Raw genomic sequence first — 576,716 nt, forward strand, 5'->3', positions numbered from 1 at the left:
GAATCGATAGAAAAACTCACCGCAGATGGAGACGAGTGCAACGCAGCCGCGCTGAAAGTAGACGTAGACTGTCGTGGAAAACAGATTCGCACATTAAACTCCTCCACAAAGCACTTGGACCCATTTGGAAACTTTGGGAAATGCTCCACGGCTGTGTCAACCCATAAAGTTACTTTAGCTTGCTTCATGGCGGATGGAGCATTCGCGTGTGTAGTTGTATGCCTTTAACAAGAAAAAGACGTCGACATTTTATGTGACAAAAATCATCAATTTCAGCATAAAGTAAAACAATATGTAGTAACTGGTTGAAAATGAGACAAGAATGAACAAAGTTTTACAAGGAGTTGTGTTCCAGGAAAATAAAATTGCAAGAAATCATTTCATAGCAAAAAAAAAGTTGCTCTGAGTTACGCTGAAATTGTAATCTTACGAAAACGTGACAAATTTGACGATAACATTGTAAAGCATTTTATTTTTTTCTATTTTAATGTATTTTAGTTTTTTATACGAAGTACAGACACCCACCCGTTTTCTAAGCCTCTTATCCTCACGAGGGGTGCGGGAGTGCTGGAGCCAATCCCAGCTGTCATCGTAAATTTTGACTTTAATGGTGAAATCCAATTTATCTGGAAATTTGGGTAATGTCTATGGTGTAGGAACGGATCTCTGTCTAGACTGAGGACTCCCTTGACTAAATTTAAATACCCACGTCAAACTATGCCTTAGTTTATGTTGATGAATTCTGGGTTTTAAATTTTGGGACGTTTCACTTTGTGTAGCATTACCATTTTAGGCTCCTTGAAGGAATAAATAATTCGATTCAAACATATTTTTTATATAAAATTGAATTTCCTCTGACAAATTAGACCCGTGTTTGTTTAAAACAGTCGATTATCCAACATCAATCGTGATGTACACAACACACCAATAAAGGCACCGATGAAATGAAAAGATAGTCATCCATCCATCCATCCATCCATTTTCCTTGCCCCTTATCCTCACGAGGGTCGCGGGGAGTGCTCGAGTCTATCCCAGCTGTCAACGGGTGCAGGAGGCAGGGAAAACCCTAAACTGGTTTCCAGCCAATCGCAGGGCACGTGGAGACAAACAGCCGCAGTCACGATCGCACCTTTGGGCAATTTAGAGTGCCCAATTAATGTTGCATCTTTTGGGGATGTGGGAGGAAATCAGAGTGCCCGGAGAAAAACCACACAGGCACGTGGAGAACATGCAAACTCCACACAGGCGAGGCGGGGCGGGGATCGAACCCGGGTCCTCAGAACTGTGATACCAACGCTTTACAAGCTGATCCATTGTGCCGCCTTGTGATATAATAAGTAATGTTATAATATGTTATAATATATAATATGATAAGAATGAAGTCATACATTTATGCAGAAAAAAAAACATAATTTTCATAGTTTTCATAATACAGGGCAGCACGGTGCGGCAATAGGTTAGAGCATTGGCTTCACAGTTCTGAGGAACGGGGTTCAAATCCTGGCCCGTCCATGGGGAGTTTGCATGTTCTCCCCGTGCCTGCGTGGGTTTTCTCCAGGCACTCCAGTTTCCTCCCACGTCCCAAAAACATGTGTGGTAGGTTAATTGACAGGTTTAAATTGCCCGTAGGTTTAAATGTGAGTGCGAATGGTCGTTTACAGTATATGTGCCCTGCAATTGGCTGGCGACCAGTTTCGTGTGTACCCCGCCTCCTGCCCATTGATAGCCAGGTTAGGCTGTAGCACTCCGGTGACCCTTGTGAGGATAAGAGGCTTGGAAAATGGATGAATGAAAATATAGTGGACCTGTTAATAATAATGAAGTTCAAAAGTCTGCATCAAGTATAAAATCAATAATTACGGAAATAAACTTGCAATGTTACAAGAATAAAGTTGAATATTATGACAAGAAATGTGTCTATTTTTGGATGGTCGTAATAACAAAAACAAAGTAATGTGTTACAAATAATGTTGCAATTTTATTATTTGAAAAAGGAGCAATACAATACTGTAATTCTTACACTGTCAGTTATGCAATGTTATGTTGTTATGTTCCCAATCAGTTTACATTGCTATCAATCAGTTGGTCAGTGATTTTCCATAATTTTAGTATTTGCTGCTATTTGAAAACTAACTCTTGTTTTTCTTGTTGATCAACTGCACTCTACTGACTGACATTCCAGGTACCAGCTCTCACGCAACCTGCTCCTGGATCTCCACGTAGACTGAATTCAGTCCGACTGCATTAGCACTGGACAAACACGCCGACGAGCGCTCGGGCCCGATGCGTCAAGCGGACCTTTAGACGAGACAAGGGAGCGGCAAAGCGCGCGGCGCCCGGGGATCGACGTGTGGCTGTGATTTATGGGAAAAGGTCAGACCTCTCGCAGGGAGGAGACGCTTGAGGTCGAAATGCGGGCCGATTCCAATCCAAAGCTGCTGTTGTTTTTATTTGGCGATGCTGATGCCGCTGCGGTTCAGCGGGAGGCCTTCCTCTCCTCCCGCAACTACGACTTCGCTAGGAAAAAAACAACAACACGCAGTCAAATGCCAGAAGCTATTTTAGTCATCATCATTCGCTTCGTGGCTTTTTGGGGTCATACTGACAGATCATCCGACCATCTAACTAACCACCAAAGTGATCGACCAACAAAATCCAACTAACTCACTGACCATCCACCAACCAAAACGTGAATTTGAATAATAAACGTATTATCGGACTCACTGACTAACCAACCAACCTGCCGACTGACCAACTGGCTAAGCTGACATGCTGACATTTGCACCTTTCTTAAAATCTTTTTTTTCTTTGCAAAGTTTCCCTATTTTAATGTTTCATTTCAGACAAAGATAACCAGAGTTTATAAATAATGATTTCATTTAAAAAAAAAATAATAATAATAATACAAGCTACCTGGCCCAGTGTTAAAAAAGAACAAAAAAAGTAATTGCACCCCTTGTTAAATGATGAATTAAAAGCGGCTAATCACCATTTTGGAAAGCCGAGTTCATTTTCACTGATCCCACTCGAGCCCGATTACGTTCAGATCAGTTCAATCCAGAATCTACTTACATAGAACTTGCCTGATAAAATGAAGTCAGCCAAAAAAGCTAAATAAAGCTGTGCCAAAAATTCCAGGAGACAAAGAAATTCAAGAACATGGAGTAAACTCCCCCCCCCCCCCCACACACACACACACACTCCAATAATTACCCCATGAGCACACACACGGCTGGGATAGGCTCTAGTACTCCCGTAAACCTTGTGAGGATAAGGGGCTAAGAAAATAGATAGATGGATTTTTTTTTTTAGCTCAAGGACAATAAAAGTCCTACAAATAACTACTGGAGTAAGTATGCAATAAAGAGTTCTCAAGTACAGTAAAGCCTCAGTCTTCGAACGTTCCCCGTTTTCGAACAAATCGGTTTTTGAACGAAAATCGGTACTCAAACGCCTCTGATAAAAAACAAAAATAAGATATTGCGGACGGCCAGACCAGCTCACCCACGACGTGCTTTGTTGTAAATTCCGCCGCCGCCGAAAAACCACGGAAATAACATATTGCGCGCGGCGCAAGCAGCTGACCCACCCATGACGCGCTTTGTTATTGTCAATTCGAACGCCCCCTGCCCCAAAAAAAACCCGGAAATGAGATAACACGTGCGGCGCAACCAGTGCACTTTTGTTACGCTGTATAACGCAGCCTCTGTACACAAAACGTGTCCTGGTAGTGACTGTTGTTTTTCTTCTTATCGAGGACTACCGTATTAACCCCCAATCGTGGCTCCAAAGAAGGGAAGTTGCTTGTTTAAAGTTATTCTGCACTTTTGTTAATAAAAAAATTTTACAAGGCTGGTGGTCGCTACAGATACGGCAATCCACTCCCAGCCTAGCGTACTCTACTACTAAAGCATACATTTTAAGCAATAAATAAATATATTTTTTAAATGATTTTCTAAAGTATTTAAACTATACATGTATTTCTACTACGCAGTTTATTATCGGGAAAAACTAAAAAAAAATGCGTTAAAAAGTCCAATTTTTTTAGGCTTGGAACGCATTATTTCTTTTTCCTTTCATTGTCATGGGAAAGATCGATTTGCTTTTCGAACAAATCACTTCTCGAACCGTTTTCTGGAACGGATTGTGGTCGAGAACCGAGGCATCACTGCATTCTATTGCCTTGCAAGACGAAAGTTTAACTTCTTAGACGGTGTTTGTCTCATTACACGTGGTGTAAACGCAACAGCAAGTGTGATAGTTTGGTGCTGCTTTTCTACTTCAGAACCTGGACAACTTGCAATGATTGACGGAAACATTAATTCTACTCTTGACCAGAAAATTGGCCATCAGTTCTTTACCTCAGACCTAAATGCACTTGGGTTCTGCACCAGGACGACAGTCCAAAACACACCAGCAAATGAAATATTCTGGCCTGACCTTAAAATGTCTGCACATAATCCAAAACTCACCAGTGTTGCTGGATTGAAACAATTCTCCGAAGTGGAGCGGTCCACTTGATCTGCACAGAAAGAAAAGGCTTGATTTCGGGTTATTCTCATAGTGCCCCGTACCTTTAAATATTTTACCCTTTGTAAATAAAATCACCCTTTTAAATGTTGTTTTTTTAGGGTCTTTACTGGCACTGTATACACACACACACACACACACACACACACACACAGAGTATAAAAAAAAGCCGTTATACAAAGACTTATTCTGAGGTGAAGATGTTGAAGGGTTCTTTCATTGATTCCTTCAAGATGTTAGCAAGCAATATTTAAGAAAAAAAACCTACAGATAAAAAAAAAAAGAGATCTTTTGGGCCTTACAAACAAGCATGAATAAACAACCTCTGCATGTGTTTACTCTCCCCAGCGTCAGTAACAACTAAAAACAAGCATTATGCAAAAAAGCTTTTTTCAATTGAAGGTGACGGGCTGAAAATATGTCACATTTTTTGCTGGCCCCGTTTCATTACCTTCAATGGTTGTGGGTGGGCGAGAGACTAATCATGCAGCAGTCAGTCACTTCTCGAAAGAATCACGGTTTCCTCGTTATTGCCGTGAGCGAAAGAGCCCCCGAATACAGCGGGAGTCGCTGTGAAATGTAAAAGCGGCGTACGAGAGCTGATGCAAATGTCCTCTTTTGTTAACTCAATTTGGTAATCGCGGAAGGGCCTCTGTAACGACTCGCGACGACAATTTAAGAGGAGCAAGTGGTCTCCTTCTGGGGTTTGTATTTAAAAAAAAAAAAACAAAACAAAACAAAAAACTTTCCAGCGTGGCTGACTTTCATTTCCTGGAGGAAAGGAAAGATAAAAATGAGATAAGGTACGACTTCCTGTCGGAGAGTTGGCGAGGGTGTTGAAATATTCACGAGGAGCAGGGATAGTCGGCATCTTCCGGGCTTGGAAAAAAATAAAACAGCCCTGCTTTAAAGTCACTTGTTGGTTGGTTTGTAAACAACATGCAAGGCTCCCTGCTGATTGCTGCACTCGCGTGATTGTGGCTCCAGTGTACGATACGATGGAATGCACCTTTCCGATGGTGATCTTAAGCTCCGCCCCCGTAACCATGTCAAGCTTCCAAAATGGCGATTGAACAGAACATGTTTGAAGTCGATTCTCTGTCGCCTAGTCCAGATAATATTGGGGTATGTTTTTTGCCAAATGCGGCAGACTTGTCCAAGAGGGTTCTACAAGAGGGGTCTCAACTATTTCACGCAAGGATATGTACACGGAATTGAGATTTTGGACGCAGCAGGACGCACTGTCAGAGTTACCGCAAAATGGCCTCACTAACTTCATATTGAAATCCAGCAGGATGAAATCGTGGAATCGTACTGTGCATGTAAAGCAGGGTGAGTACTTTTTACTTGTAAAGATCACAAGTAATATCATTGTAGTCTTTATTAGTGAGCGAGTGTATTCATTTGACTTCACTCATAATGGAACCCAGTCCCCTGTCTTAAAAGTCCGATGCGATACAAATAGCCAAATAGACATTTCTCATGCATGACGTGGCGCATTTATGTATCACTAACCCGACTCTTCGGCATGAACCATGACACACTTCATTCAGCAGGTCAGTGATACGCTAACAAAGTGAAAGTTGTTCTCCTGCAATGCGTAAAGCACTGATAATAATTCAATCAAACTCAGATAAGATACTTCTCCCTCACTTACCTTCGAACATACAGCTTTGTGTTTTTTATTGTCCACATTTAGTTGTACGCGCGCTCTTCCGCAAGCCTTAACCCATCGTAGACACTTCGTCGACTGTGTTTTAGGCTTTGGAAAATGAATCAACCAAGCAGGATATCTTTCATCAGAATTGCACGTTCCCCAAGCACATCTGAGGACCATTTTGTTTGTAACATTCACTTTTCCAAGCGCACACTACTGTCAACCAGCATTGCTTGTGGGACTATACGGCGAGAGGGGCGTGTCAAGCCAGGGGTTAAGACAATGCAGCTATCTGATTGGTTATTGTTGTACGAGTGACTGACAGGTCGGAAAGGTCCATTGTAACTTATCTGACCTAGCACCTAACTAACTAACTGAGAAAACAACCTAGTGACTGCCTGAACAACTGCTTGACCAACTGATCAAGCCAGTATCCCGTGGTATCTGCAAACCAAGTAACTGACCAACCACCCAACTTGAACCGACTGAATAACTAACTGACCAACTACAGGCTGACGATAGCTGACCAGGTGACCAATCTAAATATCAGACTTCCTGACCGGCTGTTCAATCACTATTCAGAAAGAAACTGAGTAGGCCATATTGTTCTTGTTTGTGTTGCGTCAGCTTATTTCTTCCATCCACATGCATTATCCTCCGACCTAAAAATAACCTTTATTTACACTCTTATTTCCGCTGCATTCTTGTCTCCCTCGCGAGGCACCGAAGTGAAAACGGCCGCCCATTGTTAGCATGCCGTGCGGGATGCACGACGCGCCTCCCTCGCCTGTCATCGCCGACTCCATCTCGGAAACCTTTTGGCTCGCGCTGATAAAATATTTAAGATCTCCCGTGATTAAAGTGCATCCCGCTCACCTTGGCGGCAAAATCCATTAACCTCGGGACAATCGATGCCATCGATTCCACCGATAAAGACTGGAGGAGCCCTGGTGCGCAGGGGTCAAAGTACAAGGTGAACAATACAGTGCGGTCGCTGGGGGAGTGACGGGGTGCTGTTTAGGTGGCATGAAAAATGCATGGGGCATGAGTCAGTAGTGCAGTTATTTGCATGTAGCTTGACACAAGAAAACAAGGCTGCAGTGAACAAAGCATCTTCAGACAACTATCATTTTGCAACAAAGGAATTATCCAAAATGGCCGTTCTACAAGAGCAACTTACCACTCTTACACTAGCGAACATTGAGTGATGGATAACCTCTACCAATGACATAAAGCTTTTGTCAATATTGAATAACCAGGCTGCAGATTTTGATAAAAAGCTAGATTTTTCTGTAGAGGATGGGTAGAGGATTTCTTTTAAGGTTTTCCCTTGGACCAGTGGCTCTCAATAGTTGTCATATTTGTGGCAAGACCTTTCCCAAATAGCAGAGCACAGTAGTGATGGGCACGGCACTTCTTTTCAATTTACTGGATCATTGGAGTCAGTTCTTGAAAAAGATTAGTTCACCGGATTGTCCAATTCTTTTTCACAAAATCACGACTTCAAATACTTGCGGTCAACAATACAGAGCAATGGAGAGTGCGGTAAGGAAGTGAAGAAACGGGTCCAAGCGGGGTGGAACAGTTGGCGGAAGGTGTCTGGTGTTCTATGTGACAGAAGAGTCTCCGCTAGGATGAAGGGCAAAGTTTATAAAACAGTGGTGAGGCCGGCCGTGATGTTCGGATTAGAGACGGTGGCACTGAAGAAACAACAGGAAGCAGAACTGGAGGTGGTAGAAATGAAGATGTTGAGGTTCTCGCTCGAAGTGAGCAGGTTGGATAGGATTAGAAATGAGCTCATTAGAGGGACAGCCAAAATTGGATGTTCTGGAGACAAGGTTCGAGAGAGCAGACATCGATGGTTTGGACATGTCCAGAGGCGAGAGAGTGACTATATTGGTAGAAAGGTGCAGAAGATGGAGCTGCCCAGCCAAAGAACGAGAGGAAGACCAAAGAAAAGGTTGATGGATGTTGTGATGGAGGACATGAGGACAGAGCGGGTCTTAGAGAGGAGGATCCACGAGATGGGCTTAGATGGAAAAAGATGACACGCTGTAGCGACCCTTAACAGGACAAGCCGAAAGGAGAAGAAGATAGAACATAAAAATAAGAATTGCATTAGCAATACAGAGGGAATGACAGGCATGTCAACTTACTGTACAGTATATACATTTATTATTGATTTACATTTATTTTCAATATGTGTGCTTGTTTTCATGTGCTTGACTGACTTAACATTAGCCATTAGCTTGAAGAAACCGCCGCTAGTGAAAGCTATCCCCGTGAGGACGTCAGGACTTGCGGTGAAAATCAATCATGAGTATGTTCACTGCGTAGTACGTCGTTCCTGTCATGAGCAAGGCTTGGCCACTGCCAAGAGGGGCATGGACAGGCCACTGCTCTGGGCGGTGACACCTGCCACTGGTCACAGCTGTTTCACATTCGGATTGTAATTAGACAGGCATTTAAGTTGGAGTTTTTGTCACTGGCCTTTGCCCCTTCGTTGCATTCGCTGCCTGTGGGATTCTCCGCTTCTACGCATAGGGTAGAGTAACCCTAGTCACAGTGGTTCTGTGCCCTTTTATTTGATCCTGTCCTGTTGAGTTTGTTAGTTTGCTTCAGAGTCATCAAACCCTTGCTATATGTCTTTTGGATCCCGCCTAGCCTAGCGTTTCTGTGCCTCTGCCTTGTCGGACTGCTACAACGTGTATGACCCGGTTTCCGGAACAAACCACATTGAACATTATGCCTCTGCCTTGAAGTCCTGCATTCGGGTCCGCCCCCACACCGGAGGTTCCTGACAGTTCCTTGCGCAGTACAACAGTTCACTTTAGTGCCTCCCCTGAACAAAACCCTCTTCAGTTCTTGAGTTCTCCAGTATGTCTGCTCACCGGAAGGCGGTGGCTAAGCTAAATAAACAAATTATTTCATGAACTGATTCAGTTCCTTCACCAAAAAGAGTCATCCTTTTGAACGAAAGGTTCGCAAACGAAAAATAAGCACTAGCACTGCGCCCCACTGAACCCCGAGTCGGACGGCACGACACCTGGCTCAAGGCGGGCATATGCCACACGAGTGTTGAGCCAGTTTAATCGGTTTTACAAAAAGAAGGAGCAAGTAAAGATACAGCCCAGTAGCTACCTTAGCTACTTGCGCTAGCCGCTGCCATGCACAGAAAATGCATCAAAACCTCCGAGCCTCATAATTGTCTGCTAAGCAATGACAACTCTCCAGCCCAAAGTCTTTGAAGATAAAGTGAAACCATTAAGCTTTACACCGCCGCACCAAATCATTATCAGCTAAATCCTAGCGACAAGGCTAATGGCAGGGAGAAAATGAGAAGAAGATAAGGCAGGAGGGCTAATGATATTTTTTTTCCCCGACAACCCGGGCAAAGAATGGCAACAAACTGACGACAAAGAGCCGCGAGAAGTGTCACGGAAAGACTTAAGGGAGCGGCTGCTGGAAGTTAATCACCACGAGGAGAAAAAAAAAGATGCGTGTACAGTAAGACTCGTAATTATTTTCCACGTGAAAAATGTCAAGGCATTATCGTCATAGATGCTGCAGACGAGGGGAGCAGCTGGAATAAGTGTTCTTTAAGTAAGGGGTGTTTAGAGTTTCATGGCGAGTCATCAAACCTCGCCAACACGCTAATCCCACACTCGGCGATGAAAATTCGAAAGCTTCTGAATTTAATGTCGTCCATGTGTCTTTTTAGGGATCAAATTTGGCAGAACTTCCATAAAATCTCTAGAATGAAACATTTGCGAATGTTATATTTCTATGTGCCCTGCGAATGGCTCATTTCCAAAGATAGTTGGGAAAGGCTCCAGGGCTCTCGTGACCCTTGTGAGGATAAGCAGCTTAGAAAGTGGATGGATGGATGGATGTGTTCCACTCTTTTACAAATCCTTTATTATTCGTACCAATAAAGGCCTCCACTCAACTGGACGCCAGGCCCTTTCTGTAGTTGAGTAAATAAAAGGTTCCTGGCCACTCTGAGGGGAGCCCCAATATAAAAATCACAAAGAAAAAAAAAAATACATCACACACTTACTTGTAATGTACTCTAAATACAGCGAATGCGACCATTCCCATTGAGCCGTGTGCATCTTGCATTTTAAAGCAAACTGGTATAAAAACAGCCTTTTATCACCGTCGGCGTAGCGCAAGCACATTAATGCTAATCCAGACTATCAGCGATAACATTCACAGGATCACAAAGAGTTTAAATGTGATCCAATCCTTCAGAATTCTTGTTGGATTCTTCTACTGACACGGCGTCCGGAAGCAATGCTAACCGTGTGTTTCGCTGAGTGACTCGAGATGCTATTGCCATGACGACTGTGTTGGAAACGCGCACGGTGTGAGTGGTGGAGGGTTCTTTCAAGTTGTGCTCTTATCGTGACTTTGCTACATAGCGGAAAGAGAGCACGGTTGGGGGAGGGGGTGGGGAGAAATGGGAATGCGAGGGGGGCTGGCTCGAGGCATCAAATCATTTCTACAAAAGGTATCAACAAGAAGCTCCGTAAAAAAAAAAAAAAACCCCGCTGTGATACCCAGGTCACGTCCCTGAATGCATCGCAAGGCTCATTGATGAATCGGTTTGTGTACTTGGAGAATTCATATTGGCAGGCTTATGAAACAGATCCAACGAAAACAAAAGTCTTCGACGTTCCTTTAAATGTTACAGAGCCCCTGAAGGGACACTGAAAAAAAAAAAAAACCCGAACTGGTTTCTCATTGTAATGAGTAAGTTAATATAAATATATAAAATATCATTAGCCCTCCTGCCTTATCTTCTTCTCATTTTCTCCCTGCCATTACAATGAGAAACCTAACTTATTGTAACTAGTAATTACTCACTGTAATGAGTAACTAGTAATGAAAGTGTCGAAAAACGGCGACCTATGGGTCGTAGTTTATATACCTGCTACTTTTCCTCATAAGGGTCACAGGAGTGCTGTAACCTATCCCAGCTGTCATCGGGCATTAGGCAGGGTCCACCCTGAACTGGTTCCTAGCCAATCGCAGGGCACATAAAGACAGACAACAGTCGCACTGACAATCACACCTAGGGGCAATTTAGAGTCTCCAATTAATGTTTTTTAATGCCTGTTTTTGGGTTGTGGGAGGAAACCAGAGTGGCCGGAGAAAATCCATGCGAGCACGGGGAGAACATGACAACTCCACACACGGAGGGCTGGGATTGAACCCAGGACCTCAGAACTATGAGGCCAACGCTCTACAACTGCTCCACCGTGCCACTGGTCTGAAGATCTGGATTTAAAAGCGAGGGTGAAAACATTCTAAATAAGGAGGCATTGGAGTGAGTGCACGGAGGCACCGTCTTAGGCTTCATTAAGAATGGCTGGCTCTTCAAAAAACAAGCATCGCAATCGGCATTTAATTACCGCCCGAGTGAGGCAAATTCATGATCTGGAGAGCTCCGGGGCTCTTGTTGCCTGTGGTCATAAAAGAAACACTACATAGCGTATGAAGTGTGGCTCACCTAAAAGAAAAGCATGAAAAATGGAAGGAAGAGCTCAGGATCCAAAGCAGACCAGACCCCGGTGGAGGAGATGTTATGGCAGGGCCATTTATGGCATCACATTCAATTTATTGTTGGCTAAAAATCTATTCATTTCCCAGGCAAGTAACACTAATAAAACGTAAGGTCTTAATTGGTCTGCATGGAGTTCCTCAGGGTTGAAAACTTTCCCCATATTTAATACCGGTAACCTTTGAGTCTAAGATGGGTTTTGCTTTTTATTTTACATTTTTTGTTTTTATAATGTCACCATGGAAGTGGGACAATAACCACGCAACAGGAAATTAATCCAATGTTGGCTACAATATGAGGAGCCATCCATTTTCCATGTAACTTATGTTAATTAGGTTCCAGATGACTTGAGGAAGAAGCCGGCTACACCCTGGTCGCCATGCGAGTCATAAACTATTCACACTCACATTCACCGCTAAGAAAATTTATGAATCTTCAATGAACCTGACAAACGTGATTTTTTTTTTTTTTTTAAGTGGGAGGAAGCCAGAGTACCCAAAAGGAAACCCACGCAAACACGGGGTGAACATCCAAACTCCACACAGCAAGGCCGGACACCGCATTCGAAACTCCAACTTCAGAACTGGAAAGCAGAATCTGAGCAATACAATAAAATTCAAAATCAATACATTTTAGTCGGCAACATAGAAAGATAAGCTTTAGCAATATGGCTAAAGATGAACTGTCCAGCGCACAAAATTATTAATTGCAGAGTCAGGGATCTTCAAAGTCAATTAATTTGATGTTGATACGGCTGTTGTTGTGCCCATTGTTCTCTCGCCTTGTCCTTGCACTCGGTCTCAGACAACAAGCCAAAAGCGGTCCGGGTTCTATTTGAGGTTTCTCCCTTGCCAGGTACTTTCTTATGTTGGGTTCCCTTAGTTTTCTTATATGGGATGTACAGTTTGAGGAGTGTGGTTCTTCACCTGGTCACTGTGTCAAGTCTCACGAGAAAACTTTCGCTGTGAATTGGCGCCACTTAGGCCTTCGTGAAAGTGCTGCGATGGTGACAGTTCGTCAATTTGTCCGTCGAATGAAAAAGCCCAGAGAGTTAATTTCATATTTTTTTTTTTCTAAATAAATAAGCCTGAGATGATCGGCGTCTGCTATCTCTCCCCCTCAAAGACTAAAAAGCGCTCGTTGGGACTTGGAGGTTGCGGATTAAGTAGTGATGCTATCAGGACCTGTGGCGCATGTGTGAGCCTGATAGAGGGCGTATGTGGGCAGCCTGTGGCAGTGGATGTGAACGCGGCTCAGGGATGACACAGCCAATGAGGCTCGACGAATGAGGCTGTCATTTACGGCTTACCGGAGAATCCGCCCGTTGTGTTGTGCCGGGACACGATTTCATCAATTGTTCGCATAAACTGGCTATTGGGAGGGGGGGGGAGGGTGAGCTCGATTAAAAAAAAAAAAAAAAAAAGACACCCAAAGATATAGACCACAATATCAGTATTCCAGCATGTTTGAATTTCGAGGCCAGCACTGAGGTCTACTGGAAGACATGCAGCATAATTCGGAGCAAGACAAGGTTACCAAGTATGAATTCATCAGTTATAGTCATGCGTTCCCTATCAAAGGAAATATACGTCTGTCAACAATGTGCTGTACTCCGTTTGTTTGGAGAATTGCTCATTATTGGAAGGTTAATAATGATTGGAACATCCATGCTAATTTCAGAAAGCCATTTATGATGTTTCAGATTATATGAAGTCAATCACAAATGGATAGCTTGAAGCAAGCACGCGTTACCTCTCGTTTGGAGAAGTGTGAATCCGTTTCCTCAAAGTTAGATGATAGTCTCCCCTTTCTGCACAGCGAGAGAGTGACGACAGCTGCTAATGAATACTTCTAAAAAGTATGTTTTATTAAGTTTTTCCTGTTTTAATGAGTATCAAAGAGGAATACAGTATCAAAAATGTGTACAAATAAAGGCCTCACCCCAGAGACTCCCCCCAAGGTTTGTCCGTGCCCCTCATCCTGAACTCAAACAACTTTAAAGACACCAATTCTTTGCAGCCTTGTTTTCCAATCATGATTTAGTCCAGGAAACAGCAGGAGCCTTTAAATCCCCATTTACGACTATTAATTATTCACAAACTCATGTTTAGTGTGGTAAATAAGCACAAAGGTCCACAAACTCTACGACAATGTTTCAAAGGATTCTGCCCGAACCGGACACACAAGCTCGTGCATTAAAAACAATTTTGATGAAGACGACGCATTTCAAATATTTATTTTCAGAGCTAAAAAGATATTAAAATTTAAAAAAAAAAAAAAAAGGAAGTAGCATTACCTTTCCAGACATTCTTCCCCGAGGTCCAGCATTGATTTTATATCACCGCCGACACGTCCCCCCTAACTAATTATACGCCAGGATTTAGTGCGTGCTACACTGTCTCAAATAAATGTTATTTAATCAATAGGGAGGTATAGTGCCATAATAAAAACGTTAAGGTTCTTCAAAAGCATAGGGGACTCAAAATTAAATTTTTTGTGTGTGTTTTGAGTGTAAAACAGCACCGATGGAATGTGGGATTGAGTAGTTTGGAGCAGAGAGCAATTTCAAAGAACACGTATTATCTTGAGAAATATCATGAATACTTAGTTTGTGTTTTGATGAAGGAAAATATTTGTTTGGGGTTAATGGAGTGGCGGCTATAAATAAAATTTATTTTGTTCCTAGAGTAAACTGTCGTCCACGTTTCCTGTAAAGATATATATATATATTTTTTTAGGGAATATATTATGCATTCCCAACTCCAACAGCAACCATCATAGTAATCAAGAAGCTAACATAGTGGTAGCATAAATCTCCACTCAGTGCAAACATCACTAATTAAATGACGACACGATTGTAATCCCAGAAGAGCGATATAATAGATTACATTCACAAAAACCAGCTCAAGTCAAGTACATCTTCACCCGGTGCTCGTTCTTGTCAACGTGGTAAAACGTATGCGAATCATTTGCACGACGTAGCGATCGGAGTCCGTTGTTTGCAAAATCCTCGCTTGAGTCCTAACCGGAATAGGAACACAGACAGTCAATGGATGAACCTGTAGTTAGCCATATTAACTGAACCTGCTAACTAGCTAGTTTTGTTTTTAGTTACACAAAATCACCAACAACAACAAAATGTCCCGTTTTGGCCAACTCTATTTGGAGTGGTTCCATCCATGGGTCCAAAGAGCGGCTATCATTGCTGGCGCAAGAAGCTAACATAGCACTAGCCTCTGGCTAGTGCACGTCATGGATAGTGTCGTATTAAATTTTTAGGGAAAAAAGCATCAGTCACACTGTATCTGCATTATTTGTCCTTTAAAAAGAGGACAAGCCATTGATGCACTTCCTAAAAGCCCAAGTGTCATCCCTATAAACATTCTAAAATAGATATTGAATTGAAAAAGAAATATAACATTATTCACTTCAAAGTCTATTCGAAAAAATAAATATGAGTGGATGCGCAAAGTTGCAGAAGTGTCATTCGACATCCAAGCAGTCGCCATATTGGCTTCATTTACTGCCTGTGATGTCACACTGGGACATTTGCCATTGAAAACACACTGTGGCCCCTACTATGGGACAAGCCTCTTCAGACACTGAAGCTCTTTTCGAAGAAGAGAATGTCTCACAATTGAGTGACGTGTCCGGGGCAATAATACCCTATTGTTTCTAGCCATATTTAGATGATATGCGGACCACTTCTAATTAACAACAGACTCTGAGACAGTATGTATGAGCCAGCCCAGCCAAAGTCATACTAGTCCGCGAGGCACGGCCTCGGCGGCGGCTCGTGGGACACGGAAGCTCGGCTGAAGCTGTGATCGGCGGACACGGCACCAAGGGGCACATCGACACATTTAGCACCTCTGACTTACGGACGCTGATCTTTTGTTATGTTTTAAAAGGGTTACGTCCACCCCCCAAACTATGTTATTTTTTCGTAGCTGTATTCTCACCTACCTGTCATTTGGAACCCGCAAAGCTCTCGTCCTTTGCACCCGTGCAATCCATTTTTCATGACGAACCAGGTCTCTTGGAAACCAATGAAGGGTAAATCCATCCGAGCAATATCCAGCAATGCAACGAGCCGGCATTTTGGCTAACACGAAGGAACAATGAGGTACCTTCCAGCAGATAAAACCAGTAGAAACATATGAGAACGCATGAGCGTGCGACTGCCTTCACCATCACTTCCTGCTTCTTGTGAAAAACAAATCCCTTCAGAGGATTTTAATGACGGGAGTTACAAAAAGCCATATACGTCAAAATCATGTTTTGTGGTGAAAAAACAGATGGGTCCATACTGGCTGCCATTTTTTCATTAATACATACTAAAAATCATCCATTTCATGACAGTGGCACTTTAAAAAGCTTCAAACTATGATACATACTAATAATTATTGTAATTTACACTGTTAAATATTAGTCCACATAGGGCAGCTGCTGCCATCCCAACTGGACAGACAGCGATGAATTGCCAAGTTTGGCTGTTAAAAATGTCTTCCCGACATGACAATCCATCACTTACCTTGCAACATCTGCCATTGTCAACTAAGTACGCTATTTAACCCAGTCCATGTCGGCCTGTGTAGATTTGCTCGACACAAGTGCGATGATGTAGACCCGAACACACGTTCTGGGAGCACTGGTTAGTGGATTTGGGCTATTAAACCGCAGCAGCAATGTAGTTAATGTTCCATTTGATCAACTTTCAAAGCTACAACATTTCACAAAAATGGGCAATCTCTCACAGTTTTGTCAAAATGTTAGCAGCTATTTGAGGGAAAACACTGAAGAAATTATAATTCGCCACACAATGTAAAGTAGTCAATGCACAGCTTGTGTAACTGGAAGTTTACTGTTCCCTAACAACAAACAACACAGCCGTTAATTTCTAAACCGCTGTCAAAAAAAAACAAAAAAAAAAAGTGCCAGTATAATGCTAAGCGTAAATGTCCACTACGGGCCCAATTAGCCATTTTACCTCCGTGGTATCATTTAACTTGTTAGTGTTGCAAGGTCTCAAGTGTAAATGGGGAGAAGGCGAGTAAAATTTGGTGTTACTGCTCTCACAATGTTCACTCGGGGTTCAATTTGGCACTTCAGGGGTGCACTTATTTTTGTCGCAAGCGGTTTAATGGCTCTGTGTCGAGTTATTTTGAAGGGATAGCAAATATACTCAAACACACAAGCTGGACACTGACTACGTTGCGGCAAAGTGTCATTGTCTCAGTTTTAGTCCCATGAAAAGATCAAATATTTACAAAAAAAAAACTTTAATGAGAGGCAGTACTGTCAATTTTCCATCAAGATCAATTCTATCAAAACTCGATGTTAGCGCTATAAGCTAGTCTCCGTCACAAACAAGTGAGACTCAAATTTGTCACAGCAGTCACAATAACCTTCAAATACAATTAATTCATTTGTTGACTGTTGTTGTGTGGAGGGTATTGTGCTTCTTCTTCTTTTCCTTTTGGCTTGTCCCGTTAAGGGTCGCTACAGCGTGTCATCTTTTTCCATCTAAGCCCATCTCGTGCATCTTCCTCTCTAACACCCAGTGTCCTCATGTCCTCCATCACAACATCCATCAACCTTTTCTTTGGTCTTCCTCTCGTTCTTTGGCTGGGCAGCTCCATCTTCTGCACCCTTCTACCAATATAGTCACTCTCTCGCCTCTGGACATGTCCAAACCATCGAAGTCTGCTCTCTCGAATCTTGTCTCCAAAACATCCAACTTTGGCTGTCCCTCTAATGAGCTCATTTCTAATCCTATCCAACCTGCTCACTCCGAGCGAGAACCTCAACGTCTTCATTTCTGCTCCCTCCAGTTCTGCTTCCTGTTGTTTCTTCAGGGCCACCGTCCCTAATCCGTACATCATGGCCGGCCTCACCACTGTTTTATAAACTTTGCCTTTCATCCTAGCCGAGACTCTTCTGTCACATAACACACCAGACACCTTTCGCCAGCTGTTCCACCCCGCTTGGACCCGTTTCATCACTTCCTTACCACACTCTCCATTGCTCTGGATTGTTGACCCTGAGTATTTGAAGTCGTGATTTTGTTAAAAGGAACTGGACGAGCCGGTGAAGTAATCTTTTCTACGAATCTTTTTCAAAAACTGATTCCAATGATTCAGTGCACTGAAAAGCGGTACCGTGCCCATCACTACTGTGCTCTGCACACTAGTTCAAGGGAAAACCTCAAAAGAAAACCTGCCCATCCTCTACAGAAAAATCTAGCTTTATATCAAAATCTGTAGCCTGGTTATTCGATATTGACAAAAGCTTTATGTCATTGGTAGAGGTTATCCATCACTCAATGTTCGCTAGTGTAAGAGTACGAGTAGTAAGTTGCTCTTGTAGAATGGCCATTTTGGATGATTCCGTACCATTGCTCAGGATTGTTGACCCCAAATATTTGAAGTCGTGCACCCTCCCTATCTCTTCTCCCCGAAGCTTCACTCTTCCCCCTCCGCCCCTCTCATTCACGCACATATATTCTGTTTTACTTCGGCTAATCTTCATTCCTCTCCTTTCCAGTGCGTGCCTCCATCTTTCTGATTGTTCCTCCACCTGCTCCCTGCTTTCACTGCATATCACAATATCATCTGCGAACATCATGGTCCAAGGTACTGCTGCAAACAGGAAGGGGCTCAGAGCGGATCCCTGATGCAGTTCCACTGCCGCCTTAAATTCTTCTGACACTCCTATGCCACATCTCACCGCTGTTCTGCTGCCCTCATACATGTCCTGTACTATTCTAACATATTTCTCCGCTGCACCAGACTCGAGAAGGCAGTACCAAAGTTCCTCGCTTGATACTCGGTCATAGGCTCCTTCTGACCTACTCTGTACTTTTCCATGAGCATCCTCAAGGCAAATAATGCATCTGTGGTACATGGAGGGTATTGTGCTATCTGTCCTATAATATTTTTATAATTGTAGGGTATTTTGACACAAGCAAGTAACAAATATATCATTAACATACCTGTAAAGTGTTTTAAATTGAGAAAAATAAATCATGACTAGTATTTTTTATTTGTTGTGAATGTAACGATATGATAATGAGCAATCAGTGTAGAAGGGTTCCTAAAATAGCACCGCGTATTACGACATCTGGTGATAAATCAACAGCGCCGTCAAATAAACCATGGAAAAAAAAAGTGAATATGATATCCTAATGAAGGGAGAATTTACGGCGGGGCCGTTTGCATTATACGGCATTGTTTTATGCGGCGTGGCCAATAAAGCGGTGAGTGAGTACATCGCCCTTGTCAGCTCTCGTGCGGCGCCGCCTATAGCGCAGATGCGCCGTTCGTACCAATTGGGCTCCTCTGCACATCCTCGGTGATAAATTGAAGATGTGCGTCAATATTGATGGAAAGGAGCCACAATAGATAAAAATTGCAGTATTGTGGACAACGAAGCAACAATCGTCATATCGCGGAGGATGACTGTGTCCATTCTCCGTGATGATAAGTAGCAGGGACTCGTTCTTCCAGGGCCCAAATTCGTTCTTTCCAGTAATCTGGACCCTGGGATTTACATAGTCTCAACTGGAAAATAATCTACACTTACTATAATACAAGAATACAAGAAATAATGGTCTTTTTAAAGTAATTTTGCTGGGATCATACAAGCATGAAGTTGTAGATTTTCAGAAAAGTTGTCAGATTATAAGCATGCGACTGAGTTGCGACTAGTTCAGGGTGTAGTCTGCCTTTCCCCCGAAGTTAGCTGGGATAAGGCTCCGGCACTCCCACGACCATTGTGGGGATAAGCAGCCTTGAAAATCCATGGATGGATGGACTTTTTCCTGACATTCTCCTTGTAAAAAAGGAAAAATCGAATCCTGTCACAGTACTGTAAAGTGTACATTGTGCTGAGATCACAGAGTGCCTTGCATGCTAAACCGCTAATATTGACTTTATATTTCTCCTCCATCATTTTGGGTCAACTTGTTGTCCAAAAGCCACGCAGAACTGAATAATACAAACACGTGAAATCCTGCTCCTTCTGGGCTTCGTTACCTGTACACTTAAGTACACAACATTTGTGGTGGTGCGTCTCGGGTGGATGACGGGATTTAGTGCTCAGAGAACAGAAAACCTTTGCGACTTCATTAGAGCGAAGCAGAGGCGACGAGTTCGTTCCGCGCGTCTTCGGAAGGAGTGTCAAACAATGCCGTGGAATACTTCAATAATCCACAGTGGAAAGGATTTTCCTTCAGTGATAAAAGTGATGCGTATTGTTATTTTTCTTTTATATATATGTATATATATATATATACTAATCAAATAATAATGGCGTAATTGAATAAAATGCTAAAGTTACAAGAACAATGTTGCATTGAATGAAAATCGGAATGTTCTGATCTGAAATTCAGCATTTGAGCAGATTGAGGTCATAGTTTTGCAAAAACCAGACTCGTACAAGAATAAAATTGTATTTGTTAAACGAATAAGGCATACTCTTATCGGAATAAAATCATTTTAAAGGAAAAAAGTGGTGCAGCACGGTGGATCACATGGTAAAGCCTTGGCCTCACAGGTCTGAGGACCCGGGTTCTATCCCGTGCCCGCCTTTGTGGAGTTTGCATGTTCTCCCCGTGCCTGAGTGGGTTTCCTTCGGGTACTCCAGTTTCCTCCCACATTAATGGATGGAATAAAGTGGTAACAGATAGTAAGAAAGTAACATCAAGTCAAATTGTTCTGCATCAGGGTTGTCAAACATACGGCCTGCAGCCCAAACACCATCAAAGTTTGGGACCAGTTTTAAAAGGCTAAAGTTGTCATTTATGAGAATGTAATTTTTTTTTAACAAGAAATAAGTTGTATAATTATTTTTTTGTACAAAACATCCTTATCATACCAGAACGAAGTCATATTTTTTGGAGTACAAATCACAATAATCCGAGAATAAAGTCTGATTTAATAAACATAATTAAAGCCTTAATCTGAGGAATTTATTGCAACACCACTCCATTTAAAAAAAAAAAAAAAAAAGTTTTCAACCTGTCCAGCTCAGCATTTGTAAAATAATTATAAAGCGCCGCCTCCGCAAGCACAACGAACCTGATAAGGGGAAGCAGCTGCTTGTCGACAAACAACGCAAGCACACACGAGTGCCGAGAGGAACACGTGACGCGCTTCATAAAGACCTCAGTGACGCCGAAAACTCCGTCGGCCGCCATGCTGGAGCGCTGTTGTTTGAAGCACAATAACTCTTTGTTGAGTCTGTCCATTCAGACCTTCCTCGAGTGCTCTCACCGTGATTGCTTTGCATATGTTTCCAATATTGTTTCATTGTGTCATTTTAAATCCACCTCCTCATTGCTGTACTGTTATGTTTTTTTTTTTTTTCAAGAAATAAAAACAGAATAAAGTTGTATTTTTTAACAAAAAGTTGTAAATAAAGGAAAACATATATTTAATGTCGAAATCATGGGTGTTTAAAGGGAGAATGAGGTCTTAATGGTACATATTTACCTAACAAATTAAACTGGCTGTCATTTCCTGACATGGAAACGAGGCACGGGGCTGGACCCAAATGCAGGACTCCGAGACGAGGACATCATGTTAAGCGTGGTTTTATTCCAAACTGAGATCGTACACCAATAAGCAGTCCAAAAGAGGCAGAAGCACAAAAACGCTAGGCTATAGGCATGATCCAAAACCAGGAAGCACGGTCCGATGACAATGAGGCAACACATGACACGTGAACAAAAACGTAACAAGACTATGGGGGCAAAGATACGTTGTGACAAGTGGATCCTCCACACAAATCCTGCAACTTACGCAAAGTAGGAGAGTATCCCAAAATGCAGTAATGCAAACGCAACGAACCGGCAAATGCCAATGACACATTCAGAAATTAGATGCCTGGTGTAATTAGTGTCCACTGTACAGCAACTGCGTGACAGCTGTCAGAGGTGGTACCACGCAGGGTAGTGGTTTGGCCAAGCCCCTGACAATTTCTAATAATATCAATGCATTTTTGGAACAAATGCTAAATAACTCATTACATTTGGACCCCCTACAACATCGCCTAAACTGATACGCCCTCCCGTGTCTTGGTGTGACATCAGAAACAGAACAAATTCAATGCATAGGCAGTCTGGAAAAGGTTATGTAATATATTATGAAGTCTCATTTTTATGTGCGTCCTACAGCTGGGACGCATAAAAATCAGCAGGGACACATGAAACATATCACGCGTGGGGCAGCAGCAAGCCGCACGTGTCATCTTTTTCCATCTAAGCCTGTCTCGTGCATCCTCCTCTCTAACACCCGCTCTGTCCTCATGTCTTCCCTCACAACATCCATCAACCTTTTCTTTGGTCTTCCTCTCGCTTTTTTGCCTGGCAGCTCCATCCTCGGCACCCTCCTACCAACATACTCCCTGTCTCGCCTCTGGACATGTCCAAACCATCGAAGTCTGCTCTCTCTAACCTCGTTTCCACACCATCCAACTTTGGCTGTCCCTCAAATGAGCTCATTTCTAATCCATTTCCAACCTGCTAACTCCGAGCGTGAACCTCAACATCTTCATTTCTGGTACCTCAAGTTCTGCTTCCTGTTGTCTCTTCAGTGCCACCGTCTCTAATCCGTACCTTCTTTCCTTCGTTCCTCTCCTTTCTAGTGCGTGCCTCCATCTTACTAATTGTTCCTCTGCCTTCTACCTGCTTTCACTGCAGATGACAATATCATCTGCGAACATCATAGTCGAAGGGGATTCCAGTCTAACTTCATCTGTCAGCCTATCTATTACTACCACAAACAGATAGGGGCTCAGCGCGGATCCCTGATGCAGTCCCACCTCCACCTTAACTTCTTCTGACGCACCTACCTCAAAAATCGACAGTGCGCCTTTTGATACGATTTGCCTTATGTGTGCACTGAGTTCGAAAATCTGCAAAATTTTTCTCAGGTCCTCTGACGATTTTCCACTGACACAGGGACGTAATACGTAGACTACTAACGATGGCAGCGATAAACCAAGCAGACAACCATATATAATACACACACCATCTATGCTTACCTCCACCACGCCTCCGGTTAGTATACTACCAGAATCCTGCAAAACAACATTCATTTGTCGAAAGACCCCTGAAAATGGCTTCCGCAAAGAGTCCCACTTTTGAGGCACAATTCAAACATGTCGACAGCCACCGTTCGACTGAAGACAAACATGATAGCACAAGACACGAAGATCCAACACTTTCAAGGAGGTCCGTGTTGCTGCTTTCGTTTTATGGAAATGCGTCATCCCTCCGTTCGCGCAAGGAATACCGTGGCGCAACAACTGCCGGCGGGTGACAGAGAAAATAGATTAAAAAACAATATGACTGCATTGTTAAACAGTAGAATAAGGTTAAATTTAACTCGGTCTTTCGTCCGTTAACGCTACCTTTTTGTGTGTGTGTGTGTGTGTTAAGTACAGAAATAGACCCCATAATCTGGTACACTTTACAGTCCAGAAAATTCGATACGTTCACTAGCCAGCAAGCTAACGAGGTAGCGAGCTACGATTCGGAGCTAAAAAGATCACTCGACCGTGGCGCTATCATTAAAACATCACAGACATCCCCACTGCGGGGGATGTCATCTTGCTCCGAGTTGTTGTCGTGTTAACCCCAATTAACACAAACAGGGGAAATATAAGTGTTTATGAAGCATAATCTCAGCCCCGCGCACACTGTTGTGTTTGATTGACAGGTGAAGGGCTCGTCTTCAGCACCGTCAGCGGACAAAGCGCGCAGCCGTGCAGCTCGGGGGCAGGCTTTATTTTTCATGACTTGAGAGGCATAAAAAAATATATATATAAAATAAATTAGCATTTCCTAAAAAATATATAAAAACCTTTAGTGACGGGAGTAGCTCTGGGTAAATGAGGAGAGAACACTACGGGCTCAGAAATAACAGCACGTTGTCATGGGAGCGACGGGAGGTGGAAGAGGCCGAAGTAAAGAGGGGGCCCGCTTGGGGTGCATGATAATGCTGTTGAGCCCTCTGGAAGTGCCGTGGGCCAAGGAAGTGCCCCGCCTGATATCCCCGCTAAAGTCGTTAGCAGCAGAAGCAGAATCAGCTTTATTGGCCAAGTGTGTCGGGGCACTCGGTGCTGCCCCGGTAAAACATTCACAACATAGGCCAAGGAACAACATAGCAACAAGAATGAAGAACAAGAGACATTTCCGTTTATAGGAACTATTCCTTAGAAAAGTTGTGCAAGATGTAAAATCTTCTTCATTTAAAACAGGTAAGAGATAATAAGTGCGTTCAAGTACCACGTCGTGTTAAGCTTGCACACAGTGATTTTACCCGTTGGCGGTTCCCGTTCTAGACCAGTGCAATGACAATTTGTGCAAAGGGAGCAGTTTAAAGTGACGAATCGTGCGATAGTCTACAAAATAAAAGACTAATACTGATTGGACCAGCAGAATGTGAATAAGTGTCCTAAAAATAGCACAAGGCAGAAAAATAATAGGTTCGCTGATCAAGAATTTGATGACTTAACTTAATTGCCAGAGGGTAAAAACTGTTTGAATGCCTGCTACTTTTGATCTGTAGCGCTTTCCCGACAGATTGAGCTGGAAGAGCTGTTGGCCAGGATGTGGAGGATCCGAAAGGATCCTGCCTGCTCTGGACATAGTTCGCGTTGCGTGCAAGTCCTCGATAGTAGTTAGCGAGGTGCAGACAATCCGTTCAGCGGTTTTGATTGTCCGTTGCAGTCCGAGTTTGTCCTTTTTTGTGGCGGCCCCGAACCAGACTGTGATGGAGGTACACAGAACCGATTGGATGACCGCTGTGTAGAACTGTCTCAGCATTTCTTGTGACAGGCCGCGCTTCCTCAGATGCCGCAAGAAGTACAGCGGAACTTCGGTTTTCGGACGTCTCTGTTTTCGTACAAATCAGTATTCGAAAATCGGTATTCGAACGCGCCGACCACCTGAGCCATGACGATTTCTTCTTGTGTTTTCGAACGCACCCTCGAAAAAAAACAAGAAACGACATAACGCGCGCGACGCAACCAGTTGACCCACACACTCCTCTGCACGCGGATGTGTCCCGGCAATGACGTTTTTCTTCCAATTGAGCAACGTCAACCCCCGATCATGGTTCCAAAGAAGACAAGTGGAACTGCTGGTGCTGAAAAAAGGAAAGTGGTGTGTAAAACTGTCGACTTGATAGGATTTGATAGCAGAATGCGTGTCTCTGAGCTATCGAAGAAGTATGGCATTGCGAAATAGACGATTGGCACTGTTCTGAAACGCAAAGATGCCCCCAAAGCAAGTGATGCTGCTAAAGGAGCAACCGTGTTGACCGAGCAGAGGCCGCAGACCTTGGAGGAAGTCGAAAAGTTGCTTCTTTCTTTCTGCGCTAAATGGAACGACATTCACAATTTGGTCAAAGTCCATCACCTTAACAAAGCAGAAAGTTGGAGAGCACTGCAAAATTTCAATGACGTTGTTATGAGCCACTTCAGGAAGGTGCTCAAAAGACGGCAGAAGTCTACATTAGTTTCTTTCTTCGTCAAAAAGGGGCGAGTCACCCCCACCGAAGACATTTGAAACAATTGTTTTGCGTTGCTTTTTTCTTTTGGTCCATTAACCCTACCTAAAGTTGTTACGTACTATCTGTGCAAATAAAAAAAAATGTCTGTCCGTTTTTTTTCTCCCCTCATTACTGCTTGTTTAAAGTTATTCTGCAATTTTGTTGGTAAAAAAAAAAAAAAAGGTTTACAAAGCTGGCAGCCGAGTCGCTACAGATACGGCAATGCACTCCCAGCCTAGCATACGCTACAACTAAAGCATATATTTTAAGCAAAAAAAAAAAGAAAAAATTCTTAAATGATTTAATTATAAAAAGTAAACTATACATGTATTTCTAGTATGCAGTTTATTATGAGGAAAAGCTAAAAAAAAAAAAAAAGACAGAAAAACACTTAAAAAAAAAACTATTTTTTTAGGCTCGGAACGCATTATTTCATTTTCCATTCATTGTAGTGGGAAAACACGCTTCAGTTTTCGAACATTTGGATTTTCAACCGGCCTTCTGGAACGGATTGTGTTCGAGAACCGAGGCACCACTGTACATCCTTTGCTGAGCTGTTTTGAGGATGGAGTTGATATTCGTCTCCCACTTCAGGTATTCTGAGACTGTAATTCCCGAGAACTTGAAGGTCTTGATGGTTGACATAAGACAGTTAGACAGCGTCAGGGACAGCTGTGGTGAAGGACACCTTCTGAAGTCCACAATCATCTCCACAGCCTTCAGAGTGTTCAATGTCAGGTTATGTTGACCACACCAAAGCTTCAGTCTCGCCACTTCCTGTCGAACTTCAACCTTTTAGCGCCGTTAACACGCTATCCCAAAATGTCATCCTCTGCATCGAGTTTCTTTCAGGATCGTAACAATTATAATGCCTCGTCCTGTACACCCTAAAAGTTGATTGCATAATATTTTTGGTGACCATTTTGCAGCTAATACAGATCATTCACAACACTATCTGTTTCATATTTAATCGTGGTATGGACTTGGTATGCAGCCGACGAACATTAGCAACTATGACTAAAACTAAAAAAAAAAAAACGAGTTATTAGCCAATAAAACATCGTAACGGTGTTAGTAATGAAGCTTGTAGTGATGAATATTTTCATTAGGCAAACAAATCATTGCAAATATCACTCGGGTCATTAACAAAGGCACTCTTTTGATAAATGGCGCCATATTTTCATAGTACAAGTTAGCTTTGGGCAGGTGGACTTGAACATGTATTCTGCAAGCGAGGGGAGTAACGAGGGTACATATATATTTTTTAAAATTATGTGGCAGGATGGTATTTTCACTTGACGAATATTCTGAAGACCGATAGAGGTTCACATTTTTCACCCATGAAAGTTGTTAGCACGTCAATAATCCATTATTAAATCATGTTAAAGCTGGCGGAATGAAAAAAAAAAGTAGGATTACATTTTTAAAATGATGTTAATAAGCCAGGTGGCACGGTGGAGCAGCCGGTAAAGCGTTGGCCTCACGGTTCTGAGGTCCCAGGTTCAATCCCGGACGCACCCACTCCGGTTTCCTCCCACATCCCAAAAACATGCAACAATAATTGGACACTCTAAATTGCCCCGAGGTGTGATTGTGAGTGCGGCTGTTTTTCTCAATGTGCCCTACGATTGGCTGGCGACCAGTTCAGGGTGTACCCCGCCTACTGTACATTGGCTGCACCACTCCCCGCGACCCTCATGAGGATAAGCAAAGAAAATGGATGGATGGATGGATGGATGTTAATAAGGCAAATTCGAAGGAAACTATTGTCCTAAATTCTCCTTGGCTCATACAGAGACATTTTTAAAAATACCAAGTTACCAAAAGTTTACTTGGGCAGGCGCTCCAGAGAACCAAGTATTTTTTTTTTTTTTTTTTTTAATACGAGCAATAAAAAAAGTCAATTATTTTGGAGTAATGCAAACAGAACTCCTTTTTTTTTTGAAGTGCCCATGGAAATTCCAGGGGTCCATTCAGTACGGTTAGCCGAACAGGTAGCGTGTGTATTCACAGCCGAGATATTTTATCGCAGTATGCACACGCACGCACGTGCGTGAAATGTAGTCCGATTTTAGCTCGCTTGATGTATGACCGCTGCGGCGACTGAAGGGAGTTCCTGGTAATGGAAAATTTCGGCGACGGAAAGCGTGCGGGGAAAGAAAGAGGTGGGGAGCGGGCGCCTTACCTGGAGCGGCGGGATTTTTCCTTGTACTTTTTCCGAGCCACCACAGACGAAAAATACGCAGTATGAGTCCGAGGGGACGTGAGGTAGACTCGGCTTGTGCTAATTTGGATTGAAAAACGAAACAGAACAAATGCAGGTTGAAATTTCAAACTGTGCATCATGTTACAGTGCTTTAAAATCTTTTGTTTCCCCAATACACTCCATCCATCCGGCTGCTTATCCTCACAAGGGTCACAGGAGTGCTGGAGCCTATCCCAGCTATCTTCCGGCAGGAGCCGGGCAAACCGCTGAACTGATTGCCAGCCAATAGCGGCGCACACAGAGACAGACAACCATTCACACTCACAATCACACCTATGGGCAATTTAGAGCACCTGTGTCAAACTCGAGGCCCGGGGGCCGGATCCGGCCCGCCGCATGATTTTATGCGGCCTGCAAAGGCAAATCTAGTGCGGCACCTTCCATGATTCTTGTGAAAATCTGTATCAACATTTCAATTTGTTGTATAGCATAAATGATGGTGTTGCAATATTACAATGACCATTACCCTCGATTTCTGATTCCAAAACTAGTTCATAAATTTCACCTGCAATATAGTAAGTAAGTTTCTTTCGGCTTGTCCCGTTAGGGGTCGCCACGGCGCGACACCTCAGATGAACTCGCATATTTGTTTGGCACAGTATTCACGCCGGATGCCCTTCCTGACGCAACCCCCTCTCGGGGGCGGGGGGTGCAGGCCCCAGTGGGATACGAACTCACGAGCCATGGTTTACCAAACCAACGCGCTAACCACTGAGCTACAGGGCCTAAATGAGGCAATTAAATATTTTCCTGGTTTAACGCCCCTCTGAGGCAAACCGCAACCGCAATGTGGTCCGTGACCCCAATTAATGTATGTCTTTGGGACGGGGGCGGAAACTGCAGTGCACATACAAAACCCACGCAGGCACGGGAAGAACATGCAAACTCCACACAGGCGGGGCCGGGATTTGAACGCCGGTCCTCAGAAGAGTGCGGCAGACGCTCTAACCAATTGTTCATCCATTAAATTGACAATCCTTTATTTTTATTTATTTATTTTTTTTTTGCTCTGCATGTGCTCACCTCCTATTTCCACGCCGGCGTCACATTGAGCAGAACAAAGTGTCCCCTAGCACGAATGTAGCGCAAAGCTAACGCTCCGTTTCGTGCTCCTTTAGACAGCAAACAATCGAGTCGAGTGAATAAGCAGCGGCTGAGTTCCGCACATTTGACCGAATTTGACATGGAAGACGGTAAAGCACTTTAATATTTGATGTGCCGCCGCCGCATAAAGAGCAGCTGATGAGATTTTTACAGCGGCCGAGCTAATGTTGACAGTGTTATCGCGCGGGAACGAGGTGTCCAGTTTGCACAGACGTGACGACGAGCAACCTCCCTTCCTGTCTGGCGCTCGCCGGCCGCACGTTTGCTCGGCAAATAGAAAATTTAATTGGGGGAAAAGTCGTTTTCCAGCTGCCGGCTTCCCGACTCGATTCGCGTGTGTACGAGAATGCTAAATAATTCAAACTAATCCAAATGGATGAACCCCGGCGGTCTCGGAACTCGATCGTGAGCTCCTAACAGACCTGACGATAGGATCCGGGATGGGACGCCTCGTCCATCTCGGACTGCCGACGGGCTTTCTGGCTCACCTGGCTGGGTTGGGGGTCCAGTCACCGTTCTCAAGGTAGGTCCAAAATTCTCTGGAATAGAGCATCAGAGTGAGCTGATTGGCTTTTTCTTTGGATTTTTGTAATGCAAAAACAGGTACGAGTGCCGGCAAAGAGAAAATGTGGAATGAGAACCGTCCATCTATTAATTTTTTTTCTATTTTTTTTTTTTCCATGCAGTTTATCTTGTTCAGGGTTGCGGGCGGGGCTTTCGCCATATACATCAGTTACATAGTGACAATTACTGGAGCACGTAAATGTTATCACCATCAACATTATCAAATAACATCCTGTGCATGATTTAAATGGGGAGAAAAATTGTCATTTGGTAGGCAAATATTAAAATGAAGTACAGGGAGTCGTTGATTAAAACGGTCTCAACCTAAAACGTTTTGACTTGACAACGCCCGCGTCTCGTCCGCCATTTTGGCCCATTCTGTTTATCTGTGTTTGTTTCCATTTGCCGTTTTTTCACCCACCTTTTTACACATTATGGCCCAAAAGACGAGAGCGGTTTTTCTTTGTTTGTTTGTTTGTTTTTAAGAAAGAAATTACCATGGAAACGACGCTTAACATCATAAAAACATCAGAGAAAGGAGTAATACAGAAGAACATCAGTAAAGACTTGGCGACCGTGGCGATTATTGTGAAGGACAAAGGCCGTATTTTACCGCACTTCAAGGATTTCGCCCCTATGAGGGATCATCCAGTGATCATGAGGCAACTTTGGAAAAAAAATGTTCTTCCATCGTTCCCGAAATGGAAACATAACTTACGTTATGGATCGAGGATCGTAATCAACGGAGGCTTAATAAACAGCCTCGTGTTGATGAAGGGAAAAGAAGAGAAAGGACGCCGAGGAGGAATTTACCGCTTGCGACGGCTACCTGCACCTTTCTTAGCCTCCCTTCATTTTTTGCCATCCAATGGTAAGTTCAGCATCTTATTTTTTCCATTTTAATGTATTTTAGTTTTTCATACAAAGTACAAACACCCACCCATTTTCTGAGATGCTTATCCTCACGAGGGGCGCGGGAGTGCTGGAGCCAATCCCAGTTGTCATCGTAAATTTGGACTTTAATGGTGAAAGCCGATTTCCGTGGAAATTTGGGTCATGCCTATACTGTAGGAACGGATCTCGGTCGTAGACCGAGGACTCCCTTGTCAAAATTTTAAATCCTGAGATGAAGCTATGCCTTAGTTTACGTTAAGATGAATTCTGGGTTTAAAATTTTGGGACATTTCACTTTGTGTAGCTTTACCATTTAAGGCTCCTTTAAGGAATAAATAATAATAATTCCAATATGTTTTTTTAAATAAAAATTGACTTTCCTCTAGCAAATTAGACCTGTGTTTTGTTTAAAACAGTCGATTATCCAAAATCACTCATGATGTACACAACATTCCAATTAAGGCACCAATTAAACTAAAAGACTAAAAGCCTTAATTTCTGTTATCATTAATGTGGAACCTTTTTTTTTTTGTTACAAGGAACAACTGTAATTTTTTTCTGTGGCTTTACCATCCATCCATCCATTTTCTTAGCTGCTTATCCTCATAAGGGACGCGGAAGTGCTGGAGCCTGTCGAAGGTGTCAACGGTCAGGAGGCGGGGGTACACCCTGAACTGGTTGTCAGCCAATCGCAGGGCACATTGAGACAATTAGCAATCACACCTTGGGGCAATTTTAGACTGTCCAATTAAAGGTGGATGTTTTTGGGATGTGGGAGGAAAACGGAGTGTCTGGAGGAAACCCACACAGGCACGGGGAGAACATGCTAACGCCACACAAGGGATGTCGGGATTTGAACCCGGATCCTCAGAACTGTGAGGCCAACACTTCACCAGCTGATCCAGTGTTCCACCCCTGGCTTTACCATTTTAGGCCAATTTTAAAAGTTGACAATAAAACAACTTCAATGACTTGAAAATGGCACCATGTCTCAGTTTTTCATCTCCGAACGCATTTGATTTTTGACCCAAGGACGGCCTTTTCTTCGGTTAAAAAAAGAAGAAGAATCTGTGCGGTCTCGATGTAAACGACCCAAAGAACGGAAGCAATTCCTGCTGGGTTTCATTAGCGTCTCAACATTGCACTTTTCACGCCCACACTGCACAAGACAGGCCAGACTGTGTTTTTATTCGATTTTTCCCCTCCAAAGAATTAGTCATCACCAATGTAAGACACTTTTTTTTTTTTTTTAAACTTTCCCAACATTCACTTCCTGTGAAATTTTTGTGTGACGCGATCGGCGTGAGGTCACGGGCCGAAGAGGTCCGGCCCCTCCGGAAGCCGAATTCAAACGTTCGGTTCGGGCCGAGAAAGCGAGAAATTGTTCGGGCAAATTGAGATTTGAGTCTGCTGAGAGCGGTTTGACAAAAAAGGAGCACTTGAGCGTAGATGAAGGCTAGCGTTAGCTTTTCGCTTGTCGCACCCGATCATCATCACTCTTTGTAAAATATGATATAAATAATAACAATGATGGTAAAATAATGATGAAAGCAATCAAGAATGTTATTGATAAATGCAGCGCATCATCAAAGCAGCACATCAGATTCATGCTTCGCTCGTCCCACCGGAGCTTTCGTGTTTTGTTTTGTTTTTTTGTTTTCTCCGATCGTGCGTGAGAGCGTTGCGGCCCAGCTGTCCTGCGCCCAAATAATAATGAAGAAGTGTGCAGTGAAATCTGATGCATGTGCCGCGCGCCGGCGAATTCATCATCCCTCCTTAATGGATTGGATTTACAATTTCCTTTGGAGGCAGCCGGGCTGAGAAACACCTTTTTCGGCGGTTAAAAAAAAAAAAAAACGCAGGCCACACTAAAACATAAGTGTTTTCCAATCAGTTTTTTTGTGGGGGGGGGGGGGGGGAACACACAACTCTAATCCTGCAAATTGGCTTCTTCATGAAAAACAAAGCATTAGCATTATTTTAGTACAATATTGCACTTTTTTCTCTAGCATTAGTAAATTTTGTTGAACAATTTGACCTTTTATTGGGAAAACGAGATTTTATTTTAAGGATATTAGCATATTCCCATAATGTGATAGCGATTTGCTTGTAACATTAAGCTAATACCCATCCATCCATTTTCTGCTGCTTATCCTCACAAGGGTCACAGGATTGCTGGAGCCTATCCCAACTGTCAACAGGCAGGAGGCGGGGTACACTCTGAACTGGTCGCCAGCCAATTGCAGGACACGTACCGCCCAACTATAAAATGAAATTTTTTTAATTAAATGTTCGGGGGTGGCACGGTGGCACAGCTGGAAATCGTTGGCCTCAAAGTTCTGAGGACCCGGGTCCAAATCCTGGCCCCCCTGTGTGGAGTTTGCATGTTCTCCCCGTGCCTGCGTGGGTTTTCTCCGGGGACTGCGGGTTCCTCCCACATTCCAAAAACATGCAACATTAATTGGACACTCTAAATTGCCTCTAGATGTGATTGTGAGTGCGGCTGTTTGTCTTTATGTGCCCTGCGATTGGCTGGCAACCAGTTCAGGGTGTACCCCGCCTCCTGCCCATTCACAGTTGGGATAGGCTCCAGCACTCCCTGCCACCCTTGTGAGGATAAGCGGCAAAGAAAATGGATGATTGGATGTTGTCTGTATCTATATCTATATATTGCAAGATTGTCACTTTTTAGTAGTTTTCTTGGGGGGGGGGGGACTGTTCGTAAGCACGTCAACAATTGTTGCACAGTTGTGTGCACAGATGACAACAATCTGTTTCCAAGGCATTAATGTCCTTCCATCCATTTTCTTTGCCGCTTATCCTCACGAGGCTCGCAAGGAGTGCTGAAGCCTATCCCAGCTGTCAACGGGCAGGAGGCGGGGTACACCCTGAACTGGTTGCCAGCCAATCGCAGGGCACATGGAGACAAACAGCCGCACTCACAATCACACCTAGGGGCAATTTAGAGTGTCGAATTAATGTTGCATGTTTTTGGTATGTGGGAGGAAACCGGAGTACCCGGAGGAAACCCACGCAGGCACGGGGAGAACATGCAAACTCCACACAGGCAGGTCTGGGATCGAACCCGGGACCTCAGAACTGTGAGGCCAACGCTTTACCAGCTGATCCACCACCGTTCCGCAGCATTAATGTTACTTTTTATTTTATTTTTCCATTGCAGTTTTAAATTCCAATTTAGCTTCTGCCATCTCAATGAGGCAAAAGTAGCGAGGGGGTGGGGTGGGGGGGGGGGCTCATTATATCCACAGCGCGCTTCTCTCATTAGCGGCCATTGCATAAGCAAACATTTGTCACGCGAACACGCCCTCGCCACTCCCGATTAATCCGACCACCTACCCAACGCTGACCCTGTGCAAAGAGAGTCGCTACATTTCGTTTTCTTCCGTCTTCGTTTGCCCGTGCAAATATTCACTCGGATCAGCTTGTGCAGTTTAATACTTTGGAGTTTGTGTAAAATGTGCGGGAACGATAAGAAGGAAGACGATTTTCACCTATTGTGGGTTTTGCAGGGACAGAGATTCACTGTACGCGCCAAACCTCAGACTGCGTCTTCGCTCCGCTAGTTTGCATTCCGACGGCACGCGAAGCCGCGCGGCAGCCGGCAAATTAACGCTGCGGTTATATTTATGGAGTGGCCTTTTTATCACTTTGCGCATTTCCACGACTTTATACGGTCCGCCGAAAAGATAGTAAATGTGGGCTTTATAGATTAGTGCGGTCGTATAAAAAGAGGAAGAGAGACCATTCACAGTTTTTACACCCATATTCAGAAAACAATCGCCGTTCGCAGGGGAGATTGACCGAGACCCCGTCGTAAATAGACAAAATTTACAACGGTCGACACCCACCCTAAATGTTTACTATTGCCGACATGCATAGCTTAAAGCGGAAATTTGCTACAAACTTCGATAACTTCAAAACTCAAACCGTTCAAGATAATAGTTCGAGAAGTGATTTGCTTGAAAACCGAATCGATGTTTCCCATTACAATGAATGGAAAATGAAATAATGCGTTCCAAGCCTAAAAAAAAAAATCTAGCTTTTTAAAGCATTTTTCAGCTTTTCTTGATAATAAACTGCAAAGAACAATATTTTATATGATCAAATAATTTAAGACATATACTTTTTGCTTAAAATGTATGCTTTCGTAGTACCGTACACTAAGCTGGGAGTGCATTTTTTCAGCGGCGTGGGAATTCACAACTAATCGCGTCTTGGCCAGCTGGTCCGGCCACGTGCAATACGGAGGCGTTCGAGTAGCGATTTTCGTTCGAAAACCGATTTGTTCAAAAATGGGACATTCGAGAGAGAAAACTAAAAAACAAAAAGATATATGCATGATGTTTTTCCCTACATATTTTGGGAGAATGCATGCATAAATATGCAGATGGAAAAAAGGAAAAGAAAAAGTCAAGGGTCACGTCTTTCACAGGGAAAATCTGTGTTGTGAGCACTTATTGGCTTTTATTTTTTTCCTACATTCAATTTCGTCTCAAAATGTGCCGTTCGCGAAGCGGCGCCGTGAACGCAAAGTGGCCAATCATAGCGCAGCACAGAAAATGTCTGAAGATGCCCCCCCCCTAGCAGTGCTCTTTGGAATTCAAAAGATACATAAGAGCATTTATTATTATTTTTTTTTTTTTTACTTTTTGAAAGGCATCGACTGCAGATTTCTGTGCTTGTTTCGTCACTAAAACCCAACATTAACCCAGACAAAAGGTTGCTCGTAAAACTTCTCAGAAAAACGACTTTGCCACGCTTGAAAAAGTTACTTTGGATCTTTTTGGGGAACTTTGAAGTTCCACTTTAACATTAACGGATTGTCTTCATCTGAAGTCATGACAGTCCAACTTTTTGTCTTCACTTTCTTGAAAGTCTGCTAAAAATATGAAGTCCATTTGGTTGTACTCCTTGCATAACATGTTTTTTTTTTTCTTCTTGTTGAAGTAGAGCAGATGCTCCCCGAAATATAGTCATCACGGGATCTTGCGGGACTTGACAAGGTTTTGAACGACAATAAGTGGAAATACTTCAAAAGTTTGGTTGCTTGCCTGTTAGTCTTTTAATTAAGTCACATGGAACAACCCAAAATGCGATTACGGGAAAATGTTACATTCATAATGAAATCATTTTTTTGCCAAATCAAATGTTGCCCTTTCTATTTAGCAATAATTGAGTCAAAAGTCTGAACAATATTTACCAAAGTAAATGCTCAGATTGACCCACACCAACATGGCAGGTTTGGCTATTTAAGACTTTTTCGTGGGTGTACTCATATTCAGTACATCCATCCATCCATCCATTTTCTTCACTGCTTATCCTCACAAGGGCCACGGGGCGTGGTGGAGCCTATCCCAGCTGTCAACGGGCAGGAGGCGGGGCACACCCTGAACTGGTTGCCAGCCAATCGCAGGACACATGGAGACAAAGAACCACACTCACAATCACACCTAGGGGCAATTTAGAGTGTTCAATTAACGTTGCATGTTTTTGGGATGTGGAAGGAAACCGGAGTGCCCGGAGAAAACCTACGCAGGCCCGGGGAGGACATGCAAACTCCGCACAGGCGGGTCCGGGATTGAACTCGGGACCTCAGAACAGCGAGGCCAACGCTTCTACCAGCTGATTCACCGTGCCGCCCCTCGCAGGGCACATATAGACAATCATTCACACTCACATGTACACCTATGGGCAATTTAGTCTGCAGTCAACCTACTGTGCATCCATCCATTGTCATAGCCGCTTATCCTCACAAGGGTCGCGGGGAGTGGCAGAGCCTATCGCTGCTGTCAACGGGCAAGATGCGGGGTACACCCTGAACTGGTTTCTAGCCAATCGCAGGGCACATGGAGACAAACAGTCGCACTCACGATCGCACCTTTGGGCAATTTAGAGTGTCCAATTAATGTTGCATCTTTTGGGGATGTGGGAGGAAACTGGAGTGCCCGGAGAAAACATGCAAACTCCACAGAATTGAACCCAGGACCTCAAAACCGTGAGGCCAACACTTTACCATCTGAACCACCGTGCCGCCTAACAGATGTATATTAATATTAATTCATAGATTAAGAATTATTTATGTGTAGTTTATGAATAATGGAGATGAGCTTCGTCTGCCTTAACCCTAAACAGCAAATATTACGCTAAGTGCTAATCCTCCTCTAAAAACCTCACCCAAAACCATCTTGAGGAGGTATTACCCATACATTTTTTTTTTTTCATTTTTGCTCGGTTATGGGTTGTTTCTATCTTTGGAACTTTTTTGATTATATTTCAGTGAAATACTCAAGATTTCAAACCGTCCACTTTCGGTTCCTCGTGGGGGGCGGGGGGGGGGGTGCTACCATCTACGAGCTTCGGCGGTATAAAAGACGAGTCGTATCCGGCCGACTTGGACACGTCGGAACCACCTGTGGAGTTGAAAAAGAGGGTAAAAAAAAACTCGACGGGCGATGCGGCGAAGCAAACCGCGGCAGACGGTCTCGCCTCGCGTTCCCCTTTGGAAAGCAGAGCGGAACATTCTAGATGAGCCCGAGGCTGCTGCGGGAGACAAGAGGCTCAGTGCGGGGGGGGGGGAAGAGGCCTGGTGAATGATCCGGTGTGGCCGTGATGAGAAGGAGGAGGCCCGGAGCGCTCGGGATAATTAATCCTCAACGGGAAGACCGGCACAAGGACTGCTGGGGAAAGACTAAAGACAGGCTAAGTGCGATGGCAGCTTTTTTGGGAAGGAGGGAAGGGGGGGGGGGAGGAAAAAAGAATACTAGAAACAAAAGCAGCAAGAGTGTTGATAGCGCAAAGATTTGTTATAGTCGTAAGAAGAGTTCAAAACAACGAATCACGTATCTCACTGGATTCCCCCCACCCCCAACCTTTATAATAATGCCTAACCCGAAACCCGAAATTTTACCCGAACCTCTAAACGTAACTTTTTTGTTTTGAAGAAAAGAAACTTAAAGTGTGGTTGGGAAAAGGAGCAACACAAATAAATACAAATACAACATTTATAAAGGATTTCAATGATTATATTTCATTGTCAAGTCTAATTTAGGGAAGCAGCCACAGTCGACCATTTTCACGGCGCCAAAAAGCTGCTCGGCAGTGTGGGTGACATTGAACCGGAGCAGAATATTCACAACGGCCGAGACTTGTCGTGCTGTTGGTTGTCACAATAGACGAGACAGCTCTTTGAAGAGATCATTCTACGGAATACCAGCTGAAATGACCAGAAAATATCAAAGGAATTTCGGCAATTAAACGTGAAAGATGGTGCCCAACCAAAGTACGCACACACCTGTGTAGCGATCACTTCATTTCAGATTGGAAGTATTTATAATGCCAAGTTGACTCATTTGAGAACAATGTGCATTTAAAAAAAGAAAGTAAACGGTCTGCTGCAGAGAGGTTTAGAGGCGTGTGTGTGGCCGCAGCGCTCTTCCGTGTACGGAGGAGCCGACTCGCTTGTCCTCTAATGAATGAGAGTTTGTGTAAAACCAGGGGTCATTTATTTAAATATTGGTATTTGTATTGAACACCAGCTGAGAAGATCAATGGATTTCGGCAAAGGTTAACGTGTAGCCAAGTACGCTTCCGCGTTCACCAGCCGTCTCCCCGTTGAGAACAGATCCAGCATATTTTAAATATTTGTATGCATCCAGAATTTTCTATGCTTTCAAACTCTTCCATGTAAATCTCGACGACTTACTCACCAGATCCATGCGTAGATCCAGTTTTCCAAGACAAGCGAGAAGCGAATTAACAGTCCAATTTCTTACAGACGAAAACATCGACTTCGGCATTAAATATGGCTCCTCTATGCCAAGTGCCTCTCATTTTTCCACGTACCTTCGTTTATTATCACCTTTTAAATGTTTAACGGTATCGGACAAAACTCTGGGCGTCGTGTTATAAGACGTATTTTCGCCTTGTCTCCAATCGACTTAGCATTGAAGAATGGTTTGTTTGACCGACACTTCCGGCCAGTGACGTGATTTGATGATGTAGGTGCATAAGCTCTATACGATATATACATATGATATAAGCCCATATTACGAAAAAACTCAAATGTCAAGGGACTGGGATCTCAATTCACGACCGTATATCTAAATTTGATCCATTCTCCGTACCCCATAGCCTCACTAGCCTATGCTAGCTTACTTTGGGTTAAAATAAAAATAATAACATCCAATTCGCAGATCAGAGCAAATTTATTTATGCGGCACATTTCATCCACAAGATAACTCAAAATAGGGGAATATGCGCAAATTTCAGAAGTGTGTTTCAAAACGGTCGCCGAGAAGGAGCGCTCCGTTTGCCACCCCTGTGCTAAGTGTTCTACCTCAAATTCACTGTGGTTCACAATGGTATGAATGATTTTGTAAAAAAAAAAAAAAAAAAATTGTATAACACAGCCCAATATTAAAATAATGATAAAAATCCTAGCGACACCACTCTTAACACCTTGACTGGATTGTCCAAGTTATAAAAACAAAACTCGTGAAGTACGTCCCTGTAGTTTTTTCTTTTTACCCAAGACCTTTTTGCAGACACTTCGACGCACAAACACACGCGCGGAGGCCACAAAATAGCTCAATTCCCTTAATTGCGCGTACGAGGGCTGCACTGCGAAAACATGTCAGGTTAGTAAAGCGTCTCCGGTGTTTGTTCAGCAAAGCGACAGCTGAGAGGCATCTGCGCCGTCTCGGCACGCCGCAGTCTGCCGACTGCAGCCGTCGACGGAGGCTTTCGCTTTCTATCGGCGGCGTGCGCGCGCTCCTTAATTAGCCGTGTTGCTAAGCGTTGACACGCTGCAATTATTTGGAAAGACAAATGGAAACCTGGAGACGCGAAACTGACTCAATTAAATTCCTGCCTCGAGATACGAGTGACCCGATTTGGGAGGTTTTTTTTTTCTTTCACCAATTGTTAGGCGATAAAATGTTACACTGCCTCACTGTGGCCAAAGCGAGCACACCAGAAGGAGCAGCACAATGAATTGAACTGCAGCATTAAGTCATTATGAAAATTAAACTTAATAATTAGGGGAAAAAATAAATAAAAATCACACGGGGTCTTTATCAACTACTCACAGCAGACACTGACCAATCACGCACACACACACACACACACACACACACGCCATTCGACCAATCAAGCAAAGCCAGGCAGTCACATGACCGCACACAAAGGGATTTGTTGTGGTGGACTTCCTGAAGAAATAATGCGGTCCAAGGCTAAAGAATTGGGCTTTTTAAAGCATTATTTTTAACTTTTCTTGACACCAGTGATGCCTCTGTTCTCGACCACAATTCGTTCCAGAAAACAGTTCGAAAAGTGAACTGTTTGAAAACCAAATCGATGTTTCCCATTACAATGAATGGAAAAAGAAATAATGCGTTCCAAGCTTTAGAATTAGGCGTTTTAAAGCATTTTTTTTATTTTCATGATCATAAACTGCATTGTAGGAATACATGTATAGTTTAAATACTTTATATAATAAAAAAATTTAAGAAATATATTTAGTTTTTGCTTAAAATGTTTGCTTTAGCAGTAGTAGTGTTGTTTCCGGGTTTTTTTCGGGGGGCGTTCGAATAGACGAAAACAAAACCTGTCGTGGGTGGGTCAGCCGGTTGGGCCGCACACAATATGTTATTTCTACGTTTTGTCGGGGGCGTTCGAGTACCGAAGAAAAAAAAAATCTCAGTTTTCGTTCGAAAACCGAGGCTTTACTGTACTTGAGAACTTTTGTTTTTATTGCACATTTACTCCAATAGTTATTTGCAGGACTTTTATTTTTGTTGAGTCTGCCTAGCACAGGTTAAATTAAAAAAAAAAGTATTTTTCAAAAAGAACTAATGTGTGTAAGGAAGCCCCCGTCTATGTCTCACAATGTGGTTTTCCTCCGCCATTACCTCTTACATTGGCTTCTCGGTTATTCCCTGGCCTATGCTCTAAATCAAGTACAGTACAGCGGCCATTTTATTAATAGTTTGCCGGCAGAGTTAACATTTATTTCATGTGTATTCGTCTGAACATCTTTTACAAATAGGCCGCAGCTCGTCAAGCCTTGAAATATTGGCTGCATATTTTTTTTTTTCCTTACGTCCTCTCCTCATGAATTTCAATGACGGAGAGAACGTACAGTATGTTTATGTATGACTACGAGTCTGGAGAGATGCCGCTCTCCGCCTCGGGGAAGAAAAAAAAAAAAAATGAAAAATGACCCTTATTTAGAGCATAAAAAAAAAAAAAGCGACACAGTGCACAATTGTTTGTTATTGTTTTAGGCAGTTGCATCGTAATTGAAAAGTATTTGTAGTGCTGACTAAGATATTTTTTAACCAGATAACAGTCGTGGGAGCAGAAAAATATTATAAAAGTAAATGTATAAAATAAAAATGTAAAAAAATATATTATATTGTAAAAAATATTCATGCATTGAAAGAACTGTACATACTGCGGGTGATCAAACTTTTCCTCATTGCCATCACTGAGGCTTAAAAAAAAAGTGGCAAAAGGGGGAGGGGTATTTTCTGTAAAAATAAATAAAAAATGAAATAATACTTTTACAGGAAGTTGTACATTTTCTGGAAAAAGATTTCAGTCTTGGAAATAAAATAGATATTTTTTAAATTACTTTGAATGGTGTAAATTCAGATTTTTCCACAGAAGTCATCTTAGATGAAATAAATCATATTTTCTAAAAATTGAAAAAGCCAGGAAATTAAAAAAAAATGTATATTTTTTTTAATAAGGCTGTTGGTGAGAATTCAACTTTGAGTCAAATACTGCATCACAACTCTCAGCACTGCACTGAGATACATTTTAGCTCATGTGGAAAGCCAGCCGTCGCCCACTGTGGAAACTTCCAGAAAGAAATTGACACGCTGACAAATAACAGCAGATAAAAATCATTTCTATCTGCTGCGATGCGGAGGGCCCGCACGAGGAGATGATCTCGGTTTTTGGTGGTGGTGGTTGTTGTTGTTTTTGAAGGATAATGGAACGGGAAATAAATACGGCCAAAACTTTTGCAACTTCCTATTTTCCAAGACAAACAATGAAATGAATTGTAGATGCAATCAGTGATGAGACTGCACTTGAACACGTTTCAGTTTACATATTATTATTAGATTTCAGACAACTTGAGACTTTTTAGTACGCGAACAGACTTTTTCAACACTCTTGACTTTTATAAGAATTTCCTAACTTTGAAAGTTCGGATGTCAATAGGGTCATTCAAAAAAGTAGATATATACTATGATAAGTCTATTTTCAGGAGTTAAATTATAATTTTCCTTATAAAATGAAAGTGTAACCACTTTTGAAGAAGTGCATTTTAGATGATAAAAAAGTTAAGTTGTTAAATGAAAATTAATTTATATTTTTACTGAAATAAAGTTGCAGTTTCCTTGGATTAAAAGTTGCAATTTTATGAGAATAAACGTAAATAGTTGGAAAGATTTTTGGTGTTGTGTTTTTTTTTTTTTTTTTTTTTTTCAAGAAAATAATCCTACAAGAATGACATAATTATTGTAATAAAGTTCTTATGGTACAAGTTGTCATTTTTTTATAATAATTAAGGTGTACAGTATGAGAAAAATGTAGTCATAAAGAAATATAAAAATAAAATTGAAAATTGTTCACTAATCAGGTTGTTAAAAAATGTTACAATCCAACAAGAATAGACTTGTATTTGCTGACAAAAGAAAAAAATGAAATGAAAATGTAATTTTTACGATCATAAAAATCTGGATTTTTTTAAGAAAAACTGATCATCCTATGATTTTTAAAAAGTATTTTTAACAAGAACATTTTATTTTTACTAAAGTTTTTTTTCCCCCCAAGAAAAGCAAAAGAATATTTTAACGAGCATCAAATTGTGTCTGGGGGAAAATGAATGAACATTTTTAAAAGCTTTTCAGGGAAAAATTCTGCACACAGCATATTTAATATGTTATATCTTTGCAGTAAATAAAGTCGTGATCTTGTAAAATCTTTTCTTTTTTCCTATGGAAGAAAAGTCATTTTGTGGCAGTGTCATAATCTTCCATGAATACAGACTTTTTTTCCCCCAATTATAGAACAGTCTTAGTCTCACATTAAAAGTTCTACTTTTCTCATCAAATGCATCAAAGAAGTTGTATTTTTGACAAAAGGCATAATATGAATAAAGTAAAAGAAAAATGAAAAAAACACTCTCGTGAGAAAATCCAATTTTTCAGAGCAATGTGTGGAGGTGATCGAATTGGACTTGAATGAACGCAATAACAGCTTTAGTTTCACAATCAAATGATGTATGTAGAATATTATTACGTATTGGGGAAAAAAAAGTGACATGCTGTAGACGTTATGTATCTTCTTAATAGAAGACCTCGGGCTTTTCAGGAGAGTTTTGCTAAAATTAGTATAAAAACAACTTGCTGAAGACGTGCACAGTCAAGTCCCACAGCAGCAACACCACCACAATTGTGTGGAAAATGAAAATAATATCAACTGTGCTGCTTTCCTTCCTGCACCAACGAAAAACTAAGAAAGTAGTTTGGACTCCCTGGCGTCTGGGTTATTTTTAACACAGCACCCGGATGTTTATGAATGAGCGCCGTTGTGGTTTTGCCTCATAAAACGCGAGGACATGAAAAATTCATGCAGGGTGGGGGGTGGGGGGTAGCCAGCAAGCGGTCTCCGGTGGGGTGCGGGTGGGCTGAAGTCCCTCTGATCAACACGTGACACTTTGTCGGATCGGGGGGGATGTCGTTATTCACCCAGTTATGGCAGCATACGTGCATTTAGACTTTTTGCGGAAGACAAAATAAGGTTAAGTTAATTTTTGGGTGGTGTCATGCGGTACCATTTTCTGCTTCGGGAAATTGCGTCACAATAAATCTGAATTAATTTTTTTTAACTCAATTCAGTGTTACTCCTTGTGGTGTTCCCGCATTGGCCACCGGGGGCAGTATAATACAGTTACGCAGACACAAATGACGAACCTTACTTAACCACCGTAATTTCCAGCCTAGAAATAAGCCTCACCTAGTACATTTGTAAAGGAAATACCATTTGGTGCATTCATAGGCCGCAGCCGTGTAAAAGCCGCAAGTGCCCACATTGAAACTGACATTGAAACATGAAATATTTACAAAGAAAGACTGCACATAGAGAGTTTACGCTAGCGTCACCACGCTAACGCTAATGCTCGCGCTTGCGCCGCTGTGCTATTGCTAGCGCCACCTGAAGAGGGCCGGTTAAAAAAACCAAAAAACAAAAACATACTGGTAAAAATCACTGAAACGCTGCAGTAACACGCTAGCGCAACGCTAACAGGGCTGGACTGGTAAAAGTCACTTCCTCGGCACATATATTCAGTCTCACGCTAACCTTTTCCGCTCGAGTGCCCCCCTTGGGGCCATTAGAAAAAAAAATGTACAAATTAGCCGCATCACCGCATAAACCATAGGAAAAAAGTCGTGGCTTATAGGCCAGAAATTATGGTACTTTACTATTTGGTATTTGTGACTCAGTAGCATGCTGCACTATTAGCTATTTTTGATAGTATAGTATAAAAATGTGATCACTGTTAAATTATCGCTAGTCTGCATGTGTTGCTTTACCCGTTTGCATTAAAATGTTGCTTACAAAATTACAACTACTGATGCTAACTTTAGCAGGTCAATCTCAGGTGTCGGGTGCGATGTATGAAATACTTGTTGGAAAGCAAGCACCTCTTACAGCATAACAAGACAGAAGAATTGCGATGCTTCACACTTTTATCCTGCCATTCGAGCTCTGACGTACTATCTTATCTGGATAACTTGAGCCTTTTTCACACAGAGATCCTCCACAAATTGATGCACGGGCACCCAATTCTTCCACATAGAACGCAGCAAAGGCGGGACATTTCTTCACAGTTTCACACATTATCCTCTCAATCAGGTATTTAAAGTGGCGTCAGCATCCGATGTGACATATAAAATAATGACAATTGCTTTCGACACAACACGGAAGCGAGTGTGCTCTGTTCAACCTCCGCCCGGCCCCTCCCGCGCCCTTTGCGAAGAAGCTGGAAGGCGGCGGGGAGGCGACAGCGGCGGCGCATCGCATCCATCTCACAGCGGGCAGGTTTTATCTCTGCGCCGATGAGCACTTTCTCACTTTGATGGCCATCGGGACGCGCCGGCCCTAAATCCGACGCTAATGGGCGAGCGCTCGCCGATCCCTCGGCTCCAATGGACTCCTCCGCATGTACGACTTTGGCTTTAGCGCCATCAACTTAAACGGAGTGTTTAGATGTACATTTACGACCCATGGAAGACTTATACAAACGTTGCCGTACAACAGTTGTCAAACTTGAGGCCCGTGGCCCAAACGCGGATCTCTGCTCAGTGAAATCACTAGCCAGGAACGGTTTTATTCAGTTTGAGCTTGTACAGGAAATCTCCATATAAACCAGGCCACGCGCTGAGTGTCGCAATTCAGTCATATTTGACTGTTCAATCCTTTTTAATCCTTTTTTTGCACTTTGGTGCCTTATTGTACAGAATGCGAACCGAAGCATTACCTTAAAATCAACGCAATTACCTCCTGAACTGTAGTTTCGGGTGTGCTGAGAGCAATCATAACCATGATACCAAATTTCTCAACCTTAACTGCAGCGATTTTGACTTCTAGAGTTGCCATACTATCGGATTACAGCACTTATGACAACATTCGGATTAATTTTCAATGATTCACAATTTGCTGAGGTGATTCTTTTATTTTTCATTAATGTTCCATCAGATTTCGAATTAAGACTTTGACCACGGACGACGCTGCTATTGAAGGTGGGACACTTGTCCCCATGGGGAAAGTCGCGTACAATATGTCGAGGTGCCTTAAGATCTGTGTGACTCAAATTCTTTGAGATATGGATCCATTGTTGATTGAGAGTCAACAATCCAGCAAAAAAAGAGGCTTCAAGCTATTTGTCCTGTCCACAAAAAGAATTACTGTACAGCTTGTTTTTAAAATAGTCAAAGAACTGCCTCAAGAAAGGTCCTGCTAGCTAAATGCTAACATTAGTTAGCATCTATGCTGCAGTGCTTAAACCTTTTAAGCAATTTAATGAACAAATGGTTCAGCAACATCTAGACCAGGGGTGTCAAACACATTTTGTCTCGCGGGGCCCGCATTGTTGTTCCGGTTTTCCCTCAGAGGGCCGAAAATATTTAATTATCCCATCATATTGACATGATCAATTTATGAAGTCGTTTTGGAAGCAGAAATCAAGGGTAATGTGTTTTTCAACTATTCACGTTGGGTAACACAAAAATGCTTGTCATACCTCAACTTCATCATTGATGATATATGAAAATTTGAAATTTTGGCACAGATTTTTACAAGAATCATGGAAATTGACACTCTAGATTCGGCGTCGCGGGCCACATAAATTGATGTGGCGGGCCAGATCTGGACCCCGGGCCTCAACTTTGACACCCGTGATCTAGACAATCAATATAACGGGACTCACGGTCATATACTTATCTTTTGCATCGAACGACCATTAGTGCTGTACCGATGAGATCAAAGAGTTGTGCACGATGAATTCCACCTGACAAATCCTGCTTGAATATGATCGACTGCTGCAAAGAGGCAAGAACTACCGAGTAGGATTCGGTTTGTTTCATGCTGCCTGCACGTGGCCAAGGCGGGTCCACCGGAAGGAGCAGCGTTTAATTGATGGAGTGTCTCACGCTCACACACACAAAAACACTCATCCATCCCTTCTCTGCTTCTCCTAACAAAGGTCACGGGAGCGCTGGAGCCTATTTCGGGGATTTCATTCTTTCTCATTCTATATATTTTCTATTTCTGTGTCATTACTGGAGTTTTTAAAAAGTAACTAATATCATGGAGTGCGGTGGAACAGCTGGGAAATCATTGGCCTCACAGTTCTGTGGATCCAGGTTCAATCACGGCCCCGCCTGTGTGGAGTTTGCATGATCCCCCCCCCGCCTGCGTGGGTTTTTTCCGGGCACTCCGGTTTCCTCCCACATCCCAAAAAACATGCAACATTAATTGGACACTCTAAATTGCCCCAAGGTGTGATTGTGAGTCCGACTGTTGTCTGTCTCCATGTGCCCTGCGATTGGCTGGCAACCAGTTCAGGGTGTACCCCGCCTCCTGCCCGTTGACGGCCGGGATAGGCTCCAGCACTCCTCGCTACCCTCATGAGGATAAGCGGCAAAGAAATGGATGGGTGGATTATGGACTGCTATTTTGCTTCATTGAAAAAAAAAATAATGCAGCATTTCTTTGGGCGGGGTGGGGGCTGGAATGCATGAATGACATTTATTGGGAGAGGCCAGAACACAAGAAAACCATTTGAGAATCCAAAGGCTCTTCTGCCCTTGTCTAAAGACAATTGACCATTTTCTGATCAAGAGAGACTTTATATTTTCTTTACTGACGATTTGGACGCAGAAAAGAGCCAACGAGTTTGTTTCATCCATTTTCTTTTGACGCTTATCCTCACGAGGGTCGCTGTCAAGAGGCAGGAGGCGGGGTACACCCTGAACTGGTCGCCAGGCAATCGCAGGGCACATGGAGACAGACAACAGTCGCACTCACATTTACACCTAGGGGCAATTTAGAGTGTCCAATTAATCTTGCATGTTTTTTGGGATGTGGGAGGAAATCGGAGTGCCCGGAGAAAACCCACACAGGCACATGGAGAACATGCAAACTCCACACAGGCGAGGCGGGGCGGGGCGGGGATCGAACCCGGGTCCTCAGAACTGCGAGGCCAACGCTTTACAAGCTGACCCAACTGTGCTGCCACGAGTTTGTTTGCACGACGCAAAAATAACTTGCGTGTCCAGTGACAACGATGATGATTTATTAAAGGCGAGCGGTGGCCGCGTTCCATTTCGTAAATGATGCTTAGGCGCTCGGTCCCCCCCCCCCCCCCCCCCCGCGCTGGCCTGAAGCACAGCTGCATGCGCACTCGTGTCAAGTACCCGTCAAAGTGCATCGTGGGACAAGTGGCGCCTACCTGGCCTGTGAACGACGTCCTGATGTGCGGACAGCCCAGCGCTGAAGTGATGATGATCGCATTAGTAGTCGAGACGACTAAACAGGACTGAATCAGGTTATGCTTAGGATGGGATATTGTGGTGCGGGGGCGTCATGTCAGCGCTGGAAGAAGAATAGGTGGACAAAACTGTCGACAAAATTCGGGTAATAAAAAACGATGGTGTCATTTATGTCAAAGTTAAGTTTCTTTAAATAAGACAATGCATGACAGGATGCTTAACTCACTCAATAGAATAAAAATCACCTTCAGGTGTGGGACAAAACATTGAATCTCCTCTATCGTACTCTGAAATAGTTGTCACGGAAGCGAGATTATTTCCACCGGACAGTGGATGTGATGCTGCTGCTCCTTAACGCCGAAAGACTGCAGCTGTGAGATGTCTGTTTAAAAAAAAAAAAAAAAAAAATCAGTTTCGCTGTTCTATTTTGATGTCTTTGTCACTGGAATAATTTTAGTAACAACGCCTGAAATGCTGCCTCATTTAATTCGAGAACAAGACAAACAAAGCCGTGACGTGTGACTCAAAAGATGGGTTCTGATCGGTTATACTTCGGTACTTCCTTGAGTTTACTCTAGACCAGGGGTGCTCTATACATCGAGCAGTCGATCGTGGGACGGCGTGCCCAAAAAAAAAAAAAAAAAAAAAAAAGACATCAGCCAATGTTCCCTCGAAACTGGGCGTGTGCGGAATTGTGCACTGCTGATGCAGTCTCTTCGCAGATATTCTGCGTTGCGCGCAGCAAAAAAAAAAAAAATAGTCCAATGCAAATTGAAAGTATAACATACAGCTATTCAGTTTGTGGCATTTTGCAATGTGATTCAATGAGTGAGGGATGACTGGTTGCTATGGGACAATTCACATACGTACTGTAAAAAATGAAAAGGAGAAGCCACTGGTTTCTTTTAGGCAGCACACGGAACTTTCTCTAACAACCACTGCTCTTTTTCCTAGTTTACCTTACACCCCCCCCCCTCTTAAAGACATACACTCATAATTACAAATGTTACAGTACTTACGCAGCCCATCAATGCGTTTTATAATGACAGCGTCCACCACCACCACCACTTTAGTTAGCAACACAGTCTGGGCAACGTACAAGCAAAGACGAGGTCGACGTGCTGCTTGTGTTTACTTTTGATATTAATGGAGAAAATTTAAAAAAGAAATGCTGTCGTTTTAAGATGCAATGACTGTCGGACGTATGTGAATAATCGAAGGAAAAAGTGTTTAAACTGGACGAGATTTTCTCTTTTTCGAGTGGGAAAAGTCTGATCTCAAGCCAAAGTAAAAAGTGCAGGATGAGATGGATGAGATGTAATTTTAAAATTCCATATTGGCACAGCCCGATTCAGGATGAAAGCAAAGACAATACAGTGCACCAAAAGCTGATTCTGTATTTTAAATATAGGAGGCAACATAACATCAACCCTAAAACGGTTTGGGAGCGTCGTCCCCCCCCCCCCAATCGTCGGTAGCTCACAAGAGGCTGGCTGCTTGAAAAGTAGATCTTGGGGTAAAAAAAAAAAAGCCTGGGCATCCCTGGTCTAGACAGTGCACGATATGCTGCTCACCTAACTCAAGAACACTAAATCTAGCACTATAAGGTGTGCCGCAAAAGGCTGGTTCTGTTTCAGTGATGTTGATGTCACGGAAATAAGTTTTAGTCAAGAAAGTGCACAATATACTATTTGCTTGGCTCAAGAACACGAAAACGTCTTCCTAGAACTGTAGCTCAAAACATTGGTTCTGTGATATTGTCACTGAAAAAGCTTATGCCAGCACAAGAAGATGACAAAAGCTAGTTTTCTGGTGCGCCTCATGATACCAGTTCTGTTTATTTATACTTTGTGTAATGGTTCGGGGGTTAGGTGGAGCCTATTTAGTCAAGATAGTGGACGATATGATGCATTGCTTAACGCAAGGAGACAGCAAAAGCGAGCACCGTGACATGAATCTTAAAGGATTGGTTTGATGTCGCCGTCACGAAAATATACACCTTGAGTCAAGGTAGTGCATGACGTGCTGCCCAGGAAGAAGAAAATAAGACTGGAGTGAAAATATACACAAAATGCGTTGCTATTCATTGATCTATGTTGTTCAGCTGGGCCAAAATGTGCACAAAAATGAAGACAAACAATGGACCCCAAAGCGTTAAAGTCAAGACAGGGCATAAAATGCTGCTAGCTCAATTCTGGAAGAAGAAAAATAAAAAATGAAATCCCAAATTTTGCACAAATATACAACCACTGCATATACTACATTATTCTTACTGTTATGTTTTAAAAAATGTTTTTCTCCCAACAGGTTTTTTTTTTTTTTTTTTACTCAAAACATGCAAAATCAAAGTTTGTCACTGTCATAGAAGTGAAGTTTTGATCAATACATGATATACTGCTTCCTGAAAAGTAATACAAATATAAATTGATTGGACCCCAAATTTGCACAAATCTGCATACAAATAGGAGTTACATTATTATTATAGGGCAATAAGCATTGTCCTATTTTTAAAATAGAAGGACTGAATTGTTCGAATGAAGTTAAGGTCGAAAAAATGTGATATGGAAGGTAAGTACTTTAAGTACCCAAGTGGCAACTACATAATTTAAATAGAAGTCAGACAATGGCGTTTATTATTATTTCCAAATCGAGGAAGAAAAAAAAAAAAATCGAAGGGTTTTCCAAATACCTGTATATTCGCTCTCTGAAGAGATTTTTTTTTTTTTAATTAATATGCACTAAATGAGCCCATGGACTTCCCACAGGTGTTGTTAAAAAAATAATAATTTAGAGCAGGGCGTGCGAGTTTGTCTTCATTAAAGCCTCAGGATTATAAATGCCAACGCCGCAGCTCGGGATACTCCACGGGAAGCTCATTATAGAGTTTTAACATATAAAACTTCGGTGGGGTTATGGCCGCACAGGACGTTAGTTTAAAGTCAATATCATATTTAGCTGGTGATCACCTAATGGAGATTTTACAATAAATGAGTTTGGCTCGCGTGGAGCTTAAAATTCCTGCCTTGGTTGGATTATTTCACAATCACGTCATTATGTTGTTGGGTACAATTCATTGGCGATCTGTCTATATACATTTGTGTGTGTGTGTGTGTATATATATATATATATATATATATATATGTACACATTTTATAATTCAAAACAAGTGACGAGAAGAAATATGTTGCAACTCAATCTAAAAGAATATTCGATTTTTGTGAGGAAAAACAGATCAATCTTGTAAATATATAACCATATATTTAGCAGTATAGTTACATTTTCATCATATTTAAAATAAAAAAAACAAATCATGAAATTCTCTTGTTTCCAAAACTTTTTAAAAAGTGCAAATAAAAAACAGCTTTAGTCTGGAAAGATTTTTTTCTTAAAAAAAAAAGTCAATTTGGTATACAGTAGGTGTAATCTTATGAGAATAAATCAATTTTAAATTATATTTTTATTGATTTTTAAGTCAGAAATTAATTTTAAATGTTCAATCTTATGACAGTCTTTTTTTTCCTAATTAAAACCAACTTTACTCTAGGTTTTAAATGACTTTTTTTCCTCAAAAACACATTTCCATTAGATTGTGAATAAAAATATTACTTCAATCTGTAATTTAGGAAAAAAATTAATTAGTTTGACTTTTTCTTTAGAGTGTTGTCCATATTATACTGAGATAGAAAAAGAATTTATGGGAATAAAGTAATGTTTTTTGTAATCTTACATGAATACAATTATATATATCCATCCATCTATTTTCATTGCCGCTTATCCCCACGAGGGTTGCGGGGAGTGCTGGAGCCTATCCCAGATACACCCTGAACTCGTTGCTAGCCAATCGTGGGGCACATGGAGACACACAACAGTCACAATCACATCACATGGCTTGATAAATTATATATATATATATATATATATATATATATATATATATATTATTCTGAAAATAAACTTTTTTTTTTCCTGTAAAATGTTTTTACTCGCAAAAAAAAAAAAAAGATTTCCATCCTCCATTTTCTTTGCCGCTTATGCTCACAAGGTTCACGGGAGTGCTGCAGCCTATCCCAGCTGATTGCCAGCCAATCACGGGGCACATGGAGACACACAACAGTCACACTCACATCATATGGCTTATTTGTTTTGAATTTTTTCGATTATAATCTTATAATTGGGCCACTGAGCATCCGAGCAAAAGACAAAAATGGCGTTGGCCCAGTCTACAGGCAGTTCTCCGCATTTGAATTTGACGGTGAATTGGGGGGCATGTTTTGTGGCAAAAACCTGGTGGAATTCCCAATTGTACGTCAGCTGCATGTTTTCCCACTTAGTGAAGACGACGAAGGACGACTGCCAAGCCGGTCCCGGGGATGAGAACGGAACTCTCGTTCAAACGGGCAGGTAAGCCGAGTTCATATTGCGGGCAGGCGGAAACAAACGCTGGCGGGATTTGGAAAAAAAAGAAAAGTCAAGTGAGCGAGGCTCCAGACGCGCGCTTGTGCCAACTGCTTAGCGTTGTCGAGGGATGCAAGCTCACGGTGCCAAGTCAAGTTGAAAACTGGAAGTGAGCAGATGCTACGCTAATGACGAGAGTGCCTTGCAGCACACATCTACCTGCAAGGAAAACGCACATTTGCCGACAATTATGCGGACAACTCTGCGCGTGTACATCGTAGCTCCTGAAAAAGTATTACTAAAGTAAAAATACATGGAAAAAAAATCCAAACTATCAGAATGGAATCACATTTTAGTAATTGGTCTTTTTTTTTTTTTCCTTCCCTCAAACTTGAAAATACTTTTGAGTTTTTCGTTTGTTTTTTTTTAAGAGGAAATTCTTGTAGGATTATCAAAACCTGTACGTTTCCCCATTCTTAAGTCGGTAATTTAAAAAAAAAATTAAAATTAAAGAGCCCCTAAAGCTGAAGAGTGAATAATGTAATACGTTTCTCATTGTAACAAGTTTCTCATTGTAATGGGTAACTTTCTCATTACAATGAGAAAGTGTTGGGAAAACACAATGAGAATGTTGCTCATTACAATGAGCAACATTCTCGTTACAATGAGAACCCCCCCCCCCCCATCGCCATGTCCCTTTGGCGCACAGGTGTCAAACTCAAGGCCCGCGAAGCCAAATCGAGAGTGTTACTTTCAATTATTCTTGTAAAAATTTTGTCACGCATCATAAATGATAAAGTTGAGATATTGCAACCATTTTTTGTGTTACCAAACATGAATAGTTGAAAAACACACTGCCCTTGATTTCTGATTCCAAAAGTCGATCATAAATCGATGGATGTAAATACGACGAGACGATTAAATATTTGTATTGTTTCACAGTCATAATGGCCCTCTGAGGAAAACCGGAACCACAAAGTGGCCCCTGAGAAAAATGAGTTTGGGCCTCTGTACGTTTCAATGAATAGTTTTTTGAGTAGACAAAGCTAGCGCTTGACTAAATGAAGCACCCTCCCCACCCATTTTTTTTTTCTTTCCCAAACTCTACTTGGAAAAAAAAAAGCTAATTTATCATTTTTACTATAATAAAAATCTAAAAGCCAGCCAGAAGGCTACCTATGTGAAAAGATTAGACAAGAGCTATTCTCCCACGAGCAGCTCATAAAAAAAGAGAAACCAGAGCCATTCTTCATGACGGGTCGTTAGTCGGGCATTAATTAGTATTAGTTCTGGTCTGCTTCCAAGTGTCCTCGGCAGAGGACGCATCAGTTGGCCACAGCGCAACGCAGCCCAATCAGTCCTGGCCGGGCAAATGGGCCTCCGGAGGGACCTTTGTTCTCCACGCCGGCTCTCCGGTTCACGCGCGTATGCATGAGCAACACATGTCAAATTCTGGTCACGGGTGTTGATGCATCTTCATAAAGCAGGCCTGACATTAGGAGAAGTTTGTGGACTCTGATGTTTTAAACTTCAAAAGCAACGCCCGTGTACGATGACGCTCGTCTGGTGTTCAATTGGGCCACTTTGGTGCTGCATGCTGATAATATCACGGACAGACAGAGTCCAGTCCGCTGGATACCTTGTGCTTAATGGCCGGTTATCAATCGCTCCCACACCTTCAGACGGAAAACTACAAAGTTTGGAATTTTGCATCATCCATCTGTGTAGAGATTGGGCTAATTCCCTACGAGAAGCTGGTTACTAGAAAATGGCTAAACTCAATAAAACATTCCATGGGTTGAATAAATTAGTCAATCCATAAACAACAAGTTAAAGCTTGTTTTCAACAGGAATTTGAAATAAACTCCCTGAAACATGGATATCTGTGGTAATTTCCGTTTGCCAGTCTATGGCGTTTTGCACTATGTCTAAGCATTAAGATACTGTAGGTAACTTGAAATATATCATGGTTTCGCTAAGCATCTTGACGTTTAATTGCAGTTTCCGATTGTTTCATTTGCTTGTATTGATTGATCGCTTGTATTCAAAGTTTGACAGTCAACGTCCACTGAGAGTGATAGGATTATCTTGAAGCAAGCACACTGGGCCTCTTATTCGGATATTCATTCGTCAACACTCCAAGTGTGATTGCAGAATATCTCCAATACGTAACTTGTGAGGGAGTGAGTATAGCCACTAAGGGATATGTTTGAAACATTTAATATGTTGAAGTGTGTTTTTGTACGTTTAAAAGTGATTAATGACATTAAAAAAAAAAAAAAAGTTTCACGTGATTTACTTGGACCCATCGTGGGGAATGGATGCAAAAAAATCATGTTTTGCAGGCGCCCCTTGCAAAGCAAACATCATGATTAATGCAGATGTCAGTCACTTTGGCTAATGTTGACACACGGCAGATTGGACTATGATGTCCCACGGTCCCTCCGTGTTTTGCTCAAATGGATTTGATAAACATTTGACATCACTTTCTGAGATGAGAGCATGACAGCTTACCATATGGCTGCTTTTTCCACCCCTTTTTTTGTATTTACTCAGCTACTTTATCTTCCTGAACGACGAGTCAGAAGCAGAGCAGTGGATGATAGCCCAAGGTTTTAAGTAATGGAAGGAAACCAAAAGGTGTGTACGTGTGTATGTATGTATGTATGTATATATATATATATATATATATATATATATATATATATATATAAATGAAAAAATATATTTCTGAAATTATTTTATTATATTTAATTATTTAAACTATATATGTATTTCTACTATGCAGTTTATTATCAGGAAAAGCTAAATATATATATATATATATATATATATATATATATATAATATATATATATATATATATATATATATATACTCTAAAAAGACTAATTTTTTTAGGTTTGTAACGCATTATTTCTTTTTCCATGAATTGAAATGGGAAATATCGATCCGGTTTTTGAACAAATCACTCCTCGAACCGCCTTCTGGAACGGATGGGTACAGGGAAACCAAGTGGGAAAAGTGATCTCAGAGAGTCGTCTGTACAAAGAGCAGACTGCAAATTGCAGCCATGGGATACCAGCATGGAGCCCTGCATGCTGGTCCTTGGAAAAGCCACAAATGGCAACTGAAGACCCCACGAGGAAGGACCTGGGGGCGCGAACAATTACAGCTCACAATGCAGTTGGCTCCCTCGGAGGAAACCCTGAAGGGTAAAAGATAAACATTTAGATTCATTCAAAAATTATTTAAACTAAACATCTGCATAAAAGTCGGCTTTCAGTAAAAACCTAAAACTGTAGTAAATCGTGATAAAACATTGAAAATAAACAAAGATCAAAGGAAAATTAAATATAAATATATTAGCTAAGCTAAGGCCCCCTGAGGGCTCCTAGGGTAAAAACAGCTCTGAGCGATAAGAAGGCCGTAGACCATTTAGACGCTTGAAAATCAGCAAAAGGACCTTAAAATCAATCCTGGAACACACGGGGAGCCAACAGAGTGACTTTTGATGGCACGTCATGCATCCTGGTCTTCATCGGGACACGTGCTGCTTAGTTCTGCTGATAATCTTCGTTTGGGGAAACCAGAAAGCAGCGCATAATAATATTCATCCGAATGGAAATAAAAGCATCCATTGAGCGTCTGGTTTGCTCCTCCAGAGAACGGGCTTGACTCTGGCTAAATTCTTTCAATGATAAAACCCTGCACTTTATGTTTTTGATGCGTGGAATAAAATTATTTACACTATGCATGTACACAATTGTGAACTCATGGTACAGTATATAAGCGCCTTCACAAGAGGCTCCAATTACTTTACCGCCACCTGCTGGACAAAGCTGCTCTACCCTACCACTTTGCAATCTCTGAAATATTTTTGCACATTTTTTTGGGTACGTCATCTATTAAAAACCACATTATTTCTACCACTCTTTAGCTTTTCAGTCACCATATATTTTTGCTCAATTTCCATGTTCTGCCATTTTTTAAATGTCAACACATCACAGCACATGGCATTAGGCTGCATTATTATACGGTACACCCCATCATGAAATTATAATGAGCCCGTCAGATGTTACTATGCCACAATGGAGCCCTTAGATGACGCAGTAAAATGCTGACTTAATATATTAATACATATCATATAATTAAAGGTTATAATTGTGTTGGTAGGATTTACATTACAACCTAGAGAAGGGGGAACGACATAGACGGAAGTAGTACTGTACCACTAATGGGACCTGGGATGTTCAGTTCTCCAAACTACATCTCCATCTAGTGGTCGTCACAGGTAAGACAGGCAAAGAATAGCTGGGGGATCAGACATGAGAAATATGCATTATGTTTCACTGTTAGTACAGTCCTTGGCATCAATTTTAATTGACATATATAAACACATACATACATATATATATATATATATATATATATATATAATATATATATAAATGTAAAAAAATACAACCATTTTGTTGAACTGTTGCCTCATCCAAGATTAAGGTGGAAAAGATGACAAAGTAAGATAGATGGCTGTCAGTCTCGGTGGTCAAACTTGAGGGGTGTGAAAAGTACATTTAATACAAAATAGGACACACACACACTTTGAGATTGGATTTTATTTAGTCCACTTGGAAATATGTACATTTTTCTCGCAAGATTTAAAAAAAAAAAAAAAAAGGTAAGGCGTCATTCCCTTGGCAGCTCATTATCACAAAGAAACTGCTGAAGGTCCAACAAAGGTGACTTTTTTTTTTAGTAGGCACGTTTAAAAAAAAAAGATACACTTGAAATCGAATCAATTGCAAAAAAATATGTACAGCTACGACGGCACACACGTGGGATGTTTCACAGGTTAGTAAGGCCATTTTTGTGTTCCTGTTCCTGACAATAGTCTGAAATAAACCAAAGAAAAGGTCAGAAATGAGGCGAACGGACTGAAAACGTTCAGAAAAATTGTACGTCCACAGAATACAGCGTTAAAATAAATTAGTGACGACTTTTACAGTTCATTAGTATGCGTACCTTATTTCGACGCTTGGAACTTTTTACATCACTTTCGCGTAACTTTGAGGAAAAAAGTGGCGGGGGTTGTTGGAAAAGCTCACAGTAAATGCGTCCGATAATCACTATGATCAACAACAACGGTACGTCGTCACCATACCGGCAGGATTCTACCCTGCAGAATCTGCGCACCTTCGGAGTCGAACATGCTAAATATTCCATATGGATAAAAAGGACACTTCTTCCGATTTATGTACATAACACTTTTTGTACAGTCGTCCGCCACCTCAACGGATTCGAACCACAAGTGAAACTCAAACTGACGCACTTGTCGACACCTACAAGTTTTGTCCAGTTTCCGAGCGCTTTCTGGCCGCTGTTCGCAACTGACATCCTTGGACCAGTGGTGATAGAAAACCCTGCTAGTAAAAGTGTTGACGGATGATCCCGATTGGTCCGGTCGCTCTGCCGACTTCCGCAGAATCCTGCCGGCAGTGCAAATTCTAGATGGCGGAGTGGCTACGGAAGTGCCGCGAAGGACGAGGGCTCCGGGTGCGAAACAAACCCGACAAAAATTAGGTCACTTGGTTCCTTTGGAAGTTGTGTCCGTCTCTGTGGATTGGCGCCCGTCGTTCCAGGCCTCACGGGTGTTTTTAAGGGCTTGTGTCCGTTGCTGGTCCACCACCACGTAGTCCACGCGCTCATCCGACACTGCCATCCCAGAGCCGTTGCTCTTCATCTAAAACAGGAAGGGAGTGAGTAAAAAAAAAAAAAAAAGAAAAGAAAACCAGTAGTAGTTTAATTCAAAAAGTCAAACTTTTATCGAGGTGGACTACGCATGTTCATGAAATGTCATGATTTTTTTTAAAAATAGGCATCATTTACGACAAAGGAAAACCACAAACTCCCCATCTCTAGTAACTACAATATTTTGTAACAAACGGGAAACAATGGCAATGATGTAGATTAATGTAGAAATTAAGTAGGCTTTTGCCCTATCAAAAGAATTTTCCCAAAGTGTTTAATAACTCAATATATGCGTAATTAGTAAGACTTTTCTACCATATTCTAATTTACTGAGATGTACCTCTATTCAGTATCTCAAAAAAGTGAGTACACTCCTCACCTTTTTGAAAATATTTTATTATATCTTTTCATGGGAAAACATCACAAAATCTTTAATGTCTGGACCACCAGCAACAAAAGTGAGAACACCCCAACTTAAATATGTTACCCACTACGCAGTGTTTCTTCTTCTTTTCCTTTCGGCTTGTCCCATTAGTGGTCGTGTCATCTTTTTCTATCCAAGCCTATCTCGTCCATTAACCTTATTAGTCCATTAGTTAAAAAAAAAACAAAAAAAAACATTGAGAGGTGTATTCTCTTTTATGAGATACCGTACTGTATAATTATATTCTAAACTGTTTTTGTGATTCTCCTTTGTATTAACATTACCACCTCCTCTATGGTTTTCAAAAAGTTACTGCTCTTCGTGATCGGGTAAAATCTACGTACGTTCAATGCAGCGCGTTCTGCTTGTGAATTAAATTTATTAACACGACGGACGCATGGGGAAGACCCCTGCTTTAGACCGCAGGTGTCAAACTCAAGGCTCGGGGGCCAGTCCTGGCCCACCACATGATTTTATGTGGCCCCCCCAAAGGCAAATCTCGTGTGGCAACTTCCATCCATGATTGTTGCGCAAATCTGTACCAAAATTTCCAATTGTCATATACAGTAAAGCCTTTGTTCTCAAACATCCATGTTTTTGAACGAAAATTTTGAGGTATTTTTTGCTTCTGTTTTCGAATGAAAATCGGTACTCAAACACCTCCACAAAACCCATAAATACCATATTGCGCATAGCCAGACCAGCTGACCCAGGACACGCTTTGCTGTGAATCCCCACACCGTCGAAAAAAACCCTGAAATAACATATTGCGCGCGGCCAGACCAGCTGACCCACAACGCGCTTTGTTGTGAATTCCAACGCCGAAAAAACCTGGAAATAACATATTGCGCGCGGCACAAGCAGCTGACCCACCCACGACGCGTTTTGTTATTGTCAATTCGAACTCCACATGAAAGAAACCCTGAAATTACATAATGCGTGCGGCGCAACCAGCGGACTATTGTTATTCTGTATATCGCAACCTCTGTACACAGATGTGTCCCCGGTAGTGAATTTTTTGTCTTCTTATCGAGGACTACCGTATTAACCCCCAATCATGGCTCCAAAGAAGGCAAGTTGGTTGTTTTAAGTTATTCTGCACTTTTGCTCATAAAACAAAGTTTACAAGGCTGGGGGGCGAGTCGCTATAGATGCAGCAATGCACTCCCAGCCTAGCGTACTCTACTACTAAAGCATACATTTTAAGCAAAAATGAATATATTTCTTAAATTATTTTATTATATAAAGTATTTAAACTATACATGTATTTCTACAATGCAGTTTACTATCAATTCTTTTAGACTTGGAACGCATTATTTCTTTTTCCATTCATTGTAATGGGAAACATCGATTCGGTTTTTGAACAAATGACTTCTCAAACCATTTTCTGGGACGAATTGTGGTCGAGAACCGAGGCACTACTGTACCATAAGTTATACTCCAACTATTGTTGTGTTACAAACCCATTACCCTTGATTTCTGATTCCAAAACTAGTACATAAATTGATGTAAATAAGATTAGGCATTTTTTTTTTTTTTTTTTTTTTGTGGTTTCACAGTCATAATGGCCCTCAGAGGGAAACCGTAACTACACGTGGCCCACGACAAAAATGAGTTTGACACCCCTGATTTAGACATACAAGAGACGAGCGTCTATGGCCGTCAGCCTACCTTCCGAGGTGGAGTGGACTTGCCGGAGTCCAGGTCCAAATCCAAGTACTCCACCTGCTTGTCTCCCTTGGGCTTCACCATGGGGCTACTCCCGCCGTCCACAGTCATCGGCATCAGCTTCGTGCTCTACAGTCGCAGCCACAACAAAATGGCGTCTCATTGAAAGAACAAGAAAAACGCTGCGACACTGACACAAAACTCACTCTTGTGTTGTCACAATAAAATCCAAAAACCCGTTTTGCATGACAAATGTGAGCATGAAAACTAAATTAAAAATTACAGCCACTACTGAATTGCACTGGAATAATACAGTGGAATTAAAAGATAGACAGTTAGGAATTACATTCCATTGATGTACACAGGTGGTCAAATGTCATTTATGTTTTAGAGTTCACTATAAACAGTATGAAACTCATTTTTATACTTGCATGATAGTTAGGAATGCAACTATTTTACCAAATACTTCTTTGCAAAATAAATATGATGGTGACAGTTTGATACAGCAAATAAATACATTTTCTCATTTCCTAATGAGAAAAGTTGTTTTTGATCACAGATTAATCCTTTTTTTTTTTACACTTCTATAACACTTAAGAATGCACAAATGTTACTCCAAGAAATTTAATGTATACCTAATGAACATTTTACGGTTTTAAGGTTTGATGAATTAACATTCATTTCCGTGTTATTAAATTTAAAAATGAAATAAGTTCACCTTTTTTTGCACTTCTATGACAGTCATAAAAGGAAAAATATCTTAAAAATTTGCGGGTATAGTAACTGGTAATAACAGTTTTTATATTACCTAATCACCAATATTTAAGATTTCCTGACATGCATGATAGCTAACAACGCAAAAAAAAAAAAAGTTTTATAGTGGAATAAAGTTTTACGATGAATTTTACTGATTAATTTCAGTTGTATAATAAACTATGCAGAAATTCTATTAAATTGCCAAATAATATTAATAATATTTTAAACCTTTTTTTGCACTTGTATACTTAATGTTTAAAAATTGCCTATATAGTTAAATTTTAGATGGTCTGCTTCTACAGGGATTTTTGTAAAATTTAATTACCTTATAAAAGTATTTAACCTATTTTTACACTTGAGTAAAAATCTTAGTTTTACAGTTAGTACACATTTCATGGTGGCGATATTTTAACCCAGGAATGGACTAATTCCATTTCCATGATACCAATCTGAAAAATTGTATTTTGTTGGGGATTAAAAGTGGTGAAATATTTTTTAAACCCATGCATGAAATTTGAACTATAATAATAATAATTTGACCCAACAATTGATTAATTCCATCTTTTTTTCTTTTTCCTAAATCAAACACATGATGTTCGACCTTAGTTGTTCCACTGTCATTAAAAGTAAATAAATGGTGAAATCTGACTTGCAAAATAGATAAATAAAATCATTTCAATTTTAGCCCTTTGCAATTCAACAATTCCGATGAGTATTGTGACAACACTTGAGATACATTCGGACCTTGTTGTCTTGTTAATTTGTAAACTACACGTACTGTGGAGACATTAGAACTAGGATGGCGGCATACTAATCAACGTCCTTGCATCGAAAACCTCTCATCACATACAGTAGGGGGGGGTGGGGGGGAGGGGGTTTGGGGCTCTGACATGTTCCAACCTGGCAACCCTGCTCACCTCCTCTATGGTGTCAAGTTCCTCCACCTCCCTCTTTACGGGGGTGATGGGGACCGTGCAGTAGAAGGACTCATCTCTACACAAAAAGCAGGAGGAAGGAGCAGCAAGGTAAGGAGAAGAGCAGGTAAAAATAAAATAATAATAATAAATGAAGGTAAAGAAATGAAGAACTGGAGGGATTACGGCGGAGGACGGAAGGCGGTGAGTGGCTGGAAAAGGCGAACAAAAGGGTTAAAACAGGAATGGAACGTCCCGCTTCAAAGTTCACTGATGCATTAAAAGACATTCAATCAAGGGATATAACGGGGGGAAAAAAAGCAGATTTCTAACAAGAACTGAAAACCTGAAAAGCAGAAGAACAGAAATAGACCAAAAAGGAAAGCAGAACAACAGCGGGGAGGAAAACTGAGGAGTCCGTCTGGAGCAGCCAGTCATTTGTCCGCCGCAGTGTGTTGTTTGGCTTTGGGAGATGAGCAGGGACTCTAAAATTGGGATAACATGCCGATGCTACGCTGTGTCATTGGGAATATCATATTAATCAAACAATAACGGTCACGAAACTTTCATTTTGATGAGCCATTTTAAGTTTTGGTGTATGGAGCTTTTTTATATGGACTTCTTCCATTTGTATTTTGTATTACAATTTTAAGTGTATATTTAAAAAAAGAAAACATACAGAGGTACCTCCAAGGTCCAATGAATACCTTCAGACTAATGAAATATAAAATTCAGAGTTGGAGACAAATGTTTGGGTAAAATATGCCTAACCTTATTTTGTAAAGATTTTTAAAATGAACAAATCCTGAGCAACACATCTACTGAGTTCTTGTGCAAAAAAAAAAAAAAAAAAAAGGACTTTTAAAAAAGGATTAGCGACCTGTCCTAGCAGTCGTCTGGCTACGTATCACGTACTTTTTACAGCACTTGTGATCAAAAGGTAGTGTTTTGTTCATGTTGATGATTGCTTCCTCGCAGTTTTAACTAAGCTTTTTGTGAAGAAAGCTGACTGATTCAGTTTTTCCCCATTTTGTCCTTGTAATATAGCCGGCACGATCCACTCTTATTGACATTGCCATGGTAACGAGTCTGTCTGGTCCCATTTGAGTTAAATAGATCAAGCCCAATAATCGTAAAAAAACAGGATGGGGTTGTATCAGAATGCAAGTTTTTAATCCAACAATCTGACATAATGGAAGTGTAAAAGACCAAATTTGTCTTGTAGTCAGATCGGGCTTGATGTGTTTTTTACGACTTCTTTTTTAATAACTTTATTGACCGTCAGGTGTTTACTGTTGTAGATCAATAGACATGTGAGAAGGCTAAAAATAAACATGCTTTTGTATTCAAATGTACTGGGCACGATGGTGACGCGGAGTAAATATCTTTTTGAGGAGCCGACCAATGATTGGTCATCGTCATTGATCAGATCAGCAAACTATGACTGCAAAGCCGATCAACATAAAATGTTCATGATTCCGATATCACCGATCAAATTGGCGTAAAGTCTACTTTTAAATAAAGACGTGACTGTTAGGTTAGTTCATCATACAATGTGCCGTTCACTTCCCACTTGTTCTATGGCGGTTGTAATGCGTGTGATTTTTTCTTTTAACACACCATATTACATTATAGTTACATTCTTTACCCTTCCTTGCCAGTGTCTAAAGAGTGTTTTATTGATTATAACGTTACAATATTAAACTGGTTATTTTTTTTTTACATGTACAAGAATCAAGAAAGTTAAAATTATACTCAAAAGAATTCTTGTGCAGATAATATAGGTAATTGACCAATCATACGTACAAATTGGAGGTACCACACTATAGCAACAACCCACAAAGATCACATTTTTAGCTTCAAATAAGAGTACAGCGACTTTTATATAGCATGTGGACAGTTGTTAAGATAGTTGTGTGTTACATACTGGTTCATCTGACTGGTTCTTCATATTAGAGAGCATGGCTACATAATTCTCATCACTGTCCTCGGAGTCAGTGCTGGAGGCGGTGCTATGCACTGACGGGGGCCGGGCGGGCATGGGAAACCTAGAGAGACTGAGCAGCATTCACAATGTTTATACACAGACACACACACACGCCCATCCAAGAAAACACACACCCTCTATGGTGAACACAAAAACATGAGACCACAAGAGCCCCTGCGACATTCGACACAGAAATAGAGCTCAGCGCTGAGTGTTACATAAGCGTCAGGGATCCCAAAGCTGCTGGTATGAGCAGTGCTGTGGTCACCAAAGTCAACTAAATGAATGCATGAAGGGTTAGTGTCTACTTTAGTCTCTTCTACTCCTTGAAAAGGGTGTGTTCACACTCAATGTCCTTTACCTGGACTAACCAACCAAAATCTCAAAAGAGGAAGATTGTGCCCAATTGTCATACTTTAATTTATCACGACAAAAAAAATAAGTGATGCCCTATTTCCTCAAATTGTGGCCAGATATTTTTATTTGCCCAACTGTAGAGAGTATCAGGGTTCATTCATCCATCCATTTTCCAAGCCACTTATCCTCACGAAGGTCACGGGAGCGCTGGAGCCTATCCCAGCTATCTTCGGGCAGCAGGCAGGGTACACCCTTAACTGGCTGCCAGCCAATTGCAGGGCACACATAAATAAACAACCATTCACACTAGCAGACCTATGGACAATTTAGAGTCTTCAATTATACTACCATGCATGTTTCTGGGATGTGGGAGGAAACTGGAGTGCCCGAAGAAAACCCACGCAGGCACGGGGAGAACATGCAAACTCCACACAGGCGGGGCAGGGATTTGAACCCAGCAGTCCTCAGAACTCTGAGGCAGACATTCTAACCAGTCGACTGTGCTGCGGTCGTTAAAAAAAAAAAAAAAAAATTCCTTGTACAGAAAATTTCAAATTTAATTTTAGATAGTACATACAGTATGTATTTTAGTTTTAAAAATATACTCTGGAAATAACATATCATAATTATAAAAGCTGTATATAGAGGCACTTATTAAACAAAAGGTTTTAGTCCAAGTTTTAATTTGTTTGAGGAAATAGGAGCTTATTTTCTTCAACTGTCTGAACACACCCTTGGTTCTTTTCACCCTTTTTTATTTATTTATTTAAAAATGTAATTCCACACTTACTCCCGTGCGAAGGAGCGAGTGACAGGCGAGCGGACCGGCGTGCATGGCTCCTCCCATTCGGGCACAGGTTTGATCTCCAGTGGCGCAGGTTTTCCTGAAACAACGCACAACAAGGTCACTCATACAACAACTAACAGTAGTTCAAATATAATAATTCATCTTTTTGTGATATGAAGAATAGTAAGACAGCATTAGTAGGTTAATGGTGGTAAGTAGTTGCAAACACAAAATATGTGCTTTATGTGACTCACTATCACCATATGTCATCTCTTGTTTTAATCAGTATTTAGGATTTTTCCACAAATATTCCCGAGTGTCTATTTGGAGGTGGTGTTCATTATTTCATTTGAACTTTTAGTAAGTTGGTACTAGTGTTTTTGGAAAGGGATTTATTTGAGTTTTTTTTTCTTTTTCCTAACAATGGGTGGGTGCTAATGTTTTTGTCAGCAACAGTGCAAAGTTTAAAATAGGTTTAGCGGTTAACTCTCCAGTGCCAGTGTGTGTGTGTGTGTGTGTGTGTGTGTGTCTGAACGCTAGTCTATAAAGTCACTCTAGTTCCTATTGTGTTTTTAATAATGGGAAATGATGGCATCTTTTTGCAGTAGGTGTCAATTTGGAGGCTCCAGCACTCCCCGCAACCCTTGTGAGGATAAGCGGCAAAGAAAACGGATGGATGAATGTCAATTTGTTTTTTGTTTTTTTTTGCGTGGACAAGCCATATGTCAGGAATTTGAAGAAATAAATTTGACTATACTGATTTTAATCGCAGGGGATTTGTTCCAGAACCACTGCACGATAAAGATCCACAAGGTAACGGACATATAACGATTTTCTAATTTATATACAGTTTAAAGCGTTACGCGCAATGCCAATAACAAAAAAAAAAAAATAATCATGTGAGGCGCAAGTATGACAGCAACTGAAATCAGTATTTAACATGTGACTGAATTGTGAAGTGCACGGTGTACGGTTGAGTCCAGAAATCAGCAACCAGAAGGAAAAATTGCTAGTTGGAGATGATATTTAATACCAGAGTGACTAAGTAAGAGTTAGTAAAGAGTTAATGATACCGGTGTCAAATGTAACTCCCTCACACGAGAAAGACCAGTTTAAGCCTTTGGTTTCATACTCCATTGAGGCAAAAATGGTTGTGTTTTCATTTGTGACAGAGATAACCCAACCACCACTGTGAACATGCAGCAAAATCAAGAGGAAGACAGGTCAAGAGGACTTTCATTGAGTTCAGTGAGAAGTACCTACCCTTGCGTCGTCCCCGTGGGAACTCGCCTACAGTTTGGGAGTCGCTTCGCTCTAAACCGACCCCCTTTGCTCTTATTACTTTAGGACTCTGACCTGATTGGCGAAAGAAGATGTAATCATTTCAATTCACATTATTGCCAACTTTCCTGCCATGCAAAGCCGTACAACGCCCAAATCACCCAACCCTCCCAACGTCCCCCCGATGACATTAGCCATGACAACACAAGAGCCATGCTCCGCACACCCACCCCCCTCCCTCCCAGAAAAACATTCACCACACACCTTCCCACACAAAGACTGACATCACAGCTGTGCAGCATGCATGACGAGCTGTGCAAAAGCACGGAGAGTCCTTGGAGGCGTGTTGTGGCAAGAAGAAAAAAAAAAAAAAAAAAAAAAAAAAGGACGTGTTGTCGTCTGACACGCACATGGCATTCATGCAAGGCAACCTTTGATGTTTTTGAAAATTGCCTAAATAGTTCAGGCAGCAGTTTAAGATCAATTTCTATTTTTGTTAGGTTTGATCTCCATAAAAGGAAAGAACACAAAATAAAGTCAGAATTTAACCAGAATTAACATCTTGGGATTGTTATGAGGAAAGATGTCATGATTTCATTAGACTAAAGTAGGAATAGATAAAAGGTCAGAAAACTAGGAGAAAGGAGTAATAATTTGCAAAGAAGTAAACTGAAATATTCTGCGTTCTTCCCTTATATTGGATAAAAATCATAGTATCAAAAGCTAAAAAGTCCAAATTAAAGAAAGGGTTAGATTTGTTTTAATTGAATTAAGTCTGAATTAAAAAAAAAAATCTAGAAAAATAAGTCAAATTTACAAGGGGAATAATTTTACAAAAACAAAGTCCAATACTACGTTAGAAGATCCTGTAATTTGATTTGATATAATATTTTAGTAAAAAGTTGTAATGTGATAAAATTGTTGTAACCTATTGGTAAGAGGTATAAATTCACGAGCGTTAACTAGCAATATTATATGTCAAAACCCTTAAGAATCAAGCCCTGATTTCAGAAAGTAAGAAAACGTTTAAATTTTACAGGAATAAAATCATAATTTGCAAGAAAAAAAAAAATTCTACAAGAATGAAGAAGGAATGGTGTTCAATGTAATATTACAATAATAAAGTCTGAATAGCTACAGAAAAAAAAAGCTGCAATGTGAATAGTTAATATTGTCTAAATAATTATGTAATAATATAATTCTGAGATTATTAGAAGAAAACAATCATTAAAGTATATTAAAATGCTGTACTTTTACAAGAATTGTAACATTATAAGAAATATAAATTGTATCCGCCACGACATCCCCCATCAAGACCATGAGCTGCACGGTATTCACAGAGTTGATGCATGGGGCATAAGCAAGTACCTTAACTGTCCGTTATATAAAATGTTCAACGTAGGAGCTCATACTGACTGTATGGTCAGTAGCCCCATCTGAATACATGCACCGTCACATCCCTAGAAATTGCAGTTCAAGGCTAGCTGAACCAATTTCCTTAAATCGCGTTTCCCCTTGTAGTTTCTGCACTCAACTTTCAACTTCATTGTCCTCTCTGACTCCTCCATTACGCAGCGTTTGGCCTAGATGGTAATTTCCCCTCGCTATAACCTCCCGCATCAAAGCACTCCATTCACACGCTGGAAACAAAGGGGATAGAAGGTGACCACTCCGAGTTCAGCCACCCCATGGCACAGGGGAAACAACATCCACCACCCCACCCTCCAGACCTCTTCCAAAAAACAGTCTGCAGGGCCTGAGCCCTTTTACAGGGAGCTGGCTGTTCTTTTTTTGTAATAGGATGCAGCAGGCATCAAAACTAATTCAAGTCCTGCGATAAGATACAAGTTAGTGCATTTGGGATTCGCAACATTAAGATCTGACAGGCAAGCAGACACACAAATGGGTTAAGACTACTGACACAGATGGCTCATTCGCAGCATGTACTGCAACGTTGGCATACACCAACAACACAAGCACTCAATTAGTACACAGTGGTATCTTCAAGCTCCTGCAAATGCCTTTAAGGGACTGTATTCTTGAAATTTTCCTTTGATTGTTTGTATAAGAATAGTTGGGTTTCCAAAAGGCCTACTATAAAACTATAAAGTGTGGATTTTAAACAAGTCAATTTGTAGTTATCTGCCAAAAACGTAAGCATATCTTAATTTTACAAGACAAAAATGGGCACGTTAGGATACCATTACAATTACATTTTATTGTAATTATATTACGATTTATACAAATTGCAAAAAAATAGGGAGTTGCAATTTAACAACAAAGTCGGAGCAATTATAACAAAAATGTTATTTTATGAGACAAGTGTTCATTTTTAAAATTAGACAAAAATGTGACAAAATAATGTAATTTTACAGTAATATTTTTTTGTGTAACTGTCGGGGATAAAAAAAAAAAAAGTGCAAGATAAATCCAAAGAAAAAAGTTAGCAATTTCTACAAGGATAACGTAATCTCATGTGCAAAAAAATGGTACTTCAATTAGTTTTACTAGACTAGGATCAAAATGGGAGTATTATTTATTCAAGTTTGGAATATTTTATTGTTTCTAATACCTTAATATTGACCTCTACTTGTATGATAGCATAATACTTTAATATTAAAATATTACATAAAACACTGGCTTGTGGGGTAAAATGTTATGAGCTTGCGAGTCGAGCAGTGTTTGTTTTTACAATTACAGAAGAACGCGACAAAATGTAATTTTACAGGAATATTTTTTTGTGTAGCTGTCGGGGGAAAAAAAGTGTGAGATAAATCCAAAGAAAAAAGTTAGCAATTTGTACGAGGATAAAGTAATCTCGTGTGCAAAAAACTGTTTCTGTAATTAGTTTTACTAGACTCGGGTCAAAATATGAGTATTATTCTTTATTAATGTTTGAAATGTTATTTCTAATATTAACCTCTACTTGTATGAAATGTACTTATTCTTTTCCTTTCGGCTTGTCCCGTTCGGGGTCGCCACAGCGAGTCATATCAGATGAACGCACATTTGTTTGGCACAGTTTTACGCCGGATGCCCTTCCTGACGCAACCCCTCTGCATTTAGCCGGGGGAGAGAAGCTTACAGCACCTGGTATTCCCAGGCGGTCTTCATTCCTGGTACTATCCAGGGCCAAACCCGCTTAGCTTCCGAGATCTGATGAGATCGGGCGTTCTCAGGGTAGCATGGCCGTACCGTAAGCAAATTTACATCAAAATACTTTGTATAAAAAACATGTACTTAGGTGGATGGAGAAGATATATCGCTATTGTGAAGGAACCTGGTCCTCAATCCGCTCCATCTCGACAAGTATCAAAGAACCTTGTTTTCCGATCATTGTATCCGACACAGGGACGGAACCTTTCATATGGGCTAAAATACGGGCTTTGTCTTTAATAATTGACACACCACGGTCGACCGACTGAAGCCTTGGTGGTGTTGGCTTCGCTCCTCTCTCAAATCTTTTTGTGATCTTTTGCTTCATTTCCATGGTAATGGACACAGCTTTCTTCTTGGGGGCCATAATGTCTAAAAAGGAGGGCGAAAAATGCGAAGATACTCCCGGCGCACAAACACGGACAAGCGTTAGCCAGACAAAATGGCGGAGGGGGGACGGGCGTTGTAAAGTCGAAACGTCTTAGGTTGAGACCGTCTTAACCCGAGGACTCCTTAAATCATAAACCCGAGGAGTCATTGTTCCTGCGGCTGCTTCGAAACAGCCCCCATCCCCTTTCACCCGAGCGAGGAGGAAGTGCTTTTACCAGATTTGCCGAATCTGGAAATAGATTGCGCACAGACCCGATTTTAATTGACAGCTGATAGTTAAGGGTGCCGTAAGTTCTGCCCAATCAGCTGGCAATTAATGGGCAATTTAATGTGATGTGTCCACTAATTACTAAATTATTTACACATTGTAACATATGAAAAAATTCCGTTTCAAATAAAAGCGTTCCAGTTAGTGGACACATCACATTAACTTTAATATTAAAATATTACATAAAACACTGCCTTGTGGGGGTAAAATGTTATGAGCTTGCGAGACAAGAAAATTCAAGATGGGGATGCGTTGAATCCTGGAGATACCACTGTAGTGCTCAGACAAGCTCCAAGGCGAGTGCCCACCTTTGCGATCCGGTTTGAGGTTGCGGTCCACAGGCGGCGGCTGGCAGTCGTTGGGCAGGGGCCTCCGCGGCGGAGTTTTGGGACTGGAACGAAAACCCATGTGGGCCGGAGGCGGCACTTGCTTCCCCAGTGAGGAGAACTCCATGGTGCTGGGCGTCATGGGCACATAGTTTGTCTCATGCACAGGTTCCGACAGGCTGCCTGAGTGGTGGTGGGATGGGGAATTGGCACTCATGGGGACGTAGTTCTGGTCCACCTCTTCTGTGGACTGGCTGCCCACAGGCATCATGCCTTTATTTTTCTAGAAAAGACCAGTGATTTGCAGTTATGAAGATTTTAAAGTTGAGCTCTTTGATTTATTTTTAATTGAAAGAGTTTTTGTTTTTATGTGAATGTCAAACCTCGCAAAGATTATGGCATTACAATCTAATTCGTCCTTCCCATTCCAAAAAAAATAAAATCCAGTATTTTTTCAAGAATAAAATCTTGAGTAACGAATTGTAATTTTAATAAAAAATGGTAGCATGGCCGCCCCAAAAAATTGATAATCCTATAAGAATTAAGTAGAAACGTTGCGTCAAAAATTAAAACTTTTATAACAATAGTTTTATCAGAATACAGATCATCTTTGAGAAATGAAATTTTCAATTTATGAAAGGTTTTCATTCTTTGAAAAAAAAAAAAAATTTCTAATATAATGTGAAAAAATTACCTTGTGAGAATGAAGGATCAATATTTTTGGATTGCGTTGCAATTTCACAAATTAGCATTCACGTGTCAAAGAATATTTCAATTACAAAATAAAATGATGAATGGATTTCTAGCACTGACATCTCAAAAAGGTCCAGATAGGGCTGGGAGATATTGGGGAAAAAAACTCCTAACGTGTTTTGTTTTCACATTAGTCGATATCTATCACGGTCTCAAGTGTTCCCTGTTATTCTTAAACATTTGTTAGAAATATTTTCGGTAAAAAGTTGAACATGATATGGAACATTATACAATGATGCCAAAGCTTTCAAGTTTTCCAATTTCAATTTACACCAAGGGGGATGATTAGACAGGCCCATTAATCGTCCACTTCGATTGCTTAAATTGAACTGCGCTTACTGATAGAACATGGGGTGCAAGAAAATCCCAAATTTTACAAGAAAATAAGACTTACACAAGAATTCCCTTCCTAATCCTAACATGGTGTTTTATTGGTTTGTTGTTGATTGAAGATGCCTATTCTATCCAAGTTTGTGTGTGGCTTTAGACATGTCAACCTATTACTCACAAAGTAGCTGTTGAAACTTTCGTTGAAGTCGAATGAGCAGCTCTTGTCAGATGGGAAGGATCTGGGAATGTCATAGCAGTCCTGGGAACCAAAATCTTGGGGAAAAAAAACAAAACATAAATAAATAAATATTAGATAGGACAGTTCACACAATTTAACACATTCCTCAAGTGTTAAAGCACCGGTGAGGACTGACCACCTGCTCGCACAGATGATCACAGATGCAACCAACTAAATTCTGATGACATTTATCACCACAAGGAGGAAGAAACGGAGAAGGTGGAGGTGGGGAGTGAGTGGAGTGACACTAGTCGTGATATTACAAGACTAAACTCAGCATTTTATGACTCAAATTTGCATTTCACCAGCCAAAGATTGTAATATTACAAGAAAAAAAAAAGGGAACGTCAACAATTGGGATTTTGGGGGAAATGTATGAATTTTACATGGGGACTGTTATGAAAATAAAAAATATTTTAAAGAATAAAGTCAGAATGTTCCAAGAGGAAAAGTAGTCATTTTACGACAATAAAACTAATAACATTCCAAGAATAATGTCGTGCACACTCATGGTTTGGCCCCCAGGGATTTTCCTATTTACAGATGGAATTTTCGCACAATAAATAAAAACAAAAAATTAAACCCTGAAAATGCTTTTAGGCGGAAAATCCTTACTCCAGTATATCACCGCTTATTCAAAATAAATTGGGGGAAAAAAACTATTTAAAAAAAGTTGTTTTTTTTTTCCTTTCAATGAAATTGTAATTGGGGTAAATTATCCAGTGATTTTGGCTATTTCTGGTCAGGTCCAGTCTGTATCCCCCACGAATAGCAGGGGTCCACTGTATTTCAAGTCATGGCATTTTGAGAAAACAGGCACAATTAGATGAGAAAAAAGTCATACGATGAGAATTTAGATGAGATTTCCCACCAATAATGTCATAGTATTATAATACTACTGAATGTGCTATAAAATGTGATTTTAAGACAAAGTTGTAATATGAGGAAGATAAGCAATTTTACAAAGATGGCTGTAACATTTACTGTAAAGAGAAATGTGTAACTTAAAAATAAGTTGTCCTTTTACTAGTGTACGGTCACATCATGTCTGTAAACTTTATTTCTGTAACATTGTAATTTTACAATATTGCGAGGCCACTAGCATAACCAGCCAAACAGAAAAAAAAAAATATATATATATATATATATATTTCTAGGTCAATTCTCAGTCTTCCATGTCATGGTTTTCTGCAAATGTAAAATTGGGGCAACTTTTCTCATTTGTTGAATTTGTTGCGTTCTTAATTGTTTTCCAAAAACGTTCAAAACCGACTTCTGCAACTATACTATCAGACTAAAGGTTTTATTTCCTGCAATGGGGGCCTTATACCCGTCTCTGTCATCCCCACCCCAAAAAAAAAAAAAAAAAAAAAATAGCTGAGCTATACAAACCTTTGCGTAGCCGCGAACAGTCGACAGTTCCAATAGTGTTGCTGCGTAAAGCTTTACTGCAAGCACTAGTAGGCACACAGTAGTTTCCGTCGGTCTCTGAGGCCGAGCGAGGCATGTAATAAGTGTCTGTGGGGGAGCGCTCGGCGGGGGCGGGCGGGGGTCCGGAGGTGGGCTTGGGTGGCCTTGGAGGGGGCACGACGTCTCCCCCGCCTTCCGAAGACGACATGGTGCGGGGGACCTGGTAGGTAGAGTTTGCGCCAGGCGTGGGCGGGATGTCATAACTGATGGACAAATTGCGCATCTGCGTCTCCACGGAGGGCTTTCGTGAGGGGGTGTTAAAGACATAAAGCTCAGACCCCTCGCCGCAGACTTCTGGGTGTGACGTGGGGGACGATGCAGACTTGGGGAGCAGCACGGTGTCCTGAGAGCAAGGGGATAAAATTATGGTTAATTTCTAATTTTCAAACTTTCCACGAGAGAATAAACCAGGAAATGTCAAATGAAGGTTGGCTCATCATAGGGATCTTGAATAGTTGGTATTTTGGTAAAATCCTGGCTAAATATGAATGCAATTACGAAGCACCGCTTGTTTTTCGAGTTATGACTTCCCTTAATCGATTTTTTGCTCTGTGGTGACCCAAAATATACATACAATATATACAAATATATAATACAAGCCAGCTTCAGCATTAAAACCCATTCGTGGGCAGCGTCCCATTTTTGGGACATCATGATTTTCACACATTATATCCTTCAGTATATCAAAATATTAAGTGTTTTAATCTGATTCTGATTCTGTTTTTTGGTACAATCTACTAAGAAAACAATCAAATGAGTGAATACTTTTGAGACAATGACAATGTGGTAAAGTACTGTAATGCCCACAAATGTAAACAAGTCAGCAACATACAGTATAGGGCAAAATAGAACTATGAACTAGTTCATTTTGGTAACAGGGAACTGACCTTTGAACTAGTTTGAAAAAAAATGAACTTTTCAAACAGCGTGTGTGACATTGGTTATTATGTAGGTGACAAGTACAATACGCAAATCTTATAACAATAGTAATGTCAACTGCAGGTGCTTTTGCTAAGTTTAGTCACTGTGTTACATATGACCAGAATAGTACTATGTGATGATCTGTAAGGTGCAAACCTTTGAGGCAAGTAGGTGAAAAAGATGGCAAATGTGGCCACACAGGAATAACAGCAAAATGAGTTAAGGACACAAAGAGAAGACTATTTTGGTGAAGTCAGATGAAGGAAATATTTTTGTCTCAAAGTTTCTTCACGTTATATTGAACAAGTTGAAAACTTCCAAAACATTTAGTATTCCAAATAAGAATCTACTTTTTCGTCAGCGGGACAAAGCTCATAAATGCTCGTCCATGAACCTAATATATAAATATGTCGCAAAATGTGAAAATGGTAGCTGCTTAAATAAAGATCCACAAAGGCCGTTAACCCTTTAATGTTAATACCTTACCATTGATGAACAATGTGAATTGAAGAAATAAAAACTGTTGATTATGCTGTATATACAAGGAAACCATTTAGGTAACCGTCATTAAGTAAAATATCTTTTTTCTTTTGTATTCATAATTGTTCTTTAACTCAGCAAAAGATAGATAATCCAAATAATTATTCAATAGAATTTTCAGTCAGATACTCTAGATAAAAAATATTCATTTGCAGCAGCACCACAGGTAACTACCCAGTTATATTCTTGCATTTTTATTATTTTAATAAAACCCTTGCTTCGGGTCTGCAAAAAAATTGCTCCTCAACGTCGGCAACCTTACCTGAGAGTAGCTGCGAGGCAGGTGGTAGAGGCCGTTATCGCTCAGGAGGGAGGCGCCCCGTGATGGCGGGGAGTCGTATAGGGACGAAGCGGAGGCGGGGGCCGGGTGCCCGGCAAAAAAGCCGTTCTGAGAGCAGTGCTTGGCTGATGACGTGGACGACGTGGGCGTTCGGTGCGACGGGAGGTTGTCGTTTAGGTCCGTCTCGGAGGAGGTAGACTTGGAACACTCAGTGTGGGATCTGAGATGGCGACACAGGAGATGGACGCTTGAGTGGCGGCGAACATTTGTGGAGCTTTATTCATAGCCGGTGTTAGTTATGCTAGGTATAAATGAACGTGCGTCCTCATACTTACCTCTGGATTAAATTAAGGTATTTGTTTGTAAACTCATCATGGAACAAAATCAAGTACAAACTACCTACTACAGGGGTCGGGAACCTTTTAGGCGGAGAGAGTCATAAATGGCAAACATTTTAAAATGTAATTCCAAAAGAGCCATCCAATATTTTTAAAACTAAATACAAGTGTATTTGTGCATTTTATGTAAGACCAACACTTTAAGAGTACAATAACTCTCTAAATTAATTTAAATAACATTATACTGTTGCTAACCAATGATGACAAAAGTACTTTTTACCATTAATGCGACTTTTTGCTGATGGCATAGTCGTCAGTTTCATACGTCATTAAATTAGTATTCATGGAGCCTTTGAGAGGTCCACCCGTTATTCATGAACGTAGGTTGTTCTTAATTTTTTTTTTTTTTTTTTTTTAAATGTGAGAAAGACTTTTCACATGCATAGGTATAATCAAAAATTGTCAGTACAGCAATATTCACACACCACAGTGTGTGGTATGTGACGGGAAGTGCATTCAAAATTTTCACAATCAGCTGGTTTGCAGGTTGAATTTTTTTCATTTCTCCCCACTTATGTGCGCTCGCCAACAATGCTTGCTGACAGAGGCGTATCTTTACGTAAAAAAAAAAAATTCCAGTGTTGGGCAGCACATAAGCACTCTGTCATTACCACATTGATAGGCTGCGTAAGGACTGTAATATTTGTAATTACGAGTGTACCCCTTTAAGAGTGGAGGAGGGGGCGGTGTAAGGTCAAGTGGGAAGAAGAGTGTGTGGCCGTCATTGGAGGCCGTGCAGCAGGTCGTTGTTAGAGAAAGTTACGAGTGGTGCCAAAATGTTCAAAAAAAGAAAAAAAAAGTCAAGCTGACGTGTTTTTTTTTGGGGCCACGCAGTCATGCAATCGACCAGAACTTCCAGGTTGATTAATTTGACAATGCAATAGTTCCATTAATCGATTGTTGCAGCTCTAGTAGCAACTCTGTATTGTTTTCTGTGAATTGCTACAGTTTTACAAGTTCCAACTGTCTGAGAAGCCATGTGGGTATTTGAATGCGATTGTAAGACCAAATTTCTGAAAGTGATTGGATGAACGAGTCGGGGTGGGGTCCTTTGCAACCGAAAAGAGGGGAGCGTGAGAGCGCTATCTTGACTTTGGAGGAGCACTCAGTGAGTTGACGACTCAAGAACATACTAATTATATCATCAATTCATCAAAATTGACATACAATGGTCCTTCAGTGTCTACTACAAATAAAATCTGCAATTGTTCAACCTCTATTCAACACTGCTGTTTTCTTTTTGTTGTACATTGTGGCTAAACATTACTGATTATGTATACGTGTATCAACATTGATCCTGTGACAATTGAATATACTTCACAGAATGCATGCATTCATCCATCTATCCACCATCCCTACCCACTATGTAATTGGAATTACCATATATAGACAATAAATTTTGATTTAAGTCTCTGCTCTGCTTAATTCTTGCACATAAATAAATGGGCACTAATCAGACAAGTCCTTTATTTATGTGCCCAAAAACCTTTTATAAAATGCACATTTTTTCATAATGAAGTACTTTTTAACTACAAAGCGCAACGTAGGTGACAAAAACATGAGCCCGAAATTAATAATTCCTGCTCATCCCAAAATGAGTGATTTTTGAGAGTGAAATGATATTGGTTAATTTCAAAACATGCATGTGAGGTTTTCGACCTAACAGAAAGGGCACTCCAAATGCTTCAAAATGCACCAAAACCATTTTCAAGAAGCTATGGAAATGGATTTTAGTTTTGGGTGGCTCAAACACTGCACACAAAGCAGGCACTTTCAAACTGACTAGCCGGCCACTCACAGACTAGCCTGTGGAGGAAGAGTCCTGCTCTCGCACTCCTCCAGGAGCAAATACTCCCGGTCTCCCTCCAGAGACGAGTAAAGCGGCACCGAACTACACGAGGTGCAGCAGGGATGAAGAAAGGTGGAAGCACAAGAAGCAGCACAGGAAGAACGGGGCGGAGGTCTTACCTGTTGGCATCGGGCTTTTTGCTCTCACAGTTGACCAGCCACAGGTAGTCCTGGGGCTCCTCAGTGCTGGATTGAGAGTCCAGATGCCGCACGCTGACTGGCTGGTAGGGAGGCGGCACGGCAGTCAGGACCGCCGCCGGCTGGCCCACCAAGTTGCCGAGTGCCGTGTGCGGAGGGGTGTCCACCACCAGGCCCCCGATGGCAGACTGCTGGCCAGCTTTGGCAGCCTCTAGAGAGAGGAGAGAGGATGGTAGCCGTTTTAGCTCATGTTGAAATGCAAGATACTGTAAGATTATGTGGGTTGAAAAGAAATTTTTTCAGTGACATTTTGCTGTATACAATGACACCCGTGTAGAATGGGGTACAAACTCAACCTAAAAGGTAAGGGAAGACTAGATACCACCACTATGAAATGGAATTTTGGAATGCAGGGACATGAGTGTGGAATATAACACCTCCCTGGGATCTACCAACCTGTAGAGTCAATGGCAATAATAATTTTTTTTTAATTATTCTTGTAAAATTCAGATTGTTAGAAAAAAAAAAGTTATTCGCCCCGAGAAATAGCGCGTTTCCCCATTAGTAATTTCAACATGGAGTGGCATTAAAAAGCTTTAAGCTTCTTTTTAGAATAATTGTTTACCATTTGTCAAAAGGCTGTTGTTAACTTGAGGCAAGTTTGCTGTCACAAAACAGTGCTAATATCTCAAAATTGAGACCTCACATAACAAAGCGAAAAAATATGAAAGTAAATATATTAATAAAAAAAATGAATAGCTGGGAAAACTCTCAAGGGACCACAGTATAAACATAAATTTTAGATAGATGACAATAACTCGGGCAGCACAGTGTATGGTTGGTTAGCACCTTTGCCTCACAGTTCTGAGGACCGGGGTTTAAATCCCGGCCCGCCTGTATGCATGTTCTTCCCGTGCCTGCGTGGGTTATCTCTTCATACATGAGTTTCCTCCCACTTCCCAAAAACATGCATGGTAGGTTTATTAAATATTCTAAATTGCCCTCAGGTGTGTTTCTATGCATGAATGGTTGTTTGTTTAAATGTGCCCTGCGATTGGGTGGCGACCAATTCAGAGTGTACCCTGCCTCTCGCTCAAAGATAGCTAGGATAGGCTCCAGCACGCCCGAGACCCACGTCAGGATAAAGTAGTATAGAAAATGGATGGACGGATGAACACGTCATCTTGTGACTGTATCATAGATTTTAATGCGGAGCAGTCAGATAGCAAAATTTCTTTTGCACGACACCTACAGCAATTCTGTAAGTCTTTAGGTTTCACCAAAGTTACTGAAGCGTCCCACACAACATCATGTTACAACGGCTGATGTTCGTGACACACTGGAAAAGGATGCACGATACAGGGGAAAAAAAATAATGACCTACTTCAGTTTTTTTGTTTTTAAACTTTTTGTTTGGCATAATTTTGTTACAATACAAATTTTAATGGGATCATTATCCAAGTTTGTAGCTCAGTGGTTAGAGCACTGGTTTGGAAAACCAGGGGTTGTGGGTTCGTATCCCACTGGGGCCTCCACTCCCTGAGAAGGGTTGCGTCAGGAAGGGCATCTGCCGTAAAAATTGTGCCATAACATATGTGCGTTCATCCGAGATGACACGCTGTGGCGACCCCGAAAGGGACAAGCCGAAAGAAACTTCTATTATCCAAGTACTTTCTTTCCCCTTTTGCGTTAATGTTCGAAATGTGCATAACTTTACAACAATATTCAATGCACCAAAATCAAATCTGTCTCGTTTTTGATGAACACAAAGTCTTAGTTACTTTCTACTCTTATGTACTTTCTCGCATGACAACTTTTCTCCACAGTTCACCGTGCATGGCTTGCTCATCTGTCTCCTCTCCGTCAGTTGACAGAGGTCACAGATACCTGTTGATCATGTACACCTCCCACTCTTACTTCTCTCCTACCGTCTCATATCATCATCATGATTATTTCGCACTTCAGTAACACACAGACAGACCTACACATAAGATAAGAGTGGAAGTGGGCCTGCACAATCACAAGTGCAAGCGAGTGAAAAACGCAGAGCCAAGGACATTCTTTTGTAACAAGAACTGGAGGAAGGCAATGTGCGATATTTTTTTTTTTTTTTTTTTTATGATGGTTGCTATGGGAAACCAAGAATGTCAGATGAAAACGATGTCAACAAAAGAGTGGCGAGAACGGCTTTGAAGCAACGGGACTCAAAGGTTGAAGGATGAATTTGTCAAATTAAATAAAAAGAACCGACATTTAATAAGGTGGACAAAACCGAACCACAACTCAATTGGTAATAACCAGCAGTTTGTAAAACAGTGAAGAATTCATCAATAAAGAAGCTATAAGCTGTTTAATGGCACCCACTGTTAAAGTTTACTGTTCAACTAAACATAAACCAAGAGAATGACACCTTCGGTAATTAAAACAACTAAACAACACTTCCTTCAAATTGGCCCGGTAGGTTAAAGTTATAGTGTGTAACTTTTGCCCCCAGGCTTGAATTCTAAATATAAAAGGAAAATAAAATGACGGGAATGGTTAGCATCGATACCTGCAGTCTTAAAACCCTTTAAGCAATGGATATTTAAATACAAACAGCAGCACAACACCTTTACCAGATAATATGCAATACGCACAGGTGTATATTTAACCAATTTATATAAATAGGTGTGTTGCGTTTCAAATCATGTCTGATCAATTGCCTTTACCACACTCCAATAAAGCGCCATTTGATCAGCAGAAAGAGGAGTGTTCACTCCAAAGACTGAATACTAATGTACATCTAATGTCTTGGTTTTATCAATTTTGCTCTAATGCTGACAAATAACAAAATATGGAAAGAGTCCAACACTTAAAATACTTTTTGGATGCACTATAATGCTTTGAAACAGCAGCAGAGAATTGTTGACAAACAGCCCTACAACAATTATTGGATAATTGCGACCACTGCCAATAGAGGTTTGCCATAATCCCTCCAAACTCACATTTGAGAGGTACTAGCCCTCTGAGGACACAAGAATATACAGTAATACAGTAGTGTTCAAAATAATAGCAGTCCAATATGACTAACAAGATTAATCCATATTTTCAGTATATCTTTTATTGCTACATGTCAAACAAGTTACCAGTAGATTTTCAAAAAACCAACAACACCCAGCATTCATGACAAACACAGTCTTAAGGCTGCGCAATTGGGCAATTTGTTCAAAGGGGTGTGTTAAAAAAATAACAGTGTGTCATTCAATCAGTGAAGTCATCGCTTTTGTGAAAACCAGGTGTGAATCAGGTGGCACCGATTTAAGGATGCAGCTAGCATCTGTTGAACATGCATTTCTCCTTGAAAGCCTGAGGAAAATGGGTCATTTAACAGATTGTTCAGAAGAACAGCACACTTTGATTAAAAGTTTCATTAAAGAGAGGAAATCTTATTAAGCGGTGCAAAACAAAGTATAGGCTGTTCAGCTAAAATGATCTTTAATGCCTTAAAATGGAGAGCAAAACCAGACACACGTGGCAGAAAATGGAAGACAAGCATCAAAGTGGATCTCAGAATAACCAAAAAGGCAAAGGCTCAGCCAATGATCAGCTCCAGGATGATCAAGGACAGTCTAGAGTTACCTGTAAGTACTTTGACAGTGCGAAGACGTCTGCGTGAAGCTAATCTATTTAAAAGAATGCCCCGCAAAGTCCCTCTATTTAAAAATAAGCCACGTGCACACCAACCAGTCTAAGGAGAAATGGAGGAACATTTCGTGGACTGATGAGAATAAAATCTTCTTTTGGGTGCTTACTAGTGTGTTTTGGGGACACAAACAAACTGGTAAACATGCAAAATCTTGGTTTCAAACCAACAAAGTTAATGTAAAGAAGTGTCGAGCCCAATCCCCTGACCTGAATTCAATCAAGAACTTGTGGGGCGACATAAAAAATGCTGTTTCTCAAGCAAAACCAAGATATGGAGATGAATTGTGGAATGTCGTTAAAGAATGTTGGAGTGAAATAACAGCTGAAAGGTGCCACAAGTTGGTTGACTGTCACACAGATGTGGAGCAGTTGCAAAAAAAAAAAAAAAAAATTGGTCATACAACTAAACATTAGGTTAGTGATTCAAAGGATTGGTAAATCGTAGAAACAAAAAAGTTTCCACGAAATAGTTTTGAGTTTGTAAAGTCAACGGGAGACCGCTATATATATATATATATATATATATATATATATATATATATATATTATATATATATATATATATATATATATATTTTTTTTTTTAAATTATTATTTTTTTTTTTAAAACCACACCACTTTCAGCAAATTGCCCAATTGCACAACTGTGAGAGTGTGTATTTCATGAATGCTGGGTCTTGTTGGTTTTCTGAAAATCTAATGCAACTAGTTTTAACTTGTTTGACATAAAGCAAGAAAACGTGGATTAATCTGGTTAGTCACATTGGATTGCTATTGTTTTGAACACTACTGTCGGTCTGGTTCCTACCGTCATCGGTGGGGTTGAAGCCACAGATGTCGCAGATGCAGCGCACCCACTTGTTCATCTCCTCCTCCGTGTCAGCCACAAGGTAAAAGACACGGTCGATGGTCTTGATGTCAAAGATGAAGCTGTGCTCCAAATCCTTCTTGTTAAACGTCAGCCCGGCATCCACCTCGAGGTGTAAGAGGGAATGGGATTAGTCAGCAATTTCCACGTGATCTATTAGGCCCAACATACACCAAGCAACGCTGCCAAATGCAACTTAAGTGGACCTTTGCAACAACATTACATTGCCAACTCTTCGCCACATACCCAGCAATTAAGCACCGCACATCTCCTGACTGACTGCAATGGAAAAACTCCAAGACACTAACCACTTTTGAGGTTCCATACGAAACACGACGTATGGCATTAAGTTTTGATTGAACCACAACAACATGGCACGATTGTCAATACAGAAGCAGATGGCCACAAAGAGGAAATTGTAAAGAATAGGGACAGTGTGTGGATAGTTTGATGGGCTGTGGGGAATGTTTAATTGCCCCAATCACTGACTGCACCAATGAATTTCAGTGACAGAGACTATCCATGCATTGGTTTCTATGAATAATATAATCATAACTGTAAAACACAATACCTATATACAGTGTTGCTTTTACTGTCTGTTTCAGTTGACACTTTCTCTCATCAACTTTATCATCATAACATGTTCATTTTCAGAAAAGGGTCATCTTCATTCCTGTAAAAACAGGAAATCACAGTATATTCCACTTTATATTATTTACCCTGACGGTGGCAGTGAAGAGGTAACGGGAATCAGAACTGGAGGTGGCAGAAATTAAGATGTTGAGGTTCTCGCTAGGAGTGACCAGGTTGGATAAGATTAGAAATGAGCTCATTAGAGGGACACCCAAAGATGGATGTTTTGGAAACAAAGTTCGAGAGAGCAGACTTCGATGGTTTGGACATGTCCAGAGGCGAGAGAGTGAGTACATTGATAGAAAGGTGCTGAGGATGGAGCTGCAACAGAGCGAGAGGAAGAGAAGGTTAAGGGATGTTGTGAGGGAAGACATGAGGGGAGTTGGGGTTAGAGGAAGATGCAGGAGATGGGCTAAAATGGAAAAAGATGACACACTGTGGCGACCCCTAACGGGACAAGCCAAAAGGAAAAGAAGAAGAAGAGATTATTTACGCTGACAACTATATTCTCAGGCTCACCCTACAAAATGTCACCCATTCTTGTAAAAAAAGGAACCCACTGTCACAGAAAGCTAGATATTCCATAGTGCAGTGAAATTGCAGTAATCAAATTGAAATGAGGACATGTGTGTGCAGATGAAAAGCAAACGGTACCTGTTCACACAAGTTGAGGTCAATCACGCGGATGGGCTTCTTGGCATGGTCATTCTTGTAGTACTCCAGCACATCTGGGTCGCCTGTTAAACGGCCACTGCGAAGCATGAACCACCGCTTCTTCCATGCCTGCACAAAAGACCAAAAATAGCTGAGCACGCTCTAACAACGACCACTTCGTTCCCAACTGACCATGAGTGAATGAGGCGAGGGGAGCCAAGGAAACTAAAGGACAAATGCGCATCTGGTAGAAGCAGGACAAAAGCTACACAGTCTGATGTCACATCCTGATTGTGGTTGGGAACTTAATCCACAAAGAGTGACGAGGAGCTCCTCTCAATGAGATGTGGTCTAAATTAAGTTAATTTTATTTCTATACAGTGCATATGAAAAGTCTAGAGACACCCCTGTCTAAAAGAGGTTTTTGTAATGTTAAAAAAAAGACCATTGCCATTATTGACCTATAACCTACATAACTTAATTGAAAGGAAAACTAAATCTGAATTGTCGATTTGACAGCTTATGAGGTAGTATCCAAGTTGAAACAATGTCGGGCAATGCCCGCAGTGCCTTTCATACTCTCATCAACGGCTTTTCCTGTGTCACTGTGTAACATAACATACTGGTGCTGACATCATCTTGTTATCAGATTGTCAGGTACCATGTCACTGAGTGTAAGGGAATATCCTGTCTTTGCAGGTTTCTGTGTTAAGGCCGAGGCTGTTCATGCTGGTTCTTGTGTTATTGCTGCCACTTTGCAGTATCTCTGTGTAAAAGGGGCCATTGATTTGCTTACATAGACGCTCAAAGAGTTCATTTTGGTAGCGAGTCATGATAGCAAGGATGGGGTATTTCATACGTTATGTAAGGGAACACTGAAGTCCAACAGATAAGGAAAAACACTTTGCAGTGTGTGAAAAATTTTAACAACAAGCTTTGTTTACTGTCGCTTGTGGGAACGATTAGCTGGACCACGAGGACAGGGCTTGTTTTACCAGGGTCTCTCTTTGTGAGCAGGCCAAGGCCCAGCATGAGATGATCCGAAGACCATCGCAACTTTACCAGCAGTCAAAACAAACGACACAGGATGATCAGGTTTCAACTTCAAACTAGGAAAACCAAAAGATGCTAACAAATAACAACAATGAAGGAGAACGAGGGCTGGGGCTGCATAATTAATCAAATTTTGTTGGGGCAACTTCAAAATAAAAGCCAGACATGGCATTTATGTTCAATGTTTTAAATATGCAAGGCTTTTATTTGAAATTGGGCCTCGGCTCATTGTCAGCATGTAATCATAAACAATCGTGGTGGCTAGCTTGACTTCATCTCTTTAACTGGCCTGCCCGCAAATAAAAAGATGAAGTCGAGCGACTGCCCGCAATGAAAAAGTAAAGAGAGAGTGAGCTTGCGACTACAAGTGACCGATAGTCAAGCAGAACAATGGAGCTGTTCCCAGCGATGACAATTCACTCCATTGAGGGGTTTGTCAAATGAAAAGTTGGTGCTTTTCAGCCTGTTTGGCTTTTATGCCTAAACTGTACTTGCTTCTATTGAGTTGCAGTTCATGATTCCACTCTTGCATATTTATTCAGTTACCGCTGAGTAAATTTAAAATTCTTTGGTACTTTCTATTTGTTTTATTATCTATCAATTATTCTTATTTAAAGATTCAGATCATGAAAACTGTTGAAAAGTAGAACATTAAAAATAATATTTCCCTAACTTGAGGAAGAATTGAACTGTGGCGTATAATACCTCTTGCAATGAATAATAAAATGAGGCAGAAAATCAATCAGTCGTACAGTATATGGATGTAACGCTTTACCAATAAACAAGTTAGTTAATAATTCTGAATGATATTGCAATTATTAATACTGTATATAACATCTGGCTGTAAACAACTGTGACCCAGACTCGTTTTTGTATTATGTAGCCTGTTTGTTCATGCTGGTTCATTCACATATCATTTGCTAGTCTGTACCATAAAACCTTCTTCCAGTTTACATTCTTGCAACCAATAAGAGACCACCTTTGCATGGTTTGATGCCGTTTGTGAATCTTGCATGAATGCAAATTTGAGGAAAAGTAATGCCGATTTCCCATCCTTTGCTTTTCCATACTGCTTGTCCTTATTCAGATGGTAAATGAACTGGAGCCTACCCCACCTGACATTGGGTGAAAGGTGGGGGTACACCATGGACTGGATGACAGGGCACATAAACAAACATGCATTCTCACTCATATACCTAAGGACAGTTTAGTTGTCAAAGAATCTTACATGCATGTTTTTGGAATGTATGAGCAAAGTGGTGTACTGCACAAAGAGAAAACCCACGCAAGCAAAATGAGAACATGCAAAGTCCATTGAGGAAAGCTTGAGCCAAGAACCTCAAAAGGGTGAGACAGATGTGCTTACCACTGGTACACCGCACTACCCAGGGAGTTGCCTTTGTGTTTTATATTCAAAACAAAACGTGTTGCAATATGTCAGGTGCATGTACCTGTTTTTTTCATGCCTTTAAGCAATATATTGATATTATAGATAACAGTGATAATGTCATCAATTTTATCATGATATTAAATTCACATACCGTAGGCATTGGTACACAGACATTTAGTGCAGCTCAAATGTTATGTTACATTACTATTTATTACACCCAACCTCAGATGTGGCACATTTAACTATATTAAACCTTTCCTGTTTGCTTCAATTTATAAACCTGAAACATTCACACTGCAGCATTTGTTATTGTTATCATATGGAAAAAGTTGAGCATCTCTCTCTCTCCCTCTCTCTCTCTCCCTCTCTCTCTCTTTCTCTCTCTCTGCCTGCCCTCTGGTACGCGCCACGGCCATTTTAGGTCAAATTACCCCCTTGGGGATTGGAAGGGGACACAGAGCTAAGGTTACAGCCAGGGCACGCTTCAAGCAGTCCAGGAATGTAGACAACAGGGTTGGCCAGATCAAAACAACTGAAACTGTACAGTAATGTAATGGTGGCCGGTAAGCAATTTCAGTATAACAAACACAAACCTGACAAGTTTCAAACCTGTTATGCAAATTGGAGAAGAAACACTATTTCACATATCAGGAAAAAAAACAAATACAGTGCGCGGTTACTTGCTGGACATTAACATTATTTTCTATGTACATACTGACCCACATTTCTTCTTTAATCACTGTGGAACTTCCAATATCTGTTGTACAATACAAAACTGTATTCCAGCTCTAATCCAGTGTACATATCTGGTATGGCAGTGATTCTCAAAGCATAGTATGAGGGCCATCAGTTGTATGCAAAACAATAATTGAATGAAATGTTCAAACTGTGCATAATGTTAGAGTGGTAGAGTGGATTAAAAACTGTATCCAGTTCAGCATATTTCAATTCAGTTTTAAATTTTTAAGTACAGTACATTTGCATGTAATATTTCAGAATTGTTTGTCTTTCAAAATTTCTCATTTGTGCAACAACTGATAACTATTTTCATTACTGATTTTCATTTAGAGACATTTTGATTTTAAATTGTATGTATTCTTTGTTTTGTAATTGTAAATATTCTCTGATTTCTGTAGTATTCCATGAAAACAGATTAATTTTTGAGGTTAATTAAAAAAAAAACCTTTGGAAACATTTGCTTTTACTTTGAAAAACAATCAATATTTTTGCCCATTTTCTGACATGTTGCGGACTAAACCAGTAACTGTGTCACAATACTCATTTTTAAAAAGGATGGAAATTTAAACCAAAAAAAAGTCAGATCAGATAAGAAATAAGGTCTCTGTTTTTGTCGTTTTTTTAACCCAATGCCATACGAGTATTGTATTTTCATTTTGGTCATCTTTGTGGTACTTGGAAAATTTTTTTTAGGTGGTACTTGGTGTAAAAAAAAACTGAGAACCAATGTGCAATGCAACTTTAGACAATTTCATGAAGTACTTTATTATCAAGTTTGATTGAGCCTCATTGACACTATGCAATGAAATATTTACTTCCTATAAAATAAAAATTTGACAACTTAATCATTTTACTGAATTGAAAGAGAAACCAAACAGTTAATGTCCTTCAGTCAGCCGTGGTTTGTAATGCTAGCTGACTATCAGGTCAGCTCATGATGCACTGTAATCCTATCGTTATCTTGTCAATCAAATGATGCCGGTGTCAATCAAAACCAATTCCATCTGTCAAGGCTCAGTCAGTTTTAATATAACAGAGAGATTAGAGAGTGGTGGCACATTGGCAAGCCGGCTTGAAACACTCATCCATCTGTGGTCTTTCACACTTTTTTTTTTCTCACACATTGATTTTCTCATGCGGATTCATACACCCTAAAAACAAATTTAAATGTCTTTCGGGTAGATTACTAAGACCTAGTGCCTGAAATGTTTGCACAATGTGTTGGAAGTATTGTGAAATTGAAGTCATCTGATGGGTTTTCCCACAATGGGGTGTTTAAACAGACAGACGGGACTGTGGCGGTAAATCGCATGACACTCTGCAACACGCAACAAAGCCAACTGTGGTACACAAAACAATGGAGTGCCATTAGACATGTGTTCTTGCTATTTGGATGTTATTGTTTATTTCAAAAAGATGAGAAGTGTTATGGTCACATAGAAGGACACCAGAATGCAGTGTGTCTACTTTCAACAAAAGTACAGTTCCCCCAAAAACAGGGGTCAAAAAGTGCAGAGCCACACAGAGTTTAACCATACTACTTGGTACCACTGAGGCTTTATATTGACTCCCAACATTCAGACCAAATACTAGAAACACTCACCAAGACAATGTGACACCATAATGTTGGAACAAGTAACTGCTCCGTCTCTACATACCTCCTGTAGGGAATCCTTCAGGACTGTGAAACCAGCACCAATCACACTTTTTATTCCATCTTTGCTCGTGAATATCAATGTCGAGCCATTTAAATGCAATGCCAACTTTAGTTTATAGGAACTTGCCTCTTAGGTTTGGGAATAAGCAACGATGCTGTAATAAAGATGGGACTGCCCCCCCTCTCCTTTCTGGCATCGCAGCTGTCCCTAAAAACTTTGTCCCCTTTTCCTCCCAGTCTCCTGATAGGATGAACCACGGGAAGACACCATCCACTGGTCCCACCCAGTTCCTACAGCCCGAGGGGGGCCAAACAGAGGGGACATTGAGGGTCTGAGGTTAGGCAGGGTCAGAGGAAGATGCCGACTGAGTTGAGTCACATTATTGGGGGGGGTCATGATTCAACGGGTTTGAGACATTTTGTGGTGGTGCAGTACAGAAATGTAACTCCTGACAATTTTTCTCCAGAATGTTAACACTACCTAAGCACTCTGGTGAGCGCACAACCAACCTCAAATTCTCTAAGATAGACAGGGAGGATCCATAAAAAATATATACGTTAAAAAAAAATTAAAAAAACATAAGAGCACTTCTATGACTGAACACATATGACCTGCAGAGTGACAGCAATGAATCAGAGTGATGAGTTGGCTACCTTTCAACACGTTAACCGTTAGACACACTATGTGTTAAGTGAGGCTGTGTCAATGGTGGCAAAAACAAGTTGCATGTGGGGAAAAAAAATGCAGAAAGTGTAGGAGCATACCAAGCTAAGCAGCAAGTATAACATTGGCGAGAAGTAATTACCGTATTTCCTGCACGATAAGGCGCAACTTGTTTTTCCTTTCAGCTTGTCCCTTTCGGGGTCGCCACAGCGTATCATCTCAGATGAACGCATATATATATATATATATATGTTTGGCACAATTTTTACGCCGGATGCCCTTCCTGACGCAACCCTTCTCAGGGAGTGGAGGCCCCAGTGGGATACGAACCCACAACCCCTGGTTTACCAAACCAGTGCTCTAACCATTGAGCTACGGGGCCTCCCACTATAAGGTGCAACTAAATGTCTTTAATTTTTTCAAAAGCTGATGGTGCGCCTTATAATGCGGTACGCCTTATACATGGCTCAATATTGAGCCTTTAGTGCAGCTCCATCTAATGGATACATAACTGAACCCCAGCTTCTACTGTAGCGTCTATTCTATGTGCATTATAATCCTGTGCACCTTATATATGGAAAAAGTTTTAAAATGGGCCATTCATTGGAGGTACGCCTTATAATGCGGTGCTCTTTATAATGCGGAAAATGCGGTACTTATTTGAATATAACAGCACCACCTCTCGCGTATACATCAATCCTTGCAACATTTCCTCCAAATCTACAAGATACACAGAATGCATCAGAAGACCCATGACAAGGTGAAAATGTATTGTCAATCAGTGATGTTAACTTAAATGTACCTGATTAACATGTTAGCCCTGCTAGTGTAAAATCTATATCCACTTTACTACGATGGTTACAACTACAGTATGTGTGCTTGTCATATCGGTTAAGGGACAGTTTTGCTCAGTGTAGGCCAATCGTTAAGCATTGTGCTATATATAGCCATCTAATCGCTAAGTGGTTACACTGTGAATCATGTACTATAAGTGAGAAAAATAAAATAATAAATTTGATGCTGGTACGTCTCGAGAAGTTTGTGAAATGTAGCAAAGTTGGTCAGAGAGGACTTTAAAGTAAAAGGGTTTAAATGACGCCAATATTTGTGTGAGTGCTTGAGATGTCTTAATTTTAGTTAAGTCTGGTTAGGATCATAAATGTACAGCCACAAACTTACTGTATTATGTCATGCTAGCTGCTCAAGTTAAGTTATGCAACATCTTTATGCGTTTTTCAATTCACACCATGTGTTTTTATACTTACAAGAAATGGTCATTTCAAACTGAAATCTATTATATTTGTTTTATTTAGTTTGAAATTGCCTCACTGAAAATGATTCCAGATAAGAAATGTTACTGTTTGCTGGTGAATGTGATTTTAAGAAAATTATACTAAAAAGGAAAGCAATTGGTTGATCGCTGTTGAGTGAAATGGCTTTTCTTTTTTGTTTTCAGAATTAAACTTTAAACAAAACAAAAATATAGTTTAATGCAAATACTTGATAATGCAATAAAAAATTTAAAAGGATACCAGAATATTAAAGAAATTCATCCATAATTAATATTCGCTGCAGCTCTAAAAAGGTCCCAAGACCTCCCGACGAAAACCATTCCTTCGTTCAATACAAATTAATTGGAGGTGCTGGTCCCGGCGGTAAGGTTTGGTACATTTGTGGAGGGTGTAGTTGCACATACTGCTGGCCACTGATTATCAACAGAATTTTCTCAAGTATTAGTTTAGCACAGAACAACGTTTTCTCATAATCTCCATCATGAGCCCTCCCACTGTTCAGTACCCTTTCGCTTGGGTCCCAATCCTGGTGGTATACTTCAATAGAGTTAAACAAGATACTGCTGTCCATTGACTGCTCAACAGTTCAGTATTTGACATATTTCATAGAACATCCACTGCAAAGGGTCCCAAAATGTCCAACTCAAAACATAACCCATTGCTCGAAAGCTGAGTCAAAGCAGTACTTCTTGTTTACCGCATTGCACTGTACTGCGATTCGGCAGTGACAAGACAGCGAGGGTTTACCCGATTCCCACTCCTACAAAAACATTTTCTCAGTACCTGAAACCTAATTCCGACTGAATGTGATAACAAGCAGTTAAGACACTGTGACTGAAAACATACCAGGGTAAAGTATACTAAAAATACACTTGAGTTTAAAGTCCTTTATGAAACTAAATATGCTGAAGCTGAGCCATTCGGCTGATATCGTCCATTATCAGAATTGATAAAAGGCTTTGATGTGCTTTTGGGATTCCTTAATGCAAACTAAAGTGCTCTAAATGCTAATGACAAAATATCACTCATCACGGGCTCTTAAAGCGAATGCTCATCTGCCATAGCGCTAATGGTGAATGATAAGAAGGTTGGTTTGTGCATTTGCTGCTGCAGTTGTGAATCTTTTTCCACTGCGTCTGTCAGAATTTTCTATATAAATTCTATATCTTCTCCCCATGGCACTGTTATGTATATGGGTCAAACTTCATTGGAATTGGAGTTTGTAGATCAGCAGTTTACTTACACGTGGACTGTACTAAAGCTCATCTATCAACCACATCCGTTTGTTTAGCTTAGCGACTAGGCGATGCGCAGCGTGCACCAAGAAGAACTCTCTAGGTAACCAGGTCATCTGGGGTGTGGATAAATGAGAAGCATTGACATCCTCTGGTTTGTTGGGAATTTGAGATTAAAGTAGCAACAGATGAGTAAAAATGTGGGAAATAACAGGGTGGCATTTGTTAAAAATCATATAAAAAACACCAGACACCACGCCACATTTTGAGGTCAGTTGATAAGATTTTACTCCTCCATTAGCTTTGCTCTGTATCTATTCCAAGCAGGAAATTAAAACAAGCATCAACAGTACGTCAGTACTGTTTTTGGTGCACATGATGGGAGAGGAAAAGCCAAACAAGCAAAAAACACGACACACACACACACACACACACAAACCAAGGTGTGGAAAAAATGTAACCAAGTTGTCGGATGCGTTCAAATCCTGGCTCCACGTGAGGTTTGGACATTCTCCCCATGCCTGTGTGGGTCTTTTCTGGGCACTCCGTTTTCATCCCGCATCCCAAAAAACATGCATTAATTGGAGCCTCTAAACAGACTGTTTTCGACTGACGTCACACACTCTCAGATTTATCCGATAACCGATAACTTTCCAAAGTCTTTTTAGCCATCATGCGTCGCTTTTAACAGTTTTACGAACATTAGTGTAACTCCAAAAGTATTAGAGTGAATGGCGTGTCAGTAGAGTGATCCCATCCAACAGGGCCAGGAGCCCCGGATGTAGTCCCTTTGTCAAAAAACAGTCTATTGCCCATGAGTGTGATTGTGACTGTGACTGGTTGTCTCTATTAGCTGGCAACCAGTTCAGGGTGTACTCCACTTCTTGCCCAAAGATAGCTGGTATAGTTTCCAGCAATCTCCCGACCTTTGTGAGGATAAGCGGCTGAGAAATGGATGGAGTTCTCAAATGCTGTTCATTTCACCTGCATTCATAGCATGATATATTTCTTAATTGTATAATATAAAAGAGGGAGACAGGGAGTTACAATTTAAACAGATGACAACCTACCACCCCACCCAGAAAAAAAAAACCTCATTGATTCAATTTACGTTGTGCATTTAAAAACAACCACACAACTTTATCCAAGGAAATCTTAATAGCTAATGTAATGCTAAAAATGCAAAACTACTTTTAATCATGTAAACCACATTGAGCTACGTTGTGCATGAAATGCGTTATAGAAGTAAATTTGCTTTGCTTTGTTTACTTATTTTGTCTGAAAAACGACTAATATTACTGCAGATTACTGAGCAGTTGTGCCCATCTTTGTGTATGGTTCACCAAACGCCGAAACCGAGTTGACGTGTATGATGCATGACGCACAAAGGTTTCAAATGGGGGATCACTGTACCCTTAATTAAGATTTTAACCAGCGTCACAGAACAGGCTGTTCCGCTTTGAAGGTAATTGTGTGTTAAATTGCACAGAGCATTTCCATGATACAGCAATCCAACTTGAATGCAGTAAACAAGTACGCAAGGCGCCTTCAGTTTGTCCTGACTATCAGGTCACTAGGTCTGCATGAGAACAAAGAGCCCTCTGCAAGAGGTGGGGGAGTGGCGAGAGCGTCACATTTGGTGCTTGTGGCCTCTCTGGGACAAAAGCCCGCCTGTACTCAATGCCACGAATTGTATAAATCTGTCTTTGTTTGCGCGACGTGACTGGGATTCTTGCGCGAATGGCTATTTTTACATACAGCGAGGTTTGTGCGGGGCAGTTAACTGGCGAGCAAAAGTACAATGGCCCTGGGCCCCGCGTCATACCACCACGCCACCACCCATCCTCTGCTTAACGGTAGCCAGAAAAGACTTCAGTGAAAGATGTGCACCGCAGTGGTGGTCGATGGCATTTACACAGAGGAAACCTCTAAATTCTGAATTAGACCAACATTTTCCACGAGGTAAAAAAAAGTGCCCTTCAGTAACCTTGGATGTGTCAACCTGACCAGGAGAAGCTCATCCATGTTTTTATACCAAGCAGGCTTGATTATTTAAATGGTCTTCTGACTAGACTCCCCAAAAAGAGCATTAAACGCCAGCAGTTCATCCACAATGCTACAGCTCGGGTTCTGACCAGAAAAAAGAGGTCAGGGCGTATAACTCCAATTCAAAAGTCTTTATACTGTCTTCCAATCAGCTATGCAAAATACTTTGATGTCCTGCTACAGGACTATAAATCACTGAATGGTTTAGGTCCTGAATACATGAAAGAAATGCTAATTGACAGACTCGGGTCAAATACTGGAACACATAGTCCAACCCATACATGGTGAGGCAACATTTATGCTCCACACAAATTAAATAAATTGCTAATAGAAAGGACATCAGTCCCAAATGTTAAAGTTTTGAAATGCAGGTTAAAAACTTTCTCATGTGTTATTTATTTCCATCTTGAAATGATATTTCTTCCATTGTAGGCTGTTTTAATTGTTTTGGCTGACAGACCATTTGGTTTTGAACAAAAATGCAATGTGAATATGCAAAGGCAAGGAAGAAAAACTTTAAGTAACAACCCAGGCTAAACGTGGCTATTCCCCGACATACATAAATATACATGGAGAAAAACATGTTCTCTCAATTCATATGTGTCGTATGGGTTAAACAATACTTTGTTGACGGTTAACAACAATTACTACTTTCTTAATGGCCAGGGCTTTGGTGCCATCTTGGTGCAAGGAAAACCACCAGTGACACAAGATGTGACTAAGGGAGTGTCAATCATTTATTGTGGAGTCGCAGGCACACTCATGGCGGCCACAGTATCACGGCCTTGCAAAAAAATAAAACTTCAAACATAAAATTTTGTGTTAGAATACATATAAATATGCATGACAGTGTGAGGTTGCAGTGATGTGCCCACAAGTGCACATGAAATGATGGGCACTTCGTAAGTTCAAATTGACAGTTGACAAAAAGTTATTTTTTTGCAAACTCGGCTTAAGACAAATTGTGAAAATAATGCATAAAGTATCCTTCAATAGAGACATAAGCATTAACAACGGCGTAGGGACAAAACATAAATAGCAGTGCTTGTGTTGTGTTTATTTGCCAAGATTGGTCACGCGTGTCTTTGATTTCTTTGTTTTTTAAACAAACATTGGAGTGCTGTGGTATTTGTTTACACCTTCTAACCTTATCAAGCGGTGCAGTTGGGGTGAGACAGAGCGCACAGTTGATGACCTGACTTCCTGTTCAATGTAATCAGCTCATCCCAGAACCTAAATAACGTACACCCGCAGGACTATACAATACAATGCAAGACTCATAACCAAAATCCTGAAGTGCAAACCATTGGAAGGATGTGACAAACACCGGAGTTATTGATTTATACTTGTGAAACTAATAAAAGCTCAAATATGGGTGACATTTTTGCACACATACGACATAATAGAATAGCATTATGGAGAGAGGCCAAAGCAATTCGTAATAATTATAATAAGCACCGTTAAACCCCGAAAAGTCTGTTAAGAGTTCAACAAATGCTTCTACCTACGTAAACATAAATATAATCCAGAAGAGCACTGCTCCCATTTCAAGAGGAAGCGTCTTAACCCTTCGTCTCTGCGAGAAGAAAAGAAGAGTAATCTTTGTTGAACTGGGAAAAAAAACTGTAGTTGAAAAATTCGACTATACTATACTGTTCCAAGAAATGGATTTAAAACAGAGGCATTTTTTTAGTCTTTACAGATTTTGGTCCAAAAATGATTTGTACGACAGAGACGTTCGAATTCCGATGTTCCACTGTACTCTATATTTTTTGCATAGTGTAAACAGCAACTGTAACGATAGTTTCAGCAAATACTTCACTATGGCTCAATTTAGGAAAAACGCTCTTCGGTCGGTTACGGAATTCCTCATGAATATCCATCAAGCCAATATTTATGCTTTTCAATTACAAGGGCCACAACAGCCTGGCCCGACTGTGCTTTTCTTTTGTAAATCCCTCACAGTTTTGAGGACCTGGGTTCAATCCTAGCCCTCCCTGTATGGGGTTTGCATGTTCTCCCCATGCCTGCGAGGGTTTTCTCCAAGTACTCCGGTTTCCTCCCACATTCCAAAAACATGCAACATGAATTGGACACTCTTAACTGCCCCTAAGTGTGATTGTGAGTGCGGCTGTTTGTCTCTATGTGCCCTGCGGTTGGCTGGCGAACAGTTCAGGGTGTACCCTGCCTCCTACCCATTGACAGCTGCAGTAGGCTCCTGCATTCCTGCTACCCTTGTGAAGATACGCGGGTAAGAAAATGGATGGATGGCTTGATGCATTGGGGCTCGCTAAACCCACAGAGGTAAGTTCCCTGTGGGGGAAAGCTCACCTGCAGCAATGTGTGTGCAAAGACTGGGATTCAGATTTTGAATTGCAGAAAAACTGACAGACCACTCATGAAAACAGTTAAACCATGCAGACTCCACGACAATTCAGTCAAGAGACTAGTCGGCCGTCCAGGTGACAGTTACATCACAGCCCTACGTTTACCAGGTCAGAGGAGGTTCTGAAAAGCAAGTGACATTCTCTTTGTTCTGCCCCAAAAAAGTGTAATGGAGAAGCAACCAGCTGAGTGAGGCTGGTTGGGGGTAGAACCTGTACAATGCAAAATGGGAAAATCTGTCTGTCAGGCAACTTCACGGGGTGAGTAGTTTTACTCTCTTTTACCCTTGCATGACCACCAGGAACATTAAATGTTGCTTTTCCTGGCGATTTAGTCTATTTTATTCTGGTCTTAGCTTGACACTAGAACATCATACACAGTTACACTGTTTAAAAACATGAAGTCTCTTTTTTTCTTATTGAAAAACAAAAGGCTTTAGACACTCGCTAGCAGAGCAATCTAAGCCAGCAGCAGCCCCCTCACTCAAGGCGACAAAGCCAAAGAAGTTGGCCCCTGACCAAAAACAGCATTTGTGCTATGTGGCCTGGCATATTTCTATAGAGGTCACATTCATGCATTCTTGCTTTTTGCCAGAAATAAACTGACATCTGTGGGTGTCTAATGCAAAGATTGCGCACGTGTGTGTTTGTTTACGTGCAATAAAAAGGACCAGTTATGTTAACACCGGCTAGAATTACTACACTGAGGTGGCGGCGCAACAACGAGGATTCGGTTTCTGCACTGTATGGATCCATAAGCTGCCGCAATCAAAACAAGCTTGTTATCTCAAACATGAGCCCCCACCTCAGCCACAGCCTTCTGTCAAGTTACCGTCTCAGTCGCTCTGCCTTTCATGTGCAGCTGTGAAATTCTCACTTGACCACCTGACCAGAAAATGGACGCTACATGTTCAAACAAGACAACCCAAAAAAACAATGACCAACATTCTAAAAGATAGAAAATGCGGGTGGGAGTCAATTCTAATTTTGAATAACTGATGCACAGAACTTTTTATGGGGGTCTTTTGTTTACACCGTGCGACATACGACATTAGAGGTCACACAGTACAAGAAGGCACACTTAGTTACTGCCTTATTGCTCTTCATTTTGTAAGCCTAAGTCTTGGGCCTTTTTTTAAACTCGTAATATCACTGGAAGATTTTGTAATTGCTACAAATAGTATTTCTCCATATCAGTGGTTCATATTGGTCATCCAGGTCTTGGTTATACAAAAAGGTTGAATCGAGACAACTGTACTCTCCTTGTTTGTTGAACAAAATTTTATGGGAGTTTTTCAAACAAATATTTACTGTAATTAGAAACACTATTTATTAACACAAGCAAAATTCACTGTTCTTGTAGTCGCCACAATCAAAGCATCACACGCTAAAATGAAATTTTAATGAATCACAGCATCGATAAAAATCTGTAATAGCTTTACTACTGCATTTGTGCAAGTTAGTTATAAGACTGAGCGTTATGACGTCTGTGAAAATGGGCTTATAGTACCACTATAGGAACAGAAAACTGTTAAAAACCGAGAACCCCCAGTACAGTATGGATATGCCAACATCAGATGTTCGAAATCGGCGCAGCTAAATGTACAAGTCAAGACATTATTTTCTGATGACAAATGCACGAGAACTACCGTTTATGGCCCAGCAAAATGTATACTTCTTTTCACTTTTAATGGGGTGGGAGAAAGTTTATACCCATCAGTTTACGACCATCCTGATGTGCAACATTATAAGATACAAACTGGGCAATGAATGAGTTAGCTGGGCTGACTACGAATATGTGGTCACACGACATGGCACGCTCAGTTACTATTGTACTGGCTGTTTTTAATTTTTATAGAGTAAGAGATTTTTTTTTTAAAATATTGTATTTATGACTTCACCATTGTAGTATAGTCTACTGACAGTCTAAAGCTCGTTCTGACATACATAGAAAATGTGACTCATGTAATTAAACACTCACTGTACACTGAAATAAAAAACTGGCCCTGTTACACCGATACTGTGCAATGGAAAAGCAGAATTTGGTCAAAATGTCCAACAACACTCCAGAGCCTGAGAGAAAACCGTGTCAAACTGGACAAGTGACGGACAAGTCCATTGACCATACTAAGGTAAAAACTAAATTGCCCAAGTTTTGGTTTTGCTTGTTAAAATGTTATGTAAAATAACATAACTCAAAAACTACAACAAATATTTTAATGTCATAATAAGGTAGGAATCAACTTTCTGTAAAGTAATTTCTATTACATAGAAGTTTCCCTTTTTGAAAAGAACTAATGAAGTAAATGAACTTTTTGGGGATATTCTAATTTACTGAAATGCACCTGTGTTAACCCAAAATTCTAGTATTCTTCTGAGACGTTTGCATTCATTTCCAGTGGGCAAGATCCCATTTCAGTCATGCACAATTTTGAACAAAATGTGGTCCGATAGCATCCTTGTTAATCTTTCAGGTTTGGCAGACTGAGTGCACAAACACATGGTACAAAGTTTATCTCCCGAAACTTACAGAGGCTTACCACAGTTGAGTTCCTGTTGTCAAGATACAGCTTGCTCCTAAGTACCAGCCTGTGTGTTAAGCCGATAGTTTGAAGTCAACTGAGGGCCTGCACAAACCACTCTCATCTTTGAAAGGCGGGGTTCCACACTGTCATCTAATCATTCCATATCATTCGTTAGATTGGTCCCACAAGACAAGAGGGGAGGGGAAGATCGAAGAGAAATACAGGAGAAGTGCTTCTCGAGGAAGGACAAATGGACGAGTGTTACCGATGTTCAAACGCATGACTGGTTTTTCGTTAGCGCTGTCCTCCGTTGATGTGCCTGAAAACCCTCCAGGTATTCAAGACAGCTTCGACGTGAGGGTAAAGTATTAACTCCGGTTTAAACATTAATGCGAGCCGACGTCGTCACATTGAAGCAGCCCTTAAGCACTAACGGTGTAGGCCTCTTCCTCCCACCCCACTGCAGCAACTCCAGAAACCTACACATAGGTTGTGAAAGAGCCAAAGAGGAAAAGAAAAAAAAAAAAAAAAAAAAACACACACACAAGCCAAAATAACATCCTTTTGTGGAAGTTTCCATGTTGTTAGCATTTTTTATCTTCCTGGTCATCTGTTCCTCACTCATACACAGGCCGAACCCAAAAAAAGTTTCCTGTTTTGCCTCCTTTTGTCACTTTAGTTGTCTTAGAGGGGACAATCAGGTGCTATCTTTAGAAGCGACTTACATTTAGCTAACAATGCTAGAGCTACTGCCTCATAAGTCTGCCCCGGACCTGATAAATTGACTCAAACCCAGAAAGTACAAGATAATTTTTCTTCCTTTTTCCCCGTGTTGCTTCTCTGGATAGATGAGGATGTTCAGAGTCTATAAAAGCTCATTTTTTTGCTTGGGCTGTTCGGGACAAAAATGTCGACACAGATAGGGGTGGGGGGCCTCAATTTAAACGGACTTTTCCAGTTTTTGCAAGAAACAAACCTCTTTCACTCACCCTGCAAATTCTGACAATTTTCCTCCTTTTACTATGTAGCTGTCCTGTATAAACAGCACAACACAGAATCGGGTGACGCGGTGGAGTCAACCCGGCAATTTTCCGGCTTGGTGGTAGAGTTGCTCCGTTCATAAGGTTTATAAGTGCTCTTAATTTCTGCAGCCCTGTTTTGTACAAACACTGACAAAGAATCAGCATTTTAAAGTCAATTTAGCAATTTTTCATTTTTGGAGATTAGAGCTTGATTACGGTTTAAAGAAAATTGTATTTTGGGCTCCCGCTCTCTTTCGCTACTACAGAGATACATCCCACTCCCTCTTGATCCCGAACAAAAATCTTACAGAACTCTCCGCACCTCTTCTCCAACATTTTCTATGTTGCCCTTTCAGCACTGGAATAGAATGGAGGAATGCAGTAGACCCATCAATAGTTCATCTCGTATTTGAGCCATAACAGAGGTGTGTAAAGGTTTTCTGTGATGCCGAGACCTGGGTGTGGCGTTGAACACCTGACACTAATTCCTACCGGACTGTGTTGAAAGCAATTAATGTAAGTATTGTACAACTCACTAAATGACTATACATTACTTGGAAGCAGGATGCCATTTAATGTGCAGCAATCTCCAGCTTCGTTGGGTTGTGTAAAATGCCTAGGCGGATAAATGTTGACAACAGTATTCTATTATGGCAATATTGTGGAGAAAGATTCTGAAAATGGATTAGCGAGGAAGCGCTCATATTAGCTCATTAACTATAGCCTGTTTTGAACATCACCCAACAATGAATAGATCAAGACCGCAACTCCATGTTTATGACAGGTGTACCACTTTTAGGATCATCATTGCCCACTGGATTCACAAGACAAGCATTGCAACTGTGGGTTTTGCCTCCGGTGTCAGCCGGTTCAAAGGTACTCACATGGTGAGATCTGAGGGTCGGTCGCATGAGACTAGCCACACGCCACCAAAATGAATAAGGCATACAAGTCAATGCCCGCATTGTATGAATGGGTATCAGATTATTCAATAATATCAATTTGAATTGGAACATTGACTAGTGCCAATTTTAAGATTGCCATAGGGGTGAAATTTTGGCTGAAGCACTCAAAACTGGGGTTAAAGAATAACCTCACAACTTTACATACAGACGAGTCCCAAAGAGTTAGTAAATGAGAAAAATGCAGAATGACTTACTCAGCAACCCTTCCTTGGATTTGCACCTTAGACCGAGTGAAAAATGTAATCGCAACTGTAAGCCACCGACCAGCCCCCTTTTTTGTAGAGTGTGGCGGCGCTTCCTGCCGACCGCATTGACTCCCCCACCCTCCTCTTTTTACTCCCATCTAGTCTGCAACACCCTGCTTGAAAAAACTCTGACCACAGGAAGTAGACACAATAGACTGAAAATAACACACACCACCTCCACAGGCATAAACTGCCCACCCTATCCCCTGCAACGCGTGTAAAACATCTGCACAAAACTATTGCATGCCCCCATAAAATGGGTTGACCAAAAATATCCAAACACTACTCCACTTAACTGCGCCCACGTGCAAAATATTGCACCTTCCTACTTTACGTAAACCTTGGGTGAAAAATTATTGTAATATCGTATCCCATCTGCGACTCTCACATCCCCTGCATACAATAAGATTTGACACTACAATTAGCTATGGACTACTTCGTCACGGTCTGACCATTTAGAGGACAAAGTGGTAAGACAACCATCCATCTTCTATACAGTCATGTCTTTTACATCGTTTCTTTTTTGATCTGGTTAGTCTGCAGTCCGCACTCTGTGAGGCAGCCTTAACTGATCTTCGCTCCAAAGATCTAATCCAATCAGTCCAATCAAAAGGAATACAAATAACATTTGCCAGTCAGTGAGAGGTTGCCTTGGCCGTGATTAAATTAGCTGCTCTCTTGCTAGTGGCCTGTCCACTCACGTAAAAAGAGTTGGAGATACAGTGCTTTCACGCAGAGATAAACGGGGATAGACTCGTGAAACATGTTACAGTGGTGCCTGGGTACTTAGCAAACACTGAGGCCGAAGCTATCAGAGGTAGACGTCACTGGGATGAACTTTCAGAAGGCGAGGCCCAAGAGCGTGCCCGGGCTTGTTCCTCAGCAAAACCTTCCACGACACACCTCCGAGCAGTCCCCTGAAACCGGGCAACACCTCCACTTCCGCTCCCTGTTATGACATTTCTGGCAATACCGCTTCACTTTCAGTTGAAAGGGAATGTGCAAGGAGAATGCGCAAGAAAAATGTGAGGAATCCTTTGTGTGCTCATACAAGTAGTAAACCAGGCAACACCATTGTCCAAATCAACTAGGAAATACTTTTCCTCGCTGACGTTTCTGTGTTGTGCGAATGCTGCAGGCTCAAAACAGTTTGCACTCAACTAGAGGTCTCCTTCAGTCCCTAGGGTTAAGATTGGGTTTTGGATTATGGTCCCACACCAAAAGAATATACAGCAAAAAGCAGAGATTTGCAAATGTCTTATTTTGCATCAACACAAAGATAATAATATGTACTCGTGGAGAACTATTACCCAACTATTAATTTTATTACTGTTGAGAAATTGAGATTCCAAGGGTTTTGACAAATTGTCTATCTAAAGAATAATTCATTACCAAAATAGTTGTCAATTAATTTGGTAATCAATTAGTTCTTGATTATTTATTAATTCATATCCAAAATATTTTCCTCTGGCCTTGGACAGCCTTAGACTTACGACAAGCACTAGGTCTAGGCGAATGTCTATGGAGAATGGGTTAAGGTTAACGACAAAGGATTAGGGCTAGGGGAGGGACCCAAATTAATGAAGATGGTAAACAGAAGGGTTCGGGTAGGGATAGGGTACAGTAACCAATGAATTTACTCGCTAAACTTAAGAGTTACGGTTACAATTAGAACTAAGAATAGGGTTAGGTACGGATCATTTTACACTTGACATGCGAGTCCTGGGATGCATGTCATAGAAACAATGAGTCCCTGCAATTTATCATCATGGAAAACAGCTACAGTACTCCTCTGCTATATTACAGTTCTTGATTCCCAGTCTCATTATGCTGCAGATTTTATTTCTTATACTGTTTTGCTGCTTTTGCTCTCTCTCTTAGTATTTCCTCCCATGATAGCATTTTTGGATGATATATTTTCCCAAAACTATCACAACAAACAATGGTATCAATGCTTTTCATGCTACTGATATAATAAGCATAATAATTCATGTAAATCCTTTTTGAGAACAATTCACTTTCAATTCTAATTCTAAAAATCACAAACTTTGACTAATGTAGAACAAACATATTTAAATATATACAGCATACAACAAACATGCTCGGTTCACAAAAATTCCACTTAAATATTAAACATTTAGCATAGAGGTAAAAACAGTCAATGTCTTAACAGGCAATATATTGTCAATGACGTTTCCAGTCGGTTAAGAAAAGGTGCCGATGGCAACATTAATAACAACTAGGCTTTACATGATCGGGATTTTTGGGGCCGAGCACCAATTACCAGGTTTAAAAAAAACAATCGATCATCGATCCAATCACAACATGGCTCAATGTGTGTATTTAAAGCTAGCAAAAACAGGTAGCTTCCCAGTGTGTATTAATTGTGGAGTAACACAGGTTTTAAGCAAAGTGTTGTTTTAAATGAACATGGCACAGAGGGCTGAGCTGTTTACCTTCTTAATTTGTAAGCTTGCAAGCTAGTTTGTTAGCTCATAGGCTAGATGGTTCGCAAACACAAACCATTAACTTTCCCACATGTGTGTTAATTGTGACCAGCACACGCAACAATCGAGAGTAAACCACTGAAATTAAATGGCGCAAGCTGTTTAGCTTGCAGGCTAGTTTGTTAGCTCATGGGCTGGCACTTTAGCACGTGAGCTACCTGTGCTGTTTTGGACCAAGTCTACACAGGCAAGAATTGACCCCTCCGTGGATATTGCGCAATCGGCGTCACTGACCAATCAGAGGCCAAAGATCTGCATAAACCAAAGCCCGTTTTTGCTCCCGCCATTTTCTCAGACAACATTGAATGGTCCAGTATAGGTTTAGTTAGCGTTTTATCGCGTATTTGGGTTATTTAACAAAAAATATGGTTAAGAGGTGTAGTCACGGACTTTGTAATAGTGACGACAGGTATCCTGAAAGGCTAGTTGGTGGAGTTCGATTCGTACCCTTTCCAAAACCGAAGACCCAGTACGAAAAATGCCTTCGATGGATCAAACTTTGTGGAAGACCGCATCATCAACTAAATCCATCTAATATCAACCAGAACACGTGTTTGCACGAAGGTATGCCCTGTATTTGATTTTCAATACATGTCTCGTATAAATGAATTCGAAGTTCTTCGCTAGCATAACACTGCTGCGTGTGAACGATTGACACACTTATTCTTTGTTGAGCGATATTCGGACAGCACAAACTTATTGATTTCTTGCTGGCTCGCAGCCAGAAGCTTAACCAGACTGTGTTTGCACGAAGATATGCCCTAAATTTGATTTTTAATACACGTCTCGTATAAATGAATTTGAAGTTCTTCGCTAGCATAACACTGCTGCGTGTGAACGATTGACACACTTATTCTTTGTTGAGCGATATTTAGCAATGATCGGACTGCGCAAACGTATTGATTTCTTGCTGGCTCGCGGCCGAAGCTTAACCAGACTGTGTTTGCACGAAGATATGCCATAAATTTGATTTTTAATACACGTCTCGTATAAATGAATGAGACGTTTTCCGCTAGCATAACATTGCTACGTGTGAATGATTGAATGAAATCAGAAGCATGCCGTTTCTCTCAGTTAAGAATGTATTGTATTTAGAATCTATAATATATCGTTGATTTGAATGAAATCAGAAGCATGGAGTCTGTCTCAGTTCAGAATGTATTGTATTGTATTTGCCATTTTTACTGTTTGTCTTACGTCAGCGCACGTGGCGTGATGTCACTTCAGGAGGCGTGGTTAAGTGCCCTGTACGGAGGGGTCAATTTACTGGTCCACCAGCATTCCATGAGCCCACTAGTTGCTAATGACACACCCATCCATCTCTGTCGGCTCACCGTTTGATCTGTGACCCAGCTCACCACAACAATGACAATTTATCAACTCGAAAAAAAAAAAAAATAACATTGTGTAGTTATCAAACAATGAGTCAACATAGTAATTATCGTACAATTATTGGAACATTATTGTAACAAAGCCGAAAGGGATTATGTCTAGGAATAGAAAATTCATCCAGGGAGGTCCGTAGGTTCATCCAGTCATGCAGTCAATCAAAAACTAAATAAGTATATAAAAAAGAAAAATAGAACACCAAGGAACAACCTTTGGTGCTCACTTGAAAACCAGCAAAATTGTTTTGTCACTCCTGACTATCTATGCTTCTCAGTTTAGTGGTTCCATACACAAGGAGCATGTAGTGGAGACCTCACAAAACACAGATACAGAATCACGCCATTGTTTTGTTCCATGTACAGTATTGTGATTTCTGTGTAAGAGATTTATACATGAGGTTTAGAGGTGCCAGGTCTGTTCTGTGGACATCTACTGCAGCACCTAGTGGCTGGCACCCCAACAGTTCTACTGCCAAATAATACAGAATTGAAACATTTCCAAACAAAATATGCCTCAAAAGGTAGAAATTGAAAACAAAACAACACAAACACTCTCCATGCCATCATGTGAGAGTTCCCCAATGCTCACAAAACATCAAACCACTTCAGGAATGTTAATAATCGATTATTATGTCCGTTTCTACATTACACACATCCTTTTCCAGAATTTCTCATCACATGGTTAAACGTTTAATACTTGAGCTTGTCATCCGCACACATGCTACAGAAACATTGAGCAGTACCCTAAAGGCATTACTATAGCTCCTTTGTCTAACCAATGGGAATCACTGATGAAAATCATTCCCAGACTGTATGAGCTTAATTACTGTCATTCAGACAGTGAGCTCTATTGAACCTGCATATTCTGAGGATTGTGTGTGCGCATGCGTGCACCGTTTCATGCACGTGGGTGTGTTTGTCCGTCCCGTCCCACCACGGGACATGTTTCTCATTCCCGCTGTATCTCACTTTTTGTTGTTGCGTCTTCACCTCATGATGCCCCCGACACTCCAGCAGATAAGCCACAACCTTGAACATTCCACGTACGGGGCTATCTCCGTGTGTGCATCTCACGGACTCGTCAAATCACCAAACAAGTCACATGCACATGTCAAAGCTGCATGGTTTGAATTCAACACAATCCTTTGGCCCTGCACGATCTGGCTTTCGCTGACCACTGACGAAATCAAGTCTTAAGCCAAAAGTGGAGTCTTAAGTCAAGTGTTTGCATCACTGTGATAATGGGCCAAAAACTAATTCTACACTCAACGTGAACACAAAGCCTGGTTTGAAACAATTTCACATTTATTTTTATCAATACTCAAATATTCAAATCCAAACTAACCATCAATTTCAGAAAACAATGCACTAAAATTGATAAGCGCTGTAAAGCTGTCACTGTGCTTGAAGAGCAGAAGCTGAATCGCACAAAATTCAGGTCAGTGAACATCTAAAACAATTGTCATTCTCCAAAACTGTCCCAGTTTTTGTGAGTGATGGAAGAGATGAAAAATGATGCAGCAGTAGCATAGCAAAAAAGAGCATGTCTGTGCCCTGACTGCTCACTACAATATGGTTGCTGTGGATGACGTTAAGTTTTTAATAGAATAAAAATCCGAATATACAGTACAGTGTGCCCTTGCCTATTCGCAGTCCACCATTCGCGGTCCCGAATATTTCCGGATTTTGCTCTCCAAGTTTGTCTGTTTTTTTTTCCTTTTCCCCAACGTACCATATTTTCGCAAACATAGAGGTCACATTAAATATGGCACCTTACAATATGGTCGACCATATCTGGACACTGAATTCCAACATTTGCAAATGTTGTTGCGTGACTTGTCCAACAAAGTACACTTAAGCATACTGGTTACACTCTTAGCATGCATGCCAGCAAGTATTTTACAGTGTATGTAAGCTACCATATGATGGCACTCACGAGACAGCAAGGAACAATTGCATTTCACATCTGTAAGCAGAAGAAGGTTACATTGCTGCACACACTGCCTGTGTAGGCAGGTCATTACTCACGATGTACACACTCACGGTGTCATATTGAAACTAAAACTATCACAGCAAACAGAGTAGGATAACTAGCTAATAATAAAACAGGATAAAGAATTATTCAAGAAATATTTGACACTAAAACATGCACTTTAAATGCTATTCACATCCCAGTATGCCTTGTGAGCGCGATCATACGGTATTTTACAGCCGCACGAATACATGTGCTAGCATGCATGCTAACAATGTAACCAGTGTGTTCAAGGGTTCTTCATTGGACAATTAGCACAACAAGGTATGCTGTCCATTTGAGAAAATTTAAGACTTAAGTGCATACATACATATGACAGGTATATTAATATTGCATTCATTATTCACAGATTTTCATTATTCATTTATTTTATTATAACATGAGAACACTGTACACGGTTTCACTTGCTATGCAGCAGTACACAGACTGTGGTCCCACTGCATCACATATTTTTGGGTCAAACAAACGAGCATAATCACGCAGAGATTGGCCACAGTACACGCCCAGACACATGCAGACTTAAAAAGCTTGTGATAAAAAGTCTATTTAAAGCCTGTGAGGGTAAAACTATATAAATTGTAAAAAAAAAAAAAAGAAAGAAAGAAAAAAAAAAATAGATTCAGTGTCTTTCTATCACATATTTTCACGTGCTGCAGATAGGTCTGGAACATGATCCACCCATGCTAAAAGAGTTTGTTGTACACCACAAAGTCTGCCTATTTCTTTGGCTTTTTTTAGGACAGTTTTACAACAGAACCGAAGAAGGGTACATGTGAATGAAGAAAATTGGTAGAACAGAAACCACGGTACACGAAACCCTGCCCCGATTGCCCAGTACGATATAGCTGTTGCTGTTGACAATAACTCACTTATAGAAGCCTACATCTAGCAAAAAATAAATAAAAAAGGCAACTATCTATCGTAAGCAGCGGCAGCCATCTTGGCTGACTCTCACTGCTGACTTAAAGCTTGTCCTGTACCATTTGGGAAGAAAAGGTCAGGGGGGGTGAGCTGAACCAACAGGTGGAGATGGCAGAAGCGCCCTCTTCAATGAGCCGTCTGAAAACTTCGCAGTGACCTTTCCCACTTTGAACTAATTTAATAATAGGCCAGGATCACTGATTTAGCAGACAAAAAATGATGAACAGATAAGCATTCAATTACTGATTCAAACCAAACAAATCAACAATTGAAAACTAATGGTCCGATCCTGTTCATCAGCACAAGCTAAAGAACTTGAACACAATAATGGTGCCTTTAAGAAAGGTATGTGGACGTACTCCAAATGAATACCTGAATTTTAATATTTTAAAAACAACATGGGGCTAAAAGTGCTACATTCACAAAGCTTTAGCTGTAATGTTAGTTACATGTCATCCATTCCATATCAAAATTAAAGTTTAATGGCATAAATTCATCGAAACTCATTGACAAGTTCTTAGTTTTATCTACCAACTAACGTTAAAAAAACAAATATCTGTTAACACTTATGAATATGTCCTTGTTCAAAAAGTGACCCTGATCACGATTCTGATATAGGGCGAGATTATGACAAACTTTATTCATACCGAGGTTACTGTGAGCATTTTTAAAATTGACCATGCTATAAAAAAAATCCTTATCTTGATTTCCCTACGGAAGATCAACTGATCAACCTAAATTTGTTTCACACAGAATGCATTAATTGTTAATATTCCCTAAAAATGATCCTGATTCTTATTCGGGTGCAGTTAAAATGTTTCGGGGGATTCATTCATCGGCAAAAAAAAAAAAAAAAAAAAGTTTGGCCTTCATTTTAATAATAAAAATTATTTACGTAATGCAAAAATTACATTCGGATTCGGGATGCAGATCAATCTCATGCTAAAAATAAATCCTCTACACACAAAATTTGATCCTATGTACAATTGTGCTGATTAGGGTGGTTTAAATTCACATCACGGTGATCAAACTATAACTAAAAATATTGTCCAATCATTACCTCTCACTCAAAATGAACTAGAATCATTATTGTCATTGAAATGCATATCGCGAAAGTTTGGTCCAAAAATATGCATTATTATCTTTGCAAAAGAAGTTGACTTGTTTTTCACTGTACTATGGCTCATCTTGCACATGGAACACCTGCTGTTGAACCTGACCAGTTTAACCAAACTGTGCACAAAACCCTTCTTAAAAAAAAAAAAAAAAAAAAAAAAGTTTGAGTGTTCATTGCGTGTTCAAGTGTTCATTGCATAAGTAACACTGATGACCAACCTTATGTTTAGTCCTTGGATCTGAAAACCTTGGTTGCTGTTTATCCAAACGCTCTGAACGAACACGAAGGGAAATCCACAGGTTTCTAAAGAGACACCAGCGATTCAGACCCAAGTGCCAAGGAAAGTTTAAAGCCAATAAAGTCTTTTGGACACACGAAGCAGGTCGACTAGCGTCTCAGCTTCCAATCAGGTTGCAAACGAATGCTGCGTTGGAGGTGGAGTCCTTATTGCGTCGCTGTCTCTTTCCCAGCATGTGTGTGAGTTTGTCTGTGTGTGTTTATAAGTGCGTCTGCGTGTGCATGCGTCCGTGTGTGTACAGTACACAAGCGTGCAGGTTTAACATGTCCTCGGGCTTGCGGCCAGGCCAAAGATATCATCAAGCACCATAGTAACTCTAATGCAATAAAATAGACAGTAGCCACAACAGCACCACTAGCAGACGTCAGAGATAAACATCAAACCGAGGGAGATTCCAAAGATTAAAGCAGGATTTTCTGCCCAATTTCCTGCTTCTGATCAAATTCATGGTAACAGGTGAATGATTTTGCCCTCTGATATCTGTTTGAAAAACAAGCAAGTGCTGATTGTCGACTGTTGGAAGTTTTTTCACATTCGACATTGTGCGGGATGTATGCCAAGAATCCCGTGATCGTCATGTAAAACAGAATGGCTGTCATTTGGGAAGCCTATCAAACAAAGTTTTAAAAAAATAAATAAATAAAGAGAGAGAGATCGACACAAATAATTCCCAGAGATGCTCAATGCTCGCTAGCCTTTTTATTTTGCAGTCTGAAATTACTGCCGCACAGGGTATTATCAAATGAATCATCAACACTTTTACTGTAAATGATAAGAACATTCCTCAACGTTTCATATATTTCATCATGTGGACTGCTTTAATCTGTACATTTTTGTGGCAAAAAAATAAAAAACTTCATTCTCAGATGACACTGACAGCAGTACTACTGCGACTAGCAAGAGCGTCACGTTACATGTTTACAAGGCTTGAAGTTAAATCAATCAGTCCATATTCTACTGGGATTCAAGGTTTTTTTCTTTACAATTCAGTATTAAAATAAAGACACGTGACTCATATCAGTTCATCATAAACATTTAGGACTGACAAAGGAAAGAGTCGTTTATCTAATCCCAATCCTATCCAATCTGGTCTCAACAGGAAAGAACCTGAACATCTTCATTTGCTCTGTTTTCGGCAGTATCTTCAATGTCTCTAATCTGTAAATCATGGCTGGCTTCACAACTACTTTGTCGTTCATCCTAGCAGACCCTCTTTTATGACATAACACTCCTGAGACTTTCCTCCACGGGTTCCAATTTGCTAAATCAGGGGTGTCAAACTCAAATTCACAGTGAGCCAAAATTTTAAATTGAACAAAGCCGCGGGCCAAGATTGAACAAATGAACCTTTTAATATGGAACAAAACAAGTGTGTAATACTTGTAATACCGACGGGCCAGCTCTAATATTAATTTGAAATAGCCTCGTGGGCCAAATATAATTACACCGTGGTCCAAATTTCCTAATTGTTCAGCCTCGACTTTTTTGGGATGTTTTTTCAGGGGTGGTGGGGTTCTAAAGATATACACACACACACACACACACACACACACACACACACACACACACACACACACACATGCACACACACATGAAATTGGCTAATGTCAAGTCCATATCCAAATCCTTCAATGTCAAGAGCATTACATTTTTAAGTCTCTTTGCTTTGCCATGATGCAAAACGTAACAATATCATCACTTGATAGACAAAAAAATAAATGCTAATTCCAACTACATAGTGTAAAAAGCACATGACCAAACTAGCTTTAACGCCGCCAAATAATATGTCAAAGAGGCAATTAGCAAACGTGACCTTTCCTGTGACCTTTCCTGTTCCTCACAGCAACTTGTGAAATTACACAAGTCGGTAGGGATATTTCACATGGAATATCCAGGGTGACCACCCTTCAATCTAACTCAGACGCAGCTTTGGCTCGACAAACATGCACACATGTTGGCTGACAAACAGCGGGTGTGTGTGGTGGTGTGGGGGGGGGGGGTGTTGGTTGCGCAAGCCTTACAGCAGTGGGCTATATTAAGGCCTCCAGACACGGCGGCGAGGGTCAGATCTCACAGTGCCACATAGCTACAGAGCCAGCTGTATTTATGCGCAAGTGTTTGTGTAATGACTGCTGAGCGCTTTTAAATGAAAGCGGTTACTATACGGGGCAGCACGGGGTTTCAGTGGTTAGGACGTCTGCCTCAGACTTTTGTTCTGGGTGCAAATCTGGCCTCCTGCCTTTCTGTGGGGCGTTTCCATGTTCCCCCTGCGCTTGTATTGGTTTACTTCAGGTACTCGGGCTTCGTCCCACATTTCAAAACATACTCATAAGATTCATTAAAGACTGTAAATTGTAAATAGGTATTAATAACAGTGGCTGTTTTGCCTATATGTGCCATGTGATTGGCTGCCAACCAGACCAGGCTGTACCCTGCTTCTAGTTCAAAGGCAGCTGGCATATTAACCTACAAACCTATTGAGGATAATGGTAAACAAAAAAAATAGTTTATTGAGGGATGGGCAATTACTATACATAAACATGTGTTGACACGGTCAAAAATAGAATACCCTTTTGTTGGGCAACTGTTACTGATTGAACAGGTGATATCACAGACGTACAGTACACAATTTTTAACATCTTAACATATTCTTACAATGTGAAAAAAAATTAAAAAAAAAAAGATAGACAATGAAACACCTCAGCCGTGTTTCACTAGTCAGGAACTCGCTTATTGCAAGGATTTTTTCCCCCTTTAATGGAAGCTATGCAAAGCAATTTGCTGAAAACCTTTTCACTTTTGTGGTCTTTCTGAAGCACCCCAAGCCACCACAAGATGGTGCCAAAGCTCTGTCTCCATAAGAAAGTAGTACATATCGAGGAAGCTTACTGGTGTGATACAGCTCAACTGAAACAAACTTTTTTTTTTATGTCAGGGAGGAGCTAAGTTGAGAGAAGAGTTTTTGCTGCATCTACATGTAAATTTTGTAGAAATCAAATCATTGTTAAGCCATTTCTTTTTCAAGATAATAGAGGAGTTTGAAAATGTATTAATCTGATGTCTGAATGCGTGAAATGTGATCCTAATTTTTTGCATCGATACGGTTTAAACCCAATATACTGTAGGGAATTATAAATACTTTTACTGTGGGATCAGGTACCCTGGATTTTTCCACAATCATCAAACCATACCCTAAAGTTACATTGCTATTCTTTTCATTTAAAATGAATTAAAATATTGTGTACCTGTAATTAGCGAAATTTCATGTTTCTTTGGCAATGGCACCTACTACTAAGATTACACAAAGGTGGTTTGGAGCCACAGGGAAATGAATGTTAGAATAACATAATAAAAATAGTCATTAGTTTTCAAGAAAAAAAGAAAAAGACTACTGACAAAGTTGTAATAGGAACACTGTCAGATTAAAAAGTGGCTATTTAAAACTTGCTTGAGGTCCATGTTCTACCCATTCTTGTTTAATTGTTACAGATTTTTTTTTAATCCAGCCAGAAGGTTTAGGATCAGTATAGTAATTTGATTCATTAAATTCATAACATCAGTTATGTCCTTGTTCAGAAATGCCTAGCCTTGGCGGAGGTCTCTTTTGTGCCATTCAAGGTTTCTGTTGTTGCAGAACGATTTTTTTTTAATGTGGTCAGACCAAAGTTTGAGATTAGTCGACTAATCAATTAATTAATGCTGTATCCATTGGTGATGTGCCTCGTGGAAGACGACTTCCTCAAAGCATTCACAGGATCTGCATTCTACCAACTGCCATCTTAATTTTGTGATAGATTGATTCTTATAGACCATCTGGTAAGAATTTTGGTCCATAACCAAGCAGCAGGTGAATCGATTTGACGGTTAAAAGCTTCATCACAATGTTGACATCGAAACAGAAGGTCAGAAGATTCAGCTAGAGATTCTTCCAACAAATAAAAATGGATTGATTGCTCATTAATCTTTCTTAGTAGTAAACTGCTCATCCCTCGTGTATATTTATACTGGCTGACTTCTGCTTATGTTTGAGATATGCTGTGATATTTGTCATATGAAATAAAGCAATTCAAATGCTTAATATTCCTCAATCAAGGGAAATTCATTTAAACATGCCCATCCCAATTGGACAGGCAGCAAAGCAGCATAAAGAGTTTAAGACCCCCTCCTCCTCCCTCCTTGACCCGCCATCTGGTAGCCATCAGCGTCTCACACAGGAAGGGGAGGCCAAGCTTCGCCGGGGCGCCAGGGAGCGGCTCCTCTATCACTCGCGCAGCAGAAACAACAATCACAAGTTTGCATTGCATTGCAGGGCAAGTCGATCCTTACACCGCCTTTGGCCGTGTCGCTGTTCTATGTAAGGGTCCTAGTACCAAAGTCATAAAAAAGGCGTGTGAGGACAGACGGTGTGTTAGCTGAACATCTGACACTCACTCTTCGCGTCCTGTTGCAGACATTTTGGCCATGCAAGAAGCATTCTGTCACTTCAACCTGCTAAATATCTACCGTTTCAAGTAGTATCACAGAATACAAGGGTATTCAAGTGTATTCTGTGATACCAGGACAGGGGTATGAAGTTTAAACCCCAGAAGTGACTTCTCCTCCCATTTTACAGTAATTGATCCTGCCCTACAAGTATTTTATGCAGCAATATGTCTCTGTATGAAAATGCTCCCGCAATATCCCGCGTTTGCTGGGCTCTGTATAAAAAAAAAAGCCTGTTTCGGCTGTGATGCACCAATTTTGCAGTATCTGTATCTCAAAGAGGATACAGTCTCCACCAAGCAAGATCGGAGAACAGAACAGACTCGCATTCCTCCCGCCACCGCCTGCCAAGAGGCGGTGGGAACTGGGTATGAGAGAAAAAAGAAAAAAAAGCAGTAGAAGAGGACATCGAGCTGCTCTCTGCGGAGGCCAGCTCACGGTGTTGCTTTAGAGGCTGTGTTGTATTTTTCTCATCCCTCTCGCTCTCTCCATCCTCCCCGACAGAGACGACAACAAAGTTATTCATAGTCATTGTGGTGCAGCACTTGCATTGAGCTGAAGGAGTTTCCCCTGCTTTTACAAGCACTCGGGGAATGCACACGATCATATATTTGGCCCGACTTCGCAGTTATTTTTTTCCCACACTGGCCAATACAACGGCATATCTTTTTCTTTTTTTAAAGAAAAAAATTCTGCAGCCTCTTTTTCTGGTGAGTGTTCTGGCTTGGTTGCCAAGCTCCAACACAAAAAATATCACTTAAGATTAGATGTTTTTGCACTACAACGCTCTAACTGTCAACTTCACAGATACTACTTGCACTTTACAATCTCGATAGTGACACAGAGCGATGCCACATGGTCAGATCCCTCCTAAAATGTGATATTTTTCACTGGTTTCCTGTGTCACTGTTCTTTATAAACAAGACAAGATAGGAATGGCGAGGGGTCAAGGTCGACGTGATAAATTCCCAGCTTCGAAGGTAGTATGAGCGGAGTAACTAGTTCCTTAATGCCAGGTCTGGATGTGAAGTAGAACACATTCCACTCAGTTGTACCGTACTACACTGTTCTGACAATTGACACAAACGGTCTTATATGTTACACAAGAAGACCTCTGCCTTCAGATATTGTATCAGAATTGTCTTTTGACCTACCCAAGAGTATTATTTCTATGATACAATAACAAGGGTGTGAAACTTAACAACTGAAAGTGACTTCTCCCGCCCTGATACGGCAATGATCACTGTCCGACAAGTACTATATACATCAGCCCTAGAGAATGTCTACCAATTTTCTGTCTACAGGGGTCGGTCGTATCACAACCACAACAGAATCATGTCAGGGCACTCTGTGGTGCCAGGAATATGGGTGTGAAGTTGACGACCCACTTCTCCCGCCACGTTGTGGCAGTTTTCATCTTCAGACAAGCATTTCAAATATCACATCGGGTACTGTAACCAATGATGACCAAGTAATTTTCTGCTTTCTGGCATGGTATGAGAACTGGAAAAGTTGTGTTTGGCTATTACATCCTTTTATCCCACATTCATTGGGTTCTGCATAGACAGCACAAGCATACAAATGCCTGATCCTCTCTTACAGGTAGTGTTCAACTTGTCATACTGCTGACAACATGTGTCCACGTAACTGATACATGAGTGTACCTCACCGCGGGTGTTACTCCCAAAAGTGGGAGGCTAACAATTGTAGCAGCACCCCTCTGAATATTTCATGTCTATTTGTTTGTAATGGACATTCAATTATTAATGGCCGGCACAATCCATTTCACAGACGTCAAATGGAGGCGTTGCGGTGGCGACGCGGCCTGTCCGCCAGCTCATAGCAAGCCTAAGAGAGAGGGTAATGCCATGTAGCTGCATCCTGTTTGGCCAGCTTCTTTGTCTCATGGATCATATGGAGAGGGGGAAATCTGAGAAATGGCGGTACAACAGAAAGTGGTTGCTTGTTCTTTGTTCGACTTGCTAATCAGATTTCATGAATTCGCCGCTTAATCTAGAGCCTTTTGTTTATTTTGCGCCACACTTACCACGTCGCCATTTCACATTGGACGACTGTTTCAGAACACGACAAGTTGGGCATAAATCTCTGTGAAGTGGAGGGTTCAATAATTCTCTCCTTTCAACCCTAATCCGTAGCATCAATAGGCCAACTGGACAAACTAAACTCACAATCAGATCGAAGTGGAAACATGATGACCTATGACGACCTGTTTAGCTTTGCCCAGACACAAGGCAAACCAGAAAAAAATTATAACTATGGAAAAGGGATGAATGACTTTATATTGTGCGGCACTTAGTAATACTATACATTTCATGTTTTTTGAGCCAAAATGCAATTTATGTTGATTTTTTCAAGATTACAAAAATTATCTGGGTTGTCCCGCATGTACTGGTAAAAGTGATAGACAACTAATGACACAAGCGTCTGGATTTCCTGACAGAACTGTTCATCAAAACACATACTTTCGCTCCAGAGCACACCTTAGCCATCTATTTTCTTGAACAGAAAAGGCATGGGTTTTATTAAAAAAGAAAAAAAAATGAACACAACCTTACATTAGGAAAGTTTTAAGCAACAGAGTCAATGAAAAAAAATGATTTAATGTAAAATTTCAGTGTGGTTTTGTGTAAAAAAAAATTTATTTCCAAATTTTAGCGGTCTCTATGTTTGTCATCACAAGCCGCATGGAGACTGACTAAATGTGTACAATAAGAGTCATTTGTGGTGTGTTATGATGACACGCGGTAAAACAGAACCATGATGTGCTTTTCAGACCGTGGTGGTTTTATTTAAAAAAAAAAAAAAAAAAAAAAAAAGGGTATTCCAGAGAAATGAAACTTAATCCTAAAGAACTGTAGGCCATGATTGTAAAAGGCAGTATTTCCCTAACATTTGTCATTAACTCTATTCATTCATCCATTCTCTTGAATGTCACTGAGAGTAAACAGGTGTACAAAGTTGACCCAGCAATTTTCCACTTTCAGGGGAGGGTGAGCGCTCTGACAAGAATCACATTTTTTTTTTTTTTTTTTTTTTTTTTTACATTCCACAGATTCCTGGTAAATTGGCACATACAGTGCCTTATGAAAGTATTCAGCCTCCTTGAACTATTCAACCATTCACCACGTTTCAGGCTTCAAACAAAGATATCAAATTTTAATTTTTTGTCAAAAATCAACAACAAGTGGGACACAATCGTAAAATGGAACAAAATTTATTCGATATTTTATACTTTAACAAAAAAAAAAAATTAAAAGTGGGGCATGCAAGATTATTCGGCCCCTTTATTTTCAGTGCAGCAAACTCATTCCAGAAGTTCAGTGATAATCTCTGAATGATCCAATGTTGACTGATGATGATCAATAGAATCCACCAGTGTGTAATCAAGTCTCTCTATAAATGTACCTGCTCTGTGATAGTCTCAGGGTTCTGTTTAAAGTTCAGAGAGCATTTTAAAGACTAAGGAACACACCAGGCAGGTCCAAGTTACTGTCGTGGAGAAGTTTAAAGACGGATTTGGATACAAAAAAATTTCCCAAGCTTTAAACATCTCAAGGAGCACTGTGTAAGCAATGAAATGGAAGGAGTATCAGACCACTGCAAAACTACCAAGACCCAGCCGTCCCTCTAAACCTTCACCTCGAACAAGGAGAAGACTGATCAGAGATACAGCCAAGAGGCCCATGATCACTCTGGATGAACTGAGAGATCTACAGCTGAGTTCAGAGAGTCTGTCCACAGGACAACAATCAGTCATACACTGCACAAATCTGGCCTTTCTGGAAGAGTGGCAAGAAGAAAGCCATTTCTCAAAGATATCCATAAAAAGTCTCATTTAAAGTTTGCCACAAGCCCCCTGGGGGAGACAAACATGTGGAAGAAGGTGCTCTGGTCAGATGAAGCTAAAATCGAGCCTTTTAGCCACAATGCAAAACGATATGTTTGCCGTAAAAGCAACACAGCTCATCACCCTGACCACACCATCCCTACTGTCAAACACGGTGGTGGTAGGCTCATGGTTAGGGCCAGCTTTTCTTCAGCACGGACAGGGAAGATGGTTAAAATTGATGGGAAGATGTATGGAGCCAAATACAGGACTATTCTGAAAGAAAACCTGTTGGAGTCTACAAAAGACCTGAGAAGGGATGGAGATTTCCAACAGGACAATGATCTAAAACATAAAGCCAAATGTACATTGGAATGGACCACAAATAAATGTATCCAGGTGTTAGAATGGCCAAGTCAAAGTCCAGACCTGAATCCAATAGAGAATCTGTGGGCAGAGCTGAAGACTGCTGTTCACAAACATTCTCCATCCAACCTCACTGAGCTCGAGCTTGCTTACAAGGAAGAATGGCCAAGAATTTCAGTCTCTTGATGTGCAAAACTGATAGACATACCCCAAGCGACTTGCAGCTGTAATTGCAGCAAAAGGTGGCGCGACAAAGTTCTTGACAACAACTTTTAATTTTACATCTTTATGTTTGAAGCCTGAAATGTGGCAAAAGGTTGAAAAGTTCAACGGGACTGAATACTTAATACTCTAAAATGTGCAACAGAGGAGCCAGGATTTATTTGCCTGACCCTTTCATACATAACTGGCCTGTACTTTCTTTAATCACTGGCGCTCTCGCTTGCCCCACCACGATGGGTATTTGCGTGACGACAACAAATAAAGGCAGTCCTTTTGGAATCAACATCTGAGAAGCAAAACAAAATGCAAAATGTGTAGTTAAATTTCTGATGCCTTAATTTAGGTCTTACATGATCTCACGTCATAAAAGCAGGGCTCCATTTGGAATAAATGTTATTTAAAAAATTGATTTTTTTTTTTTTTTTTTTTTTTAAATGTAGACTTAATTCTTTGACGCTTGTTCATTCCGGGTATGGCAAAATAGCTTTCAACTTCAAATAACTGTTGCAAAAGAGTCTGAGGAAAAAGCAAAAATGTAGTGTTAATCATTTGCTGATCACCCTACAGAGCATTTTCTAAATTGGAAACAATCTACAGTGGATTCGGCTGTCCATTTCAGGCAACCAGACAAAAATTGAGATTGCACATTCACACAGCTGCTCGGACTCACTACAGTATTATCAGTAGATGCGTCGCTACGTCAGAAGAAGGATGTCCAAAAATCAAAGGGGGAAAAAAAAAAATCTTAATCTCTCTCTTAGTTAATCTTAATCCTTTGATGATGCTCATTTAACTGTGGTCTCGCCAGATGTCATTTCTAAAGATTGCCCTTTTAGAAAAAAAAGTCACAAATAAATCTGAGGAAAAGGCAAAAGGCCAGAAGCAATCTTTTGATGCTCACATAACTTTGCATATTAGGACTTCATTTTTGGGTGAATAAATGAAAAACATGCTATAAAGAGGTCTTGTTGCTTCAAAATGAAACTAAATACATTCTTTTGTTTTCTTTATAAGGTTTATTACAATATCCTTGTATGTAGTACCCAGCTGTGATTAGACACACTTTGACTTTGGCCGCAAACTGTCCAAGCTCAAAGGTGAAACTATTTTAAGAATCAAGAGACTTTTTTTTTTTTATTGTCATTCCAGCCTTGGAAACGGTAGTGTAGTAACGACCATACATGGCATTGTACCGGGCAATGTAAGAAACATTTTAAAAGAGAAATTTTGCTCTAAAGTGTTGTGTATCTCACACAGAGGGGGTGAATTCTCCTAATCTGGATTATATTCAGATTAATCGGACCCCTGCATGCATAAATACACCAGACCGTGTTAACAGTGACATGAATATTGACTCTGTCGGGTACACACCTCAGATCCACTACTTTTCAGAAAAATCAAACAATACCATGTCGGTTGAGTTACCAAAAAAGTATCTTCCCAATTTCTATGTTTAAAGGTTTAAAAGCCATGAGTGATGTGATTTAAAAAAAAAAAGAAAAAAAACATGAAGCCCTGACCACACAGTGCAAATTCAAGCAGTTTTATAACCGGGTTTGACTTTTTAAAACTGCAGGATACCTTGAAAACAGTAATTGACCCTTGTGCCTCTTGGGGACTGGCCAATAGTATCAATCTGTAAAATATGAAAAAATATGAGGTTTCTCCACAACAGCGAGGATATGTAACGTTTACATTGTTAACTAATGCCCAATCTATATGAGATTGAGGTTAATTTTGGCTCCTTGTCCTTGTATGAACATACACAGCAAATCTGGTTCAAATCAGATTCGACATATCCGTAAATGTCTGAAAAGATTTGGCATTTGCATTGCTGTGTAAAATGTGATCGAAATCACATCTGGATTAATCTTTGTTTCTCACTAGTACATCATATTGCTGTAAAATGTGTTATCTGGACCAAACTTGGCCTGTCAGCAGCAAATCCTGTTCAAATTAGACTGAATTGCATGGAAACGGGAATATTAAATAGCAAAGTCACACCCCAAAATGAAAAATGTATAAATGCAAAAACACTGTGAACTTGCACTGCGACCCGTGTCTGGTACACCTCCCTTCCCCACGACTTCTTAACATACTGCCAATCAGTTGGACTTTGCTTGTTCATGGAACAATCGACAAGCTGTGGTTACAAACGGGCGCCACGGTGGAGCAACTGGTAAAGCGTTGGCCACGCAGTTCCGAGGTCTCCGGTTCAATCCCGGGCCCGCCTGTATGGAGTTTGCATGTTCTCCCCGTGCCTGCGTGGGTTTTCTCCAGCCTTCTTCCTCCCACATTTCAAAAACATGCAACATTAATTGGACACTCTAAATTGCCTCTAGGTGTGATTGTGGGTGCGACTGTTTGTCTCGATGTGCCGTGCAATTGACTGGCAACCACGTCAGGGTGTACCCCGCCTCCTGCCTGTTGACAGCTGGGATAGGCTCCAGCACTCCCCGCGACCCTTATGAGGATAAGCGTCAAAGAAAATAGATGGATGGTTACAAACAGCGAGAGAGGTACCACCTTATTATTTTATTTTATTATTGATGGCTGAGAATCAAAATGAAAAAAAAAATAGAGAGAATTCTCTGTTGTAGTCAGGAAATATCCTCTTGCAACCGTGTAGTGATTCAAGAATTTAAAACATATCCTCCGATCCACTGGGAGTTTTCCAACTCGACAGAAGTACGTCATTTGATTTTGACTTCAGCCAAGGTAATGGTTTAATGATCGATAGCACAGAAAGAGGGATACAATTATATCATACTTGTAACAATGCAATATCCATTTTCAACCAGCGGTTTTGTTCACAAATAAAACTCTCCACAAGCTCCATCAAGGGGGAAGTGTGGAGGGGAGGCGGCTGTGGCTGCGCAACTTCCAAACGGTAATCCATACTCTGATTGAGCCAAGATCATCTCTAATTCCTCAAAAGGCAACGATACCACACACACCAGCAATGAATATCACCAGCAAAATGTAGTTCCTGCTTCAACACCTGAGGACATTGCATGTGTCTTCACTATTAACCTTTGCTTTCGTTTACTTTGAGAAAAAATAAAATCCTCCATAAAAAACAAGTTTACGAAAAAAATAAGTCATTACTAATATACATAACTGTCATTTTGGGGAAATCTTGTCACCTTGCTACTGTGTGCTGACAGGAATTCTATTCATCAGGGATGATGTAGGAACCAACGTGCACCGACATTGTGACAATGTAAGCATACTGAAGATGGCCGTAATAATATACAAGTGTGTTGATTTTTTTCACCAAAAATGACACCAGTAGCATGGCTGCTTGCAAAATATGAAAGTCTATCCGCAAATACGATAAAAGCGCAAGTGAAACAGAAAAATGCTTTTTTTAGGCTAATGGCATCTCACAAACCGCGCTCTTCCTCTCTCTCTTTCTCCGCATATAAGATACATTACTGCTACTTGAAAAGAAACAATCTGTATGGCTCCCACTAATTACAACAAAATTCAGCGTAATGGTGAGTTGTATTTCTACACATTGGTTTTGTCTTTGTGCCAGTCAATCAGTCCATAAGGCTAAAGCTACAGTGAAGAAAACAAGTATTTGAACACCCTGCTATATTGCAAGTTCTCCCACTTAGAAATCATGTAGGGGTCTGAAATTTTCATCATGGGTATATGTCCAGTGTGAGAAAGATCATCTAAAAAGAAAAATCCAGAAATCACATGATTTTTTGGGGGGGCGTCATAATTTCACTAAAAGTGTTTGGAAGAAGACGAATGATGAGTTCCATCCCAAGAACACCATCCCTACTGTGAAGCATGGGGGTGGTAGCATCATGCTTTGGGGGTGTTTTTCTGCACATGGGACAGGACGACTGTACTGTATTAAGGAGAAGATGACTGTGGTCATATATTGTGAGATTCTGTGGAACAGCCTCTTTCCCTCAGTCAGAGCATTGAAGATAGGTCGCGGTTGAGTCTTTCAACGTGACAATGACCCGACGCACACACCCAGGAGAACCAAGGAGTGGCTCTGTAAGAAGCTTATCAAGGTTCTGCCATGGCCTAGCCAGTCTCCAGACCTAAACCCAATAGAAAATCTTTGGAGGGAGCTGAAAATCCGTGTTTGTCACCGACAGCCCAGAAACCTGTCCGATCTAGAGAAGATCTGTGTGGAGGAGTGGGCCAAAATCCCTCCTGCAGTGTGTGCAAACCTGGTGAACAACTACAGGAAACGTATGACCTCTGTAATTGCAAACAATGGCTACTGTACCAAATATTCACATTGGTTTTCTCAGGTGTTCAAATACCTTATTTGCAGCTGTATCACACAAATAAATAGTTGGAAAAAAAAAAAAATCATACATTGTGATTTCTGGATTTTTCTTTTTAGATGATCTCTCTCACAGTGGACATTGTCTACTATGATGAAATTTTCAGACCCCTCCATGATTTCTAAGCGGGAGAACTTGTAATATAGCAGGGTGTTCAAAGACTTATTTTCTTCACTGTATGTTCCAGGAAATAAAAGTGATACCTTCGTCTGTCCTGGCTGTTTAATACAATACGGACATATTGAAGTGGCAGTACCAAAGGTACATTTGTAGGACAGGCATCTCTTTCCTTACAATACTTTTTTAAGTGATAAAGCAGTAGCAACAAAAGGAGTTATCACATTGCTATTAGATGTGCAGTTTGATGCAGTCAAAGCAATCAAGCAGTAGTACAACAACAAAAGTGCTAGAGGTGTCTCAGTCCTCGCTACTTAGTGCAATAAGACGTAAAGCAACCCAGCATAATAACAAAATCTAACATCAGCAGTATGAGAACAGAATGCACAGTGCCAAGTCTTTTGTTCAGCAATCACTGCATTACTCTATAAAGTAATTGGCTTTTTTTAACTCTTCTATGCCAAGTATCTATGTCAAGATGCCCAAGCGAGCCACTTCCTTAAGGACTATAATACACAAATTCTCGTTTAGTTTTCCTTCATTATACTTCTTGCATTCAAACAACAGTGCAATGAACCATTTTTTTTTTCTGAGTGCCAAAAAGGGAGCACTCATGCGCCTAGCAGGTAAACAACAACGTGCTCCCTTCAAGTACCTGCACTTCAAAAAAATTGACAATGCAAACGAAATTCGGACAAATCAAAGAAAGACTTCCGCGGCCCGAGGAAATCAACGCCATGACACGACGTTTAACAACACCGCACAAAAACGTCCCGAGTCACAACATTTTTAAAAATATATTTTGTATTTTTTTTTTTTTTAAGTGTACTTACGTAACGTCGCAACTTTTTTTCCGGCGGAGACTTTCGCAGCCACCCTGAACACACAACGTCCCCCCCGCTCATAGCTGCCGCTCGCTGGCTTCTCCCCGTCTGGGAGTTCGGCAATAGAATGGAACTCTCCGGTTTGGGAGTGTCCTCTTTGTGCCTGCAAAAAAACAAAACAACCATATGAGGAATCATTACTGGATAAAAAGCTTCAAGTGTATGGGGCACATTTTGAGTGAGATAAATATGTATTTTTTTTTTTTTGTTATGTGTCCTCGAAATGTGGCATAGTTTACCAGTGAGTCCTTCGAAAGTCGCCTGGTGGTAGTCGAAATGTCGAACAAACGTTGGACGAGCCTCGCCGGTGACGCTTTATTCTACAAACGCACCACCCCAAAAAAAAAAAATAAGAATAATAATAAAACGAAAATGGAAGGCTATCACGCGCTGCGTTTTGTTGTGGTCGTGCCTTTAGTAGTTGAAGCCCGAAAAAGTGCTGCGATTCCCGGTTGGCGGGACGCGAGGCGAAGGTCCCACCGCGCCGCGCCGGTTCATAGTTTTCGCCGTGTGCTGCTGTAGTGGAGGAGGAGCAGGGGGAGCCGCCGCTACCGCGAGGTCCAACAACAATAACAAGCCACGAATGAAGTACCTCCGCGGGCCGAGCTTTTTCCCTACCAGTTGACTCCAGCCGTGGTTCTTTAATTATGAGTGACAGGGTGACTGGATTTTCGCTGAACTCGCCCTCCTCTGGAATAGGACAGCGTCAAGCTCGCGCCGATACCGAGATGGAGCGGGAGTCACTTTATACTTCAATAAACCTAATTAACGTGTTTATTTTAAATTATGTATTAAAATATCCTGTCGTTTGTCGATATGGGGGGTGTTCGACGTTTGAGATCATACGCGACGTACATGTTTGTTGCAACAAAAGACGACATTCATACACCTGTCCGTCGGCAATGGAAGTCTTGTTGTGAAAGTCATAACCGGAATTTGCAATTTGTTACACCAGCCAACATTGCTGCCATTTGAGTTACTACTATAGTACATATAGTACAGTACAGTAGTAGTGTAGGGTATAGCGTCATCCTCGGACATAAAATATAAAGCAATGCTTTTGACTTGTCCCTGTGGCGTAAATTCTGTAACGCAGATCAGTGAAAGGATGTGAAATAATGGAATCGCTTGGAAGACATGAATGCTTCCTTCACTGAAACCTACTGGGATGCCTTCCATCTTTTCTTCACTAAGACCTATTTTCTATTCGGGCATCCTCACATCCTCCCTCCATTTCCTTCAACCTAACTTCCTTCCTTTCTGATATCTTTAATGCTTCCTTCATTCCCCCTGACCTGTTTCTCTCGGGCATTTTTCCTTCATAACTTCTTCAACTTTCCCCAGATTTTTTTTTTAAATTCATGCATCCCTTCCTGACTTCCCTTAAACCTACTTCCTGCCTTCCTTACGTCACACATCTCTTCCTTGCATCGTTCCATTTTTCCCTTAGACATGATCTTCATTCTTGATATCCTGCATCCCGCTTCCCTTTGCTCAGAGCTACTTTTTTTTTTTTTGCATCGTCAGTACCGATTACCTTTAACAACAACAATCTTTGTTCCGTTCAAATTATTTCCCATTATTCACATTAAAGTATTTGCAAAAATAAAACACACGGTCTCTAGGCTTTGAAATATGTGCGGTATCTTATTGGAATGCCATTGTGATGCTAAACACCTCCTCCCTGAGGATTAGCCACAATAAATAAGACTTTAGCAACAACAACAGCCGGAGGAGTATCAATTAAAAAACGAGGCCCGAGTAATTATAAATGATGCAAAAAGAAAAGTCCAATTGTTACAATAATTAGCAGTGCCTGCAGCTGCTCAGTCCATTTTGGCTAAACACCCGACTGCTTAGTTCATGATGGTGAAACATTGGTCTTTCCTGACTTCAGGCCGATATGCTAAAATGATGCACCTCTGCGGAAAAACTGGCACACGGCAGTGACGTCTTGTCAGGTTCATGCATATGGCGTGTGAGATTGAGTCAAAGATGTACAGTGAAGAAAACAAGTATTTGAAAATTCTGCTATATTGCAAGTTGTCCCACTTGGAAATCATGGAGGGGTCGGAAATTTTCATTGCTTGCTGCAAAAAAGTCCCCTGTTGGAGCAATCATTAGAAAATGGAAGAAGCTCAACATGACGGTCAATCTCAATCGGAGTGGAGCCCCATGCAAGATATCACCTCGTGGGGTCTCAATGATCGTTAGAAAGGTGAGGAATCAGCCCAGGACTACACGACAGGACTTGGTCTATGCCCTGAAAAGAGCTGGGACCACCGTTTCCAAGGTGAATGTTGGTAATACACTAAGATGTCATGGTTTGAAATCATGCATGGCACTAAAGGTTCCACTGCTTAAACCAGCACATGTCAAGGCCCGTCTTAAATTTGCCAATGACCGTTTGGATGGTCCAGAGGAGTCATGGGAGAATGTTTTATGGTCTGGTGAGACCAAAATTGAAGTTTTTGGTCATAATTCCACTGTCTTTGGAGGAAGATTAATGATGAGTTCCATCCCCAGAACACCATCCCTCCCGTGAAGCATGGGGGTGGTAGCATCATGCTTTTGGGGGTGTTTTTCTGCACATGGGACAGGACAACTGCACTGTATTAAGGAGAGGATGACCGCGGCCATGTATTGTGAATTTTGGGGTAGAACCTCTTTCCCTCAGTCAGAGCATTGAAGATGGGTCGTGGCTGGGTCTTTCAACATGACGATGACCCGATGCACACAGCCAGTAAAACCAAGGAGTGACTCCGTAGCATATCAAGGTTCTGGTGTGTCCTAGCCAGTTTCAAGACCTGAACCCAATAGAAAATCTTTTTTAGGGAGCTGAAAATCTGTGACAGCCCAGAAACCTGTTTGATTTAGAGAAGATCTGTGTGGAGGAGTGGGCAGAAAAATCCCCCCTGCAATGTGTTCAAACCTGGTGAACAACTACAGGAAACGTTTGACCTCTGTAATTGTAAACAAAGGCTACTGTACCAAATATTAACATTGTTTTTTTTCAGGTGTTCAAATACTTATCACCCAAATAAATTGTTAAAAGATCATACATTGTGATTTCTGGCTTTTTCTTTTTTAGATTACCTCTCTCACAGTGGACATGCACCTACGATGAAAATTTCAGACCCCTCCATATGTCTAAGTGGGAGAACTTGCAATACAACAGGGTGTTCAAATACTTATTTTCTTCACTGTATTTGAGGCCTGCACTAAAATATTGTAAGTATTTTATTATTCTGTAATGATCAAATATTTCCACACAACCATTCTATTCCAACAAAAGTGATTAAATACAAAGTGCAATTTTTAATGAATTTAGGATTGTTTTGTAGTCTGATCTCAACAGCCAGTGTTAAGCTAAAAGCAAATGTCTGCATAGAGAAAAACTATCAATGCTGACCTGTGTTGTGGTATGTTACCTTAAATGTGACTTCCACAGCCACCCAAAAAGGTTCCTTTCAGTGTGGAGGCACTCACCTCCACCCCACAAAAATGCAGGATCAGAACCAGAAGAGAATCCCCAATGTGATTCCATCTTCAGACCAGAGATGGCATCTTTGGGACTGAAATTCATTGTCTTGTTTTACATACATCAATTAGCGGGAGTGACATTGAGAAAAATGTATTTATTGCAAATACAGTGTATGATATTAAAAGTTATCAAATACCCAATGACTCAATCATTCCTGGGGGGAAAAAAAATTGAAACACAGCACAGATCAAAACGCATGCAAATGAGAAGTAGAACCTCAGAAGTGAAATGTAGCTTCATGCTAATATATGAGAATTTGCTCAGTGATGTTCAAGGTGTTTGGAACTGAAATTTAGTTGTATTACTCAGGGCAGAACGGTGGAAGAACTGCTTAGAGCGTTGGCATCACAGTTCTGAGGACCAGGTTTCAAATCCCAGCCCCGCCTGTGTGGCATTTCCATGTTCTCCCCGTGACCCTCGTGAGGATAAGCAGCTCTGGATGTATTGCTCATATTTTTCTGAGCAGTTAAGACATCTCTAATATCTGCAAATGTTCCACTTCTTGCTCTACAGTTGCCATCACTCGTTTGCTATCACTGATATCATTCACCCCCAAAATACAAAGCCACTCAAAAAGACCCCTCACCCACCCCAAAACCCCCCCAAACATTTAGAACTACAAATTAAGTCTCATGTGACTTCAAGTGTGATACTGCGTCCATCCACTTTGGAGGTTCTGCTGTAGTTGTATTGTAATGCATTGTACTGTGCTATATGCGGTTTGCATATGAGGTAATTTAAAACCACTTTTTGTTGAAAACTTGATTGAAAGAAAGTACATTTCACCTGAACAAAATCTCAATAAATTAAAAACGGTCTACGGTGTAAACAATTCCGAGTCGTCAATGAGTTTTTCAGTGATTTTTTGGCAGTGGTGGGCAACCATCTCTGAACATAATAAAGTGGTGCCTTGAGATACAGGTTTAATTTGTTCTATGACCGTGCTTGTAAATCCAAGTACAGTACTTGTATCACAAATCATCTTTTCCTATTCAAATGAATGCAAATGCCATCAATCGGTTCCAGCAGCCACCCAACCTCCATTTTTTTTTTTTTTAAGGAAAACTAGGACTCTGTAGTATTTTACATTGAAAGATTAAGGCATCATGATTTAATGCTGCCATCAAATTTAGTGTGCGGATACTTCTGGTATGCCCTCTTCGGCTGCCGAAAGTCAGTACTGAAAAATACAGGTGCATCTCAATATATTAAAAAACATGCATTTCTGTGGTTCAATTTAAACATTCCTATTACAAGAAATCACATACTCTGTATTTATACAGAGTAAACTATTTAATGGTTTCATTTATGATGATTTTAGCTTAGTTGACAAAACCCCACATTTTACCATCTCTGAGAAATTTGTGTTACATAAAGTCAAAAAGTCTTTATTCCGGAAATGAAGTCAGAATTGGCCTTTCGATAAGTCATTTGTGTTGAATGAAACTATAATTTATTGGTTTCACTTTTGGAACTGCAGTGATAAAACACAGTTACTCTCCTACAGTAATCTATTATTTATTTTCCATGATGGATGAACATTGGCATTAGGCTAGCGGGTCGTTGTTACTGTAACAATGAAAAAAAACAACTTGTAATTCTCATTGCTGGGAGAGGCATTTTACAGCTTGAAGCCTATTTTTTATATTAAATGTTTATGGCTTGCCAAACGCATTATTGTGAAGGGAGCTGAACTTAGTTAACTGTCACCATACAGATCAGTTTGAGGTTGAAAGTCAAAGCAAAAAAAAAAAAAAAAAAATCATCTGAATGATGGCGCAGATCATCAAAAATACATAGGTCAAGTCAGTCGCATCTCCAAGGCACCACTGTACAAACTGCCTACAGAGCTGGCATCTGTAAAGCTTTAGTTTTAGCCACGTTACATCAGTATAGAGTATAGCAAAACTGTAGCATCAGGGCAGTAGAGGCAGACCCAGAATGTATCCATCTTTATTTTGAAATAACCTTACACAAAGTTATCATCCCGCTTGTAACAGCTCAGATATGACCTCCAAATTCACCTCACTCAGTGGTATGGAAACAAGGTGGGAAATGACACCTTTTATAAGATTCATGATTTATATTGCATTACATATACCTGTACGGGTTCTGCGAGAGGTCAAATTGACAGATTACCAATTTTCAGAAATTTGTCTTAATCTCTGTCTGAAAGTATTCAAATTGTTAAAATAATTCGTCCAAATCTGTCTGAAAAAGGCCGAACTACTAACAAGTTGGAATTTGGCTGGATCGTAGCAAAATTTACATCAGGGGTGTCAAACTTATTTTCGTCGCGGGCCACATTGTACTTGCGGTTTCCCTAAGAGTGCCGTTATGGCTGTGAGAGCATAAAAATCCTTAACCACCTCATCATATTTACACATGAAATTTATGAAGTAGTTTTGGAATCAGAAATCAAGGATAATGGGTTTTTCCAACTATTGTTGTTTGGTAACACAAAAATGCTTGTAAGATCTCAATGTTATGATTTATATGACAATTTGAAATTTTGCTACAGATTTTAAGAAAAAAAAAAAATCTTGGAAGTTGATACACATGATTTGCCTCCGCGGGCAACATAAAATGGATGGGCCAGATCTGGCCCCTGGGCCTTGAGTTTGACACTGGTGATTTACATGGTTGGGTCTTTGTGTAAGAGGCCAAATTGCCCAATTTGCTGTAAATTGGACATCTCCTTGTCTTAAAGAAACTATGTTGCTAGATTAAGTGCTGCATAATTATTTGATTTTCGACACCGAAAAGGCTTTTGCGGTCCTTCCCAGCCTTGCTGCACGAACCGATGGCACACTGCTCAGATGAGAGGTGAAACGTCTTGCAAGATGACCAGGCAAGCCCGGTTGCGATGAATTCAATGCCCTGAGAATGAAATGACCTGGATGAATGAGAATATTAGCAGGCACCATGTGTTGTGGTCGACATCCTTATTTCAATATAAACCACTTGCACAACTGGCACCTGTAAATCAAGAGATTTGAGTCTCCTTGCATGAAGACGTGCTGGGTCCCGCGGCCCTCTGAGGACAGCAAAAAGGTTCCCCCACCCTTGCACTTGCTAACGTTATGTGCTTTTTATTTCGTTTCAGAAGACCAGTCTACTGATGGTGTTAAATCCCCCTCCGCCTCCTCCACCACCTCCTCCGGATGGGCCGCAACTCCCCGGTGGGTTGTTGTCGTCCGAGCCGTTGGGCCGGAAGGAGCAGGAAGACGATGGAGCCTGCAGGGCCTGAGTCCGAGCGTTCAGTTCTTGTTCCTGTCGAGAGAGAATTAAAGTGTGTAAGGGAGTTGCAGTGTTCTGACAGCTACCTCTAGTGGCCGTTTATGCAGGGAGGATTCAGTGGGCCGTGAAATTGATGCCTGGCGTATCCCGGATTTGACTTGAGGCAAAGGCGAAACAAATCTTTTATCCGGCATTGATCGTGATGATTAGTCGAGGACATTTGTTGTTTTGTGCCAGTGCCAGAGTACGTGTGTGAAATGTGAACAAGTGGACAGCACTGCGGTCTGTGTTGACCCGTCCATCCCTACTCAATTGTTGTGACCATGTAAATTTGAAAAAACACAAAGAACTATCATAAAGAACTGGAACACAATAACCAGTGTATGTTCGTCTGTAGATTTTACATAGAAACATAAAGAAAAATATTGTTTCCCACTGCAATTATAACAGACGTCATTTTTCGACTGAGTTTTGCTATTGGCCACCTAGACCGGTTCTTATCACCCACAAATAGCAGCGGTCTACTGCAGTACAGATGAATAACTAGATAAAGTCAAAGAGGCTAAAGTCCAAATTTGGCCAGATCTCTGTGGGAATGAGGTGTAACGCCCCAATTCTGATGGATGTGTTAAGTCATCTAAATTGCAATAATTTGTCTGAATCTCTGTGATAAAGGAATACAGTATCCTGTTATCTTTCTGTGTGAAGCGCTTTTAAGTTTTACCTGGAGATACAGCTTGTTGTCCTTGACAATGGCGTCCAAAAGTTCCTTCTGCAGCGGCGGCTCGGCGGTGTGCCTCGTTACGTTGTCCGCCAAGCCTTTGACAGAGTCCTGCCCTGCCACTTCCTGTTTCCTGTACATGAGCACATAGGCTGTGTCCTTGGGGAAACGGTGCGTGATGTTCTGCACCGACTGGAAGGAGGCGAACGTCACCCTGCTGTCGTTGAAGAGCAGCCAGTCGCTGGGGCGCACGGTGCCACCTCCCTGACCACTGGGACCCTCCCGAACTATCTCCCCATGACTCAAGTCCTCCTTTTGATAGGCGGTGTCCGTGTGCGCTATGCTGTCGCAGCCGTAGGAGTAGTAATGTCCACTCTCAGACGACACGCCTGAATGCATCACAACGGAGCTGAGGATGTAACCCACCGACTGGACTTCTTCGTCTCGATGGGAGGGTTTGAGCTTCTTGGCTAGGTTCTCGCTGTTCTCGGGGGAATTCGCCATGGTTGGGGAGGAGAGCGGCAGCTGGGGCGGTGAAGGCACAGAGGCGCGGTGCACGGGGAGCCGAAGGTGCGACGGGATGGTGACGTTGTCCAGGATTTTGCGACGTACGTGGCACTTGGCGTCGTAAGCGAAGCGCAACAGCGTCAGGATCAGGTACTCAGGGGCCGAGGTCAACTTGAGGGTCCTCTCGGCCCTCCGCAGGCTGCCGCACTTGCTGCAGAAGTAGGCGTTTTCCTGGTCCAGGATCTCGGGAGCCAGGAAGTAGTCCACCAAATCGAGCACTGAGAGGTGCGGCTCATTCTCTGGGACAGCGCGTACGTGGCTGGCTCCGTCTTTGATACCCGGCACAGGGGTCTCGCTCCCGCCGTTGACAGAACCCTGGCAAACCACTTTAGAATCGTCGGTCTTGAGGAGACAAAGAACAAAATTGCTTATTTGAGGTCAACTAGATAAAGTGCTAACTTGTGGTAATATGGCTTTATCAAGAGTAACAGTACACTTACTTGAGTACAATATTTGGCTACTCTACCCACCTCTGTTAGAATCTGTTTGAACGAGTCTAATCTGATCATTTAATTTCTCTCGAAATCTGAACAAGGAGGCTTCATTGCCAGGCTGCAGTCAGTTGGTGAGATCTATTTGTGAAAAAGGCTAAATGGCCAACTTGTCTGAAAGAGGTTAAACAGCTAATTTCATCCAACGTAGCAGCTGGCTCTCTGTGTGAAAGACTAGAATGCTAAGTTACAATCATTTGGCCTGATCTCTGTGAGAAAGAGGCTAAATCGTTCATTTTCTGTAATTTAACTGGTTCTCTGGTGAAAGACGCTAAATTCCTTATTTAAAATAATTTATTTGGGTCTCGTCATTTATTGTAACTCTTTGAAAGGGGCTAATTTGCAGTCATTTTGCTGTATTTCAAGATAAAATCACAAATTTGGCAAGATCTTTGTGTGAAAGGTAAAAATATTAAATGACTATTTTAGCAGTCATCTAATAGGATCCCATTGTGAAAGAGGCAAAATTGCTTTAAGTTCTTTGGGTCGGGTTATTTGGGAGCTTCTCTAACTAAACTGTTGATTTGGCTGGATCTCAGCGTGAAAAAGGCTAACTTGCCAATTTGTGTTAAAGAGGCGAACTTGCTTTGGACTCGTCGGAGTTGCCGGTGTCCCTCGAGGGGCAGAAGGCCAGTGAGAGGTCCGTGAAGGGTTCCTCCTTTTCTGAGACGCCGTCGCAGTGCGTACAGCGGATGCCCGTCAGGAGCTTTCCGCCGAAAGTCCTCTCGATGAGCGTACGTCTGTCGTCGTCATCCACTTTCGGAGAGGAAGCTTCGCCTTCCTCAGGGGATGTCAGAGCGGTTGGGTCTTTGCTGCTTGAATCTACGACGTCAGCGGGAACGCTTGGAGTAGCCGATTCCAACACCTGAATCGTTTTCTCCTCTTCGTGCAACCTCGATATCAGGAAACAACATCAATAAATGTAGGAGCGACAGTGGAGGGTCAAAATTGGATCACAAACAGTGTTGGGGAGTAACAAATTGTTTGTAATGGGTTTACATTATAAGATTTATGTAATTGTAATCCATTATATTACTTGGAAAACCACTAATAATTAGAGATGATTTTGGAAATTTACATAATTACAATTTAAATTATATTTGAAAAATGGCTCAAAAAGCTCTGATTTTTTTTCTTTTTGAAATAATACTACTTCCTACTCGTAGAGCTAACATTTGTGACTGACTCTCTCTGGTCATGTGCCACAATTTTCAAATATGCAGTTTGGAGTCACCTCCAATCCTTCTTTGCTCACACACATAAAAACACTTACCCGTGACTTCATATTCTTATTTAACCTGCTAACATCACACTTACCTGTGACTTGAGACTGTTATTTATTCAGCTAACATGGCTAGCTAACATTAGCTAAAACACTTACCTGTGATTAGACTTACGTAAATGTGACTTGATGTCAGGCTTCAACTAAAGGTTAGAATTATAGTACTACTTTTGAACACAAAAGAACATTGACTTTTGAACAGCTACATCTTTATAATGTTGTATTTTTTTTTTTATGAGAACAGATATCGATTGGCTTAAATGGTGATAGCAGTAACTGGATCAAATGGTGTATGTAGCTTGGCGCTTGGTGTCTGCAATTAAAATTTTATATTTTTGGGAAATTTTAAGTACAGGTAGTACTGTAATTCCCGGCCTACAGACCGCACCTGGTTATAAGCCTCACCCAGTACATTTGAAAAGGAAATACCATTTGGTACATACATACGCCACAGCTTTGTAAAAGCCGCAAGTGCCTACATTGAAACACGAGATATTGACAAAGAAAGACGGTAGACTGAGAGACTAACGCTAACACTGCTGTGCTAACGCTAACGCCGCAATAACAGGACTAGTAAAAAAAAAAAAAAAAAAAAAAAAAAAAAACATACTGGTAAAAATCACGGAGACACGGCAGTAACACACTAGCGCAGCGCTAACAGGGCCAGTATAACTCATTTCCTTGGGACATATATTCCACCGGTCTCACTCTTACCTTTTCTGATCGAGTGCCCCGTTGCGGCCTTTAGAAAAAATGCACAAATTTGCCCCATCACTGCAGAAACCGCAGAGTTGAAACCGTGTGAAAAAAGTCGCGGATTATAGGACAGAAATTACGGTAGTTATTCGGTTTTGCAAGGTTACGTAATGTAGAACAATGCTGTGATATGTTTAAACTCTTCAATTACCAATTATTTATGTATCATACCTGTCCAGGAGAAAACGGAGGTATTCCGAGCAATCCTGCTGTGAGCCCACGTTGAACCATGGCGGCCGCGATACCTCTAAAAAGTTCCTGGGAGCGTAGGCCGCCCTCTGGGTGGGGGAAGACAACAACATTGTGCCACATTTTCTAAGCACCATAATCGTTCCATTCTTCTGCAAACAAACCTGGGTGTGTGCAAGGAAGGCAAAGAGCATCTGCAACTTTTTCATCAGCATGCCGGAACCATTCAGGCTCAGCGACAAGACGTGTCGTCTGAAACTGAAGAAAGACAAGTTAAGGAAGATATGTGTGTGTGTATGTGTGTGTGTGTGTATATATATATATATATATATATATATAAAATATAAAATTGACTTTTTAATTATTGCTTGTATTCAAATAGTCGTGGTCCTCCACTGTTTCCCCACCCAACAGATCGTCATTTTTGTTTATTTTGCTGTTTGACTATTTCTGAAAATATGTGATCGAGCTATTTTGTGATGGGACAATTTTCAAATAACACCCCGACACAAGTTTCTCCACCCATGAAGGAAGCTAGGCTGATTGAAGATTTGCCATTACAACACGGAAGCCAAAGCGCAGATTAGCATTGCACTCAAGAATTTACATTAAGTGTAACTTTGAAGCCGAGTGATAGGAGTGGTGGAAAATACAATTGAATGTCTATGGGTACTTGCTTTGTGGTTGTATTTGGCATGCACCATTCAGTTGTAGGACGCTGAGCTAGGGAGTTACTAGGATTCTCCAATAACACCACAAAAGGTTTTTAATTGTTGGTGTTCTTTAAATAATTAGTGACAGGGTGGGGGGTTGAGTCACTGATGGTGTAGTGGTACACATGCCTGCCTTTAGTGCAGGCGGTGAGCTCAGTGATGGTGTCGATATCTGCCCTGCGACTGACTGTCGATCAGTTCAGGGTGTAGTCCGCCTTTCGCCCGAAGCTAGCTGGGATAGGCTCCAGCTTTCCCGTGACTCTTGTGAGGATAAGCGGCTGGGATAATGGATAAATGGAGGGTTAAAAGTTGCCAAATATGTTGGCAACATTGCTAAGATGCCAACAGTGAGTGGCCCTGTTGTCGTCCTACTAAAAAAAGCTGTACTCTGTATTTGCATGAGGGTTAACCAGACCACCACAAAACCTCAAATTTGAACCAAAGTGTGACAAGTGGATGTTAAGTGTGCTATAATAGAGTAATATGCCTTGTAACTAACTCTGTGGCCATGAAAAGTGTCTGGAGGATGCTGTTCATGTAGCAGGTGTTGCCCAAGTTGACCAGGCCCGTCTTGCCAGTCTCGGACTTCCCGGCCTGCCTCAGAGGACCGGAGGCGAATGAGTAGGATTGGGAAGTCCAAGCACTTTGATTCAACACCAGCTTGATCTTCTCTTCGCTTGGTTTCGGCATATCCTGGCGGGACAAGATGTTATTTTAGCCCATAAATACAAAATAATAATAATAACAATAATAGTAATGTTACTTAGAAGCGGTCAAAATAAAAGGGAGTTCAAATCACAAGATGTTAGCAAGTCCCATGAGACTTTTGCTATGTGAGCATCTCAAGGATTAACTCTCTTGTCTGAAAGGAATGGCAATCAAGTTTCTGGGTAAATTTGACTCAGGGGGTGTGTTTGATAATAAGAAAAGCAAAAATACCAATAAATAATGTTTATCCATGATCATGAGTTCATCAATTTGTACATGTAGAGCTAAAGCATTCGACTGTCATTGTGAACTGAAACATGTTCATAAAAATAATAACACTCAATACATAAATAAATGCATAAAAAAATAAAGTTTGATCTTCTTTTTTTTACATTTTTAGAATATCTTATCCCAGAAGTAAACTTTAAAAGATGACAATTTGACTGGGGTCTTACTTAATTATCTTTGTCTTCAATGAAAAAAAAAATATATTGAACAAAACTCAAGACAACATGAGCAGTTTCATCTTCTTGTTTTAATGCATATAAAAAAGGCAAAACATTAAAGTTAACCGTGAGATGCTCACTTATTTGAGAGCAAGTTTTGCATGATTTTGGTTTGAACCTCATTTTGAGGTATATTTTGTCATTAAACAAAAAAAGTCAAAGAAGCAACTCACAGCTGTGGCGTTAATCTATTTAGAAGATGTAATTATTCTATCTCGTTAAATTAGTCTATTTAAATGGCATGTAGTTTTATTTTGTTTTCTTACACAGTGCTAACTTCTTCTTGCACTTGTATGACAGCGAACATGTTAAAGTGTTACTTAAACCATCACCTGTACAGTTAATTCAAAATTTTGGACAACATAATCCGAGGGCTCGTTTACCTTAATGGCTTCCAAAATGTGGTCGTAGAGGTCTGGGAATCCAGAGTACTGGTACATCATGCAGTGCATGAGCTCAGTGAACTGACGCAGGAAGGCCTTACTGGTGGGGAGGCCGTCGGTCTGCAGGGAGTGCACCAGACCCACCACGTGTGGAATAACCTGCAACAGATGAAGAGCACAGGATTATTGGAGACGACAGGAATCCCGCTAGTCTATTTTACTTTCCTTTTTTTTTTTTTTTTTTTGCAGCCGAGATTCCTGACCAGATGGAAGGCCTCAGGAGAGTGCTGGAAACTGAGGAGCATGTGGGAGAGGACGGCGAGCGCCCCCTGGCGCACGATGGGATACCATAGACGATTGAACACCTAGAAGTAGGGGAAAACGTGGGAAGGAGGAGAATCAATAGTGGTCATCTTGGAGGTTCGTTGCTAAAAGAAGCTTGAGTGCTGTCAAGTATTTGCCTCTTCTCAAATTCTCTTCTTTTTTTTTGCAGTCTCCCCACATTGATGTTTAAGATCATCAAACAAATGTGAATATCAAACAAAGATAATCCAAGTAAACATAAAATGTTGATTTTAAATGGTGTATTTACTTAAGGAAAAAAAATGGACTCAAAGCTACTAGTCCCTGTATAAAAAAAAGTAAATGCCCCCATTGTTAAATCATGAATTGTGGATAAATCACATTTCATGGAAAGCTGAGTTCATTTTCATTGACTGAACCGCCAGACCTGTTCAATCACGACAGCATTTAAACCGAACCTTTCTGACAAAATGGCTCAGAACTGTGAGGCAGATCTCCTAAACCAAGGGTGCCCAGACTTTTTTTACCCCAAGATCTACTTTTCAAGCAGCCAGCCTCTTGTGAGCTCCCGACGATGGGGGGGGGGGGACAACGCTCCCAAACCGTTTTAGTGTTGATGTTATATTGCCTCCTATATTTAAAATACAGAATTGGCTTTTTGTGCACTGTATTGTCTTTGCTTTCATCCTGAATCGGGCTGTGCCAATATGGAATTTTAAAATTACATCTCATCCATCTCATCCTGCACTTTCTACTTTGGCTTCAGACCAGACCTTTCCCGCTCGGAAAAGAGAAAATCTCGTCCAGTTTAAACACTTTTTCCTTCGATTATTCACATACTCCCACATTCATTGCATCTTAAAACAACAGCATTTCTTTTTTAACTTTCTCCATTAATATCAAAAGTAAACATAAGCAGCATGATTAGCTAATCATCGCTCTACATTACCCAGACTGTGTCGCTTTCTAAAGCAGTGGTGGTGGACGCTGTCATTATAAAACCCATTGATGGAGTGCGTAAGTACTGTAACATTTGTAATTATGAGTGTACGTCTTTAAGAGCAGGAAGGGGGGGAGGGGTGTAAGGTAAACTAGGTAAAAAAGAGTGTATGGCGGAGCAGTGGTCGTTGTTAGAGAAAGTTCCGCGTGCTGCCAAAAATAAACCAGTGGCTTCTTCTTTTCATTTTTTACAGTACGTATGTGAATTGTGCCATTGGATGAAACAGCCAGTAATCCCTCACTCATTGAATCACATTGAAAAATGCCACAAACTGAATAGCTGTATGTTATACTTTCAATTTGCATTGGATTATTGGTTTTTTTTGCGTGCAATGCAGAATATCTGCGAAGAGACTGGATCAGCTGTGCACAATTGCGCATGCGCAGTTTAGAGGGAACATTGGTTGACATTGGTTCATCATCCGTCCCGCGATCGACTAAGACTGCCTTGCGATCGACCAGTCCTAAACAGTTGTCAACTGTGTTACCAGGAACGGCCATACTTTAAACAAATTTGTTTTGAATTACAATAATAATTACACCCTGAATTATGTTGGTCAAGTGGAAATAACTGTCTTTGCAACCCCAATATGATGGATGATCTTTATTTGATTAAATCAAAATATTACATGACCATTTCATTTCATGACTTACCAGTTCAATTTTGAGCAGAGTGACATCAATAAGAATGGTGAACTTCTGAACGGCGGCCAGTCCTTTGAGCAGAGCGATGACCCAGGTGTCCACGTGCTGGGCCAGAGGCCACGAGAGCCAGTCGATCATTCTAAGAACAGAGGAACAGTGTGTATAAATTGCACCCAAAAACACCCTGTTGTGTGGATCATACTTCGACATACCTGCAGAGCGCTTTGGTCATGTTTGCATCTTTGACGTTCTGGTCCGTCGTAAGACTCTTTATAAGAACGGCAATCATCTGGATTGGGATGTACTGCACGAGACTGGCCAAAGCTATGGATGGCTCGAAGGACGGGTCTGAAGAAGAAATGAAAGGAAAAGAACAGTACTTTTTTATAATCAACATCAGTTGGAATGTAACAAAAAAATCTAGTCATAATGCCACATGAAAAATGTCATGTTTTGAGATTAACGTGGACAAAGATAAAGTTTTTTTGTTACAAGAAGTTGGATAATTACTTCAATAAATCTTTGTTGTTCGTAGAAAAATGTTGATGTTCATGTTACTAGAAAAAAAATTGTGCTTTGAGAATAAAGTTCAACTGATAGAATAAAAATGTGATTGAGGTTGCAACACTAAAGTTATAATGTTACGAGAATAATGGAATACTGTAATCTTATAAAAAGATTAAAGATGTGATTTTCAAAAAATAAAGTTGTTACATCGGGGGGCCCGGTGGCTCAACTGGTAAAGCATTGGCCTCACAGTTCTGAGGTTCCGCGTTCAATCCCGGACCCGCCTGTGTGGAGTTTGCATGTTCTTCACGTGCCTGCGTGGGTTTTCTCTGGGCTCTCTGGTTTTCTCCCACATTCCAAAAACATGCAACATTCATTGGACACTCTAAATTGCCCCTAGGTGTGATTGTGAGTGCGGCTGTTTGCCTCTATGTGCCCTGCGATTGGCTGGCAACCAGTTCAGGGTGTACCCTGCCTCCTGCCCGTTGACAGCTCCGATAGGCTGCAGCACTCCCCACGACCCTTGTGAGGATGAGCGGCAAAGAAACTGGATGGATGGAAGTTGTTACATTGTTAAGTTTATGTCACAAAATAAAGTCGTCACTTTACGGGAAAATTTATATGGGTTAGTTGTAAAAAAGTTGTCAAATTATGAAAATTCAATAATATACGAAATAAAATTGTAACTGCACGCCAATGAAATGGCATACTACATAAATTAATACAGTTTTGAGAAAGAAGTTGTAATATTACAATTATAAAAAGTCAAAATTACGAGCATAAAAGTAACGATACACAGATGTTATAGTATGATGAGAAAAAAATTGTGATAGTACTAGACTGAATTCATAGTGTTAATAGGAAATGGGAAAAATGTCTGAATGTTACAAGTTCTGATGTTGCGAGATTAAGGTTGTAATCCATTTCAATTTTTCAAACATTTTGTTTGCAAATATAATTGATCTCAATTGGAAAAATTTGTTTAGACATGGTGAAATTAGAGATCAGCGTTTTAGAAGCCATCGTGTCTTTGGAGGCTCCCTTTTATTTGTTCATGATAAACTAATGGTGAACAAAACAAGGATTCACCTGTGGATGAGATGATGGCGAACACCTCCAGCATGGAAGGCAGCAGCGTGGCCGGCTCAGCTTTCCAGATGTTCTGCAGTAACGTCCCGACTTTGGTGACGTGGGCCACGTACTCGCTCAGCTCCTGCTCCTGACTGGCCAGGCAGTGGAAGTAGCCGATGGTCCTCACCAGCTGCTGACAGAACAGGATCCCGCCCTTGTCCCTGGGCACGCACTGCACAAAGTCCGACAGCAGAGTGGCGAGACGGGCGCACAGGGCGGGGCCGGGCCGTTCGCACACCATCCTCAACACCTCCACCTGTACCACAGCGAACAGCTCCAACACGGCGGGGCAGCTGATGAGCAGCCGCAGGCCGCAGTGGATGTAGTCCACTACGGCCGGGTCTTTGTGCTCCAGCTGCTCATAGCCTTGCTGGAGCAGACCCAGCACAAAATCCTTGCTGAAGAACGCCTCGAACTCTGAACGATGGTAGCGGGCGTACGCCTCTAGGACTTGGAAGCCCACCTGCAGAGGTGAAAAGAGAACTCATGATAAAAACCTTAGTAACTGGAATAAAAAACAAATGTCTCTGCTCATGACATATTTGTACGCTGTGTTGTCATCTGCAGGAGGTTGAAACAATTAACAAACCAACTTTAACAATGTAGGGAGTAGAAAGTATAGTTATCGATTTAAAATGCATCGAATAAAACCATAATGCACAGTAACAAACTATTTGTACTGGGTTACGTCCCACCACTGCCCACCTGCTTCTGGAAAGTGTCCTCACCCAGCAGAACGAGGCGGGTGGTGACGCCAAACAGGGCTTGGCACTCCTCTGGTGCCACGTCCTTCTCGGCCGCCTCCACCACCTTTTTCACGATGGCCTTCTTCACCGGGAGTGCGTGAGTAGAGCTAATCAGGCCCTCCAAAATCTTGTCCATGATTGCAGACTACGGGAGTCGAGAGAGATCGAGAGAGAGGTCAAGAGAGAAAGAGAGGGGGGGGGTGCGGGTTAAGATTGTAATCTTACGAGAATAAAGTGTGGCGGAAAAAAAAGCTATTATGAGGCAAAACTTGGAATTTCACAACTGTCTGTTACGAGCCAACGCAGTGGGGGAGGAACCAAATGCAGGACTCTCAGGCAGAGGCATAATGTTTGCTGTGGCTTTATTTCGGAAACAGGTCGATATCAGAAAGCAGTCCAAAACAAGGCAGAGGTACAGATACGCTAGGCAGGATCCAAAAGACGTGAAGCAAGGTCCGATGACTATGAGGCAAGGACGGGATAAACCAAAGAGCACAGAATCGTTGTGATGAGGACTACTACACTACTACACTACACTTACTCTCAGTGGTGGAGAATCCAACTGGCAGTGAACACAACGCACTGACAGAAGGCAACAAACTTGCAACGCCAGTGACAATACTCCAAACTTAAATACACGGTCTAATTAGAGTCCTTTTGGCAGTGGTCCAGCCGTACTCATGACAGTGTCAGTATGTTACAAGGAAAAAGTCCTAACGAAATGAAACAAAAATCATTTTACTCCAGGAAAACCTTCACAATATTACAGACAAAATTTGTAATGTTACGAGACGCATGGTGGAGTTTTATAATACAAAACTTGGAACGTTATGAGACCGAAATGATAATTTTACAAGAAAAATGTCGAAGTCCCTGGATAAAATTTGCAATATTAAAAGAAAAATTTTAAAATGATTGAAGATCTCTGGTCAACTGTTTACACGTGACCGCCCGTGAAACCGATTGAAATCCCATTCACATTCAGTCTGCTTATTCCGATTGGGATGCTTAAATAAAGCATTTTCATTAGGTTTGGGCTTCTAAACGATTTATAACCAGTGTAGAAGCCTCAATATACTGTAAACTAGGAAAGTTTTGCAGCTCTTGATTCTTTATTTCAGACCTAGGAATATTCAAAACAATTTAATAGAGGAACAAAAAAAAAAAAAACAAATAATAATAATTACAACAATAACAAAGGAAAAAATAGAATAGAATAGCAATACATAATGGTAGGCCTTATTTTTCGTGATTTCAGAGATAAAAAAATCATTAGAGTTTTTGTGAAATATATAATTTTAGGAAAATTTAATTAAAATAATTATCCTGACTGTCCTGCATACAGTTATACGTTTCAGAATTCTATTGTTGATGAATACTTGGGCCTACTACGTTACTGCATTTTTAATTTGGTCATTAGGGTGGTACATGGAGAGTTTATTTTATTATTTTTTAGGTGGTAATATGTGTGAAACTTTTGGCAAAGACCAAGGTACTGTACTATACTGTATTTTATTGCAGTAAATAGTAAGTCATTTGTTGTATTGTTACGGGCATTGACATACTTCAACTTGGCATGACCACCAAACCCGAGCACCACATTATTCACGAAAGAACGCTATTTAAACGAGTCACGCGGAAACAAACACCATGAATAGTTACTTTAAGCGTATATATGACGCTTATGTTCCACATTCATCTTCACGATGGGAGCCGCATCGGTCATGAGTGTCTCGACGGTATCCGTGTAGCTCATAAAGCCACCCCTTAAAACACAAACAAATTCCGACATCAAAACTACCACAAGAGCCACATTTAACTGCAGCCTTATTATGTTGTTTGTTTTTAATGTAACGTGAGCGTCATTTAAAGAGCGCCGTATTTAATAAAGCGATTTGAAGGGCCTGACGTTAGCTGTGTGATGTTTCTAGGTACCCACTGACTTAGCATAAATGCTATTACGCCTTTGCTAGGGAAGACACACATGGTGGACAAAAAAACACGTGCATACCCAAATGGAGCATGTCAATAGTGTCCGACCCAAAGACGATGCGCTCCCGTTTGGTTTTGAATATCGTATCCCAGGTAAATTCTGTTGTCTTTTTGATCAAATCGCTAAATCAGCTGATCAACATGACAGCTACGTCATTTCTCTTGCGCCGCGCACTACGAAGGACCCCTCAAACCCTAGCGTCATTTTTGGTGTTCTTGGCGTTGCCTGTCCTTTAATTAGCAATTATAATTTTGTTCTATGAGTGGCACAGTGCACAAATGTTTAGCACGTTTGCCTCAGAGTTCGAGGGTCTCGGTTTAATATCCGGTGTCGTTCTATATATTTTTGATAGTACTCGCAGCTTCGACAAGTAATGCAGCCTATTGCTTCAGGTAAATTGATAAACTGCTACCTCATTAAGGTGTATAATTAGAAATGTTAGAAGAAATTTCCTTACTGGATTAGAAATTAATCGCATTAATATTGACTTTGTGTTGCGGTGTGCAGTCTCTCTCTCTCTCTCTCTCTCTCTCTCTCTCACACACACACACACACACGAACACACACTCAAAAAAATGAAAAATAAATGTGTTGAATGCTAATAACGGTCTCCTTTTCCACTGCAGCGTTTCCTTCCAAGGACTGACCCCTTGTAATTTGTTCACTCCACAGTTTGTTTGTTTTTTTTTTTGGGGGGGGGGGGGGTTGTGTACTGTGTGTTGTGACCAAATTCGATGGGGGGAGGGGGGGCGAAATATTAAAATACCTAATAGTGAAGAAACATCCTGAAGGGTGAAATAAAAGCGAGAAAGTCCGCTTTTAGAAGAAATGCTGATCAATTTACGGTTAAACGTAAGTATGCTGTTACAGCAATGTATTTCTATACAATTATATTAAATATTTTCTTCAGATTGGAAGTGCGCTTTCTAAGTACAGACAATCAAAAATCGAGATGAGAGTTGGTCGTTATTCATGGAGGTTTTTTTTTTCACAATTAAATGCAAGTTTTAACCTGTTATTTATTTTTAATTTACGCTTTTATGCGTCTGCTATGTGGCAGTTGGTGGGAATTAATCTTGCAGGAAGGAGCAATGCCTTAAAAATTCCGGGTACTCATCTGTTTTGGTCAGGGATGTGAATTTGTAAATGATTTTATGAATGATGTTCATATTTTATGACGTGCATTCATGTTAAGTTGTGTTAAATGACAGCAACATTGAATTAAGCAATAATTGTTGTTAAAAATGAAAACGTTTTTGTATTTGCAAAAGTCAATATACGTGTATCGGAATTTTAATTTCAGTTTCCGTGATGCGTTCATGTTTATCCTCGGTGTGGGCAGGTAAGGGAAGCTCGTCGAGATTTCAATTAGCAACTGAAACATTAACGAATTACCTTCAGTGCTTTTGTAATGAGACTTAGACTACACCGCAGTGTAAAGTTTATATTACATTTTTTTCGCACCAACAAATAGCCATATAGTTTTCCGCCGAACTGTAAAAGCATTTTTTTAACTTATCCCATCTTTTTATAGTTAATTCCTACTTTGAATGATTTTAACTGTTCATATATAATTTCATTTATATCTGGTTTATTTCATTTCATGAAATTAGTCATTTTATGTTGAAAGATTTTTGTTTTTAACAGGAGTATCTATATATTTACGATTTTCCTGAAGGTGGCACGGCCAATTCTCGCGATCGCGCCGCAAACTCCCGCTGCGAGAACGCGGGTGTTCTGTGTGGATCAGGAGAAGCAAAATAGCGCTCGCAGCGACCCGGCGTGTCTTTCATTCTTCAACGCAGGACGTCAACGGCGATAAAGGTGTCCAGAACCCCCCTCCAGCAGAAGATCCATCCTTCACGGGACATACACCCACGGACGATATTACGACAAGTCGAAGAGAGAATACCCGTCAAAAATGTCGGAGATTCTCAGCTGCGTGGAACCCGAGCGGGAAGAGCCGACCGAAGTTGAAGAAGCCAGAGGAACCGAGGTAAGACGCTAGAAAATGGGTGTTTGTTCTCCTTGATAGCCCGGTGCTGCCATCCAACGTATTCATACACATGATTTCGGCAAGTCTTCATTTACTTGAACGCGTCCCACGTCCGACTTTCCATTTGGTTAACGGCTCCGGCCAGTTAGTTAGCTTGCTAGCTCAACTTGCTAGCGCCGCGACGTCGAAGCCATTGTTGTTCCGTCAATTGTGCGACGTTGTACAGGCATGGTCATATTTCTTTTGTATTTTGTTATCATGCCGTCCTCGCTCTGTTTTGAGGAGGGAGACGGGGTTCACACGGAACATTTCAACCGGTTAACATTAACCGAAGCTCGCCTTTATTTTCAAAGCTCCAGGAGCCCCAGTCGGTGATGTGCTCATTCATATGTAACTTCAGGCACGTTAGCAAAATGTTCAAATGTGTTCATTCTTCCTGAAAGAGCTTGAAATAAGATGTACAATAACACCACGATCTATGTGATAGGTTAAAAACAAACAAAATTATTAAACTTTGAAGTTCGCAAATGAGCGATTTTTCCATCAGAAACAATGGGAAAATGTTTTGTACTGAATAAAATGCCTCAATTCCTTGTATATTTCTATGAAATTTTCATTCCAATTGTGTTTTCTCATAATGCATCACTAAATAGCAGTCGTTACTCCTTAATTACCAAAAGCAATTTGTAAAGTGAATCAATGTAAATGACCACCAGCCTATTCCAATGTTATTTTCCATGATGAATCAGTGGAATAGCACTAATGTACCCCGATATCAGGAATTTTGCACCACCGTCGAGTTGAAAACCAACTGCTGACACACCAAATCATGAAATTTTGGCTGAAGAATTTAAAATACCTGATCTGATAGTCTACTCCCTTCCCCAGATCCCAAAAACATGCGTTATTTGGAGACTCTAAATTGCTCCTAAGTGTGATTGTCAGTGCGACTTGTCTGTCCTGCGATTGGTAGGTATCATTGTGAAGGCGCCTGTTTGTCTCCATGTGCCCTGCGTTTGGCTTTCAACCAGTTCAGGGTGTACCCCGCCTGCTGCCCGTTAACACCTGGGATAGGCTCCAGCACTCCCATGACCCTTATAAGGATAAGCGGCTCAGAAAATGGATACACGGGTATATAGAGTAAATGAACAAGTCATTTAAATAGACTCATTGCTCCATCTTGTGATCAGATCAGTTATCATTTTTTTAAACTTTCTGATTGATGATTGGCCCCAAAAATCCTGATTGTGTGAAGCAATGTGTTTATCTAATTTCCCCGTCGGATGGCTAGCGTTAGTCAATAAGTTATGCACACACAAATAAATGGGGAAAAAAATTAAACTTGTTGCCTTTGCTAATTAACATAAGGTTCATTAGCAAAGGTAATCATGTGGAACGGATATTCTTCCTTTGATCACTCTAGCACGGCAACTCCTAAACATGGAAGATTTTTTTTAGTTTTGTGGTTTTTTTTTTAATTTGTGTGTATATATTTTGGGTTGTGTCAGGAAGGGCATCCGGCATAAAAACTGTGCCAAACAAATATGAGTGTCACGCTGTGGCGACGCCTAACGGGACAAGCCGAAGGAAACTTACTATATTTTTTTCCTCAGGAAAAGTCTGACTCCGATGTTGGCAAAGAGTCATCTTCAGATGCAGGACCTGACGGGCAAGATGCTTCCTCTTCCTCCTCTACCAAAACCAAAGAATCGGCTCCAGGTTATGAAGAGAAAGTGGTGAGGGCAATTGCTTTTTACTCTATGGTAAAATGTATTTTTCTTGTTCAGGGAATAATCCAAATGTCTTCTTTATACCTCTTCAGAAAACGGACCGTACCAACAGATTCGACTACTTGTTGAAACAAACGGAGCTGTTTGCTCACTTCATTCAGCCGGCCGCACAGAAGACCCCCACATCTCCCCTCAAGATGAAGCCGGGGCGACCCCGCATCAAGAAAGACGAGAAACAGAACTTGTTGTCCGCTGGCGAGTGAGTACGCAGACACATGGTCTGACTTTATATGTTATATATTCTGTTTTGAAACATGCAGTGTGTTGAGCCAATGCTGCCAAATGTCAGGGAACGATACTAATTGCTTAGCTATCTTGTCATAAAGTCGGAAAACACCAAAAGTGATTGGCTGATACAGCTCACTTGTTGCCAAGCTCTGGCTAGAACCGCATTGTACCGGCGAGTAACCAAGTTTGAATAGCAAAAATAAGGCAGTTGACACACATCTGGGGAGGTAGAGGTAATATAATTCACAGCCTCACAGGAGGCCCTCTGAACCGGAAATGAATTAATACGTCGTCATACGTCGCCCTCTTGAGAACGAGCAAATAATAACATGTTGTAATGGAAGATAACCATTCTTAGTCCCACAATGGGGAAATTTCCATTATTTCAGTAAGCAATATTGGATATAGAAGTTGTAAATACCGGAGTGATTATTTTGGGGGGGGGGGGGGGGGTTGTTTGTTTTACTGTAATTCCCGGCCTACAGAGCGCACCTGATTATAAGCCTCACAGAGTACATTTGTAAAGGAAATGCCATTTGGTAAATACAGTACATACAAAAAAGTAGCTGTGTAAAAGCTGCAAGTGCCCACGTTGAAACCCACATTCAAACACGAGATATTTAGAAAGAAAGACGGTACACAAGAAAGAGTTTAATGGTAGCGCGGGGCTAACGCCATGCTAACAGGGCCGGTTAAAATAAAACTTACTGGTAAATATCACTGAAACACAGCAGTAATACAGCAGCAACAGGCTCGCACAGTGCTAGCGCAGTGCTAACAGGGCCAGTAAAAGTCACTTCCTCGGCACCAGTCTCATTCTTACCTTTTCCGCTTGAGTGCCCCTTTGCGGCCGTTAGAAAAAAATGCACAAATTAGCCGCATCACCGCATAAACTGGAGGGTTGAAAACGTGTGAAAAAAGTCACGGCTTGTAGGGCAGAAATTACGGTATACACAATATAAATAGCATTTAAGAGAAGACATGAAAATTCAGACAAATTTGGACGTATTGTTCTGGAAGTACATTTCTATAAGTTGGCAGCTCTGTTGTACTGAGCGGTTAGTACAAATGCTTGCTTTGTTGCAAGAAGTTTTTTTTTTTTCCTCTTCTGTGATCATCACCCTTTTTCCTCCTCATCGTTGACAGCAATCGTCATCGGCGCACCGAGCAAGAGGAGGATGAGGAGCTGTTGAGCGAGAGCACCAAGACCACAAACGTCTGCACCCGCTTCGACGACTCGCCATCGTGTAAGCACTCACCTGTTTATAGTCGGAAAGTAAGAAAGTTGTGTTTTTTCAATCAAAAGTTTGTCTTCTTGCGTAGACATCAAAACAGGAAAGATGAGAGACTATCAAGTCCGTGGTCTGAACTGGCTTATTTCTCTGTACGAGAACGGAATCAACGGCATCCTCGCCGATGAAATGGTAAGTGCATTCCCGAAAAGGTCAAATGGATCATATCGTTTCAGCTGGAGGCTTCACTTAATTTATTCTGTATTCGTGTATCGTCAGGGTTTGGGAAAGACCCTCCAGACAATTTCCCTGCTGGGGTACATGAAGCATTACAGGAACATCCCCGGACCGCACATGGTGCTGGTGCCCAAGTCCACCCTATACAACTGGATGAACGAGTTCAAGCGCTGGGTTCCGTCTCTGCGAGCAGTCTGCCTCATCGGAGACAGAGATGAGAGGGTGGGCCATTTTATCGTTATTGTTTTGTCATAAGAAGGGGCTGGGGAGACCTAATCTAAAAAAAGATTTTCTATTAATTTTATTTTCATGAAGTAAAAGAGGCAAAAGTTTTATTCAACAGGTTACCGCTTTATTATTATAATAACTATTATTGTTTACTGCTGAGAGAATGAAATTCTCGAGGATTTGGTCTATTTTTAATAAGGGCTCTCAAAAAATGTTCATGAAAAAGTAGTAATCGATTAGTCCTTGCGTCTCTACTTAAAAGTTTAGTCATCTACTATTATAGCTTTCTCCTGGTGTGAGGCTAATACTTTTTCTTATAGATTTGTGGCTAATTGTTAAAATGGGAAATTCACATCTTAATTTCCACCTCATACTTTATCAAAGCAGCCCCCACTCACCCATCTTAAAATGTTTTTTTTTTTTTTTTTTAAAGTGAAAATTATGATGACTTTCCTGTGAAGTTATAATGTTCTTGTAAAATTGTAGTTTATCCTTTGACCTAATTTTCAATTTTCATAACTCGTTTAAAAAAATTCTAGCAATTATGACACTATTCTTGTAAAGTGATCTCATTGCTTTCCAAAATACTGTGAGATTTTGAAATTAATATTTGCAAAGGGCCTGAAGTGGTTCCGTCCATTTTGCAGACTGCTCTCATCCGAGACGTGTTGCTGCCCGGCGAATGGGACGTGTGCGTGACATCGTATGAGATGCTCATCATCGAAAAGGCCGTGTTCAAGAAGTTCAACTGGCGCTACCTGGTCATCGACGAAGCCCACAGAATCAAGAACGAGAAATCCAAGGTACGTACTCCCCAAATCGAACCACTGCCCGGCCACTTCTTTCTCTACATTAATAAGGAACCTCAAATCATGGCGCACATTTCCTCACAGTTGTCAGAGATTGTGCGAGAGTTCAAGACCACCAATCGTCTTTTGCTGACCGGCACACCGCTCCAAAACAACCTGCACGAGTTGTGGGCCCTGCTCAATTTCCTCCTCCCAGATGTGTTCAATTCATCAGAGGTATATGACCCAATCCCACAACTTTTAATCACATTGCAGTGTTTCTCACTGGGCCAGAATGTATTTGTGGTGATGGGTTTCCCGTGATAGGAGCGGTTGAATATCTTATAATAAAGTAAAATACAATTAATTAAATAAATAGATATGAAGTGTATAAATCTAACACGTACAAAGTTCTACGTTAACTTTTTCTTTGGGTGCACTTCCATGCCCGATGTGTGTAGTGTAACTTAATTGGCATACTGTAGCGTTGTATAGAATAAAGATAGAAAATGTAATTGTGGTGGCCCGCCACAAATGTATGTATGTGGGGAACCCTGCACAGAAAATGGTACCAAATTTTTCATATCCATCCCTTTTAAGGATTTTGATTCCTGGTTCGACACCAACAATTGCTTGGGCGATCAGAAACTGGTGGAGCGTCTTCACACGGTATGTAGTGAATGTGTAAAAATGAAATTTTTTTTACTACCTCATTTTTAAACATATTTTTATTGTATTTTTATGAGTAGGTTCTCCGCCCCTTCCTGCTCCGACGTATAAAAGCTGATGTGGAAAAAACGCTGCTCCCCAAGAAGGAAATCAAGATGTATGTAGGCCTCAGTAAAATGCAGCGAGAATGGTAAGTATACATTAGCTAGATTTTAGGACTGGACAATAAATCCTCACATAAAATCAGATTACCGTAATTTCCGGCCTATATGCCGTGACTTTTTCCACACACTTTCAACCCTGCGGCTTATGCGGTGATTCAGTTAATTCGTGCATTTTTTTCTAACGGCCGCAAGGGGGCACTTGTGCGGAAAAGGTAAGAGTGAGACTGGTAGAATATGTGTCGAGGAAGTGACTTTTGCTGTTTTTTTTTTTTTTTTTTTTTAACCGGGCCCCGTTGGTGCTGTGATACCACCATGATGCCACTGTATAGTTGCCGTGACATTTTTTTATTTATTTATTTACTTATTTATTTATTACACCAGCCCTGTTCGTGCTACCGTGTTGTTGCTATGTTAACTTTGAAAATGCTTTTTGTTCACAGTCTTTCTTTTTAAATATCTCATGTTTCAATGTGGGCACTTTTGCCTTTTACACAGGTGCGGCTTATGTATGCACCAAATAGTATTTCCTTTACAAATGTACTGGGTGAGGCTTATAAGTAGATGCGCTCTGTAGGCCGGAAATTACAGTACACACACCCACAAATGTGTGAAAATGACTCTGCTGCTCTTGTTTGCTAGCGGGAATGCACCTCGCAGGTTCTGTTTTTGAAAAATAGTCACGAGAGGGGCCTGTAAAGTCACTAACAAGTGACCAAATCACTAAGTTGGCAACACCCGCTGTCCATTTCTAAACTAGCTCCTCTCTCTTTGCAGCCATGTGGTCAGCGCAAGCACTGCAAATCGGCATGGACACGTTTTAATCTGTGAATGTTGCTAAAAAAATGTGATTAAAACAAACAACCCCCGAAAAAAAAACCATTCCCAATAAATTTGAGTTAATTGATGTCCCCCGAAAGGTACACCAAGATTCTAATGAAGGACATCGACATCTTGAACTCGGCCGGTAAGATGGACAAGATGCGTCTGCTCAACGTGCTGATGCAGTTGCGGAAGTGTTGCAACCACCCGTACCTGTTCGACGGCGCCGAGCCCGGACCCCCTTACACCACCGACCTCCATTTGGTGGTCAACAGCGGCAAGATGGTGGTGCTGGACAAGCTGCTTCCCAAAATGAAGGAGCAGGGTGAGTCAGAGGGAGGAAAAAACAGAGATATCATAACATTTTACATTTTCAGTGGTCAAGTACCAGTTATCGATCACATTTAATCGTATCAGTTTTTTTAAATCATGCAGCATCAATACACAATGATGAGGGACAAGCCGTCGATGCACGTCTTTAATTTTTCCTCTTATGCTATAGTATGGATACTCAACATTGGATATTATTACAATGTGTTGTCTTGTATTATGGTATAGTATTGATACACAAGGTGTGAGACTGAATACTGATGAACCGTTTTCGCTTCTGTTTCAGTATTTGATATCCATATTGGTGTATCAGTACTAGTATTCAAACACTTAATATTCGTATCATAATGTATTCCTTCTTATGGTACAGTATAGATACACACGGGTTACCTATGAAAATTGCAATGCGTAATATAGTTTATGGTACGGTATTGATACGCCGTGTTGGGGAAAAATGTTGATACTGTGGTGCATCATTTTCGCAAATTTACAGGATATATGTTTAAGGGCTGGGACAAAACATTTAACCTGTTACTCTCCTTACTCTTACAATACAGTATCATTACATAAGCATCAAATATCTATTGTGGTATAGTAATCAAGCATCAAATATTGAAACAACAACCAATAACAATGTTTTTGTTAATGGTGCAGTTTTATACCATATATCAAATACCAATTTTGCAATGTCTCACATCAATTATTTCTTGTAGTACAGTGTATGTCCAATATAGTGGGAAAAAATATTGGTATATGTCATGTTACAGCATTGATGCCCAAGCACCACATATCAGCTACTTAATTCAGTTTTTTTCCCCCCAGGCTCACGTGTACTCATCTTCAGCCAGATGACCAGGGTGCTGGACATCTTGGAGGACTACTGCATGTGGAGGAACTACGGCTACTGTCGCCTGGACGGTCAGACTCCGCATGAAGAGAGACAGGTGCGCTCCGAACTGAGTCCACTGTTTGCAGTCATGTGACTTCGCGATCTGGAAAAATAAACGCAGATGCATGTGTCAGATTTCCATCAACGCCTACAACGAGCCCAACAGCAGCAAGTTCATCTTCATGCTGAGCACCAGAGCCGGTGGCCTCGGTATCAACCTGGCCACAGCTGACGTTGTCATCCTCTACGACTCTGACTGGAACCCTCAAGTTGACCTGCAGGCCATGGTAGGTACTCCCTTGGCTTATTTCAACCTGAGCAAGAAGCAGCCGGGACTGAAACCTCTTGTCCCGCAACCCAGGATCGAGCTCACAGGATCGGGCAGCTGAAGCAGGTTCGCGTCTTCCGCTTCATCACGGAGAACACGGTGGAGGAGAGGATTGTGGAGAGGGCGGAAATGAAGCTGCGCCTCGACTCCATCGTCATCCAGCAAGGTAGAGTGTAGTATCTTTTAAACCTTGTTATTTTATACTTCCTGGCTTGTGGGTGGCGGGACATAAGAAATGAAATCAAAGGGTCATTTGGTGGAAATACTTCGTTTTTATGATGACCAAGCACATTACGGCAAATGCAACTGCATGTTGCAGATAAAGTAGCATAGTTGAATATATTGAATTTTTATTCAAACTAAAATTTATGCTGAATGAAAAGTACGTCCATCTCCAGATTTGATGTTTCTTGTTTTCATCTAAAATGAAGCTTAGATTATATATATATATATATATATATATATATATATATATATATTTTTTTTTTTTTTTCCCCCTCTTCTTTATTTATTTATTTCTATTTTTTTTATGAACTGTTTATACATTATAGAAAGCATGCTTTTCATTGGGCAGTCACCGTTGTTGACAAGTTGAGTTAATATAATGTATAATGTGTGTAATTTATAATCTAAAAACATTATAAAATAATCAAAAATAATGATTACAATATTAAAGCTTTACCGTTTTTTTTTTTGTGTGTGTTTTTCTTTCAATTTATACATGCAGTTTTAGGGGGGAGACTGTCCCCCGTTAGTCGCCTGAGCCGTCACTTATTTTTTCGCCCCATTTTATTCATGGATATCCACATTATTTGCTTTCTTTTCCTTTTAGAGTTTTTTCATAGCAATTATAAGGCCTTTTCAATTTTCACATTTGTTTGCCTTTCATATATTTTAATCAAAATAATTTCAAATGTTTTTCAGTGGACAATAACTAATTATTTATTATCTCAATTATGTTTTTATCCAAAAACGATATAAATGTAAAACACTGCGAAATAACTGTTTTTGCCAGTCATTATCGTTTCCAAAGTGTTAATCTATACAGTGATCACGGATGTTTTCATATGTCAACAGGGCGACTCGTGGACCCGAGCGCCAACAAGCTGGGCAAAGACGAGATGCTGTCTATCATCCGGCACGGCGCCACGCACGTGTTTGCCTCCAAGGAGAGCGAGATCACAGATGATGACATCGACGCAATCCTGGAAAGGGGCGAGAGGAAGGTGAGTTGTCACACACAAATGCCACTAAGCACCTTCCCGTCGGACCATTTTGGTTGACCTTCCATTTACTCGGCCCACCAGACAATGGAGATGAAGGAGAAGCTGTCCTCCCTGGGCGAGAGCTCGTTGAGAAACTTCACCATGGACACCGAGAACAGCAGCGTGTACACATTTGAGGGAGAAGACTACAGAGAGAAGAAAAAGGTCCAAAAAGAGCAACGGAAACAACATTTTCACCATATAGAGCCCTGATGTTCACCTCCATCTCCCCCATTTCCTCCATTAGGTCATCACCAACTGGATTGAACCCCCGAAGAGAGAGAGGAAGGCCAATTACGCTGTGGACGCCTACTTCAGAGAAGCCCTTCGAGTCAGCGAGCCCAAAGCGCCCAAGGTAGGACCAGTACGAAACACAAGATTGACACATTGTTTCGAAAAATATGCATTTTTTTTTTGTCCCACCCAAAAAATAAAACTAGGGAAAAAGCTCAGAAAAAACTCAAAGCACACAACAGGTCACCAAAAGGAAAAGTGCAGTTGAATTAATTTTAAACTCTGCTGTCCTTTCCTAATGGAGGAAGCTTTCGAACCTTCCTTTACTCGACGTTTTCTGTAAAGGTGACGGGAAGATGACATAATGGTTAGATTTGACTTTCCTCAGGTTCTCTTTGCCCACATTATTGAAAATTAAAGATTGGCTAAGATCCCATTTGGCCAGGTGTTTTGCTGCCTTCTTTTACATTTTTGTAGAAATAATGCCCTTTTCTGTCAACCACTGCCTTTTGAAGACAAACTTCATATTGACAAATATTTTGCAACTATAACATGAGTCTTTTCAATAATTTCTTCATACAAGGCTTTAGTTTGCCAGTTAAGATGACCATTCATCCGCATTGCATGGCCATGCTGTAGGCCTCAAAAAAGGACTCCACCAAATCATGCGTTGAAGTGATCACCTGAGAAAGTTGGCCCCCACCAGTTAATGTAGAGCCTTGTTTTCCTCACGCCTGTCCTAAACCATGTTTCACTTTACTTGGACTCCCCCCTCCAGGCTCCTCGTCCACCCAAGCAGCCCAACGTCCAAGACTTCCAGTTCTTCCCTCCACGTCTCTTTGAGCTCCTTGAAAAGGAAATCCTCTTTTACAGAAAGACCATTGGCTACAAGGTAACTTATTTTTTTTCCACTTGCCTGACACATTTTATACAATTTTATTTTATTTAACTATGTGAACTTGTCTATTTAGGTGCCACGCAATCCGGAAATGCCCAACTCCGCTCAGGTCCAGAAGGAGGAGCAAGGCAAGATTGACGAAGCTGAAGCCTTGACGGAGGAGGAGCTGGAGGAGAAGGAGAACCTTTTGCAGCAGGTAGCCTACTACACACCCAACACAACTGTTGCTCTTTTAACACTACTTCACCTGTGAAAGCCATCTTTCTTGTCGGGCACGAAATGTTTGCCAGAAATTAACATTAATTGTGACATACGGAAAAGTTGGCATTGTAAAAGTATACACAGTTGCTGCAGTATTTCCCTTTGCTGGGTTCTCTATAAAAGGCAGTCCTGGATGCATTGCAGATTGTTAAAGTTGTGTTGCACCTGTTATTTACGATATCACTGTGACCCCCGGGGGTAGGGATTCACCATTTGGAACAAGCGCGACTTCAACCAGTTCATCAAAGCCAACGAGAAGTGGGGACGCGACGATATCGAGAACATTGCCAGAGAGGTGGAGGGGAAAACTCCAGAAGAGGTCATGGAGTATTCGGGTAATAATCTAATTCCCCTCCAAGTGATCCCCTTCCCTCGTCGTCAAACGTGAAGCCCTTATGTGCTGTGCTCCTCAGCTGTGTTTTGGGAGCGCTGCAATGAGCTGCAGGACATTGAGAAGATTATGGCTCAGATTGAGCGAGGAGAGGCCAGGATCCAGAGGAGGATTAGCATCAAGAAGGCACTGGACTCCAAGGTAGGCCACCAAGAGGAATGACCTCACTGGTGCTGTTGCTGTAATGAATGTCGGGGTTTGTGAATAATAGAAGAAAAAGTGGTGAAACTGGACAAGATTTTCTCTTTTTTGAGTAAAAAGTTCTGGTCTGAAGCCAAAGTAGAAAGTGCAGGATGAGATGGTGTATAATGCTAAAGTTCCACATTGGCACAGCCTAATTTGGATGAAAGCACAGACAATACAGTGCACAAAAAGCTAATTCTGTATTTTAAATATAGGAGGCAACATAACATTAACGCTAAAACTGTTTGGGAGCATCATTCAGATTTCAACATGCATTGGTAACGATATGCTGCAGGCAATAATTCAGTTTTACACCAAGAAAAACAGACGGGGATTTCACTGGGTTAAAAAAAATAAATAAATGAAACAAAGTTGGAAGCGACATTTCAAATTTATAGTTCATAGTTGGCTTGGTTTGGTTAGCAATGAATATTTTTTTTTTTTGTTTGTTGACATTTTCACTGTAAGTTTGCAAAAACACTATTGTTTTTAAAAATGTTCTGATGGATATGTAATCTGTACCTTTTAATGAGCCATGTAACTTCAATGGATGACACTGACTGACCACAGTGCATATGTATGATGTTGCTCACTGGTCAAAGGGAGCCCTCACGGCGTTAGTATGTTTGCTCAGACACGTAAAAAATTAGAGGGAACATTGCTCCCAGGGTCACCAGCTCTTATAAAGTTAACTGTAAATTTAAATAAATATTTTGCTGAAGTTCATCGATTTTTTTAAATTTATCTCTTATCAAGTGTATGATTTAATTCAGGAAAGAAAAAAAAAAAAAAGGTATGTGCCAAGATGGTGCCGATGTCTAACCCTACTTTCCACGCGCACATGACTGCACATTAGACACTTGGGGGCACTCCTCACTGCAGACTGGCAGAACATTTGTATGTTGAACATTGTCCCCTCTCGTTCCAGATCGGCCGCTACAAGGCGCCCTTCCACCAACTCCGGATCTCCTACGGCACCAACAAGGGCAAGAACTACACAGAGGAGGAAGACCGCTTCCTCATTTGCATGCTGCATAAGCTGGGCTTCGACAAGGAGAGCGTGTACGACGAGCTGCGCCAGTGCATCCGCAACTCGCCGCAATTTCGCTTCGACTGGTTCCTCAAGTCCAGGACGGCCATGGTGAGCAGGAATTCCTGCCGTCACCCGCGCTCGTTTTAACGACGTCGGTGCTAAAAATGTACGTTTGTGCGCGGGTGCAGGAGCTGCAGAGGCGATGCAACACGCTAATCACGCTCATCGAGAGGGAGAACATGGAGCTGGAGGAGCGAGAGAAGGCAGAGAAGAAGAAGAGGGGGCCAAAGACCGGCTCGGTAAGTGGGCCCACATGTTACAACGGTCGTGGTCAACCACCATTTCTTTCCGAGGGGAAGACCCCCAGGAAGCAGAAATCATTTATCTTTGTATCCAGACACTAATTTTACATTAAGTTGTTATTTTTGCAAGTTGTTTGTTTTTAAAGTGATTCGGCACACTTTTGCATCACTGAATCCAAAAGTTTTTATCTTGGTCACGTTGTCATACCAAATTGTTAAATTTGTTAATCAGCTGTTAGAAACTTTTTTTTCCTGTAAATTTAATAGTAGAAATTGATAATTAATTGTAAAAAGAAAAAAGAAACATTGAATCGCAATGGCCATACATTGTGTATCATTTTAGGATTTTATATAAATTGAAATCAGAAAAAAGCTTCCCATCCTCGTTTCTTGCATTTTTCCTCAAAGAAATGTCCAAACTGGGAATTTTTCACCTTTGTCAGTTCTGTTTCCACTGATGAAATGATAACCAATGTAATGTCAAAAAATGTATTTTTCCGAAAAAGCCCTAATCAGTGCTTCCCCTTCTGTTTAGGCCCAGAAACGGAAGTCGGAAGGAATCCCAGACAGTCGCGGGCGTCGGAAAAAGCTCAAGTTGTGAAGCAAACGCCTGCCTTGCTTGTATATACAGCACAAGTCATCGTTAGCTTAGCCGCGACCACAACAACGATTGTGTTTTTGTGCATTTGCTAACGGTGTCAAGCCTCCTGATAGACTTTATATTATTATTATTATTAGATTCTAGGAAGATCTCTGCCTTGTTGTCATTAACTGAAACACTGCAGCTGTGCTGTTCTTTTTTCTTTTTTCTTTTTTTTTACTAGTACTTAACAGAAAATGTATTTATGCCTGTTGGTTGTACCACATTCCAATGTACCTTTATCTCATTGTGAAGTAGACATGTTCTTTCTCAAATAAAGATTTTTTTTTTTTTAATAAAATAAGACAGGAGTTCACTGTGGTGAATTGGAAAAAAATCTTTTAACGTGCCGCATCACACTTAAAAGTCGTCGTTGTGTTAGTGCAGCAGTTCCCAAAGTGAGACTTAATTGCGTGTCGGATTTCGGCCGGCTGGTAGTGGCCAGTTGCCAATTAGCTTGAAGGAAGGTTGCTTGGGAGGGGAGATGGTAAAATGGATTTCTGTACAAGTTACATAAAAATCTTTGAAAATAAACTTCTCAAACTAAATTGTACTGAAAAGTTAAATACAACCCAATTGTATTCAGAACGCTACACTAGTATATTAAAAAAACAATTCTGTGCTATTAACAGTTTTTGAACATTTTATTGAGTGATGTGCTCGAGCAGGGGTCAGCAACCTTTTTGAGCCTGAGGGCTACTTCGTGAGCACCTATCGTATGAAGGGCTACTTGACCTGTTTGGGGCAAATTTCCAAAATCACAAAACTTATACTTTACAAATGTATAAATAATATACGACATGATTTGAAACGTCGGGCACCGTGGATCAGCTGGAAAGCGTTGGCCACACAGTCCTGAGGTCCTGGGTTTCTTCCCGGACCCGCCGATGTAAAGTTTGCATGTTCTCTCTGTGCAAACGTGGGTTTTCTCCAGGCAGTCCCGTTTCCTCCCACATCCCCAAAACATGCAACACGAATTGGACACTCTAAATTGCCTCTTGGTGTGACTGTGAGTGCGGGTGTTGTCTGTCTCTATGTACCCTGCGATTGGCTGGCAACCAGTTCAGGGTGTACCCCACCTCCTGGCTGTTGACACCTGGGATAGGCTCCAGCACTCCCCGTGACCCTCGTGAGGATAAGCCGGAAAAGAAAATGGATGGATGGAAAAGCCACTTGTGTTGCAGAACAAGAACAAAAGCAAAATCAATAAGACAAATTCAGGGTTTTCATCTGGTTTCAACCATGATAACAGTTTTATTCAAAAATACGAATTTCTCAATTTTTGCAAAATGCTATGATATCTACAAATCTTGATACTTTGTGTGTGTGTGTGTGTGTGTGGTGACAAAAAAAAAACAATCATTTATCACAAAAGCATTCAATGAGGTTATCTTCCAATAACATTCATTCCAAGTCAACGAGACAAATTTAACAAACTTAAAAAAAAAAACGTAAACTTGGACATTCTTTCATGTCATTAAAATAAAGGCTGCCAAAGATGATTACATACAGCGGTTAGAAGTTTTTTTGTTTTTTTTTAAGTGTTTCATGCATTTGCAAACAAAATGAGATAAGGAGAGCGACTTTTACAAGTTAATCATTTAAAAAGAGGCAACTGCAGACGCCCCTTATAAGCCCCAGGGTGGGGAATCTTATATCCCATATTTGGACCCCCCTCCCAAGTCTGAAAATAATCTCAAGAAATATTCACCCAATAATGTTCAACATTATATACAGTGAACAATCTCCTATTTGCAGTTGGCAATTCACAAATACATGTTTGCTGAAAAACTCACCTATTCGCGGCTTTCTGCGTATTTTTCTGCTCGTCCTACCTTGCCTGGCTAACAGGAAAATAAAGATTATAAGAAAAATCAAGCCAGGGTTTTGTGCGGAAGCATGTCTGTTTTTCCTCAGAGGGATTCAAATCTGTAAGACTGATCCATCCATTATCTACTGCTTTTCCGGGTCGGGTCGCTGGGGTAGTAGCTTCAGCAGGGATACCCAGATATCCCTATCCCCAGCCACTTCTTCCAGCTCTTCCGGAGGGATCCCGAGGTGTTCCCAAGCCAGTCGAGAGACAGTCTCTCCAGCGTGCCCTGGGTCGTCCTCGGGGTCTCTTTCCGGTGGAACATACCTGGAAAACCTCACCAGGGAGGCGTCCGAATCAGATGCCCCAGCCAACTCGTCTGGCTCCTCTCAATGCGGAGAAGCGGCTTGACATTTAGCCCCTCTTGGATGACCGAGCTTCTCACCCTATCTCTAAAGGAGAGCCCGGACACCCTGCGGAGGAAACTCATTTCGGCCATTTGGATCCAGGATCTTGTTCTTTCCGGTCACGACCCGCAGCTCATGCCCACAGGTGAGGGTAGGAACATAGATCGACAGGTAAATTGAGAGCTTCGCCTTTCAACTTAGCTCCCTCTTTACTGCAACGGACCGATAACGAGCTTTAGGGGTAATGTTTTACAATAAATTGAAAACGATTTTAGGATGCTAGCATGTGGTATGTTTCTTTTTAATATTAATAAAACTATTAACGTTGGCAGGGCGCCATAAAGTTTTCCAGTGGTCTCTTATTTCTTTTTTTGTCCAGAACTGCATATTGAACACTTGTTCAATGACATTTTACATCGATTGAGACAGAAACAAACAAACAAAAAGGTTCAAGGCCTCAGAAAAGTGGATCTCAGGTTATGGGACCCCGTCAGACTGGTTCTGCTACTACAGTATTTTCAGTGCTACATGAGTTGGGAAATGAAGGCACAGTGGTGGAGGAGAGTACTATAGTCAATAGGTGGGGGTGTTGGGGCTGCGGGGGTGGGACGGCAAATGGGGCCGAACACATCTAGACTTCGGAACTATCAGAGCCACCCCACATCCTGGCGGAACCTCGGTTGTAGGCGGCGGACGAGGAACTGGCGTAGGGCGAGGACTGGCTCTTTTCCTTCTTTTTGCGCCGCAAGAGCAGCACCACAGCGGCGGCAATCAGGCAAAGCAGAACGATGAGACCCGCCAAGCCCACGATCATGGGCAGGGTGGAGCTGTCGGGGGCCTCACCGCCAGAGCTCCCCACTAAGGGTCGCTCGAGCGCAGAGTCGCGGTCCAAGGCCGGAGACCAAGGCTGGCGCTGGCTGACCACCGCGCGGTCGGCTCGGTCCAGGGCAATGTGCTGGATGTTGGTGCCGCGGTTATTGTCGGTGCCGATGTCCCGGGCGATGGCGGGTCCCGAGACAACGGGGGCGGCACGGCGGTTACGGTGAAGGACTGAATCCGGGGCGGAGGACAGGCTGTGTTGGAGATATTCGGCGCTACGTTTGCCGCGGTGGGCGTTCTCTCTGGAGCGCACGGTGTAGATGGCGTGAATGAACCACTCCCGGCCTGCAGCCACCTGCACGTCAGAAAAACACAATTTGATGGACCCACTCTGGGAATCCCACTCTAGCAAGTTTTCCCAGCCTTTATTTAACCTAAGTAAATCCAGTGACGCCTTAAAATACAAGTTCAATTTTTTTCCTTGACCACACTTGTAACTCAATTGTGTCTCTAAGTTTTTTCCATTGAAATGAATGTAAATGCCATTACTGCAAAAAATAAATAAATAAATAATAATAGATAAAATCACACTATATCATTGTACTTTGTAAAAAAAAAAGGACATAATGCTGAAATATGCTGCAAAGAATTAAACCGTTTTTACATCATTATTTAATGCTGCATTCTCGTGAGTGTCCTCATCCCTATGGTATCCCTGCTTTGGCCACTGAGAGGCAGTAACTGTATAATACAGTCATGCAGACACAAACGAAGAAAAAAGACGCCTTCTTCGACTACTACCTAGTTAATGGTAGTTTAGCCGTTTGCCGAGCTTTTTTTTTTTTTTTTTTTAAACCCACCAAAAGCCATCACTGAGTTAGCTCTAGTAAGAGAGAATAAAGAAAATATGCCAGTGAGTATCGTTATATTCTCTGTCTAATCGTGTTGGTCATTTGTATTTAAAAAAAATCGTGTTGTTTACAGAGTTGTAAAACTGCTAATCCCAATGCTAACTGTTAGTTTGTCAATGAGATTTTCCATGATGTGTTAGCATTAAGCTAGCTGGTCGTTCTTCAGGCAATGGAGTTGAGTTGTTTTAAATATACAACGTGTACTTTCAACGGAAACCTTTAACTGGGAGTGGCATAAAACAGCTTGGAACTTCTTTTTGATTAAATGCTCACTGTTTCCCAAATTGAATTGAGTTGCCTTTACTGCTACCATAGTCCTTTCTTGACATTTTACTCACAAGTCAAAGCAAAAAAAAAAAAAAAAAAAAAAGCCTCATTACTCGTGTGACTCAAAGTAAATTAGGGATATATGGATTTTGGATGAAATTTCAGGATGAAGCTAAAATACCCTATAACCTTTACAGGTGAACTTCATTTGACCTCACCATAAATTGTATACTCTTGTCAAGATAGTCAATGTTTCAGTGTTTGATCCATAAATAGACCAATAGGATATGGATCTAAATGCTTTTCTGGGATTATTTCAGTCTCTCATTGTCTCTGTTGCAATCTGTTAATAGCAAATTCAGTGTCGCCTCTTCCCTCCAGAAACATAATTTAGAGCAGTGATTTCCAATCTTTATAGAGCGAAGGCACATATTTTACAATTGAAAAATCCCACGGATTGCATAAAGTAATTGATCTATCCATTTTTAGTGACATTTACTTTTGTTGGTGTGCTGTGGGATTTTTCAATTTTAAAATATGTGCCTTGGCTCTATAAAATTTGGAAATCACTGATTTTGAGAGCTGCTGGTGATAGATATTGATGTCTCATTTGAATCTCACAATATCAAAACTTGATTAATAATGTTGAAATGCAGATTCTATTTGAACAGAGAAATGGCAATGGCAAGAGGTGAATACACAGGTTAATTCTAAGTTCTGTCAACTAGTGGAAAAGCATGTAATTATTATGATTGTTACTGTTTTTCGCTAGTATAGATAGATAGATTAACAAAGATACATTTGTAGTAAATATATTATAATTTTCAAATTGATTAAATCAATTGGACAATATTCTAATACTTTTTGCGGCACAGTACTTAGGAATAACTTAACTTGAGTGAAACATCCCTACCTGGAATAGTGGCGTCGAAGAGAGGGTGAAGCCATCAGATCCTGGTTGTCTGACTAAAGACAAAGCGCCAGCCGTGTCATATGCCAGTGTCGCCTTGAAGGAAATGTCACCAAAAGCTGTCGCCTGAGTCTCTGGCTGGGCTTTGTCCTGAAAATTAACGCAACGAAAATATTAATATTTATGCAGTACTGGAGTTTACTCGGTGAATTGAAGTCTACTATTAACAAACATTGTCTGTTAGATTCACTTTATCAAAATTGCTTTTGAGAGTTATATATGTTAAATATTGGAAGACTAAATTGCCTTTGTTTTTTAAAAAAATATGGTTTAGGTTCGTGAATGAAGGTTGAACTAAATATCGTCATTGTTTACCTAAAATAATTTGTTCCATTGAAGATTCTTACATTGTCCTCAATGTTTGCTACAGTATGTTCTTTTTGTTTGAGGACAATCTTTCATTGGAGACGTTATTTTGCCTTTCCTTCAAAATACACTTTAGGTTGATTGAGGACAAGTTTGCAGAGTAACTTATGTTCAGTTCAGTGAAGATCCTAAATAGTTTTTGTTTGTGAAACCTTTATTTTTGCTTCAAAACACATTAGTTTAATTGAACACTAGTCTTTGATGTTTATAAAAAATGTACATTAGGTTCAAATAAGACTAAATAGGTTTCATAAAACAAGTATGTTAGGAACGCTGAAGACTTAAAATAGTCTGTTGTGTGTCTGTCTCAGGGTCATATCAGAAAATTGAAGTAGGAAATCCAGGTCCTTACCAGGATCTTAAATCGGTAGAGCAGAGAGGGCGAATCGGCAAGGCAGCCATACTCTTTATTGGTGGGGTTATATTTTGGAACGTAGCCATCGGCTCCAGTGCACAGGAACACTTTCTCAATGCTGCAGGAGAATGAGTCGCCCAAGTTCTGGACCGGGTCCACCATCACACGGCCGTAGATCGACGATCCTACAATAACCAAAGATGGTTATCGTGGCCCACATTGCCTGCAAGGTTGGTTAAAATCCATCAGGTGGCAGTGTTGTACCTTCTGAAAAGGCAGCATCAGTCCCCTCCCCAAACCCCATGGAACCATCCGACAACCACAGCTCCTTCTTGGACAGGAGGAACATCTGCGTGTTGAGGCTGAACTCGGCTGCCACTGGATCACTCACCTGAAGGGGAACACCACCACCGGAATAAACTTTTCATATTTTACACTTCGCACACAGGAAATGTTTCAGAAGAATTTGTTCAAAGGTCGGTTCACCTGCTGGAAGCGAATATCCATATCGAAAGTCAGAGGCTCTCTCGGATGGCATACAGGAGGGATCCTAAATTCTCCATTGGGGGATGCAATGCAGGGAACAAGTTTCACTGTGTACGTCCCAGAGTAATCCCGCACCTAATGAATACACAAAATCATTACATTTTAGATTTAATATCCACATAAACTACTTTCAAAAACTTAGGGCTATTCGGTGCTCAGGTGAAATTTCCGGATGGACCTAAAATGCACTGTTACCTTTTGACCTTTTCTAAAGTTTTGAATGCACTTGTCCAATTGATCAATGTTTCAATACTTTTTGCATAATGCTGTTCAACTCTACCAGAGTATTGCAAGGTTTCGGACAACATGTTTTTAGAAGGAAGAGGTTACTGATCTTAGAGTTACGGTGTCATCAGCAGATTACAACAGAGGTACTAAAAGGTAGAGAAGTAGGACAGCCTTCGAAATTTTTATAGATCAAACATCTGTTGTGGGTTTTGGCTTCCTGCTTCTTGTAAGAGATCATTAAGTTGTGTTAAAAAAAAAAAAACAACCAAAAACCTTAAACAATCAAAAGGTGCATTCATTTGTCAAATAAGGTGCACCAGGGAAGGTTATAGTGCTTTTTAGGTTAGTCTAGAAATTTCCCAAGTCCAATTTTCCAAACTTTTACAACTTACGGCAAAGTCAGAGACAAAATTCCACTGTTGCATGGGCTGATTGTGTGTTGGCTCAGTCCTGACCAGGTTCAGTGTGAATGTCAAGCCCGGGTGGTCAGCACATACCACCATGGAAGACACGCTTGTCGCTAAAAAGCAGACATGTATACCGTTAAAGCGCTCATATTTATAACCTGACCTTTTACATTGTCTTGACCTCTTGGACTGTAAACACTGTCTGACATTTGCTCGGATGTCACCTGGTACTTTCGCACCGGACATCCCTACTACTCTCCACCCCACAACTGTGGAACTCCAGAAATAACCCAATAGAGGATGTAGAGTAATCCAATAGGAGACTCCATTTTTAGAGGGACCACTCTTGATGACTTACCTGGGTGAGTCATAACAAACTGTCCCCTGTAACGAGCCTCGGTCTTGAAGTTGACCACCAATCGACCCTCCTCATTTATGCGCATGCTGGTGGGGTACATGGCCCCTGCAAAGATATAAAATAACGTTTAAGGAATCAAACGCAGCACCACGAATGCCTTTAGGGTGACGGCATCAAATCAGACCTTGCAGCTCTGACTCGGGCGGACTCCCGATGCCCTCCTGCCAGAGAATGGCCGTGTCGTACACGAAGGTGAGCTTGAGCTCTGACTGGAGGTCAAAGTGCTGCCAGCCGCCCACAGCCACGGGGGAGTGGAAGACATAAGACACAAAGAGCGGCACCCGCAGGGTGACATAGGACTGGACCAAATTGAGTACCTGTGAAAACAGAATGTTGGTGAGAAGTCCAGTTTTTAAAATCAACTGCAACTGTGGATTTTTGGGACCTAAAAACTATATCGGTATACATTATTGTGTTGCACTATTACTTCCCTTGCATTTATCTTTAGAACTTCATGCGCACTCCTACTGAGATCCTCTACAATCACTGGCCAGTCCACATTTCAGTAATCACACAGATGACCAGTTAATGTGGGCACCATGTCAAGCCTACCTCTGGTCTGAAAAATTTGAAACCGTTACTCATAGACTTTAACTTGACTAAAAAGATGGAGTGGAGATTTTAACTTATACAGACGTCGTCTTAAACGCTAATATCTATAATTGCGTAACAACGCTGAATAGTTTTGACACTTCTGAAAGGTTGCTCAAACTTGGATCTTAAATCTGTTCAACTGAGCTGCTTCCTAAAATTCTGTTGATGGTCATTTTTTCATACCTGTCCATCTGTGGCTATGGAGCCACCGCAGTCATTCAACAACTCCGACATGTCATAGTAACTGGTGAACTGCCAGAGGCAGGCGTCCAAGTTGAGATTCCGGTAGAAGCGTAGCGAATTCGACGAGCGCATGGCGTTGCTGTACTGGTATGGTGACGTTTCGCCGATGATCTCGGGGTTCTTGGTGGCATCAGTGATGAAGCCGTGGCCCGTCTGGATCTCGTTGAAATCCAGCAAGTTGGAGCAGCGGTGGTTGCCCACGCGGGTGCCATCGGGGCTCAGGGTGAGCTCAAAGTTGGATAGCGGTCTCGTGGAGATCACTGGCAACATACCTGTTGGAAGCACATACTGATTTAAAAAAAAAAAAAACTAAAAATAATCGGTAAAAGTAGGAGTACTTAGTCAACTCTTATCCTGGAGTAAAAATAAAGGACAGACTGAAAGCACTTGTACTTCGAAACAAACAAACAAAAAAAAACAAAAACCAGTCAGTTATGTAGATACAATATCCATTTAGATAACTTGGCGAAATGAAAACTTGTGTCCACACTAATTCGTTTCACTCTTGAACTTAAATGGGGCTTGTACTGAAAAAGTTCTTCTATTTCTGTGTTATGTTCCTATATGCTAATTTTGCTAATGATAACATCTGAAAAGATACACCTTACCTGGTTGCCTTTTCCAAATTAGACAGAAAATGTTTGAACTCTACAAGCTAGCGGTCTTTAAGATGGCACAAAACAATGCATTTTCCACAAGTCATTCTACTAGGCGACAACATCAAAAGATCATCTTAAATAAGACCAGGCATGGGGAATAACTTGTCTCTTCAAATATATCTGGCTCCATGATACACATTTGTTCATGGAGAGAAGGAGGGACTCGAGTCAAATCACTTGACTCGATTCAACTTGAGATGATGGTGTTATGAATTGCGACTTTCTTGCCAGATACAGTACTTGAAAATTACATCACTTTGAGTTGGTGGCCAAGAGTCTTGACTTTAACTTGAACTAGATCAATGGACAAGTCATCTCAGTCATGCATGAGACAGTTTGCCTTTTTTATCCTTTAACGGACAAAATGTTTTGAGGATTTAATCGCGCCAACCTGTTGTCCACTTGCCAGTGTGAAGTAGCCACCTACATGGACAAGGATGGCAGGAGCTCTGAAAATACTGTGGATTCAAGGATTCTGTTGTAGATGAACTCTGCAAAAACAGCATGGCGACCTGCGAGTTTTGGAACTGACAGTTTTCTGCTTTCTCTTCCAGTCCTTTTTTTTTTTTTTTTTTTCATTGTTGTTATCCTCAGTTGAAAAAAAGATCTTAATTTGACAAAAGTAAGGAGTAGAAAGTAGGCATATGTTTTCTTTTGGTGGCAATAAAAGGAAAAACAAACTCCGAAAGATAATGAAGTAATTTTGAGGAATGTGAAAAATCTACTTAAATACAGTAACAAAGTATTTGCACGCTTGTTACTTCCAAAGGCTGCTGTTGCGGAAAACAAGTGTACGTATTTTTTGCTACACCATACAGGAGTGTGTTCCCTCACCATCCTTATGGGGCATGGTGATCGTGAGTTTGATGAGGTTGGGGAAGTCGGGGTCATCTGGGCCTGTGTAGCGGATCTTTGCGGAGAAAGGCTCGGCTCCAACGGTACCTTCAATCCGTGGTTGACACATGCCTGCCAAGAGGTTAAAGTGTAGATGAAGTAGCCGCCCTCCAAGTGGGGATGTTCCTCACACCATCTACTTACCTTCGTCCCTGCTGATCACAACGATGGGGCTGGAAAGCTCCAGACCAGCGTCCCCGTTGGCGTTGAAGGCCCTGGCGGCACACTGGACCCGGGAGCCCGCTTGGAAGTAGATGGAATCCAAGGTGATAGACTTAGTGTTGGTAAAGAAGGTGTTGGTGTCCACCTCCCTCATGGGACTGGTCACACCATCGGACTCAGTGGGGGCGCTGACCAGCCAGCGGTACTGGGTGAGGGTGTCATTGATGCTCTCCGCCGAACAGATGGAACCGGTTTTGTCAAAGTCGTCGTATTTGGGGTTGCAGGCCTAGAACACAGGAACACACTGACGGTGATATCTTGACTATTGAATAAGGTTGTGTTGTCAAATGCGGGGATTTCGGAAAAAAGTTTTATGAGCCTTTGGCGTGAAAGGGTATGTCGCTCAGTTGATTTTTATTTTATTTATCTTTTGTGTGTCAGTGTGTATGAGCTTTATATACGCCACCACTAGACGGTGATTACAAGCTCAGTCATGGAACATATTAAGCTCATAAGGTACCACTGTACTACAGTCACAAATTGGAGAGTTCAAAATGATACTGAAACAAAGCGAGTCGCACTTACCGTCACACACACAACTGGATATCCGTTGACCGGGTTGGGGTTCTCTTTGGTTTTGGCTGTATCGTCGTACATGAGCAGGGAAACCACGTTGGGCACCGCCGGGAAGGTCACGTCCGCCACGCTGTCCATCTCTTCGATGTACACAATGGCTTTGTTCATCTAGCGAGAGCAGGGAAGGCAGGATTAGATGATTGGCGTCAAAGAAAGTACAGTACTCTGAGCGTTAAGTCAGCTGGAACAACTCAAATATTTACAGTATGAGTATTACAGTTTACAGCTGGGTTGTAACGTGGGATTGTAGTCTTCATTATTTTATCTACGACTCATAGTTTCATTCGGATGATAATCTAGTCATTTTTTCAACTTCGAGGTTTTCCTTTGCCAAATAAATTCCTGCTGTTAATCAAATTGGTCTACATTTGATCCATTATGTGATACATTACATTATGATATGATGCAATATATTGCAATAAAATACATTGATGTATAACGGTATGTGTTACAAACAACATGACGATATGATGTGGTACGATACAATATGGTAACTACAAATCGATACATTATCGTAAACTATGATTTAGTATGATGCGATAATTATTATATGCTGCATTACAATGCAATACCTTATGATATGACATGCATTATGATGCAATACAGTTTGATACAATAAATTATGCAATACAAAACGATATGATTCAATACAATAATTACAATATGATGCGTAATAAATATATCGCATTCCCGTGATGAAATGACTATATTACATTCCGATATGATGCAATTTTCTTCTTAAATTTTTTAAACTGGATGAGAGTTTAAGATGAAGTATCTTTAAGATGTTACGACTCTAAGCCTGTTCCTCCAACCATTGAATTACATAAATTTGATTTAGGTGCCCTAATTATTCCCTACATACTGTATACAGTATTATATAATTGTGTCCACCGTGGTGAAGCACCAGATGTTATTTTAAAGACTGTGCGGCCTTGAATGGAACGTGGGTCACAATTTAGTTGGGCTATTTCTACACGGTGGCTTCCAATCTATTTTTAGCTCCATCTGATGTTAAGCCCCACCCACCCCACCCAACCACTTTTCTCATTCCAAGGGCTTTTTATAAAGCAGAGGGGTTCCAGAGTGCTGACAGCAATGCCAGCTGCTGCCGGGCTATATTTTGCGCATTTGTAGCTATGCGCCATCACCTGTATCTCTGCCACCATGTTGTCATCGGGCTTCATGTGCACCGTGAAGGCCTCCCTCATCTCTCGCTCTCCGTCGTACAGGATCTCGATCTCCACGAAATGCTCTTTGTCACCCTCTTTGAACTCCACGTCTACAGAAGATAATGTTAGCCTTCATCCCTTGTCCAGGCACTCCCTACTTAAGAACATTCATCGTATGAACATTTCAGAGATGCCAACGCTTCACTGTTTGCAATACTGACTTATGACAACTTCCATCCATCCATCCATCCATCCATCCATCCATCCATCCATCCATCCATCCATCCATCCATCCATCTTCCAAGCCGCATATCTTCTCAAAAGTCACGGGAGTGGTGGAGCCTAGCTCAGCTAACTTTGTGTTTAAGGAGGACCACACCCTGAAATGGTCACTTAAAGATTTTCCTTTGTAGTTGCATCACATCGCTGGGTCGGTTGATTTATTGCTATACATATTTAAGATCAAGTCTATTTGTTTAGCAATTTGTGGTAGATAACGCTGAGGCTGGTGAGGACTGCAGTATTGGTTCTGTCCTCACCGGACGACTTGTGTTTACAGTCAACTTCAACCGTGAGTGACAAATAAACAGCTTGAATCAAGCGCACTTTACCTCTTCAAGAACTGCTATCTGCCACGTGTGAGAGAAAGAACAGGTGCTAAGCCTTATGCAGTTACAAAACAAAAACGGAAAAATTAAAGATACGAACAGCTATTTGGAATTAACTTTTTCATGAGTCGGGATGTAAGGGCCTGTACTGTGATACAAATGCGCCAAGTTGGGTGGTCTCACCTTCCGACAGGGGGTTGTAGTCCTCCCCGGATGTTGCTGAACCATCCTTGGTGTGCACCCTCACCACTGACAACTTGGAGGTGTCACCCACTCGCAGGATGGGGATCTTCACAAGAGCCATGTCACCTTTCACCTGGGGTTCTCGCACGCTATACTTGATCTCCGAAAAGCGAATGATGGGCTCTAAAATCAGGAAGTAGAGAGAGAAACCATTGAGCCCACCGGTTAAGAGTTTGGTCTAGAAAGGTTTTTGATGACGTACTGTCTTTGCCATCTGTGATTTTGATCAAGGCTTCCTTCTGCTCCCCCACAGAGGCCCCGTACTGTGACTTGCTCTTGGGTGTTCCTAAGACCAGACGGAACTCCTCATCCTCTTCATGAATTGAGTCGTCCTCCAGCTTGACCACACAAGGCTTTTCCGTCTCGCCTATGTGGAAGTAAGTAGACATCATGTTGGATAATTTTATACTGCATTTTGAAATATTGGAGACAAATGATAGCACACAATCATATCCTGCATGTTTCATTGCAAAAAGATATGATATGGCCCCTTAAAATGTTCAAATGTGATGTAATACAGTACAGTACTATGATACATTACAATGTAATACATTAAAATACTGTACATTATTATTAGAATTGATTACAATACCACAATCTGAAATGCTACAAAATAGTACAATACAATTGAAATATCTGTGGTGTTATAATGTGATGCAATGCAAAAACACATTTATCTGATACAATACCACGTTATACAGTACAATGTGAAGATATATTACAATATAATATGATAAAAATTGTAATATGACACAATACCATTTGTTATACCATGTACTCTAAAATTTTCTCTCATGATCATTGCTTTAGTAAATCCAATTTTGTTATCAAGTTTATTTAATAGCTGTGTTATTGCACCACATACATAGTTGTATAAATACACACGCGTTGGGAGAAAGGGTGACCTCACCTGGTAGGAAGGTGATGATGGACATGTCGGTGTTGGGTCTCTCGCTGTAGTCCATCATCACTTGAGCCGTGCCCTGTCGCGTGTAGCAACGAACTGTGGACCTGATACTGATGTCTCCACTGCGGTACACAGTTGCTATAACCTCCCCGTCTGCCTCGTCCACCTTGTAGCTGCCCTCCTTGAACTGGACCTTTGGTACTGTGACAGCAAATTTGTCATGACAGAGTGTTGCCAGGATACCAGTTTTAATGCACTGGCTTGACTTACCGTCCGTGGTGGTGTCATTGATGGTGATGGTGGTCTTGCTGGGTTCCCCCAGTACAGCGTTCATGGGCATTCTTAGCACCAGATCAAAGGTCTCCAGTCCTTCCAGTTCAGGCTGGCCCAGGTCGTCCAAAATGGTCACCCTGAATGTCTGCATGGTCACTCCGGGGGCAAAGTCCAGGTTTCGGCTAATACCCACATAGTCCAGTCCGGCTGTGTAAATCGTACATGCGTGAGCGTCCTTGCGTAACGCGACATCACAAAGTGTTGTGTCCAAAACTACCTTCAGCCGAGATGGGCTCACTCTTTCTGGAGCGAACGGTCACAGTGGCCGTCTTGGAGAGGTCAGTGCCCGTCCTCCACACCTTCACCTCCACATAGCCTGAACTCTCTTCCACCATGTACTCGGGCTCCCCAAAGTACAATGAGGGCTCTGCGGAAAATACCGAGTTTGACCATCGTTCATGCCTACTGATTGTAAACTTTACATCTGTTCATTTTATATATTGCTTTCTAGTCATAAAATGATGAGAATAAAGCCGTACCGTGCCAACACTGACCAAGGTAATTACTGATTCATGTAGCATTAAGCACAATCCATTAGAAAAGAGTGGGTAAAAAAAAAAAAAAAAGTATGTCCAAAGTTCGGGATCATTGCACGTCACATGGTAGTAGTAATAACGATAACAGTTGATAAAGATAAAAAAACGGGTTTTCATTTCGCACAGGAAGTCGGAGGTCAGAATTCAGATACTCCTGTAGAGGACTTTTCCGAGTTACCTGTAGAAAGCTTGCGAGTGTACTTCACACACGAGTGAGCGCCGTTCATCGTGCTTTCCGATGACAGAGGAGCTAATTAGCGACGAGGGGGAGGGAGCGATGGAATTCCGACTGTGGGAACATCAATTCGTCTCTCTTCACTTGTGTATAAAGCAAATGCTCTTCACGCGATCAATGTGCTCAGGAGATCCACTGATAGCTTTTCACCACGACGAGCTCTTGACTTTAGGAGAATAACGTTGTAACAGGATGACTCTTTCTATTCCAGTCATTTCAAGAGAATAAAGATGTAATATAATTTGTTTGAGGAAATGTAATGTTTTCATGTTTTTCTTTTGAAATTATTTATTGTTTTCTTGTAAAATTATGCATTTTTTTCTAATGGCGTTAAAACTTTTTTGCACCTCATTGTCATGAGCCAGGCTGGACCACGGCCAAGAGGGGTGTGGCCACCCCTCACGGCTGTTTCACATTGGGACTGTAATTAGACTGTGTATTTGAGTTGGAGTTTTTGTCACTGGCATTTGCCAGTTTGTTGTGCGTTGTGCCCTGAGTTTGTGTGTTGCATTCACTGACAGTAGGAATCTCCACCACTGAAAATACTGCAGTGTTTAGCCATCCTTGTCACAGTGTTTCTGTGCCACCTCAGCTTGAATTAAACTACACCTAACAACATGTCCTTGTCCCGGAGTCCTGCATTTGGGTCCACCCCTGCACCGGAGATTTGTGACACTCATAAACTGTTTTTATGTGATGTTAGGGTAGTTAGTATTTTTCGTACATGTTTTTTTTTGGGGGGGTCACATTTTGACTTGGTTCCAATCAGTGGATGCGTATATTCTCTTAATATTTACTGTATGTTGTGTGGTATTAATACTTCTTGTACCCTCTTGATGTTATTTAGTGGTACATTTTGTTCTGTAGCGGTGAGACTTTCTGTTTTTAAATCACCAAGCCGATGAACAGACACCCGAAACATATAAAATTCCTTCTTTTGTGTACATGTCTCTTTGCATTCACCCTTGCTAATTTCCTGCATTCACTTGCGGGTTTTCCACACCAGTGTCCCTCCCAGATAATTTTCCGCCAGGGGAGCCACTATGGAAGTTTATGTATAAATTCCCAAGAGACAAGAGAAGACCCCCGGCTATTGCAGTGCGGGCCCCTCGGTGGGTCCCTGGGCCTAACAGCCCGCCATAAATAAATGAGATCGACAGTTGTATACGTTGACTTGGAGTCTCGCCAGATTCCATTATTGCAGTGTTTATGTGCTTCTTCCTCCTACTGACTTGAAAGGGCTAAACGCCGCTAAATGGCAAGACAGACACTCAGACAGAAATATGTCCCAGGTTTTCCAGAGCATCGTTTCACTAGGGAAGAATAAAAGTAGTATTATTTTTTTTCAATATCGAGAGAACTAAATTGTAATACGATGAGAATAAAGTAAAAACTATGCAGTTTCTTTTGCCTGTCATGATGTCCTTTTTTTGGACTTGAAAACATGCCAATCATGTGGTTTCCCGGCACAATAGCTCCTCTCTGCAGCACCTGCTGGAGACAAAAGGATGCCCTCTGTTTTCCCCATCAGTGCTGATGAGTTCACGCGAGCACGAGGCGGCGCACGCTTGTAAGTTACTGAAATCCAACATAAGCGCTTGTCTATTCTTATCGTGTTCTGACACGCTTCAGGTGCCTGAAAGCGGTCGCTGTGAAGTAGCGTCCAGCCATTAGGGAATGGAAATAATCTGTGGTTTCGTGGTGGCTTCTGGTCGCCACACCGGCTGAGGACCTTTTGTTCTCATTAATCACGTCTGGATCCCGAAATAGGAAAACAGGAGCTTCATTGCACCACAGCCGTACAAAGATCTCGTCATGCTCGAGCCGCATGGTGTGAAGTCATTTGTCAAGTTTCAATTTGCTAATAGGAGAACATTGAGGAAAAAAAATTAGGCCATCCATCCATACATACATTTTCTTAGCCGCTTATCCTCACAAGGGTCGCGGGGAGTGCTGGAGCCTATCCCAGCTGTCAACGTACAGGAGGCGGAGTACACCCTGAACTGGTTGCCAGCCAATCACAGGGCACATGGAGACAAACAGCCGCACCCACAATCACACCTCGGGGCAATTTAGAGTCTCCCATTAATGTTGCATGTTTTTGGGATGTGGGAGGAAACCGGAGTGCTCGGAGAAAACCCATGCAGGCACGGGGAGAACATGCAAGCTCCACCCAGGTGGGTCCAGGATTGAACCCAGGACCTCAGAACTGTGAGGCCAATGCTTTCCAGCTGAGCCACCGTGCCGCCATCTTACATTACCTGGAAAAATAAATGGCTTGGCTACAGATTATTTGATTCGTAAAAGGCACCCAAGGTGTGAATTTACGTGTACATGCAGTGATGGTGCTCTGTAACTTTCACTAACAACCCAGGCTAAACTTACCTCTCACCCGATGTACAAATTAGGCTATTTACATGTAAAAAGTGCTTCTACTTACAAAAAAAAAAACATGTTACAAAAAGACTTCTGGAACAAGTTAATTTTGTAAGTAGAGGTACCACTATATGATTTTAAAAAAAATTGTTGAATACTTTCAGTCTATTGATTGAATGACTTGAGAAATGTCATTTTACAACAGGAATGGAACAGCAAAACCACACCGTGTCACATTTATTCTTACAACCATAATCCTAGAAAAATGATCAACCGCAATAGTTGGCGGAATACGCAAACCATTCCGACGACACTCACCGTCGTTGCTGTCGGCCAGGATGGTGACCTTGGCGGTGGGGAAGGAGGCGCCCACCCGGCCTCCCATGGGCATGCTGAGGGTGACGTTGAAGGTCTCCTCGTCCTCGTACAGCGAGTCGTCGATGATGATGATGCGGCACAGCTTCTCACGTTCATCCTTGTCGAAACGCAGCAGACTAGTGTGGTCGTCGGCCCGAGTGATGTAATCCGAGTAGGAGAGCACAGAGGTAGGGATGGTGCCCGTGGCTGTACCTGGGTGGGAAGATTAATTATTAGATATTAGAAATGTATTCTTCATTATTTAAATTTTGAATTTGTTGCAAAAAATCAACATATGCAATGGACAGCATTCATTGGTGAAGAAGGAAAGAATTACATTTTATAATTAAAGTCACTGAATTCTGGTTAGAAAAGTTTGTAAAATGTAAGGTTGTAAAATGGTGGAAATTAAGGAGAATTAAGAAATAGATTGTGACCCTAATTATGAGGAAATATTGCAGAATTATGAGTTCTCATGGATTGTTGTCACCCCAATTATGAGAAAATATTGCAGAATTACAAGTTGTTACTTAAATAAAATAAAGTTGTTACAGTAAAATACCTGACGGGTAATAGTACAAGAAAAGGGTAAACACCATATGCTTTGTCTTACTGTATTTTTGCAAAAAAATAAGTTGCTCCATTCAGGGAATGAAGTCATAAAACTATATCAAATTATTTCAACATGATTGGAATTAAATTACAGAATGAAAAACATTATTAAATTACAAGAGTTGCCATTTTGTGAATTAATGTGGATTGAGTCAAAATCGAAAGTGTAGACTTCATACTAGAAAAAAGTTTGAATTTTATGAAAATTTATTCAATATTAGAAGAATAAAGTAATTGAATTGTGAGAAAATATAGAAATTAAGTTGCAAAAAATTGAGTCAAAAAGAGAATTGAGTCATCATCAGGAGAAAAATACTATGAGGAAAAAAATCACAATATACTGTAACTTGAATCAAGTTAACCTAGTTAGTAATAATATACAAGAGTTTCTATTTTATAAGAATAATAATTATGTAACTACAGAAAATATAGTTGTGATACTAAGGAAAAACTATTAGGTCAAAATATTGGAAAAACAGTCATAAGACTGCAAAAAATGCAAGTACAATTTTAGTAGCATTAAGTTCCATCCATCCATTTTCTGAGCTGCTTATCCTCACAAGGGTAGCGGGAGTGCTGGAGCCTATCCCAGCTATCATGGGGCAGGAGGTGGGGTACACCCTGAATATGTTGCCAGCCAATCATAGGGCATATATAGACAGATAAGAGTTGTTCTCACAATCACGCCAAGGGGAAATTTGGAATCCCCAATGAATGCATATTTTTGGGATGTGGGAGGAAATCGGTGTGCCAGAGAAAACCCACGCAGGTGCAGGGAGAACATGCAAACTCCACACATTCGAGGCCGGGATTTGAATCCTGGTCCTCAAAAGTGTGATGCCAACGCTCTAACCAGCTGCACACCGTGCCGCCTAGCTTTAAGTTGTAATATATAAAAAAAAAAAAAAGTAGAATTGTGCAGACGTCCATCCATCCATCTATTCTCTGAGCCGCGTATCCTCACAAGTGCTAGAGCGTAGCCCAGCTGACTCAGGACGAAAGCAGTTCTAAGATGACTGAGAAAATGTCTTATTTCTTAAATACAATTTCAACAAAAAATTAATTTTGGATGAATAAGCTAATATAGAATTCAATCAATACATAAAATACATTAGGAATACTGAAAAAAGTGCAGAATTACAAGACAGTAGTAATGGAATCAGCAGGTTTGATTTCGATTTTTACAATAACGAAACCAGTTAAACATGAGAACATATGGCCAAATACCATTTTTTTTAAATAGTGATTTTAGGAGAATTAATTATAATAGTACCAGAATTTTTACAACTTTTAAAACAACAATTTCACCATAAATTTACAAGACAGAAGTTGTAATTATAGAACAAAAAGAAACAGTTTTCAGGTTACCTTGATGAGTGGAGCAGACGACCATGAGTTCGCGACTGGCATCTCCGGACCGTTGGACCGGCACCAGTAGCTCTCCGACGTCCTCCTCGATTCGGAACTCAGAATGAGGGATGAACACGGTTGACTCTGTTTTTTCGAAGGAGAAATTATTACCAATTTCGTCTCTTTCAAAAAACATGGAGAGTAAAGGACAAGATCAAGAATTAAAGGCAGGGATGGTCCCTGACTAAGCTTCAGTAATTATTTCCACAGACCAGAGAACATGTGCCTTTGATTTGTGTTGGTGCTCTGTGTGTTAAAGTAGCAATTTTTCTATAGTTATCAATCACCATAACGTCAATGCTAAATTTCATCAGCCCGTCTTTGGCGTTTCACATTATGTCTGAGCATTAAGCTCGCGGACTTTTGTGATTGTATGGTTTGATTGATCATTTTCATTGTTTGAATGTACAATGTTTCAGTCTCTCTAGTACTCTCTGTTTCTATGTGTCGCTGTTCCTTGTGTGTGAAAGTAGCAGTTGTTTGAAAGTTTACAATCACGGTAATTTGGCTTTACTCGGTCAGGATTTTTGGAGCCGATCAGCGAGTTTAAAACAAAAGGTAACTGATCTTTATTCATCTATTCATGCCAGTAATGTATCGTGACAGACACAACAAAGTAATGTTCTTCTATTAGATGGGAGTAAGTACATAGTGCAATTAATGTACTGTATCTACATTTTGTGACATATTTGTCAGTTGGTGTGCTGCAAGGTTTTTCAATTGTAAAGTCTGTGCTTTGTCTACAAAAAGGTTAAAATATACTGCTCTGGTCAGATCATGTGGTCAAAAGAAAAGCAGCATGTTTACAAACAACCACAAACGGTAGCACTAGCTACGTAATGTAAGTATAAATGTAAATGCCGATCGAAGACGTCATTGCCAATACTGATGTCACCGATCAAATTGCTGAAAGTACAACGGTAATATAAAAGGTAATTTCTGTAACCTCGTCGATGATGAGTTTACACGTATTTAAAGTTAGTGGGAGGGGCAAAATTATATGGACTCTATATCGCATATTTTTCACGAGTGGTTCTGGATGTATGTACCACGATAAACAGGGCTTTACTGTATCGCCAATATATTACCGTCTCCCGGGTCCACGATCTCCACGGTAGCGACATCTGGGAACTCCAGCACAGCCATCACCGGGTCAGAAAGCTGGATCTGGAAGGTTTCCGATGTTTCAAACTCCTGGTCGGTGAAGATCTTCACCTTCCAGGATGCCGTGGTCTGGCCCGGGTTGAACTGGACCTGCTTCTGGGATTTACCCCGGAAGTCTTTGTCCTTCTCAGCCGTACCGTCCTTGGTTGCGATGCCTAGAGGGGAATAGATTTGGGAGTTTATAATGAGTCAAGATTCAGGTTTTGGCTGGACTGTGGCCAATCCTGGTCAAAGGCCGGGTTTTTATTTAAAAAAAAAAAATACATTTAGACTTCTATCCATCCCTTAATTTTCTGTACCGTTTAGTAGACTTGTTTCTCAGAATTGTCCATTTGAAAGTTATTCTTATAATTCTATAACTTTATTTTACCAAATATTACTGGAAAATATTTTTGTCAATGTAATGATGTCAGTCTTCTGGAATGATGGCCCTTTCCTCGTAAGATTACAACCATTTATTCTCATACTATTTCAACTTCATTGTGACTCATGTTAGGGAAACTCACTGACAAAGGACGTCTCCCCCAAGTATCCTCGCCGTTTGAGCGTCACCTCCAGGAACTTGGCGTCCTCGTCCACTAGGTAGTATTCCGTCTCCAGGGAGATCCAGGCCCAGTTGAGCCTGAATGGCTGAGGCTTGAGTTTATTTCCGCCTGGAGGATGAAAAGCACGGCAAGCAATCTATTAGCTGGCATGCAAGCCCACTGAGGCGCAAACTCAAGAGTTACAAAAGGGCATTTTGTGATGGTAACGTGATCACTTAAAATGTTTCCTTATCTGGTCTGAGGAAGCGTCTCTGATGAACCACTTAGCCAAGCCCATGCATCTGATCTAAGACCAGTCACGTGGCATTAATGGTTACCGTCCGTGTTACTGCGGGTACACGCTTGAGATCCTCCGCGTCTACAGCTCAGGTGATGTGTTGACTTTACACAATAAAGGCTATGTCCAGCCTATGTTTAGAAAAGGTACCATGCAAAGTGATAGGTCATCACGAATTAAATTTGTTTTGTAGCTGTGGTTGGAATGCAAAACTTTTTTAAAATCATTTGTTCCCGTTGAAATGAATGGAAATTCTCATTCAGTGCCATTGACGGACTTAGAATCCAAATATTTAAAGAGGTCATTTAAAACAAAAAGATATTTCAAATAGATTCTAATGGTTTTATGACTCCATTCCGACAGTATTGCAACGTTATTTTTATCCTTAAATCTATTTAATTTCTGTCAAACATCCTTTTTTCTGTTAAAAATTTGCTTTCATGTTCATAATTTACACCTTTTTTGTTGCAGTATTATGACTTGATTCTTTTAAAAGGACAATTTTTGCCATTTAATTGTCAAAATAGCAGACTTTATTCCTCTAAAATGTTGCCCATTTTCTTTTAAACTTCTACTTTTTCCACAGTATTTAGTTTTGGACCTTGAAATTCTGACTTGTTTGTTGTAGTATTCTTACTCAGATACAAAATTACATTTTTTTTGTTAATTTTACAAGTTTTTATCATAATGTTATAACTCAATACTTATATTTCTATTACTTATCCAATTTGATCCATGTGAAATAAAAGAATTTCATTTTTAATTTCAAATTTTACAATTTAATAATTGTAAAATTAAGTCCTAATTCATTTTAGTTCTCGCAATTCCATGATTTTTTTCCTTATTCATTTCTGATGTTCTTGTAAGTTTTAGTTACAGCTACATCCCCGGGTAGTAACCACTTACACTGACTGACAGGCTGGGAGATATTTAAGATTATTGGTCACTTGGGATTTAAAAAAAAATGTAAGATGACGAGCTGGGTGTCTACTACTTTTGATGTGAAATGGGTCACGATCAGCGGCGTCTTTGGCTCAGTGAGGTTAGGTGGGGGTCGTCTCGCTTTAGCTGCGCATCGCTGCTCACGTTGACTACGGTCCTGTTGAGCCAATATAAGCTTGGGGAGCAACACTGAGGTTACTTCAAGATTTTAGCTTGAAGAAGAAGGTGGAAAAGTTTATTGTATTTTTACTTACTATACTTTATAGTATTTGTTTAGGCCATTCTACGCCACATAATATTAGTTTTAACAGACTTTTTGAAAACGTATGACAAGTTGAAACATTACCAGCAAAAAAACTAAAATAAATAAATCATAGATTCACCAGAAAGAAGTAGGAAAAATATGATGGAAAAAAAAGATCCATTGGTTTGTTGGTAATATTGTACGATTTGTTGCAATATTGTAATATTTTATTGTAACATTGTAATCTTCTGAGTAGGAAAAAAAATAATTTCCCAAAGTTCTAATAAGTGGAGAATGAAGTTATAGAATTACAAAAATAGGGTTGTAATGATACAATAGTAACATTGTAAAATTGTGATAAATCAATGTCACAAAAAAAATACTTTTTTTTTGGTCAAAAATTACCATAAATTGGGATATTCAAAGCTAAAAAAAATGCACAGTGAATTGCAAAAATAAACATTGATTAAAAAAAAAAATACTGAATGTCTCCCCCAACTGTGCACTGCTACACGTGGTTCATCCTACTTTTCCCCACCTTTCTGTCCCACCTCTTTCCTTAGCTGCAGGGACAAAACAAAAGCAGCAACCAATTATGAGAATTAAGTGGATCCATTGGGAAAATTTACATGGTGTAATTTTTACAACAAAACTATGTAATCTTCCAAGGATTTGTAATGTCAAAAGAAAAAATGATGGTGAACTTACAAGAAGTTGTATTAAAAATAAGTTTAAATCCATTAAGGAAAGAGGCACAATTCTCCATGAAAAGTTCATGAATTTACAAGAGAAAAGACTAAGAAAAGATCTTATTTGACAATAAAAATTAGGTAATTAAAAAAAAATTACAAAATATTCTCAAGTTTTCAGTATAATAAATATTTTACCAGAAAAATCACAATTATCCAAGAAAAACAGCATAATCACCAATGACAAATGTAGACTTTTACAAGGAAAAAAAAATTCTTGGAAAGAAAACATAAAATTACAAGAACAAAGGCTTATTACTCCAAGAAAAAGGCATAAATTTACCAGAAAATGTGTCATTTTACAACAGTAAACTCCAAGCTTGTGGTAGGATTACACTTTTTTTTCTTGTCCAGTACTTTAAAAATAGGATGGAGTTGGACTTCATTGTGTCAAGTGGACTCAATAGACAAAGAGCAAGCATCTCAAGCGTGTACCCACAGTAAAACGGGCATTGAAGGAGGCCACAGCCATTATGCTATGTGACTGGGGAGGATAAAAATACTGGGGGAGGTTTGAGGGGGGGAAACTACTTCCTCAAAAGCCTCATTTCATCCCTGTATCTCCACTGGCATTTCAACCTTGCCCTATGGGGCAGTTTTGATTGAGCCCCACCGACTCTCCCTAGCAACGTGTGTCCGTCAATCAGTAAAATCACCTAAACTCTGGTCCTGTTCCAGTGCATCTACAATGTGGAATGACAGCTGTACCCAAGGTCCCCCACCCTCCCCAAGCATCCCTCCTGCGGTGTGGGTGGGCCACATTTTTATTTTCCTGAATAAGCTTCTCCCTTTTTCCTGTGACTTCTTTTGAGGTAGTTCACACGACCCCCTGAGTTGGAGCCGACGCTCCCGGTGACAGAATTCCCACGAGCGTTTCCAGCAATAATGCCCGACTCGTGGAAGGTGCTAAATAGTTAGCTTGTTAGGTGTGCTAAAATGCTGATTGCGAGCTTGTCAGTATTACAGCAAGTGTATCAAAATAATCAAAATTTAGAGAAGGAAGTCCAGCTGGTAACATTTTCACAGACGGTAGCAAAACATGAGAGATGTCTTGCTTGGTCCACAAATTCAAAAAAAATTATGTTGTAGCTTTAATTTATAAATCAGAGTATATCATTATCATCTGTTGTGTTTTAAACATTTTCGTCTGTGATTGTGTGTACAGCCACTAGACACAACTCAAGAGTCTTGCTAGCACTGATGCTAACTAATACAAGTTGCGTCCTGGCTGGAGTATTGGAGTATTGTTTGTAAAAATTCGACGGTGGGTGATCCAATCTCAAATGTGCTATTTACCCTACCAAGCTAATGAACTACCAGCAATTCATAAGGTCAAAGCAAATATTTTTCAAATTCCAACTTTAATATTCATTTTCCCCCTTCCCATGTTAATGCTGTAATTCTTTTCGTGAATGACAAGGTTTTTAAGAGCACTGCCATTCCAGTAAGACCACAGTACGGTCCCCCCGCTCGTCCACCAATATGCTGCGACCTGCGACATAATTCCAACACCAAATCATTTTGCTTTGTATTTTTAACACCCATCTTTGCATTGCTTTGCTTTTGGACCTACAATACCGTTCCACTTACAGTCCAGTATCAGCCACGTTTTCGCCCAGGTTTATAACTTAGTGTAGCTTCATACTCAATTTCGTTTTCAATTCTTCCAAGCTAGCATAACATTGTGTTTAAAATAACAGATATTTTTAGTTTAAGGCCAAACTGCTCAGGATAACATAGCATTAAGTGTCCTGGCTCCTCGCTTATATAATTTCATATTATTTCAAATTATGTGTCCTGGGGTCTCCATCTCCCCCGATTGAAAACCATTGTAGCTGCATCAACATGATTTCGAGGTTGTTTCGGTCAAATCTCTACTGAGGGTTCTTGAATTTCAAGTGTCTAACATTTCTGTATATGTCACAGTTTTGCCTGCAGCAGGATTCTTAGACTTCAACCCACCCACCGCTATATAGTGACACCACAGTGTACTGTAGCCTGTGGGGGGGATTATTGAGGTCGATGTCGAGCTCCGACGTTCACATGAGTGATTAAAGGACGTGCGACAACCTCCAAGAAAACCTGATCCAGTGACAGCTATTGTCATTGTACAGTAGTTTTCTCCCTTAATCACACATATGTTTTCTTAGTTTGGAGTGTTTAATAATGCTGTATATTATAGAACTACTGAAATGTGAATGTGGAGGCATTTGTCAAAGTCATTGTAGTGCTGGTTTTAGACAGGTTTCTGTCGAAAGGGTTGTCCTGTTATTGTTCCTGCTGACCCGTTCCTCTTCCTGTTTGTTTTGACATGATTTTGCCCATTAAACTCTGCCTAGCAACAGGTGCCTGAGAAAATGTGGGACAGGAACATTGACGGGAATAGAGGTTGCCTAATAAGCTCAATCACTTGATTAGAATGCTAAATTAATGTAGATGAATTTGTCCCACGCTCCTTTACAGTGCGGCTTTTGGAATCATTTCTTTATGGACGTCTTGACAGTAGCAGGTATGTTGGTGACTTTTATTCAATTTAAATACAAATAACAGAGTGTGATGATCAAGGAAAGGAGATTTATGTGCGTAGCACAGATTCAGGCGGGGCATCTCGGTGACAAGTTTGCAGGGCCACGCGCCATGAGTGGATAAGAATAACCCGGGGGGGCATACATTACGACGCCATACCCTCAATAAATCAGGCCCGTGGAAAGAAAGGATGAAAGCTGAGTGGCGGCGAGAGGGAAGAAAAGGTGAAAAAATTATGATGAAGTGGAAGAAGAAGAGGAAGAAGAATGGCAGCCTTGAGGTGATCTTGGGAGAGATTGGCTTTTGCAGGGGGGGACAAGCCGATCCAATGGGGCTGAGGGGGTAGGGGGCCCTGTTTGAAACGGGATCCCACGGCTGGTACTCAACATTCAGCCTCTCCACTATCTGTGGCCGTGGAGTCTGGAGTCTTGGAGGAAGTGAATTCCTATACTAGTTTTCGCTGATCACGAAAATTTAACATCTGCGTCAAGCTAAATTAACGTCTACATAAAATAAACCAAAAATTAAATGACTTACAATCAAACTACTCTCAAGCACGGGGTCATAAATCCGGCTGGTTTTGTTGCTATTGGGAACAAGCACAGATACAATTCGGGATGTAGGTCAGGGACCTCCAAACGTGACACACTTTCCATCTCTAAGTTTTGAAATGCAAAGAACATTGAAATGTCTCAACAAGACAGAAAGTAAGGAAAACTTTTAGCCTGTGGCGACTTCCTCACTTAATGTCTGCATTGAGAAGCTGCGTTGTATTCGCAACTATTTGCAGCTTTCATGTTACACTTTGCTGGGGGGATTACACTAACACATGCACACACAGTTTCGCCCTAATAAAAATGCCACATAGTCCCTTAATAGTTACAAGGTATCTACGTGATTGAAGAGGTGTGTGTGTGTGGTGCGGCACAGCTGAAATGGGACTTGTGTGTGTGCTCATGCTCTAACAAGTATACAGAGGTCAAGAACGGAAGTTGAATTTCACCCGAGATGTGTGGAAAATGTCAGTATAAAATTATACAGGCATACTAAATATATTTTCAAAAAATATGTTGCAACAAATTAACAGGTGTGTTAAATTCTTATTCGCTACATCGTGGGATTTAAAAAATTATTTTCTATGCAAGTTTTTGTTTTATTCATGCAAACTCCACACAGGCAGCGCCAGTATTTGAACCCCCGTCCTCAGAACTGTGAGGCCAACCCTCTAACCAGTTGCCCTCCCGTGCTACGGGAAAATAGTTTAAAAAAAATTCCCAAAACAATTTTACAGTGTGAACAAATCTTAACTGAATCATTTGTTATTTCAAAACCTTTGTTTTGTTCATATTGATGTTTCACATTCTATGCACTTCCCTCAGTGGGAACTTCCTACACAGCCTTTGTGCATCTTCACTTAGGATTTGGTAATATATTTAATACGTTAGGTTCATGGCCAAGCATTTACAGTATGAACTTAGACCAGCTGACAAGGAATAAGACAAATATTCTTTGTAATACTTCAAGTTTTGGAAGTGTTGAATGTGTTTAACTTAAAATAAAGAAAACAAAATTTCCTTAATCTCGCTTCACATAAATCCTCCTCTGTATGGGAAACGAAATGATGATGATCCAGTTTGGTCTTATTCCTTGATGGACATGTGGCTTTTCACCCACTTGACTCAGTTTTATGTAAGATTTAAAAAGAAATTTTTCTTCCACATCACCATTATGTGTCTCTCATAAAATGTCAACAAAATACACTCAAATTTTTGATTATAATGTCATGAAATCTGAATGGTTCAGGGATATGAATACTTTTCCAAGCAACTGTACATACAGAAATTACAGCACGAACCTTTGTGTGTGCCAACGTTTCTACACTGACTACAAATAAATATTTCGTAGATGTCTTCATGAAATGTGACATTTTGCGATTATGTTAAACCGGCTACTGTTGTCCAGGTTCTTGGTGTTGGGACGGTAGCAGTGTTCACTGCAACAAAAAGCGTTTAATCGTGTTTCATTTTCAACATGTTTGGATGAACCAGCCAAAGTCTGAATTAGATGGGATCAGATCACTGGTAAGAGTTGGTTAGTATGTGAAAGTAAAATTAAAATACCAGACTTCCTTTCGGGTTTAGTCTATGGGTCCAAGAGATGTTTTTGTAGGTCTTGGGCTGATATATATAACCTCCCAATTTTCACAAACACAGGCCTTGAGACTTTACCCACATTTCCTTTCTTTTGGCTGCAAATCCCTCTCTTTAGAGGTTGACAGTGAGTTAAGCTGACCATTGGCGTGTCTGTTCATGTCCGAGATGCCTTAACGACTCCCCTCACCGCCTTTTTAGCTCCTATCTGCCGGACGTGTCCGTTTATTTGCGTGAAGGTGTCCAATTATTTAGGTCTCCTTCTCGTCTTTGCTGTTTTGATGTATGTTATGTGGCCCCCTCCCCCAACTGTACACTGCTACACCTGGTTCATCCTACTTTCCCCCACCTTTCTGTCCCACCTCTTTCCTTAGCTGCAGGGACAAAACAAAAGCAGCAAACAAAAATGATAGCCGCAAATTGAAGCCCCTGGTTATCCTTCCCTTCCTGTGCACTCCACTGCAGGACTAAAAAAAATAAAAAACCATGGCAAATACATGCTAGAAAATCCATTACTGTTCACTGGTGCTTTGAGAAAGGTGTTTAATTTGTTCTGTGACCACTTTTGTCTGAAATCTTCATATCCATTTTGTCACACTACCACACTGGAATGTTCATTGCTTCTCTGGAGGGAGAGTAAGACGTACAGATGGATGTAGGCCAACTGTTCATTCAGATGTCTTAATTACTGTCAGCTCATCATTGCTGCACTAGCATTGATCATTCTTTGCAGAGGATAAAGAATATACTATATGACTGAGTAATATGATGGAATGTTTTTCTACATGTGTTGCTGAACTGTTGGTGTTTAAGCCATTGCTTAAATGGCTATACACCACAACATAGATGCTTATCAGTGTGTTCTGTAATTTAAAAAGTAACGACTACCTTTCTAAATATGCAGAAGATGGCTACTAATACTAAATACTGAAAAATTCAATTTTCCCGAGCCCATGCTATACCTATGTGAGTGTGTGTGTGTGTGTGTCTGTGTGTGTGTGTGAGAGTGTCTCTGCTACACACTCGCACACACATACACACTCACACACACTGACTTGTTTACCCACTATGCGCACAACTTCATTTGAATCATATGAAATTAAAAATGTAATTATCTAGTGTAACTACACATTTGTTTTTTTGAAGATTAAATATGCATTTCCTCCATTTTTTTTACGTGAGCAATGCATACCGTATTTTCTGCACTATAAGGCGCACCGCATTATAAGGCGCACCTTCAATGAATGGCCTATTTCAAAACTTTTTTCATATATAAGGCACACCGCATTATAAGGTGCATAGCATATATGCTACAGTAGAGGCTGGGGTTATGTTATATATCCATTAGATGGAGCTGCACTAAAAGATGACACGCTGTGGCGACCCCTAACGGGACAAGCCGAAAGGAAAAGAAGAAGAAAATGGAGCTGCACTAAAGGCGCAATATTGATCCATATATAAGGCGCACTGGATTATAAGGTGCACCGTTGGCTTTTGAGAAAATTAACGTCTTTTAAATGCGTCTTATAGTGCGGAAAATATGGTAAATAAAAAAAAAAACCTTTCAGGCCTACCCTAAAAAATGGTACCTGAAATAAAGATAATCTATGTAAAATCATACAGACACTTAATTTTCACGACCAACGGTGCAAAACATAACAGCAAAGTGATGAACTCAACGGGATGTGATAAGGGCTCCGCGGTTTAAAAACTCCATCCTCTCTAAGCCATCAAACCCTAGAAATGTCAGTTAGTTTTTCTGAGTTGCCATCACCCTTTAGACTTAAGCAGCACCTTGACCCAACTCCCAACACTTTATCCTTTAAACTTGCCCCTGCCTCCAGTGAACCTAGCTTTAAGAAAGACGGTGGTCCTATATTGGATGTCAGTCACGGCCAACTGTGATAAAAACACTTTGGGGAGACTGGCAGTTTACATTAAAAACGCCAACTAGGGATAACAACTGAAAAGTTCTTACCGTTGTCCTCAATGGTAAAGTAAAAGATGTCGCTGGTGGCGTTGCTTCCATCCAACAAGACGTAGCTGATCTTCATGTCGTTGATGTCGGCTGTTGGCGGTACATGAAGGTTAGTTAGTGTGTCAAGATAAATACAATATGTTGTCAAAGTAAGCCACATTCACAGGTTTTTAGTTACAGACACTCTTCTTCTTTTCCTTTCGGCTTGTCCCGTTAGGGGTCGCCACAGCGTGTCATCTTTTGCCATCTTAGCCTATCTCCTGCATCTTCCTCTCTAACCCCAACTGCCCTCATGTCTTCCCTCACCACATCCATAAACCTTCTCTTTGGTCTTCCTCTCGCTCTTTTGCCTGGGAGCGCCATCCTCAGCACCCTTCTACCAATATACTCACTCTCTCGCCTCTGAACATGTCCAAACCATCGAAGTCTGCTCTCTCGAATCTTGTCTCCAAAACATCCAGCTTTGGCCGTCCCTCGAATGAGCTCATTTCTAATCCTATCCAACCTGGTCACTCCGAGCGAGAACCTCAACATCTTCATTTCTGCCACCTCCAGTTCAGCTTCCTGTTGTTTCTTCAGTGCCACCGTCTCTAATCCATACATCATGGCCGGCCTCACCACTGTTTTGTAAACTTTGCCCTTCATCCTAGCAGACACTCTTCTGTCACATAACACACCAGACACCTTTCGCCAGCTGTTCCAACCTGCTTGGACCCGTTTCTTCACTTCCTGACCACACTCTCCATTGCTCTGTATTGTTGATGCCAAGTATTTGAAGTCGTCCACCCTCGCTATCTCTTCTCCCTGTAGCCTCACTCTTCCCCCTCTACTTTTCTCATTCACGCACATATATTCTGTTTTACTTCGGCTAATCTTCATTCCTCTCCTTTCCAGTGCATGTCTCCATCTTTCCAATTGTTCCTCTGCATGCTCCCTGCTTTCACTGCATATGACAATATCATCTGCGAACATCATGGTCCAAGGGGATTCCAGTCTAACCTCATCTGTCAGCCTATCCATTACCACTGCAAATAGGAAGGGGCTCAGAGCTGATCCCTGATGCAGTCCCACCTCCACCTTAAATTCCTCTGTCACACCTAAGGCACACCTCACCATTGTTCTGCTACCATCATACATGTCCTGTACTATTTTAACATACTTCTCTACCACACCAGACTTAAGCATGCAGTACCACAGTTCCTCTCTTGGTACTCTGTCATAGGCTTTCTCTAGATCCACAAAGACACAATGTAGCTCCTTCTGACCTTCTCTGTACTTTTCCACGAGCATCCTCAAGCCAAATAATGCATCTGTGGTACTCTTTCTAGGCATGAAACCATACTGTTGCTTGCAGATACTTACTTCTGTCCTGAGTCTAGCCTCCACTACTCTTTCCCATAACTTCATTGTGTGGCTCATCAACTTTATTCCTCTATAGTTCCCACAGCTCTGAACATCCCCTTTGTTCTTAAAAATGGGAATTAGAACACTTTTCCTCCATTCTTCAGGCATCTTTTCGCCCGCTAGTATTCTGTTGAATAAGTTGGTCAAAAACTCCACAGCCATCTCTCCAAATTGCTTCCATACTTCTACCGGTATGTCATCAGGACCAACTGCCTTTCCATTTTTCATCCTTTGTAGTGCCTTTCTGACTTCCCCCTTAGTAATCATTTCCACTTCCTGGTCCTTCACTCTTGCCTCTTCAACTCTTCCTTCTCTCTCATTTTCTTCATTCATCAACTTCTCAAAGTATTCTTTCCATCTATTTAGTACACTACCGGCACCAGTCAACACATTTCCATCTCTATCCTTAATCACCCTTACCTGCTGCACATCCTTCCCATCTCTATCCCTCTGTCTGGCCAACCTGTAGAGATCCTTTTCTCCTTCTTTCGTGTCCAACCTGGTGTACATGTCTTCATATGCCTCTTGTTTAGCCTTTGCCACCTCTACCTTTGCCCTACGTCGCATCTCGATGTACTCCTTTCGCCTCTCCTCAGTCCTCTCAGTATCCCACTTCTTCTTCGCTAATCTCTTTCCTTGTATGACTCCCTGTATTTTGGGGTTCCACCACCAAGTCTCCTTCTCCCCTTTCCTACCAGATGACACACCAAGTACTCTCCTGCCTGTCTCTCTGATCACCTTGGCTGTCGTCGTCCAGTCTTCCGGGACCTTCGGTTGTCCATCGAGAGCCTGTCTCACCTCTTTCCGGAAGGCCACACAACATTCTTCCTTTCTCAGCTTCCACCACATGGTTCTCTGCTCTACCTTTGTCTTCTTAATCTTCCTACCCACCACCAGAATCATCCTACATACTACCATCCTATGCTGTCGAGCTACACTCTCCCCTACCACTACTTTACAGTCAGTAACCTCCTTCAGATTACATCGTCTGCACAAAATATAATCTACCTGCGTGGTTCTACCTCCGCTCTTGTAGGTCACTATATGTTCCTCCCTCTTCTGGAAATAAGTGTTCACTACAGCCATCTCCATCCTTTTTGCAAAGTCCACCACCATCTGCCCTTCAAAGTTCCTTTCATGGATGCCGTACTTACCCATCACTTCTTCATCGCCCCTGTTTCCTTTCCCAATATGTCCATTACAATCTGCACCAATCACAACTCTCTCGCTGTCTGGGATGCTCAGAACTACTTCATCTAGTTCCTTCCAGAATTTCTCTTTCAACTCTAGGTCACATCCTACCTGTGGTGCATAGCCGCTAACCACATTATACATAACACCCTCAATTTCAAATTTTAGTCTCATCACTCGATCTGATACTCTTTTCACCTCCAAGACATTCTTAGCCAGCTCTTCCTTTAAAATAACCCCTACTCCATTTCTCTTCCCATCTACTCCGTGGTAGAATAATTTAAACCCTGCTCCCAAACTTCTAGCCTTACTACCTTTCCACCTGCTCTCTTGGATACACAGAATATCAACCTTTCTCCTAATCATCATGTCAACCAACTCCTGTGCTTTTCCTGTCATAGTCCCAACATTCAAAGTCCCTACACTCAGTTGTAGGCTCTGTGCATTCCTCTTTTTCTTCTGACGCTGGATCCGGTTTCCTCCTCTTCTTTGTCTTCGACCCACAGTAGCTGAATTTCCACCGACGCCCTGCAGGTTAGCAGTGCCGGGGGCGGGCGTTGTTAACCCGGGCCACGACCGATCCGGTATGGGATTCTTTAGATGAACGCTCATATTTGTTTGGCACAGTTTTTACGCCGGATGCCCTTCCTGACGCAACCCTCTGCATTTATCCGGGCTTGGGACCGGCCTACAGATTGCACTGGTTTGTGCCCCCATAGGGCTGCATTTAGTTACAGACACTGAAGCTACAATTAATTATATGATGACTCGAGCCTCAGAATGAATGCCTTTCGCAGTTTGTATAAAGAAATGTATCCAAGATTGAGTTGGTTTGGTGATGCTAATGTACAGTATGTGGCGTTGAATGCAGCAAAGACGATTTGGTTTTATGTATGATGGGTCACTAAATCCATTATACGTATTTTCATGAACATCAAAGATAATTTGAAGACTTCAGTCAACCTGTGTTCTCAGAAATGTCAAAGACAATGCCAACGTTTCAAAGAAACTTCCACATTTTTCACTTGGTGTTTCGTAAATACTGATTTCAATGACGCTAACGTACTGTATGTTTTTGTAAAAACTAAAGGCAATTCAGTCTCCAGACCTAACATACTTGTGTTTACAAAGTTAATGTAAGTTTCTTTGTGAACTTTGAACACATCTGAATCTTCAGTGAACTTGAGAGTATGGTCTATGTTTTTTGTAGGACAATTTAGTCTTTGTGCTATCCTCATGAACATTTTGATGAATCTAAACTGTCGTGATTTGTCCTCAATTAAGCAAATATTTTTTTCACAAACATTTTATTCTTCAACAGAGGTAACATGCGTTTTTGTAAACCTCCGTCTTTGCAAACAAATACAATTTAATATCTGATGAAACAAATATACGTTTGTAAATGATGTACTCTTCAGTGAAATACATTTATTTGAACATCAAAGACAATTTTTAGGCTTCAATGAGCCTATTGTATGTCTTTCCATAAACATTCCATTAGGGATAAAACTTCAGAATTAATGTAAAACACATTACAACCATTACAGGTGAACTTAACTTGACCTTGTCAAAGCTTTTGAAATGCACATGCCTAGCTACTCTTTTGCTATTTCTTGCACAACTTACTGTTCTCTACCAAGGAGATAAATGGCAAAATTGACAACAGGTGTTTGATCCATAAATACATTTCCTGGTTCAATTAGAACTGCTAGGAAGACAGTCCTCTTTATCACACTGTTCGCGTTTTCCCATTATGGGATCAAAAGACACCTAACAATTGATCGACAGTACCTCACCATTGCTAAACTTGAAACAGCGAACCTAACCCTGTGCTAGTAGAGGGAAGTGGCTACTGAGCTTAGCACGTCACTGAGTTATCAGCAGCTTGCAACAGAGATGAAGAGATACCAGAGAGCGAGACCAGAATAGTCACAGAAGGGCATCGAAGTTGATATCGTTTGAAATATAAAGCAAAAGGGGGAAAAAAACTGTTGTGATTGTGTGGCATTCAGCTCCCGGTTAGGGAATGGCAAGATGTATAAAAAGAAGGGAATAGACAAGCATGTGCCTTACAAAGTTTGGAGAAGGTCAAATTAAGTTCACCTGTAAAGTTTAAAGTGCATTTATGGTTCATCCTGAAATTTCACAAAAAGTCCAATATCTAACATTTTGTGAGTATTTTATGTAGACCATGTGGATAATTCTCAAATACTATTTGGTACAAGTCTAGTCTGTCAAGCGAATGGATGCCGGGTTGTGCTCATACCTTGCGTGAATGTCCTGATGCTGTCGTTGCCCTCGGCGAGGTTTATGATGAAGCCGTGTTGTGGTGCTTCGGACACGATGTACTTGAGGACGTCCTGCTGACTGTCACGGTCCTCCGATCGCAGGGCCTTGCTGGTAATCAGGAAGCCCAAATGGCCCGTGGGTAGTAGCCTCAGTGAGGCTGCCGGCTTGTTGACCACAATCTGCGGCACGCCGTTGTCCACCGTGTTGATGTGAATGGTCATCATCTGCGGTTTGCGCGTCTCATAGATGGTGTCCGGAAAGACATAGAAGTCGGTGTGGGTGCCATCGGTGACTGTGAAAGAGAAGCTGTCCTCACTAGTCTCTGTGCCGTCGTGCTTGTAGCTGACCAGGTTCTCATTCAGATCCTGCTTGGTGAATGCCGTGATGGACCGGGAGTTGTTGAAAAGAAGCTGGCCATGCACTGGTACCTGGGTCACGACAAAATGCAGCAGGTGGTCTGGCGTGTCGCGATCCTCCACTGTCAGCTCGAACGGTGTGATGAGCTTGGTTTCGCCCTCCTCCACCACGAGCTTGCTAATGGTCAAAACTGGCTTCTTGTTGTCGACGTCAGTGATGGACACCCGAAAGGTGCGAAAGACCGGGTTGTATCCATCCGTCACCTCAAACTCAAAGCTGTCCATCTTTATCTCATCATCAGATGTGTGGATGTAGTAGATCTTGTTGCCGGCGAGCTGCAGTTGGGTGAAAGTGGAAATGGGCACACCAGGGTAGTCTGTGCACTCCAGGTGGCCTCTGCTCGGTGCACGTGTAATGCTGAAGCTAAGGAACTCATCGGGGCTGTTGATGTCAGAGGTGCTGAGGAGGTCGGTGGTCAAGGTGACTATGCCACCTTCTCTGAGCGTCACGCCTTTGTTGATGACCTCGGGATAGACCATGTCGATGCTTCCGATGTTGATGTAGAAATAACGATCAATAAGGGTGTTTATGCCGTCTGTGACATCAAACTTGAGCAGGTCTCGGATTCCCTCCTGGCCGGTGTGTACGTAGTGGATGAGCTGCTTGTCGACCTCATCCTGTGTGAAGTTCATGCCGAAGGTGATGTTACCGAGGACATCACCAAACTTGCTAATGCGCTGAAGATAGCCTTGGCTTGGACCGTAGCGCACAATGTACACTAGCATGCTGTCTTCTGAGTCCAGATCGGTAGCCTTCAGAATCCGGTTACTGATGACTTTAGTTTCACTAATCTCGACCTCAAGTCCGTCGTTAATCGCCATCCTGGGTGTCTCGTCGTCAACCGGAATGACCATGATGAGCACTTTCTTCTCCACTGTGTGTTTCCCATCCGAGAGTCGTATTACAAAACTGTCCTCTTTGGTCTCCGAGTCATCATGCTCATACACGATGTTTGAGGCTTCCTTGATCTGTTCCAAGTCAAACCTATCCACCAAGATGGTGCCAGTGCTTAGCTGTTGGACTATAGTGCCGTGTTTCGGGTTTGTGACGATCTCGAAGTGCAAGTCGTCATCGGGGATGTCAGCGTCGCCTGCATTCAAGATGGGCGTGTCAATGACCAGACTCATGCCCTCCATCACTATGAACTCGCGGATGAAGATTTCCGGCTTCTCGTCATTGGCTGGAATGATGACAATCGGGAAGAAGTGTCGTTCTGAGAAGTTGATGCCATCCGAGCAGCGGAAGTTGAAGCGATCCTCCACTGGTTCGACTCCTTTATGGATGCTTTGGACATAGTAGATATGGCCAGCGGCGATATCCTTCACGCTAAAGGCAGTGATGGCTGTACCCGCCCGGGATTTCTCAGACCCGGGAGCTGGGGAGATATTCTCCACATAGCCAGATGAGGGCTGAACGATGATTGTGCACAGGATGTCTTCACTGTTTGTGTCTATATCCCCTGCCTGGATTTGGTCCAGGGTGATGACGTTCTTCTCGCCTTCCAGCACGACAAACTGCCCACCGACACTAACAATCGGCGGAATGCTGTCGACAGGCAGGATGGTGACGTGCACTGTCACACCTTGGATCTTGTTGCCACCGAGCACCCACTGCTCGGACAAGTCGGACAGTGTGAGATTGAAGGAGTCATGTACTTTCACGGGTCCGATTTCTCCGGAGGTGTGCACGTACACCACTGCTCCATTGATGATGTCGGCTTGTGTGAACCTCTCAGCAGGGGCACCGTTGACCTGGATTTCACCCAGCCTGGGGGGCTCCTCCACGATGAACATTAACATGAGATCATCCGTGTCTTCGTCGCGTCCCTGAATTACATTGCTGGTGATTTCCGTGGCGCCATTCTCCAGCACATCAATGGCTGCGCCCACCACGCCAGCCGGAAGCATGATGGTGGGGATCTCATCGTCCACGGGGTCCACGGAAATCCTGACGTTTATAGGCACCTCATGGAATCCGTCGCTAACGTCAAGCTTGATGATGTCATCGAGCGATTCCTCGCCACTGTGGATATATGCTAAGCTACCGTCCACAATATCTTGGAGCACAAATGTTTCGCCGTTCGACATGTCTATGCCTAAATACTGGAGCTGCCCATGTTTAGGAACCTGGCTAACAGTAAAAATGATATTTTCATCGTTTGTATCAGTGTCTGTGGCATGGAGATCTTTTGTGGTGATCACATACGAGCCTCTTTCCATGACAGTGAACCCCGGGTTTGTAATAAATGGGGGTTTGTTGTCGACTGGCTGCAGGAAAATGGTGAACAGTCCATCTGCTGTGTTACCAGAAGTGTCCTCCACAATGAATGTAAATTGAGCCACTTTGGGAGTAATGCCAAGCTCCTGGTCAGGGGGCTTGTACGCCACCTTGTGGTGGTTGACCTGGGCTTGCGTGAACTCCGTGATTACAACATCAGGGTTATCGGTCAGTACAATGTCACCCAACGGCACTGGGTTGTTCTCATCGGTGTCTGTTGGAGGCTTAGTGATGGTATACTTCAGGTCCCGGTCATCAGAGTCTAGATCACTATAGCATAAAAACAACTTTTTGAAGTACGTCAGTTCATACTCCTTCACCGTCATGTGAAGGGTGGTGCCTAGGGAGAGCTCCGGTGGCAAGTCATCGACAGGGTGTATTTTGACAGTGAACACCTGCTCGCCAGATTGATTTGGTGGGTCATTATCATCCTGGACCCGGAACACGTACTGGTCGATGACGGTGGTGGTGCTGTGGCTTCCGACGTGGTGATAGAATAGCTTTCCCTCCATAATGTCCTGCTGGAACCATTCGGTTACCACCTGCTCAAACATTTCATCCGTCTCGCTAAACTTCCACAGGGAGGGGTCAGAGGGGGGTTCCACTTGCCGTAGCAGGAACTCCCCCACGACGGAGTAAGGCGCCTCCAAGATGAACTTAATGGTGGAGTCTTCGGAGTCGATATCCGTGGAGCTCAGGATGAATGGGGAAATCTGCATGACTTCGTTCTTGAACAGCACGAGCCCGGTGTTTGCATTAATGATGGGCGGCTCATCATCAGTGGGGACAATCGTGATTGGAAACAAAAACTCAACTTCACTCTGCCCGTCTGTCATGCGGAAAATAATGTTGTCGCTGTAGGTGTCACTTCCGTCATGCTGGTACACGACAATCCCATTGTCCAAATCAGCCGGCGTGAAGAATTTCCTGCGACCCCCAAGCACACTCAACTCCCCATGCTTTAGGCCATCAATTACGGTGATCCTCACATCTTCCAAGTTATCTTCGTCACTGATCTCTAAATTCTTTGAGCTGGAGAGTGCTCTTGATTGCCCCTCGAACAAGAGCTGCCCCGTGTTTTTGGTGACCACAGGGGCCATTGTGTTCATGGGCTTCACCACAATCATAAAAGCGAAAGGCTCAGACACGGCGCCGTCCGTGTCGACAATTTCAAACTCGAGCTGGAAGATCCTCTCCACTTCTGAGTCGTCCGAAGGTGGCTTGTAGGCTATTTTGAGATCTTTTATATCACGTTGGTAAAAGGAGGTGATGGGCATGTTCTGGTCATCTGTGCTGATGATGTAGCCCTGCATCGGGCCCAGGGGCGATGTGACATTAAAGATTAAATCATCTGGGTCCGACTCCACATCTTCGGCGGCCAGCATGTCGCCAGTGATGGCGGTCATCACAAACTGATCAACCTCCATCATCATCATGGACACGAAACTGGGTTTCGGACCTGTGTTTTCTGCACCCTCCCTGATCCTAACCATCATTTGGAAATGCTCCTGCATTATCACATTTCCCTCGTTGTCCTGCAGCTCTACCACCATGGGAATATAATCTCTGTTCGGCGAATTGGTTTTAGCCATGTGCTTGTAGCGAATGCCTTGCTTCACAAATTCATCGCAGTCGACCATTTGGCCATTATTGGGGTTATTAACAAGGGTGCCATACCTTGGTAGGCCTGCGGCGCTGACTAGCGTAGCGATCTTGCACTTTGTGACACCGTCCTCATAGGAAAATTCCAGTGACTTCTTGTCGATGGGGCCGCTCTCGCCATTAAGCTTGTCCACGTTGATGGGCATATTCCGGGTTAGGACCTCAAGCTGCTGGAAAACCACCTCAACCTCCAGCATGAATGGGATAACCACCGTTTCTGTCTGGGAGTCGTAGCGCAGCTGCAGTTTCACCCGGTCCTTGCTGGGGCTCCGCGCCCCAAAATGGGTGTATTTCACTTCGTCAGGCGCGAAAAAACACGGGAACTTCTTTGGGGTCAGCATTCCTGGTCTCTGAGCCAGCGGGTCATTGTCCAAAACCGTTATGTGGCAACGATCTCCGGGCCGAACCTCTGTTACCAAGTCATTCAATGGATCCAAAAAGACGGATTTCCCTAAAGGAACCCTGATCCCGTTGTTGGCGATGATGATGTTGTCTTCGTTAAGTCCGGCTTTGTACTGATAAAGGTGGAGTTGGTTAAAAGGCTCGGCCGAGTTGAGACACACGCCGAGAAGAAACAAGAGGCACCTCCAGTGTGAACTTTGCAGACCAGCTGCCATGTCCACGACTTTGGTTGCCTTTAATATTATTTAGGGCAGGAAAAAATCCACTAACAATTTAAATGAAAAGAAAAAAAAAAAAAAGACATAAAACCTTCTGGTCCTCTCTTTCTCAGCTTCTGCCGTGCGTGTCCTGGCACAGATGCACAAATGTGTTGAGTGCTGCAAGGGCTGTGCAGGTAATAATGAAACTGTAGACAGGGACCCTCGCTGGACCCTCCCCCCTGTCAGCAAAGAGGAAGGGAGGGGAAGGGGATTGGGGGAGAACCTCCTGCCCCCACAGCTAAATTAAGAAAGACCATTGGAGGAGGTCGTGAAAGTGCTCCTCCAACCAAGAGAGGCAACCTTCGATCCTTAAAAAAAAAAAAAAAAAAAAGAGGTGTGAGGGTTAGGGCTGTGTGGATTGCATTGCTTTTGAGGGGACTTTAGTGAAATGGTTTGCTATGCTTGCTAACTGATGATTTGTTTGCCGCTGACAATAGCCACAAGTTATGTACATGGATGATTTTGTGCACCTCGACTGAAGGGGTCTTTCGACAGCCCAGGGGTATCGACCGGCGTGCAGTCAAAAGAAAAATTACTTTACAGCGATTAACGATGAAAAACGGGTGTGATATATTGCAGCGTCTATGAAACTTCACTCCGTCAACATCTGAATAGAGCGAGCAAGTAAACAAAACTTGTATACAGTATTAGCCAAAGTCATCACATTGAATCATTTGACAAACTACATTAAAAAAGCGACAAAATGAAAAAAAAATTTCAAATTCAATTAGACAGTCGGAGACATGTACACCACTTTTGGATATTATTGCAGTTTTTGATTTATGAAATATTCACCATACAGAAATTAGACCTAAATATTATACTTGTCTATGAAATGTGCCAACATAAAAATCAATAAATATAGTCCAAAAGATAAGCATAAATTCCCCACGTTTACTCATGAAATTATTGAATATATGTAACTAAGTAATAATTCCAACACATTTAACATCCAGGGTTGTGCTCACAAAAATGGGGAAAAAATGTCATTATTTTGACTTTTTACATATACAGCAGTTATCAGAAAATTAGTGATGATTTATATCTTTGAAAATCACTCCTATACAGAGCAAGTGTACCCCCTCACCCCTGCAGACAACCTCAAAAAACTTTACATCAATAAAGTCAATAAAACAACAAAATATTTAAATTATGAAACACCCACATGCAAGTTACACTTATCAGCGAGTTCCTTCACATTTGGTTCATATCACCTGTGAAGAAATTTTTTTAATAATCCCTTGGTGAGGGAGGATAGTGAGGTCATGTCAATAGGAGATCCCTACACCATCGGGTGTGCTGGTTGTGCCTTACAAAGGGGGCAATAATTGGGCATCAGTTGGTAGGACACGTGGGCACGTAACCCAGAGAAAACCAAAGAGATGGTCCTAATATTGCAAAAACATGCTAAAGATTACACAGATTAGCCTTGGCTTCTGCATCTCTGTTGAGTTCATACTGTATGCGTGAATTCAATATGGCGCACAAGGTCATGTTCAGATAAAAATACCAGGTCACCTTGTACGGCTAATCTTTGAGGTTGTGATGCGCTTGAGGGTTTCACACTGTTCTTTGACTTTCAGCAGTGTTTAATATAGGACACATTTAATTTTACAGTGCAAATGTAGCTAAATGTTATGAACATATAATAAACGTGTATTAAAAAAAAACCAAAAAATGCTTATTAAGCGCTCTACGGGGCAATGCGGCATCAAACTAGGTCTAAATCATGGGCCAAATAGCCAACATGCCGTACGCATTCTGTATCACGCTTTTCTAAAATAAATCTCTCGGCCTCCTCACTTGACCGGACAGAAATAAAAGCTTGGTAGGGTGGGGGTGTAACTATAGAAACAAACACAGCAAGCGTTTTATTTATACTCATTCATTCCAGGATTTCACTTGCATTCGCGTCGTAGTGACAGAGGCGCATTATAGGAAGATCAAAGTTAATTTTGCGGCATTCTAAAAAAAAAAAAAATCCAACTAATGTAATGTATTTTAAGCATACTAACCATCTTGAATTGTTTAAAATAGGGAAGGATTCAGGGGATTTTATCGAATTGAACATTTTTTTGTGATTTAAAATTTTGTTTTGTTTTGGTTATTAACAAAATGTCAAGTAATCTCTATATCTAAATTCCAGATTAATAATAACTTTAATAATTATGAAATTATGAAAGTATCATTTTTCAACATTTTTTTTTAATTTGAATTTAATCGTTATCATTTTTTCTCTTCTGCCACTTTTTTTTCATTTGCAACTACATATATTCAATATGAAAATGAACTTTAATAAAAACAGCTGTCGTCGCCACGTACAGAAATACAAGCCCTCATTTCGCAAATGAATTATCAAATCATTCAAACACTATGCAAATAGGACAAAATATGAACAAAATTTGCAACACTCTATTATCGATAGCGATATTTAGGTGCACATCAATTAGTCAGACTATAGTGATTATGTGAAAATCATATATGATACATTTTGAGTATAAAACTGTCAACACCCTGCAGAGATGGCACACCCCCTCTGCCCAAGGCACGTTATTATTATACCAGCCCACCATAAAACATTTTAATCTCACACACCCTAGAGGCAGTTTAAACACCCTCTGGGTTATGTGCACCCCAGACGCACCCTGAAAAATAGAAAAACTGCAATAATTCGCCGTAGCTTGTAATAAAAATAAAATAAAATTAAGAAAAAAAACTTGCACGATTGTTCCCCATTGATGAGGTGCTGAAAATATAGTTTCTAATGTTAGTGGTTGGATGCTATGCATCCGTCCAGTAGATACACGTGGCGTATAAATAGAGATGGCTACTGAGACCTGAGATGTTTGGATGCGGAGGAAGAAGAGGTTTGAGTTCCATTTCGATGCGGGCCTGCCATAACTGCGGTCCACTACTTCCGTCACAAGCGCACCTCCAAATTTTCACCTGCTCGACGGCCAATTCAAGCATCCCGCGGGGGGGATTGATATAGACCCTGACCCATGGAAACAGGCTGCTTTTAACCATTGGACCACAACCAAATGCTGGGAAACGCAACACCGTGAACGGGAAAGATGATAGGAAATCCCACAGAAAGGTGCGCGGAGCACCTCCGGGGATTTTCACCATCGGATTCAATTAATGACAACAACACATTCAAACGGAAATGCTGACCTTTTCACCAGCAACAAAAATGCTACTAGGTACAAATAGCCACTTGCTACATAGCTAATATGCGAAAGTACTGGGAAACACCATGCTGCAATTGTTCACACAACACATTGATATGATGGCTGTATTACTTGCCTAAAAACAACTTTGCTGTCAGTGTATAGCATAGCTATTCCATTGTGTAGGTCTAAACAACTGTTAAAAACATTGCTAACAGACTAGCACACTTGGAAACACATTTTTATAAATACTACGGTCTAACGCATTCAAATTGAAATTTTGACCATTTGTATGAAAAGAAAAACCCACATGGTATAAATACGTTTTCCTGTACATTGGCTAATCAAAGGTGAGCAACACTGCTTATGTACTAATTCCTCTCAGGAACAGCTTATTGTGAGTATTAAGGTACAAAAACTTTTAAAAAACTGAAATGCTGATTTTGTTACAGCCCAAAAAACACTAACAAATTCGCAAATATTTGTAACATAGAAATCTTTCCAACACCAAATGAACAAAGGCCAATTAAGATAACGTATCTCCACAATTCTATCAGCTTGTAATTCCAAAAGATGGAAATATTTAGATCTTTTTAAGATAAGCCCATCTCCTTCCCAAGTGTTGTGATAGCTGGACATTCCCATGATGTTTATACTTGCGTATAATTGAACAGATGATTGTCACAACTTCAAACATCTGGAAGTTACACCCAAGGATGAGCCACACGTGTGGTGCTCATCGATTCTTTCTCTGATTTCTTAGCTAATTTCTTTTGATTTTCTCATGATTTCAAACGAAGAAGCGGAGTGTTTGAGGTGTGGCCTTAAATACATCCCCAGGTGTGCAGTCAATTAACTCACATGTTGTCAGTTAACCTATCAGGAGCTTCCAAAACCATGACCTCATCATCTAGGGTTCCCCATGTTCTTTAAAGACATAGTACTTCTCGTGCACGTGAACTTCTGACCTTGATGAAAATATTAAAATTCTCTAAGAAATTATTTCTCCCGTAGTTGTGGCATTTAACAAAATTAAAGAATTTTGGTGATCCTGCTTGGCCTGAAACAGGAGAGGTTTAGTCTGATTTAACTTCAGACAGTGAGACGAAAAATGAAATGTTTGTTTTTGCACAGTGTGTTTAAACTTCTGGATTAAACTGTACTTGGTTTCCCATTGGTCAGCAAAACGCAAAATACCCAATACTTTTGTTTTTCATCCAAAACACACAAACGATTTCTTGTTGTTTCTTCGGATTAAAACAATAAAGTTACAAAGTTAGTTACATGTTTTTTTGTTGGTCAGTGACAAAATACTGTACAGCATTGTAACGCAAATAAACTCAAACTTTATTTACAAAGCACTTCAACCACAAACATAGATAAAAGCAAAGTGCTGTACACATGAAGAACTACACTAAGAAATAAAAGCAATTCAAGATAAACAATTATAATAAAAACATTATAACAATTACAATAAGCAAACAAGATTAACTAATCTTCTATAACCTCCTTTTTTGCAATATTTAACAACAATTCTGCAAAATAAAATGATACAAAATAACTTTTTTTTTCCATATTACATTGTAACGTCTTACTCTTACACTGTTTCACTTATCATACATTTCCAGAAAAGCGTAAACCTTACACTGATGTTAAGTGAATCATTTATAATGCTTTCAAATTTTTAACCTTTCACCTACCATGGATTAATCATTTCCACAAATAATTTCCTTTGTTTTTCCAGTAGTTTGTCTCTTAATCTGGAAAAAGAAAGAAAGAAATAGTGAGTCAGTGAACAATGAAAGCAATGCATCCTTGTATCCTGTCCCACAGCCGTCACCTGCTTTTTGCCCACTTGGAACTTATGCTCTGCCAAAGTTTATGTGGCCTCTGCCGTGAACTTTGACCTCCACGCAGAAACAGCTGTTTGAGCAAGAGGCAAAGTGACATAATCCTGACACACCGCCATTGATGAGATTTACGTGTATTAGCGCGAAGGGCCTGCTAACCAGAGCGTTCCCTTCAAGATGGCGTTGCTCCGGGATTTGTCCCAATTTAAATTGCCTTCAATAATATGTTATTAGGGATTCAAACAAGAGCAAGTCAGTTGCATAAATGTTTCAGTTATTTAAATGAACATATGGTCCTCACACTAAAGTCCTAAATTTAAAAATTGTATTTCCAAAAATATTCCCAAAAATTCTTCAAACTTTTTTTACTTGTGTTAGGCTTTACCTGCCGAGTAGCTACTGGGACTTGCTAACACAACATTGAAGAGTAACCTGTGTGGATAAAGTTGCTAATGCAACTTGTTTACACAACATTTGAGTACTCATCGAGTACGAAGTTGCTAACTAGATTCTCTAGGAATCGATAAAGACATAATGATAATGGAGGTATTTTGTCCCATATTTATTATGTCCCTTCTTGACCAAGAATGACAAAAACCAAACGATCTTATGTGTGATTTTCCTCTGGTCTGAGATATGCTAAGAGTGAATTTGTCCTGATAATAGAGTCCGAAATAAGTTTGGCCGTCAAGCTTGAATATTAAACGTGTTCAATTTACCACCATAATTGTTGATGTAATGTTTTTATTTTCATGGGGTGGGGTCTATAACAGAGAAACTGTGTGGATCAGGCCTATCTCAACATTAGCCTTCTCACACCATGGAGCAAGTATCACCCACAAAGTACCGTATTTTCCACACTATAAGGCACACCTAAAAGCCTTTAATTCTCTCAAAAGCTGACGGTGCAACTTATAATCTGGTGTGCTTTATATATGGATCAATACTGAGCCTTTCGTGCAGCTCCGTCTTATGGATGCACAACTTAACCCCAAACTGTAGCATCTGTTCTGTGTGCCTTATAATCCAGTGCGCCTTATAATGGGGTGCGCCTTATACATGAAAAAAGTTTTAAAATAGGCCATTCATTGAAGGTGTGCCTTATAATGCGGTGCGCCTTATAGTGCGGAAAATACGGTAGTTAATATTCTTAACACGGATTTTCAATGCAACGTTATCCTTCACGGACTGAGTAGGTAATTAGCTCACACATATTACTCTCCACACACCAAAGTGGCTAACGTGACTTGTGATCATAACATAAAGTTGTCGTTTTCTAGCATTGCTGAAGAAGCTAATTTTCACAGGTTTGCCCCACCTGTCCCGTGCCAAACGTATTTTTTGTTCCACCTCGCAAAAAAATTGTCTATTCTCACATTTGCAGTGACTTTGTATGTAATCTCATATCACTAATTGTTAATATTGAATTTAGTGAGAACTCACTTTAAGACTTAATGCCATGTGTACCTAGCAGAGCTAAGGCAATTTACTAAGACTACACATGATTTCATCTACTGATCTATTTTCTGTGCTGCTTATCCTGTTCAGTGGCACAAGAACCTGGACCCTGGCCCAGGTGACTTCAGGTGTAAGGTTAGTTCAAAATCATCAAATCAAAAATGAATAGATTGCACCACAAGGTGACACTTCGACGTCATAATTGGAAAAGTTGTCATGAGACTACGGTAGAATCATACAATCACAGTCAACAAGCTAGGAATTTGTCTGTGGAGAAATTACAAAATGCATTCTGAAATATGACCAACGTCGTCATTATGAGCCTGTGAGGGAACGTGTTGAATCATTTGTAGAATAAGTAAAACAAGTGACCCCTTCACTTGTTCCCACCTGGTTTTGGAAGCTGGACAAAAAAAAAAAAAGGCAAAGTTGAAAGGCCATTCGTCATCGGGACGCTGTCGAGTAATGCTTGTTCGCTGACAAGTCATAAACCACAGCAGCATAATTAGGGAAGCAGGGAAGCGCAGCATGTTATTTTCCCTTCAGCATTGCCAGGCTTTCATGTTTGACGGGTGGCTGGACTCCCGTAGACAAAATAGTTTCTTTACTTGGAAAGGGGGCTTCTTTTTGTTGGTGTGCAAACAGGACAAGGATCTCTATTTTTACTGCCCAGCTGACACCAAACAAATGTTAGCGTATAAAACAGTAAAAGACTGGCAAAGCAAGTGCAGGATGCGCAGTCGAGGCTAGCTAATAACGCAGCACAGGTGGGAAGGTAAAGCAAAGGAAATTGATTAATATAGCTCATTTCATACGCAAGTTAACTAAATGTACGAAACATGATTAAAATGATTTGAATACAAAGAAATAAAACATTTAAAACAGGGGGAAAATAATACAAATGACTACATATATATATATATATATATATGTGGTGTGTGGTGTGTGTGTGTGTGTGTAAGAAAAAAGTACAATTAAAACAGGTAGGTGAATTGAAATCTCTAAATTGCCTATAGGTGTGTATGTCATTGCGAATGGTTGTTTATATGTGCCTTGCGATTGGATATTGACCAGTTCAGGGTGTAACCCACCACTCGTCCAGAGTGAGCTGGGATTGGCTCCAACCAACATGGCGGCTATCCTTGTGAGGATAAGCACTACAGCAATTGGATGGATGGGTGATTATCTAGTGACAAATATTAAGAAAGGTGATGATATCTTTGAAAATTCATTAATTTCTGGCCAACATAGTACTACAAAGACAATGGGGATTGAGATTTTGGGTGTGACTTTTTTGTGAAATCAGAGTTTCAAATATACACAGCCTCCATAACTTCCTTAATCTACATTATTTTTAAAGGGAAAATCCACTGGTCTACATAAAAAATGTATCCAATAGGTCATTGAATATGTACTCTATTTTGACAATGTGATGTTAAATCCTCTCTCATTTAATAGTGTTTTGAGAAGATTTTTATCGACAGTCACGAATTTTCAGGGGCGCTGCCATTTTCGCGAGTCACATGACCTATGTGTGCGGATGTGACGTGTTACGTGCCGCAACAAAGGCTCGATTACACGTATTACATGACCTGTTGGATACATTGTTAATGCAGACCAGCGGATTTTCCCTTTAAGTTTGGTATCATCGGAAAGCTTGCTGAACACGGAAACAGACAGCATTCATTAATGATGAACTAAAGTTGGAAAAAAAGAAAAAGAGAAAAGGGCCCAGATTAAAATAATAGTCGACAACATACAGTAACAGTTTGCAGATGGCAGTCAGGCGAGGTGTGGTTTAATTTGGCAGTCAAACATCCATCGAGAAACAAAAAAAAAAAAAAAAAAAAAACACTTCTCAGCGTGACATTAGGATTTGGGTTAAAAGGTCATGGTTAGGGTAGGGTTGGATCTTGTAAGAGAGGTTCAGGTTAGCCAACATCAGGCTTTGAATTGGAACCGACATACGGTTTTGGTTTATAGCACCACCTGTTGCTTTGACAGCCCGTAAATGCAACTTGACAGCTCGCCTCACTTTGCATATAGCCAATAAAAAGCCAATACAAAGGTATTGCTGAAAGATTGATTGGTTTGGTCTATTTCTTGTGGGCGTTGGGGGCCACACTCAGTCCAGTGGTTTTAAGTTGACTGGATTTATGCAGACCGGTCTCCTGTTACTACGAACTGAGCTGGCCGGACGTCAGCTGCGGTGTGACTTACGGTGTTTTATGGAGATCAGAACAGCCACCGAGGGGAGGGTGGGGGTCATGTCTCACACCTGGCCGTCGAGGGAAATCATCCAAAACGTGGTGGACGATTGGAAATCTGCTTCAATGATGAACAAATATAAGCCTGTGTGACAATTGTTTACAGTACGGTACATCCTACAGATGGTGCAAAAGGCGAGAGACTAAACTAACTGACAAACAAGAATGAGTTAAAAAAATGAACGAATTAATAAAAAAACAAGTACAAACTAAGTTGCTTGCTCACCCCATTGATACATCAGTAACCACCAACTACCTCTAAAATGGCTCGTCGAAAGTTAGGAAATTTATTGTAATGTGAAGTAAAGCTAGCAAGCCAAACTACTAGCTGGGTTCAACAATAATTGTGGAATTATTGTGACTTTTGGGTGATAAATGAGATTTTTTCAAACAAAGAAAAAATACAAATATTTCAAATAATTCTTACATTAAGAAAATTATTGTCGTGAATGACTTTCCTGTGCTTTTTACTATTGTATTCTGATAATTGTTTTGACTTTTTAAAAAAATAATTGTCATTTCAACACTTAACTTATGGGACCAAAGTTGCAAAATTGCAATCGTGTAGGAATTTGAACATCTCAAAATAACTTTATTCATGCGATTTTATTTTCCGTACTTTTCTGACTTTTTCTTTTCTCTCTTATGACATAGCTTTTCTCTTAATCTAACCATTTTTAGGTGGTGCCCTTCAGTCAGGTTTTGAAAATTACACACCTTCCCTTCTTCTAAATTGTCATCGTTGTCATATTTCATCGCTATCCTTCTAATAATTAAGTCAGAATATTACATGCTATCACAATGTATAATACCCTCTTCCCTCCCTATTGTGAAAATGCATTTGTAATTGACGCACTTCCAAAAGCTTTATATTTGCCTACAGGCGGTGACAAAGCAATACATGAAGCTCCTTAACTAGCTTCAACACAGTTTCTTGGCATCAAGATACCACAGGTTGACACCAAAGTGTTACTTTTTATATAAGACAACAACAAATAATTGAGTTTTTCAGGAAAACAACAGATGCTCGGCTAATAAATAAATAAATAAATACATAAATCAGTGAATTGGTGAATCTGTCAGTAGGGAATCATTAATATGAGAGGGAACACTACATATTTTTAACGCTCCAAACTGTGAGACGTACTGTATTTCATGGACTTGAAAAATGACTTCAAGTTTACTCAACAAGATTGTCTAATGTGGAAAATATTGCAACACCGCTCCCCCTCTGCCCCACACCCGAAATGCGTGAAGAAACTAGACAAGTTGCTAAAGAGGAATGTTGGTAAATAACATTATGACGTTATGCTGCTACATGGTGACCCATTGCAGTTGTAGAAAGTTATAAATTATAGTACAAGTACGGTAATAAGTACAAATACTTTGCTACTGTACTTAAATTTTCTCAGGTATCTGTTTCTCCATGAAATGATAAAAAATGTCAATTTTTCATCATTTTTTAAATTTTGCTTTTTTCAATCTGTTCACAAGATTAACAATATTTTTCTAAATAATTTTTCTAAATTCAAATTACAAGCAGTACAAAATTATTTTGTGGGGAAGTTTTCACTAACCTTTTTTAAATTCTCGTTGTCGTAATCTATCCAAAAGGGTATCATATATAATTGCTAAGGGGGGGGGGGGACCCAACACTTTTTACTTTTGTACTTAAGTTTCCGGTTTGTGCAGGGATTTTGCCAAATTTCTTAATTCTAATCATGAGTCTTAAGCACGTGAGTGCTGGGAAAAGAAGGAAATTTTGTCTACTGAATTAAAGGTTGAAATCATCGAAAAACACAGATGTGTGCATGTTGTCAGATTAGCAAAGCAGTAAAAGTAATGTACTTCGATGATATATAGGAAGATTAAAGTGAAAGTGATCTGAAAATATGTAGCAATCAAAGAAAAATGTTTATATTTCAATTCATCACCACAAATAAGTTAAAGTATTTTTTCAGCGCTGGAACAAATTAATGGCATTTGAATTCATTTCGATGGGGAAAGTTAATTTGAGGTATGCGACTTAGTCATGGAAGAAATTATAAACTCGCAAATCAATTTAATTTTGCCACCTCCCACCATTTGATTTGATCGTTGGATTTGTATCAGAAATTCCACCTTTCCTCTCCGCCATCCCGGCATTGTTGCTGTTGTTCTCGTTCTTCGGACTCTCCTCAGCAGTCCCCTCGGCAATTTGTTGGTCTGGTTGGTCGAGTTTCGCTGGCTCTGCGTTTTCGACTTTGTCCTCTAAATCGTCTGAAGGTGGAGCTGCAGACTCAGCTGCAGCTTCAGCTGTGAGGGTACAATAAACACAAATTGCTCTCTCGGGGGAAAAAAAAAAAATCAAAGTTCTGCAATTTTTATTTGCCAGTTTTGAGTAAAGTACCTGAAAGCATTACTTCATTACTAATATCTTATAAACAAAGCTTAGAATTGTCTTTTAGACTATTACCTGGGAAAAAGTGGCAAAAATTATCTTACATTTGCTGCGCTTCATTATCATAAATCAGGAAAAGCTTACTAGAACATCTGAACTTTATTTGGGAGTTTAAATTATGTAGTGACAGTTATGTGCTGATTGCCATTAATTAGTTTGAATGTGACTTTTTAGATTAACTTTAGGTATTGGAAGTAAAAGTATTAGTAGTAGTTTATTTGTAGTTCCCCCCCCCCATTTATTGAGTGTATTCCAAAATTGCATGTCTTGATGTGTACAGGTCACATAAAAAAAAGTTTGGATTTTAGTTTGTAGTAGCTTGTGAGGGGAAATGTATCATAAAACTATACATTTTGTTTTGAAATTGTAGTGGAGTAATTGTAAAAGTTGCCTTAAATATCACGAACACAGTCAAGTACAGATGTGTGAAGATTCTACACGAGTACAGTCATGAAGTATTTGTACTGCGTTCCATTCCAAGTCTAATGGCGCTAATGGGTGGTCTAATTACTGAACAGCTCGGATGTGCAGCAGCTGTTCGATGCGTGGATGTGAAGTAAAGCGGACGTGTCATTATTAGACCGGGTGGGGGGGGGGGGGGTGTTAGGTGCAGGGAAAGATGAGATTAAGGCCGGCGTCGTTTCGAGGTAACGGATCCTTACAATAAACGATTACATTTCTGTGCTTCAACAGTTTTGTGGAGGAACGCGATAATACGACGAGAAACGCAAGCTTAATATCGTGAGGATAATGTTCATTTTTTCGGAGGCAAAGTGTAGTTTATTGTTTGTCAAAGTATGCGGTTGACAGTAATGCTTATGATATTATGACTAATTATGAGAATGAAGTTGAAATAATAGGAGAACAAAGGCATCATTCATAACATTTAGAGAAAATGCCACTTTCCAATTATTCATATATAACTTAAAAAATAAAATAAAATCACAATATAAACAAAGAAATTCATTGATTTACTGTAAAACAACAATTCATGTAATTTACAACTTTTTCGTGCTCATTTGATTCCTGAATCCTCAATTTATTATAAAATATTACAGTTTGAAGATACAGAAGGGCAACAGTTTTCCCTCGTTCTGAATGACGTCGTTCTTGGCTGCTGTCAATCATATTATTTGTCCTTTTTTTTTTCTTTCCATATGGCGTGTCTAATTATACACTTGACCGTATATCACTACCACATGAACACCTTCAGTATTTGTTAGCTTGGCCTCACACTGCTCAAATGTATGGTCAAAGGTCAGGATCTACTTCTGTAAGATAAATTTGAGTAATGTTTTTCCAAAGTTGAATTTTGGTAGCTTTGTCAAATTTTTGTTTTGTCAAAGCTTTATTTTGTCACGGGTCTTTTTTATTTTTATTATTTTTTTTTTTAATCACATTTTCCTTTTGTTGAAGTTTGAGTTTGTAGATTTTTTTTCCTTTGTTTGTTTGTTTTTTGTCAGCTTTTCATTTGATCCGAGTTCTCTTTCATCAACATTTTGTTTCATTTTGTCCAATTTTATATTTTCCATCAAACATTTTTTTTTGTTAATGTTTCATTTGTCAGCATTTCATCGATCACAGCTTTGTCGAATATTTTTCTCATCTAAGTTTTGTTTCGTTACCATTTCAGGCACTGAATAAAACTGATTTACAGTAAAGCTTTGTAGTGTGAGAGACCATTTTTTAAAAATCTTCAATATTTTGTTCACTTGGTCTGCTCCATGCTTTCATGCGTTGTTTCCCATGAGAGGAAGGACCATTCCTTCTCTTTCCAAATTGGCCATTAACACTCTGCGCCAAGACAAAGAGTTGCCTTAAGGCCGTGAGGCAAGCTCAAACATGACCCCGGTGAATGTTAACATTGTCTGGGAGGGAGGGAGGCGAAAAGAAAGAAAGAAAGAGGGAGAGAAAGAATGAAAGGTGAGAGTCAAACAAGAACACGTAGGAGACTTCGAATATGATGAGAACACTGCTGTATTTGAACGCCATCATAAATGCCTTTGGGAATATAGTTTGTCACATAGCGTTTAAAAAGAAAACCTTTTTCCATGTTGTGGACATGATCACTCAAGGAGTAAAAAAAATAACCCGCAGTTGTTCTCATAGGAACCAGTTTTGTCAACAGGGTCCCTCATGTGGTCAACAAGTTTACTGCGTAGCACAGTAGCAGTAGAGTGATGAGGAGAAAGTCCGGATAGCACGAGATTAAATTAGGGGTTATAAAAAAAATCCATCCATCCATTATCTATCCTCACAAGGGTTGCGGGAGTGCTGGAGCCAATCCCAGCTAACTTCTGGCAGGAGGCGGGCTACATCCTGAGCTGGTTGTCAGCCAGTCATTGGGCACAGCACATGCACAATCACACCTATGGACAATTTAGAGTCTCCAATGAATGCATGTCCTTGGGATGTGGGAGGAAACTGAAGTGCCCGGAGAAAAGCCACACAGACACGGGAAGAACATGCAAACTCCATACAGGCGGGGCTGGGATTTGAACCCCGGTCCTCAGAACTGTTGATGCAGACACTCAAATCAATCACCCACTGTGGCGCCACTTAAAAATATGTTCTTTACGGACAATTTACGAATGAATGAAAGATTACGGAAAAAAAAATCACTTAATTCTTGTAATAAACGAGAATAAAGGGGATTTTTTGTCATAATTATGAGCCTTAAGTCCAAATATAAGGTGATTTTTTTTTTCCCTTATTTATTATTTTTTTTTTCCCAATGCCCATATTACCATGTTTCACATTTTTCTCCTTGTGCTTTTATTCTGCTTTGACTTTTTTGTGGCTGTTTTCGTCAGAGACCTAAAAATCCACAAGTTGTACTTTTTTTTTTGTGTACTTACAAAAAAAAAAAAAAAAAAAATCTCTTTATTCCAATGTTATATGGGGGACACAGAAGAGTTTGACCCTGGTACAGCTGAATCAATTTCACAATCTTACATATTGGAGGGGGGGGGGGGAGTTAGAAATTCCAACAAATACACGGATAAAATATTCAAGTTTATATTTAACACTGTGCAGGGAGCTGTTTTTGCTGTAAAGTGCACTTCCGTTTTTCGGTCTTAAGAAAGAGGATATTAATTCATCACAAAAATCGCTCTCTTACCTTTTGTCTCGTCTTCCTCTGCATTTTTTGATGCTTCTTCTTTTTCTTCTTCTTTTGAGCGCACGTCACCACTTTCAAACGTCTGCAAACCTGAATGGGGAACGTAATATTGCTGTACCAATTTGTAAATACATCGTTTATATATGGCAGATATAAAAAGTCTACATATCCCTGTTTGAATGCCACGATCACTGTGACCAACTCAATTGTGGGGGAGGGGGGGGGTATTTTAGCGAGGATAACCGCTAAGATAGAACACCTGAAAGTTATTTTGGGTTCATCACACTTTAAATGTCAGCAGGTGTATGCATTTCCCATGCATTGTAACGTGATTGGTTAATTCAGAACACAGCTTCCTGCCTAGTTGCAAAAGGGTGTGCACACTTGTGTGATCGCATCATGTCACTTTGTTTTCTTTTGCATTTCCTTCAAATGGGTTCTACTGGCTGTAGGTCACATTAATGGTGAAAAATGAAATGATTTATCTTGGTCTCCGTCACAAAAACCTGGCATTTGAAGAGGGTTGTGTATACTTTTTATATTATCCACAGGATGACCCACCGTTTTGCGGCGCGCTGTCGTTGGCTAACACGGTGCTGAGAGGAATGTCGGCTTCATCCGCCCTCGTGGAGAAGTCAACAGAGTAGCGCTAAAAGACAGAAAAAGTTTTGGAAGATTATATATACAATTGTATAAAGATATTTTTTTTTTTGGGGGGGGGTACTTTTTTTAAGGAATTTATTCTCTTACAAATACAAGTGTATGTACTTGATTCTCATTACAACACAAGCTTTTCCCAAAAATTAATCACGTTATAATAATTTACTTTCTCCCCAAAAAATAGGGCTTTATTACTATGATGGAGCACCCCCTCCCCCTCAAAAAATCTGAAATCATTCTTGTTGAATTAGTTGTTTTTTGGGGTGGCGGGAAGGGAAGGGAATACAACGTAGTTCTGGTAATAGTACATCAATTTAATGAGTTATGTTTGTTGTAATATGACATTTCTTGAGGAAAGAAAATGCAGCTGTTTTGTCACAAAATTCAAAAATTAAATAAAATGATCTATTTTAGACTAACAGTTTTCAGCGCTTTTTCATAGAGCCCAAAGTGGAAAATTCTGACTTTTTTCCCCAACTATTCTTATAAAATGACAACCTTTTTTTTTTTAAAAAAAAAATACAATTGATGTTAAATAAATATAAACAGAGATACCGTTACATAGATAATAATAATTAAAAAATAGCAAATTTTTCGTTTTTTTCCCAGCATCTTTTGTGACTTAATTTATTATGTTATCCTTTTTTTACTATCACCAAAACTAACTAAACTATCACCACTCACCCTTCCTCGCTTCCTCGAGATGTAGCAAGCGATGCCTATTCCGATGGCGACCACGATGATCAAAACGGCGATGATGATACCTTGGGAGGGACACATAATTTATTACTTGTTTTCTTAATAAGTAACATTTAGCCAACACTCATAATAGATGTAAAATGAAATAAACAAAAATAAGGAGGCCACTCACCAATGCTGTCATTGGATTTGGCAGGATTGGCCTTTGCTGTGGTGGGACCTGTTCAATAAAAGATACAGGAAACAACATTTCTTGTCAGATTACAACTTTATTTCTCAAAAATTGTCTTATAAAAGTTGAAGAGTATCTGTACCCCCCTTGTACGTGTACGCTGAATTTTATGTAATTTTTTTTCATTAAAAAAATGTTATGTTTTGAAGAAAAAAAAATCTTTATCCTGATAAAATTGCCACTTTAAAAAAAAAAGTGGATCGTTATTTTAGTTGGAACTTTTTTCCTCTTTAAAAGATATAACTTAATCTTCCCAATAATACAACTTTTTCCTAAAACTACATTTTATTTCTAAAAAATAATTGCAACTCTACTCTTGTTAAGATTTTTACAAGAAAAAGATAAAAGATTTTAAAAAATAAGCTAAACTTTTTTTTTTATTGTAAAAGTATTTCAATTGTAAAATGAGGACTGTTATAGGAGAATTTTTTTCTTGACAATAGATCCGATTTTATTCTTCTGAGATTCAGACTTTTGTCACACCAATATTTTTATTTTCTTTATTTTTTTTTCTAGGAAAAATCCAACTTTTTTTCCCACAGAAAATATGACATTTAGTTGCTTAGGTTTCTGCCCTATATCTTAAAAAAAAAAAAAAAAAATTGTCATTTTTTTGTCATTATTGTTTACCTTATTTGAAAGAACAGTCCACTTCTTTATCTTTTTTTTCTTGACAAATTACAGCTGGATTCCTACACTGAAATTTTACAACTTTTAAGAAAAATCGTATTTTAAAATTAATGACATTTTTATTTTATGTAAAGACTTTGTTCCTAAAAACTCTATTTTTTTCCAATAAAAAAAGCATACTTTTCTCACAAATATGACTTTAGCCTGATCAGTTTCTACCCGTTATCAAAAAACCTATTTTTCTATTTTAATTTTTTTCCAACTTTTTAATTTTATTTATTTTTTACTTTTTCCTCTTCATTACCTTGATTTCTTTTCTCCAAATATACAATAACAGACTACTCTGTCTGCCTTTTTACCTATGAAGAATTGCAATGGAATAAAATCAATATAAATAATAAATATAAAATATAAATACTGGCTTGAGCAATATTAACTTCCAATTTATACATGCAGTATGTGCACAATTCAGTTCCACCGCATCTGCATGTTAGTGTAAATAAAAAAAAAAAATCATACTTCATGAAATCTGCAATTGAGTGGCAACCAGTTAAGTGTGTATGTATACCTCGCCTCTTGCCCAGACTTAGCCAGGATAGGTCCCCTAGTGAGCATAAGCGGGATGGAAATATGCGTGTATATTTGATGAAATATTGATGGATTTGACAATTGTTTCGATATGGACCTCTATTACACGCAACAGTTCAATGCCAGTCAGTCAGTCCGCAGGGCCGTAAGCTTTTTCAATCAGTTTCGCGCCAAATGACAAAATGGAGTTAGCGCTCTTTAGTTCCTCTTAGTGCCTCTTATTAGAGGAAAATGGCTCACTTTTGTCCTTCTGATTTTCCTTCATTTTGGTGTAGACGTAGATGTAGGAAGTGGTCAGGGGTGCGGGTGTGGTTTCTAAGGTTGTGCCTTCAGATTTGGTACCTGGAACAAGAAGATTCCATTAGCCGCATCGATAAAGTCAAAAGTATAACGTTCGGAGTTCAACATTTGGAGTTCAACCTGCATTTTCAGGAAAAAAAATGTCTCACTTACATTGCAGTATGAAAACAGTACCGCCAGCTAGCGATATTTTCTCCTGACAACTAACAGAAACACCTTTTATGAAGTAGTTTTTGTCAGTTTTCAATCTACTGCGTGTTTTGGGTTTGAAAAATATGTCTTTAAAGTTCTACAGTTAAAGTTGGAATTTGTATCGGTCATGAAGTTAGGGGTGGGAAATAATACTGATATTGAAATTCATCCCAATGCACAGAGCCTACAACTGAGTGTAGGGACTTTGAATGTTGGGACTATGACAGGAAAAGCTCAGGAGTTGGTTGACATGATGATTAGGAGAAAGGTTGATGTTCTGTGCATCCGAGAGAGCAGGTGGAAAGGAAGTAAGGCTAGAAGTTTAGGAGCAGGGTTTAAATTATTCTACCACGGAGTAGATGGGAAGAGAAATGGAGTAGGGGTTATTTTAAAGGAAGAGCTGGCGAAGAATGTCTTGGAGGTGAAAAGAGTATCAGATCGGGTGATGAGACTAAAATTTGAAATTGAGGGTGTTATGTATAATGTGGTTAGCGGCTATGCACCACAGGTAGGATGTGACCTAGAGTTGAAAGAGAAATTCTGGAAGGAACTAGATGAAGTAGTTCTGAGCATCCCAGACAGCGAGAGAGTTGTGATTGGTGCAGATTGTAATGGACATATTGGTAAAGGAAACAGGGGCGATGAAGAAGTGATGGGTAAGTACGGCATCCAGGAAAGGAACTTTGAAGGGCAGATGGTGGTGGACTTTGCAAAAAGGATGGAGATGGCTGTAGTGAACACTTATTTCCAGAAGAGGGAGGAACATATAGTGACCTACAAGAGCGGAGGTAGAAGCACGCAGGTGGATTATATTTTGTGCAGACGATGTAATCTGAAGGAGGTTACTGACTGTAAAGTAGTGGTAGGGGAGAGTGTAGCTCGACAGCATAGGATGGTAGTATGTAGGATGATTCTGGTGGTGGGTAGGAAGATTAAGAAGACAAAGGTAGAGCAGAGAATCATGTGGTGGAAGCTGAGAAAGGAAGAATGTTGTTCGGTCTTTCGGAAACAGGTAAGACAGGCTCTCGATGGAAAACAGAAGCTCCCGGAAGACTGGACAACGACAGCCAAGGTAACCAGAGAGACAGGCAGGAGAGTACTTGGTGTGTCTTTTGGTAAGGGGAGAAGGAGACTTGGTGGTGGAACCCCAAAATACAATGAGTCATACAAGGAAAGAGATTAGCGAAGAAGAAGTGGGATACTGAGAGGACTGAGGAGAGGCGAAAGGAGTACATTGAGATGCGACGTAGGGCAAAGGTAGAGGTGGCAAAGGCTAAACAAGAGGCATATGAAGACATGTACACCAGGTTGGACACGAAAGAAGGAGAAAAGGATCTCTCCAGGTTGGCCAGACAGAGGGATAGAGATGGGGAAGGATGTGCAGCAGGTAAGGGTGATTAAGGATAGAGATGGAAATGTGTTGACTGGTGCCGGTAGTGTGCTAAATAGATGGAAAGAATACTTTGAGAAGTTGATGAATGAAGAAAATGAGAGAGAAGGAAGAGTTGAAGAGGCAAGTGTGAAGGACCAGGAAGTGGAAATGATTACCAAGGGGGAAGTCAGAAAGGCACTACAAAGGATGAAAAATGGAAAGGCAGTTGGTCCTGATGACATACCGGTAGAGGTATGGAAGCAATTTGGAGAGATGGCTGTGGAGTTTTTGACCAACTTATTCAACAGAATACTAGTGGGCGAAAAGATGCCTGAAGAATGGACAAAAAGTGTTCTAGTTCCCATTTTTAAGAACAAAGGGGATGTTCAGAGCTGTGGGAACTATAGAGGAATAAAGTTGATGAGCCACACAATGAAGTTATGGGAAAGAGTAGTGGAGGCTAGACTCAGGACAGAAGTAAGTATCTGCGAGCAAAAGTATGGTTTCATGCCTAGAAATAGTACCACAGATGCATTATTTGCCTTGAGGATGCTCGTGGAAAAGTACAGAGAAGGTCAGAAGGAGCTACATTGTGTCTTTGTGGATCTAGAGAAAGCCTATGACAGAGTACCAAGAGAGGAACTGTGGTACTGCATGCGTAAGTCTGGTGTGGCATAGAAGTATGTTAAAATAGTACAGGACATGTATGATGGCAGCAGAACAATGGTGAGGTGTGCCTTAGGTGTGACAGAGGAATTTAAGGTGGAGGTGGGACTGCATCAGGGATCAGCTCTGAGCCCCCTTCCTGTTTGCAGTGGTAATGGATAGGCTGACAGATGAGGTTAGACTGGAATCCCCTTGGACCATGATGTTCGCAGATGATATTGTGATATGCAGTGAAAGCAGGAAGCATGCAGAGGAACAATTAGAAAGATGGAGACATGCACTGGAAAGGAGAGGAATGAAGATTAGCTGAAGTAAAACAGAATATATGTGCGTGAATGAGAAAAGTGGAGGGGGAAGAGTGAGGCTACAGGGAGAAGAGATAGCGAGGGTCGACGACTTCAAATATTTGGAGTCAACAATACAGAGCAATGGAGAGTGTGGTCAGGAGGTGAAGAAACGGGTCCAGGCAGGTTGGAACAGCTGGGGAAAGGTGTCTGGTGTGTTATGTGACAGAAGAGTGTCTGCTAGGATGAAGGGCAAAGTTTACAAAACAGTGGTGAGGCCGGCCATGATGTACGGATTAGAGACGGGTGGCGCTGAAGAAACAACGGGAAGCAGAACTGGAGGTGGCAGAAATGAAGATGTTGAGGTTCTCGCTCGGAGTGAGCAGGTTGGATAGGATGAGAAATGAGCTCATTAGAGGGACAGCCAAAGTTGGATGTTTTGGAGACAAGATTCGAGAGAGCAGACTTCGATGGTTTGGACATGTTCAGAGGCGAGAGAGTGAGTATATTGGTAGAAGGATGCTGAGGATGGAGCTCCCAGGCAAAAGGGCGAGAGGAAGACCAAAGAGAAGGTTTATGGATGTGGTGAGGGAAGACATGAGGACAGTGGGTGTTAGAGAGGAAGATGCAAGAGATAGGCTTAGATGGGAAAAGATGACACGCTGTGGCGACCCCTAACGGGACAAGCCGAAAGGAAAAGAAGAAGACTTTGTGGAAAATATGTGAGAGCCACTGCTTGTGATGCTTTGCATACTTCACCTTCCGGATGCGTCCAACGCGCTTCGGTAACACGGGTGGTTGCGTAGCTCATGGTTCCGCTCATGTTTTCAGGGTAGAAATCCTCGGTGAAGTCCAGCGGGCGGGAGTCTGTCGCAGGTCCTTGAGACGTTTGCGACGCGACAAACGAGACCAAAGCCACGCCTGTGGGGATATAAACAGTCCACATTAACGCGGCCTTTTCGCGCTGTTTGTAGAAATGAAAGTTTATACACAACACTCATATATGTTGAAGAATTGTTCTATTGCATACAAATATTGGACTGTGGATAAATAGATGTTGTTTGTTAATTCATTAATATGCACTCTCTTTAAAGGAAAATTCTGGTGGTTTGGATGAACAATGTATCCAATAGGTCATGGCATATGTACTCTATCTTGACAATGTGATGTTAATCCTCTCTCATTTAATGTTATTTTAGAAGATTTTTCTCCATTTTGGCGAGTCACATGACCTATGTGCGCGGATGTGACGTAATAGGCGCAGCAACAAAGGCTCGCTTACGTTAGGAAACAATTGTGGCCAGCGCTAATTTCTCGGATTCATCCTCATCTGAGGAAGAAATAGCAATATCGGTTGATCGGGAAGACGGAGGAATACGTCCATACAGATTTGAACCTGTGGCTGTAAATAATGTTGAATATTCGGATGGTTCTTCGGACGGGAATGACGCGCAAACACACGTAGGTCATGTGACTCGCCAAAATGGCGGCGCCCATGAAAATTGGTAGTTGCCGATTAAAAAAAAAAAAAAATTTAAAAAAATAAAAAATCTTCTCAAAACCACATTTAAATGAGAGAGAATTTAACACCACATTGTCAAGCTAGAGTACATATTACATGACCTATTGGATGCATTAATCCAAACCACCGGAATTTCCCTTTAAGTTACATGAAAGCAAACATTTTAATGAAAGTTTAACATTGACTTTAAAAAATCAAATGTTGAAAAAAAAAAAAAGCATTTGCATCAATAAATATTATTGATGTAACCTAAACTGTTACAACTAAATTTACAGATGCTTGTCCCTTTTAAGTAATAGCAGAAAATACAGGAGGGATGAGGCAGAAAATTTGCAAAGCAAATAATTTTAAAAAATGGAAAAAGTACAACAATAAACATTTTAATATGCATTAGTGGACATTAATAATTGTATTATTATTATTATTAATAATAACAGAGCAATTTTCAAGGCACTCAAAGACACTTTAAGACTGCATAATTCAATCATTCTACAATTACACGACTACTTGTGTAGCCACAGCTGCTCTGCAGGGGGCAGTCTGATGGAAGCTTGGCTGCCATTCTGCGCCTACAGCCCCTCCGACCGTCACCAAACATCCAAACACTTTCATTCTTGGGCAATGGATATAAATTAATGTCACTTTAAAGTAAATGGGAAAAAAACCCCGATAAGATTGAAAAAACATTAACTGAAGAAAATAAAATTTTATTTCAAAATAAGTAAAAGTAAAACAATATCCATAAAATTTAGAGTGCAAATAACTTTGGGGGAAAAAATGCATTTTGATCAAGAGACGAATGATGTTCGGTATTACTGGTTTTATTTACTGATGTTAATAACCTTAAGATGAATAGATAAAGATACAATAAAATTTTATATATAGAAAAAATGGCATTGCAGCAATAAATGTGCATGGATGCAAGCGAGGGGTGATATTACTATTTTTATTCATCTATTTTTTTATTATTGATTTATCTGTCACTTTAAAGTAAATGAGAAATATGAGAAAATATGAAGAAATAATAATCTAATGAAATAAATCTTGTGAAAATGTATAAAAATATATAAATATAGACATACTCCATACATTATTTTAGTAGGCTTAATTATTGTAACAGCATCTTTACAGGTCTACCTAAAAAAAAAAAAAAAAAAAAAAATCCATTAGACAATTGCATATTCAGAACTCTGCTGCTGGAGTCCTCACTTTTTAAAAAAAAATATATTTTGTTTGTCATTTTTATTGTTTTTATCCCATTTTAAATGTTTTATCTCTTTGTTTTCAAATGCCTTTAGTCATGTAAAGCACATTGAGTTACCTCATGTATGAAATGCGCTATACAGATAAATTTGCTTTCCTTTGCTTTGCTAAGAGCAAAAAAGTGGGCCATATCAGTCCAGCTTCCTGTCCTTCAGAGGATGGACTTCAAAGTTCTGATCCTGATCAATGACCTCCTGACCCAGTATGAACCCTCCCGACCCCTAAGGTCATCTGGATCCGTTTTTTTTTTTTTTTTTTTTTTATCAGTCCTCGGAACCAGACATAGAGATGCTCCATTCAGCTTTTATACGCCACAGACTCCCAGAAAGGCTCTTGTAAAGCACCTTGTTGTTGAATTGCACCATACAAATAAACTTACCGTTCCTTGACATAAATCATTTAAAAACAATAACGAAGAATATAATTTGCATTTTCATCAGTAAATGTCAATGAATGATCAAAACGTCACTTAAAAACAGCCCAAAAAAGCACAATTCCAAAATAATAAAAAAAAAATGAAATTAAAAAATTTTAAATGAGAAAATAATCTTCATCAGTAACTTAATGTATTTAGGCTATGAGTAAATTTACTTTATATATGTTTACTATGATATGACCCTTTAAAACAGAATAAATTAAATAAATGAAGTCAAGAAAAATGACCCCCAAAAATATATGTAAACCGATGAAAACTCAAAAGGAAATACATCCAATATACATCGTGTACATCAAAAACCATAAATTAATGTATACTCTGGGTTCACTTAATAGTCCAATTGACTGGTGTTTAAGATTACAGTTTTTTTCCCAAATAAATTCATAAAATGAAATTGAGGAAATGTGAATAAAAATACTCACTATGAAAAAAATATGAAAAGTATTATTTACATCAATAACCAGTCAAACATTAATAAGATACCACAAATAAGTTGGTTTATAATATCCACAAACTTACCCAGTGTAACAAAGGATGTCTTAAATGTTCGCATGGTGCCTACGAAAAGAATTCAATAATATGACAATATGAATAATGCGCGTCGTGAAGTGTCGAGCTGAAGTTGTGGAAAAGACGGAAGTGAAAAAGAGGAGGAAGGCAGGCTCAGACCGCAACAGGATGCACTCTCGTCTTGCTTAAACTACTGCAAGCTAAAGGAAGAAGCACTTACTGTATACCTTTCCTCACATACGTGAGGGACATTTACAAACTTTGTGTGACTCACACATCTCATATGACTTCATTTGACAGACTTCAACAGGGTCAAAGGGTCAATCCGGGACCCACCGTTGCGCAAGTTTTCATTTAATTACGTTGACGGATAATAAGACATATAACTTAAGCACTAATAACCTGTTGTAAATGTTTTTTTTTAATTGTACTTTTCCCCCATGCCTTAGTACTGGTTTTTACTCACTAGATGTCGCTGCAGTTTAGGGCAAGGATGACTCAGTCAAGGTTTTGGAAAAGAAAACTTACCTTTGAGTTTATTTATATCTAGTTTTAGTTTTTGTATTTTTGTATTTTTTTAACGTTGCATTTATCTTGCTTTGTATTTATATATAATTTGCATTCATGTTTTTCAATTTATAAATGAATATCTTATATTAATTTATTGAAATTTATCCATAAGATTGATTTTTTTTTTTTTTTTTTACTTACACCGATAATTATGCAGATAGATACAGATACGTGCATACATATGTGTATGTACCTGTACTGTATAGCTTTTCCACATTTTTTAAAGTTTTCTTTCCTTAATTTTAATAAATTTTTCATGTTGAAACATAATTGATATAAGTTTGTGGTACATAATATTATAGTTAATACTTAAAAACATTTTTTAATTTTAATTGATCACAATTTCGTTCACGTTCTTGGATAAATTATAATTATATTATTTGAAATACATTTAATTAAGCAGGTAGCATTTAAAAATAATTGAAGCTGATCCTTTTATTTGTGGTTTTAGTTATATTCTTATAATTATCATCATCCATTTTCGTAGCTGCTTATCCTCACAAGGGTCGTGGGGGTTGTTATATTTACATTTGTTTTAAACTTACGTTAACTTGACTTTTTAGTGCCAAGTCAATTTAGAAAAAAAATGGGATTGACCCAACAAGTCACAAAATGTTTGAATTTTTCATGTACAAACACAATTTTTCTCTTTTTGCTGGAAGGAACCCAGTTTCCCTTTTTATTGTCAAGTATAGTGTTCCCTTATTTATTTATTTGAGGGGGGTTCAGGGGGCTTGCTCACAAAAGTGGATGCAACGACGCATCCTCATGTCTTCCACTTTTATGCGAGCGAGGGTCCGCACCTTGGCGAGAGACCCTCATCCATGGCCAGCCTCAGGCTCAGCTGGAGCCCAGTGGATGAGCTAATTGTGGAGAGAAGAGGAGGAGGAGGAGGAGGAGGAGAGCGTTTCTATGTGTGTGAGCGAGCGAGCTGGACCACCCACTCGGCAGATTCAGAGGCGCAGGATTCACAGCCCATTCTGTTGACCCGGCTCTGGGCGAGACCCTCCCGGATTGTTTCCGAGCGGGAGGAGGAGGCGCGCTAAACAGTGTGCTGCGTTTCTCCCCTTCGGGCACACAAAAGGCATCTGAATTGTGTCGGTAGTGGAGCACTCGTGGAGTGGCCCTCCTGCCCGCCTGCCGTGGCGGCCTGAATGAAACATCTGTGGAGAGAAATCCCGGTTTGCCTTTCAGCCGTACTGACAACCTCTTTTCTCTCCCTCCACCACACTTGTTGACGGTGCGTCTTATTTTGGGAAGGAAAAAAAAAAACAAAGAAAAAGCGCAGACTGAAGTATGCTCCAAACTCTGAAGTTTTGGTTGGCAAAAATGCTGGTAAAAATTCAGAATTGAGAGTGCACCTTGAAGATAGTGGTTAGCGATACGATTGTTTTTAATATTGATCTCAAGTGAGACAGGCGCCAGTTTGATACGGTACAACAATCCATTTTCTGAACCGCTTATCCTCACGAGGGTCGCGCGGAGTGCTGGAGCCTATCCCAGCTGTCAACAGGCAGGAGGCGGGGTACACCCTGAATTGGTTGCCAGCCAATCGCAAGGCGTACTCACAATCACACCTTGACTTACAAGTTTAAAATTTGAGTACTGTATGGTGGCCGTAATCCCACCTCACTATACTTCCCAATAATCATCAGTTTGCCAAATAGTACATTTTTTTTTCCCAAAAAAAGAGGGTTCAATCTGTTTTATGAATTTAGAAATTTGCCTTAGGTTTGATAGTGAGTGCGAGTGGCTGTTTGTCTCCGTGTGGCCCGTGATTGGGTGGCGTGCCCCGCCTCCTCCCCGGAGATAGTTGGGATGGGCTCCGGCACTCCCGCGACCCTTGTGAGGATAAGCGGCTCAGATAATGGAAGGATACACTTATAGAGTATTAGGAAACAAAGTCTGTCCAGAAGGAGCGGCACAATGATTTGAATTGCAGCATTAAATGATGATGCACAAGACACATTGGTATATCTAAAATACATTTTAATAGACACAGGTCAAATTTGACACTGAACAGCCAGCAGTGTACACGCATTTTTGTATCACCTGTATGAAACAAGGACATTTTTACATATTTAAATTTTTGTGTACCGCGTTTTCCACACTACAAGGCACACCTAAAATCCTTTAATTTTCTCAAAAGCCGACGGTGCGCCTTATATATGGATCAATATTGAGCCTTTAGTGCAGCTCCATCTAATGGCTGCATAACGTAACCCCAGCCTCTACTGTAGTGTCTATTCTCTGCGCCTTATAATCCAGTGCGCCTTATATATGGGAAAAAATCTTAAAATAGGTAATTCATTGAAGGTGTGCATTATAGTGCGGAAAATACGGTATTTCGGGTCATTTTAAGGAAAAGTCATCATATTTAAGGGTGAAATAATATTAAGTCAGTATTTATATTGCTGCCAAATGTTAAAAGAGCTCAAATATTACTGGAACAGTGTTTAAGGGTTAAATGTTTTTTTTTCCCCTTACATGCACCTTCTGCACTCGGCCGTGACATCATGTCGTATAAGATATGAAATAGATGAATGTGTCCCTCCCCGCGAACCAGTACATTGAGTCCATCCATCACCCCCCCCCCCCCCACCCACACACACACACACACACCATATGCAACGAGACCACTGAGACATTTCACTTTAATTGAAAAGGAAACTCAGATCCTTGACATACATCCTGGTCACTCTTTCTCTTTAATCAATTTCCTCCCTTTTGGCCCTATATCATCTGTAATTACTTTTCCTTACCCACCCCTTTGTGAGGTCTACACACACACACACACACACACACACACACACACACACGTATTGCTAACTCTACTATAAGGAAGGCAATACCTTGGGCATCAATACCCACAGCCCCCTTGAGCCCCCTCCAGTCCTGAACAATGGTGAGGGCGCACTGGCTCCAGAACCCCACTAGGCCACCCCTGACCCCTTGCCCACTTACCCCACCCTCCTCAACCACCCCCTGCTCACCTACACACAGTTTTACATTCATGGCATACCTTAGTATTTTCATACCTACGGTTATATCCAACCTGCAACAAACACTGGAAAACAAGTTTCATTCCTTGCAAAGAAAAAAAAAAAAGGGAGAAAAATAGCTCCTAGCAGGACAAAGTGTCTGCTGGCAGCTGCTATTGGGCTAAATAATGACCTGCCTCATAATCATAAAATACAATTGTTTACAGAACATTCAAAAATAACCTTGGGCGATGAGCAACGTGCTGCTTCGCAACCTCTGTGGACTGTTGCGATACCAATAGCATTTTTTGCGGTATTATTATACGCCACAGTCTCCACCTGCTCACCTGTCCCGTTTTTGTTGTTGTTTTTGTTGTTTGGCCATCCGCAGGCTCCTCCTGGTTAAAATTTTGCAAGATAGAATTGCAACACAGAGTGAAGTAATTTCAAGTTTTTCTGTATGTCTGCAGTAAAATGTAAGAGCTTTATATCTTGGAGAGAAGCTTCAAGATTATAGCTGATGTCTGAAGACAAATGGTTGAGCAACACATGTAGACAGGTAATATATCAATACTCACAGGCATATATTCTTTATCCCCTGTGAAGAATGACTAATAATCCTGACATACTGAAAAGTTGGGAGGACTTGAGCTTCCGGTACACTGTATCTATGTTTGTCTTATGCTGGAGAGTCACTGATGGTGTAGTGCTACACACGCCTGCCTTTGGTGCGGGCAGCGTGGGATCAATTCCTGCTCAGTGATGACGACCAGTTCAGGGTGTCGTCCACCTTTCGCCTGAAGCTAGCTGGGATAGGCTCCAGCTTTCCCGCAACCCTTTTGAGGATAAGCGGCTTGGATCATGACACGACATGTCTTATGCTGCCCCCACCTGGCCAAGGCGCACACACCAGAATGATGCAGCACAATTCGCATTGTAGGAGAAAGTGTGACAAAAAGTTTGTATTATTTTTAGTTCAATTTAATATTTAAGTACTGTATGTCATTATTGTTTTTGTAAGAGTTGAAGAATATGTACAGTACTGGAGGGTGACGTTTTTGTCATTATAAAAACATTGCAGTGATTTGGGTTTTGCGGCTGGTACAGGCATTTCCGTTTCATTGAAATGGGGAAAGATGATTTGAGGTGTGAGTGTTTCCAGTGACGAATTAAGCACGTATCTCAAGGGATTAGCGTAAAATGATTTTTTATGCGATATATTGACCCTTTTTCCCCACAACACAGATACTGTCAGAGAACGAAAACAACAAAGTGAGATTACAAAATGCGCAGCAGTGCACTGACGTCCAAGCATCCGTCAAATCTGTCAGCGCAGTATTTCATGAAAGATGATAAATAACATTGACTTACGCTAACATGCAGATGCACTGGCACCGCAAAGTACCGCAAAGGATTGCGTACTTTGCGAGTCTTATATCAATCTCCGCACCTCGCTTTCTGGGACGTCGGCCCAGTGTTGCGCCGAGTGCCGTAACGGACTGGCTCCGAAATGACAAAACGTTGGCCATTCATTTCTGAATTTAACATAAAAATGACTAAAACGGAGTTAGCCCACTATAGTTGAAAGTGGCTCATATTTGGCCCTACATTGACGTGAACAAAAGCCGTTCTTATTAGTTTTCAAGAGCACATAGTGTTGGCGTGAGCCCGCAGGGAAAAGGTCAGGGCTTTAGGGGACACTTTAAATCCCAACTCAGCTTGTAATCGCTCCCATTTGAACTCGAGAAGCCGCGCGATGGCAGCGGGTCAAGAGTCACGTCTTTCATGGACGCCTCGCCTTTGCCCCGTTGTAACTCAAGTTTTCCCTCACGGAAAACATTTTTTTAGGAGCGGCCGTTTGTTATTGGGTGACATTACCGCTTTGTTCTGGAAGAATTACCTTTTTTTTGTGTTGGAATTTTTATTTTTATTTTATTTTGTCTTGTAAATCACGATCTCTTCACAGTAGAAATTTATTCACATTTTCTCAGAGAAATTACATTTTCTTTGTAGTATCTAAAGGTTTTTCTCAACCAAAATTAAACGTGATCACAACTTTATTTTCATTAGAGATATTTGTGGAGAGTTCTGACTACTTGTAACATTTTGACGAAAATTTTTTAGCCCTATGGTCTTTTTCTGGTTAAAAAAAAAAAAAATAAAAATTAATAATTAAAACGTGACTTTTGTTATATTTAAATTTTTTGTAACATTACTTTATTCCTTCAAGATTGACATTAATCACATAACATCATAGCTTTTTCACGTAACATTCCAACTTTATTCACATAACCTTTTTCACCTTTTTATCAAATTTTAAAAATTTATTTTTTATCATATGTGAAATTATTTCATCTAAAAAAAGTACTCCTTAATTGTTGTAACTTTTCAAAATTACCCCTCAATATTGTGACATAATTGCAATCATATTACGACTGCAGTTGTATTTTTTTATAACAGTTCAACATTATTTTCAAAACATTTTTTTTTCTTTTAAAAATTTTATTCTTGTAGTATAAAATTTTTTCTTGAAAAATCACATTTTTTTTCCTCCTAATAATTCATCCCCATTTATCTCGCACAATCCTCAAACCGAATTCCCATCATTTATGACTTTACAAGACGTAAATTGTTTTGCTTGAAACATCTTGACTTTAGTCTCATAATTTTTATCCTATAGAAGTATGACTTAATTCTTGCAATATTTGAACATTTTATACCAACCATATAATTTTATTTCCGTAATCTTATGACTGAAGCTGTTCTTTTTTTGTGTGAAAATTACAACTTTATTCCTGTAGCATTTTACTTTTTTCTTACATTTTTTTCTTTCTTTTTCTTGTAACATTTTGACTCTATTTTCATGTTAACATTTTTCCTTTTATTTTGACTCCCCCCTAGGAACATTCTGGCCTTTTTTTTCTCAAACCTGTTAACAATATTTTATTCCAATGAGATCATATTTGTAATTAATTAACATCATAGTTTTTCTTCTATTCTCACAACATTCTGATTTAATTCCCAACCTTTTTTTCACATGCAGATTTAATATTCAGATAACATTACAGTATGACAGTATTCACGTAGCAATGACAAACCAGACTTTTTGTCTTAAATTTATATCTTTATTCATTTAACATCACTACTTTTTCCCCACCTAATATCAATTATTGTCATGAACCTCCGGTGCGGGGGCGGACCCAAATGCAGGACTTCTAGGTAGAGGCACAATCTTCAATATGTTTATTCCGGAAACTGGGTCATACACATTGTAGCATTACGGCAAGGCACAGGTACAGAAACACTAGGCTAGGCGGGATCCAAAAGACACCAAGGACCGATGACTATGGGGCAAACTTACAACTCAACAGGTTGTGACTCGGACTTAATTTAAACTTTCATTTTTATTTCCAAAGAAATAGAATTTTTTTAAACTCATAACATTGCAACTTCATTATTGTAATATGGGGACTCAATGGGCATGTAACATTTTTCACAAAACATTTAGAATATTCTTGCAACCGTTTGACTGTCTTCTCATAATTTTTCTTCACCCCAGAACATTGTTGTTGTAATCTTAAAAAAAAAATCAATTCTTATCATTTCATCATGACTACATACACCTAACTTTATTCTCACCACTTTCAAATGTTTTAGAAAAAAGAAGAAAAAAATTCTGTCTTCAGTTTTAAAAATAATTTTATAAATAATAAAAAATATAAATATACACTTTAAAAATCCCAACATTATTTTCTCTGTTGTACATTTTGACTTTCTTCCCATTAAAAGTCATGTAACGATCAGGTTGTTACACTATAACATTCCTCTTATTTTCTTCTAAAATACCTTTTTTTTTCTTGTCAAATAATTTTGTTTCTCAAACTTTTCCATTGTATTCTAGCATTTTACACAATAAGCTCCACGCTGAGGAATCGAAATGCATTTTTATTAGCGTATAATTCCCAACTTTTGGACTCACTTCCCAGGTGGCTACAGTATAAAATCTCGTAAATATAATATCTGGCACTTTTCCCTCCGCGCATACATTTTATAGGCTGGATAAAAATGCCCCTTTTAAATTACACACCTTTGGAACTTCTCCAAAATTGACCACCCAAGGAAAGGCAGTACACGTACCACCCACGCATTCGCTGTCGGCGGGATTTATCACCGGTGCGCTTAACGAATGATGTGGTGCTGGTATTGAGCGTGTGTTTGATGTTGGAACAACAGCATCAATAGTGCATTGTTGTTGTGGCTGTAACAGTAACAAAAACACCGACAAACGCATCGTTGACCATCGCCAAGGAACACACCGTCTGAGGCCTAAATGGGGAAACCCCTCACCTGAAATTTTTAGAACTGAAGAAGCCTTTTGGATTCAAAGTGAAGTGAAAGCGAAAAACATTAACAGGTAACTTCATTCAAGAGTTACGGTTTGGAATGTTATGCACGGTACACTCAAAATAGTTTGAGAAAACATAGTAATACAGTAATCCCTCGTTTTTTGCAGTTAATTGGTACCAGATCCATCTGCAAAAAGTGGAAAAACAGTGAAGTAGGGGTAAATGCCGTTTTGGCTTCATAGGTCCTTGTCGTCTTGCTGGGGATGCCGCATTATGCTGTATCAATGCGGCTTCCCGTTACAGTACTGTACTAATTATTATTATTGGTCAATGTTGTCGTGCTGGGAATGGTGCATTAGTATGTAGTGATCCCGGTTTTTTTTTTGGGGGGGGGGGCAGAAATTGTGACACACTGAATCCATGATAGGTGATCCACGAAGTAGAGAGGGATTACTGTATAGTGCATTTGTGGTCAGTAAAAAAAAGATGTCTGATTCCTTTTGAAAATTACCAAAAAATAACACTGAGCCAATATTTCCTTCTTGTAATGGACACTTTTCGTAAATGGAAGGTCTTCAGTTAAAAACAATCATTTGAAATCATGGATTTTGTTCACTTTATTTAGCTACAGAATAAGTTCAAAATATTAAAAACAGCTTTGAGATATGATGCCATGCTCACGTGACCCTAGTCGTGTGAGGTATTAAGCAACTGCACTTTGGTTCTCTGCCATTGCATTACATGGATGCAAAATTCCGGTTGGACAAAACAACATGTCAGTGTTCATTAGTGCAATCTAGTTAGCATACGAAACAGCAGATGAGATAAAAGACAAGCACGCAAAATAACACATGACATCATATTGGGGGGGGGGACATTTGGACTTACAGTACTAACATTTCCTCGAGTTGCTTTTAAAAGTTGAACACCACACTATCACCATAGAAGCACGGAGACCAAAGAGGGTATCCATCAAATTTGGATGGCGCAAAAATACACGTGAACAAGCGACGATTACAAATTAAAGTTTTTGTACACCTTGGATCGATTGAATGGCCTGCTGCCTGCCTTGAGGACAGTATAAGATACAGACAGATGGATACAGTATACTGTACATGGAGGTCTGTACAGTATAGACATCATCTCTGCTCCTCGTAGCGCTTCTAAGCTCCTTGCAGAGGATAAAGAATACGTGACTCTGAGTACTGTTATATCGAATGTCTAAATCTGTCGCTGGATCGTTTATGTTCAAATATCAGTTGCTTAAAGAATTCTATATGCATTTCCCATTGTGTTGGCATTACCGTTAAGCTTGTGGACTAATTTAAAATTATTTTTTAAATTTTGCTTATGTACAAAAAGTACATTTTGACAGTGAGTGGCATTAACTAGCTTGAAGGCTGTTTATGATGAATTGAATGAATGACTGAATGAATTGCTCACGATTTACCAAACTCATTTGCAGAGAATAAAGAATGACTCTGAATGGGGCGGCACGGTTGGTCAGCTTGTAAAGCGTTGGCCTCGCAGTTCTGAGGTCCCGGGTTCAATCCCGGACCCGCCTGTGTGGAGTTTGCATGTTCTCTGCGTGCCTGCGCGGGTTTTCTCCGGGCACTCCGGTTCCCTTCCACATCCCAAAAACATGCAACATGAATTGGACACTCTAAATTGCCCTTAAGTGTGATTGTGAGTGCGGCTGTTTGTCTTGATCTACCCTGTGATTGGCTGGCAACCAGTTCAGGGTGTACCCCACCTCCCGCCCGTTGACAGCTGGGATAGGCTCTCCAGTACTCCCCGCGACCCTTGTGAGGATAAGCGGCAAAGAAAATGGATGGAAGACTTTGAATGGCTAAATGCATTGCTGCAACATTTGTGTTCAAATATCAGACACTTAAAGAATTGTATATGCATTTCCCATTATCTGTGAGCATTAGTGTTAAGTTAGCATGCTAAACATAATTCTTATTTTATGTGTACTTTGACGGTAAACTTCAACTGGAAATGGCATTAAATACCTTGAAGGCTTTGTTCTGATGAATTGCTTACTATTTGCCAAACATATCTACCACCATATCACTGCTCATTTTCTTATCTTTTGTTCTCACAAGTCAGAGCAAAAATCAAATAGCCGAATGAGACCAGATCTCAAATTTTGGGGGAACAAAATTTTAACCCAGGGGCAAAACTAGCTGTAGCTGCTCATAGTGGAGGTTGTAGCAGTTCAAATTTGTTTCACAAAATTCAGCACTTCAGAGGGTACTAACGGCGGTTTCTATCATCACTGTATTCTCACCGTATGTGCGGAAAAATAATTTCCACAAAATCCTGCGATATAGCCAATAATTTGCAATGTAAATACAATCAAATCTGCAACACAGCGAAGCCGCAAAACGTGGCCCACTTGACTGTACACAGTGATGAGCAAACAGGTTAAAGAACCCGTTATTAAAAAAAAAAAAAAAAAAACGAGACGAGACCATCCAGCGTCATGAAGTGCTTTAATGCGGATTCTTTCCATTTCAGTGAGCTCTTGACTTGAAGTGTCGCCTGAGCGTTTGTCGCTTTATGGGGCAAGGGACCATATTTGGTATGTCAAAAATGGACTCTATACACACACACACATACGCACGCACTATTGATGTGTGTCTTCTCATGTGAGGTTGAAAGCGGGGGTGACCGCGTGTAGGAGGGGTTGCTTGAAGGTGAAGTGAAGGTCAAGACTTGATTTTTCTTTTTGTTGCTCTTGATCATATTTGAATTCCTTTCAAGAGTCTAATGTTCAAATGATAGCGAGATGTTAAAAGTGCTTGCGTGTGGTCGCCAATGCAGCTGCGAACACGCATGAATGCCCACGCACACAAACACGCACACATCTACTCAGTGATTGGAGTCTTTGGTCCTCATCAGTGCACTAAAAAAGAAGAAAAAAAAACTGCAGATCCGTTTCTTTAACTTGTGAGCAAATACAGACCTGCATGTGTGTGTTTGTGTGTGTTCTTGTCTTTCAGGCTTCTTGGGAACAACACGTATTACCTTGCGTATTTTGTGGTGATGTTGCAACTAACAACAATTCTAAGATTGATCTTCTACTACGACTATTATGACTGTACAGTTGTTCCCACCTCTCGTTACAGTTTGCGCCACTAAATTTTGGTACCCGAAGTCGGGTTTTGTCCTCACTTATCCCCCACTACTTCCCTTCGAGCACTACTATTCGTATGTACGTCTCTCATCTTTTAAAATATTAGTCCCTCTTAAATTTGGTGCTCCAGGGGGAACCCCCTCTCCCCATGATTATATTGTTAATATCACCCAGTGAATGAAAGAGCTGGTGAGTTGGTTGCAAAGGTTTTGCAAATGTTCTCCTTAATTTGTATTATTCCACTTTTTTTTCTCATTCAATCCCCGTTGTACATCGTGCTAACCCTTGGATTCTTTAAAACATTAACTGTCGCATTCTTTGGCCTCCAGCGTCAAAACCTTAATATATTTTGGTCGTTCAATTCAAAAAGTGAAACTGAAAGTGAAATTGTAGAGATATTTTCAGATATGTGTGTGTATTCTCGATGCTTATAGCTCACAGCAAACGAAGACTCAAAATTCACCATCTATAGAAACTGGATTATCTGTGAAAGGATCAAGAAATAAATTACTTGTAATGTACAAATTAGACTGGAATTTGCTCTCTGAAAAGTATTTCCCAAAGTGTTTAATGACTCTATTTAATATCTGAGTATTAAAATAAATTGACTTTTCTACCATATGTCTTGAGCTCCACCTGTACTACAACCCGTAGTTTTCCTGTAAAAAACTCATCATGCACCCCCCCACAATTCGATGCCCAGGGTTGACCTCCCCACCGGGACCTGGGAAATGCCAAGCCATGACCTCATTTTCCATTTACTGTAACACACATTCCACTGCATTATCGTTTTGTCCAGAACTTCGTCTTACAGGAGTGAATGATGGTGTAGTGGTACACACACCTGCCTTTGGTCAGTGATGGTGTCGATATCTCCCCTGCGACTGACTGGCGACCAGTTCAGGGTGTAGGCCGCCATTTGCCCGAAGCTAGCTGGGATAGGCTCCAGCTTTCCTGCAACCCTTGTGAGGATAAGCGGCTTGGATAATGACATGGCCTGACTTTGTCAGACAAAATTCACGGGATGTGCGCTCCGGTTAAATATTCTCCGACACAATAGTTGTAATGTCGGGGCCCCACCTGCGCGGAACATCTACATGCATGCATGTGTGTGTGTGTGTGTGTGTGTGTGTGTGTGTGTGTCTTTGTGCGTGTGCATCTACACACACACACACACCGTAGAAAAAGCACAGAAGGCGCACAGATGTGCAACAAGCAGAGTTATAGCTCTCATATGGCACAAGACACCACCAGTGGAATCTGACATTCTCCCAGGGGGAAGGCGGATTGTATAGCCGAATATTCATGACGAAATGGATATTGATAATCATTAGAGTCGAGCGTGACAGTGCGTGATTAATTTTGTTTGCATTGCGTGAAAACACTTGGAAGCGGATCAACGGGAAGACCGCCTTCCCTCACACCTTTTGAGCGCGCCGTGCTGCATGCATAGTTTGGTTTGGCCGTTGAATACCGAGCGTTGCAACTGGAACGCTGCAGAGGTCATTGTGTCGGTCTTTCTTTCACGGACAGCGATGTGACGAACATGATCTCAATTGAACCACTGAGAAGTAGAGTGGGCAACCTCCATTTTTGTCCATTTTGCAGGAGAGATATGAAGTTTTACAGCTGCAATAAAATGCGGGGGATTTATAGCTTAGTGATTTACAGGTATATGGCAGTGATTATTCTTCCCGATAGTTGTTTTTTTTTTATAGAAAGTGGGGTTTTCCTCTGATTTACATTAATTATAATGCAGCTTTTATCCACCCCTGAGGTACTGTCGTCATCATGAGTTTCATACTTTGGTTGTGGTTAGTATCTCTGTTGCATGAAAGAAAAGAAACAAGTTCTGATTTAAAAAAAACAAAAAACAAAAATGTTTTGCGGTATGGCGGTCTATTTCCAAATATCCATCAAACGTATTGGTATTTCATGAAAGATAATAGATTGCGTGCAGATGCGCTGGCACCCAAGCCGAAGAACTACTTCTATTAAGCTCTGAACCGGTTTCTCCAAAACTATGTTGAGATTGGGAAAACAAAAACGATAAAAATGCTGTGAGAGGAATTCATCATCGTCTTGATCTTTCACTCATGATGGAACTGATCCCTGTTTATTCCGAACACCGTTTCGCATTACGACTCACTAGGGCGGCACAATGAACAAAACTGGTTTGTTCAAAGTTCTTTTACTTGAAATGAATGAATTGAATTGGAAAAAAATGCAGATCCAGATATGGAGATGTACAGAAAATCTTCCCTTTTTTCATTTCATCTACATCATCACCAACCTCAGATTGCTTTTGGTAGAGTCCAGTTTTCTGTTTTCCGAACACAATAACATGATTTTAAACATTCTCAGGAAAACTGAGATGAAAAAAAGGGGAAAAAACACAAGTAGGCAATACAAATAAAAGCCAGGCGCTTGTAGAGACGAGTTAAGGAACATAAATATCGTCAGGACAATGAAGTGAGCACCATAAACGTCAACAGAAGCTGGAGGCTGAGTAAAAAGTCAGCCACGAATGGCGGTTCCAAATTGAATGGCCAACGACCAACGTGTGTGGAAGGTCTTTCAAGCACCAGATGCTCGAACACTCTTGCGAAATCTGTCTTGTCTTGCCACCCCATAAAATGTTCTGCTCTCGTACTATTGACACTTGATTTTTACGCATAGGTAACATCCTGAACTTTATGGTGAAGCCAGAAAGGTGTCCCAGTTTTACTATAATTTTTAGTAGTAGTGCTGGCTGATCTAACGTCTTCATTCAATGAGATTCCAAATCCGTTCTCACCTCGATGACATCCACATTTTTCTGTCCTGTGATTGGGTGGTCTGTGCAAATCTTGTTGCAGCTAATTTCAACTGGCAAAACACGTCGGCAGCGATTTACGCACGTTACGACATTTAATAGTCAGCGTTTCTGGTGACTATGATGTTGTACGCTTAACCCGCTTCTTTGCCCCATCGAGGCAAAGCTGCTTGCTGAATGGTTTTTAACTATTGGGGGTCACTAGCACACAAATAATTATTGTCGTAGCTTATACAGTAAGTACGCTAAATGCCTTCCTTCGGATCATTAATTGAGGGTCAGCTGAGGTCAGTGAAGCCCCCTCATGCTGGTAAAAGTGGCGGAATGACCCGTCAATCTTCAGTGGCGGCGGATATTCCGGCATGAGAAGGGACCGTCGGCGAGGATGAGGCTTAATGGCGGACGTGGAAAAAATGAGAACAACCCAATGAGAGCTTTGCAGTGGTTTTTTTTTGTCATCTGTACACCAAATTAGCGTGAGGAGGGGTGGGGCGGCGATGGTGGTGGTGGGGGGGGAGCACAGATGGACCACACCGACTGCCTGACTTTGGACTAATGTGGACATTTTCTCTCTCCGGGGTCAGATATTTACTCCTAATTAGCCAGAGGAATGCGACGCATGAGAGCGGAACAGATACGTTACCGTTTTGGCTGGAATTCCCCCCCCCACGACCACCCCCCTTTCCACGGCATGCGCTGCTTTAACCTGATTAGGTATGGCACTTATCAGAGGGAGATGAAAGCGCTCCGGGTTCAGTGACGCATTGCTGGACACCCCCCCCCACACACACACACACTTTTCTGTCGTCCCACTTTTCCGCCGCCGATTCAGTCCCTCTATCTCGACTCGTGGCGGCGATTTAGTATAACTTCTGACACGTCACCCTCGGCGTGGCACTTGTTTCGTGAAAAGTAGATCAAAAGTGTTGAGATTATTTCTTTTAAAAAAAATGACTATTACTGTGTGGGGGGTTGGGGGTTGAAATGAGATAAACAAGTTTTACGAGGTGAGAAAAGGGGCATGGTGTTGTCAGGAAGTGAGACCATTTACAATGTGTGTTTGTTTCTTTGCGAGCATCCAACCTGCTGGCCGCAATTCGGAGCAGATTTTACTCGTCAATCTTGGCACACAAAACTTAATAACGTGAAAAGAAATCAGGGCAATTCTGAATCCCAATTCTCCATCTCTGGCCAGGAAAGGTCGAATTCTGGCAATCTGTGATGAATGATCGTAAATCCTCCCTGTCTATCCATCCATTCATTAATTTCTATCCTCATTTGAATCTCCCGTAAACTGGAGTCTATAAAATCTGACTTTGGGCACGAGAACCGGAGGCCCGCTCTGGATTGGACTGGTGGCCGGCCAATCCCGGCGCATGGAATTCATATTTGTCTTGTGGAACTAAGCCACTTCGAAATGGAACACTAACTCGTTCGCCACCACAGCAGAATTAGAAGATGAGCTAGGAGCTAGCCTTGCTTCCCCTTATTTTCGCTCTTTCAGGAACATAACTGGGGAAAAAAAAAACTATCTCAGAGTATCATCAGAAAGCTATTAGGGAACATTAGTCAAATTTTACGTTGTATCCAGTTTCTGATGATGCATATTATGGCAGTGGAAGCATTACACTTTGGGCTCGTTTGTATTCATCTGCAACTGAGCTTTTAGATTCTTTTTGGTCTGAGAACCTTCAGACTTTTCATGGCCCTGCCGGTCCCTGTCCCGGCACGCACCTGCCGCAATCGTCCTCGTCTCTAGTAATTACATCCCAGTTATATAGAACCTCACGTACGGTCTGGCCCTTGCCAGATCATTGCTTCATGCGTCGTCCCCGCACTCTCCTAATCCCGTTCCTGACCTCCCGTGTACCTACTCCTGCCTGCCCACTGACCTGCCTCTTACACCTGACATTCTTGTTACTGTCTGCCTGATCCCTGACACTGGACCGAATGAACACTTTTCCCGAACTGCCTCTGTGTCTCCCGAGTCGTGCATTTGGGTCCAACCCCGTGTTCTGGTCGTGACGGACTTCTGCTAGAAAGTTAAAGCTGAAGAGGAATTTCAAGTCAAAGTTTTTAGATGGGTTTAGCTAGACCCCAGACCTGTGCATAAATTATGCATCCTACACTAGAGCAATCCGACAGATTTTAAAAGGATTTTTCAAAATTGGCAAAATTGGCTGATGGTCTCCGATCGCTTGTACCAGAAGGGCACAGGCAGGTTCACAAGCTGTAAAGGTCGAGTTTCAAGGGGACAAGTGCAGAAACTTTGACAAAACCACCTCCGTGAGAAGATTTTTTTTCTTGATGGGTGTCTCGGCAAATTCTCAGAAGTAGGGGTCTGCCCTTCAAAAAACCAAACTCTCAAGGTAGCTTTACAAAAAGACACAAGTACTGTATGTTCTTAAGTCAAGGCTCTAAAGTAACTGTTTCAAAGCAGTAGCAGGTACAAATAGTTTTAGATGCCAACGCATTAAAGATTATGTTCTGCTGTCTGTCTGTTGGTCTACAGGATCTCAGTGACACGTAATTGATGCTTTTGACATCCATCTTGTGGCGACAAAATCCCACCGCTTCCACCGCTTTCACCCATCTGGTTGCCGTGTTTAGAAGACGCACGCGGTAAGTGGATTTTTCGTGTCGTCGTCAGCTCTATCTCATGTTGTCGCTGACGCCGTCTAAGATTTTCCAGCCGGCTAACAAATGAAAGCAGTCTGCCGGTGATCACATTCGCTGTGTTTGACACACTCGATCTAAGACGTCGGCTCAGCTGAGTCACACATACACACGCAGAGCAGCATGCCACACACACGCCAAGCACTTTGCGATAAACCGCAGCCCGTTTACGCTACGTGACGCGGTGCGCTGGCTCAGGGGTGAGCTCAGCTCGGCGAGCGCGATTCACAATCAACTGAAATGTGTTTTTGCTTCGGCGGCACCGTGGAGCAACTGGTGAGAGCGTCGGCCTCACAGTTCTGAGGGCCGGTGGTTTCAATCCCGGCCCCGCCTGTGTGGAGTTTGCATGTTCTCCCTGTGTCTGCGTGGGTTTTCTCCGGGTGCTCTGTTTCCCTTCCATGTCCCAAAAACCTCCCCGTAACAAGTATATCAGTACCAAAAGTTGTTCACTTGCCTTCATATTGTAGTTACATAACTCTACATTATTGTAACGTTCAACTCCCAGGAGTCATTTTCAAGAGTACAACCACTGCTAACGCTCTACTGTAATCTATTCCAACGTATCATTTTATAGCCAAATCCTGCATGGACAAAATTAAGGTGAGTTAAATCAAAACACAATGTGAAAGAGAAAAATGTCCACTATTTGTTTTTAACCTCAACCGATGTCATCACCTTAATGCTTTATCCAGCTAACAACCAGCCAACTTTACATTCTCATTTGCTGACTTCCATGTCAGTAATCAGGCCAGGCCTGCCTTTTAAAGGCACAGGCACGCGTACACACACACACACACACACGCAGGCACACACACATAAACATTCAACATCCACCCACCCATTATTCAAAGCATTCACCCTCACTAGGGTCGCGGGCCTTGCTGGCGCCTATCCCAGAAGCAGGGTACACCCAGAACTGGACGGGCTACGCCAAAGGCCCAAATTTAGAATGTGAGGATGGCGACCCCGAGTGGACATAAATAATATCTGACCGTCCCATGAATATAGTTTGGTAACATGTGCATGAACCTTATAAATGTATAGTTATTCTGTAATAAATTAGGTTTTTGGGTCGTTGCTTCATGGTGGTGGTCTCGAACCTAACCCCGGCAATAAACAAGGGATTACTGTATACAAAAATATTTTTTTTTTTTTCAAGTCTAATCCAATAACTTAGCCACAATCAAACACATATGTAAATAAAACCATAGTCGCCAAAACTTTGGGTCGCCGGCTGTGTTGGAAATCATTGATTGTTGTGTGGTCCCGGTCACATGTTCCACACAGGGACCGCCTCCTGCTGGCCCATGGTCAGCACGACAAGGGTGGGCGTCCCTCACAAGCAACCCCGAGCCATTTGAAGATGATATTTGTGGCTACTTTCCACCCACAGTGCCAAGCTGCCAGTGATTAGATCTCATTTAAGTGGGCCCTCAGGAGGAAGGGGGGGTGGAGTTGAACTTTTTGAGGGTGGGCTCCCACATCAGGGTCCACCGGCCACTCCTGCACGGTCTTCGGCTCGCGCATTTTGACTGTCATTGGCTCCTGTGAACCACAAGTGATGTATTTGGGGTGCGGTAGGCTCTGGCTCATGCATGGTCGGTAACGTTGTAAAATGACAAGCCATTATTACACATGGTGACGACCCCCCCCACCCCCGACCACACTCATGATGCTACTTGCCAAAAAGCTTTTAAAATTCATATAGTATAAGGCAACTTCACCGTTACTGTGGCTTTTCTGTCATCAGGTTGGGACTTGCGGCACGGTGGTGCAGCTGTAGAATGTTGGCCTCGCAGTTCTGAGGACCGGGTTTCAAATACCGGGGTGCCTGTGTGGAGTTTGCATGTTCTCCCCATGCCTGCGTGGGTTTTCCACGGGCACTCCGGTTTCCTCCCACATCCCAAAAACATGCAACATTATTCGGACACTCTAAATTGCTCCGAGGTGTGATTGTGAGTGCGACTGTTGTCTGTTCTTATTATATTGCCCCATCAATTCATACTGCTACATGGGGCAGTCAAGTTTTTTGACCCAAGTTGTCAAGTGAACAGCATTGTCTGTATGTATGGCTGGCTTTTATGATTTCTATTTTTAACTCAGGATGGGGCATGAATGATTAGCACGGCACTTAAATATAGTGGAAAAAAAACCCTGTACTTAAAGGGTAAATCCATCGGTTTGCATTAACAACGTATCCAATAGGTCATGTAATATGTCCTTTTTTTGTTGAAAATGTGACATTAAATCATCTCTCATTTAAGTGTTTTGAGAAGATTTTATCAACAATTACGAATTTTAGGGGGCGGTGCTATTTTCGCAAGTCCCATGACCTACATGGACGTATGTGACGTGTTTCGTGCCGTTCCAAATGCTCGATTATATGGGACACCATTACGCCCAGCGCTGATTTCTCGGATTTATCCTCATCTGATGAAGAAATAGCAGTATCAGTTGATCGGGAAGACGGAGGAATACTTCCATACAGAGCGGCAGAGCTGTGAGCTCGCTCCTCGCAGAGCCAGTAGCTCAGCCTGGCGGAGCCGTGAGCTCGTCAGACTCTGCGTCATTCCGCCTCAAGAACCATCCAAATATTCAACATTCTTTACAGCCGAGCGGCGGAGCGCGCTCGCAGGGGAGCGAGCTCACGGCTCCGCCGCTTGGCGGCATTATTTACAGCCACAGGTTGAAATCTGTATTCCTCCATCTTCCCGATCAACCGAGCTGCTCAGGGCTGTGCCGCTCACGGATGTGTATGGTAGTATTCCTCAGTCTTCCCGATCAACCGATACTGCTATTTCTTCATCAAATGAGAATAAATCCAAGAAATCAGCGCTGGGCAAAAATGGTGTCCCACGTAATCGAGCCTTTGTTGCGGCACAGTCCCGCACGTAGGTCATGTGACTCGCGAAAATGGCAGCCCCTGAAAATTCGTAATTGTCGATAAAAATCTTCTCAAAACACTATTAAATGAGAGAGGATTTAACATCACATTGTCAAAATAGAGTACATATTACATGACCTATTGGATACATTGTTGATGCAAACCAGTGGATTTCCCCTTTAAATGCTGATTCAATTAATTGCACTTCACATTCAAATTACATCTAAATTGTACCTAAATAAAACGTCACAAAAAACAGTCAAATGATGAAATGTTACCAAATGTACATGTACCAAAATGTTACGTGCAACTGCATTTTGCTTGGCCAGTGATTCTTTCACATGCTACTAGAGAGAGCCGTGTACCACAAATGAGACGTACAGAAGCGTATTACTGCCACACCCCCCAAAAAAAGGGTTGCGTTTCACATAATAATATGAATCGTTTCACATAATAATGTGAATCATTTCACATTATTATGTGAATTGTTTCACATTATTATGTGACTCATTTCACATAATAACGTAGATTCGTTTCACATAATGTAGAAAATAATAAATAAATACATTTCACCCCTCTTTACCCCGCCCCCCCAAAAGACAATTAGTTCCAGTTCGGGTGGGTGGACACGTTTTAGAGTTATATATCAAACATATACATTCCTGTATATCTTTACTAAAAAATTATTTAAGATTGAAAAAGAAGATGCATGTTCATCGGGCTTCGCCGAATTGGCTCTGCCAGCCACCTGAAGTGGAAGTTATTGCTTCGAAACGGTGTTTGTGCAGGATGGATTGGTCGCCTCATTTAAAAGGTTTGATAAAGTTCTTTTATTCTATTTTTCCATTTCTATTCTCTTTGAAGTTCTATTCTATTTTCTACGTTATTATTTGAAACGAATCAACGTTAAAACGTGAAACGATTCACATCCTAATGTGAAATGATTCTCATCCTGATGTGAAATGATTCTCATTATGATGTGAAACATGACCTTTTTTTTTTTTTTTTTTTTGGTGTGGGAGTAATACGCTTCTGTAGGACTATTACCTCACTATGAGAGTCACTGAACTCTACCATTAATTATTGATCATCACAATGGTAAAGGCCTGCATGGCGCCGAGCACACCACAGTGTATGTACATCAAACGGGGTCATGTTTCTGAGGGTACACACCTGCAGGCGAAAGGTTTTTTTGAAGGTTAGGTTACCTGCTCGGGACCACCTGGGTTGGCCCGCACACACACACACACACACACACACACACACACACACACACACACACACACACACACACACACCCTCTGCTGACCTGTGTGTGCGGGTGGAAGTCAGGAGGTGTGGTGGCAACGCTTCTCCGATGTCTCTCGTTCCACACGACTGGCCAGGCCTCTTCACACTTCGCCACAACAATGGACTGTTTGACGCTCAGCAAAACATCAACTTTGATGTGTTTTGCCCTTTACGGAAGGAAGGGAGGATGCGCACGCTGGCCAGGCTAAAACATTCGGAACACTTTCAACAGGTGGCCGATTGGAATAAAGATCCCACAACTTGATTTGATTAGCATTAGTTACAACATTTGATTTCATTTGCGCTTGACAAAAGGATTTCAATTTGTAATTTAATAGCATTTGTGGCAATAACAATATTATTGTATTATTTGATCATGAGTAGGATTTTAGTTTAATGTATTTTATTTCATTTGAGTCATAAAAGGATTACATTATTATTATATTTTTGCTATTCCTAAATAGGGTTATCATGCAAATTATTATATCTGTAGTGATTTAATTGCATTGGATATATAAAAAAGTCCACACATCAATTTGTGTTATTATATTATAAGAGTAGGGTTTTTTTTTCATTTCATTCTGATATTTAATGTACTCAAGGCATCATGCATCACGTGATGCTGGTCCAAATTATGATTTTTACTTGGATTTTACTTGTTTGATCTGTAAAATGTGTAAAATTTGGCGCTGATCTGGAATTGGAAGGGTTTTTTTATTAGATTTTTTTTTTGTGCATCTACAGAATATCATTTGGTGGTAATATCAAATTACAAATTTTTTTTTGCCAATTTGATCCATTTTTCAAAATATGATTTTATTGAATGTTATTAATTTAAACAGTCAATATGCATCTCCGCCAAAGTAAAAAAAATACATTACTCATGTCAGATGATTTATTGTGTGTGTGTGTGTGTGTGTGTGTGTGTGTGTGTGTGTGTGTGCAGATCACAGTCCAGAAAATAGTTGTACACATTATTTGTAGCTCAAATACTGTATGTACACACTATCTCCTCATTTCAACCTTTTTTTTTTTTTTTTTTTTTTAAAGGCACCCAGAAAATATCTGGGAGCATTTAGCATGTTGCTTTGGCTCTGCAAACACTTGACCTGCGGTTGACCACACGGGAATAAATATGGTTTGATGATCATCTTGCTAATTACTTTATTTCTTTTCTGTTCTTTTTCTTTTTTTAAGAGTGTAAAAATATTGTGAGCCACCCTGGTATAAAGACAAACTGCTACACGCATCGTGCGGTCTTTTTGGTTGTGTTGTCACCGTCAACGTGATGTCAGGAGCTCTTTTTGTGGGCGAATACGGCACGTCGTTGGCAAGCAATAGAGATCCATACATCCATTTTCTGAGCCGCTTATCCTCATGAGGCTTGCGGGAGTGCTTTTGCCAATCCCAGCTGTCATTGGACAGGAGGAGGGCGTGCAGCCTGAACTGGTTGCCAGCCAATTGCAGGGCACACCGAGACAGGCAGTCGCACTCACAATCACACCTATGAGCAATTTAGAGTTACCAATTAATGCATGATTTGGGGATGTGGGAGGAAACCCGAGTGCCCGGAGAAAACCAACGCAGGTACAGGGGGAACATGGAAACTCCACACAGGCGGGTCCGAGATTTGAACCCCGGTCTCCAGAACTGTGAGGCCAATGCTCTGACCAGTTGCTCCACCGTATCACCCAATAGCAATGTGGCGTTATAAAATGCGTTTTTATTGGTTGTTTGACAGCGTTCCTTTGATAGAACACATGGTAGACTATGGAAGATGATTATGTTAACACGTGGATTTATTTATGTTTGTTTATGGACTATTTGTTTTGTACCAAGCTGGATCTAGCTAAAATTTAATATTCTGTAGATGTGGATAGCACATCAAGGGTTTGTCATTCATTGTTATTTTTCATTTTTCTTCGCTGTATTGCTTCTTAAGACCTTTTCACACAGTACTGAGCAGAGCGCAGTAGACTGTCAACAAACCCATTCATTGGCTGGAATGAGGCGAAAGGTGGGCACTTGCTGTCCAGGCCCCATTCCTGGAATTGGGAAATGTTCCGTTTTACGGAAAAACAACAGGACAATTTTTTTCTCCTCTTGAGGGATTTGTTTTCGACAATAAGCAGAAGTAACGTTAAGGGCAGGAACCCCCTCAAGCGGACTCGTTTCTATCTATTAGTTTTACCTGCGGGAAGTTAATTCCTTGTTCCTTCTTGTTAGCCAAAATGTCGGGTCATTGCATTGCTGGATAATGCTCGAACACTCGCTAGGATGGATTTACCCCTTCATAAGTTTCCAAGAGACCCGGTTCGTTGTGAAAAATGGATTGTACGGGTGCAAAGGACGAGAGCTTCGTGGGTTCAAAATGACAGGTAGGTGTGTATAGCGCTACTAAAAAAACAAAGGGTGGGAGGGAGGACATAATCCTTTCAGAACATAAGAAAAGATCAGCGTCTCTGAGGCCGAGGTGCTAAATGTGTCCGTCTGCGCCGTGTCCGCCGATCACGGCTTCGGCCGAGCTTCCGTGTCTCATAGTAGGTGGGCGGACTAGCCGCCGCCGAAGCCGTGCCTCACGGATGAGGCCACGGTGTGGGCTGGTAAGTGCTGACTCCAACTCTGATTGGATCTTTACCACATGGTTAATGGCGTGGTAAAGGCTGTTACACACTCCTTGCGAGTCTTTTCATTTTGTTTGTATTTCACTGTTGGTCCAGTTCCAGTGAATCGGCAACTGTCACTCTACTTTCCTTTTTTTTGTTGTTGTTGTCCCTGCTTCACTTGATTAGCTCGCTCATAGCAAAGCTAAGAAAATCAACCAAGCGAGTAACTCCAAAAACTTATTTCAAGTGCCACTATAACAGCAGATTTCACTCCCTTGTGATTATCACCAAAAAAGGAAGCATTCATTTTGCCAAACCCACCAAAAAAAATGTCATCTTTTGTAATTATAGCTTGAACAAAAACGTCTGGCCTGCGGGTCTTCGTGCCGCTTCGGCACCTCCTGGGCTAATTCCGCAGGCGATGACTGTGTTTAAATCAACGGAGAAATTGGGAACGTACAAGCCAGTCATTAGATTGTGGCGTGTAAAGTGAGAGTTGAGTCGAGTTTGTTTCCTTCCTCACGTGTGAATAAATAGACATTTGTTAACTCGGCCAAGGAAATTATGTGTTCTTTGTTTGGTGGTTTGTGTTCCCTCCTGTCCACCATTTTTTTTTTTCTTACATGATGAGTTAAGTATTTATTTAGAAGTTTTTCACATTTGAAAAGGGTTTTCGTGAAGTTATATTCCTGTGATAAAGAAAGAACAAATATTATAATATTCTCTAGAATGAATTCATGCAGTTTTTATATTTTTAATTTAACAGAATGGACCCAATAATATCTCCATATAATAATGAAATATATAAAATCCAATAATATTACCTAATTCATGCATTCAAGTAATTTTTATATTTTTGATTGAACCGAATGTACCCAATATCTCCAGTAGTTGTATTAGTCTTTTTCCATTTTATCATGTTATGATATTTCCATCATTTCTAGTCATTTATTTATTATTCTCATGTATGAAAGACTAAAAACAATAAATGGAAATGTTTTATCCTATGGACAATTTTGAGTCTAAATAGCTGCCAGCTTTTTTGAGAAATGAGTGACATGACAAAAGAAAACGCGTCGCCCTGCTTTCAATTGGGCGGCGAAGCGTCACGCTAACCGCAGTGAATGGACCTTAGCATTGACTGCGCTCAGGTTACCCTCTCAATCTTTTCTCCATTCCAGGCCAATCTGGCCGCGTGCACACAGGAGTCATTACCGAAGTTCTTCTCATAACAGCTGTTCAAACACCGTTTGTAGGAAAACACTCGAGCTACTTTGGCGGCGTGCACTAAAACAACGCGAAAGGGAGCGAAGTAGTGTTTGTCATAACTCACCACGGGGACCTGCCGAGAGGCCCTCAAATAATGCGAGTATTCAAGGAGGTAAAGAAAAAGCGCCTGTTTCATCTCGAAAGGAGGTCCGTGGATCAGAGGGTGACGTCCTTGAGGGCGGGACAGAAATATCAGAGAACGCCCATGTCCCCGCAGCGGCGGCGGTGACTCACGGGGTAATTAGCGAGAGACGCTTTCGCCACCATGGCGGCTGGAAGTCGACGCAAAACAAAAACGGGCCAGGATAGGTCACACTTGGATCTCATGGGAATGACCCAATCCCATGACGTGTTCTCGGGTGGATGGCGGGTGTTGGGGGCCGGGGGGGAGCGCATCAGAACTTGAGGAGCTGTCGTTCACAATTTTCCAATTATTCCTTGAAAAAAAATGTAGATTGTGGATTTCTTTCCTGACTGTACCTCTGGCCCACGTCACCTGGGAAGGGGCCAAACCGGGAGCTCGACAACTTGGACCACCACCTGTACCCCAATGCCATTGGCTTGAGCGTGGATGAATCCGTCGAGCCGTGTGTTTTCCTTGAATTGTGATTTATGTGTGGGATGCTACCGGAAAGATGTGGTGGGTAAGGCTGATGTAAAACACATGTTTTATGTAGGGGTGGGTGGCGGTGGGTTCGGTGGCAGAGGTCGCTGGGATTGTCTCGGATCAAATAGAAGATATAAGTTTGAGTCGGCTGTACTGAGCGGGTGGGGCGGAGGGGTTCATACCAGACAGATGTCTTCCTTTAGGCTTCTCGGTTGGAGGTTCTACCAGGTGGACGCATGAAAAAGTGGTACATTGTTCAAACGACCTCAATAGCTAGTAAAATTTGGTTGGCGTAAAATACTTATGAAGGTGTTGGAGGTACTAAGCCCCACAGATTTATAAGTGTAGTCACCAAACCCTTCATTAATGAATATGTACTTTTAGTTTTTAGTTGTGCACAAAATCACACTTGCTTACAATCAACTTGAACGTTAAACGTTGCTGTTACCCTGTTGGAAAAATCTCAGAAAGGCTCAGCTTCACCTTGGCAATTGTCACTCTCATATCATTTTTGCAGTTTCCTTTTGTTTGTTTTTATGTCTACTATCATCAAAAAATATATTTAACCATGCCATGATCCTACGCACCAGCAGAAGTCTTAACCTTGCAAAACTTTGCACAGACACTAGACCACCAATGAGGGTCAAGGAGGTCTGAGGTCACAAATGATACTAGTGGGGTGAACAGAACGGACAGTCTAACTTAGTGGTAATGACATTCAGATCCTGACTGGAACATCTATTGTGTGGGGTTTCTCAGGGTGCTCTGGTTTCCTCTCACATCCCCAAAACACGCATGATACTGTCACGACCCATCGGTACAGAGGAGAACCCAAATGCAGGACTCCGGAGATGCAGAGGCAGTTTGGGAAAAGTGTTTATTCGGTCCGAAGTCGGGGATCAGGCAGACAGTCAAGTGGCGCAGCGGTAGTCAGGACGTCGGGCGTAGAGAGCAGGTCCGCGAGCAGGCAGGGGTCAGTACACAGGAGATCGATCAGAGAAGGCAGGAGTATCAAAGACGTCAAGCTTACGGGGTCGGTCGGAGGAAAGGCGGAGGTCAGTACACCAGGGTTGACGATCAAGAATACGTGAGTGCAGGAACGGGGCATGAGTTGCGACGATCTGGCAAAGACCAGGGATCTGGGTCCTATAAATACCAGGGTGAATCAGCGAGGATGAGGCGCAGGTGTGCGCCTCCTAATCAGCGCCGGTGTGTTGGGACCCGCCCAGCCAGGGCTGGACCAGCAGGACCATGACAGATACATTTCTTGGAGACCCTAAATTATCCTTAACCCATTCGTGGGCAGCGTCCCATTTTTGGGACGTCATGATTTTCACGCATTATATCCTTCGTTATCAAAATATTTGAGTGTTTTAATCTGAAGCCATAATTTGGTATCAGGAGAGGATAACTCATCGGTCAAAGTTTCCTTCCTGACCCAACATGGCTGCCTCAAGTACACATGGAGCGTTTTCCAAGAGAAGAAAGGGGGAAAGGTCAGTATGCAACCAAGTTTGTCTTCAAAATGTTAATCCATCAGTATTATTCATGCGTAAGTGTCATTCTAGCATAAGAATTAATTAATAATCATATCTCTAGGATGTACCGCTTCACAGAACTGATAACATACCAGTCCCAGTTCTGGGACGCTGCCCGCGAGAGGGTACATCTTTTTCGCCCTTTGTTTTATGCGTTAAACGAAAAAGAAGTGTTATTTTTTTGATTGTGGCCTGTTAGGAGACTTTTATCTCAATAAGGCAAAAAAATTGCCACCTTGCCCATGAATGGATTAATGAGGATTAGTGCAACATAACTTTTATAGACAACTTTTGAATCGTTATGGCATTTGGAGGTACACATTGTAGTTGTGTTTAATTGGCATCATTGAAAAGACTTCTCTCCTATAAGGAGTCCCTGGATTGGAAATGTTTGCGAACGCCTACTTTCAACTCTTAATATAGGTAATTAGATAACTAAATACAGGGGGGTGTCAGATACTCACTTATTTTTGCTAATGGTGTCAGGGCTTAATCGCTGTATGTGTATAATGTTAATTCACTGTATCGAAAGCTCCAAGCAGCCTGATGAAAAAGCGCGACGCAGGTCGTAACGAAGGTAGTGGGGGGTGGTGGATTGGGGGTGTCACGCTCTTGCGCAACATGATTAGGCCCACGCTGTGATCTTGACTCCTCATCAAGAATGCTCGCAAATCCCCGTGAATGACATCACCGCGGGTCGATCCAAGCCCTCAGCGGCAGTCCCTCTTCTCAAGCCAAAAAAACATGGACACAACCAGGAGACAAATATGCCTGATCCCCCACCACCCCCCTTACTATTTGACACCCCCCCCTGCACCCACCCTCCTCTATTATTCTTAACCCCACTGCCTGTTCCTAAAAGCTTGGTTACATCATCCTCTGTGTTTCAATAATGCCTCTGAAATCTCTGAGCGGCTGCGGGGATGGAGCAAGACAGGGCGGACGCAAGAATGCGTGACAAAGGACGTGAAATTTCAGGGAGGTGGAGGGGGGGGGGCAAGAAAAAAATGCTTCCAAGTTGTTGTGTGCTCTCTCCTTCCCCAACATTAGTAGGGGGTGGATATTGGGGGTTCACAGCCATAGCAGACATTTTTGTGGTGAAATCATTAAACCCACGTGCAGCTCTCCCTCTGTGGTCACCGGGGGTCGTGCTCCTCTGCCTTTAGCTGAATAAATCATAAAGTTCGCCGGGCAGACCACACAAGAAGAAGACGACAGTGGGGCGCTCACACACATGCTCTGCCCCCAACCCCGGACCCTTGCTGTATGTTGCCCGAGGATCCCCCCCCCCCAAAAAAAAGTAGTGGCAGGCAAAAGAAGGGAGAATATATGAAAGCTCGTGGCAGTGACCATTTTATTTAAAATTAGAGGAAGTATCCCGTCAGATCCAGTTAATGATGCGAACGGAAAATATCACGTGAAGTGTTGTTTAACTCATCATTGATGTGTGTCTCGGGAATATACTCTTCTCGAAAAATATTGGAACAGTGAGGCAAATTCCTTGATTTTTACTGTTGGCTGAGTCAAAGTCATTTGCCAGATTTAAACCCCATCAAGCATGCATTTTACCTGCAAAGAGGGGCAAGTGAAGGAAGCCACCGTTATAGTGCACGTTATGTGATGACTTGCAACAAGAAGCAGAAGGGAAATAAAGTATATGGGAGATCGTGTCTGAAGGATTTATGGAACATAATTGCAATTTTTGTAGGATTCGGTGCAGTCCCCAAACAGATTAAAGTGACAGAAAGACAGCATGAAAATGAAGGTTACTTGTCTTTGCAAAATACAATATACTTCTCTCAAAGGTATTGTAACAGTGAAGCTAGCGTCTTTATTTTCCCATAGATTGAGTCCAAGTCAATTTCCAGACTTAAACCCCCATAGAGCAGGGATTTTACCCACGTGAGACCGAAGGAAGGGAACCTTTGTTATACGTACGTAAAACTACGGCTCCTGAAAATGCAGCAGAAGAGGGGATAATTTACGAGAGATTGTATCACTGTGATTATGAAATGGAAAAAGAGGCCATTTCGGGGGAATTTGGGGGAGTGCCCTACCAGGTCCAGCAGATTTCGTGAACAAGAAAAATACCTTGCAAAATTGTGATAATCACTTCAGTAACAGCGCTCCGAGAACCACTGATCTCCGAATGTATTGGGTCAGGAAAACTTTATAGATATCCGTCCATTTTCTGAGCCGCTTATCCTCACAAGGGTCACGAGACTGCCAGAGCCTATCCTTGCTATCATCGAGCAGGAGGCGGGGGTACACTCTAAACTGGTTCCCAGCCAATCGCAGGGCACATAGAAACGAAGAACGGTTGCACTCGCATTCAGACCTAAGGGCAATTTAGAGTCTCCATTAAATGAATGATTTGGGATGTGGGAGGAAAACCCACGGGAAGAACATGTAAACTCCACACAGAGTGAGGCCAGGATTTGAACCCAGGACCTCAGAACTGTGAGGCCAACACTCTAACCAATTGCATCTACCGGGTTGCTACGATTTAAACACCATGGAGCATGCATTTTGTTTTACTTACATTGCAATGTTTGACAATCTATCATTTTTTTACATTCTCTATTTTCATGTATGTTTATAAAGAAGCCAATCAGCATGAAAATGTGTCCAGCCAAAGAAACAGTAAAACATTGAAATATTGCTGACATAGTTTCCACAATACTCAATTGACCCTGCATCCCTACTGCCTCTCCTTGTCCTTTCTCTGCAATGTGGTGCAGTAGAACTCTCTGTCTTGAATGTCTTCATTTTCCTTCCGAAGGTATTGGAACAGTATTGTCCATAGACTTCAACCCCATAGGGCATGCATTTTACCAGTGAAATTGGAAAGCGAAGCGAGGGGATACTTGATTATATGATACGTGCCGGCTCCCAAAAAGCAGTGAGTGGCAGAAGCAATATATGGTCAATGGACAATTTAGAGACTTGGATAACTCGTGAATGACAACTGCAGTCAGCCAATCGCAAGGGTACATATAGACCAACAACCAATCACACTCACATTCAAACCTGCGGACATTTTAGAGGGTTCAGTGAACCTTATGATTGTTTTTGGGACGTGGGAGGAAGCCATCGTTATCGTAAGATTCAAACCAAGAACTGAAAAACTGCACAAAGCACACAAGGTAACCGCTGCCCACTACATAACACGATGGTAGTAATTCTTCGTCCTTGGGGTGTTTTCAGCCTAAGTGTTATTTGGTACTCCGCCGCCTCTGAAATGTGACATATTTGAAAGAAATGTACAGGTGGAGACGGTCAGGAGGCAATGATTGCGGGGGAGGTAAAACAAACAACAACAAAAACCCAAACCCAAGCACCTGATGTAAAATAAAGCAAACATTTGCTCGTAGCATCAGTTTCCTGAGCATCGTCGGGGGGCGCTTCCCGCTTCGTCTGGACCGAGCTTGCCAGACTGATCCCTCAGACGAGCGGTAACTTACGCCAGGGAGGAAGCGCGCTGCCGTCTGAGGATTGCGCACTGTCTAGGGAACATTTAACCAGGACCGGCTGAGAATGTGTGTCCGCGTCGATACGTGTGTGCATGTGTGTGTGTGTGTGTGTGTGTGTGGTGTGTGTGTGTGTGTGTGTGTGTGTGTGTCTGTAGGCTGCACCAATTAATGCAATAAATGACTGGAGCAGATCATCAGTAAAAATGTCAGTCATGTTTTTAAAGCAGCTTGTGGGCGTTGGAGAGCAATAACGGGATAAATGTTTAGACACACATTGGACATAACATTAGGCACTCCATAGTCTCCGCTGCGGATCGTATGAAAAATGTCTCCTTTGCGGAGCCAAAACAGGAATAAACACAACGGTGTGCAAATTTCAGACATTTTGAAATGGGGCGGCACGGTGGATCAGCTGGTAAAGCGTTGGCCTCACAGTTCTGAGGTCCCGGGTTCAATCCCGGACCCACCTGTGTGGAGTTTGTACGTTCTTCCCGTGCTTGCGTGGGTTTCTTCCAGGCACTCCGGTTTCCTCCCACATCCCAAAAACATGCAGCATTAATTGAACTTTCTAAATTGCCCCTAGGTGTGATTGTGAGTGTGGCTATTTGTCTCTGTGCCCTGCGATTGGTTGGCAACCAGTTCAGGATGTAACCCACCCCCTGCCCGTGGACAGCTGGTATAAGGCTCCAGCACTCCCCGCAATCCTCGTGAGGATAAGCGGCAAAGAAAATGGATGGATTTTCAAATGGAACATAGCTGTGGCTTGAAGTACGAGTTTAACTTGTTCTGTAACCGCGCTCGTAACTCAAAACACTCTTTGCATCCTTTCTTTTCTTTCTTTTAAAACTGTTGTTAGCATGTTGTTCTCCCATAGTCTCCACTTTACTGCTGTGCTGTTTTTTTTTTTCTCACCGCCCACAATTTCCTTTCAGATAAAAATGTGTTTGCCACCCTCACCTATGGGCACGAGCTGTGGGTTGTGACCGAAAGAACAAGATCCGGGATACAAGCAGCCGAAAATGAGTTTCCTCCGCGGGGTTGTCCCTTAGTGATAGGGTGAGATGTTCGGTCATCCGGGAAAGACTCAATGTCGAGCCGCTGCTCCTCCGCATTGAGGGGAGCCAGATGAGGTGGCTTGGGGATCTGATTCGGATGCCTCCCGGACGCCTCCCTGGTGAGGTGTTCCGGGAATGTCCCACCGGAAAAAGACCCCGAGGACGACCCGGGACACGACGGAGAGACTATGTCTATCGGCTGGCTTGGGAACACCTCGGGATCCCTCCGGAAGAGCTGGAAGAAGTGGGTGGGGAAAGGGAAGTCTGGGTAACCCTGCTCAAGCTACTAACCCCCGCGACCCGACCCGGAAAATCGGTAGATAATGGATGGATGGATGTGTTTCAGGTTCCTTGGCCAAAACAGAGGAACTTAAGGAATTTATTTAGTCACGTAGCTCAAAGGCGCAACTGATGAAGCAAGTATGCTCGCATTGTTATTAGTGTTTGCATCCATGATTTTATACTGCACAGTTGCCGAATTGCAAAAAATTGAGGGGAAAGAAAGCCACAAATACTGCAAGTGAATCCACGGGTACTGAACCACGTGTATGGGGGGCCCCGCTGCATTCATGAAATAATACAATCAGAACACAGCAGTCAAATGTTTGCAAAACATTAAGAAAATGCCCTTTTATAAGACTTCAGTTTCTACCAGACGATCACTAAAATGCATTACAATTTACTTGCAGCTGTGGAAAAAAAGCGTTTTTGCCTGTGACCCTCGGTTTGTAAACTCCAATGTACAATAATAATGCTCAGTTTACATTTATGCTGCGCTGTGCCTGGATTCCAAATTAGCCACACTGTCAGCTACATTTGTGTCCCTCAAGCGCCATTATCTGCACTCAATGGGCTTGTGACAGGATTCCTGGAGCTAACTGTACATTCCTCAGCCAAAACAAGGTACAGCATGTTCTCGGGTCTGAAGAGTCGAGTGTCCGCAAGTACAAGCATTGAGGATATCGTGTATATCACCAAAAGTTACAATAATGGAATTATTTCCAGGCAGGATACAGTGTTGCAGTATTGATACCGATTAAATGTGGACAGTGCCCGACTCGATGATTAAATTAATGATTAAGTTAAATTCATCGTCAAATTGCAACAAAGTGTTTTAAAGTGTTTACAGTTTTAGTGAGCACTTTTTTGTTTTTGTTTCAATAATATTGGTATCATTGTTTTGATCTGGACAACATTGGTAGAACTTTCAACCGTCCATGTAGGCTTAAGCATTTTAAACTCCGTATAGGTAATTTCAGATATTTTAAGTTGTCGTTTAAGTCCAAAAAGAAGTTAATGTCATGAGCCAGGCTGGACCCCGGCCAAGAGGGGCGTGGCCACTGCTTGGGCGGTGACACCTGTCAACGCTCACGGCTGTTTCTCATTGGGACTGCAATTAGACTGTATTTAAGTTGGAGTTTTTGTCACTGGCATTTTCCAGTTCGTTTGTGCCCTTAGTTAGTGAGTTGCATTCACTGACAGTGGGAATCTCCACCGCTAAAAATCATGTAGTGTTGAGCTATCCTCGTCACAGTGTTTCTGTGCCACCTCAGTTTACTCCTGTCTTGGTTTATGTTCCATAGTCAAGTCCTAATTCATAGTTTGTCTCCTCGTCATCAGTTCTCGCTTCACGGTTTTGGATCCCGCCTTTGCTTAGCGTTTTGTGCTTCTGCCTTCTCGGACTGCTTACACCGTGTATGACTTTAAATAAAACTACGCCGAACATCATGTCCTCGTCTTGGAGTCCTGCATTTGGATCCAGCCCCACATCGGCGGTTCGTGACAAATGGTTGGTGTGAGTAATACCTCTTAAAGACAATCCAATTGATGGCCAGCTTTACCTTCAATGATGTCCACTTTTGGCGACAAGTAGCCTTGTGAAATGACAATTATCATGAAAAAAATATATAAGGGAGTAGCCTTGAAATACACACAAGGAACTTGTTAATTAATTAATTGATTGCTAAAGACAAAGCGCAAACAAAAGGAATACTAAAAAAGCCAAAACGCAACATATCAACGAGAACACTGCAACATTGTACCAATGTGATTGTGTCTTGTGGCTAGCCAGCTACATAACGTTATTTTGAGTTCTTGCTAGAAGGATTAAAATTACATCATCATTACCTCACACTCTCCTTGAGGAATAAGCAGCGCAAACCGTCCTCTCCGGAGAATCTGGGGATAACGCCATACACTTTTTTTCTGCCTTTTTCTTTGCGTCAATCAAAACTGGGATCTCTTCCTCCATGATGTGTCCGCTACAGTAACAATGGCTGGGTTGCACGTGACATCACGCTTGTTCATCCGGTCACTTGACCGCCATTGTTGCAAACAAGCGGTCAGCAGTTTGTCATCGTCATGCCAGATTTTTGTCGCATCTACGGATGTGCAAATCGCGGAAACAGAGACATTGGGAAGCGATTTTTCCATGTTCTAAAAATTAGATCGCATGAAGGAGAAGACACAATGGAGTTATGGAAAAAACGGCAACAAAAGTGGCTTGCAAATATACGACGTGCAGATCCAAACGAAGCTCGACTACACAAGGCAAATTGTTATCTGAAAGTCTGTTCTGATCATTTTGTAAGCGGTAAGCATGTGTATTTCTAGTGTCCAGGTATTCTACTTCACTGAGGTCTTTCAGACCCTTTGAAAGTACGTCATTGTGGAGAGTTTTACGAATCGATATCTTCAGAGTTTGATCTTCTGTGCATATATCTAGCTTTGGCAACATCATCGAGTAAATTAAAGTAGGCAGAAAATATCCACCGCTTACACACAATTTGTATCCGGTAGTCGGTGCCGATGTTTTATATGACTGGAGTCTGACCTTAGTGTCATTGCAAGTGACCAACTTTGTCTTGCCTCATGCTTCACTTATTTACATATAAAAATGTTCCCATCTCATACCAGAAATATGCCGTTAAACCTCAGTAAATGTTGCCCGCGTCGAAAGGAACGTCCAGCAACCCTCCAACTTGATGTCCGTTAACTTCGTCATCAAGATCCTTTGATATCTCGCATAACTTCCTGCTCAGATCTTAGCGAGGGCCAGATGCCTCCATCGGCCACTGGAAAATGGCAAGCATCTCCAGAGCGACAGTTTTACAACGTGCAATGATGGCGTAGATAAAGCCAAATGCTCAACAAAGGCAAGGCCCTTTTCTTTGATAAGCGCTAAACGCCATCCTTAGCCAATTCTCTGTCATCAAAGCTTAGCCATGCTACTAATGAACGCCACTTTCAGGACATTCTGGAACCTTTCAGGCTTTTTTTTTTTTCTAGAGGCGATCAAATCAGCCTTTGTTCCACATTAACGTTTCGCAGAAAGCTGAGGGGCCTCAAATTCCCCCCGACCCAACGACTGATACAATCTCCAGGTAATGGCAGCCCCCAGCACCACCGGTGTGGTCACAGGGGCAGAGGGCCGGGGGGGGGGGGGGGGGGGGGCAAAGTTCACACGCAAATGTGTGACCGCCCTTGGGGGGGGGGGTCGATAGATGCCGCCGCCTCCGTTAACGGCAAAACTATCGGGTTTCACCCACCCCCCTTCCCGACACTTGGCTAGGTGAAGGAGGAAGTCCAGACAATACAGCAGGAAAGCTAAATATTAGCATCTTTCACATGGAGATCCAGCAAAATTGCTGTAATCATAGATTTGCCATAATTTGCCAATACGTTTCACACAAAGAGCCTGCAAAATTGGCATGACCAATCATCCAGAAATATTTCACCTGTAGACACCTTACAAAATCACTGCAACAAGGAAGCAATCACTCGCTTCCGGTTGGTTCATTTGGGTGAAGTGGCCGAGCGAACATGCAACGAAATTTGCTACTAGACACTGTTCTCTAAACCTCGTTTTCTAGTAAACAGACAAGATGTAAATAAAATTACTAATATTTGATTACTCACACTGTACCGACACTTGATGATCATCCTCATGAAGTTTGCTGTGCAATATTGCTTTTTTCTTTGACATACTTTTGAAGCAAATGAAGTTTATTTCCACACACGGATGGAACAATTTGCTGCGTTCTCAATTCTAGAACGTGAAGAGGGAAACTCAAACGACACAAGAGTTCACTGAGCTAACGACGGGTAGGTAGTAAAAAAAAAAAAAAAAAAAAAAAAAAAAGAAACCCTTGTACCTTTACTCCTTTATACAGTATTTACATAAGTGACTTTTGGGGATGAATTGTGAATATACAATGAATAGTATATATTTTTTGTCTATTTGACATTCATCCACTATTTAGATAATTGAATCTGAGCTAGGCGCCACAGTGGTGTAGCTGGAAAGCGTTGGCCTCACAGTTCTGGGGTCAAAGGTTCAATCCCGAACCCGCCTGTGTGGAGTTTGCACATTCTCCCTGTTTTCTCCGGACACAACATTAATTGGACACTCAAAATTGCCCCTAGGTGTGATTGCAAGGGCGACTGTTTGTCTCTACGTGCCCTGCGATTGGCTGGCATGCAGTTCAGGGTGTACCCCACCTCCTGCCCATTGACAGCTGGGATAAGCTCCAGCACTTACCGCAACCCTTGAGGATAAGTGGCTAAGAAAACGGATGGATGGATGGAAATCTGAGCGATATTCACAGATTGAGTAGTTTTTTCACTTAATACTTACTTAAATCAGTGATTTACAGTGTGCCGGGGTACATTAGTGTGCCAGGAGCGCTCTTCAGGTGTGCCGTGGGAATTTATCCAATTTTATGTAATTGCAAAAAAAAACATTTATTCCAAGAAATAAGATATTTCTATTCATCTATTTATGCCAGTGAGGCACAATGACAGACAGAAGAAAAAAAAATCCTCTTCTATTAGATGGCAGGAAGTACATACAGTAATTAATCGATTCATTTTTGGTGACATTTACTTTTGTTGGTGTGCTGTGGGATTTTTCAATTGTAAAATATGTGCCTTGGCTCTATAAAGGTTGGAAATCACTGACTTAAATCATGTTTTTGGAAACTAACGGTACCATTTTGCACCACTGTGTAAAAATTAACATCCGCACAAATAATATATCTGGATGTCACAAAGTAGCACACAAAGATAAAAATAATCCTTCCACTATTACAGTACGATTCCCTTGCAGAAATCACAAAAATTATTTATTAAGACTGTCGGAAATATTGAAAGGAACAAAATTCAATAGAAATGAGCATCCCCCTCCCGTAAAAAGATTGCTAGCGAAGGAAGATACATACTGTATTGCATACTTTATTGTCCCGACATGGGTTTGGAACTGTGGTGATATTGATAACAGTGAAAGATGGATCAAGTGTCTTCTTTACCTTTCGGCTTGTCCCGTTAGGGGTCGCCACAGCGTGTCATCTCAGATGAACGCATATTTGTTTTGCACAGTTTTTACACCAGATGCCCTTCCTGACGCAACCCTTCTGCATTTTAGCCAGGGAGAGAACCTTACAGCACCTGCTATTCCCAGGCCGTCTCCCGTCCACGTACTAACCAGGGCCAAACCCGCGTTGCTTCCGAGATCTGACGAGATCGGGCGTTCTCAGGATAGCGTGGCCATAAGCAAAAAAAAAGGATCAAGTGTAAACCAAATAAAACACAAAGATGACCTTACTTAATACAGACCTGGCTTGATGAGACCAAATGAGTTTACGAATTATAATGGTGCCTTGAGATATGAATTTAATTTGTTCCGTAACAACACTGAACCACTGCCATTAATTCTCACATTAAGGGATTGGGCCCTTTCAGTTCCCATGTATGGTTCCCCTCCAATACAGTAGAAAAACAAGAGTCCCACTGTACACTTTAAAATATCTCGCTGAGTGCCACTTGTTCCGAATCAGATTTTGGGGCATCTCTGTTGCAGGTGTACGCAGAAAACAGCCCAGTCGTTGTGTTGTTATCGGGCCTGGCAACAATAAATCACTTTGTTAAACTTGTGGAGACCCTCGCACCAGAGCTCAGCGTCCCCACCCGGAGGCCAGAAAATATTAGGACAGTGTGCGTGGGGGAGTATTGTCATCCTCCATTTTAAAAAAAAAAAAAAAAAAAAAAAAAAAAATCCCTCTTTATGCTGCTGTTTATTATGATGATCCCCCCCGCTTTGTCCCCCAGTTAGCCTTGCCTGGTGCTCCACACATGTCCAGATTGTAGCGGCGGTTTCGCCGGGCTCCAAACAACTGATAGGGTGTGCTGAACCTTCCGTGTAAACTTTACAAAACACACATGCGGCGGAACTGTAATTATTTACCGTGGCGAAGCGCGGGAGTTTTTTTAACAGGGGGTTGGAGGTGCAACTGTAAATATTAAATGAAGGAAGGAAACTCGACGCTGCCTTTTGCGTACGTCACCACATTTTAGAGGCGGAACCGTTCTGCAAAAAATGGAGTCCACCTTTCCTGGCCGGCCGAGGATGAGGGAGCTTGTTACAAAGTGTGTGGTGGTGATGAAGCGGAGGTTGGTGTGGAGGGGGGGTTATTTTTGTGAGCACCCCTACAATGCTCCACCTGTGCCTCAGCCATACCCCACAGGACCACCCACTTAGGGGGAGAGAGCGCAAGAGAGAGAGAGCGAGAGAATCCCTATAACCTCGTTGGGTGGGCAATAAGGCCTCGCATTGAAGCATTTGAGACAAGTGAAAGACTCAGGAGGAACGATTCTCGGCAAACATTATCACACCACCACCAGCGAAGAATTGGCAAGTGATGGAGGGAATTAAAGAGGCTGCTGCTGCTGCCACTGTGTGTGCGTCTGTGTGGGTGTGCGGATACTACCCCAAAGGTTTATTCTCACCATAAAATACAGTGCCGTGATATGCACACTCAACTTTGAAATATCATGATCCAATATATTCCATAAAGTAATGAATGTACCCCATAGTTTCTGATTAAAACTCTCAGGGAACCAATATTTCAGCTCCAAGAACTAGTTCCAGATCATTTTGGTGACATTCGGTTTTGGGACAAAGTGATTAGTCACGATCTGGTTCTGAATCTGTAACTGGAGGGATAGAATTTGGTGTTGTTTCTTCTAAGACCCTCATTAACTTTCAGCCATGATAGCCTGATCTGGATCTGAATCAAGAATCTAGATCTGGATGTTATGTGTAACAGTGATTTATCTCAAGAAATTTGGAGGAGATTTGCTCTTTTAGCGGTTTTTGGTTGACTCAAGTATGAACTGACTAACTTTTAGTTGTGATCCGGATCAGGCTCATGAATCACTACTACCTGTTTCAGATGACTTTTGGTGGTCTTCTGACAGATTCCAGTCTACCAGACGAGAAATTGATTCATCTCCATCTGGATCCAGATCTGAAAACTGTGTTTTTTGTCTTCAATATGACTCAAAAAACTAACTAAGTAACCGTACAGCTAAATTCTGCAAAATTCTGCCTTGACAAAGATTGATTGTCACGTCTGTATAATTTTTTACTTATCCAGGTTATGCTAATACAGGACTCCACAATGAGAATTTAGAACTGAAGAAGAATTTTGGTTTGAAAGTGAAACGCCTCCCGCAAACAAGAATAGTTCAGCTGCCTTCAGTCAACCATTGTGGATTATCACCGTCACTAACATCTTTTAGTTTCAGGATCTGATCAACAATCATGATCTAGATCATAATGGTAACATGGACTTAAATGATTTAGTTTGGATGTAATTTGGTAGTTACTTGTTAGTTTCCGTCAGACCCAAGGACCATTCTATTTTAGTGAGGATCGTGATCTGGATCAGTGCTTCATTGACTCCTGCATCATGAAGCTGTATCTGGATCATTTTAACAAACAGTGTAAGACTCGAGTAATTAAGTTTGGTTGACTTACAAAGTACAATGATCTAAATATGAACTGATTAACTTAGAGTCATTATCTGGATTCAGATCCAGGATCTGGTTGCTATTGCTCTAGCTTTGTGGATGATATTTTTAGCTTTGGTCGCAAAAGTGATTAGCTTTTCAATTTGATTTCACGAAGAAGTTATGAACACAACCAAAAGTCTGGTGCTGACCCAAGTATCCGGATTGAAGACAGTGTGGAAAGTCGCAGTTTGGAACACAATTTCTGTGAAAACCCCAATTTGCCTGTGGTGTGAACAGTCTTTCAGCCCAATTCTTGTTTTCTGTGTGAGGTCTTGTAGTGGATATTATTTGGTTTTCTTCGGTGTATCTAACACTTGTCTAATCTGTGTCTCATTGAGGTTTTTTTTTCTTGTCCAAATAGTTTCTTGGGTCAACAGATTCTAGCTAACGGTTGATTTTGAAGTTGAGTGACTTTTAATGCCTTAACCTCATTTCCACTGAGCAGTACCGTTCGGTTAATAGTTCAGTGTTAACATTGTTCTGTCCTAAAATATGGATTCGTTTTATGAATTTTGAAAATCACTCTTGTTCCGGTATAGATTCACACAAATCAAGACTGAAAAAACCCCAAATGCTTTATATGAGACAATCCTAGCGAGTGTTGCTACAGTAATGTTAAGTTGGAGGGGTTGAGGGTGTGTTTACTTGTATCCGTCTTTGCTTATGTGTATGTGAGTGATTGATGGGCCGGTGTGGGGGGGCGGTGGGGTGAGGGCCACTTTCCCGGTGGTCCGGCTGGGCTGTTAGCCACTGTGCAATGACCCGGACCGTGTCGCAGCGGCGCTAGACAACGCTAAACCCTCCACCAATCTTCTGCCAGAGCCGTCGCTTCATTTGGCACCGCCTGTTTGGATTGTGGCCGCGATGAAACTAAAACATGCCATTTGTTTACCCGTCATCATTACGTGTGTGTCACGCATCCCCCGGCCCCTCGCCGAGAAACTGGGCTGAGTATTCCAATCCTGCGGTGCATGCGTTAAGTGGCAAACACAAGAAAATGTTGGTGTGTGTGTGTGGGGGGGGGGGGGGGGGGAATAAAACAGCTCAGGAACACTAGCCCGTGTTCAAATAAACAGAGGTGTGTGGGGTCCCGAGCGCAAACACACATTCATTAGGTGTCTCCACTAGGCTGCGATGCACACACGTATACACAAACACACTCAGGCGCATGTCTGCTTTTCTTGCTATCTCCCCAATTAGACAATCAAACAGTTTCACTGACCCCTAGCTTCTCGGGGATGGCGCGTTTACACCCCGACACGGGCCGCCCGTTCCTGTTTACCCGAGAAAGCCCGCTGATGGATCGTATTGTTTGGCCTTTGGAGGCTAGAATTGCCTGGCTTGTATAGGTTAAAGCCGGGGATATATTCCGCAGACCCCAAACATGCCACACATGGCCTCTGGGTCAATAACACTGGTATCAGCCGAGGGCCCCCTAAATGGTAAAAAGGTCACAAGTGAGCATCACTCGCTGGCTCAGGACGGTGGCAATGACTTCACCACCTTACCCACCCCCTCGTTGGTCCTAAACCAGAGACATAAGCATGCCTCCAAACACCACTACCCCCCAATAAATATTTACCAGCCAGTCCAAACAACCTGTTAAACGTTGGCATAATCTGTATACATTATTTAGTCTCTGTGTGTCAAGGTAGAACGTTGGCCTTGAAACACAAAAGACAAAGCAGGTTCTAAATTTGCTCTTGAATAAAATTCAATGTGTGGTACTTGAGTAATACACACTCGCAAATTATTTCATTTGTAATGTATAAAGTCGTTTTTTCCTGATCATCTGTTTAGCATAGGCAGGGATGAATGAGGTTGAAAGAAAAGGTTTGGCCACACTCTCGGGCGTCTTTACTGCATCTGGCACGGGGTGTCTTAAATCTGTGGAAGATATAGGAAGAGAATATCATGGAAATGTCGGGCAAAATTCTGCGGAGATTTATGTGAAACATGGAGGAGTTCTGGTTCTGTTCTAAGGCTGCTTTTTGCCCATCCAGTACCAGGTGTCTTGAATGTGAGCAGGGTGCAATGAAATCCCAAGGCTACCAAGGAGTACTGGATTGAAATGGTCAGTTACTGCAAAGAAGGTTTTTGGGCTCTTTTTGTCGCATATGACATCGGGTGTCTTGAATCTGTTTCTGGTAGAATTAAATCTCAAGACTATCATGTCATTCTGAGCCTACTCTGAAATGTAGAACAGGTTCAGTCATGTCCTGCGGGTACTTTTGCTGCATCCAGCACAGGGTGTTGTGAATCTGTGCAGGTTACAATGAAATCCCGAAAGAATCAAGGCGATCTAGTGACAAATAACTCAGTCTCAGCTACATTTTTAAGATGTAAAATCTGTCAAATGGAACCGTTCCTGCAGAAACCTTGCGCAAACCGACAGGTGTAATGCGTTCTTCGCATTCCGTGTCACTGTTAATGTCCTGCGACGGGATCACGGGGAGCGCTGGCACAATCAAGCTCGCGGCGTGGCCGAGCACTAAAACCGCAGCAGGCTCAGCCTTAAAAGGCCTGACGGATCCAACATCGACTGCGCTCGCTTTCCGCACGACCGAGCAAATATTTGGAGAGAAATTCTACTTGGTGCTTTCGTCCTGCATGGACCAAACTAGGAAAGGTTGTGATAGACTGAAAAACAAAATCCACAATCCCGTGAAAAGTACGATTTTTAACTGTCGTGCGAGTTTTTGGCATCACAGATACAAAAAGCCAAAAAAAAAGCAAAACCCGCTTGCTCAGTTTTATAACGAGACCTGTCAATCATTCCGAGGCTACTCCAGTCGAGTTCACCCTGCTGGTGGTCGGGACCTTCTTGCATCTTAATAACAAACACTCCGCCTCAACCGCTAAACTGACAAGCCGTGTTGTTCAAAGACGCGGCGTCCGAGGAACACTGATTGATTCCACGCCGCTTCCTTCTTGCGTACTTGGCCTGCCAAAATTCTGAGTCAAGCGTTGCCGTTTTACAACGTATTACCGGAGCGTACGTCCAAGCTGCGTCACGCCTGTTCACTGAAGACCACCGCTCGCGCTCAAAAGGCTCAGGTGTGCCGACTTGCTTGTGGTTCTCCAATTCTCGTCATCATAAATAACCAGACGTACTGCACTGTATCCTCAACAACAGGGGGTAGGGGAATATTTGAGCTAAAAAAGACAGCAGTTGGTTTCAAAAACTGACTTAAGGGCCAGGCCCTTTGAAAATACAGTGAAGAAAAGAAGTATTTGAACACCCTGCGATATTGCAAGTTCTCCCACTTAGAAATCATGGAGGGGTCTGAAACTTTCATCCTAGGTGCATGTCTACTGTGAGAGAGATAATCTAAAAAAAAAAACGTCCAGAAATCACAATGTATGATTTATTTGTGTGATACAGCTGAAAATAAGTATTTGAACACCTGAGAAAACCAATCTTAATATTTGGCACAGTAGCCTTTGTTTGCAAATTACACACACACTACAACCTTGATATGCTTCTCACGGAGTCACTCCTTGGTTTTCCTGGCTCTGTGCTTCGGGTCTTTGTCATTGTCAAATCATTAAAAAAATCCTACATTGTGATTTTCTTTTTCTCTCTCACAGTGGACCTGCACCTATGATGCAAATTTCAGACCCCTCCATGATTTCTAAGTGGGAGAACTTGCAATATCGCAGGGTGTTCAAATACTTATTTTCTTCACTGTATATGTTTACATGTTTCAAAAAGGCATTTTTATTAACAAAGAAAAAAAGCATTTGTTTAATATTGGAGTGGAGTGACCTGTGTGGAGTTTGCATGTTCTCCCCGTGCTTGTGTGGGTTTTCTCCGGGCTCTCCGGTTTCCTCCCACATCCCAAAAACATGCAACATTAATTGGACACTCTAAATTGCCCCTAAGTGTGATTGTGGGTGTCTGTCTCTATGTGCCCTGCGATTGGTTGGCAACCTGTTCAGGGTGTGCCCCGCCTCCTGTTCGCAGAACCGATACTGTATAAATAAGCAAGGAAATAGTACAAAAAGTGCACCGCAGAGGAGCGCCGTATGCTGCTGCAGCGTTATTTTGTGTTCGATTCCAGTAATAGTAGTCAGCCGGACACACCCCTCTTGAAAATGATTGGCTGCAGCATTGCTGGAAAAGCACGACACGAATGATGGGTGTGTTTGGAAATAAACTCTGGTGCTGCTCCGCTACACTCTGGGCCATTTGGAAACTCAAAACATTGTTGGAATGTGCGAAACGCGTACACTCTAGAGTAGAGTTGCGGTATCAGATTGAATTTCTGAGCGCACCCGGCGTGTCCTGCCTAATCAACGACTCGATTGGGAGCCAACGCCATTCCGCGTTCATGCATGGCACCATATTGACTATTATTAGCACTAATATAGACTTTGGCTCAATAGTAAATAAGAAAAAAAAATATTTGCTGGAGCGGTACTGAGTGGGACACATGCGAACTGAGCCGAAACACCCAAATATATACAGTATGTACACACACACCAATGTTAGAAAACCTGCTTTTTAAATTGCAAACATTTTTATCTTAATATTTAATTTTGGTTATTAAAGGCGGCATGCTGGACGGCTAGTTTAGCATGTCTCCCTCACACCTCTGAGCACCCGTGTTCTAATCCAGGCTCGCCTGTGTGGAGTTTGCATGTTCTCCCAGTCCCTTCTTTGGTTTTCTCCGGGTACTCCGGTTTCCTCCTGTATCCCGAAAACCACGCATGGTAGGTTGATTAAAGACTGGAAATTCCCCCATTGGTGTGAATGAGTGTGACCAGTCGTTTATGTGTGCCCTGCAACTGACTTTTCCGATTGGCGATCTTAGGCTCCACCCCCTTAACTACAGTCGCCATGTCCCACAAGCTTCCAAAATGGCGACTGAAAAGAACAGGTTTGAAGTCGATTCTTTATTTGGTATTCCAGATTATATTGCGGTATGTTTTTTGCCAAATGCGTCAGACTTGTCCACGAGAGTTCGACAGAGAGGTCTCAACTACTTCACGCAAAGATATGTACATGGAATTAAGGTTTTGGAGTTGGAGAGTTACTGCGAAATTTTGGCAATCGATGCAAAAAAGTTTGACACCTCACAAACTTCATATTGAAATCCAACAGAATAAAAGAGTTGAATCGTACTGCACTAGTACTTTTTACTTGGAAAGATCATGAGTAATATCATTTTAGTCTTGATAAGTGTGTTAGGTTTGATTTTCTACTAGTGCATTTTAAACAGTGGTGATGAACTCAGTCAGTACCGTAGTCACCAGATGAAAAAGTTTGACTTGGCTCGTAATGGAACCCAGTGCTGTGTCTTCAAAGTCTGATGTGATCACAAATAGGCAAATGGACATTTCTCATGCATGACGTGGCGCATTTACGTATCACTAAGCCGACTCTTCAGCATAAAACATGACACACTTCATTCAGCAGGTCTGTGATACGTTAACAAAGTGAAAGTTGTTCTCCTGCAATGTATAAAGCACTGATAATAATGAAATCAAACTCACAGAAGGTACTTCTCCCTCCCTTAACTTTGAACATACACCCTTGTGTTTGTTGATATTGTCCATATTTAGTTGTACGTGCGGTCTTCCGCGAGCCTTAATCCATCGTAGACACTTCGTCAACTGTGTTTTAGGCTTTGGAAAAGGAATCAAGCGGGCCCATTGTAACCTAGCCGGATGTCTTTCATCAGAATTGCACGTTCCCCAAGCTCATCTAAGGACCATTTTATTCGTAACATTAACTTTTCCAAGCGCACGCTACTGACAACCAGCATAGCTTGTGGGAAAATACGGCGAGAGGGGCGTGTCAAACCAGGGGTTAAGACAATGCGGCTATCTGATTGGCTATTATTGTACGGTCGGAAAGGTCCATTGGCTGGCAACCATTCTGGGTATACTCCGCCTCTTGCCCGCAGTTAGCTGGGATATGCTTCAGCATACCTGCGACCCTAGAGAGGATAAGCAGTGTAGAAACTAGATGTAATGGTTGTGTTTTCGTGATTTAATTTTTGGCTTATTCACGGTGACTCAGCTGAGCTGTGGGGCGCCGCCCGAGCACCCTCTGTTGCCCCCCCCCTTCCCCGGTTGAAAGCAATTGTTGCCAGATGCTGATGCAGCTCTCCTCTAAATATTTATTGTGGGATGAGTGAAAGTGCACACAAGTGCAGCAACATCCTTCCTTGGCAGGGTTCTGTGTGAAAGCCAAAGGCAGATAAGTGACGTCAAGGCCTTGCTGACTTGGGATGGAATATCATCATTGGCAAACATTTTATCATTTTTTTGAGCCTTTGTACGGACGACAGAGACGTGTGGTTCCAATTCTTGGTGGTCCTGCACTGCTATCAGCCTGCGGAATGCAGTGCAGAGCATCCAAAGGATGGTCCTGTTCTGCGTGCTGGCAATTAGCCGCAGATAAACGAGACTTCTTCACCCTTGTCCCGACGTATCGTATTCATTTGACGACTTGATGTTTTCCCACGAGAGCCCGTGTTTATGGTCACTGACTTTGCGGCTCTTTTGTGTTACTGCGGCGAGGACGAGGACATTTCCTGCCGTACAGCGTCATATCGTGCAGTGACCCCATCGGAAGCCACTGTTTTGTCCCCAAGACCCCACTTGATGAAGGAAAATGCTTTTCATATCAGCCAGAGAGAGAAACATTGGATCGTTTCACATGGATGAAAAATGCGGATGGACGATCACAAAAGTTAACCTTTAACTTCATTTTTTGAACTTTCACGTTGTATTTCATGTCTTAAAATTAATTAATTAGGCCAAAAATCATGACCTGAATCAGTGTTAGTTAAGAAAAAAATAAACAAAATATTTTCAATGTATCTTATATAAAAAAATATTTGTAAATGACTTAATGACTGAAAAATATAAAAATTCTTTTCTGTATTTCTACTTAATATTGACTTTTTCATTTTTTAAAATGGTATTTATATTACCCACACAATACAAAGTTGTAATTAAGATATTTTAATTTTTTTGTATTCCTTTTTATTTCTTGCCTTTATTTTTTCTTAAACATATTGTTTTTATTTTTAAATAATTAGCTAACAACACAAAACAACTCTTTTAAAAATGCTTCCAATAGTGTCCTATATGAGACTTTTACAGAAATTTCCAGTGGGAGGAAAAATGTGATTTCCCTTATGATAATTTATCCATTTAATTTTTTTTTTTAATTCATTTTTTTTTTCTTAAATTTCCTTTCAGACAGATAAAACATCCACAGTTTTGCTGTTGTTATCTTAACTGAATTATTTAAAAGAGATGTAACGTATTTTGCATTTTTTAAATGATATTATTCTTTTTAATATAATTTATTTACAAAGCATGTTACTTAAAAAAAAAAATTAAATTGAACCGCTTGACTCAAGAATAAAAAAAAAAAAATGCAGAATTCCTTCTGAAAACCAACAAACTCCAACCAGGAAAGTAGTAAACATATATCCTTACGTTTGGCTGCAACATGTGTGGTTTAAAAGGGGGGACGATTGTAACTGTGGTAGGTTTTGGTGTAATTGAACTCGAGTTTGAACTGATAACCTCTCAGTAACCTACGCACATGCTCAAAAACTGACTCTGACCTCAACGAGGAGACCACCTTCAGAATCCCTCCCCTTGCCCTCCGGTCCTAATGAGAACCTTACCTCGCTGCGCAGGCATTACGCCACATTATGCGTAGATCTGTCGAGCGTCAGTGGATACACGGTGAATAATCGTAACAATAACTGCGAGGGGTGACCATAAATCATGAAAGGTGTTGATGTCAGGCTAGAGAGGAAGCGAGTGCTGGCGGAGGGAGGGGAGTCCACCGGTAGCAAATCTGGCACGTTGTTCGGATGTCACGTCAAAGCTTCCATCAAATCCTTTTCCGTGGTGACCCCAAACCCGCAGTATGAAAATTCTGGGTGTAAGACGATCTCATTGCGGAGGCGGCGTCACCTGGGCTTTGACGAGCGACCGCAGAGTCCCGGGGAAAATCACAGAAGGTCCGAGGAGGTAAACGAATCATGCAGAGCTGAGCCTTCAGACCAGTCATCCCCACAAACACGATTCCGGGACCACCTTGGAGTCTACAAGTTGGGGAAGGAAAATCGCTTAATAGAAAAAAGAGGGGGATTGGTTCATCTGAGAGCATCCATCCTCCAAGTCAGGCACCCCACGTTTTGGAGTCCCAAAGCTGACAAAACACTGCTGGCCTCGTTTGATAAGGTTTCTTGTATTCACCAAAACAACATGAACCCAGGTCCCTTAACGCAGTGTTTCCTTGGGTTAAGAGTGACTCCACTTGTGTTTTGTTTTGAGATAAGAGTTGTCATTCAGCTGATTTTTGCTATTACTTTGGAGTAAAAAAAAATCGAGACAGTGTACTCAACTCAACGGACTTTACAACGAGCAGCAGTTTGGCAGATAGCAAGCAATTTATCAAAAAAATAGAGAGGCTTCAAGCTGTTTCATGTCAATGTCACTCCCAGTTGAAATTTACTGTCAAACCTCACATAGAGAATATAACACCTTGTGTATTTAAAACAGCCAAACAACTGCTTAAAGAAAGGATCCGCTAGCTTAAGGCAAACACTAATTATACTAATCTATGTTGCGGTGCTTTATCCCATTAAACAATGGATTGGACACAAATGGGTCAACTCACAGTCAAATACTCTTTATATGTTGCATATTAGTGCCGTGTTGATGAGCTCAGAGAGGAGTTAGGCGTAATGAATCCCACCTGTGTTCTCTGCTTTGGTATAAAGTCAAGGACTACCTAGAACGCAAGTGGGATTCTCAATACCTCAATCGACAGTACATTCATTGGTCTGGCACACGAGCCAAGATAGGCACATAATAAGGAACAGCATTTATTCGATGCAGTGTGACAAAAACTTGTTTAATTCTTTCCAATCGTATTTAATTATGACTTTACGTTTTTATAAAGTACGATATTGCGGAACACTATTTTTCCTCATTACAACATTTTTGTGGGGGAAGCTGGAACGGATTAATAGCATTTCCATTCATTTATGTTGGAAGAGTTGAAAATGTGGGTATGATCGCGGAATGAATGTTGCGGACCCCTCGAGGCCTCTTAGCTGCTCTCCGAGTTAAACACCGGAGGTCTCCCTCTGATATGAGGAGGATCAGGTCTTATCAACTCAATGCTTTTGGTTATTGTCAGAACAACACGAACCAAACCGAATCTGAATTGTAGCGTTGGCGCAACCCCTTGGAATTGTCACGGGATTTGGTCTGGGATACTTCTTTCCTCCTCCTCCTCCAGCTCCTCTCCCAAGATACCTGATGGAGCCCTCCCCGACTTCCCCTCAACGAGAGGCCAAGGTGGAACAGATGGGACGACGACAGCGAGGAACCGGTGTGGCGGGGAGGAGGCTTGACTTCAACAGTCAGGGACCACCATCGCTGCTGCCCGCACCACCGATGTGGACCGTCCCCCTTAGAAAAATCATTTTCAGTAACCATAATGGATTCACAATTTGAGCACGGTGGCCAAGGTGGTACTACTTTGGGACCGGCGTAACCCGATGGAAACGTTTACCAGCGAGTGGCCACAGAGTCATCGCCGGGCCCACTGAACATTAACTTCTCATGTGCCTTTGGGGGATTTGGTCCTGGTTTTCTATTATAAGGCTGCGGCCGGGGAGGAAGCAACCCCCCCCTCCCCCACCCCATCCCCCCCCCCACCACCACCACCACCACCTTTTTTTTTTTTTTTAAAGCCCACTACAAAGGCAATTAGCCACAAGCAGGGAGGGCCCGACTGGTCAGGGGAGGTGCTTGATGTCTTCTTGCTTCTGGCTGAGGAAAGACATGCACGACAGAAGCATGACCAGCAATCGGAAACGGAGGGAAGGAATGATCAAGGCCACCAGAACGATTAGTAGCCTCGAATAGGATCGACTAGGATCAGAAGAACAAGATAAATGAAGGACCGGACGAAACGTTGGTTCTGTTCAACCTTACCGACGGGAAATGTTTGGATGTTGAATCCTTTCACCAGGAAACCTGTGGTTTTTTGAACCCTCTCACTGGGAAAAGTATGGGTGTTCAACCCTTTCGCCAACCCACTAAAAGTGTGGGTGTTGAACCCTTTCACAATGGAAAGTTGGAATACCCACATTCCCGTGGCTGTGGCAACAAAGTGAATGTGGAACTCTTTCACCCGGAAAAGCCTGGGTGTTGAACATCCTCACCAGGAAAAAAGCATGGGTGTGGAAGCCCTTTCACTGGGAAAAAGCGTGGTTGCCAAAACAGAGAAAGTTGAAAAAGCCACATTCCCTGTGCAAGTGATAAAAAGTGTGGGTGTGCAACCCTTCCACTGGGATAAGTATGGATGTTGAACACTTAAATTGGGGAATGTTGCAACGGCCTGTGACTTTGTTAAACTCTTCCGCGGGGAAGTATGGGTAATGAAACCTTTCACTGGGAAAATACGGGTGTAGAACTCTTTCCGGGAAAATTCAAATTACCCACGTTCCCTGTGGCTGTGCCAAAAAGTGGACGTTGAACCCTTTTAATGGGTGCATGGGTTTTGAACCCTTTCACCAGAGAAAGCTTGAATCACTGCCATTCCCCGCATCCGTGAATAGAAAGTCCGGGTGTTGAACCCTCTCAGCAAAAAAATTGTTTTGGACCCTTTTGCCACTCCCCTGAAGCTCCCTTTCCCGTGTTTGCGTTGTACTTACGGCCCAAACATTTCATGCCACCGCGCCAGACAGTCTTTGGGTGGCTCGGCTTAGTCACGCCGTGTGTACACTTGAGTCAAACAAGGCCCGAGGACACGCCAGGGTGGTATGGAGGCCGGATCAGAAGGTGAAACCGGTGTGGTCCGGCGGTTGAAGTCGCTGATTTAGTGACTGTTGACATCGGGCAGGCGGCCCGGGCTGAGTCACCATGCGTGACGCTGCGTTTAAATGTCCCGGTATTTCCGACTGTTCGCACAGCTGGGGGGGTTGTGGGGAGGGGACGGGGCTACTGCATCCCTTTTTGCGTCATGAAACGCCCCCCCGGAGCTTTCGTAAACAGATGGCTGAGACTCATTAAACGCTATTAATGGTGCTGGATGCCTGGAAGCGGAGACAATTGCCAAACGGCGGGCTGTTAAAACAAAGGTGCGAGTATAACACGAGGCTGCTGTGTGTTGAGAGGCGAGCTGAGGGATAATTGGTCGCTGATGTCACCCCGACGGCCTGACGGAAAACTGAGGGTAAGTATCGAAATGAGGACGACGCCGTGAAAGCGGGAACACCACAGAAGATGGACAATGTGGACTTCGTGACGGTGGGACATACCACCGGTTGCTCATCACAGGGAAATGTGAGGGTGTTGAAGCACCCACATCCCCTGTGGAGCCATGAAAAGACTGGGTTTTGAAATCATTGTGTGGTAAAAGTGTGGGTATTGAATCCTTTTACTGGGAAAATTGTGAGTGTTGAAAATGTTCCACGTCCTCTGCAGGATGAAACACTTCACCTGGAAAAATATGGAGATTGAAACGTCCACGTACCTATGGGTATTTTCTTTGCCGCTTATCCTCACAAGGGTCACGGGGAGTGCTGGAGCTTAATCCAGCTGTCAACCGGCAGGAGGCACCCTGAACTGGTTGCCAGCCAATCGCAGGGCACGTAGAGACAAACAGCCGCACTCACAATCACACCTAGGGGCAATTTAGAGTGTCCAATTAATGTCGCATGTTTTTTTGGGATGTGGGAGGAAACCGGAGTGCCCGAAGAAAACCCACGCAGGCACGGGTAGAACATCCAAAGTCCACCCAGGCCGGGCCGGGATCGAACCCGGGTCCTCAGAACTTTGAACCCAATGCTTTACCAGCTCATCCACCGTGCTGCGTGTTAAAACATTTCCCCGGTAAAAGTGTGGGTGTTGTTCCATCAGGAAACGTGTAGAACATCCACATCCTTTGTGGGGGTGACAAAAAGTGTGCACGTTGAAATATTTCACCTGGAAAAGTGTGGGTGTTAAAACCTTTCACTGCAAAATGTGTGGGTGCTGTACCCTTTCACACGAAAAAGTGGGGTTGAACCTGCGTTCAACACTTATGCCAGGACGTATGTGGAACAGGTGAAACAAAAATGTCTGGGTGTTGAAATGTTTAACCTGGAAAAGTGTGAATATTGACGTCGTCACCGGTGTTAGTGTTGGAACTACCACATTTCCCCCCCCCCCCCCCCGGGTGCCAAGAAAAGAGTGGGTGTTGAAACCTTTCGCCGGGAAAAGTGTGCGTGTTGAAACAACAACATCCTGTGCAGGTACAACGGAGAGTGTAGCTGTCGAAAACATTTGACCTGTGTCAAAGTGTGGGTGTTAAAATCTTTCACTGGCTAAAACGTGTTTGCTGGACAAGTGGGATTGTGCACTGTATTGTTGGCAAGAGTGTGGGTTTTGAAATACTCCCATGGACGTGATAAAGAGTGCACCCACACCGGAAAAGTGTTGATAACGTTCCTCGGGAAAAATGTGGGTGTTAGACAAGAGTCTATTGGGCTGAATAAAAAAGTTAACATGCTGCTGTCGTCTTCTTTTACGTGGCTTGCTTGGAGGAGGTGAAAACAGAGGACTTCAATATTTGAGAATAAAAGGACAAGTCGACGCCACCAAGATGTGACGGGTTCCGGTGGCGTTTTTTATTTTTTTATTTTTATTTTTTTCAATTAATTCAATTGAAAGGCTCACAATGTGGGTATTTTCTACATTTTTGGGGGAGCTCCAAGTTTGTGTTGTTGATCTTTGAGCTGACCCGCATGTCTTCGTGGGACAATTTACTCACTGACCCAGTAGGAATAAATAAACTTTGCTTTGTGGTAATGTAATAAGTCAGCAAGATGTTAAATTTTTAGTCGTCGAGAAAGAGTTCAATGTTTTATTTTTAATACGTTCAAATATTGTGCCGTCATGACTTCTGAGATGTTCTGAATTTAATGTTTGAAATAATGGCTCAGATTGTCGTAATTATGAAACCTTTTTTAACTTGAACAGGCAATGTTTGACATTTAACTAGGGGGTCAGAATTGGTTTTTTTTTAATTGTAATTAATTAGCAGCTTTCCGATTAATTAATCTTAATTATTTGCATTTAAATCATACAGCAAAATTAGGCATGAAAAACCAACATGGTTTAATTTAAATGGATTTTAGTGGATGGCTAAATCAAATAGTTGGCAGACAAGAATATTGTTAACTCTTTTGACACAATTTGAAAAAAAAAATGCTTTTCGAGGCTTCCATCTGGTAGATTTTTTTTGTTTGTTTTATGAAATTTGCCTCTCATCAGTTCTAGCAGGGAGGCACGGTGGACAAGCTGGAAAACATTGGCCTCACAGTTCTGAGGACCCGAGTTCAATCCCGGACCTGCCTGTGTGGAGTTTGCATGTTCTCCCCAAACCTGCGTGGGTTTCCTCCCACATCCCAAGAACATGCAATATTAATTGAACACTCTAAATTGCCTCTAGGTGTGATTCAAAGTCTGAATGGTTGTTTGTCTCCATGTGCCCTGTGATTGGCTGGCAACCAGTTCAGGGTGTAACCCGCTTCCTGTCTGTTGAAAGCTGTGATAGGCACCAGCACTCCTTGTGACCCTTGTGAGGATAAGTGTCTAAGGAAATGGATGGATGGATGATTTCATAGAAGTCAGATGTGTGATTTATTTTTTTTTTTTTTTTTTTGCGTAATCGTGCAAGCCGACATACCAACAACATCAAAACAAATGCGGGACTTCGCGCCCCTCGCATGTCGGCACTTGGCCCAAATAACCGCGTTTCGCTATTGGCTGGAAAAGGGAACGCGGAAAGGGAGCTTTGGAATTCTTTCACGTCATGCCGATGTAGCAATTGCAATAAAAGGACAAGACAACAACGAGGAATGAGACGGCTTTGGAAATTTAGAGTTTTGCAAGAGAACAGACGTGCTCGGTGTGTGTGTGCGCAATGATCTATCTCTCAGCAGATGGGCTCCCCTCTGCTCCACAGCTGCATCCCACATGTTTTTTCATCGCGCACTCCCAAACTGAAGCTGCAGACATTCTGCCCGGGCTACAACAGGCTTTATTCAAATGGTGGCGTGCGCAACTCCACCCTGCAAGTGACCCACATGAAAACGGGCAATTGCCTGATGTGATTTAAAAATGATACATTATTTGTAACATATATTTTCCTCGTTTCCATTTTTTAAGAGGCGTGTGGATGAAGTAGGGGTGGTGTGTGCCGGTTTTCTTTGGATGTTGAAGGGGGTGTGTTGATTTAAAAAAATATTGTAGTCTGCATTGCGCTAAAAAAATCATTCGTTTTTTCCTCGGTTTTGTTTTTTTTTTCTTTAGTTTTTTAGGTGGTGCGCCAAATACTTCAGCACCTTGAACGCAGTGCACGGCATGACAGAAGTACAGAAAAAGTTCAACTCTACTAAAACAAGATGCCTAATGTCGTGAAAACAGAAGGTAAGGATGTTATTTCCTCTACTTTTGTTGGTATTTCTTTTGTTTTTGATTATGTGTGCAAAATACAGGGGGTGCGCTAGCTACGTTGGGGTATTATCCATCCATTTTCTTCACCGCTTATCCTCACAAGGGCTGCGGAGAGTTCTGGAGCCTATCTCAGATGTCAACGGGCAGGAGGCGGGGTACAACCTGAACTGGTCGCCAGCCAATCGCAGGGCACATAGAGACAAACAGCCGCATTCACATTCACACCTTGGGGCAGTTTAGAGTGTCCAATTAATGTTGCATGTTTTTGGGATGTGGGAGGAAACCGGAATGCCCGGAGAAAACCCACACAGGGAGGGCCTGCGACTGCACCTGGGACCTCTGAACTGTGAGGCCAACACTTTACCAGCTGATCCACCATCCCGCCCCGTTGGGGTATTAAAGAAAAAAAAAAAGGAAAATGCTGTGTAGCACTGAAATGAGCCAGCTAATGTAAATAATGCAGAAGGTGGAGGGTGTGTGTGTATGTGGGGGGGGTCATGGGGGTGCATCTTCCTCATCGCCGGTCATTTCCGTAATTGCCCACAATCAAACCGGACCCCCATCCTGGAAGTGGAGACCCCCAACTAGGAACAGGTGCCAATTCTCTGACTAAAAAACAAAAAAAAAAAATGGGGGGTGGGGGGCCTTGTTTCTCGTAATCGCCACGGTCATCAGCTCTTGAATGGCTAGAGTGTGACTCTTGGGCGGACTGAAAGGGGATTTTTGCCACATTGTGGGGGGGTTTAGACAACGGGTACCAAATGCCAGAGAGTGGAGTCACTTTTTTCAAAGTAATCGGTGAAACTTTTTCTGGCGCACTGTTTGTCGCTGAAGTGAGAGTTGCACTTACCCCGCCAGATCCTCGTGATGTATGTCGCCCGGCAACTAGTTTTCACGCGTGGCTGGTTTGCTGGTGTGACGGTCTGAGCGCTCCCCCGTGCTGGAAAGTCTCCTCGTGACGAATGCGCATGCGTTACTAACAGGGGAACTCTGGGTACATACCAAACACTTAGTGGGAAATCCCCCGGTCTCATAGTTCCCCTTTGTCTACATAGAGGGAGCTAACATACTTTATAAGGTAACATTAAAAAATAGATGTACACATATATGTACGTTCGCTGCATTCATGTTTCTGAGACGTCCGTAGCGAACATGACAACTCGGCGACAAGTTGTCGAATGGGACACGTCGAAGCATGGCTGGGGATGTTTCAGACTGGCTGGAAGTTTACAAATTATACGCGCATGCGCATTAATCACAAGGAGACTTTTCAGCACACGGAGCGCTCAGACCGTCAACCAGCCACTGGTTTTGAGCCAATTCAAAATGTGAACTTTGGAAACCTTTAAGATGCCAAATGGGTGAAATAGTGCAGGGTGCAGTGTTTGTTACCAACACGCACGCAAGCGATGTAGGTACCCCGCCGGGTATTCTCAGTGTGGGGGGGGGAGCCTCTCAAAATATCCACACTCTCCTTTACTACCGCCCACTTCCTCTCTTTGTGGCAACCCGCTCCTTCCTTGACAATCACGCTATGGTTTTGCGGTTTAAAAATGTGAGATAGTACAATCGAGGTGGGTAGAGTAGCCAAATATTGTACTCAAGTAAGAGTACCGTTACTTCAGAATAGTGTGACTCAAGGGAAAGTCATCCTCCAAATAATGATTTGAGTAAGAAAGTACTTGGTGAAAATAAATACTGGTGCTTAATTTCTGATTGACTTTGTTAAAGAATGAATGTCCAATCAAAAAAATATCCATCCATTTTCTTTGACGCTTATCCTCACGAGGAGTGCTGGAGCCGATCCCGGATGTCAACGGGCAGGAGCCGGGGTGCACCCTGAACTGGTCGCCAGCCAATCGCAGAGCACATGGGGACAGACAACAACTGTATCACAATCACACCTAGGGGCAATTTAGAGGGTCCAATTAATGATGCATGTTTTTTGTGGATGTGGGAGGAAACCGGAGTGCCCGGAGAAAACCCACGCAGGCACGGGGAGAACATGCAAACTCCACACAGGCGTGTCCGGGATTGAACCCGGGACTTCAGAACTGTGAGGCCAATGCTTTACCAGCTGACCCACCGTGCCGCCCAAAAAATATAACAAAATCAAATATGAATGTGCAAATTTACATGTTGCTGGACAATATAATTTCATCTGAAACAGAAATAAATCAAAATATTTATAAAATCAGAAATTAATCCAAATTCCACTCCAAGAAATTGTCTTGTACTATTTTGTTTTTACTTGTTAATAAACTGGGCAAAAAAATAAAGGCAAAAAGATTGCAAAATGAAGATAGGGTGGAAAGGAAAAGTCCACACACTCCTATTCAAATTCCAAGATTTTGAGATGTATAAGAATTCAGACCAAGATAAAATATTTTTTCACCATGAATTTATGCAACTCAATTGATTTTTTTTTTTTTCTTTTTGAGAATCCGCTTGAACATAACGCACCATAGCTAATAAATAATCTTGCATAGGATTGATTTGGACTTGACGTTTAACTTGCCGCCTTCTTGGCCAGGGCACCCTTGCAAAAGAGATGTTCCGTCTCAGTTGATGATTTTTGAAGAGAAAATTATTTGTGGGAAGTAGTAGAAAGTCAGAACCGCTGTCTTAGATAAATGCATTAGACAGGGACCGGGCCGGTCGGAACCATCAGGATTATGCATTTTGATGTTGTTAAGTAAACAAACAATAACAATTGTCATTTAAAGAAAACTTTATGAAGGAGTTTTTTTGTGTGATTTTTTTTTACAAGACACATTATATTTTTAAATCATTCCCCTGATCGGCACGCTCCTCGCGGGGAGCACGGATGATCAGGGTGGGGATGGATGATGAGGTCTGCGGATGAAGTCGCCAGCGGGTATCATGACCTCATTCTGTATTTGATAAGGGTGCCCGCTCACACTGTCTGCTACCACACCGGCCAGGAACAGTGATAATGTTCCAGTCACGCACGGATCGCTGCGATTACTCTTTGTCGTCACCCGCTCGGAGCTGTCTCCGTCCGAGACTGTCATTGTGCCACATTTAGAGGGAATGGGAGGAGCCCCTTTCATTGCCGGTGTGACGGTGTGAGTCCTCCCGGTGCTGAAAGGTTTCCTTGTGAATAATGCGCATGCGCGTATATTTTGTAAACTTCCAGCCAGTCTGAAACATCCCCATCGGTGCTTCAACAAGTGCCATTCGACAACGTTCATGTTCGCTATCCTCGTCTCAGAAAGACAAAAACAGCGAATGTACAAAAATGTGTACATCTATTTTTTTTTTTTTTATCAACTTTTGTTTTAAAGTTAGCTTATAAAGTATGTGAGCTCCCTCTATGTAGACGAAGGGGAACTATGAGTTCCCCTGTTAGTAACGCATGCGCATTCATCACGAGGAGACTTTTCAGCACGGGGGAGGGCTCAGACCGTCACACCGGCAAATGAAGTCCACTGGAAATACCCACCGTGGAGCCACCGGGGTGTACTCCACTATAAAGTTTCCTATGCCGCGCTAACCTGCCTCTTGCAGAGTTATCGTAGCCCCTCCCCCCGACCCCGCCCCCGCCCCAGATATATCCCAGTCACGGAAATACTGCTCCAAAGTGTTTTTTATTGCTTTTTTTTTTTTTTTACATTTTTTTAACAAGATTCTTTTGTGATTTGGAGCTATACAAATCAGTTTGATTTGACTTTTTACTCTTGTGAGCATAGAGAATTCTGTAAGAATTTATGACACGATTTATACACCACCCATTTTCGCTTTGGTTAAGACGTGAATAGGAAATGATCTTATTTTTGCACTTGTATGACAGTGAAGAATCCCTGTACAGTTACGACAAAGCTTTTACAATGTCCCCAATTTGACCTTTGAAATTACTTCCATGTCCATTTTTTTCTTGGTGGTGGTGTTGATGGGGGGTATAATAACTGGTCATAAATAATGCATTTAAAGCAGTATAATAGCACATATTAATGTCAACATTTTCTAATTGCATCTCGGTGAACATTGCCATATATTGGACAAATTACATGTTTCATTTGACATGAGTGCCATTATCAAATGTGGACTCTTGCGGCGTGTGGGTATCCTCATGCGCGCACTCACTTTTCCCTGCAGCCAGGTGACCGTGGATTCAGTCATGCGTGTGCGCGCCGTTGTATGTGCGCGCGTGTGTGCGTGCCGCGCGCGCCCCCGCCGCCAAATATACGTCACGGCGCTCTTCTCGCGCGCTGGTTAAAAAGAAGGAGGAAAGCGCACGGGCAAAACATGTGAGCTGTCCTAAGGACTTGCAGAGAAGAAGAAGGAACTTTTACTGTCTTTTTACCAATTTTTTACCTTTTTTTTTTTTTTTGCTTTTTTTTTTTTTTTTTTTTTGCTCAATGCATCTGCACAACGAGGGATTATCTTTATCATCATTATTATTATCAGCTGCAAAGGACGCCCGGGCTCTGCTTTTGTGGATAAATTGTCACATTTTTTTGTTTTTTTTTTGCTGTTTTCTGGGAAACCACGTGTATTTATTGTTTGACTAGGAGACAGACACCTGCAGCATGCTTGTACTTGTAAATGTCATGAACTCAGACATGTATAGAGTTTTAATATAGCAGATTGCTTTATTATTATTGATATTTTTGTGCATCCGCCTGTTTTGGGAAATATTGTGGATTTATTTGTTTGGATTTTTCTTTTTTTGGGTGCCTTTTTTTTTATCCTAAAAAAAAAAAAACATAAAATAATGAAGCACTTGCAATTCGTGCTGGTGCTGGCCATCGCTGTCAACGTTTGGGAGTGCGGCGACGCCAAATTCGGACCCGAGCGCGGTGGCGAAGTGAGCGCCAGGCGGCGACGCTGCTACGACGGCAGCCTGCCCAAGCGCCTCAAGAAGCGGGAGAGGAAAGTGCTCCTGGACGGCGGCGGAGGCGGCGGCGGCGGCGGCGGCTCCACGACCGTCACCAGCGGCGGCGGAGGCGGAGGCGAAGTGTGTCACCGGCTCTACCCGCGAGTATCCTGCTGTCCCAGCAGGCGAGCGGCGTACCAGATCGCGCACCGCAGGGATGCCCGGGTGAGGCTTGTAATAGAGACGCTGTGGGGGGGGGGCTTTTTACGACCGTCGTTCCGCGGTTTTTATTGTGCTGTTCGGGGGACGCGACTTGGACACACAGACGTAATCTCGGGTTGTACCGTAAAGCGATTCTTTCGCGTGTGTGCGTAATCTTTTAAAAATGTTGTTTACGGCATATTGGCCCCGTTTTACGTTACGCGCCGCTCGGTGAGTCGGCCAGGTCGTTGCCATTGGTGACAGCTCCCCCACGGCGTGGACATTTAGGGGCTTACCGGCGAAAGGTAAGCAAAACGCGAAGTCTGTTTAAAACACCTGTTTTGTGAGCTTTGAGAAGTTTTCCCAGGGTGTCTGTAACCACCGTGTGGTTCTTAAATGCCTCCCACAGCCAATTTTCGCATAAAAGCTCTGCAAGGCGACCTGGTCACGCGATACATTTGTTTAACAACTTCATCAGGAGTTAATATTTGCGGCTGCTTAACAACTTCTCACGCGTGTTAGTTTTTCTATTATGTTCTTAAAGACACCTGTCACGCGAAATGAGCTCATTAAATATGTCGTTTTTAAATTCCTCACCGCCGTCCTCTCGCTGCTATCTTCACGGTTACTCAGGAGGACGTGACCTGGCGTCAAGCTAAACGTCTCCGTAGTTAATTTGTCGGTAAATTGGCGTTTTACATACTATTTAGAGACGTGAAATGAGTTTGGGGATCCAAAATCCCAAGGTCTATAAAAAAATGTTCGGTTCTTATTTGCGCCCTACACGTTCACGTACTGTAAAAGGTGACCCACGCGACAAATGGGTCTTAAATTCTTTATAACAACTCTGGATTTGTGTGCCAAACGGCGTTTTCTAGGCTATACTGTGAAGCGAAACAAGTACGATTAATTTAAAAAAAAAAAAAACGTGCGTCTAATGTGCGTCTTCAACGGCCTCACCATGAACGTGACCTGGCTCATTTCACTTTAACAAGTTGTGTTTTAGTTCTACGTTACTTGTTGAATTTCCCTTTCCAGACTATTCTGTCGAACAATAATCACTAGGGGTAAAAAACACAAGCAATAACAAATGTTTGGTTCTTGAATGAGCCCCACGAACGTCAGTACACACATATCAGGATTACGTGGTCCCCATCTTCGGGTAAGGTTGAGTTTACCTGAAACGAAAGAACGTAACCTGTCTTCTGGCTAAACAACTTAATTTATGTCGATTGAACACCATTTGCCACAATTTGTATTGCTTTTTGTTTTTTGGGGGGGGGGGGCAAAACTTAAAGAATGTTCAGTGAACCAAAATAATTTAGCTGAGCTCAAAATAAATATAACATGTTTGCAAATTGTATAATTTTTGAATCCCTCCTTGCTTGACTACTATTCTCATGTAAAACCATTGCTGGAATCATTCAGGGGCTGCCATATTATTGCATCATTTAATTTCCTCAAGTCATGCAAATAAGCAAGAAGGGAGTTGGTGGTGGTGGGGGGTGAATAAAGTCGACTTCTCCTCCCTGCTACACTGCCCACACACGGAGTCCATTCTGATTATGGCCAAAGAATAACAAGGCCATTGTGTTTGTTAGTTTCGCTAATGGGAAAAGCTGGAGAACATCACCCCGCCACTCTAACCCCCTCTCCTTCCAGTCATCAACCCTGTCCAAGTGTTAATGCCTTTGGGAGCGTTCCCCTCCTCTTTTGCCCACCACGATACACCTATTCCCCCGAGGACAAGTGTTTTGTTGGAGCTTAGTGTTGCCCACATCGCTTTTGCAACTGAATGACAAGTTCTCTTTTCAGATGTCTGTTGATTGGGCTCCATATCCTAAAATTCCTGTAAAGGGGAATATATTTGTTTTTTAAAAAAAGTTCAAATGCTAAACTGTAGTCTTTAAAACTGTTATTTGTACAGGAGTGGTAAAATCTTAGACAAGTATAAAAGGACATCAGTTGAATAAGAAGCTAACTTAGTAGTCGGTCTTCACTATGGAATCATACTCGTTGCATCAGTCATAGAAATCATAGTCCTCATTACCAGCTCCACTTGAGACTCTTATTAACTACCCTGTCAATGGCCATTTAACTACAATCAAGCAAGAAAAGTTTGTTTCTGATCTGACTCTGTCTTTCATCAGTTAACCAGCGAGGGTGGACGACTTCAAATACTTGGGGTCAACAATACAGAGCAATGGAGAGTGTGGTAAAGAGGTGAAGAAACGGGTCCAAGCGGGGTGGAACAGTTGGCGGAAGATGTCTGGTGTTCTATGTGACAGAAGAGTCTCCGCTTAGGATGAAGGGCAAAGTTTATAAAACAGTGGTGAGGCCGGCCATAATGTATGAATTAGAGACGATGGCACTGAGGAAACAACAGGAAGCAGAACTGGAGGTAGCAGAAATGAAGATGCTGAGGTTCTCGCTTAGTGGGAACAGGCTGGATAGGATTAGAAATGAGCTCATTAGAGGGACAGCCAAAGTTGGATGTTTTGGAGACAAGGTTGGAGAGAGCAGACTTCGATGGTTTGGACATGTTCAGGGTCAAGAGAATGAGTATATTGGTAAAAGGGTGCTGAGGATGGACCTGCCAGGCAAAAGATCAAGAGGAAGACCAAAGGAAAAGTTGATTGATGTTGTGAGGGAGGACATGAGGACAGAGTGGGTGTTAGAGAGGAGGATGCACAAGATGGAAAGAGATTAGATGGAAAGAGATGACACGCTGTGGCGACCCCTAACGAGACAAGCCGAAAGAAAAAGAAGAAAGTCCTTGTCCCCTTCTGCAGATGACATCATTTCAAGCTAAGTCGTCGGCAGTCAACAATTGAGAACCAAATGTGAAAAGCTAATGTAACAGTCTCCGTCTTTCTTCCGTGCTCACGTAGTTGGACTCCAATCCCTGCGGTTGTAACAGAAAATCCTAATTCTATTTTTCAATACCAACTCTGACAGAGAGGCATATAAGATAACTCGGTAATTAGCAAGAGGCAAGTGTGAGAAGTCAATTTGGCAGCCTACATCATCACTTGATACTAAAAAAGTCGAGAGAATCTTGTCAGCTAACCAATTGGCAGCTGGATAACAAAAATGAAGTGTGAGGATCTAACGTAGCAGTCTGTCTTTGCCCACTGTGCAAGCAGATGGACTCAATTGATCACAAGCGATCAATACTAGGTCTGACAAGTGTTTCCAGCTAACCATTGGGTGGATAGCCTGCTAGAGATTAGCACAACAAGCTAACGCAGCAGTTTGTCTTTAGTTGGTACGCCGACAGAGCAGACTCAAATATGTGGCAGTAGTCACTTCTGCATCCACATGAATTCTGTAATGAGGTCTCGTGTGGTGTACATGATATGGTGACATCATACATTGTGAATGGTGTCAAAAAAGTTTTATTTTTAAGGGAGATGACCCAAAATGTTGCTCCAGTGCCCCCCTTTTTCCAGCCTTTTTTTAAGCATTCAACCTGCATCAACATTAGCCTGTCATTGACTTTTTTTACGCTTCTCCTTGACCACTGCCAGAAAAAAAGGACACAAACACAAAGCCTTGCCTGTTCCGCTTATTGGACGGTGAAATTTTGGAGTGTGTCCCGGCAACATATGGACGCGGGGCACGGCTGAGAGCACACAAATGCTACTCACCGAGAAACCTTTGCCAGCTCACCCCACTCGGAGTCACTAGGCAATTTAGAGCAGGAGGGCAGGCATGCCCACCACACTGCAGGGCGTCTAGAGGAACACGTGTGGGCCTCGAGCTTTCCTTTTTAGGCAATGGAGACAAATGTTCTGATTTAAAAAAAAAATCTACTTCTGTTTGTTGACTGCACAGGCAATGTTTACTTTCTTCATCCCCATACAATCTTCAAAACAAGCACTGTAAAAAAAAAAAAAAAATGCACTAACCTTGATTACAGGTGACACCTCAAAAATGGTCAAACAATTCACAAGCTGTCCTATCTTGGAAATACCGTAATTCCCGGCCTTAAGAGCGCACCTGGTTATAAGCCTCACCCAGTACATTTGCAAAGTAAATGTCTACTTATGTACGCCGCACCTGTGTAAAAGCCGCAAGTTCCCACATTGAAACACGAGATATTTACAAGACGGTACACAAAGAGTTTAACGCTAACGCTAGCACCGCGTTAACAGGGCCGGTTTAAAAAAAAAAAAAAAAAAAAAAACATACTGGTAAAAATCACTGAGACACGGCAGTAACACGCTAGCGTAGCGCTAACAGGGCCGGACATATAAAAGTCACTTCCTCGGCACAAACATTCCACTGGTCTCACTCTTACCTTTTCCGCTCGAATTCCCCCTTGCGGAAAAAATGCACAAATTAGCTCCTTCACCGCATAAGATGCAGGGTTGAAAACGTTTCAAAAAAGTCGCGGCTTATTCCGGGAGCTGACAACTTCACTTCTTGGACTTCTGCTAATTTTGGAACGTGAGGGATGTTAATTTCGCTAACAAGTGATAACGCTTAAATTGTTTCATCTTTGATCATAACTAATGACACGCAAATCCGCTAGAAACTCAGCGGCAAAAATAGTCAAGTCCACTGCCTGGGCTTGACCAATTCTATTGCACAGTAAAGGATGTTAACGAATGTATGATTAAGTTTTGTTGTGCAGAGTGATGCTGGACATTGCATATTGTTCTTCTTCTTCTTGGGGTTCTCCTTTCAAGGGATGAATGCTGCAAAAAAGCAACTGAACTCTTGCATTGCATGCGGATGTCATCCTGTAAAATTTGCTGACATCTTGTGCAACTTAAGTTTAATTTGGACATTGAATTTTGCACTTATACGTTTGTATAAAAATGTAATTGGAAACAAAATTTAACCACGAGTCATAGTAAAAAAGGTCAAATATTTTACATTCCTACGAGTAGTAGTAGTAGTAGTAGTAGTAGTAGTAGTTGGTAGCCAATTTTGCGCTGGGAGATTGACCATAGATTCTGTTACCTTTTCAGTCCATCTTAAGTTTCATACGATTGTACGAACCAGCAGTTCTCCTATCATTCAAATTGCACCAGCTTTTACACATTCAAACCTTGAGCTTCCGTTGTATCGTGTTGGACTGTCCAAAATTTTCTGTATACCTTAGCATAATCACCTTGGGGCTCGTGGTTCTTGCTACCTTTTTTGGGTAAACACCGCTTCAAGTTGAGCGTCTTTCACCCTCTCCGCAATCAGGCAAAAGTGTAAGGCGTCCTTCTGCTATCCTTGCGTCCTCGCAGCTAATTGATTTGGACGGACTGCTAATTTGTTGATACCAGAGAGACAGAACGATGTGCTTGTCTATCTCTACATTTGTGTTTACACATGGACCTCACACAGAGTAAAGTATTGCCAGCCTGCTTCTGCTTGCCCAACCGGCAACTGCTCTTGACCCAAACCAGATTACATTGTGTTTTATTGCAGCTAATTTGCTAAGTAAATAATCCTGCTCATTTCTTTTTGGATTAACTCTCGTGCTACTAACGAGCCTCAAAAGTCGAGCTCTTATTTTTTTCCCCCTTCCTTCTTGTCGTGTGGCTGGGAGTTGTCAAAAAAAAAAAAAAAAAACACTTTTGCCAACTAAAAGGGATAATTTTGTGCTCCAGACAGGCTAATTTACTGTCTAACTTTATATGGGGAAAATAGCGTAAGGCTACCAGTGAGAATTAGTGGAGTGGTGATGATTTTTTTTTCTTTTTTTCTTTTGGGAGCACAGCCCGACGATGTTGGCATTAAACTTGGGAAAAAATAAACAATGCAGTTTCTGCTTGGTGCCGTTGCAGTTTTTACTGTATCATCATGTTGTACCTTGACTGTATGTCTGTTTTTGCTGATTTATGTCCCCTTAAACTGCCTTGTGCAGTTTTTATTATTGGCAGAGTCAAAATTCAAGTTAAACCACCCATTTTATGCACTACTTTCTTTTTTTTTTTATTGATGGCGCAGTCTCAAAATTTACACTAAACCACCCATTTTACTCACTGCACATACTAAAGAAAGAGTACCAGGTCTGTATTTGGAGTGAAGCTTTTGTTTTTTTTTTTTTTTAATTTATTTTGGAGCGAGAAGCCTACCAGGTCTGCATAAATGGAACAGCTTGCATGACGTCACTTGGAGTGGTGGCCATATTGCAATTTCTACTATATTATAGTTTACAACAGTTGGCAGCGATGTCCGATTGTGTTGTTCCTTGACCATCTTTCTGGGGTGGGTTATTGTTGGTTGTTTCAACCGGTTTGTCCAATCTTTAATGACGGCGCCGTATCCAAATTTGAATTAAATCAACCATTTTACTCATCACACTTAACCGTATTCTGCATAGAGTACTTGGTATGTATTTGGGGTGAAGCATAAAGTTTTAAGTTTGAAGTAGATGCCATATCCGGTGATTACTTGGTGGGATACTTGCTATGAGCACTATTACTCTTGGTGTTGTATTATAGTTAATAATAGTTGGAAGTGACATCTGAATGCATTTTTTCTTGGCTGTCTGGCTGGGGTGGATTATTGTTGGTCATTTAAAAGTAAACCACCCATTTTACTCACGATCTGTACCCTATTCTGCAAAGTTTATCAGACGTATTTGAGGTGAACTCTTTAGTTTTGTACAAGTCCTGCGATTAATGGGTACACAGTGTTAATTCAAGCAGAGGTCGCTATTATAGTTAGTGTTCTGTCTTGTGTTTTATAATGAAGGGTTCACGATTGTGACTTTTTGTTTTCAGTGTGTAGCGACCAATTTCGTCTCGTCACGTTTGTGGAAGTGCGTATGTTTTAATGCTCGTAACATGTACTATATTAGACATTGTGGTTGAAAGTCACCCTATTTTTCTCACTTTGCTTGTTTTCACATTATGTGTGCGCAGACTGCTTTGGACTGCATATGATTTCATTCATACTAAGTTTTACCTCGGTACAGGTTCCACCCAAGTGCATTGATCCACCTCTTAATCTGGGACCAAGCTACTTATTTTGAAAAAGATGACATCGCCTCTCCGGGTCGGGAATGAAATCTTGTCCAAGGTGGAGGAGTGTAGGGTTTTGTTCAGAAGTGAGGGAACAGGCTGACAGGTGCAGCGTCTGCAGTGATGCAGGCTCTGTATCAATCTGTCCAGGTGAAGAAGGAGCTGAGTCGACTACTTCTTATCAGCACACATGGCCATGCTGTACGTCCCCAAAAAAGGGTGCCACCGACTGAGAAAGTCTGTGCCACCTGTGCAAAAGTTAGTGTAGAGCCATGTGCTAGTCGTAAATTGTGGCTGTTTCTTGACTGTCTGTCTGGGTTGGCTGATTTTTGTCAATTTAAACTGTTTTAATTGCAGAGTCATTTACCTTACAAGGTATAAAAACAGTTACTTTCTCAATATTGCAGAACAACCTTCTTAAGTAATTTCCTTTTAATTAGGCTTACCTGTGGAGATTCTTAACAAGTGAGTTCTTTTGTTCAGTTTTTGTTTCAATTGTGTTATCAACTAATTAAATACCTATACATATTAAATGAGAATATGAATCGTGTTTATTTGCCAACTATGTAAAAATAAATACATTAAAACTAGGAATTTGTTGCTGGTAGCTTGGAGCCACAACAGACAAGAACAACTGACCGTGAATAATTTTGAGACATTAAAAGACACTGAGCATTTTTTTTTTTTTTTTACAATTATGCAATTGACGCTGGGTCCTCAAGCAACTTAGATTACAGAAATCCGCGATGTACTGAATTTGCAATAGGTGATCCGCGAAGTAGAGAGGGATTACTGTAGTTCGAAATTGCTACTAAAAAAATTCTGGTACAGTGTCCATTGTGCAAATGGCGCAGAGGCTTCAAGGAATGATGCCATTTAAAGTGACGAGCAGTGTGATAATCTTGAACAATGTCAGTTTTGCAAATGGTGCAGATACTTCTCAAGCAAGTAATAATTGCATTATTTTAACAGCTACTCTATATACAACACAAATGCTTCACAGAAACTTTCCTAGCCATAATTTTACTCAATTGTAGGCTTATATACATTTTTCACCTTTCATTTGCCTTAATATGCCTTTAATGGAACACAAAGATAAATTGTGATGTTTTTCTTAAAATTCCAATAATCTATCTTCTCCCCACGTTATGCATAACAACTGTAACTTGCATAATTACTTGGAAAAACTCAACTTCCCTTTAATCAGGCTCACATGGAGAAAGTAGTTCTCAAACCTGTCCTAGAGCAATTAATTAGAGTGGACAGGGAAAACAACATGTTAAAACTTTCTCACATAAACAAAATACATTTATTTAACAAGAATCTTGTGTATAATAATTTCAACCTGTGTAGTCAGCCAGCAGGCCAAATAGTTCACTCCAGTTTTTTTTCCCAACCTGTTACAATTAATCAACATTAAAAAATAATCAGGCATACTGTAGATCATTGTTGAGTGTGTGTATGTGTGTGTGTGTGGTCTCCCCAGATCTTCACCACCAACAACACGGAATGCGGCCGTCTGCTGGAGGAAATCAAGTGTGCGCGCTGTTCCCCCAACGCGCAGGTGTTGTTCCATCCGTCGGACCCCGGCAGGATGCCACACAGGGAGCCCGACCTGCCTCAGCTCTGCCAGGACTTCTGCCGCGAGTTCTACTACACCTGCCGGGGACACGTACCTGGTAAATAATCCCGCCAGACACTGTCCGAATCACAAGGCTTTGTTTGGTTACCTTGTAAGATTCACTCGTACTCAGTCAGATGTTCCGCGTGTATTTATTTATCCACTGCCTTACCTCATCTGACCTCTCCTTCATTTGTTGCCGACCACCCCTCATTTGTTTGCTCGCTTGTCCTCCCTCTTTTCCTTTTGAACTCATCCTCTCACTCCCTTGTATCTGTTTTTTTTGTCCTCAAGCTTATTTTAATTAGCATAACAAACATCAACATGTTTTCCTGACCTTGATTGTCGCAACCACACACATGGACAGATTCGTGTTACCTTCTGACATATGCGTGGAATATAACATGGTGCAGGTGGGTGTAACAACAAGCCACTCCAAGCAAGTAGACAGTTTGGATTACAGAACTGAGATTTTGGTAGAAAAGGTCTTAAAGCATGTGGAAAAGTGATCTTAATATTTTCTGACAATAGTAATTGAATATTAAAAAAAAAATTTTTTTCAACATTTTATTTATATTTTTGTAAATGTTTGAAATTGTTTCGTCATTTTTCCCAAATAGTCAGATAAAGGACATTTTATCAAATCCACCCCAAACAAGCAAGTGAGAATTAATGACGGGAGAAGCAGAACTTTGTAATTAAAATAAATACATAAATAAAGATGTTAATGGGGAAAAATAACCTGAAGACAACCGCTACAGAATTTTTTTAATTTTTTTTATTTTTCCATCATTGTTCCCACCGTAGTCGATCGAGGGGGGGGGGGACTTTTCAATTTTTTAAATTGTCTGGGATTTATTAAACATATTTAGATTCTATTTTTTTTTTTTTCTCCACCCCAGAGTCAGTTTCAGTCTGCCATCAATCATGAGCCAAGCAATTGCAGCAAAATTCTGTAATGATAATTTTGAAAAAAAAAAACAACTTAAAATAATGATGTGGAAAAACAAACTGTCCTTCATATGTTCCTTTTCTTTGTGGATTTTTTTGTATATCATTTCTCCACCCAAGTTGATCATGGAATTGTAGTGAAATTCCCAACTCTAGTTGTTGTTGATTGTCATATAAAAAAAAAAATGCTGTATAGCTTTGGATATATTGATTCTTATAATAGGGACAGCTCAGATTTTTTTTTTTAATGAATTTGTCTTTAACCATAATGAAGGTAAAATGGAGTGTACTACTTGATTGCAACTAGTAGAGATACCGTTGATTCACTCTCATCTAGTTTGTGGTCTAAAGGAGAAGAACAGGATCTCAGCTATACTGAAGCTGTAACGCTTTGCGGGTTGTTCGGGTGCGCCAAAATGCTGCGGGGGCCGCAGGGCGCCCCACTAATTTGTCTTGAACCATAATTAATGTAAAATGGAGTGTACTACTTGGCTGCTACTATCAGAGGTACTGTTGCTTCACTCTCATCTAGTTTGTGGTCTAAAGGAAAAAAAAAAGATCTCAGCTATGCTAAACCCGCAACGCATTGTGGGGGTGCGGCGAAATGCTGCGGGGGCCGCAGGGCGCCCCCCTAATTTGTCTTGAACCATAATTAACGTAAAATGGAGTGTACTACTTGGCTGCAACTAGCAGAGGCACTGTTGAGTCACTCTCATCTCGTTTGTAGTCTAAAGCAGAAGAACAGAATCTCAGCTATGCTATCACGTTTTTTATTTTTTTTTCACTTAAAAGAAAGAACTGTATCCAGCTTTCCTCACTATTTTAGAACATGGAAAAAGAAAAGTAATATTCAAGAATAAAAGAAACATTTTGTCATGCATTCTTGTATTTTTTAAAAATATAATGTTAACATTTTGTTAATCCCGTAAGTAAATCTACTCTCATGCCCACCTGTAGGCGCTATATATTATTTTGATTAGAGTAGTTCTAATGATCAAATAATCCAGTATGAATCTGAAAGGGTAATTGTTTTAAATAGAAGAAAAGACGTTCTGTTATAGGTGAGCAAGCCACAACTTTTAATACAGGACCCGAAAATCTTAGACATGACCCATGGCTCATGAGCACCCTCTTTAAAGTTTAAAAAAAAAAAAAAAAACAACAACAGAAAAAATTAGCCCCTGACAGCAGTTTCACCAATCTACATGACATTTTGTCAACATGTCTGTAATGACAAAGCACAAAAAATCTCAAGGACTGATGCCGAAAATTGAACAGGAGGTCTGCCATTTTGGTTTGAAGCCACTTCCAATGGATAGCAGAAAGCCATTCAACATCATTGCGCCCATCCTTCTTTGAGCCACAGTTGAATTCCGCCTGAATGGATGCAAGATCATAGTAGTGCATTCCAAAACATGATCCAATACCCTGCCCACCCGCATATGCTACGCTGCAGAATATCAAACATTGCAACATAACTTGTCCTTGTCTGCACTGGTGGGCACAAACTGCGACATTAGCTCACAGCGCATAGAGGAGGTGCGGTTGGTTGGAAGTTACTGCCCGGGAGCTGACACAACATGTGGGCTCGGGGAGTCAAAGCAAAAAAAAAAAAAAAAAAAACTGAAAAGATGAGCCCCCCCACCCCTCCTTTACTTACCACCCCTCTTTTCTCCCACCCTGTGTTGTGCTCCTTCTCCACGGGCCCCCGCCGCCACAGATCAGCATATGTGGTGACGAATGACACATTTATTTTTCTACAAAGCCAGTGTGTATGTAAAACTGCTGAAGTGCATCAAGATGTCAAGTACTTGCGCCGGGCCACCCAGGTTGCCTTTGGAAGATAACCAGATGGAAGCTTCAGCGCCGGGGAGCTGCGAATATGGACACAGTGCTCTCTCACCCTCTGTCTTTCTCTGTCTTTCTCTCTCTCTCTCTCTCTCTCTCTCTCTCTCTCTCTCTCTCTCTCTCTCTCTCTCGCCAGCCTGCGTGCTCACTCCTCTGCTGTGCAACACTGGACAAGAAGATTTTTCAAGTTCGCTTATGGAATATCGAACTTTGACTTTAGCACTGGTCATACTGGGTATGCTTGTTTTTGACAGTATTTTTTTCACAGTCCTACCAGAAAGGGCGTCCGGCGTAAAAACTGTGCCAAACAAATATGACACGCCATGGCGACCCCTAATGGGACAAGCCGAACGAAAGTTGTTGTATAAGCATCTCCCTGTTTTGAGAGTGCTGGAGCCTATCCCAGTTATCTTCGGGCAGGAGGCGGCGTACACCCTGTCGTGGTTGCCAGCCAATCACAGGGGACATAGAGACAGACAAACTGATATCATGCAAAATTGCCCCATAAAAGCTACAAATGAAAACTATCTCCGGGGCACAGTCCAGAAAACAGACCCCTAATGCTATTTCACATCCACATTCGTCAACTGATGACATTTTGTTTGTACTTGCCTTGTGCACAGAACACAATGAACAAGAACTAATGCCACTCCAGTGTGTCCTTTCAAAAACCGGTAGAGGCGTGATGTATAGAATTCAAAATGGGCAAGCGAGAGAAGTGTGAGTGTCATGTGTTGAACTTCCTTCCTCAGTCCCATTGTTGCGGAATAACCCCTACACACAGGTGTCGTGTCCAGCGACCTGGAAAATGAATGCCTTTTTGCTTTTTTCATGTCCCCTTTTATGTATGAATGACACCAATGAAGAACAGGGGTGAAAAAGTCAACTGCCATTTTTCAGCCGATAGAGGCAGTATCAGATGTTTTTTTTTTTTTTTTGTTTACTAGTTTCACGTAAAACATTTTGGCAGACTGGCACTGGAAAAAAAAATCATGATTGAAAATGCAATTTGCCATTATGCTAATTATAGTTTTAATTAGGGCAGCACAGGGGTTCTGAGGTCCCGGATTTAATCGTGGACCCATCTGTGTGGAGTTTGTATGTCCTCCCCGTGCCTGCGTGGGTTTTCTCTAGGCACTCCGGTTTCCCCCCACATCCCAAAAACATGCAACATTAATTGGACACCCTAAATTGCCCCGAGGTGTGATTGTGAGTGTGACTGTTTGCCTCCATGTGCCCTGTGATTGGCTGGCAACCAGTTCAGGGTGTACCCCGCTTCCTGCCCATTGACAGCTGGGATAGGCTCCAGCACTCCCCTCAACCCTTGTGAGGATAAGAAAATGGATTGATGGATAGTTTTAATTACGGTAGTAGGTGTCCTGTGCACATTTTGCTTGAAGCAAACCAGGAAGTTGCATCTTGGCAAATCTCAGCAAGACTTCAAAACGTAAGCATTTCTCTTTCTGTTTCACTTGTGCTTTTATTATATTTGAGGATAAACTTGCTGTGGGCCACATTTTTCCTATAATATTTCTAAACGTTTGAAGAATCTGAATTGCCATATATGGTCAGTTAAGACCTTGTCACCTTGTTGACTGGATATTCCGCTATTGCTAGTCCCTGGCAACGTCACCAAACGGACAAGTAGAAAGATCTTCTGTAAATCGTGCGATTGGAAAACAGGATGATGAGCAACTTCAAACGTTGATGGGGAGTGGTGAAGTTGACTGTTCGGGTTTAACCCCTCGTATTTGGTAGCTGCACTCATGAAAGCCTCCATTAGGTCTCACTCCCGCCTTCCTGCAACCACCAATCCCTGTTACCCTTGCACTCCCTTCCCCAACCCGAGCTCCCACACCAGCGTGTTTAAGATAACTGCGGACACAAGCGAGTGGGTGGTAAGTCAGCGCGCTTGTGTTCCTGTGCTACTTTGATCTGTGTGTTGTGTTTAGATGTTCAAGGGGGATATCCTATCACCTCCACTATTTGCTGCAGTCAGCCCTTGGAGTGTGGCAGATGAAAGGAGGGGGGGGGGGTCGGGGGGGACCCTATTTGTGTTTTTATCACGGGTGTGTTTGCTTTCCCCCTCTACGTCTGTCTGTCCTCTGGCTTTGACCAAAGGAAACGGTATTGGTAAGATTGTTTTTAGGTCACAAGGGGGAATCCGGAGGTAGAACAGTCTGGGAATAATGTTGTTCCGGAGCTGTTTTTGTATATACGTGGCTGAGATATCACTTTTACTCTGAGGGCGGTCAAAGAGAAATAGGGATTCATACTGTACATGCATAAATACCAGGGGTGTGCCAAAAAAATCTTGGTTCGCTACTTACCTTGGTTTTAAGGTCACATTTGGGTTAAACTTTGGCACAGTAAGAAAACCCAATGCAAAAATAATTACATTGTGTGTGAGCATTTATAGACGAGTTAAGCTAACTTTTAAGGCTTCCAGTATTTTCTTAAATAAATGATAAATAAATAAAAATATATACAGAAGGGGAATATTAACTTGGAGCAACACAAATTATTTTACATTAACACAGTTTCAAAATTAGTTATATGCTTTTATTTAAAAATTAGTTTAAATTGAATGGAAATATATTTTAAATGTAAATGTAAAAACTACATACAAATACAGTATATTTAAATTTCAAAATCAAGCAAATATATAAAATGAATACAAGAAATAAATAAGAAATAATACATTTCAATATTTTTCAATATTATCTGTTTCATCTGCATTTTGCACTTTTCATGTTTATCTCCTTACAATTCCACTACTGACAATTTTGTATTCTTTCTAACATTATCTTTTGATATTGTTGTTTTTGTTATGTAAAGCAACCTTGAGTACTCTGAAACTCGCTATATAAATTCAGTGTAGTATTATCACTATTAAATTACAAATATTGAGATAATTTTGCCTCTTTCTTAGGTGTCTGTGAGAAATCGTTTTACTTCAGTTTAGAGTTATTCTCCACTGGATAAATTCTGTAGCTAGTCAAGCAGCATCATTGAAAAGCCAGTGTTTGACTTCCACTTTGGTTGGTCACAAAGGACGTGTTACATTGACGGTGCGCCCCTCAAATCGACCTCCCAGACTGATACATGATAGTTTTGTTTCTAAATAGAATATTAATATCCTAAACACACTCTGTCCTGTTTATTATATACCGAAGGCCAAACATTTCCCTGAGTTCTTGAGGCTTTCCCAACTCCAAATGCGTCGTTTCTCACTCACCCACCAGAAGACGCCACATTGCAATCATATCAGACTGACAGCTGGTGTACATTGTCAACAAATGTTTTTCACAAAGTCGAATATTTATTATTCGATATGCACAAACACGCGCCCCCTAAGCCAAAATCATGTCAGTGTAAATTATAGTCTCTCTCCTTGCAGTTTTAGCCTGGAAAAAAAAAAAAAAACCTGTCCACATTTGGCTTGGGCCGCTTGTCTCTTCTGCTCATTGTGGTTTTATCCAACCCAACACACATTCGCACACACATCGTATCTTTTTTTCCCTTCTTGTCCATCACTCATCTCCTCTTTCTTCTCCAATGACCGACAAACTCGCACAAAGTTATATTTTCCGCTTTGCCTTGCTTCTAAAATTTACCCACCCAGATTTTAGTTATTTTTGTTTGTTGCGCAGAATTGTTCCAGGCTGACGTGGACGAGTTCTGTCAATACTACGGCAGACGAGATGCTGGCCTGTGCTTTCCAGATTTTCAACGAAAGCAAGCACAGGGCCAAGATTCCAACTACTTGGGAGACGAGAAAATGGAAGATGTCAGCAGGTTTGTGGTCACGTTTTATTTAGCTTGCTTTATTAGTTGGGGGTCAGATTCAGGCATTACATCTTGATTTTGTAGTAACAACAAGTGGAGGCACGTGCTGATGTTGGTTCAGGGGGGCTTTCATTCACAAAATGCAAACGTCCCCGCTCTGAGACAAGGCCTTTCATCTCCACTTCCTACGGGCCAAAAGACCAACCTGCACCCGTTTTTCAAATCCAAGGACAGTCCAGCTGACAAACACTGAGTGGAAACATGCACACATGGAGTCAATGTCATGGGTTGATTCTTCAGCCTTGACCTGAATGTGTGACTCACAGAGGTGTTAGTCTAGAATGTCAAGATATTTTGACTATTTTTAATTTAACAGCCCTGCAAAATATCTATAATATGCAATCTGTGAAATATACGTGCTTCCGATTGGGGCCCCTTTGTGCAATTACCATAATTCTCGGCCTACAGAGCGCACCTGGTTATAAGCCTCACCCAGTACATTTGTAAAGGAAATACCTTTTGGTACATACATACGCCCCACCTGTGCAAAAGCCACAAGTCCTGACATTGAAACACGAGATATTCACAAAGAAAGACGGCACACAGAGTTTAACCCTAGCGCTGTGGTGCTAACGCTAGCGCCGCGCTAACAGGGCTGGTTTAAAAAAAACATACCGGTAAAAATCACTGAGGCACGGCAGTAACGCGCTAGCGCAGCGCTAACAGGGCCGGACCGGTAAAAGTCACTTCCTCAGCACATATATTCCACTGGTCTCACTCTGACCTTTTCCGCTCGAGTGCCCCCTTGCGGTCGTTAGAAAAAATGCACAAATTAGTCACATCACCGCATAAACCGCAGGGTTGAAAGCGTGTGAAAAAAGTCGCGGTTTATAGGCCGGAAATTACGGTTCTCTTGTAGGAGATTGTCAAAGTACTAATCCAGAATGGCTACTTCATAGCAAGATGGCTGACTTCCTGTTTAATCTCACTCATGAGTCCTTGTGGCCTTTTTTTGCATCCTGTTATTATAGAGATGTCCACCCAATTTCACATCAGTCCCACAACCCTAGTGACAATAAGTGTCTTGGAAAATGGATGAATGAACAGGTGAAACTGTTGTCAGGGGTTATCCATCCATCCATCCATCCGTTTTCTTTACCGCCTATCCTCACAAGGGTCGCGGGGAGTGCTGGAGTCAATCCCAGCTGTCAGGAGGCGGGGTACACCCTGAACTGGTTGCCGGCCTATTGCAGGGCACATAGTTTATTTTATTTAAATTTTACTCTATAGACCCCCTTGTAGAATAGAAAGCCTTTATTGTCATTGGTGCAGATGGAACAAAATTGCATTGAAACTCCAACTTTGTGTATTTGGAAATGAGAAATGGAAAAAATACAAAAATAAATCTAAAAATGATAGTAAGACCAGCATAAACTATTCTCAAACAATTCTCCAATGCCCCTTTTTTCACCTTCCAACTGGATGATTTACACTTCTCTCTGACCTTCTTGTATCTCCGTCATTGCCCAGGAAACACAAACACAACTGCTACTGTGCCCAGGAGGTGTTGAGTGGTCTGCGGCAGCCGGTGGCCGTGGTGCACTGCGGCGATGGATCCCAACGCCTTTTTGTACTGGAGCGGGAGGGGTTTGTCCGGATACTCACGCACGACTTGCAGCTGCTCAAGGAGCCCTTTCTGGACATCCACAAGATGGTGCAGAGCGGCCTGAAGGTAAGGAGGAACCGCGAGGAACCCTGAGGAACATCTCTGCAGTGCCTGCTCGCTATTAGCGTTCCAATTATATTGTTACGCCAAATAAGAGACCATTCATCAAATGTGATGGCGGCCAATCATTGCGCTATTTTCTGCTAATTAACTGTACATACAGCTCACATTGTGCTGTAGCGCTCGCTCTCACAAGTTGGCTTAATGGCCCGCCTAATCTATCCCACATTGTTCCTCTCAGGAGTCACGCTGAATTACTGTTGAAAGCCCCCCAAAAGTGGTATAATTTGGGAGTTTGGGCAACATGTTCTGGAAAAATAGACCTTACAAGTCAAACAAATACTGATAATTACGAGTTTATTTTATGTATATATTTTTGCTTTGGATTTTTTGGGATGGGGGGTCTGTGATGTGTGATGCTAAGCAAAAAAAAAATTGAAATACTTTGACTTTCGGGTTTAATTTTTTCTAACCCTCAATCATTCAATTTTTTTTTTAAATGCACTAAATTATCATCCCTTCCAATAAAAACAATTTTATCATTGTTTTAATGAAGAAAAATAACATTGAATTTTATAAAACAACAATAAAAGAAAAAGTATAGAAATGAACACTTTTTTTTATACAATATGTATTGTAGTATTAGCCACCTGAGTGAGTAACAGGAGTTGAAAAAAAAAAGAGGAGGAATCTGATTGCTTGACTTCTGGCCAATAGCAAATCCTTTTACACACACACACACACACACACACACACACTATCAAGCGTCAGCAGACCCTTAGACTCACTTGCAAATCAGATTTTGGCCCAAAGCATAATTGCTTATACAGGTGTCATTTTTGTTTTAGGAAAACAATGCAACAAACAAGACTCAAGCTATCTCGATTCAGTTGTTGTGGATTACGATGTTCTGGATGACTGAAAATCTACAGTGACATAAAGAAAAAAAGTGCGTTTAGCATGAACATTGGTATTCTTATTGATATTGTGATAGTAGGTTAAAAAGGGCTTAGACAACACATTGAAGCAAACAAGATATGCAAAGCAATACTGCCAATGGGAATGCAAGTATTGGTACTGTTAAGTTTCACACTTGTTCAACACTGTTGTGTCCAAAACAACTCATTTTGCTCTGTTTGAATCTTGCAGGATTTTTGTATGGAAGAGCTTGGTGGCAAACTAAGATGAATTATGTGTCTTTGCAGATCTATTTATGCTAGCAACATAGAGGATACAATGCCTGTACAGTTACAGTTTAACCTTGGAACAAAATGTTCTTGAAGAATTGGTTTAAAAATCTTGACAACCTGGAAATTTAGACTAGCGTCCCAGAGATGTTCAACCTTTAGGTTTCGCCTGTGTAAAGAGTGATCGGAAGTGTCTCGAATTCTTCAGATTGCATGAGGAGACGGCATTGCCGGGATATTTTGGGGAGGAGGAGGAAGGGGGTCCACACGCTCCCGAACAGGATGTTTGTCCCCTCACGCATGCCTCCATTCACAGTTTGTTTACCGGGAGTCAAAGCAAGCAGAGCATTTGAATATATAAGTGGCCCCTTGTGAAACACTCGGCATGGTCCCTCTTATCATTGGCATCATCGCTGGATGTGGATGAAGCCATCGTTATGATGATTTCGATCCCGCGAGTCTTGTTCTGTGATCCCTCCTCCCTCCGGTCCCTTTCCAGCCACACAGAGTGGACGAGGTGTTTACCGACAGCATCAACAGGATGGAGCTGCCTTCGATACAGAGTCTCCCCCTAGAGAGGGGCCAAATCACTGATTTATCATCCGTCTCATGGCCATGCTTTGATTGTAATGTCCTGTTTCTCCTTCTACTACCCCCCCTCCACACACACTCCAGTCCTTCTATGGGTGCCCACCCTCCTCGTCCCCTCCATGTGCCAATTAAGCTGCAGCGAAACAATGGTGTGCTGCTTTGGTGTGGGCTCCATGCTGCGATGTGGGTGTTCTGCCTGTAATTCGATCTCTGTACGCTTGTCCCCGCCGCAAATGTGCACCATCCTCAGTCATCCTCACCGCGGTCTCTCTGTAACTGCTTGATATTTTCCTCCCTCACCTCTAATGTGATTGGACAAGACTCAGCTTGAATGTATTTAGTTGCAGCTGCAGCTTTTTTTAAGCGGGAGACTTGTCACTGCCAATTTTGAGACTCATTTTTATATGAAAATTAGTCAACTTCTTCCCTTGGCATGACAAATACTCTCTTTAATGACAATTTTGGAGAGAAATAAACCTCAAACCAGCAGTGAGGATGACCTTGAACTCCTATTTTCTTTGACGACATGCTACCCTCCGCATTAGGTGGTTCATCGGTTTTGGAAACTTGATTCCGATGGGGGCTCATTTGGCAAATTTCCTCGTTGGAGTTTGTCAAAGTACAAACCCAAATTAACTCAAAATGGCGGCTTCAAACCAAATTGGCTCGCTTTTGTTCCATTTCAGATATAGTTCCTTGACATTTTTTGGTTCATCCTGTTCTACAAATATTGTTTCAAACCGTGAAACTGGTAAAGGAGTTGTTTTTTTTTTTTCTTCTCCCTCAAGTCAAAGGCCCACATTGCACAGTGAATTTTTGAAATGCCTCATTAAACTTTGACGCCATTCCCACACGCCCACATTGGACAGCGTAGGCATAAAGTTTCACTATTTACTGTTGCCCATTTCTCTGGGATACCTGTTTCCGATTGGGGCTCATTTGGGCGAATTCACCAATAGGCGTTCGTCAAAGTACGGGCCCTGTGATTCGCCCGAAATGGCTGCTTGTATATGTGCATAATGGGGCACGGGTCCTTGACTGTTTCATGCATCCTGTTATGCTAACTTATTGCATTAAGACACTCCAATGTCAAAAATTTGTGTGAGATGTATCGTATATTCTCACGGTAGCACTGTAGTGTCTTCTAAAACAGGGTTTTTATCACGGGCTACTTTGTAGTTACAATTTTCCTCAGAGCGCTGTTTTGAAAGTGAAAGCATTACAATCTTTAACCACCACATCACAGTTAAACATGAAATTTATGTAGTAGTTTTGGAATCAGAAATAAAGGGTAATGGGGTTTTCAACTATATTTTGTAGAACAAAATGCTTGCAATATTTCAACTTTTCATTTATGATATGGCAATTTGAAATTTTGGTACAGATTTTGACAAAAATCATGTCAGTTTTCCTTCGTCTGGCACATAAAATAATGCAGTGGGCCCGATCTGGCCACCGGGCCTTGAGTTCGACATCTCTATTCTAAAAGATTTCTATGTGACCTTAGAAAAGATGAGCTGCATAACTATTCTCAAACATTCCCAATGAAGACATCTGTGCCATCTGACCACTGACACGTATCAGCATTTGGAAATGAGAGCAGTGAAATATCACATCATATTTTGAACACATAAGTTCCAGTGCGTTGTCCTCTTTATTTCTCCTAACTTGAATGCAGACAAACTTGAAATAATGAAATTCTGTTGTGTACAAGGCTTTCCAAAAAGATTTACTCTTATACTTCAATTCCTTAAGGCTGGATTTACAGATTTGCAGATCAAAGACTCCACTTCCAATATAGGGCCCATTATTAAATGTGTATGTATCAGTGACATGTTCCAATGTCACTCCATTTATATTTTCTAAATTACTGAAACAACTTCCGAGAATATCGTTTTCACGTAGACTCATTATGAGTGCTTTTTTTTCTGATGATGACAGCATAGATCAAAAATGTATCTTAACGGCGCAGTCACATTGGTAGGTATTTAGATTTCTGAGAGGCCTGATACAGATCTTAAAGGAGCCGATTCCCTGTATTTCGGTTACGGGTTTATGGTGCCATTATCTGTATCCAAATTGTGCCCCAAAACACTGTAATTGTGTTGCCCAAGGGGCTATTTAAAACCATTTTCACTAAATGCAGATATAAACTTTTTTTTTTTTTTTTTGGGCCGCACATTTACAACCCAAATTCCAATGAAATTGGGACATTGTGTTAAACATAAATAAAAACAGAATACAATGATTTGTAAATTGTGTTCCACCTGTATTTAATTGAATACAACACAAAGACATGAAGAAGACGTTGCTCAGTTGGCAGCATATTTTTCTCCAAAACCTTTCAGCATTAATGGGCCCTTCACAGATGTGTAAGTTACCAATGGCATTGGCACCAACACAGCCCCATACCTTCGCAGATGCTACCTTTTGAACTTTGCGTCCATAACTGTCCAGATGGTTAGTTTCCTCTTTGGCCCGGAAGACACAATGTCCACAATTTCCAAAAAGCAATATGAAATGTGGACTCGTCAAACCACAGATCACTTTTCGACTTTGCATCAGGCCATCTTAGATGAGGTCAGGTCCAGAGAAGCCGGTGGCAATTCTGGGTATTGATGATAAATGGCATTTGCTTTGCATTGTAGTTTTTTTTAACTTGGACTTAGCGATATAGCCACGAACTGTATTTACTAACAGGCCATGCAGTGATGTACTTTACACATTGTTGGTTTTTGATCCATTGCCTCCTGAGGGATCGAAGGTCACGGGCATTCAATGTTGGTTTTTGACCTTGCCGCTTAGATGCAGTGATTTCTCCATATTTTCTGAAACTTTCGATATTATTATGGACTGAAGATGATGAAATCGCTAAATTCCTCACAATTTTACATTGAAGAACAGTGTCCTCAAACTATTTAACAGATTTCTCACGCACTTGTTCAAAAAAAGGTGGGCCTCACCCCATCAGGGAAGCACCTTTTTTACTCAATCATGGCACCCACCTTTTCCCAATTAGGATGTTCACATGTGGGATGTTCCCGACAGGTGTTCGATAAGCATTCCTCAACTTTCACTATTTTGCCACATGTCCCATATTTTTGGGACCATTGCTAATTGTTAAAATTCAAAGTTACTGATTATTTGCAAAAAACCAATAGTTTATCAGTTTGAACGTTATATACGTATCTTGTCTTTGTAGTGTATTCAATTCAATAGAGGTTGAAAATGATTTTTCAAATCATTGTATTCTGTTTTTGTCTAACACAACATCCCAACTTAATTGGAATTGCGTTTGGACATGACAACTGTGTTTTGTTTCTTAGGATGAGTACTTTCCAATACCACTTCAGAGTTTGGTCAAATTCTTCACTCACAACTACTCTCATCTTATAAGATGGTTTTGTAGGCTCAGAAGTGGTTACAGTTGCATTTACAAAGTAACATCGCCAACTACTGACTTGGCACACACATTACGTTTTTGGAGATCCATGTGAACAGCCATTGGTCTATACATTCCAATTTTTACCATCTTTCTCATGTATTTGTAGACTAGGGCGGGTTTATCATTGCTTGTATGTTGAGACGTTCTTATACTACCCTTCCTCATCTCTGCTTATCCTTTTTTTTTTTTTTTTTTGCAATGCCGAAACCATATACCCCGGATAGCACAGGTGGAGGGAATGGAGGAATGTGGCAGCAGGTGTCTGTGACAAATGAAAAGATAAGGCCTTGAAAGATTGGTTCAAAGCCCCCCCTGCCTGACTAGAAGTCTGCTGACAGATGCTGTGTTTAGGACTCCCATAAATGGATGACTATTGTACAATGAAGCAATCCAAGGAGTTATTAGCAAGGGAGGAAATAGTTCATTCGGTTGCAACACTGTTTATTAAGGGTGTCACCCCCTTGGCCTTGGATCACGGCCTCTTCGGGATTGCGGTTACCTTTGCTTTATTTTAGGGATGTGGGTCGCTACAGCTCCAAATCCAACATATAGACATCTCCATAAAACATCCTGATATTTTTGGCACTGTATAAGACTTTCCCCCCGTTTTTATTTGACTTGACCGAGCTGCTATCTAGTCAGACTGTCATGCCTCTCAACAGCTTTCACAACATGTATGGAACCCCTGAGGTCCCTGGCGTGGGTCTCTGTTCTTGCTACTCTGTACTTCTAGTACATTCCAATGAGTCATGTCATCCATTTTGATTCCGCAAGTGGCCCATGTTACTGTCTGCATACATCTTACACCATCCAAACAAGACTTCGAGTGGTCCAGTAAACCACTATGATGTACAAACTCTGGTCCAGTACATCCATCTTGAATATTTAGATGTGACACATGACATGTTGGCCAGAATGGTCAAAATATCACAGGTGAGCTGGGGTCTATCCCAGCTGACTTCAGCTGGTGACCAGTCCCGGGTGAACCGTGGCTCTCACTCAATCGCAGACCTCTGTATAATAAAGAAAACTTAACATTTAGGGAACTAGAGAGGTGAACAAACATTATGAGTCACGCTTTCCAAGTTTCTTAACTTTTGTTGAAGTGGAAAAATAGATTAGCTGTAGTGTAATAAAACTAAAGTTAAAGAAAAAAAAAAAAAAACCTTTTTAAAAACTCATTGAGAGACCTGGAGTGTGAGTTGACTTCATGCATCACCCATAACATTCTTAACTGTCGTAAAAGTGTATAAGTACGAACAATTCAATAGTATAAAAGCTAAAAGTGTAAAAAATGTCAACTACCGTATCATCATCATCCAAAAGCATTTTAAAAACATTCTTCACACCAGAAAGCCTGTTTTCGTCCTTTTGTGGAAAAAGAGCGCCGCATAAATGGTCAATCTCCCTGGCCCGATCCGGCCCGGCCTAGCTTGGCTTGGCGCTGTTGCTGATTATTACAGCAAGTGAGCGAGCTATGACGGGAGGACCACCAGGGTAGTGACAAGCGGCAGAGCAGTCTCTGGGGCTGAGACAAAGGTTTACATATTACACAAGCAATTTAGATGTTTTCTAAACATGTTGCCAAGACAGTGGGAGTTGGCAGCACCATTCCTACCACCCCACCCCCACCCCTTTGCCCCTTAAGCCGTGAATTTTGCATGCGTTTTGAGCAAACCAGGAAGGCGTGCGGACGAGTGAGGTGGTGGAGTGGGTGGGGTGGCACGGAGTTGAAGCACTCTGCACTTTTGTGCTCTCTATGAACTGTGAGCGAGCTAATAAATTCTTTGAGCCACTCAGGTCCGCATTCATGGATATCCCCCAAAGATTACACACACAAATCACCGCACAATGGGGGGCCACCTCAAAGGGCCCCGGGGCATCATGGGAGGGGTGGGGCGGGCGGCTGCGGGGACCCTGATCCGTGAGGACAAGCACACATAAGCAAAGAGGAGTGGGCGGGGTTGTAAGAGGAGGCGCGAACCGCTGCACTCAGAGTCAAATGCTTTATAATGGTGGGTAATGGTATATTCAAGGAGGTTGGTGGAGGTGTGAAGTGAAACAGGCGATGGGCTGAAAGGGAAGAATGAGAGAATGCGATGGCTGTCAATGGGAATGTGATGGATAAATAAAAAGGGGGATTAGAGGGTGTGTTGGGGGGGAAGCCGAGGGGGGCGATTCGGAACTCACACGACCAAGGAGAGGCCGAGGCGGGACATAATTAACTCCTGGATCTTTTGTGCTTTGCCATCTGACTGCAGGGCGGAGATGAAAGGGGCCTGCTAAGCCTGGCATTCCATCCCAATTATAAAAAGAATGGCAAGCTCTACGTGTCCTACACCACAAACCAGGAGCGCTGGGCCATCGGCCCGCACGACCACATTCTCCGCGTAGTGGAGTACACCGTGTCCAGGTAACGTAAGACCAGTCAAGCACGAGATGACCATCGCATACGGTTAGCACAAAGAAAGCCAATGGGTTCATTTGACATAATCTACCATTTTTGTATTTTTTAATAGTTTTGAAAAATGGCCTGATTCTAGACTGTGTGTTCACGAGACTCGCCCAAAGTAATTAAATATCACAGACCCGCAATCCCTTTTTAAGTCGTAGTCCAAAGAATCGGATTAGAGTCCGCCTTTAATGTTTGCATCTTCTTACATCCATGTACATGAAGGTATCTTATTTCAATGCATATTCTTCCTAAGTTTGGGGTTACATTTAAATATACAGGTTTGTTATCAATCTGCTAATAAACAATCCATGTTAGTGATAAAATATAGGTGTGGTATACTTTTATTCTTCATACGAACATGTCCAATCCCAGGATTCCCCTCGCTATACTGCAGTTCACCTTCATACTCATACTGTTTGCCGTCATTTTTGGGGTGGAAAAATAAACGCTTCTTAGCCTAAAATGTTAAAACTACTTTTAAAAAACCTTATTGGTTAATAGAGTAAACTAGTAATATTGTGAGAGAAAAAAATATATATTCTATGTGACAAAAAGTCCGAATCTTACTAGAAAAAAAATGAGAATAAAGTACTATTATGAGAAAAAGACTCAATCATACAAAAATGAAAAATTACGTAATTGTTACCAAAAAAATTACTCTGGTAAAAGGTAATAATTATAAAGTTTTTTCTAATGAAAAATTGAATGATATTACATTTAAAAAAAAAATACTTTTAATGGTGTTAAAGACCTTTATACACTGTGTATACATCCATCCATCCATTTTCTTAGCTGCTTATCCTCACAAGGGTCACGGGGAGTGCTGGAGCCTATGCCAGCTGTCAATGGGCAGGAGGCAGGGGTAAACCCTGAACTGGTTGCCAGCCAATCACAGGGCACATAGAGACAAACAGTCGCACTCACAATCACACCTAGGGGCAATTTAGCGTGTCCAATTAATGTTGCATGTTTTTGGGATGTGGGAAGAAACCGGAGTGCCTGGAGAAAACCCACACAGCCACAGGTAGAAGATGCAAACTCCACACAGAGAGGGCTGGGATTGAACCCAGGTCCTCAAAACTGTGAGGCCAACGCTTTCCAGCTGATCCACCATGCCGCCCTGTGTATACATTACGCATAATTTATTTTTCAGCGGTTTCTAATTTTTGTCGCAGGCCTCGTTGTATTTATGATTTCCCTCAAAAGGCCATTCTGAATATGAATGCCTAATCATATTACCATTTTTAATTTTGGTACAGATTTTACCACGAATTATGAATTTTGACACATAATTTTCTTTAGTGGGGCACATAAAATGATGTGGTGGGTCGGATCTGGCCTTGAGTTGGACCCCTTTGTATTAGAGAAAACATGAATTGCGCCAGCCACTAATTCAAAGTGTATGAAGACTTCCAAACTGTCATTATTCCCTTGAAGGTAATTTGGGGTTTTAAGATACCTTGCCAGTAAAAGTAACAATCAGGAGTAATATAACTGGCCAGTCCATTTACTGTACATCATCAATAAAAACTAGTGAGCCCGTTCCAGAACCAGCCATGTGATCCCAAGCCATGAGATTACCTCCATCATGCTTCGCACATGAGCTTGTCTTTTGGATCTTAAGTAGATCCTTTCTTTTTTCATACTTTGGCCTTTCCATCATGTTGGTACAGGTTAATCTTGGTCTCATCAGGTCATAAAACTTGGTTACAGAATTTTTGTGGCTTGTGTGTTTACCTCTTTGCAAAATCCAATCTGGTTTTCTGATTGTTTTTGCTGATGAGTGGTTTATATCTTGTGGTATGGCCTATGTATTTCTTCTCTCAAAGTCTTCTTTGAGCAGGGGATTGTGATTCCTTCACCCATGTCCTGTGGAGGTCGGGAGTGATGTCACTGACTGTTGTTTTTGGATGTTTCTGCACAGCTTTCACAGTCTTTTTGTCATCAACTGCTGTTGATACCCTTGGCTGACCTGTTTGATGTCTGTCGTTCCGTTCACCGGTAGTTTGTCTTTTTCAGGACGTTGTATTGGCGATGCCCAATGTTTTTGCAGTAGCTCTGATCAATTTTCCCTCTTCATTGAACTTCAAAATGGTTTGCTTTTCTCCCAATGACTTAGCATTCACAGGAGAAAAAGCCAAAAACAAGCAACATTTAAGCTATCATCCACCCAAAACACCCACCCATAATCACATTTCAATACTTTTGCTCTTTTGAAAAGTGAAATATGATGCTCTGTCCTGAGTTGTCAAACCCATTTCGATGTAAATACCATAAATAAAAGATGACCTTGCCATTCCAATACTTTTGGAGGGGACTTTACATGATAAGTTAGCAAACTTATTTCTGACAATTTAATGATATGGTTTTTAAGCACGTCACTGAAATAATAGCTTTACAATCAGGCGGGGGAGCATTTTGAACTATCATGTAGTTGACTTTAAAACCTCAACACTTCAGTTTTTAGACAATTTACGAAAAAGGTGTTAAGAACAGGGACACCTCAGCATTCTGCTACATTAACATAATGACATTAATTTGAAACTCCTACGATAAAAAGCTGTTGGAGAAAACAATCTTCTCTCACGAACTTCTTTTCAATCACACCAGTGCATTTGCCTTAATGATCTAATCTTAATTACACTTTTGGCACGCCGTCTTGATGACTGACTTGCGGTGCACGGGCGCGTAACTCAATTAGAGGATTCGATGGCACTTTTACAGCGTCGTTTACTCTGCGAAGCTGCATTTTATTTATTTATTTTGGCAAATTGCTGGACCTTTAGTCACTGAAAACAAGCCAGGATGGATTGTTGCTCATACGAGTGAAGCCAAAGCATCACTTTGCGAGAGACTGTGTGATGTCATTGCTTGTCCACTGTCTGCCTCATGTCTCAATTTGACATTTCTAGAAGGTTATTTTAATGCCACTGATGGGTTTCATTTGGTCTCACGTCAGCATTTTTTTGCCTTTCATTTATGTTGCGGCATATAACGGACAAACCTACAAAAACTGGTTCCATCAGATTCCTTCGTAATTTTTTCCATGAGTATGTGCAGAAGAAAAAAAAAACCCTTGTATCTCAAATATTCTTTTCCCATTTCTGTCTAACTGAAACTCCTCAACTCACAGTTTGTTGACACCAAGATGCCACAACATAGTGACAAAGGACAATTTTGGGGGTCAAAATAAACCTCCTCAACTCACATTAAAAGTGCATTGACAAGAGAATCCAACAAGACGATGGCAAAACACTACTTTCGTGTACATGAAACTAATGTAATTACTTCAGCATCGTTCCTTGACCCCAAAATGGCAACAGTACGACGTCTATTACTTTGACCTTACTACAAAAGCAGTGAAGAGTTGAGGTTTTGGGTCAATAGTAGCGGTTAGGTTCACGAAATAAATCAGCTAATCTGTGAATTTGCAATTGCCAAATTGCAAGCATGCAGGGTCTCACTGCTACATTACTGCATTTAAGTAGACACACACACAAGCTGCTATGGTGTAACCACGAGCCCATAAATAGTTTCCAAATAATCAAATATAATTTTTTTTTTGTTTTAATTTATTTATTTAGTACACATAGTAAAAGTTGGTTTTGCTTGTAATTTTTCACTGTCAATGCAAAAAGTGATTGGGGATTTAGATGGCAAGTCAGATGTTTAGCTGTCTGTATTTTTTTCTTAAAGCGTACAATGGTGAAAGCTCTCGTCACTGGGGTTTGTATGAAAGACAGATAAACCCATGCCAGCAGGATCCATGTATGAAAGAGTCTGTTTCTTCTTTTTTCCCCTCAGAAAGAACCCAAACCAGGTGGACACCCGAACCATTCGGGTACTGATGGAAGTGGCTGAACTGCACCGGAAGCATCTGGGCGGGCAGCTCCTTTTCAGCCCCGAGGGTCTGCTGTACATCGTCTTGGGGGACGGGATGATCACCCTGGATGACATGGAGGAGATGGATGGACTCAGGTGAGGAAGGTTCGAAGGGTATTGAGGCACAAAGGTAGTCCAAAACCCTAAAGGGTGCAATTGTACGCAGTGATTTCACAGGGTCCATGCTCAGGGTAGACGTAGACACGGACAGCTGCGCATCCCCCTATTCCATACCGCGAGACAACCCGTACTTCAACAGCACCAACCAGCCCCCGGAAATTTTTGCACAAGGCTTACATGACCCAGGCAGGTTAGTCAAATGCAAAAAAAAAAAAAGGGGCAAACTCATAGACATCATACTTATTTTGTTGTTCTGTATTCAATTTTTCACTGTTCTGTGTGGCGTAGGTGCAGTGTGGATCGGCTCCAAACCGAAAATGGGAGCCTCCTCATGCTCTGCACGGATGCTCATGGCAAAAACTCCACCGCGGGAAGAATATTGGAGATATCCATGGGGAAAGACTATGGTGAGTACAGGTTTCTTACTGTATAGGTTGCAAATGGCTCAACTGGAGATGGGAGAGAGGCATTTCTTTTAAATTCATTTTAGTTACTTTACAATTTATAGCATGTGAAATGGGTGTTTAAAATACTACAAAAAAGGTAAAAATGTAGGATCATCTTTAATACTGTGCAGGCGGTAAATCCCCTAAATACCCAAGGGACTGAGTATGTGGCATGGTGCTGCTGATTTAGTTAGCAAAATAAAAATTGGGACATCTTCCATTGAGAATAAACAGGAAGCGTGGCACCCACGGTAAAAGACTCCTCACTTAATCCGAGAGAGATTTTATTTTGGGTTATCAACAGACTTCACCGGCCCTCAGCAGTCAACCTTGTCTTATCTGGACGGGAACCAGTTTAAATTTTCTTCCCGGTGAAGAAAGGTGAGTTATTTGATGGACCTCGTGGACAACATAGAAAGATTCCACCCTTCATCTGAACGATATCTAAGCTTGCTCCTGTTTTGGTGAGCAACAGAGTTCAAATGAGCTCATCAGTGAACTCTTTAATGGGCACCATATCCTCAACATGTTATTTTAGTTGAGGAAACTCGACTCGAGACATAAATTCCTCTACATAACTCCTTATGGGCCTCAGTGGATGTTGCTGTTTTGGTTAGTAATGAAGTTCAAATGGGGTCAGTTTAATGTTTGTGTGAACTGATATAGTAATTACTATGACTCCAAAAATGGGTAGTAAAATAGAAGAAGATGTGAGTTTTCCTTTTTTTTCTTTAAATGTTTTTAATACCTCCCCTGCAACAAATTGAGGTATGGGGTCTAATTTAAAAGCAGTATTTTAAGAAATATAGTACAGTAGTCAGAATTCCTTCTGTAGCATTGTTTATGATGTAGTTTGAAACTTAGTGCCTTCTTGAAATTTTGGCTTTAAGTTGAGAACCAAGAATTTTCCAATGTTTTCCCCACTCTCTTCTTTTACAAATATCATTTTGTAAGAACACAGCTTTGGCAACACGTTGAGAAACAAATCGGGACGACTGCCGAGTTAGAGAAGGTTCAATGTAAAAATGCTGTAAGTGCTACAGAAATAACCCACCCGTGCACAGATACACGCAACCTACTTCCATCCTCTCCCCCCTCTTGTGCAGCTATAACCGCAGGGGTGACGGCTAAGCATTGTTGAAAAGTCAAATCTCAGCGGGGTTCCTCTCACAATGAGACGGGGAAAAATGGTGGTCTTGATCATTTTTAACCCACTTTTCTTCCACAAATAAATTACGGGTGTTTGTCTTAATAACTACAACTTTGGCAACTAGATTGTATACTTGCCCCGCCACTCCCCCTCGTGAGGGATGATCCACGACAGGGGCCAATTATCTAAACTGGAAAGTCATTACCGTTGGGAAATCAGCACGACCGCCGCCATTCTCATTTCCCATTGCCAAGACCACTGCACTCCAAAAATAAGTCTTATTACATCAGCGTCAAACTTATGAACCGGACAGGGGGACAGTGTCTGATGTCTGCCAGAGTCCATGTGGTGTAGACAAAATGTAATGTTTGTTCCACCTCAGAAACGGTTCCACTGTCACATTTAATGGCCGTGGCTCTATTGTTGTTTTCTTCCCTTTCTCACAGACTATACCGTAATTATGACGAGCCAAAAGCTTTTAACCGCCCTTTTCCAGCTACTCATTCAATCTTTTCATTCATTAAAAATGCCACTTTTTCCACAGTGTTTTTTTTTCTCAAACGTTTGTTCATGTGATATTTTGTCTAATTTGCGATTTTTTTTTTTTTTTTTTTTTAAAGTATTCATGTAAGATGTGATGACTTTTTCTCAAAATGCATGACTTTATTCATGTAAAAATTCAACTTTTTCTTTGCCACCAAGAAATATCACTTCATTTTCAGAATATTAAGACTTTTTCAATCTGCGTTTAAAAAGATACAGCAAAAACAGATATCAATACTGTCCCTGTCCAAATATAGGGATGTACAGATTATTTTACGTACTCTTAACTTCACCAAACGCCATGGCATTTGTGTTGTTTTCCAAAATACTGCTGAACCCATTTGCAATCAGTTTTCCAATGATCACTGTACTGCAGTCTGATCATTATTGGCGGGAAAATATTCTCATAAATAAAATAGCGGCATGACCTTGTGCGGGTTTGTGCATTTTTAAACTTTTTGAGACAAAACCAGGTACTCTCATTCGGACTGATACAATGAATGCTGGATGGTTTCTCCTGCTTTTCGTATTCTTATTGTGAAGCAGGGGTTTGATCCCGATGGTTTTTTTTTGTTTTTACACAGAGACTACAGTAGCATTAACAACTTACTAAATCCCCACGTATCCTCTTCATGCTGTGTAGAAAACGAACCTTCTGTCTACGACCTGCAGTCCATTCGAGGAGCACCACCAGTGGGAGGCTTCATCTACAGGGGTTGCCAGTCTCGAAGATTGTATGGCAGTTACGTGTTTGGAGATAGGCTTGGGTAAGGATATTATACTAATTTTTTTTTTTTTTAAATCGTGGCTTACATACACAAATCGAAATCCATCTACATTAATTTGGCAAAGACTTTTTTTATTCATTTATTCAGTCATTTACAAAGAAAATAATGATCAACATTTTTGCCCATTTTCTGACATTACAAACCAAACCAGTATTTGATTTATAATCAGTTTAATGTATCCATCCATCCATTTTCTGAGCCGGTTATCGTCACAAGGGTCACGGGAGTATTGGCAGGAGGCGGGGCACGCCCTGAACTGGTTGCTAGCCCAATCATAGGGCTCGTAGAGAGACGACAGCCATACTCACAATGACACCTTGGGGCAATTTAGAGTCTCCAATTAATTAATGTTTTTGGGATATGAGAGAAAACCGGAGTACCTGGAGGAAACCCATGCAGGCACGGGGAGAACACGCAAACTCCACACAGGCGGGGCCTAGATTTGAACCCCTGTCCTCAGAACTGTGAAGGCAACACTCTAGCCAGTTGCGCCACAGTTCCACCCAGTCTAATGTATTATGAAAATAATTTTCCTTTGCAGCTTTAGTGTGAATAACCAGCAACCGACATGTAATTGGACCTGAAGCAGCCTCAGAAGTGGAACTAGAACTAGTAGACCTTCTCATTAATCATTCCCAAAGATTTGGTTCTGTTTCATGAGCACAATAGCTCTGCTTCTCTTGAAATTGCTTAATTATTTAAGTGTATCCTAATCAAACAATACCAAATAAAAATCAGTTAATAAACTCATTTGTTAAAATAATGTAGAAATAAACTGCTGGAATTTTTTTTTTTATCCAACGAATCGATGGAATAATCAATCGAAGAATCGATTCTTAAAAATATTTGACAGCCAGCTGCAGGCCTAGGTGAGTACTTTCTCTTCTAAAACTGACGTCAGCTTTACAGACGTCACATCGTGCCCTTGCGGCATCTACATGTTTTACAGTTAAAGTTGCAGCACAGTTGTATCCATCAGACAGACTTGGGAAAGTTCTAACGAGTTTTGCAGTTAACTCTTCCCATAATAACCTGTGAAGTTGTGCCTGTGAATATTCTCATTCATCCAGAGCATGAATTCGACTCTTCTTTTTGTCTTAGATCACCTTTGAAGTCTTTTATTTCTTAGCCTCAGAAAGTTTGTTGTTTCTAAGATTTACGAGACTGCTCCACCCTTTTTGCGCTTACTCAACAATGATCACGACAGTCCTCTCTCGTTCTCACCCTATTTAGTCTGTCCCTAGCGTTAGGTCTTGCCAGGGTAAAAACAAAGTTCCAACTATGTTGGGGTGGGGTTTGGGGGATGGAGATATTGTGTTAGTCTCAGCACAGTAGCCCAGCCAATTCAATGTAAATGGAGATGAGACATCCTGGTCTGCGCTGCTCACACTTTTCTTTGGTTTGAAATTCATCCTCTATTGCTGATGTCAAACGCTGACGCTTGAAGAAGCAAAAAGGAAGTAAATAACAGCGAGAAAATTCCCCTCCTTTTAGGATGTTTGGGATTGGCTTAGAAACAATGTGCGGTGGCCCGAAATACGTGCCAATTTGCGGATATGTTGTTGAGGCTGAAAAAAAAAAAAATCTTCGCGATGCAATGATATCTCAATAAGTTAGTGGTCTGAGTACCAGATTGCACAAAGTAAACGGTTCACACGCTTTCTCGACATACTAAATTAAATCAATATCATTTATTACCTCATTTTCTCACATAGCTTACACCTGTTATTTACTACACTGTTTAATGCAATACATATATAAGGGCTAAGGCATTTCGATCTATAACATGATAGCACATAGTTCCACAAGTAAACTATGGTGTTCACAAGCCTTTTTGTACTAAGTCACTAACTAAAACAGCAGCACCTACCGAAGCATATAACGTCGCGTTCCAGTGGACAGGTGGTCATTCCGCAATTTCACATCCACAACGCACATCCTTAATTGGCATACCGGGAACCTATTTGCGGCTCAATATTCCCAAATTCAGCTATTCTTTTTTGTTTTGTTTTTTTTTCAGTGGAAAACGTCAGCTATTCGCTGAAATGTTCTATAGCCATGTTTGGTTTCATTTCTTTCTCTCTAACCTCTTCTGTCAGCATTACTCATACAATGTCACCGACTCTTAAAGGTTTCTCTTTCTTCTTTATGGTAAAAATGTGACACGTGGTAGTATCCCACAAACAAACTCTGTAATGTTCAATGCCACATATAGCACAATTTTCTCCATCAGATTTAAGATGCCACGTCTGTGTTTCCATTTGAGCTTCATTATTTATTCATTCACTTGAAAGACACACTTAGTATAACACATTTACCGGCATTGAAGACGCGAGGTCATGTGCTCTGACATTTTCTGAGCAACCCAGGGCCGGCAAGAATTGATTTTTGTTCTGTCCCACCTACGTGTTTGTCACAGTAACCTGCGGATTCTCCAGAAGTCATTGATAACGCTGTCACCAGCAAGCGAGCAGTGGCAGGAGAAACCACTTTGTCTGGGCTCAGACGGATCTTGTGGCTCCTTGCTAGTTGGAAACATCCTGGGATTTGGAGAAGATGAACTGGGTCAGTGTGGCAGTGATGATGATGATGTACAATACTACTAATGTTTTCATTATTTATTTGCACTACAAATGACGTGCTAAAGATGCTTAAACCAATTGAAATGCTCTAACAATAAAACACAACTGCCTAGTCAAGAGAAATATCGTGGTAGACAAAAAAAAAACCCCAAACTCTTATTTCCCCTGATTTGTGAAGCGATATGGAAAATTGATTGTCAATCTGTTGTATTATTTTTAAATTTTCAATTCTGGCAACAAGATTGAAGGGAGTAAAATAAACTAACATTTTCAAAGTAACGTTTTAGCATACCATATTTCTGCAAATAGTGGCTGGTCGCATATATTGGGAATATTATTTAAGTAATATTTATTTTGGGAATAATATTAAATAAGATCACCATATTAGTATATCTGTCCATTTTCTGTAGCTTTGTTTGGAGGGTTAGGGTTATAAGTTTGTGGGATCTGGGGAGATTTACTACGGAGTGGTCACCAGCCATTCGCAGGGCACATGCAGACCTATGGAAAATTGAGTTTTGATTGAACCTAACATGTATGATTTTGGAACATAGGAAGACCTGAGAAAACTGTGAAAACGCATGTAAGTACATATAGATGCAGGAATTATAACTCTGGCAACAAGATTGGGGACGGTGGGGGAATAAATGCAATTTTCAAAGCGACTTTAACCTAAATAGCATTTATTGGTGGGAGGTCTTCCATTTTTTGTGTGGACTAATACTAACCAATCATACAATTTTATACTTTTTGAAAGAAAAAGTGAGTTTAAAACAAAGAGGACAGAAGCAAAAATGTAGCTATAGAGTGCATTTCTCCTCCTTACTAATCATTCTTAGTGACTGTGCTTTGGTAGGTGCTGCTGTTTTGGTGAGCAACAGAATGCAGTTTGCTTTAATTTCTGCATGTGGGTAATTGGAGATAAGCAACGTTACTCTTTGAGGGAGGCATTTGTTTTGTCAGTGGACGGCTCTCCCGGCGAGGGACGGCCACCATTTGAGAAATACTGGTTTTGACTTGCAGTCAACAGGATATTAAATTTGTACTTCCTGTTGGATTAAATGTAATTTCCATAAAACAGCACACATATAATCCAAAGATCTCACGTTTTGCATACTGGGCCACCTACGGTGCAATGTTTTACACGTGTGTACCGTGTTGCCGTCAGCTCGGGAGCGCTTGGGTGAAGCGAGGTGAGCGACCTAATGTGATACAGAACATTCTACCAGCTGCACCCCACCAGTCATTGGCGGCATTATGAACTGTCAGCTGCAGTGTTTCTGATTAAGTCAAACACTCACTCAACAACGGCCATAATAAATGTTTGATCATCGCTCCCGCGCCAGCTGTCGCACTCGGTTTTTAAGGAGGTATTTAGATTCCTGCCCGCTGGTGTGCATCCCGAAAGACGCGGGACCCCGCAGACAGATTTACAGTTTGTCCCTCGTGGAATTTTGCTGTTCTTCATTAAATTATTCCCCCATGCTTCCTGGTCGTGAGTGTTTGAAACGTCTTTCATGTGAGCTTTTTCCTTTTCGTTTCAGGTGAAGCCTACATACTGGCGAGCAGTAAAAGCATGGCGCAGTCGCACAGCGGGAAACTCTACAAGTTGGTGGACCCCAAAAGGTACACTTCAGCACTCCTCCTTGAACTGTGTGCACTCATCTGTCCGTGGTTGTACACAGCCTTGCTGTTCTCACCATGATCTTGAGCACTCCACTTCGCCCCAATAGCTCAAATTCACAAATCAAAATGTTCATAAATGCAGACAGGATAATCAGTTGGATTTAAAATATTAAAACAAACAAAACTCTTTCAATGTTTCAATAGAGACGGTGTGCCCATTCTACCCTGATTACACCCTAAAAAACTGTTGCAAAATTATATGAGCAGGCAAATTTGAGATTCTGTGTTTTAAAAATGTTGTGGTCCTTATGTGGAACTTTTCAAGCCAGGTACACTCATCGTAACATTTCAACAGAGATGGTGCACCCACTCTCCCCTACATCCCCTCAATAAATTGTCAGAAATAAGAAGCTCTAAAAATGTCTTTATTTTCGAATGCTCAGTGAAAGATATTTAGTAAAATGAAGGGGATCTGCATGCGCGAGTACGTCAGGCGCAACTTTTTTTAAGCCATGTACACCCCTTTAAACATTAAGTAAAACGTCTCAGAGTATGAAGCCCTCATCAAACAAGATTAATGAATCAAGATGTTTCTTGTCCCTCAACTGAAATTTCTCAACTGCTAAAGAATTCAACAAGATATTCTGGTCCACCTGCGTTACACAATATGCAAATTCCAGTGCCTTCAGGGAATTTTGTGATCCAGTGTGCGACATGGCTTCATTTGAAAAACATTGTTGCCTGTACGGACAATATTTCCAAATTTTTAAGAAGCAAAGATGCTGTTGAAACCCTTTCAGCTGAGGTGGTGCACCCCTACTCCTCCCTTAATAGAAAAAAATTTTTTAAAGGCATCGTGTTTAATTATGTACACGTGGGAAAAAGATCACGTAAATGTGTAATTATTATACCAGATCGCCATTACGTTTTTAAACCTCAGCCCCTGGGATGTACGTAACACCAATTCGGAATTGGATCTTTATGCTGCAAACTTCTGGTATCAGCTATCACATTTTTTTAATGCCATCTAACGATGCGGGCAGTAGCCTGTGGCCTTAAATATCTTCGAAGAGGCAGAATTAGACTCAGAGGAGCCATAGTGGAAGTGTACCCAATAAAGTGGCCGGTGTGACACGATCTGGCGCCAATGCAACCCACAAGGCCACCGTTAATCAACAGGCTTTCAAATCCTCACCAGTGCCAGTGCCTCGGCCGTAGCCGGCGTGGAACGGTAACTGGAGAGCGAGCGTTGCATTTCGCTACGTTATTGTCAGGTATTGCTAACAGCTTAGCTGGATGGATGCACGCTGTAACTGGCAACGTAACCGCGCGCCGGTTATTTTCAGAGCACTCGGACTGCAGGTTTTGTTTTGCTGAGAGCGGCGGAAAAACACCGGGCCACCTGTTTCGTCCCGCCAACTTCGGCACGTCATTTATTTCAGCACATGCCCTAGCACACTGCCTAGCTAACATCTTTAAAACCAAATACTACTGTAAAAAACACTTAGCTCTTCAAGTACCATTATATTTATCAACAGAATTGCACTGTCAGTTTGCTCACCTTTTTGCATTTACACAATAATAAATTGTAGATTGCATGGGCTATTATTAGCAGCATCAGGAGAGAAGCAGACACATACTTTTAGTTTATCTTTTAAAGGCGCATTTAATTATTGGCAACAGAATAGGAAATCTGAAATGCGGAAAAATAAAATCAATTAATCCTAACAGCAATGCCAAGATTCTATCCTTTTTTTTCCTGAGCACAAAAAAAATAGTCAATGGACAAGATTTTCAGTGAACAACGGATGACGGTTTTAAAAAAATATATATGCGAATTTGTGAATGCTGCAAATTTAAAGCAATTCACTGTACTGTATAAATGGCACCGACATTGAATTTGGAGGTTTGAAATCGACCTTGGCAGTTTTCTGCCTTCTGAAATAGTATTACAAGTATTACCAAAGTACAGTAAAGCCTCAGTTTTCAAACATCACAGTTTTCGAACAAATCATTTTTTTTTGCTTCTGTTTTCGAATGAAAATCTGTACTCGAATGCCCCCAACAAAACCTGGAAATAACATATTGGGCGTGGCCAGACCAGCTAACCCACAACGAGCTTTGTTGTGAATTCCCACGCCGCCGAAAAAACCCAGAAATAACTTCATACGCGCGGTGCAAGCAGCTGACCCACCCACACCGCGTTTTGGTATTGTCTATCGAACGCCCCCGAAAAAAAAAAAAAAACGGAAATGACATAACACGCGTGGCGCAATCAGGGCACTTTTGTTATTCTGTATAGAGCAGCCTCTGTACAGAGACGTGTCCCAGTAGTGACTGTTGTTTTTCTTCTCATTTCATTCTCATCTCGTATTAACCCCCAATCATAAAAGTAAGGCTCCTGGTGCTGAAAAACGGAAAGCTCTCCATAAAACTGTCGACTTCAAGAAAGAATTGATGGCAGAATATGAATCTGGTGCGCATACTCTTCTACTAAAGCATACATTTTAAGCAAAAAAAAAAATATTTCTTAAATTATTTTATTATATATAGTATTTAAACTATACATGTATTTCTACGATGCAGTTTATTATCAGGAAAAGCTAAAAAAATGCTTTAAAAAGCCTAATTTTTTAGGTTCAGAACGCATTATTTGTTTTTCCATTCATTGTAATGGGAAACATTGATTTGGTTTTCGAACAATTCACTTTTCGAACTGTTTTCTGGAACGGATTGTGGTCAAGAACCGAGGTATCGCTGTATTACTTTGGAGGCTCCGCTGTATGCAGCGCCTGCGTGCATTTTGTCCGTTCTAGTAAACGGGTGGGAATAGGCAAAAGACAGGCCCGGCAATGAAGTATCTCCTTTTAAATCAAGAGAGACAGACTGGGAATCACACTTGAAATATGTTATGCCGCTGATCAGTCGCGGGTGACGAAAGTGCCACCCAGGCGACAGCGCAATTAATTACACCGCAGATGTTTCAAGAAGGGGCCCCGATGACTTGCTCCTTATTTATGGTTTCTGGCTCCAGCGCTCAGTGCGTTCCTCTCCCCATCACAACAATTCTTTGCACTTGTTTAGTCTGAAGACCCCGTGTTGCAGGAGTCTCGCTGCTTCGTTATTCGGATCTTTTTACGGCGAGGATGAGGGAGGGCTAAAGTTTCTGACCTCAGAGCGGGATTAAGTCGGCCAGGTCTTCCACACTGTGGAGGTGCCTGGTTATAACATAGCAAGAAATGAGTTTACTCTCGTGATACTGTGGTTCTTTGACATAAGACTTCAATTTGTTCTTTGACCCCCACATGAAATTCAAAACACTTGTATCTCATATCATCTTTCCACATTAAATTCAATAGAAATGCCATCAATCCATTCCAGCCTCACAAAAATCACCACAAAATTTTTGCATTTTAATAGAAAAACATAATAAAAAAAGGAATTATTCAATAGAATTTCGAATTTTGAATGTTTTGTCATAAAATTGATCTTTTTCATGTTAAAACTCTATTCTTATATTATTCTCGTAATTACAACAAAATTTTCTTTTTTTTTTTCATAACATGGTGGAACCTACAAACAACTGATACTTTGACACACAGTGAAGATTATCACATATACCAATATAGAATCAAACTTATATTTCAATGCCAAAGTCTACAGTACTATCAAAATGTTCTTTTATTTATTTTTCATAACAAAGTGTTATCTTTTTTCCGATAATATAATGACTCTCATCAAATATAATGACTCTCATCAAAGTATAACCGTTATACGTGAAAGTATGACTTTATTCTTTCAAAATTCTGACTTCGTTCTTGTACCATTACAACTTTTTTTGCTTCGTAAGTTTTTTGTAATAATCTGACTCTTTTTTTTCCTGGTAATGTTCTGTTTTTATTGCACCTAAAAGTATGGCGGGTTTGCCATGTCAGTGAGACTTAATTCTCCTCGCGTGTGTTTAGGAACATGGAGGAGCTGTTAGCTCAGGCGCTAAAGGCCCTTCAATGAAACATTAGCCATAAAATCCCTCAACAGTGTTTGTGTAAACACGTCCTGACTTCATTTGGAGGTATTTGTTTGTCAGTGGAAGTGCGCCTCCGATAATAAATAGGCCACCCTGCATTGAAAACTGCTGAATGCGGGGTATGTAAAACAAAGAGAGAAAATAGCAAAGCTTGTGGTGGTTGGCGGTTTTGCCGTATGATTGAAATCATCCAGTCCTGCTAATTTTGCGGATTCTGACTGTCAAACTCAGGCCAGAAATCCATCTTTAAACACTGAATTCTCCCAATATCTGTCATTTTTTTCCATTACATTGTTCTCTTGTCTCATATTATATTTAATTAGCAACATTTTTCTCGCAATATTTCGACTCAATTCTTGTTGTATACCTTCATTATAGTAAATTATCTTTTCTTTTATTGTAATGTGCCTTTTATCTGCAACTATAACTCTATTTTTGTATTATAGTAGGTTTTTCAACCAATATTACAACTTAATGAAAGTAAATCTTTGCATAATGACTTTATTCTCAAATTCTTAACTTTTCTTTTGATATAACTTTATTCCCACACTGTATTGACTTTATTGTAAAATTATCTTTACTCTCATGACTTTATGTTCATAACAGTGCCATTTTTTTTCTCTTAACATTACAAACTTTCTCATAAAAGTGCACCAATACATTCTGACCTTGAGTCAATTGGGCCTTTTAAAAAAAACATATATAAATATAAAATAAAATAATATTAAAAAATACAACTTTATTCGAATGTTAGAATCAAGTTATTTTTGTAAGAAAAAAATTATTGTAATACGATTTAATGGTCATAAAAGTAGTTTTTTTTCCACCTTACATTTACGTACAGCTCCACATTATGACTTTCCTGTAAATTTGCTCCATTACAACTTAATTCTTGCCAAAAATTAAATTCTGGTAACAAAGTCTGATTCATTCTCATAACAGGGCCCTATGATTGTAAAATGTTATGGTCTTAATCGTAGAACTTTTTGTGCAAGAATATTTACTGTGAAATGTAGCAGCCGCTATTCATACTGCTTTGTTGAGGAGAGGACCACAGTAGAGGTGGTGGAAGATTTAAGATGGACGGGGAAATAAAAGGCTTTTGGGAGGGGGGGGGTGCCCGACACCATGCTGGGAGTGAGCGTATCACACGCTCACACAGGTCCACAGATGTGCATGTTTGCATGTACCCGCCACCCACGCAGTTTATATCTGTACACAGCAAACACACACACACGCACCGCTCAGATAAATACATGCGTATAAACAAGAAGCCGGAGACATTTGCCGATATGTGACTTGTGTGACATTGACTGTCAAACAGGAAAATTCTTTCTGTGTACTTTACACGCTCCCTTCTTCACCACAACCTCTTACTTATTACAAGAGTATACAGTGAACGTACCTGCAAAAAATACAAGATATACAGTAGAACGAGCATATAAAAATATTTTATTTAGTCTTACTTTCCACCCAGTCTCTAGATTTGAACTTAACACACTTTTAAAACTATTAACGCAAGTGTGTGCTCGCTTTGTGCTACAATATAAAGTAAAACGCTATAGACGGGCTTCCGGAAATTAGCACATATGTTATGGGAATTATGAACCTACAAACAACTGATACTTTGACACACAGTGAAGATTATCACATATAACAATATAGAATCAAACTTATATTTAAATACCAAAGCCTACAGTACTACAATTGCACACAGGCAAACAGTGTACTCTTTCCGTGTAAAACAAGAGCTTCTCTGCTTCTGGTTCCAGTTTCTTCATTAAAAAAGCTTGCTTGAAAATCTGCAATGTCGCGGTGGTCGCGAAAGACAGACTACAATATAGTGGCAATTCGCTGCGTATAAGTTTCTGTTTTTGACCTTATGATGATAGAAACCAAGCACAGTGAACTAGTTACAGCAGCAGCAGTTAGCGCATACTTTTTTCTTCTTTTCCTCCACCTTTTCACACCACTGGAAGCGTCAGCTGCCCTCGTCTATAACTTCCAGAAACGCCTGTTCTGAGTGCATCCTCACCTTTCGCTTTGAAGTGGAATTCAACCATGGTGTACTTTATCAATCATCCATCCATCCATTATCTACCACTTTTCCGGATCGGGTCGCGGGGGAAGTAGCTTCAGCAGGGATACCCAGACTTCCCTTTCCCCAGCCACTTCTTCCAGCTCTTCCGGAGGGATCCCGAAGCGTTCCCAAGCCAGCCGAGAGACATAGTCTCTCCAGTGTGTCCTGGGTCGTCCTCGGGCTCTCTTTCCGGTGGGATATGCCCGGAACACCTCACCAGGGAAGCGTCCGGGAGGGATCCGAAATCAGATGCCCCAGCCACCTCTCAATGCTGGGGAGCAGCGGCTCGACACTGAGCCCCTCCCAGATGACCGACCCCGTCAATCTATCTCTTAAGGGAGAGCCCGGACACCCTGCGGAGGAACCTCATTTCGGCCGCTTGCATCCGGGATCTTGTTCTTTCGTTCACGACCCACAGCTCGTGCCCGTAGGTGACGGTAAGAACGTAGATCGACTGGTAAATTGAGAGCTTCGCCTTTCGACTGAGCTCCCTCTTCGCCACAACGGACCGATACAAAGTCCGCATCACTGCAGACGCTGCACCGATCAGTCTGTCAATCTCCCGCTCCATTCTTCCCTCACTCGTGAACAACACCCCAAGATACATGAACTCCTCCAGTTGGGGCAGGATCTCATCTCCGACCTGGAGAGGATGTACTTTATATTTTCTTTCAATCTTCTCTGTGGCCTTCTGGTTTCTGATTTTTACCTTCTAATATTCCTTCACTTTCTTAGCCTCCCAAACAAGGTCGTCCTCTCCCATCCTCATCGCATCCGTACCACCTTATTCGCATCTCCTCCACATTTTCATTATCGTTCACCCTCCATCCTAATGTGATTTTATCTCCTGATCCTTCAAAGTCTCTCCCATGACTCTTCTTGGCATCCTCATTGCTGATTCTCATTTCCTTTACAAGACGTGGGTAACTACACTCAACCAGAAGTGATGTAACAAATGTCGACTGAGTCTGAATCATACGTGAAACCGGCTTAATTGAAGTAACTGATATCAGACTTTTAGCGGGTTCAAATTAATTTATATGTTTGGTCTGGTAAAAAGAAATCCAAGCGAACTGAAATGAAATGTGTCACAGCGCCAACCATTTGGACAAGTCAATTATCATCGCCACTTATCCACCCTCAAATATGTAGTAGCATTTTCTGTATCTGACTTCACGCTCAGTGTTGGTGTAAGTAGCTCATTTCTGAGCCCTCTTTGGCTCCCACCCCTCCCAAAGTTGCTAAATTCCCACAGTGGCTGTTGACCCAGCTGCCTTTGTCAAGTGGCGCTACCAGCAGGTGCTGTTTTCACAGCCACGCTGGCAGTCGCACAGACTGTTTAGTTGCGCCGGTGACCCCTTGCGTGCTATTAAGTGTTCGCCATGGAACCCCCCCTCCCACCGCAACACGCCCCTTACCCCATACAATCGCCCAGAGACTTTTTTCCTCTATTTTTCCCTCTCGTTCACTCCTTATTTACTCCCTGCCACGACAAATGGCCAACAGGGATGAAGTCTAGAGTTGGGTGCTGATGGGAGCATGAGAATCCTGCCCCTCCTCCACCCCCATCGGCATCTCCCAAAATCAGACGCAAGCTTGAAGAACGCATCATCGTCTTGGATTGGACTCATGAAATTACCGTGCCACCTTGATTTACATGTTTGATTCCTTCCGTGACAAAGCTCACAAACACAGTGTAACTCAAATTGCCATTGAAATTATTTGAAATGTCATTAATCATTCCAGTCCCCCACAAAACAGCACATCAGGAACAGGAGTCAAATTGGCCGGTTAGTCTCAGTGAGTGTCTAAGCCTGAACTTTGAGCCTGAACGCATCTCCTTGCAAGGCTTCTTATTTTTCGTTTGAGTTTGTGTGGCTGTTACCCCCACCCCTTGCCTACATGCATGGGCATTGCAGTACCTTTAAGTGTCACTGTCATGAAATGGATGATTTTTAGTATGTTATTAATGAAAAAAACAGGAGCTGGTATGGACCCTTCCTTTTTTTTCCACCAGAAAACATGATTTTGACGTAAATGGCTTTTTGTCACTACCGCCATGAATATCCTCTCAAGGGATTTGTTTTCGACAAGAAGCAGGAAGTGACGTTGGAGGCAGTAGCGTGCTCAAGCGTTCTCGTATGTTTATACTAGTTTTACCTGCTGGAAGGTAGCTTGTTGTTTTGACGGGCTCTCCACTCATATTTATTTTTTCATATAGACGAAGTGAATAATGTTATATGTATTTTTCATTTCAATCTCTATTTTAGAATGTTTCTAGGGATGACACTTGGGCTTTAATTGTTCTTCATTTCACTTGAGCAGTGTCATATCTGTTTTGGACTTGCGAGAAAAGGCAAAACACGACCAAGTAACAATTTCAATAACTCATAATTTGAGGCACTCAGGTAAAGGTAACACAAGTTAGAAGAAAACCATCTGTAATACCTTGTGAAAATATGATTAAGGAAGGTGAAAGATGTGGATGTGTGTCTTCCACATCTTTATATATATATTTCTGAAGTACTTTGGGTTGCATTCTTTGTTGTTTGGAAACCGCTTACAAATAAAGGTCGACTGACAGTTCTGACTTTACTACACGCATGGCATGCACAGCAGAGTCGTAGGTTAGCCTGTAGTCCAACATGGATACAAATCTGGGTTGCATCGCTAATGTATGAATGGCACTTGTCATAAATGGACTAAAAAGTCGACATAATTGCTCATCCCTGTGTATCGATATTTCCCCGTGAAAATTTTTATAAGCTATCCTTTTATTTGGTTTTTTTTTTCCACAGTGTATTTACTTTCTGTAATGCCCTCGCACATGAGAAAGGAGAGCCACAGTTACGCATCCACTTTTTTTTTTCCAATTAATACATGCTGGCAGAAAAATAAATATGGTGTCATCATATTGTGGATTTGTGGCTGGTTCTGGAATGCGTCCACTATGTGTCCCTTCCTCCCTGTAGTCGATCAGTCAGAACATCTGTAGCCACAGTAGCCTTAGTAACATTAGCGCCCAACCTTAACATCTGAAAGGCAACTGATTGAATTCCTCTCGTGATTTTCAAAGTGCTTTAGGTAAATTAAACTAAACGCTAGCACCTGTTTTCTAGTCTGCATCATGATCTCCCCTTCAGTCGGTCTTAAATGCCATCTCCGCTCTCCGTTCCGACTGCCGAGTGACCACTTGCTTCCCCCGGCCGTGATTGATGACTCCTGTTCTCGTGGACTTTGCTTACACGCGCTGACGTCAGTGGTCCGGGCCTCCAAGTTCTTGATAACCAGCATCAAGAGTCCAGTTACCATTCCTGGTCACCCGCATTGTGTTGGGATTTTCGTCGGTGTTTCTTCCGTCGCTGTGTGTGTGTGTGTGTGTGTGTGGTGTGTGTGTGTGTGTGTGTGTGTGTGTGTGTGTGTGTGTGGTGTGTGTGTGTGTGTGTGTGTGTGCGTGCGTACGTGTGTGGTGAGCACATTTGAACTTGATTATGCACTCGCCGTATTACTTCCAGATTTGTGGCGCGTGATATGGAATAATTATATTACAGCCCATTCACCGATGTGCGTGTCTGGGTGTTTGTCTTAATGCGGAATGATCACAGCATGTCTCATTACCCCCCACACACCCCCCCTTCCCCTTTTTAGCCATGTGCTTTGCTGTGATGTTGAATGTGCGGGGGTCTGGTTTTTATCCGAAGTTGCACTTTTATTTCTCAGGATTTCATAATGCAGGATACAAGTGACAATTTTTAGAAAGTGCGCCAGTACCTCGGCAAAATCTAGCAACCAGTTCAAGACAGTCACTGTTTCGTAAATGATGACCCTTACAGTACATGTTTGGCCGAGGACTTTTTGGTCCACAATGCTGCCTGTTTCCTACGGCACCGCTCCAAGCAAATGTGTTGAATTATAACATTAGCAGGGGCCAACAAACAAGTTTTGTTTTTGCTCCGGTCCTTGCTCGTTCTATGTTTTCTGGTGGGGGGGGGGGGGGGGGGGTTGTATTTTCTTAACCCTAAAAACTCATCTGCACGAAAGCTTTTAAAGACTTTTAAACCTGGTTCAAGCTAAGATGGACACCATCCATTACTCCACCTGTCAAACATGAGAAGTTTGCATTTCCTACTCTCGTCATTGTCATGTGTTGGAAAAATATGATTTTTGCCTTTTTGTACCTGCGAATAATTCACCAAAGGAGGCTCTGAGCGAATTAAGTTCATGAACTGAGCTTCCACTGTAGGAGTTCTTCAAAATACACGCCCTGAAAATTGCCCAAAATGGTTGCTTCAAACCCAAATGTCCAACTTCCTGTTCAATTTCAGGTACGGGTCCTTGAGACTTTTCTCGTGTGTGCTGTTACAATAGACATGGTCACCCAATTTCATGGCCCTCACTCCCCCCACCCCCACAAACTGACTTGCTTCCAACTCTTCCAGGCCCCTGGTCCCCAAGGAGTGCCAGCGTCAGGTGGAGCCTCCCGAGCTGTTGATGACAGCTTGTTCCAGACACTGCAAGAACGGACACTGCACGCCCACTGGCAAGTGCTGCTGCAGCCCCGGCTGGGAGGGGCCCTTGTGCCGCATTGGTGAGGCTTGTTTTCTTCAAATTTCTTTAAATGTGCCCACGACTTGAGTTGTGATCACGCAAAAACTCTCAAAGGTCTTTGGTAGTCCTAGCAAGATAGGAGTCTGATATCCTCCCAGAAGCTTTTCACTAGCCACGATTTCCGCTAGCCAGCCGCTGATTTGCAGTGTGCATCGCATCGTTACTACTGCAGTCGCTGGAGCCTGAGGGGGGGTTACACCTCGTGTCCCTGACCTCGTGCATTCAGTGTGGGAAATTGGCGCGTCTCTGTAACATGCAGAATGTATTCGACGCTCCTGCCACTTTCAACCCATCCTTGTTTGGCATGACGGGAGAGTCATGACGTTGACACGGTCCGCATTGCTGAATAAATTCTTTGACATTTGCTGACAAGGTCTTGTTTTGGCCTACTTTCTCACGCATTGCTGGACTTGAGCAAGCACGGTGTTCCTATTGAGTCAAAAACATTTATTAATATTGGACTTGGGGGTGGGGGTGGTTACCCTAGGCATGAAGTGTAGAAGTATGAGTGGTTATAATTTTGAGAGATCAACTTGTTCCCTCCATTTTGCCCTCTCTCACACTGACCTGTACATAATGTGTATGTGAAAGGACAAACAGTTGTGCCCCAGGAAAAACAAACAGGGTGGTTTGTTAAACACACCAAATAAGGACTCGTTATGGCTCACATTGGGATTGCCCAACAAGAACAAGTACAGTGGCTGTAAACGTTTTCAATGTTGTACTGCTTGACTCAAGGAGAGGGGAAAAAAGTTAATAGTAGTTAGAGTAGAAGCAGTAGCAGTAGTAATTTAAAGTTAATTTCAGCGGTGAAATGGGTAGACAGCATGGGTATGACTTCAACACAATTTCTCTAAAGTAGAGTTAACTTTAAAGGCACAGAAAGGGTTAAATATTGGTGTATCCAGCAAGTACCACAAGTCCCCAGTTTAAGCGTCACGTGTTGCGATGCGATGAAGCCATTTCGGACTAGTTTTGGCCCACTTGTGCATGAAGTACGGTGGCCCGAGAGGGATTAAAAAGACTCAACCCCCACAACCAGCGCCTACCTTGAACATGGCTGCAATCTGTGCCTTGACAGCGTTGCCATCCTCACTTGCTGCGGACCTCCAGAAGTTATTTCCTGGCTGCCATTTGCATTTGGCATGTATGGAAATAGACACATCGTTCAAAATGTGAGCTATAACCTCATTTGACTTGTTGAAAACTTCCTGCACTAGTTTTGGCCTCTCCCAACAGAATTACATTTCCCCAAAAAAGTATGGGGATTTCATCGTACTGCTGGGGGACTTCAGTTTTCATGCGGGCAATGATAGTGAGACCTGGAATGGGTTTGATTGGGGGAAGAACAGCCCCCACGATCAGAACCCGAGCGGTGTTCTGTCAATGGACTTCTGTGGTCATCTTGGACTGTCCATAACAAACACCATATTCGAGCATGACTGTGTTCATATTTGGGCTTGGCACCGGAACACCAGAGGTCGCAGTTTGATGATCGACTGTCATTTATGGCAATTCTTGTGACTGTAGGCAATATTTTATTTTGAAGTAGTTTTAGCCCACTTCTGCATACCGGAAGTAGGGGCGTCCTAAATGTTCAGAAAGGCTCAATACTGTACAAAAGTTGTTTGGTGTCGCTGGTCGCAATTTTCCTGTACTCGTCTTCAAAGTTAACCACTCGAAAACCTTCATTATGATTTCATTCGACCCATCGTAACCACTTCCTCCCTTTTCCAGCCAAATGCGATCCAGGCTGCCGCAACGGAGGTGTGTGCATGGAACCCAACAAGTGCCTGTGCAAGAGCGGCTACTCGGGCGGCCAGTGCGAGCAGAGCGAGCAAGGCATGCCTAATGACCAGGAGAAGGACGGCCTCCTGGACCACATCATCGACATGACCTCGTACCTCCTCGACCTGACCAGCTACATCGTATAGAGAGAATGTGAGGAGGCTTCGTCCTCTTCAAACCCTTCAACCCACCGACACAAATCTACCTAGCGCCACCGGCTGACTCTAGCGAGGTAGCCTGAATATTTTGGGGGGCCCACGCTGATATACACACACACACACACACAAAAAAAAAAAAAAAAAAAAAGGATCTCCGTCACAGCTGCCTTTTGTCGACACCACCGGACGTTACGGTTCCGAACCGGATGATAAGCTACTTGCTCCCCCCGAGCGCCCGGCCTGGCATCCAAGTCACAGAAAATGCCCCGCCAAGACATTTCTGCTCCTCTCCAGGACAAATATTAAAAAAAAAAAAAAAAAAAAACCACCGCAACGGAGCGACCGATTATTTGGGCAATTGTCCGTGATGACTTTAGGACTTGTACGCAACCACAACCGTTGGACACTTTCAACGCAGGAAAAAGAGACGCCGGATTGCAAACCTGCCCCCCCTCCAAACACCTTTTGCGTAGGTTCCAATCTAACACACCTCCTCGCACTCGCCTCTTTGCAAAAGGGCAGCATCAGCGTTGTAATGGAGCAGGATACTGCTGCAACCGTACTGTACGTCTTTCACACAGAGAGGTCATGAGATGACATCGGTGGCTGGCGTGACGTGAGAAAAACTTGTCGCGCCGTGACGTTTGCTTTCGATGCATCAGGGCAGGAGTAGCGAGTTCCCCTTCAAAAACGTGCAGGACGACGTCCCGCCTCTCTTATTGAATGTTTTTTTCCGCCCTCGCCTTTAACACAGAATCCAGTAACACGGCACTCCAACAACCAGATTAAATCACGTCACCATCTGGTATTGCCTTTAAAAAAAGAAGAAGAAGAGTAGAGTACCGTTTTATTTACTTTGGTACGTGTAGTGAGTTTCAGTTCCGGCGGCATCCCACCCTCTGTTACGGGTCTCCATTCCGCTGTTTTCCCCTGTCCGTGTTCTGTAAAATCGGCACCTTCGTGATGATTTTCCACAAAAACCTTTGATTTCACACATTCACACAGCATCCCGCAGTCAGATAACGTGGCGATATCCGTCTGATGTGAGAATTGCTGTCAATGAAATAAGGCTGGAAAAGGGTTAAAACTTCACAGCCCAACATTTACAGAGAACCCAGCGAAGGCCCCCAAATCAGTGAAAGGGCATCCCGGAAAAAAATGAAAATTAGATGGCATCAGCGTCTGGTGTTACAGTGAAGAAATGAAGTATTTGAACACTCGGCTATATTGCAAGTTCTCCCACTTCGAAATCATGCAGGGGGCTGAAATTTTCATCCTAGGTGCATGTCCGTTGTGAGAGAGAGATTCTAAAAAAAAAAAATAACTAAAATACAGAAATCACAATGTATGATTTATTTGTGTGATACAGCTGCAAATAAGTATTTGAACACCTGTGAAAACCAATGTTAATATTTGGTACAGTAGCCTTTGCTAATACACTAAGACGTCATGGTTTGAAATCATGCATGGCACGGAAGGTTCCCCAGCTTAAACCAGCACATGTCAAGGCCCGTCTTAGGTTTGCCAATGACCATTTGGATGACACAGAGGAGTCATGGGAGAAAGTCTTGTGGTCAGATGAGACCAAAATGAAACTTTTTGGTCATAATTCCACTAACCGAATGAATGATGAGTTCCATCCCAAGAACACCGTCCCTACTGTGAAGCACGGGGGTGGTAGCATCGTGCTTTGGGGGCGTTTTTCTGCACATGGGACAGGACGGCTGCACTGTATTAAGGAGAGGATGACTGCAGCCATGTATTTGTGAGATTTTGGGGTACAACCTCTTTCGCTGAAGATGGGTCGTTGCTGGGTCTTTCAACATGACAACGGCCCGAAGCACACGGCCAGGAAAACCAAGGAGTGGCTCCGTAAGAAGCGTATCAAGGTTCTGGCGTGGCCTAGCCAGTCTCCAGACCTAAACCCAATATAAAATCTTTGGAGGGAGCTCAAACTCCGTGTTTCTCAGTGACAGCCCAGAAACCGGTCTGATCTAGAGAAGATCTGTGTGGAGGAGTGGGCCAAAATCCCTCCTGCAGTGTGTGCAAACCTGGTGAACAACTACAGGAAACCTTTGACCTCTGTAATTGCAAACAAAGGCTACTGTACCAAATATTAACATTGGTTTTCTCAGGTGTTCAAATACTTATTTTCAGCTGTATCACACAAATAAATCATACATTGTGATTTCTGTATTTTATTTAATTTTTTTTAGAATCTCTCTCTCACAACGGACATGCACCTAGGATGAAAATTTCAGCCCCCTGCATGATTTCTAAGTGGGAGAACTTGCAATATAGCAGAGTGTTCAAATACTTCATTTCTTCACTGTACAATCGCTTTTGATACACCAAGGCTGAAGACGTGCATGTCAGGTGTTAAAACTTCACAAGCCTGCCCTTGCTTGCAATTGTGGGCTCCGACCTTACACGCAGATGGCGCCACGCCTCCGTTACGGCTTAGAGTCTGCCTCCGAAGGTTCAGAATCGCCGGGTCGACTCCAGACAGCAACGATTGCTTTCGGCGCGACGCGGTTTAAAAATGTGTAAAATACGTATCCCGGCATTGCAGATTATAAACTACCTCCAAAGGCGGAAAAATGCCAGGTTGGCTCCATCCCCCGCACACCTTCCATTTCGTGTCGGTGCCTTTATCGCAAAACATCGACACTGTAAAAAAACAAAAAGAAGAAAAGAAAAGAGTGAAAATGCCGTCTTTTCCCGGGTTTTAAAAAAAAAAAAGGCTCCCGTGGAAATTCCAACCGCCAAGGGAAAAAGAAGAAGCGATCGCAAATGGTGATGTATATTCCTCTATAGCTTAGCTTTCCAAAAAATAAAAAAAAATGACAAAAAAACACAAATCACGGAGAGAGAAAAAAAAAGCATAGCATAATTATGATAGAGGGGATTTATTTTTCTAAGTGTAATAATATATGGGAGAGAGTGGTGTTTATAAAAAAAAATACATTTTACACTAAGCTTTGTGTCCCTTTAGTGTACTCGCAGCTTGCTTTTGAAATGCCCGTCCGCTAATAATCTGCTACACGACACATCCACGATGTTCGCGTTTGTTTGTCTTCAAGCGCCGACGATGTGTTGTTGTTGTTGTTTTTTTTTTTTTTTTTGTTTTTTTTTGTTTTTGTTTCAAGCTGTGTTTGTTCACCTCACTGGGGTGTTGTTGACATCAATCCAAAAGTCTACCTGGTCAAAAACGAGTCCGCAGTGGAATTTCAATGCTGTAAAATGGGGGGGGGGGGGGGGGGTGGGGGGAGGGTTGAATTCTTTTTTTTTTTTTTTTTTTTTTTTGTTTAGCACTTAATGTGAACGTTGTTGCAGTGTAGCTGCTGAGACGGCATGGTGTGAATAGAATAACCATTTTCATTATTTAAGTAGTAGTTACACAAGATGAATTATTTAAGTATGTCATTGTACTGTATGTGTGTATTTTTCTTTTTATATTGGTTTTTGTATCATTCATGTATTGTAAATACAGCCTTAGGGATAACTTTCTCTCTCTTCAAAAATATCAATATGTCTATTAAAATCTATAGCATGTCTCAAATGTGGCTGTTCGGCGTTTACTTCCAATAGGACGGACCAAGTTCACTTTTTTTTGTATTTTGGATTTTCCTCCAAGGACGTCTGTTTTGTTTTTTTAAGGATGTATCATTTGGTTAAAAAAAAAATGAAAACTATTATAAATAATAAATCATACCTAAATGTTGTTCAATGTTAACTATTTGTAATATTTTTTCCCTGTATGGTAAATTGTAATAATTAAATAATTATATCTTATGAGAAAATATTGTTAAATATTTTTTTTCCACCACAAATAAATTGCATCTCTAAAATCTTACAATGTATTATAAACATAATTTAATTTACTTACTAAGTACTAACTTAGTAACTCTTATAATTCACTCAGTATAAATAATTTTAGGATTTAAAGAATATATTATTTCTCCACAAATACAATTAATCACCAAATGCTGTAAAATGTATTACAAATGTACAAATGCACTTTTTTATATTTGTAAAAATTTAGTTATCATATAATAAGTTAGATATTCTTTGTCAAAAAAATTTGCTGTTTTTTTTACACAATCTTCAGCAAATAACCCAGTATTGAATGTAAAAGAAAATGTAAACCAAGGTAATTTATATGATGCGTGTGAAAATTTAATTCATTTTTACGTTACTTTTTTATCTAAAAAAGTGAGTTTCTTTCGGTTTGTCCTATTTTTTGAGATTCACAAAAAAAAAAAACAGCAATGTCAATAAATCCGGGAAAATGTGGGTGCTCTCTTTTTTTTTTTTTTTTTTTTTTTTTTTTTTTTCCGGAAGTACACACGCGCGCACACAGACGATGTAGATATTAATTTCCTTCTGAAAATACCAATGAGGTTTTGGCTCGTTTAATGATAGCGAACGCAGACCACCCACCTCACTGCCTCACACACGTTGCAATATTGTGAGCGGTAACGCAATCCCAGCCTTGTCTATTGGCGTCCAGTCCGAGCCGTCCGATCTATGTAAGTTTATACATCGTATATCAGCTGCGTGAATCGTGACCTTTCATTTTTGGAATCTTTTTTTTTTTTTTTTTTTTTCCCCCTCCCAGTAGACCGTCCGTGGTCCGGTGGTCTATCTCTTCCCGAGCGGGACTGGGGATAAACACGGAGGAGAAGGAAGAGGTGATCTGTATACCAAACACTCGAGACGGCTCTCGTGTTGTATACACCGACGGGAATGTCCTCCATTGGTGATTTTTTATTTTTTATTTATTTATTTATTTATTTTTTGTCGTCGTTTCCATGCATTAAAAAAGAAAATAAAGTGAAATACTGATTATTGCACAAGATGCATTCCGGAGACAAGTGCAGTAGGTGAAAAAATATATATAAAAAAAAAAAATGCAATATCGAGAGAGCGAACTTGAGTGGGTGGGCTAACTCCATTTACATTATTTTGCAGGAACGTGATTTTGAGTTTTATGAGTGGAATAAAATCTGGAGTATTGATAGCTTTGTGATTTATATGGAAATGCTGATTTCTGCATTCTTGTTTCAACAGAAATGGCCACCCCGGTGAGGAACGGAAGATGAATGAATAAATGTGATTTTTGGAAGCCATGTTGGATATTTACATTGAATGAATCATCATACTGATGGCGCCGATCAGTCTGTCGATAACGGTAAGCCCCACCCACCCGTTTAAGGCTTTGTTGACGACTCACTTCATCGTCAGGTCGTTCGACACTCAACCGCTCCAAAACTTCCCAGTAAATTCCCTCCAACTACGATTTTGGCTGCCTGTCCCCGGTGGCTAAACGCGGATTCTGCTCCAAAGACGACAAAATAAGCGTTTCCTCGTCTTTCTCTTTGTGAATTCTTGATTCAGACAACAATACTCGGTTGCGACCTGTGGATTACGGAGCATGGCGTGACTTTGTGTGAATTCCCAATCCTCAAAGTCTGACCGTCTCAGCTGTGAAGTTAACTGCGGTCTCTCATGTTTCATGAGTGCAACCGCGCTCGCAAATCTGCACAGTCGAGCATGAAAAATCACATGCGTAAAATTTTACATCATCGACTGGTAGCTTTCATCAATGAATTGACAATAGATAGCGGCGTAAATTATGCGAGATTCAACAATACATCACGATTGCCGACAGGAATGTTTGTTCCAATGTATCGCTAGCTTGTTGCCACTATCGCCGGTTATGTCGAACTAAACTTTCAGCATTTTCAAAACACTGCAGCTATAGATCGTTCGTGTTTATTCCTTGACAGGCTTTCCTTCAAATTAAGTTTGTCAGATCAAGAATTTTTTATTGATGAACAAATTTAAATACTGTTTTATATCACATTCTACTAATATCATTTGAAATTGGTCATGATAATTTCTGAGTTTGAAATTTTTGTTTTCTGTTATAGTTATGTACTTGTTTGTTATTTTTAATTTAGTTATGTTCTATTAATCCAGCACTTTAAGGTCTTTAGAATCCATCCCTAATCACACCCGCAACTTTATCTGTGAGCATGACTGACCACACCTGTAGATTATTCAAATGTGGGTGACTGGAACCGCTCTGGATTCCGGGTTTGAACCCAACTCCGGTACTGTCATCATCTTCTGTTTTCATAAATTGGATCCTGGTCAGTATCATTTTTGGTTGCATGTAAGAAAACAAACCAACTGGCATGAAAACTAACAAGTTTCGTGCAAAAGCGGTGGACGTCCAAACATCTCTCAATTAGATGAAGTGCGACTTACTATCCAAATAGAGCTGTTTAAAAAAAAAAAAAAAAAAAAAGGCTACGTCAACGACAAAAAAAAAATGGTGCTAGGGGGGAGGGGAGGGAGAAAACTATTCAAGTACTCGATGAAATATCTGTAGGAAAGTTGATTCTGAAAATTATTCAATGGTGACAGTGTAGCGTCGGAGGCACAGAATTGACCCCTCCGTACAGGGCACTTAACCACGCCTCCTGAAGTTACGTCACCCCACGTGTGCTGACCTCAGACAAACAATTAGCAAAAAATGGCGGCGCAGAAAGAAAAAGACTAGAGCGAAATTGTCCGATTTACCAGCTGATTTCTCACTCGCATTCTTAGCGAATAGTGAAAAATATCGTTGAAAAAGCAGACAGCAGGGCTTCAAGTATTTCAGCGAGGGGTATTTCAATGGTATTCCATGCATATCGACGGAAAAACCATTGATCATTAGCGAGCGAGATCTTTACGGAGTCAGAGGAAGATCGAGAAGCCACACATAATATAATTCTATTATACACCAAGACGAATTCGTCATTGACAGTTTCCTATTTAGTGGTACACATCACACTTGTGTGCAGAATCTGTATGTGTATCTGTATATAGCCGTGTTGTGAACCGCGGTATGAAGGAAAAGAAGGAAAGAAGGAGAGGCTTGATTTACGAGTTGTTTCTTCGTTTTCTTTGTGTAACGTCACGCGCTCCCCTCAATAATTATTCTTGAATTAGTGCCGAACCTACGGAAGTCTCCGTGACGAGAGTACGACAATCACTACTTTAGTGTCCTCAACATCCTTCCTTCAGTCTTGGTGTCTCGGTGCACGTCGAAGGCTTTTAAGGGCTCGCTAGTCCGGTTTATGAGCGGCGAACAGAGACACGTTTGTGCAGTCCAATCATCGGAAATATCGCTCGACAAAGAATGTGTCAATCGTTCACACGTAGCTATATGTATGCAAGGCGAAAAGAACTGCTAATTCATTTATATGAGACATGTATTGAAAATCAAATATAGGGCATACCTTCGTGCAAACATATGTGTTCCGGTTGATATTAGATGGAAGTTGATGATGCGGTCTCCACAAAGTTTGATCCATCGAAGGCATTTTTCGTACTGGGTCTTCGGTTTTGGAAAGGGTACGAATCGAACTCCAGCAACTAGCCTTTCAGGATACCTGTCGTCACTATTACAAAGTCCGTGACTACACCTCTTAACCATATTTTTGTTAAATAACCCAAATACACAATAAAACGCTAACAAAACCTATACTGGACCATGCAACATTGTCTGTGAGGGAACGGCGGATGCAAAAAAAAGGGGGGCGGTGGTTTATGCAGATCTCTGCATAGACCAAGGCCCGCATCATCAACTAAATCCATCTAATATCAAACCGGAAACACATATGTTGCACGAAGGTATGCCCTATATTTGATTTTCAATACATGTCTCGTATAAATGAATTCGAAGTTCTTCGCTAGCATAACACTGCTGCGTGTGAACGATTGACACACTTATTCTTTGTTGAGGGATATTTAGCGAAGATCGGACCGCACAAACGTTATTGATTTCTTGCTGGCTCGCGGTCCAAGGCCGAAGCTTAACCAGACTGTGTTTGCACGAAGATATGCCCTAATTAGATTTTTAATTTAACACGTCTCGTATAAATGAATTTGAAATTCTTCGCTAGCATAACACTGCTGCGTGTGAACGATTGCCACACTTTTCTTTGTTGAGCGATATTTAGCGATGATCGGACTGCACAAACTTATTGATTTCTTGCTGGCTCGCGGCCGAAGCTTAACCAGACTGTGGTTTGCACGAAGATATGCCCTAAATTAGATTTTTAATACACGTCTCTTATAAATGAATGAGACGTTCTGCGCTAGCATAACATTGCTACGTGTGAAATGATTTGAATGAAATCAGAAGCATGGAGTCTGTCTCAGTTCAGAATGTATTGTATTGTATTTGCCATTTTTACTGTTTGTCTTACGTGAGCGCACGTGGCGTGACGTCACTTCAGGAGGCGTGGTTAAGTGCCCTGTACGGAGGGGTCAATTGAGAGTGACCCGATTACGGAACTCGCTAACACTGGAAGTGTAACCACCAATAAGGTCCGTGCGGAACCTCGTCACCAAATTCGAGGTCCCGTAGGTGAATTATGTAAACCACCACAACAGCTTGATTTCTAATTTTATGTGTCCTCACTTCCGAGAGTGTTTTTGCAGGATGTAAATCCTCCACGGGAGTAAATGTATCCCACCAGGATTTGAATGTGAAATGTAAAATGATCACATTTTCAATAGTTGCTACAATTCGCTGTCTAAAATTCACCATCTGCGCCAACCAGGCAGAACAGCCAGCCAATCGCAGTTGCGCTTTGTCAGTCATGTGACGTCACATACTCAGAAAGCGTAACTGGATTGGCTGGCTGTTCGGTTCTGACCTGAAGTAACCCTGCCCGGTGGCACAGACGGTGAATTTTAGACCGTGGAATGTAGCAACTATTGGAGATATGATGATTTCAAACTCAAATTCTGATGGCACTAATTTACTTCCATCATGCCACCATCTTGGAAATGGGAGCCACAGGGATGAATCAGGAAAAGAACTGAATGCGATCAAGGACCCCCCCCCAGAAGTCACACTTGAAACCAAGTCTTGATTCGGACCTGAATCCTGTCGTATAAGGCTGAGGTGTTCAGCTGTTAACATCATAAACACAACAAAAGACGTTGTGAGCAAAATAAAATCAAACCTCCGGATCTGGTGCATGAAAATGACCAGGAAATTGTACCAACTGTTTTACATCGACCCAAAGACGTGCTACATTTGAATCAAATTGTTGCAGTGCAGGGTTGGCGTTTGAACATTTTATCCGTTTGTTTTTTAACTTTGTTTTGTTACTTTTAGTAGCTCGATTACATTCTAATTGGATTTGATTCAATGTTGCCTTTGAGTATGTTCCACCTACTAACTCCGAAACATTTTCAATCCAACAATCCATTTTCCTACAACGGCATTTTGGGACCAAGTCTTCCAAAATTTGACCTCGAGTGCTTACGCCAGCACTGACTCGCAATCAGATGATATTTCCCGTTTTATTTATTTACCTTAGCATTATTTATATATCTTTCTGCGGTCGCAAATCAGAGCCTGAGCTTGTTTACCGACTCAGATCTCGGTTCTGACTCTGATGAGGAGAAGAAGAGAGGAAAAAAAAAAATAACCCACTGAGGCTCAATCTGCCACGTGAAGACCCCCGTTGCCGAGATCTGGACCACAGGTAAGACTGATGGGGGCTGGAAATGAGTACAAAGTAGCAACAAAAATGATACATAAAAATATAGAATGTAGCATTTGGGGATTTGTGAAAAAGGTATAAAATAATACATGAAATACAGTGTACAATTTATAATAATAACAATGTATTTCAGAAGATATCTTACTGATTTCTAATGGAGGAAAAGTGGACCTCCAAATACGTGGATTTTTTTTTCAGATGAAAATAAGAACAAATTTGATGGATGATGGCAATATTTGCAATATTTTCCAATATATTAAATTAAATATTTGAAATTCAATAATATTTGCAAATTCCAATGAAGTTGGGATATTTGGATATTGTTTACAACAACAATAAAAACACAAGATGATGATCTGGCAACCTTTTTCAACCATTTAAAAAAAAAAAAAAACATGTCAACCATCCATTTTCTTTTGCCGCTTATCCTCATGAGGGTTGCGGGGATTGCTGGAGCCTATCCCAGCTGTCAAGGGGCAGGAGGTGGGGGACACCCCGAACCGGTTACCAGCCAATCGCAGGGCACACGGAGACAGACGCAAGTCGCACTCAAAATCACACCTAGGGGCAATTTAGAGTGTCCAATTAATGTTGCGTGTTTTTGAGATGTGGGAGGAAACCGGAGCGCCCGGAGAAAACCCACACAGGCATGGGGAGAACATGCAAACTCCACACAGGCGGGGCCGGGATCGAACCCGGGTCCTCAGGACTGTGAGCTGAGACACTGTATCGCCACCTTTACTGTATTTAATTGAATACACTGCAAAGACAACATATTTAATGTTCAAACTGATGAATGCTTTGTTTGTTTGTTTTTTTTTTTAAATTTGCAAATATTCTCTCATTTTGCATTTGATTCCCTTCGACGTGTTCCCAAAAATATGGCACGGGGGGGGCACACAAGTTCCGGAATGCCGCGAAAAAAAACCACACACGCCTGTTTTGAACATTCCGCATGCGAACGGATTAAATTGAAAGTGGCCCCGATTGGATCTAAAAGGAGCGGCCCCGAAAGTCTCGGTTCACCACTTTTTCAACGACCGCCTGAGCAAATACTTGCAAGTTTTAAGAGCGGCGTGTCGCGATGTCAAAGTCTAAGTACCGTAATTGCCAGTCTACAGAGCGCGCCTGGTTCTAACCTGCGTCCATCTGAGATGGACTGACGCAAGGTGGAAAAGTGTGCCGCGGTCTGACAAGTCCACATTTCAAATTGTTTCTGGAAATCATGGAAGTCGTGTCGATGAAAAGCGGCCATCCAAGTTCTTTTCGGTCCAAAATTCAAAATTGTGACGGTATTGGGGTGTGTTGGGGTGTAACCTGCACCTCTATGAAGCCACAATTACTGCTGAAATGTACATACTGGTTGTGGAACGACATGTGCTGCCATCCAAGCTAAAATCTTTTTCAGGGATGTCACCGTTTACTTCAGCAAGATAATGCCGAGCCACATTCTGAATGGCTTCGTAGTAAAAGGTACTTCGATGGCTCGCTAGCAGTCCAGCGCAGTCTCCCTTTAAAAATGTGGCGCCGGCGTCAAATTCCAAAAGAGAGAGTCAGAGAAACATCATAAAGATCCTGGTCTATAGTAAATCCAAAATATATGCGCGCAGGTCAATCGATTTACATTTTCTAGCAGAACCATAGAAAAAAATATAAAGATGCACTTATGGATTTGAAAAATGTCTTGACTCATCTGAAAGTTTTTGAGGTGTTTATCAACTATAGATTTAGAAAATGTACGTCCACATAAAACGTGTGCACTTGCTTTTTGGGGGGAAATTTCAGTTTTCATTAGAACTAGAAGACCAGATTGTGATCGTTAGTTTTTGGGGTGTACAGTGGTCAGGTGATTAACGCGAACCCCGCGGAACACCGAAAACAGTGGTTGCGAACGCTGCTGAAAATTTTACTCGATAAGTCACGACTTCTGATACACACAAATATACTGTAATTTCCGGCCTATAAGCCACGACTTACAGTATTTCACATGCTTTCAACCCTGCGGTTTATGTGGTGATGCAGCTAATTTGTGCATTTTTTTTCCAACGGCTGCAAGGGAGCACTCGGGCGGAAAAAGTCAGCGTGAGACCGGTGGAATATATGTGCCAAGGAAGTGACTTTTACCGGTCCGGCCCTGTTCGCGCTGTGGAAAAGTGTTACTGCCTTGTTTCAGTGATTTTTATTGATACGCTTTTTTTTTTTAATCGGCCTTGTTAGCGCGGCACTAGGATTAGCGGTAGCGTGGCAGCGCTTGCGTTAAACTCTCTGTGTACCGTCTTTGTAAATATTCGTGTTTCAATGTGGGCACTTATATGTATGTACCAAATGGTATTTCCTTTACAAATGTACTCTGTGAGGCTTAACCAGGTGCACTCTGTAGGCGAGGAATTATGGTACAAAAGTTTCTGCCGGGATAGATTGTTGCTAACATGCTAACATCTTATACTAGCATCACTTGTTTACTGTTTTCGAAGATGACCTCAAGTCCAAAACTCGAAAGGTACCATTGTAACAGATTAAGGTCAACATGCTAAGCTAACGAGACTCATTTTAATGCTCCCTAGTTTGTGGACAACTTTAACCCAAGGGAATCGAAGCTTGTACCGTTACTGAAAAAGCGATACATGCTAACATGCTAAGCTGGCTATGCTCTAATAACAAAATTCTAAACCCACAGGCACATGATTGAAAAGCTTCCAATCAGCCTCCAAAAAACAAATGCTAAATAAATCCGCTCCTAAAATGGAGACGCGTAAACAACATCAACACGAGGAGCAAAAAAAAAAAATGAAAAAAATTGCCTATTCACTTCTTGCTTGGCGCTTTCTCTTGTCTTCGCGCCGCCTTCGCCAAAGCGCTAATCCTTGTTTTGGTACGCGGGGCCGCCTGCGTCGCGTTCTAATCCGCGCAAAGCTCCGTGACCAATGGCCGCTGCCGTGGCGAGCTGGCGGCGCCGAGAACGACGCTGACGCAAAAGCACCAAAGGGAAGCAAGGAGGCGGCAAATCCCGGCTCGTGCGCGTGTACGTTGACGCCCGTGTCGACGATTATTGCGATACAAATGTTTGGAACGGGTTGAGATGACATCCTGCAAAAATTCATGCAGCGGAGACGGCGAATCCGAGCCCAAGCGCAACGCATTCATTAGGATTTTGCACCAAAATAACGCGCAAAAAAAATTGTCTTTTAGCAAAAGATGAAGCGCTAAAAAGTCTCCCTTTCTTTAGCAAATAAGATAAAAAAAAATAGGTAAATAAAAGTAAAATAAAAATATATAATGTATACACTGTACATGTATGTATTTTTCAAGTAAATAAAAAAAATACACAAAAAACACTTTCTTACAAAATAGGCACTAAAAATAGTACTCCATAAATAATCCATTAAAATAATCTTTTGCAACTGTTACACAGATCAAAAAAATTTAAAAAAGTACAAAAAATATTTAAAGATAAATCACTAAATAAACTGTAATTTTTAACAAAAATAAGACCAAAAAAAGTAAGAGCTGTCACAAAAAAGATACGAATATAAATAAATAATGCACAAAAAAAGATTCAAAGCAACTTTAAAAAAAAAAAGTCACTCCCATCTTGGCAATTATAAACCCCCACTTTAAAAAAAAAAAACCACAAACTGAATGGGATTTTATACAAAAATAGTGCATTAAATATTTAATCAACATTTTCTCTAAGTTTCAAATTTTCTCGCAAAAGAAACGCAGGATGTCGTATTTGGAAGCCACGCAAATGTCCTGAAAGTATGACTGATTGGAAACAGATTGCTAGCTCGCGTCACGCGCCAAAAAAACATTTGGAGAATCTCAACTCCAAAAATCCATCGCGCTTTTATCAAAAAGTAATAAACAAAACAAAAACGGGCTCTGTAGCAGAAGCTTGTGCGTTGATTCGGACACGTGGAGGTCACCCAGACCAACACAGCGGTCCCCTGGAGCTCGCTCGACGACCCCCCCCATCCAGACTCCTTTGGTGGGTGGGCACTTTACTCAGCTATTTCCTCCACTTGTCTGTTGGGACTGCCATTTTCCTTTTCATGTGCACCTGCATGTCTACTTCAAGCGCACGTGCAAAAACATCAACGCCGCAGCAATTTTGACCTCCAATTTTTGTACGTCTGCGCGCGCGTGTGTGAGATGTACTTTTATTATTACTATTATTCCTTTTTTGGGGTGCCTTTTTGATTGACGGAAAAATGTCCATCTTGTAATTTGCTTTTGGGGGGATATGTTTTTTTGTGTGTATGTGTCTTATTAACCTGCACGACGCCATGACACCAGGTGACCTTCCCAAGGCCACCTCCAGCCCTTCCCTGAGTACTTTTTGGTGTAGGAGGGGGCATGTGTTTGTTTTTTTTGTTGTTTTTTTCGGGTGGGGGGCAGTCCAATGTCCAATTAAGATTGACTCAAGGCACCATCATTTCTACACATCCATTTTCTTAACTGCTTATCCTCACAAGGGTCATGGGGAGTGCCGGAGCCTATCCCAACTGTCAACAGGCAGGAGGCAGGGTACACCCTGAACTGGTCGCCAGCCAATCGCAGGGCACACGGGGACAGACGCAAGTCGCACTCAAAATCACACCTAGGGGCAATTTTAGAGTGTCCAATGAATGTTGCGTGTTTTTTGGGATGTGGGAGGAAACCGGAGTGCCCGGAAGAAACCTACGAAGGCACGGGGAGAACATGCAAACTCCACACAGGCGGGTCCACGGTTGAACCCGGGTCCTCAGAACTGTGAGGCCAACACTTTACCAGCTGATCCACCGTGCTACCGCCACTAATACTCCATCCATCCATTTTCTTTGCCGCTTATCCTCACGAGGGTCGCAGGGAGTGCTGGAGCCTATCCCAGCTGTCAACGGGCAGGAGGCGGGGCACACCCTGAACTGGTTGCCAGCCAATCACAGGGCACATCGAGACGGACAACAGTGGCACTCACAATCACACCTAGGGGCAATTTAGAATGTCCAATTAATGTTGCATGTTTTTTTTGGGGGTGCGGGAGGAAACCGGAGTGCCCGGAGGAAACCCACGCAAGCTCCACACAGGCGGGGCCGGGATCGAACCCGGGTCCTCAGAACTGCGAGGCCAACACTTTACCAGCTGAGGCACTGTGCTCCCGCCACTAATCATATGTTTGGAAATTTGTTTTAACGAGTAACCCTCTTATCTCCTACAGCAAGTCAGACGAGGATGCGGTGACAGGGTCACCTTTGCGTCGGGCCCAGTCGGGGGGGTCGGGCGATGGCCTGAGGACTTCCCGTTGTCCAGGAAGTCAAAATTTTGCAGGACGGTGTATTTAAAATTTAATGGTTCCAGTAAAAAAAAAAAAAAGGGTGACGGAGATGTTAATGATGACTTCTTCCCAATTCCTGTTGTTTACAATTGAAGTTTCCCCACAGGTGGCGATTGATTTGATTGATTTTGAACTTTGAACATGTTGGATGGTCACGGTGATTTATTCAGTGTTCATTTCAGTTGCCCGAAAGAAACAAATTTGCAAAAAAATGCAGTCGTGGTCTCAGTCCAAATATTTCATGAAAGAAGGTAAATGACATTCATTTATACGAACAAGTGCAAGAACTTTGGAGCAGTGTTGCGCTGGTGAGTCAGCAAAAAAAAAAATAAAAAAATGGACTGCCTCTTTTTCTCCAATCTTACTGCAAACGCGGATACGCTCTCAGTACAGATGGACAAATATTTCTTCGACACTTTTACACGTACCGGTTCCTTTTTGAACTCATACACCGTAATAGACATTATTCGTCAACTGGAATCCAAACGTTCTTTGCCAACGACGAATATATACGTCGAGTGCACTTTTTGCCTTTAATTTCTCTAAACCAGAAGGCCTTGTTTTTTCGTACAAATTCCTGCAAATTTTTTGTCATTGAGTGTTTGATGTAATTATCAGGACGTGCTGGGTAGTTTTTTGTGATCTAAGATGTTTGTATTTCTCTATTTGGTTTTATTTTTATTTTGTATTAAATGTTTTACGTCATTAAATTACATAAAATATGTCTTCCAGAAGAAGCTGCACGCGCCCCTTTACGTCGCCAATGGGTGAGCACGAGCGCCAATTTGCAGTGCAGCACAACCTGTGAAGGTAAAAACTGCACTCTTGACTTTGCTGCTGATAAACCCCGGTGACCAAAATAGCGCAATTCCTCATCTATTGGAGCCCTAAAATGATTCCCAAAATCAGGAAACTCTTCTTCCCATGTATAATACGCACTCATGACTTTCTTTCCATTGCTAGATTCATATGTGATAGACGTTAGTGGTGACCCAGGTCGAATTTATTTTTCGAATCAATTCTGATCCGTAACATTCCTAATATTGCGTTTTACTTGCTCCTCAATAATGTATTTAATATTGAAGCGCACCACAGTGTTTAGTTTTGACACTGCAGTTTAAAAACTAATTTATGGCTCTCCTAAAACACACGGAAAATAGATATATAAGTTTTACGACAGTTATGTATGAAACACACTTGACTTTTGAAGGTTTTTTTTTGGAGGGCGGTGGTGATTGCGCACCTTGTGATTAATGTGCATGCGTTACTAACAGGGGAATTCTGGGAACTAGTCGACGCGTACTGGGAAATCCCTTGGTCTCATAGTTCCCCTTCTTCTACATAGAGGGTGCTAACTTAAGTTCTATCAATCTTTATGCAATTGAAGCGCTAACCCGAGCCCTAACCTTAAAACAAAAGTTGATAAAAACATATACTCGTATATGAATGTGCATGCGCATTATTCACAAGATTTTTCAGCACGCGGATCGTTCAGACCCTCACACTGGGTAGCTCGGCATCTGTCTGTTTGAATCCCGATCGGATTCACCAAAATTCCACTAGACCAACTGTTTATCTTGCGTCACAATTTATACAAATCCAGAAATGTCACATTTAATCGCGTCCAAAGACGTGCCCAGCTTGGTACGGACCAGTCTGGCCTGCTTCGAAGGCCTCAAATGAGCTGACACAAAGAATTAGAAAAAACAATTCGTGCCCTGTAATGATGTCAAGCCCCCCACCCCTCAGGGGTCACACAAACTTTGGGTGGGTGGGAACTGAAAGCCTTCAACAAAAATCACGCGATCCCAATATTAATGATTGAACATTAATGATCAATATTAAAATACAGGAGCGTAGGAGGCAAATGACAGATGGAAGTTTTATTCCAAAAACGTGTGTGTGCTTCATCGAAACTGTAGCTACATAAAATGTTTAAAAGCAAATAGTTCTTTGAGATGAAATGCAAACGGATCTTAAAAGTTAAATACAACTGAACTGTACTTCGGTAGCGAAGATAATAAAATGATTTTGTCGGCTTTGGCTTTTTAAAAAAATGTGCATTCCAGATAAAGGACAACATCTTTTTAAGCCTCTTGTCAAGTAAAAAAAAAATAATAATAAAAGAGCGCTACTAGCATTATTTACTGTTGTGGGTCAATTTCAGGAATTTGGCTTTAAGGGCGAGGGGGGTCGCAGGGCTCATGGAGGATTTACGGTGGACCCGTGTTAGCATGTTCTGGGTCAGCGCTTCCCGCTTCAAAGCGCTCGCCGCCGTCAAGGCCAAGGTAGTCGTTTGGGCGGCCAATTGTTGTTTTAGCGCAAGCCCCTGCGACGTTTGGGCTCTGGTCATCGGGTCGGCGTGTCGCCGCGCCGGACGTGCGAGGTTACTTTCGGCAGCTCGGCGACGGGCCAACTGCGATGTCGAGGAGCTGATCAGTACTCGAGTTGCGGGTTGAAGTAATATCTGGAACCGTTGGGAGTTGAATGGACTAGCGCTGGCGACAAGGTGCTCCATCTATCCGTCCATCCATTTACCGAGCCGCTTATCCACACAAGGGGTCGCGGGAGTGGCATTGTGCGGGTCATCGTTTCTTACAACACCCAAAAGAAATAAATCTTCATTTGAGAATGAAGCTATACTTTTATAAAATGATAAAGATGTTCTAACTTGAAGAATAAAATAAAAGCTTTAATTTCCTAAGGGGAAAAAATGTGTTTACAAAAATGAGAAAATAACATCACATACACAACACAAAATCATAATGTTGCAAGTATAAAGTTGTTCTCTGATGAAGAATGAGAAACGTGAAATGCTGAAAATTCCAATTTTATTCTTGCATTTCAGAAAAAATCTGATCTACTTCCCAGACTATTTCAACATTTTTCCCCCCACAAAATTCTAACTTTAGTCTTTTTTTTTACATACAGTAAAATGAAAACATTATTATTATTTATTATTTTATGTTTTGCCTCTTTGTCACACTTGAATGTTCCCCATCATCAAATTGAAATAGTCAAAGAAAACCCAAGACAAAATGCAGTTTTCAAATGAGGTTTTTATGAAAATCGAAATGTTCCTGCTTGGAGAAGAATCCATTTCTATAGCCACGCCCATGCCTGATACTGCCACACCTGTTCTCAATAGAACCTGCCTGACCAAGTGAAGTAGACCAAAAGATCCTCAAAAGCTCGACATCGTGGTGAGAACTAAAGAAAGTCAGGAACAAAGCACGCAAAGTCGCTGAGATCTTTCAGAGTGGAAAGATTTCTAAAGCCATTTCTGAAGATTTAGGACTCCAGCGAACCACAGTGAGGGCCGTTATCCACAAATGGTGAAAACATAGAACATTCCCAGGAGTGGTCGGCTGACCAAAACTCATCCAAGAGGTCAAAAAAGAGGTCACAACAACATCCAAACAACTGCAAGTGCCACTTGTCTCAGTCTCAGTTAGTGTTCACGACTTTTTGTTTCTTTCGGCTTGTCCCGTTAGGGGTCTCAGATGAACGCTCATATTTGTTTGGCACAGTTTTTATGCCCTTCCTGACGCAACCCTCTTGGGGAATAGAGGCCCCAGTTAGATAGGAACTCACAACCCCGGGTTTACCAAACCAATGCTCCAACCCCTGAGCTATGGGGCTTCACAAATTCACAAAAACTACAAATTAAAAAAATAATAATAATAGACTGGGCAAAAGTCTCCCGCGCGCTGGAGTTCTAAGAAAAAAATCCACTGATGAGCAAAAAAAAAATCCAGTATCAGTTTTTCCAGAAAACATCTTGAGGATCCCAAGACTTTTGGGAAAATCCTCAGTGGTCTGAAGAGACAAAGGTTTTTGGAAGGTGTGTGTGTGTGTCCAAATACGTAACACTTGGAGTAAAAGTAACACCAGAACTTCAGAAAGAGAACATCATACCGAGTAAAAGATGGTGGTGGTTGCATGATGGTCTGGGGCTGTTTTGTTACTTCAGGACCTGGAAGACCATGACCCAAAAACACACCGATGTGGGCGACGGATAGACGTCCGGTCCCTGTCCGCCTTCTACTTCAATTCCAAACTCTCCAGAAGGACCAAAGCGACACAACCCTTGTCATCTTCTCCGAGGATCCGCGACTTTTGCGAGCCACGGTCAAAACCCAAAAGGTAACGTGGACTTTTTACAGTGCAGAGTCCAAACGGGGATCTTGGGGGACACCATGAAGGCACCAAACTAATTGAAGCGCAAATATACAAAAGATATAAATAAGAATGTAAGCCGTAGTACTGCGTGTAGCGATGCCACTCCTTGTGGTATTTTGCTGACACTGGAAATGTTTTTATTTTTTTATGATGCCCACGTCCTAATCTCGGCCATTTTGTCCGGATTTAAAAGCTCCCCAGACTGATACTTTCATACCTCGTCGTCTTCTGCCGAGGGCGGGAATGTTTTCGGAAACCAGTCGCAAGTCGGCTGGACCCAGAAAGATAGAAGGGGGAAAAAAAGAGAAAAAAGAAAGATTAGACGGGTGGGTGGGAGGTGGTGGTGGGGGGGGGGGGGGCGCGACCTAGACAGGTCCAGAAGCACCCGCCGACCGGGAATCTCCGTCTGGGGCGCTTTTCCGGTGTCGGGATTGTTTGGGATGCTTCATCCTGGGTCAGTTTTTTGGGGGGCTCTGTCCAGAAGACTCTTTGAGGGAGGTGCGTCGGCTTCACAAAAAGAAAGAAAACAGACAAATAAAAGATAAAAGTGTCCAGTCGGCAGAGTACTTCAGGGGAGGCGCAGCTGCTTGGCGGGAAAAAAAAAAAAAAAAATTGGGACTGTAATAAAGGATGGAATCGGGTACGACTCTATTATAATAAATAAATAAATACATAAGTAGTAGTAATAGTAAATTGCATGATTTAATATTAATGTGAATAATATCAAAAATATTTTCGTAAAAAACAAGCAGCTGCAGAATTTGAATAGTATTGATCACAAGAACATGAAATAATAAAAATAAGACATTTTATATATTGTTGTCAATGGAATATTACTGTGAAAAATATATATATTTTTTTAAAACTGAGCAAGAATGTAGACTATTAACAATCCATCCATCATTTTCTTAGCCACTTACTATTAATTACTATGACACTTACTATTATGTTAATGAAAATGTTTTTAAAATGTAGCAATAATGTCGACGATTAATTATATGAACACATACACATGAAATAATAAAAAATTAGACATTTTATATATTGTTGTGGATATAATAATATGAAAAATAGAGCAAGATTTTGGACTTAATAATGTGATGATAATACTACTACTACTAAATAATAATAATTAATAATAACAATTAATAATCCATCAATCCATTTTCGTAGCCACTTACAATTAATATGTATAGTATTTTTATGAATACATAAATATGAAATAAAAAATAGGGCATTTTATATATTGTTGTTAATATAATATCAATATGAAAATTAAAATGAATGTAGACTATTAATAATATGACTAGTATTTGATAGACACATAAACATAAAATAATAAAGACATTTTATATATTGTTGTGGATTTAATTTGAAAAATATTTACTTTTTTTAAACTAAGCAAGAATGTTGACTATTAATAATCCATCCATCCATTTTCTTAGACACTTATTATTTATATGTATAGTATTTTTATGAGCACATAAATATGAAATAATAAAAATAGGACATTTTAAATATTATTAATATGAAAAATATCTACAAAATTGCAATAATGTCGACTATAAATATGAATTGTATTTATATAAACACATAAACGTGAAATAATAAAATAATACATTTTATATATTGTTATTAATGTAATATTAATGTGAAAAATATTTCGGTTTTTTTAAAATGTAGACTATTAATTCATCCATCCATTTTCTGAGCCGCTTCCTATTAAAAATATGAATAGTATTTTTATGAACACATAAACTGGGCATTTTATATATTGTTGTTAATGTAATATTAATATGAAAAAAATATCTTGAAAAATAGGAATAATGTAAACCATTAATAATATGAATGGTATTTATATAAACACCTACACATGAAGTAATAACAAGTGTAATGAGAGGTGGCTTTGCTAGGGGGCCTCGTGTCCTGCGGCCCGCCGGGTGGGGGCAGGGGGGGGGGCGGGGGGTGGTGGGTTTCTCGCGGTGAGAACGGGCAGCTGCCGGAGGGCCCTGCCACTGACCCCATTCAGCCCAGCAGCAGGTGTCACGTCGTGTCAGTCAGAAAATGTGTGTGTGAGTCACTGTTGGGGGTTTGCGGGGTCTGGGTGCCGCGGGCTCCGCGGGGGGACCTGGAACTACTTACCGAGAACAAAGACGCAAATCAGGGAAAAATGCAGCCTCCTCGAATAAATCTCACCACAATGCTGAGAAAAGTCCCCAGCGCGCCCTCGGAAAAAAAAAAAAGAAGCAGGAAAACCCTGGTTTCTTTCTGTCCAAAGTGTCTCTCCAAAAGGCAGAAATAGAAGACATTTTAGATAAAAGCGAGCAACCAGTCCCCCCCCCCCCCCGCCGCCCCACCACCACCACCCCACCCACGCACCCCCCCCCACCCCCCTCCCTCTCCGAAAAGGACCTCACACCAAGACAGGGTGTAATTCCGACCAGAAAACTGCTTTATTTACCCGGGAAGGGAAAGGGAGGGGTGGGGGGGGGGCGCTTCGCCACAGGCTGTGGAGACTCGTCCATCTAAAATGCGCACCAAAATACATTTACTTCAAATATAATGTACTCCAACATAGATACATAACATTTGTACTAATTATTGGTGTGAAATGTGCTTAAAATTAGTCATCCATTCCCCTCACTGCTTATCCTCACTCGGGTCGCAGGCGTGCTAACTGCCAGGCAGCCAATTCCAGGCCCCGTAGAAACTAACAAACATTCGCACTCGCATTCACAGCTACGGGCAATTTAGTCTTCAATTAATCTAGCATCCATGTTTTTAGGATGGGGAGGAAACTGGAGTACCCAAGCAAGTACTCTGAGTCAGAACATGCAAACTTTGAACCTCAATCCTCAGAACTGCGAGGCAGATACCAGTCAGCCCATGTGGCGTCTTACTTGACGTTAAGTGCATAAAATATATTCTGAAATAAAATAGACATCAAAAACTTTTTTTAAGTAGAGGTACTTCAAAGGACGATAAAGGTATTTGGTGAGTCGCTAGTTCGTTACAAGAGCTACGCTGACTTGCAACTTTATCTGTACTTTTCCACCTGTTTTTCCCACTTAAGGCCCTATTTTCATAAATGGCGTAAGTCCTGCATGACCGGTTAATCAACTGTTGGTCATGTTTAGAGCCGACCAATCAACGCGGCTCTTCCCGTTCCCTTTCAGTTCGGCACAAGTCTCGGCGGAGACATGTTTGCGTGAAAAGAGACGACGCATAATCGTAGAGATCCGTGTGCGACTGGAGCGTCGTCGGCCCTCTTGCTATAATGCGACAGCAAAATTTTTCAGAATGAACTAACGATAACCGCTGGCAAATCACGGAGCTCAACATCCGTTGGCTTTTCCTCACCCCAGGATTATATTATATTATATTATATTATATTATATTATATATATTATATTATATTATATTATTATATTATATTATTATATTATATAACCCTTTGTATATTTTAATGAGAGGAAAATATACTTCTGTACATATAGATATATTTATTATGATCACATCTACAGCCCTTGTTTATAGCAGTTTTTTTAAATGAAGTTGAGTTGAGCGAAATAAATCTGTAAATGAATGCCAAAATATACCGTATGTCTTAAAATTGATGCCAAAATTAGTATCTCAAACCACCCCAAAAATAAATACCTAACATATGCCAAAATAGCTATAGAAAAATGCTCGATAAAATATATTTACATAGAAACACTCAAATAAATGTCTATAAAATGTATGCTAAAATCATACTGAGAATATAGATAAAATCAAATATCTAAAACGTGTAAAAAAAAAATCAATAAAATAAATCTGTAAAATTATTGCCAAAAAAAAACTCAAGTATTATGCCATGACATGTCCTGATGTGTTGTGAGCTAATGAAGACCCGTTTTTTTGCGTGTTTCCTTGTCGCTAGGCAGAATTTGAAGGCTCACTCATAACTAACTGAAAAACTGACAAAATGACAAAAATTGCAATTTCTTCCATTAGCCATGGTTAGCATTACTGTTACCTTTTTGTGGTTGCATCGCCTGTTTTGTAGCAGAGCTTGTGGGGCACAATTGTGACTGCCCCATTGGCTAATTTAAGTGCTGGAATTACAAAAACGTTGCAATGAATTGACTGCCCTGTATCACATTTGAGGGGGACAAAAGTCGGTCACATTTGTTTACGAAAGAAAACGAACGGGCTCAAAGTCACTTTGGCCACAGAGAATAATTATCAAAGCTTCCTGCTATCTCCGACATGACCGTGACTCGCGTTTAAATCATATTATATGGGCTCCACACACTCTTCTGCGTGACCCCCCTAAACATCAAGCTACCGTTTATCAGTGCCCTTAATTCATGTTTCCAGTCCGCAAGACGTCTTTGAAGTGAACACGCACGTTACCCCCCCAAAGGAAAAAAAACATTAAAAAAAAAAACATGAAAGCGGGAGACTTGACCTGACCGGTATTCACGGCGTATAAATCGTTGTTAATATGAGAGCCGCCCCGCCTTGTTGGAGGGCAGGATTATCCCGGATGAAGCAGGAAAGATTTCCCCCTGCTTAAGCTACGGAGGAATGCCCCACTCAAGACAAGGTGAAGGGAAGTGAGAGGGACCAAAGGACCAAAGGACCAAAAACTTGGGCTTTATTCTTCCTTTTGTGCGCCAATTACAGGGGAAGAAACATGGCGTGTGTTTCCGGGTGGGGGGGGGGGGGGGGGGGTTTCAAACCAGACGACAAACAAACGGTCCACGGAAATGATTTTCGGAAAGAAATGTTCGAAGTGAGCGCGAAAAGACACGTTTTGTATTGTTTCCTCTGCAACTTGGGGCGGAAGGCCTTGCTGCCCCACACAGCGCCCAAAGGACAGAGAGAAGCGGCAGGAACAGGAAGTCAACAAGCAAAGATGACATTTACCAAAGTCTTGTCAGATTTACTGAAATCTCACGATGTTTACTTGTTTGGTGATACTGAAGTCCCATAAGGAGTGATGTATTGTTTCTTAAGATCTTCTGAAATCTCGCAAGAAACTGAAGTTTCATGAGAATTATTAAAGTCTCCCAAAATATACTGAACTCTTACTGACATTTCAGGATAGAACAAAAGTCAAAATCTCACGAGATGAACCAAAATCTCGTGTGCTGTGCTCATTTGTCACAAAATCTACTGAAATCTCGTGTGATATACAAAAGTCTCAAGAAATATACTTGTCGTGCAAGATGTGGAAATCCTGTCAAATTTACACAAGTCTTGTAAAATCACGTGTCACTAGATTGAGTGAAGTTATCTTAGTTTTATTGAAATCTTATGAGATATGCTCAAGTGTCTTTAAATGTTCCGGTTTTTGGAGCCATACTTAAATCTTACAAGACATAAATTCTGCCAAATTCACAAAAATCTTGTAAGATACTGGTCCCATTAGATTTGGTGAAGTCTTGTGAGATTTGCTGAAGTATCCCAAGATAGATTTAAATCTCACGCGGTAAACTGAAGTTTTATGTAGATGTAATATATTGTAGTCTAGTAGATTTACTAATATCTAGCAAGATGTACTGGTCCTGCGAGATTTACTGAAGTCTTCAGAGGTGCATTGAAGTCTCACGAGAAGTACTGAAGGCTTGCAAGAGTTACTGGTGTTCAACGAGATTCAGTTGTACTGAAATTTTGAGACCTACTAAAGTCTTGTAAGATTTACAGTACCAAAGCCTCGTGAGAAAAAGATTCAGTGACATGTATTTAAATCTTGCCAGACTTACTGAAGTTCACCAAGATTTACTAGCATCTTGCAAGGTATACTAAAATCTTGTGAGTTACTGAAATTTTTGCAGGTTTATTCAAGTCTTCTGACGAGAGATTTCTGGGATTTACTAGAATCTCATGATATAAACTCTCCCAAGATTTGGAAAAGGAATTAGAAGAATATAAATAAACGTCTTGATTGAACGTGCGGGAATTTCACTTAGTTTTCTGAAAGTTTTGCAATATTTATTTATATCTTGTGAGGAACTGAAGACTCAGGAGATGTACTGGAGGTCTCATGGGACTTACCGACCATTGACATTTGGTCGAGTCTCATTATATGTAAAGAACTACTATGCATGAAATCTCATAAATTGCAAGATATAATGAATCCTCACAAGATTTAATGTCATATGAGTCATACTAAAATCTCGTGCAATTTATTGATATCATGTGATCTGTACTTGCAGGTTATAAGAAATTGTTGTGAGATTCACGAATGTTTTGTGGTTTATGCTTAAATTATATGAGAGTTATTGAAGACTCCTTCACCAGATTTACTGAAGTCTCTTGATACATGTTGAAGTCACGCATGATGTGCCAAAGTCTCCCGAGATTTGTAAATGCCCACCCACAGGCCGGCCACGCTGGCAGCCACGTCGAAAAAGGGCTCCGCCGGCTCGCTCCCGGCAGGTTGCGGGAACCCCGAAATCCCACCCGCTGACCGCAGCCAGCTCACTGTCAGTACGGGTTTTTTTTTTTTTTTTTTGGGGGGGGGGGTTGTGGTGTGGTGGGGGTGACACGGTGGTCATGTGTTACGTTACCTTCGTGTGCACTTCGGCCCACCCAGATCAGTGCAGCGCGCTCCAAACCTCCTCGCACGGATTTTTGTTTGCTTTCACGTCGACGGACTGACAGGGAGTGTTTACGCACAAACACCGTTATTGTTGATACGTTCTGGGCCCGCTGGGACCGCGGTGAACCACGCAACCTCTGTTCCCTCCCCAACGAAAAATCCAAAACATTGCCGAGGTTTTCACGAGATCAGATATATGACTCTTCGCTCGGCCTCCGCGTTGCGCATTTTTATTGATATTAAAATGACAGCAGTGTTTACATCATTTGACACGCTGCGTTGGATTTTCCAGTGTTTTTGTTCGGAGACCGAGCAGGTGCTTGCCAACAACTACCAGACCAGTAGACTCAGTTTTTATACGTACAACACTGACATCTTGTGGACACCTGCAAGTGGCGCATATAAGACACTGCCCACATCCCCCCAACACACACGCATTGACAATTATGTTTTGGAAAATTAAGCATTCACCATGTGAAGGAGTACACTCTCGAATACAATTTTCATGTCAGGACATTTTTCATCCATTTCTAGTCCAACGAACCGTAGTCTAGAATCAAATAAAGGAAAATTAATCATATTGTTGTTGTAGTTTAACATTTTTCAAATGGTCATACAAAAGTAAAAAAAAAAAAAAAAAAAGAAAGAAACATACAATGTACCTTATGTACTGCAAATAGCTATGAAAAAAAGAAAATCATAATCTTGTGAAATAAATTACATTTGACAAAGTCTATAAATAAATTGGAGTCCTTGAAAATTACCATTGTTTAATAAACGTTTTATTTATTCTCGAATTTTTTTTTAGTGTTGAAGAATATTGTCTGGAAAAATATAAAAAAAATAAACACTAAGACGAACTCAAGTTATAAAGTATTTATATAGAACAGTCGTGACGTTATTCTTAATACGTTGCCGTTTGTGCTAATGAACTTCGTGCGTTCAATGAAAAGTACTGATGTCGTTTTGCCACTAGATGGCGCACGCGGTCTACTTGAAGATAAAGTCCACAAGTCAATGAATGATGAGAAAATTGGCTTCCGCATTTATTACAACGCACGCAAAATGCTCTCATTTTGTTTAGTAGGCTTTATCTCGTGTCAAAATGCACACCATTTCTTCATATATGTTAAATGTGTGCATCGAATACGCCACCCCGTGACGTCACTCATTCGTCCGCCCCGGTTACATGGCCTCAGCGCTGATCTAAAAACAAACAAAAAAAAAAAGACTGGATGTCTCATTAGCCACCAAAACTGAAGTTGCCACCCGCCATCTTGATACTCCCAAAACAACCTTGCCGACCTGTGCAGCGACAGCGATTATCTGCGCCAGTTTTGTGGCTGTGAGAAGACATTTCACAGGTAAGTTAGAAAGATTTCCTTTGACACTGTTAAATTTTGTTTGTAAAGGGTTTTTTTAAATTTCCTGATGATCTTAATTCACTTGAACAAAGTTTTGTTGATGGTTGTTGTCGTTCACTGTTCAATCTCTGCTTCACCTTTACAGGCTGACGGTTTTTCGCGAAAAAGCGATGCATATATTTTTCCAAACTTCATCAGTGGATCAGCAGGAAAACACATTTTCTGTGACATTTTTTGATGAATTTCAGAACTCTGCAAATTGGATTTGATTTTCAAATGTGAGGAAACAAGTTTAAATTTTCTGTCTGAAATAGGACATCGCAGAAACAACAAATGAACAATGTCTATAGCATGTATTTTCACATTACGAGTCCTTATTTCCAAACATATATCTAACTGATTAACTTGAAATTTTATGTTTTTATGACAAAAAAAATGCTTAGTTGTTTGCTATGTTATGATGATACTGCTTCACAGCGTATTTCGGGAAAAGTTAACGTGTCACGGAAATCGGGCCCAAGATAATATGTAAGGTTTCTTAGTTGTCACGGTGTTTATGTCTTTCCTTTCCACTTAGCCTTTTTTGGCTGACCAAGTCGAATTAAAAATCCTTCATGTTACCACAACTGAAAAAAATGTCAAGCTCACACGACCAGTTTTAATTATACATGCCAAACTTTGAGGAAAAACGCGCCATATTCCAACCTGTAAACCTTGTCCTCCACACCTTTTGGGAGTACCAAGATGGCGGCTAACTGGCTTCAACCAATTGATATACAGCTCGATGTGTATGCGCTGTCCAGTTTTTTTTTTTTTTTTTTAAAGATCAGTGGTTGTAGCATGATGACAGCTGCTGTCACTCAGATGCGTCCCACCCCCGCACTGCGACACTAGGAGGACCGCCCTAATAGCAACCGTGTGGGGGGGGGGGGGGTCTCATTTTACAACACGGAATTGAACCCTCCGTGGATATTGCGCAATCCGCGTCACTGACCAATCAGAGGCCCGAGATCTGGATAGACCAAAGCCGTTTTTTGCTCCCGCCATTTTCTCTGACAACATTGAATGGTCCAGTATAGGTTTAGTTAGCGTTTTATCGCGTATTTGGGTTATTTAACAAAAAATATGGTTAAGAGGTGTAGTCACGGACTTTGTAATAGTGACGACAGGTATCCTGAAAGGCTAGTTGGTGGAGTTCGATTCGTACCCTTTCCAAAACCGAAGACCCAGTACGAAAAATGCCTTCGATGGATCAAACTTTGTGGAAGACCGCATCATCAACTAAATCCATCTAATATCAACCGGAACAGATATGTTTGCACGAAGGTATGCCCTATATTTGATTATTAATAGATGTCTCGTATAAATGAATTCGAAGTTCTTCGCTAGCATAACACTGCTGCGTGCGAACGAATGCCACACTTATTCTTTGTTGAGCGATATTTAGCGATGATCGGACTGCACAAACTTATTGATTTCTTGCTGGCTCGCGGCCGAAGCTTAACCAGACTGTGTTTGCACGAAGATATGCCCTAAATTTGATTTTTAATACACGTCTCGTATAAATGAATGAGACGTTCTGCGCTAGCATAACATTGCTACGTGTGAATGATTGAATGAAATCAGAAGCATCGAGTCTGTCTCAGTTCAGAATGTATTGTATTGTATTGTATTTGCCATTTTTACTGTTTGTCTTACGTGAGCGCACGTGGCGTGACGTCACTTCAGGAGGTGTGTTTAAGTGCCCTGTACGGAGGGGTCAATTGAGATGAAGAAGAATTCAACATTGTCTGATGATCCAAGGATGAATCAAGTGTGTGGGGGGAGAATATGAACGCCCCGGCAAATGTAATCAAAGGTATAAATACATTAAAGGTTTGAATTGATATCCAAAATAGTAATATAAATCATTTTTCTGTGACTTTGTACAAGAAGTCTCCCTCCCTCCCCCCATTTACCATTTTGTTTTCCTACAATTTTGTACAAAAAGAAATGGACTTTAGTCAGCAGTATTTGAATACCTTTTGTTGCCTTTTGTGTAAAAAGACATCCTTTCGCCAACAGATATTTTGTATTTTTTCCCCTGGATTTTGGATGATATATCACGTCCTTGAATTAAAAGATAGTTTTACTTTTAGTATTCTTTATGCATTAATTTTTTGCAAAAACCAGTCTACTTTAGTCAACAGACATTTTATACAAACATACCTTTAGTAGGATTTTTTTTTTACAAAGACATTTTGCGCTTGAAGGAACGATTTTGCCCTATCGATATATCATACTTTTTTGTTATGGTAAAAAAAAAAATGTTCATATAATGTGTAATATACACTATGGCACAACAGGATTGTTATAATAGTGTCTAAAAGGGGTGCTAAAGTTAATCGTGGTGGCGTTTTAAGGATTCTTTGGGAGTAAAACTCTTCAAAATAACATAAAAAGCATTGAAAGACTATTTGCAAGAAGAAAAAGCCCCTCAAAAAGACAAACTTAAAATGTATTCCTTGGACATCATTTTGCCCCGCCTTCTCTTTCTTCTCCTCCTCCTCCTTCTTCTTCGTCTTCTTTTTTTTTCACGTGCAGCCAGCGCGTTCCCGCCTCTCAGACATGCTGTCGCCATCCGCGTGACGTCACCTGCAGCAACAGGAGCCTCCGAGTCCCGGAGAGAGAAACTAGACCCCCCCCCCCGACCCCCACCGTCATCCCCATAACCAGCTCCCGAGAAGCATTGCGAGGTCTTTTCTTTGAATATCAAACATCATTTACAACTTTCAACCCCCCCGCCCCCCAAATTTTTATTAACTGCTGTCCATCGAATGGGTCATATCATTTGGTACATCTCCACACTTTGACAAAGACACAAATGCACATTTTTGATGCACACTGCAAATCTCATTTTTTTTTTACATATTATTTGATCGGGGGAAACGATAACCGAGCATGTCAAAGTGCGTTTTGTATTCAAAAGCGTTTTGTTTTGTTTTTTTTTTACCTCGAGTGATTTCATCTTATTTCCGAGGGCTGTTGGGACACGTCCGTGCAGGCAGCCCTCAGACGATTTTCCTTGCATTAGCCTGCCTGCATTATTAATGAGACGCTTTGAAAAAGTATCTCACTCTTGAAGTCAAAAATATTTCGCCCCGTTTCGTCCACCTGGACGGCTCGGCATGAAGTAAAGCTGTGCAAAGAATGCCCGCGGGCCACCAAGCATTTATCGAGAGTCCTGGAATACAACATACTTTGACTTAAAAGTACTCAATGAAATTTTTAGACTATTATTAAAGTTTGAGTGGAGCCTCAGTTCGATCCCGTCTCTGGCCACTCAAACACCCGCGGTTTCCTCCCACATCCCAAAAACATGCAACATTAATTGGACACTCGAAATTGCCCATAGGTGTGATTATGAGTCTGGCTGTTTGTCTCGATGTGCCCTGCGATTGGCTGGCAACCAGTTCAGGGTGTACCCTGCCTACTACCGGTTGACAGCTGGGATTGGCTCTGGCACTACGCAACCCTTGTGAGGATGAATGTGATCAACTTACCTGACAACCTGGCAAGAATGGTGACATGACGTACATGGGGGGGTTCTGATTTTGATTTTCAAAAGATCATTTTAATAGTATTCTACTTACAGCTCATACAGACAGTCTTAGATAGGCCACCACTTCAGTGTTGTTTTTTTAGTTATTTTTTGCACTTAACATATTCAATAATTTGTTAATTTCTACAAATATACAGTATATATGAATATGTATATTTGTGTACTCTCAGTTGCAGTTTGTTGCACAGTATATATATATATATATATATATATATATATATATGTATGTATGCGTGTGTGTGTGTGTATTTGTAGAAATTAACAAATTATTGAATGTTAAGTGCAAATAATAACTACATAATATATAAAATATATCATGTAAAATATATATAAAATTATTTAAAAAAATATTTAACAATTCTGTGATTTAAACTACTGGGGGGAAAAGATAAAAATACTCTTATGTAGGGAAAAAGAAAGTGTTTGAACGATAATGGTAGAATTAATACAGTCATACATGTATTTGTGAAAGCATTTCAAAGTAAGAGCATTAAAATAAACTAAAATAAAACAAATGTGAATGACAGTAAGCGATATTTAATCTGATCACGCTCTCCATTAAGTACGCACTAAAGCCGATTGAAATCCATTTAAATCCCAAAACAATCATTACAAACCCAATAATTAGCGTGTCTTGGTCGTTATTACCGCATTTCAAACACCGCAAAGTATGCATTAAATACAAGTGAAGCCCATTAAAGTAGGCACGGGATCTTTTCAAGAAGACCAAATACACCAGTGAACTTGAAAAAGAGGAGAAACAAGTCAAGGTTTGTTGAAAATGAGGAGAAACAATAATAATAATAAAAAAAATGCGCTCTGCACAAGACAGCGCATCCCACGTTTTAAATTTATGTTTAAAAAAAAAAAAAAAACGGGGACTAACCACCAAACGGGGAGGGGAGAGAAAATTACACACACAAAAAACCCTCCCAAAGTGGGCCAAGCGCTTAAAAGTTGGCCAGAAGAGAGAGCCAAAGTTGCATAACGCTCGCGATGTGAATGAAAGCGAGAGGACGCGCATGGGACAAAAAAAGTAGGTCTTGTTATTGTCGAAGGCGGCCCCGCGGCGCGATACGGGCCTTGAGGCGGAGGGTGATGAGGCCCCGCGACTCGCTGACGCCAGGCCGCATCACGCAGCGGCGAGGAGCTCGGGACGGTGAAAGGAGGTGGGGGTCGGGTACGGGGGGGGGAGGAGGAGGAGGACAACAAGCTCGCCGCCTGCACGCTCGCACAAGGTAACGACAACTTGCTTTCGAACGCTCTTTGTGTTCACTTTTCGCTCTCCGAATTCAACGTTTAAGCCTTTAATTCCCGTCACTCTTTCGTCGTTTGTACCCCAGTCGAGCATTAACGGTTCCCAACGGCGGCACTTGAAACTTTCTCCCCCCCCCCCCAACATACACACTTTCCTCCCCCACCCGCCCACCGTAGTCCCACAATTATCCCGGTTTTAAATTGAATTTAAAGTGGCATTATGTGACGATAATATCAATAATACGAAGTCACTCGGGTTTTCTCCCTGTGCGTGAAGTTCCTCGAATACCTGCCAGGTTACTGCGAGACTCTTTCAAATGCATCAAAACAGCCCGCAATGCACTTTTTCCCCCGATTTTTGGCAATTTTAACCTCTCATTTTTCACGTGTGTATCTTCAAAACATCATTTTATGCGTGTGTATGTGTGCTCGTCATGTGTGAGCTCTCTCAGTGAAGGTGACGTATCAGATTACCCAAAGGATGTGCATTTTGACCTTCCTCGACCGAATGATCAACCTGTGTGACTGAAAACCTGATTATTAGTCTTCGAATTACATGCAAGAAAATGTTTGATAAATGAACACCAGTCTGTGTAACTATAGCTTAGTGGCAGTCACAACATTTGCCAGACGACAGCCTACGCTGAGTTGTGGTCTCCCTCTAAAAACGAGGCTAACCCCGACTTGGAGTGCCAAGCATAGCTGGGATAACTCGTAGGGAACCGCACACCATTGTTGTGGAGGTGGACCCGCATCAAAGTCTAACGCCAATGGCTGGATTGCACGTGACGTCACGCTTGTTCATCCAGGTGCTTGACCGCCATTGTTGTGGACGAGCAGTCAGCTGTCTGTCGTCGTCATGCCAGATTTTTGTCGCGTCTACGGATGTGGAAATCGCAGAAACGGAGACATTGGGAAGCGATTTTTTTTTTCCGCGTTCCAAAGATTGATGGCAGTCGCCGCAAAGCATGACGGGTAATTGGAAACCTTTTTTTTTATATTGGGCCGATGGGGGGCCATATTTCATGGTGTCGGGTACTTGTCAAGGTTGCTGATAGCAGCAAAAGATACTTTGTCAAAAAACAAAAATCTGATTTCGAGAAGTCCTCCTCTCCAATAGATGGCGGTACTGTGGCAGTTTTGACATTAGTCCGTTAGAAAGAAGGATGCAAATTTTTATGTATCAAAAGTAGTAGTATCGATGATTATGCAAGTGAATACTAGTACTTCTATTGGTCTGAAATAAAAAGTGCTCCATAGCTTTGCTCATTTATATGGCTTTGATTTTTACATTTTTTTTTTATTTCACATTTTTTACACAGCGTTCTTTCATCAAGAACATCAAACAGTTAATTTTCTGATTTTAATCAACGACCCTAACCCAAACCTATTATATGCTATTATTCACAACATGTTTTGCTTATTGTTTTTTTTTTCCCCCTCCTGGGATTTGCTTTATTTTACCCTGATTACAAACTTTATGGGTCGCTTTCAATCACGTACGGATTATTACAATTCGCTAGGTCTCATGAACTTGGCAAAACATTTGCAGCTTGTGAGCACGTACCTCGGGTCAAATAAATCACAAGTAGATAAATCACTGCTTTTGGGTTGTTCAGCACGGTTGTCGCCGTGATTGCCTTCCACCCGGCTCCTTGTCGTCGTAGACAAGGCTGCAATCAATTCAGCTCATGTTGTCTTTTCTCCTTTTGATCTTTGTGAATTATTCTGAAAACGCCGATTTCAGTTCAATGGGTTGTTTTCACGTGACGTCACCCCTCGTGCTGCCTCGAACAGTGGCCATTTTCGATCCGTTACCCATACGTACGCAAGGTGGACGACATTATGTTTCTAACTGCATTTATTGAAGATGCGACCGATGGCACATAGAGCCCAGACTGACTACTAGGCTTTCGTGGCATACACACATCATGGGACTCAGGCGCAGTATTGTTCCCTTGATCTTTTACTCTATGTGACAGAAATCACGAAGGAGGAGCACTTAGCTGTATGCTAACAGGGAAAAAGAACGGCGGTGGAATATGCTTTTATATAAACGAGAAATGGTCTGCAGACGTTACAGAGCTCAGCACACACTGCAGCAATTTTCGTTAGCTACAACAACCTAACTATAAAACATATAAAAAATATATATATGGGCACTTACCTGTAGGCTAACACGGAAAACGAAAGGCTGTGGAATATTCTTTTTTTTTTTTTTTTTTATTACGAGGCAAACGCCATTTATTCAATTAAAAAAAAAAAAAGTAAAACCTGTATATTAGTTCACCACGAGCAAAGCGAAATGTTTATCATTTATTTAAAATTTGATGACAATGGCAGAAATGGAAGTCGTCCACAAAGCCGAGTCTCCGTGAAGCACAGAGCCGCAGAACGTCCAAAGTCTTTCATCGGAAGCGTTAGACCATGTCCCTGCTTACGCAGCCGGACTTGTGTACCGGATCGCGAGGGTTTGAAGAGCGCGCCGGCTCCCAACTCTGGAAAAAGCTTCAGCGAATTGGCGAGAGTTGTCCGAAGAAAAGTCAGATGAAGGTTCTCTGATGGTGAGCAAGTCCTCTCTTGTGTACTTGAGTTCCAAGACGCCCGTGAAACACAAAAACACAAACAGTGACGGAGAGCATTCCGTTGACTGGTACTGGTACTGGTAGGTGTTAGGTAGAAAGGTTAAATGGGGGCGCGCAGTGGTGTACGGGTAATTCAGCAAAAAATGTGACGTCAGTGAAAACAACCCATTGATTGTATTATAGGTAGAATACACCGTTCTAAGAATATTCTGTAGCTATGGCCATGAAGATGCTTTTCTAATACTAGATATTTACTAATTTTAGGACCAATTAATAGAATTGGATCATTTCCTGTGTCATCCCTGTTTATCTAAGCCATTTTTCAGAATGGAGCATCTGTAAATATTTTATTCCGTTTCAGTGTGACTGTTAGTACTCGATGCTTGCAGGGTCTTTATTGCCGAGACCAGATAATGTAGTCTTCCCGCCGAGTGTCTTAAGCTGTGTGTCATTACTGTCACTTTCACTTTCCTCCCCTTTCTCTTCGCATTAAAACCTTTCTGCCACCATCACTCTCTCTTCCTGCCATCCCGTCTTTATAGCCAATGACCCCATTGAGCGAGGGTGGGGTGGGGTTTGGGGGAGGCTAATGGATGCCCCGTCCAGGACCCTGTAGATAAATAATGTAGCTTCTTTGTAATGTTCCATCCCGTCCCCTCCCTTCCCGGGGTGTGTGTGTCTGTGGGTGGGTAGGGGGGGCGGCCGCAGAGCATCATTAGTGCCGCCTAGTCCTGCGCAGGGCTGGACCTAAATTGATTATCAGACACTGGAAGAGCGCAAAGTGATCCACGGGGCTCGCACGCTGGTCAAAATGCGCCGCCTGGCCGCGTAGCTCCGCGTGCCCATTAGCCGCCCTCGCTGACCATTAAGCCGTAACGAAGCTACCGCAAACGAAATGTATTGAGAGACGGTGAGAGCACGGCTGTAGCAAATGTTTTTATGTTTTGTTTTTTTAAAACGAGGCTGCTGAGTAAATGCTACGGTGTGTTTCCTGCTTTTATAAGGAAGACCAGAGCTGTCGTCGGCATCTGTGTAACATTTACTCACCCGAGGCAAGTAGGCAAACCCGAGTGTTTTAATTAATATGCTAATTGTTGTGGTTTTTAGGGAGTGTACAATTGAGGACGACTTTTAGACCTGACAGCTCGTTTGCATTTATCATAACGGCTATGCGTTTTATATGGAAGTTGCAAAACCCCTGGATTTCTGTTTGAAACTTTTCTTGGAAATGAATGAGGGGAAAAAAACTGGAATTTAAAAAAACACTTAATATGGAACTTACTGCAAGCTTGTCCCTTGGTCACATTTTCTTTGTGTGACTAGATAAGCTTTCGCTGCCACTCAAGTGATAGGAATAAAAGCAACAATTCTGGAGTCATTAAAGTACTGTAATGTCTTCACTATCGGGAAAGAATAGCTGTCTTTCACAAGGATGTTTGCTTATAGCAAAAGACAATGTTTTTACTTTTACTTGAATGCACGGTCCAAAATTAACTCTTTGACTCACTGGCGAGGTTGGCCAGGAGTTAGAAAATGCACTAGACAAGGATATTCTTTTCAGGCCAAATTGTTAAATCATTTTGCATCAGGCTGCACAATATAGGTAATATTATCATTGTGATAATGACACGTGCAATATGTGTACACATTACTTTAATGCGGTATGTTGGATGCAAATTGAGAAGTCGTCACATCCTGCTCCCTGGCACGTGTGCGTCTAATTCTTCATCATTAAACTCTTTTAAAGGACTTTTAAGGTGCTTAGAGACTGAAACATCTGACTGTCGATGTTTCATTTACATTAGAATTTGGATTTTGCTCAATAAACCATGATGATAGTTGTATTACGACATTATCTGACTGTTTTAGTTTGTGCCGTCAAACCTGTTTATTGTTTGCTGTATTGCTGGACGATCTGGTGTAGAGAAATGATTACCATATGATTGATTTTTTTCATATCCTCTGATCTCACTTTTAATTAAAAATGTTTAAGATTTTTTTTTTTTTTAAATAGCGTGCTTTAAAGCAACTGTACTGAGAAGCTAGAGAGGAGTTTCCTCATTTTATCACAGTTTGTGAACAACACTCCTCAGAGTGCATAGTTAAGTCACCCCAACGTGATACTAGCATACTTACTAAGCAAATAAAATGGATAGAGAAAAACCCAAGAACATCTTTCACTGAACGATGCAGTGACTGGAAAAATATACTGTAATACTGGTTTGAATTCCAGAGTATTTTGGGACGTACAAGATAGAAAATAAACTGTTCCCTCGGCGATATTGAAGATACTTTGAATTGTAAACATCATTTTCCAGTTATTGCGCCACGTACTGTTTACATCTTTTGCTACTTTCAAATGTGCATCATCTTGAGTAACAATACAGATTAACTGGTTTTGCCATTTTACAAACCACCTGAAAAACAATGACTCAGCTGATTGTCGTTGCTTTGGGCTGGTGACCTCACCTGGTGTTGGCAACGGAGAGTGACAGTTACTGACTTCAATCACTTTGTTTTTTTGCTTTCTACATAATGACTTGGGTCGTGGTTCTTCAAATGAATAAACAGTGTTGTCCATTTTTGAAGATCCCGACGTACGTTACCTTAGACATCGACCAGATATAATAGCGTTGCTCCATGTCACGGACCTTCGTCGCAGGGACTACCGAATCTGCGTCTCATCTCACCTATTTACCAGAGCGATGAACAAATCAGAGGTGATTCGAATTGACAAGTGAGTTTGTTTGGGAGAAAAAAGCCCTAAATCAAAACAAATCAGAATTTTCCCATTCAAATAAAAAAAAAATAATAATGATGTGGTGTGGTATCTGCATTTACTTCTGGTGTTTGTCTGTTGCCATTTTAACTTAGTGTGGATGCGCAGTACAGTACTACTGTAGCTGATCACATGGATAATGGAGGGCTCTACCTTTAGAGGATAATCTCCACGAAATAAGGCATTCGAAGCCCGTGCCCAAGGAGCTACTCAGGTGTTCAGGTCTGTTACTGCAGCAGATGAATGGGATAAAATTATGGAAGATTTACTCAACACATCGTGGCAGATATTGATGAGAAGTATCCTAAGGAGCTAGTTTAGTAGGAGCAGTCTATGCAGAGGGCGTCCAATTCTTAATCTCGCTTTGCCATGTAGAAAAATGTTCTCTTCAGGAGCGTTGATGTGGTGACGTTGAAAGCTCCTCCAGTGGGAGTGGGGAGCGGAGTGATTTTGACTGCTATTTTGCCGGACTTTTACTGTAAATGGCAAGGGGGGCATGGAGGCCCCACTTCTGTTGCAGTCGTTATTGCACTTTGACTTGGGTGCCTTTCATACATACATACATACATACGGGGTGAAAAGGCCTTTATACATTGTATAGCACTGTGACAGGGCACAAGAGACCATGGCCATGATACGGTGGAGGATCTTGGTCAAAGTAAGCCATTTTAAACTAAAAAGAAGCGTGTTGCCAACAGGTTTCTTCTGGAACAAATAGTGGTTGGTGAACGTGCCAGGCAAAATGTCTTTTCTGGTGGTGTGACAAAATCTGTGACCCCGAATAAAACTGCGACCACCACGTAGCTGGAGGCGATACATATGTATAGAGTTTCTATACTATCAAATTGGATTTTTCATTTCTTGGAAGATTCCATCTTTATTTTGGAAGAGTACGAGGAGTAACAATTTGATTGTGATTAGCTAGACTTTGTTATTGTTAATGCAAATTTTGACAGAATTTAGTCCAAGCCCAACAATTTACTAACAACTCGAAGTACTGTAAGTCAAGTCTACGTTAATTTTAATGAAAAACTATTTTTTTTGTGTGTCTCAGAAAACAAAAGGTATTTACAAGTTATTTGGGAAGAGTGTTGCATAACTGTCATCCCAATGATAAAATCCCCAGAAATGTATGTGTATGTTTTATCAATGTGGTCCTGAGAAGATTGTTTATTTTGGTAATCATCTTTAGCGACATGTGATACAATATTAGAAACATCTCTCTAATCTCTCTCGAAAGTAATGTCAGGGCTAGGACATTTTTACAATATGCCTACGTACATCTGGACGAAAACACATTTGTATGATTGTAATGAACTCTTCTTGGAATGATGACAGTCGATATGCTGTGCTGTTAAAAAGGATTGTTTGAAGGACGTAAGGGCTCACAGACTTCAACCAGATGGGAAAATGCAGCAGAACTGAGTTTTGGTAAATCTCCACCCTCGTCTCTGGTGACAGTGTGAAATGGTCGGCGCAGAAATGCCAAATGTGCTCATCTATTTATAGAATAGGAGGAAAATGCCGTATTTACATTGTGAATACCTCTCAGATAACACTCGTGAAGCCATATCGGGGCCTAAAAGCCTGCCTTTGGTCACATGTTATGAATTGCCTGAGGGCGGGTGGGAATGTCCCTGGAGTATGGCTGCCAGCTGTAGCACCAAGACAATGGAGGACACAGAAGTGTGCTCCAGATGTTACAGTACAGCCCTTTGTTGGAATCTTCCATCCGAAGAACATTAGACGGGTTCATGAGGTGTACAAAAATAACTTTCGCTTACCTTAGCACTTTTTGTCACCGTTCCACTGGGTTAGAAGACAGATAAAGAACTAAAACGGCACAGTTAAGTCTTTGTAGTTGGTTGATTGGTTGACAGTGATTTGTGACAGCAGGGATATTGTTTTTGTGCTTGAAAAAAAAAAAAAAAAAAACGCTGCAAAACTACAGGAATCCCTTCTAATTTTTTGTATTTTTATTCTGGGCAGGTGGCCAGATAATGGTAGTTGTTTCTCCCAAATTAAGTAGTTCTTCATTTGTGAGTCGGTACGATCATTATCATTCTAGTTCAGTGAATGTAATATTCCTCGGTTATTCCTTTCCACTATTGGTGGGACAGGCTATGGGTGTCAATTTATAACCGGCAATTTTTTTTTTTTATATATTTCAAATGTATATTTTAAAAAAAGTTGGATTTAATTTGTACACTACATACCATCAGTTCGTTTCTCTAAATGAGCTTTCTTTGTAGTTTTGATTTAATCCAAGTATGTACTGTATATACCATCTATCAGCGCATTTCTGAATTGCAACAACGGATCTGAGCTGGTCTTCTCACTATTCCTATCTTATTTTTAACAATCTGATCAAGATTTGATTCCGATCTACTTGGTTTGTTGTGATGCATATCGGAAGTGGGCCACATCAGAGGAATATATTGTCACTTAAATCACTGAAACATTACATGTGCTGCATTCAAATTATTTCAAATGATGGGAATAACTTTGTTAGAAATTAATTCTGTTTGTAGATATTTCTCATGATGGCACATAAATCATATGCAAAATTAATAGTAAAGTTCAACTGTCCCCTAGAACTTCAGACCTTCAAGCTGACTACATACTAAGACATATCATCCTGGATAGTGATGGAACATTTATGGATCATAAATTGGTTTCTGCAACAGTCTTACATAACTGTATGTCTTCAACATTCAGACTTGCTTCATATTGGCTATTGAGTGAGTAGGTTTATGTTTGGGGGGGATATTTCCTGATTGTTTCAATCAGAGGATGACAAAATCAGATGGGAAGCATCTTCCTGGATTGTGAGGGAAGACAATGCTAGTCGGATCTTAATCCTTGTTGAGTGCCGCTAATTGGGCGTCATTTAATAATCGTTCCCGTTGTAAGGAATGCCCGCATCTTCAAAATGCCATATTTTTCAAATTACAACTTGAACTTGGTATTATACTGGAACTGTTTGGCACCAACATTAACACATTTCCACAAAATCGAGTTTCATAAGTAATTCGATTAGCTATAAAAATCGCTACTTTAAGTACACTGTCTCTGATTTACAAAAAAAAAAAAAAAAAAGGCCGGAAATGGAAGGCGCAGTTCGGCTGTGTTTATCGTAATCTGCAGTGGCCTTGATTCTCTGGGGATTGAATCAATTGCAACTGGACTACTCTGTTTGTCTTAGAAGTTATGAGGGAGTATCAGAGAAATTTGATGTACAAGCAACTTTGTGGTGTAGGGAGGCAGTTGTCCAATCTGGGAAGGTGGGGGCGGGGTTGGGGGAGGTGGGGGTGGCTTCCACTCCCCCTCCCCCTCCTCCCACACATCATCCTGCACCTGTGGAAAAACCTGCACTGCTCAGCAAAAGGAAACGATGGCGTTGTTTTTGATGGCGATGACAGACACGAAGACAAAACTATGCCGCCTGTTTCCTGTTGCTCCACTGTGGCAGATTAGAACATGTCAGATGTTCGTTTTGGAGGTGATATTGTTGTCACACACTGCCTCTAAGGATTTCTGTCTTTTTTTTTTTTTTTTTTTTTATGCCATATTCAACATCTGTCCAGAATGGGGAGGGACAAAATCAACCCTGCCAAGGCTACTGATAAACATTCTCCTCACGAGATTGTACAGCGTCACTCTTTTAGATAAACCACTGTACAGTAATTTTGAAGGCCTGGCTAAGTATAGCTCTGTTCCTGTCAGGATGGTTGTTTTTTAGCAAGTGATCAACACGGCCCGTAAAAAGCACCTGCTCTCGCAATATCCGACCCCCGGTTTGTCATTACGATATTGTCTACACGTGTGCTGTCTGACAAAGATAGCAATTGAAATTTAATCCCCTAATCTGAGGCGACCAAGAATAACTAACGGGCATTCTTAATGATCTATTTGTTCCTGGCTGTGGGAAATACAATATACTGCAGGCTTTACTGTCAGTGACGCACTCTGAGCCCTGAGTCACCCCGTGCATTTATCAACACGGTTACAGTCGCAGAAAATGTCAAAAAGATGATGAGGCGCTTCACATCTTTTTAAAAGCTTTGTTCTGTGCATCCCACTTTCCTGATGAATAGATCCCCCGCGACATGAATTAGATGACAGATTTAAATGTGCGCTTCCTTCTTATTGTCCTTGTCTGGCTGAGTGTTTGCTGGTCGGCGGTGTTGAAGATCAGGAGGACATCTTCCTTAGTGGGGGGGGGCACGCTGGACTTCCTCTAACTCAAAAGCATTCTTTTGAAATCTCTCTAGATGAGTTATTGCAGAAATTTGGCCTTCACCAAAATAACTAGAGTGCCACTAGTAGAGCGCACACCTCTCCCCAAGAGAAAATAATTGGCAAATTTGCAGCTACTGCTTAAAAGATGTCTACAAAGTATCACCCTCCATCCATTTTCAATACCTATGGACACTTTACAATAATCTCAGTAAACCTGACAAGCATGATTTTGTGATGTAGGAGGAAGCAGGAGAAAATCAACAAGTACAGAGCGCACTTGCAAATACCACAGAGGCAGCGGCGTCACACCCATGGGGAATGTGAATGTTTCAGCGCACACACACTTTTCCCCAGGGGTTTCACACGTGTGGGAGTCAAACACGCACTTTTCTCACTAGAAGAATTCAGCACCCTCAATTTTACGGTTTGGTTTTGAAAAACTTTTTCCAAAGAGTTGTCCACCTGTGGTGGATGCATGTGTTTGGACAGGAACAGTCTTCGCTTTTCCCGCTGAAAGGGTTCAACACTCAAACATTTGCACAATGACGCCCCCAAGCAGAACTGCTTACCATTAGGGGTTGAATGACTAAAGATTTTTTTGAGTCAACAGTAATGTGATGAAAGTCAATTCATCATCTTAACCATCTTAACTCTTAATTGTAGCTTTGGGACAGTGGTAATATGTAATTATGACTAAAAGGGCAAAAATGGAAAATAGCATCCTTCGAAAATGTGAAAAGAAAAATATGCAGCATGTATTGTTTTGGCTTGCTGGATGGCTACTTTGTTTTTTGTTTTTTTTTTTTTTTTTTTTTTGTTTTTCAGAATGATTCAAGATGGAAGGGGCTTAGTTAAGTAGCTAAAGGAACCGATGACCTGGTTGTTCTGTTTCTCTGTCGACTGTCACCTCGAGATTGACTAAAATATGCTGATCAACCTTTCCTTTCAGAAAATCTGAGGAAAATCTCCTGACACACGCCAGCGATTCCCTCCTGAAGCTGGGCCTACACCCGCCGCGCCAACTTTCTTTCTGCCCATCGGAGAAGGCGGGCGTGCGGGCTACCCCGTCCATCATGAACGTCACCTCGCTCTTCTCCTTCACGAGCCCGGCCGTCAAACGCCTGCTGGGCTGGAAGCAGGGCGATGAGGAGGAGAAGTGGGCCGAGAAGGCGGTGGACGCCCTGGTGAAGAAGCTGAAAAAGAAGAAAGGTGCCATGGAGGAGCTGGAGCGGGCGCTCAGCTGTCCCGGTCAGCCCAGCAGCTGCGTCACCATCCCCCGCTCTCTAGACGGACGGCTGCAGGTGTCCCACAGGAAAGGGCTACCTCACGTCATCTATTGTCGCGTGTGGCGCTGGCCCGACCTACAGTCCCACCACGAGCTCAAGGCACTGGAGTGCTGCGAATATCCCTTCGGCTCCAAGCAGAAGGATGTGTGCATCAACCCTTACCACTACAAACGTGTGGACAGCCCAGGTCAGTACGGTCTTTGGTGGGGGTCGAAAATATAGTCACCATACGTCAAGCGTGTAAAACTCTGTTACAGTGGTAATTCAAAGGATATCAGACTCTATTAAATCACAGCAAAATTTCTCAATGAAAATGGGCAGGACATAAACATCTTGACCTTTTTTGTACAAATAGCATACATTGTGGCTAACCATTCGGAAGCAAGCGCAAGGAGCTAACAGCAGGCTACATTTTCACTCATGGCACCTTGTCAAACAGCACAATCGGATGGACTCCAATGCACAATGTCAGTCAGGTGGGATTTATTTATTAGAAATGGAACTTTATTCATGTTGCTCTCCCTTAGAGATAGGGTGAAAAGCTCGGTCATCCAGGAGGGGCTCAGTGTCGAGCCGCTGCTCCTCCACATTTAGAGGAGCCAGATGAGGTGGCTGCGGCATCTGATTCGGATGCCTCCCGGACACCTCCCTGGTGAGTCATTCCGGGCATGTCCCACTGGAAAGAGACCCTGGGGACGACCCAAGACACGCTAGAGAGACTACGTCTCTCGGCTGCCTTGGGGACGCCTCGGGATCCTTCCGGAAGAGCAGGAAGAAGTGGCTGGGGAAAGGGAAGTCTGGGTATCACTGCTTAAGCTACTTCCCCCGTGACCCGACCCGGAAAAGCAGTACAAAATTGATGGATGGATGGTAGAAAATTGATGGATGGATGGAACTTTATTCAGGATTTTAGTGGAAAACTACTGTACAAAGATGTCGACAGCCGGCTAGGTAGATGCTAGCATGACCCGGTTAAAGCAGCAATCTTTTTTTTTTTGTGCTTCTCCTCCTCAAGCAGAACAAACAGATGGACTGAAATGAACCATTCCACTCACAGAAGATCAAACTTAGGGATGTGCCATTACCACTTTTCCAGACCAAGTAAAAGAACTTAGATTAAAAAAAATTACTGATAATTATTACATTTCACAATTCTGATGTGTTTTTTAATCAAATACTGTTCAAAAACCAACAAATGTTTTCTTTGAGTAACGTAACTTTTTCTGACATACAGTGGAACCATGGGTTACGGACAGTTCGGGTCGTGAATGTTTCAGTAACAATTCGGGTTCCATCTAAAATTTTCTCCTAATCGCCACCTCTATTTATGTGCTGTTTTTGGTTTGCAAACGGTCTTTGTGTGGCTGGACGCTACGATGTAAGTTGTGCTTCTTTGGGCGCTGCGTAGTGATTATTGACTTTGTGCATAAAACAATGCCGTGAGAGGAGAACTACTGTAGTTGTCTATTTTGCAAGATGAAAAGATGTGTCATAAAAATACTATGGCATGTACATTATTTATAGAATAGTAGATTTTTTTTTTATTTATTATTATTTTTTTTTAATTAAGGCAGCAAGCGGATAATGTCGGCTTAATCACGTCAAAAGTAGCATTCCACGTATGTTATTTTGCCTCCATATCCTGGATCACCCAGTCACAAATGTAATATTTGGGCGTTTGTGATTGACGTGGTAAAAGAAGTTTGACATTAATTTTATTCCGATCAAAAATCTATCTATGTATGTATGTGTGGTGTTTCTTGAATTGTAGATTATTTTCAAGGAAGATAAGAAATGGTTATTGTGGTGCCACAGCGGGCGACTGTTTAGAACATCTGCCTCACAGTTTTGAGGGCTGCGGTTCAAATCCTGGCCCCGCCTGTGTGGAATTTGCATGTTCTCCCCGTGCCTGCATAAGTTTTCTTCGGGCACTCTAGTTTCCTCACACATCACAAAGACATTCATTAATTGGAGACTCAAAATTGCCTGTAGGTGTGACTGTGAAGGCGAATAGTCGTTTGTTTACATGTGCCCTGCGATTGGCTGGCAACCAGTTTGTGGTGTTCCCCGCCTCCTGCCCCAAAATTGCTGGGATAGACTCCAGCAATCCTGTGACGCTTGTGCTGATTAATTGAATTTCTTTTCATTTCAATGGGAAACTACCTCGGTATTTAAAAAAAAAAAAAAAAAAGTATTGAGTTACAGATTGGGTCATAGAACACATTAAGTTCATAACCAAAGGTTCCACTGTATAATCAGAATCAGCTTTATCGGCCAAGTCTGTAAAAACACATTCAAAACAAAGCAACAACAACAAGACAACAACACTATTCCTTATAAAAGCCAAGCAAGATGTAAAATCTTCTTTATTCAGAATAGATAAGTGTGTTCACGTCCCACATTGCGTTAAGCTTGTACAGAGTGCCTTTACCCATTTGCGGTTCCTGTTGTAGACCAGTGCAACGTCAATTGTGTACACCTTTTAGTGCAACTTTTTTTTTTTTTTTTTTTTTTACAGATATTCAAATTGTATATATATTTTTTTGTCAATCCCCTTACATATTTCACTTATGCTGCCTAAAACCTGTAAGAAGGCATTTCAGTTAAGTGGTGTCTCAGTATGGACAGTAGTGGCCATTATGTCGGGGCCGAGATTAGAGATGAATGTCGAGTCTTGTGGATATACAGTACAAGTAACAGTATGGATAGTCTCATTCTTTTTAGAATAAATCCTGTCATAAAACTCATTCAATAATAGGTTCAATGTATGTTTAGTTTGCATTATTTTTGCTGGCAAAATCACACATTAACAGCATTTTTTTATTTGGATAATTGACCTTATCTGCAGACAAATCAAACATTGTTTGATTCCTAAACTTGAAATTAAGGGTCCATGTTTTTTTTCTTCTTTTTTGGGAGAATGACTGGAACAGGAAGCCTACCACCTTCGCGATACAATAGGAGGAAGGAGTTGCTGCCTGCCTTGCACACTTTTTGTTTTAGCAGCAGTGGGCTGGAGATGGTTCAACCCCAGAGCACCTGTCTTTCCACGCCCCCCTCTCCTCCACGCCACCACACGCACACAACACATGCTTACACACACCTAAATTCCAGTCCGTCTCCCTGTGCTGTTCCGCTTCAGCTGTCATCCCACTCCGTCTTAAGCCTTTGAATAAAAAGTACACAGTGCAGAACACGTCTTGTGTTATCAACAGGCTTTATTTTTCAGCCATCTACTATGTATGTATAGGCACAAGTGACGAGGGGGGGTATCGCCATGCTTTGTGTGTACTGCACTTGAGTGGGCATCATGCCACGCGGCTGGGATGGATTCTTAAAGAACGGCACGCCTCAGAATGTCCTCTCTCTGTGAAAATCTAGGCCAAATAGAGCCAGAGGAGGCTGGCACGTCAAAAGTTGTACAGATTCTCACAAAGCAGATCAGATTTTACAATGCACATACACATTGAAAATGTTAAAATACAAACATAAGAAATGTCAAACATGATCATTAATATAACAATGAAATGCATGATTTTTAGTATGTTATTAATGAAAAAACGGCAGCCGGTATGGACCCATGCGTTTTTTCACCACAAAACATGATTTTGACGTATACAGCTTTTTGTAACTCCCGCCATGACGGATTTGTTTTAGAGAGAAGCAGGAAGTGACATAAAGGGTGGTAGTGCACTCAAGCGGTCTCTTATGTTTATACTAGTTTTACCTGCTGGAAGGTAAGCTCGTTGTTCCTTCGTGTTAGCCAAAATGCCGTCTCGTTGTGTTGTTGGATATTGCTCGAACACTCGGGAGGATAAATTCGCTCTTCATACCTTTCCAAAAGACCTGGTTCGTCGTGAAAAATGGATTGCACAGGTGCAAAAGACAGGTTTGTGTGTATACAGCTACTAAAAAAAATAGTTGGGGCAGGGGGGTGTAATCCGTGAGTCAGGGGTGCTAAATGTGTCGATTTGCCACCCTGGCCCAAAGCGGTGATTGGCGGATGCGGCGCCGCCAGGGTGGCTTGTTGCGGCACCGGGCCGCGGTGGCTGATCTCCACCGCAAAGGTGGATCGGACGGGAAGGTGGTTTGGCCAATTTCCGGTTTGGCCGGGATCCGCATATCATCTAAATATGGCTCCAAACAATAGAGTAATATTGCCCCGGTCACTTCACTTGGTTGTGAGATGTCCACTTCTTCAAAAAGAGCTTCCGTGTCAGAAGGGACGTGTTCGTCTCCCATAGTAGGTGGGACAGCGTGTTTTCAATGGCAAATGTCCCAGTGTGAGGTCAAGGACAGAAGATACATCCAATATGGCTACCACTTGAATGTCGAATGAGGCTTCCACAATTTTGCGTGTGGATGACGCGCTCTCCGCTCATATTTATTTTTTCGTAGACATTGAAGAGAATAATCTTGTTTTTTTTCATTACAATATGTATTTTAGAATGTTTATAGGTGTGACACTTGACCTTTAAGAACAGAAACACATGCCATATTTTTCTGAAAAATATCTGCAAACTCATTTGTTATGGAGGTTCCGCCAACACTTTATTTTGACTTAATTCTTTGCACCACTGTATTCCTTGACAAAAAAAACAATTTTAAAGATGTTGCTGTGAGTCACTTTGTTTCACCCACATTGACTCCTTTGTTTGCAGTGCTACCCCCCGTGTTGGTACCACGCAACAGTGAGTTCAACGCCAAGCACACGATGCTGCCTCGCTTCCGCAACCCGCTGCAACAGAACGAGCCGCACATGCCGCAGAACGCCACCTTCCCCGAGTCCTTCACTCAGGCCAACCCCATCCCCTTCCCTCATTCCCCCGGGAACAGCTTCCCGAGCTCGCCTGGGGGAGGGAGCAACACCACCTTCCCGCATTCGCCATCCAGCTCTGACCCTGGCAGCCCATTCCAGATGCCAGGTAAGTCTTGTGCGGCTACATTACTTCCTCATTATCAACGTGATGTCGAACTTTTTTGTTTGTTTGTTTTTTTTAAATAGAGACGCCCCCTCCTGCCTACATGCCCCCGGAAGAGCAGATAACTCAAGACTGCCCCCTGCCGATGGAAACGAACCTCATGGCTCCGCCTATACCTATTGAGAGTAACAACCGGGCTGGTAATTTCAATCTTACACACTTATAGTGTTGCGTACACGGGTTCTGCTCATTCTGTAGTACAAAAAAATTGGAAATTGAGTTCTGTTTAAGTATGTTCTCAAAACAGATAAAAAAAAAAAATGCGTGGGCTGGGAGGAGGCAATGAGATTGTGTTTGCGGTGCAAGCTTTCCAGCAGTTTTATGAAGGTCATAAAAGTTATGTTGTCACGTCTGTTTTGTTAATGAGGTTTTAACAGTATGGATTCTCTTATTAGCTCGATGTGGTGCAGTAATTATAAAACCTGCTGCCATTCAGTTGCGGCCAATTTACAAGCCACCAAGATTCACTGCTTGTGAAACCTCGCAAATTGTACTGATGACATGAAAAGATAGGTAGCAGGCTGAATTTCCCACAACATTGGTCTTATTCACAACATTCTTGTGGATTTTAATCTCATCAACCCTCAGATAAACTGGAGCTAAAACAAAGTGAACATTGAGGTCTTATCTTTGTGAATTTACAGTCATTAACGGGCATGTGCACACACAAGCTATTACGCGGTTCTCAAGGCCTTGGCCTTCTGCACGCTATTTTTTTTTCCTCCATTCATCAATTATTAATGAAAAAATAAAAAGGAACCTTTAAGACCTTGGAAAAATTACACATTTGCTCCTGCCTTTCCCCCCAGGCTCCCTCCTTCCACTTCCAAAAACTTGCCATTTGAACTTGGTGTATTGGTTTATTTATATATATATATTATATATATATATATATATATATCCCTTGTAACCTTAACTACAATTCCTTTTTAATAAGTTGTATTATTGTTTGTTGATTGGATGTTTCCCCCAAAATGTCTGCATGTGCCTGGACATTAGAGTTTGGGCAACATGTGTGTTGTTATGGTTTAAGCTAGTTTGGGAAGTTAGGGATACGGTAGGAACACTCACTGGACTGGACTGGACTGTTCTATAGAGCTCGTGCACGTGACGTCACCATTTTCACGGCGCCATATTGACAGTCAAAAAGCGGTGCTTGACAGTGTGGGGGGGGACATTGAACTGGAGTAGAATATATACAATCCCCGAGACTTGTCGTGCTGTTGGTTGTTACAACAGACAAGACAGATTTTCAAAGAGATCATTCTATGGAATACCAGCTGAAAAGACCAGAAAATATTGATGGATTTCGGCAATGCAACGTGATGGATGTTGCCCAATCAAATACCCAGGACTGTGAAGCGATCACTTAATTTCAGGTAGGAATTATTCTTCTGACTCTCAAATTCCTAAGAAGTATTTATAATGCCAAGTTGGCTCATTTGAGAACAATGTGTTAAAAAAAAAAAAAAAGACTGAGTCGTGTCCAACATACACGGAACTGTGTTGCGGCCACACGTTAAACTTCGGTAAAGCTCTCCCTGACAGACTTTTTATATATATATATATATATATATATATATATATGTATATATGCATTGTTCTCAAATGAGTCCAATGCGTATTTTAAAAAAGAAAATAAACCGCCGGTCACAGAGAGGTTTGCGTAGGTTAACATGTGGCCGCAACACGCTTCTGTGTACGGGGGCTGAAGCCTATCCCAGCGGTTTAGTTTCTTTTTTTTTTTTTTTTTTTTTTAAATACGCATTGGACTCATTTAAGAACAATGCATATTCGAAAAAAAAAAAAAAAACATCTGTCACGGAGAGGTTTAACGTGTGGCCGAAGCATGCTTCGTGCACGGAGGTGCCTACTTGCTGTCTTTTTTTTTTTTTTTCCAGTCATAGTTAATGAATGCGAGTTTGTGTAAAAACCAGGGGTCATTTATTTAAATATTGGTGTTTGTATTGAAAAAATCTGAGTGGCTCATCACTATGTGGGAATTTTTCTTGATTGAGAACAGATCCAGCAACGAAGTATTTGTATGCGTCCAGACTTTTCTACGCTTTCAAACTCTTCTGTGTAAATCTCGTCGACTTACTCGCCAGATCCACGTGTAGATCTAGTTATTCAAGACCAGCGGAAGTGGGTTAACAATCCACTTTCTTATTAGCGAAAGATTTCGGTCCTCTATGCCAAGTGTCTCTCATTTTTCCACGTTTATTATCACCTGCTAAATGTTTAACAGTATCGGACAAAACTCTGGGCGTCATGCTATAAGATATATATATGGCCAGTCACGTGACTTTGTTGACGTTGGTGCATGAGCTCCATAAAGATGTTCGAAAATCTCTAAAGTAGGGCGTCCAGCAATACCTTTAAGAAAGGATGGTCTTGGTCTTGATGTGCTCTGCTCATGACCTTTAAATGTGATCCCCCACAGCAGACGTGCAGCCTGTAGCCTACGAGGAGCCCAAGCACTGGTGCTCCATTGTTTACTACGAGCTCAACAACCGCGTGGGCGAGGCCTTCCAAGCGTCATCCACCAGCGTGCTCGTTGACGGCTTCACGGATCCCTCCAACAACCGAAACCGCTTTTGTCTGGGCCTGCTCTCCAATGTCAATCGCAACTCCACCATTGAGAACACCCGGCGGCACATTGGCAAAGGTGCAGTGCGCTAAAACCAATGAAATGGCTGCAGTGAGACCAAATCAATTGTTGGCAACTGAATGGGGTGAAAAAAAGCTTTGCGAGGATACAAACCTACAGATTTTTTTGTGTATTGACCTCTCTGATTTCCGCACACCTTTCAGGAGTCCACTTGTACTACGTCGGCGGCGAGGTGTACGCCGAGTGCCTCAGCGACAGCAGCATCTTCGTCCAGAGTCGCAACTGCAACTACCACCACGGCTTTCATCCCACCACCGTGTGCAAGATTCCCAGCGGCTGTAGCCTGAAGATCTTCAACAACCAGGAGTTCGCCGAGCTTCTCGCCCAGTCCGTCAACCACGGCTTCGAGGCCGTCTACGAGCTCACTAAGATGTGCACCATCCGCATGAGCTTTGTCAAGGTGGGTGCTGTTTATGGCAGTGGTTTGATTTGCACCACATCTTGATGCAATTTAATTTAGTTCAGCTTTTAAAATTTTTTTTTTTTTTTTTTTTTTTTTTAATTATTGGAGGCACAAACTTCGAGTCAGACCTAAATGTTATTGTATCTGCCCAGGTAATGACAATAAAAAATGTGTGCTATTCTCATTTTAAAATGGTGTGCAATACGACACTGCAACCTGAAGGGGCGCTGTTGAGTACTTATTTGCAATCTAAAACGACATAACCATTCTGCAACTCCTCTGGGTGGTATTATTCTATTCAATACAAAATTTTGGACAGGAGTTCAGACCATTCCGACCAAGATTCTCCCATCTTTTAAAAAATATTGTGAACAGATTAATTGGTCATTTATTTTGCCATATTGACTCACAACGACATCCTTAGGAATTAAGAAAATACCAGTTCCATACCTGGACATGATCAGTTAAAGAAATACACATGAAATTTGGTCGGGATGTCTGTCACAATGAGATCCGTACATAAAAATGTTTCAACCTTATGCCTCAAAACAAACAAGAAGTTGTCAATTTTGTTATGAAGTCAGTGCATTAAAAAGGATTCCAAAATGTTTCAGGGATGGGGAGCAGAGTACCACCGTCAGGATGTGACCAGCACCCCCTGCTGGATCGAAATTCACCTCCACGGCCCCCTGCAGTGGTTGGACAAGGTTCTAACGCAGATGGGTTCCCCCCACAACCCCATATCGTCTGTGTCCTAGACTTCCCTCAGGTCCAGCCCAGCATTTTTTTTCTTCTTCCCAAATAGCAAAGAGAGTCGATCCCAGAACAGTTGATACCTTATTGCCGCAATTGGATTAACAGTCTGATTGAAGCACAATCAACTGATCTGGAATCAGTCAAGGTAGGACAGATTGTTTCCGTGGGTTTTCTACTTGAAGGACGTCTGAAGCGGGCACATTCACAGATCGGGAGAGGAGCGAGCAAGAGCGCATGATGCAACTGGAAGAAACTTGATCTTAGTGACCAACGCTAATAATCCAATCATCACACTCTTGGTGAACATAGACTTCCTCCCAAATCTTGTCTCCTTTTTTTTTTTTTTTTTTTTTTTTTTTTTTTTTTTTTCCTGTAGTTCTGTTGTTGCTCGCCTGGATGCATCCAAATACTGCACCCCATGAAACATCCACGTTTCAAAACTGCTTAACGGCCTGGTCCAGCTTGGTTTTGCCATTGTATAAATTGTGACAGCGTGGCAAGACACCTTGCTACGAAGAAAAAACACAAAATGCAGGATTCCCTCGACTGCTGTCAATTGTTTGGCCTTTGTTGTTCTTGAGTTTAATCATCTATGTCACAGCTAACAATTTCAAGGAGACATGATCCATTTTTGTCATAATATGAAGCACTTTGCAAATGTCTTTGATTCAAGGAACAACAATACATTGATTAATCAATCAATAACTAATTATCAAATTGATCTTTTAGAGCAGTGGTGTCAAACTCATTTTTGCCGTGGGCCACATTGTAGTTACAGTTTCCCTCTGAGGGCTGTTATAAAAATATTTAATAGTATTGTCATATTACACACGAAATCTATGAGCTAGTGTTGGATTCAGAAAATGAAGGCAATGCGTTTTTCAACTATTCACATTTGGTAAATCAAAATTGTAACATATCAACGTTATCATTTATGACAATGACAATTTGAAATTTTACTTGCAGATTTTCACGAGACTCATGGCAGTTGACGCGCATGATTTGCCTCTGCAGGCCACATAAAATAACGTGGCGGCCTGGATCTTGTCCCCGGCCCTTGAGTTTGACACCTGTGTTTTAGAGACAAGTTTGACAAAATTGTCCAAGTTCTTGGAAATTCAGCTTCTCAAAAGAAATTCTCATATTTCTTCAAGTAGTGCTGTATAAACGCAGGCAGCTTCTTTTTCTCATCAAAGTAAGATATTTGCAATCAAATGCTTTTACGTTGAAAAACAATGATCACCATTTTGCCCATTTTCTGGCATTTTAACGGACCAAACCAGTAACCGAATCAGAATTACAGCAACACTAATATGCACTTGCGATAGTCCACGTTAAATGACGTTTGAAGGGGGGGTTAGTTTGGCTTCAGACAAAATGAGTCACTTCATTCACCCCGCTCTTGGGCGTTGCGACTAGACGAGGGTCTTCTTCCTGTTCACAAACGGGCCAGACTCTGAAGAGCAAGGCGAGCAGGAAAAGAGGAGAAAAAGCCAGACATTTTTTTTTTTCTGGGTGGTGGCAGCGCGTCATCACTGAGCTGGTAACTAACACCGGTCAACCGGTGTAGCCAGTGGATCTGTGCATGCGGCACATGCAGCAAACACCGTGTGCCAACTTACGCTGATAGTGCTGTTAGCTAATGCTAGTGCGTGCTAGCACTGCAGCTATGCTTAGCTTTTGGCTTTTGTCGTGTTTCTGTGTAATCCATATTTGAAATATCCCATCTTCGCCCGGCTGTTTTGTCAAGTAATGGGTGGAGAAACTTTGTGTGGGGGATTTATGTAAATTAACTGTACGTATTACGGCATCACTAAGGGAAGAAATTTGGAAAGTCTTGCTCACAGGCAGATTTTGGGAAATGCGCACCTCAGATTTACTTGGTTCTTTAATTTCACGTTAGATGGGTCGGCAGGCACTATTAAAATGTTAATATTTCCACGTCACCTTTCACTGGGTTAATATTACACTTCACTCATATAAGTGTTGGTAGCGGTCTGAAGTGATGTAAAAAAAAAATATGGACAGCGACAATTGCTTTCGACACGGAAGACCAGATCGCAGTTTACTGTTCCAAACCAAACCGTCTTCCTCGCTAGAACTGTCTCTGTATGCATCGCATGCTTTGTTACTATAATTTTTTTTTTTTTTTTTTTTTTTGCCACATTCCAGGTCACTGGAATTGCAGTAGCCCATCACGCTGCAAAGACATCAGTGTAGAATTTTACTTCTTACATGTAAGAAAGACTCTAAGGAGGATCTGTGTGAAATTTTAAGCCTCTCCTTGGGAGACTATTTGAGAAATTTAGGAGTGGGATAGGGGCAGGGGGGCATGCTATGGGGGGAGGGGGTTATTGCACGAAAAGGGCATTTTAGATAAATATTTCTCATCATGTGTTACGCACATGTTTCCACTCATGAACTTTGGTTCAAATAGTGTTCATAGATATATTCGTCTTTTTGACTATGGTGCTGTTTTATCCGGTTTTGCAGCGCGTAGTTTGGTTTGCGTAGCGCTACACGTCGTTATGACTCGGGCCGGTATGTATTTAGCAAAAGTAAAGCTACACCATGGACTGATGTTTTAAATAACTGTTACATGAAAATGTTTGGTTTTTAATTCATTTCACATAAGTGCCCAACCATATCATTTTAAAAAAATAAAAATAAAAGTCTGTTCTTACTTGCTTTAATACCATTATACGCCTTACATCCTTTTTGTATTTTTGCTCGCACTTTCACGTGTTGCCTTTTTTTTTTTTTTTTTTTTTCCCCCCCTGATTGTCTTTGACTTCGTCAAACTCCCAGAAAAGCAGTTTTATTCCATGAATATCAAGACTCTACTGGAGGATTCAAATAAATTTGTTTCAGTACTATGTATTGTCTTTGTTATTGTGTCTATGTATGCTTGTTTTTGATTTCAGGAAATGGACACGAGCTATGTATAAAATATGCGCATTGGCACATCCGGAAACGTCTCTTAAAAGTGCTAGTATATAAGAGTACATTTAATTTTAAAGTCTAGACTACTGCAGTGATTCTCAGTGTGGCACGCGGCTCCTTCTGTGGTACAAAAAGTATCACTGGATTAAAGTATGTGGTAGTTATTTAGGTAAGGTAAATACAGTTCAGTTTTATTTAATTCAAACTACGCGTTTGTATTTCACATTTAGATTCTGTATTCATATATTTAGTCAGAACCTTTTTTTCCCCCTGTACAAATACAGTTAATACACTTGAGAAACCTGTATGGTTTTTGACGCTCGGGCCTGCTGTACAAAGGAAAGTAAGCCTCTGCTGCCACCTGTTGGTGTCGAGCGTCACCATTCAGCTATATTGAATGCCGAAAAAAACCCTTAAGTCCTCTGCAGTTTATGCAGTACGGTGTGTCCTACTTACAAAACTGAGGCTCATAAACACCAAGATGTAAATACAACGTCCGTTCATAATTTCGCTTGGGGCGGAAACGTCACCGGGAATAAACACTAACCCTACCGGAACAAGAAAGTACAAGGCCAACGCTTCCGTGAGGTGAGCTTTAAAAGTTGTCTTTGATGTACTAAACATGTATGTAATTATAAAATACAGACACTTTATCAACTATGATTTCATGTTTTGACCCCCCCACACCAAAAAATGACTTCAAAGTTGGTAGTATACGTCACCGGAAACGGAAAGCGTCACAGCCGGAACCAGGAAAAACATGCACCCATTACTTCAATGGATCTCACCCTAAGGTCAGTTTTGTCTTTAGTTTTCCACGTAATTAACCAAAAATATTTTAGCTACACACAAATTTAACATGTTACTGCTGGCTTAACTACCCACTATCAGCTAATGCTGTACTCCGATAAAGTTGTATTCTTTTTAAACGTGAAAACATGCCCGAGCTGGCGTTTTTTCTCGCTAATCAATATGGTGACGTCACCACGTGCCCAGATTTTCCACTTATTTTTCAGCCTGCTTAAAATATCTACCTTGAAAGTATGTTTCATTTCTGAAATGTTGTTCTCCTTGTTCAATTCTTGTTTGAATTCTCTCACTTCCCACTCTTCCAGATAAAATGAGACGTCTGCACTCCCCGCTCCTTCGCCACATTGCTGCCACCAACTGGCTCCATCACAAGCTTTTCATCGGGCGCAGTCTCTGTCAACCCAACCACATCTGCAAACAATGGCGGGCTGTGCGCACCACCTTGAATCAGCACGTTCAGGACTTGACCGGACCCGAGCAGATGCTGGTGAATAAACTCTACGCGGGTCTTATCGGGGGTCACCGAGCTTCTCTGGCTGAGTCCATCACGCTGGTGGAGACGCAGCATCCGCGGAAGAAGGAGCTGGCCCAGATGCTGCTGCAGAGGGTGCTGGCTTACAGGAAGGACCAGGAGAGCCGAAATGATGGGAAGCCGCTGTCCTTTAGAGTAGGTGTGTGTGGTTGGTTTTACTCTTGACTCATTTGTCTACATCATCTTTCTCTAATGTGGCAGTTTTGCGACACACTTGCTGACATCATATAGTGCACATTTTCATCCATCAATCAGTATTTAAGCTTTATTTTTATGAGATGCAACAGGACCCGTTGTGGTGGGTATTTGTCTCAGTTCTCAGGCCTTCTTAGCGTCGTTCCATCATGGTGTGTGCCTTTGCTTCAGAATGCACCCCTCACGCTCCAGTTGTTTTTCTTACCTCAGTATTTGCTGTTGTCTTGGGTTTTATTTTTCTATTTTCATGCTTTTCATATTTACAGTACTTCGCTTGTTAAGAAAATGTTGGAAGTACTCAGTATCAACTTTTTTTAGTCTTCAGTACTGATGGGTTAAAATGGAGTTTAAAAACTATAAAAAGTGATCATAATTGATATTTGATTATATCAAATAAGATATTGTGATAATATTCTTTGTCATCTTGCCCAGCCTTTTATTGTGTATTTAACCAAACCACATTACTTTATTACAATGTCAGCTAATTTAATGCCTACACAGAATGAAAATTGTCATAGTTGGACTAAAAAGTTGTAGTATCAATTGTGTGGCATTCATAAGCACTCTTAATATTTGAACACAAATAGTAGTAAAAATATTAACGGGTATGTATTCTGTGCGAAAAATGACTAGCATCGCTGCTGCTTGTCTTCATCCATCCATTTTCCGTCCCGTTTATCCTCACCAGGGTCGCGGGCATGTTGGATCCTTTTTGCACTCACATTTGCTTGTCTTTGTTTCATCAACAAATCTGGTGTGCGTCATACTGCCCCCCATAGGCCAAGAAATCAAAATGTGTAAACTGTTTATTATGATATGTGTCGATAAAGTACAATACTGCAAAATGCTCTTTTTATTAGTAAAGCACATTTGAGAATCAAACTCTAATGTCAAGGCACCACTGTATTTAGATGTAGTGGAACCACAGAGGAGGTATGTATAATATGCTTTTCCCCTCGTGCCTCTCACAAATTTTAAAGGTCTCTCCGGTCCTCCGGGAGCGGGGAAGTCGTCGTTCATCGAGGTGGTGGGGAAGATGCTGACGGGACGTGGGCATAAAGTGTCGGTGCTGGCCGTCGACCCGTCCTCCTGCACGACGGGAGGTAACATCGTAGCCTCATCTGAGCCACGTATTACATTATGTGGAATTCTTGTTAGGATATTTCCAGGGTCTCCTCATTACTTGTATACGTTTTTGTTTCAGGTGAAAATAAGCCTAAATAATGGAAAGTGTACAATTTTATTATTTGAAAAATAAATATAATTAAGTTCTGTTGGAACGACAATAACTTCATAAAAGTGCAAAGGCAGTGTAGAAGAGGTAATCTCGAATTACCGCCATGTTTTGTACACCTCACATCAATGGATTCTTATTAAATGAGGAGACAAATTCCTTGTGTGTTGTTACACACTTGACCAATAAATCAATTCTGATTCTGATAAAGTTCATGGGGCAAAACCAGCAAAAGTAGATGAGTTGTCAGCAACCATTGACTTCAAACTTTTGCGAGCACGCAGGAATGAGTACACTAGATGGAAGGAGACCGTTTCCTTTCATGCCGTTCAATTACTGTAATTTCCGGCCTACAAGCTTTTTTCACACGCTTTCAACCGTTCGGTGATGCAGCGCTAGTGCGGTGCTAGCGTTAGCGCACCTGATTCTAAGCTAACGCCAGTGCCTCGCTAGCATTAAACTCTTTCTTTGAACTGAGCCCTCTAACCAGGTGTGCTCTGTAGGCCGGGAATTACGGTAATGATTTATTTTCACTCATTCGACTTGTACCTATGTAAAAAAAACAACTATGTACATCGAAATTAAAACTGAGTAATGACCAGTTTAGGAGTAGCTACATTCTCTGGGACACCCTGTATAAATCCACTTCCTGTTCTTAGGCTCCCTGATGGGCGACAAGACCCGCATGACAGAACTCTCCCGTGACATGAACGCCTTCATCCGACCGTCGCCCACGTCGGGGACGCTCGGCGGCGTCACCAGGACGACCAACGAAGCCGTCGTGCTCTGCGAAGGGGCGGGTTACGACGTCGTCCTCGTAGAGACTGTGGGTACGACGCTCTAGGTTTTTGCGCTTTAATTTTGATGATCTTAGCGTGGAATACGCACAAAACAATATCTGTCATAGTATCAAGACTGATCTCTGAGAGGCAACATTGTGCTGCATGGCATCCAAACTGCCCCAAAATACTAAGAGTACCGTAATTTCCGGCCTATAAGCAGCGACTTTTTTCACATGCTTTCAACCCTGGGTTTTTGCGGTGATACTACTAATTTGAGTATTTTTCCCAACGGCTGCAAGGGGCCACTTGACCGGAAAAGGCAAGAGTAAGACCGGTGGAATATATGTGCCGAGGAAGTGACTTATACTGGTCCGGCCCTGTTACCGCTGCGCTAGCGTGTTACTGCCGTGTCTCTGATTTTTACTAGTATGTTTTTTTTTTTGTTTTTTTTTACCAGCCCTGTTAGTGCAGTGCTAGCATTAGCATTAATTCGGTGGCACTAGCGTTTAACTCTCTGTGTACCATCTTTCTTTGTAAATATCTCATGTTTCAATGTGGGTACTTGCGGCTTTTTACACAGCTGCGGCCTATGTATGTATCAAATGGTATTTCCTTTGCAAATGTACTGGGTGAGGCTTATAACCAGGTGCGCTCTGTAGGCCGGGAATTACGGTAATAGAAGTAGAAGAAGAAATACAAGCAGCTAGGCTACCTGCTGGCATATCTTGTAACTAGATTGTGATGGCTTCTCATTTCTTTTGTGAATGAAACAAAAGCATCACATGCACACTCATTTGCAACCCGATACATAGATCATGGACACACAGTCGAGCGTAGACCTGCACCAAGGCCCAAAAAAGAGCAGCATGTGAAGCGTCAGCCATACAAAAGGCATCACAGCTATGCCATAATTGTACATTTTTACAAATTGAGTGCACCTACTAGAATGGTCAATTATTAACATTGTCATAGTGTCAGTAAAAAAAACATCTGCTTGTTAAAATTGTTTTCTTTCCTCTGTAATTCCAAGTAGATATTCAGTTATGCAGGTCATGGTAATCCACAATGGTTGAGTGGAGGAAATTGGACTCTTCTTGTTTGAGTTCAAAATTCATTTGGGCAATAATACATTTCAGGCTAACGAAATTCCCTATTAGGTTGCTGTAGCCAAAGTCCCACTCTGATCCTGTGGTTGGCAGTCTTAAATATTCAAAGTGTTTGGATGTAACAATTCATTGGAAGCTGAGATATCAAAAATGCCCCCCACTCCCCAAATTTGTCAACCCTTCTTGTTGTTTTTATTGTGACGAAAAGAAGAAAAATCGATGCTTGCCACAGTTAGCATGGAAAAATAACTTCATTTTAAAAATAAATTACTATACTGATTACTTGAGTTTTTAAAATAGAGAAGTTAGATTACAAGCCCATTTATTAGTTAGATCCTACAAATGCTGACACACCACAAAAAAGTAACTTTTTATGGCCAATATGTCAAGGTTTTTAATAAAAATAAATTTAAGGACTATTTTGGCTAAACAGATATACTTGTTTTTATATTAAATAATGATTTCAATGAACATACTTGTTACTTGGCGCACTTGATCTTTGTTTTTAATGTAAAAAAAAAAAATGTGTTTACATTTCATTGCTTTTTGTCATTTTCAATGTACGTAAGCAGCAGTGGGGTAGCAATATTCATCTTTTTTTGCGTTTTGATTGTTGGCAGGTGTCGGCCAGTCCGAGTTTGCAGTGGCGGACATGGTTGACATGTTTGTGTTGCTAATTCCGCCAGCAGGGGGCGACGAACTGCAGGTATTTTCCGAATGTTGTTTTCAGCATTCAGCTTGCTGTATTATAAATATGGAGCTTTTACTGATTGCTATTATCGAAAATATGAAGGGCATCAAGAGGGGCATCATCGAGAGGGCCGACCTAGTGGTGGTGACCAAGTCGGACGGAGACCTAGTGGTGCCAGCCAGGAGGATCCAGGCGGAATACACCAGCGCTATGAAGCTGCTCAGGAGGCAGTCCAAGTCCTGGAACCCCAAGGTCAGTTGCACGTGTACGAGTACACTCAGAGTACGCGTGCGACGCTATCGGATTCTGACAGTATGGTAACCTTGAGTAAAAATATCATTATTACAGGTCAAAAATGTATTCTTTTAAATGCTTGAGGAGTTAAGTTTTTCCATTCAACACAAGATATTTCATTTTTGAACAAAATATGGAACATTTGGTACATTAACTCATTCACTGCCAGCTGTTTCAAAGCCGAGTTCTTCACAGTCAGCCATTTTAGAACATTTTAACTCATATTTCAAGACCCACTGAATATTTTGTTTCATGACACGTACCACCACAACTTCCTAAAGAAAAGAGGAGACCCTCTTTTTTCCCTTGAAAAAAAACCCCACAAATATTCTACCTTTTAAAATTCTTTAGTTATCAGCAGTAAAACATTTTTTTTTTTTTTTTTCAGGAAAAAAAAATTTTGGTGACTACTGTTATTTTGTGGGTTTATACATATTTCATACAGACTGCAGATAAGATTGTTTTTATAGAAAAAATATAAGTAATTATTGTTGAGGTTCAGGATAAGGTAAATTTTGGTGGTACACATTTATTAATGTAGCACTAACAACGAGTAAACTATATTTTCTGTAACGAAACATGCAAGTTTGTAGTTTAAATGTTATGTATTTGCAAATTTTCATGATTTTATCTGTTTTTGTTAATGCAAAAGAAACACCTTTTTTTTATGGTTTTCATTTTGTTACAACAAAAAAGTGAAGCGTGACTTTTGGGGTACTATTCCACCCCCGAATTTAAATTGAGGGAATTTTCTGGATATGCCAGAGTCCATAATATGCCATGATTTTTTTAGAAGAAGCTGTTGATTTCACACGGGCGTCGCCCACCTCAGACAACTCTTATCTTCAGGTGGTCCGCGCGTCCTCGCACACCCTTGAGGGCATCCCGGAGGTGTGGGCGAAGGTGCAATCGTACCGCCAGGCCATGTTGGCCAGCGGTGAGCTTCAGGGGCGCCGCCGGGCCCAGCAGAAGGTGTGGATGTGGACCTTGATCCAGGAGAACGTCCTGGCCCACTTCCGGCATCACCCCGCCGTCCGCGAGGCCCTGCCCCACCTGGAGGAGAGGGTCACCCGCGGGGACATCTCCCCTGGCCTGGCGTCCGACCTGCTCCTCAAGGCCTTTCTGGCGTCGTCCTCGTAGTTGCTTGGGGGAAGGGGGGCTTCGTCCAGCAGGGGGCGCTAATGCATTGAAAAGCTTTCAATAATCGACAGCCTGTTCAAATGGACATTTGGAGAGTGAAACTGAGACAAAGAAGCAATTTTAATGGAAAAAAAAAACATATCAATAACACTGTCTCTTACATGGGGCGAGTACTTGATAAAAGTATCCATAGTATAATCAATTCTGCAAAGATTAGTTTGTGACACCCCTGCAAGGTACATGTACTGTACATGTATACACAAAGATGTCCTTCAAACAAAAGAGCCTTAGAATGCACGTTACTGCCTCCTACAGGACTGGGATGTCCTAGTATTAACTAGGACTGAATAAAAACATCCTTCCATTTTCTGGGCCGCTTGTCCACACGAGGGTCCTGGGAGTGCTGGAACCTATCACAGCTGTCATCGGGCCGGAGGTGGGGTTCACCGTCAACCGGTTGCCAGCCAATCGGAGGGCACACAAAGACTGACAACAGTCTCAGTCACAATGACACTTAGGGACAATTTAAGTCTCCAATTAATGCGTTTGTTTTTTAGGGATGTGGGATGAAACTGAAATTCCTGGAGAGAACCCACACAGTCGTGGTGAGAACATGCAAACTCCCCACAAGTGGGGCCGGGATTTAAACCCTGGTCCTCAGTACTGTGATGCTAACGCTCTACAGCTGCCCCACCATTCCACCTGAATAGAAACGCGGTTTAAAAAAATCAATACTATGGTGTATTGTAAATTTTTTCTACAGTATCACAGTGGGATTTCATTTCTACAATCATTTTTGAACAAATGTGATTGTGATTTTACTACATTTACATGTAACCATGACTGTCCAGTAATCATGTACTGAATACAATTTTTTTTTTAAAATCCCACACAATATGATTTTTTTTTTTTTTTTTTTGGTTTTGTTTGTTTTTCTGGTCAAGTACAATAATGTACTTTGTAATAGCATCCAGAGAATACCCGGTATGTGTTTAGTATTTTTATTTCATTTTATTTTTAAGAAAAAATGTTTTACTAAAGTTACAATTTGCAAAAGGATGTTTTCCCAAGAACATTGTTAAGAATAAAAAAAGATATAAAATAAAAAGAGTTGAATAATTTTTGAGAAATCGGAGTTCACGTCTACCCGTCTTACTTGACTCAAATTAATGGTCCTGAGGTCCACTTGCTCAGGTTCTATCCTGATTGGAACAAACAAACACGTGTTCAAGGTGAGCTTAATTTATCAATTGATCAATCATCAACCATCTATACTTGTATGTTCATGTTGCGATTCTTTTATGTCTGTCTCCTGGTCCCGGATTCCACTAGGTGTGACCACTTTCTGCGGTTTGGATGGTGCACCGTCTTCGGTGTCAGCCCGTCCGGCCAGGCCAGCTCATGCTGGTGTTCGCTACGCGCCGGTATTACTTGACAGGCGACACGTACACTCGGCTAACAGAAAAGAATGGGGCGCTGCCCCACCAAAACATGGAACAGTGGAACAAAGTGTGCGTCCTCATGGACACGAACTTCAGGAACTTGACAATCTACAATGGAGGTGTCAAACCCAAGGCCTGGGGGCCAGATGCTGTCCGCCACATGATTTTGTGTGGCCCGCAGAGGCAAGTAATCTGTCAACTTCCGTGATTCCTGTGAAAATTAGTACCAAAATTTCAAATTGTCATATAAATGAGAATGTTGAGATATTCTAAGCCTTTTTGTGTTGCCAAACATCAATAATCGCTGGAAAAAAAACTCGTTAGTCTATATTTCTAATTCCCAAACTAGTTGATAAATTTCATTTTTATGGTTTCACAGTCCTAACGGCCCTCTAAACGAAATCCCAACTACAATGTGGCTCACGACAAAAATGAGTTTGACACCCCTGGTCTGCAAAGATGTGTTGACATTCACAGGAACTGTACCGGATGCGAGTGGACTACACTTACATCTACACTATCTTTCTATCTCAGTATAAGACCTTTTATTTTTATTGTGTGTGCGATACTGTCAGCTTAGACCGGTGTGACGATAACAGCACGTGCAAGTCAAATAATCGAATGAGACTACTTGTGGCTTATCTCATTCGCCACAGTGACTCACTTTTTTTTTTTTTTTTTTTTTTTTTTTCCCTCAAATTTTGAGGCTGCTTCGGAGTCTCTGTCCTGACATGGACCAACATCGCCTACGAGCTGCGAGGGAACACCCGGCTGGAAAAAGAAGTCCAAGTAGAAGGTGCTGCCAAGAGGCAGGAAAATTTGAAGAGGACCTGCAGGAACAAAAAGGCCAGACAACTTTTGATTTGAACAATTATCTATCTTTTTTTTTGTTCCCCTTTTTGTGCAAAATCATTGTAGAAGTATAAAGGTGGCACGGTGGGTCAGCTGGTAAAGCGTTGGCCTCACAGTTCTGAAGTCCCGGGTTTGATCCCAGACCCGCCTGTGTGGAGTTTGCATATTCTCCCCATGCCTGCGTCGGTCTCCGGCCAGTCTGGTTTCCTCCCATATCCCAAAAACATGCAACATTAATTGGACATGCTAAATTGCCCGTAGGTGTGATTTTGAATGTGGCTGTTTGTCTCCATGTGCCCTGCGACTGGCTGGCAACCAGTTCAGGGTGTCCCCCGCCTCCTGCCTGTTGACAACTGGCATAGGCTCCGGCACTCCCCGTGACCCTCCTGAGGATAAGCACCAATGAAAATGGATGGATGTAAATACACACACAAATGCCCACAAGCATATATTTTGTAGTTTTTTTTTATCGTGTTGTTTTTCTGTCACTGTTTTGAACGTTAAACCAAAAAAATATTCATTTAAAAAAATAGAATGCACACAGTTTTAGTGGGCATGTTGTGCATGATATTTCATTGTGATCTTTTTCCTTATTGTATTAGTTTTATGCTCCCCATTAAAAAAAAGAAAGTGAACTGAAGTTTCCATCCATCCATTTTCTTAACCGCTTATCCTCACAAGGGTCACGGGGAGTGCCGCAGCCTATCCCAGCTGTCAACGGGCAGGAGGGGGAGCACACCCTGAACTGGTTGCCAGCCAATCGCAAGGCACATGGAGACAAACAGCCATACTCACAATCACACCTAGAGATAATTTAAAGTGTCCAATAAATATTGCATGATTTTGGGATGTGGGAAGAAAGCAGAGTGCCTGGAGGAAACCCACGCAGGCAAGGGGGAGAACATACAAACTCCACACAGGCGGGTCCGGGATCGAACCCGGGACCTCAGAACTGTGAGGCCAACGCTTTTCCACCTGACCCACCTTGCCGCACTGAAGTTTCCCCCAGTTCCAATTAAGTTTCCCAACAAACTGAAACACAAATTGTGATTCTATAATGTGTTCTATAGTTATGCAATTAAACAGACTTAAGTATGCCTTAAATCACCTTGAAACCTATTTAGATCCCCGTAGATTTGTTTAGAATAAACTGTGTAATTGATGAATTGTCCATTATTTACCATATTGTACTAATCAACCAGACCCTTTCCTGAGATGCATTGAGTTCTAGTACCTCATTTGTTCCAAAGTGTACTACTGTATTTCAATACACTGCAGAAAAAAAGCAAAGTCATTAGTTCCGCCTCGTCCTGTATTTTTGCAACTAGAGGTCACCCTAGCGCCGCTTATGCCGCGATGGACCCAAAGTCCCAAATACTGAAACCTCCGCACGACCACCTTCCATCAATTCTTCGATTTGGGTCGATCAGAGGTGACGTCATCTAAATCAATCGCTCTTGTGCTGCGGCCTTCCTTTCCGCACGAGAGCAAACCTCGTCTGGAAATTCACGAGCACCTACTGGAACGGACTCCGGGTTGGGGTGTACGTGGGAGGGGGGCTTGTTGAGTGTGGGGGTGCCCGGTGAATGCAGATGGATTCATTAGAGCAGGCCAAGCCATCTCTGCTGCATCACTGCTGCAGCTGTGGACTCCCACCAGTCTATGAAAGGTTGACGTGCAAGTCGCAAATAACAATCTTGGGAGGACAGGGCTGTCACTAGGTTTTATGGACACCGGGGGCTTGGCCCCCAGGTTACCCCCACAGGATGTGAACGAAGGAAAAGATTTTAGGACGTATTTAAAGTGAATGGAATGTCTAATTTCTAACGCAAATTATCTTATCTGGACGAAAACATATGTTCTACTGTTCCATAAAATGTATATCCTGTTCGATGTTTTTACCGAAAAATATAAGTGAGTTAAAGTCCGTGAACTTTGACGACTCATTTCTTGGGCAGACCTCTGATGTCACAAAATCTGGGGTGGGCCGTTTTTGGAACGACGATACACTGGCAGTCTTTTGTATTCACGCTGAAGAAAATCCCCCGTTTTGTGAATTCCTCGGTGATTGTAAGCTAAAGCCAATCAGTAAAAATGATTTATTATTATTTTAATTTTACTATTATTATTAAAACTGTGCCAAACAAATATAAGCGTTCGTATGAGACCACACGCTGTGGCGACCCCTAACGGGACAAGCTGAAAGAAAGCAGCATTATAAAATTATATTATAACTTATTTGTGAAAATATACCAACGTAGACTACGTTATCGGCTTCTGTGTATTTTTGGTGCAATAATAAGCATTTTACACGCAAAGTAGTTGTTGCGGTTGTCGCGTACCAAATCCCTAAATACACGGCATTTGCATAATTTCAAAATAAGACCAAAAACTTCGTATATACATTCAGAATATATATTTGCTATTTATCACTCTATGACTAAACCAAACAAGAACTTCCCAAACGCTTGCTTGCTGTCTAACTGGCTCAAATTGCTCACACATAAAGCTCGTATTCTTCACCGTCTTGGTGGGACCCTTCATAATAATGTTCATCGCTCGAATTATCGGAAGAATCATCGGCGTTCTTACAGTGCATTCCCACGGGATCCATGTTGTCGTCACAACGTCCTACGTCACGCCCCCGATCGGCTGTTTCCGCTTCGTTTCCATCTTTTTTTCCGGCAAATCCAGCAATGCGCGATCAATTGTTGGAAATCGAAAAATAAAAATGTTTCCTTCATAGCGGATTTAAGAGTCGTATTTAGCATAAAAACTGTATAATATTAGCAAAAAGGTGCATTGCGGTCCTTCCTTTCCCTTTAACAAAGATAAAACACGGCGTGTCTGTGTGCAGCTAGCTAGTATACTAGCAAGCTAGTATATTGTTGCTAGCTGTATGTAAGTTATTTGGAAAATGTCTCGAGATGAGATAAAATAAAATTGACAAAAGCAGCGAGATACGTCAAAGCTACTTGAGAATGGTGGAACAATCTTTATAAGGAAAAACTAAGTATTGGAATTTTGCATTTTGTACGTGGGCCCCGTTGATGGATCTCCGTTTTGGGGGGGAATTCCATCAGAACACCCCCCACCATCCCTCGTTGATGAATGTACTTACTTGAAAAGTTAGATGTAAAATTGCGGCTCAAAACATTTCATTTCAAAGTCTGTTTATCTTCGATTAAAACGTTCAAATCTGTTACCAGCCTACTGGTCTGATTAACTCGGATGTCGCTGTTTAAAATTGTATGAAACGGCGGCAATAGGCAGTAAGACGCGCGACACCGCTGCCCAAATGCTTTTCAAAGGCGGATAATTAGGCCAAAACGAATCAGCCCAACACAGTTTCTGGGGATCCATTTTTAATAAACCAGGCACAACCAAGGCAAAAAAAAAAAAAAAAAATGCTGCTGTGGTTCTGACAACAAATCCTGTCCTGCAGCATTTCACGATCATTATAACAACACAACAACAACAAAATAAAAACAACTCCTTTTTCGTGAATCAGGAATCTGATTGGTTCAGACTGGGAAAATGGGGAAAAAAAATAATACCTTAAGTTTCTCAGTTTTCTCTGCTAGTTTCTGTTGGAAGTAATTTAATATTTTTTACAAGTTGTAAATGCAGGTGAGTGCTTTGGGCCAGGAGAGAAGGTTCTGAAGGCGCCCACTGAGCGCCTCTGGAATTTTGTAACTCCACTATTAGGCTATGGATGTATTTAATGTATGAATATTTATCAAAATCTATTAAAGTTATCAAATATTACAATGACAATTATTTACCGTAATTTCCGGTCTTTAAGCCGCAACTTTTTTCACACACTTTCAACCCTGCGGTTTATGCGGTGATGCGGCTAATTTGTGCATTTTTTTCTCAGGGCCACAAGCGGTGCACTCGAGTGGGAAAGGTAAGAGTGAGACCGGTGGAATATATGTGCCGAGGAAGTGACTTTTTCCGGCCCTGTTAGCACTGCGCTAGCGTGTTGCTGCTGTGTTACTGGCGTGTCTCAGTGATATTTACCAGTAAATTTTATTTTAACCAGCCCTCTTAGCGCTAGCTTTAATGCGGCGCTATTGTCAGCACTAGCGTTAGTGCCGCGTCAGCGTTAAACTCTTTCTGTGTCCTGTCTTTCCAGCCCTGTTACCGCTGTGCTAGCGTGTTACTGCCGTGTCTCAGTGATTTTTACCGGTATGTTTTTTTTTTTTTTTTAACCCGCCCTGTTAGCGCGGTGTTAGCGTTAGCGCGCCGCTAGCATTAAACTCTCTGTGTACTGTCTTTCTTTGTAAATATCTCGTGTTTCAATGTTGGCACTTGCGTCTTTTACACAGCTGCGGCGTATGTGTGTACCAAATGGTATTTCCTTTACAAATGTACTGGGTGAGGCTTATAACCAGGTGCTCTCTGGAGGCCGGGACTTACGGTAAATGGACTACAAAAGCAGCCAATGTGGCTTTGCCGTTAAAATAACGTGCAGAAATTAATCAAACGTGTTAAGACCACCCCTCCCTCCCTGCAAATTTGTTTCCCTTCTATTTGGACAGTACAATGCACTTTAATACAAATAAAAGTACATGCTTAAAACTGAAAAACTGCCAGATTTAGCCCAGGAATAATTTCCGTCCAGTCTCCAAAACATCGTTTGTGATTGGTCCAAAATGTCTCTTAGCCACCCGAAACCAAGTCTTGAGGTTGACCCCCCCCATCCCCATTGATGACAATTTTTGGGGGTGCTTCCCCTCAATCTGTTAAACCGAGTGACGTTGCCGTAACGACAGTGATTTTCCTCCAGTTTATGCATCAATACCATTTTCACCCCGTGCCACCGCCCGTTTGCGGTGTGTAATTTACCGGGCCTGGCCCTTGGGCAAGAAAGGCACGGACTGAGCCTCGGTGCTGGTAATTGGACTTGAGAACTGATTGGGGAGCTTGATTGACCCCCGGTAATGGATTTGAGTGCATAATTATTTGTAGTTATGGTTACGAGATGATATCGACGCGGACGGGAGTGACTCACCCCTGCCGCCGACGCTGCCAGCGCTCAGTTAATGAAATCCAGCTGTTCGGGCGCCATGTGGCACACAGAAGGTCTGCTCATGATTGGGGGCGGGGGGTGGGTGAGGGTTATCTACAACCTAACGCCCCCCCTTTTTTGCAGCCCGTGGCCCGTTACAATAGTTATTATAAAATTTTGCCCGGCTCCGGTACAAAACATTATGCTCGATGACATTCCCATTACTTTTAACGCCCTGTGGCATCCCTCGCGGCAGCCATGTTAACGACAGCGGTTGTCGTAGAGCGGCAGCGCCTCCTCAGGACACGAAAGGCAATTACGCCTTAATCCGAAGCTTTAATTAGCGACCGAGACCCTCCGATAACTCATGGTGGCGAAACGGGCGGAGTCCAATGGCAAATCTTGGGCTTCATTCTCCTCATTTTAAAGAGTGAAGGCGGTTTTCGCTTGGCAAACTAAAATCTGGTAGACGTTTATCATGAGTAAATCTCCCAAAAGTCCCGAAATGCCAAAAGATACAGGAAGAGCCACACAATAAGTTATGGGAAAGAGTAGTGGAGGCTCAACTCCGGACAGAAGTATCTGCGAGGAACAGTATGGTTTCATGCCGAGAAAGAGTACCACAGATGTACTATTTGCCTTAAGGAAACTCGTGGAAAAGTACAGAGAAGGTCAGAAGGAGCTACATTGTGTCTTTGTAGACCTGGAGAAAGCCTATGACGGAGTACCAAGAGAGGAACTGTGGTACTGCACGCGCAAGTCCGGTGTGGCGGAGAAATATGTTAGAATAGTACAGGACATGTATGAGGGTAGCAGAACAGAGGTGAGATTTGCCGTAGGTGTGTCAGAAGAATTTAAGGTAGACTGCATCAGGGATCCGCGCTTAGCCCCTTCCCGTTTGCGGGAGTAATGGATAGGCTGACAGACGAGGTTAGACTGGAATCCCCTTGGACTATGATGTTCACAGGTGATATTGTGATCTGCAGTGAAAGCAGGGATCAGGCGGAGGAACAGTTAGAAAGATGGAGGCACGCACTGGAAAGGAGAGGAATGAAGATTAGCCGAAGTAAGACAGAATATATGTTCGTGAATGAGAGGGGCGGAGGGGGAAGAGATAGCGAGGGTGGATGACTTCAAATACTTGGGGTCAACAATACAGAGCAATGGAGAGTGTGGTAAAGAGGTGAAGAAACGGGTCCAAGCGGGGTTGGAACAGTTGGCGGAAGGTATCTGGTGTTCTATGTGACGGAAAGTTTTATAAAACAGTGGTGAGGCCGTCCGTGAGGTACGGAGGATTCGAGACGGTGGCACTGAAGAGACAACAGGAAGCAGAACTTGAGGTACCAGAAACGAAGATGTTGAGATGCTTGCTCGAAGTGAGCAGGTTGGATAGGATTAGAAATGAGCTCATTAGAGGGTGAGCCAAAGTTGGATGTTTTGGAGACAAGATTCGAGAGAGCAGACTTCGATGGTTTGGACATGTCCAGAGGCGAGAGTGTGAGTATTTTGGCAGAAGGGTGCTGGGGATGGAGCTGCCAGGCAAAAGAGCGAGAGAGAGGAAGACCAAAGAGAAGGTTGATGGATGTGGTGAGGGAGGACATGAGGACAGACAGTGAGTGTTCAAGTGGGGGACGCGCGAGATAGGCTTAGATGGAAAAAGATGAGACGCTGTGGCGACCCCTAACGGGACAAGCCGAAAGGAGGAAGAAGAAGACAGGAAGTCTGCCATTTTGTTTTGAAGTGACCGTTTTGAGGTCATTTTGGCCATTTCCAGTGGTTGAATTTGTCTTTGAGATCCATCCAAATTGCTACCAAATATGAATTTCATATATTTTGGAGATAGATGATGCTAAATTATGAAACATATGAGGAGACTAACCTTACATTCAACCTATCAGTCAACAGTTTTCATTTGTTTAAGGTAATATTTGAGGGTCCAGCCCCTGAAGTCACTTTTGTTAAGCAACGTAAAATTTGCTTGGCACGTCCGTCGTGAGTAAACTTGCAACAAACAAAGAAAAAGTCATCAGATTTTGTTAGCTTAAATATTACAGCAAGTTTTCTGCCATGTGGCTGGAAGTAAATGTGAGCCAGGAAGGCTTATTTTTGCCCAATTCCAGGAGTTCTTCTGAGGTGGACTCGCTACCACACACAAAATGAAATTATGACACATTTGAGTCTTTTTTTTTTTTTTTTTATGTCAGCGTGTGTGGACAGAGCATGTCGGCGAAATTTGAAAAGGCGAACTTCTAAAGACTCGGCTCCGCGAGGTCAGCGCTTGAGCAAATTTGATTTTGCTGTTCTGTTCCTAACCTTCCCGCAACCCCTCGCATCCCTCGCACGCCGCCGTCATGTGTCCCCTGGAGGCCCCCCCCCCCCCCTTCCTCGGCCGCTGCGCGTGACCCCTCGTTGCCCTCTTGCCAGTCTCTATTATTTCTGGCCGCCCGGCGGCCCAGTCGCGCCGGTGCCTGTTATGACAGGTAAACGCCGGGCCGGACGCTCTCCGGCTAACTCGCGGCTCCGGCTGTCACTCCTCCTTTCCCGATCCCCCTCGCGACCGGGCCGCTTTTCAATCCCGCGCCGTCGTCCGTCACGGTTCGCCGTCGTCCGTCACAGTTCGCCTTCGCCTACAGAAATTGCCCGACTTCGCAGTGCTGTTGTTCATTTTCTGTCCAAACGATCGGTGGACTGCAGGTAAATGCTGGTAAAAGTATTCAAATGGAATATTAGTAACTTTTGACGTTACAAAAGCGTAAAATTGGTTGCGCCTTTGTGCACATACAAAGGTTAACGAGCGTGGCAACCAATAGGAAGGTCCCGTTTAGCGCAGTGAAGGTGCGGATTATCGATCACTGGTCTTCTTGTTCATAACTGCTGCAATTTTTCTGCACTGAGAGGAAATATGTTTCAGTCCTATGAGTTAGTTTGACTAAGGTCGACCTTTTTTTTTAATTTTCCATACAGCACATGATAGGATGTAAAGCTGAATTGATTTAGATGATCACAACCACATCCGCTGTGTTTGAAATCGATAATTGTTTGGTTATTGATTTAATTTTTCTTGCTTCATTGGAACCACAACATCGCACAGGTGGTAAGGTTGGAGTATGAGTAAAAGGGTCTCCTGCTGGTGCCGGTTCAGGAACCATTTTTTTTTTTTCTGGGCTAGACTGAGAGATTGCGCCGAAAAAATTTTTCAACAATTGTCAAACTGATATGTTTTATTTTGAAAATCAGGTAAACTCGTCTCGGTCATGCAATGCAATATAAAAAATAATCGCACAAGCAGAAAATAAAACTCCTGGATGTGCTTTGGGAAGGATGGACAGACACTTCTGATGTACTGCAGAAGTAAAAAAAAAAATGTGATTTCTGTACATATTCCAGATTTTCATATTGTGAGGCGCTTCGAAACGTCACCGGCGATGAACCGTCGTGTTTTGTCATCGCATGGCAGCTGTCGAGTTAATTGCCAGCTGTGTCATCCAGTCGCGCGCTTAGGCCAGGACAAGATGCTCTCACGCCAGCAGCCGCCAGCACCCCGGCGAGAAGGGCGGAGGGCCGGACGGCGGGGGGGCCGGCGCGGCTTTTTGTCACGCCGGATCGACATTTCGGGGGCGCTCGGCCAGGAACGCCGCGACACGTTTCCGTCCTCGCCGGACAAGCCGGCCAGATGGGCGACTCGTCCGCGCCGGACGCTCGGAAGGCTGGCGCGCCGCTGGCCCCGCCAACTGTCGGCCAGACGTTTGGCTTCCCGGGCACGACGAAAAGGGGGCGCAGGTGTCGCTTGTTGGCACGATGATATCTTGACTAGGGCAATTTTGCTTTCATAGCTAGCGTGGGAATCACAGCGGTGCAATTTGCGATACCATATTGTATCCGTGATATTATCCGTAGAACAAATGCAAGGTGGGGGCTGGGGGGGGGGGGGGGTTGTGGTTGAAACTTGCAATATGATGTCACAATCTCATAAATACGACAGCTGGGGTGGAAATCGTGGCGTCGTAACGTAATAAAAGTAACAGCTAAGCGCAAGAACTGAGAGACTAACTTTCGACATAATTATGACAATATCGCGCTACCGACAAGAGGTCGCAATAGCGGAGTAACTTTACGACACAGGATGACGTTGGAACTATGGCAGTTTAATTTTAATTGAATTTGAGCAGCTTCATAACGTGAAACGATACCAGGATATTGGTATTTGGACAGTATCAGTGATACAATATCTGAACTACAACTGTTTCAATCACAGACCCATACCAAAACAAGTATTCCCCCATTGAGTACTCACTGATACCGAACAGTGTACCGATACCACCAGTACCGTAATTTCCGGCCGGCAGGCCGCGACTTTTTTCACACGCTTTCGACCCTGCGATTTATGCGGTTAATTTGTGCATTTTTTTGGCCGCGTGATAAGGTAAGAATGCGACCGGTGGAGTATGTGTGCCGAGGAAGTGACTTTCACTGGCATTGTTAGCGCTGTGCTAGCGTGTTGCTGCTGTATTACTGGCGTGTCTCTGTGATATTTACTGGTAAGTTTTATTTTAACTGGCCCTGTTAGCTGTAGTGCTAGCGTTAGCATTAGCACTATTGTGGCACTAGCGTTAGCGTTATGCTAGCGTTAGCAGTAGCATTAGTGCCGTGCTAGCGTTAAACTCTTTCTGTATACCGTTTTTATAAATATCTCATGTTTCAATCTGGGTTTCAATGTGGGAACTTGCGGCTTTTACACAGCTGCGGCGTACGTGTGTACCAAATGGTATTTCCTTTATAAATGTACTCGGTGAGGCTTGTAACCAGGTGCGCTCTGTAGGCCGGAAATTATGGTAGTTTTGATACATAAAAGTTCCATCAACACAATGACATTATTGTAAAAAAAAAAAAGAAAAAAATTTACACGTAATTTGCCAAACCACCACACTGTAGCGCCATCTACTGTCAAGGAGGACTTTTTTTTTTTTTTAGTATCTATGTTTGGTAGCTTTTGTGAGTTAGGGTTAGGGTTCTCAAGGTGTCAAGGTTCATATCGAGCCAATATCTGGAGTTGGTACTTGCCCATTTCGACAGTAGGGCAATATCATAACTGCAACTATAATATCGTTGTAACAACTCGGGCTATCTGGCGATACAAGATGATAGCGTAACTATGACAGAATCTAAATAAAACAACGGGGTGACAATCTCGGAGGATTTTTGACACAATTTATCGTAACTACAATCAGCACGAACAACTGCGGAAAAGACTCATCGCGGATGTTTCGGTTTCTTTCCGGCAAACGGATTTTGCCAATTTCTTGGGGATAGCGAGACGAAACAAACGCAACGCGGCAGAGTCGTTCGCCCCCACCCGAAGGTAACGTCGAAAGACACGGACGGATGACGTTCAGTTTCTGCGAGCCGGCGGTCTTCGAATGAGGACGGATGAAGCGATTCCCGATCGGAAGATGGATGAACGTGCAGCTTTTTGCTTTAATTGATGGGAGAAAGATGATTCAGTTAGCGTTAATTAAATCATTAGAAGTCTGTTTAGGAGTTTTCGTGAAAGATTAATGGGCGCATTTACCAAGATCCACGTTTGCTTTGTGATCGGCCGCCGTGGATCCCGCTTGGCGGTGGTCGGGTTCTGCGGGCTGGCGGGGCCGAGCGGGGCCGAGGGAGTCAACATTCTACTTCATTAGCCGGAAATGGAGCGGCTTGATTAGTGTGGTCTTGACCTCGGAGTCTTCCGTTAAGCTCTCCTGGAACTTCTTGAGGTGCGCCGAGATGAGTTGGGAAAATCGCGTCTTGGCAAGGGCGACGGGGGTGGGGGTGGGGGGGAGTCTTAAAAACTTCTTCCTGTCCCTTTTGACATGATTGTTGTCGAGTATTTATCCTAGTTGTATTTTTTTTTTACATCCATCCATATATTTTCTTTTGCCACTTATCCACACCAGGGTCGCGGGGAGTGCTGGAGCCTATCCCAGCAAGCTAGAGGCGGGGCACACCCTGAACTGGTCGCCAGCCAATCGCAGGGCCTTTGTTTTCTTATATTCCTATTAATTTATTTTTTTTTTGCTGTTGTTTTTGGCATTTTTGATTCTTTCAGTGGGCGGCATGGTGGTTCATCTGGTAAAGTGTTGGCCTCACAGTTCTGAGGTCCCGGGTTCAATTTCAGCCCCGCCTGTCTGGAATTTGCTTGCGTGGGTTTTCTCCGGGCACACCAGTTTCCTCCCACATCCCAAAAACCTCCAAAATTAATTGGACACACTAAATTGCCCCTAGATGTGATTGTGAGTGCGCCTGTTTGTCTCGATGTGCCCTGCGATTGGCTGGCGACCGGTTCAGGGTGCACCCCGCCTCCTGCCCGTTGACAGCTGGGATGGGCTCAGGCACTTCCCACGACCCTCGTGAGAATAAGCGGCAAAAGAAAATGGATGGCTGGATGGATGATTCTTTCAGTTGTTTTGTGAATTCAGAACGTCTCAACTCCTGAGCTCATCAGCGCGGCACTAATATTAGTCGTTCTACATGGACTGCAAAGACTAAATGACTCATGGTGTAGCGCTAAACACACGTTAGTTCGGTATGGGCAGTGTGGCATCAATTCCTGTCCAGTGATGGCGTTGATATCTGACTGGCAACCAGTTCAGGGTAACGTCCGCCTCTAGCCTAGTTGGAATAGGCTCCAGCTCTCCTGTGAGGATAAGCAGCTTGGGTAATGGATGGATGGACTGAATGCCGCATTGTACTCTTGTGCGATTGTTGACGATTTGTTGCTAAACCATTTGTGTTCAAGTAATTTCTTTCAGGAGGGAAGACAAATGCTAATTAGCATGAAGCTAGTGTAGCCTTTCTTTAGGGCAGTATTAAAATACACAAAGTATTATTCTCATTATTTTGCTTCATTTTACTTCAACCAACACAGCTCGTAGCCCATTTTATTTAGTGTTGACTTCCACTGTAATCAAGCCGATATCTCAAGCACGCGCTCGAAAGTCACTCGGTCGAACGGCGGCTCGTAGCGCTAAAAAACTCGTCAGTCGAGGACTCGGATCTTGAGCGCGTTAAGTGCCTCGGTTCATAAATGGCGGCGGCGCGCTGTGAAATTGGCCGCTTGGAAAAAGTCCCAGACGCATCAGTCACTCGAACAAATAAACGCCGAGCTCAAAGAGACTTCTCGCTTTTTTCTCGTCAGGGGGTTAAAAAAAAAAGGGGGGGAGTAGCTGTATTTATGTGAGGAGAAACACACCAGCGGTCCGCCAGGGGAGGGGGGGAAAAATAGTCACTAGGTGCATTATCCACTTGGAGAAATAAACACCTCCCTCAAATAGATGCCTCACTATTCCCTAAAAACCAAAACAAGACCAAAAAAAAAAACAAAAAAATTGTCAGCTCTAACACGGCACGTTGGGGGGGGGGGGTAGTGAGGTCATCGCCATAGTAACAGTCGTGTCCCAGTCGTGCTCCCCCCACTGCGTTTTGGACACATTTTTTTTTTGGGGTCAGCTCACCCAAACACCCCCCCCCCTCCCCCGATCTGTTGAGCCCCCCCCTGCTGAGAGACGTCTCACTCGAGAGGCGCAGCGGGCATTAAACGGCGGGCCAAAGTCAACCCGGCGCTTTCCCAACTGTCAGAGGCGTGACGGCGGTTGGGTGGCTTTCCACACTTCATTTGCGCTGTTGCGTTGAAAGCAATTGTCATTTTTTTTATTTGTTTTTATTTTTGTTTTATAAATCAGACCCGCAAGCTGGCAATGACGTCTAATTATCTGATTTTCGGATGTCGCTTCAGCAATCCCGCCTTCGTACCCTCGACCAACAAATCTTCTGTCACGGGTCCGACGCGGCAATTTTGCAGAATCTCTGTGTGAAAGCGACGACAAGGGGAGGATATATAAAAAAAAAAAAAAAATCAAGATAAAAGCTTGGAGGTGAGCAAAAAAAAAAAAAAAAAATGGCGGGCGAGGGTTCAGCGGGAGATCACGCCGACGCGCACTCGTGTCTAAGCAGCTTTCCTCAGTGGGCCGGGTCACGGCGGGTCGAGGCAGGATTACACTTTTGGCAAACAAGCGGGAGCGCCGCCGTCTCCCGACTCTCCCTTGGATGAAATAAAGCCGCGGACCCGCAAACAAAAAAGCAAACGCGCCATCGATCGGCGGCGGCGCATGAGGAAGGCCTCCCGCGTGCGGCCCGAGGTCGGCCTTTCGTGGAAAAACACTTGAGGCCGACGGGATGTTGAACACTTCCCGGCGTTTGTTTTCTCGTTTGGGCGAGAGGCGGGGCACGCCCTGGATCGGTCGCCGGCCTATCGCAGGGCACATAGAGACAAAGAACCATTCGCACTAATGGATATTTCGGAGCTGGTGCGGAAAAGTCATTTTGGCTGGCGGCCCAAATTGATCGCAATTTGATCTCAAGTGCAACAAGTAAGTTTATTCGAGGCTTAATAAGTTATAAACAACAACTATGGCAAATACGTCACATCATTTTGCGGCAAACAATTACAAGTACATTCAGAAGATACTGATATTTATTATTATCTTGGGAATCATCGGAACAATATGACCTTTCAACAGGATTGTAAACCAGTTTTCATTCCCACATGTGCAACTTACAGCGACATTACGACAATTATTCATTTAACTTTCTCAAGTTTTTAGATTTACAAACATTTTCGCCTTCATCAGGAAGCCTGGACAACCTCAATTAACTCATCACTTTGTACAAAATAAAGTAGGAAATTTATAAAACAAAAAAAAAAAGTTTACATTATTTTTTTCCCCTTATTTCACTAACCTTTTTACTAAATTGCGCAAAGAGATGACTAAACTGACAAAAGCAGTGACAAAGGGAGTTCGCAATTGTCAAACAGGAATTTATTATGCTGAAAGTACCAACGTTGAACCTCAGAACTGCGAGGCAAGACTTGCTGGCCAATTAAAGCCACATTCCCATAGCAAATGCGCGAGTTTTTCCGCCTTCAGTGGCCAGGCGCGGTACTGCACGCGTCCCCGTCAACGTTCGCGGGTTGAGTTGGATTCATGGCCACCGTACGGCGCTTGGAGCTCAAGTGTGCAAACACAAGTCAGTCAGGGCAAAAAAAAAAAAAAAAAAAAAAGGAAAAAGACTGAATGAAGAATCGACTCTTCAAAAAATAAAAAAAAAACACTAAGTCAGGTGATTCATGTATACCACCGGTGTCAAACTCAAGGCCCGGGGGCCAGATCCGGCCTGCCACACGATTTTTTTGTGGCCCACGATCCCAAATCTAGAGTGTCAATTTCGATGATTCTTGTAAAAATCTGTATCAAAATTTCAAATTGCCATATACCATAAATGTTATAGTTGAGATATTACAAGCATTTTTTTGTGTTACCAAATGTGAATAGTTGAAAAACACGTGACCCTTGATTTGTGATTCCAAAACTAGTTCATAAATTGATGTTTATATGATATGATTAAATATTTTTGTTCCACAGTCGTAACGGCCCTCTGAGGCAAAACCGGAGCAACAATGTGGCCCGTGAGAAGAATGAGTTTGACACCCCCGATGTATACTCGAACGTCCCCGTTCTCGAACAAATCGGTTTTCGAACGAAAATTTCGAGATTTTTTTCTGCTTCTGTTTTCAAACAAAAACTGGTACTCAAAAGCCCCTGAAAACCCCGGAAACAACAGAACGTGCTGTGGCCAGACCAGCTGACCCACAACGCGCTCTGTTGTGAATACCCACCCGTTGAAAGAGAGAGAGTTTCTTTCGGCTTGTCCCGTTAGGGGTCGCCACAGCGTAACATCTTAAATGAACGCTCATATTTGTTTGGCACAGTTTTTACGCCGGATGCCTTTCCTGACGCAACCCCTCTTGGGGAGTAGAGGCCCCAGTGAGATATGAACTCACGACCCTGGTTTACCAAACAAATGCTCTAACCACTGAGCTATGGGGCCTCCCCACCTACCGAAAACCCCCCAGAAATAACAGATCGCGCGCGGCGGTTGATTCTTGAACGGATTGTGGTCGAGAACCGAGGCTCTACTGTATAATGAATTTGGTCCGTACATCACAGATTTTGTTTATTGCGGCGGTTGTCTGGAATGTAACCTCGACGAGAAACAAAGGATTTTTAAAGAGCTGAACATGGAAAATGAAAAAAAAAAAATCAGAAAAAAAAAATCCCCACCCTCGGGAAGTTTCATGACAATTGCATTCAAACAGCAATTTTTTTTTTTTAAATAATCAAATTTGATGCAAACGGCCAGCATCCACCCCAAAGGATGAAAAACTGTCTCGCCGACCGTTAGAGAAGCGCTCCGGTCCAAGGTGTTCCATCGCGGCGGCGGCTAACGCTGATGAACGACTCCCTTAATGTCGCCAAACACTTTATCTCTGCCGCATCTGTTTTCATTAGGCAGCGGCGACCTTTGGCTGGCCGCGAACGTGCCGCAACTTTCATTATTACTGCAACCGCCTTCCGCCCTCCCGTCGGCCTCGTAAAAAAAAAAAAAAAAAAAAAAAACACGCCGCGACGGATCCAATTCCTTCCGACGCTGAGGATAAATTAGAAGAAGTGACGTCCCTCAGAGACGACCCTAACTTGCATTTGAAGCCGCGTGAAAAGTTTTCATTTTCATCTATCGCCGCATTTTTCACTTTGCCCAAATAAAGGTCAGAAAGAAAGGACTCAGGCCTGAGCTCAAACAGGCTTAGAAAAAGAAAAACTCCACAAAAACTGACCGGAACTAGAACAGTGACTCTGAGAAGAACCATAAAAAATCAAAAGCTGCCATTCAACTAAATCCATCCCATTTTCAAAAATCTGAAAAATCGGAATCTAGAGTTAAATTGTTAGGCCAGCGTGAATTACGAGTAGGACTGGAAGACGCGTTTGGACCGGCAAATATTGCCGTTGGTTTTGTCTAAATGTAATGACAACCTTCCCAAAATGGTGGGCACGGAAGCGTGACAATAACCCGTGCTGGCTTTTCAAGCGTTAAACTGGGAACACCCAATAGAAGGTGTCGTGTGACGTCATGTGACTTTCTTGTCTGGTTTGATTGGCGAACTAGACTTAAAAGTCACGCACCCTTAAAGGTCACGTGTCATGCCTGTAAAAATTCTAAAATAGATATTGGAATGAAAAATACGTATAACATGATTCACTTCAATCTCCATACGAAAAAATAAATATGAGCGGAGAGCGCAACGTTGCGGAAGTCTCATTCGACATCCAAGTGGTAGCCATATTGCCTGCAACGTCTGTCCGTGATGTCACACCGCGACATTCGCCATGGAAAACCCGCTGTGCCACCGACTATGGGACACGGAAGCTCTTTTCAAAGAAGAGAACATCTCACAATCGAGTGAAGTGACCGGGGCAATATTAGTGTATCGTTTCCAGCCATATTTAGATGATATGCGGATCACTTCTAACTAACAACAGACTTCCAGACAATATATATGAGCCAGCCCGGCCAAAACCGTGCTCGCCGCCGACGGGTACATCAACACATTTAGCACCTCGCATGGATCTTTTGTTACATTCTGAGAGGATTACGCCCCCCCCCCCAACTATTATTTTTTTTAGTAGCTGTTATACACACCTACCTGTCATTGTGAACCCACAAAACTCTCGTCCTTTGCACCCGTAGAATCCATTTTTCACCACGAACCGGGTCTTTTTGAAAATGATGAAGAATGAATCCATCCTCCCGAGTGTTCGAACAATATCCAGCAATACAACGAGGCGCCATTTTGGCTAACACGAAGGAACAAAGAGCTACCTTCCAGCAGGTAAAACATGTAGAAACATACGAGACCGCTTGAGGGTGCTCCTGCCCCATACGGCACTTCCTGCTTCTTCTCAAAAACAAATCCTTCGAGAGGCTTTTCATGGCGGGAGTGGACAAAAAAAAAAAAAAAAACATATACAGTGGTACCTCAGTTTTCGAACGTCTTGGTTTTCATACAAATCGGTTTTCGAATGAAAATTTCGAGATTTTTTTTTGCTTTGCTTTTTTCACGGAAATCAGTATTCGAACACCCCGACAAGCTGACCCACGACGATTTGTTATTGTGTTTTCGAATGCACCCCTGGAAAAAACAGAAAAGACAACGCTCTAATGATTCACACACTCCTGTGCTCGCGGAATTGAGCAACATTAACCCCCGATCATGGCTCCAAAGAAGGCAAGTGGAACTGCTGGTGCTGAAAAAAGGAAAGTGGTACGTAAAACTGCAAGTTATTTATTTTTTTTTTTACGTTGCGTATTTTCTCTGAAAATAAAAAACAATGTCAGTTTGTCCCCACCTCATTATTGCTTGTTTAAAGTTATTCTACACTTTTGTTAATAAAAACGTTTACAAGGTTGGGGGCCGAGTCGCTACAGATACGGCACTCACAGCCTAGCATACTCTACTCGGCTAAAGCATACATTTTCAGCAAAAAAATAAATATACTTCTGAAATAACTTAATTATATAAAGTATTTAAACTATATAGTTTATTATCAGGAAAAGCAAAAAAAAAAAATCGCTCAAAAAAAAAAAACTTTTTTTTTTTAGGTTTGGAACGCATTATTTCATTTTCCATTCATTGTAATGGGAAAACGCCCTTCGGTTTTGGTTTTCAGCCAGCCTTCTGGAACGGATTGTGTTCGAGAACCGAAGCGACACTGTACGTCCCAAAAAAAAATAATGGATGGGTCTATTCCGGCTGCCTTTTTTTTTTTTTTTTTAAAACATACTAAAAATCATTCATTTCATGACAATTGACCTTTAAATTCAATTGAGGCAAACGGCGTCCAACGTAGAAGTCTTCATCTTGCAAGTGAAATCATTGATAAGATTAATCGATAAAAGTAGCAAGTAGAATTTTGATTGATTGATTTTGATTTTGAGTGACGTCAACTTAAAACAGTGTTTTTAACTTTTGTACTCACTTTGACAAAAATGACGTATCTGAAAACAAGTAAACAAGTAACTGAAGTACTTCAGAAGACACAACGACTTGGTAATATTCGATGTAAGCTTTACTTTCAAATCCTGTTACATTTATATCCGGCAAGTTGAACATAAAAAGAATACCAAATGAAACAAAAACAAAAGAAAAAAACAGGAAAAAAAAAGTACAAATGCTCTATTTACCAGTTATCGTCACAACCCTGTACAGCCTTAACCATGGAGTAATAACAATAATAATAATAATAATCATGTAAAAAAAGCTTTGTACAGCATATACCAATTGTTACCAAAGCAGATGCGCTGGGTTGAACCTTTTTTTTTTTTTTTTTTTTTTAATCTCTCGGTGGTAAAAAAGCTGAGACGGCAGTAAAGTCATGCTAACGGCGGGGGGGGGGGGGGGTTGGCGGGGTCAAAGGGGTGCAAGTGTTAACTCCAAAACCCAATGCTCAAACAAGTGCTTATTGTTATAAATTTTTTTTTTTTTTTTTGGAGGGGACTTCAGATGATATGATCTGTTTTTAGAATTGCAGCTAGCGTCTAAAAGATGACAGCGATAGCGACAACAACAAAAACAAAACAAGGACGTGACGGATTCCATCCTAACATCACATCCGGTGTTTTGGTCGAAAACGCTTCTCTCGCTCAATCCGGCATAATTTAACCGAGTAGAATAAAACAATACAAAACAATGACTGAACAATTGCAAATGTCATGTAGAAAAACAAAAAAAAAAAATAGGAGTCCCTTTACAAATGAGGGATTCAGGCTGTGATGACAAAAAAAATATGTATCTGCATTTTTTGATTCCGCTTACATTTTCTTCAGGAAAGAGCTTTTTTTTGTCCATTTTTGGGGAAAAAAATGAAAATAAAAAAAATCTCACCCAAGCTTCTTTCTAAACTTTTAAAGTCAAACATTTTACTAATTTCATAGAAAAATGTCATTGAAGTGCCAATAATGTCTATTTAATATTTATTAATTTAATAATGTCTATTTTATGGGGAAATAACATTCTTTGACCTTTAGATTTTTTTCCCCACAATTTAAAAAAAAACGTGGCTAAACAAAGACTTTCATGTTGTAGATAAATGAAAATCACAGATTATGGCAATACATTTTTTTTTCAATGGACAATTTAACAGAAAGCTTTTCAAAAATCTGAACTGAATTTGAAACAAAAAATTCTGCTACCTGCCGCATTCCTTCCATAAAATTCTCCATCGAGTCTTATCGCAAAATAAAAAGTGCAACGCCGTGCAAAAAAAAAAAAAAAAGTCAAAACGATCACAAATTGAGTTTGGGAGCTCTTTTTTAATTTTTCATTTTATTTTTTTTAGCTCTCAGGAAGAGCGTCACCTCAAAATTTGATTTGATCAAATTTACCCAATTTGTCTCCTGTGGGCCTAATCGTGTCGTCATTGAATTGTTTTCCAAGCCATCCATTTTGAAGCTTTTGAAGTGCATTTGTCTTCGACGTGTTAACAAAATGAAGTGCAAATATGTCGTTTTGGGGGGGGTGGGGTGGGGGGTCAAATTGGTGAGGACGGGCATGATAGTCAATTACGGGACGTCTTCGGTTTGCGACGGTCCACATATGTTAGTGATAGACTATGGTGTGTTCAAAACTTTCAGTACGAATTGGGGTTTTTGTCACTGCTGTAGAAAGAGAACTTGGTTGCCCACCGAGGACACCCTGTAGATAGTTACTGGTGGTGTTCCACAAGGCTCTATGCTAGGTCAGCTCAAACAAAATGATAATGACTTGGCGTTTCCATTAGCAACGCAAGATAAAATACCAGAAATCTTCAGTTCATGATGGTACTGCCGTACATTTCCAGACAAGCTCGACTATCAATTTCTTTAACCATGGAAAAAAAAAAAAAAAATCATTGAGAATTAAAACCTTTTTTCCAAGAGGGCAGCACAAAATCTAAATAGTTATACCAAAGACATATAAAATACAAGGTAAATATGACATTAGTGGGGACTTACTGATTATAATTTGATGTTTGTACATTCATGGCCAATAAGTATTTTTTTTTTTTTTTTTTTGTAGATGGGGACCAGAAAACCTGCAACCCAAAATGAGTGCAAGCAGTTAAGAAAATGGATGGAGTTACTTAGTTAGCCGAGGTTGGTGACCAACTTTGGCCTGTTCAGATGTCCCTAGAAATTGAAGTTCGTCATGTATTGATAGATAATGGTGTTCCACAAGGCTCCCTACTAGGTACCTGCTACATAATTGTCAAAATTACAGTGTTCCATTAGGGAAGATAGATACAGGGGTCCTCCGTTTTAGACAGTCCTGACTTTCGTGTTTTCGAGCTCACGAATGGTGCACGATGAACTAGTTTGTACAGCGGCGTAGCAATACATGCTCAGTTAGTACAGCATTTACTATTTTGCATTGGATTGTTCTATACTTTTGTATAAGTGTATTTGAAACAAATTTTTACTTCACCACTCCATTGCTGTGGGTTTGTAGACTACACTGTGTTCTAACTTGTGTACAATTATGGCCTTTGTTACTGTTGTATGAATAGAACTCAGTAATAAATCGAGGACTCCCTGTACAGAGATACTGGTGGTGTTCAACATGACCAAGGCCACAAAAAAAAAAACCGACAAATTACTTCGTGTTTCATAGGAACATTACATACGGTACAAGAACTCCTCCGTTTACGACAGTACGTGTCAAGTGTATTGGGCTCACTATCCGTAAATCTCAAAATTGCTCGGCAGTAGGAAAACTGGTTAAGAGCAGGAAAGTCCTTGGTTTACGAATGTGCCAACATCAGATTTTCAGCTTTTCAGATACCAAATGTCACGCAATGAACTAATTTGCACAGTGACATCGGAATAACGCGGCAAAACAAGGCTCAGGATCAGCTAGTGCAATAGTTACTGTTTTATATTTGATTGTATTTGATGTATTTTCATTGAAATATTTACTGCCATTAAGACTTCAGTCTGCGGAACCTCTAGGCACAGATGATGCGGTTCTTCTGACTTCATCTCTTGGTGGAGTGACAGCGGTCGGGGTAAGGATCAGCACTTCCAAATCTGAGACGAGGGTACTCAGTTGGAAAAGAGTGGAGTGTCCTCACCTGGTCAGGAATGAGATCCTAACCCAAGTGGAGGAGTTCAAGTTCGCAAACGAGAGAAGAATGGAGCTGGGGATCAAGCGATCTGGACTCTGTATCGGGCTCCCGTGGAGAAGATTTACCGGTTCATCTAACTTCCTATCCTCGCCAGTAGTCACTAGCTGTGGATCAGGACCAAAAGAACAAGATCACAGATTCAAGTGGCTGAAATTAGGTTTTTTTCTACAAGGTGTCTGGACTCTCTCTCTCTTAGAGATTGGGTGAGTAGCTGGGTTATCTGGAAGGGACTCAGAGTCGAGGCAGAAGAGGTGCCTGAGGCATCTTGTTCGATGAAACTTGGTGAGGGGTCCTGGGCGAATCCCATCAAGAGGAGGCCCTGAAGATGACCCAAGAAGAGACTTTCTCCCATCTGGACGATGTGGCTGGGCAGAGGGAAGAAGTCTGGGCATTCCTGCTATCAATTTCTCGGGAAAAAGTTGGATCCATATGACTTTACAACTACGTTAGCATTAACATGGAATTACCACGTGTAGGTAGGACACCTTTACTTGATTGTTGGTGAGGGGAAAAATGGAGTGCACTAGTTCAGTGGTCCCCAACCTTTGCTCCGCCACGGGCCGGTTCATGTGAGCACGTTTCGAGGACTGGCAACCATTTGTCTACGGGGTGGGGGTGGAGGTGCTAACTGACTTTTGGAAGCTAATCATCTATAATGTTTGCGGTAGCGGGATTGCGGCCTGCCACTCAATGCAGAGTCCTTGGGTCCGTGCACTCGTCGACTCGGATGTTTAGCTCACTCCGAGGTCCGCGATTGTTGTGTCATGGAAAAGGGACTTCAGAACACACTTAAAAAAAAAAAAAAAATGTCAAATGCTCATCCTGTAGTCAATGTTTCTAGTGGAAGCCAAAAGATGGTTATAACACTTTATGAAATCAAAAAAAAAAAAAAAAAAAAAAGAAAGAAAAAGAAGGCAATTTTTCATCTCTTTACCAGCACATAAGATGTCCCTGTTCACGCTCATTATTATTATTATTATTTTTTACATCAACAAAAATACATTCATTCAAGTCATTTTGGAAATTTTTCTAGTTATTTAGCTTCTTTTTTTTTGTACACAAAAATTACAAAAGCTCCAAAAAGCACCATTTGAATCGGCCGTGCGGCGACTGACCGAACTCCGGCCGGTCACCCGCGCTAACCTGTTAGCATCTACTGGATATCGTTTTGTCGTTGGGGATTGGGCGAGTGCAAAAAATTATCTTCAATTGGGATGTTTGTCAAATTTTAGATTTGATTCTCATAGCTTAGCAGAAAAAAAAAGAGGTGACGCTAGGCAGCAGCTAAGCATAACATGGTTTGACCATCATACAAAAAACAAAACAAAAATGTGACAAAAATGAAAAAAAAAAAAAGATGGGCAGGGTCTACAAAACTATTTACAAGATTGATAAATAAGTGCGTGGTTTGCGGCGTCTGCTTTGGAAACGAGCCTTTGTCCTTTTCATTGGTTCGGTCCGTGTCGCGCCGCCGAAAAACCAGACCAAAAAACTCCATGTTAGCTTCTTAAGCTAGCTTGAAACACAGAACGAGGCATGCTATCTCAATGCAGCTTGAAAAGGAGCTAGAAAACTCTTCGGTTCCCGGGGCGACGGGGTGGGAGTTGTCCGTCCCACGTAGCCGTCGTAAAATTCAATCAACATAAGGAAAAAAAAAAAAAAGCAGCTTTTGGATATAAATTTTTTTTCATTAGCATGTACAGCTCTTAAAAATGTTTGTGGTTGTCTGATTGGGGTAAAAGAAGGCAAAAAAAAAAAAAAAAAGTCAAACAGTTTCGGCCCGCTCCCTGAGTCCGAGGTAGGCCAGGAAGGAGTGTTTGTGGGAGGCGGGAGAGGGGGCGGCAGAGCGGGCAGCGGCCGGGAGGCGGGGCAGGGGGTGGAATGTGAAACTGTGGGTGAACAAGGTGGTGAGGGGGATCAGGTGCGCCCGCTGGCCGCTCCTGTACGGGTCCGCGTCACCGTCGCGGCCCGACGGGGGCCGGCTGGAGGGGTGAGCCAGCCGGGGGCCGCCGCCCAGGGTGCGGGTCAAGGCGACGGAGCGCAGCGCACGGGACGCGGGAAGAGCGCCGAGTCCACCCTGCGCCCCCTGGCCCGGCCCGCCGTCTCCCTCCTCTGCCGCCTCCGCCCGGGAGGTCCGGGGGGTGGGCAGCGCGTGCTTGAGCCTCTTGTGCAGGTTGAGGTTGTCCTTGCGCTTGCAGCGGTACGGGCAGCGGTCGCAGTGGAACGGCCGCTCTCCCGTGTGCACGCGCACGTGCTCGATGAGCTTGTTGGCCGTCTTGGACAGGTAGCCGCAGCGCTCGCAGCGGTAGTGGTTGCCCAGGCGGTGGGCGCGTGCGTGGGCCTCCAGGGAGGGGCGGTCGGGCCACAGTCCCTGGCAGATGCGGCAGCGGTGCTCCGTCTGGAGGTGCGTCTTCAGGTGGCACTCCATGGCCGCCGGACGACTGCTGGAGTAGATGCAGAAGGGGCACCTGGATAGGGTGGGCGCAAAAGGGGGCGGGGAGACGAGAACAGTTGAAGGCGGCGGCACCGTCGGGGACGTGGCTGGATATTGATAGCGATGGAGGGGGGGGGGGCGTTGGTGAGGAATGGAGCATCACTTACATTTTTAAATAGCACCTTTCATCTGCTCTGGGCCCCAAAGCGCCTCACAAACCCTGCAGAACAGAATCACAGGGTTTTTCCTGCATATGGAATTTGGAGGTGGCCGCCTGCGCGGAATTTCAGGCGGCCTCTGGCTCGAAGACCTCTGACATCAACACAACTGTTATTATTGGACCAGCCTTGCGCTAAATTGGGTGTCACTTTTAACTGCAGTCGCGGTTTTGAGGTGTTACGCCACAAAGCGCGGGCGGATTAGAAACGGCTGCGAGTTAGACAAGGAGGAACACGTCAGAGAAGACGACGACCACGATGCCAACGACCAAGATTGAAGAGAAGACGACAGCCACGAAGACGATGAAGAGGAAAACAGAGACGACGAGGACGAAGAAGACAGATGGAGATAATGAGGAAGACACGACGAAAGGGAGAAACGGCAGAACGGGAGATTTTCATTCCTAATCCAAATTTCTTTGACAATGGACCTTTCCGACCTGTCAATCACTCGTACAATAATAGCCAATCAGATCAGCGCATTGTCTTAACCCCTGGCTTGCCACGCCCCTCCTGCCGTGTTATCCCACAAGCAATGCTGGTTGTCAGTAGCGTGCGCTTGGAAAAGTTCATGTTACGAAGAAAATGGTCCTCAGATGCGCTTGGGGAACGTGCAATTCTGATGAAAGATATCCTGCTAGGTTGATTAATTTTCCAAAGCCTAAAACACAGTTGACGAAGTGTCTACGATGGATTAAGGCTCGCGGAAGTGCGCACATACAACTAAATGTGGACAATGTCAACAAACACAAGGCTGTATGTTCAAAGCTAAATGAGGGAGAAGTACCTTCTTTGAGTTTGATTTCATTATTATCAGCGCTTCATACATTGCAGGAGAACAGCTTTCACTTTGTTAGTGTATCACGAATCTGCTGAAGGAAGTGTGGAACGTTTTATGCCGAAGAGTCGGGTTAGGGATGCGTAAATGCGCCATGTCATGCAAGAGAAATGTCCATTTGCCTATTTGTGATCACATCAGACTTTGAAGACACGGCACTGGGTTCCATTACGAGCCAAGTCAAACTTTTTCATCTGGTGACTACGGTACTGACTGAGTTCATCACCACTGTTTAAAATGCACTAGTAGAAAATCAAACCTAACACACTTATCAAGACTACAATGTATTACTCACGATCATGAGTATGATGATGAGTAATATCATCATTGTCAATATCGTCATCAATATCATCATTAGTATGATGGTTGAGTATGATCGTGACCATACTCAAGTAAAGAGTACTCAGCCTGCTTTACACGCGCAGAACGATTCCACTATTTTATCCTGTTGGATTTCAATAAGAAGTTTGTGAGGCGTCAAACTTTTTTTTGCGTCGACTGCCAACGTTTCTCTGTAACTCTGACATTGCATCCTGCTCTATCCAAAATCTTAATTCCGTGTACGTATCCTTGCGTGAAATAGTTCAGCCCTCTCCGTAGAACCCTCTTGGGCAAGTCTGACGCGTTTGGCAAAAAACATACCCCAATATTATCTGGAATACGAGTTGTACATGTTCTGTTCAGTCGTCATTTTGGAAGCTTGTGGGACATGGCAACCGTAGCTAAGGAGGCAGAGCTTAATATCGCCAGTCGGAAAGGTCCATTTTATGATTTAAAAAAAAAAAAAATCATTTCAGAACAAAAAGGTGAAGCGAGCGTATGTGTGAGCACGTCTAAAGTGACATTAATAAAAAGCGAACTTTAGAAAGCAGCTTTGCTTTACATCTGTTCCTTTTTATTTAATAAGCCAGGATTATCATTCATTTCTTTCAATAAATCAAGTTTGCTGTTAGTTTGACATAATAACCTAGAATTGCAGTTTTATTTTATATAAACGACAGTAAGATCGATGCAACTTGAATTAAAAAATAATTGTCGTAATTCTGTATTTATAATTTGCTGTTACCTCTGCTTTAATAAACCAAGTTGGCCATATTTTTGTGGCCATCCCCCAGTTTTGCATAAACTTTGATGTGAGAAAGTCGGAGTTACTTTCTTTTTCAAGTTTGATGTTTGTTTTACCGAACCCAAGTTTGCAAGAACTGTTTTAATAAGCCGAATTATCATGATTTAAAAAAAAAAAAAAATGAACAAATCGCCCATCGAATCAAGTTTTCTCTAATTGTCGACGGCAGTTGACGACAGAGCAAAGCGACCACAGTGGCTCATTTCGCTTTTTCTTTGGCTTTTCGCCAGCACGACATGAATCAGTGAGTGTGAAAAATCCCTGTGTGTGTCTTTGTGCGGTGGCGTGATGGGTGAGGGAGGGGAAGGGTGGGCGGAGCTTAGGAAAGGTGTGACTGTACTTGCTTTCCTTACTTGAGTCCTCCGGCGGGGATGCTGTGACACTTCTTGTGCTCCAGCAGCTGCTCTGGCGTCTTCAGGAACTTGTGGCACACGTCGCACTCGAACATGCGCGTGATCAGGTGGATCTGCACGTGGCGCTCGTACATGCTGCGCGTCTTGCACACGAACGTGCAGAACACGCACTCGAAGCCTGGAGAAGGGGAGGGGGGAGGCAAAAGTCGGCAGCGCTCCTTAGTTTGGTTACACAAAGGCCCTAAATTCACAATCAAGCGAAAGAAGGTTCAAATTTTTACTTGTGGAAGTATGAAAATGTCCAAATGTAAATACGTTCAAAGTAGTAGTAGGAGTACTTTTTACCTTTCTCGGATTTATCCTCCGTGCCCGAGCCCGAGCGGCTCCCGGAGCTGGACTGGCTGCCGGCCGAGGAGGGCGGGGCCAGCAGACTCTTGAGTTCTTCGCCGCCGGGGTGCGTGAGGTCGCCGCCCTCCGAGCTGTTGAGCGAGTCGCTGAGCGCCGACATGGACGACGACGTGCTCTTGGTCTCGCTCAGGGGACTCCTCGAGTTCAGGCCTGGAACGTTGCGAGGACAGGAAGTCGGATGGCAAAAAAAAAAAATTAACGGACGCAAATTAGCGATAAAGCTGAAATTCCTTTTTGTGGAGCATCATGTTTAGTCCAAACTGCGAGGAAACGATGCAAGGAATTTTCTCTGTGTTTTAATAAAGTTCAACCCATTTCATTTATGTAAACCATATTTGTGTTTAGTGTGTTCTAATAAACACAAAATTTGTTTGATTTATTAATCCATTTTAGCAGTACCTTGGTTATGACCCAAAGTTGTATTTGAATAAATTTGTTCTGAATGAACTTGACCATAACCGTTGCCACTTTGTTTTACTCAAATTACTTTGTTTTAATAAACACAGTTAGCCAATATTTTGTTTTACTCAAGAAAATTTGCCTTAATCTTGCTTTAATTGACAAAAAACTCATTTTAATAGCCAAAAGTAAATCTATAGTTTTACCAAACTAAGTTTGGTGTAATTTTTGTTTTAATAACTCAAGTTGACCATTACTTTTACAAAAACAACTTATTTTGAGTGTTTGAGACGTTATACTGGCGCCACAGTGACTCAGTAAATATGAAATATGAATTGATTAAAATCATCCACGCATTCCAGAGTTTCAGAAGTCTTTCCGCTGAAATCAGCTCATTTGAGTTTATTTCCATCACTAGCGAAGATCTCTGCCTCCGCTTTCCGCTCCTTAGCTAGTGCCGTCAACATAACCCACATTTATGTATTACAATAATACCCAAAACTCCCACGTTATGTCATAGACATGCTAAAGCATTAACGGTACACAATCGAAGATTCCCAACCATTGCCGTGAGGGATGATCAGGTGGGTCACGGAAAGTTGATTCATTTCACTTAGTTGGTTTAAAAAATGTGTATTAAATAACATCCATCCATTCTCTTAGCTGCTTATCCTCACAAGGGTCGCAGTAGTACTGGAGCCAACCCAGCTGTCAGCGGGCAGGAGGCGGGGTACATCCTGAACTGGTTGCCAGCCAATCGCAGGGCACATGGGGACGAACAGCCACACTCACAATCATACCTGGGGGTTGCAATTTAGAACTTTTGGGATGTGAGAGGAAACCGGAGTGCCCGGAGAAAACCCACGCAGGCATCGGGGAGAACATGCAAACTCCACACAGGCGTGGCCGGGATTGAACCCGGGTCCTCAGAACCATGAGCCCAACGCTTTACCGGCTGATCCACCGTGCCGCCTTACAATAAATCAATCATGTATTTATGTTACTTAACTAAATTAATGCAAAATGTGAACAGTATTTTTGATTACTTAGAGTAATTAAATTAACCAGTTATTTAACGAGATATGAATTTTGAAAAAAATGACAAGAACACAACACATAAGAGTTGATCTTATCGACGCAAACGGCTGATAATAGAAACGCGGAGCGGGGCGGACGCGTCAGGGCCTATTCTGACCACCGTAAAGCGGACGCTCCAATCGATTTCCTCCATCACCTCGGGCGCGATAAGGGCCGGCATTCGCAGATAAACGAGGCCACCGTGGCCTCCGGAGACCCTCCTCGTATTGCCAAAGTGCCCACGCGCACGCTTGGAGGACGAGAGCGAGAGCAATAAAAGTTGTTTTCGGACAAAAACGCTTGCAGAGGATCACATGAGCAACGTTAAAAGTTTAAACGTGGGGGTTAACCTACTGGATTCCATTCACTTTGTTTTGATAAACCAAGTTCAGAATTTTATTCTACACGCACACATATACTTCGCTGTCCAACATTGGTTTATTTTATAAACCAAGTAGGCCTCTGCTCTGTTTTGTAATGTTTTAAGAAACAAAGTTCACACAAACTGTTTTCACTAAAACTTTGTTTTAGTATACCACTTTATTTTCTATTCTGTTATTTTGCTTGACTGAAAAGATGTTTGGTGTAACTTTTTTTTTTTTTTCCTAATCAACCAATCAACCGTATTTGTGTTTTAAAACACTCGGTATGATGCAACTATTGATTTGGAAAAAGTGAGTTTGCAGTTAATTTGTTTTAATACGGTGAAATAAAAAAAAAGTTCCTGATAAATGGCGGTATTCTCCAATCTTTGGGAACCGGACCTTCAACCTGAATTAACTTTGAATCTATATTAGATGCCTCATTGCACAACATCTCCCGATGCCACCGCGGGAATTGTTTTCGCGGACACCGGCAACGTAACTGACAGTCACACAGCGGCCATTTTGAGAGCGAAACGGACACGTTGGTCGTACCCGCGTGTCCGGTGCTTATGTGGCTCTTCATGGCGCCCTCCTCCATGCACACGAAGTCGCAGACGCTGCAGCAGAGCGAGAACATCCACTGCTCCTTGTCCACATGGAGCGACATGTGGCCCACGAACTGGGCGTTGAGCTCCGTCTGGAAGCCGCAAACGTGGCAGCTGCGAGAGAGAGAAAGAGGGAGACGCCGCGTGTCAGCCGACGCCAGCACGCATTCGCTAAGTGGCGCAGCTTGGCTTCCTTTGAGAGCTTTGATGCAGATTAGTCCCGTGATGGCTTCATTAGCACCCCCCACAACACACACAAGTATGATTGGGAGAAATTTCACTTCAAAAACTGGGAGCCAGGACGCCTGTTTTTATGCTAAGCTAAACTCACGTCCCTTGGCATCGCATTACTGAGCATCATGCGCACTGATGAGCATGCTATTTTTATTACTGATAAATCGAGAACATTATTAACTGGTATGGTGGCATAATAGAAGGAAGATTTATATTTTTTTTATGGTGAGGGCGGAGGGCCCCAAATCGAAACTAAACTAAGTGCCAAAACTGAAGAGAGGAATTAAATTAACATTCATTTTGGGAAAGATCTTGATCGTTTTTTTTTTTTGTATCCTGCACATTGCATACTCAGATGTTTACTGTCAGAACAGATAACCAATGAAGAAGCTGCAAGTGGAGGAAATTAATAATTATGTCATAACAATTACACATTAAAAATTTACTACTTTTATTCTTTATTTATTTTCAAATTATACCATTAATTGATTAATCATATCAAATATTTATCTATCATTCTTTATTATTTATTTCAATTGAGCTACCGCTAAATTGCGATACAATTTCAAATGGTTAACCGTTTAAAATGGTAATTCTGTGAGGCTCCCCATGGTGTCAGAATATAAGAAAGAACAGGAGGAATTGGATATGGTTTTTAATTATTTATATTACAGATTAAATTCTAATGTTATATATGGTTCCATTTAACACGTGATCCTTGTGAATGGTTCGTACCAGAACAGGATATTTCTTTTCAATTGTCCATCCTTATTGTATTTCAATAGTCTTAAAATTTTCATGCAATAATTTAAAAAGTGTTTTGTTTATTCAAAAATTTTTTTGCGTATTTTTCCCCTATTAAGGTACAGTACACAAATTACAGATTTCTGGCCTACAAGCCACAACTTTTTTCACACACTTGAACCCTGCGGTTTATGCGGTGATGCAGCGCTAGCATTAGCGCCGCGCTAGCGTTAGCGGACCTGGTTATAAGCCTCGGTGCACAGAAAGAGTTGAACGCTAACGCTAGCGCAGCATCACCGCATAAACTCTTCCTGTGTACCGAGGCTTATAACCAGGGGCGCTCTGTAGGCCGGGAATTACGGTAAATGTAAATCAGACTGGAAACTGAAAAGTTCAAAGCTAAAAACATCGGCAAATCTTGTTAGACCATGATAAAACAATAAAAGTATTGTTTTTGTTTTTATTTTATGGCATCTAAACCCTTTTTCGGTGGAGTGTGAATTACTCACAGATTTTTGCTTGAGCCCTATTCGCCACAAATGGAGGATCAAAGCAGAATTTTTTTCACACTTTTAGACTTCTCAGCTTTTTTTTTTTAAGTCCACTTTTTAACCATCGTGGTTCCACCATATAAAAAAAAGTAAGGGAAAAGCCATTTATTCTTCTATTTGAATGATTAGTTCTTCAAGTAGCATCATAATGACCCACATTAAGGTGTAGTAGCTTAGCTTGTGATCATTAAAAAAAATAAAATTGGGGTATCACTATGGTAGCAACGGAGCACAGTTTGAGATTCACTAGACTGTCAACTTAATGGACGTGAACGATCACCTGTAGTAGTAAGCGCAGTTCTTGCGCTCGGTGGCGTCGGTGGCGGCGGCGACGGCACTGACGATCTGCTCGGCGTTAGTGTTGACCAGCTTAACGGAGTGGATGGTCAGGTGCTGATTGAGGTTGGCCCTGCACTTGGCGGCGTAAGGGCACAGGTGGCACTTGTACTTCCTCTCCTCTGCCGCAAAAACACAGACACACATTAGCTCACATTATGTCACACTCTGCAGCCGGTTTACAGCCTCGCTTCGCGAACGTCCCCATTTTTGAACAAATCGGTTTTCGAATGAAAATTTCAAAATTTTTTTGCTTGTTTTCGAACGAAAATCGGTACTCGAACGCCACCGAAAACCCCCGGAAATAACATATTGCGCCCGACCAGATCAGCTGACCCACGTCGCACTTTGTTATTGTCAATTTGAACGCCCCCTGAAAAAAACAGGGAAATAATACCGCACGCGGCGCAACCAGCGCCCTTTTGTTATTCTGTATAACGCAGCCTCTATACACAGATGTGTCCCAGTAGTGATTTGTTTTTTTTCTTATCGAGGACTACCGTATTAACCCTCAAACATGGCTCCAAAGATGGCAAGTTGGTTGTTTAAAGTTATTCTGCTCTTTTGTTTATAAAAGAAAGTTTAAAAGGCTGGGGGCCGAGTCGCCATAGATACGGCAAAGCAGTCCGAGCCTAGCATATTCTACTACTAAAGCGTACATTTTAAGCAAAAAACAAACATTTCTTAAATTATTCTGTTATATAAAGTATTAAAACTATACAGGTATTTCTACTAATCAGTTTATTATCAGGAAAAGCTAAAAAAATGCTTTAAAAAGCCAAATTTCTTAGGCTTGGAACACATTATTTCTATGTTCATTCATTGTAATAGGAAAGATTGATTCGGTTTTCGAACAAATCACTTCTTGAATTGTTTTCTGGAGTGGATTGTTGTCAAGAACCGAGGCATCACTGTCACTGTACATTTTGTTCATAAAACTCTTCTCACTGACTCACAGTACTCACGTGGATAACATCCACCAGTTTTCTTTTCCGCTTATCCTCACAAGGGTCGCGGGGAGTGCGGGGTACACCCTGAACCGGTTGCCAGCCAATCGCAGGGCACATGGAGACAAACAGCTGCACACACAATCACACCTACGGGCAATTTCGAGTGTCCAACTAATGTTGCATGTTTTTGGGGATGTAGGAGGAAACCGGAGTACCCGGAGGAAACCCCCGCAGGCACGGGGAGAACATGCAAGCTCCACACAGGCAGGCCCAGGATTTGGACCCCGGTCCTAATAACTGCATTGAAAGACGCGCACACACTTCAATTGCCCGAAGCACACGATGCCAGGCAACCTTTATGTCGTCGGGGAGACCAAAAAGACCACCACGGTGACATATGCCCCAACTTCTGCTCTCTGTGGTGCGGCCAAGCTGTTCGCGGCCAACACGCTCAGATGGTGTGTGTGCGCGTGTGCGTGTCCAATTGTGTCAGGGGGGGCATTTTCTACACGAGTCTCAATTTGTGCCCTCTGTGATTAGGAGCGAGCGCTACGATATCCCCCACACCGCAACTGACCGGACCGCACCCCCCCACCCCCCGCCCCCTTCCCGATTAGGGCGCATTTGTATCCCCTCTGCTTTTAATTGGCTTTCAAGTGAGACTCCGCAAAAAGGGAAAAGAAAAGCAACAAGAACGGAGAATCGATGGAGGATGTGGGATGGAGAGACGGGAAGTGAGGAATTCTGTGTGCGCGTCGCCCAAATTGGGTAATGAGACGGGGCACTTTTTTCCGGTGAGACTAATCATGTTTGTAATCTCTTTAAAGGAAGGGTAATCTCGTCGAGTCAACCTAATTATCAAATTAAAATTAAAATGATAAAATAACGTGTGCGTTTTAGGACTGTAAATAATTATTTTCATAAGCTGATTCATCTGTATGTAATATTTTTTCCATTAATAATTGATTCATCTGATTTAAAAAAAAACATTCCTTTCTTCAGAAACAGCACTTTATTTCAAATTCAAAGGCACACACATAAATCAATTATGATTCAATCACTAGTTTGCTCCGAAATGTCATGAAATGGGGCAAATGTTTTGCTGTTTTCCAAAACAAAAGCAGTTGTTTGCAAATGTCTAATCTTGATTCAACACATAGATAATCAGACAATGTTTACCGAGAGGCAACAATTCTGAGAATTTTTTTCTGTTTTAAAGAAAACGTCTCTAAACGATTAATCCATTCCAAAATAAGTTGTTGATGAATTCAGAAATTGATTACTTGATGATAAATGGTTTGTTGCACCTCTTGTGTGTGTGTGTGTGTATAAAATAGTCTACCGCTAAATTGCGATACAATTCCAAACGGCAAATCATTTAAAATTCTTTGAGGCTCCTCTCTGAAGTGACGTTCCCAGTTAGCGCAACAGCATAAGTGATAGCACCCCAGGGTAATCGGGAAATAAACTTATGCTTGTATAACGATTCAATTCAAATGTAATGCTTAATGACAGAGTGTTTCAGAAAAATTCCACTTCCACATCTTACCATGACATACAACTTTTTTCCTCCTCTGTTTTTAAATATGTTGTCCTATTTGAACGCTTTAAATCATGCAAATCACGTTGCTGATGCACTTAAAAGTGATACAAAATCCTTTATAGATTTAAATTGAAAAACGGGTATTGACGATTACATGCAAATGTATCAAACTTGAAAGTTAAATAGAACCCAATTGTATTTGAGTGATTCGTTTGGACGCCACTCGCGGTATGTACCAATACCATTTCTTTAGCGCTGGTATCTAGTATCGCTACATTAAAACGTGAGATGGAACGTTTGAATTTAATCTTACCTGTGTGTAGGGCCAGGTGTCGCGATAGCGTCTGTTGCCTCCCGAAGACTTTCCCGCAAACGGGACACGGGAAGAGCTGTTCGTTGAGCCTCCACTGGGAGATCCCGTTGCCCAATTTGCATTCGTCCTTCTCCGAGTCTGCAAAATACACGTAAGTGCAACAACATCATTCGCTGCACTCATGCAGTCTCTTCAGCGACAGATGCATTCAAAACCTTCCTGGTGTGTTGAGTATCAAATTCGTTGACTCGAGGGAAAAAAATTTATATTTTTACCGGATAAATGAAAAAGATTTTAGGAATTAACATAGTACTTCATAATAAATATATTGGACCAAGCAGGGAAACTGGAGGCTATTATAAGTCACTGATTGTGTAGTGGTACACACGCCTGACTTTGGTGCGGGCAGCGTGGGATCGATTCCCGCTCAGTGATGGTGTCGATATCTGCCCTGTGACTGACTGGCGACCAGTTCAGGGTGTAGTCCGCCTTTCGCCTGAAGCTACTTGGGATAGGCTCCAGCTCTCCCGGGACCCTTGTGAGGATAACCGGCTTGGATAATGGATGGATGGATTTACATTCAAAGGTTTGTGATTTTGGGTGGCACGGTGGAGCAGCTGGTAAAGCGTTGGCCTCGCAGTTCTGAGGTCCCAGGTTCAATCCTGGCCACCCCTGTGTGGCGTTTGCATGTTCTCCCCGTGCCTGTGTGGGTTTTCTCCAGGCACTCCTGTTTCCTCCCACCTCACAAAAACATGCAACATTAATTGGACACTCCAAAATTGCCCCTACGTGTGATTGTGAGTGCGGCTATCGTCTGACTCTATGTGCTCTACGATTGGCTGGCAACCAGTTCAGTGTGTACCCCGCCTCCTGCTGTTGACCCCCGGGATAGGCTCCAGCACTCACCGTGACCCTTGTGCGGCAAAGAAAATGGATGGATGGATGGATGGATGGATGGTGTATTTTTCATTCAATACAGTATGTTTTTTTTTCATTTAAGTGTTTTCTCTTGTATTTGTCTCATTTTCTTTATTCACACATTTTCTAATTTGTGATTTTTTCATCTAATATTTTTTTATCTCATATGTGGTATTATTTCCTTCAGTTCATTTATTTTTTTTTTTTTTACAAATACAGGCACACTATTTGTTTATTTTTCCCATTATGCCGTTTTTTTAAAGTCTGTTATTTTCCCAGTCCTTCTAATGGGTCTATGCCCATTAAGGCATTAACCTCCAAGGTGAGAAGAGAGGCACGCACGTTCTCGTCACATCAAGCGACGACAAGCCAGTCAAAAAGCAACCTGATGAGACCAATTAGGTCACGCCGCAGGGCTTCAAGTGTTTCACTGTCTAATTAGTTCCATTCACGAGAAAGGGACTCCTGCAAGAAGTGTACAACTGTGGTGTATTTTTATTTTATTATTCATTTTAACCATTTTATTTTATTGTTTATTTTTTTTGGTTTATTGTTCGGAAGTTTAATTTTACTATTAGTGTATTTTCTATCTAATATTCACTTTTAATTAACTATATTTAGAACAATTTAAAAAATATTTTGTTGATTTTTGGGGACACATGCACACAGCGGAACCTCAAAGTTGAAACATTATTCGTTCTTGTGAAGTGTTCAAAGTCTGATTTGTTCAACCTCAGAATTTTTTTCTCCATAGGAAATAAAGTAAATTCCCATTTTAATTATTATTTAAAACATGTACACACTGCATTTAAACAATACAAAAATCCATATACCACGGTATGTATGTGTGTGTCTCCAATGTTTTTCCAATATTGAAATTATTTTCCCTATTAGTCTTTTTATCAATGGTTTTTTTTTTTGTAAATATTTATATAAGTCATTCCATTCCATATTTCAAGCCGCTTATCCTCACAATAGTCGCAGGAGTACCAGACCCAATCCCGAAAAGGGAACTACACCCTGAACCGCTATAATGTTTTTATCCATCTTTTTTTCTCATGGAGGCCAACTGTCCAGCTATTTAGCAGCATGAAAATATCGAAGATATAACACAGAACAACCAATAAAATGCGAGTCCAGACAAGTGGAATGAAGAAACGCAGATGTGTTCAACATGGAGAGCAGATAACGACTTAAAAGAGGAGTAGAGTTAAAGGGAGCAGCAGAGGTTCAAATGCACCAGGGAAAAATGTGAAAGTGTGTGTGTGTGAGGGGGGGGGTGAATTAACTTTCATGCCACTCTTTGACACCCAGGAGCCAATCAGATTTCCATTAACTGGCAGAGGGACAGGTAAATCTGGCACAGGCTAATTAACCTCTGGACCGCCGGCTGCTACAGAAAAGGAGACCGGGGAGGGGGGGGCGACGCCCCGGGCAAGGGGGGCGCACAGCCCAAAGGCTCGTTTGAGATCTAAGCGGGGAGCTGGAGTTTGACACAATGTAGTTAATTGAGATGTGCGTGGAAATGCTTTTCTCTTCTGCTGTGTTTTTTTTTTTTTTTTTTTTCAAACTGTGTATTACCGTGTAACGGTGCCCGGGTGGAGGAGCTGGCCTCTGCGGGGGAGGAGCTTTTGGAGCGGGAGTTGAAGGGTGATTGTCGAAAGCACTCGTCCAAGTACGGACTGGAAAATGCACAGGAAACCAAAGGCCCGTTTACAACGAGTACATTTTTATGTTGCGCGGCCTGAGTTGTCATCTGACCCACCTGTTGACCCCCACCATGTTGCCGTCCTTGTGGTTGTTGGCTTTGCTCACTTTTTCTGGAAAAAAACAAAAATATGAGAACATAAGCAGGTTACACATAATAATAATCGGTGTTATTTAGGTAATTGAGTATTATAGTGGTGTCTTGCGATACGGGTTTCATTCATTCTGTGACCGCAAACAACCTAAATATTTAATAACTTAAACCATCTTTTGCATTGATATGAATGGAAATGCCATTAATCAGTTCTAGCCTCCCCCACAAAAAACATTTTTTTTTTTAATGAGCAAAACTAGCACTCAATAATATTGGCCCCACTCCTTAAAGGCAGACATCCGACCCACAGATAGCACGTACAGTAATTAATTACACTTCATAAACTCATCTCTGCTCTTTTATGGTTTTTATACCACACAGTGCTGTTTTCGTGACTAAAAATATGTAATAAAGAAATTTTGATTTGAACGAAGTAAATTGAGTTAAGAGTTTGGTCACAGAACGAATCAAACTCGTAAGTCTGTAAAAACAAACAAATGTCTGGACAGGCAGCACCTGTCTGATTTTTTTTGTTGTTGTTGTTGGAAAAACCCTGTTAGAACAGCCCCCCCTACCTCCCATGATGCAAACTAACGGTTGTGGCCTTACCTGACTGACGTTTACCAGCGGTTCTTACATGCTAATTAAAATAGGGCAAAAAACAAACCGCCGACAGCCAAGAAAGAGAAGAAGCAGCCACGTGTGCGACTTTCAAGGAGAGGAGGAGCACCTCGAAAGCGGCCGAGCGTCTCCTCGGCGTTCTCTGCGACCTTGCTACTAACGCGTCTCTGAGGTCTTACCGCTGCGGGTAATTCATATTGATTGTTCATTGTGTGACAGGCACGCACCGAGACCCCCCACACCCACCCACCAGTCTCTTTGCATCCAGGTCCTCCTTTTGTGGCAGTTCACCGAGCCCCGGAGATGTCCCGGCCTCCCTGGGTGGCATGCCTACCCCCCCCCTCCCACTCCCCACCCACAATCCTTTACTCTCCTTATTGCTACACCCCGCCCGCCCACTATTTTGTGACACCACTTGCCAAGGACAGAGGTCTCTTTCCATGTTGCTATGGCGATGCCGGACAGGGAAAAATGTAAAGGCGGGTGGGGAGGGAGGGGAGTGGACGGGGAAGTGTGTGCAGCCAAGTGTGCTTGAACCGGCATGTCTGAAAACGAGTCAAGGGAGACAGAATAAGGGTAGGACAGGACTGGGGGGGAACTTGGGGGTGGGCATTGAGTCTGTAAAGGTGGGTCCAAACACGAGTTAACAGTAGACAAGTGTGCAAACTGGGCCTTCGTGGAGAAACACAAAAAAAGTGGACAAAACAGCTTCAATGGCAGCTCTGTGATCAGTACCCTCGCAACAAGTAGCGTGCACGCACTGACGCCATTTATTTATTTATGTATCCCCGTGTCGGGACAGGTCCACGCTTAATGTGAAAAGCTTCAATGTCAGCCATGTGGTCACCCGTGATATGTCGCGTCCTTGAATTTACAGCGGTGGGGCTAGACGACGGAAATGAAAGGTTTTACAGCCCACAAACGCGCGCGCGCGCGCGCGCACCCGTCCGCGAGTCCTTGCTCAGCGAGGGGGGCCGACAAACGCGTTCGAAACCCACCTGACAATTTGAAGAGGAGCTCGGAGGCCATTTTGACCGAGATGTCCTGGGAGAAGAGGTCCTTCTGAGGGCACGCCAGGGGCTCCATAGCCGGCTCGGTCTTCTCACGCGCCCCTAAAGTGCCGAAAGCCAGCAGGTGAGGAGGAGGAGGAGGAGCAGGTGGGGGAACGGGTGGCGAGACTTCTGCGGGGGCCGGGTCCACCTCCATGGGCTCCGCTTTTACCTTCACCTTCTGGAAGTGGCCGTCTTTGTTGCTCTCTGCGGGAAGGAGACATTTGTTAGTCGGGCTTTAAGTACAAAAGGGCAAACTGAAGTTGTTTAGTACACAGGAAACCACGTTCGTGCAGTGTTCTGGCTTAAGATGCCAGTTTAATTTGTTCCATGACCACACTTGTAACTCCAAACTCCTTCAATCTGCTCAAGCCACCCATCCCCAAAAAAAACCCTGCAAAAAGTCATACTAACACAAATGAAGATGAGATACATTTTTCTTTTTTTTTAAAAAAAAAAAAAAAAACACTGTAATGCTACGTACCCACCGGATGTGAAAGATTTCTTCGCTTTGGGTCCTTTGCTTGATTTTGCTCACTTAACACATTAGGACAGATTGAAAGTACATGCACGTCATCAGTGCTGTCAGGTTCGGGCAAAGGAGACGAATTTGCATGTGCCCGTGTCATCCACTCCGCGTCATTTGCACCATCCCACATGGATTCACATGCATCCACGTGAACTGCATTGACTTTCTATATAATCATGCTGCGGGAAACGCTCAAAACGCTTCCAGTGGAGTGACAATGTAGTAGCATAAGTGACTCAGTAAAATGCTGTAATATAAGACCTCGGAGAACTGTCTACATGTGTTGCTCAACCGTTTGTGTTCAAATATCTTTTAATTTAAAAACAACGACACTCCCTGTTAAATGCTACTAGGCTAACCCTAACCTTGTTTTTCAGTTATTTGCATTAGGCTAAGTCGACTTTTACAAAAAGGCACGCACTGTGATTTGACGGGCGCGTATGCGCCTACGCGCCATCGCACTCGCTAATCTGCACAGTCAAGCAAGAAAAATCACACGCATAAAATTACGATTAGAAATGCAAAGATATTGAAAGACGATTATTTTGTGTAGTCTTGACGAGTGTTCCCTCTAAGCTGCGCCACTGCGTAATTGCGCACTTGTTGTACACTCGGCGCACATGAAAAACGATCCAGCGCATACGGTCTCTAACAACTGCTGCTGCTCAGCCTACTTCTACTTCCTAGTTTACCTGACACTGCCCCCCTCTACTCTTAAAGGGGTACACTCATAAGTACAAACAGAACACATATCCACAACTTTATATCTCCGGGCAAGACTGGTGGACTACACCCGTAACTTTATAGCTAGGGTCATGACATTTTTCAAATGTGAGTGACTGAAAAGGGAAAGCTAATTTGTTTTAAATACACAAAGTGTAGTTTTATTTTTGATGTTTAGTTTGACAATTAATGTCATGAAACAGCGGAAAGCCTCTCTTTTGATGGCTTGTTCAATATTCATCAAACTACTGTTTATTGTGAACTGAGTTGAATAGAGCGTAAAGCAGCGTAAAGCATTCGTACCAAGTTGAAAAAAAAAAAACCCAAAATAATAATCAATAAGTAGGGTGCCGGAACGGTGAATCAGCTGGAAAGCGTGAGCCTCACAGTTCTGAGGTCCCGGGTTCAATCCCGGACCCGCCTGTATGGAGTTTGCATGTTCTCCCCGCGCCTGCGTGGGTTTTCCTCTGGGCACTTCGGTTTCCTACCACATACCAAAAAACATGCAACATTAATTGGACACTCTAAATTGCCCCGAGGTGTGATTCTGAGTGTGACTGTGTGTTTCTATGTGCCCTGCGATTGGCTGGCAACCAGTTCAGGGTCTACCCTGCCTCCTGCCCGTTGATAGCTGGGATAGGCTCCAGTATTCTTGTGACCCTTGTGAGGATAAGCGGCTAAGAAAATGGATGGATGGAATAAGTAGGGTCACTTGTATCTCAAGCCACCACTGTACTTTACACATGTTCAATTTGTACACGCTTAAATTCAGATTTTAATTGTCTGTTTTTTTATGTGCACATGATTTGACATCAAAACTCATGCATATGGAAGAAAAACTGTTTTCAGGAAATGCCCACTCCACTGCAGTGACGGAGGCAGAACTTTGAATCCAAGACGAAAACTGGAGGAAGGAATCATCTTATTGAGTAGTTGTCCACTGTAGTGATTGATCTACTTGGCATAGAACAGCTTTGGTATAACTGTCCAACTCACGCTATTGGCCCTGTAGTACGTAACATGTGCATTAAGAATACAACACTCCCTACACTCCAGTTGTCTTTAAATAGTTTAAAGTCCCTGGCAGCTCGCACAGAACCCCAGACAGCGAAGAGCGTCATCGTGGGGGGGACATTCCTAACAGATGCCACATCTCCCTTAACTATTTTTAGCGTGCCTGCTCCATGTCACTTTTTCAAGTCAATTCACGCCGTGCGTCAACAGCATTTGGGCACAGTAAAGTTAATCACTCACATGGTGCTTGCCATCAAAATTTTGACCGCCAGGTTCACTTTGACCATGTTTTGCTTCTTTGCCTTGCCGGCCGCAACTCCTCGGCCTCCCCTGTCCCTCAGACGGCGGCACGACCCCGGGATGCCATCTTGCCCCAATCAAGGAACGCCCCCACCTTAATCGCCTCAGCACAGCCTCAGTATTTGGACTGCTCCTTGGATTTCCCTCTTTTTACGATTTAATTCCGCTCATCCACCCTCTGGAAAAGCTCATGTAGAAGGAGGTTTGATTTCTGCTGATATTATTGACATGGACAGTAGCTTGAATATACATTTTAAGTCAAAGGATATGTATTATGAATCATGTTCTCATTATGCAGGAGTAATGATGTGTGAACACGGCAATGATCATTTGGTTGAAGGCCAAAAAAAGCTTCATGCAATTAATTTTGATGGAGTGAACTGGATTTGGTGGCAAACAGATTGCAACACTTAAATGGTAATGGATACATACCACATTTTTTAATTACACCCCTTATTGGTAATTTGAGAGACCCGGTGCTGTACCTCAGTAGGTAGAGCAGCTCGTCGAGATGCCGAATAGTAAATAGTTCAAATCCAGGCTCTGACTGTCGGCATGTCGAAGTGTCCTTGGGCAAGACACTGAACCCGAACCCCCTCCCAGTGTACTGGTCGGTGCCTTGCATGGCAGTAGTTGCCTACTAGTGTGTGAGTGGGTGAATGTGAGGCTTGTAAAGCACTTACGGCACAGTGATGGTGTACATAAAGCACAATATAAGTGCAGTCCATTTACTGAATACTCAAAGCAGGACTTGACATTTTTACTTTTAGTAGGATCATGAACAAAAAAGTATATACCTTGTCAACAAACATACCATATTTTAAGTAGAATTTGTTTCAGGAAATTCTTGGTATAAAATCATACTTAAGTTCTAAAATGTCAGCTGACAAAAGGACAAAATGTCTGTTGACAATTTTACCCCCCTATAAAATCCCAAATGTTTGCTTACATAAGGACATTGCTTTTTGTACTAAGTTTAAATGAACGAATGAAGGTCATCACTTTTTGTAGAAAAATCTGACAAAAAAAAAGTAGAAAATGTCTCTTTTTGTACTTGTGAATGTACAAAATATCTATTGAATGAAGGACTTTTGCATCTTATTTAATCAATTCTCATTAATTTGGAAGATGTTAAAAAAGTATGTAAATATCCAGTTCATATATGTTGTCCTTGTGAAGCCTTGTTCATTTTTAGTAATTTAAATGATTTTTTTTTTCAAAATTCTTTGAATAATAAATGTAATGGTGCAATTTCCTGGTTTGTAGTGATCTCGTCCTCCATGATCTTAGAACCACGTCTGTGATCCCGTTACAATTTAATTTGAATAGACCCCCCCCACGCCTTCCAATTATGTGAATGAAAAAATAAATTCTAATCATTAAACTGTAAGCTTTCGTGGTCTGTAGTGACATATATCATTAAACAGGACGTTTATGAGCCCAAAATGTTCTGCTTTGAGTTCTTTTTAGTCTTTCTTATAAATTACCATATCATCTTTAAAAACTCTGGGAAAACTAGTTTTTCTAAAATTAAATTGTTAAAGTTTCCAGGTCATAACAGTTCGGCAATTATAAAAAATGGCCCATGATCCAAGATTACAACCCATTAAAAAAAATGCCGGTATTAAACATGCAAAGGCACAAAATCCGTGGGGGAATTAATTAAAGTCCTGGTGTCAGTTTCCTTGGAACGCAGGACAAAGAGTGGACACAGACAACCATCAAACCCCTCTAATCCCTTAATTGGGTGGTCGAGTTGGTCAAGGAACTATGGTGGTGGTGGGGGGGGGGTGGATTCGTGCGGTGCTTGTTTGGCAGGTTTTAATGGACCTAAGGGGGGATTGGATGCCTGAGCATCCGTCGCCGGATCGCCACCCTTAACAATGAGAGGGGGAAAAAAAAATATGCGCTAAATGTCACGGCTGTGAACTTGACCCCCCACGCCTCGCTGACACAAATGTGTTTACTGTCATCACCCGGAGGTGGCGCGGATCGGGTGGGACGGCTCTGATGGAGAACACCCGTATCCCCTATCCAAAGTCCATTTGTCACCACACAAAATGGCAAAATATGGCCTCACTCCCACACCGATGTTATTTCTTTCTTGACCTAATGTTTCCTTGCCATAAAAAGAAGTCCACTTCCGCCTTCTCCCAGCGTCAGTATACAGCGGCCACCCCACCCTTAAAGAGCTAAAAATGGTAACAAAAAAATATGCCTGTTCTTTGGATTTTGTGTGTTTTTCCTGGATACGCTAGTACTCCTTTTAACATTTCGTTCCGGGTCAAAAGAAGACCTTCTTTAAGAGTGAGGGGGGGTGTACTTTGCGGGTCCACTAACATTAAGGCAAGATCTTTCGTCCAGGAACTCCAAACACGAGGAACTAGAAGGTAATGCAAATGTAATGTGCAAGTGTTTTTTTTTTTCTTCTTTGCTTTGGTTAGTCACTTCAAGGTAAAGGGTTGTCGTTGCTTTTATAACACACAGCTGTAAAAAAAAATTTCCATCCCCTTTGTTCCAGTTAAGTGTTCCAATATTTTGAAAGAAACATTTAAATTACTGCGAGTCTTTCAAGTATTTTAAAATGAAACACTATCTCGTAGCTGTACATCACGTACCTTAGAGTAATAAACTTAAAATGTGGAAATTCACATTCAACAAATTTCCTTGAGGAAAAAAAAAGTGAAATTAATGCGACATACTTTCAAATGTATTTATTATTTTACATAATTTTTGAACCCTCGTGATGCTTTTCTCAATGTTTTAACCTGTAAACGAGTCACATAGTTTTAGAGTGTGGAGCGTGTACAAATTATTATTTTTTTTGTGAACTGGTCTATTAGGGGCAGCTGGTAAAGCGTTGGCTTCACAGTTCTGAGGACGCGGGTTCGATCCCGGCCCAGCCTGTGTGGAGTTTGCATGTTCTCCCCGTGCCTGCGTGGGTTTTCTCCGGCACTCCGGTTTCCTCCCACATCCCAAAAACATGCAACATGAATTGGACACTCTAAATTGCCCCTAGGTGTGATTGTGAGTGGCTTGATGTGCCCTGCGATTGTACCAGCTCAGGGCTTACCCCGCTTCCTACCCGTTGACAGCTGGGATAGGCTACAGCACTCACCGTGACCCTTGTGAGGATAAGCGGCTAAGAAAATGGATGGATGAATGATCTATTAGGTACACTGGTATGGATGCATTTCTTAGAGTACATGGGTCAAGTTTTAAAGCCCTCCCATTCACTGACAGTGGTATGGTACTCCATCCATCCATCTTCTGAGCTGCTAACCTGATGAGGGTCGAGAGAGTACTGGAGCCAGCTGTCAACGGGCAGGAGGCTGGGTACACCCGGAATTGGTTGCCGTCAAACGACCATAAACATAAGTCATCAAATAAGGTCGTGCCACGTAGAGACAGACAACAGTTACACTCACAAAATTTACACAATTTACACAACAACACAGAAATACAAGATTGTATAACTTAAGATACGACCTGCTTAAACTCGGTCATGACTTGACTCGACTTTAAATCTCGTGGCGATTTGACTTTAGAGATTTTAGATTTTATTTCCAGAGTAACTTTGGATTTGCTTGAAACTCAAAGGTTACGACCTGAGACTTGTTTGTCATTTACACGTTACTTAATTCCCGGCTGTGACAACAGCCTTAGTTTCCAACCAGTCGGTGTGATTAGTTTTCGTTGAGGCTGGAGTCTGCCGCGCTTCTTGGAAGTACTAAGAACGAAAGGTTCCCGGAACTGTAGTGGTGGAGACGCATCTAAAAAAAAATTAAGCCTCAGTGGATTCATGCAATATATTACACATATTCTGTATTAGAAATAAATTATAATAAACACCCATTAGTTCTAGTACAGCTAAGTCAGAAAGTGCCTGAGGCTGTTGTGTTTTTAAGCGATAAACTCTTAACTTCCCATGTCAAGAACAATTCAGTCAAATGGAGCACATACGCACACTGACGGGTAAATACAGTCCCAGCATTAATAACCAAAACTGCATTGGCCCACTTTGACGCGTCGGTATGAAAATCTGGACACAATGTCGGCGTGGGAGTAGACGGAAGGCTAAAGAGAGGGAAAACATTGTCAAACGGTGCCAGAAAAAGAACACCTGGGGGTAGTGCAGGGGAGAGGGGAGACGGCTCGATTCGAAGTGACAACCCCCTCCTCTACTTGGTACATCCGAGTCTACCCCTGTCCTTGCTCTGTTATTCCGCATCCCTCCCACCCTCCCTTCCTCCCCCACAAGCGCATCTCCTTCCTCCTCCACTCTCTCCGACCTGCTCCTCAGACAAGGGGGTGAAGAGTTCACGATGCTTCAAAGGGCTGCAGTGTGGAGACGGCGTGTCATGTGGGAGCCAGCAGACTTCACACACATCTGCTGCAGCTACCATTGATCCCCCAGCTAACCAGCTCGCGCCAGATGCCGACAAACGACCATAAACATAAGTCGCCAAATAAGGTCGTGGCAAAAAAAAAAAAAAAGAGGAGGAAGCAGCAGTGATAAACAAGGAGGCAAAAAAAAAAAAAAAAAAAAGGACACTGAGGTTAAGAAGTGGAGGGGAATTGGTGAGTGGCCACACACCGAAGGGGGCACTCTGAGAACAACCATCCAAAGCCAAGCCCAGCTTTTACATGACATTTTACATTTTATAACGTTGTTGTTAACTGACATGATTACACTACCTTGCGTAGTTCTGTGCGTGGGGTATGTTTACAGTATGTGTGTAATTGCCCAAGGTACATTGATGTAATTTTTGTAGTAGTTTTAAAGCAACATGTTTCATTTGGGATCTCAACTTACGAACGACGACTTTTTCGACATGAGCCGCATTTTAAAATTTGAGTTATGAGTGCTGGGTGGTTGGAGCAAACTTCACAACAAGCAGTTTGGAACATAGTGACCAACTCTTCAAAAAAATATGTGCTTATTCAAGCTATTAATTGCCACTTCCAGTTTTGAAGTTCACTGTCAAACTAAACATGAAACAATGAGGATTACATATGTATTGAACCAAAAGCCATAACTTTGCCTTATGAAAGTTTACTGGCTAAATGCTAACACAAAAGGCCATAGAGAGGCTTAAAAAAACAACTAGCATTGATGTAGAAGTAGTGATAACCCTTGAAGCAACGCATAGCGGAACAAACACAGCAGCCACAGGTACATAGATCGTTACTCACAGGCAAAATAAATATCGAATATTACTAGAGCTTAGTTGTGATCTTCTTTGTTGTGTATTTGTTATCTATGTACTATACTTCCCAGTATTTAAAGGCAAACCACACTAAGGTACAGTGGTACCTCGGTTTTCGAACGTCTTGGTTTTCGTACAAATCGGTTTTCGAAAGAAAATCTGTATTCGAACACCGTGACCAGCTGACCCACGATGATTTGCTATTGTGCTTTTGAACGCATCCCCGAAAAAAAACGGAAAAGATGTAACACGCTAAAAATATATATATTTTTTAGGCTTGGAACGCATTATTTCATTTTCCATTCATTGTAATGGGAAAACGTGCTTCGGTTTTCGAACGTTTTGGTTTTCAACCAGCCTTCTGGAACGGATTGTGTTCGAGAACCAAGGCACCACTGTACTAGGATGTGCATGTGTGTGAGACTTCATAAAATCAGTTCATATGTGAACACTCTCTTGTACAATACTTATGACAGACTTTTACAATATAGTGCTACTGTTTTAAAATAAAAATGCAAAAAGAACAAATTTAACTGCTGCATTACTTTGTTGCCATCTGGTGGAATGTTAGTGCCAAGAAACTATGATTAACTGAGAGGAGGATCTTAGTCAGGCCATAGCCTCATCTAATCATGTCGCATCAATAAGTAATCACAAACCCTTTGGTGCGGGCGTCAATTAGTTTCAGATTTTCATTATTTGCGACAAGGTTCAGTCCCTGGGGGTTCACTGTACTTACGTAACTACTTCATCAGTCAATAGCCAACGGTAAATAAAAGAATAAACAGCCAATAAATGGGCTTTCCTTTTTATGTTTCAATTGAACTACACAGGCAGGGTATTTGTATTTTAAGATCAAGCTCCTCGGTGGTCAGATTGGCTTTTAATTTACTCGCTAACGAGTGCCAGCGAAATATTCTCAAAAGACGGTGGGCCCTGTTCCTAAGTGGCAAAGCGAGGACAACGTGCGATTTTCACACCTACGGCAGCTCCAGCAAGCTGGCGAGTGGGCGTCGCGGCTGTTACCCGCATTGATACCACTCTGTCAGGGCACCCTCGCCCCCCCCCCCCTTCCCCGCCTTGCCCCGCAAACAGCAGTGCCCATCTGCTGGCGCGCTTTTAGCTGCCGGTGCCGGGGACTACTTAGCCCAGCGTAATTAGCCCCCAGACACCGGCAGCCTGTTTTTTTTGTTTTGTTTTAAAAACAGATGTGGGGAGGTTGCATTGTTGTCCAATGTTTGATATGAAACTGAGGCGCAATGGAGTGCAGTGTAGGGAGATGCGAGGGAGGGGGAAGTGACCTAGTTAAAAAAAGGGATGATCCAACTCATATTACTGGACAATGGGCAGCAATGATGAAAACACAGGTTACGTTAATTTCCTGTGAAGAGAACACGGCTGCTGGATCACGGCTCATCTTTTGTGCTTCTGCTACAGAATATCAACAATCTTTAAGTGATTGTTTTGTATGGATTTTTTTTTTTGTAGTCTACAGCCAAGTCCAAATTTAGAGTTGTGCACCTTAAGTGTTACCATGGTGTGTTACAATACGCTGGGCAGCAATGAGCTATACGATAATTATAACAGTGCAGTTATAATAAAGAAGAGGCAGAGAAGGTCCCCTAAGAAGTTGTAGTCATAGCCTTTGCCCACAGTGCAGAGAGATCTTATTTATGCTTGTGAGTAATGTTCAATAGTCCGTGTGTATATGCTGCTGCTCTGTGTTTAAGGTTTATTAAGATTACTGTAACATCAATGTAAATTTGTATTCACCCGTCCCTGTTGTTTTGGAATATACATAATGTTAGCATTAAATCTGAGGAATTTTGTTATTATATGGTTTGGGTGAACATGATGGTATTTCACTCCACAATGTTTAATCCCCCCCCAACCCCCGCCTCCATGTTTTACAGTAAACGTCAACCGGGCGTGACAAAAGACCTTGAAGTTCGCATTCTTAGCCTCATATAGGGAGAACCGTATGAGCGAGCGAGTCTTCTCCATTACCTCAAGGTGATGTTATATTATTGTCTCCCAGCAAAAGACTGAAAACAACCACTGAGGAATACTTATAATTGTGTGTTTAAATACGTTTGTGTTTGAAGCACATGGTATGGGTAAAACTAATTTATAAGGCAGATATTCTCCCATTACAGTCAATCTGGAACATAACCTTTATGAGAAATGGGGATTCACTGTAATGATGATATGGGCTGCGTGGATTTCCTGTATCCAACTAAGACATATTGTGATGTTCTGGCTCGGACTGAACGCTCCCCCGACTCCCCTCCTTCCGTGTGATTTGCGTATTTTGCATCCTTATTGCGTTACGGCTGCTCTGCCATTGACCTTTTCCGCAGTGGACATAGAGAAGAGGTGATTGTACAGACGCCCTTGAACCTCGTGACTGTAATCACATGTGACTGTGAACGCGCTGACCTTTCCCTGGCCCCTTTCTCCTCATCCTCACCCCTCTCCTCCCCCATCCAGGGGTCATTCAAGGGTCCAGACTCTTGTCAAGGCTGTCACTCTCCACAATCCTCTCCATCTACCCTCCCTTAACCAGAGTTGCCATGGCAACCAGAGGCACTGTGCTCTGAGGACAGAGAATGAGCATCGGATGAACGTTTCCCCATCTTTTGCCTAACCTGGGTCAACCAAGCAGGAATGTGGAAAAAAACATCATAAAAGGGTAAAAATTATATGAAAGAAACATACAGTATACTGCCCATGTACAATAAAATAAGTGGAGGTTGTACACCTACAGGAGATGTGCCCCCTTACAAAAAAAAAAAAAAAAAGCCAACATTTCAGACACAAAACTGCAATACCACAGCTGTAAAAATTGAATTTATTCACACTGAACCCAGGAGGCTATAACTGGGGGCCCTTTCACACCACAACCCAGCATTACTGGATGAATCTATTCAGCCCGGTAGCATTGCGTTCAATTGGAACTTCTTCTTTTCCTTTCAGCTTGTCCCGTTAGGGGTCGCCGCAGCATGTCATCTTAGATGAACACATGTATATTTGTCACAGTTTTATGCCGGACGGCCTTCCTGACACAACCCCTCTGCATTTTGGCGGAGAGAGAAACTTACAGCACCTGGTATTCCCTGGCGCTCTCCCATCCGAGTACTAACCAGGGCCAAACACGCTTAGCTTCCGAGATCTGATGAGATCGGGCGTTCTCAGGGTAGCGTGGCTGTAAGCCATTGCGCTCAACTGGAACTGATGGATCATAATTATCAGAGCAAGAAAAAGAGGATGCTACATTGAAATACAGTACCATGTTTTGCCGATTTCATATTTGTTGTTCCTAATGAGCATGCCCCTGAGTACTCCTGTATGCTATTTGCATGTGTTGCTGCTCAGTGTTTGCTAAAGTAGCCGTTGTTAGAGGGGTTATCATTACCATAACATCTATGCTAATTTCTTTAGATAAAATTACGTGGTGAATGATCTGATGTTTACATATAAAATAAATATTTCTCTTCAGTTTTATGTAGGTGGCATGGTGCAGAGTTTTTAACCTATCTGCCTCATGCTTTGAAGACCTGGGTCCAAATCCGGCTTTGCCTGTGTGGGTTTTTTCCAGGTACTGTGGTTTCCTCCCACATCCCCAACACTTGTATGCTCGGTTAATTGAAGACACTATGATTGCCCAGAGTTGCAGGAAATGCCAAATCCCAAAGGACAACAACAGTAGTACAGGAATAGGGCTGTATTTTCTTTGTCTCATCTTATTACTGAGTTCATTATAAACATGCCACCCAGAACATTTGTATTTTTTTCAGACATTTTCAGAATATCGGCTAAATGCTGAACTTAGCCTCGTTGGCAAACAGCTGACATTTTTAAATTGCCTGAGAGTCACTTCGCAGTATAGGACAAACAACACACTCCAACTGGACCTGGCATTCAACGCTCATTTTGGACTAAAACAAGCAGCGGCAGAGTGATTTCGCACTGACGCGCCAGAGTCTAGTGGCAATATCACTTTGCGACATTACCAAAAAACCAGGGGGAAAGTCTTAGTTGAGTTAAAACTAACATCTCATTTTCCAATTTTTGGTGCTTTAAAAAACACCCCCTGGAACCTGACTGAAGATGGATGGATGGACAAACAAGCAAATAAACAAACAAACAAACAAATAAATAAACAAACAAAAGTTATATAGGTTGCCGTAAAACAGTAGACAATCTGGAACACACCTAATAGGCTGGACCCCCCCCCCCCCCCCCAGGTGGCAGAACTGAGATATGTTACATGGCAGCGTGAAAAAAAGAAAAACATCAAATTGGAAACATGTCTTTAAATGGAGATACAGCGGTACAAAAGTCTCTAGTAATTAAAAATTCAGGTTACGAAACGCCTCCTCAGATTCTGGATTCGCAGCCCCCAAATTCCACCAAACGTAAACATCCTGTAACTTGGTTTGTGTGGCGACATAGAGCTGCTCTCCCATTGGCTATCGACGTACCATCTTCCTGGCATCCCACTGGCTAGGAGAGACGTCAATCTTTACCCATGACGCTTTTCGTTCCGCTGGGACACTCTACAGTCACCAAATCACGCAAGAGCGTTCACACCCTGTCACACACTAGTGCACATTGGTAATAAAGTACAATTTTTTCGTGAGTTTTTCGTTTGTTTTTTGCAACTTTGAGGGGGGGCTCGGAACGGATTACTCTATTTATATGTTAAAAGTGCTTCTACTGACAAAACGACTGTCGGAACGAATTAATTTTGTAAGTAGAGGTACCGCCGTAATCTCACATGTATCGGCCACTACAAAATAAACGTGCAGATCATATATACAGATCTTTAATGCATGCTTGAAACCATTAAAATACAATGTTGAGTGACGATACACCCATGTCTAGTAAAGGTGGAACAGTTTTTGAAAACCGTTTGAGTTTGATCAAATCTGTCACTTTTAGTTTGGCACGCTCCCCTCATTTACTTTTGAGACAAAGCCATGTACAGTAGCACAAATACACCCTAAGATGGCGGCGTGCATGGTTGTGCCTTCACCTTCACTCCCACTCGAGTTCAGCCAGAACAGGCCATTTGCATCACCTCTCTTAATCATAGATAAGACTAGATTTGGCAGTGTGCTGTAGCAGCTCAGCTAACCCAGATGCTTAGATGGCAGCCATGTTTTTCTTGTCCATACCAGGGCATTTTTTCTGAATATTTAAGTCTTGTCTTTGATCCCAGAAATTTTGAAATACCAGATGATGGGATCCAACAGTGGTAACCTGACATGTACAGATCCTTAATTATTTATTCGTGGTACCTGAAAGCTTGATCAGCAACTCTGAGGCCACTTTCATGTTGATGTCTTGGCTCAGTAAGCTGTTTGCAGCTGAGGGGCTCCCTTCCCTCGGTTTAAGGGACCCTGGGTGTTCAGTAGCTGCTGCCACAGACACAGTCATCCCATCCTGGCAGAATGTCCCTGGGAAGCTCGACTGGGTATGACACTGGGAGGCCGGTCTAGGACTTAAGGCTTCCTCTGTTTTGGGTTCTTCCTTCAGGTGGAAGGGCGACTTCAATGCCTCCCTCTGGTTGGCAGCTGTGGAAAGAAAAAAAAATGGTGGATTTGTGTTTGTAAACCTGCAATTCCAACCTCATAAACATTGAAACGTACTGAATATTCAATTTGATTTTAGATTTTTATTTGCGTTTGAAAAGTGGGAAATCCAAGTTTTCATTCCTCCTAAATAGTTAACCCTAGCTGAGTTTGAGTCCCAGTGATATAGAGTCCCAATCCAATACCCAGGTAATACGTTAAAAAAAAAAAAAGAAAAAGAGTGACATTCAAATCCTCTCAATTGCCTAAATAAAACTATCCCAACATGGTAACGATTCTAAAGGGCTATGTCTAGGCCACCATTGGTTCAAACCAAGGAGAACACACAAACAAACCGTAATTTCCGGCCGACAGAGTGCAATGGTTTATAATCCTCACCCAGAACATTTATCAAGGAAATACCATTTGGCACATACATAAACTGCACCTGTGTAAAAGCCGCAAGTGCCCACATTGAAACAGGAGATATTTACAAAGAAAGACGGTACACAGAAAGAGTTTTCAAAGTTTTTATACCTTATCTTAGCTTAACATAGCAACAACAAGGTACACAAACAGGGCTGGTTTAAAAAAAAAAATATATATATACCGGTAACAAAAAAAAAAAAAAAAAAAAAACAGCCGTGGCAGCTACACAGTAGCAACACGGTAGCACAGTACTAACAAAGCCAGTAAAAAAAAAAAAAAACTACCTAAATCAGTGAGACGCGGCAGTAACACAGCAGCAACACGCGAACACAGCGCTAACAGGGGCGGTAAAAAAAATTAAAATATAAAAAATACCGGTTAAAAAAAAAAAAAAATCACTGAGACACGGCAGTTACACAGCACCAACATGCTAGCACAGCGCTAACAGGGCCGGTTAACAATAACATACCGGTAAAAGTCACTTTCTTGCCACATATATTCCACCGGTCTCACTTACTTTTTCCGCTCGAGTGCCCCCCTTGGGGCCGTTAGAAAAAATGCACAAATTAATCGCATCACCGCATAAGCCGCAGGGTTGAAAGCGTGTGAAAAAAGTTGTGGTTTATAGGCCGGAAATGATGGTATATATAATTTCCCTTCTATAGTGTGACTCAAAAGCAACTCCCATCCAACCAATATCAATTACGGCGTCGCCATCCTGAACTGGCAATCTCGCTGTGATGTAGCCTTCTGGAGTGAGCTGTCACACCAACACTTCACAGACGTTTTCAACAGAAATTGGGCCACATCTAATCCGCCTTAGATGAATAATTAATAATTAGTCATGGAGCAACCTCTGAAAGAAGTCAACTTTTTATCTCTTGTCGCATCACATTACACACTCGGCTAAAACATTTTTTTTTTTTTTTTGACAGACAACACCTTCAACTTTAAGTAAAAAGCACACTACGCTATGGTTGACCGGGTGATATGCCTTAATTTAGACAATTTCTGTCACACAAATGCTCACGATGAGATCTGAGAGCCTGACCACTCGTCATTGGCGGGAGGAGAAATCTACCCCCTGACTCCCCAACACCCGCCCGAGCATTTCACCTAACATCTCTAGCAACCACAGGTCCGTCACCCACTTCATCCCGGCTCATTCATCTGCGCTGACTCAGGGCCCCTCTGATTAATGACCATCCTTGCCTTAGAGGTAGAAGCCTCACCTAAAAGGTGACAGGTGCTGTTGTCATAGACCACCCGTGTGGCAAGCGATGCCACGGAGCCACACTGTGGTTGGCCGGTGGGTGGGTGGGTGGTTGGGTGGGGGGAACATGTAATTCAAGAGGGGGAATGGCAAGCGAGGGGGAAGGGCACTTGGTGGTACAGTGACCTTCAAGTTCACGGGCAGTGGTGTGGGGGGCCACAGCCCGTACCAGGTGGAAATGTCACGTCGTCGGATGTCGGTAGGCAGGCTAAGTATAACCTGGTCGGCACCTGGAAGGACGTCCTCTAATTGGAATTGTGTCAGGCCATGTTGGATCAGACTGGGGACAAGACATTTGCTCCCCCACATTAAAAAAAAAAAAACACACCTGAAAAAAATACATGAGCAGACACATGCACGAGGGGGAAAACAGAAGACAAATTTAAGCTGCGAGCAGCAATGTTTCGTGGTCATGCTCCTTGTTGGGTTGACAACGGGAAACTTGTCGGGATGACAAAGAGAAACGTTCTGTACGCTAACACCTGCAGCTAGCAGATCAACATTAAGTACAGGAAGTGCCTAAAAGGGTCCTTTCGATATGTACAGCGGTGCCTTGAGATATGAGTAATATGTTCTGTGACCATCCATCCATTTTCTTTGCCCTTTTCCTTATGAGAGTCGCAGAGAGTACCGGAGCCTATCCCAGCTGTCAACGGGCAGGAGGCGGGGTACACCCTGAACCAGTTGCCAGCCAATCGCAGGGCACATGGAGACAAAAACAGCCGCACTCACAATCACACCTGTGTGGATTTTCTCCAGGCACTCCGGTTTCCTCCCACATCCCAAAAAAATGCAACATTAATTGGACACTCTAAAATTGCTCCTAGGTGTGATTGCGATTGCAACTGTTGTCTGTCTCCATGTACCCTGCTATTGGCTGGCAACCAGTTCAGGGTGTAACCCACCTCCTGGCCGTTGACAGTTGGGATAGTCTCCAACATTCATTCACGCGACCCTCGGGAGGATAAGCGGCAAAGAAAATGGATGGATGGATGTATTGTGAAGTGAGTTGAGTTCACTGCCGCCAAACAGCGCTCAGATATCAAGTTTTCACTAGCAAGCCCAAGCAATAAATAAATAATCACATTAATGACAGCTTACAGTATCTCTCGAAAAGATTCTAAGTCGGGTCATTTGCTAGCGTTGTTCACTGTCCTCACGGTAAAGAAAGCCGTGATCACCAATTGCACTGCAGAACAGGGGGCAGGGTGACCGAGAGCTCATTTGCATGAAGCAGGACCGCACCGTCAAACGCTGTTGATTTCAAGCAGTTTGACAAGAGCACATTAAGTGTACTGTAATTCTGCATGTGTATTTTGATGGAAGAATGTAACAGACATTTTTTTCTAAGATGGATGTGAGCTGTTTAAATTTGGGAAAAAAAATAAATAACATATAGGCATTTACACATGGACCTTGAGTGTAACAACTTTTGCTGACTCAGCTAGAGCCCAAACGTTTTCCATATAACCATATTCCATTTCCACGAAATATTTTAATGCTTTGGGTGAACTTTTCACACCCTCCTTCACAAAAAGAACAAGTCCTTCACAGAAGTAACAGTTCAATCCCTACAAAGCTCAGCTCACACCGCCGCCATTTGTCTGTCAGCCTCACAAAACACAACATTGAGGAAGGCATTCAGTTTTTCTCACATGTCATCTTGTGAAGCGAGCTGAGAAGCAGACGGAGGTCGTGTTTCTGGGTGACTAGCCTTCTCGAGTTCTGGAGTCAGCTCCCTTTCTGCCGCCGTGACAACGCCATTAAATTGTTTGCGTGTTCTCACATTGTATCATGCATTGGTGACTGCGGCTCTTCCTTGCTGACATGCAAGGCCGTTACAGTATATTATTTTTTTTCCAAGTCAATCCTGTGACGGTGTATCTGGACCTTGATTGTAACGCCAATGTTAGACAGGAACACACACGAAAAAAGACAAGCTTGCAACTTAAAAAAATATATAAATATATATATTATGAGGTCGGTGGAACAGATTTATGTCTTTCCCATTCAGTTCAACAGGAAAGATGATTTGAAATAGGCATTTTGAGTTACGAGCGTGGTCACAGAAAGAATTAAGTTGTAAATCACTGTACGACTCAATTCCATTCGGAGTGGAACCAGAGTTTGGGATGAAATGAAAGGACTCAGAATCACATAAACAAAACACGGGAGACAAGCGGCCGGTTTTTCTCCCATGTCATCTTGTGAAGCGAGCAGACCGGGAGGGGGTCTTTCTGGGTGAGTGACCATCCCGAGCTCCAGATTCCGCTCTCTTTCTGCCGCTACGACAACGCTATCAGTTTGTCTGCGTGTTATCACAGCCTTCTGACACCTGCCACCAATGCTACATACATTGGTGTTCTACGCGGCTCGCATCTCTGCCGCCTCCTGCTTTTCTCGCCTCGCGCCTCATCCGTCTAGCTGCCAGGCGCTTGTCCGCCGCGCCTCACCTCTCGCTCCGTGGCCAGGCCCGCCGTCAAATAACTTCATTAGCTTTCCACCTCTGTCACGCCGGCCTGCTCTCCCTCTGACAATTGGCTGCTGTTTTATACCGGAGGAAGAAGGAGGGAAAAGTGCGGGACTGCGCCGGGGTGGGTTTGAGAACCCAACAGGAGTTGACAGCGTGCTAGACGCCAGACAGTGATACTGATGGCTGCAGAGGAGATGTATGGACAAGAGAGGTCAGGCTCAACGGCCCTTCCCGTGTGTACGCTCTCATGCGGAGCAGGAAATGGGAAGGCTATTCAGATCCACGACATATATAGAGAGCGACAAAGGAGACAAGGACTCTAAATATATCAAGTACAATGTCATCAAGGACAGACTGTTTCCATTATACCAGTAGTACGCCCACTTCATCGCACTTGCCCACTCTATTATGAATATTTGTCCATGCGTTTTGACCCTTTGTCTACTCCTTGTGCTACGTATCTAGGTCACCAAACCGTTCGTTCCCCTGCTATATCACGGTTCACCTACATCGTGGATTCAACATACAGTGATGCTTTGATTTACAATTATAAAACATTCCGTGACCAATCTTGAACTTAACTTTACTTGTACTTATATTAAATCAATTGAAATGCCATTTATCTGTTCCAGCTGCCCCAAAACCACCACAGCTGTTTTTGTTATGAGTTTGTTCCATCTATCCATTTATCCTTGCAGGGCATTCATCCATCCATCCATTTTCTTTGCCGCTTATCCTCACAACGGTCCCAAGGAGTGCTGGAGCCTTTCCCAGCTGTCAACGAGCAGGAGGCGGGGTACACCCTCAACTGGTTGCCAGCCAATCGCAGGGCACATGGAGACAGACAACAGCCACACTCACATTCACACCTAGGGGCAATTTAGAGTCTCGAATTAATGTTGCATGTTTTTGGGGTGTGGGAGGAAACCGGAGTGCCCGGAGAAAAACCATGCAGGCATGGGGAGAAGACACAGGCGGGTTGAACTGGGGACTTCAGAACTGTGAGGCCAACGCTTTTACCAGGTGATCCACCGTGCCGCCCCTCACAGGGCACATATAGACAAATACCCATTCACACTCACATGCACACCTATGGGCAATTTAAAGTTTGCATTCAATCTACTGTGCATCCATCCATTTTTATAGCTGTTTATCCTCACAAGTGTCACGGGGAGTGCCAGAGCCTATCCGAGCTGTCAACTGGCAGGAGGCGGAGTACACCCTAAACTGGTTGCCAGCCAATCGCAGGACACATCGAGACAACCGCACTCCCAATCACACCTAGGGGCAATTTAGAGTGTCCAATTAATGTTGCATGTTTTGGGCATGTGGGAGGAAACCAGAGTACCTGGAGAAAACCCACGCAATCACCACACAGGCGAGGCCGGACTTGAACCCGGCTCTTCAGAACTGAGAGGCAGATGCGCGTTAAAGTTTTTCCAACGTGCCGCCATATTTTGTTTGTTATAAAGAAAAATTGCATTTTATAGTTACAAAAGAGTAGTGTATTAATTTCTGTATGTACTGTAATATTTGTGTGTTGGATGTGTGCCTCTAAGGAGCGTGGGCGAGTGAGTGATGTCAGGAGCTGGAGTTTGCTTGGCTTCATCTGCATGTGATTTTCTGGGCCTGAGATGGTGGCTGACAACAGCTTCTTAACCTTACAAGTGCTCTCATTTTGTATTTCCCAAAACCGACAAAAAAATTCAAGGATTTGATGCTTCTTGATTTTTTTTTTTAAGTTACTAAAACAGTGGTTCCTCAACATTTATCATGAAGAGTGAAATCATGAGGTCTCAATTTAGTCACATTTATACAGTACAAAATCTGGACCTGTTTAATTCGACAAAAATCTTTTATACTCCAGGAAGCAGTGACTTATTCTGTCCTGCAGATGGCAAAAGATAAAACGTTTATTGCGCCTTCTGTCATCTAATGGGAGAGCATTTCGTTGTTCTGCCAATTATACATCATTGGTATAGATAGATGAACAAAATAGATTTATAGGAAATAGTATTTTTCAGAAAAATTAAACGAAATGGGAACATTTCCCACAGCACCAGTGACGAGCTCTCATGCAACGTTGGAAACATTACTTTGGAAATGTAGTTAGTTATAACTACAAGTTACCTTGTACACAATAAATACAGCATTAGTAACTATTTCAATTATATTCTCTAAATAATATATCTAATTACATGTATCATAGATCATTTAAAGCACATTGTGTAAAATGCGCTATAGAAATGAATTTGCTTTTCTTTGCATTTTCATTCATTTTGAATGAATGCACCAACAGGACCCTTTGGCCCTTGAAAAGTCGATTAAAGCCATGGATCATTATTTTGGAATTAACCACACATTTGCCCTTTACACAAATAAGAAACAAAACTACTAAAGTTTTTGTTTTTTGTGTAACAGCAGATAGAAAACCAAACTATACCATAACAAGTTGACCTAATAGCAAAAGTACACAATTAGCCAATATCAAATAACAAATAACAATTCAGATAAGTGAATTTTCCCTTAAAAGCAGTAAATTATAAAAACTGTCCAAAACTTGATGTTATTTTAGTTTTGTGTTCAAAAGTGTATCTATGAGTCCAACATTTTCCAAATCTCAAACCAACTAATATATTGCAACACAAGGTGGCAGTTGAAGGTCATATTTGGAAAAACTGTGTAATAGACCAGGACAGAGATGACCTTAGAAGTTTTAAATTAGGCTAAAAAATAAAAACGGCACTTTTGCAGCACTTTTTCAAAAATTTAACTACAATGTAATCATGAAAATTCCCAAAGGCAACCGTAATTTAGTGACATTTTCTTCCAGTAATGTTTTGTAATTAAATTATGTAATCTAGAGACTTCCCCAAACTGCTCTACACTACTGTGCCAGAGCACCTTATTTGGGAACACTGCATTAACAGGGGTAATAAAAAAAAATAAAAAAAATAAAAAAAAAAATCGAGCAACAACATTTAAGTAGGAAACAGAGTAACAACCCTCACTTCATTGTAATGCCCTTGATCTGCCCCCAGTTTGTAACGAGACAGAACCACTGAGTAATTTCAATCAGCGTGTGACGAGGAGGTGTTAAGTGTACTCTAATCTCGTATCTTCAGCGTTTTCTGGCCAAAGGAAAACAGAGACCTTCAATTCTGACTGTTTGATATTGCGTGTAAAAAAAATTATACATTTCTGTGTCCTTTAAGGTTTTGAGCTGTTCTTCAAGTGGATAATTAGCCAAGGAGGCTCGTTCAACAGAATTGTTAATCGCAATTAGATCCAAATTGATGACATTCAAAAATGAAGCGCGAAAGCACATATTGCTCCTGTTCTCTGTGTTACGTGGAGACGGTTATATTTCTGCCTGTGGTGTTTGCCGCATTGTAAGGAAAGCATTATATGCACAGTATTCTCCTGAGAGGAACAACAATCATAAGAGCTGCAACACCTCCCACAATGCCCTGCATGCCAATTACTCACACCCAGCCAAGGTCAAGCTTCGCAGTGCCTATGTCAGCGCAGCGGGGGGTTGGGAGGGATGGTGTCTGGAGGATGCCCACTGTCATGATTAAGTCTGGTCCACTGGGCGCAGGGATGGGGGGAGGGACACGTGGCTTTCATCTCCAAATCAAAATGTGGATCACGTTGGATGGCTGAGGGGTCTTTCAGCATGTGGTCGTACGAAATCAAAGTGTATCACTGTGATTCTCAGAAGAAAACCCCGAAAATATAGATATATGTTTGAATGCCAATATGTCAAAAGTGGGATCCGTGGCCTGCCCAGTTGGAAGGCCCCTTGAGACGGGATCCCTTGTGATAATTACCAGTTGTCTGTCTTTTTGATCACAACATAGTGTCAGAAGTGGGATCCATAGTGTCCCCCAATAGATATTTTCACTGACGTCACGCCGACCACGTGTTTGTTTGTTTTAGACGGAAAGACCGTGCCTACACATCATGGCTAGGAAGCGATAAATGTATACTGTAACGCTTTGGCCACGGTTATCGTTTGATCTTTTATCTTGAAAGTCCTCTGACAAACAAACACTGTAACCAGAAGTGATTGAGACACTTGTGCTAGCGTGAGGAATAAAGAAAGAAAAACGAAAGAAGCCACATGTGAAACTCGAGAGTATTGCGTCGATGTCAGCGGGGCGCGACGAGACAGGACGATAAGAAAGTGAGCTAGAGAGGTTGGGGGGGGTGCGAAATAAACATCATCCACATTAAAAAGTACAGTTGGACTCACATCTACGTTATTCAATAACACGACACCAAGATCATAACATGGTGCCAGAGTGCCGGAAGTATAACTACGGACTCACAGAAAAGAAAAACGAACGAGGAGGCGTTCAGTGTTCCTTCCAACTCATCCAATTTACCAGATGCGTGGCAGCGATTCAAGCAACACGCCAAACTCATGTTCACGAGACTGCTTAAAAACATAGGTGAAGAGGAAAAGTGCCATTTCCTCTTGCTGTGTATCGGTGATTAAGGACGGGATTTCAGGAATACGTGGATACGTACTGACCACAGACGAAGATAAATTGCTAAAAACTTATTACGAAAAATTCTCTGATTACCTCACTCCGGAAGCAAACCCATATTTGCTAGATATAAGTTTCACGAGAAGACACAAGGTAAATGTGAGTCATTTGAACACTTTGTGACAGAACTCAAGCTGTTGGTTAAAGACTGTAACGACACAAACACCGATGAGATGGTTTAGAGACTCCATATTTTTTGCTACCAACCCACCGACTGTGCGCGAAAAGTTACTCAGCCAGGGGCCGGAGCGGACACGCTCGAAAAAAGCGATCGCCATAGCCAGCTCCCACGAGTTAGCAAAAGTGCACAACTAAAGGCTAGGGCTAGCGACAGCCACGAGGTTCACGTTATCCACCGCAAACCTGGAAAGCAAAGTTTCACTGCGGGTGCTATTGACAGCCAAAGACCTCCGTAAAAATATGTAACAAGTGTGGAGGATACCACAGTAAATTAGCTGAATGCCCAGCAAAAGGTAAACAATGCCTGAAGTGTCAGAACCCTTTTTCTGTCTGTTCTTGCAACCATAAGCCACACAATGAAATACCATAACGAAAAGGCCGTAAGACGCTTATAAGGAAGCCAATATTCACAAAAAGATCACTAAAACACGCGAGTTGTATTGTAGTTTTGCTGTCCAGTGGAAGTGGTAAACCAAAGTCACGTGACGTCATGAGTCATGTGAAAAGTATCTATTGGAAAGATTCCCGAGACAAGCAACTTTATCTATGTGACAGACAGCAGCAGTAATAAGAATGACTTTTGTTTTCATTGCATTGTGGTGTCAGAAGTGTGATCCTTGGCCATTCCCAGCTCGAAGGACCCACGAGACAACTGCATCCTTGTAAGATAGAACTTAAAGATTTATTTAGGATGAGTTGACTGGTTTTTCATCCCAATATGTCATCAGAAGTAGGATCTGTGGGCTGCCCGCCTCCTCCGCCCCCCCCAAAAAAGAAGAAAAAAATAAAATTATGGTAAGGTTCAGGAGGAGTTCACTGGTTTGTTTATGCCTAAGGAAGTGGATGCAACTCCTCGCTTTGCAGTCTCTCACTTGCTCAGATGTCACTTCATCTGTCCTGTCTTTATATCTTTCACCCTGCACCTCCCTTGACTGGCCTTAAGGGACCGAGGCGTGTAAAAAAAGGTAGAACGAATGAGCGACCAGTGAACACAATCTGGCTTTGCAGGGAGAAATGGAGTTCCTCGGTCCCATGAGGAACTCCTTCACCTTGCCTGCCCATGTGCCGGCACCATTGTTTTAAAAAGATCTGAGCCCCACATCTTACGATCACCCCGCTTATTTTGACAAAGGGGGAACTTTGTGATCAAAGGAGCATTATCCATTAAAGTCCATAATCATCCTGTCTTCTTTTCATTTTTTATGTCCACTCACATTGTCCTTGAATGACTGACCCATCTTAAAATGTCCGCTGCTTGACACTGGACTGACATTGGAAGGAGTCACCGCTAGCTCCTCCCTGGAGGAGGCCGGGCTTCATTGTGCAGTCTGGGAGTGAAGTGCAACTGGCACCCGGGGGGCATCCATTTGGAGTTGAGGGCACGAAATGGGCGGTGGTGGGGGGTGGGTGGAGGCGGTTGGGGGTAGAGTTAACTGAGTTGTCGTAGTCCCAGCAGCTCATCCTGGCTGGGTCACAGGATGGCGAGCCGAGGGCGCTAATCATTTCAAATTATAAATTCCCTTTTAATTATGAATTATGCATACATTTTTAATTAATCTAATGTTCCTGTTTTTTTTTCTCCAGAAGATCTCAATCTAATTACGCAGCATTAAATCCGAGATTGGCAGCCGTAGCCTCGACCCTGCAGCCGAACCTCACCTAACCTTTTCCCGTCAATCTCGTTGTTGTCTCCTAGTGCTTCTTTTCATATTCTGCAACACTCGGGGAGAAAAAAAAAACATCTAAACAGCATCATGACTTAATATTTTCACAGAACAACATGTTTGTCAAGTTTTCCCAATTCTTTCAAAGTTCGAAAGCCAACAAAAACCTATCCTCAAACATAATGGCAGCTCGTTGTTATCCAGCGTGGAGTCCCTGATGAAATCATTTGTATTTTTCTCATAAGTCAGTGTAGAGTAATTTAAAGTATTTTTCTTTTTTTGTTTTGCTTTCATGCACAGAACGCATCTGAAACTGAGATTTCCTAGCTGGTCTACTAACCCCAGGATGACATGCTATGAATTTGCAGTTTAAAGGCGCCGAGCTAGTGTGGGTATAGTTACTGCCCCTTGGCTCAGTGCCTGTGGGGTTCACGCCGGTGGATGAGAGGGTAGCCTCTCTCTGCATTCGGGTAGGAGCATGGGTCCCATGGGTGGTCTGATATTTGGTTCATAACTGTAGCTATATGCTGAAAATTTTAGAGGGCTACGATTCCTATAACATCCATCAATCCATTCTCAATACATCCTATTCAGGGTTGGGGAGCACTGAAGCCTTTCCCAGTTGACTCCAGGAGAAAGGCCAGACCCCTAACTGGTCGCTGGGTCACGGTTTGGATTAGGGTTACTTCTACAGACTGACAACCATTCAGACTCACAGGCGGGGTACATGCTGAACTGGCTGCCAGCCAATCGCAGGGCACGTGGAGACAGACAAGAGTCGCACTCGCAATCAAATATAGGGGCAAGTTAAAGTTTACAATTTATGCATCTATTTGGGATGAGGGAGGAAACCGGAGCGCCCGTAGAAAAACCACGCAGGCACGGAGAGAACATTAAAAACTCCACACAGGCGAGGTCGGGATTTGGACCCCGGTCTCAGAACTGTGAGGCCAACGCTCTAACAAGTTGCGCCACTGTGTCGCCCTGTTTAGAACAGTAAATGATGACAACAACTTAGAAGTTGTTCAAACAAGATATTCATTGCACAACAGCTCTGTTTTGAAGCTGTCATATTTTCGAGGGTGTAAATGACGATGTAACCGCTCATTTAGTGAATGCACAAACAGAACGCATCCTAGCTATTCCATTAGAACCGTATACAGTGGAACCTCATTTCAACGGACTCAGATACTGTGCAACGGACATCGAAAGCAACAGACCGCGAGCCACATGGCCAGTTACATGCATCAGGACACATAAAAATTGCATGTAATTTAGCCATGTGCTTGAAAACAGCTGGGTGAGTTCAATTCCTGGCAAGAGCAGATCAAATTCAAAAAAATGTTTCTAATAATTTTACACTATTTTGTATTAATGCGCAACACTACTATTAATACGTACTAACCTGATAGCTTCATAAGCAGGTCAGTGGCCGTCTTGGTCGTGATGTCTGGGCTGAAGAGCGAGGCCGTGGTCGGACCACTGGGGCTGGAGCGTACCCCGACGATGCCAGGCAGGTCCAAGGAATTGGCACTACTCTTGGGCCGCTCCCTGGTGACGCTAAACGGGGACAGCACAGATAGGTCCCGCTCCAGGGGCTCCTCTTTGATGTGGACGTGATTGGAGGAAGCCTCGCCCGGCGGGGAAGACTGCAAGCGGGCGTCCGGATGCAGCGGGGACACCTCCGCCCCCCTCGGATCGGCGGTACCGCTGGAGTCGCCCATCAGGGAGCCCTCGCCTTCAGTGTCAGTGGTGAGCTCCTCTTTCACCTTGACATCGGTACGGGGAAAGTGCTGGTGGCAGCGCATGTGAAGCTTCAGGCTGAAGTGACGGGAGGAAGTGAAGGGGCAGAGTTCACACTGGAAGGTCTCGCCCCGGTCTTGGTGCTGATGTACCTGCAAAGGGAAGTCAAATTAAAAGTGGATTTCAGTACAGTTCTACCTTAGAGATCATGAAGTTTGATATAGTAACCATTTACATTCAGTCATAGGTTGGACATTTTTGACCTGAGGTACAGTATCAGTATGTTCTTCCAAGCCACAAATGTTTTGCCAAAGTCATCGTGTACAATTTCTAAATGCAGGGTTCATACTCAGTCGGACCCAAAAAATTTAAGGGCTTTTTAGGGCCATTCTTAGGGGCTGACACGGAAAAAAATTAGGGCAGACACGAAAAATTTAGGGAAATCAAGAGTGAGGAAAAAAGACTCACCCAATGGTGCCATCGGCTGTTCTTGGTTCATCAAATGTTCCAGTACCTCAGTACCTGTGACAGTGATCGCCTGTCGCCCCTTGTGGTACTTCTCATTGATATGAGCATTGTCAACGTCTTCACATAACAGTATACAGAAAAACTGATTCTAACTACAATTGCAACTATATACACAAATGTCTTCTACTGATGTCTCTCTCAGCACCCCTACTCTAGCTCCTTGAGCCTATCCAGTGCCTCCTCTATTTGCTGCTGCAGAGGTGCCAAAGAGGCTCTCTTGTCCTTTGCTCTGCCTCTGAGTGCATTGGCCTCGGTGATAAACCTCAGATTCCTCTTTTCTTCTGCCTCCTCACACAGCCTGTCAGCCTTCTCAATAAGCGTAGATATGTCAGTCTCTATTCTGGCTTTGAGGCAGTAGAGATGAAAAGTGGGCAGTGATGCCAAATGTAGCCAGGTACGAAGTCTTCCTTTCCCCACAGTGGTAGTCTTTAGCAATGTCACTGTCTGGGAACATGACTGCAAACACTTTCAAATTATTTTCACAAGATTTGGAACTGTAATGGCTGCAGATCCCTTTTAAAGTCCACACGATCTCTCCCTTTAACGAGTCCGCCTTCGTGTATTGAACTACGTTCATAGAGCCTGACTTCTGGCTGGTTGAAGTCGATGGCTGGACAACTGTAGGTGCGCATGCACTGCTAGTACCACTGCCTGAAGTTGATCCTTCACTATCTTTATATTTTACAAACAGATTCATACCAATGGAAGATGAGAGAGTCTTCGCCAAATCAGCGTGTCTCCTTTTTTTCCGGTGCGACTCCAGCGCTTTGACGCCCATCTTTCCTAGCCGGTAGCTCTGCTTGCACAGATGGCAGTAAAACATGTGCCGATCTTTTGCATCTCGACGAACCCAGCTTCCAAACTCCTTACTTTGAACCCAAGCATCTTGAAAAATGCACTTCCCCATGATACAAGTTGGATGAAAGACGTAATGAAGACGAAGTGAAATGCCAACTCACGGAAACGAACAATGGAATATCGACGACAAGATGGCGACTCGTTGTCAACACGGTGACTTCCGTTGACAATTTCCGGCTGTTTTAGACGCCAGACGGATCGCTATTTTTTTTTTAAATAAAAGATTTTTTTTTTTCAGGAGAATTTTGGCGGTAGAGGTCCTCCCTTTGATTTTTTATAATTTAAGGCCTTTTTAGGGGCTTGACCGCTTTTCGCGGATTTCAAGGACTTTTAGGAGCCCCTAAATGCACCTTCGAAAATTTAGGGGTTTTAAGGGACTTTTAGGGACGCGTACGAACCCTGTAAATGACAAAAGAGCATGTGGGACCAGGAGGTGGTAGTACACAGTGAGTTCGGCAAAATATTTATGGCTTGGAAGTACATACTGTACCTCAGGTCAAAAATGTCCAAGATGTGACTAAATGACTGCTTTTGCAAATGGACACTTAAAAAAAAAAAAAAAGACTAAATCACAAGGCCCACCCCGTAATTTTTTCACTTGAGAAGCTTGCTCCTAATATTTTGGACTGCTACATGAAGCAAAATAAAATTAAAAATGACTATAACTACTAACTCTAAAGTTTCTTGTCATTTTATGCTTTTTCCTTAAAACAGCATTTAATAGCGTTTGTTATATCGTAAAAGAATTTTTATTTTTTTTTCATTTTAAGAGATTTTTCCTCTGTGCTTATGGTAAAATCAAATGACACTGATAATATTCCAAACAGGTTTAGCTCTTTGTGTTATCCTCTGGGATTTCTGCTGATGCCAAACAAGACCTGAAACTTGTTTTTTTTTTTTTTTTACACTAGCAAGTCAGCAAGCGAGTCTGAACTTGCATTAACTTTGACAGAAAACATTCATTAATTCATTTCCCGTACCGCTTATCCTCACTAAGGTCATGAATGAGCATGCTGGAGCCTAGCCCAACCAGAGAAACGCCCGCAGGCACGGATGGAACATGCAAACTCCACACAAGCGAGGCTGGATTTGAACTATGAGTAATATGTACACTGTGCCACCCTTACAGAAAATGAAATCACAGAATAAATATTTTCTCTAATCAGATACAGTTGTACCTTGGATTACGAGTACCCCAACTTGGTCACTATTCTGCTCGGAGTTGTGAGCCAAAATTCAGAGTTATGAGCGCGCTTCAGATATGCTGCTGCTCAGGGGAAGTGAGACAAAAATGTAAGGGCACAGTCGCTCATGCACTTTTAGCAGTTTTTTTTTTTTTTTTAATTGGACCACAATAGTTCTACAGTACCAAGTTATTGCCTATTTTTTTTAACAATGGAAGAGCGCCAACAGCAAGTACACAAGGTAGCCTCGTGACAAAAGGGCATATTTTTCACAATGTAAGATCACATTCAGAAATGTTCAGGGTCTGCTGTACATGATTTGACACAGGGGGGTGTAACCATCAACCTCACCTTCATGTGGGATTTGAGATTGTCTTTGCGGGCACAACGGAAGGGACACAGTGGACACTGGTGGCTTTTCAAGCCCGTGTGGATGACCATGTGTCTCTTCCAGTAGCTCTTGCGCTTGATGACCAGGCCGCACACAGGACACTGGAACGGTTTGCCGCCATCCTCCGGTGACCCTTGGGGGTAGGGGGTGGGGCACAATGTTTTTAAGTGACATTTAAAATCCGGTCTTTTATACTGTACATGTTTGAATAATGCTGCAGCATTGAAAGCCTTTTCAGTGTGCTCGGATTTGCAATAAACCTGAACGCACCTAACGGCGAAGACTGTTCTGGGAAATGCCAGATGGAAATGCTCGCAAAAACTCAGGGCGTATCTTTTGAGCGTCTCGATTATTGTTGTTGGCTTTATATCCGGCATCCATTACTGCTTAATTGGTGTTATTAGAAAGAGACATGATGGCATTACAAATTCTACAAGGGCCTGTCAGGACGGCTTCATGAGTATTCCGACCGTGTTCCTCGGAGAGAAAAAAAAAACATCTGGTAATCAGTGTTTGGCGAAATGACTGCGCTCAGCCATTCATTGACCTGAGGTGTAAAAGCTCGAGACTGCCTATTTGCAACAATAAATGGCCATCTGCAACCAGAGCGGCGGAGAGGCGCTGAAAAAAAAAATGCATTATGGTTACCACAAATTGAAGTGTATGGAGCTGAAACACATAGAAACCTTGGCACCTTGGGAAATGTTAAAATTCATATGCTGACGTGTTTTAGACAAGAGAACTCGAATTAATGTGTGAACATGCTCATGAAAAGTAGGATTTCTTTACAAAAATGTTTTATAGAACAGAACAAGGATTCCTTGCTGCTTGGTTTTAGAAAAAAAGTTTTGTTTGTTCCATTTTAGAGAGGAGACACACCATTCATGAGACCGAAGATTTGTAATCTGAGATATTTTTTCATATGATAACATCTTTTAAGAACTACAAATTCACATCCTTTAAAGAATGGGGAAAAAAGTATTCATATTAGGGACAACATATTTAAAGAGAACTAAGATTTATATGCAAGAGATGAGGAATAAGACAATGCTAACCTTTTTAAAAGAATTAAGATTCATCTATTAATGTTGCAGACAAGGGAATAGATTCACATTAAGGCTGCAATGAATATGTACTTTGAGGTCAAAAAATGCTTGAGGATTTTATTTTCTGCCTCGGGGATGTGCTTTTTTAGCTCATTCGCTCCCAGCCCTCCCAGTTTGATAATGGCAGGAGAGTTCATTGTGAAGCTCAGCAGAACAAACACACAATGACAATATCCTTACATCATCAATATGAGGTTGACATAATTGGCTCAAGGAGCGGGAAAATTGAGAAAATACACTACCAGTTTGAAAAGCACACGAAACGCCACGAAGATGGCAACGACAGCAGAGAAAACAAATACGGGAAAAAATGAAAATTTCAAAAGTGCATTTCAGACTGATCAAAAAGGTAAACACCTGGTGGGTCGAACCTACCACCGAGGCATGACTGCAATTGACTCGTTACGCTGCCATATTTGGATTGGTGCAGTATTGCAGTGATTGCGTGCATCTTTGAACGACAATGAGTAAACTACTTGGTGACTTACAGTGAAGAAAATGAGTATTTGAACACCCTGGTATATTGCAAGTTCTCCCACTTAGAAATCATGGAGGGGTCTGAAAATTTTCATCATAGGTGCATGTCCACTTAGTGTATTACCAACATTCACCTTGGAAACAGTGGTCCCCAGGTCTTTTCAGGTCATTGACCAAGTCCTGGGCTCATTCCTCACTTTTCGAAGGATCATTGAGACCCCACGAGGTGATCTTGCATGGGGCTCTACTCCGATTGAGATTGAGCGTCATGTTTAGCTTTTTCCATTGTCTAATGATTGCTCCAACAGTGGACCTTTTTTCACCAAGCTGCTTGGCAATTTCTCCATAGTTGTACAATTTTGTCTCTGGTGTCTTTGGTCTTGGCCATTTTACAAGTTTGAGTCTTACTGATTGTATGGGGTGGACAGGTGTCTTTATGCAGCTAACGACCCCACACAGGATTCAGGATCCTACATGGAGTGGAGGTGGACTTTTAAAGGCGGACTAACGGTTCTTTCAGGGTCAGAATTCTTGCTGATAGACAAGTGTTCAAATACTTATTTTGCAGCTGTATCACACATAAATTGTTGAAAAAATCATTTGACATTGTGATTTCTGGATTTTTCTTTTACGATTATCTCTCTCACAGTGGACAAGCACCTTTGAGGAAAATTTCAGACCCCTCCAGGATTTCTAAGTGGGAGAACTTGCAATATAGCAAGGTGTTCAAATACTTATTTTCTTCACCGTACGTTTGTATGGTGCACATTTGTCGCACTTGCCTTTTTTGTGACTATTTTCAGCTCCCCGACGATTAGATGGAGGTTTGGAGGTCTTTTCTTTGATGTTCATTACATACTTAAAGTTGTCAGCACCTTTGGTTAATAACGTGGTTACGTTTTTGTCAGTTTGGAGCCTGTGGAGAAGCGTGCTTTAGAAGTGGCTCCATGTTAGATTTAGTAGTCATTTGGCCTGTCAAGCTTGCTGTAAGCCCGGCCATGGGTATTTCATGGCCGGACGTGTGATTTGACTGAATGAAAAAAGACTGAAAAAAGACAAATAGCCGGGGTCTGGGGGCTGCAATTTTAACTGGCACGGAATTTTTATAAATTGTACTATGAATGAAATATATCTAGTACATCTACAAATAAAAGCTATTCTGTTTTCAAAATGTACACAATATGATCGTTCATTATTTAGATGCATACCTTTACCTAAAAAAAATGAAAAATTCAAATACAAAGTCAAGTACTAAATTGAATTCAGATTTGCGTCATGGCATGCCAGCGTGCTTTCATAGCGTGTGTATCGTATCCATTCAAAAACGTTTTAATTTCTTGTTTCAGTCAATGATTGAAACGCGTGAATTTGACAACAATTATTAACGTCATGCGTCGTTATCAGTAAATAATACAGATGTTTTTACAAGTAATTGCTTCTGAACTCTCACGGTCTGCAACTGGGGTTGTTGTTACCCTTGGGTTGACATCTTAATGTACCAGCTATGGAAAACTTTGTTTCGTTGCTTTCAGATGTTTGACGCATTTTTGTCGTTTCGCGTGAACTTCCAATGCCTTGAAACCTCTTGATCCATAGTCAATAGTATCCTGACCCCATGTGCACAATGCTTTACCAGGTCGATCGATTTTGCGAATGAAGTCACTTCACGGAGTTGTAACTTCCTTCTTTCCATCTTCATCGACTATTTCTTTCCATCCAATCCCATCGGAATTTATTTTTGACATATTCATCAATTTCTTTCACTCGAGAGGCATTTTTCCTCTCGAGCGCCGCCATCGTGTTGACTTGAAAATGGCCTCATGAACTGCCTCGCACCAACAAGTGTTTTCAGTGGACAGGAGGAACACATTCGACCAATCAACAGACATCTATCTAAATCTTCCACCTTGCTTGCAAAAATTGGAGCGGAATATGAATGAGTGCGGATTCTGGCACGGGTTACGGTCGGAATATTGCATAAAAATGGAGAATATATATATTTTTTTAATCAATGCAGTTTAAAAACACGGAATTCCACTTCTATACGGAAAAATCACATCCGCATAGCATTCCCCGATGCCTGCAAATGTGGTCACCCAACAATTAAGGCTGTTCCAAGATCAGAATCAAGATAATTATTATTATCAATAACACCACTTGCCATTTGAACTCCAACAGACATGCAAGTTTTTACTAGGGAATCAAGATTCATCTTCTAAAATATTTTAAAAGGGGAACTAAAATTCATACACTAACGTTTGATAAGAGATCTGAATATTATTTACCAACATGTCGTCGAGACATGTTAGAATGTTTAAAAATTCACATGCTTACATGTTTTAGTGACAAAAAAGGGTTCATTTTTTTTCAGTTTTTAAACCGATAAGTATGGGAACAGGTTTTACAGAACAAAAATTCATTATTTGATGTCCTTTAGAGAAGACAACATTCATATGCCAACATGTTTTAGAGAACTGACTCATCAGCTCCAAAACAATTTTTGAAGCGAAAAGAACCAACAGTCACTGGCTGAGATGTTTGAGAACTAACATTCATACGTGACAATGGCTTAAGAACGATAACCAAGACTTGCATGAAAGGTAAGGTACATAAAAAGAAGCCACAGTTGTGTCATTTAACAATAACTGATTAAATCTCAAGCACAACATTGTTGATTAATAAACCCGTCTCTTAGGGCTCCAGCAGACAGCAGGCTGAGAGTTTGCCCTCTACCACTGCACTTACAATGTGTCTTAATAGCTTCTTTCCAAAGGTATACGACCATGTACAATATATCACGTCGTAGTATACAACCTTTTAAAACACTTCTGTTTTGTAGTCTCTAATACGCACGAACACAGCACGACCGTAGCCTTCGGAAAATGTAGGGGATTAAATCAATGCCTCCGGGGCAGGGTGAAAATATTATATTTATCGTACAGGGTCATTTTAGACGGTGAAGGGCTTTCTGTTTGCCTCCGTTTAGCCTAGGCCAGACGTCGACAACCTGCGGCTCCTCTTTCGTCCTTATGTTGTGACTCTGCGTGGCTTGGGAACATAAATTATAAGTGTCTGATTGAAGTGTAGGTTATTTGTCACAAAAACAAGTCAATTTTTTTAACTTCTTTCTTCAAACTTTGCGCAATTTTGGTGATCACCATTTACCTTCTTCAGAAATGTTTGACAGCAACTGACGTGTCAGCAGGCAGATTTGACAGCCGGCACCAAAACTGCACAATATCTGAAAAAGCATTTTATTTGTGTTTGTTTAGTTGTAGTTGTAAATTGTATGATTATTGTGATCGTGAAATATTTCACTCAAAATATGTCACACGCTCCGAGACGCCGACACGCCTCCCAGACGCCAGTTTACAGTCTTGCATAAAGATGAAAAGTGACTTCCTACAGCCCGGATTTTCACACGCTGTCGACAGAGATTCAGGAGCAGAAGTCCCATTAACCAGGTAAAATAAATATTCAGCCAGTTATTTTGCAAATATTTATTTTCATTGTTCAGTGAAATAGTGATTTATTCATTGTACTGTAATACCCTCAGCAATGAGGAACAGGAGTCACCACTGGGTTTTTTAGTTGCTTTTTTAATTAACACTCCGGCAGCGCACCGAACTCCCCAATAACAACCTGCTCGGTTACACTCACTCGCCCCTAGTCTACTTTACTCTGCACCCCCCTTCCCCCTTGCACTCTTAAAGGGGTACACTCATAATTATAGAACCTACAATATTTTTAAAGGCTCCGCTACACGCTACGAAAACCCAAAGCATGATTGGCTCACGGCATTTTTTGTTTGCTCGATCGATAATTTAAGTTTTTTTTTTATTAGATTGGAAAGAGACCTTGAACTCAAATTCTTTTTTTTGGTTTATAAGAGTTCAAAATGTGTTCATTTAATTAATAAAATAAAATTTTCAGAAAAATGGAGGGATTCCATGGATTTCATAACACTATTTGACAAGTGTGTGTGTGTACACATATATATTATATATATATATATATATATATATATATATATATATATATATATATATAGCATTACTTCAGTGAGAATTATGAATTCTCTCACATTACAACTTCATTTTCGTTAAATGTGATTCTTTTCCTCAGATGTTAATTCTTCTCATAAAAGTACAGCTTTTGTACCTTTTGTATCCACTGACTTTTTTTCTGGCAGTTGCTACTCAATTAATGAGCCTAAAAGTCCTTCGCACTTGTCCAATCAATCTCAGGGTTAATGAATTTATTTTTGCACCAGTCTGAGCTCAGAGTGCAAAACAACACGAGAATGACTGCGAGTAAAATTCGATAAGGGGAAAAACAAAATGGAGTTGGAAGTCCTAAATGAAAAAAGGAGCAAACAAAATGAAGACTAAATGGGCTTTACGGTGGGAGTGGCGCGGAGACACCAATAAAAAACAAGGCATGGCCGTCAATAATCAAGGTCACATTTTTCAGTCTGGCGACCAAACAAGATACCTGCATTTTTACAGCACCGCTCGACCTTGACGGCTAGCCGGGTTACTGCAACCTCCCCCCCTTACCCCTTCTTTCACCGCCGCCACCTTTTTAACATGCAGATCACACAATATTACATCGGCCCCATCATCCGTCTGAAGTCAATTTCATCCCGCCATTTTAGATTTGCTCAGAGTTGCGACACAATCCTTCAAAAGTGCCCATCCATCTCTTTGAAAACATTCCGCTCTCCCCTAAAGGCTACTTAGTCTCTCTGTCTGTCTTTTCCCCCCTGTTTGGGGTGCACGTCCACGTCTTCCAGAATAAACGGAGTGCAGGCAGCGAATGTACACACATCTGTATCCAGTCAGTGGAAAGTATGACGCATTTGGCCTTAAGGTCTGCCCTTCCGATCAACGCGTCGACACCGCCGGTTAGCGGGGTTCCACGCTGTCCAGACCCAAACGAGGGAGGCTCCCCCTGCTGCTTTTCTGGCAGCCCCCCGAGCGCAAATGAGCCCGTCGAGGAAGACGGCGAGGTCTCGGTCGGAAGCCCCCTGTGGAGCCCGCACTGGCCTTTTCTTAGACTCGGTTGCCTGGCTGACGCTTAAGTGTCTTACTATGGAGGTAATTAAGACTGCAGTGGCTGAAACAAGTGAAGTTTCAAGGAGGGTTAGGGCCAAAATGTGAAAAAGGAATTTTATGACATAAAAGTCTTTGAGAATTAAGTCGTAAACATCCAGTTTTTCATCGTACTTTTTACTACTTCTTAAAAATTATCATATTATGACTGATGATGTAGCGGTACACACGGCTGACTTTGGTGCGGGCAGCATGGGATCGATTCCCGCCCAGTGATGGTGTTGATATCTTCCCTGCGACTGACTGGTGACCAGTTCAGGGTGTAGTCTGGGTTTTGTCCAAAGCTAGCTGGGATAGGCTCCGGCTCTCCTGTGACCCCTTGTGAGGATAAGCACCGTTGACTAGGACTTCCTTTAAAGTTACATTTGCCTGTGTGCTTTACAATGGCAGCATGTTTACGCACAACCGTTAGTGCTGGCACTAGCTTGCTAGGTGTATTAAAAGTACGTGAATGAACATACCTCAAGCAAGCCTTACATGAACATCCTCCCCTGTCCTGAGCAACAGTGACCACCAGGACACGTTTTTCCCCATTTTGTCCGCATAATGCGGTCGGCGTGAAACGGTTCTTGTTAACGTTGCCACGGTAATTAATGTAGTCGGTCCCGTTAGAGTTTACAAAAAATTAAAATTAAAAATGATCGGAAAAAATGGGATTCAGCTGTACCAGAATACAAGTTTTTAATCCAGTACTCTGGCATAGTGCAAGTGGGAAAGAGCAAATTTGTATTTTAGTCAGATCTTGCATTTATTGGAAAGTTGTTTTTTTTAAATAATTTGATTGAGCTTCAGATATTTACAGGTCTAAGGAGGCCCCATAGCTCAGTGGTTAGAGCATTGGTTTGAAAGACCAGGGGTCGTGAGTTCGTACCTCAATGGGGCCTCTACTCCCCAAGAGGGGTTGTGTCAGGAAGGGCATCCAGCGTAAAAACTGTGCCAAACAAATATGAGCGTTCATACGAGATGTCACCCTGTGGTCACCCCTAATGGGACAAGCTGAAAGAAACTTACTAGATATTTACAGTTCTATGTCAAATGACACGCTAGAAGACTAAAAATAAACTCGCTTTTGTATTCAAATATACTGGACATGATGGCGACACGGAGTAGGTGTTTTTTCCGAAACCGATCAATAACGTCATTGATCAGATCGGCGAATTATGACAACAAAGGTAATCGACCCATCAGCAGAAAATGCTCATGATTGGCCAATATTGATAACACCGGCATAATGTCTATATTATCCTAAAAGTGAAGTTTTTTCCTCATAAGAGTACAGAGACCGAGCTCTGCTGAAAATTATGAAAATTCGCAAATAATAAATATTGAATATAATGGTTAACATTTTTTTTCTGATTGTGGTCTTTTAAATTATGACTCAATTTTACTAAAAGTATCACACTGATATTTATAGCTTGGCTTTTTATTTGGTAATGTGATCACTTTATTTTCATGAAATTACAACTTTTTAGTTGTAACATTACAAACTAGATACTTGATTAAACCATTGAGAGAGAAATATTTTTGAACAGAACATTAAGACAATATTTTTGAGACTATGACAATATTAGGATTCAGGAATTATTCTCAGAAATTTGTTTCCAAATTATTTATCATCCCAGTGTATTATTGTGACATTGTTTTTATATAAAAATTATGACCGTTGCAATATTCTAACTTAATTTGTTTTAGTAAAATAGCATGATTTTTCCTCATATTACAACCTCTTAAATTTTTCAGTTATTTGCATTTTGTTTTTATAGGTATATTCTACATACTTTTTTTACATTTTTGTTTTGTGATGTTTGTGTGATTTTTCTGATGTAAAATGGGTGTATTGCCTCAAAGATTGTGAAATACTGCAGGAGATCGCAGTAGTTACCTGCTTGGCTGTTGGTTTTTGTTCTTCCTTTGGGTGTAGAGGGCAACAGCAGGTCCAGGCCCTGGCTGGGTGTCGATGGCGTGGGGGGCTTGTGGTTCTTGTCCAGCAGGGGCTTGACATCCTCTTGGAGGATGCCACCGACCCCGCCCGACTGGGGGGAACCCTCCTTCTTCTCGTTGAGCAAGTTCCCCGCTGCCCTGGCCGCCACCTCTTTGAGCAAGGCGGCCGACGAGGTCATAGACACGAGCGACAGAAAGGACGTTGGAGAGTTCTGATGGTCAGGTGGAACACCAGGCACTGACGAAGCGTGACTCCGCTCGCTGACTTTCTTGGAAAGCGCGGCCAAGGTGGAGCTTGCGGACTGGGGGCTGAACGGAGAGTTAAAGGCATCGAAGCGCACCACATCATCACCCCGGGCGCCTGCACCTCCGAGGGGCGGCACAACGGATGGGGCGGTAGTGGAGGAGGTGGTGGCAGCGGCGGCCACGGATACAGAGTTCTTGTCTTGAAGCACCGCATTGGCCGCCGCTTTTAACTTCTGGATGGCAGAGTCCGGAGAGAGGCTGGACCCACAGGGTGTGGAGCGGCCCGTGGGCGGCCATTTGTCAGCGACGCCCGCCCATACGAACCCGCCGCCATTGCTGTGGGAGTTGAAGTGGTCCATCGGCTCTTGTTTAACGTTGGCGAGCGAGGGCCCCAACGATGCTGGCGAGGCGGAGCCGCTGTTGTTGTTAGCCAGCTTGCGAGCGAGTGCACTTAGCTGCTGAGCATGGTGCGAAGATGGGGAGAGGGTCAGGGGCGAAGCAAGCCCGATTGGCGGGGACTCGCTTCCACGGGACACCCGCCCCAGGATGTCCCCCGCATCTAGCTTCAGCGACCCGGCCTCCAGGAGGCGACGGAGATTGCTGCTGAGGGGCTTGCCAAGTGCACGTGACGCTGCCTCACCATACAGCGATGACACCACAGACGAGACGGTGTCCTGCGGTGAGAAGGCACCACCGCCCAGTCCCAAGAGTTCCAAGGAGGTGCGGTGGACGGGGGTGGGACAGCTTGTCGGGCTCTCGTGGTTAGCATCCGGGGACGAGACCCTCGGCAGGAAGAGCTCATCCTGGGTGTCGCCATAGGATGAAGACTCCGAGCGCGTGTCGGAAGCGTTCCCGAACCAGCCTTCCTTCTCCGCAGTGCCGCCGTCAGGCCCTCCTTCGTCATTGCTGTCCACATCTACAGACAGGGATAAAACGATTAAAAATTATGCAAATGCTGAGTCAGTTTTAATACGTACACCACTCTCTAAAAGTAAGGTCAATTCCTGTTTTTTGACAGTTTAATCCTCTGGGTTTACCATCAAAAGACAAGATCCATATTTCTGCTACTGAGATATTTACTTGACATCTAAAAATGATACACAATTAACCCATATTTTCAGTTGTGAAAAAATACTGGAACAGACTAACTTTTAAAGTTATTTAAATTCTCTGTTAAATCCTACAGTGCGTGTCATTTACCTACTAAAGAAGAGACCAAAGGGAGTAACCCCTCTGAAAAAAACTAAAAGAGTCGTGACAGTGAAAGCCTGAAATAGCTTTTCAAAGAAGACCGGAGAGAGGACTTGGCTCTGGTTAGAGTGGAGGCCTTCATTTCAAATTCATTGGGTTCCTATCTTTATTTCACAAACGCAGATACATCGTTCCGTCCATTTTCTATACAACTCTCATTAGGCCGCAGGTGAGCTGGAACCTATCCCGGCTGACTGGGCAAGAGGTCACTAATCGATCTCAGTGCGCATTTGGCCAAACAAGAATTCAGGGACTTGAATGAACTTAACTTGCATGTGTTTGGAATCTGGGAAGAAGCCAGAATTTAGAGTAAAATGTATATGAATATCATGTGTCAACCATGTAACATGGAGAGAACATGCAAAATCCACACAGATGCATAACTTAATAACTTAACTAAATAACTTAGTAATCAGCAATGGTAACAAAAGAGAATATTTTAGTCAACTTAAGTATTGGAGCAAACTGAAAATACATTATTCACTTTACCTTTGGTGCAACCCAGTGGAATTAAACATTTGCATCCAAGTGGATCTCTGCGCTTAAAACCCCCAAAGCATGCATATGAGCATAAATGGAAAGAGACCGCCAAGAAGTGTGAAAAGACATCAGAAAGAAAGCTGGTTGCTGATTCTAACAAATTCTTTGAACATTTTCATTCCTAATTTATCCCACAAATACAGCTGTGTTATTAAAAAACAAAAAAGTATGGCTTCTACGGTAGTGTCAGAACCGTAAGAGAAGGAGGCCTGTGGATGATAAAGGTATTCGCAAGAAAGGAGTTACCATCCTGACACCCACTTCTCTGCCTAATTTCAAAGACAGTATAATCCAACATCAGATCACGAGACGCCGTGTCAACTGCGAAAATGTACGCACACTGTTAAGGCAATATCCCGCTAGGCAAAGGCACATGCATATTAATTATGGGTCTTTTGTGAAAGCTCTGATGCAAGAATTTTGCTAGAACTCAGAGCAAAAGAGGCTTTAACTTATTATGAATTTACAGGGAAACAACGTCAATTGCCCCGCAGATATTTGAAAACTTTTCTGAAACTAAATTTGATAACGCTTCCCACTTAAATTAGTCTGACTTTTTTGTGGGTTGCTGGGTGCTGCTGTTTTGGTTTGCAACATAATTAATGTGTTTTTTCCATGCCTACGTGTGGATCTATGAACTGTAGTAATTACAGTTACGCGAAGAAGGAGTAAGAATTAGAGAACTGAGATGAGACAGCCAGACATTGAAAATGACCACCATTATCTTCCTTGAAATGAGCCACCATTTTAAGCATCTACAACACAATTAACACCTGAAGCCAAAATAAAACGGATGTTTTTCAATTTAGTACTCAAGAGTGCACCCTCAATAAATAAATAAATTTCTTTTTAGATAATTGGGGCTCTCTGCAATGTTTTTAGAAATTTTCATTTCCTGGAGATTTTTTATTTTTTTCAAACCAGATTCTTCCCACCCTTGGTCTCAAGGAGTCGAGTAATGGCGTTACCATGACAACCCGATCCATCTGGGAGGCTAGACAGCAAAGATTAGGGTAATGGAGGTTATGGAACCCCATTAATATTCATGAGCCTGCAAGATACCAATGGGGAGCCAATAAGGATAGGGTTAAGGTCACCCAGGGTCATTAATATACACTTTGTGTATCAATATTCATAAGCAAAATATTACAGCTTGCCAGACAAGGGCGGACAAAAAGGAATAAGCATTCCTGATAAATATTATGAAAATGGTCAAGGGACTGCTTCGTGCCTTTGTGCGTTACTGGACAAAACACATTCAATCAAACCGATTGAGATAACGAAATTGTTAAAACCCGTCTTCACCTTTCACAAGCCCGGCGGCCCGCTCAGTGTTTACAGGCGAAAGCAAAACAGTTGCCAGGAAACGGAGCCCCGGCAGCTGGTGGTGATCATTCGAGTTGGCTCGCGATAGGGCCCGGAACGGCGCAGCGTGGTCGTCAAAAGGTGAACACAATCACCAAGCCGGCGCCACCTTTAACTCCTCCGCCTGGAAGGGCCTGCATAACTGAGGGGTCAATTTCGTGCCGCTTGGTTAAAATTCCGTTTGGTTGAGAAAATTCGTCATCAGATCAGAGTCCCTTGCTCACAAAAAACTGATCAATGCCAAGCTTTACGTCGAGATTCAACGCTGGGGTGTAAGTTGAATGCGCTAAAACCACAGCCTGCAATCAAACACCAAGTATATGACCAGAAAAAAAATATACTACATTGTCCAGCCTCTTTCGAAAGCCAACACTTACAATAACAACATATTGACATAAAGGTCAAGTGTCATCCCTATAAACATTCTAAAATAGATATTGAAATGAAAAATACATATAAGATTATTCACTTCAATGTCTTTACGAAAGAATAAATATGAGCGGAGAGCGCGTCATTCATGCCCAAAGTTCCGGAAGTGTCATTCGACATCCGAGCGGTCGCCATATTGGCTGCATCTTCTGTCCGTGACGTCACCCCGGACATTTGCCATTGAAAGCACGCTGTGGCCCCTCTGTGGGAGACGAACACGCCCCTTCTGACACGGAAGCTATTTTCGAAGAGAACACCTCAGAAGTGAGTGAAGTTATCGGGGCAACGCCATCCGCGAGCGACGACTAAACCGCCTCCCCGTCCGATCCACTTCCGCGGCGGAGATGATCCACCGCGGCCCAGCCGCGACGACCCACTCTGGCCGACAAGGCCGGTGTCAATCCACAAGGCCTGCGGAGGCCGTACTTCAGTGGCTGCTGCACGCCTTCCGATACGCACATCGACACATGAAGCCCCCCCCGGCATTTTTTTTTTTAATACCTGCATATACACCTACCTGTCATTTGGAAACCACGAAGCTCTCATCTTTTGCACCCGTGCAATCCATTTTTCATGATGAACCGGATCTTTTGGAAAAGTATAAAGAGCGAATCCATCCTCCCAAGTGTTCAAGCAATGTCCAGCAATGCAACGAGCCGGCATTTTGGCTAACACGAAGGAACAACGAGCAACCTTCCCGCAGGTAAAACTAATAGAAACAAACAAGTCCGCTTGAGCACACTACTGCCGCCGAAGTCACTTCCTGCTTCTTGCCGAAAACAAATCCCTCGAGAGGGTTTTCATGGCAGGAGTTTACAAAACGCCATATACGTCAAAATCATGTTTTGTGGTGGAAGAAACGGATGAGTCCTTACCGGCAGCCGTTTTTTCATTAATAACATACTAAAAATCATCCATTCCATGACAGCGGCATTTTAAAGCCTCTAGTGTCTAGAATAGCGTACATCCTAACAAGTCACTGTGAGGCTTTCCCAGGCTGCAATGAGGCACTTTAAAGTGGAAATTTCAGCGCAAAGCCACGAAAGTCACATCTGAGATTATTTCCCTCCTGCGCTCTCCCACCTTCTGTTTTTTTTTTTTTTGCTTTCCACATAAGCACTTGGGTGGTACTTCTTCAAATGAATAAACAGTGCTGTCTGTTTTCTAGGATACTGACATACCTTACACGTGGGCTCGTTAATAAATAACATTTCTCCACGTCGCTTTGGAGAAGCCGCCACACAACCGACGTCGGCTCCATCGCCGGGGCAAGGACGGGGTCGCCGATGACTCAGCAGGCTAAGAGGACAGCTAAGTAGGTGTCTCGATCCCGCTACAAGCCGAGGTGGCGGACCAGCTGAGGAGATACGCGTTCTGTTTACTCCCGCTAGTTGCAAACAAGTGGAGCAAGTAAAGGACGTGTTCGATTGGCTGTTGTCACCCACATCCCGTGAAGTTAAATCGAGGAAATGCGCGCACAGCTGATAACCGACATCAGCGTTATTAGGAATACCATGCGCTTTCCTGACACGACCTGCTCCAATATCACTGGATCCAGGAGACACCCAGCTACACTATGATTTGCACGTGGATGTTTGTGTATGTGGGTACAAACATTCACCTGGCTATAATCCACAACTGACTAAAATATAAAGTACAAAATAATCAGTCCTTGCTCACTTGGAGCAATTAATGCCTTTTGAAACAAATTTTGAATTCACTTTTTAAGGATCTCCAAGCAAGTTTTTCACAACTTAAAATAATGGACTAAATTGAAGGCCTCTGAAACTTTCAAAATCCAGAAAGGATCAAAATGTATGGTACAGTACACTTGTCACACTTGTCAAAATCACTTAGTTTTGGGATGGGGGGGTGCTTTATTCATACTGTTTTTCAAATACCCGACGAGCAAAAACTCAAAACGATTTTTTTGGGCCCTGTTATTGTACATATCTGGAGACCCTGAGACTCCCTTTAGAGCAGGACAGCTTCATACTCCACATCCAAATTGAAAATGCACAAAGCCACCACAGTCTAGCTTAACCATATTACATCCATTAGGCATGGCCTATTAAAATCTGAATAATTTCATCAACATGCCGCTAGACTACACTTTGTTAATTAGTTAAGTAGTTCCGCGCAAACGCAGAGGTGGCATATATAGAGGTCATTTGGGCAAACAAAACGCCATTTGAAAAACTTTAAATGATTGGCTCACAGACACATTTTCAAAAAATGGCCGACTAACAGAGACAAGGTGAACAACTGCTGAGTACATTTGCATCACAGTTCTGAGAACCCCAGTTTAAATCTGACCTTGCCTTCTGGCATTTGCATGCTTTCCTCATGCCTTTGTGGGTTTTCTCCGGGTTTCCTCTCACATCCCAAAAAAACATTCACGACAGGTAAATCGAAAACTCTAAACCGCCCGTAGGTGTGAATGGTTGTTTGTTTATATGTTCCCTGCGATTGGCTGGTGACTAGTTCAAGTGACGAAAAGCGGTACAGAAAATGGATCTCGGCCCCGCCTGGGTGGAGTTTACATGTTCTTCCCGTCCCTGTGTGGGTTCTTTCCGGGCACTCCAATTTACTCCCACATCCCAAATACCTACATTATTTGGATACTCTAAATTGCCCCTAAGTGTGATTGTGAGTCAGACTGTCTTGTCTCTATGTGCCCTGGGATTGGCTGGCAACTAGTTCAGTGTGTACCCGCCTCATGCCTGATGATAGCTGGCATGCGCTCCTGCAACCCTTGTGAGGATAGGCGGCTCAGAAAATGGATGGATGGTGGCGCGGCAACAGTCGCAGTTCTCGTGAGAATGAAGTAAGTAGTATGTTGTTCTTTGATTCGTTGGGATTCTAATGTGAAAATATTGACTTGGTAATCATTATCTCCCGCCCCGCACTCGTAAGTTGACTCGACTCAGTACTGACACGTTCGTAGTGCTGGTAATTCATCAGTATATCACTGTATGTTTGGCACAGGGGAACAATTTTGCAATAATATACTATTTGAAGCTACCTCGCGATTCCCACTCAGAGTAACCACTTGACACGTCGTCATCCTTCACACTTAAAAATATGAACAGGAGGATACATCTAAAGGCCACTTTGCAACCCGATTCGGGTTGACCAGTACCGAAAGAAAGTCAGAGAGAAAAGAGCCGGCGTGAGTCATGCAGGGCAGGGCTCGACCCATATCCATGTGACATGCGGAAAAGCAGCGAGGGCCGCTAATGGCTGTAATGTGGTTAGCGGCAAATCACTAGCTTGCTGACCCGAGGTGTCTCGAGCTTTGAGGGGGGAAGCTCACTCTTGAACCGCCAAGTGAGGTATGAGCAAAACACGCCGTTAATTCGGCTTTTTGCGACAAACCTTCGTGGCTTTAGTATCACAGTAATTGATACCTTGGGAAAATAAAGCGCATCTATAATGGGTCACGATATCTGTGGAACGAAAAAAGGGAAACCCAATTTTTAGACAAGACAAAGAACATTTTAATTAGCTGCACCATGAAAAACTATTGAGGGACTTCAAAGAACCTTACCTATTGCTCATGACAATTTAGTCCTCAGTTAACCTACTTTACATATTTTTTGACTATTAAGATAAATTAGTCTCAAATATCCTTCATATACAGTATGTCATTTTGGGATTTCTTTCATATCATAATAAAATTACCATGACACACACACACACACACACACATATATATATATATATATATATATATATATATAAACATCTATAGATACATTCGTAAACAAAATATTCAATAGTCTCTAATAAACATACAATACCTTCTTTATTATTTCTTTATATAGAGCATCCATCCATTTTCTTAGCCGCTTATCCTCACAAAGGTCACAAGGAGTGCTGGAGCCTATCCCAGCTGTCAACGGGCAGGAGGCGGGCTACACCCGGAAGTGGTTGCCAGCCAAACGCAGGGCACAATGAGACAAACAGTCGCACTCACAATCACACCTAAGGGCAATTTAGAGTGTCCAATTAATGTTGCATGTTTTTGGGATGTGGGAGGAATCTGGAGTTCCCGAAGAAAAGCCATGCAGGCACGGGGAGAACATGCAAACTCCACACAGCCGGGTTCGGGATCGAACCCGGGACCTCAGAACTGTGAGGCTTTCCAACTGAGCCACCGTGCCTATAGAGTATTTCATGCAAAAGTTTTCCCAATGTGCTTTATGTGATTAAAATTACATTTAAAACTCTTTTGAAAAAACGAGGCAAAGTCCCTCTGAAATCCTTTAAAAAGTGTAAGCATGGAGAAAAAAAAAAAAAAAGAGATAAATAGTTTTGACCTGGATTTAAAAAGTGTTTTTCGTACAAATATTTAATGAAATTACGAGTTTACAACATCCATTCAATATCTAAGCCGCTATTCTGACGAGGGTCGCGGGAGTGCTGGAGCAATACGCAGACTGATTACACCCAGAACTGGTCACAGCTCAGTCGCACGGGACTTATCAACACCATCACTGAGGGGGAATTGAATTCATGCTGCCCACACCAAAGTCAGGTGTGTGTGTGTCTACCGCTACAATATCAATGATTCTAGCTTAGGTTTTTGACAGACTACAGATACAATAATGTAACATATTGTAGAAGTACTGTAGTATTGTGATAACATTATCACAGGCAAAATCATGTTACAGAATACAGTATCACTTGTCTTCATTAAGGCTGCGGGTGAGCTCGGCGCCACCCCTGTTGACTTTGGGTCGCCAGCCAATCGCACATACAGTACAGTGTATAGACAAACAACCACACTCCGCATCTCATGTACAATTTAAGGTCGTCAATAAATCTAACATGCGTGTTTTTTGGTGCGGGAGAGATGGCCGCAGAACACGGACAAACACCCACGCATTTGAACCTGGAACCCCTTGACTGTGAGTCAGACGCGCAAGCCGTGACCCGACCGTGGACAACGTTTTTTATTTGGCTCAAGCTCACCTCTCGGAGATGATTTAAAGCGGATTGCACATTTGCGACAGATATCACTGCTTAGCCCGAGGAACGGCGACCGGCCCCCTCCGCTGACAGAGCTGTGCAGACACGGGCCGCGGCGGCTAGCATCTGCTACAGAAAATGGGGAAGCGTTTAGAGTTTTGTAGAGGAAAACAGCCTGTGGGGAACGCGGCAGTCTGGACGTGTTATCGCTCACACGCACACATACGCTGGTGATTCAGCGGTACGGCGGCCAGGAATGTTCTTCCCGGGTCACACGGACATTATAACTCCGGTGCATTGTAGACAAAGAGGGAGCTTTATCGAGTCAAAGTGCAAACGCCGGCTGCACAAATAGCAGGCTGGTAATATGGTAGACGTACTGCGGGCTGCAGAGTGCAGTGCCAGAGATGTGTTTGCTGTATTAACCTTTTACGAGCCAAGTAGCAAGGAGTCAACGCCTGGAAATACAGCTAAAACAGCTGGACGCTGTATCAGAAACACTTTATTGTTGGATTTGGCTGCGCCGTTTTGATTACTTGAGGTCAGGCTGTGTCATCGGTCAAGGTCATGCGCACAAAAACACATGTAGCCTTTTTTCGTGTTGTTGTTCAGTATGAATGAAACAACTTGGCAATTTTTGGCTTTTGGTAGTAATAAACCCCAGAGAGAGAATATTTTTAAGGGGAATAGCGTAATGATGGGACAGCTGTGTGGTGTTTAACACCCAACGCTCACTTCTCCTGCTACATTGTGTTGAAAGCCAATATCCCAAAAGTATTTTACATAACCTATGTTTTTTGCATTTCACCGATGGCTCTTAAAACAATAGAGTCATGAGTGAAGGTGAAACAGCAAAGCACAGAATTCATTCTACTGATGAGATACGCTCACTTGTCCGGTTTGAAAGTGCGAAGCCTCGGGAAACGAAGTGGACCACTGAAGGCCAGGGTTCATAACAACACATGGAGGCAGGGTTAGAGTTGTATTCAGTTGAGGATTACTTGTGTTGTACTGTCGAACATCGATAAAATAGACCCCGATACCGGATAAAAAGGACTGCCGGGACTGAACATGTGTTTAAAAATAGTTTCCATTTGTCACTTCAAATGCCGCTGACGACGGTCTGTCAGTTCCAGAATTGGCCGCTGTTGCTCACTGGCGTTGTGGGGCAATGCAGGTAGGAAATTTATGGGTCACAGGTAAGCATTATGACGACATCCAATTCCAAAAGACGTGACTCTCTCAACTTCCATGCCCATCTGGAAGCCATATTGAATATGGGGCATTCATGTGTCAACCATGTAATGATGGTTCTGTCTGAATGCAGCAACAATTAAACTTTTTGGAGAGTTTCCTTGAATGTCTTTGAAATGGTGCACTGACAGACTTGAAGATTACTTTGCGAATCGGTCATGATTCCTCTTTTGGTAATATGGAAGAAAATGTTCAGTCGTTTACTCCACATACTTGTCAGAAGTCAGTTGTATACCTTCAGGGACCCCTGGTCTCTTCCTGACATGTTTCCACCCATGTATGACAATTATGCCAGTCCAGCAGTATTTTGTCATATTATTCATTTATTTTATCTTCTTCTTTTCCTTCCGGCTTGTCCCGTCATCTCAGATGAACGCATATTTGTTTGGCACAGTTTTCACACCAGATGCCGTTCCTGACGCAACCCCTCTGCATTTTAGCCGGGGAAAGAAGCTTATAGTACCTGGTATTCGCCGGCGGTCTCCCATCCAAGTACAAACCAGGCCCAAAGCCGCTGAGCTTCTGAGATCTGACGAGATCAATTATAACTTTATTAAATGATATCATGGTCTAAACTCTCTGCAATAATTCATGGTAGAACACGATTCTTGTGAAATATTTTTGTTGGAATACTTGGATTTGGTGATGTTATTATACAATAGATAGTACTGTACCCGGGAGGGGCTCAGTGTCAACCTGCTACTCCTCCGCATTGAGAGGAGCCAGATGAGGTGGCTGGGGCATCTGATTCGGATCCCTCCCGTACCCCTCCCTGGTGAGGTGTTCTGGGCACGTCTCACCGAAAAGAGACCCCGAGGACGACCCAGGACACCCTGGAGAGACTATGTCTCTCGGCTGGCTTCGGAACGTCTCGGGATCCCTGCGGAAGAACTAGAAGAAGTGGCTGGGGAAAGGGAAGTCTGGGTATCCCTGCTGAAGCTACTTTCCCCGCGACCCGACCCGGAAAAGCAGTAGATAATGGATGAATGGATAGCACAGAACCTAGGACTTTAAAAGCCGCTAGGGTAAATTCACTTCCGTAAAAGACAACTTCTGTTTTCATTTTGAGATGTGTCAGGGAGTAGTCTTCAGTAGTCCAGGGAGTCACCTGACCTCAACCCAATTGAGCAGGGCTTTCACTGTCAACACTAGATTTGGTGATGTCATTATACATATGTCAGGCACTGCATATCCAGTATGAGTATTTTTATACACACTAGGGCTAAGCTGATTTCAGTTATATCAAAGGCAAAATCTTATGGGTTTCATGGAATATTCTTCAATGGCCAAGTCACCTGCTATACATGTCGCTTTTCACTGGAAACTCTAGATTTTTTAGAATGTCGTCAGATTCTACTTAGACCAGTAAAAAACAGGGTAGCCTTTTGTATTGAGACATCATGTTGGGTCATACCGGCGGGCTCCATCTTGTGACTGTCATTACCGATGAAAGGACAAGTTCAAGTCAGGAGAGGAGGGGAAAGCAAGGACTGGACTAAAGGTAGGTCGAGTTGGAGGGAGGTCACCCACCACGTGACTTGTGTTCGGCTGCTGCATGCGTGCGCGCGCGCACAAACGCACACAATATACACACAAAGCCATTCTGTCACTTAGCCAGGCATGAAAATTGGCCTCACTGACCTCAGGCCCTGAAGAGTGGCGAGGGAGGAGACTGCAAGGCTAAAGGGACGAATGGAAGGATGAGAAAGGGGAGGGCAGGAAAGAAGAGGAGGCCATTAGCCGATTAAGGGTAGATATGGGGGGTGCGCGTGGGGGGGGGGGGTGCATCAATACCACGGCGATGTCAAAGGGAGAGAGACATCCAAGAGCAAATACAGTCAGGAAGAGATATAGGAGGAGGGCAGCAAATGCTGACATCAGAAGATGAGCGAGCATGTAACAATATTTTTCTTGTCAGTGGCCATTGTAAGCAATACAAGGTGACAAACTGTTCAATTTTCATGTAATTTATCAAATAGTAGGCTTCTACCAATACAGATGACAAGAGAATGGAAAATTTGGGCAGTGTATGTGATTACCACAATTCACATGCTCTGTTGCAAACCAAAACAGCAGGCCCGACTGAAGCATGTTCGCAATCTACAGTATGTGCAGATTCTAAGCAAATGCTATCGTGTTCCCTGCGCTCAGTACAGCATGCAAGATGTTATTTAGTACCGGATGAAATTTTAGGTTTTCATGGAATATTTTTCAAAAACTAAAATTAAAAAGAGTTGTTTGAAAAAAAAATGCTACGGATACCTTTTTACATAATTGATTAAACAATGTAATGAAATAAATTCACAGTTTGTTTCAGTCTGGACTGCCCTCAAAGTGAAACCATAATTGCAGTGCGGCCCGTGACAAAAAACGAGTTTGGCGTTCCTGACTTAGAAGCGTCAAATTGAATTTTGCCAAGCAGATAGTAAAACAGCCAAACAACATGTAACTCAGAACAAACAAATGGGATTTTTTTTTCCATACTATTCCAGGTCGGTCAGATTGATGCACAAAAATGTATGTATGTATGTATGGTAACCCTAATTTTTTTAAACATAGTTTGAGCCTCCTAAGAATCACTCTCACGGAATCCACAGCATATTTCATGAATTACAGGTTAATACATTTACGCCGCTGACGAATGTGCCTCCCGTGTTGTTACTTAAATGCCCTTCACCCCGCCTCCCGCCATGCCTGACACCATTATGGGAGTCCAAAGAGTAAAAAATATTAGTCACAATGAATGGAGGTTTGCATAAATAAGAGGATGAATTGCATCAGGGCAATGATGTAAATTAGGCTCTCTAACAGCTATTTTTATTTAAATGTCTGGCCAGATGCACAAAATGGAGGTATTGTGGAACTGGATGATTGCAGACAGATTTTCCATATAAACCACCTGACCTGGACTAATCACAACTACTAGCGCTAGTGCAACATTTTTTATTTACAGACATCATTGGTGGCATGCCTCACACGCAGCCACTTCCTCTAAGCCCAATTGATTGTCACCCCCCGAATGGCGCACGGGTTAAATTACAAATATTCTGAACTATATCCAAAAACATTTTTGACATCACACAACCCTTTCTGAGTTGGTGCACCACTTATCGCTGTGCACATCTGGGGGAAATAGACGTCCATCCATCCATCAATTTTCTGAGCTGCTTATCCTAACAAGGGTTGCGGGAGTGGCGGAGTCTAACCCAGCTATCATCGGGCAGGAGGCAGGGTACACCCTGAACTGATGGCCAACCAATCCCTGGGGTAATAAAGTGTAATAAATAATGGTGTGAATGTGTAATTATTACACCAGACCACCATTCTTGTTTGGAACGGCCTGTTTGTAAGTCACACATCTCCTTCAACAGCTCAACAAAGTTGGTGAACCACCAATTCTCTGCACAATTCCTGGGGAAATAAAGACAGAGAATGTGTAGTCATTAGCGATAGACTGATTATAGGATGGGACAATTACCAGGGTCAGAATTTAGGATCATATCAGAATTTGGCTTTTTTTTTTCAATCCAAAGTCTAATAATTTAATATTGCATTATTTGAGCTTTGATGCGGCTTGTAACAAGCCTTTCTATCTGTGACTTCTCTCTCCAGCATTGTCCCACCCCTGCATGTCGGAGAGCAAGGCATTCATGTCTAAAACTGTAGGGAAATAATGGCTGTTCAACTATTTGTGCTGCTACAGGAGGAGCAGGCAACTGCATATGAAGACACGACAATGACCGAAACATCCACAATATGCAACGCAGAGAACGCGATCCTTCAGAAGCTGTTTCGACGAGAGATTCAGCTCTGCTGGCAATTCACACTGGTGACCCTGCTGGTCTGGAGCTGCGTTGGGGAGGAGCTATATCTGGACCTCAACGGGCCAGTCATTTAAAGGTATAAAGGGGACCCACTGCAGTGGAGGATATGACAACTGTAACACAGTTTTTTTTTTACTTTGTAAAACATAAGGGAGCAATTTAATTTTAATTTAATTAATTTGCACTTAATTTTATGTGAGATGCTGCTGACCCTGGGAACTCGCTTCAACGCTAAACAAAATTAGTATTATGTAAAACATTTACATATCATTTACTAAAATTTCAATCCGCTTGACACACCCTGGGGAAATAATGTGTGATTATTATTATTATTTTACAAGAGTGCTATTCCACTTTGAATCTTGAGGTGCACCCTGCTGAAGGGTGTTTGTGCACCCCCACTTTTGGACTCCCTACTCGAACATGATGACTCCACCCGATTACTTGATGTACACATGACTGCCTTTGTGCAGGCACAGTGGGATCGATATCTGCCCTGCGACTGGCTGGCGACCAGTTCGGGGTCTGCCTCCCACCGAAGTTAGCTGGGATAGGCTCCAGGTCCCTCTCTGGATGAATGCAAAGGGGTTGCGTCAGGAAGGGCATCCGGCGTAAAAACTGTGCCAAGCAAAGATGAAACTGAGATGACACGCTGTGGTGACCCTTGACGGGACAAGCCGAAAGAAATACATACATACTTGATGCATGTTCAGGTAAGTCTTTCTCCTCCATTTTAGGCTTGTTGACTCAATGACACATTGAAGACTATATGAGCGAGTGTGTGGTGTTTTTCTCTTTCCCCGTAACGTGAGATGCCAAAAATGGAGGAGAAAAATAAACGGGTGGGGGTAAAGTGCACTTCATCTGCAATGAGGAATTCAGAGGTCTGGCTGGGTAAGAGGGGTGCGGGTCACTTGGTCGTCTCATTCCCCTCCAAGAACACTTCTCCTTCCTGTTTCACCTCTGGCGAGACGTCCGACGTAGCCACAGACCGCCGGGGCCGCGGCCAAAAATACACACATGGTAATTTGCGCTCCATTTCAATAGACCAACCAATACACTGTACTAGATATACTATACTGTATATCATCACCTAGTGTCCGCTCACCTCAAATTAGAAACTTTTCGCAATTGTAGCATTATCAATAGTTACAATTAGAAATTGGTGTTTCTATCACAATATGCTACACAGTAGAGACCCGAAATGCTGTACAGTGGACTACTACATACACCTGTTGATGAAGACTATTTTGCCCCCCTTTTATTTATTTGGTTATGCTTTTATTTTATTTTTAGGGGAGAACCAATCCATATTTTTGAGTGGAAAAATGCTTATTGCCAATATCTTTCTGATTTTATAATGAATGCCAATTATTCACAGAATTTTGCTGTCGGCAGCCTGGCCTGGAACCTATCCCTTGTGAATAACAAGGGTCGACTGTCTTGCATGTTCTGGGGTCATTTAAAACATGAGTGAGGATGCCTAAAAACATCTTGGCCCTGTACACGCAAAGATAATCGGTTTTGTTTTTGTTGCCATTTTCCCCGTTGCAAATTGAAGATGACAAACAGCAGACTACTTTATGGTGGGTGTCCAGATCTGATCTTTATGATCATATATTGGTCCAATGTCAGCAAAAAAAAAAAAAAAAGTCAGATTCAATTGGACGATCTAAAATCTTAGATCTAGATTTTACCACTAATAAAAATAGTCCATTCGTTGTTCTGCTGCAGAACTTAGATCCAGCACCGCGTAGAACGCAAGCAGAATGCACGTGATCACAAATGGTTGATCTGGTGCTAACATATCACTAAAAATATTGAAAAACATTCTGTACAAACACATCCAACCAGGCAATCTAAAAATACTTGGACATATTTCACAAATTAACAATAATCGATTATGACTTCTACTTTCGTTGTTTCAGCATGTATGCATCTCATAACGGAGTCCTCGGTCTACGACTGCGATCCATTCCTGAAGCAGACTTAACTCGAATTTCGAATTAAGTCGGATTTCACCATTAAAGTCAGAAATTACATCAAAATGCTTTGTATAAAAAACAAATACATTGAAATAAACAAGACGATGTACTTAGCATTAGTGCTGAGAGGTGGAGAGAGAAGTGTGAGCTGTGTCAGCTGTGCTGAGCTATTGCGAAGGAACCTGGTCCTCGATCTTCTCCATCTGGACAAGTCTCAAAGAACCTTGTTTTGTGATCATTGTAGCCGACATAGGAATGCGCTACAATACGGGCTTTGTCTTTAATAATTGTCACCACGGTCGACCGACTGAAGCCTTGGTGGTGTTGCTGTCTCTCCTTTCTCCAATCTTTTTATGATCTTGAGCTTCATTTCCATGGTAATAGTTTTTTTGGGGGGGGCTGAATAAGCATTGCTAAAAGACACAGCTTTCTTCTTTGGGGCAATAATGCCGAAAAAGGAGGGAGACAAATGCAAAGATGCTCTCGGCGCACAAACACGGACAAGCATTAGCCAGACAAAATGGCGGACGGGGGACGGGCTTTGTAAAGTCGAAACATCTTAGGTCGAGACCGTTTTAACCCGAGGACTCCCTGTATGTGAACTACCTAGCACCTCAGAGGACAAGACGTAGACAGCAGGAACTGCTCTGATACACAAAGAGGGCCAATACAACCACCCCGAGCCTCACTACATTATCCCTATCCGCCGTCATATTGTGGGTAAAAATAAACCCCAAATGCATCAAGAAGTTCAAAAGTGTATTGACGCACATGTGGAGAAAGCAAATGTAGGCCCTGCCATGTACTGACAGTAAAAAAATTACTGACCACTACGTAGTAAGTGGGATATTTCAAACTTTCCCCTGCAGCTGAGAATGGAACACTCCCTGCAAGCGGCAACGGGGAAATGGTGACATTAAGAAGCATGTGAGGACTAAAGTGACGGATCCTTGACGAAGCCACCCTGATCTGCCGTGTCCCAATTAATAGAATTACCTTCCTTCTCGGGAGGACCGTTAGTCATTTGCCGAGACTCGGTGGCCGCCAGTGGAGCGTCTCTCCCACAATATTGTCCAGCGAGCGCTAATAAGGCAGCCCTGACCGGCGGGCGCGCTCATTAGCATAGCCTGCAGCCGTGGCAACCCCTGCCAGGGCCCAGCCGGACACTTAATTACTGCCACAGCTCCTTCTTCACGACATCCATACTTGCTGCCTTCCTTCCCGCGTTCTCGTCCCCTTGCCCTAACCTTCTTAACCCATCCGCAAGAAAGACTCCGCTACGAGAAAGATGTGTGGCGATGCACTTTTCCAATATGAGGGCTTTAGTCAAGTATCTGCTGGTGGTCAAGGGTGAAGAACCTATGGCCTGTGGTCCATACACGGCCCGCAAGAGGATTTGATCAGGCTCATTAAACAGTCACCAAAACCAATAATTTTTTTTTTTTTAAAAAGCACATTGCTTTCTTGATAGCATCATTTTAGATCATGCATACCTGATTTACTGTGGGGTTTTTGGATTTTATTTATTTTTGGCAAATCAGAAAGGATGTGGTGTCAGGGAAAGAGGTAGATCACCCTTTTTTTGGTAGTTGAAAAAGGATGTGGATGAAAAAGCTTGGGAAAAAATGCCCCTCCAAAATAGAATGAATTTGGCAATGCACGAAATTTTCTCACCCCCCAGGCCCCCTTCAGCACTCAGTTCTTCTTTTGGGGTCTTGAATACAGCCTCAACTCACTATGTTGGTGTGTTGAAAGGGTTGAGAGTCTTAAAGAGGCCTGAGAAAGTCTGTTTTATGACAGGGTTTATTCAGATTGTTTTGGGAGGATTACCATGATTAGGAACAGAAGATCGCACAGTATTTATGACCATCTTGACCATGGTTCAGTAAGTCAGTTGATTGGTCGACACTTGGTTGTCGACTGTCACTTGGTTTGTAAAGTATGGAATTTAACATGAAATGTTATATCTGGCAAATCAATGTGTTTTTTGAATTGTCAAACGTCCATATCGTGTTTACCATCATTGGCTGCCGTGTTGCTACATTGTCACAGTGTACTACAAACACAAGCCTGATTAGGGTTACTCAACACGAGCTGAACCCAAACAAATTGAGGCTTTTACAGCGTCACCATCCTTTCGACACTACGCATATGGAAATACCCAAATATATTTATTTATGTTCTCTATCATCCAGTGGAATATGCTTTGTATTTCGTTGGCAGGACTGACAACCATAAAAGCTGAATGTCCCTTTTTTGCTGGTAAGGCGATTTACAAACAATACATGGACGCCTAACACACTCCCACGTTCCACCCTCCTACTCGCTCTCACTTGTCTTGTGCAGTTTCTCTCTCTCTCTCTGTCTCCCTTCTTCCCTCTCTCTCTAACACGCAAACCTCTGTGAGCGGCTTCAGCATGCCAGAAAAGTACACAGCAGGGTGATGGCCTGTTCTTTTCACATTTTTCTTACCCAAAGAATTGGAGCCTGTCTTCTTGCGATTGCCACTTTGACACCCGTATCTGCTGTGAATGAATAAGGGTGCGTTTTCACCAGGAGCGGCATCATCTGGGTCTTGTAATTTTTCAGAGTCGTCACGAGATACAAAGTAGGGCTAGTGGTGCATCAATTATGTCGGGGTGTGGAAGGGAGTGTGCGGCCTAAAAGATTTGGGAAAGACCGTTCTCTGTAACGGGTTTTGTTTTTTACCCTTGCAGTTGGGCATAGTCCATAAAACAGCGGCCATGATGTACGGATTAGAGACGGTGGCACTGAAGAAACAACAGGAAGCAGAACTGGAGGTTGCAGAAATGAAGATGTTGAGGTTCTCGCTTGGCGTGAGCACGTTGGATATGATTAGAAATGAGCTCATTAGAGGGACAGCCAAAGTTAGATGTTTTGGAAACAAGGTTTGAGAGAGCAGACTTCGGATGGTTTGGACATGTCCAGAGGCGAGAGAGTGAGTATATTAGTAGAAGGGTGCTGAGGATGGAGCAGGCAAAAGAGTGAGAGGAAGACGAAAGAAAAGGTTGATGGATGCGCTGAGGGAGGACATGAAGACTGTGGGTGTTTGTGAGGAAGATGCATGAGATAGGCCTAGATGGAAAAAGATGACACACCGTGGCGACCCCTAATCGAGACAAGCCGAAAGGAAAAGGAAAAGAGTTGCCAACGATGAGGGTGGGCTAACTCTGTCATGGAGTTAAAAGGAGCTGTGTGCCTTCTAAAGTCCAAGAAAAGCCATTCTATTTTGTAAAATTAAGGAAGTTGTACACTAACCAGTTTAATTCTGGAGGCATGGTTGGGGTGGCGGGATCTACCATATATCCAGCCATCCAGCTATCCATCCATTCATCCATCCATCCTCTACACCAGTTAGTTTCACTGGGGACACAGGTGTGCCTATCCCAGCTGACTTCAGCTGAGGGGTGGTGTACACTTTGAACTGGTTGCCAGCCAATCGAAGGATCTCCATAAATGGAGGGAAGAGAAAAACAGGAACTAGCATCGGAAAGGCGCTAACTGATTGACACAATACAAGCAATTCACTATTATTATCCATCCATCCATCCATTTTCTGAGACACTTATTGCGCAAGGGTCGACAGAGTGCTGGAGCCGACACCAGCTCTCAACGGGCAGGAAGCGGGGGTACACATTGAACAGGTTGCAAGCCAATTACAGGGGACGTAGAGACAGACAACAGTCACACTCACAATAACATCTCAGGGCAATTTAGAGTCCACAATGAATACACAATTTTGGGATGGGGGAAGAAACTGAAGTGCTCGGAAAAAACCCACACAGGCACGGGGATAACGTGCAAACTCCACAGAGGCAGAGCCGGGATTTGAACCCCGGTCCTCAGAACTGTGAGGCCAATGCTCTAACTAGTTCCTCCACTGTGCCACCTTATTATTATCATTTATTAATCAACTGTAGAGCAATGACGAGCATGAAAATGACCAGAGAACCTTAGAAAACAACAGCGGAAAAATCAAGATTAATGGCAGAAATGCTTTGTTTTTTCTTGGACATCAGCAGGGAACTTGTTAGACGTGCGTTCCTTATCTGTGACGCACAAAAATGGGGAGGAACACATCAAGTACGGGGAATCTGCATCTAGTGACACACGGAATTGCTTACCCGCATTTCTGTGTGTTGAAGTCCTTCATCGTAATGAAAAAAATCTGCCGTATGATTTCGTTTTACAAGACTTACGCTACTGTATGTATGTTGGTCTGTTTAAAATAAATACACAAAAATTGCTCATGTGATATGTAAGCAAGCGCAGCAAAATAGCAGTAAAAAAAATGTCCATCAGTTTTGTACTTATACGATTATATTTCAATCTCACCACTACTGAGCGGGAGTGAGTTCACTTGAGTTTTTCCCCAGAGGGGGGAGGTGACGCCGCCGGCAGTGGGCCGGGCGAACAGGCTCACCGACTTTCACATGTGGGGAACGGAATGGCCGTGACCCTCGGAATCGATCGAAAAAGAGAAGGTATCAGACTGGGGTAGTCTGCCTTTGCTTGAGCATCTCGCCGTAACCAGCCAGCACGTCGCCAAAAACGAAGCTGATAACCGCGACAAATCGTTTGTGGAGTGCTAGCTAGCTGCCTTCTTAATCAAAGCACAAGCAAGTGATCCACCACACTGTCACAGCTTTTGTGGGCTGCCCGTCGCAGGCTAAGCACGGGGGCATGGTCCGAGGCAAAGCTAGTCAAACCTCCGCTATGTGTGAAATTCGTGAAATAGAAAGTACCCATTTACATCTCAATTCCCTTTTTTTTTTGCTTTTTACTTAACTTTTTTAAAGGCCTGCAAACAACAACAGGCAAAACAATACAACACATTTAAAGACTATATATTGAGAGAGACCAAGTGCAGGACCTCGACGCAAGAACGTGACATAATGTAGGATTACTGCATCTTTACTCCATGATGATAAATTCCAAGGACTCATTGTTTCCATGACAGGTGTCTCCCGGAACTCACAGTTTCAAGTGTAAAATCATCTATCATCAGGCTACCAGCTACAGGCTACAATTGGACTTCAAACCAAGCCTGGGCAATTAATCAGGAGCCGTTTATCAAAGTGGGAAAATATAAGTCTTAAGTAGTGGTAATCAGCATATGTATATATTTGCAGCCTCCTTAAAACGCCTGGCGGCCAACACATTGAACTTTGCCCCCTCCCTCCGCAAACGAAGGCATTCTGCCTGGCACGGCGCTGTGCTGTGACCTCACTTCCTGTGTGGGTAGACGAGTGCAGGAGGCATCTCATGTGCAGCCTGCCTCTATTTAGCCTTTAATGCACTAGCCAGGCTAAAACACCACCACCACCACCACCACCCTCCTCTATCTCCTTCTTGTTCATGTTTTCACATTGCAGTCAAGAGGAAGCCATAGGGCTGAAGTCTTTTAACCAGACTGGCTAACATCTGCCCGGGTGCCAGAGTTAAACGGTGACGGTCCATAGAGCCGGCAAGGAAGTGGTATTTTTAAAATACACACACACACTAATTGTATTTTTTTTTTTTTTTTTTTTTTTTTTTTGAATCAACACACTTTGTTACAGTAGCTGTCTTATTAGAAACACTATCACGTCAAAGAAAATATATAAAGTGAAAGAGTTTAACTGTCGGACAAAAATCTGGAGAAGTTAAAATTATCGACGTGGTATCGTCTCACAGAAAGCCTTTGCTGGCGAGGTGAGAGGTTGTTCATGAGGCACAAAATGCAGTTTCACTTATGGGAGTGTGGAAGAAAAAATATGGCAAAAAGTTTGGGAAGGTATATGCTAGTCAGTTAAGCATTGTAGATATTAGCTACAATATTTGTTAAACTGGGACTTCGTATGGGTTTTCTTTTTTCTTTTGAGTTGGGGATGGGCACGTTAATTCTGTTTAGGTGTTGATGGGGGTATGTGGCTCAGTGTTTGGGAAAGTCTACGCTACTAGGTAAAAAGCACAGTTCTGAGGTCCCAGGTTCAATCCCAGACCCGCCTGTGTGGAGTTTGCATGTTCTCCCCGTGCCTTTGTGGACGCCGGTTTCTTCCCTCGTCCCGAAAACATCCAATATTAATTGGACACTCTAAATTGCTCCTAGGTGTGATTGTGAGTGCTGCTGTTTGTCTCCATGTGCCCTACGATTGGCCGGCGACAAGGTCAGGATGTACCACGCCACCTGGCCGTTGAAAGCTGGGATAGGCTCCAGCATTCCCGCGACCCTTGTGAGGATAACCGTCAAAAAAATGGATGGATGGATTATTTGTGCTTTAATTTTTGAATCTGACTTTCTTACATTAATGTGAGGATAAGTGACTCAGAAAATGGATGGAAAATGTAATTTTAATCGTAAATTTGTACATCAACATACTTGAATGATCTAAACCAACCAGACCAGAAGTGACGCTGAAAATACAGCAGTGCATTGGCTGCTCCTACAACATGCCGTTGAACAGTGTCGGCTTAGAGCTTGTGCAGAGTGATGGACTTAATCATATGAGTTTGTGTGCAGCATAGCTGAGATGGAGAAGGTGGAGCGGTCATCAGAGGAAGTGTAGCGCAGTGAAAAAGCATTGTACATCAATTTCTTGATCTGCAAAAAAAGGAACCAGATCACCTCACAACTTAAGTAGATGTGGTGACAGCTATGATTATGATTTATTACGCATGTCAAATATGTAGCTTGTTGTTGCGGAGTATTAACTAAATTTTTTTTGCAGGAATTGACAAATACATCACATTCTCATGAAGTCCTGAAAATGACCACCCTGCTTCCAGCAAGTTATATGCACGTGACTGTGTGGGAGCTTAGATAATCTAATAGCTTCAAACTGCCAGCTAGCTCCAGCAGACAAGTTAGCAGGCGTTAGCGTTATCCACCGGGACGTAAACTGAAACTCCGCAGCTTACAAAGCTCTGTAAATGAAGTCAGTTATGTTATGTTATCAATGTTCAAAATAGGCCAATTCCATTGTTGCAATTTTTTTTCAAATTTAGCATGTTTGGAATGTATGAATACAGTATTTGAAGTTGTTTTGTCAGTTTTCATCTCACTGGCTTTAACTGTTTTATATTTTTCCCGCGGTATTGGTACAGTACCGGTTACCCAGGTTTTTTATGCAGGTACAATATTGAGGTCAGACTTTAGGTAATGTGGACACCGCTGTCATGCACACCCTTCGAGACCCTAACCGTCTTGGCAAACACATGCACCAGAAAGAATAAATATAAAATCAGAACAAACTACAGTACATTTATTATCGCACTACATTGATTTTACAGGTAGGACAGCCTTTCCCAATTTTTTTTGCCACACACCACCTTTAACACCCTGACAGATTTGATTACTTTAATCCACCATAAAAAAAATATACAAATTAAAAACCAATCCTATTTTGAATTTTTCTATGTTTTGTTTAAAATAGTAGAACACCCTTTCCTAAACTTTTCAGGCCGTCCACACCGGTAAACGTGATACACAATCTAGATTTTGTTCTCATCCTCTTATTACCAGGTTTACGTAATTGTTTGAGAACGATGTTGCGTCGTGCGTATATGCACTCAACGCACTTTCAACGCTTTGACCTCGTCATATCCGGGACCCAGAAATGAGATCATCAGCGCAGAGAAGAGATGCTGACATGTCTCCTCTACCTACCAGCACTGCTAAGTGACAGTTGTCATAGCGATCATTATGCCACCGAGCCCACTCGGGCAGGTGAAGGATGGCTTTGAATGCGGCAGCCTCGGGTCGCAACCTGGTTATGACGAGCGATGGGGAGCCGCGTTTGCAGCGGGTAAACAAGCGTGTAATCGCATGTGTCTCCATATACATTAGGAAAAGAGAGGCAGGCATTGATGTACCAGCATGTGGCGAACAATGGCTTTCATTCCCGTCCGCTGCCCTGGTTGAACATGGAGATTGAAAACAGAATAACACCTCCACCCACTTCCCTCATCCTCCCTGGACCTGCATGTAAATTAGAGGTTAGCATTTCTTGCTAGTTTCTCTCTCTCTCTCTCTCTCGCCTCCCATTTTCAGCATGGTCATTCTAGTTGAAGAAGGGACCAGGACAAATCCTGATTAGTGTTCTCGTTGTCCGTTAGTTGCGCCCCGGCCAAACGGATGTCAAACCAATAGCAGACGTTGAACAAAAGGTACCCCCACCCCCACCCCACCCCCCGCTCATCCTTTTGGCTCCTCTGCTCAAAGCGGGGGATGCTGAGGGACAAGCATTGGGGTTGTGCTCATGCAGTGTCGGCTGAGTTTAAAAAATAATAATAATGATAATCCTTTCGTCATGAAAAAGGATGGTCGAAATGAGGATGAGTTGGCGCACATCCCAAACCACAACAAACCCTGTTGAGTTGTCCCCCTTTTAACACCCTGATCCGGCACAATCAATCCAGGACATCTCAAGGCTCCCAACTCAACAAGAGTAATTTTGTAGTAGAACAGACTTTTTTTTAAGTCAGGTACCCCCGTCGAACTTCCCAACAGAGTTAGCACACTTCTATCCATGACACCACAACACTCCCAACCCACCAGAAAAAAAAAATGATTCTGCATGTAGCTACATTCATTTTATGCAGTTGAGCATCCTTTCCCAAACCTTTAAACCCATGTACCACCTTCATTACCATCCCCAATGTACAGCCTATCACTGGCTACACAATCCTCCTCAACCCATCATAATAAAAACAAAAACAAACAAGCCTGTTTAGCATATAAAGTAGCTAAGTTGATTTTACATCATACAAGTCTTTCCCAAAACTCGGGGTCCGTGAAAAGTGAATGTTAAGGTTATAAATTTGACGCACAACATAAGAGTTTTGTTAAAAAGTCTAACCCAAAACCCTGCCAAATTTGGATGAATTAAAAAAAACTTTATAAATTGAGCCATCCAAAATGACTCAAAATAGAGACAAAACCTCCCACCTTTCGGAAGCTGTCAGCTTGTCAGCTGAATGCACTGAAAATTGTGCTCAAATGTGTGTAATATGAGCCACAAACTGAAAAACGTGCCACTGTCGCGGTTACCTTTACTCGTAGTGTCTCAGCTTTGTGAAGCCACACAGATACCCAGAGTGAGGCGATGACTAATGAGATGACTTTGCCTCCGGTCTGGTTGCAAGTGGTCTCGCAAACGTAATAACTAGTTAACTTTCCCTGAAGTATCTGTTTTATGAGCCATATAGGGCACACAGCATATGGCGGTAGTTTATTGGACGGACCCACTGCCGGTACACAAGCTGCTAGCACCCGAGCGAATTAGCGGCCCATCTCACAACATCGCTTTGTGTGCCACACGAGTTACTGATTGTCCGTATTTTGTTACCAACATAATTTAAACTGAACCAATTGTTATGCATGTTTGGGATATGGAAATCAAACATCTGACTTGACTGGCCAGTATGGCACTGTGTCTGGCTACCGTAATGAAAATTTCTAAAATGTATTTTGAAATAATCACTTTGTTTAAAAAAAAGTAAATAAATAAGAGTCGGGGAGAATACTCGGGGGCAAACTGTTTTATCATTCAACCCCCGACTTCAAACCTCCAACAAAGTTTTATTTGTGTCCGGTGTCAACGCACTGTAAGTCTTTAATCGTCACCTCCACGGGAGCGAAATGAAACTTCTTACCATGCTACTAGCACACATAATTTACATCGTCACAAAAAAGGGCGGAAAATGGGTCGTAAAAGACAGAAAACCATAACGCTAATCGCTATGCTATCGTGCATTCCGGTCTCCTCCCACATTCCAAAACATGGTAGGTATAAAGTGGAACCTCAGAATTCTAATGTCTTGGGGGTCGTACAAATCGGACTTCGACCCAAAAACTTCTGCGTACAAAATGCCAGTGTTTGACCCAATGTTGAACACGTAGCGGAGTCAAGCCGAGCGATGGCAAACGCACACGGTGTGGTGCCGGCACAAGCCACTGCCAACTTCGAGTCAAACGGGCAGTCATAGTGAAGCAGTGCAAATGGAGGTTGAACAAATGTGACTTTGAACACTCATACGCCAAGGTTCCCCTGTAGTTGGAGACTAAATTGTCCGGAGGTGTCAATATGAGTGTGAATGGTAGTTTGTCCACATTCGCAGGGATCTTTCATTTTATGCTTAGTGAGCAGAGGACTCTCTGGTGTTTTGAGTACTATTTCTTTCCCGTGAAATGTCACTTTTCAGCTCAAATTGTACCACTTCAACAGCATTCAGGTGTGGCCATTCCACTCTACTAATACAGCAGCGACGTGGTGACACGTTCCAAGTGCGATATATTAAAAACTTAATTAAAGTTGAATCAGGTGCAACAATTTGAGGCACAAACTTTCCAATTTCACACACCGGTTAGGGAACACTCTGCATGTTCTGAATTGATCAAACGGCCGCTTGCTTCTCTCAAATGATTTTAGCAGTTCTTTATTTCCCAACTAAGTCATTTAGCTGCTTTCTAGGAGCGAAACGTGCGCGTCCAGCGATAAATCATTGTGCTGTTTAGAGCAGGCATCTGGCACAGAACACCACCTCCTTCACCCCCCCCCCCTCTCCTGCACTCCATCCCTCATGCCTGTTAAAGGTTTGTCCTGCAGGGCCTGGATGCACTTGTGTGGTACAACAACAACAGAGAAACCGCCCAAAGCTCTTAGCGGCTCTTCCTCTCCACTCTGTCCCTCCCTCACTCCGTCTATCGCGCACCCTCTCCGCCACCAGCAGCTCACTCTACCGCTCTGTCTTTCCCAGCTGCACCGGCGAGCTGTTCTGTGTGAAATGCTGCCAGCTGAAAGCCTCACTACTCCTGTGAGATTACCGCTACTCGCCAAAAAGAGCTGTGCTGCGAGCTGTAGAGCTCCGTGTAGCGACTTGTCAACACGGTTGGATGGCTGAGGTGGGGGGTGGGAGGGGGGTTTAGTCGTGCACTTCCATTCGATAAAGAGTGGAGGAGAGGGGGTAGTCCTGATTGATAACAGAACGACAGCTACAAAACGGGAGCTGATATGAAACTTTTAGGTTCCCCAAATTTTTTCTTAAATTGATCCATAACACCTTAAATATTCGTGGAACCAGGTTGAACCTGTTTACCCAATTATCCATCCATTTTCTGAGCTGCTTATCCTTACGAGGGTCATGGGAGTCAATCCCAGCTGTCAAAAGGTAGGAGGCAGGGTACACACTGAACCGGTTACCAGCCAATCGCAAGGCACATGGAGACAGACGCCAGTCGCACTCACAATCACACCTACGGGCAATGTAGTGTCCAATTAATATCGTATGTTTTTGGGATGTGGGAGGAAACTGGAGTGCTCAGAGAAAACCCACGCAGGCACAGAGAGAACATGCAAACTCCACACAGGCTAGGCCGGGGTTCGAACCACGGTCCTCAGAACTGTAAGGCCGATGCTCGAACAAGTTGCCCGACCGTGCCGTCCATGCAATTACTGGTGAATAAATGACATGGGTGGCACAGACATTGTAGAAACACTTGCAGTCACTGTATAAATGGAAGTGACACGGAACTAATACGGGATTTTTTTTTCAAAGTCAATTACAGTAAATACTTGTTTGAAACACCCTTTTAAGCAATAAATATAAAACAATCTAATGAAAATCAGTAGAATGGTGGTTCCAAATGTGTTTTTATTTTAAGAGTAACATCAGAACTAAAATGTTAACAACACGAAAAAAAAAAACGGATTCAGGAAGCACAGACAGTACTAAAACACATACGTCAGTGGATATGTGGACCCGACACGGATTCAAGACGGCAATTATGTGGTATCTGTGTGAAACTGTCTGAAATAATGTTGATTCCAAGGTGAAAAGATGTGTTATGGTGAGAATTTCAATCACTTGTGGGCTGTATACTTTGTAATCTGACCTTCAGTGAGCATTTCTTCTCATAATCCACCTAAGGTCTCAATTTCAGAAACTAAAACGCAATCGCACACAACCATATAAATGTAGACATTGTGAAGTTATACGAGTCTATTTCAGTTTGGAGGTGTTTTTCACAGAAATGTTCTCCCCAAAATAAAAACTTCATCCCATCATCACGCATCATACTCAGGTTTAGGTAACCATTCCAACCAGACTCAGCATTTTGGAAAACTTTTATTTTTGGGAACTCTTGTAACGTTGCTACTTGGGCTGTCACCATTGAATCTTTTTAGAATAGATTCTCCTCTGGATTATTTGTTGAATAATTAAACAATAATTGGCCCGCTCCTGCTGCTTTTTTTCCATTACTAATGTGCATTTTGTTTTCATTCATGAGGGATGGACTTTAATAATTAAACATGTGTTGGTTCTGGGCGGCACGGTGGAATGGCTGTAGAGCATTGGTCTCAAGAGTTCTGAGGAACGGGGTTCAAATCCTGTTTTGCTCTAAATTGCCCCTAAGTGTGATTGTGAATGTGACTATTTGTCTCTATGTGCTCTGCGATTGGCTGGCAACCAGTTCAGGGTGTACCCTGTCTCCTGCTCAATGACAGCTGACATAGGGTCTGGCACTCCTGCAACCCTCGTGAGGAAAGCAGCTATGAAAATGGATGGATGGATGGAATTTGAAACAACAAAATGCTGAAGGGTTAGCAACTGCAAGTGACCTTTTTAGGTGAAAAAAAAACTACTACCATTATACTCACTCATAAATCAGGTAATATGTACAATAAACATTTAACAGTGTCTTAAAAATCATTTATTGACGCCCTTCTGCTGTTTTTCCACAAGGTTTATCAATTGACTAACATTGCATCCATCTCCAATACATCTTCATTTGAAACACTGGTTCAGGTGGCACAAACATGGTTCTGGGAGGCTTTTTTTTTTTTTTATCGGGTCCAGACGAACAATTAAGACAAAACATTTTGCATCAACCACTACCCTCAAAGCCAGGGTGCTGACCCTCAATGTCAGGATTTTTCCATTCTGTAATAAGACATAAAAGTTGATTACAACAACTGAGTACAACATGCAAAACAATTTGCACATATTCATACATTTAATTATCAACACTTCTGGTAATTTTAATGTATTTTGTGCAATTTTTTTTCAAACTACTAGTCAGCATTGTTACTGACATGCTATGATGGAGGAGATGATACGTGACTTCTCGAGGCGCTGTCTGTTAACCACACGAGCAGCACAGGTGGCTAAACGACTGTCTAGGAGCAGTGAAGCTACCCGCATTGTAGTCAGACGGGCTGGAAGCTTTTTTTTTTTTTTTTTTCTAAACAGAGTTAGGTCAACAAACATGGTTGGTAGAATCCAAATCTATGTCAGCTAATCACTTGTCACTGTACTGACAAGTCAAGCATCTCGATTAACTCACCAGCTTGCAAACTATAACAGCTTCTTTATACTCGCATGCGTGGCGACGGTGCTGATGTCACGCACGCAGTTTGCATTTACATTCTAGTGGAACTCACGTACACAGTTTTGAAAAATTTCCTGCAGTTCTCCTCCAAGTCAGGTGGGGGTGTCGCTACGGCTGGAAGTGGCTAGAAAACCACAGGGTGGAGTTTCCTTTGTTGCAAAGCGGACGCTGTCGCCCGTGCGGGAATACAAAGAGGCCTTAAGTTAACATACTGCACATATAATCTCTTTCTCTCCAGTTTGCACATCATTTTAAACTTCTCTATAACAGTGGAATACATGGAATCTACCTGTAACAAAATACATCCAAACAAAAATACTTGGCGAAAAGGTGTATGTCAAGCCAGTTGTCTTCCTGCGCATTAGGCGACGTAATAATTCAAGACTCACAAGTGTATATAAAGATACATTTTCTAAATCACAAGTGGTAGTTATTAAGTGCCTTTGCCATAAAGCACTTATCTATACGTAATCTATCTTCTTCTTTTCCTTTCGGCTTGTCCCATTTGGGGTCGCCAGAGCATGTTATCTTTTTCCATCTAAGCCTATCTCGTGCATCCTCCACTTGAACACTCACTGTCTGTCTTCATGTCCTCCCTCACAACATTCATCAACCTTTTCTTTGGTCTTCTTCTCGCTCTTCTCCCTGGCAGCTCCATCCTCAGCACCCTTCTACCAATATAGTCACTCTCTCGCCTCTGAAAATGTCCAAACCATCCAAGTCTGCTCCCTCTAACCTTGTCTCCAAAACATCCAACTTTGGCTGTTCCTCTAATGAACTCATTTTTAATCCTATCCAACCTGCTCACACCGAGCGAGTACCTCAACATCTTCATTTCTGCTCCCTCCATTTCTGCATCCTGTTGTTTCTTCAGTGCCACCGTCTGTAATCCGTACATCATGGCCGGCCTCACCATTCTTATAAACTTTGCCCTTCATCCTAGTGGAGAGTCTTCTGTCACATAGAACACCAGACACCTTCCGCCAATTCGGCATTTGCACAAACCTAAACCAAGGCAGTAGTTAAGTCACTATAAAATAATCAAATGAAAAATGGGATGAATACAGCCATAAGTCAGCGTGCCTTCTTGTGTCGTGTAACAGTGTATTATGACGCCGCTGCACAAGTTAGTTCATGGCTCTCAGTTTGCAAACAAAAGATGATGCATTGGCACTGTAGTAAACAGAGGCCCCCCCTGTATTTTCAGAGATAGTAATGTGAAATAGCATCATATTGATGCTTTGTATCCACATTTCATTCCTAAAACAATAAAACAGGTTGTGCGTGCAAAGTGTCCTTTCAAGTTCAAGTACAAAACCGGCTGCCTTGTCTATGTGCACTCTGATTTGTCTCGAGCTGCAAATAAGGTTAACATTTATGTGTCGCCATCGATCCAAACATTGAGGCCTTGCTACTTTGGTGAAACCGGGCCCATTAAACCTTACCCCGCTAACTGTTAATCCTAATGAGCCTCGGTGATTTCAGGTACTATCAAATGAAATGCACACTCGCGCGCACACACAAACCCACAAGCGCTGCAACCGCCACCTGTGACATCGCATGGCGAATTCATTTCCCAATTCGAGCTTGTGTATCATTATTCGCTTGAGCTCCGATCGACCGACACAGCCGCAGACCCCAGTGGCCATTCATCTGAGCTGGGGAGGGGGAATTATGAGGGAAGGGGGATTCTAGGCAGAAATTACCCCTTAAATTTTACGCCAAGGGTGAAATGGAAACCTCCTCTCATTTTCCTTTCCTTTTAATCCAGCGTTTTTAAGTCTGGGCCGCAGCAAGGTCATTATAATCATAGCGAGTGGAAGGCAGCCAGAGAGCCACCCGCTATGGCGCTAAAGTAGACAGCGAACAAGTCATCGGCGGCGGGCTGTCAAAAGGAATGCAGAATTGTCGGAAATGTTACCATTTCACATCGCTGTCTACTGACAAAGTTAGAAATCAGATACAATACACGATCGATTTACAGTAGTGCCAAAATTTAATACTTTTTAATGTCATTCAAAATGGAGCATCATTATATCGGTAATCAAACAGAATGTACAGCTCAGCCTCTAGCAAGCAATGATTTTGAATGTAGGTAAAACTTTCATCAAAATGTACTGCAATACATGTTTACCATTTTTTTCTCAAAGTGTAACCTATGTACATCATACAACTAAGGTATGTACAGAACCGTGACTTGACTAAATAACGGCAGTCCAACGTGACTAACCAGATTAATCCACGTTTTTAGTATATTTTTATTGCTACATGTTAAACAAATTACCGGTAGGTGCAGTAGATTCTCACCGAACCAACAAGACCCAGCATTCATCACATGCATACTCTTAAGGCTGTGCCGTTGAGCAATTTGTTGAAAAGGGTGTTTAAAAAAAAATAAAAAATAAAAAAAAAAAAGCAGTGTGGCATTCAATCAGTGAGGTAATCAATTTTGTCAAAAACAGTTGTGAATCAGGTGGCCCCCATTGACGGATGAAGCCGGCACCTGTTGAACATGCATTTCTCCTTGAAAGCCCGAGGAAAACCAGAGACACGTGACAGAATAACCAGAATGGCAAAGGCTCAGCAAATGATCAGCTCCAGGACAATCAAGGACTGGCTGGAGTTACCTTAAGTACTGTGACAGTGAAAAGACGCCTGTGTGAAGCTAATCTATTTAAAAGAATCCCCCGCAAAGTCCCTCTATTTAAAAAAAAAAAAAAAAAAAAAAAAGCCATGTGCACATCAACTGGCCTAAAGAGAAATGGAGGAACATTTTGTGGACTAATGAGAGTAAAATGTTGTTTTGGGGTGTTTACTAATATGTTTTGGGTCCCCAAACACAATAGTAAACATGCAAAATCTTGGTTCCAAACCAACAAAGTTAATGTCATGGAGTGGGCGAGCCCAATCCCCTGACCTTAATCCAATTGAGAACCATCAAAAATGCGGTTTCCAAATCAAAAACCAAGAAATGTAGATGAATTCTGGAATATCGTTAAGGAATCTTGGAGTGAAATAATAGCTGAAAGTTGGTTGACTCCATCCATGTCATACAGATGTGAATCAGTTCCAAAAAAATAAATAAAAACTCTGAATTGACAAAAACAATTGAGCAAAATCTCAAGACTATTCTCTTAAGTAGTCAGTTTATACAAGTATAAATACTACCTCCCCCCCTTTTAGGACATGTATTCTGGCCAATCATAAAGTAAAAACAGGATAACATGTTTCCAATGTAGTGTTTACCTCTTTGGCGTAACTTTGCTGTTATAACCAACTGAACCATCAAGAACCCTTCTAAAACTCGCCAGAGCTCGACTTCCTGTCGATTGAGCTGACTGCCTTTTACACGGACTCAAGACTGGTCAACTTTCCGGGCCACATTTCCTACCTCGACTGCAGTGAGTCACGCACATCCCACAGTACATTCTTTGCTGTACTAATGAAGTAATTCAAGGTGTCGCCGCACAGACAGCAAAAAGTGCGACAGAAAGCAAAATGACACGGAATGGATGTACAAGTATTGAGTGCCATCAACAACAAAAAAATAACTTTGCAGCCGCACTTCGCCCACACGCAATAATAAAACTAAATTTTTTTGTAATTTTGTTTCATTGCCCATCTGTCTGGTATGCATGGATTAAATTTGGCAGGCATCGGACAAAATTTCTAGAATCAAACCTCTGGAAATGGCCAAACTGACCCTAAGCGCCGACTTCGAACTAAAATCCCAGACTTCGTGTCTTTTCAAGCATAGTTCCGAGAATTTTTTTTTACGGTGTACTCGTTAAAGAAAATGCTTGCAAAATGTCATGTTGCTAACTAAGTAAAGCTGGCTTTGAGAGCTGAATAAAAATAAATCAATAAATAAATCTGGAGTGAGCTACAAAGTAACTTTTAGGTTGGGCTCACGCCTGCTAAGCAGGCATACCACTGTAAAAAGTTGATGTATTTAGGATATGTAGGATAGGCTCCAGCACTCCCACAACCCTTGTGAGGATAAGTGGCTTGGAAATGGAGAGTTCAGGATTAGCACACCTGCAGAAACAAGGACCAAAGAGGACCCTACTGGGGGTTGGGCGTTGTACTTTTGAGATGTCCTGTCTGAAGAATCTCAAAAACTGAAAATGTGAGAATAGTTTGTAATTGTCATAATGCTTTACAAAGCCAGTTTGTCTAATGACACTGCGAGGCAATGCCCTTTTCAGCTGTGTGTGGTTGGCGGCCGACGCTGACAAACAACACGCAGCGGTGGCGTCTTTGTTTGATGCCCTCCTTGCGGAATTTACGGACGGGCGGGTAATAAGGAAGTAAAAACGACACAAATAAAAAAAGAGTGCTGCAAGGTCACGGAAGAAGAAGAGCGGTTTTCACGGCGGCAACAAAGGTCATGTTTACTTGTCAAGAGTGACGGCGCCATACTGTACCGTGACCTCCATAGCTGGCTTATGCGCCCGCGTATAAACACACACACACACACAAGGCTTGGATACACTCTTTTCGATGCGGCGCATACACTTCTGTTAAAAAAAAAAAAAAAAAAAAGTCACCAATGATGACAAGTTGTACCACAAACAAAAAAACTGTTTTTGTTCAATCAACTGTTGATAAACTGTCAAACAGTTGATTTTCGCATGGTTGTATAAATTGGGGATTAACACACAACTACTCGGAGTTGCTGATGTTTTAAATGAGGTCACCGCTGCGGAGCGAGCTGTTTGGCTCGTTTACTTGCAGCCCAGCGAACGTAATAAACAGTTAACTTCCTCGTGTTGGGAACCGACGCGCACAGCAACTGCGAGCGGGGCCCTGACGTTTTTAAACGAATTCGCCGTGGTGGAGCAGGCTGTTAAGCTGTTTAGCTCCTTAGCTCGAGAGCTTGCGAACATATGAACAGTTCAATTTATCTTAAGTGTCTCTGTTGTGTACTACACGGCGCACATGGAGCAAGGCTCCGCAGTCCTGGATGGAGCCAACATCTGCCAGCGTTCCATGAGCCCACTGGCGGCTAATGACACAGTCATCCAACTCCCCGTCGGTTCACTGAGGAAGCCTCACGCCAGCTTATTTACCACAACAATATCAATGTATCGAGGCTTCAAAACTCATCAAGTCCATTTTATTGAGCAAAAAGTAAATCAATAGCGTGACAGGCCTGGTGTTCATGTTCTGATGGGACAAGCTGTTGGCAACAGGTGTAAAACTGGTCGAGACAACCCTATTTAAAAAAACGTTTTGCACTTTAGGTGGAATTGGGAGTCTTGGAAACAAAAGTGAGTTACAGAAAATAAAATCGATTGCTCCAATAATTTTGGGGAAGCCAGCAAGCTCATAAAAGCCATACTTTGTTTGATTTAATCTTCCCCGAGGGCAGAGCTATTGGATGCATGTGGTCATCCTGCATTAAATTGTTTAAAACTCTGGACCGCCAACCAAACCAGAAAAACTGCTCTGTGAGAGAGAGGCACCAAAATGACCCAGACACACAGAAATTCAAAGCTGAAATATGTTTTGTCATAGGTGACATGCCATGACTCCTCCTTGTGACTGGTGAAGAATTCAGCCTTGAGATCATTCAGAAGCTCCAAAACGACATTGCTGAATAGATGATATCGTGTGATAATTTTTGTTGGCATTCCGAAGAAAAGCGCTGCCTCTCATTTTTGCCAATGCTCCACTGGCACTGTTTCCCCATTCGGGATTGCACCTGCATTTTGGACGAGATATTTTATGACTCAAAGTCAGCCAGTACAATTTGTCTCAGGTTTGATCAGTTACACAAGTGAAATTAATCATTTTTCTTGTATTCCTCCCAAAATCTTAAACATGAAATACGCATTTGGTATACGCAATCCTGGTCACGTCCGGTTAGTAGACCAGCTTCCACATCTGTTTGCCTGCGCCATCGAGTTTGTGCCAATGTTTTTGCATGCACAAACATTGAGGACATCAGATCCTATGGGAGCAACACACACAATGAGAGTAAAATAGACCTGATAGCAAACATCGGGATGACAGCAGTTTTGCACCATCATCCTGCACATACCACGCAAGTCGCCCCTCACGCCACATGCCCCCTTACTCTCAGAAGGTGACGAGTCTAACAAGGACAACCTCTCATTGTCTGCTGCACGAGTGAAATGACAACAACACGGCTTCTTCCTCCCGCATTGTTCGCCATTCATGTGTGAAAACGGCTCTTACATGTTCCTTTTGCGGCACATGATCCTGATATCACACGTGACTAGAATAAAGCATCTGGCCAGTTAGCGCGAGCAATACATTTTTACTCAGTTTTCCTTGCCAAACAGTGCAAAAAGATTGACTCAAATTCATCACAAAAGACACAGAAGATCCACATTACATTACAGTACTTTGTTCACAAAAGTTAGTTTGTAAAAGGACTGTAATTTAACGTTTGGCACAGTCTTAATGCCAAATGCCCTTCCTGATGCAACCCATCTGTTTTTTATTTATTTTTTCTTCCGGGCTCGGGACCGTCAGTGGCAAGCTATTAAGAGCAATAGCCTGAAATATATGAAATGCAGCAGGTGTACATTATTTTATTAGCATGTCCAAAAGGGTCACTCTGCTGATCATTTAATATTACAGTCGATTCACTGTATATTACAGGAGACCAACAGTGCAGCAGAGGGACATCGCCGTGACGATCCTCAACAAAATACTGTGCACCTTTACTAAAGTCCTAGCGGTACCTTTGCAATGTCAATTTTGTCCAGCCTGTTCTGTTCCCTGCTAAAAAAATTTTATAGAAATTCTATACAAATCTATATAATTCTACATAATATGTACAGAACAACTTGTTCTATAAAACTTTGGCTGTGATTTTCTATGGAAATTCTACAGAACAATAGAATTTCTATAGAAATTCTATAGGACTTGGGTCCTAAAGTTCTATATTTGTTTAGAAATGTTCTATATAAAATTTTTAGCAGGGGTATAACACGACGGGTAAACAACCAATGTTTTTACGATATCAGCAAAATGCTCAACCATGATGCATCCATCCATCCTCCAAATAAGATTATTTCTACAACACGGCAAAAACATAACAATAATTGAATACAATCCAGAGGATGAGCTGTGTTTAGGTCGTTTTTGTCAAGACCAGACTCCCTATGCATCTGAACCTCAGAGAACACGTGTCTGCACGGTTTCTTATGTAAATTAGCCACATGCTGGCTGTGTCTTGGCTGCTCAGTACAATGCCGTTACCGGAGAACGTCACAGCGATGCTTAAAAAGGACTAGTCAGAGTGACTAACAAGTTACAAATGCTAAAAGATTGCCTGTCCAGTAAATTATAGTCACATAATAGCGAGGCAGTAGTGGTCAGCGTGTCTGCGGGTTTCAATATCCTCTCTCTCGCCCAAAAGTCATCTTTATTCAGAGCCACAAGCCTTTTTTTTTTTTAGTCTGTCCATTTATTGTATTACACAGGAGGCCAGTGTTTAAACCTGCTAATAAATTGACATTAGCGTACCAGTCCTAGTACATAGTTCATGTAATGGGTGTGTTTGTCTTCCAAAAAGAAAGAGGAGGACAGTTTGTTTAAAAGTCAATCCGGGACACGATCCAGCTCACCCAACACCCTAATGGAGGACAAGCAGCGAAGAAAAGGGATGGACGACAAAGACAACTTGACCCAGGACCAGATTAACTCCATGCATTTTACTTCCTATGAGGGAAAATTGCAACAAAGCAGGGGTAGACATTTCAATGCCGTTATTTTTAAAACCTAGGTGTTGTCATGAGATACGCAGCGATGCCATATCCAACTTTCGATAGCGGCGGAGCCGATTCCGGCCAAACAAAGGGCAGTTAATCGACGTACATTCACACGGGCAACTTAGTCTTCAATGAACAGAATGTGCATGTTTTGGGGAAGTGGGAAGAAACTGGCATACCCCCCAAAAAAATCCACGCAAGCACGGAAAGAACAAGCTAATTCCACACCAAAAAAACAGAACTGAGATATGGAACTTGAACCTCGGAACTGTGAGACAGACGTTCACCTTGTTGTCATGTAATTGTGCGCGTATTACCGAAATATTAACAACTACTCTGCATAGCTCACGTAATGTAGGTTTGACGGGAGCGACGTGATCAAGCAGGTTAGCCTGTCGGATTTACTGGTTCTGGGTTCGAATCCTGGCTCACGTGGGCGTGCAACTCTTCACCCACTTCCCGCACTCTAAAGTCATTCCAAAGCCTAATGGAGCACAACAAACGAGCGGTATATCTCAACGCTGACACTAGATGCTGTCATAAAGATGATACCGTAGCACAGCATCATCACAAAATAGCAATACAAGGAACAAAAAAAAAAAAGAACAAGAATCTCCAGTCATTCCTGCACCATGAATCCATGGCGACCCGAGAGTGCAACTGCAGCCCCCTTTCCTCTCCCCTCATTCCCTGCCTGCACTGATAACGGGATCCAAACATATGATGGAGGGCCAGATTTGAAGAGACAAAGTGGGAAGCCCGCTAAAGAATGGGAGCGGGGGGGTCGTGTTATTATTATTATTAAAAAGATGGCTACTGCGGCACGACATTGGCATTTGTGTAGCTTCTCCCCCACCTCGTCTAACCGCGTTATTGATCCAAGTCTGTCTGCAATGAATGGCTGCAAAGGGGAAGAGGAGGGGGAAGAGGGGGGAGGAGGAAGAGTGGGGGGGGGGACCATGAACTTCAGGTGACCGACCATGACGACTCTTTGACAGGCGGGCAGCTAGAAAATGGTGGGGGTTAAAAACATCTTTCCATACTTTTTTTTTTTTTTTTTTTTTAGGGAATGAAGTTGAGGTACTAGCTTAATGCTCACCGGGCATCGGCGCGCGGAGCGAGCCAAACCAGACTCCGGCTCGTCTGATCCGGCTGACCCTTCGTTTTATTGCGGCCACACTGCCCGGGTCCTCCCCTCCCTCCACCCCCGGAGAAGCCACCTAACCAGGCAGACATGTTAGCGAAAACAGCGCGGTGGCGTTTCTCGCTACCACGTTCTTGCTCACCTCCTCTTCTGCCCATACACGCATACAACCCGCAACCTTTAAAAACCTATTTTTTAAGGGGAGGGGTGGGGTAGGGGGGCAATATCGATTATGAACGTCTCGCTCGCTTATGGTTCCTCCCGCTGCTCTCGGGGGCTGGCTAAAGCGTCGCCAACAACATGGCTGCCTCGCTCGGACCCGAAAAAAAAGGAACCCGCGGAGAAATCTAACCTAGCCTCTTTTGTCTCTTTCACCTCTTTAACCCCGCCGAGAATGGCGCACACAAGCCGCGGGACTTACGTGAAGGCAGGCGCTTGGGTTGCTCCTGCTTCCTCCTTGGCATTTTACTCCCCCCCCCAAAACGCTTGTTTTTTAAATCACATTCTCGTCCTGGCTCCGGGAGACGGAAAAAAAGAGGCTCGCTCCCATTTGAAGGAGACCGGAGGGGACGGACGGACGTCGGGCGGGCGGGCGTTTAGGCGGGCAGCCGTCACTCCTTGCTCGCTCTTGCACCTGGCTGCCTGGCTGGCTTGCTTGCTTCGCTCGGTTCACAGTGGGACCGTCGTCGGTCGCAGGGGGGGGGACGAGAGATAGAAAGACGAAGCGAGAGCGGGGGAAATAGGGGAGCCCGACCCGCGGAGGAGGGGTGGGGGGTGGGGGGCGCCGCCTGGGCCGCTTTGCCTGCTCGCTCGCTCGCTCGGCTGTCTTGACTGTTGTGCGCCTCGGAGCCCCCCTAACTAACACTAATGCGGGGGATCAAAGGGCAGCAACAGCAGAGCAGAGCAGACGGGCGCGCGCGCGCGCGCACGCCGGGCTCTCCTGCCCGCGCGCGCGCACACGCGCGCTCTCTCGCACGGCGAGTGGTTGAGGTGCTCGCCCCCGCGGCAAGCAAGGTGCCCCCCAAAAGCGTCGGAACGGCAACAGCCTGCGAGTTCAACCATATTGGCTGTACTGTATTAACAATGCCTCACTAAGTCATTACGTCATGATGTATATCAATGTCAACAATGCACAAAATTGTACAAATGTTACCGAGGCACAATGAGTCTTCACTGTATATATTAGTGACGTACCAATATGTTAATCTCATTTTTTTAGGGGGGGGGATTAGATTTAAAAGTCTTTAAATTCTTCTCCAATGCTACACTTGCATGGGTTTTCACTTTGATGGTTGTTTCTACATTACTAATACCATCCATCCATTTACTTTGCCATTTATCCTCACAAGTGTTGCGGGGCCGGGGGGGGGGGGTGCTGGAGCCTAACCCAGCTGTTAACGGGCAGGAGGCGGGGTACACCCTGAACTGGTTGCCAGCCAATCGCAGGGCATATCGAGACAAACAGCCGCACACACAATCACACCAATTTAGAGTGTCCAGTTAATGTTGCATGTTTTTGGGATGTGGGAGGAAACCGGAGTGCCCGGAGAAAACCCACGCAGGTACAGGGGAGAACATGCAAACTCCACACAGGCGGGGCCAGGAATCAAACCCAAGTCCTCAGAACTGAGGTCACCGTGCTGCTCTACTAATACCATCCATGTGTAAATAAACTACATAAACAAACTAAAGCATCTCTCGCTCTGAAACGACATTTCTGCATTTCAGTTCAGCTTCAGTTTTTTTTTTTTTTTAATCTTTCACACACAATTTGTACAGAAATGACATTCATCGGTTCAAGGGTCAACAACATGAAGCCCGCGGGCACCAGGTTGCTCCCACATGAGTGGCACGTGGGCCCGCTCTAAAAATAGCTCACCGATGATGAGATATTGCGATTTTCTAAGAATGTTGTAGAAGCTAATGTTTGAAAATGTAAAAATCTCCAGAGATTTCTAGAAAGAACGATTTCTTCGCAGGATGCCAGAATAGACTCCTACGGCTGCCGTTTGGATGTCAATTGCCTCCCACGCTCAACAATATTTGGCTCGAGGATGCTCCAAAGGTTCTCACTAGGATTGAGGTCATTGGAAGACGGGGGCCACAACACGACTTCCTCTTATTCTGTGCTCGTAGCATCAAATGATGCAGAGGTATTCTCTGAAGCGTGAGATTGTCCACTGTTGAGCATCTCGCAAGCCCGCATGGGCCAGAAGACCACCATGACCCAACAAGGCTGCAATGTCAGCAAGGAAGTGGCGGACTGGTGGAGTCGTGGATTTGGCCCGAAACACGAGAGCTTGTCAGCCCCTTCTGTGTCCCTGAAGGTGTGAAAATGGTGACTTGTGTTTTGAATTACAAGGAATCTTCCGGCTACTTCCCACGGTAAAGCAATTGCCACTTGACTCTTGTTAACCAGTGTCACTTGAGAATTTACTTAATTTACTTCTGCTTGCATCAGTGCAGAGTGAACTCGCAGTCCAAATTTATCCAGAATCGCCGCAAGTTCCCAACGCCGATGAAAACAACCATCCAAAGTCGACTGACACCAAGCAACCAATCCACCGCTCCGGCGGACCTTTGTCCGTTCGACCTGGTTGTTTGGGACACCTTCATCTCACCGGTGCGTTGAATGAGGTCCATTTTAGTACTGCGGTATTATACTTGGCGTCAGACTAGAACTGTAGAACTGCCCTCGGTCTACTTGAATAATCTTGTATGTATGCCGTTTTCTGGCTGCTCTCGGTCTCCTCTCGAATAAAATAAAATAAATACAGGACACCCTCCTTGGTTTTCTTCGCTGTTATCACATCTGCTTCCGACTCGTGCGTTCAAAAAGATTTGTTTTTTTTCCCGCAATTTCCCCAACGACGACCGAACCTTCCTTTCTAGAGAGGTTTCCACTGACCTTGCGTCTATTGAAATGGAGGAACTTATTCATCCACACCGTACCGCGCCATCTTTTCCTCATTAGGCCGTGTTTGTCTTCCAGCTGGGAATTCTGAGAGCTGTCAATGGTTACACATCCCCGGCGTGGTGATTAATGACCTTTTAGGTGCGCACCCCGAGCGAGGTCGTGTCCGCGTTCCCATGGCGACTATCGGTGCGCCCTCAAACCGCCGACGAGCTTTTGTGCCGGGGCGGCCGGAAAACAGGCTGTGACCTACCTACACGCGGGGAGCCAAACTTCAGTGGGTGAAAATGGAAAAACGGTCGTCGGTACCGCACTTCTTGTGTCGCTCATTTGATTAGCACAACAATGTTTGTAGAAGATTGGGAAGCAGATTGATTAAAAAAAAAATATGATGGCGCAGTATGATGCATGGTGATACTGATGGTGTTTTTTTTTTGTTGGGGTTCTCCGTACGCTCCAAAAACATGTTCGCTAGATTCAATGAAGACTCTAATTCGTTCAAATATGTAAATCAGGGATGTCAAACTCATTTTTGTCACGGGCCACATTGTATTTACGGTTTTCCCTCCCAGGGCCGTTATGACTTTGAATTATATCTTTAATCACCTCATCGTATTTACACACAAAATGTCTTAATTATTTTTGGGTTCAGAAACCCAGGATAAAAGTTTTTTTCAACCATTGTTCATGTTTGGTAACACAAAAATGCCCATTATATCTCAACATCATCATTTATGATAAATGAAATTTTGGTACAGATTTTCACAAGAATCATCCAAGTTGACAAATTATTTGCCTTCGCGGGCTACCTAAAATCATGTGGCGGGCCAGATCTGACCCCCGTGGATTGAGTTTGACACCTGTGGTGTAAATGGTATACGTATGGAAGTAAATATGTGCCACTGGGATTTGAATTAAAAATGCCACTGAAAATTTCATGTTGTAAAATCCATATTGTTATTTACCTTTTCAATGTTAAGAAATTCGCCATATATATATATATATATATATATAAAAAAAATCAACCTTTAAAATTCAAACGCAATATTTCTCCTGAAATTCAACTGGCTTCAATTTGCCGTCTAAAATTCACCGTCTAAATCACAGGTGTCAAACTCGAGGCCCCGGGGCCAGATCCGGCCCGCCGCATGATTCTATGTGGCCCTCAAAGGCAAATCATCAGTCTCGACTTCCATGATTTAAGTTAAAATCCGTATCAAAATTTCAAGTTGTCGCATCATATAAATGATAACGTTGAGATATTACAAGCATTTTGGTGTTACAAAACAATAGTTGGAAAAACCCATTACTCTTGAGTTCTGATTCCAAAATCAGTTCATAAATATCATATGAAAATATGACAAGGCGGTCAAAGATTTTTATGGTTTTGCAGTCATTCCAGCCTGCTGAGGGGAAACCGTCGGTGAAATGTAGCCCGCGACAAAAATTGAGTTTGACACCACTGGTCTGAATTCAGTGGTAAGAAGGCAGCCAATCAAGTTCCGCTTTCTTAGTCACGTGACGCCACATACTAAGAAAGTGTAACTGGATTGGCTGGGCGTTGGGTTCTGACCTGAAGTAACCCTGCCTTTTTAGCACTGAAATTAGACGGTGAATTTCAGACAGCAAATTGTAGCCAGTTCAATCTCAGGAAACTGAAAATATTGTTTGAATTTTAAAGGTTGAATTTTTTTCAATAGGGCGAATTTGTTAACATTGAATAGTAAAATTAAAATGTAGCTATTGAAAATGCAATCACTCTGAAAAACAATGTGAATTTTACAACATAAAATTTTCAGTGGCATTTTTAATTTGAATCCTGGTGGCACATATTTACTTGGCACGGTGGATCAGCTGGTAAAGCCTTGGCCTCACAGTTCTGAGGACCCGGGTTTGAGCCCGGTGGTAACCAGTGGCACGGTGGCTCAGTTGGTAAAGCGTTGGCCTCACAGTTCTGAGGACCCGGGTTTGAGGCCGGCCCCGCCAGTTTGGAGTTTGCATGTTCTCCCTGTGCCCGCGGATTTTGTCCGGGCACTCCAGTTTCCTCCCACATCCCAAAAACATGCAACATGAATTGGACACTCTAAATTGCCCATAAGTGTAATTGTGAATATGACTTTTGTCTGTTTCTGTGTACCCTGCGATTGGCTGGCAATCAGTTCAGGGTGTACCACGCCTCCTGCCCATTGACAGTTGGGATAGGCTCCACCGCTCCCGGTGCCCCTTGTGAGGATAACCGGCAAATAAAATGGATGGATGGATATATGTCACCAGCTGACTGCTGATCAATCCAAAAAAAATGTGTTCCCGCCAACAATTGACACCACAGAATGACCTGCATTTTGTTCCATGATGGTTAAAAACATATTTAGCAATTAGCAATAGGAGTTCCCCATAATCCGGATGAATTTCAGTCAGAGGGAGTCCAAGCGCTCATTTCCAGCGCACCTAAATGTCACCGTGTTGCGCTTTTAATGTGTTGTAGTGTTTGCATTATTCAAATTTTGACTTGCAACACAAAGAAAAAAAAATGAACCAAGATATGCAACTTAAAAAAAATATATGATTTGGGAGACTTGTAAGTCAAGGTACCACTGTTTATAAAATACATCTGCAGCTAACGTATTTTTACACTTGTATGCAAGCGAAGAATGGTAACAACTAACCTGTCCAGTCATGTACCGCTCAGTCTCCGTTTAATCATGTTGTTCTGTTTCCCAATTAGCAGAAAATCCAAAGTGTCTTTGTCACCTACAGGCAGCCAAGAGGGTTAATTTGGGTTTTTCTCACTAATTGCCACGGTAACGAGCCTCCTGCGCCGGGGCGGGGGAGGCAGGGTGTGAGGCTGAGGCATGGCGGGACGCAAGGAGTTGAGGGAAAGATGGACGCCGAAGAAGGCCGAGGTGTGAAAGAACGCAGCGGGCTGAGGAGCCGGCAGCCCGGAGGAGTCCGACGGCGACCGGCCTTGTGGGGGGTTAAAACCGGAGCTGTGAAAAAAGATTCAGAAGAGAACAAAAAAAAAAAAATAAAAATAAAAAATCATAAAACCGGACCACTCTGTTGAGAAAATGAGACTGGATCATTTCTGGACATCTTTGTGACACCTTCCATTGTTAGAGAGCGATTTCTGTCTGCTTTCCAATCTCAATTTACCTTGTTGTAAGGTAGAATTCAGGAGGCAGCTGTTAGATTATGTGCTGACATGAGGAATCACGTGTTATTATGTTGAATGCATATTTGGTGTAAAGTGAAACCCCCGTTCCAGACAAGCACTCCATAGCTACAAATCTGTGATATGTGATGGGGATTAATCAATTTTATTTCATATAACTTTACCTCTCCGACACGTTTGATACACGTACAAAAACACACATGAAAATAATTTAAAGCGTGAAGATTAAATAATATCACACACCCAAAAAGAAGTGAGTAGGATTTTGGACTACATATACTGTCCATTGAGACGAAACGAAAATATGTGTTATGGCACGACGCCCAGAGTTATGTCTGATACCGTTAAACATTTAGAAGGTGATAGTAAACGAAGGTACGTGGAAAAATTAGACACACATAGAGGACCCATATTTAATGCCAAAGTAAGAAATTGGACTGTTAATTCGCTTCCGCTTGTCTTGGACAACTGGATCTCCACATGCACCTGGTGAGTAAGACGTCGGATTTACACGGAAGAGTTTGAAAAAAGTCTGGACGCATATAAATACTTCGTTGCTGGATCTGTTCTCAATCAAGAATAAATCCCACATCGTGATGGACTCACTCAGATTTTTTTCAATACAAATACCACGATTTAAATATTGCATTTTCCGCACTACAAGGCCCACTTAAAAGCCTTTAAATGTCTCAAAAGCCAATGGTGTGCCTTATAATCCGGTGCGCGTTATATATGGATCAATATTGAGCCTTTAGTGCAGCTCCATCTAATGGATGCATAACGTAACTCCAGCCTCTACTGTAGCGTCTATTCTATGCGCTTTATAATGCAGTGTGCCTTATATATGAAAACAATGTGTATAGGCCATACATTGAAAGTGCGCCTTATAATGCAGTGCGCCTTATAGTGCGGAAAATATGGTAAATGACCCCTGGTTTTACACAAACCCGCATTCATTAACTATGATTAAAAAAAAGACAGCGAGTTGGCTCCTCCGTACACGGAAGCGTATCGCTGCCACACATAAACCCCTCTGCTACAGCCAGTTTATTTTCTTTTTTAAATAGGCATTTTTCTCACGTGAGTCAATTTGTCATATAGATACTTATTGGTAATTTGAGATTGAGAAGAATAATTCCTACCTAAAACGAAATAGGTCTCGGGTATTGTAAATATTCTGGTCCGGTTCAATGTCTCCCACAATGTCGAGCAGCTCTGTTAGACCGGCAATGTGGTGCCGGGAAAATAGCTCTACACTGATTGAAATAATACAAACAATTAATTATTATCCATCTATCCATCTTCAGAGCCACTTATCCTCACAAGGGTCACAGAAGTGCTGGAGTCAATCCCAGCTGTCATCAGGCAAGAGGCGGGTTAAATCCCGAACTGGTCGCCAGCCAATCGGAGGGCACATGGAGACAGAAAACAGTCGGACTCACAATTACACCTAGGGGCAATTTAGGGTTGTTTGATTCATGCGTGTTTTTGGGAAGTGGGAGGAAACCGGAGTGCCCGGAGAAAAGCCACGCAGGCACGGGTGAGAACATGCAAACTCCTTACAGCTCTTTTCCTGACCCTGCTGTTCAAGTCTTACCAGAGACAACCTTGTTCACTCGCACGCAGTCAGTCAGAGCTTGCGCAAACCATTTCCTTCCTCCTCCGAGCTGACACTTGTGTGACAGAGGCAGGTGGCCAACTTCCTGCCCTTTGACCTTCAACAGCTTCTCTCTTCTACCACACACACACAAAGGAGGAGCCTAGGTTGCCCCGGGTGAACTGGGCCAGAGGTCTTGTGAAAGGCGCTGGAGGGAAGTAAAGGTCCTGTGACACAACAACAAGTTAGTCAAAAGCTTGTTGAAAGAAAAAAAATATATATATACGTCATACATAATGTAATTTTGTACAGTATGTCACATACAATCCATCGTCACTTTGTCGTTTACTGCATTTAAAAGCCTCGGTAAAGGCCAAACTGCGCTTGTTTGTCCGCCTCTTTGTTACTAAGCAGCGGCGGATGACAAACAAATAGGTCGCAGGATTGTGACTGATTCGAACGGAGCGGCGGGGGACACTTCCAGTGATGCCAATCGGTAGAACAACAAGAAAAAAACTCTCCACCTGTGTCCGGATTTTCACCCAAAATGATGTCAACACTGAATTCGCGTCGACGTTGGCATTCGGTGAGGTGCCGTTGCTCCCTTTTATTTGCTTTTGTGATGTGTGTGGGGTTTTTTTTTTGGGCACTGCCTTGGCAATTGGGTAATGTGCCTTTGTTGCCTAAGTGCTTCTATTATTTGGACGCACGGGCGGGTAGGAAAGGGGGCTATCAAAGGGGGCTGGGACGGTTTTATTTATTTATTTTCAATTATTATCACTTTCATCAGCAGGCTGCAGGAAAGGGTACGCAGAAGAGAGCCGTTGCCTCCGTCTCCCTATTGCTCCCCAAAGCCCCGCCCCCCTCCCGGGCAGCCCTCCAATGGGAACGCCTTCAGGTGCTGACCTTATCCGGCGGAGGTCAAAGCCAGGTCAGGGATCTGTCGCTAGGCGACAGTCAGATAAGCGGCGAGGCGGGCCGGTTGTCATAATCTGGTTGGTTTGCAGAAAGGAATACGGGCTATCGAGGGGGGGGGGGGGGGCGCTCCGAAAGGCAATTGAAATATTAAAAGCGGCCACGCTGAGCTCCTGGCACCGCGGCTTGGCAAAGGCGTTTGTTTGACACCCGTGCCAACTGTCACGCAGTAACATGAAGCCCTTCGGCGCCTTTGCGTGGCTGCCTCTCTGTTGGCGGGTCGCTGCAGGACAAAGAACTGCCCGCAGCATTATATATTTTCAAAAAAGTAATTACACGGGAGTGTTTTATGATGATCAAGCTACATTGACGTTATCTACAAAGGAGGTCACGCTGAAAGGAATGGTTATGCCACACGAGAAAACAACTCCACCCCCCACCCCAAAAAAAAAAATTCCAAATGCTTTTAAAAAAATGTTTTTTTCTTTTTTACACAATTGGTGAATTACTGCGGCACGGTGGATCAGTTGGTAAAGCGTTGGCCTGACAGTTCTGAAGTCCCGGGTTCAATCCCGGACCCGCCTGTGTGGAGTTCGCATGTTCTCCCCGTGCCTGCGTGGGTTTCCTCCAGGCACCCCGGTTTCCTCCCACATCCCAAAAAACATGCAACATTAATTGGGACACTCTAAAATTGCCCCTAGGTGTAATTGCGAGTGTGGATGTTAGTCTCTAAGTGCCCTGCAATTGGCTGGCAACCAGTTCAGGGTGTACGCAGCCTCCTGCCTGTTGACAGCTGGGATAGGCTCTAACACTCCCTTGTGAGGATAAGCAGCAAACAAAACCGATGAATGGATGGATAGTGAATTACTGTTAGAAGTTGGGGTTTATTTATTTTTGTTCTGTTTGGCGATAAGGTCAAGGAAAATGTAACATACAAGACACAGATGCTAATTAGTCGTGACATACTGAATTTTTTGGCCAGCAAAAAAATGTCATCTGAAAATGGCCCAAAACCGCATTTTTGATTTTCAGCTGAAAGACGTCACCGATACAAAACCGCAGGTTCTCGTTAAGAAGGAAGCAAAAAATGTAAACAGCGTGTACATAACGCTCAGAGGTGCCACCACTGAAAAAAAGGATTGGGTGGCTCATTGGCTACCGAAACTGCAGTCGCCATCCGCCATCTTGACACTCCCAAAACAACCATGCCGACCTGTGCAGCGACGCCGATTAACTGCGTTAATTGCCAGTTTCGTGGCTGTGAGAAAACATTCGACAGGCGAGTTAGAAAGATTTACTTTGAGACTGCTAATGTTTGTTTTGAAAGGTTTTTTTTTATTTTCTGATGAGCTTACTTCACTTGAACAAAGTTTTGTTTCCGGTTGTTGTTGTTGTTCACTGTTCACTCTCTGCTTTACGTTTATAAGTTGACGGTTTTTCGCGAAAAAGCGATATAAATTTTTTCCCAAACTTCATCAGTGGATAAGCAAGAAAACAGATTTTCTGTGAAATCTTCAATGAGTTTCATAATACAGAACTCTGCAAATTGAATTTGATTTTCAAATGCGAGAAAACACGTTTAAATTTTCTGTCTGAAATAGGACGTCGCAGAGACAACAAATGAACAATGCGTTTAGCGTGTATTTTCCCATTGCGAGTCCTTATTTCCAAAAATATATCTTAACTGATTGACTTAAAATTGAATGTTTTTATGACAAAAAAAAATGCTTATGCTTTTGGTATGTTATGATGATAGTTCTTTACAGCGTATTTTGGGAAAAGTTAACATGTCACGGAAATTAGGCCCTAGGTAATGCAAGTTTCCTAGCTAGTCACGGTGTTCTGTGTCTTTCCTTTGCACTTAGCCTTTTTTTTAGCTTACCATGTCGAATTAAAAATCCTTCATGTTACCAGAACTGAAAAATGTCAAGCTCACACGACCAGTTTTACTTCTACATGCCAAACTTTGAGGAAAAACCCACCATAATCCAACCTGTAAAGCATGTCCTCCACACGTTTTGGGAGTACCAAGATGGAAGCCAACTGGCTTCAACCAATCGACATACCACTCGATCTGTATGCGCTATCCAGTCTTTTTTTTTTAAGATCATTGGTTGCCACCAACGAGATCCCCTCCTGTGTGGGCGTCTCGATCTTGCCATTTAGCGGGTACAACGGTCTGTCAAAATATTGGGAGAAGGGGGGATGATGATGAAACGATAAAGCTCCATGTCCCAAAATACCTTTTCCGTGACAAACATTCGACACGTATTGAACAGACTTCAATAGATTGCATTCGTCGATGTTTTGACAGAGAATACCAATAGCCAATAAGAATGCAGGTTGCACCGCGTCATGTGGTGTCAAGCGAAGTATGCCAAGATAGCTGCGATTATGGCTTCATTTTCAAATGAAATATAACGATTCCGTCTTGCACTGGAGTGGAATGTAGCATGTTGACACCATTTTCATGGTGTACAGTGGGAATGCAAATGTAGCTGTTATACAAATGCGTGGGGGGTGTTCTAGTCGGCACTCCAGCCAAATTTTTGCTACCGGCCGATCGGGTTCTCCTGGCATTTAAGTGATTTACGTTACAAATGGAGCGATTCTATCAGCGGGGTTTGGGGTAGCAAGCCAATTAGTTTTCTGTTAGCCTCCAACCTTTAAATTCGGAACAAAGACTTTTTGGTCAGAGATCGGAAGAAGGAGTGAGGAGGAAGCAAAAGGCAGAGAGAGAGAAAGAAGGGGGGGCGAAGAGAGAGAGAGTTGTTGCATCTTCACACAAACATGGTCTGTTCTCCCACTCTGCCATTCCGCCACCTGGACCAAGCAATGTGGGAGCGACACCAAACACAACCATTTTGTGTTTCACGTCGCGCTCCAAGATGATTCTGGCATGGCATCTGTGCGTCGTATCGCGGCTTCCACGTTTTTTTTTTCTTCCTTTTTTTTTATGGGGGGGTTGTACATTCTGTCAGCACCGACCCGCTCACAAACTGGACGTGGGCCTTTCGATGCCGTGAAGACTAAGTGACACCCATGATGAGGCTTTATATAGCCCTGCAGTATAGATCATCATGTACAGCATGTGCAAGTAAGTGAATAACAAAATACAGTGAAGGAAATAAGTATTTGAACACCCTGCTATATTGCAAGTTCTCCCACTTAGAAATCATGGAGGGGTCTGAAATTTTCATCGGAGGTGCATGTGCACTGTTAGAGAGATAATCTAAAAAGAAAATTCCAGAAATCATAATATACGAATATATGATCTGAGGAACACAGAGTTTCAGCTCCCTCCAAAGATTTTCTATTGGGTTCAGGTCTGGAGACTGGCCAGACCACACCAAAACCTTGATATGCTTCTTACAGGAGCCACTCCTTGGTTTTCCTGGCTGTGTGCTTCGGGTCATTGTCATGTTGAAAGATCCAGCCACGACCCAGCTTCAATGCTCTGACTGAGGGAAAGAGGTTGTACCCCAAAATCTCACAAATACATGGCCGCAGTCATCCTCTCCTAGATACAGTACAGTCGTCCTGTCCCATGTGCAGAAAAACACCCCCAAAGCATGCTGCTACCACCCCCGTGCTTCACAGTAGGGATGGTGTTCTTGGGATGGAACTCATCATTCGTCTTCCTCCAACCACGGTGAGTGGAATTATGACCAAAAAGTTCCATTTTGGTCTCATCTGACCACAAAACCTTCTCCCACGATTCCTCTGTATCATCCAAATGGTCATTGGCAAACTTAAGACGGGCCTTGACTTGTGCTGGTTTAAGCAGGGGAACCTTCCGTGTCATGCATGCTTTCAAACCATGACGTCTTAGTGTATTACCAACAGTCACCTTGGAAACGGTGATCCCAGCTTTTTTCAGGTCATTGACCAAGTCCTGTCGTATAGTCCTGGGCTGATTCCTCACCTTTCTGAGGATCACTGAGACCCCACGAGGTGATGTCTTGCACGGGGCTCCACTCCGATTGAGATTGACCGTCATGTTTAGCTTCTTCCATTTTCTAATGATTGCTGCAACAGTGGACACTTTTTCACCACTTTTCACTTGGCAATTTCTCCGTAGCCCTTTCCAGCCGTGTGGAGTTGTACAATTTTGTCTCCTGTGTCTTTGGACAGCTCTTTGGTCTTGGCGATGTTACAAGTTTGAGTCTTACTGAATGTATGAGGTGGACAGGTGTCTTTATGCATCTGATCCACGGTAATACATGGAATGGAGGTGGACTAACAGATCTTGGAGGGTCAGAATTGTAGCTGTTAAACAGGGGTTCAAATACTTATTTGCAGCTGTATCACACAAATAAATCATTAAAAAAAAACATACATTGTGATTTCTGAATTTTTCTTTTTACATTATCTCTCTGACAGTGGACATGCACCTACGATGAAAATTTCAGACCCCTCCATGATTTCTAAGTGGGAGAACTTGCAAAATAGCAGGGTCTTCAAATACTTATCTTCTTCTCTATATCTACAGTCTCGAGCGTCAAGTCCCACGCAAGTTCCAAGTCACCGCAAGCAAAAATCAACTCGAGTCGAGTCCCCGATAAATTTCAAGCACGTCACGTTAAAGGAAGTCATTACCTTGTTTTAAGGAAGTCGTAAATCAAGTTGATCTTGCGCCGTCGTGACATATATTTGCACATTAGCCACTTTGCTGGATCTTGCGTTAGCTAGCTGTACACATTCCCAATTAAACAGTTTGTTTCATATATATATATATATATAATATATATATATATATATATATATATATATATATATATATCGCACCCTCTCTCTTCTGTGAGATTGGCTCATTGTGAAAAAGAGCTTCTCTGCCGTCTGGACGCTGGCCAGCTGACATTCCGCAGAGACAAATTGAGAGAGAGCGGCGCTCGGGCAGATTTATCGGGCCATTGGCTCGCCTTAGGAATTCGCTTGTAACATGGCACTCCTGCGAAAAGGGATGAGGGAATTAGTGTAAAACATACCCCCCCCCCCCCCGCGCGTACTGTTCCCCCCCACCCCAGTGCCCACCCCTTCTCCCACCATTTTAAGATGTTCTATTGCTTCCATATATTTCCCCCGCCCCCTCACCCCCCCCCTTCCCTTAACGCACTTGCTTTTATATCGGCGCGGATAGATGGAAGATGGATGGGTCCTCGCTTCCTTTGATAGCCATGAATATTCAAAAGGGGCTGGCGGGGGGGAAGATTGCCGTATTGTATTCCAGCTAACGTGTGCGCTGGGGTTTTCTCGAGCACTTTGGCCGTATTTTGTCGTGAAATCTGGACGTCAACGTCCCTATTGGATGTGGCTCGCTGCCCAAGGAACTAAACTAATTGTGATTTATTCAAAACCATTGCAAAAAAAAAATATATATATATATATCATATTCTTTTCAGTACTTTAGCCAGGTTTTACTGCATGTAATTAGGGAGTGAAATGATGTTTTTTTTAGGCATTCACGTGATGCATAATAGGTATCATAACTATTGTAGATATTCTATACAAATGTGTGGGGGTACTGTACTTCTCGTCAATGTTTTGTTGTGAAATCTTGATGGAATAGAGGATATTTCAGGAATGTACACGATGTGTCGGAGGAAGACCATTTGTAGCCATAAAAGTGCGGGGCTTTTGTTCAACACACAAAAAAATGTCACAAAATCTCAACTGTATTTTTAGGCATTTACATGATGTACAGTAGAATTACATATTTGATTGCAGCTACTGTATTCTATAGTATATGGACATATGAGAGTGGGCTCAGTACTGCACTTAAGCAAAACTATCATAAAATCAGGACTTGGGATACCCATCCATTTGCCTTAGCCGCTTATCCTCACAAGGATCACGGCGGTTGTCAATGGGCAGGAGGCGGGGTACACCCTCAACTGGTCGCTAGCCAATCGCTGGGCACATCGAAACAAAGAGTCGCACTCACAATCACACCTAGGGGTAATTTAGAGGGTCCAATTAAGGGTGCATATTTTTGGGATGTGGGCGGAAACCGAAGTGCCCGGAGAAAACCCAGACGAGCACGAGGAGAACACGCAAAGTCCACACAGGCGGGACCGAGATTGAACCCGAGACCTCAGAACTGTGCGGCCACCGCTTTCCCAGGTGGGCCGCCGGACTTGGGACAAAATTGGATTTTCCTGGCAATCACATGACTCCAAAAATCTTAATTTCGTGTGGTACACGTTTTGGTGCAGAGCTTGTTATTGTTAAGTGTGCAAAAATAAATCATAATATTCTGCCAGCACTTTAGCTAAATAGTGTTGACAACCGAATTTAGAATATTGCTGTTAATTTTTATTTCACAAATGTGTGTGGGGTGGTTCTTTATATTGCTTTAGCAATACTTTGTCATGAAAATGTTATTAGATTTTCTTGTTTTAGCCAATATATCCTAAAAATATCCCCAAAACTATACTGTATATCAATTCTCTTCTCCACTTGAGCAGGATTTTGTCACAAACTTGGCTTTTCTTTATATTGAAATGATGTACGAAAGGAACACTTTGTAGCAATGTTATACAAACTAGTGGCGACTTCTTTTCAGGACGTTAGCGAAATTTTGCTCATCCTGACGGTCCACTTGCATTCCCTTGAATCCACTTACTTTTATACCAGCGCAGATGGATGCGAGACGGATAGGTCGTAGCATCTTATGACAGTCATGAATATTCAAGAGGCGCTGGCGAAGGAAGACTTCTCGACTGGATCCCGGCGATTGAGTCACAGTTCCACTGGTGGTCAAAAGATGGAGGAGCGATATGCGTGTGTGTGTGTGTGTGTGGTGTGTGTGTGTGTGTGTGTGTGTGTGTGGGATTTGAAAGGAACGGCTCCCGGTTCTCCCAATCCTTTCAAGGGTGAGAAAGAGAGAGAGAGAGAGAGAGAGAGAGAACACTTCTATCTCTGTACCATCTATCAAGCAGATAGATAGATAGATAGATGGATAGATAGATAGATAGATAGATAGATAGATAGATAGAGAGAGAGAGAGAGTATGCTGTTTGAATTTTACGTGGATGGATTCCATTCGCTCCTTTTGTCAAATTTAGGAATCCAGTGTTTCTCTGGCAGTTGTGATACAATACATATTGCAGCTATGCTATACAAGGTGTGGAGGAATCCAGTCAAGACTTCACCCAAATTTGGCACAGGAATAAAGGATTTTCCTGGCATTTACATGATCCATATTGTAGCTATATGGTACACTTTATAAATGTGTGTCGCGGTTCTATTCGGGACTTGAGCCAACTTTTGCCGTGAAACCAGGACTAGAATGTATAGTGTATCCTTGCTGGTCTGATGATGATGATGATGATGATGAGTTATAATACGTAGCTACCGGTCAACAGATTGTGTACACTTGCACAGATCCAGCACGTGGCCGCATTACAAATCCAGCCTTTAAGGAGAACGCTGGGACAAAGAAAAGTGAGCGAGATTTCTCGCCGTCTGAAACGAGAACACCGGGGCATTCTTCTTGGCGGGGCGGTCTATGAATGTGAGAACATGTCTCCACCTGCGACCCGGCGGTGATCAATAGAGAAACGTAACGGCCTTCACCTCCAAACCGTCTGGAGAACGCCGTCGTCTCCGTCCGAGCAGACAGCGCGCGGCCCATTAATTACTTGTATTAGCATCCATTTTGGGAAATAACGTTCGCGAGGGCTTTGCATCCGCGTCATCCGTCAGCGTCTAGAGGTTATCTGCCAACTTGATGAACAGAGAGATTGGCGATGAAACACAAGGTGGGACAGTATGGCAATATGTTATAGTACGCCGGCGCAGCTCATCAGGAAAGAGAGGACGAGTGGCTTTGTTCCAAATGTCACCATGCATATTTATGGGCGCGCTGGAGTGGCTTCTTGTATAAGCACCATTCACCATCTATCAAGCGAAAGGGGAAAAAAAAAAAAAAAAAAAGAAAAAATTAAAAAAATTCATGACAGCATCACTCTGACAACTCGGTGGCAGAGTGACAAAGTGGAAAAACGTGTGGGGGTGGGTGAGTTCTATTTGGCGCGGGGGACAAGATTGGGGATATTGAATAGTGGTTTTCTTTTTTTTTTCTTCCTGGCATTTCCCTGATGTACACTTACAATAGCGATTATGGGTTAAAACATTTATTAAACTGACTACCAATGTACGGTATTTCATTTTTGTCTTTATGATTGTGGGTTGCTAAAATTGCAAACCGGATATTCAATTCAACACTTTGATCTTTTGTCATGACTGGAAATTAGGCATTTCCTGGAATTTACAGGTTGCAGAGTAAGAATAAATATCTTATTTATGTGTAAAAAGGGGCGGCAACCAGATTATAGTCCAAAAATTTGAGAAAAAAATTGAAATTGTGATCAAATGTCTTTAGGGAGGCATTACGGTGGACCAACTGGTCTCGGGTTCGATCCCGGCCCCTCCTGTGTGGAGTTTGCATGTTCTCCCCTTGCCTGCGTGGGTTTTCTCCGGGCACTCCGGTTTCCTCCCACATCCCAAAAACATGCAACATTAATGGGTGTGATTGTGAGTGCGGCTGTTTGTCTCCATGTGCCCTGCGATTGGCTGGCAGCCAGTTCAGGGTGTACCCCGCCTCCTGCCCGTTAACAGCTGGGTTAGGCTCCAGCACCCCCCCCGCCCCGCAGCACTTGTGAGGATAAGTGGCAAAGTAAATGGATGGATGGTATTAGTAATGTAGAACCAACCAGTTCAGGGTGTACCCCGTCTCCTGCCCTTTGACAGCTGGGATAAGTTCCAGCACTCCCGTGACACTCGTGAGTATAAGCGGCTAAGAAAATGGATGGATGGATGTATAAAAAGGTCATTTTTCATGACTATTATACATTCAAACGTGCAGAGGGGTTCTAATTGGCGCTTTCGCCAAGTTTGAATATTAAATCAGGACAGGAATGAAAATTATAAAGCCATATTCCGTTACTAATTTACACTAACGACTCACCAAGTGGGTCCCGACCACATGACATCGACTGCCTAACATCCACTTATTATATGTACATTTATTTATATGCGTGTGCATTTGTGTCCCCTGTGGATAAGTGGTTGCCGACGGGTTGGTCTGAATGGATTTTTATTCATGGTAAAGTACTTGAAAAGTACTATGAAAATAAAGTTTGATTGATATTAATTGGGAATAAATACCAGTGCCAGCTGCCTTTTTTTTCTACCAACGCAATCGCAGAGCTCTCCCGCTTCAAACTTACGTTAATCAATCAAATTCTGGCCCTGTCTGTGTGGAGTTTGCCTGTTCTCACCGAGCCTGTGTGGGTTTCCTCCCACATCCCAAAAACATGCAACATTAATTGGACACCCTAAATTGCCCCAAGGTGTAATTGTGAGTGCGACTGTTTGTCTCCATGTGCCCTGCGATTGGCTGACAGCCAGTTCAGGGTGTACCCCGCCTCCTGCCGGTTGACAGCTGGGATAGGCTCCAGCACTCCCGTGACCCTCGTGAGGATAAGCAGCTAAGAAAATGGATGGATGAACTCACGTGGTTTGTGGTGCAAAGAAGGTTGCAGAGCACCACGGATATGGAACGATGACGGTCATCCAAACATGGTCAGGCATAAGCCGTCATATTAACGCCACCGACAAGACTGCTCGCCCCCCACGTTTTGCAACAAAATGCAGGTGGGACCTTTTCACTTCTCTGCCCCCGTCGGGATGCTACCACCGCCTAGTACAAGATGAGGTGACATGAGGGATGGGGGGGGGGGGGGGGGGAGGAGAAAGCAAGCGCCACCGAGCGTAAAAACCTCAGGAGGGCCGCGTCTGAGCCGCGTAGAGCAGGACGGCCAGTCTGACTGTCTGCTCGTACGGATCCTCGGGGAGGGAGCTTGGCTCCGGGGTTGGCAGCCGGACGGAGATGCGGGGGACCCCTGGGGGATCGCCAAGCACATAGAATTGTCTAAGTCTCTATTCAAGTCTCGGTTGCGAGACAATAGAGAAAACCGGCGAAATGGATTTGTCCTGTTATTTGCTGTCAAAGTTTGGACATGTCACAACAATAAAAATGCCCTAAATGTCCGTCTAACAAGTGACTTTTCCTGAGGTGATCCGAAATGCACAAAAATGAAAATATTTGAAGATGGCATTCTTTTGAACAGATGCTGAAAATTGTATGGACACTGAAAATGTTCCGGACCTTTTGGGGGACGATGGTAAAAGTATTCAAGACGGAGCTTTGAACTGTCCCGAAAACCGTGTTACCAGCACATTTGTACAGTTTCCTGCAGACACATGTACCCATTGGTCTTTAAGTGGTCAGAGTCCAAATCATGTATCCAATACGTGTATTTTTATGAAACACTGGCGACATTGTCCCTAGAACTGTCTTCTGTACCACCAAATTTGCACTGGTTCCTGGAGAAAAATGCACCTGTTGGTCTCTGAAGAGTCATGACCATAAAGCACATAAAATATTTCAAAAAATCGGCCCAAAATATACCGTGTGGGCATGGAAAACTAACAGTACGGAAGTGTTAATGACACCCCCCGCCCACCCCACCTCCACCCATGGTCCCACAAGGCATGTCACCAGCCAGTTGTCAGAGCCGAGTCATTAAAGGGAAGGGGTGCCATGCGTCATTGGCATGCTTATAATCAGGAGCAAAGCCCAAGGGGGGTGGGTCGCATGTGGTATTGCAGTTTGAACACGGACTGACATATTACATAACCTAAAGCCACCCAGCATGTAAAAATTGACATTTTCCCTCTGCTTTTGTTCTATATACAGAAAGTCCTTGTTTATTACCCCGCGCTACCAATAAAGGAAATCTGCAAAGTTGTTATTTGTTATACTGTATTATTATATACATTTTTTACATTTCAAATACGTGATTCAATTCCAACGAGGGATGCTTTAGAGAGATGAATTTCATTTATCCATTTGAGGTCACTATTCACACAATCTACACAAGCACATTCTTCTGTAGGCAGGCCCAGTTCCTCACAGAAGGTCCTGGCATTGAAATCAGCTAAAAGCATAATGGGAACCCAGGATTAATTGCAGTGATGTTTTTAACTATAATACTGTTGTTGGAGAAAATCAAGTTTAACGTTGCTCTTTACTTGCATCTGTTCCTGTATATATTGTTAATAGACAGCAAACATTATGATTTGCTGTGACAGATGCGACAAGGAAAACAACTTCTTCATGATTTTGTTATGTTTTAACAATGTCTGAGGACTGGGTTCCAAATCATACTCAATGTTGTAAAGTTTCACCACAGATTTTTTTTTTTTTGCCCCGTCTCCTGGTATCTCCTCCACGTTGTTGACACTTAAGACACGAAATCTTGTGGGCACTGACTATCTGGGTGTGCCACTCAAGAGGAGCAATATACAATTTATCACTCAGATTATCCAGAAAGAAAAAGTTATCTTTTGATCACACTTTGTTGTTTGGTAAATTATTAAAAGTGATATGGTTGCTGTCACCTATCCTGGTTCTCTCACTTTTCTCGTAGTATCTCATCAATATCCTTGTCATGTACTGGTGTTGATGGATTAATAACTAAATTCCTTGCATAAAAGAAGAGAGGTTATGTTTTGATCGTAGATTGTTGTCTGGTTAGTTATAAGATTACCGTAATTTCCGGCCTATAAACGGCGACTTTTTTCCACACGCTTTCAACCCTGCGGATTATGCGGTAAAGCGACTAATTTGTGCCGCAAGGGGGCACTCTGGCCCTGTTAGCGCTATGCTACCGTGATACTGATGTGTCTCAGTGATTTTTACCAGTATGTTTTTTTTAACCAGTCCTGTTAGCGTTGTGCTAGCGCTAGCATTAGCATGGCACTAGCGTTAGCTTTAAACTCTCTGTGTACCGTTTTTCTTTGTAAATACCTCGTGTTTCAATGCGGGTTTCAATGTGTGCACTTGTGGCTTTTACACAGCTGTGGCGTATGCATGTACCAAGTGGTATTTCCTTTACAAATGTCCTGGGTGAGGCTTATAACCAGGTGCGCTCTGTGGGCTGGGAATTACGGTAGCTCCACGTACTGGCCCGTCTCCTGGTATCTCCTCCGCGCTCGTCGGTATTGACTGATATATAACGAACTTCCTGTGTAAGCAAGACACCGTCCTCCACCCACCAGGCGCGTGGATGTCGCCAACCTGGAGGAGCTGCACCGTCTGTGTGCTTATTGCCTATCTAACTGGTTGATGATTATGATGGGTTGTTGCCAGTTTGTCTCTTTGTATCTCGTCCACACTCTTAACACCGCCAACCAATAACAGTTTGTAAGTAGGACTATACAAAAATTTGTGGTTTTGTTTTGATTCCAGTTTTGTTGGTGGGTTACGTATTAGATTAGGTTGTTGCCACCTCTCCGGGGGTTCTGGCCTGTCTACTCGTATCTCTTCCACACTCTTGACACCACCAAGCAACAACAGCTTGTAAGTAGGATTGTACAAAAATGAGAGGTTATGTTTTGATTATAGCTCGTTGGTTAGCGAGTTAGCTCCTCTGATACGCTGGCCTTTATCCCGGCATCTCTTGACACCGTTCTGGATACAGCAAACTTTAAGGTCACGGTGGATATCCTGGAGGAGCTCCAGTTATTTAGCTGTGTTAGTTGGTGGGTATGCTACGTTGTGTCCAGCTCTTGCAAATTTCCTAGCGTGAAAGTATCCAAGACGTTACAGTTAAAGGATTCTATAGACGCAAGCGCCGGGTCTCTCTCGATCCACACATCTGTTTTTATATGAAAACACCCCCAAGCTTTTCCATTATCCTCTCCATATCAAGCCTGACCCGCCGAGAAAACCTGGCCTCGGAGGGGTCACTGCGGTCCAGACGATCGCCTCAACCTGAGCCAACGCCAACCCCCACCTGTGGCTTGCTTATTGCTTTAGGATACAAGCCCACCCCCCCGACACTCCGCCGCCCCCTCACACCTTCTCCTTACAGCCCCCAACACCACTCCCGTTTCCCCATTTCCCACCTACAATGGCATCTTCAATCGGCGTAATCTTTCTATTTCACAAGTCACTCTCTCAGGGTTAAGGGGCTTGGAAATGGAGCAAGGATTTGTCTCGCGATTGATAGCGCCGCTATTCTGTCCAACAACTCTTATCCGAGGAGGCAAGCCAGAGTATACATTGATATATATATATATATATATATATATATATATATATATATATATATAGTTGGTATACAATCACGTATCAATGCGTTTAAAACATTGCAAAATTCCACAGATGAATGAAGGTGAAAAACTAATCCACCGTCTGCAAAAAAAATCCTCACATGACCAAACCCTGAAAACAAGTTAGCGGACTTCCTGTGCATGTTTTAACGAGCAGGACTTTGATTTGATGACATGTTGTTTGAAGCCAGAACTTCAAAATTAAAAATTACAAACTAAAAATTTCATCCATCTTTTTATCCAAATTCTTCAAATTATCTGGGTTAGGGTCGAAGGGGAAGCAGCTGAAACAGGGAAGCCCGGACGGTCCTCGTCCAGCTCTTCCAGGGGGAAACATGAATTTATCGCTAAAATTGATTAATCACTCACTCTATAATCATAATAATAATTTTGATGTCAGCTAGAATAGTTTTTTGGGGGACATAATTGCTAAGGAAGTATATGTATATCCTCATGCTGTGGAACAAAAATATTTCCACAGATTTTTAGATTGTTTTTGACGGATTTGTTAGTAGGATAGTGATAGGATTTCATCCATCAATCCACTTTCTTCGGCACCTGGAGCCTATCCCAGCTGTCAACGGGCAGGAGGCACGGTACACCCTGAACGGGTTGTACATAGAGACAAACAGTCGCACTTACAATCACACCTAGGGGCAATTTAGAGTGTCCAATTAATATTGGATGTTTTTGGGATGTGGGAGGAAACCGGAGTGCCCACCCTGATAAAACCCATGCAGGCACGGGGAGAACGAAACCGAATCCTCAGAACTGTGAGGCCAACGCTTTACCAGCTGATCCACTGTTGTCGCCGATAGGATTTCAGGAGAAGAAGAAAAAAAAAATCACATTGAATATTCATTAACTGATGTCTGGGCGTATATACGGCTCTCAACCAATATCGTGTATGACTGGAACATAGCGGCAGATAGCAAATTAACCTCTAGCCTCGCCGGCGCTAGCCATGCCCTGCTAACAAGCAACCTGTCTACATACACTCCCTTCTCTTGTGTTTTAGCACACACACGTACGTCCGTCCCCCTGTATCTTTTCGCCCTATTTCCTTCCCGTGACATCGTTTTTCATGTAGCACCCAAGCTGTGCGCCATTTGGGTCACGCGCCCCGGCCAACCGCGGCGTTATCAGATGTGACACCGTCTCCTAACCTTCGCCCGGCAGCCCGGACAGCGCAGTAATAACAATGACAGTGAAAATAAAAAATAAAATACATGGGAAAAAAATGATAAACTAAAACTTCAAGGTTATTTTTCACCATTTACAACAGTTTCCAGGAGTCTTAATCCTGATTATTATGTGTGAATTTTCACTGGACACATCATATGTTGTGGGTCAATTTACAAAATTTGTAGAGATATTTGTATGTGTACAAGTTAGCCTCAATGAAGACAAACTTTGTAGCACTTGTACAAAAGAGTTACCTATTTAAATATCTTCATTGTATGACACATTAAGTATTTTTTTATTGCTGTCAAATGTCAAAAGGGGTCAAATTTGCATGTATTTAGTGGTTAAATGGCAGAATTACTTGAGAGAGGTGTTTCTTTGGTATGTATAGTGAATGAAACAGTTGATATGCATATAAGTATAATGATTTTACTGCACATTGAAAGTCCACTCAGTAATGAATAAAAATAGAGGAATTTTACTTGGACTAAACAGGAGAAATAAATGATTTAAGTGTGAAATACATTAATACAAGGACATTTGTGATTATATTATTATTATTTTATTTTTTTCTTTGTTTTGAGTGTATGTTTTATAGTTTTGTATACATTACACTACAAGTCTGTTGTGTATATTTATTTTTACTTTTCGTCTCCATCCAAGTTGACATTGCATTTATTATCAATTGATGTACTTGGATGAAGGTTAAAGGTAAATAAAAATACACTCACGTAATTCATTCATTCATTCTTTTCCCAAACTGCTTATCCTCACTCGGGTTGCAGCCGTGCAGGCGTTTTTCTCAGCTAACTCTAGACGAGATGCAGGGTACACCCTGACCTAGAAATAATTTTTTTTCCAATCCCTAATTCAGTGATTTCCAAACTTTATAGAGCCAAGGCACATATTTTACAATTGAAAGATCCCAAGGCACACCGACAAAAGTAAATGTCACCAAAAATGGATCAATTAATTACTGTATGTACTTCCTGCCATCGAATAGAAGAGGATTTATTTTGTTCTGTCTTTCATTGTGCCTCACTGGCATAAATACATGAATAAAGATACATTATTTCTTGGAATAAATGTTTTTTTTTAAGAAATGACATAGAATTGGATAACTTCCCACGGCACACTGGGAATCACTGCCCTAATTTAGCTGTTATTGCGTTGTCGTTCTATTTGTCCGCGCTCTCCCGCCGTACCGTCCTCGTATCTGATTGGTCGAGGAAGTGCAGTCCGTCTTCTCGCTTCATTCGCAATTTCGCATCGGTCTGACACCGTTCAAAAGGTACTTTGGTGCTTTTTCGCGAATATTTCATAAATGTAAAGTATTGTATGCGCCGTTCCAGTATAGTATGAATTCAATGTGTATGTATGTTCTACTCAAACTAATTCACCCAGCGTTAAGTCCAAAGTTGTCCAACAAGTATTTGGATTAGCTACCTACAAGCCACTGCCTGCATTCTAAAACCGTTTCACGCATCGACATTATTGTCGGACGTCGCGTTGAATAAATACGGTTACCTTTAAAAATAAAAAAAAACACCTGGTGCGTGTCCGGCTAAAGTCTAGCAACCGGTTTCGGGGGCACAGATACAGTAGATATATGGGTTACGCTATGCAGCAGCTAACGTGGCTAACCGAGATAGCAATGCAGTTTGAAGTTCAACACTCTCCAAATAATTTGTAACAATGGTAGTTGATTACGCCATTGTTGCACCTCTACTTGATTGTTAGTAACCTTTTTTATTTGTAACAGATTGAATCGCCAATCATGTAATAAGAGAAATGCTAAATATTGTGGAGAAATGTTAAATATTGCAGGATTTGTCAGAATGCAAATGCTCGGTGTTCCCCCGGGCCATGCCTTGCTTGCACCTGAGCTCACCAAACTCTTTCTCCTCGCAGCTTCCTAACCCAGGATGAGTCTCAGAAAGCAGACGCCCAGTGACTTCTTGAAGCAGATCATTGGGAGGCCGGTGGTGGTCAAGCTGAACTCCGGTGTCGATTACCGAGGTAACCTAAACCTTTCAACCTCCGTCTTGAATGACTTTTGAAAAATCAGTGAACTAAATAGTTAAATGATTCATATGTGCGGACAGGTGTCCTGGCCTGCCTGGATGGTTACATGAACATCGCCATAGAGCAGACGGAGGAGTATGTCAACGGGCAGCTCAAGAACAAATATGGGGACGCCTTTCTAAGAGGAAACAATGGTAAGAGAGTCGTTACATGATATTTTGTAACTCATGCCCGCAACAAAAACAACACACCGTGACATGTTTTGCAATAAAACCCACAAACTGTTTTCTGTCTCCACAGTTCTTTACATCAGCACACAGAAGAGGAAAGTTTAGTTTTTTGTTTTTTTTTGCCACTTTGGTTCATTTTTTTGCTGATGTTAATTTGTGTTATGATAACCTGAATACTGAAGAAGGTTTTGTAAATGTTGACTTGATAATAAATAGTGAGTTTTGAGTTACAGCTCCAGTTCGGAACCTTGTTTTTATTATATTTTTTGCTGTTTAGGGAAAATGCCTTTAATAACTGAACAGGAAATGCTCTAAATAACTTTTTAACATTGTTAATTTATATTAAAAAAAAAAGTGTTTACAAATAGTTGCGTGTGAGGTATAAGCGTAGATTAAGCCTAGCCTAACTTTTCCCGAGCTATTTTACCCACAATCCTTTACAGCAGCAATATTTAGACCAGGGGTCACCAACATGGTGCCCGCGGGCAGATAGTTGCCCACGAGGCAAGTTCTAAAAATAGCACAGGTCAGAAATTGTTTTAAACTTTGAATCTGACTTGTTTACATTAATTACTTTTTTTTTTTTAATAATCTCGTATAACAATGTATTTCTATGTATGTAAAATATAAGAAGTTTTGTTATTTTGGAAGTTCGCCGCAAACAGGTCATGTCGCCCTTCATACAATCGGTGCTCACAAAGTAGCCCTCGCCCTCAAAAAGGTTGGTGACCCAAGATTGAGACCAACAACAAAGTTTACAAAGGTGTTTGAGAGTATAAAATAGACCTAAATTAATTAAATATAACTTTTATGTGAGTAAAAAAATAGAACAAGTGTAATGTATCAAGAATATAATCCGAGTGAACAACAGCAATGTGAAGAAAAACTGCCTCAATAATTCATATTAGTAGACATACCGGGGAACCCCCACACACAAGGTTGGTAAAATTTGGAGATAAATATACGAGAAAACGTATACAAAAAAACAATTGCCAGGGGGTGACATCCAATCAGTGGCAAAAAGACATCATTGTATTAGAAAATAGATTCTCAGGGGCACACGGATCCAAGGTTGTAATGGGTTTTGCATTGTATGTCGTATAATATTCCACTTCATTTTAGTATGTATCTGTATTTGTATTACTCGTTGTGGACACAGGTAGAATCTGTGATACTGATTCATTTTACTAGTAAGCAAAGATTTTTGTTCAGGTAAAGTCCACAGTCTAATACTCACTTCTCGCCCAATGACAGTTCGGAAGAGTGAAGTCAAAGAAAAGTCATACTCTGCATTTGCATGCTCACTGAGCTAAAGTCTCGCATGACATAATGCCACAAGGTGGGTTTTTAGTTATCCATCCATTTTCTTAGACGCTTATCCTCATAAGGGACGCGCAAGTGCTGGAGCCTATCCCAGCTGTCATCGGGCAGGAGGCGGGGTACACCCCGAACTGGTTGCCAGCCAATCGCGGGGCACACAGAGACAGACAACAATCACACCTAGGGGAAATTTAGAGGGAAGAATTAATGTTGCATGTTTTTGGGAGGTGGGAGGAAACCGGAGTGCCCGGAGAAAATCCACACAGGCACGTGGAGAACATGCAAACTCCATACAGGCGGGGCCGGGATTGAACCCGGGTCCCCAGAACTGTGAGGCCAACGCTTTCTAGCTGAGCAACCATGCCCCCGTTTTCAGTTATTTTTACGTGTAAATAATAATGCCTGAATTAATTAATTATATAGTCACATTTAACTCATTCTCAAAGTATGGAACATGTCAAAGACTCACAGCCTAGGGACAGTTGTATTTAACTTTTGAATTTTAAATTAAAAAAAATGCAATGTGCAATACATTTGAATTCATTTCCTATATCCGAGCAGTGTTAATGTTCAAACTTCAAAATGTTACGGTGTCTTACAATAATGAAATTTTGATAGAATCAGCTTTATTGGCCAAGTGCGTAAAAAAAAAAAACAACAACAGGAATTCTCTCCTTATTTGGGAATAAAACCAGTCATGTTTTCTATTTAAAAAAAAATAGGTGGAATACTATGCTACTGACGTTTAATGTTGAAAAATTTAGTGCTACTTTCTTTTGTTTTTTTAAGGTTGCACTTAGTGTAAAAGATAAGAGAACCGCTTCCAAACAATGTTGTGCTAATTCCTGTCATATGTCAAAACTCACTATGGGATGACCTTTGTTTTGTGGGAATAAGAAAAAAACATAACTAATATGGGCAAACAGGAGAGCTACTGGATGTGTTAGCGGTCACGCAGTCTTGACGCCTGTTCGAGTGTCGCGCAGTGCGGCAGAAATCCTTCACTTATAGACGGCTGTTCAAAAATCCATTACTTGCTTGCGGCGCGACAAGAGCGTCGACTGCGGGATGCATGGAACGCGTCGACTCCCACATGCTCTCATATTATGGCCCGAGTCTGTCGTTTACTCAACCGCAGAGAGGAGCAGGTGTCTACTAGGCTGTATGGATGACATTTTATACAGTAGATCCCCGGCTACTGATGGGGGATAAGGACCGAGCCCGAAATCCATGATGCTTACTTTTAATTACCGTGAAAAAAATAAAGTTAACGGGGAATCGTTTCCCTAAAAATTCCACGGTTAAGTGAATATGCAAATGCCGAACTATGAATATGAAGAGGTGTACTATACTGCGGTACCTCAGTTTTTGAACGAAAATTTCGAGATTTATTTATTTTTTAACTGCTTTGGTTTTCTAACGAAAATCGGTAGTGACTTTTTTCCTTCCAATTGAGCAATATCAACCCCCGATCATGGCTCCAAAGAAGGCAAGCGGAACTGCTGGTGCTGAAAAAAGGAAAGTGGTGCGTAAAACTGTCGACTTCAAGAACGATTTGATAGCCGTGCGCGAATCTGATGTGCGCGTTTCTGAGCTATCGAAGAAGTATGGCATGGTGAAATCGACGATCGGTACCATTCTGAAACACGAGGATGCCCTCAAAGCAAGTGACGTTGCTAAAGGAGCAACCGTGTTGATGATGAAAAGGCCGCATATCTTTGAAGAAGTTGAAAAGTTGCTTCTTATTTTCGTAAACGAGCAGCAGTTAGCTGATGAGGCTGAAGGCAGGAAGGACGTCTCACGTGCCGATATAAAAGCTATCTGCGCTAAGTGGAACGACATCCATAATTTTGTCGAACTCCATCACCCTCACAAAGCCGAATGTTGCAGAGCACTGCAAAATTTCAATGACGTTGTTCTGAGCCACTACAGGAAGGTGCTCAAAAGTCTACATTAGATTCTTTCTTTGTTAAAAAGGGGCGAGTCACCCCCACCGAAGACATTTGAAACCGTTGTTTTGCGTTGCTTTTTCATTTGTTCCATTAAACCTACCTCTAGTTGCAAGTTAACTTTTTTGTACAAGTTCCATACTTTCTGTGCAAATTAAAAAAATGACTGACCCCCCCCTCATGATTGCTTATTGAAAGTTATTCTGCACTTTTGTTAATAAAAAAAAGATTCACAAGGCTGGGGGCCGAGTCGCTACAGATATGGCAACGCACTCCTGGCCTAGCATACTCTACTACTAAAGCATACATTTTAAGCAAAAAATAAAATATATTTCAAAAATGATTTAATTACATAAAGTGTTTAAACTATACCTGTATTTATACTATGCAGTTTATTATCAGGAAAAGCTAAAAAAAAATGCTTTAAAACAGTAATTCCCAAACAGTGTGCCAGGGTACATTTATGTGCCGTGAGCGCTTTTCAGGTATGAAGTACATACAGTAATTATTCGATCCATTTTTGGTGACATTTACTTTTGTTGGTGTGCCGTGGGATTTTTCAATTGTAAAATATGTGTCTCTATAAAGGTTGGGAATCACTACTTTAGAAAGCCCAATTTTTTTAGCCTTGGAACGCATTATTTCATTTTCCATTCATTGTAATGGGAAAACGCGCTTTGGTTATCGAAAGTTTCGGTTTTCAACCGGCCTTCTGGAACGGATTGTGTTCGAGAACCGAGGCACCGCTGTACAGACTTTATTAACCGTTTTTCCACACGACCATGTGCGCGTAAGCAGTTTCATCTTATGTTGTACAAAACCACAAACCGCCAAAGACGTAAACCCAAGAGAGTGCTAATTCAGTTTGCTGCTAATGTTTTGTTAGCAAAGGAGCTCAAATCGACTTTGCAACGTGCGAACATCAGTGCCTATGAATTCTCTTAATTACACTTTCGATTCCCCTTTTATTTTTCCTCCTGATGGGCCGCAAAGTGAGACCTCTTATCCGGGGAGTGGTCTATTACTTTTGCCTATAGTGGACTACGCCGCCGGGAGATTTATGGAGGGAAGACTGCATAAATCTACGCTGTCATTTGGTAACTTAGCTGAACATCCACATGGTCTAATTAAACTAAGACCTCTTTCATGCGATTCATTAGGTGGTGTGCGAATTGAGGGGAAAGCATTTTCTCGAGAGTGAGGCGTCTTTTTTTTGTTGTTGTTTTTTTTTGTGTGTGTGTGTTTTCCCGTCTGTTTTGCAACGTGTCCATGCGTCCTCCGGCCGCCTTGGCAGGAGACAAAAGGCTGCCAAGGTCAGCAGGCCTGGCTTGACAATGAAGGAGACATTATTGATCAAACCGTGTGGAGCTACAGTTGTAAAGGAAAAAACGAAGAGTGCAAGGATGGAGGGGGGGGGGGGGGGGGGAGGGGGGGAGGGGGGATATACAGCAAGATGTACGCATTGACTAATGTGTGTACACACACACACACACACACACACACACAGAAATGCTTCGTGCAGTACACCGAGTGCCATAATGGCGCCCGATGATAGTGTGAGGCAAATATTTACCCACCGGAGCTATAGCCGAGTGTGACCCCACGGTGAACCCTTTTAATTAAAACATTGCAACACACATGACGTGATATCATGCGGTCGAAAAAAAAAAAAAAAAAAGACGCAAACGGATGCTTTATTGCTCGTGTGAGTGCGTAATTGTATTGTATATGCAAATGTTTATGGTATTTTATTTAGCTGGACGTTGTAAATCCTGCTGGGATTTGGCAGTTTTGCCGCGACTAGCAAAAATCTGCGTAATGGACGCGCAACCCCTCCACAAAAAGGTTTATGATTACCTATATATGCCACAAGATGGCAGCAAACCATTACATTCGTCAAACGGAAGCTCATCAACTCATTTCAACATGGTTCCCTGGCTTTGGGCTAAGAACAAACCGCAGGAAATTAGTAAGTTTTTTGGCAAATTACGGAGGATAGATTACCCCCCCCCCAAAAAAAAAAAATGCGCAAATGCTAAAATTTGCCAGTCGTGAAGATGAAGGAAACACTATATATTTTTCATCTGATATATAATGCCAAGTAATTTTGTATAATCACACTAAATCAGTGGTCACCAACGCGGTGCCCGGGGGCGAATGGTAGCCCATAGGCCACAAATTGTTGCCATTGTTTGTGCTTTAAATTCTGAATCTGACTTGCTTACGTGAATTAAAATTTTAAAATACCTGTAATGTCATTTACTACAATAAATCAGAACGAAAATATTTTATGTACATGTAATGAACTGAGTCTAAAATTTGCCGCAAACAGGTCACGTAGCTCTTCATACGATCGGTGCTCACGAAGTAGCCCTCGGCCTCAAAAAGGTTGCTGAGCCCTGCACTAAATAAATAAATAAATGAATAGTATTTCACTAGTTATCTTTAGCAATATTGGGAAACATTGCATTTTGTGTCCTCATAATAATTGCCTATCTAGGCAAGACGAGACATAGCACTCAGTCTCGTGGTTGGCATTAGCATTGTCTACCTGCGTGCTGACAACACCTCTACCATCCATCCAGCTAGCCGTTAGCATCAGTGCTAGGATACCAAATGGTTGGCAAACACTCTTGCATATTCTTGACAGTACATGAAGGACTATATGAAACCAATATTACAGTGGGGCCTTGGGATATGAGTAACCCAACCTCTGAGCTTTTTCAAGATATGAGCTGTCATTTGGTGGATTTTTTGCTTTGGCTTGTGAGAGCTAGCTAACTTTATGTACGAGCGCTATATGGTACCAGTAAATCAAACTCAACTCATTTCACATGAAGCAAATAGTGAATGAATCAAGAACCTTCAAGCTATTTGATGCCACGTCCTATTGAAGTTTACAGTCCACCTAAATATAAAACAAACTGAATTACACATACACTGTATTTATCGACGTTGCCTTAAGGGTCGACAACTAGCTTAATGCTAACGGAAAATTACACTGACATTGTAACTGTTAGTGTTGATGGTTGCAATGGATATTTGAACACAACGGTGGAGTCCACACACACAGAATATAACAATACTTATCCTTAATCAAAAAATTCCAATATTATAGCAAATTGCTGAGTAGTAGTAAAAAAAAAAAAAAAAAAGTCTATTGTTAATTTTTGTCTGCATGGCAAGGCGGGCACAATAGAAGCAGCAGCACAATGAATTGGACTGTAGTGGCAAAGATGCTCAAAACAGATATCAGTGGGTTTTTTTCAGTATTAAATAGAGTATTATTTTTCCTTATAACAAAACACAAACACAAAATGTTTTTTTGTGTTTTTTTTTTTTTTGCTTTTGAGAGAGGGGGCTGGAGTGGATTGATGACATTTTCAATCATTTCAACGGGGAAAGACCATCCGAGAGTCACTGTGATTAAAACCGACCGCAAGGCACTACTGCGTATGCAACTTCTGGTTAGCATGTTAGCATTAGCATGGCACGTGCAAGACAATCACTGGTAAATGCTGTATTTTTGTAATACTGAAGACCCTCCCTTCCTAAAAAGTGATCCTTATTATATTTGTCCTGGATGTCACTGGATTGTGTTTCGAATGTTTTTGGGCAGGACGCAACTGCACAAAGGTGATCGATGGACACGAGAGGACAAAGGAGACTGGTGGTAGGTGGCCGATTTTTAAATTGTGTGAGGGAAACGCAATGAAGGAGGTCATGGCTGACGGTACAGTACCACCATCTGTCTAAATCGAAGTACTACAGCAATGCATTTATGTACCGTGTGACTCAAGAGACTCGAAGAAGTATCTGGACCTAAAAAAAAAAAAGTTGCTAACCAAAACAGCAGCACCTGCCGAAGAACAAACGCTTTCTGCGGGTCTCACTGGATGCTGCCAACATGATGATGACCTCACACTTAAGTTCCCACATTACAGATTTTCCTCATTTTTCCACAGTTCTCAAATGATGAAAACAATTCCAAATTCAGTCTTTAGTAGCTCATCCAGGACATCTTGGGGAACTATTTAACGCATTCCGACAATTCACACTTTTCAGAATTCCACACAAAAATTCTAAATCAGAGAGTGTTTTTGTTTCATTTTTGTTAAAACTGTCTGTAGGACCTGACAGTAGAACAGCGCCTCTGTGCATTCCTCTTTTTCTTCTGACGCTGGATCCGGTTTCCTCCTCTTCTTTGTCTTCGACCCACAGTAGCTGAATTTCCACCGACGCCCTGCAGGTTAGCAGTGCCGGGGGCGGGCGTTGTTAACCCGGGCCACGACCGATCCGGTATGGGATTCTTTAGATGAACGCTCATATTTGTTTGGCACAGTTTTTACGCCGGATGCCCTTCCTGACGCAACCCTCGGCATTTATCCGGGCTTGGGACCGGCCTACAGATTGCACTGGTTTTTGCCCCCCATAGGGCTGCATTTAGAACAGTATTAGAATAACCTTTCGAAAAATCACTGCTCTTTGACACCATCTAATACCTTTAGTTATTATATTACAACTGCGCAAGGTGGGACTGCTCTCTACTTCAACTCAGGCGTAAAGATTTACAACGGTGGTATAACAACTTAGAAAACCACGGCGTACATCACGTAAGCAAGTTTCTTTCGGCTTGTCCCTTTAGGGGTCGCCACAGCGTAACATCTCAGATGAACTCTCGTTTAGCACAGTTTTTACGTCAGATGACGCAACCCCTCTTGGGGAGTTGAGATATGAACTCACAACCCCTGGTTTACCAAACCAATGCTCTAACCACTGCGCTATGGGGCCTCTGATTCCAGGATTCCAATATTTTCAATTGATGACACATTTCAAGATGTACAACAACCTTCCATAAGTCTCCAGTCCAATAAAATCTATTCCAATTTCAAATTGTCCATCCCATTCAGGACGTATACTTTCCATTTTCACGTTACGATTTTGCTATATGCTATCATAGCACACGTTAGCGTCAGAAACAGTCAAGCCCACCAATGCTTGTGGTTGTTGACGGTTTAATTGCGCGCGAGGGTCTGAGCGTGGTCTTTATTTAGGTCTTTATTTAAAAATGCCCCCTTCGCCCTTCGTCACGCGGGAGGGAGCTACGCCCGCCGCGCGCGCCAACTTCCGCCGCGCCGGCTCGGCTACGCGAGCGGCGGCGCGATGCAGATGGCGGGGGTCGGCGGGAGCGTGACCCGCGGGCGGCCTTCGGGGAGCCACCCAGCCCGGGACAAACACAATCCGAACCCTCGCTGCGCATTCGTATGTTGTCGGCTAGTTTGCGCGAGCCACAGCGTGCGCTCTGTGTGTTCCGTAACAAATAGTCAGTGCAGAAACATACAGAAAATATTTTGTCGGATATTGTGCCCAAAAACTGCTGTCTTTATAATGCGACTTCAAAACAAAATCTCCATTTTTTTTTTCTTTACTTGCTAATGGCTACTGCTGCTCTCATCCAGGTTGGCCTGCACTCCGCCGTGTTTATTTGAAACACAAATTAAGCCCGCACTCAAGCAATTAGCCTCCCTTCCTCTGGCAGGCCAAGCGCCAATTTGTCTTCAGCGTGAGGTGAGCCACGGTGGGTCTGGCAAGTGCCCAAAAACTCTCAAGATGTTTTTATGGAGGGGAAATTTTGTTGTGGCTTCTTTGTCATTGTTCATTAGGTGGAAAGGAAGTTATCGTGTATGTCATAGCATTGATACAGGGATCCCATTACCCTGGTCCAGACCATTGACTACATCCATCCATTATCCAAGCCGCATATCCTCAACAATGTCATGAGCGAGGCTGGACTGCGGCCAAGAGGAGCGTGGCCTGGTCATCAACTGACACCTTAGTTTTGTCGCTGGTTTTTCCCAGTTCGTTGAGTATGCTTTCCCGCATCCACTGCGCCATTGTAGTCCAGTCAAACTTTTGGTTATGCTCTCTAGTTGACTCGTAGTTATCGGACATTGTTTCTTGTGTTCTGGATCCTGCCTTCTTGGACTGTGTCGTCGTGCACAACTTTCGTTTACAGTAAAACCCACTGAACATCATGTCCTCGTCTTGGAGTCCTGCATTTGGGTCCGCCTGTGCACTGTTGGATCGTCACAGAACTCAGACTTAAATACATTGTCTAATCACAGTGCCTCATGTGAGACAGCTGTGACCGACGACAGGTGTCAGGGATGAAACCGCTCGGAGTGGTGGCCAGGCCGCGCCCCTCTTGGCCGTGGTCCAGCCTTGCTCATGACACACAAGGGTCACAGGAGAGCTGGAGCCCATCTCAGCTGGCTTCGGGCGAAAGGCGGGCTACACCCTGAACTGGTCGCCAGTCAGTCGCAGGGCAGCTATTGACACCATCACTGAGCGGGAATCGATCCCACGCTGCCCGCACCAAAGTCAGGCGTGTGTACCACTACACAATCAGTGACTCCCATTGACTACAGTCAATACATATTTGTTTTACCATTTTGAACTCAATTTCAAATAAAAATCCTCAGCTGGTGAAGCGTTGGCTTCACAGTTCTGAGGTTCCGGGTTCGATCCCGGCCTCGCCTGTGTGGAGTTTGCATGTTCTCCCCGTGCCTGCGTGGGTTTCCTCTGGGGCCTCCGGTTTCCTCCCACATCCCCAAAAACACGCAACATTAATTTGACACTCTAAATTGCCCCTAGGTGTGAATCTGAATGCGGGTATTTGTCTCCACGTGCCCTGCGATTGGCTGGCAACCAGTTCAGGGTGTACCCCGCCTCCTCCCCAGGACCCTTCTGAGGATAAGCGGCAAAGAAAATGGATGGATGGAAATCCTTTTTGTTAATATTTATTTAGTATTATTTGTAAAGATGTTTATTGTTATGTTTATCAAATGTTATTGTGCCCCCCCCCCAAACTTCTAGGCATCCACATGTACACACACTTTCTCGATTTTCAACGCCGACCCTCTTGCGTCATCTGGTGGCCGATATCGGCGTTGCGTCCCTTCCTGCAAGCCTTTTGTTTCCATCCACGTGCTAAGTGACCTGGATTTGTCCCCTTTTCCCACACTGTCGTCAAACGGCAACGAGGCGTCCAGAGACGCCAAATTTCTGTCAGCCCCGTCCCACAGCAATTCCCATCACCAGCACGAATAATAATAACAATAATTGAAAAAAAAAATATATATATATAGATATTTAAAAAAAAAAACGGGTCCCCTTTTTTACAAGACGGCTCATTTGAAGCTGCTCAGAAATGAAAAATTTAAAAGACCTGGCTGCTTCAATGCCTCCTGCCATGAATAATTAAGAAATGAGCATTCCCGCATAATGGAGAAGGGGGAATTTAAAACGTGAAGATGTAAATTCATTGAGGAGGCACATATTTATGTGTGTGGATGATAAAACAGCCACTGCCAGATTGTCTCTGTGTTCAACTTATTATCGAGGGCAAAAACGCAAGAGCGATTTTTTTTTCTTTTTTTGTTCAAAGAAATTGAAACGAGACTCAGAGGTGTTTTAAAGTAGTTCCCTCAACTGCAGCAACAACTGTAGGTGCCTAAGATGGAGGGAGTCGTCCTTTTTGGGTTAGTGAATAATGGGTTGGTAGTTCAATGTTTCTATTGTTATGTGCGGTATCCTGTTTGCCTCGTTATGGATATTTTGGGGGAAACTCCTGTTTTTCACCAAAAAAAACAACAACATTATTTCCCGTTTTTGTGCTCAGGAACTACGTTGACGTGAGTTGAGTTTAAATTACGACGCTGTTTGCATGGGTGTGGGAAACATAAACGACATTGTGGGGCAAGCATTTGTCCACCACGGCTGCAATGCCAATTGTCGTGACAGATGCCATCTCCACATGCACAGAAATTATCATTTTTGTTCATCTGAAAGATTTTGATGTAATTTGATTGGTGCTGCTGTTTTGCTTAGCAACAAAGTTTATACGGAGGTCTGCATGAATGATAACTTGATTTTTTTTTTTTGGTTTGCTGGTAAGATGAGACTAAGGTGGGAGGGGGGGCAGCAACCCGGTCGAATAAACAGAAGGACACGTAGCTTTGGTAGGTGCTGCTTATTTTGTCAGCAACAGATCTCAAAACAGGGCTCAGGACCGCCAGACTAAACGACGTTTGCGGAAATGAGATAGCGCTCAATGTGGTGCCGCGTGCTCTAGCGGGCCACATAAAAATACTCCTTCAGGGTGAGTTCGGGCTCACCAGCTCGCAGCATTGCTCACAATCACCCCCCCCCCACCTCCTCACGCCCCCCTCGTGACTCAGCGACGTCTCAGCTCAACTGTAAAGTCGTCCGACAGCTTTACGAGCATCGCGTGCGCGCGTACCGATGAAGTACGGGCGGCGTCTGGGGCCGGGGAGAAGCTTTAAATCAGGACGATGTGCTTTCTGTGTCGCTGCGCCGACGCTCTGACCGCATTCTTCTTTTGTGTTCTTCTCTCCTCACTATTTCACCTTCTCTCTCCACGTCTCCTCCGTCCTCACCCTCTGTTGCTTTTTTTTTTTTTGACACGCTGACTTTTTCCTGAGCCTCTTTTTGCAAACTTCCTGACACTCTTTTTGACATCCCTCCCTTGCATTTCTTCTTTCATCTCAGTTAAATTCTGTTATATCCCCCTTTACCCCCCTCGTTCCATTTTTCACCTCACCGTTCTCTCTTTTGCACCCCCCCCCCCGCAATATCTGCCCTGCGTCCCTCCCCTCCCTCTCATCCATCATCCTTTTTGTACACACTGTGTATCATGAGGACCATGAAGTGTTCTCTACCTTCTTGGCGAGATCGTTGACAAAAAGAGATCTTGTCAATTTTTAAAAATGATTTTCTGGTTAAATAAAGTTTTTGATTGATTGATCCCGCTGTGCCATGGAAGACGTGCATCTGAATAGTAGAAGAAGAGGAGAAGGTCTCCAACTGAGATCCAGTAATAGTTGCAGAGAACTGCTGTTAAAGTAGCTGTTGTTTGCGTGTTACACATTTATTACAATTACTGCACCATCTACAGGTATCTTCATTTCTGTTAGTTCATCTCGAACCCATGTACCGACGTCATAAAATCATGTGACATCGCCATATTGCCGGCCAAACAAAGCATTGGTGCACGTTAATTCCGTTGAGATGAAACAAAAATACGTATGTCTTATAGCACGACATTCAGAGTTTTGTCCAATGCCGTTAAACATTTAGAATGTGATAATAAATGAAGATTACGTGGAAAAATGAGAGAAACTTGGCAGAGAGGACCCATAATTAATGCTGAAGTCAATGCTTTCGCCGATAAGAAATTGGACTATTAACCAGCTTGCACTTGTCTTGGACAACTGGATCTACACATGGATCTCGTGAGGAAGTCGTTGAGATCGACACGGAAGACTTTGAAAGCGTAGAAAAGTCTGGACGCATACAAATACTTCGTTGCTGGATGTGTTCTCAATCGAGAATAAATCCCACATAAGTGATGGAGCCACTGGGATTTTTTCAATACAAATACCAATATTTAAATAAATGACCCCTAGTTTTACTCAAACTCGCATTCATTAACTATGGTTGGAAAGTCAGCTCCTCTGTACACGGAAGCGTATCGCTGCCACACGTAAACACCTCTGCGACAGACTTTTTTTTTCCTTTTTTTAAAATATGCAATGTCATCAAATGAGTCAATTTGGAATTATAAATACTTCTTGGTAATTTGAGATTGAGAAGAAAATTCCTACATGAAAGGAAATGATCGCTACACGGGTGTGTGTATTTTGTTGGGCACCGTCTATCACGTTTAGTTACCGAAATCCATCGATCTTTTTTGGTCCTTTCCAGATAGTATTCCATACAAATACCAATATTTAAATAAATGACCGCTGGATTTACACAAACTCCCATTCGTTAACTTTGATTGGGGAAAAAAAAAAAGAGGACAAGTATTTTTTTTTTTTTTTAAATACGCATTGTTCTCAAAGGACTGAATTTGCCATTATAGATACTAATTGGTAATTTGAGATTAAGAATAATTCCTACCTGAAATGAAGCGATCGCTCCACAGGTGTGGGCGTATTTTGGTCGGGCACCATTCATCACGTTTAATTCCCGAAATCCATCGATCCTTTCTGGTCTTTCAGCTGGTATTCCATCGAATGATCTATTTGAATATCGGTCTCGTCTGTTGTGGCCACCAACTGCACAAAAGGTCTCGGGTATTGTAAATATTGTGCTCCGGTTTAATGTCCCCCACATTGTCGAGTAGCTCTTTTTGACCGGCAATATGGCGCCGTGAAAATGGTGACGTCGCGTGCACGACCTCTATAGCGTTTCACATTAAGCAAGTGAATTTATGCCATTATATGGTCCGGTTGAACATTTTGGTGTTTAAATATGCAATGCCCACTTCTCCTTTATGCGTGACTGTTACAGTAAACCTCAAGTGAGAGTGACAAATATCTTGAAGCAAGCACACTGTGCTTCTATTTGTAAGAACTGCGTGAGCGAGTCCTCTTCACGGCTCCTCGAAGGGACGTTTTACGACAGGCCGTAAAGAATTCTCTAAAAAGTACATTTTTGTAAGGTTAAGTATGTATTTATTAGTTTAACGTCGCCAGCATTGCCTGTCAAGTTCATAAAGCTTTTCTGATGGACCCGGTTTTGACGCGGGACCGGTTGAACATGATTTCCTGCGGGGGCAAAAACAATTGAGTTGAACTTTCAGCTCCTGTGTCTGCACTCTGATGAATAATGACTTCATTTACTCCAAAATAAATACACACAGCGCCACGCGGGGTAGAACGAGGAGGGCCCAGGGCCTTTTCGCCCCCCCCCCGACTCTATTTCGCTGCGTGTTGCAAATCAGTGATCGCCACATGATAATAATTGATTAGTTCCGTTAACTGCTGTAAATACATGTTTTTTTGGGGTGTGTGTAAGTGTGTGTGAGATGAACGGAGTGGAGTCGGGCACCACTAGGGGTCAGGCTGACACCAAATATTACAAAATACTGCAGGGCTTTCTCTGTGCACCGTGACAGAGAAAACTTAAAGCTAAGGATGTTGTATAATTTAGTTGGGAAAAAAAAAAGAAAATAAAAACATAATGTAGTTTTAAAAATATTATAATTAAGCAAATATTTTTGCAGCAATGAATTAAAGTGAAACACATGAAATAGATCCAGAAATCAGTAAAATTATTATTATTTATGTATTACTCTTTTAAAGATTTTGCAGAAGGTTAGATTTTTTTTAATATTTAGAAATTATTCAAAGTGTATTCATAATATTTTTTTATTATTAGAAGTTTTTCAAATAAAATCTTTTGAAAAACATTTTAATTACTCAAAAACAGAGTAATTCAGAATCATACATGAGCAGTTTAAGTAAATGTGCCATTTACAAGCACAATTAACACCTTTATTTTTAAAAAAGTATTTCTAAAGTAAAAGTCATTTCTTCTGGACGTACAGAAGTATAAAAAATATTGAACACAGGTTTCTCATTATTTTCTTTTCTACAGAAAGGTTTTTCAAAATCTGTTTTTGAAAAAAAAAAAGATTTTAAATATTTTCATTTACTAAAAGTTTTTATTCAATTATTTTGAGTATCATACTTTAAGTATATTTAAGTAAATTCCTCCAGACATAAGCAGTTAAAAATCCAATTTACTGAACCCTGATTTTTTTTTCTTTAAATTGAATATAGGTCTTCCTCTTTATACACCCACTGGACTTTCTACATCTCATATAGCAGTACCACCCACCCATCCATTTTCGTTACCGCTTATCCTCACAAGGGTTACAGGGAGTGCTGGAGCCTGTCAACGGGCAGGAGGCGGGGTGCACCCTGAACTGGTTGCCAGCCAATCGCAGGGCACATAGAGACAAACAGACGCACTCACAATCACAGCTAGGGGCAATTTAGAGGGCCCAATTAAAGTTGCATGTTTTGGGGATGTAGGAAGAAACCGGAAGTACCCGGAGAAAACCCACGCAGGCACGGGGAGAACATGCAAACTCCACACAGGTATCCAACCCTGGACCTCAGAAGTGTGAGGCCAACACTTTGCAACTGATCCACCGTGTCATAGTAATATACAAAGAAAAAAAGAAATCCTAAAAAGAAAAATAGCACGGTAATCCGACTCCTGTATCCTTCTGAGTTGTGCATATGTGTTGTTTCACAGCTCTCAAAAAAGCACATCATCTGCCTTTTGCAGCAATTGGGCCTTTTGAAGGTTTTCCTTGTGGTCCACGCGGGTGGCCCGCGGGCCTTAGGTTGCCCACCCCCCGGTAGTGAGACTTTTGTAGTGCACTAACAAAGCCCGTTTGTGGTTCACACGCAGGCTCAAGACGGCGGTTCTCCCGTCTTGGCCCGCTAGTGCTGTTGCTTAATGGCCGTGCAGGTAGATAGGCCCCTCTGGGCCAAAACACATTAACCTATTTGGAGGGCGTGAATTCGTGATGGTGTTATTAGCAGAACACTCGGAGCACCTCCGGCTTGTATGCTCAGTGACGCGTGTGAAGGATCTTCGCACGATCCGTCGTCGCCCGGATTGGCAAGCGCAAAAAAAATAAAAAAAAGAAAAGACAAGAAAAGGGTTCAGTTGGCCCTTTTTTCCCCCGTGTGGGAGCTGCAGTTCAACTCCATTTTGCAAGGAAAGTAAAAGAGTGGGGGAGGGGGGGGGGGCAATTAAGATGATGCCATCCAACAATTCCATCCAATTAGCCAATTAAAGCTAATTACAGTTTTAACGCTTGGCACTTCCCATAATGAGCCATTCATCAGGCGGATTATTCCGCAGAGGACACACGGGCAGAAGGGAAAAGGAAGCGCCCAAGTCGCACCTTTGCCGTCCTTCAAATGACTCCTGAAAAGTGGCTGCCAGGGTGCCACGTGCTTCGTTGTTGGCCTCGCTTTTTTATTTATTTTTTTTATTTTTTTTTAAGGAGAACAAAACCAGAACAAATCGAGATAATACAAATGGAAATGGAAATCACCAATTTGGAAGTCCATCACGCATGATTCAAGCAACCAAATCTTTTCATTTAAATTTTAGTTTGGGACAAAATTTTAGGTCGGAATTATGAGATTTGGCCCAAATTGTGTTGACATTTTTGAGCAAGAGTTCCAGTAATATTTTTGTTTGTTTGTTTTTCTAACCACATTTCTCAAGTTCGGGTTTGAACTGAAATTTGAAATGTTTTGTTGAAACATGAGATTTAAAATTCCTAGATTTTTTACTTTTGGGCTAAGTTTGTTTTGAAATTTTTATTGAGATTTCTGAATTACTGAATCTTGAACCAAAATCTTCCAAATTGAAAATAAAACAAAAAAACGAAAAACTTCGAGATCACATATTTGTTGGAATTTTACCTCAGAATTTTTAATATTTTAACTTTTGGACCACACCACATTTAAGGTAAGGATTGTGACTTTTTTTTTTAAATTAAATTTATTCACTGTATTTTTACCATTTTTCTTCGCGCTATGTATAGTAAGAATTCTAAATATGCCTTCCTTACCTTTTTTTTTTTAATATGTAAGTAGGAATTGTGTTTTAACTTTGGAACAAAAAATTGGGCTGGGATTGTGAGCTTTTTTTTTAAAATTGTTATTCATTTATTCACTGTATTTTTACAACATTTTTCTAGCAATGTTTAATCAGAATTCTAAACTTGTCTTCCTTTTTTTCTTGGAATTTTACCCCAGAATTTTTAATATTTTACCTTTTGGACCACACCACATTTTAGGTAAGGATTGTGATTTTTTTTTAAATTTTTATTAAATTTATTCACTGTATTTTTACCAATTTTACTAGCAATGTATAGTCAGAATTCTATACTTGTCTTCCTTACCTTTTTTTTTTTTTTTTTAAATATGTAAAAAGGAATTGTCAGTGTTTTAACTTTGGAACCAAAAATTATGTCGGGATTCTGAACTTTTCCACTTTTGGCCAGTATTTTTTGTTGTTTGAATTCTAGAGCAAACTTGATGTCAGAATTCCAAATACCGCAGTTCCACTTTTCGACCGCGAGTACGAAAGCGAACAAAAAGAGTTGAGCGTGACAGCGGCGCCCTTTTGGGGTCACCGGCGCACGAACTCCCGGCACCCCGATTGCACGCCGGCGCACGAACTACCTGGCGTCCTCCCGTTTCACCCGGTGTAAGTGAATTTCCGTCGCCGTGTGCATTATTCAGGCGGCGGGAATTATTTATCCGCCGTTCATTATTTATATTTAGACAAGTTAGCTTGTCCGCGGGGAGCAGGTCTCATTTTCAGGCTGCTATTTTGTAAACAGGCAGTCACACGGGCGACAGTTCCTCTGATTTAAAGAGACAGGCCTACTTACGCAGAGTGATGCCTACCTTGAATTCAAATGGAAAGCCCATCAATTTTTCATCCGCCTCTCCCGTGCGACGTTTGCGTCGCCGTGCTGCGCTTTCTCTCTTTTGCATCCTGTTTTTTTTTCTTCCTTTTTCTTCTTCACCCCCCACCGAATCCGGACAATGGAAAGGTGAACTGGAAAAAAAAAAATGGGCACAAGTGGAAAAACATTTTTTTTTTTTTGTAAAATCCCATGTATTGTTAATTAGCAATTTTACTTGATTTATACCATTTGAACACTTTTAAGGTCTTGTTTACAGCGTTTGTACTTCACGCCGTAACTCGCAACTTTAAGAGGACGTTTTGGTTTGTTTGCAACTTTTGGAGTGCAGGAAATGTCGAAAATTAGTTCTGGGCAAAACACCCCACTAGGAGTTTTAGTACTTTTTTAAAAAAAAATGAAATAATCAGACTCTTTTTGATTAATCAACAGTAGTAACATTTATGGACACTCGTAGCGTGTGTCCGGTTTGATGGCCTCAGCATCGCATCTCTGTTTTTAGCAGATGATGTGGTTTTGTTGGCTTCATCAAGCCGTGATCTCCAGCTCTCACTGGAGCGATTCGCAGCAGAGTGTGAAGCGGCTGGGATGAGAATCAGTACCTCCAAATCTGAGACCATGGTCCTCAGTCGGAAAAGGGTGGCGTGCCCTCTCCGGGTCGAGGATGAGATCCTGCCCCAAGTGGAGGAGTTCAAGTATCTTGGGGTGTTGTTCACGAGTGAGGGAAGAATGTTGCGGGAGATCGACAGACGGATCGGTGCAGCGTCTGCAGTGATCCGGACTTTGTATCGGTCCGTTGTGGCGACGAGGGACCGAAGTCGAAAGGCGAAGCTCTCAATTTACCAGTCGATCTACGTTCCTACCCTCACCTATGGGCATGAGCTGTGGGTCGTGACCGAAAGAACAAGTTCCCGGATACAAGCGGCCGAAATGAGTTTCCTCCGCAGGGTGTCCGGGCTCTCCCTTAGAGGACGGGTGAGAAGCTCGGTCAGTGTCGAGCCGCCGGTCCTCTGTATTGAGAGGAGCCAGATGAGGTGGCTGGGGGATCTGATCTGGATCCCATCTGGATGCCTCCCTGGTGAGGTGTTCCAGGCATGTCCCACCGGAAAGAGACCCCGAGGACGACTCGGGACCCGCTGGAGAGACTATGTCTCTCGGCTGGTTTGGGAACCCCTCGGGATCCCTCCGGAAGAGCTGGAAGAAGTGCCTGGGGAAAGGGAAGTCTGGGTATCGCTGCTGAAGCTACGTCCCTCGCGATCCGACCCAGAAAAGCAGTAGAAAATGGATGGATGGATAGTCAACAAAATGAACCCTTGTTTTTTTTTTTAAATTCGGTTCCTATTTATCGTTCTATTGTTGTCATTTTTTCTAGGGCTCTGGATTCTCATATCAAATAAAAAAATTGGGGGAACTTTTGGACCAAATTTATGAAATTTATTTTGTTGAAATTGTTGACATTATAGTTTGGAATACAGTGGTCAGCTTTCCAAGGTTTTTATTTGATCTTTTTTTACTTGGGACCACATTTTTGTTGAAAGGTGAAACATTTTCATTCAAATTCTTAGTCATTTCCAAAATTCCCAAGTTGTATTTGACAAGCATCTTGAAATATGAGTTATTTGACTTTTGGACTAAGGTTTGGTTTGGACTTATGAGGTCAAAATTCCCACTTTAAAAAACTTGGCCCAACTTTTTGTTAAAATGTGATATTATATGCGATATGTAATATCTAGTAAAAGTGCCACTGCGGCAGACCGGTTAGCAGGATTGCTTCGTGGTTCATAATTTCATGATTTAATTTCGAGAAAAGTTGTACAAAAAAAAAAAAAAAAAAGTCCCACCAAAAAATTATTATATTTTGGTTCAAAATTGAACTTGGAAGTACCTCGTAAAATTTTGTAAGTAAGAAGGCTACAAATTCTGACCAAAATATGGTCATAGCGTTAAAAAAATAAATAAAAAAAGATTACATAAAAAAAAGTCCAACAGCAAGAAATTACAATATTAAATTTGATATTCAAGTCGTAGATTTACGAATGGCAACCTAAAACGACAAAACTGGGGTTTCAAACCTAATTTTTTTTTTAAAAACGGATCTAAAAAGTGAAACCGAAAATTGTATTTACCTCTAAAAGTCAAACAAATGGGAATTCTGATTTAAGGTTTGATTAAAATGGACAAAATATGAAATACAACCTAAAATTTCAATAACTCATTTTGGGCAAAAGCCAAACAAGTCAAATGAAGACAACATTTTTTTGCCGAAATTAGAGTAACTCTGCGGCACGGTGGGCTCAGCTGGTAAAGCGTTGGCCTCACAGTTCTGAGGGCTCGGGTTCAATCCCGGACCCGCCTGTGCGGAGTTTGCATGTTCTCCCCGTGCCTGCGTGGGTTTCCTACGGGCACTCCGGTTTCCTCCCACATCCCAAAAATACGCAACATGGACAATCTAAATTGCCCCTAGGTGTGATTGTTAGTACGGCTGTTTTTCTCTATGTGCCCTGCGATTGGCTGGCAAGCGGGTCATGGTGTGCCCCTTGACAGCTGGGATAGTCTCCAGCAGTCCCCGTGACCCTTGTGAGAATAAGCGGCAAAGAAAATGGATGGCTGGATTAAAGTAACTCGGAATTCTGACCTAAAATTTCAAAGAAAAGTTGTCCCAAAGTCAAATAATGTGAAAAAAGTGCTGATTTGGCAAATGTTCCCACTGCAGTGTAAAATGAGTCGTAAATTTAAAATTGAAGCTTTTAAAAAGGTGTTTAGCGTGCGTGTTGGTCTTAAGCGACCAAGTAGACGGACGGGCGGCGTGGTCGGACCAGACAAGGCTGCAGCGTGTTTGTACGCCGCCGAACAAAATGACTTTTCAAAGGGAATAACGTACAACAACATCATGTCAGCCTTGTGATGCGCTTCTAGATTTCCTTTCGGGCTGACATTAATTTTGAAAGTGCGTGTGTGAGGGTTTTATTTAATTTTTTTTTCAAGCGCAGGGGGGAAAAAGGCGAACGTCTCCGAAAAGAAACGCACGAAAGACACGAAGCGGCGCGGGTGTCAAAATGGCCGTGAAGAATTGATGAGGACAGAGCGCGTCTTTGGGCGTCGGAGAGGACGAAGCGCCGTTCGACGCTGTTCAAAGAGGAAAAAGAAGTTCCGCGCGGATAAATTTTAATGCCCTCCCGCCCCCGACTCTTGACAATCCTTTGTCACCCTTCTTCCTCTTTTCTTTGTCTTTGCCGGCTGCTCTTCTGCTGTGACATCCAAACAGACACATGTGGCGTGTACACACGGAGAAGCAAGTTGATGGAGGATGAGAGTGGGCTGGGCGTGGGGTGGGGGGGAGCTGGGGTGGGGGTCTCGCTATAAAACATTCATCACAAATGTCTCTAATCCACTACTGCATTGTCAAGAAGATGTTATAAAGCACACATTGTAAATGGATTCTTCCCTCACTGACGAAAGTCATTTCAGCGCAAAGACGGGCGGGTGGAAAGGGGATGCGGTTGGGCGTGGGGGGTGGCTTGGGGGGGTTGAGTTAACCCTGATGATGAAGGGGGGGGGTTGAGGGGCAGTCGTGTGACAAAAGACAAGTGCGAGGAGATGAGCAGCACTCAGTGTCCGAACGGACGCCGCATTATCCGACGCGTCGTCCCCAAGCGCGCGCTTGCTAATGTACAAGCTGGCCATGTTCCCACTTGGTCGGGGGAACAAGTGGCCCAGTACCCCCCCCCCCCCCCCCCAATCAACACCTGTTTTGTAAAATAATAAATAAATCTTGGTTTTGAAGGTTTCTAATTCATAGCAAGTAGATCAAATAGTAATTATTCCCGTTTGGGACCAAATGGAAATACAAGTTGTTCAACTTTTGGAGCAAAGTTTGATTGGAATTTCAAGTCAAAAATCGAAATTGCTCAATTTTTGGGCTAAATTTAAGATGAATTTCAAGGACTCTTGGACCACTTTTTCTTTTTTCATTCAAGTTTCGCTCAGAATTTCAAGTCCGAGAGCGTGAGCGAGAGAAATTTTTAAATTTGGGGTGAGAGTCTAGTTTGAAATTCTATCAGGGGTTGGGAAAAATGTTTGGAATCTTTAGAACAGATAAAAAAACAAAAAATACTTTTGGAACAAATATTTGTTGTAATTTCAGGTTGAAATTTCGGTAGGAAAGACCATTTTCAAAAATTTGGGATTTTTGGGGTGAAATTTTAGGTTTGAATTCAGAGTTTTGGAGCACCTGTAATTGAAATTTCCAGCTAGATTAAAAAAAAAAAAAAATCTGAAGTTTTAGTTCAATATTGTAAGTTTGCTACATTCCCATTCATGAAGGCTCTTTGGATGAGGGGCAAGTGGCCCAGTGCCCCACCAGTTCCAGATGGACATTTGATCACGATTCCAATTTTTTTCTCAAATTTTTGGACTATGATCTGGTTGGCATTTTAGGTCAAAACCTTTTCAACTTTAAGAGACAATTCTTGTTTGGATTTCATTTCAGAAATCTCTGCTTTTGAATCTTGGACAAAGCTTTTGTTGAAATTTAGCTTAGAATTGCAACTTTCTACTGTTCAACCAAATTTTGGTTATAATATTTTGTCAGAGTTACCAATTTCTCAACTTTTGAACTTCATTTTTACATTGTATTTATATATTTATTGCTAGTGTAACTTTTGCACCAAATTTAATTGAAATTACAGGTCTTAATTTAGATTTTTTTTGGGGGACCAAATCCAAGGAGACATTTTCTCTAGGAATCCCAAATTGTTTTGTTTTCACTCTGGATTTGGAAAGATAGACATTAGCCTTCTTCTAAATCTGCTGCAAGCATCTCTGTGTTTTTATTTATATCGATTAATGCGTGCGCATATTATCCATAATGAAAAGAGAAAAGTTTGCACTCACAAGGCAGAGCAAAAAAATGAGTTACGTGACGGCTCATTGGTCTGGAAACATTCACAAGTCGGGTCGCTCGTCCCTCAAGGTACCGCCGTAGTACACCGGGGGTGCGCAACCCGAAATTTGGACTGTATACGGTGACATCCCAGAAAAAAAACATTTCAGCCTTTCTATGATTTCTAACGTTGCCATAACCAGAAATTGCGGCTGTTCCCGCCGCGTAGCTGAAGCAAGCGGTCGGCGCCGTCTCTTTGACATCTTTGCGGCCCGCTTCGAAAGCCGAGACGGCCCGGCGCGGCTCGCCCATTTATTCGTCACCGCGGGCGACGGCAGGTAAAACAATCTAGATGGCTCATAACGTTAGCTTTGGCTGCGGGCGCCCCGGCCATCAATATCACACATCCTCTGCTGGAGGACAAAAGAATTTGAGCGGGGAAGGTCCGCGCCTCCTTTCATCTCGCATCAAAATCAGCCATCGTCGTCCCGCAGCAAAGTGACACAAAGTCTCTCGTGCTTTTAGTGGCACTTTGGTAGATGAGACCTCAGTGGAGCAAAGAATAATCACGCCTTTCTACTTTTCGTCTTGCTACCCCCCCCCCCCCCACACACACATTTGCATTCCATATCACGTTTGACTTATTCATTCCTTTGTGGGAGATATTAGGTAAAAAGGCGAGAAAGTCACAGGAAAAAAATTGGCGCCCGCACCAATACGAAGGTTACGCATGCTGGGTGACAATACCAAATACAAAAATATTCAATTGGCAGACTTAAATGGACTACAATTTCAATTCAATTTCATCCATCCATCTTCTTAGCCGCTTATCCTCACAAGGGTCGCAGGAGTGCTGGAATCTATCCCAGCTATAAACAGGCAGGAGGCGGGGTACACCCCGAACCGGTTGCAGGCCAATCGCAGGGCACATTGAGACAGACAACAGTCGACCTCACAATTACACCTGGGGGCAATTTAGAGTGCCCAATTAATGTTGCGTGTTTTCGGGATGCGGGAGGAAACCGGAAGTAACCGGAGTGAACCCACGTAGGCACGGGGAGAACATGCAACCTCCAAACAGCGAAGGCCGGGATTGAACCCTGGTCGGCAGAACTGTGAGGCCAACGCTCTATAGCTGCGCCAATGTGCAAAAAAAAAAAAAAAATAAAAATGAAAAATAAATAAAAAAATTCACCCAGAAGTAAAAAATTCTCAGTTGTCACTTCCGACTTAAAATTCAACAACTGCGAATTCCCACCTAAAATCTGCTCCAAACAACAAATAAGTGAGAATTCCAAGTGCAACAACTTGGAAGGATGACTTATATGGAAGTTTCGGTAATTCAACCTGCTACAATTCGCTGTCCAAAATTCACCGTCTGTGCCACCAGGCAGGGTTACTTCAGGTCGGAACCGAAGAGGCACCCAATCCAGTTACGCTTTCTTAGTATGTGACATCACGTGACTGAGAAAGCTTAACTGCGATTGGCTGGCTGTTTGATTCTGACCTAAAGTAACCTTGCCTGATGAATTTCAGACAGCGAATTGTAGCCGGGTGAATTGTTAACATTGAAAAGTTACAGTGAAATGCAACTATTAAAAATGTGATCACTTTAACGTTTCAAATTCAAATCCTACTGGCACATATTTACTCCCGTAGACTTAACATTTGGCCCAAAAGTTAACTTAGCAACTAACAACTTCTTATCTAGGTGTCAAAAGACTGAAAAAGACACAAACTGTGAATTCTAACCCAAACCTTTCAGATGAGTTTGCTCCAGTTAATTCCAAAGACAACCAAATTTTCAAACTGAAATCAAAATAAAACATTGGATGGTAAGTAAAACACGTCAACATTCTGACAAATTGTCTCCAAACTCATCCAACTAACAATTCTAAACAGAAATTTTGAAACATTTTTGCTCCATAAGCCAAACGTCGGAATTCTAACTTAAAATTTTGTCTAAAATTAAAAACAACTGGGTATTGTGATGGGATGTGGCGAATTATGTGTGATATGAATACGGAGAAAGTGGAATATGAGCCGACTATAACTATGACAAAAAATTTACAGGAACTTGTGTCCACGTCAATATTTGAGTCCGTACAACTTTATTACTACATTACTACTACTAACACTACTTTTCAAAATGTTTTTGCATATTCTTACGAACAAACAACTCCAGAACTTGTGGCAACATTTACAACTCGGAACTATTTTTGCGTCCACGTAACGGCCACTCGGAACCCCCCGGACCCGATCGGCGCCGTCCTGGGCCCTCCCCTCGCATCTGTGCGCGCATCTGCGGCCCCAACTGGTGCGCGATTAAAAACACATGAACTCCGCGCTCGTTAGTTTACCGAGAGGATAATGCAGTTTGTGTGTCACCGTCGATCCGGGGCACGACGCCCAAACTTTCAAAGCGCGTATGAATAATTGGAGAGGAGTGCTCCCAAAAAAAATTAATAAAAAAAAAAAAAAAAAAAAAAAGGAGAAAAGGGGGACGAGGGGTTGTCGGCAGGGCTGCGCTGAAGACGAAACGGAGAAGTGTGGGCCTATGTGAGGAAATGACATTGTTATTCATGCGAGTCTTTGTCACATGTCGAGAGGGAGCGACGCCATCCCTCGGGCGGGCTTTGACACGCCGGCTTTCAAACAAAGTCAACAACTGTTTTACTCTGATGCGCACTTTGAGTCTCGCTGCAGGCGAGGTTCGCCCGGCACCCGAAGATCTAGCGGGCGAGCGACTTTGCGGTATTTACGGGAAACCGGCAGGACCTCCCGGGGGTGAGAGGGTGTTTAACATCGAGTACGTCAGCGTGGCGATGATAAATTTAGCTGTTTGTTGGCGTCAATAAAACGTAGACTTGTACTTGCCACTGCTGAGGTTAGCGGATGTTCACAGCAAAAACTTGAACGCAACTACAACGAATATTATGAAGCGCCACTTTGAAAAAAAGTCTTAAAGATGGTGCATGAATAGCCCCATATTTTGAGAAAAATAAGTGTATTTTTTAGATTAAAAAGTAGTTACATTTTTAGATCAAACATATTTTCACAAAAATAATGTGGTTTGTTTGAAGGGAAAAAAATTCCGATTTTTATGAGTCAATTTTACAAACAGATATTGTTGATAGTCACAGTTTAAAAAAATCGTATTTGTGAGGAAAAAAAGTTACATATTTTCAGTTTTAAGTCACAATGTTATGAGGACATACATTTGAAAAATAGTTTTAAGATTAATATCGTAATTTTACAAGAATAAAGTCACATATTTTTATGATTAAGTCAATTTTACAAATAGATATTGTTGATAGTCACAGTTAAAAAAAAGTATTTTTGAGGAAAAAAGGTTTATATTTTTAGTTTTAAGTCACAATGTTATGAGGACATATATCTGAAAAATAGTTTTAAGATTAATATCGTAATTTTACAAGAATAAAGTTACATACTTTATGAGAAAAGTTGTGGAGGTTTTAGATAAATTGTGGTTTTCTAGATTCAAGTCAGAAATTTATGCAATTAAAGTAGTGTAGTGTATATTTCAGAAATGTTTTATACTTTTCAGAATAAAAAAATAAAAAATATATAAATTAGCATAAATTTAATAGTCAGTTTTACAAAAAATAAGTGAAATTTTTTTTAGATTAAATTTGTGTGGGAAAAAATAGTATAATATGTTCAAAATAAAAGTCGCAATTTTATAAGAATAAATCTGTACCTATATTTTACGATGAGTGGTATTCTTAGCGGTTGCGAAGAGACAACATCCACATCAGTGCCTTTGGCCCAACGGTACTTTTTTCCAAATCAAATCATCTGTCTATTTTAGATGGAAATATTGTAACGTAGGGTTGAAAAATGTTTTGGCAAGATGATTCAGGCTGTATTTGGGGTTTAAACTGTTAATACTGTACAGGCCATTATAAAGCTCTTTACGGTGGGGGTGTCTACTATTTGCAATTTGTTTTTCCTGTGTTCCTGTTTCCTGTTCCTGTTCCTACGCATATACATTAAAATTATTACAAGACGCATGACAGAATGTACGATATACGCACAAGCAACAAACGTCGCCATTGATTTGTATGCAAATGGAGACACTCAATAAGTTTATGTAAAATGAAGATTTTTCCCTTGATTGTGACTTTTAAATGCAAATTGGATGCCGCTTCATTAACGTGTGGCGAAACTTCATTAGCCACATTGATTTTGGGTCGGCGGCACCGCAATGGGCCCCGTGGGCGCGACGGTTTGTCTCGATGCTAACTAACGTTAAAACGCGGCTCGGGGCTAGCGCTATATGGCACATCTGGAGAGGTAACATTTACATAAGCTTCTCTTTGTAAACGGGAACCTTCATTAGCATCACCGTGCTTTGAACTGGGGACAAGGCCGCGAGAGAGGCGCTACGGCGGGTAGGCGCCCCGCGTTACTGTCTTCTCGTGTCCTGTTTACGTCGAGTATTCCGGGAAGGCGGTGGGGATTCAAGATTCACAAGAAAAGCAATGGAATGATCTGATTTTCTACATTTTTTTTTCTAAAAAACTCACAACAAACCAGAAAGGTAGCTATCTACAGTAGCTGATATGATATGATGCTAGCTAGCTCCCTAGCTAGCAGGACAACTAGTTTGTGTTGACTGGTCTGAGAGTTAAGTAGTAATACGATACATAGGTGATTTTTTACTTTTGTCTTTTTTTTTTTTAATCTTTGCATGTCTTAGTGCCAAATTAAACCACACATCACTTGACTGCCTTCTGCAAACTCTGTTTTGCTCGTAAGCATCGTTTTGTAATTTTCTACGTTAGGTTATCATTATGATATGTTTTCTGTTTCTATGTTTAGCAGGCTTTCAAATGATACCAATATTTTGAAAATAGGGTAAAGATTAATAACGTTATGAACGTTTGAACCTCAGATTCAACAAAAGGAAATTGGTAGTCATAACTTTCTTCATATTTGTTGCAGGAAAATGATATTTATAATCGCTGGAACCTTATTCAAAAGCTCTCTCATGTGAATAAATTTAATCTAATGTTTCACACATACCTACACAGTCAGCAGGATAGCTAGCGAGAGGGGAAAAATGGCGCCTAGGTACAGCGGCTACACAGCTAATGAATTTTTTTTTCGAAAAATAGCTAGTGAGAGAGTCAACTTGAGAGCTATAATAGATACAAAATAGAAAAAGCTAGTCATTATTTAGGTAACAAGGGAAATAGCGATGCAAAGAACTAGAACTATTGCCGACAGCTCTCTGAAGTGCTAAATAGCAACTAGCGTAGAAAGACAACTAGCGAGAACGAAAATGATGACGCAAGGTAGCAGGATAGCAAACTGGGTTTCACTGGGATAACACGTTTTACCTGAGAACATCCTGGCAGCCAAGTTGAACTATTTATTGTATGGAATACGGCAAAAAAAGAAAAAACAAACACCCCCCCCCCCAAACCCCCGCAAAAAAACATGTCCCTTTTCGTATGGTTGCTTATTTTCAGACTATTTATTTTTTAATCAACATTTCCCTATAGTGCATGCCACTGATCTTCTGATTGTTCACGCTAAAAAGCTGATGACCCAAAAGGCGAGAGATTTTGGCCCAAATCTGCACGCCTTATAAAAATGGACGAACTGGAAAAAGAAGGGGGAGGTTTTCTTTAAGGGGATGGCTGCATTAAGCGTGCGTGTGTTTCTGTTCCCGCGTGTGTGTGTGTTTTTGGTTCAACACAGTTTGCTTTACATTTTTAAAAAGCAACACAGTCAACACATGACGTGTAAATTATTGAAATTGTCTTGTCTAAAACCTGCCCGGCGCTTGTAAACAAGTGTAATTCAACGGATGGTAAGCGCAAATACCACATGTCCGTGTGTAATTTAGACATCATTTATTTATTTGTCCGCCCTCCCCGGGGGCCAACAGAGGTGAGAGATTTTTAGCGTTGGGCAGAATTTTATTTTGCGGGTTGAATCGGCCAATTCCGATTTAGGGCAAATATCCCTTTTTTTTTTTTTAGGTCTATTCACACGTAACGTGAAACACTTTTTAATCTGCAAAATATAAAAATTATATATATATATATATATATATATATATTATTCACACGTAACGTGAAACACTTTTTAATCTGCAAAATATAAAAATTATATATATATTATATATATATATAATGTAAATATAAAAATACCATATGCTCCAAACTCATCCATGATAGGGGAAAATTTGCAATATAGAGAAGCCTTTAAAAAATATAAATATAATATAAAAAAAATGTTAACTCCTCACACACATTCAAATCCATTACAGGTAAAACACACCTTTTCAAGTATTTTTTTAGCTGCTGTTCTTGAGCGTTTGCCCACACAGTTCTTCAAATAAGAGGTCAAGTGTGCTTGCTTCAAGCTGTTTATTTATCAATTCCAGTCACGGGTTCCTACAATATTCAGGCAAGACCAAAATTAAAGTGCCTGCCTTCAGTAAAGTACATGTTGTGCTGCAATATGCCACACACCATTGAGTTCTCGTGCAAGGGACGTATCATATTTAATGGCAAAGAAGAGGCAGACGAGATCCTCAAGTAATATTGCAGTCCCTAACAACAACTACTTTTAAAATACAGACCACTGAGTGTGTTGTGGCATGTGTTAAAGTAATTTTTTAAAAGGTTTATAAATGCCGTAAATTATGCTCATTTGTGTTGTCAATAGTTGAAACTTTTGTTGTTTCAAGCTCATCCATGCTTTTATCTCAAGTAGACTTGACTATTGTAATGGTCTTCTGACTGGACTCCCCAAAAAGAGTATTAAACAGCTGCAGCTAATTCAGAATGCTGCAGCTCACGTTCTGGCCAAAACAAAGCGGTCAGAGCGTATAACTCCAATCCTAAAGTCCTTGCACTGGCTTCCAGTCAGCTTTAGAACAGATTTTGAAGTTCTGCTACTGGTCTATAGATCACGAAATGATTTAGGTCCTGAATACATGAAAGAAATGCTTATGGAATACAAACCCAGTAGAGCTCTGAGATCGACTGAGTCAGGTCAAATATTGGAGCGCAGAGTCCAAAGCAAACGTGGTGAAGCAGCATTTAGCTATTATGCTGCAAAAAAATGGAATAAATTGTCAACAGAGGTGACGTCAGACCCAAGTGTGAATGTTTTTAAATCCAGTTTGAAAACGCTTCTTTTTTTCTCATGCTTTTTAGAATATATCCACTTTTTGATCATATTATTGCACTGTATGCAGTTCTGTCTTTTTTTTTTAATATTTTGTTTGTCATTTTCATTGTTTTTATCCCGTTTTAAATGTTTTATCTCTTTGTTTTCAAATGCCTTTAATCATGTAAAGCACATTGCGTGACCTCGTGTATGAAATGCGCAATACAAATAAATTCGCTTTGCTTTTAAAAAAATATATATTTTTCAGTTTTACAGTACAACGCAACTGGGAGAGACAAAAACATCTTAAAACGAGCATTATTTGCCTCTTGTTCGAAGAACGCTGCAAGGGGCAGACTTCATTTCCTCAAAGTGATGTTATATGATAATATCTTATTTCTTAGCAGATGGTGAGAACAGATGCTAAAGAATACTTCGTGTTTTTTAACAATTTTTCCCCACATAGTCTCGCTACAATATATCACGCCTATATTATGCTAAAAAGTAAGTAAGTTTCCATACTGTAGAGAGACGTACCGCAATTCCACACAGAACATGTTGTGTAATTTCCTTGCATTCTAGCGAGAGGTCTCCATAAACAAATTTAATTGCGCTTAGCATTCAGCGAGCAGAATTAGCGAGCGAGATGCTTACGGCAGCACTTCAAACATCTTTATAAAATGTCTAACTTGTATTTTAAGGTTAAAATGTTTTTGAAAACACTTTGTTGTTTTAAAATGGACATCACCCTGATCTGGAACCCCTCTTGAACCAAGGCCCCAGCCAACTGCAACGATGACGAACAACTATCCGATTTCCTCCGTCTCTCCCGAAAAACCTCCACATTTACCCCCCGCAGCTGCCTCGTATGATTAAGGGTCAAAAGAGCCACCTCATCTCCAGGCCCTCATTAAAAAAAAAAAAAAAAAAAAAGCGGGGTGGGCTCTTACAAGGAGTGGGTGGGCGACAGCGAAGAGAAAGTGAGGCCAGGACGCCAACCCTGGCACATGGGTGCTAATGAAAGCCATGAATCACCATGTGCTCTTTTTAAAAGAACATATTAGCGGCATCATTAACTCTGCACAAAGGCCAACAGACAGGTCGCCCCACCAGCAGGGCCCCTGCCCCACCCCGCCGCCACCCACCCCGAACACACTTTGCCTCTCATGCCCCCTGGAGCCTCCCCTCATTAGGGGGCCCAGTTTTACCGTGTCCCTCGGATGGATTTGACTGAGATGTAAGCCGTGAGTGTCGAGTGTGATGTTTAATTATCAACACGCCAACCATAGATAAATAAAGAAGCTATAGCAGCACTAGAGACAGCGAAATGGAGATGTGGAAAGATAAATGGCAATCTTGAGAGATAAATAGTTAGCTAGTTGGAGACATGAATATCTAGAGCGAGGACTACATGGCTGCTAGGTAGAAAAAATATTGTCTCGCAGTCCTAAATTAATGTGATCTATTGAGAATTAGCTGAATAAGGCTGGTTACCTCGAGAGATACGTGACCATTGTCGCTAGATATCTGGGAAACTCACTAAAGTAGAACGACGCATGGCTAAATACAGTTGCTGTACTGTACGTAGCAGGACAGCTAGCTATTAAGATAGCGATTTAAAGTTAGCACAGAGCCAATTTTGATGGACACGCTCCCGTTAACCTGCCAATTCCTGTTTCGACCAAAACAAGCACCCCCGAGCCCCCCACCTCTCCCTCTGTAGACGCCCTACAGCGCCTGCCTGTGGTGCGTCTTCAGGGGCAGTGACCTTTTCACACAGCCTCAGGACAAAGTGGCTTGCCCTGGAGCGACAACCACCACATTTTACCTCCCTTCACTATCTAAGCCAACCTCTCTTACTCCAGAACCTGTTGTTATCGGTGTGCCCACCCCTGCTCCCCACCCCCAACTCACAGTACTCCAATGTACATTGGGGAGAGGCCCGGGCCTCATTAGGAGCACCATGATGAAACGAGCTGAAAGGCCCGAGCGCAGACTAGAATCACAGCGGCATGAAGCGGCACAGCTCATCTCGTCGGCATTAAATCATGGATAACCTTTCTCCCAACCATCTTATAACCGTCGCCCCCACCCCATTCCACCCTCCACCCATCTCATTTTTCCAACTCCTTATTCCCTGCTTCCTTTTCGTGCGCCCATTACCACTACGCCGCACAATTGTTACTTTTACTGCTCCGCTCGCAAAGAGGCATCAAAGTTTAACGCCGACAACTCGGCGCAGTTCCCGGTCACATTGCGTGAAGTTCGGATTGTCTGTCTGAGATTTTCATCATGCGGTGCAATTCCATTTTTTCTTCTTACGTTTTCTGCCAATTACGCAGAACTTTTACGGCAATGTGGAGCGTAGGAGCCATATTGGCACTGCCTGGTGAAATTCATATACAGTGAAGAAAATAAGTATTTGAACGCCCTGCTATATTGCAAGTTCTCCCACTTAGAAATTTTCATCGTAGGTGCATGTACACTGTCAGAGAGATCATCTAAAAAGAAAAATCCAGATTTCACAATGTATGATTTATTTGTGTGATACAGCTGCAAATAAGTATTTGAACACCTGTCTATCAGCTAGAATTCAGATCCTCAAAGACCAAAGTCCACCTCCACTCTATGTACTATCCTGAATCAATGCACCTGTGTGAGGTTGTTAGCTGCATTAAGACAGCTGTCCACCCCAAACAATCAGTAAGACTCAAACTTGTAACATGGCCAAGACCAAAGAGCTGTCCAAAGACACCAGAGATAAAACTGTCCAACTCCACACGGCTGGAAAGGGCTACGGAGAAATTGCCAAGCAGCTTGGTGAAAAAAGGTTCACTGTTGGAGCAATCATTAGAAAATGGAAGACGTTAAACATGACGGTCAATCTCAATCGGAGTAAAGCCCCGTGCAAGATACCACCTCGTGGGGTCTCAATGATCCTTCGAAAAGTAAGGAATGAGCCCAGGACTACACAACAGGACTTGGTCAATGACCTGAAAAGAGCTGGGACCACCGTTTCTAAGGTGACTTTTGGTAATACACGAAGGCGTCATGGTTTCAAAGCACGCATGGCACGGAAGGTTCCCCTGGTTAATCCAGCACACGTCAAGGCCCGTCTTAAGTTTGCCAATGACCATTTGGATGATACAGAGGAATCGTGGGAGAAGGTTTTGTGGTCAGATGAGACCAAAATGGAACTTTTTGGTCATAATTCCACTAACCCTGTTTGGAGCAAGACCAATGATGAGTTCCATCCCAAAAACACCATCCCTACTGTGAAACATGGGGTTGGTAGCATCGTGCTTTGGGGGTGCTTTTGTGCACATGGGACAGGACGACTGCACTGTATTCAGGAGAGGATGACTGCGGCCATGTATTTGTGAGATTTTGGGGTACAACCTCTTTCCCTCGGTCAGAGCATTGAAGATAGGTCGTGGCTGGGTCTTTCAACACGACAATGACCCGAAGCACACGGCCAAGAAAATCAAGGAGTGGCTCTGTAAGAAGCATATCAAAGTTCTGGTGTGGCCTAGCCAATCTCCAGACTTTAACCAAATAGAAAATCTTTGGAGGGATCTGAAACTCCGTGTTTCTCAGCAAAAACCCAGAATCCTGTCTAATCTAGAGAAGATCTGTATCCCAAAACATTTTGTTTTGTTTGCTGTCCCACACATCGTACAATTATTTTCTGTGGCATGGTTACATCCTTATCGTATTGTTATTGTATTTATAACCTTGACCAACATACTTTTTAAATTTTATCTGGGGTGGGGTGGCAAATAATGAATTAGGTCCTTCAAAGAAAATCCATACTTAATTTAGATTTGTACTACTCAGAATTCACAATATAAATAACAAGGTTCTTTCTTTTGAATAAAATGTATAAAATGAATCTATATATTTATGGCATTATATGTTTAAAGTGTCTTTTTCTTTCTTCTCACAGGGCTCTTTCAGCTCCTTTAATACCACTTTTCTTTCTTTTTTTTTGGCAGGACGATTATCATATACCCGCTTCTCCATCTTAGGGCTTATTAACCTTTTTGTTGGAATATCTGGAGCATAAAGGGCTCATTAAACATTTACACACACACTCACCCGTATGAAAAATTAAGAAAGCCAAAGTTTTATTAACCTGTCGTCATACTAATAATAATAATCATCTGCTCTTGTGTCTTTCTTTTTTTTTGCACATTAAAGCATTTGCGCTGCATAATAATGTATCAACGCCTTGCATTGATTAACTCAGCTTTAATATAACATTAGGTTTTCCCCCTTAAACTGGCTTTGTCGTAGAATTATGCTTTTAATGCAAGGTGCAAACTTGGCAAATGTGCGTTGCCCACGGAAATACAGATCGCTAATTATCAGCCGCTCCGTGTAGGCGCGCGACGCAGATATTCATGAATATATTAAAAATGGCAGCCGTCCTGACCCTTTCCATAGGTGTAGCTGATCCACAACACTCTGGCATTCCAAAAGTGGGTTTCAATAATTTAAAGGGACGGTCATGAAAAGAAGCCGGCACAACGCTCAACGTAGATACACCTCGCTGCTTGCTGACAACATTTTTAGACTTTCGGGCACTCATACGTGTCGCCGCATTCTAACCCACCCCACCCCCCACTTTCTCGGACGGCATATCACACAAGAGAGGCGACGCTTTGATTCTTTTGGCGGTTTGCGTGCCGATGCAGACTGTTAAGGACGGTGCGGAACTGCGGGCGCGGTAAGGCTCGGAAGTTACGGCCGCTGTTGAGCGACGCTTGCGGAGGTAAGGCAGCGAACGGCTGGATGGGATGGACGACGGGATGGATCGTGCAAGGCTTTTCATATTTGGGTTACGGTTTCTTGAGGTCAGATCTAGGTTAAGACAGCAACTTAGGTTTAGGGTTAGTGTTAGGTCCATTTAGGATTTGGGTTATGTTCGGCTTGTGACCAAGACAAGTAAATCCACACAAAATGATGACATGGTTCATCCATTTTTTTCCATGGAAAACAATAAAAGAAATGTTTGATTATCACCCCCCCCCAAAAAAAAAAAGTAATTGTTGCCAAAACAAATAGAAAACACAGTACAGCCTCGGTTCTCAAACAAATTGGTTTTTGAACGAAAATTTCGCGATTATTTTTTTTTTGCATCTGTTTTCGAACGAAAATCCGTACTCGAACGTCCTCGATAAAACCCGGAAATGACATAACGCGTGCAACCAGACCAGCTGACTCACGACGCGCGTTGTCATTTAATTCCCACCCCTCCGAAAACCCCCCGGAAATAACAAAAAGCACTCGGCAGTTGATTCGGTTTTCCAACAAATCACTTCCCGAACCGCCTTCTCGCTCGGATTGTGGTCGAGAGCCGAGGCTGTACTGTACCTGCTATTGGCTGGCGACCAGTTCAGGGTGCATCGCGCTTCTCACACAAAGTTGGGATAGGCTCCTGCACACCCACGTCCCTCATGAGGATGAGCGCTACAGAGAATAAAGGGATGGAGAAAAAAAAATACAATTAATGAATTCACTTGAAAAAAAACATTCGAGTAATAAAATGAAATAAATGCTCAATTAAAATGGATAAAAATGTTATATATATTACCACACACACACTAAGTTGTTGAGAAAAAAATGAAAATTAATTATAGGCACTAAGGGATAAATGAATAGATAAATAAATGGAAATACTATATTTATAGTGCAAATGGATAAAACAAAACAAAAGAAATACATTCCAAGACCTTGTTTGTTTGCATCATTTTTTATTGATATACGGCAATACAATTTAAAATTTTTATTTTGTATCAACATACAATATACGACTGCAAACATGAATGTAAGAATAATACAGTAATAACAAACTGGGGGAAAAAAAAAAAAACCCTCCGATGTCCTTTTTCTGAGTTAAAAGCACGGCCCAAAATAAAACAACACATGGCCGTCCGGCGGGACACGCGGGCACACCCGAATGTCATTTGCATTTAAGTCATCTTCCGTCATGAGAGCGCATTGAAAGCCCCCTCGTCGCCCCTCTACCGTCCCACGTGAAGCGTATAGGCTGCTTCCTTAATTAACACTCACTCTGTGGTGTAGCATTGCAATACGCAATGAATATTTCAGGCCCTCCGCGCCGCCGCCATTTTGAATAGGCCTTTAATCGAGACATTCCCGGCGACCGCTCGGGCATGAAAAATGCACCGACCACTTAAAAGCAATGGCCAGTCACAAGGAGACACTCCGAGACCCCCTCAAGACCCGCCGTGGCTCAGATCCCGATGAGTGGGGAGCGCGTTTTCATCACACACATCTAGCTGGCGAGATTAGCCCAAAATGGTTTGATGGTGAAACATTAGCTCCCTTTAAATCTTGCGCCCGCACAGCATTTTTCAAAAACGGAACGCCGGCTTAATAATTCAAGCCGAGCACATTCGCCTGTGACGCCGTATTAATCGTCGTGGCGACCCGACGCTCCTTTTGACGTATTTCAACTGTTATCTTGGGGATGAGCTCATTACCCGTAGACAGAGACAAGGCGGGAAATATGAGCCATGTCTTAATGGAGAAGTCTAATGATGAATTAGCCTCAGCACACAAATTGTTTTAAAAATGAAAGCAAAAAAATATTCACATTCAGAAAACTTTATCTCCAAGGGTCAAATTACAGTGTTTTGTGACAAAATAGTGGAAACGAAGATTTTCTAAACAACTCAATCCGTAGGATTTCGGGTAAGTTAGCGGCGCAATCCTCATGCGAGAGTACAAACAAGCTAACCACTGTTAACGTTAACGCATGAAGAATAAATAGCAATCATTGCTAGAGAGTCGAGTGGGTGGTGCAAGCGGATAATCCATTTTTTTTTTTTTATCCTCAAAAGACTTAATAAATTCATATACAACAGAAAATACATTACAAATGATTTGCTCCCCAAAATGAAACATCACTATAAAATAACATGAAATGGCGAGCTGGATTTTTCCTATTTCATAACTAACAACTGTAACACAGGTATAAAAATAAGAACTGCTAATTTGTTGAAATGATAAATCACTATGTTCAAGCCTGTAACGTAAAAAAAATTATATCAAATGATAACAACTTTGATAAAGAGCAGCAATAGCAGCTAGCCAGTGGGCAGCTAGTGCTAGCAGCTAACATGTGGCAGTTGACCACATTCCCTGGATTTCTTTCTCTTTCGCCTCAAATTTTGCATCGGAAGGTTAGGTTGGTGAAAATCGTAAAATGTCCATTTGTTTTAACAGTTCCCGCAACCATTCTGAAGATAAGGGGTTCAGAAAATGGACGGATGAATGTTTTAACAGTTTTTTAAAAGGGCTGATGCAAGTTTTTTTTTTTTTTACCTCTTCCTCTCTCGATCACGCTTTTGTCTTTTTCAATTGCAAGTAAATGTCTCTTAAATTCTATTCAGACCTCCCACGATGCGTTTGACTTTAGCGCAAACGTGCAGGCCTCAGCGATCGTCACGCCGCACTTAACATCATCGTCTGTATCGGCACCTACTCCTCAATTTTCTGGAATCTCTCATCAAAGAGGCATCAAAGTATCTAAATGTATTGGATTTGTGTGGCAAAATACTGCCGATCGGTTGCTAGGGCGAAAGGTCAAAGGGAGCTTACTTCGAGAGGCTAATGAGAATTCTATAAATGTCAGCAGGAACGTTCATTTTTTGCAAAGTGGTACAGTAGAGCCTCGGTTCTTGAACGTCCCCGTTTTTGAACAAATCGGTTTTCGAACGCCCCCGACAAAACCCGCAAATAACGCATTGCGCGCGGCCAGACCAGTTGACCCACGACGCGCTATGCTGTGAATTCCCACGCCCCCGACAAAACCCGGAAATAACCTTGCGCATGGCGCAAGCAGTTGACCCACACACGATACGTTTTGTTATTGTCAATACAAACGCCCCCAGAAAAAAAAAAAAAAAAAAAACAGAAATGACATAACGCGCGCGGCGGAACCAGCGCACTTTTGTTACTCTGTATAACGCAGCCTCGGTACACAAAACGTGTCCTGGTAGTGACTGTTGTTTTTCTTCTTATCCGGGACTACCGTATTAACCCCCAATCGTGGCTCCAAAGAAGGCAAGTTGCTTTCTTAAAGTTATTCTGCACTTAAGGCTGGGGGGGCGAGTCGCTACAGATACGGCAATGCACTCCCAGCCTAGAGTACTCTACTACTAAAGCATACATTTTAAGCAAAAAATAAATATATTTCTTAAATTATTTTATTATATATATTTAAACTATAAATGTATTTCAACTATGCAGTTTATTATCAGGAAAAGCTAAAAAAAATGCTTTAAAAAGCCTAATTCTTTTAGGCTTGGAACGCATTATTTCTTTTTCCATTCATTGTAATCGGAAACATCGCTTCGGTTTTCAAACAAATCACTCCTTGAACCATTTTCTGGAACGGATTGTAGTTGAGAACTGAGGCATCGGCGGATACTTCGGGGATTGCAGAGTTCAACGTTTTTGTTAACGAGCCTGCAGCCTTGATTGTTTTTTAACTGGTACATGTTTTGTTTTAGATGTTTCGACTGACATTTTTTTCCTCACAACATGTACGGCTGCACCGTTTGTGTTCAAATAGCCACACCGATACCATGTACCAACGCCAAGAGAACCTTTGATACCTAAAATGATAATTATATATAAAGACCTCCTTTTGTCTTTATGATGCACAACTCACTAATTTGTCAAAATGCCGCAATATAGCGCCAACTACTGGCGAGGAGGACTTAGTTGAGACTTTTTCGCCTTAAGAATCAGAAGCTGGTATCGGCAGCCTTCACGGGATAGGAATGAGGACTGTCTCTCCCTGATATCGATTACCTGGTATTGGTACTGACACATCCCTACTCATGAGTCGATGTATTTCAAAATATGCATTTGTCTTCAATACCAACAGGTGTCCTCCTTTGACAACCAGACAGAGATGTAAAAACAAGAGACAATAACGCAAATGTTGTCGTTTGAATGTTAATAAAGGAGAGAAACCTCACACATCCCTTAATGAGCGGAGCCGCTTTAGCTTTTTGCAATCACATCTGGTCCAAAGTGTGCTAACACGAGACGCCCCTGCATTAAGGCCTCCCCCCAAAGGTCCGCAACACCCCCCCCCCCCTTTTGTCTCTAATGGACTAGCCGACTGCAACGACGACAACAACAAATGGTGACGAGAGTGATAAGACGGGGAGAAGTTAAAGTGATGTTGGGGGCGTGGGGTGGGGTGGGTTTAGAAGTCGGTGGCTGAGACAACAACTGACATCTCAGGGAATTTCACGGCGCCGGCTAATCCAATGTGATCGGCGGAAGATTTTAATATTTAAATAGGCCAGCAGAGGCACCAGAAGTTGCTAATTAAATTATAACTCATGCTTGAAAAGCAAAAGTGCATGTGTTGTGGGAGCCTGAATTATTCACGCCCGCCCTATATCTCGTTTTTCTGTTAACCTGCAGACAAATGGCACTTGCGAGGGGGCTTTTTAGATCTCTCGGTCTCTCCCTCACTGTGTATGGGAGGGGGGCGCTGTCAGAAACAAGTAAGAGTAAGGTGGTCTTGTTAAGAGGCGGGTGGCTGGTTCACCCAGGGGCCCAAATCCAAACAGACTGGCCCCACGACTGAACAAGCTCGGAATTAATGCTGTGCGCCTAATCGATTTGTTACTGAGCAGCAGTGTTGTATCACGTGAATTACACTGATGACAGTCATGGAAAACATTACTAAAAATAAACATATATTCAACCTCAGTTATGTCAATCAAAGACAAACCAAAAATAAAAGGCAAAAACTGATGTTTTTTTTTTTTAAATCGTATATCAATGATTGTATAAATAAATTTTTATAGGTCATTTACAAATGTTTATTATTCAAAGCATGCAATAATGATGTGGAAAAATGGTCACTGGTTATGACCAAAAGTCTATAGTTTTAATGAAAATATTTGGATGGCTGACTCATGGTTAATCAATATGCAGTAGGATAAACGAAGCATGAAGTCAAAACCTGACAATCAAAATATCAGATCCATTTTCATTCTTGTATTATTTAAATAATGTTTAATGTATTTATATAAATGTAGTTTTTAATCATTTCTAATTTTTTACTTAAAAAAAAAGAAGTTGGGGCCTGCTTTGATCCACAAAAAAAGTTGAAAAACTGTGAACCCTCTATAATATTTTCTATACAAAGTATGTCAATACAAATTCACATTTTCCAATGAATCATAAACATCATAAATGTATTTTATTATTTATTGTTATGAAAAGGCACAAATGATTCATGTTACATTTTTAGATCCTTTTTGCTAAAATGTTTGTATATTTCATTTAAGTTGTATGTCTATAAAATAATGTTGGTATTGTATTATTTAATCATTAAATCATTAGAATGTAGAAATCCCAAAATTGTGGATATTTTTTGTGTCATTATTAAATTATTTCTATTTCTATTTTGTCTGAATTAAATTAGACCAAATGCCATGTATTTGTAAGGTTTTGGCTTTCATATGAATAACTACAAATTTGTCCAGAAAAAAAGACAGCGGTGGTTATGAATGTTTTGAAACCTGTATCCAGTTAATACTTCAAATAATTAAAAACTTGTTTGTGAAAATAAATGAAATAAAAATAAAAAAAATGTGTGTGTTAATTAGGTGGAACTACATTCCAGCACACGACATCATCCTCCTTACCTGCTTATTACAGTAAGTCTCCAAAAAGTATCAGGAAAAAAAAAAACTTTATTCATTAATACGCCCTTGAAGTATGTATGAGACACAATATCCATGAGAAGCGTGAAATATTAAGCACGGCCGGCATTCATATTAATAGCAAAATTACACATACGTCGGAGGGATTCAATTAGAAGCGGGAGTTGGCATTGATGGCGCGTTCGTGTCAAGCATATAAATGTACTCATAGCTCCGGGATACAAGATTTTCATTCATTATTTTATATATATTTATATATATTTTGTCCTCGGCCAGGTATGTTCGCTTTGGGCTACTCATCCCCGGCGGCGTTATTCCTGGGTTAAAAAAAAAAAAAAAAAAGGGAATTACATTTTTGATGGGAACTAATTAGACGGACCCTGAAATTCTTCCAGACTGTTGCATCTTCCTGCGCCCATCACTTATTGAGAGGCGCTGGCTGTTCTTCCCTGGCTGCCAGCGTGCTGCGCAAAAGTAGTAAATACAAGGCAGAAAAAAAATGAAATAAAAAGTTTGCCCCACCTCGTCATCGCAGTTTTTATTAGCGGTCTTCCAAACAAATGTGTTACCTATTTTGGGGACCTCGAAATGCCCTGAAAACTCCCTAAAAGTCATCCAAAACTAGAAATGATTGGCCTGTCAGTCATTTTTCAAAACCCAGTTTCATGTATTTAAAATCTGTTGACGTCTATCATAAAAGGATGCATAAAAAAGTCTCAATTAATGAAACTGAAGTGGAAGTCGGCCATTTTGATTAGAAGGAGGCATTTTAGGGGAGAATTTCATGAAAAGGGGCCGGGAAATATTTTAAAATGTGCCCGTCCCGTCACGAGTTTCGCCGACAGACCTGACATTGGGTGGAAATAAATCATAACGAAATAAAAAAATCGTAACACGACATCCAAAAACAGTCTCCCAACCTCAAAATGTAACAGGATGTCGGCCATTTTGATTTGAAGAAGGCTTTTTAGGGGATGTTTCCATGAAAAGGGGCCTGGAAATATTTTAAAATGTGCCCGCCCCGTCACCAGTTTCGCCTACAGATCTGACTTTAGGAAAAAAATAAATCATAACGAAATAAAGAAATCGTAACAAGACGCCCAAAAATGTCTCCCAACCTCAAAATGTAACAGGAAGTCGGCCATTTTGATTTGAAGAAAGCTTTTTAGGGGAGAATTTCGTGAAAAGGGGCCTGGAAATATTTTAAAATTTGCCCATCCCGTCACGAGTTTCGCCTGACCTGACATTGGTTGGAAATAAATCACAACGAAATAAAGAAATCGTAACATGACGCACAAAAAAAAGTTTCCCAACCCCAAAATGTAACAGGAAGTCAGCCATTTTGGTTTGAAGCTGACATTGTGAGGCGAAATTCCATGAAAAAGTCACCTTGGAAAAAAACAAAAAACTTTTAGACGGAGCTGAAATTGTGTGGACATTTGATGTTTTATATCATTATGTATCGAAAAGTCTGAAAGGACCTAAGAATTTTGGTGGCAAATTACATTAAAAGACGTTTTTAAAAAATAAATACTACAACGTTAAAAAAAAAAATCTTAATCTCTAATTACCTAGCAAGAACTTTTTTTTTTTTTTTTAATGGAAGATATGTGCTCAACGTACATGAGATGAAAGAGGAAAGAACAAGTTTCAAACTGTCATTGATCACCCCCCCCCCCAAAAAAAAAAAAAAAAAAATTAACTCGTACTGTCTGTACTAATTTCCACTTGTTTTATACATGGACAAGAATCCTATTTATTTTTTAAAGGCTATCCAGCCTGAATTGACCCAGTAGTTGAGATAAAAAAAACAAACAAAAAAAAAACATGCTCTGTTCTCGCTCTTCTCATTTTATTTGTCCAATTTTGTGGCATCATTTGTTAACCACGGCAAGAATTTTAGCGATTTTGAGTGTCATCAAACAAAGGCAGCGTTATACTCGGGGACGTTTATTTGAAAACTTTTGAGAAGAAGAGAACAAAAGATATTTGGTTCTGTTGTGGCGTCTGAGCATGCTTCGGCCTCGGTCTTTTTCAAGTAAAGCCCCCAGTAGGGGGTGTGTCCCCCCCCACACCCACCCACAACCCCGCCCCTGGCCCGACAGAAACAAATAAATCTAATAAAATAATCACCTTCAAGTTTGTAATTGTTGTGATCATAAAGCAACACCTCTCAAGAAGTTCACGACGGTCTTGATTAAAGAACGCGCGCTACTTCGGTGACAAGTGGCGATGATTAATTGATGGCAAAGAGTGGAATTTGTGCATGTTGCTTTGAATAATGTTCAAAAACCGGCGGCCTGTAATAAAAGCGCGCCAAGAAATTCCAGCTCATTAACATTTCATGGCCAAATTCTCTTTCATATGAAAGAGCCAATATAGGCTGTCACAATCCATCAGGTGTCCAGAGAAAGTGAGATGACACGCCGAGAGGATGGGGAATATGTCAGCCGTGGCGCTCTCGCTGCCTCTTTCGGGTTGTCACGTTGCCCGTGTTTGCCTTTCAGCTGACGCTGTTAGGAAATGTGGCAGCTTTCAAACACTCGTGTGCTGGTGGCGGGGCAGGGAAAAAGAAGGGGAAAAAGTGATTCTGCCATCACAGAACCTTTGGCTGACAGGAGCCACGTCGGTACTGGCGGGGGGGGGGGGGGGGGGGGACGCGCAAAGCTGATGAGCGGCCCGGGAAGTTAACGCTTGTGATTTATTATCCGAGTGCTGCTCCCGAGGATCCATGTTAACCTTTATGTCTGGCCCACCGGTGAGAATCCGAGCCGAAATCCAGACCCGCTGAGCGCCTTGAAGAATCCGTGCCTACGCACGGTCCACGACTTCATTGCCTCTCGAAGTCTCCAACTTTCGGCCGAAAAATCATCGGCCACGCTGTTCACCACCTGGAACGCCGAACAGTCCACGAGACTGAACATCGAAATCGTAGGCAATTGGATTCCTACCATCCGTAATCCGAAAGTCCTTCGCGTCACCTTCGATCCCTCGCTGACGTTCCATGAACACGCAGAAATCGTGTGCTCCAAACTCAATAAAAGAAACAACGTTCTGAAGTGCCTGCCTGCACCACGTGGGGCCAGATCAAGCAGACCATCCTCACAATGTAAAGGCCATCGGAAGATCAATCCTGAATTACGCGGCGCCCGTGTGGACTCCCAACCTGAAGCAAACTCAATGGGACTGCCTCCAGGCAGCTCAACACACTGCCCTTCGAACCGCCACGGGCTGCCACAAATTGGCTTCCGCCGATCACCTACACGCCGTGTTGAGTCGGCGGACATCCCAATCACGAGATGACAAGGCAGGAAGCGTGCCCCAGAGCGTTGCGCAAAACCGTCTGAGATATCGAGCCATCGATCAAGCAGTACATTCATTGGCCGACCATTGATCCAGAGGACTAATGGTGCGGCCTCTCGGCGATCCATCGAACCGTCGTAGCAGACGGGATCCCCGGCTACAAACCCAACAACGTGTGGGCAAGCTACCCGCCTCCAGTAGCCGAATCCGAAAGACAACTCCCGCAGCCCGTGAGATCGACGCTATCGCAACTCCATTTGGGCCGGTGTCACGATGTTAACAGCTATCAGCATCGACTTGACTACAACATCGTCGATAAATACCCATTGTGTGGCGTCGCCTGCCACGATATGCGTCATCTCTTCAACTGTGCTCAAAAACCGACCACGCTGACGGTGGAACACCTGTGGAGCGCCCCGGCCGATGTGGCTCACTTTCTGGACCTTGATACGGAATAACGACCGTCGTACTTGGCTACAACAACAACAACGAGAATCCGTGCCTGTACCCTCAACAATCTGTGCAGATATCCATGTTGACGTCAAAACAAGGAGAGTCGCCGCCTACCGCACCCTTGAGCACCCTTTGCAAAGTCCAGGAGACTCTGAACCTTTGATGACACCTCACACCTTCGACAATCCGTGCCTTCCTGACACTTCTGAAAATCCACTCACGTTTGAATTCCGATAAAACCGCCGATGCCGGTTGTCTTGTTGATTCATGCTTTAATTTTCGGCAATGTCATAACACAAATCTAAAAAGACATCTTCAACAAGAATTACACATTGAATATTTAGCAAAAATAATCAACTTTAATCTTAGAAACGGTTTCCAAAGCCCCTAAGCACACAACGCCGAATTTGACAAATTTTAGAAGAAGAAGAATTCTCGCTGAGATCAATGACACAATCACGTGGCTGTTATTATTTGACGAGAGAGCTCAGTCAGCACACAGAATGTCGCAACACAAGAAGTTTTCCATTACAACTCCGGGTACCCTAATAGCGGCTCTAATGGCGCCCGGACAGAGTGGAAACGAGAAAATAAGTCGCCATAATTTCAGAAAATGCTGACTCTTGAGTGGCGAGAAACAGGCGGTTTGTCATTTTCGACTGTCTTCACCTGTTTGGGGTTCACGGGGGAGCAGGGGGGCAGATAGACCTCTTCCAGTTTTGGTGAGAGAAAAAGGATACATCCTGGATTGGTCATATAGCACATGCAAAAACTCCTAACATTCATGTTTTTGGAATATGTGAGGAAACTGCAGTACTTTATCAGACTAACACTCGGGATGGTCTATGGAAAGGGGAGGGGATGGGGTCTGGGAAATCAGTCTTTGGGAAGACGATTCAACATCAGAGATGTACTTGATAGAATTGAGGTCTGGGGAATGGGTGGGATCTTCATTAAGAAATACTGGAAAAGTCAGGACTAATGACACAGCACCGGGATCTAGGAGAAAATAAGTCAAACAATTTCCAAATGATGAGGAACATCCTGCGCTTCTTGTCTGTCAATTACTCAATGGTTAAAGATTTCAGCGTCAAAAACTGGAAATGTAATCATAAAAGTATTGAAGAAAGACGAACAAAACTACTTTATTCATTCTTACTTCGATACTATTTATCCTGCCCAAAATGGGCTGACAGCCATGCTACCCTGAGAACGCCCGATCTCATCAGATCTCGGAAGCTAAGCGGGTTTGGCCCTGGTTAGTACTTGGATGGGAGACCGCCTGGGAGTACCAGGTGCTGTAAGATTCTCTCCCCGGCTAAATGCAGAGGGGTTGCGTCAGGAAGGGCATCCGGCGTAAAACTGTGCCAAACAAATATGCGTTCATCTAAGATGACACGCTGTGGTGGCCCCTAACGGGACAAGCCGAATCGAAAAGAAGAAGAAGATCTAGCTCAAAATAGCTCCTGTGTACATACACTATTTGCCGTCCGTCTCTAAAATACGTGAGTGGGGATTATTCGACAAGTTATAATCGTCATTGTGCGGTGGCAAAGTCGACTAATTGGTTCAACTCCTGCTTCTGATCGGCACAAGGAGGTTGTGCAGAACCTCAACAGCCACTGCCAAAGCGGTCTCGCTGGAAAACATCAACAGCACCTCCCATTTCTCTCAAAATAAGGTCGGAATGGCGACTCAACCAATTCTGGCGTGCTCTGGCTACACAATGCCAGATTGTGACCAGAATTCTCCACTTGTGGATCTCAGGCCGCAATACCGTCCTCATGGTCTGGGCAGAATTTGTAAAGCTTAACTTCGTTCATACCCCTGAGTTGTTGCAGCCTTATTATGCCTTCCAAACCCCCGCCCACCCCCAAACCACCCTTCCTCATACCCCCACGGTCCCTAAGTTGTTGTAACCTTGTCGCTAACATGCTGTTGCCATTGCCTCCATCACACCCCTCCAGCCATTACCTCTGTCGTGGTGCGGCCACGGGGGAAAGGCTGCATTAGGAGAGGCAAGAAGTGTGGAGGTGTGATATGGATGGTCCTCACTTTTAGAACATCGCAAGTGCCAACGTAAATAGTCGCTTTTTCTTGAGCTGTTTTGTTTCCTTTGCATTGGCCTCATCAGAGTTTAGTGTTCTAATGTTTTGGTTTTGTTTTTTGTGGCGGGGTTTTTATACCTTTAAAGGGGAAGACCGCTCCTTGAATTAACAATGTATCAGATGGGTCATGTCATATGTACTGTACCTTGGAATTTTGAGGTTAATCCGATATTTAATGTATGTTGTTTTGAGAAGATTTTTATCGGTAACCACGAATTTTCATGGGCGCCGCCGTTTTGGTGAGTCACATGAGCTACGCGGGCGGATTTGATGTATTACGTGCCCCAACAAAGGCTCGCTTACGTTGGGACACAATTATGGCCAGCGCTGATTTCTCGGATTGATTGATTGTTTCATTTATGAATGAATGAACGACCTATCTGATACACTGTTAATTTCCACGACCGGACTTCCCCTTTAAGTTAAAAGGCTACTTCAAAACGTTACCTATCCCAGCTATCTTTTCCCCAGAGGCTGCGTACACCTGAACACAGAAAAAAACAAATTTCACAAGTGGGGAGACCAAAAAGTGTGCAGTTGCCTATAGATGCCACAAGATGGTGGGAAACCATATTTTTCCTATCAGAGAAAGCTATGGCCTGACTAAATTAAGCTCCTCCCCTTCCTTAAAAATAGTCCCTTGGCACCAAAATGCCAAAAGATGGTGTCGAAGCAATATTTTGACATTAGACATGGGTATGGCTCGAACAGAAAAACAGAAAATATGGAGGGAGTTTTTATATTGCATCACGGCAGATCGGTTCCCCAAAGAATCTGAGAATTAGTCATTACCTCACCGCGACCGTGCATTGTTTCAGTGTATTTCGAAATCGATATCTATATATTCGTACCAGCAATACCAGCCGTGTGCTATCCGAAAGCAAACTATGGTTTGAACGGTAGAAAAGTCTAGAGGGAGGAAAAAAAAATAAACATGCACACCGCCACCTCGGCCTCGACCACACACACACACACACACACACATATATATACACAGTCACGCACTGATTAGGACCGACTCGCACCTCATCAAGCGTCGCCTCTCAGGAGACGAGAAAGCCTCATTATGGCGGACAACAATGACCCCCGTGACTCTCGTGCT

General features: G+C 41.9%; 10 protein-coding genes, 2 long non-coding RNA genes and 3 pseudogenes across 25 annotated transcripts; 8 read left to right on the plus strand and 7 right to left on the minus strand.

The window, feature by feature from the left end:
- Positions 1-56,258: 56,258 nt before the first annotated feature.
- gab1 (GRB2-associated binding protein 1) lies at positions 56,259-122,879 on the minus strand. Of its 2 annotated transcripts, XM_061830229.1 has the most exons (15): positions 122,777-122,873; positions 122,398-122,674; positions 122,108-122,261; positions 82,443-82,571; positions 81,096-81,261; positions 76,586-76,814; positions 74,202-74,439; positions 72,401-72,821; positions 70,949-71,043; positions 69,670-69,970; positions 65,530-65,622; positions 64,270-64,363; positions 63,063-63,192; positions 59,469-59,594; positions 56,259-57,365 (listed from the first exon to the last, which is right to left on the minus strand). In XM_061830229.1, exons 3-15 carry the CDS (start codon positions 122,177-122,179, stop codon positions 57,207-57,209), a joined length of 2,253 nt encoding a protein of 750 aa, XP_061686213.1. In that variant the 5' UTR covers positions 122,180-122,261; positions 122,398-122,674; positions 122,777-122,873; the 3' UTR covers positions 56,259-57,206. The 2 variants fall into 2 exon arrangements, with proteins under 2 accessions (XP_061686213.1, XP_061686212.1); XM_061830228.1 differs by having other exon boundaries at positions 122,398-122,879.
- On the minus strand, positions 68,626-68,744 carry LOC133506832 (5S ribosomal RNA; annotated as a pseudogene).
- Positions 122,880-125,760: 2,881 nt separating the features above from the next.
- usp38 (ubiquitin specific peptidase 38) lies at positions 125,761-141,753 on the minus strand. Of its 3 annotated transcripts, XR_009796374.1 has the most exons (14): positions 141,601-141,753; positions 139,549-139,734; positions 138,802-139,306; positions 137,418-137,553; positions 137,215-137,344; positions 135,522-135,623; positions 135,259-135,417; positions 134,161-134,354; positions 133,113-133,206; positions 132,931-133,037; positions 131,308-131,614; positions 129,667-130,572; positions 128,682-128,975; positions 125,761-128,582 (listed from the first exon to the last, which is right to left on the minus strand). XR_009796374.1 is itself a non-coding variant. In XM_061829559.1 (13 exons), the coding sequence occupies exons 2-13, from the start codon at positions 139,723-139,725 to the stop codon at positions 128,805-128,807; spliced, it is 2,988 nt and encodes a 995-aa protein (XP_061685543.1). In that variant the 5' UTR covers positions 139,726-139,734; positions 141,601-141,753; the 3' UTR covers positions 125,762-128,804. The 3 variants fall into 3 exon arrangements, 2 of the variants coding, with proteins under 2 accessions (XP_061685544.1, XP_061685543.1); XM_061829559.1 differs by having other exon boundaries at positions 125,762-128,975; XM_061829560.1 differs by lacking the exon at positions 141,601-141,753 and having other exon boundaries at positions 125,761-128,975; positions 139,572-139,706.
- Positions 141,754-141,848: 95 nt separating this feature from the next.
- smarca5 (SWI/SNF related, matrix associated, actin dependent regulator of chromatin, subfamily a, member 5) lies at positions 141,849-156,779 on the plus strand. Its single transcript, XM_061829558.1, has 25 exons — positions 141,849-141,974; positions 143,261-143,578; positions 145,192-145,314; positions 145,401-145,567; positions 146,743-146,843; positions 146,920-147,020; positions 147,108-147,287; positions 147,941-148,096; positions 148,187-148,318; positions 148,682-148,750; positions 148,831-148,940; positions 149,832-150,058; positions 150,886-151,007; positions 151,087-151,239; positions 151,314-151,446; positions 152,358-152,506; positions 152,588-152,710; positions 152,793-152,900; positions 153,558-153,671; positions 153,751-153,873; positions 154,141-154,273; positions 154,352-154,470; positions 155,441-155,653; positions 155,734-155,844; positions 156,383-156,779. Exons 2-25 carry the CDS (start codon positions 143,504-143,506, stop codon positions 156,446-156,448), a joined length of 3,108 nt encoding a protein of 1,035 aa, XP_061685542.1. The 5' UTR covers positions 141,849-141,974; positions 143,261-143,503; the 3' UTR covers positions 156,449-156,779.
- Positions 156,780-157,694: 915 nt separating this feature from the next.
- Positions 157,695-196,400, minus strand: frem3 (Fras1 related extracellular matrix 3). Its single transcript, XM_061830776.1, has 24 exons — positions 191,405-196,400; positions 186,544-186,633; positions 177,639-177,785; positions 177,057-177,287; positions 175,927-176,052; positions 173,908-174,159; positions 170,660-170,809; positions 170,380-170,589; positions 170,113-170,310; positions 169,405-169,569; positions 169,143-169,325; positions 168,331-168,461; positions 167,129-167,287; positions 166,526-166,829; positions 166,322-166,453; positions 164,769-165,100; positions 164,116-164,308; positions 163,932-164,036; positions 163,559-163,686; positions 162,879-163,013; positions 162,657-162,783; positions 162,390-162,577; positions 161,615-161,761; positions 157,695-159,878 (listed from the first exon to the last, which is right to left on the minus strand). The coding sequence occupies exons 1-24, from the start codon at positions 196,398-196,400 to the stop codon at positions 159,336-159,338; spliced, it is 9,372 nt and encodes a 3,123-aa protein (XP_061686760.1). The 3' UTR covers positions 157,695-159,335.
- LOC133506539 (uncharacterized) lies at positions 160,297-276,875 on the plus strand. Of its 2 annotated transcripts, XR_009796522.1 has the most exons (7): positions 160,297-160,436; positions 169,456-169,579; positions 172,702-172,783; positions 173,927-174,134; positions 236,472-236,581; positions 273,561-273,677; positions 275,497-276,875. It is a non-coding gene; the product is annotated as an uncharacterized LOC133506539 (long non-coding RNA). The 2 variants fall into 2 exon arrangements; XR_009796521.1 differs by lacking the exon at positions 275,497-276,875 and having other exon boundaries at positions 273,561-274,139.
- si:dkey-27h10.2 (uncharacterized) lies at positions 200,900-220,219 on the minus strand. 4 transcript variants are annotated; one of them, XR_009796390.1, is made up of 11 exons: positions 220,115-220,180; positions 218,986-219,033; positions 217,134-217,295; positions 213,801-213,902; positions 212,283-212,330; positions 212,096-212,175; positions 211,313-211,400; positions 210,752-210,841; positions 207,312-207,485; positions 205,144-205,251; positions 200,929-201,375 (listed from the first exon to the last, which is right to left on the minus strand). XR_009796390.1 is itself a non-coding variant. In XM_061829795.1 (9 exons), exons 1-9 carry the CDS (start codon positions 220,146-220,148, stop codon positions 201,371-201,373), a joined length of 783 nt encoding a protein of 260 aa, XP_061685779.1. In that variant the 5' UTR covers positions 220,149-220,219; the 3' UTR covers positions 200,900-201,370. The 4 variants fall into 4 exon arrangements, 1 of the variants encoding a protein (XP_061685779.1); XR_009796388.1 differs by lacking the exon at positions 218,986-219,033 and having other exon boundaries at positions 200,914-201,375; positions 220,115-220,219; XR_009796389.1 differs by lacking the exon at positions 218,986-219,033 and having other exon boundaries at positions 200,934-201,375; positions 205,144-205,248; positions 220,115-220,219.
- Positions 276,876-278,111: 1,236 nt separating the features above from the next.
- Positions 278,112-330,370, plus strand: hhip (hedgehog interacting protein). Its single transcript, XM_061830731.1, has 13 exons — positions 278,112-278,769; positions 287,203-287,395; positions 293,790-293,934; positions 295,456-295,657; positions 303,136-303,287; positions 307,134-307,307; positions 307,378-307,521; positions 307,620-307,738; positions 310,114-310,237; positions 312,678-312,823; positions 314,385-314,466; positions 325,013-325,161; positions 326,919-330,370. Exons 1-13 carry the CDS (start codon positions 278,443-278,445, stop codon positions 327,113-327,115), a joined length of 2,154 nt encoding a protein of 717 aa, XP_061686715.1. The 5' UTR covers positions 278,112-278,442; the 3' UTR covers positions 327,116-330,370.
- Positions 330,371-331,513: 1,143 nt separating this feature from the next.
- LOC133506413 (uncharacterized) lies at positions 331,514-346,491 on the plus strand. The gene is made up of 5 exons (XR_009796490.1): positions 331,514-331,659; positions 331,749-331,889; positions 332,201-332,321; positions 342,752-342,829; positions 345,993-346,491. It is a non-coding gene; the product is annotated as an uncharacterized LOC133506413 (long non-coding RNA).
- A 12,233-nt stretch (positions 346,492-358,724) lies between these two features.
- Positions 358,725-381,402, plus strand: smad1 (SMAD family member 1). Of its 4 annotated transcripts, none has more exons than XM_061830264.1 (7): positions 358,725-358,996; positions 369,571-370,094; positions 374,569-374,832; positions 374,913-375,029; positions 377,336-377,557; positions 377,704-377,960; positions 378,578-381,402. In XM_061830264.1, the coding sequence occupies exons 1-7, from the start codon at positions 358,761-358,763 to the stop codon at positions 378,719-378,721; spliced, it is 1,764 nt and encodes a 587-aa protein (XP_061686248.1). In that variant the 5' UTR covers positions 358,725-358,760; the 3' UTR covers positions 378,722-381,402. The 4 variants fall into 4 exon arrangements, with proteins under 4 accessions (XP_061686248.1, XP_061686247.1, XP_061686249.1 ...); XM_061830263.1 differs by having other exon boundaries at positions 358,727-358,996; positions 377,333-377,557; XM_061830265.1 differs by lacking the exon at positions 358,725-358,996 and adding an exon at positions 359,206-359,990 and having other exon boundaries at positions 377,333-377,557.
- Positions 381,403-382,367: 965 nt separating this feature from the next.
- On the plus strand, positions 382,368-389,511 carry mmaa (metabolism of cobalamin associated A). Of its 2 annotated transcripts, none has more exons than XM_061829793.1 (7): positions 382,368-382,456; positions 382,778-383,143; positions 384,180-384,302; positions 385,093-385,263; positions 386,942-387,027; positions 387,115-387,264; positions 388,156-389,511. In XM_061829793.1, exons 2-7 carry the CDS (start codon positions 382,783-382,785, stop codon positions 388,444-388,446), a joined length of 1,182 nt encoding a protein of 393 aa, XP_061685777.1. In that variant the 5' UTR covers positions 382,368-382,456; positions 382,778-382,782; the 3' UTR covers positions 388,447-389,511. The 2 variants fall into 2 exon arrangements, with proteins under 2 accessions (XP_061685777.1, XP_061685778.1); XM_061829794.1 differs by lacking the exon at positions 382,368-382,456 and adding an exon at positions 382,487-382,703.
- A 24,029-nt stretch (positions 389,512-413,540) lies between these two features.
- znf827 (zinc finger protein 827) lies at positions 413,541-504,925 on the minus strand. 2 transcript variants are annotated; one of them, XM_061830365.1, is made up of 15 exons: positions 504,584-504,925; positions 465,951-467,171; positions 457,332-457,504; positions 454,073-454,562; positions 441,820-442,095; positions 428,690-428,947; positions 427,035-427,089; positions 426,851-426,951; positions 424,352-424,489; positions 421,490-421,667; positions 419,628-419,794; positions 417,172-417,384; positions 416,827-417,004; positions 414,459-414,511; positions 414,189-414,325 (listed from the first exon to the last, which is right to left on the minus strand). In XM_061830365.1, the coding sequence occupies exons 1-14, from the start codon at positions 504,624-504,626 to the stop codon at positions 414,463-414,465; spliced, it is 3,540 nt and encodes a 1,179-aa protein (XP_061686349.1). In that variant the 5' UTR covers positions 504,627-504,925; the 3' UTR covers positions 414,189-414,325; positions 414,459-414,462. The 2 variants fall into 2 exon arrangements, with proteins under 2 accessions (XP_061686350.1, XP_061686349.1); XM_061830366.1 differs by lacking the exon at positions 414,459-414,511 and having other exon boundaries at positions 413,541-414,325.
- On the minus strand, positions 439,611-439,729 carry LOC133506819 (5S ribosomal RNA; annotated as a pseudogene).
- Positions 504,926-528,289: 23,364 nt separating the features above from the next.
- Positions 528,290-529,623, plus strand: lsm6 (LSM6 homolog, U6 small nuclear RNA and mRNA degradation associated). Of its 2 annotated transcripts, none has more exons than XM_061830308.1 (4): positions 528,290-528,421; positions 529,042-529,149; positions 529,236-529,349; positions 529,456-529,623. In XM_061830308.1, the coding sequence occupies exons 2-4, from the start codon at positions 529,056-529,058 to the stop codon at positions 529,488-529,490; spliced, it is 243 nt and encodes an 80-aa protein (XP_061686292.1). In that variant the 5' UTR covers positions 528,290-528,421; positions 529,042-529,055; the 3' UTR covers positions 529,491-529,623. The 2 variants fall into 2 exon arrangements, with proteins under 2 accessions (XP_061686292.1, XP_061686293.1); XM_061830309.1 differs by having other exon boundaries at positions 528,386-528,501.
- A 45,071-nt stretch (positions 529,624-574,694) lies between these two features.
- On the plus strand, positions 574,695-574,813 carry LOC133506822 (5S ribosomal RNA; annotated as a pseudogene).
- Positions 574,814-576,716: the final 1,903 nt, after the last annotated feature.

The sequence above is a fragment of the Syngnathoides biaculeatus genome, chromosome 9, assembly GCF_019802595.1.
Source record: "Syngnathoides biaculeatus isolate LvHL_M chromosome 9, ASM1980259v1, whole genome shotgun sequence".
NCBI lineage: Eukaryota > Metazoa > Chordata > Actinopteri > Syngnathiformes > Syngnathidae > Syngnathoides > Syngnathoides biaculeatus.

What these genes read in the sequence shown, in the direction of transcription:
- mmaa (XM_061829793.1), top strand. Translation starts at nt 382,783, where the DNA reads ATGAGACGTCTGCACTCCCCGCTCCTTCGCCACATTGCTGCCACCAAC. An exon ending in CGTCCTCGTAGAGACTGTGG is followed by an intron (nt 385,264 to 386,941) that starts GTACGACGCTCT and finishes GATTGTTGGCAG; the next exon opens with GTGTCGGCCAGTCCGAGTTT. An exon ending in CCAAGTCCTGGAACCCCAAG is followed by an intron (nt 387,265 to 388,155) that starts GTCAGTTGCACG and finishes TCTTATCTTCAG; the next exon opens with GTGGTCCGCGCGTCCTCGCA.
- gab1 (XM_061830228.1), bottom strand. Translation starts at nt 122,179, where the DNA reads ATGAGCGGGGGGGACGTTGTGTGTTCAGGGTGGCTGCGAAAGTCTCCG. An exon ending in TGCCTCGCAGCTACTCTCAG is followed by an intron (nt 72,822 to 74,201) that starts GTAAGGTTGCCG and finishes CCTTGCTCTCAG; the next exon opens with GACACCGTGCTGCTCCCCAA. An exon ending in CTGTTCGCGGCTACGCAAAG is followed by an intron (nt 71,044 to 72,400) that starts GTTTGTATAGCT and finishes TTTTTCCCCAAG; the next exon opens with ATTTTGGTTCCCAGGACTGC.
- smarca5 (XM_061829558.1), top strand. Translation starts at nt 143,504, where the DNA reads ATGTCGGAGATTCTCAGCTGCGTGGAACCCGAGCGGGAAGAGCCGACC. An exon ending in AGGAGAACCTTTTGCAGCAG is followed by an intron (nt 153,874 to 154,140) that starts GTAGCCTACTAC and finishes CCCCGGGGGTAG; the next exon opens with GGATTCACCATTTGGAACAA. An exon ending in AGAAGGCACTGGACTCCAAG is followed by an intron (nt 154,471 to 155,440) that starts GTAGGCCACCAA and finishes CTCTCGTTCCAG; the next exon opens with ATCGGCCGCTACAAGGCGCC.
- frem3 (XM_061830776.1), bottom strand. Translation starts at nt 196,400, where the DNA reads ATGGCAGCTGGTCTGCAAAGTTCACACTGGAGGTGCCTCTTGTTTCTT. An exon ending in CTACAACCCCCTGTCGGAAG is followed by an intron (nt 168,462 to 169,142) that starts GTGAGACCACCC and finishes TATCTTCTGTAG; the next exon opens with ACGTGGAGTTCAAAGAGGGT. An exon ending in TGTGATCAGCAGGGACGAAG is followed by an intron (nt 166,454 to 166,525) that starts GTAAGTAGATGG and finishes ACCTCTTGGCAG; the next exon opens with GCATGTGTCAACCACGGATT.
- hhip (XM_061830731.1), top strand. Translation starts at nt 278,443, where the DNA reads ATGAAGCACTTGCAATTCGTGCTGGTGCTGGCCATCGCTGTCAACGTT. An exon ending in AAGTTGGTGGACCCCAAAAG is followed by an intron (nt 314,467 to 325,012) that starts GTACACTTCAGC and finishes CAACTCTTCCAG; the next exon opens with GCCCCTGGTCCCCAAGGAGT. An exon ending in GGGGCCCTTGTGCCGCATTG is followed by an intron (nt 325,162 to 326,918) that starts GTGAGGCTTGTT and finishes TCCCTTTTCCAG; the next exon opens with CCAAATGCGATCCAGGCTGC.
- si:dkey-27h10.2 (XM_061829795.1), bottom strand. Translation starts at nt 220,148, where the DNA reads ATGCGAACATTTAAGACATCCTTTGTTACACTGG. An exon ending in GCGTTGGACGCATCCGGAAG is followed by an intron (nt 213,903 to 217,133) that starts GTGAAGTATGCA and finishes TTCTTGTTCCAG; the next exon opens with GTACCAAATCTGAAGGCACA. An exon ending in CAAATCCAATGACAGCATTG is followed by an intron (nt 212,176 to 212,282) that starts GTGAGTGGCCTC and finishes GTCCCTCCCAAG; the next exon opens with GTATCATCATCGCCGTTTTG.
- lsm6 (XM_061830308.1), top strand. Translation starts at nt 529,056, where the DNA reads ATGAGTCTCAGAAAGCAGACGCCCAGTGACTTCTTGAAGCAGATCATT. An exon ending in CTCCGGTGTCGATTACCGAG is followed by an intron (nt 529,150 to 529,235) that starts GTAACCTAAACC and finishes ATGTGCGGACAG; the next exon opens with GTGTCCTGGCCTGCCTGGAT. An exon ending in CTTTCTAAGAGGAAACAATG is followed by an intron (nt 529,350 to 529,455) that starts GTAAGAGAGTCG and finishes CTGTCTCCACAG; the next exon opens with TTCTTTACATCAGCACACAG.
- usp38 (XM_061829559.1), bottom strand. Translation starts at nt 139,725, where the DNA reads ATGGACAAGATTTTGGAGGGCCTGATTAGCTCTACTCACGCACTCCCG. An exon ending in AGGACACTTTCCAGAAGCAG is followed by an intron (nt 139,307 to 139,548) that starts GTGGGCAGTGGT and finishes TCACCTCTGCAG; the next exon opens with GTGGGCTTCCAAGTCCTAGA. An exon ending in CGCCATCATCTCATCCACAG is followed by an intron (nt 137,554 to 138,801) that starts GTGAATCCTTGT and finishes TTTCTTCTTCAG; the next exon opens with ACCCGTCCTTCGAGCCATCC.
- znf827 (XM_061830366.1), bottom strand. Translation starts at nt 504,626, where the DNA reads ATGCCAAGGAGGAAGCAGGAGCAACCCAAGCGCCTGCCTTCAC. An exon ending in CCTGCTTATGAAGCTATCAG is followed by an intron (nt 442,096 to 454,072) that starts GTTAGTACGTAT and finishes TTCTTTCCACAG; the next exon opens with CTGCCAACCAGAGGGAGGCA. An exon ending in AACATGGTGGGGGTCAACAG is followed by an intron (nt 426,952 to 427,034) that starts GTGGGTCAGATG and finishes TGCATTTTCCAG; the next exon opens with TCCGTACTTGGACGAGTGCT.
- smad1 (XM_061830263.1), top strand. Translation starts at nt 358,761, where the DNA reads ATGAAAGCGAGAGGACGCGCATGGGACAAAAAAAGTAGGTCTTGTTAT. An exon ending in CGCCTGCACGCTCGCACAAG is followed by an intron (nt 358,997 to 369,570) that starts GTAACGACAACT and finishes CTTTCCTTTCAG; the next exon opens with AAAATCTGAGGAAAATCTCC. An exon ending in TGAGAGTAACAACCGGGCTG is followed by an intron (nt 375,030 to 377,332) that starts GTAATTTCAATC and finishes GATCCCCCACAG; the next exon opens with CAGACGTGCAGCCTGTAGCC.